Genomic DNA, 465478 nt, shown 5'->3' on the forward strand with positions numbered 1-465478 from the left:
AGTGCTACCAATTCCTCATCTAAAAGGGTTCTGATGTGATATTTTATATCACAGTGCCCTCTTGTGGATGTAACTGGAAAACTATTCAAATGCTCCCTTCAGCAGGATGGCAAACATCAAGGCAAAGGTCGCAAGGGGAGTTTACAGGTGTCTTGTTTTTTTTTTTTTTGTTTTTTTTTTTTTTTTTTTTCTCTAGACTAATTTAATTTTATGTGAATTTAATACTTTAATACTACTCACTTTGGATGCAGATGTATTTATTAATATTGACTGCATTCGTTTCCCTTTGGAGATTCAGACATAAAAAATGTTTGCTTTAACGAAACATAATCCATTTCGCTGTACTTTTAGATACTTTAAAATGTAGGACTTTCATTTATCCATCGAGTAGTTTCCCCGTTTTGGCGCCTTTACCCATTCAAAGGGTCTAAATTCTTCCTGCTCTGCTGCTCCGTTTCAAACCCTCCTCAAAGTAAGACGTGATCTGTCCTTCACTGTAACCGATTTCAAATGGTGCTAGAAACAAAAGCAGACTCTGAACACCAAAAGAAATCGGTCAACCTTGGAGAGGACACAGAGCTTGAGCGGTCGTCGCGTCACCGTGGACTTCTGGTCCTGTTGCCGTTGAGTGGGCCCTTCAGGGAGGCCGGGCTGTGTTATTCTTTCACCTCTTGTGATGTTTCAAGGCTGCATGTTGGCTGGTCAGCGAAACACACTTCCCACCCCAAGAACACTGATTTCAAATGGTGCTAGATGGATGACAATACTCTAAGCCACCATCTGAAACCAGCTTCCAAGGGGGGCACTCCCGAGAAGAGAGCCCCTTCTGTGGGATGAAGCGTCCTCGAATCCAGAAAACTGTGAAAAAAGACATTTTTGCTAAAGTTAAAATGATAGTTATTGGCAGTAGGGAACAGTGGAAGACAAATATGTTGTGTAGAAAATAGAAATGAAAGAATTACTGCAAAATGGAAAATCGCAGAAAACATTAAAAGTAAAAATAAAGTTACTAGAATACAAATGGATATAATGATTAGTAGAAGACAGGAAAATAAGAATTATTAGAACATTTGTTGGAAGTGATGGAAAACAGAAAATGCTGATAAAATCAATCATTGTAGAACACAATGGAATATAAAAGGTTATTAGTTGAAAATCTGTTATAGTAGAAAACAATTTGCAATGAAACTATTAGTCAATTAGATTGACTGGTGGGAAACAATGGAAAATAACATGATTACTGAAAATAAGAGCGGAAAGCTGCCTTTTTTTCTTTTTTTTTTTAAAGGAAAATAAAGTTGAAAAATGAAAAATTGGAAGAGAATTGTTGAGGAAAGTTATTTTGAGAAAGCAGTGGACTTTAAGATGCTAGAGAATAATGAAAAATTAAGGCTGATAGAAGAACGTAGCTGAAAAAGAAGAGACTCCACATCCATTATGGCACGAGCAGGAATCCCTTTTATTGGATTCAAAAAAAACATTTCAGTCGGAGTAACGGAGACAAAAAACTATGAGAGAACCAGAAGAGCGCCTGAGATGCAGCAGCAGCAGATTACAGTAACAGATGCTGTAGATGTGAAGCAGTTATTGTTAAGGCTATAAACCTCAGCGACAATTCAGATCAGACAGGCCGTGATTGCTTCGATTTCTGGAGTTAATATTTTCAAGACGGTAAAATGATGGCTGCAGACATCTTAAGAAGCCGGGATGCTCGTAGTCTGAGGAAACACAGCTGTATTTGCTTATTCATTTCTCATTAGGCCGTTTGTTTGTTTGTTTTAAGTCGCAGATCACCTGAAACTGTAAAAGTTTAAGCCTGGCATCCAAAAATGGAGAAGGGTAGCTCTGAGGAAATTCTTCCATTGTATGCCCTGTGAATTATTCATTTATCATACACCCACGACAACATGGAGCAAATATGCGTGGCATTTAACCGCCGGTTCCTCATATCAGTTAGGAAAGTTGACTTCAATAAGATCTTTGTGAGGCCTCAGGAGATAATTTATCCTAAATTCAAGTTCATCCAGAGGCCACTTGTAAGTGGAAGAATACTTGTTTTTTCTCTCCATAGATTTTTACGCTGATCCCTGAAATAGTCCGGCTCAGTTGTCCGTATCGCCCATCTTTTTGGACCACACTGGGCTGAAGGTCCAGGGAAGACCAGCAGCGTCTTTCAGACTGAGGACTGGAAATGTAACGCACTCTGGGATGGTTCTGTCAAAGAGGAAGTTCCCTCCTGGCAGCAGGTGAAAGGAGAGCAAAATGGAAAACCACTGAGCATACCTCTCTCTCTTTTTATGCCAACACTCCTACATGATCCGTCACTCGATCCAAGCTTCTCAGACGTGTGATGGGCCAACACAACAGCAGACACACAAAAACCGGGCAGCGCACGTCCTCAACACACAGGCTCACCTGCAGCTCTACACAGACCTACACGAGTCCACTCCTCTCTTGTTGCTTGCTAGAATAGTGGAGATCGTAGTGCTTTGCTCTCCAGGCACTACAAGAGAAGGAAGTGACATACAGTCAATTGCTGGCAACGAGAGCCATGACGCAGAGCCGCGGCAACAATACGCTGACAGGGTGGGGCAGGGACAGGTAGTGGCCAGTTCACTGAAATGTTGCCAAATACTTCAACACAATACAAAACTACCCATTCATTTCTTACAACTCTTTTCCTATTCTTTTTTTTTTTTTTTTTAGGTAAAAGGACTGGCTGACGGTTTGTTGTCCCTTCAGAATGCATGCCTACACACTACCTTCATTTCTGCGCGTTCAGAATGATGACACACTAGTGCTACTTATCGAAAGCCTCAAAACATCAGGTACTGAAAAGGTATTGAATTTCACAATCACGGGAAGGACGAAGCCAATTTTTGTATGTTGTTGTTGTTGTTATAATTGCTGTTGAGTCTGGTTGTGTTTGCATGTGGTAGCCACAGTGACTGCTCTGATCAGAGCGACTGTGCATTTGTAGGTGTCTAGTTCCAACCTTGATTTTCTTTTTCGGGCTGTTTGTTGCTTGTGTGCCACTGGACCTGTTGTGTAATGCTTATAAAATGTTTAAAGGGACAGGAGGCCTTCGGAGATTGGTCAGCGATATCAGGATGGCGCTGTGAAGGACCCCAGGAGGAAACCCAAAAGGGAAATACGGCATCTTCACAAAAAAACAACAACAACAACAACACACAATTCGGAATCAAATTCCAACGCTAAATTGCAGAGTGAGTAAACTGCAGTAAAAATATGCTTGGTAAGCAATTTGATAGCAGATAGTTGTACCTTTGACCACAACAGGGACACAAAACATAATGAATCAACTGTCCGGAGGGACGGAGGAATAGTGCGCTTCTGTCTCTGACTGTGCGTCGCCTTTATTCCTTGTGCTAATGCGTAGCCAACACAGACCAGTAGATTAACCACAGTCTTAAGTCACTGACAAAAAAATGACTTCCCACAGCGGCCGGGACGGTGCTGGACTCCTGACGCGAAGAATGTCCTTTACAATCATCCTAAAGATGCAGGAAATATAAATACGCAGCCATAGTGTACAGTTTGTTACACCATCAGCACATTTAGAGAGCAAAATAGAAAGGGAGCGAGCGAGAGAGAGAGAGACGCTGACTGTAGAAGCAGGCGCTGCAATGCAGACCACGGGCAGCCACATGCTCTTGCATCATCTCACAAATGTAGCATCTTTTTGGACATCGGACTTCCAGCCAGAAGGAGGAGAAGACCCGATTCTTCCCGAGGAAATCGGGTGTGTCGACGGAGTGCGGGGCAAAGGATGCTGAGCAGGTCTCTCTGACTGACTCAACCTGAAGGCCTCAGTAGCACTTTTGCAGGTCCCATGGTTTCCAATAATTCCGTAGGAGGGAATATATAGATATTATATATTATAGATATAGATATATAGATATATATATCTATATATATATAGATATATATATATAGAGATTTTTTTTGTAAATGTGCACAAAGGATCCAAACAGTAATTTGGAGTAAACTCCTGCGGACTGAGTTGTGTTGGTCCACTTGCATTTCATTAATTTTGATTAATTGCCGGTGTTGCCCAGATACTCTTGTGGTCGGTGCACAGCAGGTCATGTGAAATTTGCCTACGAGCGAACACATGGAGCTCAATTGAACAAATATTTGTTCTGCTTTAGTCATTAAGATCGCAGCTGTTCTTCTAAGGAAACATCTCTGTAAATCGACTCTCTCTGACTCAACTGAAACTACGCCTGAAGGGAGTTGCAGGAAAAATGGAGACAATGCTGTGTCACATTTCAGGAAAGTTCAAGGGAAAATATTAGGAACGCTTGTAAAACATTGTGCGACTGAGGCCTTCGGACCGCCCCGCTGCATCATAACAGGCAGCTATAGATTGAAATGTCAGCATCAGCTGGATGGAGAATGTATGATAATTACCGCACAGATGCCATTGTCCTCCTGAAAAGATATACTCTCAGGAGCACTGGCAGTGATGCTGAAAACTCTGATTCATCACTTCACAGGCTCTAAAAAATCAAAGGAAACGCTTGTTACCACTTTCATAAAAGCCCCCTTTATCTTTTTGACAATCGACAATAGTCCAGCAGGTCCATCTATATAAACACACACGATGCTCACGTATGCAAAGCCTTTGTGTAAGAGAGAAATGCTTCTTGGCCAATCGGATGTTGAACTCCAGCTGCTCGTGCTAAGCCAATAATGGGCTGCTGTGCAGCTCGCGGGCCCAGAGGAGCTCCTCCCATCCAATGAGAATCCAGCTTTGGCACGATGGCCTGTGATGCTGCAGCTTTAGGAAGTCCAGTGCTTGTGAACTGGAGAGAAGCCAAAGCAGAGTCACCAAGAGAGCAAGGTAAACAACTTCTCTTTCTCTCCCCTGTTTTCCTCTTATCTCCGTTTCTCCCTCCTGCTCTTTCCTCTTTCTCTCCGTCTCTGAGCCGGAGCTTTGACATCAAGCCCCATCCTTTGCTCCCTTTCTCCAAGAGATGAATAAAAAGATAAACAGAGAGAGAGAGGAAGACAGGGGCGAGAAACGAGCTGTGTACTCGTCGAAGAGAAGTCCAACCCAGAAACGGCTGCGTCACCATCTCATTCTCTCCTAACTACGCAGAAACAAATGTGTCTTGGGAAGGGTTCTGCCAAATCCCAGTGGCCCTGGAGGGTGAAAACAAATCACATGACTAAAAAAAAGGGCCACTAGCCACAGACACCAAGCTGATCAGTTGGCTGATGGCAGCAAACAGCTGGATGACAGTCGGCTACATGCCTGCCTCTCCCACCCCATAGTCACTTTTTCCATCAACTCCATTAAGAGTTAACCACAACAAGTAGGCCAGCAGTCAACAGTTTGAACGTGGATACACACAGACACACACGCATATACGTATGTAGGGAGATGACGCCAGCTCTTCTGCTGAATGCAACAACCAACTTATCCAGTAATTTCATTTGATGGCTGCTGTACTGACCACCTGGCTGCATCGGTACACACTCCCATATATAATGGTGTATTAAACATATTATACTGTTTCATGTAGGTCATACGACACCGTGCATGATTGTATTCACCTATTTACACCAGTGTAATCGTCCGTTTTCCCCGTGATGATGGTGGCAAAAAAAAAACAAAAAACAAAAAACGGAAAGATAAAAAAAACAGAACAAAGAAACAACAACAAAAAAAAAAAAAAAAAAGGCAATGTTCGAATACCTCAATAATTCTCGGCAAAACATTCCTGACTGAGCTTCGCTGTGGTATTAAGAAACCTCCAGAATATTCTTTTGTTAACCCCTTTGTAGCAGCTCTGCCCACCCAACACACACCTTAGCATACTATCATAACAAGACCTAGAGGAACTGTGTCACATCTTCAGCATCCATGTTGAAACTCCCGACACAAGCTCACAGTAACCATACGGCACAGACAGGCACACAGAGAGACGCACACACACACACACACACACACATATATGTATATATATATATATACATATATATAGTAGCGACAGGCAGAGCAGACCAACTACCAAGGAGGAAGAGGAAGAGGAGGAGAAAGCCGAGGTTGTCCGAAAACCATTGTGTCCACTTCAGGTGGCAAACTCGATGACTCTGGGCTTCTGTTATCTCAGCTTCTGTTTCTCCCAACATGAAAAAGTGACGTAGCAACTAATCCAAAATCTCTCTCTCTCTCTCTGTCTCTCCCTCTCTGACTTGCTCTCCCTCCCTCTCTGTATCTCCCTCTCTCACTCTCTGCCTGCCTCTCAAACACACGCACTCTTTATTTTCATCTTGTTGCAACGGCAGATCTGCGATTAGGCTTCCACTTCGAACTAGCACAGACACAGACAAACAGAGCAGACCCTACACAAATGCATATGTACGTGCGCAAGCACGCATGGCCGTGTGCGCGCACGCTATTCCTCTTCCTGAGTGTGACGCAGCACTTAATTCTCTGTGCTTTTATTACCACTGTTGTGGCTACGCAACGCAGCTTCTTGATCAAGCTGAGCCAGAAAAAACACACTTGCTAGTGGCCACACAAGGCAAATCAGCACAAGCAGACTGCAGTTAAAGGGACCCCTACCACCATGGCTCCCCTGTCCCCCACTCTGTCATGTTGCTGTGTCCCCATTTCCCCCTATGTCCCCTTATAATTGGGTCTCCCTCCCTCTGCGCCGTGCTCCTCTCTGGTGCGCTCTCCTCTCTGCTCTTGGCCAGAGACACACTCTGGCTCCTCTGTCGTTGAGGCTGAGCTGACTGAGCCTCCTCGATCACCTGACAACCCACTGGTTTTAAAGGCACATCACCAGCTTATGTATCAGTTGCATAAGCACTCGGATGGTGTTCTGGCTTTCAAAATACCGTCTAACGAGGGATTCCACTCATCTGAGGCCGCACCGATGGGAGCATTTACATCTTATTGTGTTTACATCATTGTGCGCCGCTTCTCTAACGCCCACACGACGGTCGATACTGCGTTTTCTGACATAGAATCTATTCTGCTACTCGGTCGGTGTAACTTCTTCTTACTTCCAGGATACAGACCGCATTGATACAACACAGTGCAATGTGACCAACTGTTGAAAACCCCACGGACACTTTGCCATGAATAGACCTACTGCACGTACTTCCTCTTAGTTAGTTCCAGGCATTTCCTACCACAGACCTCAACCAAAGGAAAGACGAAGCTATTTTATTCCCTTAATCTATTAAAAATAAAACAGTAACAGTACCCACCTAACTCAGAAATCCAGCAAAATGACTCTATATCACAAGCGTATTGCATTCAATGTAAAACAGGAATGCAGCTGTATCTTTAAAAGGACTCTGTTCCTGTTTTATAAATAGTCTGCTTCAGTTCAGTCAAACATTAGCAGAGTTTATTTTTGGGCCTTTGCAGTCTCATTTGATTGTTCACATACCTTGTTCAGCTGATTCTTTGTTTCTATTGTGAATGGGGCGGCAGAGCTGTGTGAAGATAAAATGAGAAAAACACATCTTAGAGTGTATCAAACAAAAAAAGACTAATATCGCAAAAAAAAAAAAAAAAAAAAGGTCTAAAGGCTATGGTGCCTTTTTGAAAAGCACTGAAATTACGAAATGTCTGGAGAAAAGCTGTCAATAAGCCAATTTGTGTTAGTGTAGCTACAATTGCAATAGTGTCCACAAGGTCCAGCATGGGACAATCTTGGTTCTGTCTCTTTTATAAGCTCGACAAGGCTGTGCCCATTAGGTCTATCTGCATTTCTGAAGCATAAAGTCCCCTTTTATGTGCCACGCTGAAATGAAAGCTCTGTCTCAGTTAACAAAAAAAAAAAAAAAAGGTCCAAAAAAAGGCTCCTGTCTGCATCAGCTCACCAGCGCATTTGTTTATCAGAGATATATAATAATGTGTGCGTTCAACAAGTGCTTTCATAAATGATTCAAAACTTATATAAACTTGGAAGAGCGCTAACAGAGAGGGCAGTGTTTACTCCTAACATTACTGTTGGCTTCAACTCAAAGTGCTGAACGTCACTCAGCGACATTTTGAGATCATTTTCTGTGCTGCAGTGCGGCCTCGCCGACTGCTTAAGCCTCGTTGTTTCACAGCGAATAATCCAAAGGCTGCTGGCTGCTGGCTAGCTGAGCACAAGCCATCGCTGTATTCTGACGCCTTTGCTGTTCCTTTAACCTCCTTTTTACGCGTCCAGATTTTTCAATCCAGCGTTCCATATGGTTGTGAAATTTCTGCCCTGAAGCACTTGTAGCTTGTCATGTTCTAATTCCCCAAGTGGAGCCTGCAGATATGGACCCCCCCCCCCCCCAGCTTCACCTGCCCCCCGGCTTCACCTTACAGGTCTGAGAAAAGAGAGCATTGGCAAAAGCATCAGCTTTCACCCCCCCCGAGCTATAAGGGAAATGTAAGGGATCTGAGTATGTGTGCTCTTAAACGCATTGGCAGATGCTGAGGCCATCGATCTGAGCACTGGAGGTTACCTTCTCGTTGGTCTATATGTGTTTCCCACACATGGTAACTGCAATGGCAGTAGCATTTTGAAATGTATGCCTTTGCACAATATATCAAATAACCTATGCATTTAACGCTGCACGCTGCGGAAGGGCTGTGGTATCATGTGGCCATTCGTCATATTTCAGTGTTGTCAATAATATCAGAATTACACACAGTCTGAGCAGAGCAGGAAGTTTCAGTGCGACGGTGGTTTGTGTTAAATGCTGACGGAGACATGCTACAGCTTTAAAGATACACCCAAACACCGGCCCTTCCTGTCTGCTATTTATGCTCCTCGTCCAGTGGGCAGCGTGTTAATTTTAGCCATGTCATCTATCAGCCATGCCTGTTCCACTTCCTAAACCTTAATCTCTTCCCTGGAAAGGTGCCCAGTCAGCTCCATTGATATTGTTTCTGCCTCCACTGGGCACAATGGGCATAAATCCTAAACGCGCCCACACGTACATCTAAGTGGAAAAAAAGAGGTAGTTCGTTCTTACGTTGCTTTAATTGAAAGTAAACAGTGTGATGATTTTCTATTATTACCTGCGAACAATCCAAACAGCGCCTCACTGGTCCTGCCAACACGGTCGCTCCAGCGCCACGCACGTCTTGCAGAAGTTTACCGTCGGCAGGGCCTGAGGAAAAACCCGAGAATTACTTCATGACATGTCAAACAGGCTCCACAGCGAGCTGAAATATTTCCCATCATTCAAGACTTTGTGGCGTCACTGCTGAATGAGTCAGACGTTGACCTTTGCACACACATAACGCGAAGCTTTGACGTTGAACAACTGCAAACTTTTATACTGAAATACTGCACATTTCGCCCGCTGAGGGACTACTAAAGGATTATCTTATCTTCATAGTAGTTCTGGTCGAGTGTGAGTACATATATAAGGCTGCTGGCTACGGGCCACACCCTGGACTTATATGTAACTCTTTGACAGTAATTAATTGATATATTGGCCTTTTAAAACAACACTCGTGTGCTATTCATTTCTGGGTTGCCTGCTATGACCTGCACTAGAGAAAGTTGAAAGACATAAGTGATTTCCCGCTTTGGGAAATAAAATAGGAGCATGACTGATTTAAATTTCGAAGCTTCACTGTATTGTTTTGATTCTCGGATGGATTTATTTCATCAGAACACATTCTGTCTCAACGCTGGCGACATTTCCTCTTTCTGTGCTCCCAAAGCAGTCATCACATCAGTTGCAATCAGTTTGAGGTTTTGATGTCAGACTGTTTTTTTGTTTTTTTTTCTCTTTTCTGTAAACCATAACAGATGGATGTGCCGGTTCTTCTGTCGACAGAATATTTGGAGAAAAGCACACACACGCACAAATTTATTGGCACTCATTTTGATATGCAAGCTGCTGTTGTGCCCTCACTTGGTAGTGTAGCATCAATAAATCCCATCATAATACCTGATTTACCCCTAGTACGTAGTTTGTGTTACTCCATGTTCAGCATAAGCTGAACTGCACAAATGCGCCATCCTGTGTTTAAACAGGGGATTGCTTTTTGGAGGGTTTGTTTACATGAGGAATAAAAAGTGCGTATGACATAGAAACCTCTGGATGGATGGAGCTGAGTCAAGGCGCTGGCACAGTAGCAGCACCACGCACTAGAGATCTACAAACAGCACAAGAAAAAAAAAAGCTTTTAGAAAGAATCCATCATACGTTTTAAAAAGATAAACATCGCTGAAGGTTCAATATTTCTGCAAACAGCCTGGAAAAAAAAAAAAACAGTCTTACATAATTTTAACTTCAAGCCTTTTATATAACAAAATATTCCTGAATGAAGTGGTGACTAATTTTACATTTTCTTTAAACGTGTTTTAGTTTAAACACAATCTGCTCATCATAGGGCAATAAAACACAACATGACACACGCTGATCATCAGAGACAAAATTGAAAGTCAGCAGCCTATAAAATTCATTTCCTCGTTAAGCAGCAGCAACATTTTGCATTTTTTTGTTCCACATTAAAGTACTTTAAAGTATTTTTTTTGTCAGGTGTAACTTAACCAAACTTAGTATCTTACCTGTAATTGTGATGTCACAAGCCGAAGCTGTGATATGAGAGATCCAGAGCTGAATCAAATGTAGTAAATAAATATAGTAAACAAGCCCCCCCCCAAAAAAAACAAAAAACAAAAACAAAACAAAGCTTTTTAAAACAAACATAACTATCCATAATAAAATAAAAATGAAAGATGATGAATAAAAATGCACCTGCATCATGAGGAAACTCATCAGGCAGCACCGCATGGATGTGCAGATCACTCACTCCTGAGGTCTTAAAAAAAAAATGAAGTGCGCAACATCCTCCCGCAGCGCATCCAGCGCACACCTCTCCATCCCGCCCTGCTGCTCTGCCCCGCCGCTGGCTCCGACGTGTTTCTATTTATTCATCTATTTATTTATTTATTTATTTCATTCAAAGGAAACAGCTGAGCGTAAATATATTACCTCGGTTATTTTATTTCCGGGTAACGTTGGCTGTAACTGCGCACCTCACATGGCAATAATGAAATCACGATCATGCTTGGTTCAGCGCTGGGTTTCGATGAGAAAACACCCTTTGGGTGAGATAATTAAAAAAAAAATAATAATAATAACAGTAGTGCTAAATAAAATGGGATTTGTAATGATAATACGTGACTAAAAAAAAAAGCGCAAATGGCCAAAAAACAGATGGAGTGCCACATAAATGTACACAGCTGGAGGGGTCTGACTCACGGTGGGACAAAGTGGAGGTAGATAGTTTCTTTTGGAGCTGTAGGTAAAGGGTGGAGCCCCGACTGCGCCTCTTCCGCAAAACCTCCCGGTTCCCGTAGTGTCAACCGTTCCCGTCCGGGCCGCCGTAGCCTCCAGTTAACCGCGTGTTTATTGTTACAATCCGGATCGGTCCCGGGTCCTGTTAGGAAAAAAACAAAACAAAACAAAACAAACCCCCCCCAAAAAAACAAAACAAAACACACAACCCTGCTCCATCGACGTTTTCACAGCAACAACGCGCTCGGGCCACGCCCACTCGCGCACACCCCCGCTTCCCGATTGGCCGCCGCTCCGACGCGCGTCGACGGGATCACGTGCTTTCGACGCGTGTTTACAAACAGGCGCGGAGAGTGTGGGAGGTGAATTAATAATGATGATGATGATGACGATGATGATGATGAGCAGCCGTTCACCATGGCAACGGGTGGATGACAGAGCAGAGCCTCAGGTTTCATCCAGCGAAGTTTATCTGCTCAGCTGGAGCCATCGATGATTTTGTTATCTCTGAAGTGAGTCGACGTTTGAAAATCTTGCTCCAAAGTATTTAATCACAAACATTTTATTTGAACATTTACGAATTTTTAATATGATGATGCACAGCTCGTTCGTTTTTTTTTTTTTAATGGGTTGTACTTTCTTACACTTAAAAATCCACAAAATATCCAATTTGACTAATCCACGTTTACATTTTCACTCGTGGATCTGGTAACAAAAGCCACTCAATCGACAAAGCTCTTGGAAAAACGTGCAAAATACAATATATACAGATTCATGTTTATTAGGTGCATTATTCAAAAGCTCAAAAAGACCCTGATATAGAATTAAAATATGTCTCTCAAACATTTATGATGTATTATTGCTGAATAAGTCATAAACTATTTAACAATTTTGTGATAAATGCTCCAAAAAACGAATACAGTGTCTGATTTTAGATTACATGGCGCTGAGTTCCAGCCAAATAAACAGAAACATATACAGCCTTAAATAGTGACACAAAGATTTCTTTGGAAATGACCATTTTCAGATAATAACACATGATGTTTCACTTCCTCTGGATACCAGCGTCATGTTGGTGAGGCCTGCACTCTTGTGGCCTAAAAGGTGCACAACACCCTGCTGGATGACTGCTGCTGAAACAAGAAGCTGCTCGGGGCCTTTCAAAGAATCCCTTCTCGTTTGAGTTTGGACGATAATAGTCGACTACAGAGTTGCGGAGGTAAAATACAGGACCCACAAGACTGCGACAAAACAAACACAATCATTTCAAGCCTTTGTCGCTCTAATATTCATGTAATATTTTGTATTTTGTTTTTCATTTAGACTTCTGTAATTATCTCTTTGTTCTTTTCAGGTTACTAAATATTGTTTAGCTTACTTTCATCACTATCTATTTTAAACCGTACATGTACACAAAGCTTGTAAAGGCTGATCACACGAGCAGATATTTTCAGACCTTTTATTGTAATACAACACAACACACTTCTCACTCGTGTACTTTCACCGAGCAGCTCGTTCAGATCGCACCGTGTACAAGCTTGGCTGAAGTTTAAACATTGGTTGCGCCGCATGAACCCAAATTTTCCAGAATGATTCAAACGCTTGCTCTCAATTGCTCATTTTGTTTCTACTTTTTTCATTTGGACCTGGCTGTCTTAACAATCGTGCCAGGATTGTCTCCAGTTTGTCCCAGAGGCCACAGCAGAGGGCATCCTAACCCAACAATAGTACATCCAGGCTTCACTTAATTCTGTGTGCTTCTCAATAACGTCCTGGATCGAATCCTATTTGGCTCATTTCAATGCGGGAGGGTATATATCAACTGTAGAATATTGCGTGCATGCATATTTAATACCTTTTAAGTATTTGTTGGTGAATATTACACAGCCTAATGAATGAAACTATAATGTGTAATATTGTGCAATTTGTCGGCACCACTGAACTCAGCTTTTGTAAATTAGCATTAGATTACAATCAGCAGCCTGCAGCAGATTTTACTACAGTCTACTACAGGGTGTGACACATTCTGTGGACAGTTGCATCACTGGAAAAGAGAGAGACAATGCTTTCCAGATTGTTTCCTACAGCAGATGTTGGGAACACACGACAGCACAGAGCAATGTGCAGGAAACAGATAGGATATCGATTTCAGTTTCCACTGTGATGTGTTGTTCGAGCGTCTATGGAAACACAAATCAGAGCCTTTCAAGTTTCATAATTTTTCTGTTCATCACTTTTATAACGCCACGCTGTCCCTTCATTTTCACAGAAATTTAAGCAACTGTGTACTTTATAGAGCAGAAACAGACAATTCAATAGTTAAACTGAGTAGTTAGAGTACAGCCTCGTGGCTAATGTACAATTTGCACAGCTATCTTGCAGATGTAAACAGTCGCTCACCACAAACTGTAAAAAATTTAATGGCTTTTGGCATCACCGTCTTATAGGACGTGTAAGATGTGTCTGCTCACTCCCTCATGTGCGTACATTAGTCAGTGGGGCCCCATATTTGTCTTCCAACGGGCCCCTCCCTTAATGTGGATCCCAGCTTTCAAACTGCATAGAACATTTCCCATGTTGCATGTGTTGTTTTTTTTTTTTAAAAAGCATCTGTGTGTATATAAAATTTCTCCCCAGTTGTCATGCATTTTGAGAATGCCTCTGTGGGTGGATACATATTGTTGTGTCCATGTTGCATAAGGGAAATACCGTTCAACTGCATCATTCAATCAAGTTAAAGTGGGGTGCATTCTGTACCTGTTTGTTCGCAGATGTGTTAGCTGATTGGTTTAGATTCCTCACTAAAACACATTTACCATCTTACACAGTCCCATCCAAGGTTAACTATGCTATGGTCAGCATGTTGCCCCTTTTTTGAAGAAGCTTGAGAAGATTCAGATCTGTATTCCTTCCTGACCTCCCTGCTGGGAAGCAGTGGGACTCACTGGTCCATTAACATCTGACAGATGCTAAGCTTTATTTAATCTGAGGTCATGACGAGGTTGACTTCTTTATTTTTGCTCTGTTTTACTCTGACCAACTTTTTTCAACCTCTTTGTGAAACCAGGAGCAAACTGGCCCATTCAGGTGAGAGCAGCTCGCCCTTTAGGAAGCTAATGGAAAACAGGTGTGTCTGCTTCTCTCCTGTGTGTGTTGAGTTGTTTTAATAGACTGAGGCCAACACCGTGTGCTTCATTTGCAGCCACAGAGATGGTTGCTGCTTATCTCGTATTTATTTTTTTATTGTAGTTTTTAATATTTTCTCTCCTTTCTCCTGCAGTTTTTGTGGCCTCCAATCACAGCAGCAGCTGGTACAGTCAGAGTTCTCTTGTTGATTTGCGGTGGAGCTTTCCGGTTGGTTAAATTCCTGTTGGGGTAGTTTTGTGCACTGTTTGTGCAGTTTTTGGTTTCTCACGTGGACTACACTTTCACACTGTGTCAGCCTGCACCAGTTAGCCACAAGCTGTTTCATTTCCATCTTTGAATATCATTAATTAGTGACCTTAATTTTAATAAGACTGCCTGTAATGGCATTTTGACCCACACCGGCTGAATGAGTGGCTTTTTTTTTTTTTTAATTAAATCCCACCTCCTCCTGGTTATTCAAGTGTTATCTTACTCCGCAGTGTTGTCTACGTTGTTTTTTTTTTTGTTTGTTTGTTTTGTTTTTTTGCTCCTTTCAGCTCAGCTGTTTGTAATTTAGATCACCGTCACAGCAGCATCGGACATATGAGGGAAACAATATAGCACACAGGGTGACATATTTGTAGTTGGTTTTGTTAACTCTTCTCACTCTGAGTAGTTGAACCTTTTTTTTAAAGACCCAAATTATTATTAGCTCTGTGCTCATTAAGACAAGTGAAGCACAAACTGGGACTCAGCACACAGGTAGAATTGAACTTAAAATCGCCAGGCGGCCAGAAACGAGCCTCCAGATGAATGATTCTTGCTAATGAGGTCGCTGTATCAAATTAAGGAAGACAATACAGGCATGTGTGTTATTTATATTTAGTTTCTGCTGCCTCCCCAGGTGACTAAAAGTTGGCAATTGCAGGTCAAAGCCATTATTGATGAAATGAATCTGCCAAATCTCCAGATCTGTGTTTGAGCTGGAGTTCTCTGAAAATAACCACATAGTGTAGATAATAATCAGTGAATTCAATGTATTTTCACAGATGGAGAATTTGCAAACAGACATCATCCTGTTATCGCCAGCGCTCCGGATCATGTTTTCTTCACTGTTTCCCAGTCGGACAAACGCCGTGCATGACGATCCAGAGGGGAAGGACGTTGGTAAGCATTCCTTACCGTATTCTCTTCTGGGAAAGGGGAAACTTGAGGAGATATCTTTGGCAGCAAGATATTTACGCTGTTATGAATAATTGCAGATGTAATGATTCAAATCATTTGTCACATAAAGGGGACAGAGCTCACCAAGTATTTGATCTTATCCTGGTATTCTTTTAGCCTTTTCATGAACCTGAAGGTTCATCAGCTTTTAATTTTCATCACTGGCTGCATATGCAGACTACACCTCCTGACCTCCTGACCCGCCGGGGTCCCGCTAGATCTCTTGGGTGTGCTTTTCTACCTCCCACACTTCTATTCCGCCCAGCGTTATCTGACCATCAATGAGTTTGGAATGGGTGTGCTTTGGCACGGAAAGAGAAAACATGACGTATTTGGCAGCTGTAGCTACGGTGAGGCGGGAGCCTCCCCACAATAAAAACAACCAGCTGAGTTTTGTTCGTAATCCCAGATTCCGCTGTGCATACACTACTCTTGGCTGAATGGAGCAATAGAGGGGTGGAGAAACTGAGAGCTGGATGAGATGAAGGAGGGGAGGGGAGCGAACTGGAGCCGCAGGATTTATGTGACATTGAAGAAAAGCTGTAGAGGAGAGGATTTGGATCGACATGCTGCAGGGGTACAGGGGCCGATGGGTGGGGAAAATGAAACGCTCCAAATTACACATCGCTTAGGTCTAGATGTATCTGGCCTTTCCTCTGTTCAGGTCTTTGGGGTGTCTACAAACCTCATTACAACAGAGCAAAAATGCTGTTTCCATAACTTCATTTCTGGTGCTGATAAAAACTGACAAATAATGTGTTCGTTTAAAAAATCGACAGCAGTAAATTTGCTTTACAACGCAGCACTCCCTCCTTACTCTTTGGTCCTCTGCTGTGATGTGCAAAAACTGAATTCAGATCCGGTTCATTTCTTATGATGAGGTGGTGGCAGAAAAGCCAGAGATGGATATCTTGAACAGCAATGAGAATAAAGCTTCATGGCTAGATATTATTGGCGGGTAGGATGGGAAGCAATGGATGTTTTTGTCTTTTGAGTGAAGCTAACCTTTAAGCTTGACAAAGGGGAGAGCCGGAGGAATGACTAAATATGGAGGTGAGCTTGCAAGTCTTTTGTTTTTGGTCTGGAGCCTGTGGAAGGATTCACCTCACAGAGTCCAAGGCCAAATAGATTACAAATAACAGGCATGCATGGACGCAGTGATGTTCGTGTCCAGATTTCCACATTTTTGAATTTGAATCATGCAGCAATTGAGAAGTCTCAGGCTGTAGATTGTCAACATTTAACCTCATTAATATCTGAGGTATGTTGTGGTGTACAGCGACAGCAGGGCTGCCTTTAGGAGGTATTTTCCTCACAGGGTGTGGAAGTGGAGGGCAGTGGAGGAATTTGCGTTTTGGCTTGACTGCGTGATGGAGGACGGTGTGTGAACGGGATGGGGAAATAAAACGGTCACACTGTCCCTGCAGTTCACGCTGACAGCATCTGAATTAAAAATACATGATGGACAGCGAGAAGGCGCTGTACGTACTGAACGGTGCTCGTGAGCTTGTCCTGAGAGACAGCTGGTGGATGTTTTCACAGCCCCACCCAAACTGTGAAAGACAAAACGGCGTGAAGTGATGTCATTACTACTGCTTATGAAAGCCAGCTGATGTGTGACCTTATGGGCTGTGCGGCATTAAATTCCATGTGTGTGTGTGTGTGTGTGTGTGTGTGTGTGTGTGTGTGTGTGATGCGTGTCTCATGCATCGTACTACTGTGGCTAGAATCTCCATCCCTCTTTCCACTCACGCTCATGATTGACTTTTAAAAAAAAAGCAGAATGAAGGAAAATTGAAAACACAATGGTTCATAAAAAGTTGTTTATTTTCTTGCTTTTAATTTTTTTTTTTTTTTCACATTTAATTCCAATCCAAAATACAGGCTGCTAGTAAAAATAAGTCACACTGGAATGTTAGCTAGGAAGATACAAAATGGACTGAATCAAAGTGAGGTGTCACAGTTATACAACAGAAGGCTTTTCTTTGCTCCAGTTCAGCAAATATAAAAGTAATTTTTCGCCGATATGTCAGTAAAAACTTATGTCATCTGAAGCTTCGTGCCAAAAACGTATCATACATTTTGGCCACTAAATTAGTTTTAATGGTTTAAAGCCTGTGAGCATCTCTCCTGGATCTGTCGTAAAGATGCATGTACATGTTTTAGTACGAGATATGAAATTCTTCTGCACGTAGAAGGACTTTGGTGAGCCTGTACACGGAAAACAAAAAAACAAACAAACCATACTATACACGCAGGGCAACTGAATAATGATAGTGAAAAAGTTTATACAGTATAATGAAAAGAGAATAACACTGACGTGAATGGAAAGAGGCTGTTTGCTGGTCTGATTTTCAGATCTGAATGTGAAGCTGTGAATGAAACAATAGAGGCTTTAAGTGACGATCGAAGCACATTCTTATGTCTTGTAGTAGTGGAAATCAAAGATCAATACAAATATTTAACAACCCCTACTTTTACTACTTCAGGAAACACGGTCGCTGCGAGCGTTGCTGAAATTCTTTAGACGACGATTTAATATCAAACTAAGAGTTTGTAAAACTCCATGACATGAGAAGGCCCATTAATTTAGAGCCGCCATATCGACAGTACAGGCCGTTTAACCTGGATAAGTTTATTGCTCCCACAGCAGACTGTTTGGCTGCACCAGTAAGACACAGAATCTACATCATCACCTTATAAAGCAGCTTCCCTTCAACCGTCACCTCTCTAAGCACGTATTTCTTCACAGCTGCCAATATTCCAAGAAAGAAGGGGGGAAAAAAAAACGTTGGTGTGATTGGCTGGACTGTAACTTTGGTGAGCCACCACTTTGAGCCATCTAGTTGTTTTTGTCAGCGGTACACTTTCTGTGGCTGAAGTCACACGCACATTCCAACTCGTCTTTCGCTCATGAGACCGGACGACGTGCAGCAAGCGAGGAAACCTTTTTAGATGCATGAATAGATATCTACAGTGCAAGCACAGTACAAATGCAGGTATGTTAACATACACACATAAACAAACACAGGCACACCTACATGAGCAATCACTCAATCAGGCACACAACAGGAGAGTCAAATGGATTTTGTCTGACAAGTTTGTAAACAGATTTCAAGGCAGTGTGAGTCGCGTCCTCTCCTTCCATCATTTTCGTTTATGTGCTTTATGTGTTTTTGAAACAGGATTTGGCTGAAGCTTTTAAACGAGACCCTGCCGGGTGTTGACAGCACATGGCCGCGACTCCAGAGGTTGCAGTCGTCATGGGAGCCAGCGCTGATGAAATTCACTTTCTTCCCACCCAGAACTGCCCGTCTCCCGTCTCTCGCCTCCAGCCTGACTGCCGTCAACAGCTCGGGGGACTGAGCCTTCGTCATCATCATTCATCACCGCCATTGTCGTCATCATCGGGCCAGTTTTCCCCGACGTTTGTCGAGGCACACGGCCAAAGGAGGAGGCAAGGGGACTATGACGAGAGGAGCGTGGAGGTGGGAGATGGTTGTAGTCCCTGATGTCCGCTTTGCTGCGCGGTTGGGCAGGAGTGTGTTCAGAAAAAGAGGCGAGTTTTCAGAAGCATGTGTGTGTGGATTGGGTGTGTTTGCAGGGAGAGGAGGAGGAGGAGGAGGAGGGGGGGGGGGGGGATAGTGCTTGGGCTGCGATCGACTCAGTCGTAGGCTACTTCACAGCTCGGTGTCTGCTGTCTTGGTGGTGGAGTGGCCGTTGGTGGGAGGGGGAGACGGTGTCTTGGCTGCCTCAGTGGACTCTCCGTTTACGCTGGGTTTCTCCGGGGTCTCTGGAGGAGGGTTGAGGGGCGCCACAGATACCAGAGTGTTGGCCTGGTTATCCTGATCTACTGGATAGGCCTCTTCTGCCTACAAAATATAGCACAAACAAGCAATTCATTACAGAAAAGGCGAGACGGGAAACACCAGGGTATCAAAACACTTTTTGCTTGCACTCAGAGTGAAGTAGCTGAGACGCAGCTGCCGCCTGTTTTTAACGTCAGTGTTGCACTTTAATATTCTGAGGACGTTGAAAATGAAGCTTTTGGTTTGGTGAATAGCTGCACATAAAAAGAACACATGCAGATAGCCTGAAAAACCGATCCAGAGTGTGTTAGCAAGCTGTGACGCCACGTGCTGCGTAAAAGTTTCAATTCTCTGTAAACTCTACGGGAAAAGCAAAGGACCGTCCTTTCAGAGCATGTGCCCTCGGGTGGGGTTTGGAAGATGGTAGTGTTCACCTGTCATCAAACCATTCAGCCCTCTGGACGGGGGCGCCGTCATCCTATTTTCCCTCTCATCCTTCCAAGTCACCAGGCTGTATCCCACTACTACCCGAAAACAAGCACAAACAAAACCTCTCATGTGGTTCTCCATCACGTGATACAGTGAGCGGCACAGAGAGGCAGCTGCGTTTGGTTATGAGATGAAACGGCTGCATGAGGCGGGGCGTGGCTCTTTGGATACGGCGCATGCTCTTCCTCTGCTCGCTCCCTCAGATAGCAGGCCAGCCTCGTTACCCCGTAAAAACACTGCCTGCAATTAAGGCTGCCAAGGGGTGGAAACTTTCCAGTAAATGTCCAGAAACTTCCATGTACATTTTGAGTTTAAAATAGTTGGAAATGAACTAAATAAGTAATGCAAGTCCAGACATATAAATAGTTGGCTTAACAGTTGGAATAGACAGTTAACGGTGGCTGAATTAGTAGAAATTGGCTGCATGAATAGATGAACAGTCCTTAATCAGCATGCAAATTGGACTATAACCTCCATTCTTGTTGGCAAACAGCATCATACTCGCACTAGCACTTTTAAATTGCGAATAAACAGGTGTCGGCTAGTTTACATTAAGCATTCTGATTTAGTATTTTAATTTAACTTTGATAGTAATCATTAACAAAACTCGGCTGGGTGTCTTCTATTGTCCTAAACTATCTGTGGATATGATGGAAGGATGCACAATGCAGGGTTGAAAGTAAACTGCAGCATGATGTTGGTTCAACAATCAGCTCTGATGCAAATTCAATTAGTTTATACGCTTAAGCTCCCTTTTGGATGATGTCACACTTTAGAAAATTCAGTTCATTCCAAAGGAAAGTTTCTGAAATTTCCTGGAATTTTAGAACCCCAGCAGCAATTCCTGCAGAAGTGAAAGAAATCTTGCCCGAGAGATTGTATACGCAGTCTTACTGAATCTAACGTACGGGGGGGGGGGGGGGGGGAGACATTCATGATAAAACAGGCCGTATGCACTCTCACTCTGTTATTCTAGATAGATGTCAGATGAACACATAACAACCACAGACACGCTCATGTGCATTATGTGGTGTACCCATGTGATGAAAAATGCAACAACTCATTTAGAGCCAGAGAGTGAATGAGTCAGGTCTATAGTGGCAACATAATAGTACAACACGTTAATTTAAAATGTGAAAACATGCTTACCAGCCTCACGCCCTTAGGGTCAGGCCTGCGTTGACATTTGAAGTAGCCGATGGTGATGGCGAGGGCGGCGAGCAGGCCGGTGACCAGAATTCCTGCAAACACGGAGGATCCTGATGAGGCTTCTGACGGGGTCTCTACCGACGTCACACCCAGCTGGAAAGAATAGAAAAGATGAGATTGTGATGTTCCCAGCATGGGGGGGGGGAAATAAAAATCAATAATAAAAAAAAAAAAAGCACACGAGAGAGTCATCTGCAAGTCAGCGAGCAAATTTGTAATCTTTGATTTGACTTTTGTAGTAACCAAAATTCACCCCCCATCCCCCCCCCCCCCCCAAGGTGAGCTCTCTTACCTGTTCTTTCAACTGTCCACTCTTGAGTGCTGCATTCAAACCTTCACTCACAACTGCAGGAGAAATGGATGTTAGAAATATATCCGCTGGAAAACACGCGGCGTTAAGCGTCAACACTCACTGTCTTTGCCTGCCATCATCACACTGCTGCCATTTTGGAAGATGTCCAGACTGCAGCCTTCCGAGTGGCACCAGTTTGCTGCGTTCTCCAGAATAATGCGTTTTGTCGTCTCCTGTAAGAAAGGATCCGGGCATCAGAGTGAGGTGGGGCAAATGAACACATTTCACCGCACCGCTTCCGTCACGCAGCAGACAATCAGGGCCAAACTTCTCCCTGCTGACCTTTCGGCGCTCACAGTGCAGACCGAAAGCACTTGGGATGGAAATTTTGCGGGCCACACCTTCTTTTTCCCACCTTAACGCCGAGCTATGATATCACCTCGTTGCACAACTTTTAGGCTTCCTGACTGGGGAACAGTGTTCATTTTCTGTAATGCGATCCAGAAAGCACTCGGCGTTCCCAGAGGTCCACTATGAGCAAACCCTGAACTGTCAGTTAGCTGGGAGTGGGTCCACAGCTGGACTCTGCTGTAACATCCAGGTCTTTGAGGAGGCTGAGCCCGCCTCCTCTCTCCTCCCCCTCTAAGGAATCCTGCACTGCCTCATACTTGCTCAGCTTGACCTCACTTGGCACTTGTGCCTGGAGTTCAAATTAAAAGAGGGAATACTTTACAAACACAAACGCTTGATTTGATGCTGAAATAATGAATAAAGAAGGAAACCAAAGTGCGTGTTATTCTGTTATGACTTGGGCTACGAAAGAGACTTTTTGTTGCTGTGTACACGCAATTCTTTTATCAGGGACTTTCGTGCCATTTGCTCCAGCTTGCCTGCATTTTGAACCAATCATCAGCTGGCTCAGGCCTCTGGCACTGCAGTCCATGTTTAGTTTCAGGGTGAGTTGAACAGATGACTTCTGCAGCTGGTCCTAGCTCTGGCGATGTTACGCTAATGACCCGAATAGAGGCTAACTGAGGTATGTGGACTGGGATCTGACCTGCTGTTTCAGCTCTGCTGTACTGTAACTATCAGCTGTATGAGAATTTCACGTTTCCCGTGCTTTGTAAAAACTGCACATACTTTGAAGTAAAGTTTCACAGTGCAAGAGAAAACTACAAGTAAAATACGAGGCTCCTAAAGACATCTAAGTCATTGCCTTTCAATTCTGACAAAACTTGAAAAGGCGTTTTTAAAAGACGAAAAGAATCACACCATGAAGCCACACCTGTGCAATGCCTCACTTTGTCGTTAGGACCTCAGAGTAAGGGGGGGGGGGGCATTCACTGTCGTCTTCATTTCTGTCCTGCCAGGAACAAGGTCTGAAGATTTACAACGCCTGAGGAATGTCTGAGGAAAGTGCTGCCTTTATCAGGGCCAGTTTTCCAACAGTAGCTTTTTAAAATATCTTAATATTCCTCGTCCTCTAAAGAGACGACTCCGTCTGAACCCAGAAAAGATGTCAGGTCTTAAAAGAACGCTGTGTCTGTGCTAAAATCTCATTGTGTTCTTTCACGTTGCAAGGCATGAATAACATAAAGATGGCATAGGATGTGGTGGATTGATATATCACAGCAGAATTACTGAAGTCAGAACTCGTACTCACACAGTCGTGCGTTGTCACCACAACCCTGACAGCGATGTCTTGGCTGCCTTGTGGCATGGCCTCCTTTTCAACACACCGCACGGTCGGCTGTGGCGACAGTAAGACAGCATGGGGTCAGGAGGAGGCAGCATATGCTGCAGCTTACAGAAAAGTTCAAATGTAGAAACACAACGTCACGAAACAGCACAGGCAGGTTCTCACCACTATTTCGACAACGTTGGGCGAGCTATCTGGGACCTCGGCAACCTCGGCCACTGTGTCGACGGCGGGGACCGCAGGGGTGCCTGAGGTGCCATCATCAATTTCAGTGGTTCCCTGAGTGAGTAGAAGTCCTGGAGCTGCAGAAGGAGAAGACTGGCCATCAGGAGCATGGTTGGCAGTGGTAGATTCATCCACACTGGGGGCTTCAGCTTCAGGTGTCACTGAGAACAAAATCCATGAAGGCTCCCATTAGACACAGAAATGGAATTAACCCTAACATGTCAATTATATAATCTCAGAGGTCCATACAGGGTGAAATAACTATCCTGAATCAAATGCCGTTTAGCAAGGCTCCTACCACTTTCGCCCGTAGGCACAGGGCCAACAGTTGGATCATCTGAAGGATTTGGAGCTACGATCAATGGTTCATCTTCTCCTTGACATGTCACCGTATCTGAGGAGAAAAAGAGTTAGAGACTTTAAGGCAACAGAGCATCTTACCAACTCCTACAATTATTATCCGAGCTTCAATTTCTTTCAACAGGAAATAAGATGTTACCACACAGTTAGCACAGACTGAGTCCACCTATATTTGTTTACATCTTAGTGAAGTCCTGGTGCTAGCAGACAAATGAGAAGCTCCTGTTTGTGATATGTATTCATAGATGACACTGGATTAACAGAATAACCTGAAAATTTTGAAGAATCTCTCATGTGTCTTCTCTAAGCACGCTTATTATGGACATTAATTTGCAGAGTGCATTTGTGATTATGATATAGAGTGTGTGAATCATGCTTGCGCATTCAGATTTGACTGAATTATGACTCAGAGGACGCTAATGCAAATTGCAGCAGCCGCAGCATTGGCACGCTGATCGCCCACTTGATGTCAGTATTTTTGGGATGAAATTTCAAGCACACACTCAGCGAAATGAGTGAACGGGGTCATGGCAGAGAGTTGGTTTGAACAGCTTGGCCATGCCCAATCCAGAGATGCCAAAGCAATTTGGCATGAGCACCCAGGGGGCCGCTCTGACTAATTGGGGGTCACATATGGGCTAATTCTCACCGTCTGCAGCCTACGCAAGCACACAGTCCGGTCAAAAGGTTGCAGCCTCCTGAGAGAAATCCTATTTCAGTATCAATGTAGGGACGCTATACCGCTGTCTTTCTGACATAGAAAGGTTAAAGGCATTTCTGAAATGCATGACTTATGTGAGCTTTTTTTTTAATTTAATAGCGAAACATTTAATTCGCCAGCAATCATTTTAACTTTTAACTAGTTTCATTACGCAAACGCGCGTGCACACAAAAACTCCCAAACATTCCCTGTTTAGGCCCAATCTGGGATCAAAAAGACACAAATTCACAATTCCAATATAAATCAGGGGTTAGAGCATTGTAAACTCTCTCCTCCTCACAGAAGAAAACCAGTATAGCGTGTAAACAATTTAACATCTAAACAAAACTCTGCCTCAGTCAGAGGGAGAACGCGTTTTGTGAACCACCACCGTTATTTCCTCAAACATGGGGCGCAGTTGTGTAAATGCAGTTGATTTAGATGTTCAGCCCGTGTTTACAATCCCATAAACACAACGCAACATTAACAAAAGCCTTACAGGGCTCATTGTGGCAACTTTAGCACTCACAAACAAGAAGCAGTTTTATATCACAAGTGGCCGTCTTGATAGTGATCAGCCCAGCACAGTGCAGCAGAGGCAGCATCTGTCCTAAGCTGGTATGTATGAATTGGTCCAACTGGGCGTAAATCCTAATGATTCACTACTGCTGTCAGAACCGTCACGACATTCAGCCTGCAGCCCGAGCTGCGATGTCTAACAGCGCGATAATGTTTCGCTTCCACATCACTGAATTAACCGAGCGCCTCGCAGGCGTAAAGATTTTCTCAGCGCAGACAGGAATGTTTTTAAAGCACTTCTCTGTATAAGCAGCTCGGTATCCAGCAAAGATTTTACCTCCCCAATTTCTTCCAAATATAAATCATAGTATTAATTATTATTATTAATCATAGCATTAAGGCTTCTCTTGTTAAATACACTAAGAGAAAAAAGCATGTATTCTATATGGTAACGGATACAGATGCACGTTCACGCCAATGTACTCACCTTAAACTGCCACGTGCTTGAAGTTTGTGCGCTGTGTTATTGGAGGTTTACGGACAGTAACACTCCTAAGACAATATCTCAAATGTTTTTCCGGTCAGCATCCGCACAAAGCCTTCGGACCTTTTCACCTAAGACAAACGCAGAGGAACGCCAGAACACTCCCAGCTCCATAAACACAGTCCTGGTCTCTCTCCAGAGAGCACGCGGCCGAGGCTGCAGACTAAATAACTTCTAGATTCAAGTAAATTCTGCTCTTCGCTAACCAACCTGCATCAAGTGGATTTCCTGCCCTGGCTGGCTGTCCTCTCTGAATCTTTCAGCCTGGGTGTTCCAGCCGTTTTGACGTGGTGTGTGGTGTGCAGCCGTGCCAGATGTAAAGAACTAAATCACGGGGTTAAAGAGGGCCCAGACAACGCGGGCCCCTGGATGCTGAGTGACAGTTCAAATGCCGCCTTTCTTTCGGCTGTGGTTGGACCAAGCAAAAGCAATTATAAGGCGGGACAAAGACAGATACTTCACTGGCAAATGACGACCGTAATTTGGTCGTATGCAGCACCATGCCTGCCTACATGATTAGTGCACGTAAGCCCTGTAGCATCTGCTCTGTTCTGTGACAGAAGATTTGCGCAAGCCCAGCAGTTATTGTTGACTAAGTTGGCTCGACCGTATTTCATTTACTTCATCAAAAGAATATGGGCTCCTCCAGAAGTCGCTCACAATGTAAACACTTGAAATGTCCCATCCATAAATAAAAGCGAGTTTTAAGCCCTTGGAAGATTGTCAAGAATCCCCGAGCTGAATGCAGCGGATTTAAAAAATGGAAAGAAATGGATTAAGAAAGTTCATTACTGAAGTGACAATCCCTCGTTTTTCACATCCTCACTCGGGGCTCGGATTCCAGGTTTGAGTGTGTGGGTGTCCACACTGAGAAATTAATCAGACGACAAGGCTGAGGTCGACACAAAACACACACAGATGTGAGGTTTTCTGTGTTTAGGTGGGTAAGCATACATTTCTGTGGTAGTCAGACTACAGTGGACTCAGGGTTTGTGTGTCTGTGTGTGTGTCTAAGAGGGTGGGCTGTTTCCTCTCACCATCGATTTACATACTGAGGTTGTTATGAAAGCCAGAGTCTACTTTTTTTTTTATTTCTTTTTACATTTGGCTATTTCCTTTGAACTCTCACACACACACACACACACACACACACACACACACACACACACACACACACCTGGGATCACACAGTTAAAGAACTATACAACTTTCACTGAATTTCTCCATGCTCAGTCGTTTTTCCTTCCTCAGCCCGACTGAACAGCGAGATTTCAAAAACTAAACTTGTTCGATTCTTCTTGTGTTTCAGAGACTTTTTTTTCCTCGTACCAACGCACCCTGTGGTGACCTGGTTTCACATCAGAGAGCTCACCTTCAGCCACAACAGAGGCATCCTCCGTTGGCCTTCACTGTGCTACAGCCAAACAGATTGTGTCCATGTGTGTGTGTGTGTGTGTGTGCACTTATGGTATATGGGTATGTCTGCGGTCTCAATCGTTGAATATGTCCCTGCGTTCTTTCTCTCTGGTGGCATTTCCTGGTCAAGCTGCTGCCATAATTGTGAACTTTTACCCTTCCTGCTATTCTAACGCTTGAATTAAGAGAGAGTGAGGAAGTTTCAGTAAAAACAAACACGGCCACACTTGATTAAACATGTGCAGTCGGTGCTTACGGGCAGAGGACAGAAGCGTGTGATATTCGAGGATGGGGCCTGCTTCCTCACTGGGGGAGACTAGGGTGGAGGCTGTGCAGCTGCAGAGAGTCTCCTCGGGGAAGTCTTTCCCTCGCTGCATATGTGCCGTACAGTCGGAGAACAGCGAGCTCCGTGACATCATGCATATGGGGGGAAAACTTACTGAACACTGAAGAGTTGCATTTGCCCCTCCGCCCAAACCCCTGAGACAACATCCTGGCTGTCACAACGAGCCACACCCTGCTGTCGCCACCTTATCCTGGGCCTAAGTCCTCAGAAGACCCAGAAATCTCCTCTCACTCCTTTCTTTAGATTCCTTATGAGAACAAATGTGCTCCCTGAGAGGAATAGTGGGACCAAGAAATTGCCAACAAAGAGTCTTATTGTCTCTTTTCTATATTTTAATTATTGCTTCTTTCACAAGGCCTATCACATGTTCGAGATGAAGCGAAGCCCAAAGGCATCTCTTGTATAATGAAAACAAGAGAAAAGCCCAAAACCTCCTTAATTCTGAATTCAGAATTCAAGGTTGGGAAAGACCCAAGAAGCCAGTCCCAAATTTTCATAAATGCAGACTATTTTCTGTCAATCAGCGCGTTTTCTGAGTAACTGTTTCAGGACCTGATGAGACATGATCCCGTGGCCTAAAATGACACTTCCTGCAACCACAGAAACACTGTCCTCGAAGAATCTGTGGGTTAGGCTTTGGCCTTTTGTAAATATAGAGGTCGACACTGTTTAACTTCTATGATGGCATGAAAAAACTGACCCTACCACCAAATAACACAACGTTGACAACTACACCGCCCGGGTCCTTTGACATGAGAACTATTTTTGTTGCTGCACAGACGGGTGGCAAAAGTGGACTTACTCCGCCTGGACCACATCCCTGGTGTTTTTAAAACAAACGAGATAATCTTGAGGAAAAAAAAAAAAAAAAAAAAAAAAAAAAGGAACTAACAGCAGATTTGGATATGTTATCTTGTACATCCAAAAACAGGAAGTGGCTGTCACAGCCTATGTCATGGAGTGACGTCAGGTGAACTGGCGGGGGAAACGGATAAAACTCCAACGAGGACACAGCAGAAGGACTGTCCCTCAACATGTGATCATTTTTTCCCTCTTTAAATCGTTTATAATCATCAAGACTTTGGTCTAGACCTGCTCTATATGTAAAGTGGCTTGATGTAACTTTGTTGTGATTTGGCGCTATAAAAAAAAAATCTAATTTGATTTGATTTGATTTACCGAAAATGAAGAAAAAGAACAAACTGATAGCACCTTTTATTCATCCCCTCATTTACTCAGAGTCTTTTCTGCAGACCAGTGAAACGTTAAACCTGTTTCTCCAAAACAGTCCATCCGTTATATGAGTGGCTCACCAAACTGGAAACACAAGCGGAGCGGCTATCTGCTCCCCTCCCTGTGTCAGAACCAGGACTGGGTTTCAGCAGCAGATGTCCATGGACAGAATCCAGCTGCTGGGTTTTTCTTTTTTTTTTGTTGTTTTTGTGTTTGTTTTGCTGTGTTTGGAGAGGTTGTAATAAGATTTTGAAACTTGTAGCCCTGAACAATCTGGTTCTGATACGACTCCCTCTGAGGCGCCAAAGTGGAAGAAGAAAATTGAGAAATAATAGCAATAACTCGAGAGCATTCCAGATATGACTACATAAAAGGAAAACCGGTTAACTGTTTATACAGGCAGTACAAATGACTACAGAGTCTAAACAGCCTTGTGCTTTCAGTCAAGTATAAAGCATGGCTTCAATGACAGAGCTTATACTGAGCATTAATTACCAGGAGCAATTACTCTGGCAGTCAAAAAGCCCCAGCCAAGGCACATTAAGTGCTTTTATTCCCTGGGGTGAACAATACAGCTTGGATATCCCACCACAGACCACATCCCTTATGAGCAACTCACTTTCTGCTGGTGATTGGCATGATATCATAAAAAAAAAAAAAAAGAAAAAAAAAGAGGAGGATCACCGAGCGGTTGTTCTCGGCCAGTGTATTTTTTTGGATGACCCAAAGAAGAGGACGGCGCTTCCAAGTTCTTGTTGGGGCATTCACACGATCGTCATGCGTGCGGCTCATTAGCTGAACAGAGTGGAGTGAGTTTTTTTTCTGCCAAAGAGTGAAGCAGAAACATGAGCAGGAGAAAGAGGAGGAGAAGATGCACCCACACCCACACAGCCACCCCCCAACTCTCCCACTCCTTTACGCTGGTAAAACTCAACAGCTGTAAAATTGCAGCAGGGTGCCAGGGGAACAAGGAACAATGAGCTCCACCAGAAACAGCAGTAATAGGGAGAGGAAGATTTGAATGCTTGCACAGCGTCTGCTTTTAATTAAGATTGCTTCGGAAGGTAAATATTGTTGCTAAGACAATCCTTTGCCTGGACCAACGTTTAGTCAGTGGCGACGGATTTTTGTTTTCATTGGAACAGAATTGAAGTGAGATGAAGATAATTCAGCAGAAGAGGAAAACAAACAAACAAACAAAAAACCCCGCCCTCCAGCTTGTCACGGCATTTATGCCGAAGAGTGCTTGCAGATGAGGTAACAGAAATGACGAAGGGATTGTTTTTTTGCAATTTTTAAAGAGTATTTCAATGATTTCATACGTGGATGTGCCAGGCCCTCTCAAATGTACAAATCACTGGAGAAAATTGGCTCAGGCTCTGAGGTTTAATTACTCCAATAGCTCACAGTGCACCTCAGCCATCGCTTTGGGCCCAAGTAGACACACACCCTAGCCTGACATAAGACCACTATCTGCCAAAACTTACATAGAAAAGACCCACGCCGTCCAGCAGATGACGAGCACCATCACGACCGGGGACTGGCAGAATGCGGGGTCGACAGCTAAGAGCCACAAGAAAAAGGAGTGGGGGGGGGGGGATAGTCTGACCATGTTTACATTGGCAGGCTAACGCTCATTGAAAACTAAAGCTTTATGCATTAAAGGATTTATGGATATGGTCAGTGTCTGGGATCTCCCAATCACAGGCACAGAGTTTGATTTAAAATTGTCGGAGGTCCCGAGGCCCTGCCATTAGACATGAGCAAGACAAAAATGGTTTTCCCCTCTCTGGAGCAGTTGTAAAGCTTGGGTTTTCCCCTGAAAGTCGTAACAGAGAAACAGACACAAAGACAGAGAGAGCGAGCAAGAGAGCGGGAGAGAGTCTGTAACGTTCTCTAGGAGGTACTGAATGACATCATCCAACACAGTCCATGCCTGTTCCAGCGTTACATATTTGCACAACTGCATAGCTACTGACTGACAGCCATGGGAAGTAGGAACATAAACTAGAGCGGTGCTTCCCAGAGAGGCGGCGTGATTGACCTGCTTATGTGTGACAAGGATGTTTGCTCTGATAAACACGTCCACACATCAAGAGCGCCAAAGGCTGTCATCCCGTCTCCTCCCTCTACATCCTGTCTGCCATCAGCTCCTCCGCTCTCTCGTTCTTGTTTGGCTGCATCAGTGTTTCTAAACTACAAATCTAAACTGTGCTGCAACAATTCGACTGAGCTTGAGGTGAATGTAACCAGACTTACGAGTTGGCTAGCCGCAGCCATCTGATGCTGTGATTCGCCCGGCTGTTTGAATGTTAGTGGTAACATGACAGCGACCGAAAAGCTTGGTAGCATCTGACTGTCCTAACTAGAGACCAAAACTGCTGTTTATGCTTTTTGTACCAGTTGTGCATTCTAACTTGGGAGTCGATGAGGATTGACTCCATTTTGAAGCCAGCCTCACGTGGCTGTTTGAGGAACTGCTGTTTTTTGGCCCTGCCGTGTTGCTGTCCCTGGGTTTTAAACCTCCTGATCCACAATGACGCCACGGTGCAAATTAGACCCAGGACAGGATGGGAGCTTTGCAGTGGCGCTGCTCTGTATTTTATCAGGATGCTGCGACTCAACAAAGAGTCTCTCTTATTTGTCCACGACAAGTCCTAAGAGAACGTGAGACATTAAAAGTGTCCGTGTTTCTGTCAGAAAATGTTGACGTCAGCAGAGAGAGAACTCTGACCCGTACATGACTGCAGCCGCATGGTTGTATGTTATGAAAACAGTCAAGAGGAGGCAAAGCATCTCTTGTGACTTGGCTGGTGAGGCAAAATGTACAAAAAAAAGACAGAAATAGTCATCGGAGAACTGGTGGGGTGTACAGAGAAGCAATCATTATATACAGGATATTTAACTGAGAGCTTTTTCCAGCGTCCCCTTCAAATATCCGCTGTAATGCTACCCACGTGTCAACAATGTTGCAGGGGGGTGTGATTGGAGGACAGCTGATGAAAGTGGTAAAGAACTGATGATGGGTCAGCAGACTTCAGTAAACGCCCCCGTGAACAAGACTGCTTGCTCATATTTACAGCATGAAATCGGAGAGAAACTCCATCATCGAAGAAAGATCACGCCTGGCGGGCAATATGCAAATTCTACAAAAGGCAAGACGAGCAGGGCTGTAACAATATAATAATCAGAGACTGCTCAATACCAAATCCTAATTATACCAGTATAACAGTAGTAAACAAACCTAAATAAATAAATAAATAAAATACACAACTGCTTATTAGATGTGTCTTAAAATGTTGTCCCCGTATTATTTCTTGGCAGGCAGTGCTTTGAGTAATTAGATTTCCATGTAAATCTAATTACCATCTGGCTTAGGCTGCTGATGCAGATGGTATGTGCTGTTTCTTTTTTATTGTTCAAACTAGGAACACGTTCCACCATCATCTCGTGATCTTTTCCCTCTTAAAGTAAAGCCTCATCAGCGAGGAGAGTTCCTCCTGGTCTACACGAAGGTCACTCCTAACATTTACTGCCCCCGCGCTCGTACACGGCTCTGCAGAAGTCGTTACTCCGGGCTGAGCTCGGACTAGTTCTGCTCTACAACCAACGAGGGAAGGCGCACCGTCCAAGCCATACATCACCCTGCAATTAGCATCAAGTGGACTGCCCTGCGAGTCCACATCCATCCACATGATCACACACACGCACACAAATGAACACACTTTGCTCTGTATTCACTGAGCACACTGTATTCTCTTGCAGTGAATACAGTTGTGGGGACTATTTTCGCTCGCTGTTGAATTCTCACGTGTTGTTTGGTAATTTTGTCAGAAAACTAAAAGTCATGTAGAGGCTAACAAAAGGTGATCCTACTTCTGAGGCTGAAGTTCTACGCCTACCATTCAAACATTAGCTCCACCCTGATGTACTGCAGGTACTGCTAATTATTTTCAACTGCAACTTTCCATTCCTGAGCGGACCCTTTTGTTGCAGCCCCACCGCTGCTCACCAATCCTCTTGTCTTTGTGCACCCTCAAGGTAGAACCCATCAAAACCCAACCCCCCCCCCAGTGACCCTGATCTACTCCTACTGCTTTATATGAAACTTAATTTTGCCCAATATAAAGTTTGAGAGTTCTGAAAACAAAATCAGAGGAACAATGAATCAAAGTTTTGAAAGAAGAAGATCCTATAATTGATAATTGCAGTGAGTACTCACCGCTGAGCAGCAGAGCGCAGAGCACCAGGACGCCCGCCGTCCGTCTCCAGAGCCCATTCATTCTCCACATGGACGCAGCCATCCTGTCTAGTCGGACCCGGTGCAGCTGGTCGGGACTGTGTGTGAGAGCAAAAAAGTGTGGTTGAGTGAAGGTGAGAGAGTGTGAGGGCAGTATGGTGGGTGAAGGGGGGGGTGGGGTGGAGTTGGGAGTTTCCTGTGAGGTCTGAGTACGTGGGACAGACAAGCCAGGATAAAGCCTGGTTTGTGTTCTCCTGCTCTTTATATTGCCCCACTCTCTTTTTCCACACCCCCTTTTTGTAACTGCCTGCTGTTAACCCGTCTACCCTCAAAGCAACAGCCCCGACCGCCTCCCTCCTCGTGTGCACACGCATGTGTGTCGAGCGTCAGGGTGAGAAGACGACATGTGATATTTCAGCGGCGGGAAATCCATCTTTGTTCCAGTTTTGTTTCCTGGAGAAAAACACTGTGCCTCTCTCACAGGACACAGGACAGACATGTGTGTGTGTGTGTGTGTGATTCATGCCATGCTCCAGCAGACCAGGTACAAATAGCAGCTGCTTGCACCGGTTTGTCTTCAGTAGTCATTTGTTGTGAGAAAGCCAGATCTCTGAAACAGAGAGCTGCTGAGGGCGTCCTCATGCCTAACGATTTTTGAAGATGTACCTGCTAAACAGGAAGTGCTCCCCCTGCCTCTTACAGACTGCGTACACGGCTGAGAGGCCTGTAAAAGCACATGGCGTCACACACAACGCTTGGCCATCGTTTTTGTGTGTCTCTGGACGAATGACTAACAGCCTCTTAGTGAGTCATCCACTGAGCCACACATGCAGGTTTGCATGTAGCGTACACGCCCTTTCCAACACATGCACAAAAAAAAAAAAAAACTAAACAAAACACACACGCCATTTCACACTATATCAGCTGAAAAGTGACGGACCGTCGTGCTGATGTGTGTGGCGGTGTGTTGTTGGGTGTTCACCGCTTGGGACAGATGTGCCGTTCCAGACGTCCGGGCAGGCCACATCTGGAAGCACTGCAGTCCCACCGCTGGGTTTTTGAGGACGACTGCCTGGAGGCTCGCTTGTCAAAGAGCTCAACCATATGAGGCTGAAATGAGCCAAGATCAGGCTGGTGTCTGGGAACGGCTGCTCTCGCTGGTCACCTTGCATGTTTCCATTCGTGTACTCCCCCCTAAATTTAGCTTGAAGGCTGCTTTACATGACGTTGACACTTAATGAAACCGACGCTATGGCTTTAAAGCATATTTTGAATAAAGTAGGTTTTGACAATTAAGCAAACAGAGCTGTGGTTTCAAATGTTTCTTCACACCATTAAATATATATCCATATTTCACAAGGAATTGAAACAGGCGCCAGATGTAATAATAATATCCGACTGCCTGTTTCTAATCATTTTCTCTCATTATCAGAATCATGATGAAATAAAATCCAAACCCCAAACAAATCGTGCCCAAACACAAATAAACATAGTATGATGCAACATAGGGTCAGTAAAAGTAGTATGCCAGTTCAACAGAATAAAATAAATACATGGATACGTGCATGCCCTGCAGAAAATAGATTAATAACGATTACATAACATCATAGACCTCTCTGCCCCTTCCACTATGAATCCCTTTTCTTTTTTTTTTTACATCTAATTTATAGGTTCTTTTATTATTTCTAATAAGTTGAAAGCAGCAGGTACAGTAGCAGATTATTTTACCTCTTTGACTCCTTCAGAGGCCTGGAACCGACAACTATCCCAATAATTTAAGGTCACCGTTTCTAAGCTTTCTTTCTTAAAAAAAAAAAAAATCTAGATTCTATTTTCAAACCAAAGCAACATATTTGGATATTTCTGGCAGGGTTCCGGGAAACACACGAAGACGAGACAAATACGGCCCTCGGACTGTGCCGTGGATGCCGACAAAGGCTCTATCTCATTCCCTCTGGAGCTCAGTGCAGCATCTCGGGGGCCAACACTTGATTGGTTCCATTCTTACATTTCAAAACATTTTCACTGGCAGCTCATCCTCCGCACCTGCAAATATTTCGTGTGGGGGTTCCACAGGATTCAGTTTTAGGTCCACCTCTTTTTTTTTTTTTTTTTATGTCTTTACATGCTCCCACTGGGTGAAATAATCAAAACTCATAACATCTCTATGATCTACCTCCCCCTCAGTTCCCAAAATCTATCTCCAACATATGAAAGACTGGTCGGCTCGTAATTACCGTCCCACATCCTCAATCACCTTTCTGCCTCCGTCGGACCACATGCTCAAAACTTGGGTCTTATATTTTCTAGCGAGCAAAGAAATTCTCCTTTCTTCCAACTCATAACTGCGCATTTCTCATCTAGAAAAACCTTTTCATATTTTATAATATCATCCAAACTGGATGATTGGAACTGCCTTGACTTCCCTGGTCATCCCTCAGCCACCAAAGACCGCATCTGCCCTTTTTTTGCATCCTCACAGGATAAACTTCTAAATTGTCCACAAATATCACCAGCAGCCCTCAAAGCCCCACCAGACTCTTTAGATCCTCCCACCGTGCCATGAGACATGTTGGACAGACTCTGCAGATGACAGAGTTTTGCTTGTCTTGGCTCCTTGGCCCTGGAATAGCTTGCTGGGGGCCGTCAGACAGTCTGCTGATGCTTTTAAAATCCTTTTTTAGCATTCCTCTACTGCTTATCCGTCTCCAGGTTGCAGGTGGTGCTGGAGAGCCAATCCCCCCTAATAATCTCTGATTATTAACTGTGTTTAATGTTTTTAAATCAGATGGCATGGCTTTAAATCGTTCTCGTTTCCACATCTGTTCCACACATGTACGTCTCTTCTTCTGTATATGTCTACATATCCTGTATGTCTGGCTCTGTGATGCACTTCAACACGTTTGCTTTTTGAAGTGCTATAAAAAATGTAATAAATTTGAAACTCAACATTTTCAGATGACCCTTACTATAACTTCTCTCCTGGACTGATTTATTGGTGAATGATGTCTGCACTGTACAATTAACACTTCTTTGAATAACAAATGTGTCCGTTTACAGCTGAGGAATCCTGATTAGCTAAGCCTGGGTGGGGGGGGGGGGGGGGGGGTTGCATTGCCAGGACATCACGAGGATCAGCACATGGCAGATGAGTCTGACCCTCAGGGACCTGTTTGGCTTTGGTTTTTTGTCTACTTTTTTATTTATTTATTTTGGTCCATACAGACTTTTTGGCTTGTATTATTATTATTATTTTTTTTTTTTTTTTGAGTCTTTGAGCCAGCAGGAAGAAGCCATCATAAGAGCATGACTGACATGTGACTGCGCTGGCAGGAAGGCATAAATATGGGGGGCTATATTGGTCACAGTCAAGCCCAATATTTCTGCAAAAAACAAAACAAACGTTATTTTGAAAGCAATGCAAGTGTTCCGGTGGCTAAGTTGTTGCTGTGCCAAATTATAGACCGGCTGCTGGCCTTATTTCCCCCCGTCTGTGAGAAAGAGGCAGCCCCTTCTGTACAGATTGCGATAACGTAAGTGTTTTTGTGAACCTTCCCTCCTCCGAACTTAAATGCCTGTTTGCAACCAAAACTTTCTCTCATTCTTCATCCTTTTTTCCAGTGACAACAAGGAGCAAACCCATGAGAGTGTGATGAAATTTCCCATCCAAAGCCAGGTCATCTGAGAATGTGTGCCACTAAAATTGCATCAGTTTGTCAACAAGCGTTCCCCGCTTCCATTTCTGATGGAAAGAATCAAAACTCAGAGCGATTCAATTGGAGAGGACATCAGTCACGATTTGAACAACGGGCTGAATCTAACAATGACAAACCCTCAGCAATGACACAGATGGGCTCCTCTGCTCCCTCATCATCATCCTGTTGACCTCCCCATCTATCAGCACTCCTCCGTTGTAAATTCCTCTTCTGCTTCCTGCCATTCACCTTGCATGCATGATGCTTCCTAACAGCATCCCCTCCTGCCCCAAGAACCTGCAGACAGGCTGCACTGATGACCCCAAACCCATGAAAGATAAACACGGAAGTGTATTTATATTCAGCCCTAACCCTGTAGCTACTATCTCCGTGCTCCATGTGTTACATAAGACCGTGTGAAACCGAGTGTTTCCGGTTCATAACGGCGGGACGGCACCACAGTCCAGTTTCTCACCATGTGAGCTGCATGGAAAGAGAAACACAGGAAGACGTAATGGAGGCTGGAATATAGTGGAGCACAACAACCAGGCAATTTTCCGATTACTCTGGAGAGCTGATCAATGACAGCAGCACGTGTTCTCTGGTAGCTCAAACGATGGACATATTCCGCGTTTTCGAAGGTTCTCTACGGTCCTGGGTTTAAGTTTAAGGCTTCCAGGCCAACCAACACAGCTTTCAGGACATAATATAATGTCTCTTTGACACAGCTGCCAGGCCCTATCACAGAAAACAGACTGTCAGGAGATGGAGGCCTCATGCTCTTTTGTTGTGGCATCATGTTCTGAGAAAACACAATGAATGTTTCTGTGTAAGCAACAATTTTTACACCGATTTGTGCTGGTTGTTCTTCAAGAACAATGAGGCAAATATTTGATAATCTTGTCAGTAGTCCAGGGCCAACCCCCCCCCCGCCAACAAATCATTTGGTTCTCGTATGCATAGCCTGCTTGCATTAACGATTGAGTGGTCTGCGTTGTTATACTTTCCACAACACAGAGCGGATTGCCAAAATCCTCCCTTCGCTTCTCCTCCCACCTTTAACTCTCCTTCATTCTCTCTGCTGCCTTGATCCCACACAGATGTTCTTCTTTAGTACTCCCGTCTGGTAGAAGCCTCCTCCTATTGTTCATAAAGTCAGTCCCCACAGTATTCATCAGCCCAGCCCAGTGTGTGAGGCACATACGCAGTCAGTGCAGCAGATTCTCTCACTCAAACACACACACACACACACACACACACACACACACACACACACACACACACACACACACACACACACACACACACACACACACACACACACACACACACACACACACACACACACACACACACACACACACACACACACACACACACACACACCAGGGAATGTTAATCTACTTGCATCACTTTTTGGAAAATCTCATCTTGTGTCCTCTCAACTGCCCCCCCTTTCTGCCATCTAGTGTTTTGTTACTTCAACGAAAACAACAACAACAACAAATAGAACTGTAATTCGTGTCTCCTCTTGGTCCCCCCAGCTTCAGCGTGTCCTTTCCCTCATTTTCTTACCTTTTTTTTTTTTTGCTTTAAAGTCTAAGGTCCTGTAACCAGCCCTAATTGGCTCTGATTGGGGGGTTTGGTAGACATCTTGAAGTAATTTATGCTCAAGGTTGAGAGGTTTGTGAAGGTTGGGAGTCTCAGAGATATTCAGTCATAACCCCAGGGGCTTTAAATCCCTGATTCAGATTTTCTTTGAGAGTGTCTATTATGGCTCTATGCATATTGATGCAGAAGATGCATAAGAGAGCGAAAGAGGGAGAGCGCTTGCAGAGAATGAAATCAGAATGTTTAGTACTTCAGGAGACGTTTCACAACTGCGCAGTTCTCATTTTTTACTCTACTTTTTAGCAGTTTTATTGAGCAATCATTTCTTAGTCTTTAATGTCCAAGTTATATAACTCTTATGATTTTTATTTGCAACTACAGGAAAAAAAAAAAAGGGAGAAGAAAGAAACAAAACGAAGGCAAAGACTGAGAAGGAGGAGAAATGCTAAATTATGCCGCCATATAATTTTCACCAACGCTACTCCTGGTCCTGGTTTTGATGTCAAATTAATAACCCGAAGTTGAAACATGAGCTTTGAACTTGTTTGGTTAAGTTTCACGGACTGCCCTTTCATCCATCATAACTCACAAGAGCTACAGAAAATGAAACGCCACTGGTTGCAAGATGTCCAGATGAGAGCACCCCCCCACCGCCTCCACCGCTGCCGTAGTACTGGCAACTGTGTGTGTGTTCTGCCAGCACATGGCCGGATAAACTCTGTGGGATTAAATCATTAAAGCGCTGGCTGCCTGGATAGCTCTCATTACACGTATCTGTTAAATAATCTCTGGGGTACTTTGTGACAAACCCTAAGTCAGACTGTCAGCAGTAAGCGGTCTGTCAGCGTGAAACCTGATAATTCAAAACAGTTTTAGGTCTCTTAGGATCCCATTAAAATCTACATTAAGTTCAACTAAATCTGTGGAAACAGATGTTGAACTATTTTTCTATTGTTATTAAACTGTTTTTCCCCAATTTGTAGATTCTGACTTGTATTTTATGAAAAATCTGTGTCTTAATGAACTGTTGAGCAGATAGCTTTACATTCCTCAAGCAACAACTGGTTATCTAAACAGATGCAAGTTCCTGTTTCAAGTGGTTTCAGACATGAGAGGCGTGCTTGATTTTCCAGGGAAATGCAACCTCAAAGCTGTGTCACGCACAGACCATGAGATGGCGCTGTGAGACCAGGGTTTCCATCCCTCCATCTGCTAAATGTCTCAACTCTGCACTCTCATGGTAACAGGAAAAACTAAAGATCTCCATTAAGAGCGTTACAGCTCCTCCGGTCTCGCCACAGAAAACATATGGCATCGGCTAATGCCACGTCGTGAACCTGTCAACGTGTCATAAATTGGAGAAAAGATTATATGCTGCAGAAAGTATGAGTGCATGTGAGATGTCTGCCAAAAGGGAGGAGGGGGATCGGGGACCTTGAAGAAAAACTAAATCAAGCCAAAGGGTTAAAGAAGATGGCAAATAAGAGAACAGACAAAACGCATCCAAGATCAGATCAGACAGCCTACAGACTTTATGATGCAGACCTTTTTCATTCAATAACCCGCTATAAAACATCTGGATTGTATTTTTTTCTGTTTCAGTATGATGATGCTTGGATGTGAGCCTGCGTGCATGTGTGTGAGTGTGTGTCGAAGCAGGGAGCTACATACACACCTCATCCCCAGTCGTTCTCTGAAGTTTTGCTCAGGGCTCGTTGGGAGATGCTCAGGTCCTGCATATCAAATATTAATGTCACAGAAACTCCTAAGCCTTAAATAATTCTCAAAGAAGTGTGCCGAAAGCAAATCCTTGCTATCCCGGGCACGTTTCTATCTGGACAATGGGTTCAAGGGAGCACAAGGAGGGAGACAAAAAGCAAGAGAGAGGGAGACGGTGAGCGGGGGATCTATTGTTTTGACCCATGACAGATGGCTTGTTTTAAAGAGGTGCAGCGGGCAACAGGGAATATTTAATGACAAGAGCTTACAGTCACAGGAGCTGGAGGGAAGTGTGAAAATGTTGCTTTGCAATGACAAATAAATATGGAGGCCTGTGTTAAAGCATCTCCATTAATAAACCTATGGACACTTTAACAACCATGCAGGGGTTTAGAATAAACCATATCTGAAGGATATTATCCGTCGATCTAGTCTTAATTTCAAGGGTTTCATTTGTACTGTGCAGGCCGGGCTCGGGGCCTCAGCAGTCTGTACGATAACAACCATCACCTGATCTCATCTGATCTGACCCTGCTCTCATCTAGACTTTTATTCCAACCAGAATTACACCATACCGGATGGATGATGTGGCGCTCATTACCCCTCCGTATCTGAGGCTCTGACTGAACGAATCTGTCCCCTCTGGTGAGTGTGTGGCAGGTGGCGTGTCGACTCCCCCCCCCCCCCCCCCACCTTGCCTTAGTCCTCAGCCCTGGGCTCGGCGTGGAAAATCAGACAGCGGTGCTCTGGCCTTTCAGAAGCGAAGAGGAGAAAATGAGCCATGAAGGAAATCGGAGGTGATTATCTTTATTATCAGCCAGGGGAGTAACCGTGGAAACGACGACCTATGTGTGTATATATGTGTGTGTGTGTGTGTGTGTGTGTGTGTGTGTGTGTGTGTGTTTGGGGGGGGTGGGGGGGTGGAAGGGATGCACAAGCTGTTCCAGCACCCTGCCGATTGGCCCATACAAGCTCCAGTAGTAATTAACATCTGCATATGCAAACGAGCGCTCCAGCTAGGGAAATTTGGCAGGCTTCTCTCACCTGCACCCTGCGCCTGAAAGCAGCGGGGTAGTTCAGCTGAGTGTGAGCGCAGAGGCTCCACAGAAATACACGCAAAATCATACTATATGTGTTCTGTGACTTCACATTCATGACAACCCCCACCTCTGTGCATTTGCATAGCTTACACCTGCACTTTTTGGAAGCGCGGTTGGTATGGGTGGAGCCGGGGGGGGGGGGGTCGGACGGACGCTGCCACCCATCTCTTTGTTTTTGCTGGATGTTGCTAAAAGAGATGAGGGCCACACAACGGGAGGCTGTCAGCGGGCCTGCTGGGAGAGCCTCATTACCATCTCGGGGAGCAGGGACAAGTCACGTCTGGAGAAAAGACACTGATCATCAGCCTCGCCTGCTGATGGGGGGACGGAGCACACAGAAAAGTGGAAGAACGTGTCAGCTAATGTCAGTGGGAAACTTTTTTTTTTTTTTTTACACATCCCTATGCTCGGGTGAGGCAGCTAATTAATATCTGTACTGTTTCCCTCCTCATGCAGGCCTGTATGTTTGCGTCATCCTGCTGATTATCCACCTGTTTGCTCGTGTGTGCTGTTTTCAAACATCATACTATTTACTGTATGTGTGATTTGTGTGTGCACGTGTGTGTGTGTGTGTGTGTGTGTAGCTGTGACTGTGTGAGGTTAACACATGCTACTGAATGAGTCTCTGACCTGTGAATTATGCAGAGCGCCCACAGACGTGGCCAGCGTGTGCTGTAGCTGTGGAGTTCTAATGAGAGGGAGGCTGGCGGGCGGCAGGCGAGACGACCTGCAGAGCGCACCGAGAATGACAGCTCCGAAGGCGTCGAGCCCGTCTATAAATAGAACCTGTGCTGAGGGCTGATGACACCTGGATTCGCATTTGTTCACAATTTCCTTCAGAGCAGACTCCACCAGCACCACCTGCATCCTCTGGTGTTCTCCTCAGCGTCGATGCTGCTTCTTACATCCCAGTAAATGACATTACCTTCTCTCTGCTTTCGCTCTCTCCGGCTCAGGTGGTCACCAATCTCGTATTGCATCACCTCCCTCAGGAGTCCTTCCTCTCATTCAACATTTCCAGGCACGGCTTGCCTCGAGGACACCTTGACACCTGAAATGAACATTTAAAGATGGAATTAATTATTCCAATCTCATTGCATAGTGAGGATTCAGGTGGTAAAAGGAATGCCTTCTGATTATTTATATCACGTTGGCTTTTAAGGTAATAGCCACACCTTTCAAGCCACGCCTTGATTTAAGCTGATCTAAGGTGAGTTTTTATTATTAATTGCATAACTCATTTTCACTACAGTGTGTGTTATTAATCTGTAGATGAAAATAAAACCCAAGAAATGTAGATTTTCCTCTAGAGTAAGCTATTTTTCATGACCTGTTTTCAAGATTGATATTTTCAGTGAGAATGCTCGAACTTTAGTCCTGCTGACAAACCGGGGAGGCGTTGACATAAAATTATATAAAAGGTCATAAAGTTGCAAGAGAACTAACAATTTGCATGTAAAGATATGAGCGATAAATGGGAGTGCAGGTACCCCAAATTCACTCATGCACTCATCTGGAACAGTTTGGGGGTTTTTGGCTCAAGGTCAATTTAACAGCAGCTGTCAGATTCGAACGTACAGCTCGGAAGCTGATGGTAATCCAAATCTTTTGTTTAGAGTCGACCGTGCATGGCTACAGAGTGACAGGTGCAGGTTACAAATCCCTGATGTCGAGGTTTGTGTCGCGGCACTTTAAGATGATCTCACAAAGATGCACAAGGAAAACAACACCCCCAAGAACCTTGAAGAACCTATCAGGATCAGAATAGATAGATAATTTCAATGAGAGCATTGAAGTCCAACAAGATGTCAGGGATTGTTTCATTGTGAAATTAATGCCCAACTATTTTTCCAAATGGGGTTGAAGTCACCTCTGGCATCCTCTTTTGCCAATTCACATTAATTATTTCAGAATTTGCCTTGTAATCCAGGCTGAGAATCCTACCCAGAACGAATGGGATGTCAGCTTTATGCAACTCCTTCTAAAGGCATTACAGGGCGTTAAGTCCCACGTGGATTTGAATTGGTCCCAGCAGTACCGGATTAAAAAGCAGCGGGGATTAGACCTTCCCTCAAGGAAATACAAGGGGAAGGGAGGCCAATGGACTTAAGATATAGGATACATGTTGTCTGATATATTGGCTGTGCAGAGAAATTGAGCGGCATTGTTTCTACCTCGGTAAACGGCGTCAGACTACATCTTTTCATTACCGTCAAACACAATGAACTCTGCGGTACGATCCAGCCCTCAGGGTGGCTGCTGCCTGCTAAAAACATTACCTTAAATGACCTAAATTGGCTTTTATTTTCTTCAAGGGTGCGTGTCGTGCCTGTGCATACCTTCTTCCTGTCACGGATGACGCTGATTAAATGATGTCTGAGACTGGCTGGAGGTCGTAGCAGCACCTGCTGAGCCATGCCAGGTTGAGGATGTGTAAAGCTTGTTGAACTTAGTGTTTAATATTAAGCCACTGACTATAATTTAAGAGAGGTGAGGACAGCAGAGGAATTGCTAGCCGCACTAAATGTGCAGCAAGGACTTCACAGACAACAAAAGGAAGAATATGCAGCTGCTTTAAAGCGGAGAGGAGGCTTTTCTGATTGCGAAGTTATTAAAAGAGTTTTTCTGTCTACCTCTCAAGACAAGGTGGTTTGAGGAGATCACGAGGAACCTCGAGTGGCAGCTGAAAATCAAGAAAGGCAAATTCAGCTTCTTCCTCGGGCCCGTTTCCGTGCAAACAATGAAAGGGATGACACCCTGGAATGATTTACCTCCGGAGGTTAATGCAAGCATGTAAAAAGTAGGACAACAGCAGGAAAATGTTGGCCTTTGGAAGAGGATGCAGGATCAAGTGAAATGAACTCAGGACATAATCGATAAACCGCGCGGTGGATGCCGTTACAAAAGTTGTGAACTTCATTAGGGAATGTGTGTTAAAGCACAGGCAATTTGTTTCCCTGTTGGAGGAAAATGAGACTGAAATAGCCAATCTGGACTGCCACACAGCTGTCAGGTGGCTCGGCCCGGGTGAAGCACCGAACAGTGTGGGGACCTGAGATCAGGGGTTTTTTTCAGACGAAGGGGCCAGACCATCCCTGTTTAAAAAAAAAAAGTCCAGACCAGATGATGTTGACCGATGTCTCCTTTCCTGCTGACACAAACGCCCTCATGAATGAACAGACCTCAAAATTACACGGAAATTATCAGGCGCGCAAGATGCTCAGGCTTTCAACTCAACAGATACGCAGCCAACTGATGCATTGTCCATTTGTGTCACCTAGATCTGATTGCAATAGTCGAGATCATGACTGCATAACATGGACTTTGGATCCTTTTTTATATAAATTTGAGAATCACAAGACAATAAAAATGTCTCCCATTTCACGCCATCTAAGTCAAAGCCTGCCATTCCTTTTTGCACAATCCTCCTGACTTTGGCTTTTCCCAAATAACCTGGATTAAATACAGCACTCGGCTCATGGAGTTTATTTGATGTGCCTGAACCTCCTTCCTAAAAAAAAAAAAAAAAACAGTTTATGGTCTAATATCCAAACAGTGGACACCTATAAAGCTATGAGCTTGTGCTTCATCCCCTGAGGAGGAATCACTGACCTCCCAGACAAACACACAGAGCAGAACCTCCATTAGGGGCCTTAATGTGATTGTGACTCTTCTTCTAACAGACCTGCATGAAGACAAACGATCACAATAGTGCATACTGCAGCCGGGGGGGGGGGGCTGATTGTGTTTGCTCTGGGCCAGGAAGTGAATGAAAACCGGAGAGATGTCCGGATGCTCGGAGTTTGGATAGATGCGTCCAAACGCAGTTGTCGCGTTTCGGGGTCCAATCTTTTCTCTTTATCTCGGTCAAAACTGAATGCACAAAACGTAACACACTTGTTTTTACATACACAGCGACTCACGTTTTCCGTGTCTGTCGTCATCCCCGTCCTCCACCACCAGGAAAAGTCCACAAATCCACTTGGAAATAGAAGAAGAAAAAGACGCTCCGGATCTCGCCTGAGAATCATCGCGTTTTAAAGTTTTCTTGGGGATTAAAGCCTTAATGTGACAGTAGTTTTTTACTTCCATGAGTTGTTCGCAAACAGGGACTACTGATAGCTAATTCGGCATATTCCTGTTGGTTCCAGTTTGTCAAACAGGAAGTGACGACCTGTGTCTTTGGAGAGAAAGTAGACCGGTCTGAGAAGCAGCTTCAGGGGTCTTAAAGGTCCCTTACTGTGAAAAGTCAAAGACTTTTTGTTGTTGTGCAAAGTAGGTCAGGAGTCTATAATCATGCTGTGAAAATATGCATCAAAAAACACAAAACAAACACACACACACACAACCTGTGTTCAGAAATCCTGCCTTAAAACAAGCCGTTTGGGTTTTTGTAACTTTGTGATGTCACAAAAGCTGTCCTTGCTCTGAGCCATTTCCCAAACCCAACATATGATCTCGCAGGAAATTTTGTTTATTTACCTGAAAATCTATTCTGTTTTAATTATATTTGTCAGAAAGCAGTCAGCCAATCAGAAGAGAGGCCTCTGATTGTTGTCACAAGAAAAGTGTAAGATTTTGGTGCTCGTTATCTTTTCGTATAATAATCTTCTCCATGTGTCTGAAATAGGAGGTTCTGCAAGAAAAAGACAGGAATACAGATTTCAGCTCTATGCAATTTTTAACCAGCAAAGTTTATTTATATATAACAACAGTACAAAGTGAATCCTTGGCTTGCAAAATAGGTGTGCTTCATATTTACAATAGGTACACAATAATATATTATCATAACAAAACCAAAGCAAATAAAAAAACCCAAGAGAACAACCTTTTTTAAATATTTTAAGTTTCTTACAATTTTCACAACACTTTTATAAAACAAGAAGAACAGACAGCCATTATTATTATCATCATCATCATCATCGTCGTCGTCGTCGTCATCATCGCCAGTAAGTACTATTTTACAGAACTCCAGTGTCTACAAAGGGTTTGTTTACAACGTGTTTAAAATGGAAGGATACTCGTTTCATAATTTGTGATATTCTGACTTGAGATTAATACATTGATGTGGATTTCAGTTCCTCTGTCAGATGCCATAAAAAAATTAAAAAACAACGACAACAACAACTAAAAAAAAAAAAAAGCTGACTAAATGATTTCTTTCACATATGGAATGACAGCACGTGCTAGTTAAAAACTCTCTTCTGCAGCACATCACACTGATAGCTAAAATGGGCGCGCCAAGCGATCTTCAGTTTGTAATCACCTTGAGCTGAAATGAGGTTGTGTCTATGAGCCTCTATCCACATCGCAACTGACAGTCAGAAGCTGTAAACAAACTTCCCTCTTGTCGGTTCCGACTGAATTTAAAAGGTTCCCACAATTGAGTGAACAGCGTGGAAACAAGCTATTATTCAACATTGAAAAAAATAAAAATAAAAATTATTTCTTACACACACACACGAAAAAAGGTGCATCCAGCGGTAATTTAAGATGTGCACAAATGGGCTCTCAGGAAGAATTGCAGTTTGACTAATGACGGTGCAGAGCAATATGGAACACCAGGAAGAACTGCAGCATGAGTTAATACACACAAAAATAAAAAAATAAAAAAATCTCACACAGGATGAAAATGAAACATCTCAGTATCAATGACTTCTGAGAGAAATAAGACAAAGCCACTCTCAACTGTCTCTGATTACGTTCATCATTGTTTCTGTATGCGAGGGGGGGGCTCATCTACAAGCGGGAGGGATAAACATACATTACATCCTTGGAAAAGGAAAAGGCATTTAGGTCTAAAATAATAAAATAATAATAAACAGCATTACTCCATACAAGCAATGTGAGGTATGAGGAGGATACAATTCTATTCGCTGAAATTGGGAAGACACCTTAATCAAAAGGAAGAAGCTCTATGTTTTGTGTTTATGTGTGCTGTTGGGTACCTACAGATGTCTTTCCCCACTTCTGCCCCCATCGGCCGGACTCAGGAACAGCTTGTCAATCATCACCTCATCCCACATTTCTCCTTGCCTACGAGTTTGATGGTTTTTTTTTTTTTTTTTCCCTTTTCTTTCCATATCCTGATCACACTGTGCACACAACCGACTCAGATCAAAGAGCAGCTTCAAAGCCGGAGCAGGAAACTAGAGCTAAAGGGGGTTCTCTCTCTCTCTCTTTCTACCGCTCCCCCTCTCTGCTCATTTCTCGACACTTCTCTTCAAACAGCTCAGCCGAAAAACCGAGTGCTGAGCGAGGCAATGTCTGCCTTAGCCAGGCCGTACCCTCCTCACCTTTCCTTTTACTTTATCTCGCTAAGACAGTTTGCAGCAGAGCGCCTGGGTCAGGTTTTGCTGTAAAAAAACAAACAAAAAAACAAAACAAAACAAAACAACAACAACAAAAAAAAAAAAAAAAAAACACCAGTGGGCTCCGAAGCCCTGAAAAGACTGTGCCCAAGTCTGGGACTAATAAGATCAGGAACGGTAAGCAGGAGGGTATCTAAGGCCACGGAGAAAAGAAGCACCTTTCACCCACTCCTGGTGTTTTTCAAGCTCTCAACACACAATTGTAGTACACTATACACACTTTTAACACTACCTATTTTCAAGTAAACAACAAGTGAATATATATGTTGGAAGAAAATGAAATCACATCACCGATCTGGAGGATGGAGTCTACAGTTTGTTGTCACGAGGGTTGAAAAGTTCTGTATCAGCTTTTTGAATTCTTCCTCGCCCCGAGATCTCTTCCCTCCTGCGTATGTTTCGTACCTTTCGTGACGTTTTAAAACCACCATTCCAATTATTTTGAGCTTCTCGTAACTTGAACCACCTCTACACTCCGATTCGAGAGCTTTGCTCTCTCTGTAAAGCATAAACCGATTTTTTTGACACATTAGTGAGGAATCTGAAAACGACGCAATCTTTTTGGCACTTGGTCGAACTGGACTCACGCCTCTAGGCTTCTTATTATCTGTGTGGAGACGTGGAGTGGTGGTGGTGGTCAGGTAAGCTCTCCCATCAGCTAACATCTCGACTCATTGGCACTTAATTAAAAAAAGAAATCAAAGATGGACCCTTAAAGACTTCTAATGTGTGATAGCATGCCTGTAAAAGTATACATAAATTTAATCAAGGTCCTGAAGAGACAATGGATGCTTCATGGAGGTTTTAGCCTACAGATGCCAACTGGTCTCATCTGGTGTCACCAACTGCTCTCTGTGAGAGCCACGATGCTCCAGTGAGGTGATTTAGGGGAAAAAAAAAAAATGTTTGGGACGAACTGGACGGGTCAGGACCAGGACAGACAGATGGAGATGTTCACTTGACGAGCTGCTGAAAATATCCAAGGAGCTAAGTTCAACTGAGCCCCCTCTCCATTTCGCAAAGCTCAAATAGACATACAATTAAACAAACAAACAAAAAGACATTTTTGTACATTCACAACACTGATTGGTAAGTATCGACCGGTACATACACAGATGACCTAACTGCTGAAGAAAGCCTCGGACACCAAAGTGATGCTGATTTAAGGTCATCTCCTAATTACACTATAGACTTCATCTGTCATCTTCAGTTGTAGGTGCAAGCATGCTGGCTGAACTATGGCCACCACGAGTGGCGTTCGCTCGACTCTTGGATGACGAGCGCGGGTTCTGTGACTTCCTGTACACTTCTGATTGGATAAGGAGCAGACGTCTAGTCCACGCCGTGTGATGCGTCAGTCCCAAGGAAGCAAGGAGTGAGAGAAGACATGACGCATGGCCTGTTGTACTACCACCGCACCCTTAAAAGTCTTTATACAACAACACTTGTGGTATCCTGGGTGGATATTTCAACTGCAAATGATAATAATCAAATGTACAAGTACAAAAATAAAAATCTGAGGAATCTGAACGGTGAAACGCAGCCATCCGCCATGATCCGCTCCTTTGCTTCCTCCGTCCTTTTCTCCTGTCAGATCTGAGTTTTTTTCTGGTCGAGCGGAGAATAAATCTGCTTGTCCATTTTCTCTCAGTCATTGCAGGACCTCTGCCATAGCATGACGCAAACGCACACTGGCGCAACACGCGTGCACACACAACAAACTATTTCCTGTTGAATGGAGAAAACTTCCTTTGAGCAAAGGAAAGAAGCTAACAAAAAAAATAAAAAAAATAAATACAAGCCATGTTGTTGCCTTCTCTGCTGATGTTCCCTCCTTAAAGCCGTCGTGGGCTCCAGCTGCAGGGGCCGCCGTCTCAGTCTGCGGGCCCCTCAGATGGTACCATCATGAAAGGAAAGGGGAAGTTTTACAAGTTAATGCAGTTGTGTGTCTGTTCGGCTGTGGTTACAAAGATCCCGGATCTGGTTCGTGGTCGTAGCCCCCACGATGAGAGGTAATTAATGCAGGACCATTTTAGGGAGGTCCAGTAGAGATTGTGGTCCTCTTTCTCTCTCTCTCTCTCTCTTTTCCTCACTGGGGTTCACTCTCAGCTCTCCAGGGACATGGCAGAGATGAGCTGATCCACCTTGCAGGCCAGCCTCTGCTTCCTCGCCTGCTCATCCTGCTCCAAAGCAGCTGTGATCTGCAAAGAATTCAAAAATAAAACATGGATCATGACAACGGCCGTAAAAGACCCACAGTGTGATTACATTATTGTCGTTTATGAAACATTCATAGATTTAGATCTGATAGCACGTAAGAGGGAATATCGGGTGTCTGCTTTGGTTCAAAACTGGCTATTGCCGGGACATTTTTGTGTGGCAGAGCATATGTATATTTTTAGCCGTCTGTATGGACAGCGCATGAAAGAAAAAGAAGAGAATTACATCACTGCCTTTGTTTTTTTTTGACGCAGAGAAATATTTGTATATTAGGCTTTTGTCGTTTTATCTCCAGAGAACCCATCTTGTAAATTTGGCATTTGTCAAGTTGGGTTCAAAAGGGTTTCAGACAGGCTCCCCTCTTCCCTCTTATCTACTGTCTGGCCTGTCAGGACGAATCTTTGTCAGAGTGACACCAACACACATGGCAAAGGCCTTTAATATGAACGTAATAAAAAATACGACAATATGTGTCCGTCACTTTTCAAATGGATCTGCATCCAAACGCTGCAACCACATATATCGTGCTGCTGTGTTCGCTTTTTTTTTTTTTTTTTGCTTTGTTGTTTCTTTGCTACAGAGATCAATATCACATCAGGAGACACTCGACTGGGATGCAGTGTTCGAGTCAATAATTGATGACTCAAACAAAATAATTCATTTGACCCTCTTATGCAATGTGTCATTTTAAATATTCTGTGGTGCGAGATTAAATAATGAAGGAAATCCGGGAGAAAACTCATCAGCTGCATGTTTACCCATGTTTTCAACGACATGAAAAATTTAAAACAATGTTTTCATATTCAGGGTCAGCTCACGAGCTCTGCTGGCAAAGACAGGACATACATTTTGATAAAAAAAAAAAAAAAAAAAAAAAAAAAAAAAATCTGCTTTGTAAAAGGATTTTGTCGACTTAACTCTCCCTGCTGTAAAATAACACAGTGCTACGTTTATTTTTGTACCTTCGAGACATTTTATAAGGCGTATCATGTCTCAGCTGAAGGGAACGACATTTCGGTGACACAGCCAATCAGAACCACAGTATTCATTTTCAGCTGTTTGCTTCTGGCAGGCTGTAAACTTTACCACCTTTTACGCTTTTTGTCTGGAAAACATGCCAGCTATGTTCTTGTTCCCCATTTTGTTCTTTTTGCACAGCATGCCAAACCTTTGTCTGCCGCCTGTCTTGTTGCAGAACACAGTATCTGCCTGCCCACCTACCATCTTCCACTCATCTGCTTAAGTGCTCTTAAAGGTTGGCAGCTACCGGCAGAGCATTTCCTCCTCCTCATCGGGCCAGATAGCAATCTATTATTAATCTGTGGTGCTACATGCAGGTGCAGCTCCCACCGCCATCTCCCAAATCCATTTTAAGTGGGCTGCAGCTCTGGCCTGCAGGCCCACACACACAGGCGGCCTGCGAGGGGGGCTGAGTAAGAAGGAATGGCCATTAACTGTGCTCGAGGAGGTTTTACTCTGAGAGACAGCAGATACTGCAAGAGTGATGGGGTAAAATGTGGAGGGGATGTGTGCAAAATTAGCGTGTTTGTATGTGTCCCGATGCATGTGTGTGTGTGTGCGCACAGCTGCAGAGGCAGCAAAGGCGAGCGAGATGCATGGAGAGCAAAGGGGAGGCTGACTGGATAATGGATAAAGAGAAAAGGAAGGTACGGGGAGGAGAAGGGATGAGAGAGAAAGTAAGTGATAGAGAGAGAGCGATACTGTGGTCCAACGTAAAGGTCAGCCTAATGCTTCCCAGAGGAGGAGCTGACATTAGAGGCAGAACGTCTCCATGAACGCGCTCCCCTCCTCTTTCTTCCCAATCTCCCATTTTCCTGTGATCTGACATCGTGCGTGTGCGTGTGTGTGTGGCCTGTGATTTTGCTCGTGAGAGGCCTATATAACAGAAAGCCCACTCAGGCTCAGCACAGGCGAAAGGACGGAGCCTCACGCTGAGAGCTTGTAGACATTCACTTACTACTCCACAGATCAGACACAGTGCCTTGTTAAGCTCGGGTCTCACTAGACCTCTGGGCTTTGGGGAAGTCTACTGAAGACGCAGAGCTGACCTCACTAACCTTTGCCAGATATGAATAGTCCGGGAACACAGAGGGCAAGATACACATATATACGTACATTAAAGCGTGGGGGTGAATTGGCGGCACGCCTTTCGTTCAATTTGTGCTCACAAGCTGCCTGTAATTAGTGACTGATTTACTATGGCAGCAGCTCATTACGCAATCAGCACCAGGGACCGACCTCCAGGTAAAACGTTCAAGTGAAGGAGCTCGGTATGTAGTTCAGAGGCAGGGAGCTGTCTGTGATAACTAAGCTCAGGAAAGAAATTATCCTGCACTTTAATAAGGCGCACGTGGCCTGCACATGAGGAAAACTGTTACGCAATTAATTCTAAGATAATATAACCTATCTGTAGGAATTTATATTGTTAATATGTCTGGAGTCAAAAGGCAAAAGGCAGAGAGAGCGCTAACAGAGCCCCATGGAGCTGGTGTCGATATGTACACTGACGTTTCAGAGGCAAATGTGTCGTAGAATCTTATTCTGTTTATAAGCTATAGCAGATTTGTTCAGTTTTTTTTTTCTATTCCAGAGAGTGCTACAAGGATCCCAACTCAGATTTGGTACAACTGTATGTCCAGCTTTAGAATCAACTTTTCTATCAGAAAAAAGAAGAAGCAGATTCCAGCAGTCACAAGACGTTGTACTACCAGCTACTGGGAGACAAACATGAGTAAAGACGTCGGACGCAAGTGGGCAAGGTGGGACTGAAGTTAGACGGGACAGATGATCATTTTCAGAGATTTTCTCCAGTGTCCTCTGTTTTCTATTCAGTCTGCATTGTGATCACAACAGCTAGTCTGTCCTCCTGGACACACCTGTTTTATTAAATTTTTGTCTTCTTCCACAAACCATTCTTTGTACAAAGCCGACCCTTGTAAATCGTGTGAACCAAACGTCTGACACCTCCTTGTCAAATTTGTACAGTTTTCCCACGAAGACCGTTCACTGTAGACGGCTTCTCTTCCCCAAAAAACAAAAAAAACAAAAAAACCACCAAAACTGTTACGTTCACGTTGGCAGCATGTGGGCCAGAAAAAAAGTACTTACCTCCTCACTGTACTTGCTGACATAAGAGTAGATCTCATTGAGCGCACTGAGCATGTTGAACTCTGTGGAGTGGAGTCTGGCCTGTTCTGCCAAATAGGCATTCATGTCCTGGTCGCTAATGGCTGGCAGCCGGTTGATGTCGGCGTAGTACCTGGAGACAGAGACAAAGGGCGACACTTGACATCGCTGAGAGAGACTGCGCTGAGTCGGTCTAATAGCTCAACCGAGACCTGAAAGTTTATTTTTTCAGCCATATCACTCCAACAGAGCAATACATGCCTGCTAACAGTCACATAAGGCTTTTTACAGAATCTGGTGGGGAGCTAAAGGCAAGAAGAAAGGGAATAATGAATGAATTTTCCCAAAGATCATAGCTTTTGTTTTGCTTTTGTTTTTTTTGTTTTTTCCATTTTAAGAGGGTACAAAAAAAAATGACATGAGAGAGAAGATCAGAATGATCTGCCTCCTACCTCTCTACCCAGCTCTTGTAATTGGGGATATCTTTAGCGTAGAGCAGCTTATTGGATGGGGAGTCTTTGCCCAGGCGGTGCTCAGAAGTGGAGCAGGAATCCATAAAGGTCTGAGCTACTACAGACAGACAGGCGTCCGTGATGCTGCTTTTGTGGATGTCGAACACAAACTGCGGGTTCTTGATCACGTTCACCCAGAAACGCAACGGAAGGCTGGAAGATGGAGGGGAAGAGAGTCAGTGCGAGACAGACGGACGTTATCTGACTCGTTCCGTGACTGGAGACACGCAGCGTTGGAACAGATCACAACATGAAGGCTCACCAGTTGCTTTTCCATGTGTGGCGTACGTCTGTGTCGTGAATGCCGTGCTTGTCTGCCTGCTCGTCCAGGAAGTCAAACATGTATTTGATGGCCAGGGGAAGAGTGCTCCCCCTGTGAACCGTACTGAACAACGTCTCGAAGAGGTCGTCCACGAATTTTTGTAGAGTACCCTGGTAGAGGGAGGAGAGCGATCAGAGATGAAAGATTCACAGGCAACAAAAGACGCTAGTGTGAGGAAATTCTCCCATTCTGCTGCGGCGTTGATTATTCATCATGACAGCGATGACGACACTCTCTCTCCTCTATGTCCCATGATCGTGACTAAAGACTAAAACGTATTTAAACCTTTGCGGTTGATGCTCCAAATGGAGCCAGTTGCCACTGGAAATTAGCTGTGCTCCTGCTAATCTCAGGCATTTTTTTCACTGACCTTTTAATCCATTCTCATGTTCATAATTGTGTATTTGCTCTATTCACATGTTTCTGTGTCCACTACAGTCACAATGCTCTCCTATTTTAATTTAAGTTGTTTAAAAGTGCTTTAAAAATGAAGTTGACTTGATATAAAGCTGGTGTGCTGCTGATACGCATTCGGACGTGTTGACACATTGTGTTGGCAGTGGATGGGTACCTTAGTAGCGAGTAGCCTGGTCAGATAAATCTCAGAGACCATCTTGCTACCGCGGTCTCCCTCCTTCTGGTCTCCATGTTCGTGGTTCTTCACCAGGTGCCACACCTTCACGCCGCTCTCCAGATCCGGGGTGATCATGGGAGCGCGCGAGCGAAGGCTGTCGGGGCTGCCCGTGTAGCGGAATGAAGAGTCTGTCCGGCAAAAGGGAGAGAAAGATAGAGAGGGGAGATGAAGAATTACCACGAAGCCTAAACGACCGTGACTGCAAGGCCTCCCTTTGGTGCAGCACACTCACACCGGTGAAACGTACACACATCTCTTTTTTCCATCTCACCCTTTGCAACTCATTACAAACCTGAATCTTCAGTGCATCTCCAGCTCTAAGCCATACTGTGGAGGAAATTGCAGTGGTGGATAATTTCATAGAACACCAAAGTAAGAGGGGGGTTGTTGCGGTCTGTGGCATTGCATTGATTATTGGTAGCCCCATTGAAGCTGTGAAAACAGGACCTCCCCGCCTGTTTTCCTGCATTAAAGGGTGTGCAGGAAAAATAAAAAGAAGGGGATTTGCAAAATGCTACTTATTTATTTTCTGTTTTAACACTTTCTCCTGAATTATTACTTTGTCAGCTCTTTCACTCTGTCCTTTTTTCCTTTCTGATATAATCCCTGCTCCACTGGCTGAAGCATGGTCACGTCTGGCTCCTCTTAGAAGCGTTCATAATTGGCTCTTCCCTGACACAGTGTGCCAACGCCTTGTTGAAAACGTCCCTGTCACACTCTAATCAATGCATCAAAAGATCCCTAATTTGTTAAGCGCTGAAGCCACCCTCCTTTTTCCATACATCTTCCTTAGTCCCCGCGCCCGTGTTCCCGCCTCCTTTCTCTCTGCTCAGACAGAATGATGCTGGTTTCAGTTTCCCTAATTAGTCGGCATCCACTCCTGGCCGCTGACTCTCAGGAGATTCCAGATCTGAGGATCTCAATGAGGAGCTTTCTCACCTGGCTTCAAAGGCTGAGCACAACAACAAAGCTTTTTGTTGCCTTTACAGGCAGTTACGCCTTTCAAATAAGACCAACTTGCACCTCTGGAGCGGCCCCTGGGGATCAGGGTCTGAGTAAAGGGGTTTGAATATACGTGGCTGTGTGCAGGGGAAGGATTGAGGCCCCAAATCCCACCTTAATCCAGTCACTGGTTTTTACCGCACTGCTATTTCCTCACCCCCCCCTTCGGTCTCTTCCTGCCTCCTTGGGCCTCTTCGCAGCTGCCGTAACCTAACTAGCCTCCGCATCCCTCGCCTCCTTTCGCTACAGTCCTCTGCTCTCCTGGACACAGCCAGGCGGCAGGGGGGCATGTTCTGGCTGATTTTAAGGCGCAAGGGTGGGTGTTGGTGGTGGTGGTGGTGGGCGGGGGGTTGCCGACGGTGTAAATTGAGTCAAGATGCTAAGTGCTGAACGTTAAATTGATATGAATCCATCAGCAGGTGTCGAGGTGCAGCTGTGCCTGCTGTGCCAACCCATGATTGATGAGGCGGGCTCGTGCCAGCAGAGCTTCTGCTTTCTATGCCACACACATCTGACTTTAGTGCCTGAGCAACCCAAAAGCAAAAAAGGTGTAAGACTCCAACCCCTCAGCAGCTCATTGCAATTTCATTACAGATTCAAATGTTTCTCCCAATCCTGTGCAGCCACCACCCCGGCCCCAAAACCCCACGTTATGGCAAATTAAGATAGGATGTTAAACTAACGGCATAATGTACCACAGAGTTTCATTGGTAGTTACATCTGTCACCTTCCTGCCCCACTTTGGTTTCAAAGTGAGCAATGACCAAAGGTCATCACAGATAATCCTCATCGACTCTGCCCCGAATGTCACCTCACATTATTTCACAATGTGAAAGTGATAGAAGACTAAATGGTTTGTCATTTTTAATGCAATATGTGGAACCAAAGTCATAAGTTGGCGACTCATTTTGCCACGTGTTGCTCTTGTGATATTGATTCTGTGGGCAGTGAATGGGGGTTTTGTTTTAAATTGAAGAAGCCCATTATTCTTCATGTTTCTATTTATGATTAAAGACGTCACGAGCTGCACATGCAGTCTTTGGACCATTTGGAGTGTCTTGTGGTTTGTTGGTAAGTAGTCCCTATGTTGCTCACTTGTTTGCTGTTGGTTGCAAACGTTCACTAGCTATCCATCTTTGTTCATGAGCTCCGTCCCCTTCCTGATCAATACTGATCTTTTCCTTTTTTTCTTCATCAATCTTTTGGGTCAAATTCTTTTTTCTCATTTCGGTGTTTGTCTCCAGCGTTTCAGCAGAAAATCCGCTGCAACAGCACACACCCTTAAGATACAAATCTTCCACTGAGTGTCTTCAGGTGTCTGCTGTCCCAAACATTTGTAAATACGACTCATAATTGCTTGGAGGGAAAGGGATGCTGTTTTCCGTGGCAGGTGGTTTAAAAGCAATGTTCACTTTTCTATTCCCAATGCTGATAATTGGCCACGCTCACTTATCTTTTTCTGTTTGTGTGAAGTATCATTCACAGAGAATAATTAGCAATCACAAGTTGCTCGATACTGACTGTGTGTGTGTGTGTGTCTGGCAGAGGACCAAATTTGGCACCCAATAACACAAACTACAAGTGTGTGTGTGTTTGCATGAAGGTTTGTATCTGCTGAATGCTTAAGCAAGTTTACAAGCAACTAGCAGACTGCTGTATCTTATACAGAATGAACCTTCATTAGAATAATATTCCTTTAAAGTTTTCACTTGCCCCACTTCTTCATTTCTTGCTCAATTTTTTTTCCCATCCAACAAAGCTTTGGACCTCAAGTGTAGGAAAGTGCAGCACGCACAGTTGGAGAAAGAGAGAGAGAGTGAGGAAAAGGCTGCTGGCCTGTACAGCCACCCCATTTGTTCTGCAGCAAAAAGCAGAACACCGCCAAGCAGAGCTGACCCTTTCTTTGGAGAGAAAGATTTTGGCTTTGTTCATAACTGGAACAACGAAAAATCTAAAATTAAATAAATAATAACAATGATAAAAACAACACATCATGATGTGTTTGTGCAGCTACAACAGCAGCGAGACTACATTAGCATGGAATTAACTGTTGATTAGCTGTTCTACAAGCTGGCAAGTCCATTTCTAATTTGTGCCATGTGGCATTTGGCAATCAGTGTAATCAATGATAAGGGTACGGGAGGAAAGCGGCTCACCATATCTGCTGATGGAGGTGCGCGATATGCTGGCTGAGGAAGGGATGTTGTATGACGAGGTCTGTTTCGGCACCAGAGCCACCACGCAGCGGTCCGACACCTGTGTGAAAAGAGTCATGCTACGTGAATAACGCTGTTTTGATCATCTATAGTATAATTAGAACAGAAGGTGCTTATTCTAAAGGTTTTTTGTTTTTGTTTTTTTGGCTTAAAAAATGGTAGACTGCTGGAATGAATGCCAGGTCCTTAGTGAAAAATCCCATGAGAAAAGCATAACCTATCCCTTCCTGTCATATCTGTGCTCCCTGCTGTTCTCTACCAGAGCCCCTTGGCTTTTTGCTTCTTTTTTTTTTATTTTTTTTAGCAAATAGCATAGTGCAGTGGCTGTATGATGGCTGTACTCGACATGACTGTTGTTGTCATCCCCTTCACAAACATTAGAGACATGATGTAAGCTTTGGAACTGGGGTGAGCGAGAGAGAGAGAGAGAGAGAGTTGGAGAGGAGACGGGAAGGAGAGACTGTCAGGAGGAGAGACTAGAATGCCGGATGTCTCATCCTTTGTACACTTCGCACCCTAAAAGAAAACGGGGTACACAGGTATAATAATAGCATTAGAGCATCACGGAGTCAAAGTCAAAAAGGAAGACGAGGTGAGGAGGCTGTGAAAAAGATGGTGTGTCATGAGACAGACATTGGCGCTCATCCTGTGCCCCCCCCAACCCACCCGTGTGGTTTATATTTACAAAGGCTTCCCAGCCTTCTGATACGCTCCAGTCACTTCAGATGAGCTTAAAAAAAAAAGCCAACATTAGAAAGGATGTCCTAAAACCTATTAAACAACGTGCTTGTTAGCTGAGATCTAATAGTCTAATCAAGTTATTTTTGAAATGGCACATTAATTAACATCAACATTGTTCGTACACCAAAATATCGCATATTTGAAAGGAAAAACAGCAAACAAACTTATGGTTTCATTCCTCAAGCCAAAACAACAAACAGCTTGTTGGCTGGCATTTACAGCCCACCCCGCGGAGGGATTTCTGCCTCAGAACCGGCGAAGAAAAACTGACAAGCCTCCATTGGAGAAATAAACAAAAGGCAAATGCCAGGCTCCGAAAGGAATACCTCAAAGAATCTTTAGCCAAAAAAAAAATAAACAAAAATATTCTTTTAATTCGGTTTAGCAGGAGTTTTTAGAAATAAGCTGCTGGAGGTTTTAGATGGACATTTGGAGAATTTCTTCCTTTCTCGTCCTCCCTTTGGTCTTCTTCCCGGCCCCTTTTCTCCCACTCTCGCTGAACTAATCTCCACTGTGTTATTAGTTGGTGTTGCCATCTGGCCTCTACTGGCCACGCTGGCGAGACACTCGAAACTGGGGATGAAATCTGGAGGAATCCTCTTACAGACGCAGCTCAGGCTCTTGGACCTCTTGAAGAGAAATGAAAAAGAGCGGCCCCAACCCCCACGCTCAACACACAACTGCGGTCTTTGACCCTCCATGCTCCTTCTGATGTTTCTCAGCTTTCCTAAACCTAATTTCTGAGGCATCTCCAGCCGATAGCCTCCTCTTGGCTGATGACGCACAGACCAACTCTAATACACCAATGATAAGGATTTCCGTTAACTCCACATTCCACACAGTGATACATTTTCCCTGGGGAATATGAAATAGTCTCCCTCCACCCTCCGCTCTTTACACCTCCCTCCATCTCTCCCTCTCTTTCTCTCTGCTTTTTATGGCTTACAGAGAAGCTACAGCAAAGATGGGTCCTTGTGATAGGAGTAAATGATTGAAGGCGTGCAGATTCGCCCTTCAGGGATAATCCAGTGGTGGGGCTGATAGTGGGCAGGTGTGATAAGGGCTGCGGGCCCCCGCCTGTGATAAGACCTTCCATTAGGCAGCGCAGAGCCGACCAGATGGCAGAGTGTGGTCAGCCTCTATCTCTCTTTCCCCAGCCCTCTCCGTGAAAACCCGGCGGCCCTGGTCTTAGCCTGATTCCCCCCCTTGGTGTCCCATCTCTTCTGCACTCGTGGGCTCAGATCACGATGCCTTATCTCACCTGTCAACTCTGCCCAGCAGCTTGGAAACACACAAACTGTGTCAGCAGCTGTGGGCGTGAATAACGAAAGCTGTAACGGCCCATTGCACGACGTGGAGTTTCTTGGGGGGGGGGTCACATGGCGTCATTTTAAGATATTGTTGGGTCATAAACAATGAGACTTGTCACTGAAGAGAGAGTTCTCACAAATACTTCAGCTTCACTATAATAAATATAACTCAGGAGGCGGCAACAGTGTGGAATTAAACAAATGCCTCCCCTCTTCAGTGGAAAACTCTACTTGTTAAAGATATTTACTCGGGGAATATTTTTCCTGCTGAAAACCATCTTATTTCCCTCCGTCTGCGACGTGTATTCAGGTTTTACAACGCGGACCAGCGGGACAACACAGCAGCTGCATGAGATTAATGAACAGATAGCCATGTGGTAGTATCCGTTGTGTCTGGGGCGTTGAAAATAGCCCAAAATGCCCCAAATGATCTCAGCAAGGTGGGTAACAGGATCTAGCTGGCACAATCTCCTGGTGTGGTCATCAGTGTCTGCTCTCCCTGTTCCTTCACCGCAGAGAAGAGGACACACTGAGGTCACTGGGCAGCTGGGGGGGGGGTTCTTAAACTGACTTTTACTTTTCATTTTGGTGCATACTCAGTGAGAGAGAATGAGTTTGTCCTTTACTGTCACTTATCTGCACATTAGGAATGATTCTCAGACAAAACAAACGCTGGAAATGGCAAATAAGTATTAATATGCTAGAAAAGCCACAGTCCACCTTTAATAAATCAACGCTTTGTCAAACATCATCAATGCAATTACTCCCGCCGTGCCCCAGCGAGTACAATGTGGATCTATTTTCAATTTGAATCATTATGAATTACCTAAGCGGGCTGACAGCTTCAGTTCGTGATAATGTCCTCCGTTCATTTAGATAATTGTTAGAGCTGCCCGTCTCAGTAGAGAGGGGAGTTTGTGAGATGTCAGACTTGTGTGGGCGTTGGGCTTCCTGCTGGCCAGATATAAACCAGCAGCAGCAGCAGTAAGGGTAACACTACCATGTCTCAGGATGACAGAGAGAGGCAGAGGGGGAGAGAGAAGTAGTGGCGGGGGGCGGGCGTTTAAAGCTGGAGAAGAGAGAGGAGGCGATGAAAAGCTTTGCTGTGAGTGCAAGGAGGATTAATCAGTAAAGAAAGATCCAAATCAGCAATCAGCCAAAAACTCTCCAGTCTCATAAATCTTTTATCTCAACTCCTGTGTTTGTCTATATGTGCACCATGAGCTTGCACTGTGTGTGTGTATCAGAGTGTGGTGCTGTCTCCTTCTATCTTTATCAATGCAAGAAAGGCTGTTTAAAAAAAAAATACAAAAAAATACAAAAAATACAAGAACAGAGAGAGCGGGTTGGGAGGATGGGAGTTGAGTCCCCTGACTGTGAACACAAAGGTGCTGAATAAAGATGTGCTTATTTCGAATGTGTGTATTTATGTTTTTAATTTTAGAGCAGCGGGGTGTGCATTTCCGTAAACTGTTATTTCTCGTGTGGCAGCGTAAATAGCCAGTGGGATTTCCTTGGCTGCCGTGATCCCTTTGAATTTTAATGCTTCCATCTCTCTTACAAGAGAATTAGCAAAAACTCAAAGTGATGCTCATCCTCATTCTGTTTCTATGTCGGAACCCACGTCCAATACATTCCACTTTACGATTTCCCTTTTTTCCCCCCGTTTGGCTTCGCTCTCACTCTGGGGGCTAATGAGCTGCGCTGCATTGTTGTGATAGGCAGCCAGATGTGTTGCAGCAGCTGCCAGTGAAGTGGCACTGTGTGCAACGCTTGCGTGTCAGCGCAAGCTCCCTCACAGGGGCCGTTGCCAGCTCATCAAAACAGTAATGATTATCAAGTATCTATGTTGTCGACTGCCCTGTTCCTTCATTCTTCTTCTCCTTCTCCACTCTTCCCCACAATGCCCCGCAGCCCGCCAGCATCTCCTCTGAAGTTGCACACTGTCGGGCCTTGCGTCGTGCACAGGGTCCCTTAGATCCGTGATCAATAGCGGCCCTCAGATCTGCGATTGAGAGAGTGAATAAGTGAAGCGGCCACACGTGTGCGCCTGTGTGCCCTGTAGTGTCTCCCTTGGCTAACGACGGCGAAAGAAGAGGAAGGAAGAAAAAAAAAAAAAAAAAAAGAAGAAACAATAGAGGAGCCCATTATGGTGAGGAAGCAAACAAACTTGCTGTGCTTCATCAAGGATTAAAGCTCTGCAGACACCAAAGAAGAAGAGGCGCTCAGAGGCCTGACAGGAAGAAAGGGAGAAGGGAGGAAATAAAGCCAAAAGACAAGGAAAAAGATGAAGAAGAAAAAAGTAAACAAGGCAAAAAATGTTGAGAGAGAATTTGAACAATGAAGGTGAGAACAGAAACGATGGTTCGAGAGCGAAGACAGAGGGGAAAGAAGCTGCATGGCGCCAAGTCCTCTGTGAAGGACACTGTGGTGAGTCCCTTCTTCTAATGACTCTTGCATCTGTTTAATTGTTGTGGTTGCTCTGCCGGGGCAGGGGTTCAGCTCCAGCCCCCCCACGGTTAGGTCATGTGCCTCGCCAGGCCTCATCCCCCAGGATCTTCTGCGAATAAACGGAGGCCACAGCAACGGCACCTCAGTCCAGCCTCCACATCAAGCCTCATGCAGTCTTCAAGCAGATGGCTGACTAATGAGAGATGGCTGAGTCTGAGCAGAGGAGGATATGTGACCTGTGGAGGCGTCCGCCTTCTCTTTCTGCCAGAACCTTTTCCTTTCACTTCCTCACTTGACCTCCTTTCTTGTTCTTTTTAAATTCAGAATTACAACAGCCAGGGGTGGGGGAGTGGGGGAGTGGGGCAGGTGAGCCCTCGAAGTGTGAGGTGCGAATCCAAGTTCTACATGTGAAGAGACAGAACCAGACAGTAACAGCGAGACTAATTGTTTCCTGGTGCAGAAAGTCAACAGGAGAATCAGAGAGTGAGAGAAAGAGGGAGAGAGAGTCTGCTGCTGCTTCTTCTCTCCAGGGAGGTGGAAGAAGTGTCGGTGGAGATGTTAAGAGTTCATCTCCCCTGCCACCTGTACAGTAATTGTCCCCTATTCTGGGAGTCACTTGGATTACATGCAAATGAGGAAGCTGAAAATTGGCTGCCTAAAAGTCAAGAGCAGGAAACATCAAAGTTTGGCGAGGTATGTGGTTCAATTTCCATAATAAAAGCTGCAGCAGAAATGGAACTGAAATGAGCATTTTCTTGGTTAAAAAAAAAAAAGTGAGAAGTTTCAGAGTTAATTAAGGAAAAAAAAAAATCACTAAGCCTTTGTGTGTTTTTTACCTGGTAGTGCATGAGAGTGTTGAGTCTCTTCCAGTCATTTTCTATCTTGGTGGTGATGTCTTCATCCTGCAACACCACACGAGCCATTCGCCCCTGGCGCCACTCTGAGGAAAGAGCAACACACACACACAGACGTGCTGTTCAACACAACTGCCACAGGAAACTACAGACAAAAGATCACAGTGGAGATGTGCTGGGTACATAAACAGGAAAACCGCCATGTGTTCGAGATGCATGTGTTTTTAATGGTGTAATGAAGCTTAGAGAAAGATGTCTGTTCCTTTAAAGCAACAACCACATTTGGAGCTCCACCGTAAACAACCTCTGACCCCCACCCCCCCCCAATGCACCGCCTCAGTAATGGGGGGGGTTGACCAGCTCAGATCCAACCATCTGATCGTGAGGATGCTCAGAGTGGAATCCCCCCCGGCTCCACTCCTTATCATCTAATAGCATCTAAGTCTCATCTAATCAGATGCACTCTCCTCCCAACGTTGTTCCACTTCCTGCCGGCGTCTTAAAGTCTATTAAATCTCCATTAAATTTTTAAATTTCATATTATTCACCCTCTTATTAGTCTCTCCTGACTTCACAACCGCTTACCTCGCTGGTATCCTGAACCGCACTAGTGTAAGCACAACTTCTTTATTACATAAAGCAAACCATAAAAACACTTTTCACTCAAACCCCATTTGCCTTTCAGTTGGGGAGACGTCACCCTACGCGGCTCCCGTAGAGAGCCCTCAGCACACATTACCCAAATGAGCAGATATCAACAGCCGGCTCTCCTGTGTGGCTCCCGGCATGCCGACTCTGATTGACACACATCTTAATTAAACATTACATACGAACAATTTCAAGATATATATGCAGGCGGGCTGCGCACTTTAATTGGTACTTGTGTTGTGGAGATGGCGCACCCATTAGCATACGCAGCAGTCGGCCCGTCAGGGTCACAGAGAAGAGAGGAGCGGAGCACACATCGTGACGGGATAAAAAGAGATCTTGATGAAAAATCACCTCTTTTCAAACGGAAAAAAATTGGGAAACAGGTGGAAACTCGGAGCGAGTGGTGGAGGGCAGCGGCTGACGTCTTGTTGTGGGGTCATGAAATGATAATGATGGTGCTGATGGGAAAGTGGACAGCCATTGTGGCTCTCAAGCTGGGAGTGATCATTGATTTTCTTCCCTGTTGACTGGATTTTATTACTCTGTACCTCTGCCAGGTGACCACATGATATCCCTTGCTTAGCACAACATCCTCAAAAAAACAACAACAACAACAACAAAAAAAGAGATACTTGGACACAGACGCACACACTCAATTATCCGTGAGCCGCTTGGTGAATGGGTGAGACGTGGGCCGAGGAGAACAACAGAGAGGCTTCTGGAGGATGGTGGTGGTGGGAGGGGCCTTTTGTTCACTCCACCCGTGTGAAGTGAGAGGAAATGAGAGCGACGGAGCAACGGGAGGCAAGGTACGGACAGGCGAGGAAGGGAAGTGGCAGACTGCGTGGGAGTGGAGTCTGGCATGAGGCTGGCAAGCCCGTCTGTCAGCTTTTACCTGGGTCAGCCAGACAGCCACGTCACAGACGCAAAAACACACATGAGGACGTGCACGCTCCTCCATCTCGATCTGTAAAAACAGCCAGACGGAGGGATGCGCCAGACACTGTCAGTCAGTCTGATAGAAGGCCTGGCTGCAGCACAGCAAGGCTGGCTCCCTAGCTGGGCTGCTGGAACACAGCTTTTATCACACTAATGCACTGATAATCTGTACACATGGCTAGATTTTCTCTCACTGATACAATAATCTGCGGGTATGAAGGGCTTTACACCTGCCAATTGCATCTGTGAGTGTCTGGGGGATGTGTGTGTTAATGTCTGCGCCATACCGAGGTCCATGTCGACGGCGCGTGGTCGCTGAGAATATGGCATGTTCTTATAAACGGCGTCAAGGATCTTCTCCTTCACCTGGGTGATGGTGTCGCAGTTCAGCACCTTCACCGGAATCTCTGGGCTGTTTTCATTGTCTGGGTTCACACAGTTCAGGATCTGGATGGTGCAGTTTGGAAGAAAATGGAGAGTAAAAGAGGAAAAAAAAAGATGAATAAATTACGAAGGGAAATGAGGGAGCAGAGGAGAAAAGCTTGAGGTGTCCTGTTACTGCCGAACTTGGGTTCAGCTTGAAGCTCTGCCCTCATTAGAGTCTCCTTGGAGCATGGCAGGAGCTTTGAAAAGCCATTTCCGCTTTTGCTGGCATCCCAAAATCTAATTTCACACCTTCGGCGGGACACCAATTTCCAGCTCTGCTGGGGTATTAGCACGTAATGAGCCAAATTCCCAGTCAGAGCAATCAGAGCACTGTCATATCACATGCTGACTGTGTGAGTGGGTTTCTTCCTCTGTGTGTGTGTGTTTGTGTGTACAGAGGTCTGTTTAGTGTGTTCCTATCTACCCAGTCACTAACCCTGATGTTGGACCAACACTGGAGCCGATGGGAATATTAGTTAATTTCCTTCCTATGCAGGAAGGAAGAAACCCAGCACAGTAAACACAAGCAAGCGGTCTTTAATATGGCTTGTGCTTAAAAATAAAAACACAAACTCCAGCAAAAATGAACGTTTAACCAGGGAGCAGCTCACTCTGAGTGTACGCACACGTGTGATAAGTGTGAAAATAGTATATATTCTGAATTTGTAATGATGTGATCTTTGCTGTACATGTACGTGTCTCAGGTCCACCGGCGTGTTTATTCTCGTGGGCCTCATGGAGTGCGACATACCAGGGTTTTGTACTCAATCTGCTGGCGGATGAGCTTGTCTTCACTCAGGGAGTAGCGGGCCTCTCCAGTGATGGCGTCAATTGGCCCCTTTTCCATCTGCTGCTTGATTGCGCAGTACAGCATGAACAGAGGCTCCCCGGCACACTCCTGCAAACACGCACAGACGCACAAACCCACAAAGCCAACAGATTCACACAAGGGAACGTCGCATTGGAAACTCAAAGCCATCGTAGCTGCATATACGTCCACTTACTTTCCACGCATGACAATGTGTAACCATACTTCAACTGTAGAAATCTAATATACGCAAGATGCATTAACATTTGTACGCACACACAGACACACCCTAAGTGCTGCTTGGTGCACTGACCTTGAGGAATTTGTGAAGGAGGAAGGCGAACCAGTTCGTAAGCATCTTCTCCGCAACCGACTCTGTTCTGAAATTACACACAGACAAAGAAGAAACAAATTTCACTCTATTCTTGTCTCTTGTTGTACAAAAAGTTGTTAATAATAAAGGCGATCTGTAATTCATGAGGTTACGAGCGAGGCTTCACTATCTTGGCATAGTGGGTGGGTGTGTATTGCTGTTGGTTTTTGCTTGTGCACTCGCCGCAACACTGTGTGTCACAGTGAGTGAGCGGAGCAGAGAGAGAGGGCATCTGTGTGGAGTGTGTGGCTGAGTATGCACGGATGTGAGCACTGGGCAAAGTGTGTGTGTGTGTGTGTGTGTGAATTCACGTGTGGTTGAACACAGCAGGGCATCAGCAGCTGTGACAAGCCTCAGCTGTTGAGAGAGACGAGTGCTGTCACAGCCTGGTAATGCCTGATCACAGCCAAAAACCCATCTTCTCCCCTCTCATTTCCTGCCCCCCCCCCACCACCACCACCACCATCTCCCCCCCTTTCCATTTGATCACACATAGAGGTACATCTTGCTGCTGGGGTGATTGGGCATGAAAGCCACACAAGTGTGTGATGACCTATCTGCTATTCCTACCGCATGATGCACAAGACAGCCAGACGTACGCCTTTCTCGCTAATATCATTCTCTGAATGGCAGACAAACCCCTTCCATCTCCCTCATTAGCACCAACGTGGAACACCAGAGAAACAGAAGTTAGACTTAAGAAGAAGAACAACAACAACTGCCCCCCACCCCCAAACAGCCAGGTGGGAATATTTTAACAAGCATGAAACATAGATTAAAAGGGTTAGCTGTGTGCAACTCATATGGAAGAGCACCTGAGATGAATAGCAACAAGCTCCCTCAATTTTTAAAAAACACTTCTGACCTGTTCTGCTCTTTCACCCTCTCCGTTTGATACGCCCGACAGATTTAAAACACGCAATTTGAAAAGGTTCCAATTATTGGATTGCAAGGTGGAATGTATTTTTTTTTTTTTTTAATTTAACCAGCGAGCTTGTGGTCTACGCCATTATCACTATCATTTAATCCTGCTGGCTCTAACATAGCTCCCCACACTCACTAATCACAAGTTAACGTGCCGTGGTAAAGTGCCCCACAGACTGCACGGCTGTTTGCAGGAGTGAGACAGCTTGTGATTGTCACCTGGCTGCAAAATGATCACTCCCCATCAGCTTGTACATGAGTGTTGCCAATTCAAATAATGCTGCTTTGAAAAAAAAAAAAACAAAAAACAAAAAAAAACCCAAAATGACCCTTTTAATGCAGCAGGAAATTACTGTCATTACTCCGGTGGATATGACGGGGCTGCCTTACAACGCTTCACGCCGAACTAGGGATTAGCATGAATCGAAGCAGCCAGGTATTAAAGACAAACTGGAAGGCTTCCGTCTCTTTAGAGCTAAACAGTGTTGGGGATGATTATACCTATTCAGGCTCTGAATGGACCTGAAGGGAGATTATGACTATTATGGAGATAATTGTGTTAAGACGCATTTGAGGGCTATAAACAAAAGTCTGGGACTGAAGCACAAGTCCCAAATGGATTGTATGAGCCAGGGGTGGTTACAAAAGCTGACATTTTAGTCACTGAGACTAGATGAAGTGTCTGTAATTTTTTTATGTCTCATTAACTTTGATTTGTGAGAGAGAGACGTCTCTTTCTTCTCTACACGCAGGCATATTGAGAATGTCAGCTGCGGCAGAGGTTTGATTTTGTTTTTGATTGACCTGTGGCTGCCTGCTCATGTTGTCTCCCTCGCCTCAGGGTGAGCGGGACCTGCGGTAGTTGGTCGCACGGTAAACACTGCTGAAAAAGGGGAGAAGCTGAGGATTTGCACGTCCCTGTGTGCGACTTCATCTTCTCTTTGTCATACCGACATATACAAACGCACGGGTGAGGGTGTACTCAGCTAAAGACAGGAAGATAAACATGCAGCATTCACAAGCTCAACCTGGCGACAAAAAGTCTTCATCCAAAAACAATATGAGTGCCCGAGGCTTCATTTTAACATTATTTTCAGGCTCTAGTTTCACACTGAATAAACCTAAATATATTGTGGACTTTGGACAATAGCCCCAAATCAACCCCCCCCCCAAAACTCCACCTTGTATGAGACTTGAGTGTGTTAGAAGTTAATGGAACCTATTAAGCATTTTAATAAGCTCAGCAAGTCCTGAAGAAGAAAGTCAAATAAAGCCTTTTGTGCGGGGGCTGTGCTGACTCCCCCCTTAATATATCTTCTTTTAAATGGTGGAAGGAGTCTGGGGGGGGGGGGGGGGGTTGCACTTTGTTCTCTTCCTTCTACTTTCCTTCATGTCCTCCTCCTCATCTGCCTCCACTTCCTTCTTTCTATTAATTGAGTTTCATTAATGAACATCAGGATTTCATTATCCCAGACAGTGTTTCAGAGGGGCCTTGCATCCCACCACCACCACCCCCCCTCCCACTCCTGGTCTCCTAATGGCAGCTATAGTGGGAGGGAGGCTATATTAGCAGGCTGTGGAATGTCTTTCAATGAAACTAATGCTAAACACAATACTCGCTCTCTTAATAATACTGTACTCCATTGCTCTGCATGGGCGGAAATCTCATTACAAAAACGCTGAGAAGAAAAATAATACAAGATTGAAAAGTCTCAAGGTGATAGAAGCAATGTTCTGTGATTCCATTAAAAAAAAAAAAAAAACATTACAAAGAGGAGAGAGAGAAAAAGAGAAAGTGTCCGCTGTGGCACCTTAAGAGGATGATGGAAAGAAATGAGAATAGAGTCTAATATCAAAAAGGATGTTCTGGAGGAAGGGTGGGAGTTTGACCACCGGGTCAAAATGGACATTCAGAAAGACTGGACAGTGCTGCGAAGTGACCACGGGCTAGAAGAGAAAGGGAGGTTAGCACCGGAGAGGCGGAGTCCAGATGGGGGCGGGAAAAAAAAAAGGAGATGCAAAAGCACCTTTCACATAATGGAGGGAAACACAATCCAAACATCGTGAGGTGCTGCATCAGTTCCACTTAGCACGCTGGAGAGTGAGGGAATCAGACACATTGTCAAAGCTTACATATTGCTTTCAAAAAGCTTTTAGGATTGTGGAAGTGCCTGCGAGCTAAAAATTTTCCCCCATCAAGACAAAGAAAGTGGTAGGCATCTTGAAGCTTTAAATACCGAGGAGACCAAAGTTTCTTTGAACGATGTGCAAACGAAGAGCAACAGCGCACCCTTCAAACGTGATTCATCGGTTTAAACTGACTCAGGAACTTATTATATATCTGCTGCATAAAGGAAAAATACTGTGTGCATGCTCTGATTTGTTTTCATTGGTGCGATGGATGGTGAAATGGGATTCAGCACTTAGCCGAGCGTAATATAAAAAAAGAGCTGCAAAACAACTACGGCATAGTGTATGCAAACTGCCCCCTGGCATTCAGACACGAGAAAGCCCATTATACTCGGCCAATGAAATGAGGCTGAGCGCAGAGGTGCATGTGTCACACTCTCAGTAACCATTATGCAGGTAACTAGTCCCTCAAAGATATGACACTGATTTGTTTTCCATCCTGTTTAATCTGCCACGAGGCTTTTCTCATGCATCCATTCTCATTCTGTGATGTATCACTCCAGTCCGCACAGATTCTTTCAGGGGAGCCACAGACATTCAAACCAACGGAAGTGTCACAGTACATTCCTGTTGCATATGTATGAACGACTGTAAGCACATTAGGTGCTACGAATGAAATCCGCTGTCAGCAAATGTGCCCATCAGATTTTGGCAGAACGTGAGTGAAGAGGAGGAGTGTTGATTTAACAGCCATGTCAGTAAATTTACCTTCAGCGCGGCTAAACCGGGTGAGAGAGCCTCATTCCTCACCATCTTTTATCAGTAATCTTGAATTATTGCAGCAGTATATATATTCAGAGCTTCATATGGAGTTAAGAGTTTGCTGGCAACACACTGATATAAGTTAATATTATCATTATCAATATGGCACAGATAGTGCATCAGCAATTAAATACACAAATATTTATATAAAAAAAATACTATCAGTATGTGTAAAAGGAACGGAAAAAATAAAGGAGGCAGGCAGAGACGCAGCTTTAACACGCAGCTAATATACTGTAAGTTGAAAATTGGAGTTATCATTTATAAGAATATTAGTTGTTTAACTGCCTCCATGTTCTCGAACTTTCCCTTCACCCCCCCCGCCCCCCCCCCCCCCCCCCGGCTCAGTTCCCTTGCTGATTTGGTTGGTGATGGCACGGCACTCCATCTTCTCGCTGGAGCTCACTGCAGGAACAGGGCTCAATAATTAAGGGCGTCTCAGCTCTGCTGGAACAACCACGTTGTGCTGCTGTTGTGGTTGGGTTTCCCTCTCCACTGTGGGCACACACTGTTCCTACACGCCTTTGCACTAGACAGCGTCGTGTAGGCACTGCAGCGACTGGAGCCAGTAAAGATTTAAAGGCACTCTGTTGGCTTTTCACGGTAAACAAACAATAAGTGTAAGTTAATGTACCTGTCAATCAAGTTGAAAATAACAACTGGTTCTAATCTTGTTTTTAAACCTTTGTTTACATTTAGATAACAACAAATGCAAACCGTTATATTCTATATTTTTTTCTACTGGTTGCAATGTTACGGAAAACTAACAATTCATTCAGCAAACAGGTTTTACTTTATATAATTTGCTTCTGTGTGCCACAGACCTCCTTTCACTAACTAACTAAACTATTTAAAGCAAACAAAGGAGCCATTGGCCATGATGCTCCATTATCACAATGAAAATGGGCACAGTGGCTTATTTAGTGTTGGCCATCCAGCTGCGGTAAATATTTTAAAGAACAAACACACAAACTTATTAACTTACAGTACCCATGGAGTTTTTATGTTTTTGCATTAAAATGTCATTTTAAGCAGTTGGCGAACTGAGAGATGGACGAACGCTTTGTTAATCTGGGTGCTTTTACGTCTTTTTGCTGACAACGACAGAAATTCAGAATTTGGCCAAATCCGTCCTTTGCTGGTTCCGCTGTGCACATAAAACTTTGATTCCTACTGCAGGTCACTGAGGAAACAGAAGGATAACATGCTAAAACACTATGACAGATGGGACCATTTTCGGTCTTCGGTCTTCGTCTGTTGGGTTTGTGCGGTTCTGGTTTTCGCTTAAAAGGTCGAGCATGCTAGCTTGTGGACATGTTCCCCTCTAGAGAGGCACATTCAATGACAGCAGCGAGACGAGAGAAGCAAAGCTTTCTACTCTCAATCAGACGTGTCTCGGGATGCACTTTCAAAACACTGTAATATAAATGAGGACAGGAAGTGGGTTGGATGACCCGGAGGTCCTTCCTGTATGTCAGCTCTCTCCTACAGCCATATATACTTTGCCCGGGGACAGTAGGCTCACTCATAATTAATTCAGAACAACATTCAAAGCGATCGCTACTTTTACTAGTCAGGGATAACAAAGGAGCCAACGCAGCTTTACTTAGTTTGTTAGCGTTTCATCTTTTACACAAACCCAGGAAGTAACCAGACAGATACATTAGGACTTAATTATAATAGTGATAATAATAATAATAATAACAATAAAGCAGCATAAGTATCTGCTTACATGCTCATTGTGAGCAATATTCATTAATACCAGCGAACAGAGGGGGGTCTAAGCCAACATAATAGCAAGCATTTCACTATCCTATTATATGAGATAATAGAATGAGAAGAGCCAATAGAAGAGACAACTGAACGGGAAAATGGCAACAAAGCTCAGCCCAGCAGCTTCACGCCCTGCACAAAGATCATCACAGATGTGTGTGCGAGCGTGCCTGCGTGCGCGCGTGAGTCAGCTGGCTGGCTTAACTGCCAGCTTTTCACTAAATAGGCGATGAGGAAGACAACAACGGCAAAGAGCCATGTCAAATCGTTAATCCTTCAAATTCTTCAGAAAAATTGAGAGCGAAATATGAAAACTAGAGGACTTCTAGACCTCCAGGCTGCAACGGCAGGACGCGAGGATTACATACCACTGTGCTCCTAATGGGAGAGGATAATGAAAACTTAGAGGTGACGCAGGGCCCTGCTGTCATAAGGAGTAACAGCTTAATCTAGGTCCATTAGACACTCTGTCGCTTCAGTCCTCGTCGCTGTCTTTCAAGCCCCTGCTCTGTTTGCTTCTGTGTCTGGCAGTTATTGACTCTGACTATTAATGTGGTTTTTTTTTTGTTTTTTTTTTTTTTCAAACATAGACACTAAGAGAACATTAAAATCAGAATGAAGGTGCTGTTTGAAAATGGAGACTGCCTGCCTCACTGTCTCTGCTTATTAGTCATGTAAACACAATCAAAACAGCGCTGGGAACAGTCAGGTTTTATTTTATTTTGTTTAGTTTTTTTTTTTTTTTTTTTTTTTTTTAAAGAGACGTTGTTCATGGTGACAGCGCTTTGTGCATCCTGTACCTTTCTGAGCTGAGTAGTCCTTCAAACTGTTTCTATACATGCAGAGCCACCAGAACAGCTGAGGACACTTGGGCAAGGACTTAGCAGGTGTTTAAAGTTTTAGCACATAATCCCAACACTCCGGGAAAACAATGTACACTGGAGACAGAGAGGGAAAAAAAAGTTAAGTTGAACCGCCTCTGAATGTTTTATAAGGTGCCTGAGTCTGGAGGATAAGTGAGACTGACATTGGCAATGCGAGAGAAAAGCAGGGGGAGAGGCAGAATGCGGGAGTGGAGGAGAAATTATGCAGAGAATTCAGATGTTTCTCCCGACGTGGCGAGCTGCGCGGCGTTTATCTCGGCGCACTGTAGATGTTACTGTAGCACTCATTATGAGCCTTATTCTGTGAAGCGTCTACACGAGAGCACGGGGAAACATCTGAATGCATCCACCCACAAACAGAAAATAAAATAAATAAATACTGGGTAAAGAACACACAGCTTTAAATCAATCCTCATCCATCTGTCTATACATATCAGCATCCTCCTACAGCCCCGTGCTTATTTACAGATTTTCAAATGAGGGCTGTTTGTTCTTATTTTTATTTATTTATATATTTTTTGACTGAACTTAATCAAATCAAACATCTGATTCAGTTTTGTAAAGCGCACAGTATTAATGAGCATTAGCGCGTTCTTTGTTTGTGAACATGTATAATATTAAAAGAGACTTTTCATTCTTTCTTCGAATAATCTAATTTACATAAAAGTAGCAACAGTAATTCCACTCTAATTCGTTAATAAGCTTTTCTTTGTTGTATTTGTGGAAAGCTCAGATGTAACTCGTGAACTTTAATTAGCAGATTGAACGCAGAACTTTCCGAAGCAGCAGGCATCAGCTGACCCGAGCCCTCGTGTTTGTGAGCCAAGCGCGTGCTGTGTTCACCTGCGCAGCAGCAGTTTCGGATGGTTCTTGCTCTCCAGGTTGCGGTCGATGAGGTCGGACAGGAGGTGCTTGAGGACGTCTGTGGCGTACTCCAGCCGTCCCTGCAGAGCCGTCATGATGAGCGAGGCCACGTTGCCGCGGTCCCTCATGGAGAAGGAGCGTTGCATCTCCAGTGTGCGGATGAAGGTGAGCAGGAACACCTTGTTGTTGATGAGCTGGCCGAACAGCTTCAAGGCTTTCTCCACATTCTGTTGGCCGTTGCCTGACACCTGAACAAGGAAGGGAGGAAGCGTTGAGACTTGAGAAGCTCCTCGTGCCAATTTGAATATTTCCATCCTGACCTTGTCTCATGCAGAATAAAGATTTTTCCAAAGGCACTGAAAAACCCTCACTCATGTTTCATCTGAGGGAGACAGAAGTTTCCACTCATGGTGAGTAACTGAGATCTTCTAATCAATTATTGACCCAGGTCTGTTAAAGAGCATTGTACCCTGAGTTAGCTGCCATTTCACCTTCACGTCAAGTGCCAAATAACTTGCCAGTGAAAGACAATCCTGAGGAGACAATACCTCAGTGTCCTTGTTTATGTGTGACTGCACAGCACTGCTTTCCAGAAGTTTGGGTCTGTACAAAACGCCATACCCTCCTGAGGCGACTTTGTGATGACATACATACGTTGGACATGACTTAATTTGGGTCCTTTTATTAGCAAAGAACAGCCGTAGACCTGAAAAGCTGTTGCTTTTGAACCTTGAGCATGGAGGATTAGTCTGATCTGAATCAGCACCCGCCCCCCCACACACCCACTCTGTCTAAGCATCCTTGATAGAACAATCCCATCCTGCCTCTGTTGAGACAAGTGGTGGCACCTCTATCTTGAAACGTCTTTATCCCTGATAGTTGGATACCATTCTGTGTCTTCTGCACTACTCTGTCAGCCCCCCCCCCCCACCACCAACCACCACCAACCACCACCATCAACATTGAAGGAATCCACAGTCCTGCCTGCCTGAGGATTGGGAATTGCTCAGTTCATTACTCTTCATACTGCAGCCACTGGTGGATGAAATAGCCATGTGCTGGGAGCCTGTTTTCCATGAGGGAGCTTGCATGTTAGGTGCACATGTGTGCCTGTGTGTACACTGCCCAGCATGATCTGCTGTGTGTATGTGAGTGAGACCAGAGGGTAGAAAAGGATAAGTAGCACACTTGTTTCCTTTCCCCCTCAAGCACTTTGCTGCTTCTGGAGGTTTCCCCTGCAGGGGTAGTGGGCCGAGTGAACACACTCCACCGTTCTCCCTTTCTCTCAATTTACATTAGTTTGACTTCCCTTTGGCCTCAATTCAAACATTTACTGTTTCTGTGTCATCTTCTTTCCAATTTCTCTTTGTCAGTACCTCCAATTCTCGGAGGACAGGATGATCCTCTATGCCAGGGAAGAGGACCCTCATGGCATACGTCCGGTAATCCAAATGGGGGATGCCGGCTCGGTCCAGGTCACTGGTCAGCTCATTAATGTCTGTCTGTAGCTCGGCAAAAGCTGAAAGAAAATAAATCCAGGAAAGAGACATCGGCGTGAGCAACATTCAGCACTGAAGTAAAACCTTTCTTTGATCCCCCATGGACCAAATTTGAGAATCCTTCTTTGTGGTGTTTACTACTCCTGTGATGAAGGTGAAAGTTAAAGCCCAAGATAGTCTTAAAGTCAGAGAAACTCAATGTTTCACATCTCTGCCTTAAAAAAAAAAAAAAAAAAAAAAAAGCCTGCTCTTCCTCATACACAATACACACATGCTACGCCACTCCTCACTCATTTTTATCTACCAGTGAGTAAATTGGCTGCACCTAAGGCCCCAAAGAGTGTGTGTCATCTCAGTGTGAGGCTGCAGGTGAACACTAGTTAATTGGCTCCATCCTGACTGACTCCTGTTCAGGCTCATGGCTCAGTTGCTCTGCTTCGCTGCCTTTAGGGAGGCTCCCTGTCTGCAGCCTATCACAGGAGCAGCGGTAGTCCCCCTTAACACCCTCCTCATGACTCCACCATCTCCAGCCGGTCTTATCCCTCACCTCCTGGCCCCTAGCCCCCTGTGACTGCTGGGTTTACACACTGACACATGGGCTTAAAGGCACACAAGGAGTGTGTGCACTCATGAGGAGGGACCCAGGTACCATCTAAATCTACCCCATAGGGCAGTATACTCTGAGCCCGCTGCTGATGGTTAAAACATTAATCTTCTCCTTTCCCAAGGCTGCCTGGCTATGACTGACTCCACCTGTTTTTCTGCTCTGTCTATCTGCCAACCCGACTGTCTGTCATTTGACCACTTGCAGCAGCTTTTTTTTTTTTTTTTAAACTGCATAATAACACTAGAAAAGCCACTCAGGAGTAGCTGGAGGGGGAAAAGTAATGAGATCCTCTAGCTGATGAAATCACATGAATCCTGTCAAACAAAAACTGCTCTTTTGCTGTTGCAGTGATTGGCTGTAATGGTCCCAATGATGAGATCAGAGGCCAATCAGTAGTGTTTATTTGTCAGCATCTATATGGAGCAGCGTGTTGTTTTGAGTTGCTGGAGGTTGGATCTGGGTTATCTGTGGCCCCCTTTTAACCCTGAGCCAGGAGGGATGAGGGAGTTTGAAAGCAGCTTCATGTTAGATGCTGTCGCAGGGGCAACTAAAAAAACAACATACACAACTACGCAGGTGCAGAAACAACAATAATCATAGTTTGCTACCCCGCCAGTTACAACATGAATAAAAATGTGCTAAACATTATGTTTCTCTGGCTGGGAGGAGGCTCGCTTTACTCTAATGAGAAGCTCTGTATTCATGTGTTAGCTTATGCAGGAGCCTTTGCACAGCATGCAAACTAGAAAAGCAGTATGAAGTGCAAAGATTCGCTGTGTGACCAGACGGGTCACATGCGGGGCTAACTGACCGACTCTGCACGTTACGGTGTGTAACCAGGATGACTCACTGACCCAGATCTGGGGAAATTTTCACTGCATTATTTAACGCAGAAAGACAAGCAGTAATTTACTGACTGTACTATATGCACAGAGACAATCATGCCTTTTATGTGATTACAGCCTGCACAGGCGAAACCAATTCTCGAGTTCCACTCAGCTACAGGAGTGATAGGGCAGCCTCAGAAATTAATGGCTATGAATGGATTCTCTGTGCAAAGCAGACCCGTAATCATCCTCACTCTACCCTTTAACACACACATTTGCAGAGTTGCTTGCTTGGTTTGCGTGCTAACCTTCTTTGCACTCGAGGGCGACCCGCGACTCCAGGTTGTCCATTTGCATCTGCAAGCGTTTCAGGGTGAGGTCATTTTCACGCGACTTCCGCTTGTAGGCGATGAGGACGAGGATGACGATGATGAGGAGGAGGCCCCCACCGGCGGCGATGCTAACGATGGCCGGGAGGGTCAGCAGGCTGTCCGACATGATGTGGACCGCGCCGGGAGAGACGTGGAGACCTCCCACTTGAACCTGGGGAAAGACGCAAACACACACACACAAACATTACATCGTTAAGATTGCAGTGTCCTGTGAGGTAAAGCCAGAGGGTGTCAGGGATGTACTGTGTAGGACCAAATGTCAGTTTTGCTGACTTTGCCCCAATACACAGTGTTGTGTAGTGGCTTTACTGGTTTAACTACATTTCTCAGCAGCGTGGTCGTAACATTGCTGTTTTCCACATCAAATGTCTTTTCAGTAGTGAAGCTATTTTACTGATCAAATAACGCGATCGCCTACACAGAAGCTACGTTTCCCCAGGCATTTCAAAATTTTAAATGCAGCGGCGTTCCTGCTGTGGTCTGAAGCGGTAACCATGACAACGCCGCTCCACGTGACGTTACGTACCAGTCCTGCTGCAGCCGGGCGGCTTACAGTGACGGGAGGAGGGGAGTGCGACTTCATCTCGTGAATCTTGACAAGCTTTAGAAAATATCTGAATGTTGTCGTTTAAACCGGGCTGAACATTAACCAAGCCTTTTTTTTTTTTTAATATATATCAGGTTCAAGAATGAGATTGTCGAACAGGTGACCAAAGAGAAGGAAATGGCCAAGGAGGCACAGGTCATGAGAGAGAGGGTGAAGGTGGTGGCAGAGGAGGTGCAGCAACTGAAGAAGGAGAGAGAGAGGAGGAGGTGATGGAGGATGTGCAGCAGTTGAAGAGATGCTGAGTGAAGGTGGTGACAGAGGAGGTGCAGCAACTGAAGAAGGAGAGAGAGAGAGGAGGTGATAGAGGATGTTGAAGAGATGCTGAGTGAAGGTGGTGACAGAGGAGGTTCAGGTGACGGAGGATCAGGTGACCAAAGAGAGGAAGAGAGAGCACAGCATAAGGGCAGCGTATCCGACAGGGGCCTCAGTATCCTCAGGTGGAAATCTCAACCCCCCCAATGTCCAACTCAAAGTTACGCCCTTGGTAAGGACACTAACCACCAATCCACAATGAAAGCCCCTGAGTCACACGCATTCCTATGAAACACAATCGGTGGTTAGCAGGATCAATTGCCACGCTTTTGCACACTCTTGCTAATCCTGCCAAAACACAGGTAAATATTGTCCGTGGAAATTGATACTGAAAACAAAACACGAGCCCTCCTACACACAGACACTGAGAGGGAAATATTCTGGGGCTTGCACTCAATAAGTGAACAGGCAACTAAAAGTAATTGCAGTGGATTGTGGCAGGACATTTTGACAGCTATAGCAGACTCATGCTGTTCTCTTTTTGACCTCTTTCCTTCAGCTGAGTGAACAATGATGAGGGCGCGACTAATGGAGTTTAGAGGCCAACTATTATGACGATGAAATCACGAATACATAGAACATTCAGAGCAAAACATTCGTGGAGACAGACAGGAAGATGGGGAGCATCTCCACATACTGACCATGACTTTGTACTGTCCTGTGAGGTTGGGCGGCTCGCAGAGCAGTTGGCTCTCAGACACAGTGACGGAGCAGGGAGTCTCTCCAATCAGTACCGTGTAGTTAAGCTTCACTCCTCCCGCTGCTGGGGGAACCAGGTTTCTGCCCTGTGGGCATGTGGAGATGGACAGAGAAAAGGTGTGAAATTAGGAGGACCAACTCACAAACACACGGCTCAATGGAAATTTTAAAAGCCCCCAAAAAGCAAATATGTCCCCTAAATAAACTGTAAATTAGATGCCCAGCTTTAAGCACAGCTGAGGCCCAAATCTGACCCCATGCTGAGATCAAACAAGGCGATTTGTTTCTCAAAGGTGTGAAATGGAAACAGCTAGAAATCGAGATGAAAGAACAGAAAATAACGTGAACGCTCAGTCTTCTGGTCGCAAGGCGGCATCTTAAACCCAAATAATGAATGAGAACACAGCTACCGACCTTTTATGGCTCACGGTTTCTCACAACGTTCAGGCTTTATGTGAGGAGTGAGGAGTTTCTAAACACTGTTAATGCTGCTACATTATTTATATTTCCATAGCTGCATTATTTTGCCAAAATGTTACTACTTTGCAAATAATTTGTTGGCCCATTTTCTCAATCTGTGGCCACAGCCCACAGACTGATAAACACTGACACCCGGGGAACGTCAGGGTCTCTCCCGAGGCTGATAAGGCTGCTGTAGGGATTCAGCCAGCAAATGAACTGGACTCATAAGGTGCCTTTGACCGCTTAAATACACAAACGATCTTTATGCATCATTTCTGGTTTAAATTGGCCCGACCTGTTCTACCTTCCTGAGCTGCTTCAAATCCATACTAATCATTATAACCTTTACCTTAAGAATGATGGGCGAGCCTGGTTTTTGCTCCAAGACACCGCTGGTGCTGAGTGGCTCAAAGTAAGGGTTTGGGTAGTAGAGGAGGTTGGTGTTGTTGTACACCAGCAGCGCCTGGACGTTGTTGAAGATGAACCCGAACTCGTCAGCGTGCTTCACCGTATCCAAACCCGGATGGTACTCTGCCATCAGGGAGGGGGCGAAGCAGCTCATGCTGGTGGTGTTCAGTACTTTACAAACCTAAGAAAAGGGGGGAAAAACAAAACAAAAACAGAAACAAATAAAATTCCCTTTCTGAGGCGTGACTGGGGATGAGTTGCACTCAAACAGACACATCAGGTTGTGATATTCTGAGCAACTCTGTAGCAAGAAATGTGATTCAGTCTTCAAGGATCAACTCTTTGACAACGCAGCGTGGCTAAGAGTGGTTTTGGTTTTTCTTTTTCTCTGGCTCCAGAATAACAAACCAACTTAAAAGCTGATCCGTTGTGACGCCCTCTGTTTGTTATAACCTAAAGTGTGATCTTAACAGAAACACATTGGTAACAACGTGGACCCTGCAGGGAGCTCGCCAGCCTAATAACTGGCATATAAAATCCTTATTCTGTGCACAGAAAAAGGATTTACTGTGTGTCATTAAATCCATCTTTATTGGACAGGAAGCCTCCATAAAGTCGAAAATAAATTGTGGCTACTGCTTCGCTGAAAAACACTGGAGGACACAAAGGATGGAGGCATTGCTCCTCTGTTTCCTCAGGTAGTGGTTGAGCTATGGTTCTTTTATTACTTCTCTCCAGTTTGCCCAGATGAGAGACCTGTCTTCCATCCATCCTCACCCAGCTCGGCTCTGGAGGGAGAGGGAGAGAGGATTGATTGCTGCACAGCACTCTGCTCAGAGAGGTTTTTATCTCCTTTCACTCCCTCCTAGCTCGCACTCTGGGGAGGAAACTTAATTAGAGGTAAATATCATCAAAGCTGCTGAACACTAGTGACTGCTGCACCTCCTACCTGTTGTCTGTTGCTCTAGAGAAAGAAGGTGAGATCGATGCAAACTCATTCTGAGCCCCCCCTCCCCACCACCAATTGTTGTTTCATCAACATGGTGCAAGGTGAGTGGTGGGAACGTGGCTGGAAGGTGGAAGGAGGGACTGGTCTCCTTACTGACTTATTTTTGCTCCTGGATGTTGATTATAACGTGTTTGTGTGTCCTTCATCATACACCTCATCCTTAGGGGCCCTGGCATGAGGCAGCGGTGGGGTTCAGTCAGGCCAGATATATAAAGACAAACAACCTACAGACAATTTAGACCTGTCAGTTAACCTGTATGTCTTTGGATTGCAAGAGGAAGCCGCAGTAGCTGGAAGGAACACATCCCAACTCCACAATCAGACCACAGAGAAGGGATGAACCTGGCAGCGATGCAGTTGCTGGAGTTTACAACTTCAGTTAATTATCCAGGTAGCTTTTGTTATTGCTATTGCTGATAGCAATTAGGACAACAACCTCATGGCACGTGTTCTATTAGACACACACGGGAAACACTTCTGTTGTGTTGTGAAAACTTGCATTGTGTTGACTCAAGTTGATGAGGCTGTTTTCTGAATCTGCTCGTGTTTTGTTTATTTTAAATCTTTTTTGAAACTTCCTACCTTCCTATCAATCGACTAATTGCCTCATTAACTATTTGTTTCAGCGCTACAAACTTTATTAACCAGCCTTATTAACATAACTATTAGAGCATAAACACCACAACTCTAAAAGGATGTAGCTGGAGTATGTGGACCGAATGCTCTGTTGAAGCTTCCCTTTTTTAAGAGTTAAACTGTAACTCTTACTGTAACTTTACAAGCTACAGTAGCGACGGATGAAAAGAAAAAGATCTTTTGAAAATAGAAAGCACAGCCAGCTAGGACTCCTGAGATACTTTCTCCAAGTTCAGGTTGTGTGAATTCACATTAACAACTGAAAAGTTGCAAGAAGAGATGAATCTTTAATGTTTTTTTTTTTTTTTTTCCTCCAAAGCCAATGATGGATTCACACTTCACTGTCAACTAGAGTAATTAATGAACCACAATGCTGTAAAATTACTAGATACAAGCCAGACACATAACAAAATAAGTGGTAAAACAATATGTGATGACACTGATGTTCACAGTGTCATCACCTCCTTCCTGCTTTGTAAAATAGATACAATTATTAACAAAAATTCAATTTTTTTTTGATTCCCATAATATAATGAGGCAGTCAGGAGCAGATCATTTACACCGTGTTCTTCCGTTCAGTACCTGTGATTCAAAGGCTCGAATGGGCGGCTCGATTCCAGCTGAGTCTGACGTGGCGGTTCTCTTACTGCTGGTGACATATAGACAGGCCCAGATGCTCCAGCAGCATCCTCATGACTTGCCATGTTGGAACGGAAAGATATTTGCAAGTCAAGTACAGTTCTGACTGCCATCTGCCGTGCCCGAGATGGATACTGTGACTTTTTTATTTATTACATTTTTTTTTTTTTTTTTTAAATACACTGTCCTCACTTTGCTTAGATAAATCCTTCCTTCCTTGGAATCCTGTCAGGGTAGAGAGCTGCTGCTATCATGTAGGATGTTTTGCTTGAGCGAGTAAATGGTGATGGGTAAATGGGACAGTGAGATTTAGTCAAGAAAATTGGGTATTTGGGCTTCACTTGTAGGTGGGCTATTAAATGGCTATATTTCAAAAACACTATGACACCTTGGCTCGACTTCTGCCTTTCATTAAATGTACTTTTTTATTAATGTACACTTCAAGATTTTGGCACCACAAAAGGATTTATGAGGATTAGAGGATTTTGAAATACTCTGCTGGATCGCAAGATTATTATTTTCTACAACTCCATCTGCTCCTCAGCAGGATTTATATGTAGCTATGACATTGCACGGCATAAATTCCAAATTGCATTATCTCCTCTCTATATCTAACACATCTGAGTAGAAACTAAAATTCTGCATGTATACAATAGTTCATCCGTAGCTCTGGGGCATGTGGAAAACTAAACTTCACATTGTTCAGCATTGATAAAGTGAATCGAGGTCAACAGATAGAGAAAATAATTGGAATCTTGGCCTCATCTGTCTTCTTTCTCCAGTGTTGGATGGAGCTAGGGTGTTTTAAGGCAGTAACACTCCCAACCCCTCTGGCTGAATACATTACGGTGATCTACTGTGCTGCTAAAGCCCACTCAACCATTCAAAGGTCTTTGGCCAGGGTAGTGGTGAGAGAAAGCGAGAGAGAGAGAGAGTCAGAGAGGGATGAGGGATAGGATGGCCTGGCTGTTCCAAACACATGTAGGAGAAATGTGAAGGGGTCACACAGTAAAAGGTCATTTAGGGGCCAGCGTTCGATAGCTAGTCCACCGGCTGATGTACTTTGTTACTCCTACACTTTGTCTATTTTTCCCTGCTGCCTGCTGTTCCAACCAAACACTGACACAGGCAGTTAATTCTGACTTCAGCCCCGATCCATCCACGTGGTTTTCGATGCCGTGCCACGCTGGGACTGAAAAATCATCTGCTTGTGATGAGGGTGTGACTTCAATTATCCTCTGAGAGCTCTGCTGTGCCCATCAATGGCTTCTTTTTCTTATTTTTGAATCAATACGCAGAACCACACAACAGAGATGTCAAAGCGCCGGCCGTTCAGACCTCTACAGATGCCTTGATGAGATCCAAAGAGCCGCTGGGACACGCATGGCATTTTAAAGTTTAGAGTATGAAACCTTTTGTTTAAGAGTGCACTATGAAAGCGATCAGCAACGTCCACTAACGCTCAGACAATCAGCCCGATCGTCCTGCATGTGACAGCGGCTCCGCTTTGCCAAATGCCGAACACCTTCTCTGATAAGGAGCGGCTTTAAAATGCGCCTGACGTGGCGAAGCCTGACACTCAGCACAGGTGTCTTAAGTGTGGCAAATGCGGTAGATGGAATCTTTCTGGGACAGGGAAAAGCTCTGGAGGTGGAAAAAAAAACCCATTTTAGCTTTAATCGAGATTATGATAAATGTTTCAACTGTGAATCTGGTGACAGATACAGAGTGTTCCACAAAGAAAATTGTCTCTCTTTTTTTTCCCCATTCCTGTCTTCTTTGTGAATCTGTGCAGGTGACACAAGGGAGGAAAAGAAGAGAAGCAATTTACTGGGAGACAGGTGATCATTTGAAGGCTGGCTGACAGACAGACAGCAGCTCTTATTGCTATAGGCTGCTCTGTTGTTTGCCTTCCTCCAGTGACAAAAGGGGGGTGGGATGGGATAAGAGTGGGGCGATGGGATGAAGGATGGGTAATTGTAACCTTAGCATTTAGAGAAATTCATTCTCTGTGGCTGTGAGGGCAATCAAGACAGTGACACAGGCTGCTGTCTGCAAGAGGCGAGATGGGTGGATATAACGACTCTTTCAAAGCAGAGGAAAGGGACAAATCAGTCAATCAAATGTTTTTCTTTCTCTTATTTTAACATAAAAAAGAGAATAACATCTATCTCTTGCTTGTAATTAACAGGCTAACATAACTCACAAAGGTCTTTTAGAGAAACTTTGTCCTTAAATGGAAGAAACATTGCAGGATAAAATCCTCGAAGGCAGTTATATATATTTTTAGCAGAGAAAGATTCATTGAACATGTCGTACACCTAAGGCCAGTTTTGGACCACTAATGTCAGAGGTAGGAAGTTGAACTGCAGAGGGAGAATTTGCATTCAATTAAAAAAAAAAAAGAAAAAAGAACATTTTCACGCATATATATATATATGTATATAATAAATAAGATGTGAGATTTAGAGGGCTTATTTATAAAAAAACAAAAACAACAACAAAAAAAAAAAAAAAAACATCACATGCCAAACTGTGAGTTTTTCTATTTTTCAGCTTGACGGCAAAACAGGTACATGTAGCACACGGAGCGTGTTTATGCAGCGGGAACTTGGATCATTGCCTGATTTACATTTGTAAAATAGGAGCAATGTTCAGGTTGTGATCAGTGCGTCAGTTCAGATCTGACAAATCTGTTTTAGAACCTGACTTCATTAAATCTCAACCTTCAATACATGCTCAGCTCTGCAAATCAGGTTTTGTTTATTGATGGATGTAAGAAAAAAAGATTTTGTTTTGCTATAAAAACTGTGTTTGACTTCATAATTGAGAAAATATAACCAACAAAATAATCTTTATTTGCTTTTCTCTGGTCGAAGTTTGTATTTTGTGCTCAGTTGTTCACACACATTAAATAAATGGCTTCTAACCGTAATGTAATGCAGTTAGAGGAAGAGATAAGTGTTATGTAGTGTATTTCCCAACAACTTTGTGAAGCATCTGTAAGTGTGTGATGCCATATGAACAGATAATAATTGACAGGATAATTTAGCATAATAGTCGTAATTACACTTGGTGTCTTCACTGGGGGGACCATAATCGCTGACAAATACAGACGATAATAATACATACATACTTTGCATGTGTAATCACGGTCGATTCCCATTTCAGAAGGTTGGAAACCGTCACATTCGAACATGTTTTGTGTTGTGTGCATGAACGCAGAATTAGTCTCACACTGGATGTGCACAACTGAGAAGACAGCACTAATTCTTTCCCCCCTTTCTCCTCGCCGATTCCTCTCACTCCCCACGCCTTCTTAGTCCATTCGCCTGCCCTCCTCAACCCTTCCCCAGACCATGGAGAACAAATCCCATCCTCTTAATTAAACAAGGACCCCCAGGACAGGGGCTCAAAAGCAATTTGTAACGATTTCCTGCAGCCAAGGCTTTGATTATACAAGGGCTCTTTATGCCGACCAAAGACTTCTGACCGTAGTTAATCTTCCATTGAAAGCCATTAGGGGTCTCCTTGCCCCTGATCATGCACACCTCTGACATCCCCGCCCCTGTGCCAACCTGCCCACACACCTCCACTCCCCAAACTTCACTGTCCTGTGGCCGGCTCCGCTATTGCAAATCTTTGCAGCTTGGAAAAAAAACAAAACAAAAAAAAAAAAAACAAAACAACAACAACAAAAAATGTACTTTTCTTCAATGGAAAAATGTTGTCCAAGACGATTCAAGTGGCAGCAGATGAACAACAGGGCTCAGCGGGTCGGGGAGGGCGGATGGGGGGGGGGGGGGGAGTTTAGCCCGAAGAAACTTTAGCGTAAACTCTTAATTAAATACCACACGCAGGCCACTCTCACAGCCGGCTGCATTTTTCAGATGGTAGCTGAACCACTTGAGACTACTGGGTTCAAACGGAAGTTAGGGAAGCTCGGAGAGCTGGAGGGGCTGTTAGGAGAGATAGTACTTCTTTTTTTTTTTTTACACCTAAGCTAAACATCACTTAGCGTGCTTGCATAGAAGGACTGACTGAGTCAAGCTGGAGGTAGTTAGCAGGCATTATCCAGCATGTGTACACAGTAGCTGTAGTGTCGGAGCACTTTCTGGGGCACAAACAGCTCCAGCTCTCTGGCTAAGACGGCGTAACGGCGCTTACATTGACAGACTCGCGGCCGGCGTATTTGACTCGGATCCTGGGCTCCTGAACCACGTCCAGATTGGTCCCTGTGACCATCAGAGGGGTGTGGCCACTGGAAGAAAAAAAAATTGAATGAGACAAGAAGAAGAAGAAGAAGAAACAATTTGCACAACACAGGTTTAATATGTTTGTTATGTTTGTTTAATGACTTCTTATTTCTCTGTCTAGTATTTTCTTTGTCTGAATGCTATTTTCAACTTAACTTTCTCACGTGCCAAAAATATTCACCATCACTGAAAAAACACAATGTGTCAAATAAACTCCCTTCCTGACTTTCCTTTTGGGAGATAATAAGCCTTTGGAGTGGAAGATGATTAGAGATGCTTCTTAACCGACTTCACTGGCTACGATCCGCTGGCACAGATTTGCGTCTTGCACGACAGAGGCGGCTTGAGCATATAAGGATGCAGCGGTGGGTCCTGCGCTTCACAACACAGCAGCACAAACAAAGCAGGAGGGAAACTGCTGGGTGTGCGGCACGCCCTGCAGCTGTTTGGATAGTTGTTGGCGTTTGTTGTTTTTGTTGTTGCGTCTGTCAATGTGGCATGCTGGATAAATAAGATGGACGAGACTAATAGACTGACAAGCGTTGAATGTTTACGTGGTATTAGACTGTGGGCTGACTGTGGGGCTGAGTAAGTTACTGTTGATGGCCTTTGGCTCATTAAATTATATACTAATCAATGCATACTGTATACCACTTTCTTTTGTTTACATAGCTATAAACATTACAGAGACTTCAATAAAATAAGGAGCGAGAAGGAAGAGAAAAACAAAGAAAGCCGGCTAAAATGATGTCCTTCGCTATTGTTGTCTCTCCCCAATTATCACAGAATATCAATGTAGAAAGAAATTTTTTTAAAACCCAACAGTTGCTAACTGACGTGGTGACATTTAGAAGATGTTTAGTGGACACTAGAGTCTGCTCATGGTAAGAATATTTTATATTTGATGAATATATTTCATATGTGTTATATGTCAACATGGCTTTGGCGTGAGATATTTGGAGAAACACAACTTAAAAAACGACCATCAGCTGTCAGTCAGATTTTAGTCATGATATGTCACAGCCTACGTTCGACTTAATTTGCCAGCTGACTGCCAGCAGAGCTTTCATTTCCAGCTCCTTTTCTTTGCTCTGTGTTGCCACACTCCCGCCAATGCGTCTCTAAGCCCACACCATCTGCTGCGCACTCACACCTCTGATAACACATTGTTCTACTAAGCCTCTATTTCATTTTCATCCCTCTCTTTTTAATTAGTAGTGTATGGTGCATGTGTATCTATCTGCCAAAGACGTTCAACAGATGGATCAACACAGTATTTGATAGGAGATTCTCCGTCTCAATGGTACCCATCCTCTCCAATCTGTGAGCTGTGGCAGTTCTATCAGATCCACACTAATTGGAAGAGAACTGAACCGTAATTGAAAGCGCAATATTGACTTGTGTCTGCTTATTGCCACTGGCCTGGCTGGCTTTAAAGCGGTGGGTGAAGAAGGAGGGGAGGAGGGCGGGCTGAAATATTTGACAGAAGGCCAGTGTTGGCTCTCAAAGATGTGTATAAAATCAGCTATATGATGCTGTGCGTTTCCTTCACAATGAGCGTTATGTCTTTACCTGGCGATGCTCCAGTCTGGTTCGATGCGCTGCACGGTGGGGTCTTCGATGTACTCAAAGGTCAGACTCTCCCTGATCTGGGCGTAATCCACGCTCACGCTGATCTGCACCGGGCCGACGCCAGACAGAGAAGGGGCGGAGTAGCAGACTATCTCCGTCATGGTCCGGCTACAAGTGAAGTAGAACATTAATGGGGTTGTTGAATTCTGCGTCGGGACGGCGTATTCTTCTTTGGAAGAGCCGTATTATTTATTCATTCAGTATATGGACCTTTTTCCTCAGTCTTTCCTGAGACATGCAATCTCTGATTTGACCCCGTGTAGATAAATGTTTGTGCACAAAAAGCAACACATGAACGGCACCTCAACAGCTGCCATATCGCCCGATTCCCTCTCCACGACTCAGTGTTTTACCTGCCCACCCCCTGCATTTGTCCCAATTCATTAGCAAGAAGGGAGCTTGTAGTAGCAACCCCACCCCCTCCACTCCACCTTCCTATCCTCCTCTTTCTCACATGCCAGGAATACAGTGGAGAAGCACAAGCCAGTAATTAGCCTCATATCTCATTAAAGCTGGCTCGACTCCTCAACCTTACAACGTTGCAGTCAGACCGCCGTGGCAGGGCTTAAAATAGATGCCTACAGGAGTGGAATGTAGAAGGAGGGCGTATGGGAGACAAGGAAAGGAGGGATGGAGTAAAGAAACGAAGGGAAACCGAAGACTGAGAGACAAGAGAAGGAGAAAATAAAGGCGGGTTTGAAGAGATGAGCAGATTGAGAGGGAGAATGAGGAGGACGGTGGCAGGTGAAAAAAAAGAGAAAGGGATCCATTGGAGCAGCAGGTTTTTCTGGAAGCTATTATTACAAGGTTTGATGCAGTAGGTCATCAAAACCTTATTAAGATTTACACAAGTTTCTGACAGAGGGAGAGAGTGAGGCTTTCCTCTGGGGGTTTCTCAGTAATATCATGGGGGCAAAAAAATACAAGAAAAGCGATGAAATATTGCGGCTTATTTAATGGGAATAATTCACATCATTTTGGGAACAAGAGCTCTTGTTTGTCTTTCTCCCCATTTGCTCACAGCATGCCATATATCTGATATTTTCTGACAATGGTGTATGTAGCAGCACAAACACTGACGCAAAGAAATGTGATGCTATCAAGATAGATTTTACACTAAAGGTATGAATGCTGTTGGTATTGCAAAATGCAAATGCAAAAATACACGTGTTAAGATTATATATATATATAAAAAAGACAAACATGATTATGAAATGCTGCTGGTGCTATTTTGTTTTTACACTTTTTTAATTCACTTCATGCAGGCGACAACTTTGAACGTTCAGAGTGAGAGGATCAGTTTCCCTTCCTAACATCCACATTATATTCTGTAATGTTGAAACGATGAATTGTCAAATTCAAAATCGTCTTTAATTTTCACCTAATTGAATATGAACATTCACATTTCCACCTTGATTTAATATGCAAGTGTAAAGAAAAAAAAAAAACCCCACCCATATTCTGTATTAATATGCTGTTTCAAACAAGAGCCCAGTCGTGGAGACTGTTTATGAGCTGCTAATGACATTTTGATGATATAAATTGACGCATGAGGAAAATCTCACCCAAAGAATTCGCACGTCTGGTTTCCAAACTGAACGTTGACGCTGCTGCCAGCACCGAGGTTTTCACCCATTATGGTCACTTTTGTGCCCCCGGACTCCGGACCTCTGCTTGGGGACAGACCGGTGACTGTGGGAGTCTAAAAAAACAGAGCAGAGAGAGAGAGAGAGAGAGAGAGAGCGAGAGAGAGAGAGAGAAACTGAACTGTCAGAGTAAATTAATGGGAGAGTGAATTAAGCAGAAAGGGAGGGCAAACACAAGAGAGAGACAAAAAAATGGATATCTTCGGGGGTGAAAAAAGCCCAACATCTCTGTGGTATCTTCACCTATTATGGCATATCCCCAGCAAATTACAGTTATTCATATTTGCAGGGATGGCGGTGGAGTGCAGCGCCGGTGGGAGAAAAGAGGATAAAACCAGCAGCTCTTCGAGCGCCTGTGAGCTCCTCCTTTGTGATGTGCTTTGCTGGGTTATGCCTGAGTGAAGCATTTTAAAGACAGTCAGGAAATAACGAGTGTTAACAGCGTCGGGCAGGGAGGCCGCTGTCACGCAGAGATAGAGGGACTTCTAAGCGGACAACACATCATGCAGGAAAACATTCATGTACGCACACAGCCACACTTACACACCTCTACACTCACAGACATAAAAAGATTTACAAAAAAAAAAAAAAGAAAAACTAAATGCTGCTCTCTTTGACATGTGCTCCACAGTTCATAAGGAACAAATCTGGTCGTGCATTTGAAGCACATTCCTGCAATGGTGTTCGTTTTTTTGGTTTTCTGGTGTCCTGCAATACAAGGAGCACTTGCAAGCAAGTGGTGCCAAATCTAGGTTCTGTGACGTATTCCCTGGGGGAATGCCACTGCGTCCCGGAGTAGCAGCTGTAGCACTAAATAAGAGAAGCAGAAGATGTACAACCGAGCCAAGAGCATTACTCTGACACAACTTAAAACTGTCAGCCCAAAGTGTGACTTCCAGGATGCAGGCTAACACAGGTACTCGAAACACAACGGGAGTAATTACTGGCTGCTGTTAATTGTTAAGGGAGCACTAATTGCGAAGGTGTGAGAGAGTGCAAATGGGAAAAGTAGATTATCTGCTAGCTGCAGGCTGGGCAGACGGAAAATGACAGAAACGGGGAAATGCGTGAAGGAATGCTGGAGGATCAGAGCAGATAACGTTTACCTGCCGTGTGGAGTGCAGCTCTCCATTCTAACGACTGGTTTGTTCATCTGTCATTCTTTTCGTCTCATGATGTTAGCCTGACTAACCACTAAATCAAATTTGTGTCATTTGGACAGGGACAGTACACATTAACTAACATCTGTAGCAGCTGTAAATGTGTCAGTGTTAGCCGAAGCTGGGTGTAGATGTTAAAAAGGCAGAAGCTACAAAAAGAGAAGCCAATTTGAGAGTACAAAAGCTTGCAAGTTAATTTGTTAAAAACAAGTTTAAAAAAAAAAAACCAAACAAACCATTGACCACATGGGTTATATGAACAAGAGCAACATCTATGTAGACAGACAAACGTGGAGTTAGCTAATATATAGGCAGAATATTTACAGACAAACAAACGCACATTGACAGACGCAGGGGCTCAGACATTTTAAGTATGTACAGACAGAGAGACATATGGACAGGTATAGGTGGTCACATGAGTAGTTGTTTCTTAGCCACGTTTTGAGAATGTGTTTGAATGACCTGTGGGTTCCAAAATGGCATATGTATGTCCTACTTTAATTTTCAGTGTTGTCAGAGTTGCTGCACGCAGAGTTTTAAAGGTCCCATATTCTTTTTTTTTTTTTGTCTTTTTTAAGTTTCACTTGTGGTTTCATGAAACTGGGTAGCTGCCGAATGTTACATAACGGAGCTCAGTCGGTCAGTTGTAAGAAGTATATTGATTTTTAGCATGAGGGCAGAGGAAGATGAGGTTATATTAACTTTACTTCGTAATCTTAATTCAACAAAGACAAATAGACTCTACAAGCATAGACTTGTAGAGATCAGTAATGAGGACTCCCTGAAAACTTTGTGCTGCTAATGGAAGAACGTTACATCCAAAATAACAAGATACACAGAGCTGCTTATTTAGACTGGTGGTAGGCATGGCAACTCAAACGTGATTATTCGCCTCTGGCACACAAACAATTACTTTGCATGCAAAGTAGAAGATGGCTTTTAATTGAACTAGCTGTATATTCTTATTGAGTTTAATGCATCAGTTGTTTGTCTCAGTGCACCTCGGGTAAGGCATGCGAGTTGTGTTTTATGAGAATATGGAGCGACACGGAAAGTTGCAGTCGTACCACAAAGGAGTAAAGCTGTGCGGAGCGAGCCCTGAGTTCTGGTCTGCACTCTCCGACACATAGCTGGACCGGACCGGGTCTACTGTCTGCAGGAGCTGCGTCCATCTCACACACAATCCTGCAAAAGACATAACATAAAAATCACTGGTTGAGCGCTATAAAAACACAAATGTGTGTGTGTGTGTTATCGTTTCACTTGAGCCCCAGTGAATTCTGTTTTCCACAAAAATAACTTGGAGCTCCAAAGTTGTGAATGCTCGACTGAAGTTGGGAGAAAGTTATCACAACACTCTGTGCTTCATATTGATTTATCCTCCACTCTAAATGCAATCTTCTTTTGTTGGCTCACTCATTTCATTACGCGACACATCCAGACATCGACCGGGACCCCTGTCGATGTCAGTCTTTGAACGAGACCGCCGCCACCGCTCCTCCTCCACTTGGCACGCCAGGCGCACCCAACCTGATTGAAGTAAATCTCCCACCAACAACCCACCTACCCAACAGCGCCGGTGCTGCGCCGGTGTGGCACGTCTAATGTAAATCATGCACCGGGATCAATACAACTTTATCCTACTGCGTGATCAGGCGCCACCGCGTGCTGCAGGTGACTAGATCAAATGACATAATAAAAGTGAGGATGTCTATTGATTGGTGGTAATTGATTTATTGAGGAATAAAGAATAAGAAGCAGCTTCTGTGGGAGAAGTGGGGGTAGAATGTGTGTTGAGGCAGATGGCAGGGGGCAGTTAGGAGTGGAGGGGGGAAGAAGCAGAGCAGGTGTAACGTTTCTAATGAACAAGAACAACCTACACTGTTAGATGAACGAAGTACAGGCTGAAGGAGGATTTTACTTCCTGACAGACAGCTCTCAAAAGGAACAGAGTCTCTCTTGCTCCCTGAGACCTGAAGCTCTGATCTACCTGGTTGTTTTGCAAAGCTAAGTGTTTATGGAAATGTGTGGTGTTGTTTTTTTATTTTATTTTTTTAATGCTGAACATGAAACTGCATCTTCTGGGTCTCTTTCCGAAACTCCTGAGGGCTTCTTTTAACCTGAACTCTTACTCTGGAAGAGGGACTCAATTTGGACACAGTTGGGGGGGGCTTCAGAGCAGCAGCAGCCCTCAGAGAAGAAAAACACAAAAAGTTGAGACTTTTTCTTCAAAGCAGGTGGCTTTCACACACTCTTTTGAAGTAGTAACATTAAAAGACACATAAATATTTATGTTTTTTTTTTTTTTTTTATGTGTGTGTGTCCAGTCCAGTCAAGTCAATCAGAGGATGCCAAGTGAGGGAATTAAAACTTGAAACAAACAGCTACAGTCAGATAAAGACACACATAATATAAAGGACACAGAACCAATCCATAACCTCAGAAGCCTCTGAATGAAAAGTCCACCCCGGAAGAGCTCAGAAGACTCCAACTCCTTCGAAGTGAGACGAAAGAGGTCATAGGTGAGTTTTTTAATTTGGCTCAGTCTATTTTTTTTTTTTTTTTTTTTTTTACATGCCATATAAATGAATTCCCTAGCTTGTCCCGAATTGGATTAAAGTGCTGTCAGATCAGTGCACTGCTGACAAATTGTCCCCTACAGCTAAGCGGTACATTGTGAATTTTAATTACAACTGGCCAGTAAAGAGCAAGAGGAACCACACAGACCCACTGTATGTCACCACCGCCATTCATGAGCTATATGCTGTTCAAAAGCCCCCAAAGAGCTGAAACAATGTGGCCTGAGTCTTAAAAATAAACCAGCAACTACGTTGTGAAAGCTCGTGTGTGCGACATATGTGCTGTAACAGCGCCACAACACTGGAAGTGTGAGTTTCAGGGAATTGCGCAGTGCTGAGCTGTTCTCTTTCTGAGGGCAGAAGTAGGCCAAGGAAAGAATTAGGGTTAAAGGCTCCTCTGAGAGCCACGACTGTGATAGCCTGTATGTGTGAGTGCATGTGTGTCAGCTGAGCCTCAGTGCGCTGCTATACATTTAAAACTTTGCACTACTCACTGACTCCAAGTCAGCAGGGAGAGGAAAATATCACACCAAATGAGAGACAGGCCAATTAAATCTGAGCATTTGCCCCCTCCTCCTCCACCCATGCCTAAAAAAAAAGAAAAGAAAGAAATCTAAAAATATTAGATTAATATTTCTATAGAGAGATGTACTGTCTGTGGTACCCAGTAATGGGTTCACAGTGGCCAAGTTGTTGTACAGTTTTTTTTATATCCATTTTTCTTCATGGCATTTTGATTTTCCATGGTGTAATTACTGAACCAATAGTTGCTGTATAATGAGATTTTTTTTTTTTTTTTGTACTTGCTGTTTAGCAACCTATGAAATTTACAATTTACAGGATTTTTCATAAAGAATTGCCTTTCCACTCTCCAAAGGCAATCCAAGATGGTCCTAATCCAAATATGCTAATACATGTTTTTGGGCGACGCACTTTTAGCAGTCTTTGTGTGTCCATCCTTGCCTTTCCCTTGCATCACCTGAGGAGGTTAAACAGACGCTGGGTTTCTCATCACTCTGTACATGTCTTGCCAAAGGGGAGGGCAGTGGGGGTTGGGTGGGGGTTGGGGGGGGGGGGTGGTCAAGTAGCGAAGCAGGCCATGTTTCATTAGTTCAGGGTGAACAGGACAGGCTTTAACGTGATGTATGCACAGCATGGGACAATTAGGGAGGTAAACAGAAGTAAACACACGCAGCTGTTATGGGATTGTTGCTGACTAGATGAGCTGCAGAGATAGTGAGAGAACCAGGAAAATAGCGCTGCGTGGGTGGGGCGGGGGGGATTGGGTTCCAGACTGTCTGGACCTCCTCCAGCTTTCATTAAAGCTGGAGATGATGGGAAAAGCAGTTATTTTTCACATTGCATCTATCCCCATACATAACATATCGAACGTGAGTCTACATGCTCAGTAGACTGTTTATTACAGATTTGTTGCTCGTTCAGCTCTGCATTGAATTTACTATCCAGAGATTTGACTTGAAACTTGTGTTATTTCCATAAGAGGATAATTGCAATGTATTATTCCCACGCTGCATTTTTTTTTTTTTAAGGTATATGGCAAAGCTTTTATTTCCACCAGCTACTCAGTGGAAGAATTCGATCTTCAAATCATACTTATATATGACTGATAACAACAGTTCTCAAATGATAATGTTGGTGTGTGTGCTGTTTGCGTGACGTACTGTTCAGCGATGATGTAGCCATCCTCTACGGGGGTGCACTTCACCCCCGCCACCTCCACGTTGCCCACCATGTCTGAAAAGGCCAGACCGAGGTTGGTGCCGTGGATGGTCACGCGTGTGCCTCCCTCCCGGGGTCCGGCCACCGGGGTCACCTGTGGGACAAAAACAGCCAAAGTCAAGGAGAGGACTTTGTAAATGTTTTGTAAAAAGTGACATCAAATTATGTTGTTTTTTTTCCCCTCTTATGGAAATTATAACCGTGAACAGGTTTCCGTGGATGCTCAAGGGTAAATATGCTCTTTCGGTCCAGGTGGCTCTAAAAGCAATTAAGAGCACTCTCCGTGGCTGTATTCACAGAATGTCAGAATGCACCATGAGTCAGTGCGCCAAGAGTCTGGTCTAATCATAACAGCAGCTAATGGCAAATGCGTCGCTGTTCTTTCTTTATAAATACAGCATCACATCTATACACACATTTTAACGTACATCGCACTTTAACTTTTTCCTCGACAACTCCCTCCAGCAGACTTTAAATGAAAGTAAATGACAGTAAAGAAACCTCCCATTTAAAATGTCTGAGTTGTTATTAACATTCTGGATTTGCCTGCACAGAATCTACTTCTGTTGCCATGGATGATAAATCTAACAAGGAGCCATATTAATGCTTAGTGCAGACCACCTACTCATAAAATACAATATGGCTGCCCAGCATGACCTTGGCACAGGGTGGCACACTGCCTTCTGTGCTGCAGAACCCTGTTGAGGCTTTGGCCTGGCCATCATCCAGCCCTTTCGGAAAAAGAGGAGCAGCGAGGGTGGAGGAGTTGGAGGAGGAGGAGGAGGACAGCAGAGCGAGAGGGGAAGAGAAAAGGGGCGGGAGATAAGGAAAGACAGAGAGAGGAGACGACGCTTTTTGGAAAGCAGGGACATAGAGGGAACTAAGAAAGAGGAGGGAAAAAAGGGAGGAGATGGCTGTCACGTCGTTGTGTGGAGCTGCTAGTGCTATGTAAACAATCAATATGCTATTACTGACCAAGCAAGCAGAAGGGTTGGAATCAGCCCTGCCCGCTTACTAAGCAAAGTAATATGTGATGGCCACCCTTTCTAGAGGCGCCTCACCAACCTTCCCTCCCAACCCCCACTCCCCATCCAACACCCACCGGGGCATTGCGGCACCCCTGTGGGACACCGGCATTGTAATCTAGATTCAGTGGACATTAATTGCTCTGGATGTAAAGTAAGTGTGCCACTGCACTGCCTGAGGGGTCTGAATACATGAATCTTTTAGCACTGCTTGGGCATGCAGGGTATAAAGGGGGGGGCATAATGGCTAAATATATCCATGTCAGGCAATGGCAGGAGCTATTCGAGTAGACTTAGTGATGGTTACGTAAGTAATGTAAGGGGCCTGGGAGAGAATAAGACAGTGGGGAAGGGATGTGGGGGGTTGGAGAAAAAGAAACAGAGGAAGAAAGAGGGCTGGAGGAAGAGAAGAGAAAATGGGGATGAGGAGCAGAGAGAGTGTGGACGCCCATGATGGATGAAAGGTGAGGCGGGGACGGTGACAGGACAGCGGTCCTGTATCACAGATGGACCTGCTAAAAGCTCGGGAGACCTCCTCCCCTTGCTTCTGAGAGATGGAACCCTTCCCACAGTGGATGAAGCGCTGCAAGACAGTCTAATCCATGCATGAAACCCATTTGACTGAGCTCCCCATTGGCAGATAGAGCCCTGATTCATCAGTAGATCATAGGGGGGAAAAAAACCCACCACTTCAAAGGCTCAAGCCACTGATGGATGTTTGCAGACGGGGAGGCGTGAGAAATGGCTGTTCTTTGTCTCTGTGTCATTTTTTTCCTCCCCAAACAAAAGGGGCTGAATCCATACAGGACTCTCATGGTAAATGAGACTGATTTAACCGATTTGGCTCCCTGTAAACCAGATCCCGGTGACCCTCACAGACCAGAGAGAACAGACAATCTTTGGGGCTATGTCGGAGTGTATCTTTATATTTTCCTGCTTCCGACTCTGTGCCTTCTTTTGCTTTCTGTCTTTCATCATCTCGTCTCCTCCAGGCGAGGTGATCCATCCTCCCTCCCCTAAGCACCAGCCTGCTTGTTTGTCTTACCACACACACTTTTAGAGGAAGAAGAGAAAGCGGAAGAGGAAGCCCCATTGGACATGCACACACACCCTGCTGCCATTACCCCCCCCCCCCCCCCCCCCTTGCCATTCCCACCCGGTGCCACCATGCCATGCTCCCTGTGTAATCCTTTTCGGAGCAGTGCCGCTGCCCGCCTGGCATTGCCAGACTATCAATGAAGGGTAATTCCCAGCAAACAGCCAGTGAGTTTGCATGTCGCATTCTTGCACGCTCTCCCGCATAATCTGGCTCTCCTTCGAACTCACAGGATCAGAGAGTTGGCCACATTTTCCTTCGACATTTTGCACGATTTGGCAGCAACTATAGAACTAGACTAAAGAGCTGTGAGATGACCTAAATTGAGGAGCGAGGCATTCTAATCCACGAGACAGAGACTTCCAGAGAAGAAAGGGTCTCTTTTCAAAAGCTAATCTAGTATTCTGAGCAAATGAAAAAAATAAAAACAACAAAATGGTCATCGACATGCGCAGCCTGGGGACGTCTGTCAGTGTGGTGTTGACTTATTCAGCTGAAGTAATGGTGGGGAAAGTTGTGCTGATGCAGTCAGGGCCAAACTCAGAGCAGCATTACCGCCCCGGCTGCCTTTAGGCAATGCAAGCCTAGCACGTCACTGTAACAGCAGCTGACCGGGCTGCATGACCCAGACTATTCAGCCATAATAATGTTTAACCACCTCATATTCTGGTAAAAATATGGAAATTCAACTTCCCCAACCTGGTAAATACGCATCCGTCTCAACAGGGTTTATTACTCTGACATGCTAAAGAGCGTCTCCCAGAATTACACTGCAGATCGGCTGATGTGTTTCTGCTCTTTGCTGCATAGCTGGATATTTTTCCTTCTGAAATGAAATAGCCCTTGATACAATTTAAGAGCTTGGAGCTAATCTCTTTGTCTTTGGGGCTCTGCTCAGACTAATACGAGCATGTCACATTTAATTGTGAGTAGCATTTAATGGGCTTGATAAAAACCCCACTGATCACTTGTTCCCGAACAAACTACATCCTAAATACTTTATGGAGTCTTAAATGTCTTGTAGTCAGCCAAGAGATATGAGTCAGGACAGGGAGGGGTTGTTTTGTTTGTTATTTTTACATTTATAAGTGCATAAATGGGAGAAAACAAGAGACGTAGTTATGGGTTGAGGGGTGTATTTGCGGAATAATGAGACCTCCCGCCTGTGTGCGCACTCCTGTGGGGTATTAGAAGAGGCCATTTAATGGTCCAACATTGTGTGAAATGCCATTTCCATGTGTTTTGTGATTTTAAAGCTGGTCTACGGTCTGCACCAATACAGACACAATGCAGTCCACTGACTGCGGGGCTTGGAGCCAGCCATCAGGACTTATGTAACACTGTGATGTCACAACAAGGCAGACGCCGGTTTAAGTGTTCAACTGAAATGTGATTTATTTGATCAGTTCGCCAGTCAGAAGAGAGCGTCCTCTTATCAGTTAACTGTAAAACTCCACTTAAATGTTAGTTTTTATAATAATAATAATAATAATTTTATAAGAACATTTTTATAAACACTTTAAAGAGTTAATATTTCAAATTCAAACCTGTTGCAAAGTATAAACATATGGAGCACATTGCCTGGTATGTATATATATATATATATATGTTTTTTATTTATTGCCTGGTTTAATGAAAGGCACCACTGTGTGCACACTGTGCATCATCTCTTTCAGGGTTACAGCAGTGAGGTGAGTTCAGCTGTAGTATGATGCTGATTGACAGGCCCACCATACCTGCAGTGCTCAAAATATCAACAATAAGCTTGCATACACTGTCGGAGGGGGAGAAAGAGAGAGAGGAATCCTATGTTCTTTTTCTTTCCTAAGGCAACAGCTAGATCTTTATATTGGCTGTCACTGGGAGGCAGGGAAGCCTCTTTGCTGTACTGTAAACCCATACACAAGCCACCCAGCCAAAGCCTATTGAGGAGATGCCTTTCATAAGCCCATCCAACTCCCAGCTTTATTTGATGTTGTTCCCTCTGCTGTTAGCGGGGGCTTACATCTCTTCAATATTAATGGCCCGTGGTGGGAGGCACCGTGGCACTTAATAGAAACATTAATTATTCAAAAGGGCTATCTTTTGGTAGGCACCTCTACTAATGTGCTAGTATGTATACAAATCAACTCATGATGGGGGCTTTGGTGCATACAATCAAAACCAAATTTATTAATAAATTCAGCCCACCAGGGGGATGTCTGCTCCTTAAAGGAACTGTAATCACTGAGAGGCGAAGGGGGGTATGGCACGGCACAAACGAATGCTGCCTTAACCGGCGATGGGGAGGAGAAATTCTGGCATGTTTGCATGCATCTGAAGTTTGTGCTCATGTGAAGCGTCGAAATTAATGCAGAATTGGTTTTGCCACCTACAGCTTTAAACAGACCTGGGTTCAGACAACCCACGGGGGCTCTGTTTCCCTCTCCTCCCTTCAACTCCCCCCAGCCCTTCCTTCTTCCCACCTTTTCATGGCTCAGTTCCTCGGCTCTGTCCTTTGTTCTCCTTGTCGTCTCTCTTCACCCCACTCACCTTCCTTAGTCTCTGTACTCTCCTTGTTGTCATTCACAATTTTACAATGATCTCTCGCAAACTTTAAGTAAGCGCTAACCCTCTGATGCTCTGACTTTGGAATATATCACCAGTCACTGTGAAACCAAAACATTCATGGAATCATTTCTGAGAAATCAATTTGTGTATAATTCATACACAAATTGATTAATTTTCTAGAACTTCCATTCAACTTACAATCACTCTCTCTACTCTACAATCAATACTCTCTATCTTACGACTGCGGATTACACACTGTATGCAGATGTAATGAGCTCTGGAAACAGAGGAACTCCTCCACCTGAGAATACGAGGTCTTGCTGGATGCAGGTGGATAAATTGATATCACTTCACATTCGAAATGCAACAGATTTCTGCCCAATAGTTGACCATGGGAAAGTCAGTAATTCCCGACTCAAATTCTCATAAACAACCCGATACTCTTGCTAGATACAAGAAACATTTTCAAAAATCTTTACCTTGTTGGTGTTGGAGCTGTTATAAAAATATTTTCAGGTATTATCTTGCCCTATAATGCCTGTGCTTGTGCCACAGCACTACTTGGTACACTGTCCATTTCCTGAAATGAAAAGAATAAACTCCTCTCACACTGCTGAAGTTTGAGGTTGTTTCTGAATACCCAGTTTTTTTTCCCCCCTTAATGTTTCGAAAGCAGCACATGAAGGTCTAAAATGCCGGATCTTTCACATACCATGATCATCAGATTGAGAGCATAATGGAGTTACGTGAGAGAGTAACTTAATTCATCAGGATGAGACAGAGACGGTGATGTAGAGACAGCCGAGGAGGGAAGAAGAATAGGACTGGGAGGGAACGGTGGCCTTCTGCATCTTCCTCCACTTTTTTTCTGCCTTATCTGCATACAGTATAGCAAATCAATTAACCAAGTTGTTAACTTCACTTTTTAATTAGCTGGATTTACACGTGTGTATGCGGTGGAGAAATGTGAACGCCAAATGAATCGATGCAGAGGTAGAGGGGGGTCTGATGGGTTAGCCACAATGCACTGGTGCGTTACAGAGCCTAATTAAATAGTATGTCCTCCTGGCCTGACTCCCCTGCGACAGCCAACCCACATGGTGGGATAATATAAGACTTGTGGCCTGAACAAGAAAAAAGCCTATGGGAAAAACAAATAAGCACTTCCAGGTCTTGACCCCGATGTTGCTGAGGTGGAGGTTTGGGTTGTTGCAATGTCTGGGTAGGTCACAGAGGGGAGGAAAGAGCAAAGGACACACAACACACACAGCACATCTCCTTTGTGACTTTATAAAACGCAAGATATTAAATAATCCTGGCTTACTGCAGCAGGTAGACTGCTTAATTATTTAGCGTTGCTTTCCTTTTGTTTAGGAAGTCATTTTATATGGTTTCCCTTTTAACATTTGTTGGTTTCAGAGTTACTTTTCAAAGTGCTGTATAACCTTGTGAGAGGACAAAAGACATTAAAATCTATGAGCAGGCATCTGTGCACACTGCACCCACCCAGTCGAAGAGAGAGAGGAGGCAGATGTCAAAGAGACAGGTCTTTAAAAGTAAATATCTCTGTACCCTGTGTGTGTGTGTGTGTGTGTGTGTGTGTGTGTGTGTCAGGGCCCTTGGATAATTCCTGAAGGTGAAAAGAGCTCACATGAATATGCACCTGTGAGCATAACAGACAATCCATCACAGGTACATACACACCATGGGCCACATACTTCTTTCCTCTTAAGCAAAACTAAAGTGTCTTACCTGAATTAGAGAGCGAGAGAGCGTAAGAAGAAAGAGGATGAGACGAAAGACAGACAGAGAGACAGCAAAGACTTAGAGATCTGCATGCATTAGTAGGGACCAGCACCCTGGGGAGCTTCTTTAAGGCTCATTCTCATTCTCCCCCGGTCCAGAGGAAAACAGAGCAGAGTAGCATCGGTGCTTCTCATGCAGCACCTTTCGACATTTCATTGTCAAGAGTCCAACCCGTCTCTTAAGAACTCTATTGCAAATTTTGTGTGAATGTTTCAGAAAACGAGGCATGACAGGATCTAGTGTAATCTGGGTTTAGTGCGCTTTAGAGAATACAAAGAAGGTCTTTAACAATGTAACAAGATGGCAACTGTCACCAATGACAATGTCCCATTAAGCCGATACAAGCTGTTATAGCTGTTAACTTTTGGTTTTAAGTATAGCCCGAAGTGCTTTGCCATCCTGTATGATGAACTGCATAGCACTGCAGCGGCGTGTTGGCCGATTATTGCACATCGATTCAAGCCAGATTTATGCGTGGGCGGGCAGGAAGGGCAGGCAGAGGATTGTGGGTACTGACCTCGGTGATGCGTGGGTTGGTGCATTTGACGTTCTTGCTGGACAGGTTCAGCCAGCGGGTGGTGTAGGGGTTGATGGGAGGGCAGTGGTGACGCAGGGTGCACCTTCCCTCTCCGCTGCACCAGCCGCACTGGAACTTCCTCTCCGCCTTGAGACACATGCCACAACTGTCCCGCTGGGCTGCGCACTTATAAAGGTGCACTGGACACACGACGACACACAACAGAGCATTATTAGTCAAAGAAGACTGCGGTGAGTGACAGTTCCTATCAGGCAGTCTCGTTTTTCAGATTAACCTGTGATTAACACACGACATAAACAAACGCACACATATTGTCTTGAACTCTGTAACAATAGGGCTGGTGGAGAGCGTAATGTTGGTACATCTTCATGTCAGCAGCAGCTCTTATTCTTACCTTTTATATTCTCTGGGTTGTCAATAATGAAGTTGCCATTCCAGACCACGGAGAAATCCACAGGGAGCTCGCTGATTCTCATTCCCTCGTACACGTACTGCAGGCCGAAGATGGGCCAGTAATGGAGGATAAGGTAGAAAGATGGAGATGAAAGTGGGTAAGGAGACCAAAAGAGAGGAGGGTTTCAATGGGAGCTTTGGGAATCAGAAATCCCCAAGAGTCCTTCCAGATGCAGCTCTGTGTTCTTCCACTGTTACACCAATACAAGCGCCCAGACAGAGTGGTATGGCACTTATTTTCCACAGATAGTGATATAACTGGCATGATTACAAATGCATAGTACGTGCAGTAGTTTTTGTTTTTTTCTGTTTGCAGAATGTTCTACGTGCACTAAAATAAATATTCAGATATTCAAAATAAGCAGTTATGCATCGCCAAACCTACCGAGCTATTCTGACACTGCACGCTGGAGCTGTTGAAGCGGAGGGCGGTGACTCTGTGGCTGACCCCCTGGATGTGCAGGACGCACTCGTAGCCTCGCTGACCAGACTGAGGCTGTGGCAGGTTCCTGGCCTTCAGGGTGATCGGCTTCACCTCCCCCGCTGGGATCAGAATCTCTTCAGAGCGCACCAGCTGGGGACAGTCCTAGAAATGGGTAAACAGGGCAGAGAGCACACTTCAGTGCCAGCAAATCTGACAAATAAAAGCAGAATTTGTTGTTGTGGTTGTTATTGTTGTTAAGCTCACAAACTAACTGGAAGAAGCACATTTTTACAAGAGGGTGATGAATAAGAATGACACTAAGAAATCTGAAGTGTGATATGTTCACTTGCAGATGAAATTAAATGAAATGCTGTTACCTTAAAAAGCTCTGAGCTGATATTTGTGTACTGCACAACTCATTATCATGAGTGGAGTTTTGAAACTACTCAACTGGCAAAGAGTAAAAATAATTTCTTTCAAAAGTGTTCAGCGGCTTAAATGAGCAGCAATTTAAAGGTACATTCTGCTGACTGTAGAACGCAAAAGCTAATTTTGCATGAAGAAAACTATTGCAGAACAATCAAATACTGAAGCTTTGTAATAAATCAATAAATAGTTTTTTATTGTTGTGTCACTTTCTGCAAAAATTGTTTACTTGAGCTTACTATGCCAGATCTTTGAGCTTGATGAACCAGCTGCTACTCTGGCATTTATACATAATGCCTATTAGTATTGGTGCAGATTTGTCTTTATATGTAAATCCTGGTTGCAGATCAATGAGAATCAAAGTGAAATAGCTGGAGATAATGGGCGTATTCCAAACAGTCCGTATCTGCTGCAAATGATTGATTTGGTCAGAGTGATCCTGTGTCATTGTAAAGACACGCTAAGCTCAATAACTCTAGAGATAATAGACTGTTAATTGCTGCTGCAGAGAACAAGAGCTCTGAACGCGAAACGCCAATTCGAAAATAGAAGAGCTTAGACGGCTGTTCTTTCTGAAGAAATGCCCGAGGCCGACACACAGAGCGGAAACACAGAGCAAGATGCAGATTGAAGTAAACCCAGAGAGGAGAAGAACAAGATAAAGAAAGGAAAAAGAAATTGTGCTAGCATGCACGTTTATGTGCATGCGCATGTTTGTGCACGTCTTTGACCAACCTCAGAGGCGTTGACTCGTCCTTCCTGGAAGGAACAGCTGGAGGGGTCGTGGGTACACAAGTTGCGGTACTTGCACCAGTGGCAGCGGAAGGCACTGTTCACACATGACAGGCACCTGCGCACGCACACACACACACACACACACACACAATGCACAGTGAGAGTCAAGAAAAAGGCAACGCAATCAAGAAAGGGCAGTGAGTTTGCCAGAGTGGGGGGAAATGCCACACAGGAAATGAGTTCAGATCCCAAGTGGGCACCTGCTGTTGTTGTGCCCTTGTGGTTGGCAGTGTAGCTAATAGCTGCTGGGCCAAGTTCTCCCTGCATACATTTTCCACCACCATATATTAGCACTGCATGTCATGTGCGAACGGGAGGCTGCATATTAGCCCTCGTAACCGGAATCAGATGGAGGAAGAGAATGAGAGCGAGTGAGAAACAGAGTTGGGGAACGTTGAGTAATGAGGACAAATAAGACACCGTCCCAGCTTGATCCTGCAATTACCATTAGCCCTGCATTGTGTGAGTGTCACTGTAATTACCAGCTGTTAGGTGTGTGTGTTTTCGTGCATGTGTCACTTTTGGGGTGCACACTGTCCTGATCTTTTGCTAAGGCTTAAGACTCGATAATACTGTGCAGAAATACTTCTACCAAAACAAATCCACATACGTGGATCAAACCTGCTCTTGATGTTGCAGGACGGTCCCGTCTAGTCCTCTAACTATCCCACTGAGATAGAGCTGGTTGCCCACTCCACAAAATGTTGGATGACCGGCTCCTCCAGTGCACCAGACTTAAGCAAGATACTTAACTCCAGATATATCAGTGCTAAAGTGAGGCGCTCTGAAAGTGCAGTCCATTTACCTGGATTATCAAACCGGCTGAAATGATCACCCCGCACTAAAAAGGTTCTGGGTTCAAACCTGCCGGCCAGATGGTGCCATCACCTTGTACATGATAAGTTCATTAGTGACTCTATATTCTATGCAAAGAGGTGATGCCCCAGTAACTCACCTGGGAGAGCAGGTACCGATGAGTCCTTACCTTAACTTGTGCATGTCATACCCCCCCTCACCCAATGTCCACTGGGATTACAAGTGTAGTATGTAGACAGTGTGGAATTCAATTTAATGGGCAGTTTAATTTGCCGTAGAACAAGCCAATGAATGCCATATGTTTATTTTAGCTTTTTACAATGGCTGTCTGCATCGTAGCTTCCAGTACCTTCCCTGAAATATGAAGGAGCAGTTTAGTGCCGTACCCTCGGTACTTGTGTAAATGCACTTTCTAACTATGTACTGGTCACATGGATGAATGGATGAAGAGATGAGCAGATGAAAAAGTGACAGCCTGGGGGTGCGTGACATCACGCTCCCTGCATGTTGCCATACCAGCCACAACACTCCCTTTTAATTGATTGTGACGGCATGCACTAGACTACGTATTCATGAACAGTTGTTCAGAGAGCGCATTGTGTTCTCACTTGGCTCTCCCTCTCTCCTAATCTCTCTCCGAATTAAGGTTGTGTAATGCATACTCGCTTTTTGTGAAATATTCATCGGTGCAAAAGCAACAGGAGGGATGTCTGGCAAGTGCGCTAATTCAGAACAATAGGGCTGATTCACCTCCAGGCAAATAGCGTGTACAGTATTTGTGGAAAGAGGAGGGAGTGTGTGAGAGAGAGACAGTTGGTATCAAAAAGTGCAAGGGAGAGCGTTTGCCCTTTACAAGTGTGTCCTTCTTTGTGTGCCAGAGCGTGAGGGTGTGTGCACATGGAGCTGCATGAGCAACTATGTTTGTCGTCGCCGATTAAGTGAGCTGATGTGAGAGCCGGTAATTGCTTTCTGCGCTCCTCAGACAGAGTTCTCAGGCAGCAGACAGCAATAGGAAGCTATAGGGCAGCGTGTGCTACTGTGTACGTAGCTGCTGACATGTTTGTCTGGGTGGGAAGGAAAGAGAGAGAGAGAGATGCAGAGGTGGAGAACAACATGGCCTGTTTTTAAGAAGACAAAACCGATGAGATTTTGTTTTAACGTCGAAGGGGATGGCGAAAGGATAATATGACACAGAAAAGGCTCCCGCAGCCCTGCTGTGATACCCCACCCTCTACCGCTCTACATTATACCCTGCCAAGTGGGCAAAGTCTTTGGTTTTCTTGCACAAACAGAATGTGACACACTGGAATGAAGCGAATGATAGCAAACAGACACTGAGATATCCAGTCCGAGGGGTTTCAACACAACATCGCTCCAATCGGGGACGGACGTGGCGTGAAAACAAACATGAAGCCAACCCCCTCTCACCACCGAAGACCTTTTCGGCAGAAAGTACAGCAGGATGGTTAAGTGGATTTCTTCTTTAGATCGGCAGCACATGAACCTTCCTGTTGCGGCGTTGGGGGATCAGCCAGCGTTCAGGTTACATTAGTCTTTCCAGAGGATATTTTTAGGGAGACTGAGGATGGCTAAGGTTGAGGACAAATTGTAACAAATTCCCTCAGCATTGATCTGGTGTATGTCTTATTTTTGGGGGGGGGGGGGGGGGGGGGGCAGAAAGGTCCAGGGACATCGTTTCTTGAATGAAAAAAGGTCAAACTGACTCAGAGAGAGAAAGATACTCACAGTTGGTGAACACTGCAGTTGTAAAATTTGACCTCTGTGCTGATGAGCATCTGACCAGTCTCCTTAGAATTTAGTCTCAGCTCGACGCCCGACCAATCTGAAAAAAAGAGGCTCATTTATTAGGCAATACACACTCTTGCATCATTACAATGCTCTGCTTTTTTTACTTGACTTTATTTGTTATATTTTAGTACAACACGGGATGAGCCACACTAAAAGGTTACAACGTCACATTGGAAAATATGCGTCAAATAAAATTAGCCATTTTCATTCTCGCACAGAATCACTTCATCAGATCAAATTTTTGTTTTCCTGCATTTTACTGAGATCTGGCTGTGCTTCTGTTCTCTGTGAAAACAGCCTCTTATCTCTTCCCAAGAGAATACAGACTCCATAAATATGAGTGTGTGTGTGTGTGTGTTTGTGTTTGTGTTTGTGTGTGCATGTGTTTCTGCATAGCAGCCTGAATTTCAGATGACATTCAGTGTGTAGGAGGCTTGACTGACCCTGCATGCCCTGTTCTCTCTGCAGCACCTGTTGGGAATCAGGCTCTGTTTCACACAAGTCTATATAGCAGGCTCACAGCTGACTTCTAGCAGTGCACATTTGTCTCACAGGATCTGCCAAACACAGTGTTCTTGTCCACACCAAACCTCCTCTAGGATTTTGTTTTTATAAGTGGAGGAGACTTTGGAGCTCATTGTCCTCGCAGTTTCCTGCGTCGACTCCTTTCACACTTGTTTTAATTTCTCCTCTCTCCTTCATTTCCCCTTCTTCTTCACGTCTTATCTCATTTCCTCCTCTCCTCAGGTCATCGCCCACTGCACGATCAATGCCGATGGGTGGGTGGGTGGGGGGGGGTGGGGGGACCAACTGAAGATGGAGGAGTCTAGTGGCCAGGTCAGGAGGAAGTGGCCTCGGGGGGATGGATGTGGAGTAAGAAATGGAGGAATAAACAGCTTGGAGGAGGTTGGGGGGGGGGGGACAGAGGAACTGGGGAAGGCGGAGGTGGAGGTAGAGAGGAAAACATTGGATGGATAGGTAGCTAGATGGTTGGAGGAAGGGCTTACTCGGGGGATTGGCTGACATTTACCTGGGGGAGAACATTCATATTAGTGCCTGATGCACTTCTCCCTGCGGGAGCTCTGGGCAAACAGGGCTGTCATTTACTGACAGGGAGGAGGATTACCGAACTCCCCAAAACACACAGTGATTTCCACACACCGCACATAATATATTATTCAGGGTGTTTGGTTTCGGCGCCCTGCAGCCATCTTGGTTTGCAAACAGCAGGTATTTATTGTCAAACAACAGGTGTTTGTGCTCATAATGATATATATGTCTGCAAATAAATGAATGCCAGAGTCACCGTGAAATATGCTGGAGGAAATCTTGAAAGGTCATGACATTTCCATGAACACTATATTTGAGGTGATTAGCATAGCAAAAGATGTTTCAGCCCATGTTTGCATACCTTCTACCCGACCACCAATATATTCCACTCTACATGACTTGTGGCGATGAAAAAAGCTGATTGGACTATTTGACCTCTGCTCAAATACATTTACGTCAATATGTGTATGTCTCCGGCGTTAAAACAGCAGACCTAAATTGGCTAAATCCCCACAGATGATTTAAGCTGCATGTAAGACCGCCGCCTGTTGGCCCGGTGTCGGGGCAGTAATAGGGAGAGCTGCAGCTAAGCCACAGGCCAGGAGATCTCAGTCCGATCCCCCATCAGCTCTAATAGGGCTCGGCCTTGTGTGTAGCACACTTCAGAGCCCGACCGCTGACCCTGGGTCTGCGGGGGTTTGTTAAGTAGACGGTGGAAGCTTAAATCAGGAGCGTCGAATCAATAACGATGTTTCAGAGCGTGCATGATCGGTTTGCTCAGAGTTAGGAGGGACAAATGGGAATTCTGCCCGCGGTCCAAAGTGTTTGGATTGAAGGTCTCGCAGTTTGTTGTTGGATATACCTTGGTCGGTGGGGATGAGCGGGACGTCCTTGGCAGCAGGAGACACACAGAGTATCTGGTTGCCATTGACCTGCCCGTCCACCTCCGTCAGGTTGCCAAAGGAGCAGGTGATGCCCGGAGAAAGGTCTGGAACATCGCTCACCTTTACCAGCAGCTGCACATGAAGGGAGGGGGGGCAGACAAAACAGAAAATACAGCTGGTTATACACAACAGTTGGGATCAAGGCAAAACCAATCAAGGCAAGCATGCACGACGTGGCGACAAGGAGATGTGAGCAAAGAAACTGGGCAAAAATTATGATTGCACACAAAAGCATTTGTATATTTGACAAGAAGAGATATTATGGTCTGGTTTAAATACAGCAGCACAACACAAAGCTCCAAATAGAGTGGGAAAAAAGAACATACTGCGGCTGGCAAAGACGTTCATCCACTTGGCCAAGAAATGTTGCAGTGTCTAACAAATGTTATCAGCGCCACGAGAAGATGTGTGCCTTTAAATTTTAATCTTTTATTTGAGAGTGGAAGACAGACAGTGTGATTCAATCAGTCGGTAATATACAGGAAGGATCTGGAAGGAACAGCCTCCTGGAAAAATTCTATTTGTTTAAGAAAACAAACCCTGCGCTCGCACATTCACATGTGATGTGCAGTACATATGCAGTATACCACACACAGAAGTGTTTGAAGTCGCTCTCTGGAGAGCGGTGACACTGGGGCTGAAGCGTTCAGCTGCTCTGGCTATAAATAAATGTATTCTGCGTGCAGGGTGTGTGATCTGGCTCTTCAGCCAACTGAGGCAGCCTGGATAATTATCACCATGGCATTTCACAGCCTTGTTCCATTAGCTGTTATTTTTGGGCCATACCGTTTGAAGTTTCTTTGTTTTATCTGCCTCTCACTAAACACCGCGGGGCTACTGGGACAGGCAAGGCAGCTGAGCAGCTTAACAGTAGGCCTTTCAAGAGATGCTGACTGTCTCAGTAGCCGACTACACTGCCTCCCTCGTTAGCTGGTTTACTCTTGTACCCATCGTGAGGACGGATGAGTTCTGTTTTCTGGTTTGTTTGGGTTTTTTTTTTTTTTTTTTCCCCAAAAGTCTGCCGAGGACCTCTCGTCTTCCCCTATTTTACTGTCACCGTGTTTGTGTTGCCTCACTCCGAGGTGTGTCAGAGAGCTCCTTGATTACAGCAATCACAGCAATCAATGTCTTTTGTTCGATGTAGAATTCCCCGAGTAACCTCTCACATTAATTAGCTCTCATCGTTTTCACCAAGACACACATATACAGATAAACGGGGCTGCTTCAGAAAGTAAGCTTGTCTCAGAGTGTTCAGCCTTTGCTTTTTTTTGTGTGTCCTGTCCTCCCTGATGATGATGATGATGCTATTGGTGAGTGTTATTTCGTTATTTGGGTTTTTTTTGGTTTTTTTTTCCCGTCTGGAAACAGCCTGTCTAATTGAGGGCAGTTAGTTTTAATGATGGTAATCTGATTGTTTCTGTCTGTCCTGATGCCCACACAAAGAGACACGTGTAGCCATGGAGATAGATGTCTGGCCCCGTGGAAACAGTGCGGATTTGTGGGTGTTTTCGTGGATGGTTTGGCGAGGTGACCCTGTTGCTGGTGTTGGCTGACAAGGCGGTGAACATAGCTGCGAACATGTTTGTAAACCGGACAATGGCGTGAGGTTCACTGAGGGCGAGCTAGAGGGTGAGATATCATGTGGTGCAGGGTGAGTCACTGCCTGGGCTGCTGGCATGTTTATCAGATTTTTGTTTGTTTGTTTAAAACCAGTTAGAGAGAAAGGTTTGGTTTGACGAACAATACAAGGAAAAGCTTGTCAGTTAATCCGTTTAATAATGTGTTTCTTGCCATCCTATTACCACAGAAAGCAGCAGCACCGTGGAGTGTAAATGAAGATGACATCACCCAGTCACCCACCGGTTTCTGAAGAGCAGTTTGGCCATATTGGTGGAGCTGGAATTCACCTAAAGCCCCAGAGGGGGCAAACAGAGGCTTTGGTGAATGCCGACTGCTCGAGCACAGGCTCACTCACCTGTGGTGAGCCCGTGGAGGTGAGTGGACAGGCCTTAGTTGTGCAGAGCTGCCCTGATATCAATTTATATTTAGCAGTTGTACAGTTGTCACGAAGGAGGAAAGTAATGATGACCAAAGAGAAGTTTTTGCACTTTCTCTGTCGGACCATAGTGTCAAAATATGAAACTCTAAATCAGTGGCTCCTCCTATAAATCTTCACTTTTTTAAGCTTTTTTGTTCACAACTTTGTTACAAACAATTATGATTCCAGACAGATTTCAGACAGGTAGCTGCAGAACACACAACACACTGCTGAACAGCTGAGAACAACACCGCAGTTTTAGACCCACACCTTCGCTCGCGACACCAAAAGTGAGCATGACTCATCCGTACGATTGAAATAAACTGTAATACAAGGCAAAACAAATTAATCCAAATGTGGCTCAGTGTTTGGAATATTTAGAAACTTGTGTTTCAGGTCAACCCATCAGTGTGGTTGTACAGAAACCAAAAGTGTGTCCACTTGTGCAGCTTTGGCCAGACGTTGGACGAGCAGAGGCTTTCTCCGACGCTCTATCTGCCTTTTCCCTTTTGACCAGTCCATGTGGAAATGTTGCACTATACTCTGCTGCACTTGGACAACTTTAACACCTACACAGCCACCCACTCAAACATGTCTTGGCACACATATTGAATGCTCTGAATGCTGAGCATATGCACACTGAAACACCCACATAGAGCTCTTATGAACCTTCCCATCTAATGTTTATGCATCAGCCACAATCAAGACTGGATGAAAAATGTTCTGCCTCTGTATGTGGGTAGGGAATATGGAGCTGGAAGAAAATTTTTCATTGTGATGTGTGCAAAGTGTTAGTTTGAGATTCCCTGTGTGTGTGTGTGTGTGTGTACGTGCGGACACTAATGTGTGCGTGTCCGCATAGACTTACAGGTACACTGGGTTCCGACACTGCAATGCTGTCTGGGTACACCGTGGCCTTCACACACTGGTTGAGTGACGCGGCAAAGCGATACGGCTCATCAGCGCGCTCACACCGGTTCCTCTGTGAGCAGCTGGACAAAGGAGGCAGAGACGGAAAGGGGTTACTGACATCACCAAGCAAAAACTAAGAAAATATTAGCCGTTTAATAACAGCAAGCGATACAGAAATAACTCCATAAATGAACAAAGAACAGGAAAAAAAGATTCCGTCTCAAGTTATAATAGAGAATAAAACATTAAGAATGAATACAATGTGGGACAATTTAAGTTTGAGGAAAGAAAGACAAAATGCCAGCGTTGTGACAGAAAGTCAAACCCTGTACAATAACAGAAGGGAGGGCAGGAAAAGATGGAAAAGATAAATGAACATGAGATTTTTTTTTTTTTTTAATTGAATAATAAACACGGGAATATAAAAATATGTCTGGCAGTGCTGTAGCGAGGAGAAAATAATACTTTGTCTCCTTTAGATGAGGTTAATAGCTCACTTTGCTCTGCAGGATAGGTGGATGAATATTTTACTGAGCAGACAGGGCGTAAAAATAGTGTAATTGATTAGCCCTAACTGCTACCGGACATTGCACGGACACATTATAGTTAATTGAGGTCCTCAGCACTCACATTGAGCCACAACCTTTGTCTGAAAGTTCCCATATTCTAGAAAGTTAGATGTGTAGGTGCTACATTAAGTGTGTAATCCACTGTAATCTTAAAATGAACTGTCAGGGCTTCCTTGACTTTGTGATGTCGAAACATTCCCAACACATTCCCCAGCCACAACTGACCATCTGGATCTACTGTAGAACGTTGCAGGATTTGACTGCTCCAAGTGTTTAAATGAAATCATTTCTAAAAAAAGGATCTGCTCCTCTCTGTTGACATTAACACTGTAAATAAAATATCAGAAAAGTGTAGTAATACGGGACCTTTAGGACATCAGCACTTGTCACGGGCAGCTTTTGAAACTAAACCACATGCTCCTGTATTAGCTGTGAAGATTTTGGTTGATTTAGTTTAAATGTGACGCGCTCGAAAGTCTGGATAAGTTATGTTGTTACCAGACTGCTCTTCTTTCTCCACTTGCAGAACAGATGGCATATTGAAGACATAATGTGAAACAGTTGTGCAGTTTCCTCAGATTTGCTGAAAAGCATCAATTACCAAATAGCTCGTGCTGGTAGAACATTCGTATTTCATGATAATCCCACTATCAATAACAGCTGGCTTCTGGGATTTCAAGCCCCAAAAGTTTTACAACACCGTAGGTGATATTGGCCACTGGGAAGACGCCAATATCACATTCCCTGCAAACCGCAGGAAGTGATGGTGGCAACAGCAGTGGAACCGCCACCTCCAGTGGGCAATTTAATACCCTATATTAACACTAACCATGAAGCCGCAGCACTAAGCACTACATGCCCAAATTATATCCTTCAATCACTGCGCAACTTTGGAGACGTAACTAGTGCAAATTATATGCAATTCATTCATAAGAGATCTTAATGGTCAGACAGTCTATCAAGTACCACAAAAACACCCCCACAATCCAGCACATCCCTCATTAAAACTCATCCGCCTCCTCCTTATTAAAAACTCTACGGCTCTCTGTCCTCATCCGACCCAGCAGTCTAAGTGTCTGGCTAACCGGCGGTCTGGTCACAGCCGCTTTAATTGGACTCCGATGGGTCAGCCGCGGTCCGCAGTGCTGATGTGGCGCTACAAGCTCTGTCCGTGGCAGTGTGCATCAGAGCCCGTATCATGCCTCTTAACCACACACTCTCACACATACTGACTCGGACCTACATCTTCATCCACAGACTGTGTGTAATTATGCTGTCAGAAGTTCAAGCCATATCCAGCAGACGCACACGAGGAGGCACACGCACGCCAGCGTTCACACATTCAAACGCTCTCACGCGCAGTCCTCCCCAGGGATTTTAGAGAGCGGGAAAGTGGAGAATTAATAAATAATTGTTAAATGGTCTCACCCCACCGCACCTCCCTGCTCGGCACCTCAGGTCAGCTGATCAGCTGCGCCTGGAGGTACAGAGGTCTAAACAGCTTTTTCTGTTGCTGCACCCGAACTATGGAGCGAGCCACCTTTGCACACTGTCCATTTTTTAAAACTCGTCTTAAAACCCATTTTCATTCCTTGGCTTTTAACCCCACACAAGACTCTGCTCCTGTTTCATTGTTGTGGTTGTTTTTAATGTGCTATACCAACAAAGCTGAGTTGAGTTGAGAGTTGAGAATTCATGTTGGGAAAGAACGGACACTGGGGAAAAAAAGGGGATAGGACTTTTTTCTGAAAATTATTACCAGGTTTTTCTGTTAAACCACTTTGAGAACTTGATTTTTGCACATTAAAACTTCCTTTTTTTTTGTATTATTACTCCTCATATCAATTCTTTTGTCTCTTCATTTTACACATTTGACTCCTTCGCCACTGTATTTACCACATTTCCCACTCTTTACTCTCTCTGGCCAAATTCCCTCTGCCTTTTGTCTCTTTCTTTCACAAGTTGAAATTAGCTCTCCGTTCTTAGGCAAGGTGTTACTCCATCTGCAATTTGGTGCTTCTTTTACATCCTCAATATAAGGAGAAAATGATACTTAATGTGCTTTCAGGTTATGGGCTACACAAAATGTTTTATGCATGTCTCCCGGATGTATGGGTGCAGATGCAAAAAAAAAAACAAAAAAACAAACAAACCCCCCCCACCAACGAAAAAAAAAAAAAAAAAAAAAAAAACCTTGGCAATCATTATCTGACAAAAAAAAAAGGCTCTGCATTGAGCCACCTCTTCTTTTTTCCCAAAATAAAATTAATTTCTGTGTGGTGAAGTCAGATGAGGGTGCAGCAAAGGGGTGAAGCAGCGGGGGTGGGAGGAGTACAGGACGGCTGCTGTTGCCATGGTTTCAGGAGATGGCCATTATCTCTGTGTAGTTAGAAGCTGACCCCTTGGCTCTCTCATTAGCTGAAGTGCATGCCACTGAGTGTTGACTAGAATCCTGCCTTCCTCATAATCCCCACCACCACCCATCCCCAGCCCCATCTTCTGCCTCCTGCCGGGCCGCGGCCTGTCACTCAGCAGCGTCAACGACGCATTGTGTTCCATCACTCAAACTCCTCGGAGGGTGCTTTCGCAGTGTTAAAGGAAGTGACACGCACATTAAATTTGTTGGTTACAAAAAAGAAAAAGAAGCAGAAGACACGCTCGCGCCGGTTCATGCCTCCTTTCACACACTGACAGGACAAATACGTGCGGGTCTATCGGACCGTCTCCCGTAATGAGCAGCTCACCGAGGTTCTTCCCTCCAGGCAGTCGGCCCGGATGCTGCTGTCCATGGTGCTGAAAAAAAGGCTGCCGGCCCTTATGGACATCATTACTCCTCCGTCCTGTACGCCTCCGCGATGAGGTATGAATGCAATCCTAACTGGCTTATGTGACTTACGGTCACATAAGGTTAAAGAGAAGATGAAACAGTAAACATGCACATAAAAAAAGAAAAAACAAAAGGAGAGAATATTGTTTGGAGATGCAAATCAGCTGAGATTGTAGACACAAACTAATTCGGCAAACCTATAGCTAACACAGTGTAATGTGTGGTGTTGTGTGGCTGCACAGGCAGGACGAAGGCGGCAGAGCAAAGACCCCTGGGTCTCTTCTACCAATGCCTGCCTTACTCGACAGGCAATTACACTGTTGTCTCTGCTGTGTCGAGCTTTGACAGACATATGAGTGCACACACACACGCACGCACACACTGAAACCACTGACACAATCCCTGGTAGCCAAAAAACAATATAAAGAGGTGCAAAAGGAAGCATATACATAATAACATAGAGTCTCTTGCACTTAAACCTTCACACACATAGACAAATAAATCCTGGACTTGACAGAGCAGGAGAGGCGGGCGACAGGGAGAGCTTTCTGTTGCTCTGTCCCTCCTCCTCTTCCCTTTACCACATCTTAGGACTTCAGTGAAAGTGTGAAGGGCCGGTCTGACTGCAGCTCTCACTGTGAGCACCATGTTTAAAAACAGAAGGGGAGAACAGAGGGAGCCATTTTAAAATCACCTTCCTTAGCCAACCAGAGCCGGGCCACAAATCGTCATGCAGCAAAATGGAAAAACATAATGAGGAGCAGAGATACTTTGATGGAAGGGAGGGGGGTTGGAAGGAGCAGGGTGGGAAGATGTAAGTACGGAGAGGAGGAACTAGATGTATAGTGAATATTTGATGGCGCTTAACAAAGCTTTACTAGTCTTAAGTGGTAAGCCATTATGTACGAGAGTCACTGGAATGATTTGATTTGCTCGAATGGAACCTGGTCTCAGGATGGTGCATTTCCACAGAAACATGTTATTCTAAACCTGGATGAAGACTGACTGCACTGGGATCTTGGATCCCCAACATGAAAAGAGGAATCATTAGGTGAGCAGAGCTGTACTGCACTGGGACTGCCAACAAACCCGCATACACACACACACACACACAACACTGTCTCTTTCCCCATACTGAGTGATTCAGGGCATTTGTTTTCTTTACTGGTGCATCCCTAAAGTGGGAAGATATCCATTTAAATACAGACCACAGGAAGTACAAAGGAAAGTGAAGGAGGAATAAAGGAAATAAAAATAACACAGGGCCTTTCAATTTCAAACTGCCACGGTAACTTCCCCGGCTCAAGCTGCAGTGTGGGCTTCAGCTGACATGTAAGGGCCAAGTTTGAAACCCACAGTTCATGTCAGGGGTCAAATCCGCCACAGCAGCTGCAGCTCAGAATCTGCCTCCTGTGGCGGCTGCAGGAGAGAGGCACAGTGCAACCACAACACATTCACTTCATCTTCTTAGAAATCCAGAAACTATGAAGACGCAATCATTAAAACACACACATATTTATTTCCCGCACACCCAGTGTGTGTCATTCTCTGTTGAAGACATTGGGTGAGGGTAGCAGAAACAAAGAGGGGAGGTAAAGACAGGAGAAAAAAAAAAAAGATTTGCAAAGAGACTGTTGCTCAGTGCTCAACAGATTTACATGTGTGGGCTGAGCAGAGCGAGAAAAAGCAGAAGGCGAAAACAAAAAAGAGAGGATGCAGAAGAGAGACGGAGGTATTTCAAAAAGAAAGTATGAGTAAGAAACAGACAGAGGCACTGAACTTTCACGATTATTTACTGTAATACCCACAACTCAGCCACAATATTAAAACCAGTTACACTCTGAGATCAGTGCGTCGTATGTGGCCAGCTAAAACTGGTCCAGTATTTCAGCCATCAACCTGCTCTCGCTCTATGTGAGAGAAATCTATGGAAAAGCTGATAGACCTGCATGTTCGTGATCGATATCTCATTAGGCACAATTGGGAAGATGGATGCAGCTTCCCTTTGACTGCTAACTGTGGCTGCGGCTGATGAGTCGGCCATTAGACACACAGTCTGACACACACAATGGGCTGAAGCAGCCATTTCCATCGCTGGGCTAATTGTTGTCACTCGGTACATTAGAGGAGATTTTATGGTCGGCATTTGACATCATCCGCAGCGCGACATACAACGTGGCAGACAGAACATGTTGCAATCTTGAAAACACCCTTGTTGTGTCTGGTCTTCATTTCCGGACGTGCGGGAGGAAGCGGCAACGACGTGAGCTGCGATTGCTTCGAATGCTGCCTCCTTCATCTCTAAAACCTTGGTCGCCGTCCAAAATAAGACCTTGTCAAACAACTGGCAGCGTCCGCAAACCTGCCTCGAAAAAATGGGCCCACATCTTGCACTCAAACGGGGATGCCAAACAAACCCGCTTGACAGCATTAAAGCTCGTAACACCAATTTGCAAACAGTGGACAGCTGTGCCAGTCAGGCTGCTGTGTGGGCTGCTACTGAAACAGATCTGAGCCGCTCAGCCACGCAGAGACTGACAGTACAATACAATACAGTATCACAGCGGAGCAGTGATATGTTATTCTGCTTAGAGCAGCCCTGAAATGCTGACTCACTCTCTGCTGGGGCCTACTACACCAATAGCCCTGAGCACTCATCCAAACAACAAACTATTAAGTGAGCAGAATTTCTTCTGCACATATTAACTAACTAAAAGCTATCATCACCCACCGACGCTGCAGTCAAACTGCAAAGCTTTGGAGGAAACTGGCTTTACTGGTTAACTGCTGACCCTGGCATCGGATCACTCGTCCAATCTCAAACTCTTGGACGGAAGTCAGACGTGTGACTAATCCTGACAAATCTCAACTGAAAGCGCCAGTCCTCTGCTGGAATGTGGGAGCGAGCTGGGCGGATGGAGGATGGAGGGAGAACAGAGCAATGTGGGGATGTTTTGAGATGGAAAAGCCTCTTTTGGGCATGATTAGAGAGCTAATCTAACAACAGGCTAAGAGACAGTGAGAGATGGAGAGAGCAAGCGTCACTATAACTCCGTGTTTTTGGATTGTGGTCAGACTGAGGCTGAACGGCCCATTCACGGGGACTGCGGCTGAAGAGCGCTCGAGATGATGAGCTCCCTTTGAGCTGCAATCATAATGCTGCTCGGTTTAGTGGGCAGACGAGCATGCAGCATCAAACACTCTCATTCTTATCCCCTCTATCTGTCCCCCCCACCTCCTCCCTCCTCATTCTTCAAGCATTCAGTGGATGCCTAGCAGCTGCTGGTAATTAAAGGACTTAAGAGTCTCACAACACAGTGAATCAGAGGAGGAAGAAAGACAGGGGGGAGACAAGAGACTCTTCTCCTGGCCAGCTCACCACCTCGCTGCCTGTCTCGCATTCTGTTCTTCTGCTAGTCGCTGCAACGCAAGCTAACGCTCCTCTGTGTTGCTAATTAGCCACCTTAGAAAGACCCACTTCAGTGTGCATGCATGCACAAACATTACGAAAAAAGGAAAGAAGATGCATATCGTCGATGGCAGCTGTACACAAAAGTAGAGGGTGATCAAAGTGAGAGGTGGTATGTCTGGACTGTGAAGAAGCTGATTCCAGAGGAGAGAGCAATGAGCCAAGCTGGGAGATGAGTGGCATAGCTCAGATAGCTAGCTTTGCTGTGCTGGCGGGTAGAGAGAGAGGTCCGCGCAAACACGGGGAAAGGAGGGAAAAGATAATTTTATAAAGTCAACAGTGGCAACAGAGAATTGGGGGAAAGGGAGCGTGGAGGGAAGCGGCAGCCATTACAGATGTGGATGGCACAGTGTGGCTCTTCAGCAGAAAGGTGCAGCTGCTGACAAGATTCTCCCTTCCACGCTTGGTTATATTATGTATTCACCCGGTCTCCAGGATAACGAAGTCCATGTCAGGTGCGCAGTTATTGTCTGATTTAATTAAACTTTTTCTGTGTCATTAATTGTTTCCATTAAAATCCACAGCAAGTTTCTCCAATTGTGGGTAAATAAGAGTTTTCCATCAACTCTCTCGTAAGCAGCTCCAGACAAAATTAATGAGACTGCATAAATAACTGAGCATCTGTAATTCTTCATGAGTTTGTCCTTTTTGGTTTCAACATGTGTACCCAGATAGGATAATAAACATTAAAAGGTACAGAAAACACATTTTCAGCAGCAGCACGTGTGAGTTGTGGGGGCGTCAGGGTCACGTCATTGTCATGTCTCTGTTCAGCGTCACGGCAGATGGCACACATGATTTTTGGTGACCTTGAGTTTTCTCCCAGATGGCAACAGCTGGGATGATGTGTGAAGGAGGTGAGTGGGTGTCATGTTGGAACCACGTTTCCTTCTTGGATAATGATCACTTTCTGTTTCTGTGGCTAACGGAGAGCTTCTCAAACCAGGAAAGGAGGTCAAAGACGAGAGCGTGCTCAGTGAGAGTGTGTTTTCAGCGCTTGCATTGGTCTGGAAGATGAATTTATTCAGTAATAACATACAGCAGCCACTGTTTGGATTTGCAGTCATGTGGACGGCAGGCGCTCAGGATCAGTTTTTCTGGTGGAAGATGTAATTGTGAGTGACAGCATGAGTGGCAGCACGGCATGAACAGCAGAAGCTCAATCAGCCTCTGCAATATGAAGGTGCAGTCAAAAATAAAATCAGTCTGTCTCCTTTTTTTTGCAACATGCCAACTTTTCCGCTTTAACCAAATGTAGAAACTTCTTTTTTCCTTCAGTTTTTTATCTAGTTTGTGGCATTTCATCTCTGTTTTTTATCAAGAACTGAAAATAAACATAGAGATCTATAAAAGAAGCAGCAAAGAGAGCTAACCATCCGTCTGGTAGTAACTCAGTCGGAGCTGACAGGGGTCCCGCCACGCTCGTTGCCGGGTCAGAGCAGAGAAAGGGGGATTAGGACTGGGCACAGGTGGCACGGGGGGTCCGTGGCGTTGGGAGAACAGATGGCTGATCTGACGGGGAATCGGGGCGCTGACCTTTTCTCCCCACACTACAGTACAGCAGTACACACAAGTGTTTGTGCATGTACACAAAAATGAAACCATTGTGCACGCTTGCACACAAGCAACGGCCTCTTTTCGGACACGAGTGCTCACGAGCGGTATCTACACACCAAACAGCTGCTTCTTAATCACAGCTGCTTTCGCCATAACAACTGTTGTAGCCTGTTCACCTTTTAGCGTCGGAATCCCGAGCAACCTGAATTATTCCATTCCCCAACTCATCTGCACAAAAGCATATGATTAAGGTCTTAGCACGGAGGCTAATGTTTTGGTAAATGATCCCTGCGTGAAGGCACGCGGACTTCCAGACAATATAGAGCTTTAGCCAGGCCCCTCTCTCACCTCTGCGGGCGCATGCTGAATTACCTTGTTGCTAGGCAATTATTTATCCTGTCCCAGCTTTGGAGTGATGTAAATTACTTAAAGTGCACTTTCCAGGGGCCGCCATCACGATAATAATGATTGCGTCGGCACTGTGATACACACAAATATTCTGCTATATCCTTAAATAAAGGGTCTGCATCTAGGAAGGGACGTAAGTGGGGACTTCAAGACACAGCTGCCAAGAAAAAGCTCAGAGTGATGAGAGAATGTGCATGTCTGCCCGAGATAAAAAGGAATGGAGCAGAATGTCATTGTTGTTTTGGTTTTTTTTAAGCATTGTTGGGTTCATCTTCTGTCCCTTGCTATACCGTCACCTACTGCCACTTCTGTTCCATTTACAAATGAATGCAGCAAAAACGGGCAGCACGGCGGAATAGTGGTTAGCACTGTTTCCCCACAACAAAAAGCCCACAGGTTTGGTTCTGGTCCTGAGGCCGTTCTGTGTGGAGTTTGCATGTTCTCTCCCCTTGCCTGCGTGGGTTTCCCCCCACTCAAATCAAATCAAATCAAATCAGTTTTATTTGTATAGCGCCAAATCATAACAAAGTTACATCAAGGCACTTCACATATAGAGCAGGTCTGGACCAAACTCTTTATAAAATGATTTAAATAGACCCAACAGAAAAGCTTCCTTTAAGGGGCAGAAACCTCTGGCAGAACCAGGTTAAGGGGGCCGGCCATCTGCTTTGACTGGTTGGGTTGAGAGATGATGTCCAAAGACATCATGTTTGGGTTAATCTGTGACTCTAAACTGTCTGTAGGTCTGATTGTGAGTGGTTGTTGGTCTCTGTCTGTCTCTGTGTGTTGGCCCTGTGATGGACTGGCGGCCTGTCCAGGGTGACCCCGCCCTCACCCAGTGTGAGCTGGGATTGGCTCCAGCACCCCCTGTGACCCGGAAATGGAAAAGCGGTAGTAGATGAATGAATGAATTGATACAAATGGGTTTTTCCATATATTTTTTTTAATTCATCTGGCCTTCTTGGTTCTGCTGCAGTAACTATTCCGATCCAGCAGGTGTCACTCATGGCTTCTATGCTTATTCTCATGGCTGCTGATGTTACAGTGGGAGGTAAATATTCCCCACCTGGCTCAGAGTACACTCAAAAGTAAATTTCTTACATTACATCCATCGAACACAGAAAAGCACAGCACCAAAGCATTTGTGGTAACTCTACTCAGAGCTCAGAGCTGCCAGTTAAATAATGAGGCTCTTAGGTCTGTCCTTGTCTGTGTTTTTAGATTCTTTTCAGAAGTCCTACTCATTTCCTGTTAAGATCACACCATGTCAGAGGGCCAGGGCAGCAGTCACTGTGACTGCAGCCAACCCAGCGCTGCCCCTCCGGAGCACATTTCCAGTCAGACACCATCTCCTCCCTTCAAGGTCTATTTGAGCTCTGAGATAAACATTCGCAAAAACAAAAGCCCTGTCTTACAACTCCAGCACGTAAAAAAAACATCTGCAAATCGGCTGGATGGGGATGATGCTGATGATGAAGATGTTACTCACATGTTGTGCAGGACACACCAGCCGCAGTGTGGATCCCCAGAGCTCAGACACTCGCCACAGGTCCCGTACTGCTCACATGACTCAATGGGAACTCGGGTGACCTAAAGAGCACGTTAAAAAGATCAGGGTCAGAGTGTAGCATGACAGAGTGAAGCCTCTGGATATATAAATGAGTGTATGTGAGATACGCTCACTCAGCCACACAGCAGCAGATGATTTATTATAAAACTCTCCCCTAATCGGCAGTGTTTAGATGATGACTTTGCATTATGAAAGTGTTTAACGACATGTGCTACACGGGCCCCTGTGTGTCAATGAGCGAGATGTCAACTGCACAGGCAACTGTTGCCCTCATCTTAAGCCAGCGAAAACAGAAGTAAGCAGCTGGGATCAGTTGGTGAGAGAGAGCCGTTTCTCCACCATGAGCGGGCTTTTGTCATTAAGCAGGGCATCTGTCCACCCTGACAGAGTCTGTACAAACACACCTGTACACGGAGGAACAGCTTCATTACAAAAGGCCAAAATGTGTCAGGAGGGGAAAGTTATTATGAAGAATGACGGAGCATTTTTTCACCAGCTTGCATCAATTTCAGCTATATAGTAAAAATGGAAATATCAGGAATAGCTCAGAAAGAAAAGATCTGCTTGCTTGCATTAAAAAGTAATCCAGTGTTGGTGTAAATTGTAAAAAAAAACAGAATTGGATTCAGTGTAAAACTGGTATTTCAATGCAAAACCTGTTTGAAAGTGTCAACAGCAAAGAATTTGAATAGGCGCCTCCAATGCAAGGCAGACACACTACACACCCACGAATCCACACTAATCCACACAGGGCCAGTGAACCACAATCGTTTGAATGAAAAACAAACACCCTTGAGCTTGTGTAATTGAGAATGAACCTACATTTGAATTTACATTTGTGAACACATACACACACAGCAGTGAGACAAAAGAGTTAAACACACATCTCCTCCTCCTGGTGGTATCAGCTGCTCTGTAATGTGCACTTCAGTCAGTTTGTATATGTATAGGAAAAAATCTGGGTGTGTGTATATACAGTATGTGTGTGTGTGTGTGTGTATTTGTGAATCTAGCTGTGTCTTTGTCTGTGTCTGTCTGTCTTCCAGGCCTTGTTCTGCTCAGCCACATGGCCCTCAGTCTGTTTCTGTCTGCACGATCACGAGGTCAGCGTGTGTCTGTGTGTGTCTGTTTGTGTATTTATTTTTTTTTACAACGCCCCACGGGGCTGTCCCAGCTCACACCTGCATCTCATCGTGTCAGCAGGAGTAAATGCGCACACTAACACAAGCTGCGACACAAACATCACTGCCAAGCAGCAGGCGGACAGCGGCACCAGAGGAAAAGAAAGAAGGACAAGAAGAAGCGGATCTCAGAGTCTGACATGGATTCATTTTCAGTCCTGTCTGTCCTTCCATTTAGCTGGAAATTGCCTTGTTGTATAATGACAGCAGAGTCTGGCAGCACGTTCCCTGTTCGGTTTCAAAACTCAGGCTCGGATCAATGCCTAATGTGCGGCTTCTCTGCAAAATATGTGTGGGTCAATGAACGAAGGGTGCAAATAGCACCTTTTCAGTGTTTTTGGGACCAGTTGCAAATCACCAACAACAGGGTGAAATTAATTGCTTTTAGCACCATGGGCTGGAATTAACTGTCAGCTTGGAAGAGATAACAGCTGGGTGTCCATCAGTGGCTTTTCTTTATTCCAGTACATCGGATTTAAAAAAAAAAAAGAGAGAGAGGGAGAGAGCAAAGAAGAAAAAGAGGGAGAAGAAAAAACAGCTGACAGCAAAATTTGTGTCATGTGCCTTCTATTGCGTTGCCTATGAAAAGCTGTAGTCGGCAAAGCTGTCAGCTGCTGTGTCCCAGCCTATATATTTTGCCTTTGTTTCGTCTTTGGCTCCTCCAAAAGCTCAATAACCCTCCACCTGTCTGCCTGGTGCTAAACCCTGCAGCACCAGAAAGATGGGCCCGGTGGGACAAAGAGAACCATTGACACAGCGGGACATTGATAGTCCCTGCACTGTGTGGCAAACTCTGCCACGGACACTCCTGTTAGATTAACCCCCTGTCACCTCAACAAACCCTATTTGTGTGTGTGTGTGTGTGTGTGTGTGTGTGTGTGTGTGTGTGTCTTGCCTAGCTGCAGGACAAACAGGTGGCATGCTGTAATGAGCTGCAGACGGGGTCACATCAGCAGGAGAAGCCACAACCGATGACAAAACAAGCCCACCAGGAACGAGACTCGGTTGGGGAAACAAGCCCGCTCCCAAGTCCGTGTGTGTTGCTCAAACAGCACCCCCCCCCCCCCCCCCCCCCCCCCCATCTCAAATAAAAGGCATCAGATCCTTCCCAAAACATGTGTGAGGCTGGGGAAACTTTAGAGTATAACTTTCACAGAGGCCCAGCTCCATGAAAGGGTTACAGTGTGGAGACAGCTGCCAGTGGGGGGGGGGGGGGGTCCCTTATGGAGCAGACAGACACAGACTGTTGTCAGCTGATATAGGCGGAAACACAACAGAAAAGTTAAGAGGATGGATGGGGGGGGTAATATGGAGGAGGGAGAGCGAGGTAAACAGCACAACAAAAAGCTGAGGACTGGACTGTGACTGCAGTGTGTTGTTGTGTATATACTTGTGTGCGACTGCATTGATGTTCAGTCCAACAAGGGTCAGTAGTGGAGTTGAGGGGGACGGTGTGGGGGGGGGGGGGGGGAGTGGGGGAGTAAGAGTATTACAGCAGCTGTTGCCCAGCACACGCTACAGTCACTCAACACAGCAGGACAGCACAATGAAGCCCCTTCTCCCACTGTGTGTGCGTGCGTGTGTGTGTGTTCGTGTTTGTGCGCGCACGCACGGCCTCCGTAACGGATGTCCAGATTGTTGTTCCTGTGTTTTCAGGGAAGACAAAGACTTCTCTGCATGCGCTCTTTGCAGTGCTTCCAAACTTTCTCCGCTTTTCCTCTTTTCCCCTTCTCAGTTTTTCTAGCGAACACGTCCGCAGCCACAGCTGACCTGGGGTGGACTCAGCGTTGCCACCGAGAAGTGCTGCGCCCCGGCAAATGAATGCTAATAAAATTCCAGCTTAAGACGGCCTTAGCGGGGGGTTATTCAACCAGAGAGGCTACAGCGGAGCTGCACACTGTGGCAACCTGGGTGACTGACTGACAGCCGAGGGTTAAAACAACAGCTTCCTCCCTTTCAAAGGCTCACGCTGAATAGGCTGCGACTTCCATTATCGTGGCCGAGCCTTCACTAGTGCAGCTGTGCCGTGTCTGTTATTGAGACATATAGCTGGGGATTTGGCCATGAGAATTAATATTCAATCTCAAGACATCAATAGACATGGCTTCTATGGCAGAAAGAAAAAAAAAAAAAACATTATCAACCCGAATTGCAGCTTTAAAAGGATTTCTTCTGAATTGGACTTTCATTGTGTGTTCATGTAACTTCAACAACAAATCAAACAAAGCAAAGAAGAAGCAGACGGATGACGGTGCAGTCACAGAGGTTTGGGTGTTGAGTGGAAGTGTTGACTTCCTGGTACCGATGTGGGGTGGGGGGGGGGGGAGGCCAGATTTACCACTTTTATTTCCTGGCCACCTGTTAAGACAGCCTGCTCCTCATTTTTAATTACACTCTGAGTGAGGATGAGTAGAACAGAGAGCAGGAGGTTCGACTCTGGGAGATGCCGGAAGAGATGCCAGAAAATGTGTGTGCGTCTGAGAAAAGTGAGGCTGTTTTCATGCGGTGCCGTGTCTTCGAAATGGTGGCTCCATTTCGACTCCACTGCCCTGCTGCCCTGAGACCTAGCCATGCTCGCTGCCCCTCTGTGAAGGATGGGGGCATGGGGGGCAGGGAAGGGAGGGAAGACATGGAAAGAAAAAAAAAAAAGAGGGATAAAGGAAGACAGAGCAGAGTGGGAACGGCCCATTGCTCTGCGCTGTGATGAGACCGAGTCTCTGCGATGCCAGATGTGCTTCGCCACGCTGAGGGAGAGCGCCAGAAACAGGAAAAAAAAAAAAACAAAAAACATCCCACCGTCAACCAGAAACACAGAGGAGGCTGTATTTTGCAAGCTGTTGCCAGGGCAACAGGCCTGGCACTGACCTCAGGAACACCCCCACATCCACCGCCGCCACAACCACCACTGCTCCCTCTAACCTTCAGCAGCACACAGTAAACAGCTGGCACCTCTGGGACTCGCTGACACCTACACCTTCTTTTCAACATGTATAGACCCATACACACACACACGCACGCACGCACACACACACAAGCACGCACGCTGGCAGCTCCCCTACACCCTATCCATTTTTAATGAGAATTAGCCAGGCTACCACGTCACTGGAATGAAGAACATCGATCATGAACACAATACCCATTCCAGCAGAGAGAGAGAGAGAGGGAGCGTGTGTGTGTGTGTGTGTGTGTGTGTGTGTGTGTGTGTGCATGCACGCATCTGTGCGTGTTTGACTGAACGTAATGACAGAGGCACAAAAGCAGAACAAATACTTGCTGCTGAATGAATGAAAACCAATGAAATCTACAGGCCGCCACGTCCCTTAGTCCCACAGTGACCCCGCAGCCCGCGTCCACGGTGGCGACACACTCTGCCGCTCTCTCTCGTCCTCCTCCTCCTCCTTCCTCTTCCCTCTCTTTCTGCCTACTTCTCCTCGCCTCGAAAAATACTTCAACTGCACTCCAAAAACAAATCGGCTCTGTGTCACGGCGAAGCCATCTCATCCAGCTTTCTGCCATCCGCCCACGAGGAACGGCATTCTCTCACAGAGACAAAAAACAGCAAACGATCGGCTGCATGCAAAGCAGGAGCCCTCTTCTACCCTCTCTTTGTTTAACTCGTTTCACAGCAACTTTAATGGCTGAAATCACGAATAAAAAAAATCCCTCCCCGGCTCTGGAGGATCCCCTTATCATCCATTCATCACAGGCAGTGAAGTCAAGCGAGGGCTCTGACTTCACTGGTCAAAGGTCAGACTGTCTACAATCAGACTGGACTTAAGATTCTATATGAAACAGATGTTGGCAGGTGTATTACACGTATTTTGGACATTTCCAAGGCTACTCCTTTAATAATCTGAGAGGGCCATTGCTCTCTTCTCACTTTATTTATTGTTGGGCAATCTAACAATCACAAGTGTGGCATGTTGACCTCCTGAGCTCACCCCTCCCCCCTTCTTTGTTGGACCAAAGTGGCCATGCAATATCTCAAGCTATACGCTCTCGAAGGTTCTGCTCTTAAAATCTTAGCACTTTTGTGGCATTGGCAGACACAAGAAAGCAGAAGAACGAAAGAAGAGAACGTAAGCCTGTAGAATTTATGTTTCTCTTATTTGGTAGGTGTTGGAAATGTCAAACTTTTATTTAGTGCTGCAGCTCTGGAGGGTAATCGTGTTCTTATTTTCATTCTCTTTACTTGGACTGTACTTCTGAAAATACTGAATAAACGCACCTCACTCAAAAAATTCTCCCGCTAGATGTTGGCTGTTTCTTTTTTTTTTTTCTCCTCTCTCTAGAATGAGACTGGGGTCAGCCAGTGGTTCAACCAAAATTGTCGATTGCCCCCTTAAGCCTGGCCGACCTTGAGTGGAGAGGTGAAAGGCTCTGTTGAAGTGTTGTGTCTGGTCCAAGGATAATGAAGCCTTGCAACGATTACATCCAGCTTGATTAAGGACAGAACACGGGGGCATGTGTGTGGTTGTTTGGGGTTGGGGGGGGGGGGGGGCAGCGTACACGGGTGCTGATCCCTCTGAGGCTTTAGGTTTGACTGTACAAAGATACTACAGCAGCTGGGAGCTTTGATGGCAGCTTCGAAGAAAAAAAAAAGACAAACAAACACACACACATTGCAAAAGCAAACTTGTAAAAGTAATTAGTTACAGCCACATGTACAGATAACGACTGCACATAAAAATCCTCCTCATCGCGTACATAAAAAAAAAACCAACAAAAAACTGCAACCTCTGTCCCCCCGGAGACGCTCCGGTACTATAAGCTGCTCACTTCCACACTGGAAAGATTTGCTCTTTGTACAGCGAGTGTTGTTTTTGTTGCTGCTCCACACGTCAGAGAGCTCCCTGACAAATTGTTAGGGAGAAACAAGTTTTGCGTTTAAAACCACAATATTGATTTTCCTCCACTGTAACATTGATCAAATATTTGGCTACAGTGCTGAAGCAGGATAAGTTAGGAATAAATGGAAGTTGGGAAAATGAACTGGGAGACGCAGTACCATTATGTGTGGCTGCTTTTTTTCTGCAAAGGTCAGACCTCTTCATAACACTGGCTGTGTTGTGTGGTTTTGTTTTGTAACTGATTTTAAAGTAGAAGCAATAGCCTTCAGTGTAGATATTATTCATTGATTTTAAGAGGTTAAACTTGGTGAGGGAGAAAAGGCTGAAGCGAAATGAAATGATACAGCTGGCCTCATCTCCCGTACTCCAACAATGATTCGGTGTGAAAATGGAAGCTTTTTAACCTTCATTGTCACGGCCAGCTCTCTACGCCCAATCTTTTTCCTTATTTCTCTCTGTCTGCTCACCCACTCAAAGAGAAAAAACATGCACAGGCACACACATTCATTCTGTTTATTGGATTTACCGAAGCGCCTAGATTTTGGTCAATTGAAAACATCAAGACCCTGTAAAGCAGCACAAGGCTGATTTAAAGAAAATGAAAGGAGGGATGATCAGAAGGAGGCATGTCAAGGCAAAACCCAGCAAACCAAGACTCTCTATGAATTAATACTAGACTGTAGTGGATATCCAACCATCACAGTTTGATTAAGCTAAGCTGCTGTTTCTAAAATCTCAAGCCAAACAGCAACAGCAGACCTCCATCAATCCCTCTTCTTTCCCCATTATACAGCTTCAGCCAACCCCCCCCCTCTCCATGTATCCCCTAAGTCCTGGGCAGGCCTAGTCCCTGGCAGCTCATCAGAAGTAACAGACTGGTAGACAAACTGCCAGGGCAGGAAAGGAGGGGAGGAACAGGTCAGGCGAGCGCCTTCTGACCGCAGTTTGAACTCTGAAGCTGTGCGGTTGTTACATGTCAACTCTGACCCAGCAAACGATAACTATGCATTTAAGGTGGTAATAATATAGTTCAATTTTTTTCTCCCCGACGCTTCGCATGATGAACCGTCATTGTTATGGGGGACTGTGGTGGAATCCGAGCGGCCAAGACTGCGGCCTCTTTCGCTGGGGGAGTTTCTGGGGATTTGCGTTTGAGGCGACGGCCACATTTTATTGTCTGGTTGAGTGCTCTTTGCAGCCCGGGGCTACGTTTCCTGTTTCTCCTTCCAACATGACGTGCCACTGGCACTTCAGATGCTGATGGATTAAAGTTTGTAACAATGGATGATGCAATTATCAACGTGAACAGGGCAGAAAGTTCGATTAGCTAGCATTTATGTAACTGAATAGAAAGATTTCATTCCTATGAAATGAGGGGAGACTGTTAGCAGAGCCATATATTAGTTATTGTTAGGATCCACATTAGCTGATGCTAAATACACAATGCATTAAAAATCAAAAGTTACATATGTGGACATGTATACATACATATATTTCCATACATTCATACATTAGTGCTGCTCCTCCATTATTCAGTGCAGCACAAACATCCCTATAAATATTCCTCCCTCATCGATCGACGTATGAAAGATAAAATGGAGGAATTCAGCACTTCACAGTTTAGCGCCTTTCAGATTATCAAACTGTTGTATTTCTTTTAATATTTTTTAATATGTACTTTACAAAGCAGTCAATGTTCCTCTCAGCTGCCCCTACACACACTGCACACTTGCTCTAACATGGTATTGAATTTGAGCATGTGTGCCCCAGACTGACGGCCAACTGTATGGATTAAAAACAAAGTGGGGCAGTCGGTAATAAGGAAGGCGGAGGAGGGACAGTTGACTGTCTCCTAATCTGTTTGTGTGTGTGTGCGTGTTCGTATTTCAATTGTACAGACTAGAGAGCTGGGATGGCGGCATCACGGGCGGGGGGGCATGTAGAGAGAGCGACCATAGAAATAATGGAGTGAGGAAATCGACCAGTGAGGAGGATGAAAAAAAAAAAAATCCAACCGGTCAATACAGAGAGGAGTGTATCAATTATGTATGATTTCAATCCTCTTTTGGGCAAGGAATGGGGGGGGCGGGAGGTGTGGGGGGTAGGTTAGGCCGATAAGGGGGCGTGCTTTTGTGTGTTTCTATAAAATGAAGACAGCTGAAGCCAGCTTTAAAACACCTCACAACACTGTTCAATAACTTGGAATCAAAAACAATTTTCATTAAAAAAATAAAGAAAGAAAGAAAGAAAGGAAAGAAAAAAGAAAAACACACCAAAAACATGGTGAGATGTCTGAGGTTCAGGGACCGGCTTTGTATTTCTCCTCATTTCAAATCGTAATGTAAACACTGTGGCAGCCAGGAACCTGAACGGAAGACCTACGTGGCGAAACGCATTCATTTTCTCACTGTGTGCATAAGTTAACAGCTCCACTTAACAGCACAATGTCAAGCGCAGCTAATGATCCCTCCAGAGCCTTTCCTCCTCTCCACATCCCATCTTATACAAAAGGTAAAGATGATAGGATAGCTACTGGTGATATGATCTGAAACTCCCTGGCTCGCTCCCTGGCCCATTCTCGTCTTTCTTTTCCACTTATCTCCACATCTCTTCCCCAATTCTTTTTTTTTTTTAAACCACCCCCCATGCTCCTGAATCCTTTTCTTTGGCTCTGCCGTGTTCGCTCTCCTGTGCTGCTCCCAGTCGAGGTGGCCTCTTTGCTCAGTAATTCAGTCAGGAGGCTAAAAGGAGGAAATTACATCCACGCTGCCTGGCCACTTTGAACTCTCAGCCCACCCCTCCCTCTACCCTGCTCGCTCACTGGCAACTGGTTTAAAGGCCCAACCTGACATTTAAGAGATGGAAACAGGGACCTGTGAAAGCGCATAAGAGTGTTTGTGAAATGTGTGTGTGTGTGTGTGTGTGTGTGTGCACTCAAGACGGTGATAAAAAAAAAATGAAGACAAAAGTGACATCTTGACATGCCACCATGAAACATATGCTTAAATTTAATTCAACTGCATGTTACTAAATCAACGTCTGACACCGTAAATGCCTCTTTTTTATAGTTAATGTGTGTGGTGTGTGTGTGTGTGTGTGTGTTTGTACTGTGAACACTCACATCATACTCAAGAACCCTGCCTCTCCTCAGACATCATATCTGGGTGCTAATTCTGAAGCTATAGAGTGTCTTAACAGCGGCCACTTCAAATCGCAGTATGACTCATTAAAGCATTAGCAGTGGGCTGGAAATCTTTAGTCACTCCTGGTGAAAGAGTTGAGGGTGTGAAAGAACAAGTTCAAGTGTGCTTGACCTGCAGCATATATATATATATATATATATATATATATATAATGCAATAGACCTGAGTGTGCTTGTCTGAATGATACTTAAAGGAATAAATTAACAACGTGTTACTTACTCATAAGCTTAAAACCTTCATTCCATCATCAGCAGCGGTAGTTGAAGTCACATACTTCTCTTGCACTTTATTATATTTATCTCTGTTTGCATTCAGTTTTTTGTTGGTCACCTGTTTTTTTTTTTTCACCCACATGTCTGGGCTACTTGTCAATGTGACACTCCTGTTGTTTTGTTGCTTCACTGTACCTCTTTGTCTTTCCGTGTGTGCCTGGTCCTGTCTGTCCTGGTCCACTGTTTCTGTGTGTCTGTGTTCTCTCAGCAGGATACCAGACTGTCAATGCAGCCAGTAATGAGGTGTATGCTTCAGTCAGCATGTGAGGAGTTAATAAGAGAGCAGCAGAGGCCATCACACATCAACAGGCATGTGTGTGTGTGCGTTTGGGGAGGGTGTGAAGGCTAGGGAGGCTCCCTGGCACACTTAAGGCTGTCTGTCGACCAATGGGGGTATTGATTTGGAGGGGGAAGCAGATAGAAATGAATTCTGATCCACAGAGGGACTCCACTGTGCATGTCTGAGGGTGTAGGAGTGTTTTTGTGTCTGTGTAACAGTATGTGTGTATGTGCATGCATGTGAGCATGTGTGTTCTCTTTGTCTCAGTGTCTCTCCCCATGTGCATGATGTACATACAAATGAAGGGTTTGGTTACACCCCACTGCTCTCAGGGCTGTTGGTTGTGCGTAAGTGTAAACATGTGTACGCGCGCGTGTTTGTGTACTCGGACGAATGTTAGTTGGTGAAAGCAAGAAAAGCAAGGATTTGATAGCAAGGCATCGGTGGTGAGGGGCATTTCACCTCGCCTCGAACTAGATCTGGATGAGGACATTTGTGTGTCTGTGTGTGTTCACGTGCGAGGAGCTGGTTTGCAGGAACCATAGCATGGGCGAATGCTTGTGTGCTGTGCATGTTTGCACGGGTAACACACAAAATCCTCCTCAGCTGGACTCCAGTGTTTGTATGTTAATGAGAACCTACAAGTGTTACTGAGACTGAAAGGCCTTGGCCAGACCCCATAATGATGCCTGTGATTTATTCCAGTTTGATTCCATAGGAAGCATTTAGAGACAAAGGCTATTGGCAAACACGCGCCGTGCAGTGGAGAGAAAAAAAGATAAAATTTCTCAATAAAGAAACTCTGTGGAAGAGGAAGGAGAAAGAAAGTAGTGACTGATCTCCGTTGGTGTGTCTAAAAGTGCCTGGCTGTCTTTGTTTGGCAGAACAGAAAAAAAAAAAAAAAAAAAAAAAATCAACATAATGAGCCCAAACTGCCTTTGTGTCTCACTCTCTTCGTCTCTCTTCCCTCTCCACCCTCTGTCTCTTTCTCCCTCTCATCCCACGGCTCTCAGACAGCTGCTTCTGTGCAGCCAAATTAACTGCTCCCCAGTCGCTTTTGGAAAGTGTGAGATAAATGAATGTTTTGCCTCCGTGGTATATAATGTTGTTTCTTTTGGGGGGGGGGGTCCCCACATATGAACTTTTAAATGCTCTGGATGTCTTCTCCATTCAGAGTGGTGGTCACAGTATTTGTCCACCAGAAAATCTACAATTTTTCCATCCCGTCCCAAAAAATGAGAAAGAAAATCCCCCCGCACAGTTCCATCCGTCACTCTGTGGCCCTATCTGTTACCACCAGGTGATCCTTCTGGCTCCAAATATCCGATTTACAAGTCAGCAAGAAGGGTAATATTTCAACAGGCGTCTGTCGGAGGACAGACTCTTTAAATCACTGCCCTTATCTAGCCTGTGCTCTTTCTAATATTTTTCCTCAAATATTGCATTAGGAGATATGTTATCCATCCCTACACATTCATCTTCATCCAATGTTCAAAGAGAGAGAGAGCGAGAGAGAGAGAGTGTGTGTGTGTGTGTGTGTGTTCAAGTACATCTGAGGACAGTGTTTTCTCATGTGAATATTATCATTTCGTATTAACCCCTTAACCAAGTTCACGCCGAGCCACAACAGAGGATGTAGGAGACACACATCTGCAAGTGATATCTGTGCAGTATTTAAGTATATAAATAACCCTTTGGCCCAGCAAGAGTCCAAAACAGGATATCAGACTTATTTTAACATTGTAGTATTTCACCCTCAAGCACACACTCACACACACACACACACTGTACAATACCACATCCATCACCGGGGCTCAGGCTGACAGCTTCGTCAGAGGGAGCCGCAGGGGAGAGGAGAATGGCATTGTGGGATTGAGTCCTCCCATCGGACTCTGCGCTGACAGGAGAGAAGAAAAGGGGAAGAAGACAAGAGAAAAGGGGGGAAAAGAAGTGGGGAAAATCTGGGGGAATGTGTTGCGCAACCCTGGCAAATAGAGAGTGTGTGTGTGTGGGTGGGGGGGGGGGGAGTGCGTGTTCTTCCATTTGGGAAGAAGAAAAGGCTGAGCTGCCGTGAGCAGCCCATCAAAAGCAGCATCTCTCCCGCTGTAGCTGTAAGACTGGCCTTGTGAAGGACAGACAAAGAGCATATTGCAGCCCTGGCAGCATGACCGCCTCGCACAGAGAGAAACACACACACACACACACACGGACACAAAAGACCTCCTGAGGGTCTGCCAAACTGCAGCCAATGAACCAAGGTCCCAGTTAGAACACACACGGCTACAAATGTACTCAGTGACAAAAACACACAAGATGCATGTGTGTGCGTGTACACACTCTTTCAGCCCCCTTCATACGACAGTGGCAGAGCGAAGTGAGCTGTCAGCCCTTCTCAAACAGCAATGATCAGTCGCCAGGGCCCAAGACTTTTGAATAAACACCTTTACTGAGGTGCTACCTGCTGTTCTCCACTTATATGTGGATTCAGCTTCAAAACCGGCTACACTCGGTGATTGCAAACCCATCTCAGCGCAAAGGAGGTTGGCAAATGACAGATGCAAAGACAAAAAAAAGTGAGAGCGAGAGAAGACTTGCAGACATGGCTTCCCCCAATTATAGACCAAACATTACCGCTCTATTCAGTATCCTCTTCACCCAGCTCCTGACAAACCCTGTCGTGATTCCTTCAACCGGCACTCGGGCTTCTCCCTGACACTCTCTAGGCTCTAATTAGGCTTGTAAATAATTATTGCAATTAAAGCCTACAATTAGGAGGAGTGAAGCACTGCCATTAGCTTCACAATAAATGTCATGAGCATTCTGCATAGGCAAAAGGGAGGAAACAGACAAATGCCCTGCCATTATAAAGGCAGACAGACAGCTAGAGTGAAAGAGACAGAAAGAGAGCAGGGGGACATACTCACAGCTCTTAATTATAGAGCTGATTATTCTGTGGCAGGATGGCTCCTGGACTGCTCCTTTGGCTCACATTCATAGTAACACACACACACATTCACAGTATCAACGTACATATATATATATAAAAACACCCTCATACAGATATAAAAGGAAAATTTAAAAGGATGCTATTCCAACTTGTGCACATACACACTGCTACGCAATATCAAGTGGACTGAAACTGGAGCTTAATCAGTGATTAATGGCAGCGCTTGGAGATAATGAAGGGCTTAAAACAAGTTCAAGAACAGGTTTGCTATTCAAGGTACTTCGAGGGATGATTTCTGCCTCACACTGACCACCTCTAGTCAGTCTTTACTTCTGGATATTCCTAATTTGTTGCCTGATTCCCTCGTTTTCCTGCATTTTCATTCCGCCCTTCAAGCGAGCATTGATCCAAAATTGTCCAATAAATTCAACAATGTGATAAAAGCACAGCTTTCTTATAAAGACAGATTTCATTTCAGGAGGCAGCATTATGTGGGAGCAACAGCCAGCCGGCTAATGGGAAACTGTGAGAGACTGCAGACAGACAGAGACAGAGGTGTCAGAGAGTCTAAGGATCAGGTATCCTTTTCCTCATTATCTCATATTATGTCAGAGGGCCAGTCAGAGGTGGGGGGGTGGGCAGCCGTGAGGTTTAAATTAGTATTAAAGGATGTGCAGACACCCAGGACCATAAAGCCAAACACAAAAAAAACCCCACTGTCGGGTCTATCATGTGGGTCTTAAAGTCTTTTCATAACGGACTTGACACTATTGAGTCTATTTGGGAAGCGTTTCACCTGAAGCAGATGCCAAGCCACGGCGCAGTTGTTTACTGACAGCTGCACAGTCAGCTATGACAGTCGAACGGCAGAGGCTATGGTGTGAAGATGGAAAAGAGTTTGTGGGTGAATGGGGAATTGTTTGTGGAGGGGGTTCAGGCAGGGACCTGGGTACACGGGCTTCTATTAATTAACAGCAGGATGGAGGCTGACAGGACGTGTGCTGCTATCAAATAATGAAGTTAGGATTGGCCAATGGTTCCAGGGCACAAAACCTGATTAACACTAATCCTGGCTTAAGTCAATTAACAATGCCTGCTCTGGGATTCATGTAAATGAGTTGCCTTTGTTAGGTAGGCTGGCACAGAGGGAGCAAACATTCAAACATGTAAAACATCGGCAGAACACAGCCGGAAGGGGAAGGACAGTCGTATCGGTCATCATGAAAAAGAACCAGCTGAGTAGCGGCAGTCAAGCAAATGGATGCTATAAAAACATGATTCAATGAGGGGGCGTCTCAGACTGACCTGCTGAGTGACCCCTTCAGTTTGATGAACAGATCCAGTCAACCCTTGAACTTCCCATAACCCCTGACCCTGCGGTGCTGAGAGACAGCCCATAAACAGACCAAACACACGGGAGATGTATTTCCACATGTGGACATAAACCTTCCAACATGCCTCACTCGAGAAGGAAAAAATACCATGCACACAGAGAAAGCAAAGTAATTAAAAAGTACATTTAAAAAAAAGTTATTCAAACCACAGCTTTCTTTTCAACAACTGCATGATACAAAAATCAGATGGCTGAAAGAAAAACATGAATGAGCACAGAGATTACTGTAATGAGGGGCGAGGCTTGGGGCAGAGTGAGTTTATGGCCCTGAGTAGCATGGGAGTCAAAGACGACAGACAAATAAACAGACAATTCAATCAGCCCATCCGACCCATGGACACCCTGCAGCAATGACCACAGTACGACCTGAGAACTCAGTTCAAATGAGTGAGACCTCAATCATATTCCAGCTCGGCCTTCATTTTGATCTCAGACTGCAAACCTGGAATCCATAGAGCTGCGTAACTCGAGAAATTCGTTTTGAGACTTACACGTTGTGACACCTGCAGTGAAATTTCGGTCAGACGGACACATAGATGCCGGCCGAGGGGGTAGTCCCTGCTGCAGTGGGGTATCTCCAAAAAAATATACCATCATGAGACACACGCAAGGTTAAAATGGGCAGTAATGACTGATGGTGACAGGTCTAGCTGCTGGTGTGATCTCATCACAGTTATGCTGGCAGCCTAACCTTGGGGTCTGTTTTTCTCCAACCTCCAGCACCAGTACAGCCTGTTTCCTGTGATGTCAAACCTCTGGGCTGAGACTAAATGCATACAGCTTAAAAAAAACAAAAAAACAACATATTAAAACTACTAAACTGTTGCAAAAGGAAAAGGAAAACTTCCAAACTAGAAAAACATTTAGTTGGAATAGTTTATCTACTTACCTTTTCTACACTCGAACACACAGAGACACGGATAAGTACACACAAAGATGCTGATTAAGGAGGCTTGATGAGTGGGACAGGATGAAAGCGGTCTCTTCAGAATGAAAAGATAAATTGAATCATCGATAGCATTGGTTGTGTGTATTGACAGGGGAATTTATTGTAATTTGTCCAGGTGTCAATATCAAGTGAAGTTGTCAGGGAAGCAACCAACTATCTAAGCCCGAGTTTCCAAGTTGTATCTCCAGCTCCTCCCGTCCCTCATTCAACACGAGAAAACAAAAAAACAAAACAAAAAAAAAAAACGCCTGTGCGATTGATTTGCTGGCCCTCGCCCCTCTGGCTGCCAAACTGACCCCGCTGTTGTGCTTACATCCCAGATAAAAACATGACTGACTGACTATCAAGGCCAGAGTCTGCTGTCTGACTGATAGGACGTTGTCCTGGAGATGTTTGTCTGTTGGTGAGGTTTGTCGGAAAAGCGAATAGATGCCAGTGAGCGGCGGGCCTCGGTTCCCCTCTTGTGGTTAGTCGGATGAGGGAGGGATGGGATGCAGATGAGTGGTCCATATGTTGGCGCATACTCTCGCAGCTTTATCATGCGTGACGGGTCACTTCCCTCATATAAAAACTGCTGGAGCTGCCTGTTGCGTGTAAAATAGACCTCACAGTTAGGTAAAAGATTTCTTTCCAAACTCATATTCATGTGGTGGAAGCCGTGGATACATCGGGGAAATCAGGGAATATGCAAGAGAAAGACATCTTTTGTACCCTGAGGGAAGGCGAGAGGCATTTCACATTCAGAGGTTATAGAGCAGAACCTTCAGCATCCTTCAGTCTCTGAGGAAAGGAAAACTTGTGAGAAGGTTGCAGGACTTTATGGAGTTGCTATTCTGAGTTCAGCACACTCAACAGTTTGCTCTTTCATGCTGGAAGCTTGTCTCTTGATTGTCCTTTGTACTGTAGTGGTGGCTGTTCCAGTTTTTAGGACTCTTTGTTCGAGTGTCACTGATGGACAGATTGGTGAGAAACACTGAAATAAGGGTCAAACTCTTGGCTGTGTCCCCTCCGCTGGCAGATGCGAGCTAACCAGACTGCCCTGAGGCCAGAATGGGGTGATGGGACGGCAAGGCAACACTTGCCCAGGTAAGGTTGGTTGGGGTTGAAATCCCATCGCTACTCAGGCCTATCAGCAAACTAGCAAATAATAGAAGGGAAGGGAGGGCTCAGAAGAAGTACACACAAAGTGCTAATCTTTTGTCCCTGTGCCACTTTGACAATGTTCACCCAACTGCAGTGCCCATTCTTTTGTCCTGAACCACTGCCAGACATCTTCCCTTATTATTGCTGTTTCTCTGCTAATAGATAAAGAGGCAAGCGCCTTCCATTAAACTCAGAAGAAGATAGAAGAAGAGCTGGGCTTCTAGGGGGATAAAAAAAAAACAACACATCAACACACAGAAACATGCACACATACTTTTGTGTTTGAATGAGTGACCTGGATAAGAGCCAGTCCAATCTGCTTGTTGTGGCAGGTGTAAACAAAAAACCCCGGAAACAAACGGCTCTCCATCAGTGCTGCTGCTCGTCGCTGGACGAGCTGCGACACCTACGGCACTCAGAGGAAGGCCTGGCTATAAGCCATCGTGTGTTCCGTGCCCATTAACACGTGAAATCAGCGTGTCATACGCACTAAAGTCCTGCATAACGATGAGCCAGTAGCATGTCAGCTCATCTAAGCTCGGGCGAGGTGTGAATGAATCCCATTTCCTCCTGTCTTGATAAGCACTGAACCCATTTCCTCCCAGTCTAACCACCCCAGCCAAACAAAGGGTCTGAGGATAAGGGGAAGGAGGAGGGGGGGCAGAAAACTGTGGTGAGGGGGGTACAGAGAGAACAGGTTGAGAAGGGGCCTCATCCAAAAAAAAAAAAAAAAAAAAAAAGTAGAAAGAATCCATGCATGGATTTCAAATTTCACAGCTGAGCACCTGGAAGAAATTGCTAGATTTTTAAAAAAGGTCTTTTCTTTTCTGATAATCTGTGAGCTGTAATGTTGCCGTTCCATACATGAGAGGACGGACGGCGAGGATTGGAGGCTGAAGAGAGGCGCTGGGGGTTCAGGAGGGGGGGGGGGGGGGTTAATGCTTGCTAAAGAACTAAGGGGGGTACTGGGGAGTGACAGCAGCACATGACTGACCGCCCCTGTAGGGGGAGGACTGTGTGTCTGTCCATGAAAGACGAGCCTGTTTTACAAGCCAGCTCAGTGTCCCTCAGTTGGTCATGCTAGCACGAATTTCACACTCATCCTTATAAAGAGCTAGCAATTAGAGGGCCACTATTTCACTCTGGAGTCTATTAAATCTGTGAAGGTGTATTATGTGCTCGTGTGTGTGCTGAAGCCATAAAACATTACAAAAACCATTGAGCTCCATTACAAAGCCAAAAGCCGCCTCTTTTCTTGGGATTTAATAGCACGATGTAAGCACATATTTTTCTGTATGTCGGTCTACTTTTTTTTTTTTTTTAAGGTGATTCAAAAACCTTTTCAGGCAGAACTAAGGCAACGCCACAGGTACCACTTCAAAACCCTTTCAGATGTTAAATCTTGATTGTTTGCCATGAATAATACATTATAGCCTGGGCTGCGCATACTGGCCGCTGACCAAAGCAGCCGACGTAATGCAGTCACTGATTCTCGGCCGTGTGTGATGAGTGTGAGCCCAACTGCTGGGTGCCAGTGGCCATAACGGCACAATGCACCAACAAAGGGAATGAATAGGCCTCATAAAAATGTTGATAATCCAGCGCCCCCCACCCCCCTCTCCCAAAAGAGCCCATTCGCAACTGAAGCAGTTGTCACCATTGATCCCAGCGCGCTGCAGCGTGTTGATAAACTCACAACAAAGACAGCCAGTAGTGCTTAAGGCCTCATGTGTGCTACAGCGTTAGGCGTGTTTACACTGTATGTCCATTTGCTGGCCCGAGCGGCCCATGCAGACATACACATAACACAGCGCTGCTCATACAGCCAGATTCTCCTAAAAAAAATAAAAAATAAAAAGAATAGAAGAAAGAAAGAAAGAAAGAAAGAGAGCATGACATCCCGCTAAACACACACGCAGATCCAACAGAATTGAATTTGCACAAGCTGGCAGCAGCACCAGTGGTTTAGCCATGCTCCAGCTGCCATTCACACATGAATATTCCCTCTACCTGTTTGATTAGAGCCTCTGTTGGAATTGTTATGGCTTATGCTGTAGACACAGCGTATGGCTGCATGTAAAGTGTGGTTTATAGATAAGGCCTAACCCCCACCCACCACCACCCCCGTGCTGCACCACGTGAAACTTGGGCAGATACTATGTAGAGCATACCCGCATGCGCTTTGTCAGAGCCAGTGCAAGATGTGGTATTCGGTTTGAAATCTACAGCTTTTGATTCAATATTAAGTGCGTTGAGATTTTTCAGGAGTGTACGGCATTTCAGGGGGCATTTGGGATGATGCAGACAGAGGATGAGGAGAAACAGAGGCGATGGAGAGAGTGTAGGATATGTCCGGGAGGCAGCTCGGCTGAGTCTCCCAAAACAGCTACGACCTTTTTCTCTCCATCACTGCGTTTGCCGTCGGCGCTGCTACCCAGCCAAGTACCAAAAATCTCTGGATTATTGTTCTAAAAATAGCAGCAGTCACACACACACACACACAGACTCATGCAACATGACTCAAACATGTGAACTGGCAGAACTCCATACGATGGATCTGCACAGCGGTTGGAAGTCCTGTGAAAACCCAGGCATGATGCAACAAACATGTTTTGAGCCTTTATTTTTGTTTTGTTTTTAACAGCGTCGCCACACTGGATACACACAAATGTCATCTGAAGATAAATCTTAAGACAAAAACCTGCTGTTATGTATTTCAGGGTGTCAGTAATGATACAGCACCCTACAGGAAGGCGCGCAGACACACACACAGACACACATATGCACGCACACTCATGCTGCTCCCGAAGAGGAGAAAGTCAGTGAGCCAGGTCTTTTCATCAGTTCCACTGCACTGCCTCGCATTGGGCCAATCTCACCACATCATTAATATGGTGGATGCTATTGTCATTACATCTGCAAAACAAAAGCACAGTTTAACATGACAGCCCCATGGACCGAATATGAAACAGGGAGCTATTAAATACATTCGGAGGGGGGAGAGTGAATCATGGTGAGGGAGAAGCAAATGAGAATGAGGAAGAGGATAAAGTTGTTTTTTTTTTTCCCTTCACATTCTGAAAGAAAACTCGGGGTCGGCAGTGAAGATTTATACATATGCAGTAGGTGCAATCTATACACATATGGGTGAGAGAAAAAGGGTCCATGAAAAGCCTCTGAAAGCCTCGCAGAGTTTCCATTTGAATACTGAATGGAGGATTGCTGCTTGCATGTGTCTGTAATTACACAGTTTTTTTTTTTTTGCTCTTTTTAATGTGCAAGTGTACATGTGATTGCAGGAGCCAGAGCACCATGCAAGTACCAATGCAAATAAAAGTCAGGGAGCGTGTGTGTGTCTGTGTGTCCCTGTGGGTGCCTCACACAGCCTACGACTCTCAGCCTCACCACAGCACACACAGTCAGGTGTGAGGACTGGAGGGAACGAGAGCCCAGATTCTGGAGCGTGGCCTCACTGAGCAAATATTACTCTCTTTCCTTCTCCCTCTCCCCCTCTCTCTCTGTCTCTCTCACACACTCTCTGTATTCTCTCTTTCCCACTGTGCCAAACACAGAGGATCCCTTTGTTATTCAGAGTAGGAAATGCAACCGGAGCCAAATCTGCCCCGGTTTCTGTTTGATACCATCCCTCCTTTATTCTTGCCGTCTCCCATCACCATGTGCTTGGCCTCAGACAGCATCAGCTAGACACGTGGGAACAAGCGAAGCTTAGAAAAGATAGATCTCGTGATGTCCTGGGTGTCGAACTTCAAGTGTAGCTCGAGGTGACATTTAAGTTAACGATAACAGCGAGGTCAAAGAGCTGTTTTTCACATAATGCCTGCGTGAGAGAGCACGACTTGAAGGTGGCTGCTGTGATTGTTACAATGGATTGTGTGCAGTAGATTACCACCAAATGCAGCGTGGTAACCCCTTCTATACATTCAAAATTCAAGAAGGGGTTTTCATCACAGAGAATATTCTCAATAAGAGCGACATTAGTGTGTGCAGTGAAATCTAGACTTCGAAAAATAAATGACCAGCTTTGGGGAACAGCACAGATTAAATTCTAAATAAATCAAATTCAAACTGTGAGGAAACACAATATATATTTATATTTATATGTATGGAAAAACACTCGTGGTATAAGAATTTGACAAAGTCATACAAAAAAGCGACGCTTGTGGTCACGCTGAATCCTAATTTTCAGGTGTGACTATCAGTCTAACAATAGTTGTACCCTTCAATATGCAGGGCAACATCCCCTTTCAGCGTTTGTGTGTCTGTGTGTGTCTGCTTCGATCCTCCTCAACCCCCAGGAGAGCAAGGCAGAAGGATCGACACGCTGAATACTAAAATTATTCCCCAACACCACTCTTCATTCAGATGACTAGCAGTTATGAGCTCGACATCAAACACTTGTTTCATCCGTGGAGTAAGTGGGAATAAAGGATTTCATAAAAATGGGAAACAGAATTCAGACTTAGTGCAAACTCTCCTCCACTTGTGGAATTCGTGTCGTGCTCCACAACAGAGTCATTATCCCACTGCCAGTCGCTTCTGCGACTTCTTATCTGGCAGACATCGACAAAAGAACTCACTATTGCAATGACAATATAAAGTCGAATATGCTGCATGAATGTTAATAAGTGAGAGATTTGAGATTTTAAATAAATTGGTTCTGCCTTATAAAGAGATCAACTGTGATATTAATTGATGTACTGGGCTATTACTAGAGATTGCATTAGACACCGTTATATTTTTACACTCACAGCAGTCGAGTGTCTGAATAAAACTGTACAACTTGATGTGTTGTTCACAGATGTTGAAGGGATTAAAAAAGTAAGCGTGGAATGAAAACAAAAAAAATCTCTCCTGCTCGTTCTCGGAGGCGAGCGGCTCCTTCTCACCACGTCCACCCGCTGTGGTCCGTAATCTACGAGCTCCGGCCAGTGTAGCTGTTGAGCGCTTCAAAGAGAAGATAAGGAGAGAGGACGGCAATCTATCACCTCGCGCTGACAGCCGCGCACGTTCTGTGTCTCAGGGGTTGCCGTGTTGCCACGCTCGCCTGCAGCTGCTGCGCCTCGCGTCACTTTCCCTCCATCCTTCCATCTCTTTTTTGTTCTCTTCCTCTCTGTCTCTGTGTCCCCTTCCCACCCTTGTCTGCCTTCTCGCCACCTCTGCCTGTTTAGTATGTCAGCTGCATTGATGGCTATCGGCCTCTTCCCACCTGTGCAGAAATGCTGTGTCACTTCATTAGGAGTGTGAAGGGATGACCTTGCAGCCCGCCTCTCTCTTTCCTCTCTTACTCCTCCTTTCTCCTCATACACTCCTCCAGCTGTTCCTCTTTCTCTCATCACTCTTGCCTCCCATCCTCTGCCACAGCCGTGCACCCAGCCGGCCGGCGAGTGTCCTTCATCTTTTGCTCTCTCTCTCTCATTTGTGTCTTGTCTCCTTGTCTCTCCATTTCTTTCTCTGTCCCTGCCCTCATTGTTCTCCTTCATTATCAAACGCTGTCACAACGTCCCCTGCTGTGCCACCTCGGTTATTTTTAGCTAACAGAGGGTGGTGAGAGGTGGGCCATCTTGGGCCCTGCTGGAACACACACACACACACACACACACACACACACTCACACACTTTTCCCTGACATTTAAACATATGCATACAAACCATCCGTTCTACCACTCGAAGGCTGTATGAAACCGTGACGGCGTCGTGCATATGTGCATGCGTCGCTCCAACACCTACCTGTCTCTCGGACATGACGTAGAGGAAGTTGCGGTCGAGAGAGAAGGCCATGTCTCGGAGGATGGGGCTGCCGTCTTTGATGACAGATATTGTCTCGTACTGGACACCGCCGTGAGGGGGCCCGTCGACGCGAATCTGGGGAGAAAAGCAGAACACAAACAGGTCAGCGTTTGCTATTTATATCAGGTTGACAGCAGGAATAGAAAAACATGCGCAGAATGATTGACAGGGATGACAGACGTGGGTCAAATAATAAATGCGAAACAATCTATCATCATCATCATTTGGCTACCTGGAGATTCAGGTGTGGGGGAGAAGCTCCATGAGGGCTGTTTGAGTAGGAAAAACAGAAGAGTTCTTAATTGCCAAAAATGTGCACCACTTATTGTGTTATGATACGAGGTAGATGTCATCCCTCTTTGATGCCATAAAGGACGGGGTTACAGCAACTGCTAAGAATTATTTGCTGATATTGTTAGACCTTTGTGAAACCTTAGCTCTGTTTTCCTTTTCTCTCTCTGCTGATGAATGATGCATTACCACAGAAAAGCTTTTGAACTTAAGGCCAAGACCACCTTCCTACAAAAACAGCAGGAAAATCACTCTAATGACTTATATGAGGTATGTGACCCTCCCTGACCTAAATGGACCCGAGCCAGCCCCGTTTCTTCTTCTATTCATCAAACCCGGACGGCCGAATCTATAACCAGGACAGTAAATCTTGAGGGGTGGGCATGGGTTTTCTTGAAGCAGGGGCGTGAGAGATGCCTCAATGATGTCACATGTCACTAGACCCTCCTCCAGCCCTGAAAGCTGATGGCTCTATCATCTGTCCATCCCCGCCTGGCTCCCTCCACCCAAACATTCATCTATCTATTCAGATTGTGACAGCATCAAAGAGCGACCAGACTGTCTATAAAACATCACAGAGGGGAAAGTCAAGGTCATATGTCTGTCAAAAGAAGATGCACTGGGCGCGTGGGAGGGTAACACGGGGAAATGTGTGCACACAAATGTGGAGGGCTTTGTGCAATGAATGTGTGTCAAACTGCCGGATTGTCAAGTAAGAGATATGTGATGCAAGTTCACACAAAAAAACCCCTTGAGCTTTGCCTTCAAAGCTTTGAGGGTTAACCGAGTGCACGACAGCAGGCGGCACGGTGAAAGCGGAGCTCAAAGTGGTTGAGCCTTCCACGGCTGACCTACGTTTGACCTTGGCTGGCTAATCTAAACACAGAGAAGAGGACATATGTGAAAACCATATGTAGGAGGAGAAAGGCAGGATGTGAAAGTCATGCCAGTCTTCATCTGGTTACTGACACTACAGTGTGGCGGGAGACCTCAGCAAATATGCTCATCCACAAAGCACATTGCTGAGTGGCCCGATGAGCACCCACTGTTCTCACTACTGTGTCAGTTAGGTGTGTGTGTGTGTTTGTGTGCACCCGTAGGAGCAGTATGTCATGCTGTGATATGTGTCCTCGCAGGCTGCCACTAGGGATCACCAGATAACCCGACCAGCCCCCACCCACCCTGCATGCCTGCAGTTCATCTGAATCAGATTACTATCACACAGCCTCACACCGCTGTTCAGGGGCCTCCAAATTCACATTAGGCCAACAACACACACAGGGCTGTCTCAAAATTTGTCCAAAACAAAACATCTTCTCTACAGGCAGAGCCGTAACATTCACTCACACACCACAACAAAGGGGACCAACACGCTGTCTCTGTTCCTTCTTCTCTCAGGTTTACAGCTCACACTCAGAGAGAGGACTGAATCGACATTAACGTCATTCAGGCACTCAAGAAGCAAGAAACCCACAACGTCACACCGCACACACCCGCCAACACACCCACAGCCTGTTGCATTTCACATCAAGAAGCTGCTTTTCTACAGTAGCTGTAAATCGTGCAAAGTGTGTTACAGTCACACATACGCAGACACAGAAACAGACACACACGCGCACACATCGTTGTGAGGAAGCGAAGAAATGTACACGCGTGTGTGAGGTGGGTGATGTTGAATGTGGAGTACTGTACTTTGCATGGCAGGGTTCACATCTGGGTGGGTGAACAAGACAGAGAGAGAGAAAGAAAAAAAAAACTGTGGGTAGTAAAGTGAATGGAGACAACACTGCTCAACAAAAATAATTCTGTCAAAAACTCCATCTCGTTATCACACTCCCCGCACTCAGTGCCCACACCGCCGCCGTGCGATCAGGCTGCAGTATCTTATCACTCTCAGCATTTCCTCTGCGTCGTTTTACTTCCACCTTTGGCCCCGGACTCTCAGGTCCCTGAACGCACCACCTCTCAGGACCTGCATTATTTATCAGGGCTGTATGAGAAGGCTGCCAACAGGTTGGATTCATAGCCCCCACCCAGCAAGCCCCTCTGACAATATCACTGACCCTATATTTTACAAGGACCTATCCACCACCGGCACCCTCAGAGAGCTGTTCGTGCTTTGTCCCGGTCTAACATGAACCCCCCCGCCTCTTCATTTCAACACCCCAGCCATTAGCTAACCTCCCTCCATCAGCAGCATGGAGGAGCTGCAACTGAGAAAAGTGAGGAAGGGGGAGGAGAACAAAAAAGGTGAAGATGGGCGAGAATGGTGAAAAACACTCTAAATGTGTCCCCAGGGGCATTGTGGGGCACCGTGGACTGTGGAGTTCAAATATGTGATGAAGAAACACCGGTTCAGCATTAGTGTTGAATATGAAAAGTGTCAATTTAAGATTGTCAGAGAGGGCTTGAGGGCATAAATTCCCGCCTGTTAGCGCCTGCATCGTATAAAATAATATTCGCATATGAAAGTATTACAAACACGTCCAAACACACACACGGAAAAAGACGCCTGGAGAAGTAAAGACAGAAATAATCGTCCCCTGGTGTCACTGAGTGGGAGGACTTCCTAATCAGCTCGCTATAAATCCTGGAGCACAAGCAAGGTTGCCACATTTGTTTTTCAAAATCCAAACCACTTTCACCACTTTAAAATAACTTGGGGACAATTTTTGCTTGACTGCAGTGCAGCAACATGGCGTGTATAAGATCAAAACTCAAGACAAGCGTCGTTTAAATTCAGTTTTTGTCCATTTGAACGCTTTAGTTTTCCTGATGAAAATGTTAAATGTGACTTAATTTTGACTGTCACACACACACACACACACACACACACACACAACACCAAAGTATGGGGTGAGTGCACAGGGTTGAGTCATAATTTTATTTGGTACAATACGTTTAATTTTGTCATGTTTGTGCTAATGTTCAGTGGTACGTGTAACATTTTGTCATTGTCAGTTTTAGGTGGAGGCTCCTCTGAGAAATATGGCTCTGTCTTAACTGATGGCAGACTGGAGGTTCCATTGGAGGAAGCAGTTATCTGTCAGTTCAGAGGGAATGATGTCGACGCAGCTGTGTGGATTTACGCCGTTTCTGAGGACTCACGTTCACTTTTCCATTAAGGAGGCGCCTCATTATGCTTTACTTATAACACTGATCCAAACAGAGCTGCCATGATGCCGCCCCAGTGTGTGATTTAAGAACGCACACCTGCATTGAGGAGTCAGGAGCTTGACGTACGACACAGCAGCGTTGGCGTCTGGCCCGGCCTTTTACACGTGTTGATCCAGCCATATGAGTACTGTACTTCTGCTGTCGACTTATTGCTGAAACAACATTTCCTCCACCCTCCATTAAACAAATCCATTCTGCGTTTCTACCTTGACGGAATGAAAGGGCAATAAAGGGGGCTTTTCACAGCAACACTACTCTGCTTGTGTCACCTTCCCTAAACTCCCACACAACTAATGATTTCCCGTGAACTAATGACACTGAACTCAATGGGCGGTGAGAAAACTGAAAATTCGATATGATCAAAGTGCGCCTTTTTTAGTTCTGAACCAGCTTTGCACTTCTGAAATCGCCCAATAGTAAAACTGACAGTTTAGGAGTGTGACTGGATTCACTCTTCACGCCGTATAGAGGAAGGCTGTGTTCAATCCAATTAAAGCAACAATAAATGAGCTTTTTTAAAATTATTATTATTACGCCTGAGAAAGGCCAAAAAGCAAAAGCAACCACATTATGCAAGAAAAAAATCTGATTTTAAAAAAGGGAACTTTTGTTTATCAACGCAAAGACTTTATGTCGCAGCATCTCGTCAGGCATGAGCAGGGCGGTTGGGGGAGGAGGGGGTGTTGGCCAGCGGGGAAGCCATGGCAGCAGCATCAGAGGCCTCCCCTTGTGGCTACAAGGGCTTGTGCCAGTGGGGTGCTTTTGATCAGACCATGTAAGCACCCTGGAAAAACGTTTGAAGACTGACCAAACTCCAATTCAAATTGCCCTTCTCCCTCTTTCTCGCTCTCTCTCTCTCTCTCTCTCACTTGGTCTCACTGGTTTTGAACACTGTGCCAGACACTGGATCCCCAACCGTGTAAGTCTGTGTGAAGCAATTTGCTGAGTGAAAAGTGCTGAATAAATCCAGAGTAAAAGTGCATCAAATGTGTGTTTTTCAGCGCAGTGTGGATGCTGCTGCTTGGAGATAGAAGACACAGGGAAACCTCAACAGCCGCCATTACGCAACATATACAAAATGCCAAAATGACCAGATTCTGCAACTTAAAAAAAAAAAAAAAAAAGAGCTGTAACGGCAAAAAAAAAAAAACAAAAAAACAAAACAAACAAAAACAAAAAACCTCAAATAAGATTTTACAGAGAACATTGAGATGGTTTGATGCTGAATTACTGATTTGGTCTCTGTTTTACAGAAGTGTTTGTTCACCATTAGCCACTCAATTTTTAAAGAATGTTTCTCTTTTAATGGCCACAGCTGGTAACTATTACCTGAGAGCTGCTTTCTACTGAGATTAGGCGGAAAAAAAATCTATTTTCAAACTTTGCCTTTAGGGAGGTTTTGTGTCTCGGAGACAGGACGTACATTTGTACAGGTGACTGCCAACACCAATACAGATGCATTATTTTACCACCATGTTTCAGCTGGCAGAGCAAAAAACTAAAACCCACACAGGAACCTTTACCAAACCACAGCGTGCAGCAGCCACCACACTAACACCTTAAACCGGGATGGGATTAAGTCAAATTGTAGGGCTTCCACCTACACCTCGTACAAGAATAGCATAAAGAGAGTTTTAGGGAGATTTTGCTGTTATATAGCGGAAAGTCAGCTGTGCTCAGAGACACAGAGGGACGAGAGAAGGAGAAAAATGGAGTGGCGAGTTAAAGTTTAAGTCCCTAAATAAGATATTGTACAGCTATCTTTGACATCTCAGCTAATCCAGTTCAACAGTCTTGGGCGTTGAAGTGATAGGCAATGCCTTTATCTGCCTGATCCCACGTACGGGATTAGATTCCACTATCTCCGCCGCCGCCGCCGCCGCCACTTCACCCTTTCTAGTTATGTTTCAATCTACTGACCCACACCACTGAGAAAAGGCGGAGCTTTGTAGTCAAGTAGGTGGTGTGGGGGGGGGGGGTCATACTGGTTGAAAAAGACACAGGTCAGAGGGATCTGACTGTGACCATGATAAGCCTTATCCAATCAAACCCAATACAACTGATGGGGCCAATCTCAGCCTCAGTTAATGGCCTTCAATTTGACGTCGCGACCATTTGGTACCTTCGGCCAGATGACAAGAGACAGATTGATGACAGCATTTTAAGAGCCAGTGAAGCTTGTCAAGAGGCAGACCTGATTTGAAAGGCTTCTTTGACAGAGATTGGGGGTGAGGGGGGGTGGTGAGATGGGCTGCTGCCATACATACATTTAGTTGAAGTCCAACTTTCAAGGGGGGGGAAAAAAAAAAAAAAGAAATCACAATCATGACATATCCGTGTTGCTCTTTCTTTTTTATCTGATGGTTTATGGAAAAAGGAAGCAAATGGGTCCACGTTTCCTTCAGTGTGGGAAGAAATCGCTGCATTCAAAGGGAATGCATATGAGCACTGAATATGCTAAACACACTGTATCTTCTTTCAAAGAGCATCTGCTCACGAGGTGTGTATGGTTAGCCTTTGTGTATATATATATATATGAATGAAGGGTGCCACTGGGGTGTGACCCCCCCCCACAGAGATGGATGTATGACGCCCAGCCTATGATGTAGCCAGCAGCTTTGGAGGGGCGTGAGTTGGGGCTGCATCACGGCGACTGGACTGGTGCAATGAGTCATGCTGGTGGTGGCGGTGTGTGTGTGTGTGTGTGTGTGTGTGTGAGGAAGAGGTGGTGGTGGTGGGGGGTTTCTTATTTCCTCTGTTTAACCAGAGAATAGAGGCACATACGAATGAATGTCCTGTACACGCAACTTCAAAGCCAATAAAGGGACATAAATGAGCTCACTCACTCACTCACTCACTCACTCACACACACACTCACACACACACACACACACAACTGGCTGTATTCGACAGGCGGTGGAACACTATGTACCAACCAGACTTACTATCTCTATCCACTCACATCTCTCCCCTGAAAAGCCTGCTTGAAATGGAGCAGATTGCTATTGTATTTCTTTACTTCAGGTGGAATGAGTACAGGCTACTCAGCTGCCTTTGTGTGTGTGTGTGTGTGTGTGTGTGTGTGAGTGTGTCTCTCTCTCTCTCTCTCTCTCGGTTTCTCTCTCCATGCACTGGGAGAAAACATGGAGCCTCTCTCCGCTTCGATAACGCATCTAATCCATCACTAGTGTCAGGCTGAAGAATTCTGATGTCAGTAGCGAGCTACATGTAGAAATGTGCAGTGTGTTTGTGTGTGTGTGTGTGTGTGTGTGTGTGACGGCTCCCTCCAGCCCAGCACGCCGTCTCTCTTTTGTTCCTGCTCCTGTTGTACAATATAAGCTCCCATAAGGCGCGTGTTAGCTCCCTTGCCTATATGCGCTGCGTGTCACTTCACATTGGACGGACTTGGGGTGGAAAGGTCTCTCTGTGGTGGCGGAGGGGGGAGAGGAACATTAGGGAGGACAGGAAGAGGGGTGGAGAAATGTAGAGTTTGTGGGGAAGGTGAAAGAGAAGGAGACTGCATCGGACTGCAGGGGCAGGAGCGAGGTGTGCATGGAAGAGGTGGGAGGGGGGCAAATGTAAGAAACAGACGCAGACATGAGGAGAAAAACTCCATCTCCCACATGTGTAATTCTCTCCCTAACCTGCTTTCATGGTGGCACTACAGTATATCTGCTCAAATGACCAGAGCCTTAGTCAATACAAAGAGCAATTACTTCATTTTTTTGGTCAGGCACCATAAAGCGTATTGATTTGCCTCCCCGCTCCGAGTACAAAGCAGTTAACCCTCTCCTATACGACATCTTCTCTCATCAGTCGAGATAGAAATGCGAGACTCTGCGCCCAACAAATCACGCATGATGACCGTTCAAATCACCAGTTCCGTATTAACATGGACTGTCTGTGAATATTGAAAAGGCAAATCTTATTGAAGTGCGTCCCGGCGAGCCTTAACAACCGGTCTTGCAACAGCTGTGTCTGTAATAGCTCTATCCAGGACTCATTCAGCTCCATTTTAGTTCTGTAATATTGCCATTTTTCTCGGTCACATAACTCACAACCCCAAACATGATTGTATCAGCACTTTTCCGCTGTTTGCCCCCTCTCCGCAGCCAAATAGAAACCAGAGACAGCCGCCTGCATCAGGGGTCTGTGGCGGTGGATGAGATCAGGCCTAAACTCTAATCAGCCCAAACACGCATATTAGCCGCAGCTGCACAATGCGAGGCCTATATTTAGCTCCGTATTAAAACACTGAACTGAGGCCAGCGTGCTGACGATGGACGCAGGCCAAGTAGGTTCAGAGAGAGCAGAAGCCAGGGGGATGTGGAGGGGAAGGGGATTTTTCTACTAAGCCCTTAAAGAATGGACGGAGAAGCCACCGTTTTCGTTCCGGTGCTCGGAGACTGCGGGAGAAAGGGTTTGTATCCAGAGGCGAAATAGATGACATCATAATAAGTTTTCCTTTATTAGCTGGCAGAGGAAATTAACAGGCAACATACATGTTAATATGTTTTAGTTTTAACCTTCCCAGTGTCCCAAAGACGGGTTTTTGGAAACGCTGCTGACCCAGTTTTATTTTTCAAAACTACATCGATTGTGTTGTAGTCTGGGCAGAAAAAAAGAAGAGAACTTTAGAAACAATGACTTGAGGTGAATTAAAAGTGTTAGTGACCTTTTGTCTTTGCTAGTTGTTGTTTTTTTTTATTGTAGAAAAACATAAAAGGAACAACATCCAGGTATCAGACCGCAAACGGCCATTTATGTTTATGTCTTTTTGTGCTGTGATTGTATCAATTTTGATATGGAGCTGAAACATTTTTTATTTGTGTGGAGGTGAATAAGGGGGAATAAAGAGCGAGTCAGACGGATGAGACAGATTAAACAAGCAGAAGAAAAAGACGGGGAATGAAAATTGACAAAGTTTTAAAGGGGAGATGAGATAGTGAGAGAGAGACTGCTCCCATCAGAAATTAAGCATGAATGAAACTTGTGTTAATGGAAACCATTAAGTCCTATTGAGGTGTTACGTCATGCAAGCTGGTGTCATATATTTCAGCAGTGCTGTCTGTACATCTACACAAATTTAAAAATCCCATGTTATCAGCGCACATGTAACAAATACCTCTTCACAAAAGACTGACTTCTAATAACAGAACACTCCTCTCCAGGGAAAATGATGCTTCAAAGGTGAAGCACTTGCTGTAGTGATGCACGTGTTTAAGAAGAAAGAAAAAGCTGTGCTTATTTTATGTGAGTAAATAAGCAAGGGACAAAGCAATCACACAAGTAGTACACACAGTACACACAGCCAATGCACTGATGGTTATATAGAAGTTATTACAAAAATGTCAACCGGTCTGAACCAGAAGAAAATATCACACCGCCTGTTTTCTCCCTCGGCGAATTTCAAAGTAGATCACAAAGATATGTGAATCAAAAAATGTCTGGCAAAAGGCTCAGGTGAGGGGCAAATTAGCTGAAAATTGTTTCAATTCCTCCCATCGGATTTGCGAGATTTAAATGTGGGACAAGATTGGCAGGTAGAAGTGAGATACTAGAAAATTATAGCCAGCGGGATCTGTGCAGTAAATGAGAAAATAAAAGCACTTCAATCAAGTCCACTTTTTGCACCTGTAATATGTGCAGGCTCCAATAGCCTCCCTATAGGTAAGTGAGCATGGTATTGATGAATGTAAAATATTGCTATAAGGTGATGACACTGAGTGGAGTCTTCATCAAAGCAACAGTAATGCGGCCCTTCTCTGACATGTGATAGACCTATTACATGTAATGAGATGGGAGTGCCAAGGAGCCTGGGGAGCAAAAAGACATGAAGAAAAATGAGAAATGTTGAGGTAGAATAATTGGAGATACACATTCGCTCGCCGAGCATTTTATTAGGAACACGTGTACGCCTGCTTATTCATGCAGCCGTCCAGTCAGCCAATCAAGACAGGCAGTTTTAGACACAGCAAGCAACAAAGAAGAGACACAACACAACCAGGAGCCATAATCTGAGGAGATTTGAATTCTAAATACCAAAACGATTGCTTCTCCCTCTTACGATGCTGACTGCGGTTCAGCTTGGATACAACCCATAAAATCGTTGTCAGTAAATACAGGTCAGAGGACAGATGTGACTCGAGCTGGTTCGAGCATTTCTGAACCTGACTGTTGTTGATCACGTGCCACGATTTATCACCTTCAACTGGCAACTTCTGGCAAGAAAATACACCGTGTCATAAAGCAAGAGCTGTGTCAAACCGGTGAGTTCAGTGGACCTCAGAGGACTCGGCAGTTCTCCAGATCTGAACAGGAGACTGGCGGCGTGAATGTGCAGCTGACAAGTCTGACACGGAGATAAATCTCAAAGGGAAACGCACCGAAGGACTGAGGCTGTTCTGAGAGCAGGCCATGATAAAAACAGTGATCCAAATGAAGCGTCCTGTAAGTTTATATAACAGAAAGAGAAAGACTGTACTGAGCAGCAGGATAATGTGGAAATGCTCATCTGCAGGAGCCATATTTTTGTTGTTGTTATTTCTGGCATCATCCTTGTCAGCCAGTAAGTCACTGCTGTGGTATTTTTGTACTGCCTGTGTGCATCCTATGCCGAGTTATTTTTCCAACTTAAGTTTATTCCCCATAAATCCGCTCTGTTTCTGAATTTAAAATTACTGATTCCACACAATCCACATTGCTGCTGTTCATCACACACACACACACACACACACACGTGTACTGCAGGGATCTCCTCTCAGTCAACCTGTTTATCATATAAACACACAAAGATCTAAATCAGTCACAATGAGAATAACCAGAAGCCAGCTCAGGTAGGTCCAGGTGGTCAGGTGGTCAAACCCATAAATCCATTTCATGCCTCATATATCTCCTTAGAGACTGATGTGGCAACCTTTCACCCTCTGCTACCTCTGCCCCGCCAAGTTCCCAGCAGCCCCCTGGATAATTAAAGCTCCTCCTGCGGGTTTGTACAAAGAAGCATGGCTAAGACGGGACACCGCAATGTGAACCTTTGACCTCTGCTGGCCGAGAGAAAAGGGAAGTAGAAGCTGAGGGGAGGGGGAGGGTAAACTCTGAGGGACAGGGGTTTCTCCGATCGGTTGTATTCAGGGAGACAGTGATGCTACTGGTGTGTTTGGGGGGGGGGGGGGGGGGGGTCGGGATATGCGTGTTTGGGTTGTCTGACCCCATTCAACGTGCTCGCAAGAAAAAGCAGGCCAAAACCTCTGTGCCGGACAAGGGTTGCCATGGTAACCCCTCTCCCCTTGGGCACGAGATCAGCAGGGAATCAACCGAAAGCGTGCGTCCGTGTGAACGAGGGTATGGCTGTGCTGCCGTCAACGCTATTGTTCATCACAAGTTGTTTCAGCATTGTTTTTTTTTTTTTTTTCCACAGTAAGAATACAGCCCATAATTTCAACTTGTCAGGAAACAACTGCATTCCAGCACAAACACTGTCGCAGACTGAGAACAGGATATGTCAGGTCATGACCCCAGTACAACCTGATTTATCTGCGTAGGTTAACAGCTTTTGGTGCCGTTACCATACCAGCACTGTTTCGTTAGTATCAGCCCACTTTTTTTTTTTCCTCTCTTTCCTGCGAAAAAGTCAAACGGTGCTCTTCACATTTTGGAATGACATAATAAAACTTGAATACCGTTTTCTGCCGAAATACTCTATGTTGTTAAATGGCAATATACACAAATACAAAATATGACACGAAAGGTTATTTGCATATCACACAGTGCTAATTACACTCTTTTTATCTCAAATTATTGTGCAGTGAAAATCTTTTTAAGCCACTGAAACTAAGTGTTCTCCCTTTCAACTATGAGAGTACGACATCAGTGAAAAACAGCCTGCTTTAGGGTGATGAAACGGGCTCCTAAATAATGCAACCTGTGTAACAGAATATTTAACATGGTTTAAAATGCATTAATCAGACGAGATTTATGTTATTACCGCATCACAGTCTAACTGATGCTATATTATGCATATTAATGAAAGTGTGTGTATACGTCTGTGTGTGTGTCTGTGCGGCCTATTCATCCGACCAATGAGATCAATGTACTTAGCATTAAATGTCTAAGACGGCTATGCACATGAAAAGCAAATTACTGATTGAATTAAAATAAAAGAGCTTCACTGTACATAAAGAATCCAGCCAAGCCAAGAGTCTAGACGACACTCCGCAAAGTATGTCCAGGCAAGCATGTGTAATTCTGTCTGCGCATAAAACTACAGTCCAACAAATTCTCAAATTCTGTTTTAATTTTTCACATATTCGTTTTTGTTTTTTTGCTTTTTTTTACCCCGAGACAGTGTCTTATGTAATGAAATATAGAGAATTTCTTCAGTTATAACTGAAAACTTTAATGCTTCCACAGAAACATAACAATAAAACATACGTTCCACAACTTTGGTGGAAATATCAAATCCACTGTAAGCTTTGTGATCTCGTCTCTCCCCACCGATTACTGATGTCTCCATTGAGGTACGTGATAGTCAACCTCTTTGTGCTGAGCTCAGTGAGTGACTCTCGTTTGACTTAGCACTCAGACGGCTGCTTCGGCATATTTGCATTAATTTGTTAATGACGGGTGAGGGGGGGCATTATTAGTGACCCCACAAAGCATTTTCCCAATTGATACGTTTCTTTTTATTCCAAAAAAAAAAAATGTATAAAATAAAATTCTGGTCTGGTCTAATCTCTACGGTCTCTGGAGGGGTCGACTTTTCCTTGCCCCAGGCCATTACTCGTCACCAATTAACCTAGAAATGTACTCAGGTACTCACACCAGGAATCGAACCTTGACCTTTGGGTTGTGGCGACATCACTGACCACTACGCCACCATTTTTTATTTCAATTGTTCATTCGGATGCTGGTCTTCTTCTGTCAGCTTTATTGACGGTGCCTATTTGGCTCAGTGCTGCCACCAACAGTCGGACATGGAATTGCACTGACCAACAACAGATGAGTGACAGGACAGGGGCACGTCAGGGGCCAATTAGATCTCAGATGGGGCCTGTGGCCCCGCCCCCTAGAGCTAAACCCATCCGTTCCTTTTATTCTGAAAAGAAAAAAACCTTTATGTCAAATGTCGGCCGGTTCTGTGTTACTCTGTTTTCAATGTCTGATTCTGTGATTCCGTGACTCCTTTCAGGCGTATTTATTCTATGTTAGAGCTGTAAACAAGGTTTTAATTCATTCATCTGCTCATTAGAAAACACTGCAAATAATGACTTATGCTGCTGTGTTCTCACCATTTTCATGCACATTTACGATGTTTTCCGTGAGCAACGTAAACAGACAAGACGGGCACAGGGACTCTGACTGGCTCCGCCTACCTCCACATTAGACATGCAAAGCAGCAGCACGCCTGCATCTTCCTGTAGACCGGGGGATCACAGATACTCATCAGCAGAGACATGTGTTGGTGACAGAGTATCTTCCTTTATCCGCCAAGCACTCCCACACAAACAACACCCCCCCCCTCCACACACGCACACACACATACACACTCCTTTATCCTCTCTCATCCCCTCATAACTCATACACATGCTCCGGAGCTCGAGGAAGGGAAAATGCTGCGCATGCAGAATAGGCCAGCAGCGCACACTCAGGTCAGAGTAAGTTGAAAGAGAAGAAGGGATATGGAGATGGACATGGTGGAGAGCAAATGTGTCTGTGTGTGTCTGTGTGCACATTTGTGTGCTATTCCAGCACATTTTGTAGTCTATGAATCTTCACTAAAGCTCTTTAAAATTGGCCACCAATCTTGCGTTAGGATTTAATGCCCGCTCCTCTCCAGAAGGAATAGAACAGCCAGTTAAAGTATGCTAATTCAGTGGCACTAAATATGCTGCTTTAAATGTCAACCTTCCATTACAACGCACACTCTGCCTGCCCGACGACCGGGGCAGAATCATAAACACACACAAAGGCGCACGTGCACAAATAAACACACAAACGCACACACATTCACAAATCAAGCTCCTGCATGGACACAAGGAATATAAAGACTTATAGATCAAAACCACTTTTCTAAAATCAATAGCCAAATGAACAAAGGCCATTTGCCAGAAAGATGCACGATTAAAGCAGCTTTTAGCCATTTTAAAACAGAATGAAGGAGGAAGAGAAACAAAGAGAAAAAGATATCCACAATAATGTGCTTTCGTTTTAAAAGGCATCGCTTTCGCTACATTTACAAGTAGCAAGTTGTCAAGACCCTAAAACAGAAACTTTACATTTGAATGCCCTTCCCATCACGTCAAACCTTCTCAGCTGAACACCAAAACAAAAGAACGACTCCCAGTCGTTTCCGACGTTAAGGTCGCCTTTAAGTTTCTAACAGTCCAACCGTATATTTGGTCTAAACAAAGAGATCTCTGTTCTTATTTTTCACCACTGCTGTTCCCTGCACTTTGTATTTTCTGCAACTGCATGAGACAGAAACTGCTTCTTGGTTCCAGCAGCACGTGCATCTTCAACTATTTGTGTGATATGTATTTGTGAGGAGTCTGGATGGAGCGATATCAAAGCGATATAAAGGTAACTGGAATGTTTGCTATTCATGAAGATTGAGTTCCCAAGTGAGGTTAAGACTCAGATGTGGCCCTGTGTGAGGTTAAATGCCTGTGGATCTCCACAGTAATACTGAGAATGGCAAAAATGACCTCTATCTTTCGTAAGACGCCTGAAAGCCTTTCACACATATGAAGCAAATTTCTGTGCTGTTGTGTTCTCTGAAAAACAAAAAACAAAACAACAAAACATGAGCACCAGCATCATCGTTTCCAAAGTTTTCTTTCCTCCCCATCCAGACTACAATACAGTTCTGGACTTTAGTAAAAAGTTTGAAGAGTGGCGGCAGCACCTCCAGAACCTCAGGGAGTTAGAACAGGATAAGCCTTTCCGTTGAGAGGTGAAACAATTTCCACTATCTCGAGTGAGTCCGGTTGTTTTCACATGACACTGAGAAAAAGACAGACGAAGATGTAAACATGGAAGATAACAGGGAGTGTAGAGACAGAGAGATACATGCTCTGAGTCATAGCCAGGAGCAGAGCTACAGCAAGCAAAAAAAAAAAAAAGCAATCAGTTTGCAAGCAGCCAACAAGATTCCTGACACTCCTCCCCAACCAAGGGTGACAGCACCATTAATTCTATTAACCCTATTAGTATTCCAGCCTCATTGCCTGGCTGGGTCAATACACACCTCCATCACACTGCAAAGCTTCTGCTTCCCTCTTCCATATGCAAAGGCAGTGGGGAGCAGCGGAGGGTTCAGGGATGAATGAATAAAAAGGAGCCCAGACAGCGGCGGCACTTTCCCTTCTCGAGGGGTTGGACTGCGATGGACCAGCACAGCTCCGTCCATGACACTAACGCTGACAGGCACGCAGCACCGTGTGGCATCGTGGCAGTGCGTGTGTGTGTGTGTGCGTGTGCAACGACAGCAATGTTTTACAAGCCCTCCGATTTGTCCACAGGTCACATCTGGGAAATGGGCAAACAGGCTATCTTTGAGATTTGCCATGGCAGCACTTTCTCAGAGTTCAACGCAAACTATCGAAATTATTCTCATGCTAATTATATTTTGAATTTATGAATAATAAAACAAACCAATCCCAAACTGTAGAAGTCCAAAGGTCCATGTGAAAGCACCTCACAAACAGACTCATTAAAGGTTTTGCTTCAGGGCCAAAAGAAGAGGAAGAATTATTCCAGGGACTTTTAACACATTTAATATATATATGGCATGTGAATACTGTATTAAGAGAAACCTGAAAAATGCTGAAGAAATTCATGGTGAAATGTTGCAAAATACACTATTATTATCGTTGAATTGCAGAGACAGGTTATAGTCTGCTGTTAACATGGAACAGAGCCGGTGTAATTTCTGATAATTGTAAATGAGCGCTCTCTTTTTTGGGTTTCTAATTTTAAAAAGGAAATCTCTCACTGTTGTGTCACTGGTGTGACTTTTTCTTTATACCATAATAACCACCATAAATTAAGATCATTTATTTAAAGACATCCGGGCTGAAAGAAAGATGAAGTGAGATGAAACAAACGTCTTCTATCTCCAGATTGGGTGGTCAGAAATGTGGCGGGGGACGACCTCGCCTCCCCGTCCGCCTACAGCTCAGGGTGGGTGTTCGCAAGGTTGCCGACAGACAGTCGTGTAGCAAATATGTAGGACAGCACCATTAGGACATTAGTGCCGGTCAGCAGCCAGCCGGTTTGCGTGTTTGAGTGTGCGAGGAGAAGAAATTTGGGATGTGTGATGCTGGGGGTTGATTGGAGGATTCACTGAGGACCTGAAAAATTAGACAGGATGCAGCAAGCTGCCCCCACCTCATCAATTTCCACACCTCGAGGTGTATTGACACGTACCTGTGTGTGAGTGTGCCCGCTCACAATGATGTTTGCTTAGGTGTCTCTCATTATTCAGCAACGCACATAGCTGCGGGGGGAATTAAACCAACATCCCTGCAGCCCTTCTTCTTTCTTTTCCCTGCACAAACAGCACAGTTACCACACTCACACAAACACCCCGTTCTGTTCTATCCTCCGGCCCTCAGCTGCAACGCGAGTCAAACCACAAAGGGTTGTGACAGCTCTTCCCTCCTCTGGTACAGCACAGCTCGACAACACCGAGGGGCTATCTCCGCCACGTCAGGACCAGAGAGAGAGGGAGCACGCGTGATCTTTCCTGCTGTCTGGCCCAACTGATTCATGCCCATATTACCTGAGGGATTTGCTATTTCCTCTGTAAAAATCCACTTTTGTGAGGTAATGTCTAGCATTAGGAGTGGGGGCCGTGGAAGGTTTTGTTACACTGAAAATCTTCTGCCAAAAAAGCACACAAGATTACCGTGAAATCCAAAAAGGGGAAGAATGTTACAGTTACACTGTCATTTTCTCTTGCTCCTGTTCAATCTCGGCTCGGCAAAATTTGGGATGAGATCATTCTCCTACGAGGAAATGTTCATTTAATTTCACACATTGGTGCTTTCAAATTCAAATTTCAGAGCTCTATGTAATTGATATCTTGATCTGAATGTACCTTTGAAATATGAGCTTAGCTGGCAGATCAGGTACTTTTTTTTTTGTTGTTGTTGTTGTTGTGTTTAATTATCTGAAGAAAGCTCAGCTGTAAGGCCCAAATCAAACAATACCCGCTTTCTCCATTTTCTCTTTTTCATGAGCTGACCACAGACTCCGGCCAGACGGCTCCATGTTTTGGTACCTCGGTCCAGATCGCCCCATAACTCTCTGGCTTCCTGTTATCCCACAACTGGGCTCTGTCTCTTTGTGGAAAAACACATTTCTTTTCTGTCTCCCTTTTTTCCCCTCCACGTCTCCCCCTCCTTGTTCTTCTTACTGTAAAAACCACATAAATGTTTGGGTCAACAAAAACCAAACGGCTTGTTTTTTCATCTTTGAATGCAAAAGTCTGGAGGTGGGCATGGAGGTCTTGTGGGAAGGATTCATAGCAAGTTGATATAGTGTGTCTACATTTCTTTACTGCCCCCCCCCCCCCCCCCCGACCACTGCTTACAATCTCTTTGTTCCCCTACAACAGGAGGCTATATAACTGTGTCCATATGTGGGAAGTAACTAAGAGGAGTACGAGGAGGAGGGAGGAGGAGAAAGGGGTGTTTGGTTAGTTAACGGTCTTTTTTTTTTTTTTTTTTTTTTTGTTTGGCAGACCCAGGGAGGTATTTTCCCTGTCTCAGAGTGGGGTAGGGGCTGGGGGGGGGGGGCAGACAGGGAGATACCCCCTTGAGGCACACATAGACACACATATACCCACCCTGGCAGTTAAAAGGGAAAGGTCACAATACATTAAAAATTAGCAGCTATGAACTCAATTCACTATCCCAGCTGAGCACAAAGAGGAGGGAAGAAAGTGCCGATGGCAGGAGGACTAGTGTGCTCATCACACACTCTTGTGTCACACAGTAAACGGCGTCGGCTGGGTACAGAATATCCCGCTACATCTGAGAGGAGTAAGGAAAACAGTCTGGCTTCTGCTGCATCTGAACAAAAAACTCCACCAAAGTTCAATGTGGCTATTTTCTAAATCAAACAGAAAAATAAGGAGCTTAAAGCTCTGTTAGGGGGATTTCAGCAATCAAATTGTATCCCAAGAGGATCGTTTGTGTGTATGCGCGGAGTCAAGGGTGTTAATATGGGGCCGCAGATGTCATATATATTCTTTCACGCAGGTGTAAAGCCATAAGGGGGCGAGGGACGTCCTTTGAGGTCAAGGGTCACCAAATCCTTTCATAAGCTATCTAATGTGAAAAGAGTAGCAGAGCATGTTGAGGGGGGTCAAGAGGAAACCCCAATAGGGCAGCCGTGGTATCATGAACTATTTCCTGGTGGATATAAAGTTAATCCCTAAGATTTAGCCGACTGTGCGTCTTTAACCAGATTACCTCGCAATAATCGGCTAAACATCATTGCAAAGAATTCAGTTTGACGTCTCCCCATAGCAGTTTCATGACAACGACCAAGCCTCCGATTCTATATAAATAACGGTGTCTAATCTACCACACGTACATAGGTCCCAGACATCAGCAAAGCCTGGATCACCTACTGTAATCCTCAGGGTGCAGCACAATAGGGACTCATAATCTCTATTCTTTACAAAGGCGTGGAGCTGGTGCTGAACAGATGACGAGTGTGTGTGTGTGTGTACACGTGCGTAAATGTTCATACATACACAAATGGTTTACGGTCTCTTGGGTGTCTCCTGCTCTGTGCCCCTCCACTGAACACGTGTGTGGGTGGAGGCTGGGGGGGGTTGAGCCCAGACAGAGGCAGAGGGGTTTAGAAATGAGTGTGAGGAATGTGGGGTCCTGAGGGCAACGACAGGGATGAACTGAGGTGAACAGACAGGCAGTGATATGGAAAGATAGGGAGCCCCCTGCCCCCCCAAACCCACCCAGAGCTGCCGCCATATGACTCCCTTCATACATGTCATCTGTCTGCCTCACACTTTCCATTTATTTATTCTCCCTCTCTCTTAAAGCGTGGATAAAGACAGCTGCAAGGCAAATTGTCTACAAATGGCGCCTTCCTTCGGTATCCGATCGTGTGCACCTGCACATGTCAGCACTTGCGTCTGAACAGTGTGTGTATGCTAAGTGAGAGCCCGCTATGAAGATGGAGCAGACCTGGAAGATAGCTGGGGGGTTAAGGGGGAGAAGGGGTGCAGAAGGCGGGGAAGATGGTCACACATCAGCGGTTGTGTGAAGGCCTGCAGTCCCTACTTCCTGCCAGAAATTGGTCTGAAGGGAGGCCCTCTATAATTCAATAACAATAATCCCCAATGAAAGCCCAATAAAGCGGGCTGCTGTGGGGTGGAACTAACTGGCCGTGCGCCTCCGTCCATCACTGATTACAGAGAGAGGGATTGGGATGGCAGAATGGGATAGTGGGATGGGGGTCTGGGGAACAGGCCCAGCTGATGTGCCGCCTGCAGCCAGCAGCCAGCAGCCAAGCAGACAGATTGAGACAGGAATCAGGTCTACCCCTGCCCCCCTCCTCTCTAACCCACCATCCATCCCACAGCCCACCTCACCCCAGTCTGCTCCCCCGTAGAGTGCAGCTGCCTCCCGTGGATGACTGAGCAGTCATGACCGCCACCTCGGCAGACGCACAACATGTCTAACACACACACACAAATGGCACACGGACAATTGACACCTAAACAGACCAGCCTATTGAGAAGCGTGTCTCTGTGGGGGTCACCTATCGATCACGTTTCAGTCAAATCAATCACCTGGTCTTTAATGCAGCGTGACGACTGACTGACCTCTGGAATCTATAACCTTATTATTTATGACACGTTGTTCGACACATTTGTATCCAGCTGCCGTCCACCTGTGGTGATGAACTCAGTGTAGAAAAAAGAAAAATGACATTTAGAATCATTGTGTTAACATATACATAGACTGAGTGTGTCAATAGCCGCGTATATGATGTGTGCACCTTTGTCTATGAGAACAACGATGACTTCATTAGGAGCCTCTCAGTATTATACATGCATTTAGAGAATCTGAGCTGTTGCTGTGCGAGATGCGCTGTATTGTTTGGCTCCACCGTTCGGTTGCTTTGTCAATGAGCGTCTGAGCAAGCCCTTCAGAGTTACTCGGCTACGTCGACACAAACAGCACTGTAAAGGAATCAGATGAGACTAAATTGCCTCTAATGCTCGGATAAGGCCAGGAGATGTAGTACAGCAGACAACAAACAGTAACTAAGGTATAAATATGTGCTAATTAAAGTTAATTAAAACATTGGAGTTTCTCATCTCCGCTTTGATCTTTCAGAAACAGCCAATTTGTCGCTCATGCACAGTGTCTGTGCGTCTGTGTGCGATGCAAGACAGAAAGTGGAGCTGGAAAGTGTGTGGCTTTTCATTATTTTGAAAATTTCCTTTCGTTGGAACTCAAAACAAAGGGAAATTATATTTACCATTAAATTTATTGAAATTCTGATTCATGGCTCAGTAGATTTGGAGAAATATTGCCATGAAAAACTGTTTGTGTCTTGAACTGATTTGAGCTCAGTTTATTGGCTGGCTTCACAGACACACAGAAAAAAGCATATTAAATGTCAAACTTTCTCATAAGCTATTTGTTAGCATCAAACTACAGCCTTGGACAGCTGTCTTTCATGAATTAAACAAGGACTTTGGTATGTGGCTCTGACAGCCTGTGGTTCATGCTGAGTTGCTTGTCTGAGGAAATGAAGGCATCATTTTTAATGTCCAACATATTTCAAAATTCATGTGATGGAACAAAAAAAAAAAAAAAAAAAGCTCCAGACCCTGGGAGGGGAGGGTGGGGGTCACATCAACTGTGTGTGGGTGTACTGCTCTTGTTTATAGCCATACATCTCCATGTGTGTGTGTGTGTGTGTTTGCGTGCACATGCATGCCTTTGTTCCTGTGAGTGTGAGCAGGGCACTGCCTGTTGACAGATGAGAACTGCGCTGTGAGGAGGTCTCAGAGAGGCCTGACAGATCTGTGACAGAGTTTGCCTGAGGAGAGAGGCCTCCATGTTAATCCACACTCATACATGTTAACCACACTTGGATAGTTCTGTGCTGAGCTGCCTTAGCACAGCCTGGTACGGTTCGACACCACCCCCGTTCCCAGACCCCATGAGAGCCCCAAAAGGAACCTGAGCCAGAGCCAAACGGGCCTCTTCAGCACATAATGCCACTAAAATTTGCAAACACTGGCATGCACGCTAGCAAGCACACAGACCACTTACACACTGCGAAAGCCAAAGCAAGGCTGTCATTAAGTGAGTGGACTGTGAGGCTGAAAATACAAGCAGACAGGGAGCTAACAAAGCGGCCGGGGAAAGAAAGGAAGACAACTTACTTAAAATGTCTGAAATAAGCAGTGGTTTTAATGATGGAAAAGCCACGAACTAAGACTGTGGCGGAGAAAAAGGATGCGTGCAGACATTTTGTTTATCTTTTGACTTAAATCCTCATTAAATACTATCCTGGCCAGCACTGATCCCAGGATCCAGCCCCGTTAAAGCAGTATGCTCTGCTGCAGGTCGGGGAGAGCTATGTTTGGGGAAGGGGCTCTGGGATTGGTCACAGCTGGCATTTTTGCTTGGTGAGGACACTTCCTCTCTAGCAGGTTTTCTTAGAGAATGGACAAAAAGTGTGAGGTCCAGTCCAACTGGGTACTCCATTTGGCACCAAAACTCCAGCCTCTTTAAACACGGACTTGTGCCAGAAGAAAGAGGGAAGCTGAAATATCTTAATTCAACTGGTCCCTGAGAAGGGCTTTAGTGTCGCTTCATTACATTCTGAGGGTAAATATCTAGAGCAGGGAGAGCCAACAGTGATTCATTTCTCTGTACTTGCTCAGCAGGGTCAAAAGAACATGGGGGTGTAACTGCTCCTTAAACAAAACTGACAGCTCATGAGCGTTCCGTATTCCCAGAGATCCTCAACAAAGTCTGGACCGGACTCATGTTGACACGGATAGAAGGGAAAGGTGTGTTTACCTTGAGGAGCTCGAGTACGGGCCTTCTAATCCACTTCTTGTGGGAACCTGTAATGCCGTCTGATACCTGTTAAGAGCGCAGACACGCAGAGGCCCATGCGTTTTGCCCCGCGGTCATGCGTTTGAATGGTTTCTTCCAGGAGCGGTACAACAACTCCTCATGAGTCACAGACAAGTCAGTTGTCTACCCCCGCTACATTAACGCGGTAAACACAGGGTACAGCGGCTGTGGGGAGGAAACACACACAGACAGTCAGACAGAAACATGTACAAACTCACACAGAGTCAATTAGTGAAAGGAAGACAAAGGAGGATCAGACTATAAGAACAGGCCTAAGTCTGTTTTTTTTTTAGTTAGGCGGAGAATGCTGACCAACACCTGAGCCATTTGATAACTGACTGTACCAAGCAGAACATGAACTGGAGGGCAGCGAGAAGAATTACACTGCCCACACATGGTCAGTCTGATTTTTGTGTAGTTTGGATATGTGTTTCAGTGTGCATCAATCCCTCTTTTAATAATTTTTTTTTGTCTGATTGTCCCAAATGATTTATTGAGGGAACAGAGTCAGTACAGAGTTCCTTGGAATGTGCCTTGGGCATTTTGGACACACTTGTCATTACCTTGTACGTGTGTGTGTGTGTGTGTGTGTGTCTTTGTGTGTGCAGCGCTATAGGCGTTGCACTCACTCACCTACCACCTACTTAAAAAATATACCTCTTCATGGTGTATTAGCAGCAGAGATGCCGAAAAGGCACGTTGGCTGGTGGGTCAGCACACTGATATTTTAATTATGTCTTTTGCCATTTGCGTGTCATGTCACTGTCATTTTTTCTGCACCGCTCTTCTTTCAAGCCCTCCATCCCTGATGAAGAACAGAGAAATATCAGACGGTGAGACGGTGAGACAGAGAGGGAACACGAGAATTATGTTGAGTCCCACATAAACATCAGACAACAACCCTCCAATCAGCAGAAGAGGTGGCATAACGAAGATGCAAGTTTGTGCAACGGTGCACAGAGATCTGTGTGTGTGTGTTTGTCTCTGCAGGCGTGTCTCTGCGTGAAAACAAATGCGTGTTTGTCTATGGAGGAGAAGTGAAAGACGGGTTTTGACAGCCTGTGTGGTGAACAATAGGGCCAATCAGTCGTCTGGATCAGCCCTGATTAACTGATGAGCTCACTATAGGTGAGTGTGAAGCGGGGATATCTCACCAGGAGCACAGTGAGACAGTCTCGGTCATATGACGACTCGACACTTATCAATAATTTCTTCAAAGACAGACTGAGTGAACACTTGTGCTAAAATGACATCAAGAGTTGAGGGGAAGCTATTTCCCAAAACAATCCAAGCGCTCCATCTTGATAGCCTTGAAAGACACGAGTGGAATAACAACTGACGGTGTAAAACAGCGCTATTCTCATTACCCTCTGCGGAGCGAATACAGAGAAAGGCTGTGAAGCAGGCTAATGAGCTAGTTAAGGTGGCAGTAAATGTCATTCCTCCTCTGGCGGGCCCCGGGCTGCAATGCTGCTCTACAGTACTGCCACAGGCCATTACCTGGACAGGGATGTGTGAAGCTTGCATCAGCACTTGCTGCACCGCTTGGTGTTCGTGCATCCACACACATATACAAAGAAAGGAGGAGCAAGGACTCTGTACATATTGAAACCCCACATCCCCTCAATATAACATGCATTACATTAAAAGCCTAAGTGGATCAGGTTGAGGAAGAATTGTGAGAGCTGAGGGGAGACAGTCTTTAGTCGTTTTTAATCTTCTTTCCATTGACAGAAAGTGTAATGAGTAAAGAGCTTTTCTGGCTGCTTTCCACTCAGGTGTTGACCGTAGTGTGCCGGCTTGTTAGCTGCTTGGCCAGTTAGTTTGACCTTTGCTAATTTATTCTCAAGTCCATCTGGAAGGATTGGATTTCCAAATTGGATCAGCGCGAGTTTACTGAAGAGTGAACAAGGACAAAGTCTGAAGGTGCTCAAAGTTTTGTTGTAAAGTGGAAAGTGGAAGAAATGAAATTTGCATCCCCATTTGTTTTAAGAAACAAATTCAGCGTCCTTTAAAAGACAAACAACACACAAACAAAAACTTTGCATGTTCGGTAGTTTGCATTGAGTAATTATCTGTGCCTGCAGGCACAGATGCCCATGGGGAATGTCAGGGATAAAAGTAACCGGACGTGCAAAGACAGCTTGAGTGAATAACCTCCGTATACTTCTGAATTTACTTGAGGCACATTTATCTAAACAGATCATAAACCTACAAGACAGACACCTTCCTTTTCAGGAAAAGTTGAGCAACACTATGAAACAATAAACCCTTGTGGGTTTAAGTGTGCCAAGTGTCATGTTTATCCTACTTTGCTGATGTTTCAGCCCACACCCACAACTCACACGAGACTCACTGAGACGGCCGACGTCTCGTTGGTGGTCTCTTAAGAGTGCATTTTAAAAGTCACTGGATGGGAACACTAAGATGCAGAAAAAAGCCCATATTTGAGCAAAGACAAAGATGGTGTAAAATGAACTGTCAGTGAGCGCACACACACACACACACTCCACACACGTTCACACCTTGAACCCGAGTGGACGATTAATCCAGCGCTTTTAAACAGAGGGAGGGGCCCTCCTGCTCGTGCTCGTTTCTAAGGTCATTGAGCAAATAAACTTTCTTTGGTTTTAAATAAAGCCCTGAGCTCCATTTGATTTAAATACACTCTGGCTCTGCTTCCCCACTGCTTTGAATACACCTCTGGGTCCAGCGTATGGAGCCGGGCTGCTGCCCATATGTTCCCCACTGGATTAGACTAAGAAGCCCCAGCCACATAATGGTGAGGCCCGGGGAACCATTAAAAATCCATTAATTGCGAAGTTGGAAGCTCTTTATGGCAATGCTATGCTAATATTTCGTAGCAGCAGAGACGGACAGAAGAATGAGAAGCAGCCAGATGCAATAGAAAAAGAAACGCACTGAGTGAGGAGGCGGAGGGAGGGAAAGGAAAATGGTGAAAAGACAATCTCTGTTCCAGGTCACTGTAACTCCCTAACATCCACTTGTCTGCCAGACACACACACACACACACGCACAGAGCAGAGGGTGTGAGGGAGTAGTAGAGAATAGAAAACAGGGGCGAGCCGAAGATCGAGAAACTGCAGCCAAAAGAAGACAAAGAAGTCAGTGTTGTGAGAAACACGGAGTCAGACATTGAACTGATGCAGTTCAACTTGCTTGCCTTAGTGGCAGAAATGTGTGGCTGAGGGATCTGCACGCACAAGGGAACAAAACAAATAAATACAAGAAAAATAGGAAAGGAAAGTCAGAAAATGACGGTCAGGTGGCAGAGTGCAGGGGCATTCTGCCTATCTCGGCATTCCTCTGCATTGTGGAGCGGACCAGGAGAACATTAGAAAGGCTAAGTCCCCACCAAGCAGATTAAGCAGAGGCAGCCAGAGGGCTTGAACACAGATTTGGGATGCATCGCCCAAATAAGATTTAGGCTTTTCACTGGCAATTACTCACAGTATACATTTCAATGAGTAACCCCGGGAATTCAGCTGATGCGACTCTAGCTCTGAAGCTTACGGTCCGTCTCCAGCTGTGCATGTGTGAAAGGGGCTGAAGCTGTTGCTGATGCTCACGCTACCCCGATTTCCTTCAAATGCGAGAAGCAGCGCTGCTTGTTATTCACAAAAAAACCCACTTGAGTACTACGTGGACGTCATTATTTCAATGTGGAGTATACATGTCACATTACGGCACGGCTGAGAAGACAGGGAGATCAACACATCAGCATCAATGAACGCTGCAGACACAATAAAGGAAGTACCACAGGCGCAGCTAAAAAGGCCAAGCACAGAGCTTTTCCTATATGTGTCTTGGATGCTGATGAAGGGAAAGGAGACTGGACTTGTCATTTCCCTGTTGGCCCCCCACGGGAGCCAGGTGTCTCTCTTTAATGGAGGCATGTGGGAACTAACGTAGGTTAATGAGCTGCACAGGCCCCAGAGGAGATAGGCATTATAGGCTATATGAGATCCCCTTTCATCCCTTCATCCCTCCATTTGTGTCAGACCCTGGGAGAGAAAAGAGGAACAAAGCAACGTGTGGTGGAATGGAAGTAAAGGTGCAAGAGAGAGAGCAGAGAGACAGCTAAGGATAGAAAGACACAACAAAACGGAGCCAGAGAGAAAGCAAAGTCTGCCAGCCTTTTAAAACAATTAAGGCCTGGATGAGATTCACTCTAAGAGGTTCCTCTGCCAAGCAGGGCCCAAATGTGGCAGTAAAGGAAAGGCTTAGTGAGAGCCAGACTAATCAGAAACAGACTCTCTGTTACAACAAACCAAACCACACACACACACACGCAGGAAAGTCGACACTTTACATATTAGAGCTTGACAAGGATGAAAAAAAAAAAAGCCAGTAGAAACATCAAACCATAATGAGGAACAGGCACGATGGATGGAGGAAGAGGCGGTGAGATGGAGCGATGTAATGACAACGAAGGAAAGACAGCTTTTAAATGTTATGGGTGTGGAAGCCCAAACCACAGATTTCCTATAAGCCAATTTTTAAGAGTTTGTTGTGGAGTTGTACTGTATGGCTCCGCCACGTTCCTCCTTTTGTTCAGCTCTCAGATGCGGCTTTACTGCTGTTTTTTGTTTGGCTGTCTGCAGCTACACTGTCTCCATCCCCGGCGGAAGACGTGTCGCAGAGAGAGGAGCGCGGTGCGCCCGCGTTCGATGCCAAGGTGGTAGGAGATAGTCAGGTATGCTGGCAGATAATAGAGGTGCAGGGAGAAACGCGGAGAAGAAAAAGGAGAGGGATGGGAAGAAATAGGAAGATGGTGAAGAGGTGAGAGGAGATAAAGCGGAAAGGGGAGCAAACAGGGATGGGAGGTGCAACCAGGTTCGTGCCCAGGAGAGGACAGCGTATAGCGGGGTTTGTGGCACAGCTGATGGAGAGGCAGCTTCACATTCCAGGCCTGATCCTACATAAACCCTGTCTGTTACTGGAGATCGGATATGGAAATAAGAGGCCAGATGGGGGCTTCCATTGGCCTTATAAGGGATTGTGACTTGTCCTGGACGGATCACGGGTGAAAAGCCACGGAGAATGAGACACACAGACAGAGAAGGGTAAAGACAGGAACAGTGATCGGGCATTTAAGATAAAAAAAAAAAAGAGAAGAAAAAGGACAGAAATGTTGAGAAGCAGATCCACAAGAAGAGACGTATGAATAGTTTTAGACACACGCAGAGGATGAGCCAGAGAACAGAAGAGAAAAGAAATGAAGAATCAAACCAAGATGTTGCCTTTCTGGTGAGATTCTTGTTTTTCTCCTCTTCTGATGTGTTTCAGTGATCGCTTCTCTTTGAAGGGGGATGATTCATCAGCGCCCAAGAAGTGAAACAATTTCTTTCTCGTCACACAATAGCAAACTTAACAATAGAACTCAGCACAACTCGATTGGTACAATTCATCCTGCTACCATTGTTTCAGACAAAGTCCCAAAGGTCCACTTTATTGTAGGATTTCTGTCTACTGCCAGGAAGAATAACTTCACCCTTAAGAAAGGCTGCAGATGGAGTGCTGGAAAAAAAACTCACTGAACAAAAGGATGGATGTTTACCATGTTAACAGCCTGGGCTGTGCTGATCACAAATGAATTCAGTAAAATCCGTGTTCCATCATCATCTCTTCTCCAAGAAAAGCTTAACAACAACTGTTGGTGTATCCCTTCATTCCACCCCCCTTTTGTTCTTCAGCGTGTTTAGCGCAAACAGCATTTCTTACTCAAGATGTTCAGACAGTGGGAGCCAACAACCTGCTGAGAAACCTGATCAGCCACGCTAATCTGATCAGCTGCACTTTGTTCAAGTGTGTCTTATTTAAAGATGACAGAACTCCCAGCGTGGTGTAACCCAAACAGCATCCTATCCCCTTTCAGCCTGGGATCCCGGGGGAGCCGGCGCAGTCATCTGATCTACCACACCTTCCGATTCAACTAACCAACCGACCCCCCCGCCTCACACACACACACACCTTCCAATCCAGCTCGCAGCCTAAACACGACATACCTGAACCCAAAATGTTCACCCAACCGCAACAATCTGGGGATTATTAGGGCGAAAACTCATGACACAAGTGTTTCTTGTTTCCTAATCAGTTGGAAGGCAAAACGCCCCCACCTCCCCATCCGCCACCACCACGTTCCCAAACCCCCCCCACCCCCCGTCCTGCTCATGTATGTGTGGGCATGCGCTTGTGTGTGATGAAACACTCATGAAATTGAGAGAAAAACACATAGTGTCCTTTGAATGTATGATCAAGGGAGGGTTTTTTTTTTTTTTTTTTTTGCACACCTCTCTCATACAAGTAAATGAGTCAAATCTGTATTTGTGTCACGCCAAAGCTGTACACATAATAAAACATGCATAAACCTTCAGGTGCATGGGCTGCATGCACGCTTGTCAAAGGCATAATACCTTAGAGAGGCAACATGCTAATTATGTAGACAGGATCTTTGCCCCCTAATCACCAAATTTCCTTGGCACAGCTAACATGAAACGGGTTTGTCTGTTTCTCTGCTAATTCATGATCACAGTCAGCTAATATAGGCCAAACACACACATACATGAACACAGCGACACACCCTCTCCATCCATACACCCCACTGAGCCGACAGCTGCTTCCAGCAGCTCCGAAGTGCGGCTGCCAAATGCACCAAAACGCTTAACAACGACTGACGGCAGCATGCTATTCCCCACAGAAATATTTAACTGGCCCTTTAAATGAAGAAAAAACAACAACAAAAAAAAAGGAATGCTGGCGGTTCGCTGCTGCGCTGGGTTTCCATCAAATCCTCACCTCTCCGCCGTGACTGCTAATCCAACCTGACAAAGCACACCCATGTCACCGAGCTGGGCAACATCTCACCTCTGCCTCTGGCCTTGACCTTTACCTTTAGTCAAGTTACAGGGGGCCAAGATAATGTTTTCCCAACCGCTAACCATTAAGGTTTAATGAATAACAGCGGCGTCTGAAGTGACCTGTGATTGGAACAGGCCTTTGGCTCCTGCTCTGTTCTTTGATACCATGACCCCATTAATACCCTCCCAGTGGCCTGGCATCGGTTTTTCTGCCACGCCGGTGCTGTTTACCGTCACTCACCTTGCTATTTTCTTGCCACCTTAGCTCTCCGCTTGGTAACCTGGCACGCCTCCTCGTTCCTATTACCGTAATTTCCGGATTATAAACCGCTTCTTTTTTCACACGCTTTGAACCCTGCGTCTTAAACAACTATGTGGAAATTTTATGGATTTTTACAGGTAACGAGCTTCATGCTACAAGCTTCATACATTTAGTGTCACATCAGACCAATGAAATTACCCAACAGGTCACAGTGGACCAATGAAATTGTTCTTCAGATCAGTCAGTCATTTATTTTCTGCTTCATGCACACACCCTTATCATGGAAAACACATGAAGCAATGCATATGATGCAGCTTTCAAGTTGAAGTCGACTGATCTGGTGAAAAGGCGAAATCTTTCTGTGTAACTTATTTCCTGCCATATGCCATTTCCTCGTATATTTCCGACACCTGCAGCTTATAAACAAGTGCGGCCTATATATGTACAAAACTTATATTCAGGTGTGCTCTATAGTCTGGACATTACGGTACACAGCATCTGTCTAGCAATCTATTCGCCCACAGAGTCTAGTAAATCTCAAATTGAAATGACTGTATTATATTTCTGTTGTATATCTAGATTTTAACAGTTCATGGTTGAGTGGAATTATATGACAATAAATACTTTTAGTGTTGCTATTGTTTCCCATCAGCATCAGAATCAGAAATATCCGAAAAGGGGCTTCAGTATAAACGTAGAAAAGAAATTGAAATATTACACAATTTCTACAAAAGGAACACAGTTTTTTGTTTTTTTTTTTATATACTGTTGCCAACAAACTGGATCCAGCCCTTTGACTGTCTTGTCACTTTCAGATACAAAAGAGGAAGTAGCTCTTAGATTGTCTTGTCTTGTAAAAATAACAACTGCTGAATCTCCGGCAATAAGTGGTAACTAAACAACTGCTAGTGGCTATTCTACTTGGCGATGCAGCATGAGCAAAATTTACATGAAGGTCCTTTACGGGAAATCCTGGATGTTGAGGCGAGCGAACACAACACAATGTGGTAGAAGCTAAACAGAAGGAACTGTCCAGCTTCATTTCACGACAGCATGAGACCTGACACAGCTGTCAAGAGAAAGAGATGCCCTGTGTGTGTGTGTGGTGGGGGGGGGGGGTTAGAGACACAGAAGTGTTAGGTAGGTAAAGGCTGACTGAGAGGTGATTATCAATGGCTTGAAATATTATCGGATGCTATTAGCACTGTATCACTGTTCATTAGGCTGATGGCTAGCTGGAGTTACTTGACAGCCGCGTGGTAAGAGCAAAAGAGAGGGCGAGAGCGAGAAGGAAAGACTGAACACAACAAATCCAGAAAGGAAACTGGAGCAAGAGGTAAATCAGGGGAAACGATAAATCGTTCCTTTACTGTCAGAGCTTTAGCGTTCAAGTATACAGACGTGAACAGGCCCATCTGAAAGTGAAACAGTAGAGAACTGCTGTATTCAAAGCTGCAGAAGGACAGAACACGGCATCTTCCCTAATTCTTCTAGCCATGACATTCATAATAGACGGTAACTGGACGACTGTACAATATTAAAACACACAAATCAAAGAAAAGGTTTGTACAGAGCTCATGAAAGCCTCGTGTAAACACTGTGATTACAGAAATGCATTAAACTACGCTGTCACAGAGGCAGGCTTAACTCTGAGGGCCCTGATAACTGCTGCTGTCTTGCATGAAGTGGAAGACACAGGAGCAGTAAAGCTGTCTCCCTATCAGACAGAAACATAAGTCGCTGTCACATTCAGTTTGCCTTTGCACACACAACAGTTTAGTATATCATCAAAGCCAAAACAGCTCGCATTTTTGAGATCTATTAGAGATGTGAAACTTGAAAAGACACTTGAAATGGAAGCCTGCATTCGCAAAGTAGATGAGAGGAATGCTGTTTTGGTTGCTTGAGTAATCTAGAATCATTATGCATGCTATCAAACACAAAAACAATGCATGTTTTCTTTTTTCCATTTTGCTCCGCTTCTAATGAGGATGATCATTACGCTGCATGTAAAATAGGGGAAATTCATCAAGAACTTCAAAAAGACTCCCTTTGTTGTGGGTCACCGTTAGAGTTTCAGCGCAAGTCTTCTCCCTCACCCTCCCTCTGTCCTCTCTGTTCTCCCTTTTTATCTAATTTTGGACCACTCTAAGATCCAGCAGTAATGAATTGGCTAATCATGGTTATCTGGCCCATTCAAGCGCTTTGTAAAGCAAATCAATAAGAGCTGGCACGGAGCCAGCCATCCACTTTGACAGACGTTGCTCACTAATCTATTTCTGTGCGGTTTTTTTTCGGTTTTTTTTTCTGTCCTAAAGATGTTTACTCATTCTCTCTCTCTGTCCCTTCCCTGCCTGTGTACTTCAGCAAGGTCAGCGGGGAAGCTGAAGTTTCCAAAAAAAAAAAAAAAAACCCAAAAAAAACCAAAAACGAAACACAAAGAAAAAACTCACACCAGCTGGCAACTCAGAGGACAAAAGTCAAGCTCTGCATACTTAAAGTTCATTTGACAGAGGGAGAAATTTTCTCTTTGATTGGTAGAACTGTTGGAAGTCGCTGGAGCTCTGAGACTTATACCTCGGGCAAGAAAAAAATAACAAGACCTACACCCGTTTCCACAGTAACAGATCAATAACAGCAATGCAACAACTGATAAGAATTTCTATGAATTTCAAATGCTCTTCCCGGGTTGCCGACATTGGCTGCAGACTAAACGGGAATATTGATAGGTCTGGGGGGCCCCTGCCTCCCAACACAGCTTTCTTGCATAATCTCTTGGATATAGTTTTCTTGTGTTTTCATTGCACATCAAATATTTGATAGCCCGAGCCAGGACACGCACACAAGCTAGACATGCTATGTCAATTTTTCACCCTTTGCTTTTTTTTTTTCCAGCTTCAACCAGGAAGACATTGATCTATCCAGGAAGACACGGCGCTGGGAAGCTAGCATTTGATGTGGCGCCTGAGTCTTAATGACACTACCACTCCGAACATTGGTGGAAACCACACAATCCACCACCTCGGGCAGAGTAAGACTTCCAGTCTCTGTGTGTGAGCAGCAGCGCAAAAGCGGAGCCAAGACCTACATCCTCCCCCCCCCCCCCTCTCCTGTGAGAGCCTAAGGGTTTCCAAACATGAGAAAATCTTGAGGAGCAATGTAATTTGCATTGGTCATTTATAGCCAAATCAAAAAGAACAAGATGCTGGAAAAACTGGATTCCAGCTCTGCTCCTTCCACAGTCGGTCTCTAGTGTAAAGTGCCTCTAATCAGCAATGGGTTAATTAATCTCACTCATGAGGTTATGTCCAATTATGGAGCGCAGTCAACAGGGTAATTTGTTTCCTAAAAAGTAAAAGGCATTGTTAATAACAAATCTAATAAATAAAATTGAGTGCTCTGCGATGAATGAACAAAGAAGTACACAGCATGTTTACAGACATATGCGTCTGATTCTGTCTTTGAGTCTTTCGGAATTTGTCGACATTGGCACAGAGGCATATCTCCTGGCTAAATTAAGCCTACATGTATAAAATCCATCTGTAGTAAAACTCTATGAGCAGTTGTCTCTTGTTGTTAGATAATGAAAAACGCTTCCTTCGAGACACTGGCAGAGAAAAGAGCAAGCAATTAGAGGGAGAGAATGGAGAGGAAGACAGATAGAAGGAGAGAAAGCAACGGAGAGCTGTTTGAATGTGATTAATGAGATCACTGCAGGGTAGGCTGTGTCATTGTAATAGTCTGAGCAGAGAAGAGACGGAGGGAAAGACTGTGAAAAAGAATGAGGGACTGAGACAGAGAAAGAGACAGGAAAAAAGGGAGCAATGAGAAGGGAAGAGGAAACGTGGAAGAAAATGAGAGGGGACAGCTGGGTGACTGACCAGGCTACATTTAACTCACTGCTATGAAAAGAAAGAGGGAACAAGACAGAGAGACAGAGAGAGAGTAAATCAGAGAGACCGAGAGGGGGAAAAAAGCAGATATAAGGCTTGGATGAATAGAACGGCAGGGGTGCTCAGTCTTCTACTGGCCTTTTAACAGGAAAGTGTTTAGAGAAGTCTGAATCAGTTCTGCCAGAGAGAGGGTGGGGGTTTACTCTTAAGACAGCTATGAAAGACCCAGCCTCCCGTAGGTCACCTCTTTATCTGGCTGAGGGCTAAGAACTGAGCAGGAAGGGGTCAAGTGGAGGCCAAGTTCCTAAAGGTCGCACAGACATCCTACCAATCAGGGCTCAAAGAACAAGCTGGTCATTATAGTTTGCGTTATGGTAACTGAACACCAACCGCCAATATATACCCACAAAGAGAAAACACATCATCTCAAAAAAAAAAAAATAAAATAAACTCCCCTTTGATTTTGAAAATAAAGAACGTTTACTATAGAAATAGCTTCTGCAGATACAGACAGCTACATTGAAGCTCCACACTTCAGAAGGATGTTGTGCTGCGTTCAGAGTCTCTGGTGATCAGAGGGGTTTTCCCTACCAAGCACAAAGCAGATGTTCAAGAGCGCGTCATAGGAACTGTAGTTATATTCCATGGTCATCCTGTGTCACTGTAGAGTTTCAAGGAAGCCTGACACTCTCTGTCAGATATCCGAGTCGTGGACCAATCGCAGCTCACACTGGGCGACGGCAGGGTCACCCTGAACGGGCTGCCATCGCAGGGCCAACACACAGAGACAGACAAACAGCCACTGACACTCACACTCAGTCATACGGACAATTTAGAGTCACCAGTGAACCTAAACATGCATGTTTTTGGACAGTGGGAGGAAACCGGAGTAGCCACTATGCCGCCGTGCTGCCCCCTTGCCAGGGATCAGATAATGCAGAAATATAATCTCGACCTCTGTTTGCCGTTGTTGTTTTCCTGCAGGACATCTGATTCAGCCTCACTGAGAAAGGGCTGCGAGTTGTGTTGGGAGGGAAGAATGCTCCTTCACTAGCTAAAGTAATTTCTGCAGGCTATGCTCGGCTTCCAGCTGTTGCCCGTGGGCAGACTGAGACTGCATTGCTTAGTTTAACATGATTAAAAAGATTGCAGGCAATCCAGCAGGGAGAGTCCTGAAAAACGTCTGGAATATATCGTTATTTCAGATAAAATGCTCTGTATGTCTCCGCGTCACTTGCCATTTATGTCATTTCAAGGTTTGAAACTTTTGCGGTTGAGCCTCATAAGCAGGTGCGTGAAGTCGAGATATTTTAAACAGGACAAAACACAACAAAGGCGCTATAACAAAGGGGCGCAATTATTTGTTCACTGTGGGATTAATTGGAGCACAACATTCAATCTGGAACAAAATGATGTGGTGGGTTATTGTAATCCAGTGAGAAATAATAATTTGTGACTGTGATGATTGGAAACAAATTCTACCTACGGCAACTGTGACAGCACTTTTCGCTTGCAATTGTATTTCCTTTCATGTGAGCTCAGGGTTAATACAAGTCATGCAACGACAATGGAGACTTTTAATAAAGCCGTTACAATGGTTAACTCTTTGTTGGGCTTTCCTCCCTTTTTTGCTGAGGGTGGCGGGGGGTGGGGTGGGTTGTTTGCAATCCCACGAGGAAGCATTGTTGCCCAAATGGAACTGAGAGCTTTTTATAAAGTGAATTAACTGGAGTTCATGTTCATATCCGGATAGTGAGTATATGTGTGTGTTTTTTTGTGTGGTTGTGTGTGTTTTAGAGGATGCAGGTGACAAGACCCCTCAGGTCTGTTCACAGAGTAATTTGTATCCCTGGGGAAACAGGTTTGGCGTCCATTCAGTTGTTGCCAGGGGCCTCAGCTGTTGCTAGGCACATCATCCTCAATGCTAGTTAGAACCCCACTCCATCTCTCTCTCTCTCTGTTTGTCTATCTGCCCATCTGCCTTTCATTTTGGTCCCTTCATCTCTGCCTGTCCTCCTCCCAGAATTCCTATCCTCCATTTCCAGGTGAAAACAACCAAGGCGGGCCAGCCTTTCAGATCAGATTTCCTCTAAGGGCAACAAATCTAAGGACTATAGGGTGAACACAGCATGGCAAGGTGGGGGGGGGGGGGGGGGGGGGGCGGGAGGTGGCCGTGGGGTTGGCCACTTGTCCACCAGGGCCCCTGTAGGAGCAGCTGCCTGCATTTACGAGCCTTTCAAGTCCCCGGCTTTTTACGCCCCTATGATCAGCTGCTAACCCCCCCCACACACACACACAACACTTCAGCACAGAGGACACACAACACACATTCATGCTGCTATTCAAGGCCAGCATGGGAGCCCCGTGAGACGGTAGTACACCCTCTGCTACAATAACCAGTCCAACAGTTTGTCCAGTTAAACACCTGAACCACCCTTTCAAGTTGCCCCCTTCAGCTGCCAGGGGGCATCGTCCAAACCACTTCCTGATTATTCACTGGGGCGTGATGATGAGGGGATTTAATTAGGCTGAAAGCGGTGCATCATGGTCAAAAGCTTGAAGGATAAAAAGCTGGAAGACTCCTAACTCACATACACCGCCATCATTTGTGGCATTTGAATAAAGAAAGTAATAATGTGTCATTATTCCAGAATTGAATTTGATAAATGAATATAGATCCGAGTAACTTTACTGTAGGAGCCATCTGGGAATGTTTTCCTTTCTTATTGGGTTCAGCAAATCTTAACCCCTTTATGTTGTGTGTGACAAATCCAGGCTGCAGAGCATTTTCTCATCGTCTGCACACGGACTCCGTTGAACATTTGATTCCTGAACACGCCTTGGCTGATCTCTCTTTAACCATTCGCTGCCAGGATATCTTCCGACATCCAATTTTACATGTGCATCCATGTCCTACATCTCCATCTGTATCAAAGGGAGCGCTCCCAACAGCTCCTCTCCTCCTCAGTGCCACAGTTGCGGCTTCCCACCGATCCTGGTCCCTCTGTGGGATTTGTCTGTGCTTTTAAGCGCAAAGTGAACCGCACACACAGCCAATTCCAATGAAATGATGCAATTCTTGGGTAATGTATGTCCAGAATAAACGGCATAGCAGCCTATTTCTATAATATGACCCAGGCGCCCCTGTAGCGATGAGTATCAATGTAAATCTAACTCTGTAATTTCAGCATTAAGTTATGAGCTAGACCACAAGCTCCTCTGGCGTTGGCTTAGCGGGAACTATTTTTGCTTTTGGTCCTGATCAGACCTGGATTCACTGTAGCTAGAAAAAGTGCGAGAATATTGATTGCCCCCTCACAGCTTTCTGCTGAGGTGAAAACCTACTACCCTCAACAATCAATCACTGCCTTCGAGGTGCCACCCAGAAGTCCACAACCAATTTCTGAAAGCGTCTTGACCGCACATTTAACACAACTGTTATAATAGTGCCGGGTGTCACTCTGTGACTGAGGAAATGTCACCCCCAAAAAACATATCCTACATCGCTCAGTAAAATGTGATCACCTCCCAACCTGCGAACACGATCACAAGCCTGCGAGCGTGACGCTGCTGTATGTGGCCGGCATCTCCAATTTTATTGTTTCTTGCAGTCTATCAGACCATAAAGGCATTCTCCTCACCGCAGCGTCTGCTTATTCCCTCACCCTCTTAACCCCTCTCCCTCAATCAATCCCCTGCAAAAGCCTGCCACTGGCAGCGTTATCCGCCAACACTACCCCCCCACCCCCCCCACGACTTCACCATGCTCCAGCAAAAGCCCAGGAAACAGGAGCATATACAGGAGCTAGTCTTCGGTGACAGCAAGAGGGAGGTGGAGGGAGGGAAGGAGGAGCGGGATTGAATGGGGAAGCGGGAGATGGGGGGGGTTCTTTGGGAAAAGAGCCAATCCAATTACAGGCAGCGGTGCAGCCCTGGATTCTTTGGCGGCACTAAATTCACATTTCAACGGTCTCTTCCTCCCCCCGTATACCTTTTTACTTGTCCTTCTATCTTTGCTTCTTCCTGCAACTCTTTTTTTCTCATTTTTCTTTTCTCATCATGGTTCACACTCACACACCCCGACCCTGCATCTCTGGACGACCACCCCCCCCCCATCTTCCTCTACCTGTCTGTCTCTCTCCGTTTGCATGAAATAGGTAGAGGTATGGAGCTGTGTTACCAGCAAAGCATCAAATCTTGTCACCCTATAGCTGTTTCATGCTCACAATCTGAAGGAACCCTGCAGCCCCCTACTTCCATCTACTTGTCTCACATAGCTCTGTAGGAGCTTATCAGCTGTCTGCAGAGGAGCTGCAGCCAGGGCTCTCCAGGTCACCCTATCCCTCTGCCCTCCCCAAGACACCCCGAGGGAGTGAATGGATAACACCCTCAATGTAAACACATGCATATTTCATACGTGGAGAATGAAAGACGAAAGAAACACACGCACACCTTCACAACGGCTGTGGGCAAAGCCACCTTCCTTCCTGCCGCTGCTGCCATGCAGTATTATTGATTATTCATTACCTGTTTAAAAAATAATGCTGTCTTTTTCCACGCTGTGGTGGGGAGCCACGGCGTCAAGGCTAATAGTGGTCACTGTTTTTCATGCACATTAGATGGATAGTGCTTGTTCGATTTCTGTGTTTCCATGCAAATCACCACTGGTCCTTTCCCAACTATTTACTTGCATGCAAATTTCTTTGCATAGCATTGGCAGCCTTGTCTAATCATGTGATGTCAAACAAATCAGGTTCACACGGAGTCCTCTGTCGCTTGCATCGCATTGCACAAAATTAAGATGAACTTGCAGTACGAATAGCATTAGTACTAATCGTGAGTGGCATTTCTTCATGTCTTTAGTGAGATTAAACATAAGTAGAATGTTTAGCAGTAGATATATTTTAGTTAACCTCATTAAAAAAAGATGATGACGATGATGAATCAAATGAGGGGAATGCTCTATGCAAGTTAAAGTGGTGCTGTTATACTATTCTGTCATGATCTGGATGAGTCTGTGTGGTTCAGTGCTATAGTAGGTCTTTCTGTTCTGAATCACAGTAGCTATTCTCCAGGTGTCCTTCCCATATTGTGGTTCATGCCACCCCATGTTAGTGTTACTGTGGTTAGAGCCATGTCCCTGTGAGGAGTAAGCCATATGTACACACAATCCCACGCAAGGCTATTTTGCATTGGATCCTCAAACAAGAAGATAGGAAAGAGAGCCAGAGGAGTGGGGAGGGCAGGCGGAGGCTACAGATGAGTGTGGTAACAAGCAAGGAGATAAAAACAAGCAACAACAGCACAGTGGGGGAAAACACTTTTTTCTGTCTGCTTTAATGTATAAAGAATAAAAAGGTTGTGAATTATTAAACAGCTCAAACAGAGGATTATATTGAATGAATATTCTCTCCATGAGAGCCTGATTGGTGTATTGGTTCAATTATAAATAGATGGAGACCAAAATAACCCAGGCCAACAACATTTGTGCTGCGTTGCCAGGCTTGAGATAATAAAGAAACTTGCCAAAGGTTTTCTGGACTTTTCAGTCTCTTGGGTCCTCTGAGCTTCATGCAGCTGTGACCAGAAGGAGGAACGACTGTTTGAGCCAGTTATGGCCCTGTGACACACTCCTGCTGTCACTCAAAAACACAGCCTCATGGGAGAAGGAGCCAGGCGAGTACCAACAAATCCTTCAACCGGCTGTCGAAAGGCTGGCTAGACGGTCCCATCAGCATGCAAGACAAACAACTACTGTGCACGGTGCAACCACGCAAACACATTATCTACGCCGAAGCATGTTGTGAACATTGGACAGCATCGGGAGTGATGTCAGCGCTCAAAATTAATCCACAAAACATTTCAAAGACATTTCTGAGTGACCTCTCGCTTCATATAAAAGCGGAGCACTCACTTTCTTTCCTAGTGATTTCTTTTTAATAGCAATTGAATTTGATACCTTGATTTCCTGTGGATGTGAAAGTTATGCAACTTTTAACTGTTCTGTGATGTCTGCATTCTCCAAACAAGCGCTGCGAGGTTCGGTGGAAGAACCTGCTCTCTCTGTTCTGCCTTGTTGAGACCACAGGCAGTAAGGTGCTTATTAAAATTAATGGGCCAAAGCTGGTTATTTAACACTGCAACACTGGAACTCGCTTAACAAGGAGCTGGTAATGACCACTACAGTGAGCCAGCCATCGCCATTACCCCGCTCCGACATTTTGACAGCAGACATTAAATATTAAGGAGATTCGTTTCCCTGTGACCATGATCCATCTGCACGGAAATAGGACCACTTCACAGTGTCTGCACCCCTCGGACCTCTGGACAGCCACATCGCAGTGATGAAGCGAGCAGAAGTCTCCCACAGCAGGGCCCTTAATTGAAAGGAGTTAGTACTCACTTTCTTCAGCCGTCCACTCTTGGTGCCAACAAAGGCCACACAATAGCTGTTGTAGACATAGGAGGTGACAGAAGTCATGCGGTCCCGGGTCTCAGTGTAGAGCGTGTGGCCGGTCACCAGCTGGGAACCTCCGAGCGGCTGGTTGATGTCCAAACCACAGAAAGAGTCGTCAATGGGCACCGGCTGGAGGAAGAAGAGAGAAGCAAAAGGTTATAGAATGAAGTCCGTATAAGTGATAGTCGGAAATGAAACATTGAAACGAAGACATTGAAAGTCACTGCCAATAAAAGTGGTACGGGGAAAGGGATGAAGAAATCTAAGAGACAGACTCAGAGAATTAGTAGAACGGAGTGGCTGACACATGGAGCATTACAGGTCAGTAAGGAGACAAGATGAAGGTGACAGAGTGAGACAGAAGGAGTGGAAACAGTGGCGATGTCAGGGAGGGAAAGGAGGTGGGTGAGCCAAAGACAGAGAGAGAGAGGGAGGTCAGGACAAGGTGGAGGTGCACAAGTGAGTTCCCAGCCAGACAAACGTTTGCCTTTCTGTTCCACTTGGCAGACATGTTTCAGCTCTGCCTGAGTGCGCTCCACCTTGCTCTCACCGAGGCTCATTACCCTGGCCTATCATCACCTCTGCAGGAGGACACATTCTGCATGATAACTATCTGCACGGCCAAACACACGATCACACGATAGCCCTGTAATAAGCACGTTTACGCATTCAACAGAAATAATCACAGCCAAAAAGCTCTCATGGAGTTTGGCTTTAGCTCTTCGGAAAATGTTGGTGTCGTTATATTTCTGGGGAGAGTTACTTATTTTTAAGAGTGTAAGACAAGTGAAACTAACACAGGAGTAGAGGTCTTTCTAGTGCTGAACCAGGTCAGCTGAGACAGTCTGAGTGGCAGTGGCCTCAAAGTGCCACGTGCAGTAAAGTGAGATGGCCAAGCAAGCCCCCCCTCATGTATAAATCCTCGAATCCCTGGCTCACAAACTCCATCTTCCTCCTTACTCACCCCCTGAGCACACATATAAATATATATATAGAGAGAGAGTGATTGATATATATGTATTGATAGAGATAAAGATAAAAATATATAAATCTCTCCTTTCTTCAACCTGAACTCATTCATTCTCTTGCTGTCAATATGTCTGCTCTTGGTCTGTGTCGTCTCTGTGTTTGTCTCCATCGGGAGGGTACAAACAGACTACGCTGAGTGACATTTCCCACGCTGGGAAGCAGCTCAGCGTCTCACTACACACAACGGCCGTAAAACCGTTCAGCACTACGCACATTTTCAAGAGTGGAACAAAAGCAATAATGCTGACAGGGAATAATTGCCTCCGCTCATATAGTCACGCCCCCACTCCTCACTTTATGGCATTTCCTTTTATTTCCTTTTGCCTAAAATAGCACAGAGTGCTATGAGGTTCTCCACTGCAGTAAAAAAAAAAAAAAAAAATTAAAAAAAGGTTATTATCCTTTTCTGGAATGGTTAACAAATTAAATGTACTTTATATTGGTGTTTAATGCTTCTTTTAAATATATGCAGATTAGAAACACAGATTAAATGAGATCTTCAGAGACAGCTGTGAGCTCCACTTTTTGGCTTATCAATAGCTACTCCCTCAAATGCATGTAGCTATTCCACATATGGTCTGCTGGGCTCCAAACCATTTGGTTCTGATTATATCTAGATTGTTTAGATGATGTACATTTAGCAGGCTTGGCAGCCGAGCCAAATCCCAGCGGACTCCATGTGGTTGTTGTTTTCTTGTTCACCTTCTCCGGAATGTTTTATTTTCCCTCCACCTTATCACAAATCTCTGCAAGTGGTGGAGAACTGTGTATTTGCAACATCTCAGACTGTTTCACAAAAATGACAATGATTATCTTTTGGCAGACGCTGCCAATGTGGTGGGACTAAAAATAGACTATAACCCCATGTGATTAATTTTTATTCAAAAACTCAGGCAACAACAGGCCAAGGTATTTCATCTGTACTGAGAAAACTGTTGTTGTATATGCGAGTTTCCCTCCCAGGATACGTCTGTGTTATCAATACCAGCTTCCCTTTGCTCTCACGAGTGGTTAATTAGTTGGATGGGCATGGGCAAAAAGCAAGACAGGATGATGGTGTTAGAGAGACACACACACACACAAACATTCAGCCTGACACAGAAAGAATCTCATCATGGCTCTCCTCCTTGGGAGTGACTACAGAGACGGTGTGAATCTCCAGATGGCAGAAGGCTGGACGGCTGGGTGATAAATCTTTGACTGGCTACTGCGTCAGAATCCCCTGGCTCAGCCTCACTTCCATTCCCAGCCTCAGCTTGGGCGTGCACACACACAAACACACACACACACACACATACAAAAAAAAAAAACATCTGTAGGACAGCAATGGGAGCTGGAGGTGTAATTAAGGTTCTCTGCTTTGAGCTCACTGGTTACCTGCTGTTAAGCAGTGAGCTAGAGGGAAAGCAGTGGGACTACATATGTAATTTGCTCAGAAACCCAGCGAGGTAGTTAACAGTTAACAAAAAAATAAATAAAAGAAGAGAAAAAGAAAAGCCCGTCGAGTTGGTCTAACCTTGATTCACCTCGTATTTTGATGGATTTCAGACAAGGGTTCTCCACAAATACCGCACACAGAGTTACAGGAACATATTTATTTAAGAAAGACAAGATGTAAAACATATGTGCAAACTAAAGGAGCTGCGCTGACTCAAGTTGGGGATTTAACAGCAACCAGACAATGTTGGCATGGTTGACATATTCGGCTGTTAAATGTAATTTGTGTAGGCTTTAAGAGTTCCTCATCCATTGACATCTATCTGCATAATCCATATTATACTGTGGATTTACCAGCTGTTCATTGAGCACAAGGACATTCTCTTAAGGACTGTATTTTACATCTTCTTATCGCTGCGTGTAACCGCAGCGAGCCTGTGCCTCCTGAGCGTATAATGTGAGAGAGAGCAGGCCGTTATTGGCAGTGCATGTCTAAAGAATAGAGTGGGAGGTGTAGCTCTGCAGGTAACGGCTGGCACCCTCCGGAGCACACCGACATGACTGGATATTCTTCTGGGAGATCCAGAAAAAAGGCTTCTAATTTGAGCTGCTCACAGTCAGAAAGTTTCCCTGCTTCAGGACTGTCATCACCCACCGTGCCGCTTCCAACCTCCTCTCGCTTGTTCTAAGCAGAGCTAATAAAAGCAAACAGAGCTAGTTCAAGATAACGTCTCCCTCTCTGTGACAATCATCTCTGACATTGTGCTAATGGGGAATTCACTGATTTTAATAAGAGCGGTCAATTGGACGCCCTGGGGAGGTGGATGGGGGATTAACAACAAAGGAAGCCGATCAGCTGCTGTCACCACAGTGTGGATGTGGATATCATTAAACCTTGAAAATACATCAAGACCTATGTTCCCACACACACACACACACACACACACACACACACACACACACACACAATCTCACTTGACAAGCCTTTCATGCATAAATGCAGACCTACAACACAAACACACTGTAACTGCAGAGTCATTAATTCTTAATATTTTTAATTCTTAACAGCAATTACTAAATCTAAGCACAGTGGCCCGTGGCCTCCTGGGAACGGAGGAAAATCAAGAAACTTAATTCTACATGACAACATGAAGATGACGCACGGCCTCGTATTAAAGGGTAATTGGGTATTCACGAGGAAGAAGCCCCCACTCCTGCCTGAACCTGCTTCTCCTTGTTCTTAAAAAAAAAAGGGGGGGTAAAATGTGTTTATTTATACCGTGCTCAAGGAGAACATGAGTACTTTGATGATCAACCAAGAAAATAATTCCCACCCTTCGCCTCTTCCCCCAAACTTATGAATTTGTCTCCTTGATATACACTTATTGGCATAATTGCATGTCATGTGAGAATCATTTGGTAACAGATGTGAAGCAGTCAAAAGCATTTCCTGATGACTGGCTGTGTTTACTTTCATTACAGCACACACCCTAAAACTTTCAACACTGTGGTTTCAAGGCTCATTGAAGCCATGTTCGGGCAACCCCGTACTGTTTACTAATTCTGGGAAGGGAAATAAGATGTAGATGTCGTTAATGCTGGCCATTAAAATGTACAATCGTTGGCTGATTGCTGATAACAACTCAGGGAGACTAGAAAAAGCTAAAAACCCTCTTTAGATGCATGAATAGTGAGCTGCATTTCCTGATTAGAGCAGGTTTGGACCATCGGTGATTAATGTGAGTGCATTATGGGGAAATATGGAAAAGGTGCTATACTGTCTGTGAATGTGTGTCTATGTTTTTAATCAACTCACCGCTTTGGTGCACTGCACATCCTTCCCGAGGAGCCAGTTGAGCTCCAGGTTTCCTTCTCCCTGGTAGCAAGACTGCAGGCGCTCCTTGATCCGAGCATTGATGTCTCGGATGGTGAAGACGCAGAGCGCCGAGTCATCCGGCGGGCGATGGAACTGCTTCTGGCCCTTGGAGAAGATGGTGAAAAGGACGTCATCTTGGGCGCTGATGTTGAGCGAGGTGGCGAGAACGCGGCCCGGCTTGCCCAGGTAGGCGGCCTGCAGCAGCCGGTACTCCACGCCGTTTTTCACGCATCCGATGGGGAGCGAGACGTAGGAGTGGAACTTGCGGTCGTCCTTGCAAAGACGAACGATCCGGGAGGTATAGAAGAGGTCGCTGGTGGACCCGCTTGATGACATGCTGTTCTCTGGCGTCTCGGGCTGGACGGTCAGGAAGTAAACAAAGCTGCCGCTGGCGAAACCATAAACGTAGTAAATATCAAAGTGGGAAACCAGTGCCAGCGTGTCTGACGGTATCTTGATGAGAGAGGACACAAAGTCAGTGTGCAGCTCATAGTCAAGCATGGCAGAGGACTCCGGGTCACGGGGCAGCTTTCGGCTGGAAATGGTAGGGAAGTAGTCCTGTTTGCCATCTACCGCCGTGCCGATAAACAGGGTGCCATCCTGGCCCTGTGAAGGCACAATCACCCCGTACATGGTCCCAGTCTGGTTGACGCTGGAGAGGTAGTGCTCCTTCTTGTGGGAGGGCTCCACTAAGATAAAGAGGTCATCCAATCTGAGGAGTTTACAGACACCCTGATAGAGGCTGCCGCAGGCCAGGAGGCGATTTTGGGAATAATCGACGAGGAGAAGCTTGTTGACATTGTTGGTGGAGACGAGGGGTTCAGAACAGGGCTGGACAATCAGTGGGGGGTAACAAGCCTTGTTATCATCCTCTGGACCTGTATTATGGGAGACGAGGAGGGTCAGGTTGCCTGACAGCTTGTACACACGGTTGACGGCTCCAATATACAACACCCCGGTGGTTTGATGAACCGTCAGGTGGTTGAAGAACCAGTGCGGGCGCTCGGGATGGAAACTAGTAAATGTCTGGCCACTGCACAGGGGAGGGATCACTAAGAGCCAGAGTCCTAGCAGAGTAACTGCAGCTCCTACTTTAAGATCAGGCGATAAAGTCCTGCGTGTAGCCCACCAGCCCTCCATATTAGGTGCTCAGGAAGCAGAGAGGATGGACGAGGGGACGAAGAAAAGAGGCCGTCGCCTTTTTGTTGTTGAAGGCTCACTTGCAGATCAAAGCTTAGCAAGGCTTTTCACATGTTTCTGGAGGAGAAAAAGAGATAAAGAGAAACATAGTTAGATAGAAAGCATGACTCACATATTGGAAAAAGGAAACACTTGTGACTCAATGGAAAAGGAGGTTCATTATATAAAAGAGGTCGCAGTTTAACTTCAGTGAAGGTGATGAGCTGCGGAGAAAGGGAGTGGATGTTTTCTTAGACAATTGGTGGAAACCAATACAGTGCACATTCCTGAGAAGTTGCTGGACAGAACAGGATAAAGGAGGAAAAAGAGATGAGTTAAAGCAACGGAAATGAGCCTGACCTGACTCACACTCCTGCTGCCACACACAGAGCAAGAGGTTTCTAGGAATACAGCACACACACCACTGACTGACACTGACCAACCATTTCACATAAAGCTGTGCAGTCCGGAAACGGACTCATGGTACGACAACAAATCTAATTTATAATAAATATTAACATGAGATAAAAATTAGGTATTAGTTTTGCTCGTTCTGAAATCACGCTTTGAGAATGAGAACCATAAATACGAAGCAGAAATTCAATAATCAGAAAGAGCATGACCAGATACGTGACTGAATAGCCGAAATTCCTTCTCTCTCTTCTCCTTCCCTACCCGTTTCCCTCTCTGACTAGCCGTCAACCAACAGCCCAATCATTTAGCCCTTTTTCCATATCTATATGTTAAAACATACATCAAGCACAGTCTGCAATTTATGCAACCGTGCTCAGCCTGGGCTGCAGAGATCTCTCTCACCATAAACCAAGAGACGGAGCTCTGTGCAGTCTGTCCCCAGGAGTTAATTATCTCGTCCAATGGAAAGGAAGGCCTGGATCTTATTACTGGAACAAAGTGAGAGCAAATTGGGAGCCCCGTCCACACACCCCTCCCCTCACCCCTTCCTCTTTAAGGGCCCTGTTTTATACAATCTGAATCCATTAATTATTCTTTTCTGAGCATTGTTGTTGCTGTTGTTCATTCTATTCAACTTCTGCTGACATGATCAAATCGTAGCAGGATTAATCACTGGTGGCGTAACACTCATCTTGAAATGAATCTGCCCCCCTTGTTGGATCCATACACAGCTTCCTCATGGAAACAACAGCCAGCAGAACATACAGTCCGTGTGTGTTCATGTGTGCCTCATTTCCCCGGTATTATCAGTGTACTCTATCAGAACCGAGCAGCGTGAGGGGCTAACAAGTGGAGACAATGCCAGTGCATCCCAAAATCAAGTATGATTAGGCGTAGCGATCCAACAAGGGTAATTACCGCAGAGCTGGAGGAGGTAAGCTGGGGAGAGAAGTGTGGGGACGCCAGGGGCTTGAACGTGTCAGAGACGGCCCTACATCGTTTGTCACGCTCCAGATTTGCATTTGCAGCACTGAGGGGCACAGAGAATCAAGGGTGAAAGATGTGGCTGGAATAATCTGTGGCTGCGCCTTGAATTAACAAGCACCAGCAAGTCAAGATCGAAAAGGAGCGTCACACGCAGAGGCACAGATCATACCAGCTACTAAAGACACCGTGCTTCCGGGGCAGACTTTGATTTGGAGCCGATTCGGGATTCCCACTGAACCATACCTGCCCTTTCATAAATGCCCGCTCCAAAGCCATCTTGGGGGCCCTTCCCCTCCCCTCCCCCCTTCTGTGATCAACGGGTACGATACTCAGCTCAGACTTAAATATAGACCCTCAGGGAGCATATTGATCCGTGTGTCCATAAACACAGGTCCTAGGGCCCAGTCAAGCTGTTCTCAGCGTGTGTGGAGGCGGTGGTGTGGGAGGTGCTCTGTCCCAGGAGTAGTTTATTAGCGTGGTCGTAAAAGTGCCATTGCTTCCAACCCCCCCCCCCAAAAAAAAATAAAAAAAATAAAACGGCCAGTGCCAGACCCCCACCCTGACTTTCAGCTTCCTGCGAGCTGCCACGCTCCTTTGTTTGAGTTTGTACATGCTAGATGTGCAAAGTGGATCCCTTTGGTGGTATAATGAGCCTCCTGCTGAGCCAGCTTTTTTTTGCTCAAGCCCCACGGCCTTTAGGACTTAAGAGCTTTTTCTGAATCCCCGCCTCCCCCCTTCCCTTTAATTGTATGTGTATACAACATTTATCCCATCCATCTTTCCTTCCTCTCCTTATTATCCTCCCTTCTTTACCAGTTGTTAGAGGAAATATATGCATCGCCTCCCCATTTTAAGGCAACAGCTGCAGAGACAGAGAGTGACTGAATGCTGTAAAAAAAAAAAAATTAAATAAATAAAAAGCCTCCACAAAGGTGATCCTTTCATATTGCCTTTGGTAACAGAGGGAATAAAGTCTTTGTTTAAGGTGGTCGTCCACATCTTTGTGGCACTTGACAGAGACTTCTCTGTACTGTGCATCTGAGGAGCCGACTTGAAAAGAAAGAGGACAACACTGGGTGACCCTTGGTGCATTTCGGTTCAAAGCCATGTCTTTCTTTTGTTTATTAGGGGTTGGTATTACCAAGAGGGAAATTAACATATAAATGCAAACAGTAATGACTCATACTTAAACATAGTTACCTACTGACCTAGAAATAAGAGGAGAGCATGACTGTGTTGGCAGTGAGCAGAATTATGGGTGAGGTAGAGAGAAGGCAGTTTGTTCAGCTTCTAATTATAAGTAAAAGTCAGCTGCTTTGAAAATGAAGCCCCTGCAGCGTGAGAATTTTTTTTTTTTTTTGCCACAACTGCAATATGAGTACATTTCAACACACAATGAGTAGATGCTTGTTTGTGTCTGACAACAGCAAACACAACAAGTTAAGTCCTGGTTTTGAGGTAAGCTCAGTTTGCTGACGCATCCCAAATGTGGTGGTTGCAACGGAGGCAGAAGACGGACTGGAATGATGACAAACTGTCAGCTGCTTCTGTGTATTGCATCATATAAGAACAGAAAACGCCCCCCCCCCCCCAAAAAAAAAAAAACCCACTCAAAACATTGTGGTCATTGTGAGTGGATCTGACAATCTGTGGAAGGCAAAGAAAGAAGAGCATCACGTTAAGATAGACAGAGCAGCGACATTCCAGCACACACACAAGCTGTGATCATGGCTCAGAGAAAAGCTCTCCATTCATAATGAATAGTCAGCAACACAAAACCCTACACTGGCACACTCAGCCAGGCTGCTTCTGAGCGCTTGTTTAACAAACTGTTCCCACTGCCTGCCGGTCTGCTTGTGGGTTCCTTTGCTGCAATGCTGGCAACCCCCCCCCCCCCCCCCCCCCCCCCTCCAAAAAAAATAAAAACAAAACACTGGGCAACATACAAGGGCCATGCAAACTACAGTCCAAAAAGGGGGACTTGGGAAAAGGCGGTTGCTTTGTGTTGATTATCTCATGAAAAGATGCATAGGAGCGGCAGACGGAAAAGGCAAAATCCAGATGTGCGAAACGTGAAGAGATAAGCTATGCAAACCGTCAGTGTGTCTTGTGGACACAACAGCCTGAGGGCAGCGCAGCAGCCAGCAAACTGAATCAGGAAAGAGCAGGCTTTAGGAAGTGGCTTCTGGAGCACGAGCGGCTCTAAACCCCAGTCACCCTGGAATACGCAGCAGGTCTTCCTGTTATTGTGCCTTTCGACGGTTTTGTGTTCCTTTTCGTTCACACATACTAAGCTTCTTAACATGAGGGCCCAATTTGCTTGATCTCATAAAATCATATTTATAGCAATTGTATAGCTGATAATAAAGAACATTAACCAAAAGCCATTTACAGTGCTAAAGCCATTGTTGTCAGATACGAAAAAGGAAATGGAAGATCATAATTTCATGCCTTGGATTAATGCGTTATTTGCTGAATAATTAATGTAAAAGCGTGCAATTTTAATGCATAAATGAAAGTGACAAGCTACGAATCAAAGAGACAACTTGGAACGAAAATCAACAAACCAGCTAGTTGAGAAAAGTAAGAGGTTGAAAATGTTGGACACTGAGCGGCGAGCTGCTGAAATTGCCATCTTCTGAGAAAAAACACAAAGTTTAATCTTCCCTAAAGGAAGATACTCCTCTATAGGAGGCAATGAAAAAGCAATGAGCAGCAGAGGTTAGTCCATTAGTCTTCCCTCTTTGCTGCTATCAACAGCTGAGATAATGAGAGGACACACACATCTTGAGTAGTTGAGTTATATTTATACATTCTTTTGTCTCAATGTGAAATGGCTTTCTCTGCTCTGGTGCCAGCTCTATCTGTCAGCTTCCAAGAAAACTCAACGCATCTCGTCTGCATTCATCCATCCTTTCTAGCCGCCACCAGGAAATGGCACAGTAGCAAAGTGGAGGAATAAGCCCTGCAGTAAGCTGCTATCATTCACTCTGCCTGGTTTCCTGTGCTGTTGGTGACCACTGATTATCCCTAATATTTCCCAAATCCAATAAAGATATGTTGGCATTAGTGTCACAAAGACCTGCTCATAATAAGCTAACTGAAAGTCACCATTGTGTTTTTTTGTTTTTTCATAATGTGCGAAGCCTTTGTTGTTTTTATTGTTTTTTTTTACATGTGATGTGTGCCCATGCTGTGAGCTATGACTAGAAGCACCCTAATTTTCTTGGTGCATAGTAAATTAATGCAAACTTATCCACTATTAAGCTTGTGCTCCGAGGGCACTGTTTCATCGTAGCGTAGAACGGCGCTGTGTGTGCTGGTGACAGATATCCGTGCGTTTCCTCGTGTCTGAGTTCGGAGTCCTGTTGCGATGCATATAAAAGATGATTAAAACACCCCATGCGCACACACATGACATAGGAATAATGGAGCTGCTTATCCCTGAATGCAAACAATGGCACGTGTCCCTTCCTTCTAATCCAGACAGCCCTCCCTCTTCCCCGACTTCACACGCTTCAAACCCTCTTAGAGCCAAATCGCACACAGGCACTACGTCTAAAAGTCTGTGACATCCACACAGAGATTACAATGTTATTGTTATTCTGCTGATTTTTGTCTCCCCTCCCACAGCGACCCGCCTCCTCCGAGCACACGGTTCTGCTGCCATTCACCCCTCATGCTCTTTCACAAGCTCAGACAGGCAACACATCCGCACCTTCAATCAAAGGCCTGCTCACGTAAAGACAGGAGCTCGCAGACACACATCCAGCAGAGAGGCGCACATAAATTACCCTACTTTCCGCTGACACAACCAACAGTCTCCGTGCACTTTTACCACTAAATTGGAGCTTGAATCCTGAAGCGTGGTATCCCAGGCAGTCCCACTACACAGAGCTATGTGGTGGATGCCTCATCATCGCTGTCTGTCATCGTGGTGAAAGCAGCTTTCTATTAGGAGGTATTTCCATAAATCTAAATTGTAAAGGTGCCTCATTGAGAGAAGAGGGAATCCTCAATGGGCGAAGAAAACAAACACAGCAGGGTGTCACTCGAGGCCACAAAATAAGATAGCTCACCTCAGCTCACACACAGACTGCTAGTGAACCAGACTTTTTGATTGACAACATACACATTTTTTATCAAATCCGATGATCTTAAATATTCCTGAAGCATGCTGCCAGTGCGGTGCGATCCTGCCACTTTGAAAGCTAGTCGTGGCGTAACGCAAGCCTCACGCAGTGTAATGAAAGCCATGTGTGTAGCATGAAAGGTAAAGTACCTGTGGTGTGATTCATTCCAGTGGCTGAATCTGAAAATGAATTAAGTCCATATGAATGAATAAAAACGGGAGATGTACAGACACCCTACAGAAAATCCATCCTTTATCCTGCACTCTAAAAGAATTTTAAATGATGATGATACGTGGGAACGGCCACACAAGGTGCAGAATTTCAAGGCTGTGATCGTGTTAAATATAAGTTTAATATTTTGTATATCGAGGAGTGAGTAATGAATGAAATGTGGGAAAAAATGAATTCAACTGACCTGCTAAATTAAAGAACCGTAGAAAAACAGCTCTTTTCCAGACATGTATTCACCCTAAAAATATTCCGCTATGATTAATCTTTACATGATATTCCCACAAGAAAAGTGAAAACTGGAGCTGAAAGCACATTTAGATTGACTTCATCACTGAGAAAGTTCAGATGAGACCTTGAAGTCCACCCAACATCACTGTTTGCACCGAGTTAACAGGCGACAGAGCAATATCTGACATTTAGCATTAGAAGAAACATAACACAGACTCACTCAGGAGTTTGCAGAGGAACAAGGATTTCAGTATTGGCAACTAGAAGACGTGTCAATACGATTAAGTGGCGTTAGTGCGTCTAACTGGCGATAGCTAACATAGCGTTAGTGGTTGTGTGGATGCAAAGGGCTCTGAATCCCTTTTTCCAGGTTTAATGCATTTCTCATGTTTATTTCATTCATGATTTATCTTGTATTAGATTAAGAAAAAGTCATACTGACTAATTAACAAGGTGTTCAACTGAACTGAAGTTCAAAATTGAGTGTAACACATTTCATTTCTCATATGTGTTGTTGCTTCTTCCTGGCCAAACCTCGTGGCATGTTTAAGAGTTGCTGAAGCAGACAAATGGCTTTGGCGAGCTGGAGAACTTGGCTGGTGCACCAGGTAGCAGGTGCAAAGGACAGCTAGAGGGGCACTGGTCTGAGAGAGCAGGCAATTGTGCGTCCTGTGTGGACTGGAATGAAATGAGTGAACGGCTCAGTTCGTCTGGCCTCGGTGCGATCAGATTACATAAACTCTGGGTCATTAATGTGCTGCAGAGTTGAGCATGATGAGAGAGGACGAGCTATGGTGAGAGGTAGCCGAGCCAAGAAGATACAGATGACATTAACCCAAACAAGGGCAAGCCACAGCACGACCTGTGTGCTGTGGCTTGCACCGACATTAACATAGTGTGTCTGTTTGCTCTGGCTTCTGTTGTGTGTTTGCCTTCTTTATCAACAAACTCTCCCTGTAGAGGTGTTATCTGTCTGCAGCTGCACTCTGCTAAACAAAGCCTGGACTCTGACCTTTGCTGTGTAGTTACCCAATGAAAATGGACCAAACCTTCTGTCAAATAATAAATGGAAAATCCGCACTTGGGCGCATCACCAAAAAGCCCTGCAAGTGATCCAAAAAGTGTGAGATTAAGCACCGGCGTTCCGTAGAGTGAGTGTCTGCGATACGTTTCAGGTTTACAGAGGCAGATGAATGAAGAGCACATTAAAAATGGATTCCATTTCAGTAGCCACATATCACCCGAGCATTCATTTATTCCCCCCGCTCCCTGCTTCATAATTTGTTTCATCAGGATCAGGGTGGTGCTGAGAGCAAGGCTCAGTGGCCAAAGCAGCTACTGCTGGAGGGATTGAGAGAAGGGAGAAGGACGGGGAGGAAATGGGAAAAGGGTGAGGCGAGCAATAAAATACAGCAAGAGAGAAATTGAGATAAGGGAAGAGCAAGAGTGAGCGATGGTCTGTGAAAAAGAGTGAAGAGGACGAAAATGTTGGCACCACGAGAGAGAGAGAGAGAGAGACGGAAAGATAAAACAGCGAGTTAGGAAGGAAGCAAGCAAGGAAGGAAGGAAGGCAGGAAGGAGCCTCGCAGTCATTACTCCAGCTGGGTACCAAGCCGTTACAACTACAGTGGCAGCCACAACTCCGAAAGCTGGCATGGTAGCGTCAACTACTATCTGCAGCAAATTCACACAGGCTGGCTAGCACACTTCAGAGGGAGTGAAGGAATGGGAAGGGAGGGGGGCAAACATAAAGGAGAACAAGGAGAGGCGGAGACAAAAAGACAAAAAGAGGTGAACAAGAGATAGCACGGATATTTTAGTCCAAATGTATATTATATTACTCATTACACGATCAAGCACAGTATTTCTCTCAGTAGCCACAAGCCAAAATCCAGAATGGCTATGCAAGCACTACTTGGTCGGGGGAAGGGGAAGAGAAAGAAAAAGAAATTACGGGAATTCTGTCTGTCAAAGTAATCCCTTCAATTTCTGCTGCTACTGTTTCATCTGAGGACTGTATGATATAGCCTCTGTAATCACACACTGGCTGAGAGGATGAGGCTGCGCTGGCTTGGCTAACACCCAGGCATTGGAAACGCAGCAGGCGACACACTCCTTCTCCTGAGCTTCTCACATCAAACACACTGTAAAAGATCGCCATGAATTGCTGTGTGGATTAAAGAGGATAGGCAAAGACAGGGGGAGGTAGTTTGTGCTGTGTTGTTTTCGAGCGCGTCGACAAACGGTGCAATTCCCACAGACAGACCACGTCTGTGATGTAACTAAGAATAGGACCTGTGATGTAATATGCACATATAACCGTGGATGCTCGCTGCGCCAGCTGCAGCTCTATCAGGGCTAAAATCAATTATCTGTCAATGCAATTATCATGGCGGTAGAGTATGTGTGATCACTATTCCCACACTGCTCTGACTCCTGGGCCTGCTCGCCCTCAACGTGGCGTACGGCAAAAAAAACAAAAAACAAAAAACGACACACTAAGAGGAGCATCATTTTTCATTTTTCAGTTTCCTTCTTCTCAGTGCACTGATAAGGCCGAGGCCATTTGTCATTGGCTCATCTCGGCCGTCACATGTCTGACTGATGTCTACAGCCACAAGTTGGGAGCGTGTGTGCGTCTCCGTCGGCGTGCACGTGGCCAATTTAATCCGTGACGCTCAACCAGGACAGTTTTCTCTGGGACTCTCACAACTCGGTTAATGATGTTTACAGCCAGCCAGGCTCCTTTGGTGGCATTTTGACAAACAGCGAAGACTGCACAAACAAACAGATGTGAAATGTTTCCTGCTGTCACGTAGGAGAGGCTCGGAAATATAGCTGTCAGCGTGTCTACGACTTGGTCTTCCACTACAAGTGCAGTTCACACTCCACCCAAATCCATCCTGCTCAGTGTCTGCAGTGGCTCCAGACACACACACACACACACTCATGGGGGAGTTTATCTCACACTCATGACTGTGATTTATGGCGGTAGAAGAACTTGTGAGGAGTTTAAGCGCCTAACCTCGTTGACCTGCTCCTCTTCCCTTCAGATTGAGTGCAACAGTATAAACACCATGCCCTGTCCTCACATTGTCTGTCTCTCTGTCTTCTCACCAAACTCAATTAAGGCTGGGAAAAAAAACAGGGGCAGAGTCTGACTTTAGCCAGATAGCTTCTGTGAAATAAAAGCAAAGGAAAGGCTTCATGAGAAACAGTGAAGAAAGAACGGGCTATTTGTGACGTCAGCGCAGATCACAGCTGCTCTGAAAGACCTCGGACGTGAACCTTAAATGATCTGAGATGAACTGAATAAATCATTTCATTAATTATAAATAATCCAGACATCTCTACAATAATGCAAGGCAGTAAATTTCAGTTAAATAGACAGTGGCATTGTTGTGTCATGTAAACTTTTACTGGGGAGGAAGGAAGTCTTAACCATAATGGGGCCTGCCTCTCCAGCCGCTGTCTGAGTCCCACTGAGGTCTACTTTCAGGCTTTTTCCCTGGAAGGACGCATAACATGCATTAACAAACACACTGCGTTTGGTTCAGGCTCTCTCCTGCTCCCTCAGTCTTGCTCCACCTCAGCACGGTAGAGGCCACTCTAATTTCATCAGATGTGATAAAACACCATAGAATCAAGTCTGCGGCTGGTTACTTAGCCCAATCTCCCTTTGGATGAGAGGCAATAACAGCATGTGGCAAGGAAATTGGGTGCTTACTCACACAGAGGGATACATGCCTCGCAAGCAAAGTGCAGTATTTCCTCTGAAGACTGGACAAGAAAACAAAACGATGGAATTCAACTCGCCGTCTTTGTGTGCACACCAGACTTTATAGTCCTTTTAAAGTGTAGCAGGGGGCTGGACAGCGTATGGCACAGTTGTAGGGAAATTATAAGCAGCCTATAAATTATAATATACACAAATTGGGACTTTTAATGAAAGTTTTTGTAAGTTTCCTGCAATGCTTACATTCCTAGCCTGGAGCAGGTGGTGGTGAATGTCCCTTAATGTGCACGTCGGCCTTTAAGAAGAGGCACTGGTCAGTGCTCCTGGGGCGTAAAAGAGCTAATTCTGATGCTGACGTTGCATCTTTTCTCCTCAACTGGCAAGGAAACAGATGTTAACGCTGACAGTGGACATGTAGCAACAGCAAAAAATACAGATAATATATACACACATATAGAATATGAAAAGATCCTTTAAATAATATAATGAAATTATTTAAAAATAAATTGAGTAAATCATTGGTTATTGGTTCACTGCGCTCTAAAAACTACTTGGCCTGGCCAACTTGCTGGAACACATAAAACTCCAGTAATTGTTTAAATCTAACGAGTATGGAAGTTCAGTTATAAAACTGCTGTCATAAACCACAGCTCAGGGAAAAGCTTACACTCCATTTGTATGCAAGTCTAACCAGGACTAGCAAGGAATATGAATTATAAAACAGTAGTGAGTGCTGCAGTAAGCATTAGTTCAGCCTTGCGCTTGCTGGGTGTATAAAAATCCACCTGATCGTCCTCCGGAGTGCAGCAGCTGCTGACAGGCGATGCCAGGACAGGACTAAACTCAGAGAGCGAGCGGCCTGGCTGAGTGAGTGACTTGCTGGATCAGTGCTGAAGCTCACATGCATGCCTTCCGGCTTGTTCCGTGTGAACCTCGTACAGGATGCAGTGCTGGCTGGGATACGGTGGAAAATCAGCGCTGGCTGACTTCCTGTAAGTTAGTGTAGTGTAGAGCAGACTATCGCAGCAAGCACTTTCTATTAAAATAGCACTGTGAAGTTTTCTGAAAAGTGTTAGAAAACTTTGCCAAACAACTGTAATGTGCTTAAATTACAAAACTGTGCAAGTGTCAAGAATTTGACAACGGTGGCTGAAATGACCCGCTTTTCTTTTTTTTTTTCTTGTTTTCAGAAAAAGAAAAAAGGGGGGGGCAAGTTCTTAAATTCAGCAAATTCAGAAAGGCTGGTGTTCATGGCAGTGGCATACAGCATGTGCCCTGGAGTGCAGGCACACACAAAATACTATGAAGCAAATTTATTACACATGTGGCACAACTACTTCCCCGCCTGCTTACGGCAAAATGGGTCGGGAGGTGGGAGGATGAAATGTCACAGTGACCTAGAAGGCGTAAAATGAAAAATAGGATGTTGGCAAGAGTAATAGCAATGAATGGTGTTATTCGATATGGCGGTGAAGGTTTGGCATTGTGCTGTACAACACGCAAGAGGGGCAGCCCGGCAGCATAGTGGTTAGCACTGTGCCGGGTTCAGTTCCCGGCGTGGTGCTTTTCTGTGTGTGCCTGCGCGGGTTTCCTCCCACCGTCCAAAAACATCCAAAGACATGTTTGGGTTCATTGGTGAGTCTACATTGTCTGTAGGTCTGAGCGTGAGTGTGAGTGGTTGTTGGGCTCTGTCTGTCTCTGTGTGTTGGCCCTGTGATGGACTGGTGACCTGTCCAGGGTGACCTCGCACACGCCCAGCGTGGGCTGGGATTGGCTCCAGCACCCCCTGCAACCAAACGGATAAGCAGTTGAAGATGAATGAATGAACACGCAAAAGATGGGAGGCAGTACAAATGTTGTTGTGCACCGGATCAGAAGGGGCAAGAGGTCTGATACTCATTACATACACAGTCACAGGAAGGGGAAAGAGAAACAGCACTGTGGACTTCAAGGGATTATATTCTGCGCCCCCCCCCCTCCCCCTTTCTCTTCTGCTTCTCTTGTAGACGTTACACCTGCAGGAACCCGGGATAGGTGATCCATGGAGAGTCAAGCAGCCTGAAATGAGACCGATGTGACTGAGGCACACATGTAGGATGCTTACATTGATACTGTCAGAGCCACTCTGTGTCTGCCAGCGCTGTATGAAGAGCTACTGCGGTCCCTCCACTACATCACTGAACCTGGGAATAAGTGCCTCACACTCATTTTCACAGGCCAGAGGCTCCAGAGTCTGTCCCCTGCTCTGCTGTAGATACAACACACAGATAGTCAGGCCATCCATATTCTTCAGACTGACACAGGAGACCATCTTTTATACGTGGCCACTGAGCCCCACATTGTCCATCTGAATTGTTCTTGTTCTACATCTTGATAGAGTCACCCGGCGGAGAAGCTGGGATATCTGCAAAGCGTGTCATAGATGTAATCACGCACACTTGCATGCGCATAAGTAAGTCTTTGGGGGTGGGAGGGGGGGGTGGCACAGACACTGAGAGCAGAAACTGCCAAAATCCAGCTGGAGTGTACAAGCAGACTGTAATTCTTCGACCGCTTTGACTGCACCATGCAAAACATCGGGGGGAGAGAAATACATGTATAAAGGGCTTAAGTGTAACAGCTCTCCAGAGGAGGATCCTATCCATGGGCCTTAGTCACCAGATCACATTTATAAGCACAGCCTCTCATTCACTCTCCCTTTCTTTCTCTTGTGTAGCTGAATGCAGCAGTTGCTTTCCGAGCATTGAGTTTGATCAAAGACTAATCTCTCTGCTGGTACGATGATTAAAATTAGCATCCTTTTTCATTGTTCAGGAAGTAAGTCAGACTGGGAAAAGATCCCACAGTGCAAAAAGAGGGAGAGACAAAAAGAGAGAGGTGAAAGAAAGAGCAAGAAATAAAAGAGTGGGGGGGGGGCAACATTCAGAGAAAAAGGAGGGCAGTAGAGAACATGAACAGAAAATAAAGAGCATTCCCATGCTCGGTCAGTGCACCTCATGCCAAATCCTGGCCATCTGAATCCCTCTCTGGAAGTTTTCACCTCACATTAACTCTTTCCTCCGACCGCACACGAAGATGATGAAGAAGCGGAGGGAAGGACGCTGCGGTTTGACTGCTTTAAAAGCGATCATACTTGGCCGCGGGTTTAGTGAGGCAGTAAAATGAGGCTTTCAGCAGGCGAGCCAGCTCCTCTCCATCCAATTGAGAGATGTAACTGAAACCTCTCCATGTTAAGTATGCTGCGGCAGAGGATATGATGAAATTGATGCCCACATTAGAGTCAGCATAAACACAGCAGTGGGCAGCCCTGAGAATGTCCTTCTATTCCCACATTTTGTCATTTCTCAGTTTGGAGGGTGGGGGGGGTGGTGCAAAACACAGGGTAGGGGATTCAGCAGTTGCCCCTTTTTAGCCAAACAAAACAGTGACTGCTCCCGCTCGCCATAACGCATCAGCAGCAGCGAAAACATATAATCATACTCCACCGAAGATTAAAAAAAAAAAACTAACTGCAATAAAAGGAAAGAGAAAAACGATTAAAATTGACTACTTGCTACCTCTGAGAAAATGTAATGAAGGGTAAAAAAGCCCCTTTCAGCATTTCATCGGTAACATAAACAGGAACAGCTGGGGCAAAGTAACATGCTGAAGTGGACTAATTAGGACACTTGGTGGTAGGTTCACCGCTGGTTCACTTTGACTGGGCCCGGCTCAGCGTCAACGAGAGAGTTTTCCCATTAGTCTGGAGTATTACGCTCACACATCTTAGCCCATACATCGCATCTTGTGAGATTGCCAGTCAGTCGATGTTTTCCCAAGCCCTCTGTTTTCTTTAAAGCGGCACAAACGGTGCCACTTCGTCGTACGCCTCTGCCCGGAACACAGTCCCCTTGACCTCTACAAAAACATTTCTGCCTTCCTATTCCGTCCCTCCCTTCCAGCTTCCTCTTCTCTTCCTGTCTGACTCAGTGTCACAAGGAAAAAAAAAAATCCCACACCTCCTTGTTTTCTTCCTCTGTTTTGCACCAAAGGCTGGACACGGCTGGATCCTAGTGCATTGTTACAGTACGGTCCTAGGTGCTGCGAGTGCTAATAGGACTGACCCCTGACCTCCGTGATCGAGGTATGAGGCGGTCATCACCGTCTCGCTGTGGTGAATTATCAACCGGAGAAATACTGGGGAAGACTCCTCTGGGCTTTGCTGAGTGTTTCCCTTAAATTAAGTCACACATCTAAGCCACTAATGCACTTTAGACAGTGCAGATATTCAGCAGCTCCATTTCTTTTCATTTAAAGGCCCTATATTATATGAAGAGAGATTTCCATGTCTTCTTTTTATTATTATAAAGTAGGTCTAGGCTCTATATTAACACTGTGAAAGTATCCAAGTGCTCAGTCCACAGAGAAATTCACACAGCCAGGAAGTCAGAAGAGAGTCTGAAAGAGTCTGAGAACGAGCCGTTGGGACATCTGTAACTTTGTGATGTCATTGCCCTCAGCCATTTGCCCGAGCCCCGCCGACCTACACCCGCCATGCAAGCGTGCTGGATTTGGTCTCTTTGAGTGCTTACCTAAAATCTCCTATATTCTTATTTGATCAGTCACAAAACAGTCGGCCAATCAGGAGAAGACGCTCTTTTTCTGATTGGCTCACCAAACTGTTGTTACTACAGCACTAACGAGAAGCCCGAGAAGGTTTATTTTTTGGTGAGGGGGGGGCGTCCTTCAAAATTTGAATTAAATATATAGAAAATAAAATGAAATATTGACCAACCATCACAAGCAGCTGTGTTTGAAAGGAGTCCTCTTTAACTCCGCTACGTGGAGTTTACCTAAAATAATCCAACAATGACTCCTGAAGTAAAATCCCTCCAGTTCTCGCTCTGTCTACACTTGAATTCTCTTTTCTTTGTGCGTGTCGTGCAGAGGGAGGTGGGGTTGTTTACCTTGACATAGAAGCTACTGTACATGTTCTCAGGGAGACACAAAGGCAGACACACTACATTTCAGCTTTAAAGAGCCGAAGCCATTGACGCTACTAACGCTTTGAGCAACACAACCCATAAATACTGTAGCCTTGGTAAAATAAACAAAGGCAAGGTGTCCTTTATCAGCTTTGTCAATGTCTGTAAAGAAGGAATCCAAGAGGGGTTTACATTGGGGTGAAAAGTTGTGTGTGTGTGTGTGTGTGTGTGTGTGTGTGTGTGTGTGTGTGTGTGCTCAGATGAGTAAGAATTTGATTATGTGCAGCAGTCTGGACCTATTCAACAGTGACGTGTTGCCCGGCAGCCCCTTTCTCCTTAAAAAGTAAAACTATTTTCTACTTTTCTTTTTATTTTGTCACAGCAGAATGTGGGCTAAGATCCCAAAAAGCAGGTGAATGCAAAAATATGCTGACATTCTCCAGCGTCTGAGCCACATGCCAGTCCCCTCTGGCATCCTTTCACCCAGCTGACTCTCACCGGTTCGCACTCTTCCATAAGATAGCAGAAGAAAAAACCAAAGACTAAACCAATGAATGTCGTCCTCAAAAAGAAAAGACTGAATGTGTAACCAAAACGCCTCTGCGGTGATATTGAGAACATTTGTGAATAAAAAAATTCATTAAAGACCTTGAAACGCTGCAAAAACAAATTGTTTATATTCGACATTTTGTTCAGGGGAAAAAAAAAGGCCTGAAACATTGTGCGTGCTTTGTAAGAAATGCTAATTCACCTCACCTATTCACCCCTTGTCAGGTTGAACATGTTCTCTGTGAAATGTGGGGGAGGGCTTGTGGCGGAAAAGGCAATGAGGCTTGTGCAAAATACTTAACAGTAAACATTGTACCTACAAGCTCAGAGATGCTTTCTGAAAAAAAAAAAATAATTTATTAATTGCCAACTTTTATCGTTTTTCTATGTGAGACACACGAGGAGGTTGTGGAGGTTGTAGCGGCAGCAGCATCAAGTCTGCTTTGAATGCACCTTCTCTGTCGATCAGATGGCTAACACCATTAGCTTCTGCGGTGTAAATCCCTAACTGGTGCAGATTAAGACAAGTAAGGATGCTCAATCATCGCTTTCAAGCGCAAACCTGCCCAGCGCCCTTTCTCCCTCCCTCCGCTCGCTTCTCTTCCTCCTTCTGTTGTTCAGCAGGCAAATGCAGCACAGCAGTCATATTTAATCAGCATCTTCACGGAAGTCCTTCTGCTGCGAAATAAGCTTTGCTGTCAGACTCCCGAATAACTGACTTAGATTCACAATTCATTTGCTTTAAACTGCACAGGAAAGACAACGCTTCTGACCAACATTGCAGCTGATGTGTGAAGATGTGGTGATTTTTTATGACTGTGTTTTTTGAATGGCAATGATATCACGTCATGTCGCTGTAGTCTATGCTAATCATTTTCTTTGTATCTATTGCGGGTTACATGAAGATGTCGCTGTCATGTTTCACATTTCATTGGTATCGACGGAGGCAGGATAATGTTCCTCGTCTGGGCGAGCTCCCACTGGGTGCATGCTGTGTTTCCCTTTGATAGCGAGTTGCACTAGGAAGTAAAAGCAATGGAACAACATCTAACTTCCCCTACGATAGAGTAATCTTGATAACATTTGGTTGGCAGGAACAAATAGCAGCCAGCCGACAAGCACACAGCTGCTGTAGCTTGTTTTAGTTTGTACAGCGTGATTCACAATGGCCATTTTATTGATATCATTTGATATGACAGGCTCCCAGAAATGCATCCAAGGGAAAAAACAGAATTCATTGTTCTTCAGTATCCCACAAATTCCTCTGCTCGTGGTGTACAAAGCTGTAATCTTAAAGGTCAAGCTGCAGAAAAATCAGCCGCAAAAGCAGTCACATTCATAAAGTGTTATTAATGGTTTAGCCCCAAGTTTAGCAGGAAAGTGACTGGACATCCTCAGCCATGACTTTGTGCGGGATTTATAACAATCTGCCTCCCTTTTTAAGTACCTTTCATCCCCTTTCTCCCACTGCCTTCAGCGTGTGGATCAGAGTCGTGGCTTCATGCATAAACATAACTGTTATCCCAGGGGAGAAGCCATTTCCCCTGGCCTGGACACGATAAATCACCTTGGGCCAAAGTAAAGAGTCTGGAGGTGCAGGAATGGCGGCGGCGGCAGCTTTAGTCCAACTTTTTTTTCCAGTATAAATCCAAGATGCTTCCTTCTTAGTGACTTTACAACCTGACCAAGCATGAAGCATTAAAAAACATGAACCTACTATGGTTTTACATCACATATGCATTTTTTTTTTCCCATACTGGAATCATTCAGTGTCATTGCCTTTATGCTTGTATCACTATTGTAGGGAAATACATATTCTGCGTTTCGAAGACGTGGGAGTTTCAAGGTCTTTCATCATCGATTTAGCAGAATTTACTTTGGTCTGCAAGAGTGGAAAAAGTTTCTCAAGGGGTCGTGTGTCTGCGTGTAGGAGGGAAGGAGACTGATGATGAAGGGGGATGACTTTTACAGACAGGTTGGTTTTTTTTTGTTGCTATCTCACTCAGGAATGACTCTGGAAGGCCATATTTCCACTTTTCTTTTCATCTCTGCCAAAAAGGATGAGGACGAGGCTCCCGCCTCACACCGAGAGGAGCTCTTCACCTAGATAAGGCCACGGCTGACTGCAAAATAGTAACAAAGACAAGAAAATATGGGCACAGGTATATACATGTCCCTCAGCCTTGAAGCACAAGAGAATTTGAGTGTTTTCTTCCTGCAATTCTTGCAGGAAGATAATTCAATACAAAAAGCATATGGAGAATAAGCCTTAATGTGAAAACGGTGACCTGCTTGATTTCACAATTCCTGGGCAAATAAATCAGTTACTTTGAAATGGCAGATAGAGGCGCCTTTGAGTTGAAAGAGGTGCCGGTTGTAATCGCGCTACTGTGTGTATAGTAGAGGGACAAAGCTGATGTTGGCCAGGCTCCCCTCTGGCACATGAGCAGACTAGACAAGCAATGTCTGCACCCCTTTTCCTGCAGTAACCATGGCGACAATGGCAGGCAGAGGCATCCTGATCACCAGGGGGCAGTGTGGGCAGCACAGCATTGTGTTGTCCTCCCTTGTCTACCCTGGTGCCTCATCTTTCACACACAAACACAAACAACAAAACGCACACACAGACACAGAGACACATGTGCCACACAGTCACACAAAAATAAATTAAAATGGACACACACACACACACAATTCCAGCCAAGCACAAATTACACACACTCACTACACATACATACACTGTCATCTGCTCCTGACAGCTGCCCCATGGCGTCTTACACAAACCCCCCTCCCACACTCTCTCTCTCTCTCTCTCTCTCTCTCTCTGTCTCTCTCTCCTTTTTGTTGCTCACTTATTGTCAAGTTTGCACCAAACAAAAAGACACATCATCCCATGACACCAGCTAATTGATTATTGATGGTGCCGGGCTAAACTGACTTATATTCAAATGGATGTGAAAAGAGAAAATGGTAGAGACAAAGCATTCGGTGCCTTTCATGAAAATTAACTAAATCGTTGCATTTGTATGTAAAGCTTGAGGTTTTTCTCCCCTTCCCTTATTTTCATGCTGTTGTTGCTTTGATAAGCTTCTCTTGCTGTACTGGGTAGCCTTGGGAGCAGATTCAGGGCTAAGGCAACCGAGGGAAGGACGGGTGGGGGTGGGGGGGGTAACACAGGTAATATTCTGGAAACAAGCAACCAGCTGACAGTGTCTGCTGGATAAGAAAAAAAAAATCATAACCTCATGACCTCATAGCTTGCTGGGGTGACAGTCTCCGACTTCCAACCAGCATGAAGATCAGTGACAAACAAACAGCCAGGCTTGTTATTCTGCAGGCCCCGGTGCCTGGATTGCTGCCCTTATCGCTGGTATCGCGTAATTTTTTTTACACGTGGTAAAATATAGGACGGCTTCTGACAGCGGAAGATCAGATAAAGAGTGAGAGCGCTTGGGCAGGGGAATGTGGAGATGGGTCTGAATGCCAAAGCAGGCTGTTATGTGAGGCAGGGAGACTGATGATTGTGGCGGGCGGATTCAGGCACTAAAGAATGGCAGAGGCGAGGGATCCTGTCCCATAGAAATGCGTCATGAAGGCAGTTCCATTAACATCTTAATAAAGGTTTCCCCGGCCCTAGAGAGACCTTGTGAGCAGACTGCCTTCTCCACTCAAGGAGGGGCCCAAAGCCGATCTTGCAGCATGTCAACTAGAGAACGTTTAAGTTCTGCCAATATTGCATTGTGAGGGTGTTAGGCTTCCCAAAGGAGCAGCCTAAAATGCCCAGCCACAAACATGCTCCACTAAATTCCTTTATTCCCCTTTCCCTCTACTTTCATTTACTGTCCATTTCTCCATCTGTTGGATTTAGTGGCCCTACAAAAGGCTTTGTTTCTGCAAGCTGGCAAGCCTTTGGGACAGAAGAGTGCACACTGGGGTTCATTGCTAACTTGCTGCCATCAATAGAGAGAGCAGGATCTGAACTGGCCAGAGTTGTGCCTGGCAGAGGGACGACTGTTAACCGTTCCCGGTCCTTCTGATGAAATTGGCTAGAGCCTTTCAAAAAAAAAAAAAAAAAAAAAAAGGGAAGCGAGAGAGATGTGGAAAGCCAAAAAAAAACAAAAAAACTAAACCAAACAAACCAAAAACCCGACACAGTCCAGTAAAGCATCACTGTAAATAAGGTGGATTTTCTTTCTTTCAAGTACTTGCTGCTTTAAAGAAAAGAAAAAACTCGTGAAAAATGAAATGCAAAGCACTGGCATTGATTTTTTCACTCTGTGCTATGTGTTGCTCATACTGGGCAAGCTGCTACTTAACAATGTCGTGGCCTGTAGTCATCAATTTAAAATGGTTTCAACAATTCAATAAGTCACTGAAGGCTACATGCACAGCTACTCAAGATGATGAAAACAGCTGCGGCAGCATCACTAGACCATTAAATGTGGCCCTGCGCTATTTTCCAACATCTCCCATTGTGTGGGAATTACCAAAGAGCATCTAAAGATAAGGATGCATCGTTATATTTGAAAGAGTATCTTTGTGAGGAGATATTCAAAACTGTGTTTTACTACTTGAGCTTTGAAATGCACCAATCGCATAACCTAATGCATTTTGATTCCAACTTCCTGGACAAAATAAATGAAAAAAATATCCATTTGTCATTAAAGAGAACTCTATCACTTCATCAGTTCTGAAATGGAGAGAGTCTGAAAATCAATTTGCTCTGCCTTCTAACATAAGCCGTGCTCTATCACGCTGGAACACTGAGGAAGCGCTTCATATCAGTTCCCCATTTTAGCCTGATACCTGTCGCTGCATCAGGGTATCGCAGTCACTGCAGCAAACTTTCGTGTCATCTTGTACCAAATGCAGCTCCTCCGCTCCTGAAGTAAGATATCAGGATCTGCATCCCAACAACAGCTTCAATGAGTGTTTGTTAGAATAATCGTGGCCTACAGAGACCATCTCAGCCACAGAATGGGGCGCTCGAGGAGTCGGGGACAGGCAGAAAAACGTGTCTTGTCTACAATCACCCAGAGAAGGGAAGATCTAAATGTAAAGCTGCCTGCTTTTTAGATTGAGAGATGCTTGTATTCTTTCTAATTTTCACCGACGCCAGATCCTCCTCAGACTAAACGTTCTCCCTGGCTGCACTCCACTTGATCAATGTCACCACAGATCCAGATCTCCCTGATGTCAATCCTCAAACGGAGGCGCTTGCCATTAAACGCATATCCTGGGCAAACATGCACATAACAAGGCTGAGGGGAGTGAAGTGTGTGCGTGGGTCAAGGGGATTGAGATCTCTGTTGTGACAGCTGGACAGTTGAGAGGTTCAGATAAACAGCCCACAGTGAAGGGAAGATGGGAGCCCAATTACATTAAGACAAATACTCAATATTTGCACACTCCAGCAGAGAGGGAGAAGGAGGACCTATATCTGTGGGCGAATGCGCAAGCCAAGTCACAAGAGCGCCATTATCCATGCGCTCATGTGATTTTTATGTGTGTGTGCAAGCAAAAGACAGTTGGGATGGTGGTGGAGAGGGGGGATACAAGGGTAGCAGTAAAGGAGGCGGGGAAGGGGGGGGGGGTTCAAGAATACACAGCCGCCGAGTGCATTTGCAGCATTCACTCATTAGGAAATAGGTCAAGGATTCTGCCTGCATGCGTAGCAACTTGTCAAAATCTCTCAAGCTAAACTGTGGTGAGACTGGCTGCCTTAAGGGGGGAGTCCGAAGGGAAGGTGGTGGAGATATTGGGGGGGGCGCAGTCTGAAGGAGAGCAAGCAGTGCACTGTGTGAATGCTGGTGGTGACACAGCACGGACATTTACCCCCCCAACCAAAAAAAAGAAAGAAAAAGAAAAAGGAAAAGCAGCTCATTCAGAAGCAAATCATGCAGTTAGAACTAAAAATAAAAATCTTCAGCCTGTAGTGTCAACAGAAGGATTGTATGATCTCATTGTGGGCCGAACATTAGCTCTCTGTTCTTCATCGACAGAGGACGCTCTTGTGCCATCAGCAGAGTTTATCGCAGATACTGACAGTTACTGATTATATCTGCTCCCAAAGTCCAGACAAAAGACGCTCACTCAAAAGACTCATTTCCGAACAGCCCGCTCGAAGAAATCTATATATCGTATTTAAGGCCAGGTGATTATTAAAGAACACAACACCTGAATGTCCTCCCCCAGGGGAAATGCAGAAGTTGCAAACAGACTTATGCAAATGGAGTTCCATAAGAGGCAAAGTGCAGAACACCTCGCTGTCCCACACAGCTGCACCGTGAAGCCAATCAAAATATTACAGTCCCCCACAGAGAGGTGAAGTGGAGCTGCACAGAAACGACTGCTACTCCACAAAGATCCATCCAAGTTTGTCCAGTCGAAGCAATTTCTCTCCGGCTCCGTGAGGTTAACCTTATTGATTGGATGAGCGTGTGATGTTGTGGTTCTCCAGGAAAAAAAAAAAAAAAAGGCCTTCAAAAGGCATCACTTGAAAGTGATTCATTGAGCAGAATTCTTAACAGCTTTGCTCATATCCTCCATTATTTAAAAAAAAAAAGAACAAACTGACTGTGATCCGCTGCTTTTAGAAGTAACTGAGGCGATCAACAACAGCTTTGGAGATATTTTTAACAACAGCTCTCTCCTATGATTTTGTCTTCAAAAGAAATAAGTTGGCAGCAATAAACTTGAGTCCTATAAGGTTAATATGAGTTCACAGATCAAAAAAAAAAAAAAAAGAGCCAAAGCAGAAACCAACACAACTGGTTTCAACACAACACAACAGCTGCTGGTCAGAGTGTCTGATTGCTCCGTGGTAAGCAGCACAATATTAGTTTGTGTTATTTGTTTTCCACTGAGTAGGAGTTAATTAGGTGAACATAATCAGCATGTAATAATCAAACCAACGCTGAGCTCTGGTTTGTTCTTCCAAAGGCAGCTATTTCTGCCCTGGCTGCTTCGGGGTCTAACTGCTGGTTCACTTTGAGATGAATATTAAAATAATGATGTGAGTGGGTCACACTTCTCACACACACACACACACACACACAAAAGTGTTTTCACCAAGAATGAGTGGGTTTTGATTGCACAATCGGTGGGATTAATATGCCACCCTTCAGCCATGGCAGATGTAAGTCATTTTCATGCAAATTTAAAGCAATTTCCTATTTAAGACAACATTTATTTTCTTTAGAGTCATTGTCACAGGCGCTTGTCGGACCGCTGGCAGCCTGACAGAGAATGAAGATTTGTTGGTGCATCTGCTGAATTGGACAGATGAGGTCTATAGTCGATCTGGAATCCTAAAGAGATGCTAGTTGGCAACAAAATCTAAAGACCTTGTTTGTTTGTTTTACTTCTGTAACTTTTTCTTTCAATTTGGGTTTTTGGTTCACCACTTGAGGAGAACAAATCTGACAATGTATCACATCTATAGAGGACGTGAACTAGATCAGTGACCTTGTGAAAGTACTTCAGTTGGTCTATTTTAGTGAACACAAAGAAAGTGAAGCATTTCGCTGTGAATCAGCTCCGACAACGGACTCGAGGTTCACTTGTTGCAGTGCATCCTGCAAATGACTAATACGCAGCGTGGTGCTCTTCACATATACGGCTGTGCAAGTTTGAACTCACATTCAAGGTCAGCTAATCAACATGATCTGACAAGTCTGGCAGCATCAGGATATAAAAGACTCCAAAGACTTCATTAAATACTGTGGAACTAGCTCCCACTAACACAAACCAGGAGCATCCCATTAAGCGGGTTGGAGATAACTGGAAGGATGATTTCTGGGGAACAGACGTTACTCAATAATGCTGCTGTGTCAGGAGGAAACCAAAATAATGAAAGTAATAAATGAGGATAGATCAAGATTGGCAGAAATGTGAAGGCTCCAGAGCAAACACCTGTGCGTGTGTGTGTGTGTGTGTGTGTGTGAGACTCCTGCTGTAGGTGCAAATCACATTTCCAATGCAATGAATGTCAGATGCACAAAATAATGCAAAAAAAAAAAAAAAAGAAAAGAAAATACCAAACACACACACACACACACTTCATCTTCCATGCGATGATGACAAAGCTGCACTGAAATATTGAAAGCTGCCACCTTATCAGAGCCCGCAGCCTGAAATGAAAAATGTCTCTCTTCAGTTGTCTCTCCGCAGTGTCGGAAATTAGCCCTCTGCTGAAACACCGTGGCCGCTTTTCTCCCAGTCACAGCGCATATGACACGTCAGGCGGGATTAAAAACAAATATTTACACCGCACTGAAGCAGATTTACACCCCCCCCCCCCCCCCCCCCCCAAAAAAAAAATAAAAAAAACCCAAAAAGGCGGTGTGTTAGTGCTGGACTCACCCCCTGATTCAAACTGGATCTCCCGGTTATCCTGCTGCTTCGCTGTCTTCTGGGTTTAAAACTGATCCAAGGTGATGGCCAAAATAAAGAGCAATGCCTCCGGTCGATCTATCTGGCCGAAGTGTGGCCTTTGAGACGCTCTGCGCTCACTACTTCTTCTACAGACTCCGTAAATGTATCTGGCTCTCAGAGCTGACCGGCGGCGGCGTCATTCATTCAGTCCACAGGACGCGTCCATCGCCGGCGGAGCGGTCGGAGGTTCGCACGCGTAAACTTCGCCGTCACCACGTGAAGTGAGCTGCTGTGACTTTACCGGACCGTGTCACGGAGGAGACACATTCCTTCGGTTTTCTGGGGATCGAGAGGGGGGCGGGGGTGGTGGTGGTGGGGATTCAGAGTCCTCCGGGCGTGCGCTCGGACGCGCTGCGGTGCGCTGCGGGGTTTTGTTGGAGAGCTGTGGCCGGGCTTGCCATCCGTCCCCCCGGCGTGTTGGCTTCCTCACGGAGCTGTGCCCCAGATCTGCGGCTCCATCAGTGTACAGTAGTAGGCTGTGTGTGCGCTGCCACCTGCACACTGCGCGTTTAAACCCAGCCCCCCCCCTCCTCCTCCACCCCCCCACACTCAAAGCTTATTATGGTGTTAACTGTTTCCGCCCAAAGAAAAAACATTAACATTAAACTCAAGACATATTTGCAAAGGAATCAGCAATGAGGTGAACTTTTTTCTTCCATCTCTGAGTACTTGAAAATGAAAACATGATGTCTGTCTACTGCAATTTATCATTTTTAATTCACCTGCCAAAGCGACCATAAAACCAACTCACCTAAAAGATGCTCGATAAATAATCACAGTCACTAGTTTCCATTTTATACATTTCCAGTTTTGGAAGAAATCTCTGTAGAGAATCTGTTATGTACTGATTTGAATTTTCCAACATTCAGCTTTGTATTTCCCATTATGACCGACTTCACTGATAAAATGTTAATAGAACTGGATAGTGAGTTACATTTATGAGAAGAAAACGTTCTCCCATTGAACCTCCGGTCAGTTTCTGTTAGAATAGTGCCATCTATAGGCCAAACTGAGAGCCTGTCTCTAACTATTCTCCCTCTCTCTCTATTTTGAGTCTCTGCTTCTCTTTTTCTTTCTCCTTTCCCATTTAGTTTTTTGATTTCCTCTCCTTCGTCCTGTCTCTCTTTCAGACATGTGGTCCCCCCCCCCGCCCACCTCCCCTCTGTCACCTGTAGAGCTGAACAGCTGTGGAATGTTTCAGCTTTTGAGATAATATGAAAACTTTACGATGTGACTTTTATTACATTTTTCTCCCCTAAAAAGTAATGTGGCATCAGTGACGCGGTGCCCTGCAGCTGCAGCTTTCGAACTTCAGCCCAGGACCAAATTCAGTGGCGGTACACTGTCAGCTGATTGTGTATTTAAGGGATGTTTGTTGGTTCATTGAACTCCATAATATGACAATACTGTACATCTTCTCTTCTTTATGCTACTTTTTTATGTAAGTGCTATGAGGTTTTTTTTTTTTTTTTTGTTTGTTTGTTTTGCAAAGCGGTCCACAGGACGTAGACAGAGAGGGGGGAATGACATGCAGCACAGATGCCCAGGTTGGAGTCGACCCTGCGATGCTGCGATAACGTGGCATGCACACTAACCACTTGACCACCCGTGCAGCCTGCAGACACCTTTAAAGTGCATTCACTGTAGGGGGAAGTCTTCCAGCAAGTTCATGGCAAATATAATATGAATGATGTTTGAGGAGTGATCTCAAGTGTTAACTTCCAGATTCTTCAGCATTTGTCTTTTTTGGACTGGACCCCATTTACCACATCTCTCTTTTCTTTTTTCGTTGACATTGAAGAGTTACTGTGTCGCACTAACACCAACCCTTCATCTTCTTGCATCTGTGCCCTGAGTGGGTTATAACAAAAAAAGTAGGCTATCCACATTCTCTGATGCATCAATAATGCAGAGTGTGTGTCTGGGGGGGAGGGCGGTGGGGGGGCGGCAGTGTCTGCCATCAAAAAGTATTGCAAAACTGCCAGGAGGAAGAAGATGTGGAACAACCAGTGTAAGTACACTAAAAGCACAGCGCCCACTTAAAGACAGGGTCAATAGCTGGAGGGTGTCCATATTGGAATTCCACTGCACTGCCTCTCAAATGGATCTTAGTCAACCCTGGGCGGCAGGGGTAATCAAATACAGACTTTTTCAATCCATTACTCACAGCCCTGTTTGGAGGAGCTCTGTTTTTGAACAAGCTGTGATTTGTTTGATTGGAACATAACTCAATTGATATTGAAAGGAACAGCTTGCACAGAACTGTCTAGAAGAGGCTTTTTGCCCATTTTGCGTGGAGAGAGATGATAGATTAACCCATTTTGCCAGGTGAAGTCTGGTTATTACATACAGTACAATATTATCAGTCATGTTTCACTTCAGGACACATATCGACTCACTGAGGCTGGCTGCAGATTCTGCAGCGGTGAAAAAGATGTGCGTTGTATGAAATTGGAAAAAAAATATACTTTAAATTAGTATTTTAAAAATAAAAAAATATTATGTACCTTATACTTCCTTAAATTTTATAAAATTCTATAATTTTCTTGTGATGGGCAGTTCAACAGGAGGAAATCTGCTTTTCACGCTCGGTTTGATGACTCTGCACCGCCTCTTGTCACAGACCTTCGTTAAACCCCAGGGTCTCTTACGGAACAGAGGCCTGTAATCCGGCCACTTCCAGTTCTGGCAACTGTCCACATTGAGCCTGAAATCAAAGCACCCATCATGGGTCATTACGGTGTTGTCAGGTAGGTCAAGCTACTGGTTACAGTGTTTACATTTAGAATCCAGCCCGATGGACAACAGAGGTTTCTGAGTAAGGAGGCGAGGCAAGAAAAGGGAAGGGAAGGGATTCAAAGCCCACAGCAGGTGAAAAGGTTAATTGCTGGAATTATGATTGTGTGATGTGCAGTACCTACTGTTTATCTCTGGATATACAGGGCAGCCAGGCGCTGGCGAGGAGCAGGAGAGATGCTGCAAGGGACGGTGACGGGAGATAGAGGATGGAGGCGCAGGTTGGACGGGGGGTAATTCAAGGCAAAGCACAAAGCTTATTTGTTGGAAGATCAGCTCGGCGAGCAAATCAAACAGCAGTCAGGTGGAGGGCTGTGAGCGGTGCCGGAGAGTGAGGCTCCCAATGGTAATGTGAAGAGATGGCCGACTGCGGGGCTGCCGCTCAGCCATGTGCTGATCAAAGTGCTCGCACGCGGTGATTTCATATGAAGTTGGAAGGTTTCAAAGGGGCCTCTTGTGATGCCTCTAATTCTTTCTCCCTCCAGCCATATTTGAAGATATCACGAGGGAATGCGGCAACCTGTTGACTCCACTGAAACTCTATTCCCTCTCTTCTCTGACCTGTGCCTGACTGGAGAGAAAAACAAATACCAGAAAGCATTCAGATAAAAACACTCGTGTGTATGATGCCAGTTATTCATGTTCCATGGTTAAATGATTTCAGCTATATGTGTCAGCTAAGGCGACATTTCTCATTAACCTCATTTTATTTTTACTTAAGACAATTAATAAGCATCCATCCATGCATGCAGCTTTTCCTGATAGGGCACCAGCTGACATGAGGTAAGCCCAGGCCACATCCTGGACAGGATTCTAGTGCACTGCAGAGCTGACAAACAGCCGTTCACACTCATATTCAGATCTTAGGCCACTTTGCAATAACCAATTAACTCAAGCTACACACCAACTGCAGAACACAGAGAGGTTCCGGGTTCAAACCCTGAACCCAGACAACAGTGCTAACTGCTGCATGGCCCCAATTAATAAGCATTTTCTATTTAGTTGTGATATAGCGGTGTCTTTAAACATTACATGAATGCAGACATATGTCAAATTTTTTTTTATTTCTCATTCCAGAGCTGTAAACTGTCCTGGGGCTAAGCTGTGTGTGGCATTTGAACCAGGTCCATTAGGAAGTCCACCTCCACTGCCTGCTTCTCACCATCCACCTGTTAGAGTGGCTATTAGACACATACTCAAGAGGTTCTAAGGACTAACGCCATCCGATCCACAAATCCACGTTGACACTCAAGTTGCTCGCTGCATCAGTAACAGTTCACTACCGTGCAACACTATCTTGTCACTTTTCCTACTCTAATGCTGAGGAGATAATATTTCACACAGGAACTTATATGAAACCAGAGATGAATAAAAAAAAAAGGGGGGAGGGGGGTGGGGGGGGCTAACAATCATGCACTGTTTGAGTTTTAGTCAATAAATCGCTGCTATTGGGACGATGTCAGAGAAATGATCTCTGCCTGTAGTTAGAAGAGGCTGTGTAGCTTTGATTTAGTTTCATGCCCTCTCCAGGGAAAACAACCCACCTCCACGTGCAGTTGAACAGAACATGCCCAGTCGCACGTCTCTCACTTGGCGGCATCTCTTCGGCTTGTCGGGATTTATCAATGGAAAGACAAAATTAAAATAGCAATTAATTTCCTCAGAGATGCAATCACGGGAGATGTGGTAATTGCGAGCTGCTCTCGTGTGTGTAGAGTGAGGGCATTGTATTATATTTTATTATAATTATTTTGGCCTTGCTTAGAGGCATTCCATAAACTGAAGCCCTTGTGCTGTAATCTCACACATCAAACATGGTGGCAACAAATCATTGACCCTGATGGCATCAGTATGGAAACACAGTGACTCAAAAATAGTAACAGAGAGGGAGACGGGGGAGAAGGGGGACAGGGGGGAGGAGAGAATGGCAAAAGTACTGATGGTCCATCTTTTAACACATCACTGCCACAATTGAGCTGTCAGAGGAGATGAGTAATGATGATATAGAAAAACAATTAAGTACTTAAGTCCCCACAGCACTAAGTAATTTACACTCCTGTTCAACTGCAATGTAAGCACAATTCCTGACAAATTAGGTAGACTTTCAGCGCGTTGTGCTGCTCATCTCTCATGTGCGCCTACAAAACACCAACGTGCACATGGATGGAAACACCAACACACATGCATGCACACAAGACGGGGGCCAGGAGGAGGAGGAGGAGAAAAAAAAAATCCAGAAGTCTTCTTAGAATGCAAAGCATTTCCATTAGATTGTGGCCTGTTTTAATAAGTTGCTTATCAGAATATGAATCTCAGGAAATTGCCTGCTATTTATTTTACTGGGGCTTCTCACTTCGCCTCTGCTCTTGATAAACGGATTTTGTTTTAATTAGACACATTCCACACTCCAACAGGGATGACCTCTTATTATGGTAAAGTGGGCCTGCTTAGCGGTGCAGGCAGCCAGGAACAAGCTCCTCCATGCATCTCAATCATTTCTCATCCAATGCTCATCTCAGGAGCTCGGGACCAAATCAAAGGAGTCACCATTAAGCAGAACCAAATTGTTTAACGCAGTAATCTCCCACATATTTTTCATTCCTTTCCCCCATTTGCAATCGGAAATGAGACACGGTGGAAAAATATGATGCAGTGTTTTGCATACTAACAAGGGACCTTGGATATCCTTATCCTTCACGGTTATGGAGGATAGGATATGTTCCACAACAATGAGAAACACATTTTCCGACTCACAAGTGTTACAGAGAGAATGACACAATCACTTTATCCGTAGTATCTGTAAAGGAGAGGAAAGAAAATCCTGACAACTGGTTGCGATGGGTTCCATTATTGTTCTACCTCAGTTCACTGTTTGATACTGGCTATTTACAGTCCCGAGGAGCGAGCTTATGGAACAGAAAAATGATTTAAGGGCTTATGAGCCCTGTTAAACAGAGAAAGAACAACATATTCAGTCAGCATGCTGCGTCTGCTACTTCTTGCCTTGCACCGATGCAAAAACAGTTGACTTGTACCAAGATACCAGATGCATGTGGGTGAGGGAAAAACATTGCCAGATATACCAACAAAATATTGTCGGACTGCCGCCAATCTGACATTTTGCTTCTGGACTTGAGACAGAAATTGTTGGGCTCTTTGACAGAGGGAGCTTGGGCTCTCCTCGTGTGTCACCTCATTTCATTAGGTTACTTCCAAGTCAGAGAGGAAAAGAGGAAAACGATAGATAGAGGACAAAGCAATTATATCCACCATTACATGCCATCACGCCTGATCTCCTAGGTATGAGGAGGGGAGCGCCGTGAGGCAGAAGGGTGAGACTGATGAGAGCTTACCAGCAGCTTGAGACCTGCTCCGCTCCAGACAGGGATTTAGGTCTTCTGCCTGTCTGTCCATAAGGTAGCATAGCATCACAATGATACCTTAATCCAGCCTGGCCTTTCACATGGGGCCCCAGCCTGTGGCTCGTCCAGATATGAAATGTAAATGAGGGATTGAAGGTGTCAATTGGGAAAATGTCAGCAAGACAAACTGACATAGTCATTAACTCCAACACTTTTTGTTCCTGGGGACACAACCTTGAGAAAAGAAATGACGCACTTGACAAACCCAGCCAGATTTGCAAACACACACACACAAAAAAAAAATAGCAATGAACACACGGACATGCTCATATGTGTCTGAATAGCAAAAATAATAAATCTGGATCAAGTTTCCTCACACGGTCCATATGGTCCATATTCATCAGGAGTAATTACACACGATGCTTGTAGGAAGAATAATTGATGCTCTCACAGCTGGACTTCATCAGGCTTTGCAGCATAATATGAAGGTTGTATCTGAGCTGCTGTGAGCCACCTTTTCCTGTGGGCATATCAGAAAGCAAAAAAAAACATCTGGTACAGTATTTGGATGCTTACATTGGGTCATTCAATCATTCTTCCCTTTTGCCAAAGATTAAAATTCAAATTAGATTAACTCAAAGTTTCATTTCTTAATCATGAATTATTCACCAATGAAATAGCTCTAAAGCAGCGCCAAATGTATCCTGTAGGAGTTCTGGGCTATCATTATCTATAAAAATGATATTAAAAATTTACGTCTAGCCTGAGGAATGCCTTTAAGATTCTGTCCTCTCAAAGACATTTCTGAAACATATCGCATTTGCACCGACTTTTGCCGGACGCATGCAAAGCAGGTGTAACTGTAACTCTGAATGCAATGAAATGTGCATCAATTTTAGACATGTGATGAATAAATACACTCTGATAGCTCAAGAATGAATTGATTCCGTGAATGCCCAGAAACCCAGCCTCAAACCCACTTCAAGTGCTTGCTTTCAAAAACATAATAAACAAGAGTGGAAATGACTTGCTGGAATGAAGGTCACTATAGTGCTGCGAAGGAAATGTAGAAAAGCTCAGTATGTAGATTGAAGATTTCTGACTTCTTTAACCTCCTTGAGTCACTGGGGGGGAAACAATAGCAACGGCTTCATGGAGGCTCTTGGTCAGGAGTCTTAACCGACTCATCCGACACGTGTGTGCGGTTATAAAGTACAACAACAACAACAGCATGCGTGACTGTGTGACACTGACTAGTTCTGCACTGCAGCACGATAACGACTTTTTCTGCAATGCAGAACGAGTTTATTTAAATAAATGGTGACATTTATCTTTCTGCTGACTCTGCCTACACAGCACCATCTCATCTCCTTTGTATCACTGCGAATGTAATTATTATAGATATTCAATATCAATACATGTTACCAGCTGCGACAGTGAGGCCCACAGTGGTATTGTTTTTAACTTGCTGATGTTAGTCATAGCGAAACGTGGTCCTGGAGGCACGGACTGAAGCCAACTGAAGCAAACTGAAACTGAAGACTTCCAAAACGGACCATGAGGACACCCACAGTGATGTCACCGTTCGGTTTGTGAGGTTAGATGTCAACATCTTGGTTTTGGAGGAGGAGTCAGAAGGTGGATCTGACCACGCCCCTAATGACTATGCTGCTTAAGCATCCATTTTCTCCTGAATAAGACTATTCTACTGTATTGAAGAAAATTTGAAACGAGAGACTGAGTTTATAAACTCAGTTAGAAAACATTTACTGAGCTAATAAATCAAGTGAGAAGTTGGGCGGACTTCAATAAAATCTTATTTTTGCCACTAGCGGAGTTGTTGCCTGATGGTTTTTAGACAGAATGCAAGTTTACTGTAAGAAACTTTCACATTCTAGCTTCACTTACTTACATTCACCTTTATATGAAGTAAAGACTTTGGGCCAGCACATTTTTATGGAGTGCATGTATTTTTCAGTGATAAACAGAACTTGGCAGAGAGATATGGTCTAAACAAATAAGAGCATCACACCAAATGGCCATCCATTCCTGGCTGACCCCAGCTCAAATATCTATCTAACCCGAAAAAAGAAGACACAAACAGAGATGCTACAGCTGTTGACCTCGACTGTTGTGTGCTCTCTCTCCCTTAACTTACCGGCCGTCATATCCAAATCAGGCCACAGTAAACAATCTCAGAATATGCACACTGTCTGCACTGCCTCTTTACTATTTCTCTCCACCTCTATGGCACGGCCTTTAGTTTTCACTTTTTTTTTTTTTTTCCTCAAAGAGCACATCAGGATCTCCTCCCCGGGGAGCCACGACCAGCCAAACCTTTCTAACATCCTTAGTAATGCATCTATTTTAGTGCAGCCTGCCCTGGCATGTGCCCCGCGCCGCGCACCAAACATCGCTGGCAGGGAGTCTCCAGCATGAGCTCAGAACCTCGCTCTGGCTTTCAGGCTTTTCTGTTGCTTTTTCTTTTGGGGTGGGTGGGGGGGGGGGGGGGGGGGGGGGGGTTATGAGGCAAAACATGTTGTTTGAAGATTTCTATGGTGAATGTCAAATAGGAAAAAAAAATAATATATATATATATATTTTTTTTTTTTGGCTGTCGCAGCCACTTTTGGGGGAGTTTTGGGAGAACAAGGCTTCTTTCAATGTGTTGTAAACCAAAAAGGGAACGAAAATGCTGGCAATCTTAATAATGATGATAATGTAGAAATGTCTGCATCCCATGACTCTATGGTCTAATTTCTCCCTCAAAGCAAAAAAACCAAAAACACTAAAAAAGTAAAGCTCATATAAGGGAAAGAGACAGCTGTGAAAAATGCCTGTGCAGTGATGCTTATTTCCCCCCTCAATATGACATGTATTCAAGCCGTGTCTGCCGTATTGATGAATCTCCCACATTTAGGAGCCATGAGAGGTGGTGTGCCATTACTTGCCAGCCTGTGTGAGTGATGGCTGAACCCAGCAATGTTAAATCACACCTGAATTCTGCTATTGCCATCATGGTCCTCTGAGCCCAGAAGGCTAATGAAGTTTGAATGAGTTCCTCTGCAGGAAAATGAAATATAATTCGGACTTGTTTGAATGATGCATGCAGGAGCGGCCCTGCAGTGCCCAGGAGGGTGGGCGATACAGCCCCAAACATGTAACCAAGAATGAAAATGAGAAAATGAATAACATAATATTCAGTCTCTGTGGATGCACCCTTGCTTTTGTGTGTTGTCTTTTTTCCTTTTACTTTTTTTTTTGTTGATGCTTTTTGCTAATTACCAACTGCACTCTCAGTGGTAAATTACAATGTCAGTAATTTAAAAAAAGGTAGGTTGTTAAGGACACCCAGTGCGTCTCTGCATGACTTGTTAGAGCGCGATAAAATGGCAGTTAAATGTTTATGAAGCACGCCAACATAGAGGTTGGCTCTGATGCAGCGTACGAGAAAATGGCCAAGTTCAGCTGGATGGCAGCACGTGCACAGCTCCACAACACATAGTATTTAGCGCCATTACCAGGAAACTGAGAGAATGGGCATTTAATTGGCCTTTTAATTGCGGTGTAAATCGGAGTGGCGAACCTGACCATCAAAGTGTAATCTTCCTCTGAACCGTGGTCCATCTGAAGCACGAGTTAGTTCAGAGGCTTCTTTGTATGGAACAGATGGAGGAGCGTGTTGGATAAGATCCCGAACATCAATATTCCTCCATTCTCATATAAACTAACGACAGTGGGGTCTCAGTGAGTAACCCAGTGACACGGTTTCACATCATAGCATCAGTCTACAAAGATGTAAAACTGTTGAGGTCTGTAATGAATCAGTCTAGTTCAGAAAAGGTGGTGATTCCTCCCGTGTCTTTTCAAGCATTAAATGTAGCTCACCACATTTCCAATATACTCAAGTGAGATTATTTTTCAGTAACAGACAAAGACGCAGGGGGAGTTCATGCTTTCTAAACATGGAAAGTGGTGAAATGACAAGTTTGTGTGTGTGTGTGTTTGTATGCATTTTTAGTGATAGGGATTCATTCTGAAATAGTGATAGTCTCTTCAGCCCATTTCACAGCGAGGCAGCGTTCGATTTCTCCTCGATTCTCCAGTGACAGATGGAATAACCTGCCAATCAGCCAGTCCATCCTGTCCACCTGCAGGAGTGTTGATTTGTGTGTAAGCCGCCCAAGGCTGATTGATTCCTGAGTGAAAGCTTCAGGAATTTGATTGACAACATATGATTACAGCTCACACATGAGTGCTGTTCGCCAGGCTGCAGGCCTCATCATGCTACAGGCACAGACAGGGAAGAACCCAACAAGATCCCGCACATCCTGACACAGTCTCGGACTCTTCTGCATTTTCAGGAATCTGAGTGTGGTTTGCCAAGATCTAATATTTATTTGGATTTAGTAAAAAAAAAAAATAATAATAAAATAAAATAAAATTGTTTTTTAATGTGAAATCTATAAGGCCATAATGCTAATGTAGCATGAAGCTAGCTTCCCTCTGAGAGTGTGGAGTTAATGGTGCCCAGTAAAACATCAAAAAAAGAGAAAAGACACAAAGAATTCAGCAGCTTGAGACTGAAAGTTGTACATATTTGTTTGGGATTTCAGCTGGGAGTTAATGGGTGTGTGTAATGTGTGTTTTGTCGTGGATAAAAGAAAAAGCGTCGTACATTTCGACGGTGAAGTAAATTATCCATTTCTAATGTCCCATTGCACCTCCTGCCCCCCTGTGGAGTAGATAGAATTGGATCATAATTGAATCACTCCCAGCAATTATTATGGCATGCCCTTGGCTATACAGGAGGACACAGCCACGATGACACAGTGTCATACACCACGACAAACACACACCCAACAACACGTACTCACACACGTATACACTACAGCACTTGTGTGTTTTCACTTCAGCCCACTCGCGTCTAACCATTTTCACACCACCATTGGTATGATCTGAAGACCACTACTCTCTGCGTGTTGGCGTCAAAAATTCACCCGTTGGCACAAAAAAATAAGAAAAATAAAATAAAATTGCTCTACCTCCGCATTCGCAACACGATAGCACAGATAATGTCCAGGAAGCTGGTTGGCCTCAGATAAATACAGCCCTTTTAACTCAAACTCACCAGCACTTCGTTTAACCCTACCCATCCTCCGAGCAGCTGTAGACATCTCCAATCAACTCGAGTTTTAGGGTTGCCAAGCAACAACTGCTCATAACGGCTGTGCCTGCTCTGCTTGTTCGCAGATGCGACCAGCTGGGAAGAGCAGAGGCCAGAGGCAAAACAGTTTTTGAGCGAAGGGGGGAAAAACTGCATGCGTTAGAAATTAGATTCTTTTCATAGCGCAAATGGCACAGAGAATAAAACATCCTGCAAATTTCCAAATACCTCTTGAAGACACAGTAACAAGTGTTTCTGATAAGGGACCCTAACCCAATTTATCTGAGCCTTTTATCTCAAACGAATGAACCTTTCCTTTCAAATTAGCATAGGATTTGTTGGGTTAAAAACAAATGGGCGACTTGCATTAAGTACAGAACCTTTAAATTGTCCGGGCAATTACACTAAAAGTGCAGAGTGAGTCTTTTTAGAAGTAAGCTTCGTGATCTTGTTTTAGGAGATTGAATTGACTAATTCAGTTATAGACCACTATCTTCAGCAGTAGCAGTGACCCCGTGCCATGTGAAGCCCCCCTCGCTGGAGAAATGGGGTAATGTGCGTGTCCTGAAATGGAAAACGGGAGGGTAAACACTCATACATTAAACATTTTATGACATTCAGGTTGACATATGCCTCGCAACCGATAGCGGTAACGTCAAACAAGCTATTTCTAAGTTTTGCTGTTGCTACATAACAAATGTTAGCATTAAAAGCTCTTCAAGAGACAATGTAAGTTCCGCATTGAGCTTCATTCCTTCTCCAAAGGAAAGTAACGCCGATCCCTGACTCTCTCCGTCTATGCTGCTCACGTCAAATAACTCACATAGAATAACATTGTTAAAGACAAAGACAGTGATGGTTGGCGCTCTTTTCAAGCAACAATCCCCACAACATGCTCACAGCAAGAAACCACATTCAGCAGCAGAGAAAAAGTACAAATGGCCCCTTTAAATTACGGATTACTGACCTTTAATGTTAAATCAATTTGTTAGCTATATTTTGGATTTCATTGCTTTGACCCTAATGCATACATTTAAACATCTGACTGGATTCAACATGGATTCAATTTTATTGGAACTAAATATGTGTTAGATATGGTACAAATACATTTTGTAATATTGATAACATAATAAAAAATAATGAAAGCATTTTGGTTGTTTGTTATTTCTGCCCCGTGGAAGTACAAATGACGCCAGCCGAATAAGACGTGTTCCTGACTGAAAACACAGCGACATGCAAGCTGTTTTTGTTTTTCTTTGAGTGTGTGTTGAGTGTAAATGTGCACAAGTCCATGGGTGAGAGAGTGCCCTGACAGGTGTATTTGTTTGTCTTGGCCCCTGGCTGTGGCCTTGGCTCCTTCTTTGGTTTGTTCAGCGTGAAACCAAATCCCTTAATCAATCCTTTAAACTGGCCTCACCTTTTTCCACCATTAAAGCAATTATGTTTTAGTGGCCACCAGCTTTTTAAACCTGATAAAAATGCTGGGCTTGCTGCACCCTTACTCCTTTGTTCCAGGGCCGATGGAACAAATAAAGAAGGATTTACAAAGAATATATGATTTACCTCCAGTTAGAAAGTAGAGAATAAATTAGATAAATATTCTGTTTCTTGTAGCTCACAGACACATTAACAACTGTACATTTTTTATGCTTACTTAAGAACAAGCCACGGAGTCAATGGGACACCAACATTACTGTAGTAAGACAGATAAGGATAAATGGCCAGGATGCTTCTCTAATCCTGTGGCAGACTCCTGCCCCCCCCTCCCAATAGTAAAATCCATAAGAGGAGATGCCAGATAGTCCAGACTGAGACTGAGGTTGATATAGGGGACTTGCTGCATTGCTGAAAGTCCCCAGGGTGTTGGTAGCAAAATACAAAACTGAGTTTCTTTGGAAATGTAGCCATCTAAATCAGATTTCCTTTTGGAATCAAAAACACAATAAAGTTTGTGTTTGGATTTGAAAAAAGAAACAACAAAAAACTCAAGAGCTAAGAAATGCAGAAAGGTCAGCTATTAAAATAAATGTGAACCATTGAAAGGAGGGATGACTTTATCCCTTTGTGTTTGCAACAATGAATTTCAGCATCCATCTTTCCGCAGCGAAGACAACAAACAGTCCCACCTCAGCTGCTTCTTATCTCTTTCCAAACACATCATGCAGATGTGAACTCATCCTTGACCACCCATAGTGAAATTCAACAAAAAAACTGCAAAAACAGATTTGGACTTGTCTGTGCTTCAAATGCCTTCATTTAAAAACGATGAAAAATGATTTTAAATTTCGTAATTTAAAATCAGGTGTCACCCTGACTGCAATGTGTAAGTGTGCTTCTGGCCCTTGCTGACCTCTGCCCTTCACGGTTCATGCGACTTATATTGACTCTGAGGATGAGCGCCCCCGCTAACAGCACATCAGTGTGTCCGCTCACACAAAGGCTGGCTCGGCGGTTATCAAAAGTCAGATCTGGTGCTGACTACAATCCATTTCCCCTCGTGGCTCCTGGTCTCCTTTGCCACCTCATGACAGAAGCTTTTCCAGCTCATTTCACTTGAGATAGCCACGTCACGGCGAAGACGGGGGACATCTCTGCAGCAATCCTTCCTCAATCAGCAATGCTTTATTTGATTGAGTTCTGCAGCACTGCAAACAAGGAAGAGCAGATGACATTGCATCCTTGCAAACATATACTGAGGAGAAATCTCCGAGGCGGTGATGTTTAAAGGCCACGCCAAGGTGAAGTGTTTTGCTTGATGAGCCTTTAAAAGTCAGTCTGGGTCCAAATTTCTTCCAAGGCTCATTTCACCCTCACCCTCCTCTTGAAACGGCAATTTCATTTGTTAATGTAGTGGAGGGCCTTTAATATCATTTGAAGGCAGGTGGGAATTATTTGTGGGGGGGACACAGGCAGAAATTATTTCAAGTAAAACTCCACAAAAGACTGGAGTGCTTTACAGCTCACTCCCAGCTGGCTCAACGATGATTGAGAGCATCTCAAGCTGATCAGTGCAGCCTCTGATGGGACTAACAAAAGGCACCGGTCTTTGGCTTTATCTCACCAAGCAGGGGGACTTTGTTAGCCATCCCATAATAAACTGAATGCAAGCAGGGCCTGGCCTCTAATAGAATTTTCTGGCTTGGTAACTCAGTTGCCCACCTGCTACTATTGCTACCATTGTTACTCAGCAGTACGCTTTTACTGACCTAGATACTCTTTCCTCCACCACTTTCCTACATCAGTGTTTGAAAACCATGAAGCTTTAACCAGTGTCAGGAATTTACATTTCACACCTATGTGATTATTCCTTTTCTTTCCCCTGTATTGAGCAGTGCAAGGCACACTGTGAAAATGGCTTACAGTACGGAGGGAGGAAAGATAAAAACAGTGCTCTCACCTTTTGACTCACTCCAGTGCATTGTTTCATGTGAGCCCTCACCCTGTACAAATAAACACAACAGCACTTAAATATCTAAAAAAATAAATAATCTTACTGGTACAACTGGAACTAGATGTTTCTCAATTTATCTACAAAGGAAATTTAAAAAATATATAATTCTTTGATTTCTTACATAAAATGTCCTTTTCCCTTTTCTACCCTGAACAGTTTTTGTCCGGTCTTACGGAATTTTTTGGTGAAGTTACAGATTACTTTCTGAGTGATTGGATGAGATTAACTTCCCAAATATTAACGGGTATTTATGAAGTAGCTGGTGAGAATTGTCTTTTAGGGTGATACAGCTTGATAAATTGAGGTGGATGTACGAAAAAAAAAAAAGGGGGAGTCAAGGAATTTAACAAAATCCAAACAGAGCTGTGTTCATTAATACAGTTACAGCCATTTACACAACAACAAGCTATATGACAATTCATACTCAGAATTAATTGTTTATGTGCACATTATTTTATTCAGAATCATTTAATATTACATCTGACAAAGTAAGTTTGTGCTGAAGTTTACTGATGAGCTGAGTTTGTAATTCAACGAGTAAATGGTGAAAACATTTTTTTGTCATTCTTTTCTCAACTTCTGTCTGATTATTTGTAGCACAGACTGATTTCAAATGAAAAATGACTGCGTCTCAGTGGCATTTCATAACTGCTGGGGTGGAAGTCCGTTTCTTTCCTCTGTTGTAAAGTATCAGAAGACTGTGAGGACAAAACCTGCTGTTCTGTTACGCAGAACACCTTCACTTCCAAGCCAAGGCTAACATTTAACTAGCTCTTGTCAGAAACAACCTTCAAACCACAATCTTGTTAAAATTATTTCCGATTTCTACAGCTGTGACAAACATAGGCTGAATAATGAAAGTGATGTAACTATTGCGTTTGCTGTTGAGGGATGTATACAGCAATGCTTCTGTATGGGAAAAGTTCATTGCTTTACAAATTTGGATTGGATTACGTAAAATCAAAAATGCAACAAGATGGATCACTAAAAAAAAAAAAAAAGAGGGGGGGGGGGGGGGGGGGGGGGGTCTGAACAGACAGGCAGTTGGCTTCACAACCCCCACCATCAAAGTAAACACTGCTTGACCTCCAATGAGCCAAGGTTACAATCCTGAGCACAGCTGGTGAGGGAGGCTGACAGTTTACTTGCTGAATTAATGATACAAGTCAAGGTCAAGTGCTAAGTGATTATGCACCCCATATGCAGCCAGGGGAAAAAACATGCTGCAAATTCCTTTACACCTGGAGACGCGATTATGGACCAATTCCTGAGTCACACTTAGTTTTCTGTCCCCTGAGCAGGCAGAGCGAGGAGCAGGAGCCAGCGGAAGAGGTACTTAAGGCGCATACACTTCCACTGCACGTGTGTGGACCTTTGTTGTTGCTTTTTTTTTTTTTATGTTGGCAGTTTGGAGCCCAGCAGAGTGTGAGGAGATCGGTCACAGAGGCAGAGCAACATCCTGAAAATATGTCATCAGTAGCCTGCCGCTGTTAATTGAAGATGTTAGTGCAGTGGAGTGGGTAATGACACAGGAACCTTCTTGTTCTGCCACAGATGGACTCCAGAGCTTTGCACATGTATACTACATTTCACACACCACAAGCACCCCAAATGCATCCTTTCAAGCATTTCAAAGATGTCATGATAGGGGAGGGGTGTGCCGAGACCCCCTCAGTCTCAAAAAGCCTGAAAGAAAACAGGCAACAATAAGAAGAGATCAAAGTTTAAGATCCTGTCAATTAAAATATTATTGCATCATTAAAATCTTAGAAATATGCTGATACAGTATGTATCTGCAAAATAACAGCTATGTGTCTGTCACCTCTGAACAAATTAACTCCGGCAATGCCCCCTGGAGGTAAATATCAGTATCATGAGTATGAGGGGGGAAGAAAAGGACTGTACCACACACAAAATAGTTTATGTTGGAGTGGTTGTGGTTTTTAAAGCCCTATGAACTGAACTGAAAAAAAAAAAAACAAAAACAAACAAAAAAAAAAAAAACAACAACCTTGGTCTGAATTTCTGAATAATAATCAGTAAATGGGTTAGGGTTGTGATTTTCATGAGTAAATGGCATCCAGAAAGGAGTACACGTCTCCCGGTCGATGTCAAGTCTTTAAATTACTTATTCCCTTCGACAGATTTTCAAGGAAAATATCTCTGAGCATTCACACAGAGACGGCATGAACACAGAACCTCCATCAATGACATGTCAGTGTTCGGTTTCCCTGCGGAGCACCTTCACCCAGACCCCAATGGCTTGTCAAAGAGCTCCTCTGCTCAGCGGAAAAAAGTTCATCCTGATTACCACAGTGTTTTCAAGTGTGATGTTACTGTCACTGGTGCCGCAACTCAAAAAGGAAAATCACTTGACGAGAGCTGTAATTCAATCAGGGTCTATGCTTCATCCGTGTCACCGCTAGCTGTAGCAGCAACAACAGCGGCAGCCGCCTCCCAGCAGGCATGGCACGCCTGGTGTTTACATGGCACGAACAGGGTGCTAAGGATTCCAGCAAACAAACCTGCCTGATCCTCATCTGAATAGAGGCTGATTATCTCCACATGCAGCCGCAGCGTGTTGTGAATACACGGCCAGTGGAAGTCTACTGGAGCCCCGAAGCTCGACAGGAAAACAGACAGACATCACCACCACCCTACTGCTCCTACTGAAATCACCAAGAGCTTTAATTAGAAGTGTACCTCGCTCTCCATCTTCCTCCCTCTAGGACTCTCTCGCTTGATTTGCTTGGCTCACTTACAGGCAAGTGACTTTTGTTTCCGCTGATAACACCTCTGGGGGGCCTTGTAAGAGAACAGAAATAGTTCGATCTAACCAAATATGACACACACACACACACACACACACACACACACACACAACAACAACAACAAAAAAAAAAATCATGCCACATGGCACCATCACCCCTGGTGGGCTGTATTGGTCGTCCTGTCTCACTGTTATGTGGGGACAGACGAAATGTGTGTGTGGGGGGGGGGTGGGGGCTAATGCACTGCCATCAGTGGTGATGACAGCCCATCTTTAGGCTGTAATGAAGCGAGGAGGAGAGTAATGAACTCTGCACATAGGCCAAACGTACGACAGAAGCAGAACAGGATGCACAGACACACAAAGGCAGTGGGATGGGGGGGGTTAATAGATAACAAGGCTGAGGTGTGAGGTGTGAGTGTGTTCACCAAGAGACCTTATCCGAGGAATGACAGAGGAACACACCCTCTGTTAATGCTCTCACAACAATAGTCTCCTCTTCATTTCGGGCCTCCCTCTCCTCTGAGACGTGGAGTCACATCCTCTGGGTGCAAAATCTGAATGAGACCGATTGAAGCCAGCTCTAATAGGAACGCTTGAGGGATAAATGGCGGCTACGCAGCCATCTCCTTTTCAAATAACAAAGCGCGCAGATGCGTAAGTGTTGAACAGAAGAGCTTGTTTTTGGCTTCCTGACTGGGCAAACTGGGCTGGAAGGAGGATGAGAACGTTTGGCTGCAGCCGTCGTTTAAGGCTCCCCATGTACGCAGGCAGGCGTGCCGATGTGGCACGGGAGAAATTACTCCATCACAAGGTTTTTCTTTTTTTTTTTTTTCCCTCCAGTGGATTTTCATTCTTAATCAAAAAGCTCATTACAGCACACGCAGGTTGGCTTGTCCTTTACATGCTGCAGAACTGTGATACGACCACCTCCAGGAGTCAATGCACGTTATTGACAAGCAAGACGGGGGTAAAAAAAAAAAAACAAACAAGAAATACAGCTTTGACGCATTTCTACCTTAAATATTTACTCCTGCTTTTATCTCTGCAGTTATATTTGATTTCTCATTGCTCGCAGAGTAGCAGAATGGAAGCCACAGACGGTAATGAAGCCTCTTTGTTCTGGCCCGCAGCTCTGATGGCCATTTTCTGCACTTCCTAACGAAAGTCATTCCATATTGGGTTCCATTCACCGAAATGGCCCATCATCATGATGTAATATATAACCCTTGGCCCAAATTTTCCTCTTGCAGTGCTCTGCAAACCTGCTATGTTTTTGATCAAACAGCCCCTGGAGGCAGTGATAATGCGTCTAATGTATAGCGTTGCTGCAGCTGAACCACAGTGGAAAACAAGAAAAATAGACCAGAGAGCTGAACAATGATGTTTGTAGAAAATTACTTTCTAATTGAGGCATATGCCATGGACATGACAGATAAATTAGCCATTGTCAAGGCATTCAGCTTTGGTGCGTCACTTACGGCTTGTGTGTTATTTGTCTGAGCATTCCAGCTGAATGTTGTGTTTCTGCTCGTGTCTGTCTTCATGTTGATGTTTATCCCGCGTTCACTTCCAAACTCAGGAGATACGACTAATACGAACTGCATTTTATTGCTTCCACGTTTTCAGCATTTTTAATGCTTCTCTTCACATTAAAGATATTTGCCCCAAAGGTTCACCTCCAACCAAATTTTTTGCAGCTCTCTAATACAACCCAAAGGAGTGTCTCCTGAAATTGAACTTGCATTGTACTTTTTTTTTGCCATGGTAGCTGTAATAAATGGTAATTGCTTGGGTAAGTTTATGCACAGAAAACTACTTAGTTTTCTTAGTTTACGACTTAGTTTAGGAGCAAAACAATATATGCAAGGAAAACAACATTAACTGCTACTTTCACATGGTAATTGAACACGGCTCTTGGCACATCCATCCAATCCAACCTCCTCCACCTTCAGACTTTGCTGCTCTATAGCTTTGTTCCCATTCAGGGGCTGCATCCTTCAATGCTGTGTTTCAAGGCCGACGGTGTCACAGTTGGCACGATCAGATTAGCCCCTTCTCAAAGGCTCCGTTTTATGTGGCCTCCTTTTCCTGGGAAAGCTCAGACTGGTGGACCTATCCCAGGATGGATCACGTGCTGGCAATGCCAATAATACGGCAGTAAAAAACACCAGCAGAGAGCCTGAAGATGATGGAATATTTGGTTTTAGCTTACGGGACAACCATTAAAATTTTTGTGAAAATGAAATTACTTATTGTTTGCTAGGCAACAGGAGGCTTGCCTGGGCAATGCGGGGGAAAAAAACTCTAAGGACAGAACTGCTGAAGGTAACGATGTGGCTCTTTCTAAATCAGGACAAAGCTTATGTCCTTTTGTTCCTGTCAAAATCACTACAGACACGAGATGAAAACCTGCAACACAATGAGCGTATATCTTTATTTACAGATGAGCACATTGAACTCAGATTTTGTCCATCAAATCAACAAATGCTATCTGGTGTCAGAGTAGACAATGAACAAGGTTACAAGTCTAAAACTAACTGGGACATTAATAATGTAGTGGCCAAGCGGCCCTTATTGGCACAAAGCCGATTGAGTCGAAGAAGTATTGTCCCCTCAGCACCTGTTTGAAAGTGGTCTCTTGTGTAAAATATAAAGCAAACAGATGCTTTTGATTTCTGTCACATTAAAGTCAGCCATGCTGAAGGATTCTGGTGAAGAACAGCTTCAATTCTGCAACGCATATGAGCATCACTGCTTCTAAAACTCTGACTTAACTATTATATTCATCAAACTATCAAAACATTTTGTATGGTGTCATTCCTTTGGCAAATTGTTTGGATTTGTCATCGACAGCTGCAGTCAGATTGGAGAAATGCAGGTGTGCAAACCAACAAGAGCTCCAGATTTTAATACTGCCGTGTGCAGTTTTTTGGGACGAAGCGTGGGTGCCACTGCTCATTAAGGAGAGAGACAACAAGCTTATGTATGGAAGAGTTTTCATGTTCTTTTCTGGTAACAGATGGCGATGCAGCCTATTGTGCCATGAGTATACCCGGCAAACTCCTTAACAGTGAGTAACAGACTGCTTTGGTGGAACTAGCAGAACAATCAACGTTGCCACAGCAGAAAGCTCTGTGAAACGGAGCCAAACTTGTGAGGCGATGCAGCTGTTAGGGTGGACCCGTGGCGGGCTCTCTGGGCCCTGTTTGGGGGGAAGTGAACATCATCGTATGAGCCAGAGCTGCTCCGTTGTTGCCTGATAATGGGCGTTTTTTGGATCCGTCATCAGCAGTCATAAAATTATCCTCTTTTGGTAGAAGAAGATAACACAAAAAAAAATTAAATAAAACAATAATAGTATGATTCATCATTACATCAACATTGTTTTGTGAGGTGCCACCAATCTTGACCTTTGACCAAAAAAAATCCAATAAACTGTTATCAATTTGAGCCAAACGCCCTCAAGCTGTTACTGAGACATCGCATCACAAGGTCAAAATCATGTGAGGTCACTGAAAACTTGACCTTTGACTCGCAAAACTGAACAAATTCATCCCTGTGTCCAAGCTGACTGGCCCAATAAGTAGTAGACTCAAAGAAAAAGGGGGGGAGGGTATTTAACCCAAAATAAAGAGACAACTGTCCTGAAAAGTGAAAATATAAAAATGAGAATCTGGCTCATTGTCGACATTTTTCATTGCTAAATAAATACTGAGGAAGCTCCAACATCGCTCATCCACCTCATCTTGTACCTGCCAACTGGGCCCTTGTTGATACCCGGCCCAGAGTCCCTCAGTGGGAGCTGTCGAGTCTCAGTCAGAGCTGCTAGGCATGTGTCTCTAAATGGAAGTAAGCGTAATTACAGGATGACGAAGGCAGGTAGCAGCCAGCCAGGCAATCATTTTTCCTGATTGAGAGAGAAAGTTAAGGTCTGAAAGGCCATTGGAGTGTGAGCCCACGCAGGTGCAATCTGATGCCTCAATAAGCCTGACTGAAATTAGAAACTTTGTGTTCCATGCTGCACGACTCCTGGACGTGGGAGTGATTCTTCCATTGATGTGTGCAGCCTGAGCTGGCGTGATGATCTCTTCTTTAATGTCAACACGACCCTCCTGTGTTTCAAGTTTCTGTTCCCCGCTGCAACATTAATCACTCTGAAACTGCTGTGTGAGAGCCAAGTCATTCGATGCATAGAGCGTAATTGAATTTATTTATTTATCCAAAGCAATAACAGAATGTATTTCCCAGGTGAGATGTGAGTGTTGCATTTCACCTGACACAGCAGGAGATTTACTGTGCATGAATCCCGATGCAATCGGAGCGACAGACGTTTCAGATTAAAATCTATTTTTTCTGCAGTAACTCATTCTGAGTTACTGCAATAATGCTGCATTTTCTGACTAATTAATCATGACTTCTCTTTGTCTCAGAAGAATACGTACACTATCAGAGGTATAAATTATTCCTATCAAAGATCGACAGCGATCATACTAATCCATTTATCCATTCCTGAAACAGACGCTCTGTCAACACTTTCCATCCCGCCTGTTTCTACGTATGAGGTAGTTCTGAGGAAAACTGCTCACAGTCGAATCGGGGGAATATTGTTGCTGGAGATTAATTTCATTCAGTTACTGTCACAATTTATTATTGAGGTGGGAATCTACGAAGTAAAATAAAACCATAAATTTCAGCAGACAGGCTCCTGTGCCTTTTCTTTTGATTTCTGTTCCATTTTGTTTTGTCATTTTAAGGAGAAATGTTTTGGGGTTTTTTTTACATCAGAACTGACAGAAATTTTGATAAGATTTTGTTGCAAGGTCACCCAACTGATGAGCTTTGGATGTCTTACTACACAAAGTGTCTGGATTGTGTCACTGATGTATATGAATACATTGTTTTAAGACAAGTGAAAGGTGAAATGCATTTTGATCCACAAAAAATTGTTTCATGAAGGCAGAAAAGCATTTTATTTGTTTATTTAGCTGCTTAGATTCAGACAACTTGTTCAGCCTACTAAGCTGCTAAACTTCTAGTCAGCGCTCAGGGTGGGACGTTTCAGAGGGAAGATCAGGAAGCCGGCCTTTTTTTTTTTTTTTTGAATCGCTAACTAACTTCCTGATACAACAAAATTTCGTTTCAGTGCGCTGTGTCTATAATAACATTCAAAGCTTTTGGTCCCAGTAGGTTTTTATTTCATGTTCCTACCCACTTTAATAGGCTGAGAAATAAAGCTCAGTGAAATTTATTTTCAGAATGTTTCTTTTTTCTTAGTGTTAGTCTTAATGTTAGTACAGCAGTAAATGTCAACCAAATGGCTGTCCCACTGCCAACAGTCAAAACACAAATTAGGATCCTGTTGTCACTATTGAGAGGTGTACGCTTTTAGAATTAATTTAAAATGGAAAATGGGTAATGTAACCATCTTTTCCTGATGGCACAAATCAAAAAAAGAAGTCCAACGACTTTTAGCCAATACACTTCAGCAGAAAAATAAACTTTTGATGGAAATATGCCCAATGTTTGGGGAAAAGTTCTGTGGGCAGATTAAGAGGTGCACTTAGCGGCACATGGGTGCCGAGAGCGTGAACATGGGAGGGGGGTGTGGAGAAATCACCAGCATCAGGCATCAGCCTCCTCTAAATTAACCCCTTGCTGTGAGATGTGCAGTTGATGTTGAGGCGATAATTAATGACAACAGAGCTAGACGGCGTAAGAAAGAGAGAGCGATGGAGAGGGAAGGTCGAAGAGTCCACAATTGTATTTCATTTTGACAATCGACATCTTAAGATACCTCTGCCGATTGTCTTTGTCAAATCTCAGTTTAAATTGCAATCTTAACTTGGTGGCTCTTTTGTCAGGGATCTGTCAAGGAGTGTGGGGGGTCATGTTTGTGTATCTGCTGTGTCACAAATGGCTTGTTAGTGTTTCCTGTAGTCCAGTTTGACACCAACCAACACTGAAACCACAAGCTGCAAGTCCTCTTATTAATAATGTTGCTGAATAAGGCAGAATGCTGGAAAGTGTTCCTAGAATGGGAATGGAGCATGTCATGCAATTTGTCCAATAGCTGAATTTTTTTGTTATTCATAAATATGCCAATAGGTAGTTGTGAAACGCCACCGCTTTGATGCAAGAGCAAGTCACGCAAGGAATTCCAATTAGGCTGTTGGCCGGGAAATCTCTCTTCGTCTCCAAAAGAGTCCAACTTAATGTCCGCCGCCACTATCAGATTCCAAGTGGCTGTACATTTTCAAGGGCCAATTTACTTTCCCTCATGAATATTTCACTACAGAACCAAACAGTTTCCATATTTATCTGTTCATAGAATATATTCTTGTACATTCCAGGCAGCATTTTTATCCATTAGTTGACATAGTTAAGTAAAATTTATTTATATGGCGCTTTTTCTGTGACACATGAGTCACAAAGAGCTTTACTGATCCGCAGAGAACATGGTTAACAGAGTTGTTCCTGGCTCAAAAAAGATGTAGCAGGTGAACTAACACACTCATGAATCTATGACGAAAGAAGTCAGCTTGTCCATCAACTGAAACGTGAAACTGCATTTGTGTTTTCTGAACTCTAAAGTTCTGTGCTGGAAGCAAAATACTTGTGATGGAAAAGGTTTTTTTTTTTTTTTTTCCTGTATTTGCCAAAAAGAGAGCAAACTATTGGATAACAGCGGCCTCTGGGGAATATTTGTACACGGTGTTACGCTGAGCCTTTAACTGCTAAACTGAAGATTGCTGATGAACCTTTATCTTACAAAGTGCAGTGGAGTGTGATCCTGCCCCAACAACACTGCCCTAAAACACAAAGCTGATTGATTTAAAAAAAAAAAAAAAGAAGAAGAGAGAGATTCAGACAGAAATTGTCAAAATCCAAATCAAATCCCTTTGACAGGACGAATTTAAAGTGTGAAGGGAAGGAAGGCAGAGTGTCTAAACACACACATATATATATGATATCAATGAGGTAAATGTTCCGGCAATGTTTGCTGAAATAGCTGTAATTCCCAAGAGGCAGAAAGGTCTCATGAGCCGCTGCAATAATGGGCTGGGGAGCGATGAAGTTTTAAAGCATCAACTGGGTTTAGAGGAGCCCTGCTTTCATAAAATCAATGTAGCCTGAGGATTAGAGGGGAAATGGGTGCCAAGCATTGCAATGTCTTGATTGCTGTCTGGAGAGGAGCACACTCTGTTGATCAATATTGATTTATACAGAAAAAATAAGAGAAGCATCGTCAAATGCATTTCGTACTTATCTTCCATGAAAACATTTGACGTCTGAGAAAGCCTTGTCAACTGACTTTTGAGATTTTTGCACATTCAGTGGTTGTCGTTTCTTCTTTCCTGCTCCATTTGCATGGCTTTCTCTCTAAATGACTTCAGTCATTTCTACTGATCCACCATCGACGTTGGCCACTGAAGTAACACCCTGACCTGTGCTGCTGTTTTTAACGCTGCAGATAAATGGATGGATTTTTTTTCCAGATGATCACCTGCCAATGTCCGTGTTGTGCAGCTCTGACAGGCTTCACCGCTCTTGAACCCCCTAATGCCACAGAAGTATTGCGACAACGGCGTCCTAAGAGAGCAGATGTCGTAAATCCAACACATTAAAAATTGGTTTTGGTTGTACCTAAGAGTCAAGGTCAGAAGGACTAAAAAACATCATTATTCACCACTTAAGTCACAGGGGCACGCTCTCAAAGAGCAGCCATGTGAAAAGTAAGGACTTGATGGTTTTTCATCTTCACCTCCCTATTTTCCAGCACCAATGAGGAATTCATGCCATGTGAGCAATGTAACGTAGCTACACAAATGCGAATAGACAGATTTGCTATGCACTACTAGGAAAACACACACACACACACACACACACACACAGCACAGGGTGGGCAAAGCAGACACAGCTCACTGATGTGCCACGCTTCTAAGCAAAACACTTTTCAAGTCAAGATAATGAAGAAGCTCCCTTCCTCACCTCAAAACATACACACACACACACACACACACACACACCCGTGCGTGCGTGCGTGCACATACAATAATACAGTACTTCAGCTCTAGCTGTCATGTAGACAGCCAGGCAGCGGCCTCTTCAGAATCAATTCAAAATGGTCCCTGCCACTTTTATTGAATTTCACATCAACAGAAGGGACAATTAAGATGATGAGTTTTTTGTGGGCGGACAGTTGAAGAAAACCATGCCCACCATCCAAAATGTCCCTCCACAGTGTGAACTGCATGATGGGAAGGAAGCGTGGGGGATTGTAAATGTAGGTGGTGCATAGTACAGTACAGCAGAGATGACCCAGTTGTTGTCTAGTACTAGACTTTAGCGTGTAGTGATCATTTTAAAGGATGGTAACTTGACGTGACCACGAGATCTAACCCTAACCCTTTACCTGCCCTGAGAACCTTCTGTGCTGTATAAATTTAATTTGGTTTCATTATATTTTATTTAACTTAAAAAACAAATGCAATACATTTTTCAGATTACTTTCATTTAATTTTACAAAACCAAGTAAAAGGCAATTCAGACATTTGGTACATAGTTCAACCAAGTAGAAAATAAATAGAACAAAGAAGCATACAAATGAGCAATAAAGTGCCTTTGGATTTCTTAATCTAATTGTTAGAACCTGTTCTAAAATGAAATGAGTTGTAAGTTTAATGTTCCTTCTTAAGGATCAGCATATACACAGATATTTCTGCGCCAGATTTTGCATCACTTCTCCACGATCTCCACGATCTCCACTTGTAAGTGTTAGGCCTGAGTTCGGCAGCCACTGGAAGGAATGAGGGTGACACTGACGCTGCCGGCGCTGTGTGCGTGCCAGTCTTAGAGAAACTGAGGTTTCCCTCTTGGCTTTAGCTGCAGGTGAATGTTCCACATCCAGGCTCCTCTTCTCAGTCGCTGCAGAGCCTTTGTGCTACAGGCCGCTGCCGGTGAATCTGTTACATGGGATTATCAACAGCTAAGTAAACAGTGCGTGGTTTCCCGTAGCATCACCATCACTCAGGTCAGCCTGGCTTTTCAGACATGTTACACTGAGAGCGCTGGGTCAGTCAGTGTTGTCTTGTTTAGCAGCTACCGTGTCATTTCATAGCTGTTGTTGAGGAAACTCTGACTATTTTTGCTTTCAGTGATTCGATCGGGTCAGTGTCCTCTTCCTCTTCAGCAGGCAGTGATCAGAGGAAACAGGAAGCGCTTCAGGTAAGATTTGCTCACACAAAGTCAGCCTGACAGGCCAGTAGTGAAGTGCTTTGTGCCTTATTTACAGACTCCAGGACCTCCAGCTCCCGTCATTGAGGCAGTCGGTGCCATACTTTGCTGCCTGCAGAGAGAATCTCAGAAAACAGTACTTTATTGTTTCGGGACTGTTGTTCTCCTCTTCTGTGTGGAACCACGTTATGCTCACTCGGGACACTTTCTTCTTCCAGCTGTGGGAGAAGTGACCCACAATCATTTTATGGAGCATTTTCAATGTGAAAAAGTCTGCCAGAGAAAAAATTCTTTAAGGTCTCTCATGCTATGATCAGCACATTACTCTGATATGTTAATTAAAAAATTCCTGTTAACACCCAGGGGTTAAAGAAAGATGGCATAGCGGTTAGGGCTGTCACAAGAACAACGTTGTGGGTTCGGTTCCAGCCTGGGGCCTTTCTGTGCAAAGTATGTTGGTTCTCCCTGTGCCTCCGTGGGTTTCCTCTCCCCATCCAACAACATCATGTTTGGGTTGCTTGTTGACCCACATTGTCTGTAGGTGTGAATGGTTGTTGGCCCTGTGATGGACTGGTGACCTGTCCAGGGTGACCCCGCCCCTCACCCAGTGTGAAAAAGCAGTAGAAAATGAATGAAATCTTCACTTTTTGCAGTTACGTAGTAACAAAGGCAGATGTAGATTACGATTAGATCCATGGTGCAGCCTTGGTAACAAATTTCACAGATTTATTCCCAATCTGTCTCATTGTGGTTTCTACTTCATGTTGAAATACATCAGAGGAAATAATGCGCAAACATTTGCATAATATTGCATGTGAACTCTGTGGTGCAACAAAAACAAAAATATGTTTTGTTTTGCTGTTTTGTTTTGTTTTTTTTTTTAAGGGAATACATTTGTAGGAAACAAGAGCTGGAGAAAATATGAGCTTTGATCGTAAGAAAAATAGCGTTCATGTACATCACTTTCAAGGTTATTATGATAATTTAAAACCACAGTGAGCGGCACTGCTCTCAATAAAGCAGCGCCTAGACTGGACAACGGAAACATTCATCTCCTGCAGATATCTGACATTGGCTAATGAATATGATTTATCAATAAAACAGGCTGGATTTATGACCCAGGGTATATGGCCCTTCACAGGCAGCACTCGAGTGAGATCATGTTTCAACTGGTTGTTGTGTCAACCACAGAAATTGAGGACAGTTAAGAGTGCAGCCAACAAATGCAGTGACACAAACATAAAATGCTAGCCTTGCTTTAATGGTCTGCCCAAATGAATAGCCAGTGAAAATGGCAACGTAAAAGGCAGCTAAGTGACTTCTCCCTCGGCAAGCCTGGGGCAGCGACGCAGGGGCAGAGCGGGGCAAAAACAAAGGAAGTCGTTGTCCTGAAACATGGATGTTTGTGTCCAGAGGACAACTCCTGGCCTTGGGGCCTTCATTTTAATCCATTAGGTGAAGTGACCTGGATGAGATCGGGGCAAACATGGTGGAAGGACATGCTGAGAAAGACTGAGGGGAGAGAGGGGACATTTTTTTCACTTTATGTCAGGGAACATTGGTCCCAACACAATGACTGCCGTCTGATGCACTGACCTAAAGGGAAAACTTTTGTATGTGTTTGTGTGCGTGTGTGTCTCTGTGATGATCTCTTTATGGGAGTGTGTGTAATGGATATACTAGTCCTCTGGAGGCCTGCTGTCAGAGATGTGTGATAGAGCCTGAAATCCTCCCCATCCTCGAAAACACAATAAGCAAAAGATATGTTGGACATGACAAACAGAGAGACGAAATATTCTCGGACAACTAAGATCTTGTCTCCACGGTACATGGCACTGATCTTGGTGGGCTTGTTGTTGCTGTGTTTGTGTCATGCATGTGGTGGTGGTGGTGGTGGGGGGTGTAAATGGATTCTAATTATTTTTGCATCCTGACTCTGCACTGTGGTTGAGTGGCCGAGTGTGACAGACACAGCTGTGAGGGTATCAGTGGGTGTCTTGGGCTGGTGTGAAGCAGAAGGACAAGGTAGCTCAGGGGCCCTGCTTGACACACAACACTGGCCTGAAATCTCCCCCTGCTCCCTCCCTCCCTCTCCCCTCAGCTCTCGCCATCCAGGCCTCTAGCCTTTTCACCCCGCTCTGATTAATGAGACTCGTCAGGTACCGTCCGTTGCCACTCACGCCAATTAAGACATTAGACATTTCCTCATGGCTTCCTGCTCTTAAACAAACAGCGGGACTGCTGGGTCTATCTTATCTCTCCCTCCCAGCAGACGTCGAGTCTCTTGCCCCAATCAGTGCCCTGCTGACCCAGCGGGAGCTAAGCTTGTCCTCATTGGGGAGGACAGACAGAGAGAGACAGTCTTTAACTGGGCCTGTTAGCCTCCCACAGTGGAACCCAGCACAGAGAAATGGAGCAATCAAAGCAGAGTGTCAAACAGTCTCTGTGTGACGGACAAGCCTCCACAGAGATCTCGTCTTGTTCTCTGCACTTCAACCTGCAGGACGCCACTGCGGGACCGGAGCCAGGTCTGAACCAAAGTCTTAATTGGATCGACCACGAACTGGCTTCGGCGGTACACTGAGTGGGAAAGCAAATTACTTTTTGACTTGATTGAATGCTTTTAACCCCGATTCTCACCAGACCCTTCAAAGTTAATTGTCTCTGACCCTCTTCTGCCCATGACAAGAAACTCTCCCAAACCTGGTGGACTAGATTATATTCTGTCTGAAGTGGACAACGAAATATCTTCCGCTGTGATGGAGTGTCTTGTGCTTGTGTAATCAACGATAATACTTGTGTGCAGCTTCAGCGGCCAACCTGTCCCCTGCTCTGTGACATACCCTAATGAGATTAGCCATGGATATCAGCGAGTCACATTATTTAGTACAGCAGAGAGAGTGTATGGGGTGTGGGGGGGGGGCTCTTAATGTGCGGTGATTCATTCTGTGTGTCCAAGCATGTTTCTCTGTGCCTAAGACGGCGGCCACACGACTCGCAGCCTTTATGTCTCTGTGCCCACGGTGCTCGTGGCCATCGGGCCGCATTAGTATGCCAGTCAATCAAAATGGCGGGGGCCCTTCTCTCATCAAGGTGCTACGCATGATTGCCAATGCTTGGATGCGCAGAAATTCGCACCTCCCCAGAGAGTCCCCCCCCCGCTGAGAGGGGAGGACTCATCTGTCACACAGACCCCCGCACCAATACACAATGACAGATGTGCAGTCTGACTCAAACGCATGACAGCACAGTACAGGAGGCTAAACGGTAAATACATGAGGGGACGCTGACATACAGCTGGCAAAAACAGTTTGTCTCCATGTGTTTTGATGTATGAATATTGATTCTTTGCTTTGTGCTGTTTGAGTCATAAATATATTAAAGATCAGTCGTTTTAAACCAAGATTAGCATTTTACTCACACTAATCAAGGACTAAGAGGGAATGTGTTCTTCAAAAGCACATCTCCAAATATATTCAGCATTTCTGACTGTTGACCGAGCCCGTTTTTAACTTTCCTTAGGGTGATTCTATGAAAAATACACAACAGCTGCAGATTTTCAAAAATTCTCAGAAAATAGTATTCTGTTGTTGTGGGTTTTGTTTTTTGTTTTTCAGTTTTTTTGTCGGTAATCATTTTTCCTTTGTTGAACCCATTCACATCTTCTTCTATTTCACTCCCTGGTGTGGTGCCACCAGGCTTTTGGAACTTTGTCAGGTCTTTTGACCTGTAACAGAATGAAAAGGCAGAAGGCAGTTACTGCAGAACTCCAGACCAGGGAAATTGGGATGGCGAGGGAGGGAGCTGGAAAAAGAGGGGACGGGTGGAGAGGTGGGGAGAGGGGGCCGCAGAACTGCAGCTTGTCGTGAGGGAGGGGAGGGAAATGTTTTCTATGTCACTGCAGTCCCATATTGTCCCCAGAAAATGTCACTCTGCCCTTGGGAGGCAGCCCTCCGAGGCGAGACTCATCTGTCTGACCGCATTTACTGAGATGTTCTGTGGCCAGATCCCGAGGAGCCTGGGAGGCGTCCCACTGCACTTTGTCTGCCCACCAACACCTCTCACGCTGACTGTTCCCCACACAACCTGCAACCGGCTTGATCTTTCGGCCACACGATGGTCTCTCTTTTGAAAAATCTCATTATTCACTTGAGTTCATATTCACATTTCTACGCATGCAGGAAAACTGTGGATGTGTGAGTCAAAGGTGGCTTGTGCATCTAAAATAACCTGAGATATCTGGGGGGGTAAAAAAAAAAAAAAAAAAGAGAGAGACAAAAATAGGAGGCTGGAAAACTAACTGACTAAAGTCAAACAAAGTTCATGCATTGTCCTGTTCGATCACCAATTTATAATTCAAGCATTTTTTCAAATAATTATCGCAACTGGTCCCGTCAGTCTGTTTTAATGACATGCAAATGGATGCATGTATCAAAAGTTAACTCAAGTGTGCACCATTAATGGTTTGTCTCACCAAACACTGGGGTGGGGTGTTTTTTCTGCTGCTTGGCTGTATGTATTGTGTATATGTATACAGTATTTACATCACTTCTGTTCTCCAATGTGATGACATTTTTGTTTTCAGTGTAATATCGCAGGTTTTCTTTTGCATGTTTCCCGCTGCTGTTGTCAGTCTTCCATGATGTACACAGTCTGTCTGGCACGGGCTGTCTTTTCTTTTGGTGTATTTTTTTATTTAATTTTTTTTTTATGCCTACTCTATGTGCAAATATATATCGACAGTGTGTATGTCTTCACTGCTTTACCTCATGCTGGGGTCGGAATTTTTAAAAAGACTCAAAAGTGATGAAAGTGTGACTTTTTTTTTTTACTGTGAATTGAGGAGAGAGATGAGAAGATGCAAGATATTTAGCAATTTCCTCGCTTTCTTAGTTGGTAATGTCAGTCAATGTAAATTACAGGACAGCGATGGAGAACCGGAATACTTTTAATGGAGGAAACTGAATATTTTTTCATTTAAATAAGCACAGCTGACATGAAAACAGGCGCAAAAAGCTGCTAATAATCCCAAAGGGATGAATCACCCATATTAGTAATGGCAGTTTGTACAACACAAGCTTGATATGAGCACTGAAACAGACATCAACTCTAATTCTTTTGCATGGGATTCATAGAAAGGCTTGTGTTCATGAATTAGTACATGAATACAAAAATGTGCATAATCCTCTAATCTAGTACAATTTTGTCATGCCGAAAGGCAAGCTGCGTTTGCTGCTAAGGATTAAAGCAGCTCATTAAAGGAAGGCATCCATGATTGAAAAAGGCCACAAGCTCTTTTTCTCTGAACTGAATGTGAGACAAAAGGAGCTCAAGGAAATGAACGGTTTATCAGGTCCGGGCAGAACCCTCGTCTTGTCTACCATAAGCCCCGGACACGACATCAGCTGCATCGACTAGGCTGAGCACTGAGATTAAATGGCTTATTGACTGCGACAGGACAGAGGCATCAAAAATGTAGACTTGTAGAAGGAGTCACCTTCAGATGTCATTCACCCAACTATGTTTCTGGCACAATTACAGGGATGCCACAGCGGGTTTGTATGCCAATGTCTAACTTTGTTTTCAGGGATAAGGAAAAAGGAAGTTCAAACAGAGCTGCCATAACGCATTTGTCATCTACTTAAGCATTTACCTCTTGGTTAAAACTTGGTTTTTAAAAAGCAAAGAGAGACCTTGTAACATACAAAATCTGCGTCAAACTTGATGAAAGATAATTTATTAAATGTTGAAATACCATCTCTTCCCTCGCTCACACCTCTGAAAGATTCATAAAGACCAATTAGTGTCACCTCTGAGAACAGGCGGACTTAGCTGGAAATGCTACGCCGGAAGAGTGTTTTGTCTTTGCAGCAACTGATCACCCCCCAAACCACTGACATTAAGTCCGCAACTACTATTTTCTCCCAATACTTTATTGAGGGGGGAGGCATGCTTTAATAATTTATAAAGGACTCAGGGGCATCCATGGAGGCCAGATTGAATTTTTCAAATGCAGTTTATCTGGCTCCTGCAGCTGGGGGCTTCTCGAAGGTGGATTCTGCAGCTTGTCAATATGCTTTGCTCGTATAGGCTGTGACATTAAATTAAATAGGTTATTGACTGGCAGGTGAGTTGGCAATGAGGCTGCTAGAATGCACCCTCCCTGGCTCACTGACCCAACCTGCTATGGATCAGCGGTCCATAAATCAGAGCATAATAGATCCAGATCTTTGCCTTCTGTTTCCCTCTACATCCTTTTATTTGTTTTTAATTTGTACTGATGGTAATCCCTTGGCTCAGCCCAGATATACAGAAGCAATAACAGTGTAAATGCCACCGCATCTCCCAGGATGCCTGTCGCCCACCCGCTCACTTTGTGTGTCGTTCCTTTCTGCTGTAAGTGCAGAGTGCGCATATTAGTGGACAATGCCTAGACTAGTAATGCGTTTGTCGATCGCTCCTTGATATGGTTGTGTTAAAAGGCGCCTTAGGAAGCACTCACTCACTCTCTTACACACACCCATGTACAAGTGGATCTAATGTACAACGCAGTTATTCTTCCACTGTCCATCTGCAGCTAAATTCTAGACTCACTTCTGCTGCCTCTAATAAACTAAGCTGTCTAATCAGATAAGAGAGCAAAGAGATTAGAGTGTATAGACTTTTTTAAAACCCGCTATGCTTTAGCTCGAATGCCTTAAAGTTATGGTTTAGCTAAGACAGCTGAAACTATTTCAGTTCAACTGTTAGCTAATGATCATGGCAACGATTAAAAAAAACTAAATTAAAAAAAGGGAAGCTGTAAATTGTGCACTCTGGCCTTCTGTATGACAGTGGGATCCTCTACCTCAATCTCTACGCTCTTCCAATCCAAATCCTCAGTGATGTTGACACCGAGCACTAATGGTGAGGTGCCGATTTGTCCAACATGGATGTAATTCCGAGGGATCCCGGGTTGGGAATAGTCATATCATAAGCTATATAAGTCAAAGTCACTTTGAGTGAGGGCATGGATGCTAGATGCCAATCCCCAATTCCCTGGCCTGATTCACTCATCGCTCCCGTCCTTGACCACCAAAATCCTTATCCAGTATTGTTGAGTGGACACAGTCCCTTGTGCACCTTAGTGAACGTATTCCTCTTCTACTCCGCCCCACAACTATTAACTTCTTTTTTTTAATCTTTGTCCCACATGAGAACATTGTTTTTGCTCAACTCCGGCACCTCTAACTCTGCTATATTCAGTGAAGGAACTGTATTGTGTTCAAAAATAAAATAAAAAGAAATGTTGTTTTCTGTATCCATCCACAGATATAATTTCCATAAAGGCAAGTTCCTATTAAGCTTGAGGCTGCTGGTAATGACCTCACAAACAATATATTTTACCCATGTGATGAGATAAAACATTTATTCTGGGGGTTTGCTAAGATTAAACATTATTTCATGCTCTCTTTCAATCTTTTATTGGTGTACCTGCACATTTAAACCAGGAAAAGCCATAAGCACGGTGTAGGTGTTAAAATAAACAGTGCAGCTTGGGTATTCTTGCATCCCTGTGGATATATGCACCACCATCAAACTATTCCTATGGAAATGCAGGACAGTTAAGTGAAACAGGATGCTGGGAAAAGAAACACAAATTACGACGAGCAGCCATTTCCCTCCATCCGCCGACCAATCTTGGCTGTGCATGTGATCGATGCAAGGCCACCTGCCACGCCGTGAGGTGTGCTTAGACACTGGAACGTGTTGCCAGCCAGATGTAATTTGCTTAATGTTGTGTAGATATTGCTACCATAATGACAGAATATAGCATTGCAGGTTTCCTCTCATGCAGCAGAGGACCTGGGAAAAGATGCAAAGGGAGTTTCAGAAAAGAAAAACGGTGAATAGCAGCTAGTGCTGTTAGAAAAATAGGAGAAAAAGATGTTGCAATAAATCAAGAGTGGAAGCTAAAACTGGCAGCGTGGCTCATTGCACATAGACAAAAAAAAAAAAAAGCACACACCGTTTCTCCACCACACTGACCACACAGCTGGGACCGCAAACAAACCAGTACAGATGAGGAACGGCATCACGTTTCACTGGTTCAGAGGCTCTGAGGTTGAAACTTTTAGTTGGATATAGACAAAACAAGCCACAAATAACACTGTTAATTTAAGCACCTTTACTCAGAATGAAGGATAATGAAAGTTCCTTCTGCCTTTCACCTCTTCCTTTCTCGCCATCTCTTGTACAAACAAAGTCGATGTCTAATGGAAACCAGAGAGAGGAAATGGATTTCCAAACATGGTAATGTATCTCCTCTTCTTCACAGCTTTTTTTTTTTTTTGTATTTACTTTTAATTTGTATTGATCTCTTGCCTGAACCTCAATTTTGCTGATGTCAAAAGGGTGAGGGAGCATTACAATATACAATACTTTTTTTTCCTCAGCTCTTATCGTTAAAGGAAATGAAAAGCAAATGGCACCTTTGTCTGGGACGTGAGATCGTCCAGGCGGAAGGGCTTTGAAGCGCAAGGTGAAATTGAAAAGGTTGCAGGTTCACATCCCAGGACAATGACAGCCCTCTCTCCCTCCACTCCTGCAGCTCACAGGAGATTAGAAGAGCGAGGGAGATAAGAAGAAGCATTGGCTAAATGTTTTTTTTTTTTTTTTGTTTTTTTTTTCCAGGGTCGGACAGATCGAAAATGCTGAAGTGCTCCAGTTACCAAGAAGACAGACAAATAGACAGAGACAGACTGGCAGAGTGGGGGCACAAAGTGAATCATTCAAAACTGACCTTGACTTGATTGTTGTGCGTAAACTGGTCTGCTAGCACAACGATAAAAAAAAAAAAAAAAGCTGGGTACACAAGATCAATAATGAAACAACACAGTATCAAAAAGTAATTTAAAAAATAATGTGGTATTTAGTTAGAAGTCACAGGAGTGAGGATGTCTGAGGTGGTGATAATATTATCATGCAAAAGCCTAATGTTCAAGATGTAACTGTAGTTGTGCACTTTCATGAAGTGTACATCCAACTGGAACACACACACACACACACACAAGTAGACAAATTCTCTCAAGCAGTGCAACTTCTTTGTGCTTTTCATGACCCACATAAAATATGATAATTCATGCAGTCAGCCTGCAAAATAGGTGAAGCTTTAGGGAGATGATAAAGGACCACAGTGCAACGAAGGCCACAGCGCACACCGCTACTTAGCAGACATCCTGCTGCTCCCCTGAGATACACACAGTCCCCCGTCACTCAGTCTGCAGACCTCTCAGCCTCCAAATTAAACACTAAATGAGCCGCCATCACTGTCGCATCTATAACGTGGCGGCGTATTCACAGCGTGTCCTCAAGATTTATCCTCAACGGTTTGTGTTTGCTCATCCACACAGATTTGCATTGTGAAGGAAATAATTGTTCCAGACAGAACTTTGTGAGGAGGTTGATTACACTTGAATAATTTCTTCTTCTTTTTTTTGAGTTACTTGAAACTGAATGTGTTTACGGCGGCGAACGGCACAATGATGAAATATCACATTACCTGTCGAGCACCGATTCAACACAGATCTCATCACTCCTCAGTCTAGAATTACTGCTCATAATACAACATGATGAAAAATGGCTACACTCCGTCTATCTCGCAAGCCACCAATCAATTTTACTAAGGGCTCAGAGAGATGGGGACAGAGAGATAGAGAGGTAGGAGCTGCACAGAGGGAAGGGAGTCGAGAGAGAACAGTTGTACTAAACATATCCACATTTTTACGTGCTTTAAAAGAGAATTATTAAAGTTCAGCTTGTCCATTGGCCTGTCAAGCCTGTGTTCTCGTTTCTCTCGAGTCACCTGTGGGTTTGGACCCACCTGATGTTTGAATTAGCTGGTTTAAATGACAGGACCGCCTCAGAGAGACGCCCACAGGCCCCGCTCTCCCAGGGTTTCAAAGGCCCTGCGACCCGGCTGCTGTCGGCTGTCAGGGAGGAGATGGGAACGTGTGGCGGCGAGATAACCTGTACGGGACGGAGCACAGAGTCGTGTGCCTCTTTGACAGGCTTATTAACGGGAACCCGCCAAGGAAAAAGCCCCATATCTGCGGAGGGATCAGGGGAGAAGAAACCTTCCCTTATCACCAGGACACCAGGGATTAAAGCCTGGCCTGCTCTGATAAATTAATTATTCTCTCTTATCTGTCATGTTTAAAGACTGTCAGACAAACCCACCTAGAGCCACAGTGCTGGACAACCTGTGCCACGATGAGAGAGAAAGGAACATGAAGCAGGCATGCTAGGCTGGTGAATGTGTGCACATCTCCTTTCCTTTTGAAACCTCTTTGTTCAGGCTGCTAGTTGTCTGAAAAACAAACTGCATACTGTTTAAATGAAGGATATAAAAGATAAATATTTAAACTGGTATTGTAAGCAGACAAATGAAAATCATTCTGCATTTGCATCCTTGTCTGACCTCCTGGTATTATTATAAAGATAATGAAATAGACCCCAGGGTTATTCAGCACTGTTCATCAGATTTATACATAAATAGTCAATTATATATATATAAGCAAAATTACACTTTATGCCATGAAATTGTTGACAGTTAATTTGAAGCTGCCATAATCAATATCTTTATACAAAAAGCTGAATGTAAACTGAGTCACTTATGTTGACAAACCCTTGTCAACATAATCATACCCAACTCTGCAAGGCCTCCTCTCTTTAGGCATTGGTGGAGAACAAAATATAATAAAACTGCATGTCAGGTAGGTTATTGGAAAGCTGGATTTCTTTTCATTATAAATTACTTTCTTGTTTACTTTTGACACAAAATGTCACAACAATGGCACCAACCCCTGAGGATTCTGGGAAAATGCTTTAAAAATATTGTTATTATTTTTCCTTGTCTGGGACATTCAGAATCAGAAAAAGATAACAGTGTCATCCTTTTTGTGTAATTTTGCAGATGTGACGCAGAGTCTCTTGCTGACACAAAAACCACGTCCTATAACACATGCAAGGCTTAAAAGACTGCAAGAATGCTAGTGTTGCTAATGCTAATATGGTTCTGTATATGCTGGACAGATGAGTTACTTTTGGGTAGAACAATGTAATCTACTGCTAAACATAACACTATCTGCTTTGTGGTCTACAATTAGAAACTAATCCTCCCGGCAGAAATCAGAGAAAGACAAAATGTTATTCTGAGTCATGGGATTCATGTTAAAACAAGTATGTCTTAAATGCAGACACACACACCGCCTGTGTCATAACCTGCCCTTTAATGCCCTTGAGGGAGCTGCTAGAAACCTGTCAGCGGTTCTCACCTCCAGCCTGACCAGGGCAGAGGGAGCAGCGAACCTGGTGGGTGATTGACAGGCAGGAGGCTCAACGGCCCCTCTGCAATAATAGCAAAATGTGAATACTGGGAATATTAATGTCCTTCATATTTTATTAATTCTAAATCCAGGGGATATCAGCTTGGTGCTTTATGAAAAGAAAACATCAATCCTGCAGAAGTAATGAGTGCAGGTGCAATTTGAAGGTAAGGGAGGTAAAAGAGGAGGAGGAGTGTGTGTGTAAAATCCTCTAGTTATGTACTGACGGGGTTGGAGCAAACTAATATTTGGCCATCCGCTGTTGGGTATCGTTAAATGACTGCACCGTGGGGAAGGAACACCGCACACTGGCTGCTGCTGAGGTATCTCATCTAGCTAAATGTGAGAATGTCTGGTTTTATGGACGAATCTGTAAACACGGTCCTCTGTTTTAGTCCGTCAGTCAGTTGTTGTATGTGTGTGTGTTTTTCTTTCTGTGATTGAAGCACGGGGGCTGTGTTGTTCTCAAAGCTTGTCACATATTTTAAAGCGTCAAATTGACAAGACAGCGTGCCAACTGCATTAAGAGTGACGTGCTCTTTTATCAAATTGTGCATATGGACGACTAAGAAAAATGCCGTCAAGGTCAACACAAATAAAACAACGACGTAGCCTGTTGGACCATTTTTCCTCACCAGCTGGCTGAAAGAGCCCATAAGTCAAGTCCCAGGTTTGATGATTACAAAGGACTTGTCATTGTTTGTTTGTCTCTCATTGGAACATCTCTTAAAAGCTGATCACTGGTGTGATGGCTTTGCCCCGAGGAATTACTCTGTTGGCTGATTCAAAGACAAACAAGGAAAGGTCTGTCTTCAAGGCCAAACAGCAAAATGTCCACTCGGGTGTCTCTGCCAGCACACGTCTATAGCTTTGGTGCGAGCAGGTGGTTGTCTTTGTGTTATTGTTAGAGGAACTGGGCAATTGATGTGATTATGTGATGTGAACAGATGGATGCGAGAATAATGGCAAGTGCTATTTACTGCGACCGTTTGCTGTCGTTTGCTCACGTGCAGGACTTCAGAAAGTCTTGATTTTACATATGGTGCGCAGGCCCCGTAATTACATGATAGATGTTTAGTATGCTCTGGGGCAGTACATTGTTCTGAAATGGGCAAAAAAGACAGTTTAATAGTCTACAGCCTCAGTTGCCATTTCAAGTCAGCCATTATGTTCAATCATAAAACATCTGGAATATATCAGTATCTGCCTCTGCTACTACCATTAGGGGTCCAATCACTCCGACTTCCCCCCTCTGTGTTTATTTGGATGACTCCAGGCTGAACAGCAAACCAAATACTTCAGACTAATAAAAGTGATGAATGATTTCTCTGTGATTCAATGAAAGTTTTAGCTCATTTTCTCAGCAATAATAAATCACATACTGAGATGATGCCACTTGCCCGTTCCCAGTCCACATTAGTCAACCCCCTGTACCTCGCTAATGACTTTTTATCCTCTTTCATCCCATAAAAATACCCTGCATCCATTTATTGGCTATATTCTGCTCACATTTTAAAATACGCGCCGACACCTGCTCTTACTCCTATAGCTCCACATGTGAAACATTTGAATGCAGTCAGACGCATTACTTGTGCTGTTATATTTTACACCCTGGCTGACACGGGGCACCTCAGGGTAACAGGAGCACAGACGCAGCGCCGGAGCCTGGAAGTAACGCAGCAGTGATTATGGCACTCCTCAAAAGGTCACTGTGATATAAGGATTTAAGTCTTTGTCATCTAACTGCAGAAAAAAAAAAAAGTGGGCCGTGCAAAAGGTGCTATCTGCCCTGTAGCGCTGTCATCTTATGACTCCCAAAGAAACTTTTCAGTATAATACAAGATGAATGGAATCTAAATTCCAGTAGCTACATTTATTTTTGACAAATGTCTTGGCCTTTCTTGTGGGGAGTGAAAGTCGCCCTGTCATTGTGAACTTGAACGCTAATTAAAAGACGAGGAAAGAGAAGCTGTAGGTGAATTCACTCATTTTATTTCACCCTACATGATGTTAGCTGTGTCCCCATTCAGGGGACATATCCTTCAGACAACTTGGAACTTTTTTTATTTAGGATTTAAAGCCTGCTGCTGGAAGAGAACTCCCTGGGCTCTCTGTTGGCATTTTTGGTTGCCATGTTGTCTTAATTAGCGTAGAGCAATGAATCTTGGGAGAGGACCCTAAGACCAGGATAAGAAACACACATTTCTCTGTCTCATTTGAAGGAGCCTTCGAAATGTCATCAGTAATTTTTTAACAATGACAGACATCTCGAAGTTTGCAGACAATACAGTCTTAATCAGTCTGCTCAAGGATGGAGGGATTCCGTCTTGAATGACTTTGGTACATAAAACCAAAGATATGGCAGTCGACTTCAGAAAAGCAACATTTATCAGCAGCTGATTTGTTGAGTCAGTTGGGTGTTACAACTACCTGTGATTAACGAGAACTTGATTCATGACCTCAACATATCCACAAACTGCAAAGACTGTATTTTCTGACTGAATGCTTATGATGTGTCAAAGACACTCTTTTATTGAGACTATTTTAACTTTCTATATCATCTCATGACACGACAACCTCACAGTGCAGACGGAAAATCGTCTGTCTGATATTGTTAATGTAGCCGGCAAAATAATTGGCACACAGCAGCCTTTTTTGGCAGCTGTCTATGACAGACAAGTTCAGCGGAAGGCAGAGTCGATCTGGGCCAGCTCTGACCGGCCACTTCTGGAAGAATTTGTTCTTCTCCATTCTGGGTGGAGATACAAGTTCCCCAGGGTTAGAAGCCACAGGTTTAAAGTCTACTTTGCTGCCAGAGCGATAAATTTGCATTGCTCTTTATTAGGGCTGCACTTTATTATGTCTCAAATCCAACAGATTATGACATTTTAAGGAGCAGACTGATCTTATAAATTTTTATTGTTGTTTTATTGTGTGATTGTCCCCATGTCCCCATTGTCCACGTCTGCAACCTAAATTTCCCCTGATGGGACAATAAAGACGCCCTGAATCTCCGTCTTCAAATGCAGCCTCTGAAGAGCCAGAATTTAGGCAAAGCTGAAGATGTGACTGAAAACTGCCTACAGATCTTGACTAATCGGTATCTCAGCATAAAAGAAAAGCTTTGTCCTGAGTAATTTTTGTCTTTCAAACAAGGCTGAAGGTGCCAAGACCCGATCACTCGTCACCATCTTTGTATTATATTAAGTTGACTTGAAGGAAGCAGGATCAGCAGCCTGCTTTACAGATGCAAGACTCTAAATAGAGCCTTCCCCTCGGCCACAAGCTTCAAGAACCTGAAAAACCTCATCAAGAAAAAGACGGAACCATATTTTCTGTTGTCGTCTTGGTGTGAACATGCAGTTTTCTGGAAATCTCCTCACAGTTATGCACCAGTCTCAATTCTTGTTTTATAATCTGAACCCCATTTGCGGTATCAATAAGGTTTTATATTGTCCACCTCAAAACCAGTCCCTCCTGATAGAGCTCAGCCATTTATGGTCAAATACGAAAAGTTACTAACCCTCAAAATAAAAGTATTTAATACTTTCATTTAGAAAGTATACTTTCGGGACGTTTCTGTAGGGCAATAGCTTTAAAAATATCCTCATAACAGAATGTAATATTCATAATAATAATAATAAAGTTAGGCAAACGTGCTGCTGATTGAATCAGTCCTGAACTAAAAATCCTTTATCCTCACCGTTAAGCGTTCGTCTGTGGTCGGCTAGACCTTATTTCTCCATCATATATCTAAACGGGGGAGCCATTTGGAGCCAGGGAATGGGTCAAATGGGCTGAACTGCATGGTGAATAATTTAAGATTCTATTAACATTTAAATGTGACATTGATTTGACACAGCCAGGTCACTGCTAAATGACAAGAAATAGCAAGGTTGTTGAGGAAAAGAAGCTGTGACATGATTATTGAGGGCTTTTTTTTTTTTTTTTTGGGTGATCATTTAATTTCACTTAGTTTTCCTTGGATGTGTTTTGCGCTCATTAAACACACTTTATCTTATCTTTCCAAAGTTTTTTTTTTTTTTTAGTACTAGTTTGTTTTTCATACACCTTCCTTGTGAGATGGGCAAGCTAGAAATAACCTTTGAGAAGGCCAATGGAAGTTCGACACTAAGCCAAACAGAGTTGGTGTGTGTGTGTCTATATACACATTGTGAGTGTGTGTTTTAATATAAGGGTCACAAATCAATAGCCTGGGGTCATCTTCTCTAGACAATCGTAACTTTGCAGATAAAGCTGCACAGGCCAGGCAACCTCAGCCCCTTTTAAAGATCTGTTTACACAGAGACAAAGACTGGGAGGGGAGACCTTTTAATAGGACAGACCTGCCACTTGCATTGAGGTCATTGAATTTAGAACTTGTATTTAGTGGACAGATGCCTCGTTAGTTCAGGACTTCTCAGCGCTTTCGTTTAGATGTGAACCAGCTTCTGGTACGTCCGGATATTATGATGTAAAAAAATTTTATATCATGTCCCGGGTCTGACTGTCACTTCAGTCGCAGTTAAAACAGATTTCAAACGTTGCAGTCATTAGCATTCAGACAATCGCACTGGCATTTATTTTGTGGAGTACAAAAGAGGCACGGTGTAGAATAATGACTGCACCCAAATACACAACTCTTCATACACACAACCGATATTAAAATCATAAATTAAGTCAGTCCAGGAACAAACTTTTAAGAAATGTACAACAGCAATAACAAAGACAGATGGAGTCTAAGAGAGGATACTCCTTTTACTATTCTGTGTCTCAAGAAGCCGTCTTATACTTCAGCATATAACTGAAAAAAGGAGGCTTAATGTTTCTAATTCCTGCTTTTTCTGTATCATTTCAGGCCCAAAGGTGAGTTGGATATGTGGAAGTCTGCAGCATTATTTCTGGTGAAAGGAACTTTCATCAAAGGCAGATGAAAATCCTCTTTTTGTTGTTGCTTTTTATTTTTTATTTATTTTTTATTTTTTTACCTCTGGCTTATGAAGAATGTTTGTCAAACCTGACCAACAATAAGGTCCCATCTTTTACAGACTTGACTTGAAGAGTTCTGGAGAAAACAAAAGACTAAACAAACAGCTCCGACCGCAGAAAGAGCTTCAAAAATTGGAGAGATGGAAAAAGAATGTTCTGATAATTAACTGCTGTTGATAAACTGAGATTAGAGTGCTTATATTAAAATTCTTTTCTTCGTTCTTCTTACAGGTCTGCACTTTTAACTTTGCTCTGTGTTTAAATATGGAAATGAAGGAATCAGGATCCCTAAAGAGTTAATACTTTTAGCTTCAGACCATAACAAAGCTCCTTTTTTAACAAGATTATGATATAATTTTAAAGATGTATTGAAAAATTCTGGGGACTCACACAAGCGTAAAATACATTTCTGCTGCAAAGGTATTATATTTCCCTTCCACCTCAGTCTCACACATTTTGCCTTTAATAAGCTGTCGGCTATGAAGGTACAGGTTGAACTTTGAGCGTAAGTGTGTGACAACTACTTTTAGCAGCACAGAGAGTGAGCACTGCTGCAGAGAGACGACTGAAAAAGACTGGCTGAGCCACAGAACTCAGCTTTACAGTCTCTTGTTATGAGTGGGCAGTTTTGGGTTTACACAGTCTGCAGAGATGCCAGTTTTGGTCAAATAAAAACAATGGTTTATCTTTAAAGTCTTCACATGCATCCGAGGTAGTTTTACATTAAGGGCTGATCTGTTTCATTCATCTGCTCCATGTCTTTAATTACACTCAGTTTCAGGGCCGCCGGAAAGTCATTTGAAAAGGACCATTGCCTGCAGTCGTTCAGCGCCTATGGAGAAAAGGGGAGGGCACCGTTACACGGTGGACTTTTATACATTAAACTGGCTAACAGAGTAATCAACAATGAGAACATTCCTCAGCTGCAGCCCCAGTTACAATCAGGGCGCTCCGGTGCAGATACTGCTTGACTTGCTCCCTGTAATTATATTTGATTCTGCAGTAATATCTGGCCGGGGTGGTGTAGGGAGCCAATATAAGATCTCCCATCACTCCCTGAACCAGAGTGGCCAGGAAAAAGCTCATTACAGTGAATCAGACACACACTGAAGACAAGAGCAGCCAGAAATACCTTTATCCTGCTAAGGTGGGTCCCTGATGGGACTCAGCAGCTGTCATTTACCATCAACTCCAGCTGTGTTAATTCCACATAAACCTCTTACTGCAGCAGATCGCAGCATCTCCTGAGCACCCGGAGTGTGGCAATCATCAGTCAGGCCTTCAAATGGGCCATATTGTGGATAGGGTTAATCCGCAATCGCGTCAGGAAGTGCCAAGATCTCTGTTGTCATAGATACTGAGGGCCCTGCAGCCCTGCTACATGTGAGCTAGTTTGCACATAGTTTTAGGAATGGCATATAATCCATGTTATACAGTAGGAAAAAATGTAGCCCAATTAATTTAAATTCAGGTTGAGGAACAGTTTAGCGAGCTTATCAGGGTGATGTGATTGTGTTCCTGGGGGGGGGGGGGATAAAAAATTATTCACTTCTCTCTTCCATGAGCTGCCGTAATGTTAAGAGATAAATCAATGACAGTTCACATAATACCCCCTAACTTATCTCAAAGTGTCTCAGAACAAGCTAGAACAGAAGGTATTACAAAGAGAGAGCGGTTTACAAAAGAACAGTTTCTTGCAGTGACCTCTGTTGCCCCGGAGTGATAAAATGTCATGGCTTCTATGCATTTAATCCATCAAACCCCGCCAGCCTCCCTCCCCTTCCTCAGAAAACCCTCAACCGAGAAAGGCCACTGCGGCTTATCATAATGTGTCCCAAAATGAAAATGACAATATACAAGAGATTGCAGAAGAAGCTGCATATATGCATCAGAAAGGAGATGAGACTGTAGCTCACTGATGACATTAAACAATACTGCAGGCAACATGTGAATATGGCCAGCAAAAGAAACCTAACAATGAATACACAATGAGATTACGGACAAATAAAGATCATGACTTGCTGCCACCCTCTGACACTTTTATGAGGTTGCCATGTATACATGCAACTGGCAGATGAAAGTCATTCTATGCAGAAATGATGTGGTGTCTGCAGGTTCTTTTACACTCGGCACTAAAAATAGTTGGGCGTGAAACCGCAGTGAGCGCAATGGGGAGGATGGAAATTAAATAAAAAAGGATATTTCGGTGCATCATGGCAGGAGAATACTATCTTTTCAATTAAATTAGCAGATTAAACTATCACATCACATCATCAGAGCAAGCAAGAGGAAGCAGAGGAAAAGAGACGTGTCCTGACCCGTCATTTACTGAGATCAACATGATAAAAATATTCATGGCTACAAAAGTACAAAAGTAGCAACTAAATGACCCAAAAACATACAGGTGTTATTTAGCATCTCCTTGTGAAATCAGATTTTATGGTATCTCATATCAAAGCAACACATTCTTTAGTGAAACAGAATTACAATTAAAGAAAAGATAAATTTCATTTCACTGGGCAGTTAACAGTTTGTCAGTTAACATTCGCATTACACAAACATTCCCTTTGTGTGTGCATGTGGCTATAATTGCGTGCATGCAATCATTTACAGATGTTTTAAGGTGCCTCGTTCAGAACACAGAGCTGCAGGGAGCTGGCTTAATTTCCCAGAGTTGTCTGTTAGACAGGTGACACTGTAATCAGCACATCAGCATAAACGCACACACACACACACACACACACACACACACACACACACACACACACACACACACACACACACACACACACACACACACACACACACACACACACACACACACACACAATAATCGGTGGCACACTAGACTTTCCTCATCGTGAGTTTGGGAGATGGGAGATCCCACCAACACCATATCTCCCTCCTCTGGTGGATGGTTAACAGTAAAATAGATGATAGAATAGCTAGCTACCCCCCCCCCCCCCACAAGGTTGGGAACCTACATTGCACTCCATCACTGTTAGATACCCAACAACCTGCCCGGAGGATGAATAATTTTGCATATGAGTTGGTGAAAATGATCATTGAATGAATCGCTGTTAAGTGAACACCATTTGTCACTGTACAGACGCACAGACGACCAAGTGTGATGGATGAAACGCCGGGGTCAAATCGGTGACGGCAAAAGAAAGCAAGATCCGGATTGGGAGGGGCAGGGAGGGGGCCGAGGTACTGAAGGGATGGAGGTTTGTGCTAATGATACGGTCATATGTACACAGTGGAGCTCAGATGTGATTAAGGCAATGATATGATGGGTGGTGTCAGTGCCGAGCTTAATGACTAATACAATGAGATGGAATTGGAAGAGACACTGGTGTCAGACTGAAGTGGAATAATGCCTGGAGCCTCTGCAGCAGCAGACACATGGAGCTGCCACAATGAGCAGCCTCATAAGCACAAATGGTTACGGTAGCTGGAGACTTAGACATGCATAATTAGCCTCACTGCAGAACAATACCAAATTGAAATTCAGTGCTTTTGACATTCTGTCAGGCAAATGATAAATAACCAGAAATAATAATGATGATTATTTCACTTATTTGTTATGACCCAGTATCTCAAACTCTAAATGGATGCACACTGGAAAAAAAAAAAAAGAAAGGAAAAATAAAAGAAAGGAAAAGGAAATATTTCAGGAATAGGATAATGATTCAGTGGAACAATGACCCCAAACATCGAGCACAAATGTATTCATAACCTATCAACTTCTCTGTGGTGACACTAAGTAGCCATAAACTCCACCTCAAATTTTCACAGAAATTCACACATAAACAATTGGAGAGTTTACCATTTGTGATTCAACCAGCAGCTCAACAAATAGTTTGGATAAAATATTGTGTTGCCCCCAAAATGGTTGCAATGGTCGATTTTACCTCCCGTATGGTTATCTTAAACCAGCTCCAAGGTGTTTAAGCCTGAAGGCTGTGCAGCTCCTCCATCATTTAAAGCCACCTGATGTGTCCTTTCTTCTCATATTCAAGGTCATTATTTTGCTTTAGGATGAACCCCCTTCATTGCCGACCTTTAATCTCCTCATTATGCTTGAACTGTAAAGCATGACTTCCTGCCGTGTTCTGTCAAAGTAATACTTCAGAGAGTGCCGTAAGACGGTTCGTCCTGTGCACACTGACGGTAAACAACAAAAACTAGGACGCCTGTAGGAAATGCTCACGTTGCTGCAGAAAGTTATAAGTTCATTAATTTCCCCCAAAGGCCCTGTTTTATATGAAATTTAAATTATTTTCAGTTGTGTTTCTTATTCCCATCTCGGCTATTTACAACTTGTTTTCTTTTTTTCTTTGGACACGAAACACTTTAAAAGCAAAGTCAAGCTGGAAAAATGGGGGTGCATTCACAAGAATGGGATCTTCATGTGAGGTGTTTCTGCAATGTTGCGTTCACGTGAATCAGATGGGCCGACGGCCACAGCTGTTGCCGACGCACAAATGTAAAAAGAAGTACGTCCTTCACAGATACTTCTCTCATGTTAGACTGGATTAAAGTGTCCATGTATCACCACGGACCAGTCAAGAGCAACTGCAGATTAAAATTACAGTGGTTGCCTTGTTGTGTTATGGCTTGGACAACCCAGAAACATAATGTCTTTGGCCGCAGCTGTCACTGACACACAGATATTAAAGGGGGTGACATCCAGCTCCATCAGGGTGACCAAGAACACAGCCCCATTCCACTTTATTGCTGCTTGGCCTTTTAGGAAACAGAACTGCTTGCCATTGCACATCTCCAATAATATCTCTTTGCATGCATAAAGAGGAGGATGGTACGGCTTGCAGGAAAAACCCAGGTTGTTTATGGTTGCAATATAGATTTTATACAGCTCCCTGCAAAAGGGAATTATGCCTTAAATTACAAAAATGTCTCAGTGAGTTGTCAGCTGCATGAGTTATACGGGCCGGGCGGCTAGCGTGGTTGTGTGTCTGCAGGGGACACTGGGGAGCTGAGAGCTCCAGAATGGGCCTCAGCAGACAGCTGACCTACAGTGTGCAGACTCAGCTCAAAATAACAAAGTTACTCAAACCCCCTGATGAAACAATGGCCCATATGAGGCAGTACAACAAAGCACAGAAAGGTAGAAAAACACACAGCGCATGTGCAAACACACACACCTCTTTGTTTAATGTAGGATATACACTAAGCCAAGTGCAAATCAGCATCTGTGTTTTGACAGCAGCCAACTCTTGCTGCTTGCATCTCAGCATCAGCAACAATTCAGAGCAACAAGACTGAAATCCTGATTCACTCATTATTCATCAAACAAAAATAAAGGATAATGATCATTAGGGCGGACTTTACAGTAATTGCTGTGCGCACAGTCTATTTCCTGTTAATGGCACATGAATATCGAAACCCAAGCCGCTCGGACATAAAGTGATGTTATATTGCGGCACTGAATACTTAAGATCTCAGATGAGTGAGACTTACAAACTTAGTGTCATCATTTCATTTAGCTCTAAAAACTCAATTTTACAAGCCTCTCTCACAGTTATTGATTAATTTAGATTATTTTTCACACATATAATGAACATCCATATATGTATTTTCACTCCCTTCCACTTTTTGTCTGTCTTGTAAAGAACTTCTTTCATTAGTCCTTGTTTCCTCCTTTATCCACCCAGTTGTAAATCATTAGCTGCAAAAATACTCTGCAACCTGAAATGTAATCAGCATTTGTGAACATTAATGAGTAATATGTTTACTAAAATTAATAATTCATACCCTTGGATTCCTTCTCTCAGAGGTTAACAAATGAATGGATCGTGCCTCCAATATTAATGAATCACATTTAATTAGACTAATTTTAGTTAGTATAGAGTTAGGAACTGAATTTACCGGTTGTGATAGTTGCTCTAATCTCTAGTCTTTAGTCACTCAGCTTCTCATACAGTCATCGACATTACAATACGTCGTCTATAAATGAATTTTGGATGCACAGTCCCGGGGAGAGGTAAACATCCAACAGGGAATGCGGTATCAGTGGTAGGAAAAGTTTCTGCTGCTGTACATGAGTGTTTGGTTTCCTCTATGAATAGCCTTATCCCATCGCATTACAGTGTCAGGGTCCTGATCCCAAGACAGGAGAACATTTATCACAGAGCCGGCCCATTTAGAAAATGACATTCCTAACTGGCCTGCTTCCAGCTAACAGAGGCAAACGCCAGCTTTACTGACCGCTGTGGAGAACAGGATAAGATGAAAAGCCAAAGGGAGTATCAAGAGGTGAAACACACCTTCTATTTCCTCTTTCTTAAAGGTTACTGAGGAATTTGCCCAGTGCACACTTCTCTGAGACATGAGGGAAAGTTGGCCAAGAATATTGGTCAATAACAAACCAATTTACCCCCCCGCCACGACCACCAGCAGGATGCTGCCTCAAATTCTGATCAGTCATTCAAACGCACACGGGGGGTGACATTTACATTGTCATTTACAGAGACAGTAGAATATCCATTATTAATTCAAACCACGTTGAATTATTAAATATAGAGAATGTTATCTGAGATTATAGCATTGAAAAGTGTGAACATCTCCGCTTGAGTCAACAAATAAATCCTATTTTCATCCCCTGCTGAAGGGCAACGCTCACAGTGTCAAATGAAGTGGAAAGAGGCAAAGAATATTAACATGAGCGCGTTTTTGTTCTCCTGCAGTTTTGGACACATTCCACGAGGAAAACACAGCAACAGCCAAAACCTCTACATGTAAGCACTAATCGTATTTTACACACTCAGTATATGAATTAGAGCTGGACTTAGTTCAAGTGTGGACCGTTCAAGGACAGCAGAGAGGGAGGGAGGAGAGAAAAGGTCAGTCTGCTCAGCCCAGACATTTTTAGATCCAGGAGACAGAACGACCCGGCGTCATCTCCCCATTAAGGTTTGAAATGTTTTGGTATGGGACAAAATGGATGCAAGGCCAACCCCCCCCCCGCCGCTCCCTCTGATTTGATCTCAAGGCCCAGAGATCGACAACCTGTCAGTGACATTAACAAGCCTCCACCAACGGGAGGAAGCAACTTTGTGGCCCTCAGCCGCCTCGTGTTACTCATTATAGAACATATGGTTTAAATCGCCCCTCTGGGAGATAGATCTCTGCCCTTTCCTTTGGCTTTGCTGGTTTTCTCACTTATTTTTTCCCACAATGAGCACATTTGCTCCTCAGTTAAGTACGCTGGAAAAATGGCGAGAACATGAAGAACTTAGAGAATGCAGTGAAATTTCATTAATTTATATTATTATTAATTTAGAATGTGATAGTAAAGACAAACAAAGAGGTATTAACCAGCAAACAAGACCCAAACAGAAGCTATGTACTTTTTCATGTCTTTTTTTTATAGTTAATACTTTTAGTTAAAAGGGTTTTACCTTTACAGTTTTTAACCCTTGGTTTACTCTCTGCAACTCTTTCTGGAATTAATATAACAAGTGAAGATCTATTTTGTTTGTTATTTGCACAAATATTTATCGGTGTGTTTCAGTGAGTAATTAATTATGTGAAGTCATCAATATATGTTTATTTAAGCTCAGAAATTCTATTTCTCTGATTGTTACTGTTGTATTAGATGAAAATAAAGACAGTATAATACTGGTACTACACACTGACCTGCTATCAATCATTAAATATACGCAGCAGCTTCAGTCACAACAAACCATAATTACCATCCCCAGAGCCAAGTGCTGCTTTATTACTGGTGTTGGCAGATTATGGATTTCATTTATTTCTTAGAAAATGATAGACTTTAATATTCAAGCCTCAATTTAAAATTACATTTTAAATAAAAGTGATTTAGCTCAATCAGGAGGCTGAGATTTCACTCAAGTAGCAATTGTGCTGAAACCATTTTAAGTCTGATTGTTTCCCAATAACTTGTTTTTATTATAAATTAGGTTAAAGTTTTATATATATATTGCAGTGCAGTGTGGTGGTGAGACAGGAAGACATGTGCGACTGTTTGGTTTAGTTTGTCGCTTCTCACAGACACCAGAAGAACTTTTAACTGAACACAGAATCCTAATGTTGGTAAAACTTACACAACTTTACCAACACCTAATCTGTGTAACTTTTTTCAGCTGGAGGTGATGTATCTATTTTCAGCACCGCTGTAGATGTACCACGCAAATGCCATGACGGGCAGATAGAAAAATGGAATACAATGTCAGTACAGAGGCAGACAGAGCACGTCTGTGCCCTGTCCACTTCATGCACTGCTGAAAAGCAAAAAAAAAAAAGACCTCTGTCCTAATGAGTCCTCTAATTTTGGCTTTCTGCAGACATGAGGTGATTTATGTGAAGGAAGAGCATACGCCGACAGGAGAGGAGGCCAAAACAGCTGAATCATCACATCAGTCTCCAGCTGTTTAAAACTGCTTCATCTCCTCAATGATCAGCTAAGTCTTCCTGTTGTTGAGTGTCCGAGTTTGTGCTCTGTGAGGACCTGACTAATGATCAACAGTCCACCTGAGTCTGCGTCTCATATGTGGCGCTGCAGCCAAACTTGGGAAGAGGTGTGAGAGACAATCCAACATTACTCTCACGGGTTTTAATCTATTTTTGCATTAACCCTTTGGCCTGACTCTTGACCCGCGAGGCTCAGAACATAATGCCGTGGTGTCAACAGACAGATTTGTGTGTCAGCCGGCATCAGTGGCGTGGACGCGGGCAACATTGTGCTGTTTGTCGACGTGCTGGGGCTGTGTGGCGTGACTCCTGCGGCCTGGGGAGACAGGCGCGGCCAGGCCATGGGGGCCCCTGGCTGGGTAATAAATCACCGGGATGACAGGAATAGTGGTTTTTACATTATGACACCCACTCACAACATATATAGGGTGTGTCCAGGCTGACAAGTGAACAACCACTTATACAGTACATTAAACAAAACACACAAATTCACCTCTTCACACTCAATGATGTCGACACAGAGGTTACTTCATCATCATCACAGCGACTTGCTCATCACCATCAATCATTATCTCCATTTTCATAACACATATGGTTTCCTCTGTTTTGTCAATTGAAAGACAACAGCACGATTGCTCATAAGAATTTCATCACCCTGACATCTCTAATGTTACAATATGAGGCTGGTGTCATGACTGATACCACGTGCAAAACAAATCAATAACCCGAAGCACTGCATTCCCTAAGATAGCCTATCTAATCAACACCATCAATCCTGCGTGTCTCGTCTGGTCTGTGGTCATTACCGGCCCGCGCAGCCTGAGGCTATTAGCGGCAGAGCTACCAAGTGAGCAGAGCACCTCGAACATTAGTGTGGTCAAACACCCTCAGTGTAGCGGGATGAAAGGATGAATGGCAGAGCTGCGGAGCCAGCAAAGCATGATCATACTAATGGGCTATGGTAAATGGGCCAGCTATAGGTAGAATGGGCCGACTGGCCTGCTCTGTGATCCAGAGCCGTGCCCATTTCATGGTGTCTGCTCAGGACCTGGCTGCACTCACTCAACAGGATGGAGAGCCACCGCAAAGGGGCCTGTATTTCAAGGGAGGGTTTGTCTGAGGCGGACGCAAAAAGGGAGCTGTTGCTGACTGTTAAGTTATAGAATGACTGACAGAGTTAAAAGAGAGGAAATCTGCCTTCTGCCCAGCTTGCTGTCCTCTGCTCACATGGATAGAAAGCTAGTGCTGGAAAGTACTGAAATCACCACCCATTTCAGCCGTTAGTTTACAGGGTATTTGAGTAAAATTTGCAAAAATATTTCTTGGAATTGTTAGACAAATGCATTTTTAAATAATTGCAGATGATATATTCATGTATTATACGTTTCTGATTAGTTACATTAGTTATACTGTATCAGCATGTTGCTATTAAGAGGACAGTGTACAATCTGAATTTATTAGATGTATTTTATTTTTTTTAAGAAATAAATAAAATATTGCCACATCCTTCAACTATTCTCAATAGTGTATTAATCATTTAGCATGTGATAAACCAAAATAAATGATAGCTGTCAAAACAAACCTAAAGTAATCTCTTTATGTCATCTATTCTGTCTGACAGCAAGGGAATTATTTTCATCTATTAAACAAAAAAAGACAAATTATTATCTCAAATGATCACTGATCAATTTTTCAGTTGATCCTTTGCAACTATAATAAACTGTTTCAAAACTGCAATCAAAATATTACTTTCAATAACGTCAACTTGGCTTCTATAGCTGACAATCTAAAATAGTACAAAATAAAATATCTGCCTTTCCCATAAGTATGTCATGCAGCAGGAGCTGTATTTTTTTTCCTCATTCGTCTTCGTGTTCCTTCAAATCCCAGCGGAAAATACAAGAAAATAATGGGTGTAAATCAAGCAATGTCTTCTTGTCGCCTGAAGCGTCGCCCCGATATGAAAACAAACTCGTGACATTAACCACGACTGACGAGCGCAGAAAAGCTGAGCGAGCCGTCCTCCACCGTTAATGGATGATGGAAAGGTCCGGCTGGAGGAGGGAGAGGTCACACGTCAGCGGTGGTCAAGTTGATCAGGTTGAGTTGAATTATGCTTCAAATTAGAGCACAGAGGTTTGCACGGTGCCAAAAATAATAAGGGGCCACTGATCAGAGTTCTTCATGAAGTCATTTTGGCTCTTCTTTCGCTCCAACAAAGATTTATAATGATAATATGATATTATTTTTTATTTGGAAAAAATTGCTCTTCTTGATATTTTATCAATTTTTATTTTTTATTATATTAGTATACATGAAATTAACAATCCCATGAGAGATGAATTTGATGTTCCTGTTTTCTGAGCGAACTGTAACTTCTGCACCATAGAATAAATAAATGACAGAACGCCTCGGTATTTATGATAAATGATTCACAGTTCAATGAACTCAATGGAACACCGAACATTATGATCACTTTTGTTAACATGAGGAACTCATCCCGTCGTTGATGGACAGAGCAGTTTTCTGACAGTATGGCAAACAGAATGGAGCAGATATTTCATTTTAACTACTCTCATTGTCTTGGCAACTGATCTTTACTACACTAATAAAAGACCAAGAATAAAGGGGTAAATTTAGCGGAGCAGTTTAACAACATGCAAAAATCTCCCTTGAGCTACTTCTTGGTTTCTTTAGCTGAAACAAATGAAAATCAAACAATATTTGAATCTGCCTCACTTTTTGCTCAAAGCTATTTTCCAAATAAAAAAAGGATGAAACTGTATTTCAACATATTAGTGGCAATATTAAACTTAAAGCTTGCATTTGGGCATCAAATTGGAGCTGACTAACATCTGTGAGCCAGCGTTGCTGAGAAATTCTGCCAGTTTTTACAGTCTGTAATTGACTTCAGGAGATCTTATTCCTTCATCGCCTAATGACATTTTCCTTGTATCAACATCATAAATAAGTCCACAAAGAATTAATTATGCACCATTAGCTATTGAAGAACTTCAGTTTCTTCTCAGAATCTGGAAAAAGTACCACAAATACTGCACAATTTGATAAAATTACTTAAAGACATGTCATACATATATCTAATCATTAAGTAAGATTGATGGATGTTTAAAGTGTTGCATAGAGTCGACCTGTGCCATCCATCTTCATTTATTTTCTACTACTTTTTCACATTGTCCCATTTTTTCTTACAGTATATTTTCAGTTATCAAACATAATTGTATTCTATGCCAACAATGATAAATGAAGTGTCATATCTGAGACTTTGAGAAACTTGTTTGTATATCACATATCAACATAGCCCTTTCTGAAAAATGTTCACAATAGCTGGAATATCTGAGGAATTACCTTTTAAATTATGAACTGACCTTTCAATATCTTATTTTCTCAACTGCTAACACTGGAGCAATGGGCCCATGTACACACAAAGACGCACTCCAACCGAAAAGTAACGCCATTCAAATAAAACAATTATACATGTCTTGGTTTGGGAGCATAGTCACCACTAGTTACCAAAATAAAATGTTGGTGCAACATAGTATAGGAGCAGGTGCGAGGAAAAGCTGTGTGTATTTCACCCAGAACCCGGAAACAGTCCAATATGGGTGCCTAGAGGTCCTTTCTGCCGAATAAATACAAATTCCTCAGTTACTTTAATTGCTAAATGTCCGTCTCCCCTTGAACAAAGTCATTTTAGCTTCGTGGTTTGACTTGAGAGTCAAAGCAACAAGCTACATATGCATGAAACAGGAGGAATATACATACATTGGTGCTTTTATGAGGACAGAACTGGATATGCATTAACCATTTTAAATTACATTAAATGGTAATTATTTCGGGGGGGCATGTAGGTCTCACTACATTTCACAGAATCACACCTGGGCCTGTTATGGGGAAAATTCAGAAAATCTACAGTTTGCAAGCAAGTACAATAAGTCAAGAAAAATGGAGTACCTCCGGCAGCACAGCATTATGGCGCATGATAAATTAGACCATGAACAGATTCACTGGGGTTGATGTGAGGCTGCTGCCTTGTTACTTCTACAGCTCAGCCTCAACCTTTACCATGACTGAAGACTTCACAATGTCACAGAATTAAGTAAATAATTGATGATCAGATAGTATTTTTATGTACATTTTTATCTGTATTTCAATAAATAGTACGTTGTTTTTTTTTTCCCACAGTCTCTGCTTTTACCTTCAAAATGAACAACTTAAATTTCTAAAAGGAACAGGTTTCAACGTGACTTCGAAAAGATTGCCAATATCATTAATTCATCTCTAAACCTCTCTGCAATTAAAATTTCAGATTGCACTAGTCATTTCAATTTAAAACAAAGAAGCACAAAACAGACAACCAACAGATTTATGATATTGTTTCTCAATTTCAGTCTGACTTTAATAGCTTCTGCAAAGGAGATATTTATAACTACAAATCTAAAAATACTTACTTATATCATTTAAATTCATTCATTAGTTTTCAGGTTTCTTCCAAAGAGAAGTTCTTGGTTCAGAGGGTCAGGTGGTGCTGTCCACTAATCAGAAGGTCGTTGGTTTGAGCCCTACTTCCTCTAGTATGCACGCCTAGTGTCCGTGGGCAAATAACAGTGAATGTATGTGATGGGCAGAGAGAAGTGCTGTAGCTGTAGTTATTTATGAAACTGCCCTGAATAAAAGAGATATGTAAGATAATCATTTATATGCGTTTATATGTGTGTCACCTTGACGTTTGTTGCTTTGGGTAATGTTCAAGATAATGTCTCTGCCATATTGGAAAAAACGCTTCAGGAATAGGTTGAGGAACACAAAAAATAAGTTCAAAGTGTTGACTTGGCCTCCAAATTCCCCATATTTTTATTCCAATCCAGCATCTTGGATGGATTCCGATCTGGGGATGAGGGATGTGTTGGACAAACAAGTCCAATTCATGGAGGCCTTGCATCACATCTTACAGGATTTACAGGATCTGCCGCTCGTGTCTTGGTACCAGACATCACAGTTCACCTTAGGAGGACTAGTTGAATCCATATTTCAATGAATCAGGGCTGTTCATTCGTATATATTCCAGATTTCTGCAAAGACACCAATGTATTAAAACGGCACATTCACAGCAATGACTGACTGAAACACAAGCTTCCCAGTTTCAGTGTCAGTATTTCTGCTGCTGCAAAGATTGTGGTGGTTAACATCATCCTGTCAACAGCCCTTCCAGAGGATTGCACTGTACCTGTGGAGATGACACCAGACTACTTAAACCTCCCAGTGACAAGCCTGAGGGGCTGTGAGCCAATCAACACAGGAAGCAAACAATTCATGTGGGATGGAAAAGGCCAGACCCTGAACCCTGCGAATAACAAATATCAATGTAGGGGGAATGAATGCACAATGAAACACTAAGTTATTGTACCATGAAGTCCATAAATCTATCAGAAAGGTCAGAGGGGCTTTTAGCTGGCATTAATCACACTGAGAGGCAGATAAAAATACAAGGAACGGGGTGACAGTGAGAAAACCTTTCTCCTCTAGCTCCGCCAGTGTCCACTGACTAAATCTCTGAAAAAGGCACACATCTGTCCCTGTTTCTCTCAGAGATGCTTTTCAGACAAATGTCTTTCACAGGGATGTGGCTCTTCCTCACACGGTAAATCAAGGTGTTATTTTTCCATTTTCTCTGCGGGAGCTTTGATTACTTTTTTCCACAGCGTCTGTGTGCCTCTTTGTTTGTGACCATTTTGTTGTTTGCTTCATGGCATGTAGGCCATTTAAGTGAAACCTAACTTGGCTTAACTTGTGTGTTGCCCATCATCGAAAGATGTCACCTAGTTCCTGAAATGATTCTATTTCTTGAAGGGATTTGTTGATTTCCTTTGCCCTGGAAAAAGTCTGTTGTTAGCAAAGAGCTTTTTGTTTTTTCAATTTGAAAAGTTGATATTTAAAAGCATAGATAATATTGTACTAAATTATTCAATATGTCAATGTAATTCTGAATAATGAAATCTTAACTACATTCAAAAAGAAGCTCTTCATGCAAAAACCAACACAATTACAGCAGCAACATTGTAAGAAGATGAGAGTAGAGAGGAGGACTGGTAGAGATTGCACTGAGAATTGGGAGAGAAAAAACAAAGTTTGAAGCATGACAAAAGTGCCAATTTGCCTCCACGCAAACAAGACAAATGCTGAATCACAACAAATGAGCAGAGCCAGATTTTCCCACCGTTCCTTCCAATATGCCAGATGCAGAGAAGCACTGTTAAACGGCAAAGTCAGAGAATATTCTGTCTTCAGACTCCTTCAGCTGTCCTTTTCCCAACCCAGCAGTTGGAACCCTTATTGTTATCTATTAGCATTGTGGATATGCATATGGCAGTAGAAGGGCACGGGGGGGGGGGTCTCTCGTTCAGGTAAAGGCTGTGGTCTCCATTAAAAATGCCATCCATAATTTATCAGCTAAACAAATGATGCACCTTCCTTATATCGCCCAGATCTTTCCCGGCTGTGAGACAGTGAAACAAGAGAGTTTGAGCACAATAAGCTGCAGAGATGGACGCCTGAGCAGGGCAGATGGTAACGATCCAGGAGATCCATAAGAACTGTGGGCTTCTGCATCTTCTGCCACTGATAGTGAAAACAGTACAACAACATGGATGGAAATATTTAACTGAAGCTGCCAAAGGTTAAATAATGACATTGCGACATGTGATGGATGCATATTGCACAACTACTGAAATAATAGAACTAGCAGCAGCTGCAGGGTTCTGCTATGTGATTCACCTGTCTTGTTTTGTTTTTGTGTGCGTGTGTGTGCATGACTCTGTGTGTGAGAGTTTTGGACATAAAAAAATGTATTCATAAAAAGGCCATGATCCATCTTGTGTTCCACTTAGCTTGGAGCAAATCTATATCCCAGCATGCCTTTGCTGTAATTACATACGGGCAAGAATTCATCTTTTCTTCCTGCAAAGACTGGCGCGTCTCATTTGTAAATATGAAGCCTATGTGATGTGTGTTCTCCTCGTTGCTGCTTTTTAATATTCTTATCAAGTTACTGATGTGGATAGAACACCTGTTTTGTGATCGCACCTCATTAGACTGTTCAATGCATGAACACTTTTCTGAATAATGTGATTAAAAGAGAGAATATGACAGTTGGATTATACTTAGCAGTGTTTATGGACGTTTACCGCAATGAAACCAGAGAAAAATCTGATGTATACAGATGTGACCTTTAAAAAATGTTTTCTATTTATCTTCATTATTCAAGCACATCCTTCATGATCCAGTACAGCAGAATATCGGAAAGAACAGACTATAACTAGAATGCTGCGACTGCATCTAGCAGTCATTTGCAATACCATAGCTAAACAAGATAAATAAATTAGCATCCTTGCGCTAGGCAGAGTAATAAAGCTGATGTCTTTATATGGGGGAGATCTGGCTCACCGTGCAGTTTCTAAGTGAGATGGATGAGGCAAAACCCAAAGTGCTGAGGGGTGAAGTGAATTAGGCTCGCATTAGGGCTAACATTTCACCATTACAATCAAAATGGAGGAGTCTGGGAAAACCTCATCCCACTGCAGAAAGAGACTCAGCTTAATGAACCAAATTAAAACCCAGTGAAACTAAGAGCAAGGAAGAATTTTGATACACATGTGTTTAAAATTCTGAGGGTGTATTCTGGTTTGAAACATAGAAATTACTAATTATGAGACCACAATGTGCTTACTGCACATATTTGACAATTCTGTTATCAAGCTTCAAGAAAATTAAACAACCTGTGGACATGATAAATTCAATTTCTACCGTGAAGGAAATGCTATTGTTTCTCCAAGCCGGTTTAATTATCTCTAACAGAGAGCATAGTCATTTAGATCCATATCTATTAAATTCTTCACCAACTATGGTAATGAAAAAAAAAAATAAAAAATTGAACAGTGTCAAACAGACAAGAAAGACAAACTAAAAACGCAGTGTTTTAATGCCAATTCAGCTCCTAAGTGCCTTATTCCTCTCATATTAAAATAACCTCCTTAACGTGCATGGCTCACCTGCAAATTCACTCTCAAACACAGCAGATTACACTATGAGAGACAAAGGACAGAGAGAGTCTCCTGACAGGCTTTCACCTTGGTTATGAAATGTCAGCATGTCAAGGCTCTCTACTTGGCGCGACTTGCAGAAGACTCATTTGATACCCAATAAATGTATGACAACATTTCAGTGGAGCAGCCAGACAAAGGCCCGGGTCGCATTTTAAAAACATCTCCTGACCTTTCCACGGTGGCGGTAATTGCTAATGCCAGACAAGGAGTGAATGTAAGTCTCTCACGAGCCACGGCGCCGACAATGGGCCCCAGTGACATCGGTGATGGGAGAGAGTTCATGAAGGATGTAGACAAGCAAGTCGCCACTGGCGGACTTTACCAGAATATAAGTGCATCCTAATCACGACCCGCACGCTGCACAGGCACCTTGGTCGATAATGAAAATCAACTCCACATCATATCCTTTTGAAGCGACACAATACTCAGAGGGATCTGCGTTTCATTTTCTTTACCTTACTCTGAGTGTCAGGGGGGCTAAAAGTTGATGGCAGCGCGAAAACAAATCCACTCCTATTTCTTTTCTCCAGCGCTTCCACACAATGCGGCAGTGTTGTGGCAGAGACAGATCAGAGATGAAATTAGAGAGACGTAAAGATGACTCAAGGAGTAGGAGAAGAAAAAATCCACTTGAACAGAAGAAACGGCTTCACTTCGGAGCACAGTCAGGAAACTTCTTCTACCAGCGAGCGTGTCAAGAGGAATTCATCACTGGGAATAAAAACCAAAATCTTTTCATATTGAGTTATTAAGCCTCAGACTTCCTGCAGCAGTTGTTCTTCCTGATGGGATAGTATCGAGTTCACATTGTGTCTAGAACTCTTTCGGATAAATGCTTTTGGATGTGATGGAAACCTTTCAGGTTACCGTTGCACTCTTTTACATTCAAAATAAAGAAAATTATGAAGGTTTTAAATTCTCCCAGCTGAGGTCAGCGAGTGCCGAACCAGAGATCAACAGTAGCAGATGCAAATTTAACAAACAGCACCGTGTGCTTGCTTAAAGTAAAAAAGGCTTTTCCCATTGTGCGATTCCCACCCACAGCTGGCGCACCAGTCATGGGTTCTCAACAACCCCTCTGGCCGACAAAGCGGGGGCATTATTCTCATCACCTGGGCCCATTGCTGATCGCACTAATCACAACCAGAGGAGATGCTGGATAGATGGAAATATATGTAAGGGGCCTGGAGCAGGACTTAGGCAGGTGTTTGGTTTCTGTGCCATCGTGGGCGCCAGTGCTCACTCACAGCCCGTTCATATTACAGCCTTCAGCCAAAGAGACAGCTTGCGAGGCACTGGCCCCTGATCCCAGCACATTAGTTTAATGCCTAGATCTGTGGAACTGTTCCTGAGTCCCTCTCCAACCTGGCACAGCAGCCTGCCAGACAGACAGACATACACACACACACACACACACACACACACAGTCTGGCCTCATCCTGCGGCTCAGAAATGCAAAGTAGCATTTTTACAAAGCTGCTTGCTCCCACTTTCTGTAGCTTTCTAACAGACATCAGCAGTGAACAGCGGTGTCTGTCGATAAAAATGGCCAAAGAATTTCTGGATTTGCACTGCCATCTTTTTTCTTCTTTTTTTTTTTTACACTACCCCCTCCTGTACATGTGTGGCTGCGCCCCAGTAGGATTTATTTATTTGGCTCTTGCCATAAGCACAACATGTGCTCTGGATTAGAAGTTATTTACCAAGAGCAAATAAGATCTATGCATGTAGGCCATTGAGTAAATACACAGCAGGTTGTGAGATGACCAATTGTATTTTAAAAATAAGCCCATCCATCCTGCCAGACGCCATCAGATCGAGACCAAGGGGGCAGCTAGCAACCCATCTGTCTCTGTGTCAGCACCTATGTGTCACTGCTAAGGAGACACAGTCTGTTCAAGATAACCTGCCAGAGGAGCGGAGCAAATAAACATCTGCATGTATATTTATACAGTATATCTGAGCCTGAGCATTAGGCGCGCTGGTTGACGATCCGGATTTGATTCTGAGCCAACATTAAAGCACATCATATGCCGAGACGCTCTCGTCTGTCTTTCTCCGGGTTTCACCTGGACTCTTAGACATGTTGACAGCTGCAGCAACCCCTGGAGTGGAGATCTAGGAGCAGACATATGGGCCGTCACTAGAGCAGGAGAGACAAACTCTTCTCAGAGATTCTTCATTTTTTCCCAAGCAGTTGTTGAGGATGGAGATTTTGTTTATTTATTTATCTTTTTTTTTATTTTGGAAGGCTAGCTGAAGGGGCTGTCTCTGACAACAGGATGCATGTGGAGAAAAGAAGAGCTCAATCATCAAGGTGAGGTGCAAAGGGAAGCTAATCTTTGCAAGGTGACTTATGAGTGTATTTTCAATCTAAGTGAATAATGCACATTTTATGAGATCTTTTAGGTAACACTTTAGACAAAGAAATGGTTTGAGTAAAGAAAAAAAAAAAAACTGGCATCTAAAGTCCTAAATGAGGGAGGAAGATTTAATTTGAATATTTCTGGATTTTTTATTTATGATTATTATTATTTTTTATAGCACACTTGTTTTGATTGTAAATTTTTAATTGAAAATCCAAATGCAGTTTGTTTCCTCAAAAACTGGCCTTGGCTTAAGCAGCTCACAGATAATCATTTTGTTAAAATTAAAAATGAATCCTACAAGCTAAGGATTCTTTATTTAATCCAAGGAAATTAGTTTCCTGATCTCCACTAAGTAGATAAAACTGTATAAACACTGTATAGACCACCAACATCTCAGATCAAAACAAATGCTTTGCGGCCAGACTTCAGGTCTGTGTTCCTTCAATCGCTATACGATAATAAGTGCAACAGAGTTTAGTTACACTCTGTACTGCACATGCCATATCTTATTGTAAATATTTTGTTTGAAATTTGATTACATTTATTTTATCCATTTTTAATCAGTTTTATTTGTAATTATAGTTATATGTTTATTCCTGCAACAAAAATGAAGACAGAATCCTTGTATGTTTATCATTCCCATCACTGATTCTGAACCTGAGAGAAAACAAAAACAACCTCCGATTAGCTCATGCTAGCATTGCTGTGTCATGATCCAGGGCCATGCTAATACAGTTAACCAGCTGGTGATAGCAACGTTAGCTGAACCAAATCACAATGTTGGTGACAGCAAATCAGCATACATTCCATATTTCTGTCTTTGTCTCAGAATTGAACAATTGAAATGTTCAACTTAATTGTTACGCTTCGTTTCAGCAATTTTTCTGGCAACTCACAATTTCATGACTCATTGTCATGAAGAAAGTAGCTTTTTAGGTTATTTTGTGAAAAAAGAAAGGACCAACAATTCTTGTTTAAGTTAGAGACACTTTTGCAGTGAACACAAACACACACACACACACACACACACACACCTGTTGCCACAGCCTTGTCAGCATTGGCCTGCATCAGCCCTTCCTCATAAAAGACAGGAACATAAGGGCGAGTTTGAATGGCTCATAAATTAGAGGCTGCAAATGTCTGTATAGTTTAACCTTGTGTTGGCGAGGGCTGATTAAGGAAAACAACCTGAGCCTCGTGTGTGTGTGTGTGTTTCTGCTCCACTCTTCCATAGACTCATTGTCTTCTCCTACGCTCCCTCAAGACGATTCAGCCCTTAAGATCCCTCACCATCGGATTCCCTTCATCCTCCGTCACACATTTCTTTCAAAGAGACACAAAGAGGAGCGAGTTGTTCTTGTTCTTTTTTGTTTTAAACAAAGAGAAGACACAGAAGAAGATAAAGAGTGAGAAGTCATCTTGAGTTCCGTCGTTTCACCCACCGCTGTCGGTATGAATGGTTGTGTGGTTTTGAGTAACTTGCTGAAATGACTGAAATCTGACACATCATTTTACTAATAGAGAAATAAACAAAACACAAACCGTCATTTGAAGGTTTTTGCTGCTGCTGTATATTTCACCACATTATGCTATGCATGCAGGGTTACGAAAATCACCACAAAGAAAGAACAAACGCACACATTGCACCATCTGTTGTTGTGTTCGATGAGCGATGTTAATGTTGTGCCCTGGGACACATCCATATGTAAAAAGTTTCTATATCACGTAATCGAGTTGCAGCCAAAAAACAAATTTGCAGCAGTCCTCTGTACTTTCAGAGGAGATACATCAACTGCGTTTTTTAAAACTAAAATGGCAATTTACATAAATTTGTTTTTTTTTTTTTTTGTTGTTGTTGTAACAGCTCATGTAGAAATGTCTCTTCCTCTCATCCATCACTGCACTCCTGGATTAAAAAAAGAGGAAGTGGATGGGGTCTCTAGCTTTTCAGTATAATTCGACAAGGACAAGGACAACTGGCGTTTACGCATCACCTGCCAATAATGTTAACAAGGACCCACAGCCCCATGCTGATGTGGCCTGTTCCATCACTGGAGGGATTGCTGGCAGTTATGGCCATATCTCTCCCACATGGTCTCCAGCTCTCAGGAATCCTCCCTGCAGCTCTCAGTGCAGCACAGTCTCCATACTGCCAGAGGAAACAACACACATGCCGTGAATGGTCCAGCAATGCTCCAGAATAACCAAACCAACTCCACACATACCGAACACTAAACACATCTCTAACATTAACTGAGGTTCTATTATTTATATTACTGAAATGATCTTTTTAGCTGATCATGTCTTTTTAGCTGATTATATGCTTCACCAACACACTAGATTTGCATAGTTTTAAAAGAATATTAATATTTGCAGCCAGAATAATCTCTACTTTACAGACAAATAATGATGCCAAGGGTCCAAGGGTTTAACCGTGTGAACTCAGTGTTAAAAAAATAAAACAAAACATGGAGCTTCAGTATTACATCTGCACTTCTGCCTGATTATACACATTTAGAGATGCATTACGGAGGAAACAAACCATGGAACGTGCTTGAACAGAAGATTTCTGAACCAAAACAAGTGGCTTGTTGAGTATTAGTATTATCATTTCACAGTGCTCAGGCGATTTAAACAAAGTCACTTGTCTGCCTAAGCTGTTATGGCATGCGTAGTAAAGAGGTGGTAAAATCATTTGTCAGGCTTTGATGGAAGTTGTTTTGTACCCAGGGGAGGGGTTTGTCACTTGCACAACGTTATGATGAGGCGAATGCCGTATTTGTTCACTTGACCAATATTTATTACTTAAAACAAAATTATTATCAAAGCAATCTATGGACACACTCTTCCCCTCTCACGAGAGCTAATCGGTTTTAACGGGTATGTGTGCTGTAATCATGGTGCCAGCCCAGTCCCCAGGCTCGAAGCCTATTACACCCAGTAAAATATTAATGACTCTCCTGTAAAAACCATTTAAAGCAACTCCCAGCAGACACAGACACAACATCATCCTCCCTGCTGAGCACACTTCGACTGCTCAGCCGTCTCTCCTGCTAAACTTGAGACACTGACCTTGGTCAGAGTGGGTTACTGCAGTTCTTAACAGCACAGGTACTGACTAAATAAAAGCTTAGCCACTGTAAGCTGTAAAGACAAGAGAACGGGTCATTTTATTGCTGCTGCCACTACTGAGTGGAAGTGTGCTTACAGTTGTGACTACAAGAAGTGCTAAATTGTATCATTCTGGGATTAATGGGCTTCAATATTGTCTTCGCCGGTTTACTCATTTTGGGTGTGCTCCAGCCAGCTCCCCCGGCGGGGAAAGCTGAGAGAATCTGGACAGGTATTCTGGGGCTTGTGCTGGATGGTTAACTTGGGTTGCTGCCCAGACATCATGTTAAGATCCTCCTTGCCCTTAAATACACAAAAGGAAATGAGTGTGATATCCTTCCACACACTGTGGCACAGCGGCCAGTCCATCAGCTCATTCACTGGCTTTGTAGAGCCCTTTAATTTGATGAAAAACAGCCAGATGTCCAAACAAATACTAGACATGAGGACGATAATAACTCAAAGGCTGAAGGATGGTATGATTGAGCCTTGAAGGAAATGAGCTTTGGAAAGATCATTCAGCTTTCCAAAGGGGGGAAAAAAAAAAAAAACATCAAGGAGAATCACGAAACATCTTGTTTTATAATACAAGTGACTTTTTTTCCTCCCTTCATTGGTTTGGAAATTGTTGAAAATGTAAATCCTTCATCAACATTAATTGAACGGAACAAGAAAAGCAAACAAGCAGATGAAGCGGTGGGAAGCAGATGGTAAGTGACGCCTCAGTTACAGTACCTGGACTCCACTCAGATCATAAAACTGTTTCAATCTCCTTTCATCATATAGAACACTGGAGGGTAGACAGTTATTGTTCAGACAAGTGTATCGCCTCCATAATGTGCCATAAACATATCATAAGGGCACAATCTTCAATATTGTAGGGTTAATAACCCTGAACATTCAGGTGCAGGTAAAGGCAGAACTAGTAATGGGACTGTTATCTGAAAAACAGCATGATTCCGCAGCGTCCTCCGTGGTGGCGCCGGGAAGGTTTGTGGAGTATCTTCACGTATGGTAGTCATGCGTGGATGACTGTGAGAGAATTAAGGCAACTTCTCTGTGCCATTATTCAAGTTGGGACTTATGAGAGCAGTTATAATCACAAATGATATTTTCTATTTAATTTTTGGCTTCATGTTTCATTAGTTTGCGGTTATCCGGGTTACAGCTAATTGAAAATGTTATTAAGCTAATAATGTTTACTTTGCCTTGTGTGGGTTGAACCCGCTGCTGCTAAAGTGCATCTCCTCCCTCTTTCCCTTTCATTCCCAGTAGCTGTTTGCTTGTTGTAATTGAAGATGGGTTAGAGCCTGCCCCCCCTGCCCCCCTCCAGGGCTACTCCAGTCCCTTAATCCATATTGACGTGGTGTCTCCAGGAGATGGGCTGAATGTTAACCTGCAGTGTTGCCGTGTCCTTCATTACGGAACGGCTGGGACTGACGGACACGGGGTGGCTGAGCGCCCGCCTCTTACCGCCTGAAACAATCATGTGACTTCTTGTCTTTACTTTACATCACCGTAGAAACAGGCCAGAAGAGCTGATTTATCCATGTGTTAAAAACACAACGCGTGCACACATGCGTCCCCCATCGCAGAGCCTGGGGGGACATTGTGACGCATTTGGAAGTGTTTGTACTGCTTCACTAGCACGGACATAATATTATTTGTTTGTTTAATGCCACAGCATTCACTATCATTTCAGTTTGTGTAATGTTGTGTTCATAATTGTGTGGAAGGTGTGATGGTGAGAAAATAAGAAAAAAAAACAATTTAATTTTTGTGTGTTGCACTCAGTGTAATACTGTGATGAAGTCATTAAGCCTGTCAAGATTCTTAGCGTTTATGTTCCTCTCCCTCAGTTCCCCACTCCTGTCCTGTGTTCCTTTGGTTGTCTGAAAGGAGGCTGGTCTGGTGCAGGTCGGACTTGAGTCCCCTAACCTACACCCCTGCAATCAATTGAGCCGTTTCCTCTGTTGCCAATAAACTGGTTTATTCTCCACCACATCTCCTCGATCTCTTTGTGTGTTCGAACCCTGCTGCCCTAACTACCAGAATGTCCTGACAGCCAATCTCATTTTCTTCCAATGCCACAATCGAACATCATTAGGCCTATTGCACAGCAATAATTTTTGAAGGTGGGCATGACCATTAAAAACAACGAGTACAGTAAAAGTAAAGCACAGAGTTAGAAATTTTGCGAACAAGATATTTCACAGTGCAATTGATGAATGAAAGCTGAATTATTTTCACATATATGAATCCTTTATTGATGAACCAGATCTATTTCTGCCAGTCAAAAGTTTGGACACACCTTCCTGTTCATTTGAATGAGAAAGTGCGTCCAAAATGTTGACTGGTAGTGTATATATAAATGGCAATAACTGCATGTGCAATACAACTGTGCTTAGCTAAAACAAATGCTAATATGTATTTTTGAGTGTTTTGAGTGTTGTATGAACTGTCACAGTCAACATGCAGCACATGCGCGTTTGTGTGCACTAAATTCTCCTATTTATACGATATCCAGACTCATGAAAACTTTTGAGCCATGTCAATTTAATTGGTAAGTCTGGGCTTCATCTGGCAGGACAACATCCAAGAACCTTGAAGTGACAAGAACCAAGAAAAACAACAACCACAGTGACTAACGTTTGCTAATTTTAGTAACGCAGTAACATTGGATGTCCTTGCGTTCGTTAAAACGATTATTCGCTGCATTCTGCTTCCATCCAAGACAGCAGCACAGAGCATCTTATGAGCAGTGACACAATAACAGTTTGGTTCAAATACTGGGATAATGATTTTGTCTCCAGTCTTTGCCGACAATATAAATAAGTGTTCAAAAAATTACTTTCACCAAACTACTTCCACACTTCTTTTTTTTTTTTTCAGACTTTCACCGGTTTTGGCTTCCAAGTGTAAACCTGCTGATTGATACAACCCTTTGCTTTTTAAAATAAAAAATCCAGTGCCAAGTCGACTTAACCTCTCCCTGTTCTCACCTTGTTCTTGCCTTCTCACCAGCCTACGCTATGAGGAGGGAGCCAATTTCTCCATCAGTCTGTTAAAGCTAGATTTGCATTAATGAGGCCCGCAGTGCTAAGCCTGAGGTATGGCTTTTGGTCAAATCACCAGCTGCTGCAAAATAAGTCACAAACTTTTACTGACACAAGCATTTAGCTGGAGGGAGCACTCAAGAGGATCTGAGGTAAAGGACATTTGAAGGAGAGAATCTCTTGATGAAAAGCACAGTGTCTTTGGAAATTCTTTATGAGGAATAGGGCTCAGGGACGATATGTTAAGTTTACAAAATCATGTAATATTGAGCTTTCTTGTTATGAATCAGCAAAAATGCACAGGATAAACAATTTAAAATGTTTTTCAAAGTCCCATTGGATACCTGATCGGTCCAAAATTAGCATCCTCCAATATCTGCAGAGTGAAATCTGTGTTTTTTAGCAATTCAGCCGTGCAGCTTTAGCGCTTTTCCAGCCAGCATGCTTCTATAGATGGCAAAGGTCACTTCTCGACTAAAGAGGCATCTTAAATACACATCACAGTCTCCTTGAAAATTACATCTTCACACATTTAAACTAAACTGAGCAAATGTGTTTTGTAAATGGTCTTGTGGACTCCATCCCCCCCAAACAGAATAATATGATGTTCATTTACCTGTCAGCACAAAAAAATATTGCTGATGATCCTGAACATTTCCAACCAAAGTTCACAAACAAATCATTTGTTATCCACCAAAATATCAGTTCTTGTACAACAATATTAATTTTTTCATGTACTATGGATGAGTGAGTACAACACTATCCATGTCAGTATCTGTTCAACCATCTACATTATCTGTATCCGTATTTGTACTCATAAGGGGCAGAACTTAAACCGGAAGTGGGCGTGGTTTATACCAAAGTTGTATTTTTAAGCCTGAAATTGATGTAGGCTGGTCAGAAGTTGCGATATTTATTGTAAGCCTCAATATAGTTTTTATTTACAGCTTAATTTGTATTACACCAAGGTAAGAAGAGCAAGCAGACTGGAAAAAAAACCTGACCCGGTGAAGAAACGGTGAGAATGAGAAAAGTGACGTGGGCTGCATACAGCACCGCTTCTGTTATGTCTCCATGACCCCATAAAGTGAGGCAGATTTGAAACGTTTAGGATATAAAAAGCAATTTTAAAAAGATGTAGCAGTGTGGCTGTAGCCTGAAGTTTTATTGCTATCAGGTTCAATGATGATCTTACCAGGGGACTCCATCAGGTAGTTGTAAATATTGATGTTTGTCACCTCCGGCCATTCAGTGGGATAATTTCTTCATGAGAATGAAGGCAAACAGAAGGGACAATGAGAAAAACCCACATGTGAGTTTTTCATTGTACCGTTTTTTCTCCGGCACAGCTAGTGTGTTAAAATACAAATTTGACATGTTGAAATAATGTTTTAAGTGAACTACTGGACAGTGTTTTTTAAATTGTGCCGCCGATTATTTTCCCCTCTGGTGGGCGTGGCAAGGCTCTGTCTCTATCACAGGACGCCATGAGGAAGATTTTCCTTCAGCCCGAGCACACATATTGGCTCATATTTCTCGTATGACACTCGTACTCGTCAAAGTTGCTGTATCTGGTTTACCGGATACTAATTTCGGCCAAGTACACAGCTCAACCCTAATCATAACACTCTTTCTTCTATTGCTAATGACCCAACATTAGTATTCAGAGCTGTTTATTGCAGTCTGGAAGAAATGCTGTGAGTTCAGCATCAAACTCCTCCGCTATCGGAAAGCCATGCTATTCTTAACCCATGCATCCTCACGTCTTTGCGTCGACTGAACTTTGTGTGCTAACCACCTACTTAGCTGTCACTTTCTGACACCCGTTCACTGTAACCTCTAATCGGCCCTGCAGTAGTAAAGCATCCCTTTCGCACTCTGTAAACATAGGGCGTAACATTTTCTACTCTACGTCCCAACCACCTCCAAGAGACTCAAGTGCTGTCAATAAAAAAACTCATTGCCTCTGAACAGAATCAAAATTTTACGTTTTCCCGAAAAATAGGCTGAAATGTATCAACAACCTGGATGGATTATTATAAAATGTTGTTCAGTCATGGTTCCCAGAGGAGAAATTCTCCAGACCTGTGATCCTGTGACATTTTCTCTTGCACAGCCAATGCAGCTGACATTTGTGGTTTTGTCAATAGTTGCTTCATCAGCAGCTGAATGGATTCCAATGAAATCTGATACTGATATTCATGTGAGGACAGAGTCCAACCACTCTGGCAATGCCTCAGTTTTTCAGGTCAAAATTTGTTCTTATTGTCTGAGGATCGCTCAGACTCAGGTATATTTCGGATGCAGCTCTTACATAAATTATCACCAATGATTAAAAATGTATTTAAAAATGTGTAAGGTTTCAGTGATCTTGTCAAATGATTGCTCACACTTATATAATCCATCTACAAATAAAACGAGTGAGTGTCCAAATAGACAGTGTTATGTACAATTTGAGGTCTAACAAATGTCCTATCCTTGGAAGATTGTAAGAAATCTAAAAACCACATTAAACAGACTATGTATTAGAAGAAATAAACTGTCGGGTCCATACATTCAGCCTTTTTTGAAACAAGGTCTGCAGCCCCCAACACCCAGACAGCACAGTGGGACCTTGCAGGGCTGTGGATGTTAACAGACTGTTTATATTGCTTGCCTTTAATTTATAGCAGACTGTTCCCATCCTGAATGTGCTATAGTGACCACAGGAGGCTCAGACTTAATGTTGACAGCCCAGATAGCTCTCAGCAGCGGTTCTCACCTCAAACAAAAATTGATGCTCTCTGCGGCACGTCTGGTGCTTCATATGCACAGTATGAATAAGATTTGTGAAAATGCTTTACGTCTGCTGTCAAGCTGCTTCGTGTTGATGGAAAACCGTAATTGATTTAGAACAATTTGGAATGGCTTCTGAATTGTGAATTTGTTTAAAATCCCTTTATCGAGGGCTATCCACACAGATATATGCAGGACATCATTATTCCTCGCCACATGCGTTTCCCTCCAGAGCCTTCCAGTGATCAATCCACAATCATGTTATTATTATGGGGCCATTTGCAACAATGAAAGTGAGATTGAGGCTGCAGTGACTTGCTGAATGAAACACTAATGGATAGCTGTGGGAAACTGCCACAGAGACCGATTAATTAGACCTTCACCGTGCGCTCTAAAGCTTCTCCTTTCCATCTCATTACCACAAAAGCCCCCACATCTTGGCCACAATACCTTTTACCCTTTCAGGGAAGAGAAAATGGATATTCTCTGCATGCACAACTGCTGTACGATAAGATTTGTGTTTGCCGTGTTTGCGTTGTGGATGGAGATGGCGGTCTTTTGTTTTACTTTCCAGGCCACATCCTGACAATGGAGCTTTCTCAACCTCAGTTTTCTACCAGTTAGCGCTGGTATGGAGCCTGACCGAGTGTGACAGGCCAGTGAGTCTCACCAGCAGGAGGTGATAATGATGATGGTCACTTCACACAGTGCCTGCACGCAAAAAATAAAAATAAAAAGCTACATTTATTTTAGAGAGAAGCGCTTTCATGCAATTTCCTCACCATTGTAGCCTGTTAGGTCTATTGTTTAACGAATCAAAAGGCTGTTATTGGTGGAGAACTTCATGCTTCAGTATAAAACTGTGCAAACACCTGAGATTGTCATACAGAGCCTCATTAGAGCTTGTGCACTGCATAAAGAAATGCACACTTAGCAACTTGTTACTGACGCCATCAGAGTCTAAACCTCAGGGTCTTAATATGCTCTTGTTTGCTCTGAAATTTGGTTTATTGTGTTGGGGAGAGGTTGTGCTATAAATCAAACCCCTGCAATCTCTACCTCAGAACCACCATTCTCTTAAGGATCAAAAATGCATCACTTCCTCACATTCTTTGTCATTGTGCTTGTAATGGGATGCAGTCAGGAGGGCTGCGGCAGTGAAATAGTTTGCTGGAGAAATGGCAGGATGCCAGACTGGACCAGAAACATCTGTTCAAATTATTAATGAATCAATTATATGTCGCACATGTGCCAGGCCTGCAGGGGAGAAAAAGGGGGGGGGGGTGGGGTGAAGGAAGGGAAAGAGAGTTTGAATATGCAGAGCACTCGGGCCATGGCGGCGTGGCCTTCAGCTGCTGCCAATCTTCCTGTTTCTTTCACAAACGATTCCCATACAACCTGTCAAGGCTGCATGTCAGTCAGTACACACAAAGGACAACAGAAAGCTCAGAGATCAGGTGCAAGTAGCATGAAAAACACACGTGAACTAAATCGCATTTTCATGGCTGCTCTGCCATTACACGTTGCCTCCAAAACAGTCCCGTCAACATCATGGTATTTATTACAACTGAAAAAATATGGGCCGCTGCCACATTAGTCTGTCATGTCCACAGGCACACACATACATTTACAGTAACTGTATGCCAGCAGTCAGACAGGTAATACTCAGTGTTTACCTGGCCGGTGTGATTCATTATGGAGTGTGCGGGGATGCTGTCAGCAAGCATTTACATCATTAGAGACGAAGTGAGGCCACATTCTCCATGGTGAACATGGTGACCGTTGACTTTTAATGGGGCCCAGCATGTTTCAGACCCCCTGGAGAAAACTGCTTGCCAGAGCAGACAAACTGTACACCCCTGTGCTCTCTGAGGCACTGGGTGGGGAGGCTTTCCTTCGTTTTCAACCTTAAAAACTATTTATGTGTCCCTGCTTGGATTGTAAAAATTGCTTCCTACAATTTTTTTCCTATTTATTTATTTATTTATTTTATACACACGGCATGAAAATTTTCTGATGTAATACAGAGAAATTTTAAAATTGATCTGTTTATCTTTCCGTTGGGGTGAGAGTAATCTTTTGGGTCGTTATGTGTTTTGGGTGACTTGAGAGTTGTTTGTCCGCTCACAGCAGATGTGGTTCCAGGACAGCTGTTCAAAACTGTCAGAAGAGTGAAAGGAACTCTGATGGGAATTAGCTTACATAAACACTTGCAACACGTTGCTTTTTCCCTCTTGGATTTCAATGAACACTGCAGTGATGCCGTCTAAAAGAAAAGGACTAATTATTTTTGAAAGGAATAATGGTAAATTTAAAAAAAAAAAAAAAAAAGCAATGGTCTGAAGACTGAAATGGCATCTGCTTGCCAAGAGACAACAAAACTGTTTGCACAAGTCATTCCCCCCCAAGTGATCTCCCTGGATTCAATTTCTATGAGTTAGTTTTATTTTGAAAACACTACTCAGAGAAGGTTACTGAGAAAAAGTGGTTTTTTTTTTTGTTTTTTTTTTTTTACTGGTCTAATCTTCAAATTTTAAATTATAAAGCTGGCCTGCAGAGAAAATCATTACTCTTACAATTAGATGCTTTTGTGCTGCAGCTCATTAAGTTTATTGCTTATGTATCAGTAGAGTAGCTGTCATTATATCTACTGTATGAAGATAAAAGGTTTTGTTTACTCATTTTATAGCATCAAAGAACCATTAAGCAATTAAATGAACAAATGTTATGTTATTGGAAAATATTGTACTATGTTATATCTTTCAGTTTGATGATATTTCACCAGTGTAATCTCCAACAGAATGAACAATGGATTCAGAGAATAGTAGATCAATTGGAGGAACCTGATTTCCTAAAACTTGAAGTCTGTCTGTAACAAACAAATCAAAATGAACAATATTCAGGTTATTCAAACTGTTTTTGGTTTTTTCTTTTAACCTTGCCTGGGTTTTGGATCGCTCAGCATTATTTCACAAAAGAACTGTCCCGTCCCATTAAAATGAGTGACTCTCTGCTGTCATACAAAGTTGAATGCAGACCTATATTTTTGCTCATGTGGTTAGCGGTGCTTTAGGCAAAATGACAACTTGCTTTTTGACCAAAGCTGATGGCTTTTTTTTCCCCCATTTTTTTGTTGAGACAAGGGAAAAAAGATTACTTCCATCTCAGTACCCATTCGTTGCCCTTCCAGTGATGTGTGACCCTGTTTTATTTGATTTCATTTGTTCACTTTCATCACCGTTATTCATTTTGATTTCCTGGAATGGCCGTGTAGAAAAGTTAGACATCTATTTGAAATGGCACTGTAAAAACCACTGTTACCATCTCTGAAATCACTTATGTACTTACTTTCTCTCACATATGAAGATTCAGGGAAATTTTCCCCAGATTGATGGAAAATAACATATAATCTGCTGTAATTCCTAAAATTTTGCTCAGCAACATGTGCTAAAAGTGCACAACTATCTCAATTTCAACCTTTTGTAGAATTTATGCCTTAAATGTATCTACAGTGAATAAATTCTTCCTTTCCTGGAACTAATAAGTACATCATTAAACAGGACATTATCCTCTAAATTCATTTCGCTTCAATATGAAAATTGGAAGTAGATTTCTGCCAAGTGATCAGTCACTGTGACATTGTGATTAACAACTAAAGTAGACGGGGAGTATGGTGGTGGTGCTGTGGGTTGCAGAGGCCGGGTAGTCGGCACAGTCCACTGACCCTGCACACACTTAGTAATCTGAGCCACCTTAAAGGCTCTGGCTCTGTCCTTCACACTAAGATCCCTCGAAAACAAGGTGGAACCGTAGCTCACGTTCTTCCACTTCTCTCATCAAGCAATTACCAACGGGCTCATCACCAAAGGTAAAGGGATTAGACATGGAGTTAGCGAGAAGGGAGAAGGGCAAGTAGGAACTGCATGAGTGAATATCAGTGTCTTTTTTTTTTTTTTTTTTTTTGACTTTGACGAGATGTGCAGCTCTCATTTTCATCTTTTCATCCCCCAAATTAATCCACAGGGAACAGTCTTTTAATAATTACAAGTCTCTGCAATAATTATGACAGCCGACACTAATCCTGTTCATTTAAAGAGTGGACGACTGCTCCAACAATGCCAAAGTATTTCACAAGGTCTGGAGCCTGTGCATGGCATGTACTGGTCTGCTGAAATATGTTTGAAAGAGGATGTAATGTTCCAGCTGGTCGATGACTCTCACCATTCATTAGAGCTACGACAGGGCCGTTTGAAGTCTGAAGAAGAACGTGGACGACTGACTTGTTTGGGTTTTTACCTCCACATTCGTTAGATCTCAAAGCATCTGAAGTCCAACAGGAAGACATTTTGCTCAGCATAGATTTTGAATTAATGAAATACTGCACATTTAATTCTTTGTGTAATTGGTAAAGAACAGAGCCATCACTGCTTATGTTTACTTTAATTCATACCACAGATTCTCTCTTGAGTTTACCTGAGACGCTTCCCCTGCTGAGCAGTTCTGTGTTGGAGGAAAAGTTTGAACGTGCAACGACAGCTCATTCAGATGAATGAACAGTTGATATGCAATGACAGTTAGCAGCTGTTTTCAGAAACACCTGGTCTGGAAAAGGGCCTCGTGACAAGACGAGCATAATCGATGGGAAAATTTCCCATGGATTAATTTCAACACATTTCAACTATTTAACATAAACTATTAAACCTACAACTATTAGAGCTACATTTTAAGTCAAGAGTCAATTTAAGTCTTACCAGTTAAACTCTCACTCAGTCTAACCAGTTGGACTATCACTATTATAACCACACCAGCCTCGTTATATGAAAAGGTACAAAATGCCCCAAAATAAAGCCTTTGTCCCATTTCTGTCAAACAAAGAAAAGCGGCCATCCCCAGTGGACAGAGTGTCATCATTGGTAGAGTCACTGATGCAGAGGGACACATGACCCCCCGCGCCCCCGTCTCAGACCACACTGATCTGACTGCACCAGATGGGAGTGACTTTTCCCCCACCCCTCACTCCAGGCCCTGTCACCCTGAGCTGGGGGGGCCAAAGCAGCAGGAAGGGTAGGGGGCAGGCTGGTCAAGCCACAGGACACACAGACGGAGGGACATGTGCCACCAGAGAGTGCAGTAAGACTTTAACCCCTGGTGTCCCCCCCCCCCACCTCCTCGCTCCATCCTCCATGTTCCGTAAATGATTCGAATGTTTAGGTACTGTAACTCCATGGAGGAGGTCGCCATGGTGTCTGGCCTCCCCCAGGCTGTTCACAGGTCGACCGTGTGTCCCTCCCACCCCTGCCAGCACAGTGGAAGTCACACTCACTCCCTCGGAGACATTTCTGTTCCATTTCACTCTCTTTCTCCCTCTTTTGTTCGTGTTCTCTGTAAAGCTAGCTCTAGCACACGTACAGTCCTCTGCTGAGGATAAGGTCGTACTCCTGCTGCACTCGAGCACGTGAGCAAAAAGGCAGGGGAAGTAATTTCACCCTCAGGCTTAATAACATATTGGCTCCTCCAAGTCATTTTTCATACACTCCCCCCATTCTGATAAATATTAACAAATGAATCAGAGTTAATGCTTTAAATGAAGAGTCTGTGACCAGTCATCATTAATAAGTTCTATCGGGCTCCTCTTGTGCAAGCTCATTAAAGTATTGTTCATAATTTATTACTGTTGACTCCCTAATGGCTTCTTAAAGAACTATTACAAGCACTTGCTATTTTTTTCTGTAATAGCCACCAGTCAAAGTACTTCAGAGGCTGGAGTGCCAAATATAAAATATACTTAAAAGTCCATTTAGGACTCAGATTCTGTGCAAAGATAGATAAACATAAATGGCAAGAATAATCCCAATAGCTAGATCAGACACAATACGTCTTGTGCAGGCACATGCACGCACACACATCGCACGCACTTACATACACTCCCAGCATACCAACACTGGACAACGACAACCAGTCTGTCAGTGCTGTACCTTATATAACTAATATTGCAAATATTGCTGGGACTCTTTAGTAAAAGGAAAAAGAAGTTGCTGCAAAATTAAATTGTTCATTTCCACCAGTAGTGACAGCTCTCAGAATTAGGGAATGAGATTTGAATGCTGAATTTCTTCAATTAGTTTGAGATTTGTGCCAAGTAAACAGTTGTGGATGCTAACACTGGCTGCGGCGCAATAGTTAAACTTATTTTTAATTATAATAATTAAGAATTATAACAAAGGCAAACAATAATTGTATTTTAGTTGTGTTGTTTTTACTATGGCATGGATCTGTACACATTAAAAATGAGCTGAGGAACCTCTAAGAAATGTTACTTTGCCTCAATCTGAATGGAATTGTAAATGAATTTATTATTCACCTTGGGCAGTTTACTGCTCGTCTTTGTAAAATTTAAGGTTGATGACTGGAATTTAACCACTGTTTCGAACAGTGGTGTATTGGCACTCAAAAGAATTAGAGTTTTTCTACAATCCAAGTTGTACAAAGTGAGCTAGCATCCAAATGCTAAAGATCAGAATGAATGCGGTACCAAGATGTCACTCAAATCTGAATTATGCTTTAGAATTAAAAAAAAAAGTGTATATTTGTATCATAGCAAGAACGGGATATCCTGTTTTCACAGAGGAGTCCAATTCATCATCCAGGATTTGGGATTATAATGAAATGTTTCAGAGAAAATTCTGTCTGTTCTCTCTCAGCAATCTCTGCCAATTTAAGAGAAAAACTAGATCAAGAGAAGCGAAGGTGAACGTTTGTCTTTGCCTTCCTTGTCAGTGAAAGAGGATGCCTTAGATAATGAGCAGGGATAAATGGCTTTGTGGAAGCAACCCCAAACTGAACAAATGAATATTTAGTTTGTTTGCACAGAGCTTTTTACATAATGAAGCAGTGTGAGGATATGTGTCCTCCATTTGGGAATTAGACAGTATCTGAATTATGTGACTCATTCCTGTGATAGCGGCTGAGAAGACCCTGTTCTTTTATTTAGTGAAGTGATTTTCATGTTGTTCAGATAAACTGGGAGGTGACGTGTTTCACTGTGACCCAACGAGACCGAAAGCTAACGTGTCTGCAGTGACAATGCAAACATGCTGAGGATCAGCAGGTATAGCATCGACCCTGTTCACCGTCTCAGCATGGCATCGACGATTACAGGGGAAGTCTAAGTTTTCTCCGGTGATTGTTGCTCGACGGGAGCTTATAGCCATCACAGCGAGGTTATTCTCCTTCCTCTGAACAGCGTTATGTCTTCAGGACAGATTGGAGGCTACTGGAAAGTGATGAGACTGGCCGAGGAAGAACAGACATGATGGAGACGAGTTAATGTTGGTGTTGCTTTCCACCGCTGGAGACAGCTCTTGCTGAAATTTCAGACCAAACTACTTTTTCCTAGACTGGTGGGGAAACAGTTGGACGCTGACATTGGCCCTAACCCTAACCTCATCTGGCGGCCCTATTGGACGTACAACGCACTGCCAGTCACCAAAATCAACTAAAAAGGGACAACTTCAAAATTTCCAGCCCACATAAATATACAAAGCAACCAAAGCAAGACCAAAAAAGGCATATCAATGCTACACAAAAAAGCCCAGTCTGAGAGACAGCAAGACAAAGCAGCCGCCATCCAGAGAGGACAGGACAGGAAATGGGACCAACTAAAACACCAGGAACACATCCAGCCACAACACTATGTTTCAACACCACTTTATGTTAAATGCATTTCTGATCTCAAAATGCGCCTTTGCATCTGTTCAAAGTTGGATATTGTGAAAAACTAACAAAAAAGTGTATAGAAATGTAATCCAGTGTTTGCTCCTATGTATTTTCATTTACTGTAAGACTTTGTAGCACCGGTGTGGTGTGTTTGAGTCCAACGAAGCACAGCACTGAATCATTAATTTTCATTTGCCTCCGCACTCGTCATCTAGGGGCAGGTAAAATGATCAGTGCAGAAAAAAAAAACTGCAACAGTCAGCGATATCCGTCACATCGTATTACATATTGTGTTACAATACACACTGAAGTGGAAGAAAACTATGGATTAATTAACCAACACAATTTTCATCAATCACACAGCTGTTTGTCAGAGGACTCCCACCATGAAGGCACAATCTGCTGTTTGGCTCTCATGAATTAGAGCTTGTAAATGCCAGTACATTATCTCGTGGCTCCCCAAATAAAGCTAATTCTAACTACCCATTTCCATGAGGTAGATCTGGCTGCAGCACAGTTATTCCCTGGAAATGACAACATACCAGCAAAGCAGCAGGCCGGTGCGCATACACTAGTTTGTCATGAATGACATCTTCATTTTGCCATCAATTCCTTTAAGAATAGGAATGGTGATGCCCCTTGACGGAGACATTTGAGGCCCCGCTCAGGCACAGCAGCTCGTAGCAGCTTCCATCACTTACTGCGTCCTGTAGGAGCCGGGCCTGAATGAGAAAATGTCTCCACCGGGAGTTCCTCGAGGGCTAGGGGTGAGGGTTGCCTGTCTTTGTTTAGAGACTTCCCAGCCACGTAATGACTTTACATTATTATTTTCATCTTTTTCACAGCCAGGGAGGAGACAGTGAATTCTAATCCATCTGTCAGATGACTACGGTGGAGAAACCCATCGCATTTCAGCAACTCAAAGTGGAGTGCTGCATTCACTCACCAGGCAAATCAGAGCCTTGAGCAGATTGTAAATTGGAGAGAGCAATTGAGTCTGGACCAAGATTTCCATTCAATTCCAGTTTAATTAGATCTCTAGCCTCTAATTGACTTTCTAATTTTTCAATTAGCAATCAACATTAGATTTTGTTTTTTCTTCTCCAAGACCACATCGCATGCAGACTTGCTAATCTGCTTGAATTAGAGAGGAGTCGGCAGCAAGTTAATGAACGAAGGCCGGGGGGGTTGAAAGAATCTTTTAGAAATGTTTCAGTGTCTGATCTTTTTGGGTAATTATCAGGCTCTCTGACAGGACATGATTTATTAATTGTGCACGCCATGGAGCCACGCAACACTAGCCAGCTATACATCAGTCTTGAACTCCCCCTCCGCCGCCTGAATGCATTGTTTACTGTGGCATAAACACTGGCTCTCAATTAGCATCTTAGAAGTCATTAAAACGTGTTAAATAACTCATGATTATGCAACAGAAAGATTTCAATCAGCATCAGCTTTAAAAGGGAGACTATAAATATGGGCAATTCGAGAGCATCTGCTGGCGTTACATTTAAATTTTAAAATGCATAGATTCCGGACGGGGCCAGTTCAGGTCTCCAGGGCAACAATAAATGGAGTCGTGTGCTGAGCTGAACTTGAAACCTCGGCTGTGCAAAAGCTTCGACCTCCTCCAAGACAGCCTCCTCCAGTTAAACCAGCCAGAGCAGGGCACCTCCTATGAGATTGGAGGGCCTATTACACCATATAATAATTCATAGCAAGCTGATAATGAAGTCCCCATCCTCATCAGTTCCAATTACAACCAATGGATCCCTCAAAAGCTGGGGGAGAAAATTTATGAAGAGGGAGGGGAGGAGAAACAGAGGAAATGGAAGCAGATGAAGAGTAGAAAAATAATTTAGGATGATTGTTGGGAGATTTCCTCATCCCTGGATGCTCTCACAGTTTCTCCATTACGTTTGTAATTGATGTTTTCTTTAACAAAAAAAAAAAAAAAAAAGAAAGGGGTGAAGGAAAGGGAAAAAGGAAACAACAGCAGAAACAGCTGCTTTTGGCCACAAAAATCAACCACGTAGACAATGTGAGGTGTCATCTCTGGTTTTTTGAGTCAGGGTTTGCAAAGGGGTATTTGTGTCAAGCCAGAAGTATTTCCCTTATTAGCCGTTATGGGTCCAGGGGGTAATGAAGCCAGAGTCTCATATTTCCTCTGATGGGTTCTTGCTGTCTCTCCCGCCCACAGTGAGTAGTACACACTTAACAACCCCCCACACTACTGATCTGTTGGTAGTGCAGGGGGAAAGACCCTTATTTGAATCGGACTCAAGGATAATTTTAATTGGATTACTGAGCAGTGAGATGATTGCAGTGTTGTTGGCAGAAAATTACACTTTTTTTTTTTTTTAGATTTTCCTTGTGCTACATTCAAGGACGTACAAATGGATTAAGATCTCACTGCGGACAAAAACTATGCTAATACAGGGCAGAAGTGGGGCTGGGATTTATGAGTCAAAAGCAGGGAAGTAGATAAATCCCTCATTAGTCTGTTTGCATTTTTTCTGGCCTGTGTTTGGAAAAGGCTTCAGCCCACGGGGGGTTTGAGGCATCAAGGAGCAGTTACAGGTGGTACGATCCCTTCGGGAGATTAGTGACTTCTAAAAAAAACATGCAATTTAAATATTTTGGCTCGCACAGTTCTGCCAATGATTATCTCAAAGTCACCATTAAACCAGTCTGGTCAATCCTTTGGGGACATGGTGCCCTGGTTCATTGTACAAGTGAAAGAAAATTTCTGCACTCCTACATATTCAAAGTTAATATTGAGACTTTTGCTTCATATTGTGATGATAATATAAGTAACCTTTATATACTCAACTAACAGAAGCCTACCTGATATAAGAATGATCCTCACCAACAGAAACTCTTACCAATTCTTGCTTTAGTATTTTCCTTGGTTGAGCCATTGGAGGACCTAGAAATCAGTAGTGTCCACTATTCAGGACATTGCAACAATTTTAATGATGTTCAGAGGAGCAGGTAAGAGATGTAACACAAAGCAGAGCAATTATATACATATCATGAAGAATAACGAGTACACATGAATGCACGATTGCATATGAAAATACTGCAATGTGCAATGAAGCTTCACATTAAAGCTTAAAGCATCAAGACATCGATTTATTTGAATCTGCCTTTGATGGCTCACAGCTTTTTAAAGTCAAGATACCATGGAGTGAACTACAATTGGTGTCAAGGAGCACATACAGAGAAACTGAATCTGCCAGTGGAAATAATATAAAACTTTGACCAGTTCATCAAATACTTTCTCCATTTGGACGACTTAGATTTCCTTCCGGGGCCAATTTACAGCCTGCTTCGTTTAGAGAGAGAGATATTGCACCGCATTATTCATATACAGTAATTATATTGGAGAACCATAACATGACAGTAATACGGGGAGGAGTGATGGTGATGTGTCCCAGTCATATCATTCTCAACAAACACATTCCCAGTTGGTCTAGTTAGATGCAGGAAAATTGCCCTGAAGTTGTTACTTCATTGCAAATATCAGTAATAAGGAAGTGGAGATGAACAACTGTAGTGGCACTAAAGGTTCGAACTGTAAACAAAGCCATATATTACAGTAATGTTACTATGTGGGATTGCCACACAAGCACAAGGATCCCCAGACCGGGGTTATTAGAGGGTGAAAGCTGTGTCTTTGCCTCTGCAACTCGATCATTAAAGGGGGAGAGTAATTATTTTTTAACATATGTTCTCCATGTTGTTTATGATATTTAATAGTTTGTTTGTAATCGGTGATGTCTCTTTACAAGGGAATAAACAGAGGTTCTTTTATGTGATACTGAGGAAGAGGCATGGCTGAGAAAATATGGGCTTCCTCACATAAATCTAACTGACTTCATCTATATATCTATATTATTAACTATATTGTTTTCCTAGCCCAGCTTCGGTTGTTTGCTTGATTTTTGATCTTTATCTACCACCAAGCCATGCAAAGAAAGAAAGAACTTCAGCTGCAGTGTAACTACTGTAGTAAGCAGCCTTTACCTTTATGTCCTGTGAAGCTGTCTGTGCTACCCAGCAACCTGTGATCATGACACACAGAGCTGTACGGTCAATTTGCTGAATTCAGGCTGTCAATGAGTTTTACAGTCCCTTCTACTTCTGCAGCCACACAGAGGACGTCTCCTGGTGCCAGTGGGAGGTGAGAAGGTGTAATGAAAACAACTACTTCTTCAATGTCAGACCAAAGCTCCGTTAATGTGCCGCTTAACTGTTCAGTCGCCTGCTGATGCAGTGAACTGAGTGGAAAATAAGTAAAATACAAACATGAGCGAGCAGATGTTATTATAAGGGCCATTACAACTTTAGAAATCCAAGCTCATTTTGGTGTTACTCAAGATTATAGTGGGATCAGAAAAAGATCGTTTGTAGTCTGGGATGAAGAAAAGTTCTGTAAGTGAGGAAGTGATGAGATACACAAAGTAATAATGACAGTTACTGGTATGGTTCTTTTAGCAGAGGCTACATATTACAGAATAATAGAAAGATCGTGAAATCAAAGGATAAGAAATTCAACTTCAAGTCCAATATCCACACTTCAGTCTCTAAAAAGATTTTGTTTTTAATCTCAAACTTAGAACAGTAAATCAGGAGGGAAAGGCAGCACCGCAGAGGATTCTCCAAGAAACACAATTGTGGGTTTTAAAGGTTAATTTCACAGCTGGGGCGGGGAATACAGTACTATCTTTGTTCAGACAATAAGACTGTGGAAGGTTTCTATCAGCCCTCAAAAGAAGAAAATAAATTTTTAATCCTCTCTCGCAGAACTGCATGAAACTGATCATGTTTTCTTTATAATTGGTGCCAGGGCATACCTTATGTTACATGAGAGGCCAACTCAGCTAATCATGAGCAAAACTGGACTCACTGCATGCTTGAAATTAAGGCATGAGATGGATCAGATAATCAAATCAATCAATTGCAATGACTGCAAATGGAGTTGAGGGAATGCAGATCATCCTTTAGACATCCCTTTAATTGCTGCAGGTGATGAATATGTTCCTCTTTCAGCCAAAGTGAGCAACGAACTGATTTTGTCTTTTTTGGCATGACTGATTTGATAATATTGTCACTCCCTCCGGGAAATAGATGGCACTATGATTAGTGCCACTACTTGAAATTGCAACTAAACAGCAGCAGTGCTGAGACATGTTAATAACAAGTTAGATGGTGTTCCTCATATCTCCACCCATATTTTTTTCGGTCCGTTGAGGCATAGGCTCCTAATCATCCATCAGGCATCATAGGTGCTAAACTGTGCAGGTCAGAGGGGGGTTAGGGCCCATCCCTGCAGACACAGGGTACAACCTGGTAAGTCCATACAGCTTAACAACCTAAACGGACATCTTTGGACCGCAAGAGGAAGACAGAGTACCTGGAGGGAACCCACACAGGAACAGGAAGGAAGACGCCTGTGTCAATTTAGAGTTAACCAAAACTTGATGTCTTTGGACGATGGGAGGAAGCCCACACAGGCACGGGGAGAACATGCAAACTCCACACAGACAGGCCCCAGAAGCGGGAACTGAACCTGGGACCTTCAAATTGTGGGGCGGCATAAAGCCAGTACAAACAAAATATAATTCTAGAATATAAATCATATATGAGGAGAACAACAAAAATGTAAATACACTTCAACACTTGTGATCTTTCCACAGGGGACCCCACGTTACAATAAATCCAACAAGGTCCTGAGCAGCCAAAGGTTACAGAGCAGTGCTGCAGCTTTGAATAGATCAGGCCTCGCTCTCAGCCACCTGACCTTTAAACAGTCGGGGAAGTTCCCGGAGCAGTCCAAAGATGCCTAAATCTCCTTTATGATCTTCAGAAATATTTCCACTTCCTGCAGAGTGCTCATGTGGGTGCATGTGTGACTGAACGGGCTCTTTTGCGAGGGTGTGTCTCTAATTTGAATGCTGAACGAGAAACAGCTGCCTGGAGTCAGGAAGATTCATCTCTCTGTCACTTTCTGTCCCGCACAGCATCCAAGCCAGCCCTCCTCCTTGCAAAGTGGGAGGGAGGTGGAAAGAGAAAAAAATAAATAAAAACAACAAATATTAATGAGGTGTTACACTGAGAAATAACGATGTGTGCTCTCCCTGATAGCATCTGTACTTCCTTAATGGCATGCGCAATTATGTGGGCTTTCATTAATATCAAGGCTGGAACTGTCACCGCTAAGGGCTTCACTTCAATCACTGCTGTGCCTCTATTGCATGCCTCTATGAGTGCACAGAAAAAGAATATAGCCTACAGCGCCTGCTATTAAGCCACGTAAGTAGCTGCTGGGGGACTGTAGCCAACCGTGGCCCCTCCGCCTATTTGCTATGGAAAAAAATTAAAATGATTTAAATGTACTGTAATGTTCAGTAGCATCTTGAGGTGCATCATTTCATTTGGGCTTCGTAATTCAGACAAAGCTCAAAACAAGACGTTTACAAAATTCCAGCAGTAATGAGGACCTGTGGGAACATGGAGCTTTATATATTTGGTATTGTAACTGCATTTTTATACAAACTCTTAAATGGGAATAGAAAAAGAAAAAAGGAAATAGAAGCAGCAATCTTTTAAAGGTATCCCCTCAGTGGCCTCATTTTTAAAGGTGCACAGCTCATGAAAACTTCAAAATACTTGGTGCCACACGCGGCAGTAATCACACATCTCAGTAGGTGGAAAATATGAATGTCCCTCTTTAAAATATGTTAATTAATACAATACATCGCAATACATTTAAACATTAGGAAGTGTCACCTTGTACAGTTACATGCAATCAGGCTAACTATATGCATTCATCTCAGTCAGGGTTAGGGTTAGGGTTAGGGTTATCCGATAATGGTGTCACGCTGCATATATTTCAAGATGACACTCCAAATCCACACTGTAGAGATGGTGGCACTGTTCCTTTAATAGTGATTTTTTTTTTTTTCTAAAATCAAAAGTAGTGGAGTAGCTAAACCTTAATTTCAGTGTTAAACCTAAGATTGCTATTCAGCATCATTGTAAACTGAAGCTTGACCTGGCATCTGGCATTTTAGGGGTAGGTTGTATCTGTGTTTTTCCTATTTCCTCCAGCACATTTAGCCGTAAAACCAGAGGCAGATGTTTATAAAAGGAGCAAATGTGAGGTTTAATTACTGATTTTAAGTGGCAGAGTACATTCTCTGCTGTATGGGGTTGGAATGAGGTGAGGGAGTGTGCTGGAGGGCATGATAATGCTGCTGACTTATTCAGGAGTCAGCTCCCGGGAGTAGATGGAGTCACCGACGGGCAGGTTTGTGTCTTCCACTTTCGCTCAGACTGGAAGGTACTGAGGAGTGAGCGAGTGAGTGAATAACAAACTGATGACTGGTTTTGCATGTTTGGTCCATTTAAATATGTATAATTAGTGCTTACAGTGTTCTAAAGCAGCTTTCAAATAACTGTTATCGTGTCTGCTGTTCATGCATCAGTTACTTCGTGTTAGGCGGAGATGGGCATCTGAATCTGTTGCTAAGGAGGCAATGTGTAAATTTTGCTTGTGGTACGTCAGCTTTAAAAGGCCGTTTATTTAAAAGCCTACGGAAAAAAAACAAAAAACATATCAAGTTCAGCATCACACTTCCTCCCTTTATTGTCCAAGAGCTGCCTGCTGAGGTGGAAAACAACTGCAATGTCTTCTACTGAAGTTAGCACCACGGGCAATTTTGAGATTAGAGCTTCAGGGAGCCCTCCCTCAATGAGCCCTCCAAAAAAAAAAAAAAAACTGTTGCATTAACTTGATTTTTTACTATCATTCTCATATTTTTTAAATAATACTTTCAGGGTAAAGGAAACTGTGACTGGAACGATACCTACAAATCTTTAATTATTACAAATTAAACATTTTAATTTTAAAAATTCTTTAAAAAAAAAAAAAATTATCTTTACAGCAGATAAGGCTGCTCTCCTTAGCTGGGTCAAATAATCTATTACTAATGATTAACACCTTTACTTTTCAGGGCAACTGCTAAAATTCAGGACTGTTGGCTACTATAAGCACTAAACTCACTTCATGTTGACCTCCCTCTCTCACCTGAACCTGACTCTTTGAGATGGAAGATGCCTTATGTATTAATAGTGCCAATAGTGTTTCAATAGTGTTCTTGATTTGCATTAAAAAAGAAGGAAAATAATAATAATAAACCCAAGGTTACTACACTAACCAGGTAGTCCTGGTCCGTCACTGGAGCCTCTAAACTGAACTGAAGACTCAGCAATGCCCAGATGGCACATGAGAACCTCTCAGCTTGTAAAAAACTAAAGCAGCCAAAGATCCCCATCACTCACTTCTGACAGAACACTACATTCAATCTGTAAAGAAGGAGAATGACTGAAACGTGGCCAAGATGGACTTTATGTACATTTTTACAGAAAGATGACGATGTATCACATCGCTCTAAAAACTCTAAACTCTACAGACTCTCTACAATACCAGCCCGCATCTATATGACAAGCAGTTGAGTATCATTGATGATAAATAAAAGAAATCAAATTTTTACTGTCTCACACTGTCTTCTTATCAAGGAAAGCCAATATAAACACAAAACTATGCATGAATATTTAGCAATAAAAACACTCAAATCCCCAATCCTCCTAACGCCCCATCTACCAAAGGCATCAAACCCAACTCACTTGTGTGGGAGGAAGAATATACTTCTATGTTTTCAAGTGTTTATTTTTCAAGAAAATAAAAACTTATTTGAGGTGAAACCCATATCTGAGCCGATACCGAACAATCATGTGAGACTGGTAAATTAATTCAGATAGGACGAAGGCTTCCATAAACACCGTTATGCTTCTTAGATGCATATATTTACTGAGTTTTTGCTGCAAAATACATTTGAAGATGATGAATTCAATTATAGAAATCTGATCACAATTATCATCAAAAAGGAACAAAAAAACCCTGATTGAAAAAAAGTATGTTGCGTACACAGCAGTCAGCCCAAGGACTGCTGCTCCACTCAAGCACAATATCTCTATGAGTAGACAGAATGGCATCCTTCACGATGATCTTAATTAACTTCTACTCTCCTGTGAGGGCGCCAGCTGAATAAATCTCAAGGACAATAGATAGGATTAATTCACTTATTTACCAAGCGAGTCAGCTCATCACATTCTGATATGGACACGTCTCCTTCATGCAAATGGCTCTTTACTGGAATACTACCCTCACTTCACCTCCTGCAGTACCACGAGCCCTCTTTGGCCTTGTGAGTATTTAAAAGGACTAATCTAGTTGGGTGAGTACGGTGGGGTGGGGATTGGCAAACTAAAAGCTACATTAGCTATGCAGATACTATGGTAAGTTGTTGTGAACAGGTCTCATAAAATCCATTATTTGCCAAAGTGAATGCCTTGGATAAATCTCACACTTTAACTCAATAAAAAAAAAAAAAGCACAAAACTTGTCTCAATATGGAAACATTATCTCTCCTGTGAGGGCTACATTTTATATGGAAACACAATTTTCTCGTTTTTCGCCAACAACAGAATCTTAAACCTGCCTGCAAATAAATAAAAAAATAAAATAAGTCTCCACGGTGTTGCCTATCTTCTGTGTACAGTATATACCACTGTGCTCTAATCAAACAGACGGTTACAAATGCTTATCAAGGACAACCACAAAGTTTTATGTGAACAAATAACTCAGGATATATGAATATGCTAATAAGCCAATCCAAGCATTTGCTGTGGCTATGATTACATACCCCAGGGGTGTAAACCAAATAAAGAGTTTAAAAAAAAAATGTCAGCCTCCTCAGTAATTTAATACTCCCCCAATCTGTTCTACCCTCTGTGTAAGCTCCAGCAGAAGTAGAGTCACTGCTGCTCTGTGTGCAGGAACATCAGAGAAATGTGTTATTTTCCTCTACATAGGAAATAGACATGGGCATGATGGAAATTGCCTCCTTCACAGACCCCTGTGAAGAGCATTTTCATATTTTCATGCCTTCATCATTTCCTTTGAAAAGCGTGAAGGGAGGGGGTTGTGGATCCTGCATGGCGCACTGTTTGATGCGTTCACTGCCGTGAGTTAAAATGGATCAGTGGAACAAGACAAGAAAGCTGTTGGCAGAGCTGCGCTGTGCCCCAGAGTGAGATGACAGTTGGGTGGGCCAATGGGACAGGAGGTGGGTTGGGGTTAACAGCAAGAGAGAGTCTGTGGTGGTCCCCCTTTATCTCCTCCCTCTCTTCTTCCTCTTTCTCTTTGATTTCTGTTGACCAAAAATCAACTTGGGGACATCTGCTCATTGATGATCTTTTTATTTTCACTTTTCTCTAAAGTAAAAGATATGAGATGTTGCCCCACAGCTATGGATTAGCTTTGATTACACGACAGCGAAGTTATCACTGCACACAGCTGTTTGCAGGACCAAACTATAAGGTCCAAACTATATATACGGGCACTGAAGATGTAGTGTATGGAATACTAATGTATCACTACTCCAGTCACTAGTTGTAGAAAGCATAAAAATCATGTGATAGATCGGGTGATATGTCAAAGTTTTTTAAGTTGTGAAATGTTTTATTTATATTATAAAGGTTTAATCCAAATAATTGTATTCCCAAAAAAGACTCCCCAAGAACAAAAAAAAAAAAAAATCTGCAGTAGCCAACGTGGCCAACTAACCATAAGGCCTCAGTCCTCAGACAAAGAGAGGGAGGGACAGAAAGCCCAGAAAGTCTCTGAGGGCGTGAATGTGATTTAGAGATGGTGTGCACTGTTTACACGGCCTGCCTGGAGGGATGCGCTTCTGCTGGCAGGAGAACATTGTTAGCATGGGAGGCACGTTGCTCCGACCCCACTTCCCTCTCTGTGTCTCACTCTCCCCCTCTTTCTCCAGCTGCTCAGGGGCATGCGATGGTCTGGGAAAGATTAATGCATCTTCAACGGCATGTCGTGAAATCAAATTAGTGTACTCTGATCCAGAGACGTGGAGGGCTTAGGCCAGGGCTGCAGCGGGGACAATTCCTCAATAACCTACAGGCCTCTCACCACTGCCTGAACACTACAGTCTGATGATTATTCAAAAAGCTGACTTCGTGCTTTTTTTTCTTTTTTTTTTAATGTCAGAAAAAAATGGGTAATATTAATTTACAGATTTAGCCACACAATTATCACAACTTGTTAAGACACTTTTCTATTTTTTTTATGCCTTAATCACATTGATTTCTTGCGTCATTACATTATATAAAGGGGAGAAATGGGAAACAAAGCCACTCATGGCAATGTCAGTTTGCATTACTGCAGGCTTGCCCATGTTATTGAAGGTTTCCATCAAATTCAGTGAGGGATGAACAACCATTCAGACACAATAAGCTGCTAAAACTGGATTTGCTGGGGGGAAATAAGGGATTATTACTACTTCAGTGTTCTGTTACTGTACACTGCTTTTTGTCACTGTTGTATTTGATCACGTAATCAGGCAAGGAAAGATGGAGTCATTTACAGAGCTTACCCAGTAATAACCCGAAGATGTTTCCATTGGTGTGTTGCATGTGAACTGTATGTCCTTGTGTATGGAAATGCACAATTATCCCACATGAGCCACTGCGCCCCACTGTGTCACGCCACGCACCTGTAACCTGCGTGTGCTCTTCACTGAATACTTTGCATCACTTACATTCACACTGGCTCATCTGTATTGATCATTGCCATTCTGTGCAGCTCCTGCTTACAAGTGTATCCAACATTATTAGCCTTGTGATTAGCATTACCTGACCTGTTCTCTCCCACTGAGAAACAGGTAAAGCGATGCAATTATGTAGCAAATTTGATTTATTCTTGAGGTGCTCAGAAAATGTAATATCTGCAGCTCCATGGACAGGAAGAGAAGCAGAGAGTGTTGTGTTTATGAGGTTAGCGTTGTACAGTGAGTCATCATACAGTCTGAACTTTTGACCTGCAGAATGAAATTGGATTATGACTAATTGATTTAAAAGCTCAGAGGATAATCAAGACAAGATAAGCAATAGTGAATATTGACATTCTGATAGAGTTAGCAACCAATCAATGTACAGGCACTTTATGTTTATACAATGAGGGGCAGCTAGCGTATGATTCATTTCAGCATGAGTTAGATCTAATTTAAAGCCTGGCAGTACCATAAATATAGATGTAAGTCAAAAGTAAATCACTGCTGCTATATGAAACCTTTGTCACTCCAATAATAGTGTTATAGACAGAATTATATTTCTGGTATTAAAAGGTGGTATTTTATATATCCTACAATTTTGATGTTTTAATTGATGCTGGGGAAAAAATATTCTATTGCAAGCAATGATATTACAGATAGATTAATAAGAGAAGCAGACAAAATACACAACTCCATTCGCTGAGCCACCGTATAGATAATCCTGGTTCAATACAATTTCAATTTGCGGTTTAATTACTGAAACCCACTGAAGGGAACTACATCTGGCCCATTACCACCTTTAAAGTTGGCAGACCTGGTCACACATCTAAAAGACACACAGAATTAAAATTCATTGACTGTTGTGTTTCTTACAAAATTCACCCTCCTTTCCGCTTTGTTTTTTGTTTTCCAGCTCTTTCGCTGCTAAATACTCCACTATGTCCAGGAGCCAGTTGTTAACTTTGTCCTTCAGCCTTTTGGCACTGGTCAGTTAGCACACACTGAGAATGGCTACCTGATGAACACGATGCTAATGAGGGCTGTGACACAACACAGTTAAGCTGCAGACCAGAAAATGAAACCGATGATGATGAAAGATGCTACGAAGGAACTGCAGAGACAGTTGGTAATTTGCTGTGGGTTTGTCATAACGAGGTGCCACTATCAGATACACAAAGTCATAACAGACATTGTTAAAATAAAACATTGATTGTAGTTATCTAACTTGAATAATAACTTTAATTAACCAAATTAATTTCCCTTTTTTTACTTTTAGTAGCAAATGGAAGAAACACAAGTGTCAAAACAGTGGCAAATTAAAAAATCAACACACGTCATCGTGTATGGGATTTAGTTAGTGCCAGAACACATGAAATGCCAAATTCTTAAATGACCTCTGTACATACAATGAGATTTTGGTTCATAAATATATTCAGGATAAAAACTTTCTCCCAGCAGGCATTTTGACATGTCACACTAAGAAAAAACAGGCGTAAGAAAAGTAAAATGAATAATGGCGGCAGTTTCCATTTTGGAATCAGGGTATTGTTGCATGCTGTCTCACTGTCAAACTGTCATCGTTTACTGCGACACCCGAACAGAGAAGAGCCATTGTTAATGTTGGAAGTACCTACAAATGTGCTTTTACTACAAAAGAAAAACAAAATGACTGCTGTGAAATAGAACTATGCACTGGAGTAAAATACAAGTCCCACCAAAATCAAAGCTGGAGTAATGTAGTGTTCTGTTTCTGCGTATTTAACATAAATGATATGAGGAAAATTACAAATCTGCTTTCATATTTCGGTTTCCTCTGTTGAGGTTGGGGTTGTCACGATGGACAGAGTTAAGGTGCCTCTTACAAAGTGCATGTGAATTGTTGCATTAGCTGCAGCAGCACAGTCTGGTGGAGATGGTGGTGATCAGTCTTAGGCAAGGCAGGTGTGATAGGCCACGCAGCAGGTCTAACAAAGACAGATTGGGACCTGCAGGGCACACACAGTGGCTATAAGCAGCAGATCCTCTCACATGCTCCACCTGAACGCCCCAAAACGTGACTACGTATGGATCACTGCCGACAGAACAGAGATAGCGCACACATTAAACATAGGAGACGTACATTAGGCGATATATTTTTATACATTTCTAAAGGTTGACATGGATTACACAGCAAGGAATTGCAAGGTGAAAGTGGACAAAGAAAGGAAACTACTGTGGCACCAATTCTGCCCTCAGCAGAACTCACATCCTTAACTCCTCAGGTCGAGTTATGTGTTGAGTTGTGATTTGCTAAATGCAAGTTTAGAACGCATTTATTTTTTACAGCGAGTTGAGTGATCACTTTCAAAGTCAGAGATTAAAGATGATGAAATTCAAGCTCTTAATTTGAATTAAGAAAAAGAAAATCAATCGAAGGCCTTATCCACAAACCATATGTCGATTCCTCCGTCAGTACCCTTCATTTGAGGTGAGCTCCAGTTTAAGATTCGGAGCATGTGCACCTGAACCAGCCTTTGGACAAGTGCACACATCCCTGCATGGGCTTCTCTTTACCCTATTGACTGAGGATGAGCCTGTCACTGGATCCGGATTAAAGTCTTAAGACTATCTATAAAGGGGGACGGGCGATGAGGGGGGACTTGTCAAAGATTTGTTTGCTGTCAGGGGCTTGTTAGTGCCAGGAGAAGGTATGACTGCGGAATAGCTAAAGCCTTGAATTTCTTTTCTCCTTGCCAAAGTCACTTCAAGATCAAACCTCTCTCCTGCCATAGTATTAATGAAAATTAGACTCTTAATTAATCATTAGCATCCTGTCATTATATTAACAAGTCAGGAACCTTGTGTCACCAGAGGCTTTCTATGAAATCCATAAAGCCCACGAGTTCTAATTTATCCGTCCCCCAGATGCTCGCCAGCCTGCTTCCTGTCTCACTCTACTCTTATGTAATTTACAACTTTTTAACACAGAAGAAGAGAACATAGGAAAGTGATAAGCAGAGAGGACAGCCACATTTGCACAAAGTGTGATGCATATACTTGCTTTGCATACACATCCTTCCGATAAAACAGAGGCAGAATAAGAGACGGTTTATCTTCTAATTCAACACAAACAGGCCTAAAACTGCTGTGTGTGTGGTGACTCATGCAAACAGAGTCTCATCACAAACCAAGGATGCCCAGAAGTCATAAAAAATCTACTTGCCAGTCACTCCCCTCTTTGTATTAGGTCTAATCCCTTTTAAAAGCAATTAGAAATTACATCTCTTCTGTTTGCCTTGATGAGAGATCAAACTTTACCCGCATCTCTGAGCAAACTGAATGCTAATGGAGGGCCACCCAAATAGTTGCATAGCGGGCACGTCTCTTAGACCCACATGCAGATTACCTGCCCGTCGACCTGTTTCTAATTATTATTCATGTTTACAAACTTTCATCTCTTGGGACGGGCCGCAGGACCAGCTGCATACGAGATGAGCAAACAGAGGCTGCAGCAGCAGCACACGGGAGTGGACATGAATTTATTCATGGTGAAAAGAGCCCATACGTACGCAAGGGCCCCCACGTCTCCCCTTTGCCTCCCCAGAGAGGAGACATTTATGAAGACATTCCCTCAAAATCATTATAATAGCATTACCATTCCAAGCAGCCGCTACCTGTGTCATGAATGCATTTATTACTCCTCCAACCCTACATTCAACCAGCCAACCCCCCCCCCTCCCTCAATTTCTTATTTCCCATACCCTACACCCGGATGTAACCACGCAGGATGAGGGAGAGTGCAGCATCTACGTCTGCGTCTCCCCTGGGATGTGTGGAGAGGCGTTTAGTGGCGAGCGCATTTTACACTCTTTCTCTGCAGTCGGAGTGCCTCCATCACTGAGGGGAGGGGGGCAGACGGCTGTCTTGCAGTTATGGCACAGCAATTTGTTTAAGAAAAAGAATGAATTCGTAAAAACAATCCACAAGTCCCAAGTGGTCCTCCTCTTCCACCGTTTTATTTCTGTATAACACTTTGATGTTTTATTTTTGTACACTTTATATTTTCCTGTTTTACACATGTTGATGCTTTTCATTGTGATTTCAATGCATCTTTTAACCGACCACATTCAAATATTCCTTCTCCTTTGAGCTTTTGTTTCATACACTTCAGGTGTCTTTCAAATCGGCTCGGCCCAATAAACAAATAGACAATGTCGGTGGCTTCCTAACTGATGGCAGCTGTATGTGCTGTCAGCTTTGTGTCAGTCAGCTCCGTGAAAACAAGAAGCTCAGTCCACAATTACAGCTTGCTGTCACTTCTTGATGAGGCATGAAGACAACAGAACAAGTTGTCACACTGAAGCTCACACTGTTCAGATATTGTATACATGGCATCAACTACAAGACGCCTGCCTGTGCTTCCCACCGCACATCGTAATATAAAAAAATAATAGAGGGGGAGAAAATTTTGAGTGACAAATTACTCAACTATTATATTGCTTCATATTAAAGAGCAGCTGCAGCTCTACTGAGGTTGTGAGGTGGTCTCATGACTGGATTGCATACACTGGAAAAGCCTGACACATCAAGGGCAAATAATTTTTGTTTGGAGCAGCTATTAAAATGGTGAGGGTTATTCTCATTAGCTAAATGGGTGATTAATGCACTAATGAATCATTAGAAGAGATCATTTTGGGTTATAGTATGCCATCTCATGAAGTAATTGAGCTCAATTAAGCCGATTTCTGCAGGGCTCGCCTTGTTCCCCAAGTCTGATTGCTGTCTGCCTGTCCCCTCCAGCAGGCTGTGGAGTGGCCCAGTCAGGGCAGCCCCAAAGGGTCCATGAGACTGGAAGAAAACCCAGAGAGAAGGCAAAAAAAAAAAAAAAAAAAGGGAGAGACAGAGAGTTGAGTGTCTCCAAAATAATCCTATGCTCCCAAAACAAATTGGCACTTGTCTCCAGTCTAAGTGCTGCAAGGATGTACCAAGGGGAAAAGAATCAATTCCACCTGACCTTCCAACTTAATCACCACTCGCTCCAGTGCAGCTCTGCTGAGACCTCCAGCATTGTGAGATGATGCAGAGGGCAAAGCCTGCAGTGGGCCACAAGTCAGGGGAGGAAGATACAGCAGGTTTTTTTTTTTTTTTTATCAATTTAAGAGCAATGTCCAAGCAAACAAGTTCCACTTTATACTAACTCACTGTAAAAATATATGTGACAGCTATGAAGATCACTTCTACTTAAATATTAAACCCCACATTGGAATCTAAACTACATGCTTTTACAAATGTTCACTGGGGAAGATGCTTTATTTTTCTTAGTTGTTTTTTTTCCCCTTTCCTACTGTGGTCCAGTTTGTTGTTAAAATCCAGCTTCAGATTAATTTTCTTTTTTTTTCTTTTTCAAATCTTATTAAACCTGCTCACGTACACAAATTCAATACATCACCATATCAGACCAATCAATGATCTTCAGCACTCAGCACTTTAACCAATCATTTCTTGGATGCCGCTCTTTGTAGTCTCTACACCCTCATCATAATGATCATTGTTGTTCACAAGTCCTGGAAGGTTCAACCCAAGAGGTCCCATTATCCACCTGCTGGCTGTACAAGAGACTCTCCAGGGGATTTTGTCTTCCCATGTCTCCTTTAAAGCATAAAAAGAAACAGTAAAAGAAAATAAAAAATCCTCTGTTGCTGTGTCTTTTCATGTCCCAAAAATGTAGTCCCCCATATTGAAATAAAAATCTCATCTTTTTATGTCACACTGTTCTAAGTGTTCACAGCAGGTCACATCTTGGGACATATTCGTATTGTGGCATTGCAGAATTTTCCTACATCTTCAAGTTTCTCATGGATTGTATTATCAGTTCTGATTGTGATTTTCTTTCATTCATTCGAATAGCTCTCAATATGGGAATGTTTATAATAGTCACAGTTAAGAGGGAAGCATTTATTTTAAAGCCTTTTCTGGTTATATATTATAAAATCAATCTGAATTAGTATATTATCGACACAGTTAAGTGGACACATTGATAAGAATGTTGAAACCTCACCTAATGGAAATCAAATATTAGCTTACATGTGCAGATGAAGGCCATACTGCAGTAATTGCAGATAAAACAAGTGCTTGACGTTGTTTTAACAGAAAGCAACGCATTAAGTTGCTCAATGCAACATTAATAATTCAAACATTTAAAAGAGCACTTCCATCGTTAGTGTTTTCAGGAACATGAAAGATCTTTGTGTTCAGAAAAATGAGTGTCTCGCACATTTATTCAGGTACAAGAATTTTTATACAATCTATCAGAGGCTCTGATTTGAGACAAGAGGGGTGGGGAGAACCATTTGCAGGCTGTGAGCGAAGAGAGTAGCAGACTGGTTTGACTTTGTAACTGTAAACTGCTGATGTTTTGCACCTCTCAGTCCACTTTACACAACCAGACTCCAGTTTGTACCAGGAATCAGAGGGTGGGCATCCGCCTGGATCGAGTTGGTTCTTTACTGGCTTTCTACCTTTTCCTACTTTTAGCTGATCATTAAAGCACACAAATCCACTATAGACCTTGTCCATGTTTCATCACTGACTCTGTGGATTACAGAGCTTTTTGCTATGACATGTGTCTGATTAATTAGGCATGCAGAAACATGATAAATGACTGTGTTTTTGTTTCTTCTTGTTCACTGAGTGGAATTTATTGTGGCCTGGAAGCCACACGTACATTGCTGTTAGTTCTACCTGTGCAGAAAGCTCTTCAGGTGCCCTTCATTGAAGGATAGTGGAAAACAGCTTCTCTATTCCGCTTGCTGATAAGCACACCCAGGCACAGGCGAGGCCTCCAGAGACCACACTGCTTTTCTCCACATCGCAGGAGTAGTAGTCTGCCCTGCAGAAGGTCAATGAGAGAGATTTGTCTGGGGACCAGGATGTGGAGGAAACTGAATGACCTGAAACTACAGACCACTGGGCTGTATGGGTCTGACAAGTTAAAGAAGTAAATTATGTATGATCTAGTTTTTTTGGGGGGTATCTTTGTTTGGCTTCATACGCTTGAGAATATGAGGTGTGTAATGAAAGGACAGTGGACTTGTTAACTCAAACATATGGCAAAATAAATTGAAGAAATGCTGCAGGTTTCCTCAGCAGTTTTGCCAGCACTATGGCTTCTCACTACATTTCACAGGTCAATATTTGCTGGAGGTATTGGCTTCAGTAAATACTGCAGTCCACACACAGCGCTCATTCCAGCAGAGTCTGGGAATAGAGTTCTCAACCAGTTGAATGAAATGTGTTGTGTCCCAGTAATGACACAACACAATGCCAGGTAGGTGGTAATAAAGATTCTCCTTGTGTGGAAATGCCTCATACCCTCACTCTCCCTCACCCTTAATTTATTCCCTGAGGTGCTATGAGTGATTTTGTCTGTTCCTTCTCTTATATTAAACATCGCACACTATTAGCTCTCAATAATCATTTGCGGCAGCCCAGGACACAATGATTTCCCATGACACATAAAACTGCAATAACGTCAACTCGGTTTCAGAAATATTATTGCGAACATTCCTTTTTTATGTGTCTCCCCCAGCTGTAGAAAATACCTCTGCATGACTCGCCCACTCTCATATGGAGAAAAGAGATTGCACAAACCATTTGTAACTTTCAAAAGTTATAGAAATCTAGTTTCTGCACATTTTTCCAGAAATCTATAACTGAGTTCTAAAGAGAAAGAAACATTTCACAAGTGTGAAAATAGGCTCCACACTGAGAGACAGATAGTGAAATAGTATCGCCTGCTGATTACGATGTCGAGAGTGTTCATACATTTCCTGACCCTAATTATTACAACAAACCTCCATAGATCATCTTTTCCTATAAAGAAAAGCTTTCTCGACAAGTGTCTCTTTGTATTGTGAGTTTACAATATCAAAAATGTAATTGTCATATTGGCTTTCTGGCTTGATGCTTTACTGTCTTTTCAAGTAATTTTCTCTTAGTGGCGAAACCACAGGCTGTGACTTCTCTTGTTTCATGGCGGTTATATAAGAAAGTTTTCTCATACTGTAGTGTGAAATCACAGGCCTCAGTCAAACCGTTCACCCCTATGCCAAGGGTGTATGGACGTGGGCTGGTTAAGGAGCAAAAATTTAATTAGCTATAAAAAAAAGAAAAAAAAAATGAAGGAAGAGTTGGAGCCTATTAAGCAGGGGCAAGTGAGGCTGATTATTTTATATCCCTCCAAGTGCAAACCATGGGCACGCTATGAATTTCTATGGTTGTCAAATGAAAGTTGGATTGAGTCCTGAGAAAGTCTGAGTATGAAAAGTCCAGGAGAGTTTCTCATATCAAATCAGACAAGAGCAGAAAGACATATTTCACAGAACGGCAAGTTTAAAAACGAGCTTTTATTCTGAGTACCTATCAACGTCTGCTATCAACCAGCAGTCAAGGCTGATAGACAGAGAAGGAAAGTTATGGGTTTACTCCGTCATATACAAGACATTATCACAAAGGTCTGTCGAGGAAGACGGAAAGTGCAGTGGAAGTGGTTGAGTTTTCCAGCAATGGTATTCTAATTCAGATTGAGAATGCATCACACTGGAGGAGAATATTACTTGTAAACTATGTCTAGCCAATTCGTCGAGAACACCATTGATTTCAGTCGAGTGATCTAGTCTCATTGGGCTCTCACTCTTTCTCCACTTTTTCAACATGATTAATTGAGGTAGGTCTCCATTGTTACCAGCAGTTTGCAAAACTTACTAAGAAATGGAAATGCACAAATAAAACCAATAAATGTCATAAAAAGTAAATCAAAAAAATAGCTGCACTGATAATAGCTCAGAGAGACATTATAACCTAAACATAAAAATCTGTGCTGCTTCCAGCAGCTTTCAAATGTTTTTGGCTTTCACTTTAGTCTAATTTTTCTCTCCATGTCACTTTAAACTGCTCATCCATTCTCCTGTAGAAGGCACATCCTGACTGAGCCTATGTGCAGTTTTATTTTTTCTTTGGCATCTAACCAAAAGCATATTAAAATCAGCTGCCTGCAGGAATTATTCTCAGTAGGCACTGCAAAAAAGCATTCCAAGACATTTCTTGAGAAAACTTCAGTCCAAAAGTTTATCAACCTGGGACAGAGATTAATCTCAAATCAATATTTTTCAGATTGTTTTTCCAACACGCTCCTGTTTGATGTTAGAAAATATCTCCTGATAAGCTTCCATTGGTATTCTTTGCACCTATTTGCTGAACTAACGATATAGACATTCTTCTCAACCCCCAATTACCGTTTCATCCTCATTATAAACAAGATTTGGAAAAGCAAGACATGTTTCGGTGGGTCTGCCTTGTGCCTGGTATGTTGTGGAGTTCAGCATTTTGTATACTTCTGGCTTCCCTTTTTGCCTCAGTAGATGGCGTACAAGTGCGATGTCAGCCTCTCAGCTGGCTGTGCAGAACAAATATTTGGCGATTCTCCTGCAAGTCATCAGGGTAGCCCTGCTGCTGAGATTGTTATTGCCCCTCTTTGCAATTCACTCTGTTTCATTTTCCTGAGGAATAAATTGGGTAACTCCAGGAAGGCTCTTGACTAAGTGTTTTTTCTATTAAAGGACGTGGCGGTCATGTTTGCCTAATTCAGGAGTGTCTCCTAATCTCCATCAGCACCAAGGCAGATAATGGTCAAGCATTGCTCGTGTTAAAGCTTAACTACCCCACCAAAATGAGGTTTCAAATTGTGCACCATTATCAGGGACTCAGATCCCATTACCTTCATGGAGATGTGTTGCGCTGATGCATTTTGATGGTGCTCCCACATAATAGAGTGAGTGTAGAAGTGCCAAACTGTTATCTACGCTTGAGGCAGGCAAACTGTATTACCTTTCCATTTCAAAGAAAATCTCACTAGTGGATCAGGTTTCACAGGCAAGCAGGTCCTGTGACTTAAGAGCAGATCACAGTGGACAGGAAGCTTTACAAAGCCCCAGCTCATGTTGCCCTGAGTTTGCATCGTTTGGTAGAAAATAAAGCCATCATCCACTCCGTCAAAATTCCTGCAGTAACCTCAGTAGGATACTTCAGTATGTGAGGAATGAAGGTGGAGGAGGAGGTGGAAGCAAAATACTAATTTGAGTCAGCTTGAAGCGCATGTAGAGCTTTGTCTGAGTTCTTTGGTAAAATCTGCAACCTTTCTTCCCTCTTTTCACCATGGAATGAATCATATCTACCGTTTGTCCTCAGAAACTAGGATATTCAAGACTTGAGGACACCAAATAGCACCTCAGCAGTAGGCAATGTTGCTCTACGCCCACCTAACAGCAAACCTTGATGTTATAACATTCAAAGTCTTATGATATTAGGAAAATTTGCAATATAAATTACTACATATCTAGAAAATAAACACTGAAGTGTGCTTATACAGTTCCTTTAGCTACTCCACCATATTTTTGATTAAAAAAAATAATAATAATCAGTTTCCACCAAGTCACCAATTATCTAATATCCAGCTAAGGATTCTTCTGAGGAAAGATAAGAATAAACAAAGATATAGAGCAGGATCAATTGCTTTTATGGCAGCAGAGTCACTGTATAAAATATCTTTATGGAAACAAATGCAAATTTTCAATAAACTAATTTCTAGACAGCCTTGAAATATCTTTTGCTCTACATTTATTGCATTAGTTCATTACACAATGAAAATAAGATTTATTGGCCAGTACTAATTACAATTTCATACGAATTGTAAGGGTCTGTAACCAAATAATTACTTATAATGCAAATTTTCAATCATTCAGAAGCATTGCTCAACTATAAACTTTGTTGAAAGTGAACTTTATTCCTTTTTTTTGTGGAGACAATCGAGGACATGCTCTGCAGATGAGAGAACCAGACATGCTCCATCCTGTCAGCATTCCACAGTTCTGCAGACACGCTTCTGGAAAATTCCCACCTGAATGATGGCATTAAAGAGGAGGGTGGGTAGCGGGGGTTGTTTTAAAATTGCAGCAGGTCACAATGAAACGTAAAAACCTTCCCTGACTAGAAAGTTTCCCCACTCAGGAGACACCAAAATGTCATGAATCTACATCACATCTCAAAGTCGCATTCATTCTAGACTCCATGATAATAAAATTTAAAAAAAAAAAAAAAAAAAAAAGCAATGGGATGAATATCTATCACTGATTAGGTAGCCATGGGGCAGCAAGGGGGCATAGTGGGTTCCTCCCACCATCCAAAGACATCAACTTTGGGTTAATTGGTGACTCCAAATTGTCCAAAGGTGTGGGTCTAAGTGTGAGTGGTTGTTGGGCTCTGTCTGTCTCTGTGTGTTGGCCCTGTGATGGACTGGTGACCTGTCCAGGGTAACCCCACCCTTGCCCAATGTGAGCTGGAACTGCCTCCAGCACCTCCCACAACCTAGAAATGGATAAGTAGTAGAAGATGAATGAATGAATGAATGAATAGGTTGTAGTGCTTTAAATCCACACCACAACACCATTCTTATCCATGTACAAAGCTGGCACTGTTTTGTGCCAGCTTCATGTACTTGAGCAGGATAAATAGGCACTTGCAGAACTACACATCTGCCATCCTTGTTGCCCTGTCCCCATCTAGGGAGCTTGGCCTATGAAGAGGAATCAGTATTAGATGCGGATACATAATTTAGTTTCCCAGCTGCGTAATCCAACCTTTGCTACCAAATAAATATGTAAAGCCGGCGGCGGTGACTCTTATTTTCAAAAGTCAGAAACTCATTCCGCTCCTCATGTTCTATTCAGATAAGCAGAGGCTAGAAAATAACCACTGCCAGATTACTAACTCACAATTTAGAGCCAATGACTTCGAGAAATAAAGTAATGTCAGAATCGTCTCGAGGCTAAATATCAACTACCTTGTGTCTGTGTTTGCTGTCCAGGACAGTGCTTACTTTTTACTTTAGTCTGGTTTGATTTAGCATTCATAACGTTCATAAAATTCCATTTTATCATTCCTTGTGCTAATTTGTTCAAATTTTGCACATCTTCTGTAGAATATGTATTTAGCAAACATTTGATGGAAATATCTATCATAAAAGAGTCACACGTTCCTACATATGTGTTTCTGCCACACTCTTATGTTGCCCTTCTTACTTCCCTTTTCCTTCCTGAAAGAAGCAAAAAGTCCCAAAGTAATGTAATGAATGAAAACTTTCTGTCACGCACTCAGACCGATTCACACCTCAGCCCATGGGAACCAAGTATTACAAGTGTTAGTCATGGGAGCAAACACATTATTACCACACAATCTGTTCTCATAGCTTTGCTCTATAGTGTAATGCTCTTCTGGCCCATGTGTCATTCTGGAGTAGCAGAACAATGAAGAAGGGACAGAAACTGAATGATGGATTAAATTCAAATGAGGGAGTTGCGCAACTCTGCTGACTGCCTGTATTAATACAGTAAGGACACTGTTTGAGGGAAAGCACAGGTTTTAATATAAAATTAATATGGGAAAGATGGAGTTGGGATCATTTATCCATTTGCTTTTTCTCTCATGTAAAAGGTCTCCTTTATGTATTAGCCACTTGGGGGCATCCCACCAACACTGACACAGCTCAGCTTCAACTTACTGTAGGCTAACGTTAAAATGGCCAAATGCTAGCAAACGCTGACTGACTAAGCACAAATTGTCACATATGTATCCAGCATATGAAATGATAAATGTTCTTTTATGGTCTCTATATATATATATATATATATATATATATATATATATATATGCTGATCTATTTCCTCTGCACTATATATATATATATATATATATATATATATATAGTGCAGAGGAAATAGAGTTTATTTTATTACAGAAAATAGATGGCTGCTACAGAACTGTAAAGTTATGGCCATTAATCCAAAACAAATAGCTGAAAGAGGTTCAAAAATGAGTTTCTCAGTCAAAACAGGAGGAAAAGGCATTTTAATGTCCTATTACAACACATGGACCAAGTCACAGTCTCAGTAAGACACCAAGTGAAGCAGTTACATGTTAACAACTGTGTTCCTGCTTTACTTGCTTCTCTAATAACTAAGATTTAAACCCTACATCCAGTCAATATTTTAACTTAAAACTGAATTTTTTAGGTTGATAACTAACACTTACACATGCGCAGAGGTATATGATGCCATTAGCAGATATGTAAATGAAAGGGGCCATTACCATGATTAAAATTACAGAGTGATGGAAGCACTTGAGTTAATGCAAATACACAACTCAACACATTTTCTAACATAACTCCAGCCAACATTTTGAAGCCAAAAAGTTACACATTATTCATTCAAATGTGCCTGTGCCAGAAACAAAGTGACTGTATGTGACCTGATAACAGCTCCGGCTTGTGGAGTGCTTCTGTAACATCACCACAATGTATTGTAGTGGAATGAAATCAAATCAAATGGAATCAAATCAATGCACTTTACATATAGAATAGCTTTTTGTAGAATTATTTAAAGGGACCCAAAATAAACCTGACCTTTACAGAGGGAAACGTCACATGAAGAACAATCTCACTGGTCGCAGATATTGCCAACACACAAATTTTACAGTTTATGGTCATTTGCTTTTTTAGCACAATAAATGTGTTCCACTTTGAAGTCAAATTCCAACCACTCAATTTCATATAAACAAATAAAGTGTGTTTAATTCCTCATGGAAACTTCATAATGTGCTATTGTGCTTTTTAGAAAGTAATATAATAGTGATGAATAAATGAAATAAGTTGAAAATGTTTCCACTATTCTGAAGTATTTTGTGAGCATAACTTTCCACATCCATCCACACATCCAGTATCTATCTTCTTACCTGACTGATGTTGGATCATCATAACTGGTTCGCCACTAAAAGTTTGGTATCACCATTGATGTGCATCTGCAGGCTAAGCCTGGATAATCCTGTAACTCAGTGTAACACTGAAATTTGGAGACTTGGAGCAAAATGACTCCATATGATCTTATTGAAGCTGTCCGGGTCCAGCAATCCTTTCAGAGATTATCAGCTTCAGAGAGACAGTGAGGTTTTGTTTTGTTTTGTTTTGGAGGTTTATATCTGCAGCTGTTACTGACCTTTGTCAAAACATCTTTGTCAGGCCGGCAGCAGTGTTGGTTTATCGGTCTATTTGAAGTCAGTCTTACTGTTTACAGGTCATTCCTTAAATTATAGTTTAGCAACCATAACTAAGCACAACTGGGCTTTAAAGATCTGAATTTCCAGACATGGGAAAATGGTCACATGATCTGTATGTGCTGAACACAAAGTCTTTACAAGCTGATCAATGTGAAACTAGGAAATCAATTACAGCATTGTTTTTGTATCGACGAGTTGAGCTGTTTTGCTGAGTTATTGAACATCCAAGTGTACATGTTACACAAATAAAATTAAAATGTTATTTGTTTGCTTTTTTGACAATCGACACAGATGTGAATTTTTTTTGTTTGTTTGTTTTTTTATTTTAACAGTACCTTTAACACTTCTACTGTAAGTTTCCAGTGAAGACAAAATGGAATAAAATTACAATATAGATATAACAGATGTCCAATTCTAAACAGGAACCCTGCAGAATTATCCGTGAGTTAATGACGTGCTTTGAAAGTAATCGAGGGCTACAACTGTACTGTACTACTGTACTCAGCCAAATAAACAAACATTAGTAGCATTGCTGTTTGCTGTTTAGAATAGCCTCACTATTTTGGCCTTACATTATATCCATTATGTGCTTGTTTAAAACTCTTCTGAAGGGTTCTTGTTTTAAAAAGTATCAGCAGGAAAACATCATGTAATAAATAAAGTGGGAGGTATTTTCCATAAACTGCTAACCTCCAAACAGTTAAGTTAGGTTTGACAGTTAAGTCACCATTGGCTTCACTTTTCAGATAAAGACTCTAAGTCGATTTTTGTATACAGTCTATGTGGGAAACTTTAAAAAGTTTACTGGAAATTCAGCTTTTCAGAGACTTGATGGCATTTTAGAGTTTGGGTTAGCTTACGCTGGCTGGCTTCAGCTTATTAAACACACGAGCAACAGTCATTAATTTAGCTGTCAAAATCTATCATCATTAGTGGCAATAAATGCTTATGTTCACTTCTGTGTGAAATTTAAGACGATCAAAAAAATTACTGTATTTAAAAAAAAAAAAAAATTAGCTCAATAGGAATGGCAACAGTTACTAAGACAGGTTGGAGCATTAATTTCCTGCTGCAATAAATTTCCTGAAGAAGTTACCTCTCTCATCTTCACTAATAATACATCTCTGAATCAGCTTTTACCTAAGCAGCATTTGTCATTTGAATTAAAATATGCTGAACATACAGAAGGTGGCTGTTGGTGTGAATCATTAGAAAACAGCCATATTGCAACCCAGCGTGGAGTACTTATTACCTTTTTTGTCTCTTTCACACCTAAACCCATCTAATCAGCCCACAGCAATACTTTCTCAGTCTATTTTCCTGCTGCTATCTGAAGAAGTACCTCTGGGTGAGACTGTAGGCTACTGTGTGCTTGGGAACAGTCTGACACTATGTGCTGCTCTGCGTTTGTTCTGTCATGAAAAATGAAATCTTGCTGCTAGATTGTTGTTCTGTATTGCTTCACATTCACACCTCCTACAGATTTTGCAGACACAGTGCACATTGATTCAATTAAGAAATTAATTGCTACCGCTGCATACACCTTATGTATCGCTCATCATTATTTTTCTTCAACAAAAATGACTGTTGAAATTCAAAAATGCCTGGCCTCCCATGGCACACATAATCCATTCACTACCTTGGACAGCTAGATGAAAGTGTTAATTCTCATACCTTTATGACATTAGAGCCAGCAGCTCATAGGCAAGAAAGACTTTATGCAAGTGCATCCGACGAGCACCTCTCAGCCACATTCTTTAGGCTAAGCTAACAGAACTAGCTGGTCACAACAGAGAGCAAAGAAACCAGTTTTGATCTTCTCATCTAACGCTCAGCGAAAAGAAAGTGGTTTTTCTCTCAGCGCTGAACTGTTCTGTCAAGAATGAGGAAATGTAATCATCTGGGACTTGTACACCTTTTTTTTTTTTTTTTTTTTTTTTTTTTTTTTTTTACAAATTCAGAGGGGGCGCTTTGCTGAAACACATTTACTTTCCTTTTGAAATAGGTGACATTTCTGCAGCAGTTTTCACCCAAAAATGCATTTTCTTGGTGTAATTTGTTTTTTTACTGTCTGCAGAATTTGACCCAATAACCTTAACAAAGAGACCAACCAATGCAGTGTGCAACATGGCACACCTTGCTCACTTTTTCTGAGGCTTGTTTTGTCTCTAGATTAACTTTTGACTGTAGAAGCCAAAGAATATGAATTGGTTCTCAGTGACCCCTTTCAGTCCCTTTAGACAATGTATTGACTTTCTGCATCAAGGTACCTAAACCCTGTGCTCTGAGGTTAGCAGGAGAAAAAATATAAATAAATAAATAAAAATCGATCCAATGGTGAATCTTTGCATTTGAAAACAAGGATTCAGGAACTGCATCTTGAACAATCTTTCCTTTAATACAAGAGTTTGGAATTCAGGTCTCGAATTGTGAAGTAAAGTTGTACATGAATGTCAGATATAGATTATTTTCATATTATTTAGACAGTGCAGTTCAGATGTTGATATAAAACACAGTCCTGCATAATCACAAACACCATTTTGGAAGGCAAAAATTCCATCGAGTAGATATTTGACATCTGACATCTGTTCTGTTGTGTGACCAGGTTAATTGATGGACTCACTAATCAAAGGGTGTTGGTCATGTCTGTCTCACCTGTGTCAATACATGAGTGTTGACCTTCCACCTACACCTGCCCCCAGCCCCCTCCCTCAACACGGACCTGATGCCCCACACTCTCATTCAAAACAAACCAGGAATGGCTAATCGGCTCTTCCAGCCAGCTGGAATGTCCCCAGTTCTATAGAAGTGCAGGCTTAGTGAAAAAGCAGACAGGTATTTAGAATAGAAAACAAGTCCAGACCCATTCAGTGATGAAGCTGCAGTGCACCATTACAAAAAAAGAGGGAGTGTTGTGGGAGCTTCTGTATTAGTGGTCTCAATAAGAGAAAACCCTCCTGGCAGAGAAAACATTGAAAATCCTGCAATATGTGACACTGAATGCAGCCAAAAATATTGAAAAAATTTCTCTTATAATGATTTCATGTGTTAAATCGCCATGGCAGCAGGAGTGTTTTCTTGATGCCTTGGACACCATAAACCTTGTCTGTGGCGTTGTTCACTGTAGTGAGGGCGGTAATGATAATGCTCCAGTAATATTCAGATAAGGCACAATGTTGCAGCAAAATGGGGGTATTTTCAATGATTCCTACTGCGACGCCATTCCTCCACTGTTATTACTGCACGTTCCATTACACCATGTCAGTGAGAGAAGTACATAAACACAGGGTACTGACAGACCCCCTGTCTCATACATGAATGAGAGAATTATCCAGCTCCTTCTGCCCCAACACATTCATTAACTTTTGACATGTCGTACATCAAACTATTTTTTAGAGCTTTGGAAAGGTTTCACAATGTCTGGCCATTCAGGGGAAGCCACCAGATGGCACAGAGGAACCCCTGCCCAACACCGTAAAATCATTTTCGAGGAAAAAGGAAAATTCCCCAGTATTTATTTTTATTTATTCATTCATTGACACCTTTTAGAGACTATCATAAATAATTTTCCAAATTAGCAACAAACTAAATCAGAGGGTGCTTAGAAAAAAATAGGAGGCAGGCAAAATTTGTCATTGGCTAGTGACCACAGCATTGAGCAGCCAGATAGCCAGAGAGTTTACATGCTCTCCCTGTGAGAGCATAATGCTTATCTCCTAATTGGCTGATGGATGGACTCCAGATGAACACTCATACTAGAAATATAAATAAGATAATGTATGCTCTCAAAATTAACACCTAAATTTAAAACACAGTCACATGTGATTCAGCTGCCACGAAGTAGCCAACCACACATACATGATGATATTGAAAAACAAATCCATATGAATGTCATGAAGAACATTGATCAGGAGAAACTGATTTCAACACCAACTTTGACTGAATCTCAATTGCTGTATATTCATCAATTTTACTTTTTGACCACATGTACTCTTTTTTTTTTGTTGTTGTTGTTTTGTTTGTTTGTTTTTTCACAGTTTTAGAATGTTGAAATTGTTAATTCCAAGATAACCCTCCCACTGGACCAATAAAGTCTATCCTATCAATTTAGCTTATTTTGTAAATGGAATGGAGATGAAAATATAATGATAATGTTCTCAAACGATCATGAATGAAATTCTACTTAACTAAACTGTCTCTTAATATGTCAGTGTTTGCCAAAAAATTGTATGCTATGGCCATGATCAAGTTATGGTTTGGTAAGCTGACTAGACACAACTAACATGGATTTTTTTTTTTTTTTTAATTAGGATAGTGCTGAAAGTGGCATTTCCAAGATTTCCCTTTCTTCTTTTTTTCCTTTTTATTTTGGATAGCGCAGGTCTGGGTGTGATTTCAAATCCAGTGAAAATATCAAAATGCTCAATCCACAGAGAATTGCAGTCTGTCTCCAGAACCTGTGCCTGTAAACAAGCTGCCAGGACTTCTGCAAAATTTGTGATGTCACAAATATAAAGCCAGATATTCTGGAGACCTGTGGCGATCAGCTGGAGATGGGCAAATTTTTGTTCATGCTGGTATTACAGTAAAAAATTCACAATTCTGCTAACTGCTCAACAGTGTATGATTCATGTTAAAAAGTTTAACGTGTTGCATGTAAAAGCATCATCTTTAAAGTCTGTGTATATTCTCATTCATCCAGGCCAAAGTCATATCCAGCCAACAATTGAATCGAGAGCAAGACGCCTCATCTTTAAAGAAAACTGGAGGTGTTCAATAGCAGTCATATGCATAGTCAACCTCTGCAAACAATGGTTGTTTATTTCACCGTGGGGATGCTCAGCCTGCAACTCCACAACCACAACAAACACAACAAGCAGCAATGCAACACAGAGATACCATGACAGGTCTGTAAGCACAGAAAAAAAAGGTGCAACAACCGGTTAAAGATTTAATAACCGATGAAATGAATATGACAATTCATCATCATCATCATCATCATCATCGGCACGGCGGCCGACTGTCGCAGATTTAAACCGCTTCATTAAAAAAAAGGAAGTTGTACTTACGTCACTCCTGGTTTCCACGGAGACCGAGCAGCTAACGTTAGCTTCCGTAAGCTGACCTGAGCTGAACTTGAAGCATGGCGGTTAAAAACTTTTGTTACCGTCTTCGGTTTTCCACAAGTCGTTCTGTTCTCTTTTATCCATTTTCTTTACGGGCGCCACTACTTGAAAATTCTTCTTTTTCTTTTTCTTTTGTCGGTAAACATCACGCTGCTAATTAATCGCCCATTAGCAGGAGAACTAGCTTGTTGCTAAGAGAAAAAAAAAATTAACGTCCGTTTCCGCAAATGTGATAAATGACGAAGAGCGAGCTCATTGGTCAATTTTAATATTTCCCAGAAAGCTTCACTTCGCAACAAGTCAAATTAAACAAGTGATGAAATTATATTTATTAATAATAAGATATTTAGTTTTGGACGAGGATTTTAATATGGGTAATGAAAATATAACCGATTAAAGCTATAATTACCTCATGCAGACTGGACCTGTGCAGAATTCCATTTACATATTCCTTAATTGTACTTATTTAAGCAATTTGACCACATATATCGATTTACATAATTTTAATATCATGGCTAATGGTCATCTCTGTTCGACTGCAATTTGAATTATCATTACTGCTCAGTATTTGCAGAGAAAGCCCATCACCCAGGCTCACTCAGCATTGCACATGGTAATATAGATATAAATATCAGGCCCACAAAGGAATTTTTTTGATGTCAACTCATATTGGCATTGATTCAGATTCAGAGTTCGCTGAATTTTGCCTGAAACTCTTTTCTTTGAAGTTCTTGTCAATGCTGTTGTATCAATTTTAATTAAGACTAGACTAGAATGGCATTTTAAAGCTAGTTTTGAAAAACTACAGAAAGTAGAAATGTTGGGCATTCAGGTCATTCATTGCATCTTCTGGGTCCTGCCAGTGAAATCCTGGAATTTGATTATGAATCACAGTTCATTATTTTGTAAGAATTTTTGTACAGTGTCAGGGATTCTCAATAAGACATAATCCCATTGCACCATATTTGTCTACAGCTCACTCAAATCACATTCGCGCTGGGCTGCTTTTCCTCGGGAGAGGCAGTCCATTTATATTCTGGGTGTGACACCTCAAATCTGCATCCAAATGGGGAATGAAATATTTATGCTACAAAATGATGGAACCCTTCATTGTCAATTTGCTTGAACATAAAAGTGCATTAGAAGGTAGGTGCATTCCTGCCCAGGCAAGTCAGAACAGAACAGCCAATGAGGCGTCAGATGGTGAAAGCAAGAGTTGAGGGGAGTATTAAGGTAAAGAGAGAACCTCTGTGGAGCCTCGGGGCCATAGGGCCTGCAGACGAGGGTGACACCCAGGAATCTCACACATATACATTCAAATTGCAATAAATGTGAAAAAAGCTCTGAAGCAAATAGGATCATTTAAACATTTTTAAAGTTTTTGTTTCCTTATTCAAAGTTAAGATTGTTATAGGCAATTTTTCAAAGGTATATCTTGTTTTGCTTCATGGGTGAATAAATACGAAGCACATTAAACGATGCTGCATGTTTCAGTGCGCACACATACACACACAAACATGAATAAACAATAAGCATCCATGACAGATGTGTTATGTTTATGCAACTTTTATGTATGTCATTAGTGAAGAAATTTCTGAATTGGTATTATACTCTGGGCCTACATATTGTAATTTGCATTTTAATGTAGAGGCAGACTGATGGCAGTTTCTGCAGCTAAGGTACATTCTTGCATCATACAGTAGTTTTACCATTCACCATGGAATAAATAAGGTTTATTTATCAGTTTGTATCAGGAAGACTACCAGGGTTATTGCCTACCTACAAAATGATTTTATTGCTCTTGTTTCAAAATTTTATTTGGGACTATGTTAGCTGTACGCATTTAGGGATAAGGAATTTAATATAAAAGATGTCTTAACTTTTTGCAGTATGTCAAATACTGTATTGTTTCCCATCAATTGCCACCGTTGTGTGTCTGTGAAATCTCTTGATGACAGGAGAGCATTTGCTTTTTGCAGGGTTCTACACAGTGTTTAAGCCATCTGGGTGAGATCAAGGTAACACATGTATGTGCCACCGAAGAGTCTCTCTGCAAATCTCCTGCATTGTAGCTCACATTCCTCGCAGTGACGTGTTTCAACGGAGCCTTCGCTCTGTGTGCTGCCTTCGGGGTGTGCAGTGCTGAAATACGGCACCTCTTCATTCAGCAAATCTCTCTGTCTAAGGGTCAGCACCTACTGAAAACATCTCTGATTGACTGTTTTTCACTAGAACTCACCCCGCTTGTTCACTCCGACAAAGCATGGAGTGGGAGGTTTTTAGAAACCTGAGGTGTGACTGTAGTCTGACCAACCTGTCGGCCTCCATACTTAAAGCTCACTTTTTTTTAGTGCTTTAAGAACAATACAACTGTCTGGTTTGAAATTTTTAACAAAACAAATTATACTGTTTCCCAGAAACTATAATATTAAACAATATTAAAATATGCAGAACAGATCTAAATTGTAGTCACAATCCAGCAGCAATCAAATCTACTCAGCTAAACTTCTATGAACACACATCATAGACTTGCTTGTTGGTATCCAGTGCTTGAAGTTTACATTTTTGCATATTGTTTTAGCAATATTAATAAAAAGAATTATTGTACCACTATGTTTCTGTGGATGGGAGCTGCTCTTTAACACAGTGCTTTTGAGCTCATCTGAGGCAGCTCTCCCAAAAACCAGCATGCAAACCTTTGTCAGAGACATCAGGGAGACATCAGTTGATGCATTTGATGCACAGCGATACAGGCTGGTGGTCGCTGTGAAAGGGAAATAAATACTTTTATTATGTTTTCATTTGCATAAATGTTTTAAACTATAGCAACACGATAAGTTCAAACAGTCCACATTGCAGAGCTGGTAGAGTGTTTCTCAGTGCGGTTAGTAAGCCAGACATAAGGTTGCCCTCAAGTGCAGTGTTTTTAGAGGCTCGTTTTTCAGCTGTCACCTTCCACTGGCCCAAAAGATTACCCTGAACAAGTCACACTGTCCAGAGCTATCTGGCCCACACAGAACACAGAGGTAAAGCACAGTCTGTCTTTGGAGAACAACAGCTCATAACTCAAAGATATTGGTGTCCTTGTCAATAAAATCACATATAAAAAAGATTGGGCTCAAATGAATATGCACTCGAGAGAAATGTCTTGTCAGGTGAGGCAGGCTCGGTGCGGCTCTCTACCTCAGGAATGTGTTGGTGCTGTTTCTCCTCACTAACCCCCACCCACCCCCAAGCCCCCAACCCCCTAACCCTGCTTTTGTCAGGGGGAAGGAATGCTTTTCAAAAAGTCAGTCTTTTCACAGTGAAGGATGTCGGGTGTCGCCCCATTTTTCATTAAGGCTGAAGGGGGATATATACATGCAGGTGGAGAGGTGGAGGTGGAGATATATATCTATATCTGTATCTATATGTGTGTGTGTGTGTGTTTGGGGTTTCTTTCATTCGGGAAACAAATTACACAAGCTGTAATGCATATGACAATCCAGGTACCAGAACTGATTAATTATTTTGATAATACATCAGCACATGAATTCTAATGATTTTAGGGCTGAAGGATGTCCGGGATATAGATATAGAGCCATCCGTTTAACTCACTGCAAAGGCAATTTTTTTTCCCCCCTTGCCACAGTTGCAAATTATGCTTGAAATATCTTTATGAAAATGGGTTTGAAGGGCTTTTGAAATACTTCAGAGATGCTCTGGCCTAATGAAGAATAAAGTTTACTCTGGAGAACCAGACAAAAACGAGCCAATTACAGCAGAGACTCATCAAATAATGAACACAGGGTCTTTATTTGATGAATATTACATGAAACTCCTTTATTTCATTTGTAAGTTTATGACTTCCTTGGAGTCATCTTACAAAGCCTTTGAAGTGGATAAGATGTTGTGTCTGTGTAAAAAAGAAAATGATGATTTTACTAATGCCGTGCTTTAGGGACAGCAGCTTTGGGAATACACCTTTTATTTCAGGTTCCTTGTTTATCAGTTCTTTTTCATAACTCTTGGCAATAAGACCTCACCACATGGCAGGGTGTGGTGGGCTGACGAAAAAATGGGTGGTGCTACTCAGGTGTTGAATCTTATTGGCTGCTACAGTCCTCTAAAACACCAATATCTGAATCAGGTGGAGAAAAAAGTCAGAGTGGGGCCAGGTACCACCTTGTCAGTTGAAACTTTGTTCCCTTGAGAAGATCTTTTTGTTGCTTGATTTGCGCTTCAGTCTTCGAGTCAGTGGGCAAACTAAAGGAGGCAATAAGGTGAGTAATACATTTTAAGCAAGGTAAGGAATGCATCAATGCTCAAAAAAAGCTAAAGATACACTTGGAAATACTTCAGACAGCAGATTTATGCAGAACCACAACTATATCAGCAGAGATTGTTATAAAAGTCACTATTTTATAATTACAAAATCACCTGGGGAAATCAAAGCATGTCTATGAGATACAGCAGGAGCAACAGCAGCTTCTGGGCGTTTGGGTGGCAGCTGTGTGGAAAAAAAAGTGCTAAAGCTAAAAAGAAAATTAAAAAAATAAAAATGTGTGACTACCGTAGAGCCTAAGGTGAGGAGTGAGGTGTGAGTTAGTGTTGAGTCGCAGTAGTGTTTATCCAGAATTGGGACCCAGAGGCAGGCAGATAGGACGACTGGCCATGATGAGTGGTGCTGGTGGTGCTGGTGGTGGGGTTGCATCACTTCATGAGTAGACGTTCATTCAGCTCAGGCCTGTGATAACGTGCCACAGCCCTGGATTTCAACAGAAGCCCGAAACCCTGGAGCCACAGATGTGGGCAGGCCTGGTCTCGCTCAGACTCAGGCTCAAACTTAAACTCAAGAAAAGGGAGAGGCCCGTATCCAGTTCCTGCTGCACTCACTGCCACCCCCTCAACCTCAGAGGCTTCCTCATAAATCACACGGCCCCAATCATCTGCTCTGCACCAGGCGCCAGGGTCGACCTCCATCTCTACCTCCGGCTTAACATTGAAAGTAAAGCTTTAGTCTTTTCTCAACATACCTTCCACAGTCAGCATGTCTGCCAACGCACATTTAGTGCGGAGCAACACTTTGAACCCCTTTTGTGCTATACAATGACCTTAATTTCAGACACTACAAGAATCTTCCATGTGTTCTATCCTTCATTCCACCGGAGTCTGTATCTGTATTTAACCAGATTTCAGTGGTGTGAAGTGTAGAAGACATGGGGATACGACTTCACAATCAACAGTCAAGACGCCAAAGGGCACACAAGTCAGAAGTCAGACAAATAAATCAATTTGTTTGCACAGTTTCACGCTTTTGTTTGCAGTTTGAATGTAGTAAAGTCTGTGATGTCCTACTGTTTGTGTGATATGTGATTTTTTTTTTTTTTTTTTTTTCTGTGACAAAAATTCTGACTGAATGTGATACGTGCTATATGTCAAGCATGTATTTTCAAGATGATGTGCTGAGCAACTCAGTGATGGGAATAAATTTCACAAACTCATGCTCAAATGCTTCTTCTTCTTTTTTCTTTTTTTTTCCCGAAAGTGCAACATTTCAAATCATCACAGAACCATTATACCACCCACACCCAAGTTTCTGTGGCTCTCGGCCCCAGAGCATGATTTTTTTTTTTTTTTTTTTTTTCATTAGCCAACATCGAGAATTTGAGACTCAGCCCACACAAACAACCTTTACTGTTTGGCAAATGAAGCTTATTAACAATTTAAAACATGCCCTCACTGTAGCCCACACAATGATGCCATTAAACATGTTGCTAGAAAGATGCACCCACTTCCAATGCTATTCTCTCCAGCAGTGCACATCAAAGGCAAAGGCAGACATAATGGTCCAAAGTACGACGTTACAGTCTCATTTCCTACTCCACAACATATACATCAATTACCCTCCTTTGCATTGGAAGTGTTAAAGATGCCATATGTAGCCTATGGCTTTGGAGTGCTTGTAAAGTTCACAGTCTATGGCTGTAGGGTTTGTTTTGTTTTGTTTTGTTTTGTTTTTTTTCCAACCAGCCTTCGTATGGATAAAGGTTTTAGTTCAATAGAATTTTAAATAAAACAGAGCATTGCATGTGGATGTTTGTGAACATGCCCCTTAACTGCCAGGGTTTGTTTTGTTCTTGGTTCCTGACAATCAATCCCCTTTGGGCACTTTTTAAAATGGGAAATAATAATAATATCACAAAGCAAAGTAACATACTGTTGGCCTACAGTTATGCATGGGGGTACTCTCATATAAATATAAATGCACCCTCCTCTTCTCCATTGCATAGAACGGATCACCTCCCAAAGAGCCCAAAATATATTTCAGTCACAGAACAGTGTCAGACTTTTAAGTGCATCGCTACAAGCGATGTTAGTCTCTCAGACAGACACAATAAAAGTCAGGTATGAGGACAATGAGGAGGCTGACATACAGACGAGACGCTGCTTAACCTGCAGCTTCATGGGACTTCAACAATTTTTACGTGTTTTTCATTAATCAAGTGTTGATTCATCAAGGGCCCATGCTTAATTTCATTTGAAGTGCTGATGTCAATAAGAAGATGATGTCCAAAAGAAACTTCAGGTCCAGGTGGGCTGGGCTTGGGGTTTGGTCTACAGCAGTGATTGGTGTGACCTCACAAAGGTTACTGAAGTCTTGATGCCTTGTTTTAAGGTTCCTTATCTGAATATGGACTTTTCTATGTGCATTTCTCTGCATACTGAGCAGTATTTTTATAGAGCCTAGTTAGATCTGCTTTATAATGAAAAAGACTCAGAAATCTTATTTCCAACAATGTAAAGAAAATAGTTGCCACAGCTGTTGTTGTTTCTCCTTTCAGTCACAATTTGGAGTAAAAAAACAAAACAAATATATTCATTACCACTTTCTCTGTGGTATGAATTTTTTTTGGAACAACTGGCTATTTCAAAAATAACAAGTTTCACACTGTTCACAGTCCAGCAAATTCTAGATCATTTGTCAGGTTTAAAAGAAAACTTTGAATCATTTTTTTGCTGCATGAAACGAGTTCATACCTCTTCAGCTGAACATGAAAGTCTGTCTCTTCGTCTTGTTTCTACTCCTAAGCCCAACGCTGGGAGAGGACACAGGTGAGAGGAAAAGCTCCTTCAGCAGGTGCAGTTACATCAGCAGCCAGCATGTCACGCAAATCAAATACGAGTCTGAATTTGCTGGTTGCTCGGTTCAGTGTTGTGAAATGTTGATTCTCCGGGTTCTATTCTCAGCGGCTGAGAAGGATAAAATGACAGTTTCACAGCACACAGGCAAAATTTGCTAATTAAGAGCTGAAGAAATGTTGTGCAATGTTCTCACCATGCTTCATTAGCTGGAACTCAGTGTTATGCACACGGTCATGTCGTTATGCCAATGCTGAATGAAAATCTGTGGTCATTTGGCTGCGACTGATACCATTTCTGCAGTTGGTCCACCCTGTTCACCGGCTTCTGCTCCATGTGATTAGTTGCAGAAGACCTCGATGTCTATCAGCTGGAGCGTTTAGTGGAGCTGCTGACATCTAAAGAGTGTAAGGAGCTCCTGTTTGCCCTCTCTCACCCGGAGGACAACATCTTCCAGCATCTGGAGCGCCTGTCACTGGAAAAAAATCAGCTCGACCTTAATCTTCGAACCAAGAGGGATACCTCCTCTGCTGCGGGTTAGTGATGGTTGCCATCGGAAACACGTCTCAACCCAGACTTTTGTTCCATCAGATAGATGTGAGAGAACAGGAAACACTGAGCTGTAATGTAGCAGAAATAAGGAAAAGTCGTTCCTGGGACCTGTCTGTTCCTCAGATGTCCAATTCAGCTTTGGCAGCAACCTGCCTGTCCCGGGGGCCATATGTTTTGTGTTTAGCAGATAGCGAGGCCCAATGCCGGGTGGCCCTGACAGACTGGCTGCTGAAGAACGGCGAGCAGACATACTACGACAGGCTTTCGCGTGCCTTGCAGCGCATCGGCAGAACAGACATCGCCATCGGTGAGAAACAAATGGAGACAAGTGTGTTTCAGTGCTGAATATTTTCTCTTTAAATAGAACAATTTTGTCTAATGATGCCATGTGAAATTAGTTCAAATTGAAAGAGTTAACTTTTTGTGTACGGTGGAGTGTTGTTGATGGCAGTAAATCTCATGAGCAGACATCACAGCGTGTCCCTCGACAAAAAGAAATTGGAACAAAGCCTCATTTGGGTCCATGGCAGTGTATTTTCAAAATTGGTTTATTTCGGTCAAGAAGGCCTCCTTAAGCCTTTAACAACGGTGCGTAATTGCTTCATTACTTTGAGATTCATATTAATTGGAACTTCAAAAACTGGCATATTTTGCACACTGCCAGTCTCTGGCATGTGTTGCAGTCCAGTGTGCACACAACTCCACAGCCGAGTGGCGTTGGATAGAGGGAGGTGTAAATGATCTGACAGAGGACTCAGTGGAGCTGACACCAGCCACAGAACAAACCATCTGCTCCTTTCATCAGCAGCTTTGCAAGGAAAAAAAAAAAGAAAAAAGACAAGAAGGAGAATGGGAAGAGATGAATTATAAGACATGGGGGGGGCAGTGGTAGCTTTGATGGAAATCAACTGTTTGGATGCAGACTGCAGCAATTATCGTGCACTTGATTGCAGTTCTGAAGAGATCCACTCTCACGTAGAAACTTGAGGGGTTCATTTTGTTTTGTTTCATTCTGAACTGAAGGACAACAGTTGTTCTCCTGCCAGAACTAATTATGTTCCTTGCAAGAAAACAACTATTAAATCCAAATTTACAACTTTTCATAAGATGATGAAACGCACAGACATTCAGCACTTGAAGTCAAAAGCATTACTTTTAGATTGGTGCTTGTGTTTTCACAGAAGTGGGGAAGAATGTCAACCAGGACAAGGTCTTGAGCCTGCGGCGCTACGTTGAGGATTATCACAAATATGTGAGCTCTTTCAGAGTCCCATCTGATGCAGGACTCCAGCAGGGCGCGGACCAGAGGGGCAGGAAAAGAAAAGGTATTATCATATCCAATCCAATCCAAAGGACCCACGTTAGTTTGGTACATTATAAAATACAATAACAGCACTGAGTGTAAGCCCAAATTTCTTGAGGTTTCGATGTCAAGGGGTGATTATAATTTTTTGGGTTATCCCTCTAGAGGCTTCTCGAAAGAATTATGTAATCTTTCACCAAACCCAGAATCTATTAAGTGTTTCGATGAGATGCTGGGTTAGATTTGGTGGCCGTGGGCGTGCTTCCACCTCATTACTTCTCAACATCAACACTCTCAGTGTATGAGGAGTATTTCCCAGGACACCTGACGATTCAAAAATGTAATTATCACCTGTCCATTTTTTTGTTCATTCTCTGGGGTTGCTTCATTCAAGTACAAACTTGACAAAAGCGCTCCCCCTGTCCTTTGAGATTCTAAGTGTTTCTGTGTGTGTGTGTGTGTGTGTGTGCGTCAGTGAGGGATCTGACATGGCGTGACCTGGATCTGATTGTAGAGCGAGCTCCTGTCCCCGTTTACCAAAAGGGGCCTTTGGATGTGGCTCTGCCTTTCTTGTACGGCATCCTGCTGGGCTTCGGAGGCACCTTGCTAGCAGGCGTCTTCATCCTCCTCGTCATCATCCGCTTCTCCCGCAGTCACCAGCAAAGCCATCACGCTGGGGTCAACAGAGGTCCTAGCTGTAAGCTCACGGTTGCCGACGCAATGTAGAAGGATGCAGCTTCTGGAAGGTCAGATTAGCATTTAATAGTTCAGAAAGGCATCGAGATAAAGTTGGCCCCACCTATTGATAAATAAAAGATGCAAAAGATCATGTTTAATGAAGAAAGTCTCCTTTTAAAATGCCTAAATACTGCAATCTCTGTCCACAGTGATCGGCAGAGCCATTATAGAAACTCAGTACTACAACTAATTATGACAAATATGACAAGAATAACGCCATTTCAGACAAAGTGATTACCCATGCTGTGTGTTGCTAGGCTGCTGAGCATTGTTGTCTTGCCAGCGGGTAGATGAGTAGTGGTGTGACAGATGCACGGGAACCCAGCCCTCACACCAAAGGTTGTTCCGGTGTTACTGTGATAGTGATGCCACTTTCCATTTCCCCTCCAAGAGGTGGCGATGTGCCCGCCTGGCATCGAAGAACAACTAATTATCCAGCTTGGCGCCCGTTTCCCCAGAGCCTGCCGATACCTCCACAGGCAATCCAAAAGACTAATAACAATGACAACGCTGGCAGACAATGGAGCACTTTTGGGTGCAATGGCAGCTTCTGGCGGCTGACAGAAGTCAAACAGAAACTCAGAAATATATATGTTGGGTTTTTGTTTTTTTTTTTGGTTTGTTTGTTTTTATGGTGTGAAGTAGCAAGCATTGTTAGCAAGTGGAAATAACTGTCTGTGAGATTCAGCAGTGAAGGAGGTCCAGAAAATGACTTAAGTCATCAGAAAACGTCCATATTAGAAGATTCAAATTAACTTTGTTGACACTTGCAAGTTTTAATTATGAAAAGCATTTGCTTACAATGAGTGTTTTCACACACTCAGCTGAGACGGTTTCATAATAGCGAGCTGCTCGTGGCACTTGAGTACTGTGTAGCTTCTTGTTCCCAATTTTTTTTTTTTTTTTTATGCTAACTTTCTTCTTCGTAATTGAACTAATTACTTCATTATACAAATCTGGCCTAATGTGCTTCAGGAGGCAAACAGCTTGGATTAAAAGTGGCACTAAGCAGCAATTACAGACAGTTAGTTCATAAATCAACATTTAAACAAATTATAATGCCAAGCAGAGCTGAATGGGCAACGCTCTTAAAGGCCAAAGGGGCATCGATGTGTGCTTGAATCTGATGTCCTCTGCAAGTTTTTCAATGCTACTTTTTTGTGGATTTCTTGGAATTAGATTTGCTTTAATAATATAGTGCATCAACAGTTTTGTTTTGTTTTGTTTAGTTTTTTATTTCCGGCGTATAAAACAAACCGGCGACATACAGTGACGGCCTTTTGTGGCTGTTTGTCTTCTCCGCCATGTGTCCTCAGACAACGTTGTGTTTCACCTTCATCAGTGAGCCTCCCAGGCGGCACAAGCACAACTCTTCATGACAAAACTTCCTCTGCCCTTCAGTTTTTCCCCTGCTGGCTGTTAGGATCTCGCAGGTGCTGACTATGACAGGTTCACCTGCTGTGGGCTCACCTGTATTTCTGTAACCAGTGGAGAGGAAAGCCTGAATACTGTATGCCTGAATAACTCACAGAAACAACATGCCCCATGGGGCCAGCATCATGGTTGTGACACTCCTTAGCATAGCCAAGGGCCCACCAGGAAGTTCCTCTTAGTGGATAAACTATAGAAACACTTCAGTGCATAACTTCATGGCAATATACAGTCCGGTACGCAATTTCATATTCGATAAAACCAAGTCTGATCATGATATTGTCTGCAACCTGCTCCTTTAAGATGGATTCCATTTACAGAAGTCTGCGCGCCAGAATAGGCAAATGTTCATTTCAAGCTATTCTCATGCAAAGGGATGAAGCAATCACAGACGTCATGGATGAACAGAGAAAGAATCTGACATGAAATCGACATTTGCAGCCAAGGAAAAGGCCAGAGAGTGCGGCTACAGCTTTCAGGTGTATCTATTCTTATGTAAAACAGTGCAGTCTCTCTCTCTCCTTTATACAGCTGGTTTCTTTGGCTTATTTAATAGTTTGCAGAACAGCAGCTTATCAAACCGGATTCTCTAAGGATGGGCACATCTGCCTCTTGTCATTGCCTCAGCTCAACATAAGGAGTCGAATGTTTGTCTGGATGAAAATGTAGATGGACGGGATGTGATGCCCACCGAGGGGACACTCAGACAGAGGGGCCGTTTCCTTGATGTGCCAAGGCTGAGCTTTCTGCACCGGGGCCTCTGGGGTGTGCTTAGTGTCACTAAAGGCTTTAACTTTCTCCTCCCTCCATTTGCATCTTCATTCATCTGCAGGGCCACTGAGGTGCCGCACTCCCCACTCAACCATCACTCTCCCTTTGCTCAATATATATGGATCACAGGGAACAAGATCACAACAGCAGCTCTTTTAAAGTCATACTTTTTTTTTTTTTAATCGCCTTGGCTCCAGCTTTCACAACTTTGTCTTTCATGGTTTCCTTCGGGGGGGAATCTGAGACTTCTTCAAAGTTTTTAGTGCTGATCAGACAAAAGAAGTTCACTAGGTTCACAGAAAAGCCACAGTGCCATCCTGTGGTTGTTACAGGTCATTACAGAAGAAGATCAACAACAATTATATTTTAGATTTTTGCCTTTAATAACTCTTTAAAGCGTCATAATGATTACCTTCTGTGTAATGCTTTTATCACAGTGATACATTGGTATGATTATTTCAGCTGTGGGTACCCAACTCCTTTTACCTTGACTGAAATAAATATATATATATTTGTAACTGCCATTTACTGTATATTGTTTTTATCACCTTACCTCGGCGGTAAGGTGGCACACTCAGTCACTGAGCAGTGGTGGTGTCACAATAACACAATGTTTCAGATGTGCACAAACTGTTTATCCTAATTTTGTGTCACATGACATTTCACCCAAAACGGTGCAGTGCGGAAATTCTATTAAGTTTAAATAGGCTGAAAAAGACGGTAAAAGACTGAACACTTTGGTATCTGTTGCCCTGAAATTTAATATCATATCTTCATCTATCTAATTATTTAACTGAATCAGGCTGTAATTGACAAAAACGAGGTGATAAAATAAAATGAATCCCCCTGATGAGCAGTGAGTCATGATGGACAGGTAAACAGAGGCAGGAATGGCTGCCTGCTCCCTGCTTGTCTGTTTATTGAGATAAAAACCAGAGATTTCTCCTGTGAGCTGCAGACAGGTGTGTTTCCTCTGTGCCAGAGACAGACAGAGGCACCCATGGGAGACTAGACAACAATAGAGCAACCCAGAGCTGGCCTGAAGAATGCTTTCGCTGATATTCCTCCTCTTTTTTTTTTTTTTTTTTCAGCTTGGAAGCGCAGTGTTTCGAGGTTAATGAGACTCACATGGAGAACTGTGCTGGGGCACTGTCATGTGGCGCTCGCTGCAAAGTTAATTTACAAACATTTGTGTTAATGATTCTGATGTATTAACTGTGTTGGAGCAGGGGTCAGATTCATTAGGGCTTGTGTGAGGGGCTCGGTCTGACAGATATCTGTGGACGCTCACACACGGATGGTCTCGGCCTCTAAAGGGTACTTCTTCTGCTGTTAGCTGAGCAGCTCTCATGACACATCAGTTGTTCAACCCTGGTTTGTTCGAGTGTAAACATGCAACTGAGGCGAGACGGACGGCTCTTGCTGATATTCAAAGTTGTCCAATCTTCAGCCCAAACAGCCCCATCTCCTGCAGAAACATCTTTAGCTGCTATCATAAAATCGCAGCTATATTGAAATCCTATTAATAAGATGGAATCAGTGACACAAAGAGGAGAAACACCCAAACAGCAGGACCACACACACTCTTTCCTGAACTGATAAATCACCACACAAACACACAACTCCCTGGCAGAATTTCAACCACTTTGCTCCATCAGTAACTTTCCTTACATGCGTCCGTCTTGGCTCATGATCTTCTCAATCACGGTTCTCAAAATTAATAAAGCAGTTATGTGGAAGACATCAAATTATGATTTTGTAATAACACTCACAACAACCCTGATGACATGTTGCAAAGCATCGTGCGGTTTCCTCCTTTGCTGTTGTGCTCTAATGAGTTCCGTTTGTGTTGCACCACACTGCGCTGTTTTGCATTGTCTTGTCTAATTTCCCTGCTGATATCCAACGGCTCAGTGAGGAGCTGCTATCTGCAGTCATCACACTGCAGTTTTTAATCGAAGGAGAAGACAGGAGAGCAAACGCTACCTGCTGCTCCGCTTAATGAGTTGATTGGACGATAAGACACAGCACTGATGAGACCGACTTGTGTATCTGTCCAACCTGATAGCTGCAAATCTATCTTTGTCTTGATGGTGTCTTCCAAAGGAAGGTCAAATTTGTTTATCTTTCGAGAGCTTTATTTTCTTGTTTCAGCTTTGGTTTGTGACACTGTTTGGGAAATTTCAATTAATTCCTTCCTTGTTTTCCCACAAAAAAATTATTCAAATCATAAAAACAGAGACTTCTTAGAGGCTATTTTGCTGCTGCAATTTCAGTCTGGCTCTTTGTACTTAATATCATTCCATAAAGGTCAATAGATTTTTAAATAATTAACACGGTGATTACTTGTAATGCAAAAATGGCTTTGTGAAATTAAATAACTCACTACATTTGCAAAATGTCAAAGAGAAAAGCTAAAATGACAAGCGGGTATTTTATTTCATCAGATATAGAATTGTGCTTAATTTAACTGTAAATTATCCTCCATCCTCCAGAGATACAGACTCAATAAACTGTATGGCTTAATTAATCACCAGAGGATGCTCCATTGTTGGTGCATTTAATTGCTGTTGTTGAACTACTGGAATGAAACAATACACAACATTAATTAATAGCAGTTATCGATGGTCAGATTTGCCCTCAGCAACTCTGTAAATAAACCCTGTCCAAAGACAATTTGCTGACGTTGCTCGATGAAGATTTATGATTTCCTGGCTGCAAAGTGGTGCGTTAATGAAGCAGAACACCTCCCCAAACATGGGCCTGTGAAATGCGTATGCAGAGCGCCAAACTGCCGTCACTTGATCGATGTCGGAAAGCCATTATTCGAATTTCCACGAGTGGTTTTGGTTGCTCTATCACCCTCATTTCCTGAGATGTGTCTTACAAGCCCCGTGTAGCCCATTTGAGGAAGAGCCTTTTAATAAAACTTTGGCTCCTTTGCTCTTTATTAAAGTGCTCCAAATTTAAATGTTGACTTTAAAAGGTCAGAGACGAATATTGTCTCAGGGGCAGCTTTTCATGAAAGTAAGCCAGCACTAAATGACAAGGTCCCATGACTCAATGAGTAGATACCCTCTAACACCATGCAATTAGTCTCAATAGTATGAAACCACTGGGTGTGTAAACAAATTTAATACATAAATCTCTCTGTCTCAAATTTCTAAAAGGGACCCTGTTAATTAAACCATCATGGTCAATGAATGTGCAAAGGGTGTAAAATTAATTTTTATGTGATCTTGCAATTACAGGGATTGAGAAGCTGGTCCATTATATTGGTATCTCATTTGAAAAAGGATTTAGCCGGAAGCATTTCATAAGGCAATGTAATCACCAGTTGACCTAGAGAAAGGTTAGGGGTTTTTCTCTACCTATGGCTTCACTGATAACGGATAATTACATGGCACAATATCAAGAAGGTCGAATGAAAAAGCAAAAATAGGCCAAAGCCTATGGTGAATTTAGATAAATGAAAAGAATGAAAGTAGCACACCATGTAATGAGGGCGTGGAGAGGTAAAGATGGTGCACAGGTGACAAAGGGTGGCCCAGCAGTGATGGGCAGGTGTGTTTGAGATGTAAATCTCTGGACTAAGTGCCACTGGGCCAAGTGTTTTAGTCCGACTCCTCCCGAAAGGTAACGACTGGAAGAACAGAAATCAGCAGCTGTGTCCTAATCCAGTACCATCAATACTTGTTTTCGTGGGTTTTTCCCCCTATTTATTCTATTTTTTCCATCTGTGAGCAGCTTGCTTTGTGCGTTGCACTGTGGAGCTCTAGTTTGCATCAACACCACGCTCAAAAATCTCCTTTTAGTATGTATACTTACTGTTGGGAATATACTTCATTTAGTCAGTTTTTATACTCAAACCTGCTCAGTAATTACTATGCAGCGCCCGTATGGGCCTATTTCTGTATAAGTGGGACAGAATATGTGGAAAGAACAGGCAGGGCAGCGTGGAATAGTAACTCATGACTATGTGCCAAACATTATTTCAATCAGAAATAATCAGAAATTCATATTCACCGAATCAGCCTCAGGCAAAAGGGATTTCGGCAGACAGCCTGAAAACAACGAGGAGGAGGAGACATAGTGGCTTCAGGTGATGAAATTAAACACAAACACACACACACACATTAAGTGATGACTTTCCCAGAGCTCCAAATTAAAGCTGACGGCCATAGAAACCATGTAATCACTTGTGGTGCCAAATTGCTGCAGAGGAAGGGGAACAGAATGGCAGATGTGTGCCAGAATACTTTAGGATGATTTCTTTATAGCCTCATAAATCCATTCATGCATCACAGGCACCCAACACCACCGTCAGTGTGCTGCTCCACCAGACACCTCAGGCCTTTGAGCACCTGCTACACAAACACCACTTATTCCTCTTTGTTACGGTTGCTCCGCTTGTGCAACTGGCAACAATTACAGGTGATGTTTGGGCTGTTGCGGCTTGATTCTTCCTTGTTCCGGTAAAAAGATGGTCCCGGACAGAGTTTAGAGGACCACAAAGCCACGAATCTGCTGACACCGACGCTTCCACCTATTTCATTCGTACTTAGCCTTTCTCAACGTCTTTCCTCCACAGGGACCGAAGCCAGACAGCTCAGCTGGCTCTACCTCACAGCTGTGGCCACGCACACTCTCAGTTAATTACACAACCACTTGTGTATGACTGCGCAGTCAGCAGGTCCGCGCTGCAGTTATTGTGAGGAGTGTATGAACTGAGACGCCGAGTTCCCCTCATTATCTGCTTGGCGCCTACTTGCTGTTTGGGGGTCTCTTGCGATGCTGCGTACCACCCCCTGTCAGCGGAGTCAAGTACTGATTACTGTGCGCACAAACACAAAGTGGAACACTTTATTTGGATAATTGATAGTCAGCAAAAAGGTGCACAGTGTGTATTTTTGCAACAATACATTTCCATAAATTACAGTGACGCTACGCATTTGTTAGCATTTTAGGCATCTTTCCTCTGCTTGTATTCACAGCAGCAGTCAGCGCTCAAACATTTCCTATAAAGATAAAAGTGCTGTTAGAAATGAAGTGATGGCTGAGTAATGAACAGAAGTGCGTAGAAAAAAGTGGAATTGTGTGTTGTGTCAGCTTAATGAAACACACTAGTGCACACCTGCTCCAGATCCATCTCCTCATCGATGGTGAAGGCACCTTCCTGTCCTGCTCTCTCTTCCTGCTGCAGACAAAGTGAACAAACATTCAAATGAAACACGTGTGTGCACAGTGTGATATTCTAGCATCACTTTAAAGACAGTGGCATGCGCTCGGGGTCAAAAGATCCCATATTGCAGAGAGCGAGATTTCCCGTTTAGCCTGGTTGCACAAAAACTACGAGACCGTAAATAAATAAATAATCTCGCCCGCGGAGAAATGAACTCAGCCGGCTGTCAGGACTTCTGTAACTTTCTGATGTCACAACCAAGCAACCATCGCCCCCCAGCCTCGCCTTCAGTGTTCCACTGAAATGTGCTACATTTTTATTCAATCATTCAGAAAATATTAGTGGGAAAGTTTCGAATATGAGACCTTTATAGCAGATAATATGAAGTGACCTTCTCAAGACCAGACCCAAGGGTTCAATTACTGATCACAACCTGTAATGACCTGTAATTCTAAGAATATTTTCAGTGGAGAATTATGCATTATATATCCTGCTTATGTGAATCTTTTAAATTGAAAAGGGTGAGTTTTGTAAGTGTTAGCTGCACTCAACTTTACTCAACAAACTGCATGACCTTGGTGAAACCAACTTTGTTTGCTGCGACACTTTGTCGCACGAGCCAATGTTTAATCTTACAGGTCCTGATAAAGTCACAAAGGCTGCAAATCACGCTGTTCCGTCTTACTAATCTCTCCCTGTACCCTGAACCTCAGAGGCATCAAACAGCAGGTGTCTGTATCTGGAGTTATGAAAAGGATTCGTATGATGACATTATTTTCATACAGCCTGTCTTACCTTTAGGGAGACTCGCCTCTCAGCAGAGGTGTGCTGAGCAAACAAAATGGCATCGTGGACGGAAAGGAAGAGATTACTGCGAGAAATGTTCCCGTTATCAAAGGCTCCTCCAACTTCCAGCTCCTCGTACACCTGGGCTGCAGGCAGCATGACAACAAATATCAAACACAGTGAGACTCATTTTGGTATTTAAAGGGAAAATCAGCAACAATACTGTTTGCCAAGAGAAGGACGCTGATTTAAAGCAATCAATCGAAGCAAATTCTATTTGGTGTGGATCATCCATTTATCTCACTGGATAGTGGCAGACGTGTGTAACTCATGATGGGCGCTTAATGTCTGCCTATGCCAGTGTCCTTCCCAGATATTACACAGTCAGTGTTGTATGAATGACTGCATCTCTGTTAGGAGGCCAACTGTTGTGAATTCTCTTCAGTCATTTAAGCTTTTACCTTGAACATTAGCCAGGAACAATTTAATGCCCAGCATCGAGTAGTTTGAATTCATCTGTGTGGGAAATAAAGGGAAGAAGATTGTTCAAACATAACTATAAATGCTTACACCTACACTCACCTACTTAGAAATTGAAAAAACAGGTCAATAAGGAACTCAAGGGTTCAATCAGAAATCACAAATCTAACAACTTTTTGCCAAAAAATTTACAACAGGCTATTAAGAAGAATGAATGCAGAAAGCATAAGCTTTAATGACTAAAGGGTTCTGTGGTTTTGGCAGGTACTGAAGCAGAGAGCTGCAGCTCTGTGCCAAAGCCATGTGCAGTAACCCAGTTTGGTCTAATCCGGGTTAACAGCTCTCTTCTTTTCATACAACCATTACGCTTTCATTGGAATTCAGACATATCTAAAATGTCAAATCGCTATGATGGGCCAGCGAATGAAGAATAACTGTCGAATGAAAATTACAATGTTAACATTAACTAATCGAGAACAGTCACCAAACTGAGCAATGGCAGTGATGTACTATAGATATAAATATATCAAATTCTATTTACAAATAAGCTCTTCTTGTTACTTGCATCATCGTTAATATGATGTTGTTCCCTGTTTCTTGTTTGATATTGAACCTTTTCTTCCATATATGCTTAATATCACAATCATGTACAATGTAGAATCACTTTCAGTAATAGTATATGAAAAAAAGTCTGACCTTTATTAATACTTTGATGCCCATGAGATCAATGAAACAGACACCTGCCAAGTCCAGGATCAGGGTGTGGAAGGGCGTGGGCTGAAACTCCAGGGTGCCAGCAGAAGGACTGGGTGGCTCCTGGTCGGGTGTCCGTTCTCCCAGCTCAATGTCACTGCAGTGGAAGTTCACGTAGCTGGTGGGAGTTTCACTTTTGCTGGCACTGCCATCTCTCGTGTCGAAGTCATTTTGCAGTTCAAGCTGAGATATGGTCTGGATTTAGAGGAAATGCATACAGAAATATGTTTGGAAAAGGTTGGCTTTTCTGAAGAGTTTTGTGATGTTTAGCAGCAGAGACATCAAATGCGATTTGGGCTGCAGATTGAAAAAAAAAAAAAAGTCACAGACTTTCCCTTATAGATAAGTAAATGAAAAAGTTTTGTAGGTATTTCTGGCTGTGGTGTGTGTCTGTGTGTGTGTGTTTCATATGCGATGTAGTAAGACTCCACCTGAACCTTCATGGTGACCAAAGAGCTGGGCTTCCTCATCCTTGTTCCCTTGTCCTCCTCCTCCTTCGTTGCTTTTTCCCTCTGTTCTTTCTCTAAGAACTTCCTCCTGGCCAGAATAAGTTTGCCTGGGTCCAGTCCAGTCTAGACACAAACGTGCCTGCGTAAACACTCACAGGCCACACGAATGCACTAATTCAAAGATGGTTAACTGTGAGGTCATTTCTCCTCTCTACCTTTTTGATGACCCTCTGACGAAATATTTCTGAATTGGCAAAATAGAGCGGTGAACAATAGTTGACTATTTTCACACCTGTTACTGATCTAACCTGTGGAGTAGTTAAAAATAATTAGATGCAGGACAAACAACAATATGTGTGATGACAACATAAATTCAGTTTTCATACCTTTGTGTACACCTTCGGATTTTTGTAGAGGTCTGTGTCCATAATCTGGCTCACTGCTGAGCCATTACGACTATGAGAAACACATTATTTATAGGACTCCATGGTTGACGCACACTGTCTTTTTACGGTTGCTTGAAATAAAGCAGTTATTGCATGGATTCGTACTTACAACTGTGTCTTGAATATCACCACCAGGATGGAAAAGCCCACTCCAATAGCGACTCCGTAGGGCAAGCTAAGAAAGAATGTGGCCAAAAACGACACGACCCACACACACTGAGGAAAGAACAACAGAGCAAGAAGAAGAAAACTTACAGAAAACATTCTGTATTGTGATGCAACATTGCATCCAGCACCTGTGTTTGACTTACACAGTCTAATTTGCTCTTCTTCCATAAGTAATACGGATCAGAGAGCTGTAGGAGCGTGTTCTTCAGGTTGACTGCAATTAATGCTCCGAGGACCGACTGGAAAATCAAGGACAGATTATTAACCGTGTCAAGACCTTTCCCTTAAATTTTGCACAGTTGTTTTGTGTGCCAATATCACACTCTTTAAGTCCACCTACTTTAGGAAGTGGTCTCAGGAAGGCGCCCAGTTCGAGCATGGTAACCATTACGACCAGCATCACACACAGACTGGCAAACTATGAGGGAAGGTGCAGCAGTCCATGCTATTTATCTTCATTAAGTTACCTGAGGGTCTAATCAGATATACGACAGAACACTCACCTGGGAAGTTCCCCCAGCACTGTCTACAGCCAAGGTCACAGACAGGGCACAGCAGATCACATGAATCTTAAAGAAGGACCCGAAGAAGTTGCTGCAGCCGAGAGCCAACATCTCCTGCAGAGGATTGTGCAGGCGGCGTTCCCAAAATGGAATTTAATACTAATTTCAAACTAGTGAAAGAGGTGCCATTTGTCTACCTGGTTTGGATCCACATTATAACCGTGTTTGGCTGCCAGTGTCCTGCCCATCGCCAAGTTGATGACATACCCCACGATTGCCAGGGAGAAGGCTGTGCTCAACATGTCTTCCCACTGACTCACTGTTGGCAGGATTGGTGCTGGGAATCTGACAAACAGAGACAAGAGACGAATGAAAATTGATACGGCATGAGTAACTCGTGAATGAAGCAGCCATTGATAGTATGTGTGCTGATATTTACCCCAAAGGGATTTCTCCCACTATGTCCATGTTGTAGATCTCAGGAAGATGCAGCGGGCCTGAAATGGCTGTTGCCACCACCACCTGTGTAGAAAGGGAGCCGTCTCCTTTACGTCATATCTGTCTGTCCGGCAGCTACGTGAGAATGAACATGCTTATTTTGTGTCTTTTGAGAAATAAACTACAAAGAACTTACAATAATGATCTCCATAGGAATGGGGAAGGGCAGTTTGTGGCGGTAGCGTGCGCTCAGCTCCTTCACGACAATCAGAGCTATACTGCCCACCAGTGCAAACACTAATGACGCAACGTTGGTGTCAGGAAGGCCAATTATGATATCTACGAGAGTCTGTGACAACAAATAAAAACAATCAAATCATCCTCTAATGTTCTTTAATCAGTATATGAACCAGATACTTACGTATACAACAGCCAGGGGGCCGCTGTAAGGTGGCACTTTGATGCCGAAGATGTACTTCAGCACTGAGATGAGGATCTGCAGCCCCGCAGCAGTCATGAATCCCCTGACGAAGGACTCCGACAGATAGATGGCAACAAACCCAAACTGCATGACGCCGAGGCCGATCTGCGTGGACAGATGAAAATGAACCTCTCAGTTCTTGAATGTTTCTGAAATTTCACTGAACTTTTACCGGTTCACGGACCTGTATGATGGCGGTGAGGCAGGCCAGGGTTCCAGATATTCCCAGACGAACCTCATTCATCCGGTCCGTGTCCACTATTGTAGCATTGAGAGTGGCATTGAAATTACTGAAGTCGGACTCTGGGGCCAACTGAAGACACACAATTCCCACCATAATGCTGAGGACAGCGAAAGTACCTGGACACACACACACACACACACACACACACAAAAAAAGTGTGTCACATCCATTTTCTTTGCCATAATACAAACCGGGCAGATGCAGGCTGTGAGCAGCTCATCTGTGTTGTGCAGCTCAGGTAACTTATCATTGTCATCCTAACTGCAGCAGATAAATCACTCTGATTTACCTGGGACCATCTGGTGAGCAGTGCCCATGAAGAAATAAGGAATGAGGGGGAAGAAGGAGGAATAGAGACCGTTGACAGGAGGGAGGTTTGCCAGGAGGGCAAATGCCATACCTGGAAAGAACGGAAACCTGTTTAGAACTATCAAATAAATCACAGTCACGTGTAGAAAATTAAACAAGAACATCTCAGACATAGACTGGAGGAGAGGATCGACTGACCTTGGGGAACCTGAATGGTGCCAGCGCTGACCCCGCTGATGACGTCACACAGCAGGTTGTCTTTCGCTTTGTATTTGGGAAGCCAGCCCAGCACAGGCAGATGCCGGAGGAACAGGCCCCTCAGCCTCGGCACAGAGCACCTGACACAAACAAACAGGAGAAACTCTTTGAAACGTGCCGCTTTTTCATGTTCTTACTTTGGAAAACAAAAGTCCACAACAAAAGTCTAAACTTCCTATGTAGTCACACCTACAGGGCTCGGTGCTGTTTGATCACAGCACCACATAAAGCTTGTCACAGGTAAAATTCGTGTGAGGTGAAGACACGTAGTTCAACAATTGTAAATCTGTACCTGAAGAGTTTCTTTACTTTCTCGCCAACAGGGAACTGTCTGCTTTTCTTGTCGAACTCTCTGTCGAAGTCTGGGAGGTTATACGCCGGCCTGTCAATCACATATCGGGGGTGGTCTCGGTGCATGGCTAGAGCAAATTGAAACACATTAGACCGTAAAGAAAACTTTAATACTATATCCTGAATATGGGCTGCGGAAAAGAAACACACAAAAAAGTACCCAGAAACCCAATTTATCCGCCCTGTATTGGGTCTCATAGAGTTAAAGCGAACAGGCTAACTGCAGAGGCAGCATCACTACAATATTACACACGTTTGCTTTTTAAATCTTAATTATAATTTATCTTAATCATACCATAGGTTTAGATTAAGTTCTTGTTGAAATGACCTGAAACTGTATTTTCATCTTTTTTTTTGAAACCATCTTCAGGATTGTAGCTGCGCTGTGATATATCAACGTGGCATATTTCCTGTGCAGACTCTAATCTAACCTTGACAGATTAAGGAGCAGCCAGCAGGTCAGTACATTGCTACAATATTTGATCGATACTAGATAAATAACAGCACACAAGTTCACTCCGTCCTCAGTGATCTCACTGGCTGTTGACATTTTGTTATTTTCTGAATGAAGTCAGTCTGTTCCATATTGCAGAGCAAATTAAGAATATAAGAACATTTCAGAAAACGAATCATGATCAAATGTCACTGTGAGACCATAAAATTTCAAGCCGTGCAGACGATGAGGGTTTTTAAAAACTAGTGACCAGATCTAACGTCCATATTGTGACAAAAGCACACCCGTTTGCAATTAAGTAGATACTATTTTCAATCACTCAATAGACAACTAGAAATATCATTTATCCAAAATAATATAACATGCAGTGAGACAAAACAGTGTAAAGACACAGTACTGTACCTTATTGTCGAAGCACAAGATCTTAAAACAATTGGTCAGATGTGTGTTTTACTCACCCGTTTGATTTCTTATCAAGTTTCAGCTTTCCGCTCTTTGGGGGTGGAGCCTAAGAAACTGAAAATCTTGAATACTTTGGCACATGCAGCCATGCAAGGTGAACACAAATGTTTGTGTTTGTGAGGTTGCTGCTGTGCAGTACAGAGCTGGTAGACGTAATGACGTATTTAATAATAAATGCATCTTTAATGGGTTCCGTTTCTATATACACGAAGCATTCTTACATTCATTCTCTCTCCAACACAAATACAAACTGACATGTTGAAATGGTAAAATGTAGACATACGCTTAGCTGGAACTAAAACACGTATAAAGCCTAATGTGACTCGGCTAACACAAACTGACTGTAAAATTAATGACATAAATAGTGTATTTAAACATTAAAAAGGGTAAGACATGAATGACAGCAAGTTAATACATGATTGTTATCTCATTGTGTCAGGATCTGTGTGCAAAACAATGGCGTCAATATCAAAGACTATAAAGTGCAATCATTTATCAATGTGTCTTTCTCTCTGGAGAGGAATGTGTTGACTACAGACAGGAAAAGCACGTTTCCCCCTGGTGGAGCAAAAGATGAAAAGCACAAATTCCACAGGAATACCTTTTCTTTAGGGCATAATATGAAATTCTAGATAGTTTTAAATGAAAAGAAAAGCTGAATATGAAGTATGAGATAAAAAACACTTCCCTCCTTGGGATCATACATAACTAGCATGTTTAAAAAGAGAATGCAGATGCTGAGCTTTAAAAATCACTTGCTCACATTGCTCCACTGAGGATGAATGGATCTAAAAGACTAACTCTGTTAACACAGACAGTGGCGGTGTGGAGAAATGACTGAATTAGTGCAGAATGACAGCTGTGAAAAGACTAATTTGAGTAAAAGCAGAGAAACGTCCATCTAATATTATCAGAATGGTTTCATGTCGGTTTTAGTTTTGCTTCTGGGGATTTTAGCTTTTCCAGTATTTTTGTTTTTAGCTTTAACAGTTGACTTCCTCTTGAATGTTACATGTTTTGAAGATTAAACAATACCAAGATAAAATCTGTCTGAATATCCAGTTGTTTGTCTCTTCATAAATAGCTTTCAGCAAGTTATTCAAAAGCGTTTCCAGTCTTCAGAGCCTTATGTTTACGACTACAACAGGAATATACAATGCAAGTCATTGAAGGTAGAAGGTGTTACAATACAAATACAGAACTTGTTAAGCAAGGGCAGCAAGTGCAACTCCATGTGGTAAAAGTCACATGACTTCTTAATCTAACCAAGTCTGAGTTTCCTCCTCTTTGCAACAAAAGCTCTTTGAACCAGCTCCTGGGGGCAGCCTAACACAGTTCATCACAGTTTATAAAATGAGTACTGACTAGAAATCGCTGAGGATACTGATATCTGCAAACTCCTGGCGGTATCTGTATGAGTACAAGGCCAAGAGGAAGGACCATTTGAGAGTCATGAAGCTCCAGACACACGAGAGGTAGAGGCTCCTGGGGTCAGTGGGAGCTGTGAGAGAGAAAAAGCACAGTGATGAATACTTTCATTAAGAAATCAATCCTCTTCTCTGCCGCAAAAAGCACAAGCCATTAATCCTTGTGATAGATTCTCTATCATATTGAATTTTGCATATTAAAAACAAGGAACTTTAGAAGGAAGCGCTTACATTGCTTCTGTGTGATGGCGACAGTCAGGAAGGTGATGAAGGCGGCCACTGCCAAAACGGAGAAGAGCACGCCGACTGCGATGAAGAACCTGAGACCTTTGAGCCACGTGCGCCAGTAGTCCTGCAGATACATGATGTGTGTGACGAGAGCCCAGAGCGCCATGACACCTGTCAGAAGAGACAAACACAGATCAGAAACTAAAACCAAATAACTAAACATTATGGCTCTGAAACTAATTTTCATCACAACCATCCTCAAGATTTTTCCTTATTTTCTACTGTCAACTGAGTCACTGGGGGACTTAAACATTTATTTATATATTAATCGCACATTCATAGTTTCTAAAAATAAATCACTTTTGTTTTACTGTCAATTAATAGATCAAACATCAAAATGAGGTATAAAATTTATAAACTTTGTTGTTACAGAAATAAGTGTTTTCATTGGAGTGTGCATTTTATATTTAAATCGAGAAAACTGTGGGATCTGTATTAAGTGATTGGCATTCCATCTATTAGTTTCTTTGTGTAAAAGATTAATATTGTCGTATATTTCGCCCTGCAAAAGTCAAACAAAGGTCGGTCTATTTTACAATGACATTACTTTCCTTTGGGAACAGTAAATGAGGATATTAAAAATCTGACCAAGTGTTACTGATATTAAGAGTATTTTAGTTGATAATGCAGCACAATAACACTAATAACAATAATAATAATAATAATAATAATAATAATAATAATAAAGCAGACTGAATGAGAAGAAACTGAAACTACAGTAAACCGTCGTTTTGGTGCTGTTTGATAGCTCAGGCCTGCGTTAGGATGAGCCAGGCTGAAGGCTCCTTTATAATGTGGAAAAAGACCAACATGTCTTGTTACTACTGATCACAATAAGAGTAAATACTGAGGAAAAGCCCCCCGGACCTGACAGCCCCCCCATGGCCGCCGTCCACGGCTGTTTATAGGCGATGTTCCAGACCAGGAAAGCCGACAGCCCCACCAGGGCTCCGAAGGTAGCATAGCCGATGCTAACGTAGACTCTGTTGATCCCCATTGTACGATAAAGTTTGTGACAGGAACGTATTAAATGAAAATAAGCATAAAAGGAGAGTAAAATACAGCCCGGCGTTCAGTCACACCAACAGCTCATCGCCACATTATGTAACTTAGCCTCGATGCTAACGACCGGAAAGAGACGACTACAGCCGGGAGAGTCCGGCGGCAGGCTCCGGGAATAAAACAACCTCCTTTAAAAAAAAAAAGGGGGAAAGAAGTCAGTCTGATAAAATCTGAAGTTTGTGTGTCTGAAGTTGTGAGGCAGAGAGACGTCGGTGGGTCGATTTGGACGCCGGAGAAAGTGTTTATCTCGCAGCCGCCGCAAAGATGAGCGAGCTGCGGCCGAGATCACGCCAGCAGGTCGGACATTTGGTATTTAAAAACAAACTGAAGCTTCTTCCATTTTTTTTATAAAAAAAAAACAAAAAAAAAACCAACTGCGTCTTCTTCGTCACTCAACACCTCACGTGTAAAACACTGGTTGTCCTCCTGAGTGGAATTAAAAACGATAAAAAAAAAAAAGGTTTGTTTTTGTTTTTCAGTGTGAGTCATCGATCTCTCACTTCTTTAATATCTTTGCAGCGAGGAAACGGTCGCATAAAGCGGACAGCGCCCCCAGCGGTAGGAGCGGGGAGCTGCACCTGTAGACCTGCGGTGGAAGTAAACATTTATAAATACTGTGGTTTGGTTTATTTTCAAAAATGGGATCAAATCACGGTGTTTTAGAGTCACAAGTAAGTTCTAAGTCTTGTCTCAAGTCAAGTCGAGTCCTAAACTTTCATTTTCAAGTCCAACATATATAAACACTACACATTTTTCAAATAATAAATATGAAAGTAGCTAGAAAAGAATGATGCATAAATAAATAAATAAATAAATATGCCCGGCGTTTTTCAATCTCTTATTGTTTCTTATATAAACTGAATTTAAGGGCAAAAGAAAGAAAGAAAAAGAAGGGGGAGTATTACTTTTTTCTTAATCCAGTTGTGAAATGAAAGTTATTGATTTTTAATTATTTCTTTTCTTGTTTCCCAGAATAGACAGGGACATGTTAATTGTCTTGTTGAAGGCTTTCTGCTGTGGATACTGAGAGTTTTTTCATAAAGTTTTAAACTTTATATTTTTATTTTTTTTACATTTTTTTCCAACTAAAAAGTTGAAATAGAATAATCAATTAAAAATAACAATATAGCAGTGTTTTTAACAGTCATTTCTGTTGTCGGCCTAACTCACACACACACAGTGGAACCATAAAATTCAAAACACTATATTAGACAACTTTTAGAGGTGTTCTACCTGGAGGTGCTGTGGCTGCACACCCACAGTGACCCGTTATTACCGGACTGAACGAGAGATTAATGACGTTACCTTCAATGATCATTATAAATGAGGGTGCTTAAATGTTTATATCCAACCTGTGACTGTTCCCTAAATCTGACTTTGTTTTTAATCTTTATATCCGACATGTAACTGTTCCCTAAATCTGACTCTGTGTTTAATGTTTATATCCGACATGTAACTGTTCCCTAAATCTGACTTTGTTTTTAATCTTTATATCCGACATGTAACTGTTCCCTAAATCTGACTCTGTGTTTAATGTTTATATCCGACATGTAACTATTCACTCAATCTGACTCTGTGCTTAAATGTTTATATCTGACATGTAACTGTTCACTAAATCTGACTTTGTTTTTAATGTTTATATCCGACATGTAACTGTTCACTAAATCTGACTTTGTTTTTAATGTTTATATCCGACATGTAACTGTTCACTTAATCTGACTTTGTTTTTAATGTTTACATCTGACATGTAACTGTTCACTAAATCTGACTCTGTGTTGCCCCCCAATTTTCACCATCTGTTGGTTGCAGGGGGGAATAGTAACGAGGTAAATTTACTTGAGTACTGTACTAAAGTACAGTATTGTACTTTACTTGAGTATTATTTTTGGGGAATACTTTCACTTCATTACATTTGAAGGACAAATATTGTACTTTTTACTCCACTACATTTCTATTGATGCTCTCCTTACTCGCTACTTTTGCGCTAATCTAACATTACTGTTCATTGTTTTTCATTGTAATTGTTTTTGTGTTCCAGGTAAGAATATGGCCACGATGTATAATCCTGGATTATTTCTCCAGAACGATTTTCTCATTCTTCATTATACATCGTGGCCGTATTATTACCTGGAACACTCATTGTCTTGTATCCAGAGTTTGGATGTCTTCTGTGGACATCACTGACAACAACACGGTCCAACTCCTCATCACCCACAGCTGGATACAGGTCTGTCTGTCTGTCTGCACACGCGCACACACACACACACACACACACACACACACACACACACACACACACACACAGAGTAATGTCCCGGTCCTTTTGTGTGTTGTTGTGTCTGAAGCGGTGGAGTACTTCTACATTTTCGGTCAGTATCTTTGTGCGGAAATAACAACAACAACTTAATTAAATTCCTCCTCTCTCTCTCTGTTAGCTGATTCAGCTGGAGCCCTCTCCTCTCTGTCTCTTCCTTTCTGATGGAGCTACCAAACTCTGTTTCTGTCAAAGATAACGTCTGTGTCGGGCTTTAATCAAAGCTAAGCTAACGGACGTTAGCATTAGAGCTAGCCGGTTAGCTTACGTCACAAGCTAACTGCGCTGTTTCTTACCTTGCTCAACGTTTCTCGTCCCAGCTTCACCGTCACCACCTTCTTTAAAAATGTTTAGAAAATGTCTTAACCCTTTATTTTCTTATTCTTCTTCCTTTGCCTTTCTGATCACCGGACTGATGCTAACCGGACATTTTCCGAACTTCAGACAACAGAGAACAGCCTAGCATAGCAACAGTAACCAAGGGGGGCGGGGCTTAGAGAATGCTTGGTTGGGGGGGCGGGGGGGGGGGCGGTCAAACTTTGATGGGTGGGTTTGACAGATAATATAAATTCATGAAGCAACAGGACTGTGAAATAATTCATTAAATACTGAAATAGTTATATATACTTTTACATTTAATGAACTGGTATATTACATTCTGTCCCTTTTTCCTCCATAAAGAAGTCATCTCAGTGGGTGATTCCTTCTGTTTTTCCCTGGTCCATATTCTCTGGTCTAGTCTGGTCTGGTTCAGCCTAGGTCCTGGGGGGGGGCGCCGTACTTTGCATTATTCCAGTCCATTACTCGTAGCCCGATTAACCTAACTGTGTTCGGCTGCCTTCAGGCTGTAACTTCAACTCTTCCAAAAGTGCAGAGTTACTGAAATCTGGACCAAGGACGACTTGGCTTCCTTGACCCATGAGCTAGTCGGCCAGGCGTTCCAGGGACTCAGTGTTGGGGAGGGTTTCTGCCCAGACAAAAAGACTCTGAAGCTCATATGCAAGGCTTATATCAAAGACCTGAAGACCAAGTACGGCAACATGCTTAAACTGCGGCCCACCATCCTCTCCGAGCAGCCAAGTGTTCTGGCTGCCGTCGTTCAAAGTCTCCAGGCCAACGTCAGGGAGCACTGTGTTAGTTCTCCAACCACAAAGAGCCGTGGTTGGCTCTAGAAACTCTGGCCCTTCTTCTGGTGGTATTGCCAGTTTATGGGCCATCACATTTCTTATTGTGCTGTAAGGGCCACAGAGGGGTCACTGCTGTTCACTCTGGCCTCAGCATCAGAACAGGGTGACCAGCAGACCTTCGGTCTCTGTGTTGGTGTCGGTTTTTCCCAGCACTCCGGTTCACACCAGGTGCACCGGCCCCCATCATGACCACCTTCTACCGGGGCACCACAGAAAGAATCCAGACGAGCAGCATCACTGTCTGGTACGGCAGCTTGCACTGCAGCCAGCAGGATCATGGGTGTCTCACTCCCCTCCCTCACAGATCTGTACAGCACCATGCTCACTCGGAAAGCTGTCGCTATTATCACCGCTATTCCCATTTCCTGCAACGTCTGCTGCTCCCACATGAATCTCTCCATGAACTTCATACACCAGCTTATCTTCCTGCCTGCACCTGTATCAAATATCCCCTCATTCTCTCCCGACTCTATCCAACTTTGCTCCCCCCGTGTCTCGCTTTTCCCTCTCTCCCTCTTCCCCCCGCCTCTCTCACCCTCTCCGTCTCACAACCCAGCCGGTTGAGGAAGATGGCTGCCCCCCTGAGTGTGCTTCTGCCCGAGGTTTCTGCCTCTTAAAGGAAGCTTCTTCTTTTTTTAAATATTTTTCTCTGTTCTTCTATATTCTCTGACTTATTTTCTTTGGTTCTATGTTAAACCAAAGAAAATAAGAGGACAAAAGAGCAAACATAATTTTGATTCCTCTGTGTATCTTGTATGTACAGAAGAAATTGACAATAAAGTTGACTTTGACTTTGACGTGACATTGAATGAATTGCTTCAATTAAAGCCATAAAAGCCTAGAAGGTCAACTTATATATATCGATATATAGATATGTATAGGTGAATGGTTTTTAATGTGAACAGTATTGTTTTAGTCACAGCAGGTAAAGCAGGAATGCTTCAAAAAAATTTTATCAAAATAAAAAAAAAGTTACATTTACATTCAGTCATTCAAGCTTGAATTGGGATCTCAAAATGAGGCTAGCCCTCATTTTCACTGATGTCAGAGCAGCAAAATCACCCAGAAAAAGGAACTAAGCAACAAAAAATATCAATGACAGACACATTGAAAAGCAGTGTGACTTGGTCATTTTGAAGTGGCCAAAAATAATCATCACATTCAGTTTAAGCGTGCAGTGGAAGATGCAGCAGAGAGAGCAAAAGCAGCAATCAGCTATCACTGCAGATAAATTAGCATGAGAACAGTTTAATAAACAGCTGAGGTACGGTGGCATGAGAACCAGTTCCTATCTCTTCTCACAGACAGAGGTGTCAATCCCAGATCAAATCAGTATTTGACGTTACCACCCTCTACTTTTGAAACACCATTTCCCCTGCAGTTATTTCCCACAGCTCTTAAGTGGACTTGAATTTCATGTCTTTTAGTGTTGTGTCTCTCCACGTGGTCCCAGACTGACTCCATGGATTTGAGACCAGGACTCTGTGTTGGGGGCCTCATCTCCCTGAAGCTTATTCTTTTGAGTGATGTCTGTTTGGGCTCATTGTTATTTCTGTAGAATGAACATAACTGACCCCGTGAACGAAGCTGTTACATTAGTTCATTCAGTCATAAGGTCAATGTGTCGATACAAACTGTCAGCCCGAAAGAAATAAAGAAAGCAGCTCCTTATAAATATGAAACAAAATGTGCAAATAAATTGCCATAAAAAAGATCCTAATTTAAAAGTGCACCTACAAGGGAGACAGTCAGTTAGAGGTGAGAAGAAACATCAGTAAAAATAATTATAATCTGAAATCCTTTATGTTCTATTGAATCATATCGCTATTGCTGTTTTGATATTGTCGTATTTTTATTCTATTTATCTACTTTCTATATATGTTTGGCATTGACTGTGGACAGCCAAAAGAATTTCATTGCACAGGGAAACTATAAGCACTTTGAATCTTTGACTCTTGAATCTTAATCTGTTCCCACCAATAAATCTCGCACAAAGCGTGAAGAGCTGAAATGTCTACTCCTGCGGTGGTTCATTGCTGTGCTGCAGACACGGATGTCACAGGTGAAAACCACAGAATTTGTTTGTAGATGGAAATGAAAGAGAAATGGAGTAAACCACAGACTCTGCAGCTGCATCGCACACTGCTGTACTCAGCCCATGTCCTGGGGCACTCTCGTCATGACCAATCAGAAAGATACAGGAAGCCATGTCTAGCAACAGCCTCCCCCCAAACCAACTAATGTAATCTGCACTTTGTGAGAAATCATCCTCAGACAGATGAAACAAGCAAAGAAAGAGAGGAAAGCAGACCCCCCCCCCCCACAACGTGGAAACTGCTGGACTAAAGAATCTCTTTAAAACGCAGCAAAGGTGGGTTACCGATCCACTGTCTGAATAATGTGATAGACTTAACGCTGGATTAATAAATCAATTGAATTAAGGTTTATTATTCATATTTTAGAAATATGAATTTAAAGTTTAATTTATTTTTGTAGGATTTGCCAGCAAATGCTTGCATTGTTTCATCTATTATCATCATTCTGTAAATTTGACAAGACTTTATGAACGCTTTACACAGCTCTGTTTTTAATACAGTTGTACACACAGTTGTTATTTGTTGCTCATTACGTGCTCACATTGTTGAATGTCGCCATGTGACTGTAAGCAGCAGAAGGAGAATGTTTTAGATGGATGATCACAAGGAGGTAGTCTTGTGCGGTTTACTGAATGAAATCTGCTTTACTTTCTGAGTCCTCATTTGACCAAGGGGTCAAGGAGATAAAATAAGTCTTTCTGTTTCACTGCTAACTAGTCAGGAGAGAGGAAGGAAAAGGTGTGTGTCTGTCTGTGTTTGTGTGTGTTTGTGTGTGTGTGTGTGTGCGTGCGTACCACCAGACAGTTGGCAAAGTGTACATTCCATGGGCGTAGATGTGTTGCAGGAAATCCCACTCCCATTCCCGGAGGATCTAAATAGAAACACACATGAATAAATAAATAAAGAATGAGAAAGAGGGAAACACAGACACAAACAACACAAAGAGACAACAATAGTTTTCTTGTGAAACAAAATAAAAGAAGGTTAAAAAAGAAAGCACAAAATTTATTAGTCGCTTGTCTTGGATTTTGTACATCATTTATGAGAAAAATTGTCGTTTCATCTGCACTGCAGGATGTTTTTGTTATCAACAGAGGGCGCCATTTATTTTCAAAAATACCAGAGACACGTGATGTGAAGCCTTCAGAAATAAAAAAATTGATCAGGTGCTGTTTTGAGGAGCAGCTCAGGGCTACAGGAGGTTGAATTTCTCTCTACGAGATGTTCTGAACTCATCCAACATGCAGCTTCCATTTCACTCCTGGAATCCCAAAGGGCCAACCATTGTTCAATTTTAGGCCTTTTCTCAGAAATGTAATCCTGAAATTATGTCCGTCCAGTACGAGTTAGGCATTTAGCTCCTTTATTGAAATTCCTTTCAAACATCCATTGAAAATATGTCTGAAAAGTTCTGTTGTGCACAAAAGACAATCAGATATAATCAAAAGACTGTTGCAGTGTGCTGTTATCAGCAGAACAATCATGTTTACATTCCCTGAGGAGGTCATAAGAAGCTAAACTGGCTTCCTACATTGTGAACATTCTTAATTTGGCAGCTCAAAGTCCCTGTGAGGCATTTGGAAGAGAGAGAGAGTCAAACAACCCTTAAAAGTGACGTTTCAGTTTAATTTGATTTCATCTTTAAATGCTTTAATACTGGCTTTTGGGGAAGTTTGGATTGGCGCATCATCATGACTCCATCGAGAGCGAAAATTGGTAAGAAGTTATTATGATTATTTTTCTCTGAGATACTCTTCAGAGTACAGGGACTGAAACAGTCTACCTTTGGTGATGGATGAACTAACTTTGGGGCTAAAATGAATATAGACTTTTTGAGGCCATTGCACATCGCAGATATTAAATCAAGATCCCTCCAAGACAGAAGCATTGATATCAGAGAGACAGGTTTAATAATGAAGCACAAAAGAGGAAGCTTCCTACATCATTCCAACTGAAGGAGCTAAAGTAAACCAAAAACATGAAAAGCATGATGGAAAAGCGTCTGTGAACTGACTCAGCCTCTGAGGTCAGGACAGGAAGGTTAGCTCTGCGCTGGAACAATAGAGGGGATTTAAACAAATCTTACATAACATGTCCAGCCTGCGAGACACATTTGACCAAAGACCCAGTTCTGACTTGCAGTTAATCAGCATTAAGTTTAAATGGATGCTTCCTTTGTTTTACAATCTGAAGATTTGTCCATCAGCTCTGCGTTTGACAATTGTTGCTTCTTTGCAGACTGTTAAAGAGACTAATTATCATCCTGTTTGTCAATGTTTCATACAGTTATAACTCAAGCCAACTACTTCATGGAGAACGTGGTCAAATCCATCTGTTCTCCACCGAGACGCTGCACACCAGAACATGGAGAAGTAAGTCATCTGCTGTTATCCTACGGAAGACACGAGGCCCCAGACAGACGCAGAAAACGATGAGGTTATCGTAACTGAGCTTTGTGATAGACCAGCTGGTGCAATACACAGCACTTAGCTTTGAGTTTTTATGGGTCCATAAATCAGTAATGGGAGTGTAACAGCTTTAACACCTGTGCAAAGGTAAACCACCTGTTCTCAGACTGCAACGCGGAGCTGAAACTAAGCAACCCATGAGAGTCATCCTGTGTTGTTCTCCGAGCTGAGCTGCCTTCTGCCCTTGAAACAGTTTATCTGCCCCACCATGTCCTCGCAGACCCTGTTGAGCCAGACAGCTGGACAACCTGATAAGTGTGTGTGCAGAGTTCTGCACCGCAGCTCATGTGGACTGCCCTGAACTCCTGCACAGAACAAACCAGACCCTCCAGGGCCGGGAACAGTTTGCCTCCTTAAATACCCTTGACCCAGTCTGAGGGGCAAGTAGTTTATAAAGTCCTGTGAACCTGCTGTGTGTGTGTGTGTGTGTGTGTGTGTGTGTGTGTGTGTGTGTGTGCGCGTTTTAAAATGGAGCTTTTGCTCACCTTTATTCTCTGCATCAGTGCCGGAGCTGGTTCAAACGACACATCACATTTTACAATTTGCTGACATTTAAAGAAAAAGTACAAAATGTAAAACACACACACACACACACACACACACACGGAGTGCATTGTGTGAAGCTTAATGACTCAGACTCACTTCCTTAGAAAGTAAAAATGCCGGAGGACGCTCGTCTGACTTTTTGTGAATCTTTACACGCACATGACCGCGCACACGCACGCAGTGGCAGCAGAGTGCGCCTGTGCCGGAGCGGGGAGGTGGAGGTGGAGGTGGTGGTGGGAGGGGGGGGGGGGGCTGTCTGAGCTCTCTCACACAGCCCGTCCTCACTGAGCCACATGAGTCCAGCCCGTTTCGCGTCCACACCGAGGACGGCCCCATCAGCCTCGACCTGCCGCTGCGGCGGCGCGTCGTCGTCGTTCCGCGCATGTGGATCATGTGTGGAAGCCGCAGCTGTCGGCGGATCTTCTGACCGGGGGAAAGTTGTCGGCCGGCGAAGATGCATCTGTTCCGGAGTCACAATTATCAAGTGTTCCCGAACCGCTGCCCGGTGGAAACGCCGACCATCCGGGGCATCAGCTGGGTAGGCTGCTTTCATCTGTACGGAGTCCGATCAGGCTGCTGACAGGTGGCAGTCAGAGAGGATGAGGAGGAGGATGATGATGATGATGCTCCGCCATTATTTCTGACCATCAGAAATGGTCTGATTCTCTACTTTACATAGTGACTTTCTTCAACTCCTAATCTAGATGTCACTTTTTTTTTTAATTAAAGAATTTAGTCACTGAGAATATTTTTTTCTTACTGCCCAGCCTTTAAAGTTCCAGTTTCTTCTTTAATCACCACCATCCTCTTTTGTAGGAGGAAATTGTATCTAGTAGATTTTGGGCTGTGTGTTTAAAAAGCCATGTAATGTGGTCGTTATTTATGACAGCATCCCTCCAAAAGCAACTCGTTGCAGGGAGAGTGAATAAACTCTTCTATTGTTGTAGCAGCTCGGGCGGTGGGGACACAGGAAGGTGAACAAAGCACCAAGTTGTTCATTTTGCATTAAACCTGGGTTATAAATAGTGTATTGTGTATTGTTCACCTTCATCTCAGTTTACAGACGCGCCTGTAAAGGAATGCAACAAACGGGAGGTGGTTTTGTTTCCAGGTCACAGGAAGACAGGGCCAAGCAGCTTCTAAATTTATTCCACTTTGAAGCACTTATAGGTCAAAGACAACCCTAAATCTCCTCTGGCTGTTTCCTGAGCCTGATTGTTGTTCCCTGACAAGTATTAACATCATTTTTAGCATTGACAGCGAAAAGCAATTAAGATTTGGATCCAACCTGAGCTTAATAAACTTTTACATGCCACACATTCTTAAGTGTCACAAGAGAAGCTCAACCTACAGCTTGTGTGTATTGAGGTGTCGCCTATGTGATACATACAACAACACGTCTACATTTTGAGAAGGTTAAGAAAGGATTTAGTTATGTCCTAATGTAAAGCAGTGTAATTATTAAAAGAATAAATGCATTGACTTTAAACGGCACACATTGTTTGTACTATACTGGAACAAAAGCACCGTTTTATGACTGTAAACTGCAGCTCAGTCTTGGCTTTAAGTGAAGTTGCAGACAGGGTGCCAGTCTAATCGTCCAATATTGTGTTGTATCAACAGTGAGCCCAATTAAACTGGCTCCCAGGCATTAGCTAATTCCTTCTCCGGGCTCACGCAGCCAGAAACCGCTAACAAGGGCAAAACTGAGCTCATTCTGCTGTCGTCGTAAGGAGATGCCAAGGCACCGTCCCTCCTCTCCTTCCTGCTCTCGCATACCAGCGCTGAGAAGTGGACACAAAGCAGAACCACATACCTCACATTCATATAGGTCCCTAATTGAGTCTTTCTGTCCACAGACCTGGGAGCACACTGGTTTTTCCGCATTTCCCGTCCACTCGGTGGCCACAAACGCCATTTGGATTCCGTCGCTAACAGATAAATATCTGTGGTACACATGGTTTCATGAAGGAACATTCAGCTGAAAAGTGTTTAGCTAGAAAAAACAAAAACTGTGTTTGTAAAAAAAAAAAAAAAAAAAAAAAAAAATCAGCTTTAGTTATATGTGTCTTACCCCCAAGGTAACAAACTCTTGGTGGGAGTTATTGATTTTTCTTTATGGAGTAGGTTAAATCTATCAGGGAACCATCATGTGACGTCGCTGGCTGCACAGCAGGCCAGACAAAGCATGCAACCAAAATTCTGTCTGTAGGACGACTGGAGACAATTTATAGATTCCTATCAGTGATCACAGCTTCCTGATCGATACAGCCTGCCAGTTTCAGTCATGCTGCGTCCTTTCTTCTGCATATTTGACATTCTTTTGCAGCCTATTCACACAATGCAGCGAGGCAGCATGAAGAAGGAGACTCATCCTTTCTTTGTTAATATTTCAACTTTTGCAACTATGAGCCGCCCGATCTGGAGAGATATATTTAATATTGCTTTAAAAGGCTTCACTTACGTTCAATAAAACATACACAGTGGCAGCCACGAGGCGGTCATAAAAACATAAAACCCAAGCAACTAAGAGGAAGTGCTGCTTGGACTGAAGTTACAGACATGGGAATATTGAATATCTTTACATGCCAGCAGGTTTCTAAATGAGAGATTAAGCAGTCGTGATCAAACTGTATCTGTAGCTCAGCACGATTAGCCCTTAAAACAGTTGGGATTTTCAAAAGCCTTTTCATAAGTAAGGAAAGTCTGCAGTTAAAAGCAACCTTTTCACTTGACAAAATGCGTGGCAACAGGCTATGTAATTTTTTTCTGCTGATGTCTACGCACCCTTTCCTCCCACTTCATTACAGGCATTTGACACCCACCCACACCACGTCGGAGACAATGCTAACACAGCACAGGTTGAGATAATGTATTTGTGCTGACCTTCATCTCAATGAAAAGAAAATCACTGCTCTTTTTATCTGGACCATCCAGCTTGGTTAAATCTGTTTATTTGGTGCTACCACGGGAAGATTATCAGTCCGGCTATAGTTCCTGTGGAAAAGCAAGCTATCGCACTTCGTTTTAGGAGACAACCAGATATGCTGAAGCGGCTCGGCCGTGATAACGTCTTTTTCTCTCTGTTTCTTCCAGACTCCGCTGCCAGAGGCCTTGGATTCAAAGGACACGATGAAGCAGGTGTGTTTGTGTGATGTGCTCTGTTTTGGTACATCTACTTCGTACTGCTAAGCCTAATCCAGTGTTCTCACTGGTGTTTTCAAAGTCCTGCTTGAAGAAACACAGTTTCAGAGGTAAAGAATCATCATCAGCTCTTCAGTAAACACAGACCATTATTGGAACCTACAATGGATATTTATATTTTTCTTTGGCCCTCAGTCAGCAGAGGTGATTATTATGCATCATCCTGTGATATCTCATGTCATTCTATTATTCGAGATCTCCAGGGCCATGTCATAATCATGTTTGTGAGCACATTTCAGACTTTTCGACCTCTCAGTCTGTTGCTCCACTAACAAGCTAATAATCCCTGGCTTGCTTTGCCCTTGATGCGAGTCTTTAAGCTTCAATCAGCCAGGATCTCTCCTGTTGGCTTTACAGCAGCACTGACCTCTGCGATCATTTAGACTTGCAGTGCTTGCATCCTCTCAAACTGCTGAACTTGTCCTTTTGTTGTTATAATATCCTGCAGTTACTACTCAAGCGAGTCTTAAAAAACACATTCCAAGTGAGGTGTGCAGTCACAAGGAGTCTAAAGGGCACTCCACACTTCTCAGTTAATTGACCCTCCTGAGCCCTTAATTACCCCAGCCCTGGCCCCTCGCACAGCATTATCTCAGCATGCCAAGGATAGAGCCTTTAAAATGCCAGAGTTGGCCATGGAAAGTTGAATGTAGCTTGCTGCAGACAAAACCATTCGATTGTGAGAGAGGCAGAGAAGGAAAACATATTCCAGCCCTTTAAAGAATCGATGCCTGTGAATTTTATTTTGCCCTGCACAGAGGAAGTAGCATAATCAGGGCTGCAGGACGCAGATGTTGCCAACGTCTTGGTGCTTTGTTTGGTTGCCATGCCAGCGTTGGCTCCAGACCCTAAAAGTTAGTAATGATCATCATACAATCTAAGAGCATTGTACAAGACAGATTGCTTCAAACAAACTCACTTTGATTGTTCCCCAGAGCTCGTGAGAAAAAGTTTTTCCTCTCCAAAATTGCATTAAGTGAAGAGGAACTACTCATAAAAAATATATATATATTTTTTTTCAATCCCATCTACTAAAGTTCAGCTTTCAGGTGCTGAAAGAAGTACGGTGATGTCTCTTTCTTACACAGAAGGGAAAAAGTCAGGCATCTGCAGTGAGCAGAGGGGCATGAAGCTCCTCTCCAAATGGATTCATGTGTAGCTGCTGGTCACTGCGCTAACCCCAACGAGGTCACAGAGGGAGTGAGAGACAGAGATGTCTCGCTCTACCTAACAATACACAAAAACAGGAAGCTTCAAGACGTACTTAAGGAAAATACTACACATTAATATTTGACAGCCTTTCTTGAACCACTTGGTTGCGGCGCTGCTGTCGGATAGTGAGCGTCTGCTTCGCTGGCAAGTATTCAAGCAAACTGCACAGACTGGTGTAGCAGCTGTTCTGTAGGTAAAGAATATTCGGGCGTATAAAATAGAAAATTTAAACGCAAACCAACATCATGTTTATTATATACTTTGAATCAGAGGGTTTTTAAATATAGCCTCTTCACTTTCAACATAAACTCAACTGTAAAATAAACCCTTGCAGCTGCCTGTCAAACCTCACAAATGACCTATGCATCAGTGTCACTTTCTCAGTGTTTATCTTACTGTGTCATTGACTGGCGCACCTTTGGGAAGAGTGTTTGCTCTGTAATTTGACCCAGTTTGAAACAATTACCCTCGGGTTATAGTTCCTAGAGAATATCTGGCCTGCATGCAAACAATAAAAAACACACAAACTTCACCACAGAGAGACGAATTTCTGAAATAAATCACAGTCAGAAATATCAGTATGCTGCATGTTTAAATGATTTCCCAGACAGGGCTGAGCCTCCTCAGTGAAATATGAATTTTGATATTGTTTTTGTAAGGAGGGTTAGGAAAGATTTCTCATCTAGAAAACACGATTTGGGGCTGGCATGGCAAAGACTGTGACTATGGGAGTCCCGGGGGAGAAAGAAGGCTCCTGGGAATACTTGTAACCTCCAGACAACATAACTCTGAGGGCACATTTACTCTTTTGATGGCAGGCCTGGGAACTGGCCCGACGTGGGAATGAAAGTTTACAGTAAGTAGTGCCCAGTATTACCCTCAGTGCTCAGTTAAAGTCGTACAATATCCTCAGCAGGCCTGTGTGAACTGGGATCTAACAGCCATGTGTAATGGCTTGACGGTTCAGGTGAAAGGGCAGAAGTTGTGTTGGTGCCATCAAGCCGTGGGGTCACTATCAAAGGTCAGCAGTCGTTTTATATCGTGACCAAGTTGGTGAAACAAAAAAGTGTCCACTCAGCTCCACACGACAATGAAGAAAATCTCAAGATTACCACCTTGAACAAACAAAAGTGCCTTGGGAAAAATCTGAAGAACAAACAGGCGTCAGACGAGTTACTTGTGAAATCACAAGACTTGGTGCCCGGGAAAAAAGGGGGCGGGGGTGGGGTGGGGTAGTCAATAACTAGGTAAATATGGCTGAGTAAGAGTTTGATCCAGTTTGATTTTCAAACAGAAGCAGAGCAAAAACCATGAAATGGCCTGAAACAGGACAACCACATTACAGTGACAAACAAAGCACATTCTTGTTACGTAAGCTTTCCTTCTGCATCAGTGGCTGGAGGATTTTGTACCCGTCTGCGGTCTTTTTTTGGTTTTAGACCCACATGAACTTTGTGTGTGTGTGTGAGTGTGAGTGAGGGGGGAAAGAGTCGAGAGTTCGAAGGAAATACATTTAAGGTGAAAGTTTGTTGTTTCCTGTCGGTGGGTGAGCTGCAGAGCTGCAGAGGCTGGAAACTCGACGAGGTGTGGGAGAATTTAACAGAACAGTTTTTAAACACATTCTCACCTTGGTGCTACCCACATTAACACACACACACACACACACACACACACACAAACAGACACCACATTATACTCCAACGCCTTAAGAAATCTCCACTTGTGTGGTTGACGTATATGACATCAGACGTGATCTCCATGAGGGGAGGAAATGCAAAGAAACTTCTTCCACATCAATAATCTTTTCACACAAACACACAAACAACTCTCTGCCATCAACACACAAGTCAGCGGTTTGAGTAACAAGATCTGTGTCACACACATACTCCTCCTTTATGCCAGTTACACAAACCTTTGCACTTCTTCACTTAAAGCAACACAACATGATATATTCTTTCCTATATTAGGAAGATAATAAAGAGAGACTGAATACTAAAACTGCTTAATAACCGTGTGGGTTTTGTTTGTTTGTTTGTTTGTCCAGTTTCTTTCAGATCGAGTTGTAAAGGCAGCAAGATCAGTGTACAGCTTCATAATTGCGAGGAGCCCAGGTCTGATCCGGGACAGAAAGTATCACCTCAAAACATACAGGTACCGACGCTGGTGCTGTAATATTCCTGAAGTTTGGTGCAAATTACATGGAAAGTGATGTGCTGCATTTCTCTCACAGACAATGTTGCTCTGGAAAAGAACTCGTTGACTGGCTGATGAAACAGAACGATTGCCTCCAATCACGAAGCCAGGCAGTTGGGATGTGGCAGGTCCTGGTGGATGAAGGAATCCTGGTTCACGGTAAAACTCATGATTTCTGTTGTGTCTTGATGAAAAGTGCAGAAATCCTTTTTCCCCCCTGTGTGTTCTTCATACCACACAGTTTTAACCTACCAGCCTTTGGCCAGTAGCCAAATTACAGAAGACATTAACATCATATTTTGTCAGACGGTTTTCATTTTAAGTTTGTTAGCTTGAGCTGAATGTTTTGATTGTCAGATTCTGTGAATGTGATGAAAATGCTCCTCTACTTTCAGTGAAGTCTAATCTACTTCCACTTTTACTGGCGTCACCGTCGACCAGCAGTATCTGTACTTTGTCCACCACTGCTTGGCGTGGACTGTAATCTAAATATGTACTACTGGCATATTGTGGTATTTTATTAAATTGTAATTATAACGTCTCAGGCAGCACTCAAGAAGAGATGCATGAGCTGCTTGAAATCTGGTGGCTGCGTCTGCCAAGACATTTGTTTTCAAATCATCTTGTGTTCTTACTCAGTCAAGTTACAACTTATGCTCTGTAGACAGAGCGCTGTCTTCCTGAAAGAGGGCTCTCCAATCTGGATAGAACTGCTTCATCATTTGATGAAGGGCGTCAATCAGAATAGATTTGCATTTATTTCCATTCATCTGGTCGGTCCGGAGTCTTTTTGTGAAATGAATGCTTGACTTTAAATTCTACTTCAAGGACCCTTTTGTTGCTGCATAGCTAACATTGGCAGCATTAGAATGAAGAGTTGCCTACAACAAAGTCATGAAGAAACATTGCAGGTTTTGCATTAAATTTCATGCCTTTACTCACTGAAAGAAATGTTAACTCCAGTCTAATCATGTCCGCTTGACTGAAGTCAGCGTGCTAACCAGCTACCTCTGACAGCTCTCAGTCCGCAGTCATACAGTCATAGTGCCGCTCACAGGGCACATTCATAGAGCCCTATAAAATACATTTTTTGGCTTTTCATTTTTGAGAATTCAATTTAACCCAGAGACGGTGTTTAAAGTGATGACCTACAGGCAGTTTATGAAACTGAAAACTTAATGCTTCCACTTTTAAGAAAAAAACAGGACCAGTCTAGTCTAGTCTGGTCTGGTCTCTTTGAGAGTTTCATTACTTGTCACCAATTAACCTAGACATGTTCAGGTGCCCACAGCAGCAATCGAACGCTGACCTTCAGGTTGGGGGGGGGGGTGTGTGTGCTCAAGTCACACGGCAGAAAACTGGTAGCAGCTCTTTAGTTCTCCCCCCCGATTATTGACATCTGTATTGAGGTACATGATAGTCAACCTCTTTGTGTTGACTGAGCACTTGTTTGACTTGTTTGACTTGTTTGCATTAATCTGTTAATGGGGGTGGGGGGGTGTGCATTATTAGTGACCCCCTCAGAGCATTTCCCCAACAGATACATTCCTTTTTATTAAAAAAAAAAAAAAAAAAGCACAAAAAAAATCCCCACAAAACTTGATGTAGGCCAGTTCTGTGTTAGTCCGTCTTTATAATGAATTCCTTCATCGCAGATTTTATAGGGCCCTAAATTAAGGCCTCTTGTCTTTTGAATACAGCATCCAACAAAAGGTCATTATTTACTGTTTGCTTTGTTTTTTGTTTCTTGTCTTCAAGTCATGTGCATCTTTAGGCTTTTTGAATTCACTTTATTAAATGTCTACACTCGGTGCCATGGTGGCAGAAGATGAATGAATGTGATGAATGAATGTCTTCAGCTGTATTTATTCTTCTCCTCTTCTGTGTTTCGCCTCAATAAAGTGAAACATGAGTTGAACTTCCACGACAAGGACGCCCAGTTCTTCCGCTTTCAGGACTCGGACTTCGGCTTGAACCACATCACCAACGAGAGGGACTCGGAGGACGAGCTTCAGGAAGCTCTGTCTCTTCTGTCTCAGCTGGGGCCTGACGCTCTGCTCACCATGATTCTACGCAAATGGTCTGTATGTCCAGCCTCTGTGTAAATCTTACCAATGACACCCGGCTGGGCATTTAGTAAGGCCTTTTCTTATTTACTGCGTGTCATATGTTCCAGAGTGCTACATGTTGCACACAACAACTGTGATGCAACCAGCACAGAGGGGTTTTTGTCATGACAGTGGCGCCTTATTTAGTCAGGGCTTTTTAATCATCCATTCAAAGATGTTTGACGGTCTAACCCTCAACACGTTATCTTAACAATGAACATGCTAAGAGACTTTTGACAGGAATGTCAGTCAGGATAAATATGAGGATTGAATAATAAAATTTATAGTGTTTCCTATACATAAGGTCAAAGGTCAGTCTGACTGTGACATCACCACGCTCTGGCCAATCGTTAAAGCCATAACTCAGGAACAGATCAGGGAGATTGTGCCCATATTTCACATTTGGTCAAATATTGAAACTGCCTCATTTTCTGCTGCTCAGAGGTATCACACAGCCGCTCGTGTCATATACGAGTGGAGACAGCCATGTAAACTGCATCTGGGATACGACTACAGGGTGGTAAATCTCTGTGCTCTCTGCCCCAGCCCCAGTCAGAGGAGTGCTGAGGACCTGGAGGTCATTTATGAGGAGCTGCTCCACGTCAAAGCTGCAGCTCATCTCTCCACCTCGGTCAGTCCCTGCCATTGAATACGCTACATGTACAACAAGTTGCACTTTTCAGAACATTTCTTAGGAGATAACTCAATATCCTCAATTTCAGTTTATACAACACTGTACATTTCTAGCCTTTTTGTTCATTTGTGATAGCGATAGAAGCTGAGTCCTGAACTGCTCAGAATAACCACAGGAGTTTAATATGTTAGAAATAGGAGTTATCACCCCACTTCATTTCCTGCCCTGTTGTTCCTGTAGGTGCGTAAGGAGCTGGCAGCAGTGCTGGTCTTTGAATCACATGCCAAGGCTGGAACAGTGTGTGAGTGCGAGAGCGTTGCTGACGTTTCAGCTCTGTTGGTAGAAAGCTGCACATGGAGAAACCAGAAAAAAAAGCCTTCTTAGCACCCCCTTCTGTTTACAGCCAACAATCATATCACTTACAACACAAGAGTCATTATTTCATATGTCTGTTTTCCCTCTTTATCTCTCACTCTGCCCATCTAATTCTGAATATAAAAGAGCGACCTTAAAGCCTATGATGCAAAGGTCGCTCTGTAAATTGATCCTTATGCTTTTATGATGGTTATTCATGTGGACATAAATGAAAATTTTGATTCAGACTGTCTTTTTCTGGCTGCAGTGTTCAGTCAGGGGGACAAAGGCACCTCGTGGTACATCATCTGGAAAGGCTCTGTAAACGTGATCACACATGGGAAGGTAGAGCCATGCGCCGGTTTGAAGTCACTGCTCATGAAATGCCATGTTGCCGTGATTAATGTAATGCTGCAAGTACTGTTATAATACTTCATAACAGGGGCTGGTGACTTCCCTGCACGAAGGCGAGGACTTTGGGCAGCTAGCTTTGCTGAACGATGCACCCCGTGCCGCCACCATTATCTTGAGAGAGGACAACTGTCATTTCCTCCGTGTTGATAAACAGGACTTCATACGCATCCTCAAGGTGTGTCTGGTTGCATAACGACTACGTGTGCAGCGTGTGGCTTTTTGATAAGAGCATAGGAAAAGGCTTCCATTCATGCCGAGGTGATGTGTGGCTGTATAATAGCCGTGGGTGTGTTTCTCTGAGCCTGCCACAAATTCAGACCAAACAGATACATTTGACTCACAGATGTCTGCGTGCCTTGTTCTTAAAGGATGTGGAGGCAAACACCGTGCGACTGGAGGAGCATGGGAAAACTGTGCTGGTGTTGGAGAAGAGCAGCAACCTGGCCCATCAAGGCGGAGCAGGAAGCAACAGCAAGTAAGAAACTCTGACACAGTCACTTCACAGCCATCATTAAGACACTCTCCATGGGGGTGAGCAGATAATATATCAAACCAATAACCCGAGCGCTGCCACTGGCCATCACAACCCATTCAGGGACAAGGGGGCAGAGCATTTTGTCAAACGTGGTCAAATTGTTATGAAGGGACTGTTATCTGACAGCCAGAAGAGAAGTGGACTTCAACCCTGCCACTTTGACTGACTTATCGGTCTTCAAGTGTTTTAACAAACAAAAGGAAAAGATGCTGACCTCCCCTTAAAGTTGACTTTCCCTCGTTTCTCTCTTGACTTGCATGCCTACGCACGCTCCTCCACCAAAACAACCAGCAAGCAACCAAGATTTACTGTCTGTGCAGCCCAACCACTGTTATGTTTTTTTTTTTTTTTCCCTTTGCCTGGTTTGATGCCGTCAAAGACAAAGAGCCCTCGCTTTTAGTTATAAAGCATTAATGGCCTACGCACGATTTATGGGGTGGTAGGCGAGCGAAGGTATGAAAGCAGGAACAATAAATGTGGGATCTGTGGCAGACGGAGCACCCCTGTCCACTCAGCTGTGATATGCACCCTCTCAATCACAGTAAACACGTAGGTCTGCTGGACAAACTATGCAATGGTTACGTCATGGGTCTTTTTCTGCTTCTGCTTTTTAGAGATGTTTATCACTCAACGTATAACTCTGAGCTCTCCCCCATCCCACAAAGCAAAATAAATAAACTTTACCTGCCCTCAATTCAGTCCCAAACGCTGGCTCGTTGTCATTGCAACTAAAAGTGGTTTCTCTATTGTTATTGTTCCATTTTGTGAGATTTTCAAGTGGACAGTGAGTTGGAAAATGTGTGGATTCACAGCTTTAAAAGGAATTCACGTTAGCAGCATTTGTATAAAAGAAAGTGCTCCTACATTAATGCCTACAACACGGACTGCCATAATGTTATGACCACAAATCAATTCCTCCTCTCTCCCTCCCTTTGTGTCCCGCTCGGCAGGTATACAGTCAGGTCTGGAACACCTGAGAAAATCCTGGAACACCTGCTGGAAACAGTAAAGCTGGACTCTAATGGAAACGATGCCATAGGTTGGAGCCTTTTTCGCTGGTTTAAATGATTCATCGCATTCAGATGTAGTCAGGAGAGCTAACAGTGTGGCTTCGTGATGCTTTGTCTCCCTGCAGAACCTTGTGTGACCGACTTCCTGCTCACCCATAAGGTCTTCATGCCCTCCAGCCAACTGTGTCCTGCGCTGCGGCACCAATATCCTGAGATGGTCAATAATACAGTGATGATGTAGCCGGTGATAAAGTCTGCTGACGCTGCCTCTGCTGCTGCTGCTGTAATGTTCATCCACAGCGCCAGCGGGCCAGTAAACTATATTATCCTGAAACACAGTGTCATGCCTCATTGTGTCAGGCCCCTTGACCTGCATTGCACCTACCAGGCAGAGCTCTCTGAGGGCTCCGACCAGGAGAAGGCTGCCTACATCCTCAACGCCAAGCAGAAGGTAGTGAAGCTGGTCGCCCAGTGGGTGGTGCTGTACGGCCTTCTGCTGAAGGAGGACCCGATTGCTTTGGACTTCTTGGAGGTGAGATTGTAACACATTTCAGCGGAATTTGCCCAAATGAGAATATTTCTGTTTCACGTTAACATTTTTAAAATGTTTGTGTTCCTGTCTGTGTTCCTGTTTGGGCTGAAACAGAGTTTGAAGAAGGAGGTGGCGGGTGATTTTCGTCTGTCCACCCTGATGAAAGAACAATTCAGAGAAAGGAGGAGAACAAAAGTGTAAATTCAAATTTATTTAGTCTTCTTATAAATTATAAAATCTGCCACTATATAACACAGTGTTTTGTTTTGTTTTTTTTTTTCACGTCTTGACAGTTTGGAGAGCGGATATCAGTCACTGAGCAGGGTGAGAATCTCACAGTAACAGAACATCATCAATACATTTTAATGAGGATTCAGTTTCATGTCAATCACTCACTGAATCACTCTGATGCTTTCGACAGATCCAGCAATTCGATTGGTTCACAAACTGCGAGGAGCCAGTGGGGAGGTTAAACCCAATCAGAGCCCAGGACAAAGGTGAGTAATACTCATTTGTTTGTCCTGTGCAGCACACGTGACTCTTCTGATCTGCATCACTGCAGCATGTTACAGTGTGGAGATGTTCAGCATCTATGAGCAACACGTGTGACCGCTGACATCATCCATCAACACGTCAGCCTGCCTTCACATTCCGGTTTCTGCCCCCTCTCGCTGCAGTGCTGTACGAGATCTACAGGCCAGACAGCAAACCTCTCACTCTGATGCTCCCAGTGAACACCTCGGTACAGGATGTGATGTCTGCGATAGTGACACCTGGTGGGGATCACATCCTGGTCAGAATGAACTCCACAGGAGGTGGGACTCAGATATATTTTACGTTTTAGCAGTGGATATGAAACCGAGCTGCATGTTCTGCTCATGAATCTTCTGCTGCCTCACTTCATTAATCCGACAATGAATTCTTGAAATGTTCAACACAAATAGAGAGAGCTCAGTTGAAGCTGGACGCGACGGCAGTCTACACCGCTTTGGGACTCAACGAGAGACTTTTCATCTGCACAAGCAGCCAAATGGAACAACTGGTGAGCAATGAGAGGCATCCATACGCTGTTAAAGCAGCTTTTCTGCCCATAAACAAAGACATCAAATGTACACAGTCATTCTCTCTCTCTCTCTCAGACGCCCATCAAGGAGCAGCAGGGTCCAGAGAGAGGAACGACTGACGTCCTTGAACAGATGGGCTCCAAAGACCTCGCCAACGAACTCACCAATTACGACTGGGAGCTGTTCACTGCCATGCATGAGGTGACTCAACATGGAAGACTAATTTTATTCACCGCTGCATGTAAACGTACTTCCACCAGGACACGTTCAAATGCCTCACAGGGCTCATCATTAATTACAAATGCAGCCAAGAGCTGAAAATGGATTGAATATCTGCGGGACAGAAATGTATCTGAGTCACAGTCAGCCTCCTGCATACTTTTCATGTTTCTGAAACAAATTACAACCACAGGTCACCGGTAAAAACCGGCCCATCTTTTTGTTTTGCGACTGAATGTCTCTTCGACAGGTGGAGCTCATCCACTACATCTTCGGGCGCCATAAATTCCCCGGGTCCATCACGGCCAACCTGGAGAGGTTTGTGCGTCGCTTCAATGAGGTGCAGTACTGGGTGGTGACGGAGCTGTGTCTGTGCGAGGACCTGGTGAAACGGGCCGTCCTGCTGAAGAAGTTCATCAAGATCGCTGCAGTGTAAGAGTTAGCTGCTGAATCCTCCGCTTCGGTCCGAGACTGAAATATCTCAATAGCTCCCGATTAAAAAAAAAAAAAAAAAAAGAAATTTAATTGGATTGCCATGAAATTTGGGACAGATGGGACCAATTCATCTCTCAGATTTTTGTTTTTTAATCTAGTGATATCACAAACTCTTTTTCGTCCCACATCTTAGTTAGCCTACACCGTTTTAGTTCTATGGTGACAAAGGCCAACATTGTACCTGCTAAGCATCCATATTCATCCATATCATAACTCAAAACCATGCTGATGTGAACCTCATAGTGCTGCTAATGACTCGACTTGTGTTTGCTTTTAAAAAAAAAACAAAAAAAAAACAACAACTCCAAAAACCACAAATTCAAGTCTGAGTTTCTTGCATCCTCCTTTTCGCAGCTTAAAGGAGCAGAAGAATCTCAATTCGTTCTTCGCTGTGATGTTTGGTTTGAGCAACAGTGCGGTCCACAGGCTTTACAAGACCTGGGAGGTGAGAAACCCGAAAACCTGAACGCACCAGCTGTCGTCATTTACAGCTTTGGAAATGTACAACAATTTTCTCGTCTGTTACAGAGAATACCCAGCAAGACGAAAAGAATTTACTGTGCTTATGAGCGGTTGATGGTAAGTTTCATTACATTACGTGTGCTCTGTTCATTTTCTATTGTAACCTAACCGGTGTTTGTTTGCTGCCTTTGTTAGGATCCTTCCCGCAACCATCGGGCCTACAGACTGGCTGTAGCCAAGCTCAGTCCTCCTTACATCCCCTTCATGCCTCTGCTGCTCAAAGGTAACGGACGGCACAAATGTCATTTTGCACATCACGGTTTATTTACTGACATGTTCTCTGTTCCCGTCAACACGCAGACATGACGTTCATCCACGAAGGGAATCCAAACTATTTGGAAAAGTTGGTGAATTTTGAGAAGATGGTAAGACGGAGGGCTAATTGCTCAGCTCAGTTACTGTCACTCTTGCCTACTGGACTGACTTGATATGCCTTTTTCTGCCTTTTTCCTCCCACCGTCACAGCAAATGATTGCCAAGACAGTGAAAATCGTACGAGAATGCAGAAGCCAGCCTTATGGTAAGAGATATTTTCAGTCTACATCAAGTAGTAAAAACTGAATGAATGACGGTTTGTGTCTATGGATGACGACCTCTGTTTCTCCTCTGCAGTGCCTTCGTCTCCACAGAGAGGTCTGGCTGATCGGATGTTTCTGGAAGGGCCCGCCACCCGCATATCAACATGTAAGCTGCATCCACCACATCAGCAGCCGTCACATGTCCTTGTTCCACTTGTCAAACACCATTTATCCCTCTCATCCAGACTCGGACCACGCACACCCTCTACGGAGTCCCAGCAACATCCGACACTACATCCAGAACCTGAAGGTGATCGACGGCCAGCGCAAGCTAACGCAGCTGTCAAGGACATTAGAAAGCTAGGACACCAGGCTGCATGACTGCAGCACGAACCACAGATCTGGTTCAACAAAGAAACGAGATAGACCTCTGGAGGTGTTGAGTGCCACGGAAATTTACGGAGCTCGGACATTCACATGGAGAGGCTTTCTGCATGATCTCTAATGCCGAGAAGAGAATCTAATTCTTCACCCATGTGGGACGATTGTTCTTTATCCAAAAGCTTTACGCCACACTGGAAACTGATCCCTTTACAAAGGCAACGCTAGAACATGTAAAGTTTGGCAAAGCATGCCGGGCTCTGGTCTTTTTTTTTTTTTTTTTTAACTGCTGTCTGTGGGAGGACCAGACTGATGGTGGATAAAAGGGCCATAAGAACACAATGTACAGATTTAAGCCGTCACTATCACTTTAGGTCAGTTTTTCATGGACAACAGACGTGCATATAATTTCATACAAGCTTTTTTTCTAAATAAATTATTTTCTCATTCATGTACATTTGTGCGTTGTGATCTCTCTTTACATAAGAATGAAATCAGTGAAACAGTATTCACACAGGGGCAACTGTCAGATGGGGCGATGCAAAAAAAAAAAAAAAAAAAAGAAAGAACCTACAAAAATGTAAATTTTAAATCAATTAGAAGCAGCAACTGCTGACTTGATTACCAATATGTAGATGAGACAAAAAGGATATTTGATAAATTTCCGAGTTTGTCTGATGCACCAAAACAAATGACACAGACTAAATACACAAAAGTTGAAATGCCTCCACAAACAATGGCCAGTCTTAACACAGACAGGTAATTTAAAACAAAACTGGGACCAGTGTGGATTTTGGCTTCTGTCAACATGTGCACCCAAATTTCCAAAAGTCATTTTCAGCGCTGCACATACCCAAAGCGTTAGACTGGTGTGGATGATCCGAGGTCCAGGTCTGTAGGTCTGATGTCCATCCAGAACAGCTCCAGCAGCATGTCTGATCCCACAGTCACATTTTGTCCCATTGTTAGACACCATTTTGTTAATTAGAAGGTCTTTTTATTCCTAACTACTACTAACTAAGATTTTTTTGGTCAATTGCTTTTTTCCCCTACCAAATTCAAATTTTCATAAAGTAAAATAAGACACTGAGGAGTCAAAACTGTTTGCCTTTCTGTCTCCAGGTGTTTCCAATTCACCCCCAGCTCCCTTCATTTCAAACTTTTAAAACCTTCAACTTCCTTTTTCCACAGCTCCCCCCACTGGCTGGAGGAGCTGAGCACCACTCAGTACATGGCTCCCACACCTGAAACAGTAATTTGGCACAGTGCAAATGAAATAGGATTGAATGAAAGCACAGTCATTTGTAAAAAGAGAAATATTTTATTTGAAATACAAACGGTAACAGGTAAAAACTGACCTCCAGAGACCCCTCCTCTTCACCCCCCAAACCCCCGACAAAGAAGTTCTCCCCAATATGGGGTGAGAAAAAAAAAAATTCACAAATCCGTTCATCATCATTTGAATTCAACACTCTCCTCATCTTAAATATGTACAACCTCTTTTTTGAAAAGTCCTGGAGAGTGAAAATGGGCTAAGACGTCAAAAAAAAAAAAAGGAAGAAAGAAAGGAAAAATAAACTAAAACCCAGTGCTGTCCACGGAGGAAGTTGTAAAATGATCCGCTGTCAGAGTAAAAAATGGGCCAGCACAGAATTTTCATGTGTCTGACAACGTTCAGGGATTTAAATCAATCATCAAACGGGGATTTTGCGGTACATTTTACAAATAGTAAATCACTTTCCAATAACAGGGGCCACATGAAAAAAGTGTGATGAGGCAAACAAATGTAAAACATATGGTTACTCTGACGGTGGTGTTTGGACGGAGCACATGAATTATCACACTGTCAACATGCTCAAGTACAACTCATGTGGTGGTGTTTCTGTGTCAGTTTGTGGTATGTAAAAAAATAAAACAAGAAAAATCAGCAAGCGGTGCGTACATCTCAAGTCCAAAAAAAACAAAAAACAAAAAACAATTCACACTTGCAAGTTTGTTGATGCTTAGTGAGAAAGCAAGTGAAAGTGAAAAGCCAGAACAAAGTGTTTAATCTATGTGCTTTATCACATACTCTGATACACAAAGTCCTGTTCTCAAATAAAACATTAAACCAAAGAAAGCACTGTAATATAGCTCAAAAAAAAAAAAAAAAGGGTGAATATAAATATTGCACTTCCAAACAACATCGAGCTCCCTGTGCTGAGCTGTTTTCCCTTTGTTAGAGGTACAAGACATCCTGCAGGATGCCAACATCTGGACGGTAGCCTAACGCGAGTCTTTGGTTTGAATTTCCACTGAGGTTCCAGGTATGTCTGAGCTAAAGAAGTCACTCAGAATACTACCTGTGTTTAACCTCAAGGATCTGAGGCTACAGAGGTGATGAGGGATAAACAGGACTGAGCAGTGGGAAAGCTAATAACCAATTCATCCACAAAACAAACATTCATAAATACGCCATTCACACAAATGCATGTATTCGTGAGGTCACTGCACGTATACATGCAAGCACACACAGCCCCTGACGCTAACCCACAGACATGAAGTATTTACATTTAAGGCACTATAAACTATGTACAAGACAAACACAAGAAACCAACAAAAAAGCAATTACATGTTGTCCCTGTAGCCTTTTGGTAATGGGATGACTTGTGCCGTGTCTAATTACTAAACATGGACAAGACAATCAAAAATACAGTATCTTACAGTAACACACACACACTGTAAGCCGAAAATGGGTCCTTCACACTCACAAGGACTGCGAAGGACTCAGCTGATTGTCACATCTTTGGCTCAAGATGCCATTAACTCTGCTGTTTGCTTGCCGATGGGCTCCGAGCCCAAACAGCAAAATGTTCTGTTTTGTTGTTGTTGTTGTTGTTGTTGTTGCTGCTGTTGTTGCCAGATGCACCACACCGGTCTGTGATGGTTCCAGTCCCATCCCAGTTGACTAAACAGTGGCGACGCTGCCGGGCGTTGGTAACCGAACGAGAACAAACAGGGTCTAAACGAACTGATCAGTAGGAGTCAAAAATCAGAACTCAAAGGAAGGTCAATCAGTCAGTCTTCGGTGTCTTTGGAAATATATCAGTAGATTTTCCTTTGAGTGCAAAAAAAAAACAAACAAAAAAAAAAAACAACTCAACCCAGCGCTGTCCACTATCCTGAGGCAGAGAGGGATCATTTTCATGAACAGTTCAGAAACGTCCATCCGGGCATTTTTAATACCCGCTCATCCTGGTCAGGGTCGCAGGGTGCTGGAGTCCATTCCCAGCATGCAATTGGCAAGAATAAGGGGAATACCTCAAACAGATCAGGACTTACATATACACACATATATAAAAGGATTCGTTTTCCTTTTTATACTGAATTATCGGACAATATTGCTTTTGCTATAGGCTGGTTGATGTTTTAGTGATAAAAACGTGTTCTGGAGACGTCACAGGAAAAAAAAAAACCTTCAGGCCTCAGCAGGCAGTGTAGTTCACAGCTCCTGGCTGCCACAAGCTACATGTGGCCATATGTTATCCGAGGCAATGAACACATCGTATCAGATCATTAGCACCAATATTAAGGCAGTTAAAATGGGTATTATTGAACTCTCCACCATAAGAATCCACAAAAAGAGACAAGTTCTATCAGGTATCAAATCCCAACCTGCCAGCAAACATAAATAAAAAATAACATTCATCTGGATTGAAGCTCTTTGGATTTTTTTTTTTCTTTTTCTTTTCTTATCTAGTGCAGCACAGTGGAGTTCCAGTGGTTGGTCACTCTTTCGCCTAACTCTTTAACGGCTCTCTGATCCACTCTACGCGTTTCTGTCGTGTTTCTCTGTGGTTCCGGTAACCTCCGGGGAGGTCATCTATGCCTCAGAGGCAGCCTGCGGTTTTAGCTGTGCTTTCTCCATGGCAGTGCCGTAAGGTACAGATCGCTTGAAGAAGTCAAACTGCAGAGGGGGAGGAAAAAAGAAAAAGTATTTCTTTAGAAAACCTATAGATTAAATATGGACACAGTCCTGAACTATTTCATTGTTGTTGCACGGCAGCACTGACCTTGTATAGAACGTAAATGAGTAAAGCCAGAAGGAGTGTACCAGCTAAAATGGCCAAGATGATGATCCAAAGGGGAACCGTGTTCTCAATGTCTGGCTTGTTCCAAACCACTGGCGTCACCACCTGAGGGCGAGAGCACAGTCTGATTGATTCATCGATTGATTAACGTTAAGGGAAAAATCAGTCTCTGGCCTCTGCCGGAAAGTAAAATAGAATCAGTGCCGCTACAGCCTTTTTGTCCCATGGTACTGTTTTCATCTCAGCTCTTCAAAAACATTGGGAAGAATGAAAGAACAAATCTGTGATTAAAGACCTTGAATACCTTTTTGTGTCCACTGGGTGCATGTTTGGGTAGGATGGCGTAGGGCATCTTCTCCACACTGTACCTCGCCAGGCACTCCAGCACGTACTGCTTATAGGCCCTCTGTGAGGAACAAACACCTTCAGTTAAGACAGATTTAAAAGGATGTACAGCAACTGCAGCTGCCTTGTTGTACAGCAGATGGCGAAAGAGTCCGCTTGCTTCTCCCCAAAGAAGATTCTCTCGGCGCTCCTATCCCATGAGCAGCTGCGACGACCCGATAATGAATTTTCAATACATTCACACATATGCCTTGTGTTGGAGCATGCAGGGGGTGGTAAATAACGTGTGTGTCTGTAACTCTGACACGGCAGGAAGACACTGATGTAAACTGGTAACAGTACAGTCTGCAAAGCCAGTCTGGAGCAATCTGCATGCTCAGTTAGCAACTGTTGTCCCATTTGTTAGAGGCAAACACTGGCAGGCTTTAGGAACCGATCCAGAACTGACGTGGACGGCTAGTCAACATAAACCAATATGTGGCTTTTTACTTCCTGCCAAAGATAAATAATAAAAAAATACCCAGACACCCGAGTCAGAACATTCATCAACGGCACACAGCCTTCCCTCTGCCGCTCCAGAGGGAACACATGTTCGTGAACGATGCATGTCTAGTGAATTTGTAATGCGAGGATCATGTCCAACAAACCTCGGTGAAGGTCTCAGCCCAGACAGAGGATCGCACTTTGAGGATAGCAGTAGTCCCCCTCTCCAGGAGACCCACTTTGCACTGCAGTGACCAGCACTCTACATTGGAGCAGGACTGCGGAAAGAAGGAGAGCAGCGTTAAAGTTAGTCATTGTTGTGCATGGAATCTTACAACACATATTACTCCCATAAAAAACTTAATTGGCGGAGTCACCAAGACTTTGTGCAGGTGAAAGTCATACAGGAGAAAGCGAAAACTGGAACCGCTGATATGGGAAGGACAAATAAAAGGCCTGTTAACACCGCAGGTTGAATAAATATAACAAAGAGTCCAATGTTATGAGCCCTTCTCCATGCCTGCTTCGAATTAGACTGAAGGAATGTCATGAGACTGTAAAAATGCAGCGTGCTCTCCACATTATTGCCCGACCACTAAAACCAGCCCATTTTTCTCAGGACCTGTGAATACGCAGTCTTAATTAGATCCTCGTAATGCAGCCTGGTAAGTTGAACATTTTAATACATGCACATAGTGTGTTTTAGAGGCGCTGCTGCAGCCAGACCACCCCCACGCTGAGAGGTTTCAGCGGGTTTCCTGCGGGAGCGCATTAGTTTGCTTTTTGCACCATGTTGGGCGAACAGAGAGGGAGAGGCGAGTACCCGCCGAGCTCCCCTGGGTTCGGTCTTGGACAGACTTAATGAGGACATTCAGACAGACAGGGAGCATGTCAGTCCACTTCCTCCTGGTGGACCTCGTCAATGCCCCAGGGCAGCGAGGCCACAGAGGCTTGTGGAAATGATATGAACATGGGCTGGTGCCAAATATTCCTCAAACTCAAGTCCCACACATCCTCCCCGGTGCGATTACAAGGTCAAGGTCTAGAGCTTGAGGGGCAGGGTGGCTGTTCCCACAACTTCATAGGATAACTACACAGCTGTCTTGTGCGCAGGCTGACACGGAGAGGAGCTGAAATAATTAGAGCCGATAAATCAATTTGTCAACTGATGGAAAATCATTGAGCAAAACATCCTGCTGCTTGAAAATCTCTTGAATCTGAAAATCTTTTTCTTTTACGTCCTTCTGCTACAGTGTTAGTCACATGGAAGACATTATTTATAATGTAAAATATGAGGATAATTTTTTTTAATGATTATTAATGAATTTTTACTCATTTCATAGATCAATCAAAAGCAGGCGAAGATTTGTCAGGTTGGGAAAACTACTTTCTTCTGAATTTGGTAATAATAAGGACTAATGAACCATCAAGATTCTCTGCAGGTCTTTTTCATGGCCCTGACATATCTAAATTCATCTGTTGGACAAAGCAGTCAGTCCCTGACTACCTCACGCTGGACTGTCGTGCAATGAATTCTTGAAAAATTAGGACTTTTTTCCAAAACACAAAAAGTGGCCGGCAGATGCATCACATCCAGCTGAAACCAAAATTCAGCAAAGAGTGAAACAATAAAAAGAAAAATCTGTTTTCTGTCTCCATAAGCTCCCTCCTCTCCCATTTCTCTCTGCAGAACAATGTTGGCAAGCCTGAAATTATGGTTTTTCTTTCTGGGTGCTAACAGACAACACAGGTGCCGCTGATTGTGAGCATAGCCTGAGTTAGCCTGGGGGCGAGTTACGTAATATTCATGGATTAAAACGAGTACATCATCCTTTTTACAATATAAAACAAATCTATTGACAAAGAGCAGCCTCACATCAAAGACTGGTTTCAAAGATCGGTGCCTTGAAACTGCAAAATGATTATCATTCACAAATGTTTTAAAAAAGGGTAACAATTTAGAAAGTGAAACCAAATACATCCCCGGCTATTTCACAACAATTGCCAGTACATGTGTGTTTTAACACAAAGCTGAGCATAAACACAATGAGAGTAGTAAAACTGAAATTGTATGAAGTATCCAAGTGATTATAAAGTTCTCTCTGATCACTGGTGCAGTCACAGCCAGCGCTTTGTTCTCTGTGTATAGATCAGCTCTTCAAAAACTAAGCGGGTCATTGTTAATTCTAACTCTTTGACCCAGACTGACAGCTTCGTCCAAGCATTACTAAATGTGAACATACTTTAATAAAGACACACTGTGATTGGGGGACGTCTTCTCCTACTGAGCGTGAAAACGGGGGTTGTCCGGAGGGGTGGGGGGAAGAATCGGGTCCTTCATGCTAATGTGTGATCAGACTTGCTTGATAAACGAGTGCAGTTATGAGCGACGGGGCGTGCGCACAAAGGCCTCTTTGGTGGAGGCAGGTATCCATGGACAGAAGTGGAGACAACAGCTACTCACAGGTGGGTGTATCAATAGGGCCAGTGTGTGTGGGGGGGGCAGGGATTGAGGGGGTGGGGGCGACAAAACACCCAGAGCCAAAAATTAGAGAGAAGTCTGTGCATCAATGTTTAAAAAAAAAAAAAGAAAAAGAAAAGGCCTCCAATGTCTCAACATCTCTCAGCGTCTCCACCCCTGCACCACTACTAAAAGCTCTTTAATGTTAATCACCACAGAGAGACAAGGTCCGTGCCCTTTCACCCCTCCCTTTTAACGACATCATAAGCTAGTTACCCAATCCCAGGAGGCTTGTGTAAGAGCCACCAAAATAGGTCCAGATTTTGTAACCAAATTCACCCTAAACTGCGAACTCAAGCTGCTCATTCCCACACTTTGGAGTCACCAACCAGCCGCCAATTACAGGAAGCTTCAACTTTTAGCCTGGCAACGCTCGAGTGAGCCGCTTCATCCGTCAGGGTCTTACCAGGTTAGTCAAATGGGCGAGCTGATTCCTGTGGGTATCCCTCCTCTCCACACGGTGCTCGTGGGCCTTCAGCGCCAGGATAGGTGACTCTGTGGATGTGTGCTGGAGCTAAAGGAGGACACAGACGCATCACGCGTTAGGGAGGGAGTTTAACATCCCTGTAAAGAGTTTAGAACAGAGCTGCTGTAACTATTATGATTTGATTAGGACAAAACAGACTCTGCTGACCTGCACCAGGCCGAAGAGCACGCCACTCTTTCTGTCAATATCAGAGCTAATGTTAGCATGACCCTGAGGCTTTTTGTCATTAATCAGAAGCATGTGAGAAGTCCTCCGCATGGATTCCCCTGGAAATACGCTGCACTTAGCGGGGGTGGGGGCGGGGGGGGGTTAAATAGGAGCTAAGATAGATGACCACTTATAGTCCTGCTCAACATCTGCCATCTGCTTGAAATGTCAACACAAACAACTGCACAGAATATTTTGACCACGAAATCCCAGAGCTGCATCTTGGTATGAGGGGCGCAGCATCGCTGGATGGAGGGAAGAGCTAGGACTTCAAAAAGGTGGTGGTGTGCTAAGTGTCCTGGGTGGGGCCGTGAAACTGGGGAGGAGGACGTGGGTGCGGGCCCGGCAGCAGGGAGGATCCGACCAATAATCATATATCTGACTGCGAATCAGTGTGAGAGCTTCACTGTCTGATTTTGAGCCTCGTTTGACCCCGGGAGGTGTGTGTCTGCGCACAGCTGCAGGTCACTCACTTTAAGGCGTAGGTGGTTCATGTTTTTGTCGGAGGTGCAGTTGATGGGGCCTTCTGTGGAGAACTCCAGGGGGTAAAGGAGAGGGTGACCCTGGAAGCTGAGGGGGCAGCGAAGCTCGAGCAGGGTGTGGCTGATCCGGCTGGGCCCGTTGTTCACCAGCTGGAAAATGAAAATAGGAGAGTTAAGTATGTGAAGTATTGGAAAACTTCAAGAGCAGCTTGACCGTGTTTTTCCTCTTTGCTGCAGGACAGCTGAGAAGTTGCAACTGAGTTTTCTCCAATGTTGAAACCTTCATATCTGGCATACTTCTCCAATCTACAAATAGGAGTTCGGCTCTGTTTAATGTTGCACAAGTTAAAGTGGATCTGCAGAGCCTGATAATAAATCACATGGCGTAATCTGGAGTGTATTTTCCCTTGGTTGCCTTCATTGCTGCCCTGGGAAGTGGACTTCCTTTGCTGACAGTAGATCTGCTTTTCCACCCAATCTGCTCAGCCCCGATGAGCCTGCACAGCGATGGCCAATTACCTCATAGATGTGTTCCACCGCAGGCCCAACGTCCTGCTCCACCTCGTGGTTTTTGGTCAGCTTCCAGTTGACCGGCGGGAAGAAGACCTTATCAGGTCGAGACACACTTAAAAAGGAGAAATGGCTTTGTGAGAACGTGCATTAGGACGCTAGAGACTTCAAATGAGGAAATTCAAACAGCGGACTCACCCTTGCAGAATGACATCAGCCTGAACAACCACCTCCAGCTTGTAGGGAACTATCTCACTGTGAGAATTATTCTCGTTTTTACTGACGAGACAGAGACAGGAAGGAAAAAGGGGAAAAAAAAAAAATCATTTAAGAGCAGCTGAATCAGAATCTAAATTCTAGTCCATGCGCTCTGAGCGTCTCATCTGTCCACGTCATGTTGTTGTACCTGCGGATCTGCAGGTCAAACTGAACGGTTTTGTGCGTGTCCTTCAGTCGGGGCACCGTGAAGCGCAGACCTGCCCACAGCTGCAAGCATGAAGATTGGACACATTAATCATCTTCATGTAGAAATTTAGGACTCAATCAGTAATATTTTCATTTATAAGCTAACACGTAACAGAAGAGTAAAGCAGGTAACAGACTATCAAAGACTATTAAGTGTTTCTATGAGCTGCTGAGGCTCTATTTGCTGTGCTGTTATAATCTCAGATCCATTTGTTTTCTAGAGTTTATGTGCACATTCAGCACAGAAACTGTCAACAGAGGGCTCATGCAGTTATTTATCACACTCTGAATGAGAGGGTATAATGTATGTGTCTATTCCAGGAGCGTTCTCCCCTCTCAGTAAATCTCGTGTACATTAAGTCTCTCGACTTCTTCCTTTTTATGATTCAGATCAATAACGCTGCAGTATAAGAGCTTTGGAGACAACACAAGAGCAGCTTCTACAACAACAAGTCTCTCTGTGTAGGTGACAGTCTTCTTTCGCAGATCTATTAAAAGCATGGCAGCCCATGGCTCCATCATTAAAAAGGGAGCCGAAGGGGCACAGATGGAGCCCGTACTTCCTGTCAAATTTCCTGAGATTCTCACAGTGAATCAAAGGCTGACACACAACAGCAAAGAAGCAGGAGACCATGTCATGGCGTCGCCTGCTTGCTACTTTTAAAAACAGACTTTAAATGCTGTGCCATGTACTGTGACCCTCGAAAAAAAAAAAAAAAGACAGCGGGCGTTCTTACACTGGTGCCAGACTTCATTGGATTGCCCAAATCACAGCTGAGGTATCTGGTCTGGTTCTCCGTCTCATAGCTGCAGGTCAGCTGGGTCAAGCTCTGGGAAACAAAAACAAAAAAAATCTGTCAAACAACAACACAAGAGTCCAAAGATGCATATTATCACTTGGAAGTCGTACGTTCTCATCGTGTTCGCAGTTTGCCTCACCTCATTATTACGGGCGATGCCGCTGTAGTCGGCCTCGGGGGGCAGCACCACATACAGCTCGGCTTCGTACGCCCCTCCCTCACCCTCGTTCTTGGCGTTAAACGTTAAGGTCAGAGAGTTGTCATCACCCAGGTAGACTTCCTTCCTGTCCCTGAGGACCCAACCAAAGAAACAACTGATTACTAACGGGGTCAGCTGTCAGGTTAAATGCTGTTGTGAGTGTTTGGACAAATGGGTTGTGTTAAGGTTTTTGCACTCGGCGTAAACAATGACATTCATTGTTCCTGTGTTCCTGCAGTGACGTGGGCAATAAACTGACATTGCTCTAATGAATCTAATAAACATCCAGGCTTTTCATAACATTTCTATATATACACATTTTAGAGCTGGACTACTCATCAAATAGATTAACCTCTCTAACTTTTCCTATGTGGTAATGAAGTTGTACAACAGAGCGAAGGACTGTAAAACACCTCTCTCCTTGCTCGCTCTTGCTCGCTCCACCTCTCTTCACTCCGCAGCTCAGAACAATGAGACATTCCACATGAAGGGCCACACAGACGCTTTTAATTACACCCCCCCCCTCTCATAAAGCAGAGCAGAGAGAGAGGAGAGGATTTCTCGAACTGATCCTCCCGCTAGCCTGACAGTCAACCGTGGTCTTATTCTAACTGGCATCACACTTTTTAAACCAAACAAAGGCTCAAAATTAGAAACACCGCAAAACCTTAAAGCTTCCCCCAGAGACCTTCGGTCTAACAGGTTGTGTGCTCTGGCAGTGGAATAGGAGAAACAACATTACAGGAATGGATGAATACGCTTTTTCTCCCGCCTTGAAATTCCACTAAATCACGCCCCAAATCATCAGCCCCTCTACCTACTATTAGGCTTCAATAATGTCAAGCTATTATTTTAATTGCAATAATCTTACATTCTGCAGGTCAATTTCTGCAGTTGCACTTTGATGGTGTTAGCATTAACCTTCACCCACAGCAGGTTATTCCATATGTGATGAATCAGCCATACATTTGCGGGGGGGAAATGGAAGCAGATGGTAAATAAATATAGGAATGTGAAATCAAAATGACAGAGCAGAACAGGGAGTATCAGGGTGGTTGTTATTTCTGAGAAAAATGCTAACAGATTTCTGAAATCAAAGTGTGGCAGGCAGGCCGCTCCTGTCGGCTTCACAGGCGAACACACGGATCCATTACTTCCCAAACAAACCCCTTTTCATCTCTCCAGTCTTTGTCCTTTATCTGTTTGTTGGTTGCACCTGTTGGGTCCTGTTTTCAGAGGATGGCGTTGTACCTACAACCCTTGCAGAACTAACTATGGCGATTAGCAGCCCTGCTCTGGTATGCTAAGTGAAACAAAGCGGCGGAACGACAAAAACAGCTGTATTTATACTTCAGCACTCAAGTCCAAGGTCCCATTTGAGTAGAAGAGGTGAAGAGTTCAAGCTTTGTCACCCTGTTCATAGTGCACCGTCTATTATCCATCTCATTCTTGTGTATTTCCTGAAATTCATATGTTCGGAGGTTTTTTTTTTTTTTTTTTTTTTTTAAAAGAAGACATGAGGGAACTTCATTGTCTCACCCATGGACTGCCAGCTTCAAATCGGGGACACAGATATTGTCCTCACCACAATCCAGCAGAATCTGAGCCTGAAAGACACACAGAGGCAGCAATAAAAGTTTTAATGTGGGCTGCAGACCGTGATGAGCATACAGTAGGTTCTGACCAAAAAGACACTTCCTCCACATGTGAGGAGAATTAGGCACACAAGATAAATCAGATATCTGTTTAAAGTAGACAACAGGATGTGCAGCAAGAAGTGACATGTGGGATGACTAATACATTCCACCCCTGCTGCCCGACACACACACACACACACACACACACCTGGAATGCAGTGCACATCAGGCAATTAGGAGCATGCACAATGTTATGGCTCAGAGGGACAATGACTGAGTCTGTGAGATCATGACAGACGCAGACACACTCCCCCTGGAACCAGCTGTCCAGGGCGAAACACATGCTTTCTGTTGGCGACGTAAGAGAAGAAAATGATGAACGGGATCCAACCCGGAGTCTTCACTTGGAGGACACACTCCTGCGGAGCCGAGCAGAGAGGCTGCCAGCCCTCGCCAGCGTCCCACATCACAGCGCTCCGTGGCAAACCGAGCTTTCACCACATGCTACACCACCCTGCCGACCGCAGCACTATGTGATCATATGGAAAGGGGGAAGCCTGCATCCTGAAGGAACTTTCTAAGACACAGGATATCTCTGTTGACCTGAAGAGGCACATGTGGTTGGGGAGGGGGGGGGGGGGGGGGGTTTCAGAGCATGGCAGAGGAGGGAAGAACAAGAAAGAGAAAGACTGGCGAACAAGTGGGGTGACCGCTGAACGTGTGGCAGCTGCAGGAGGGAAAGCCCCGCGGATCGCTAAATTGCATCCCACCGTGACTGACAGTGCGAGGATGCTCATGACGATGAAGATAATGAGTAGAAATGGAGACAGAGATTAAAGAGTGTCAGGGAGCCGAGCGCCTCCCCCTTGTCATTACACCATCCGGGGGTTCTCATTATGGTCACCATGGTAACCCCCATGCCAAGTTGGCCACATGTGCACGCGGGTGTGTGTGCAGGACAGGAACATGACATCTGAAGGCCCGTGGTGGTGGTTAAACTGAAACCTCGACGTTTACATGTGACACAATGAGGGCAAGCGTCATACAGTGAAATCAAAATGCTAACTTGGCGATACGAACATCCTCCATTAATCACGGTGACATTTATTTCGTCAGATGTTATTATTTTCAGAACAATGGGTGCACTGATGGCCAGTTTCAGCCATTTACTTAAAGAAGAAAAAAAACAAAACAAAACAAAAGGAGGTGTCAACAACTGGGATCCTTCCTGATTTTGGACAAATGCATCTCTACAGGATCGTGGAAAGATGGTAATTAAGAGACCATCATGATGCCGTAACTCTTCGTAGAAACATGTGGAAAGCGTTAAGTTGAGAGAGAGTGAGACGGTGTCAAGCACATCAACCATCTCTCATTTTCACTGCAGCTTGAAATGAGTAAAATCTTGGCAGAGATAATGAAATGTTACATGGCTGGCCACATATTCTCAAAGCATATGTGCAAATCAATATCGCATCGTGTGTCTGATCAAGGCTGAGACCGTGGCGTAGCAGTCAGCCTTTACTGTTTATGCACTGTTACATTCACACAGTCTAAAGTAAGATTAATGAAATATGTTGGCAGCCTGACACTGCTCCCATTCCTGTTTTACACACACATAAAGGCTGCAGTTTGCCCTCTTTGGGTCTTCGGTGGAAAAAGGGCCTTCTTCGGGTTTAAGGTTGATATTTTAGCTCAGGCTCATCTCAAGGTCTCGGTACAGCAGATGACCACATCTGTTGGAGAACCGACAGCTTTGATATGGAGGGAGGGGCATCAATGACAGGGTTCACTCCTGATCCAGCAGGGAAAACGATAGAAAGGGACAGAGAGAGAGAGAAACATGTACAAAGAGGGAGAGATAAAACTGCACAGATTGCCGTTCCCCCAAATGCTCGAAGGCAGTGGCTGTTCCAGAACTCACATATGGTGCCACAGCTGAAAGGGTGCCCACATGTTCAGCCAGCTCCGCTCGCTGCCAAGGGAATGCTGGCTAGATGCCGAAAGATTTCATCCAGATGGGCAAATAGCCCGACTGTACCCCACCCTGAAATATCTACCAGCCCTCTCTCCGTCTGCAGCTCTGGATCAACTCACCTTACATGTTACCGTTACAAGCAGCCAAGCAGGCTGAGAGCCGGTCCTGCTGGGATGGGGAAAACACTTCACCCTACATCCCTCAGTGCCTCACACTTTCATTTTGAAAACAACTTTCCAGACACTCTGGACTTCTTCCCAGCAGAGTCGTTAAGAATTTGCATTGGGGGGGGGGGGGGGACCAGACTCTTTCATCAGGAAGAGGAGTTGGGGAGTAGCTGGATAGTGATACGAACAAATGACTAAACAAGGAGGATATTGTAACCATCACCTCAGAGAGCATGAGATCTGGCAACCAAAGCATCACATGTACATTATGAGACACTGCTCCACGGGTTAGTTCACTGAGCTGGAGAAGATCACCAAGTGAAGCAGACATCTACGTACCTTCTGCTCGATCACGTTGGCGGTCTGATAGTTGAGGATGGGCCGCAGGCCGTGGGAGTCCGCTGCAGCTTTTGGATCCAGGGTGAAATTCAAGGCCACATAAATGGAGGAGAGCTTATCTCTGAAGTCCTTCTCACCCTGCAGCCAAACACAAACATTTAATTACAAGATAAATTCAAGGGAAACAGCCGGAGCCATTGATTCATTTCCTTTCAGCAGGTTTATTTTATAATGAATAATAATAGCCCAGCTCATTAATAATGAGAGAGGGGGCGTACCCTCAGGTAGATCTTTGTGTGGTTGCACACACGCTCGCCGTGGCGAACCCTCATCCTCCGCTGTAACAAGGGCTGCTGGGAGTCCAGGAACAGAGCCCTCTTTACTGCACCTTTCTGTTTGTGCTTGTGACTATCGAGCTGCACCTCCACCTGGAAATCTGGAGCACATAACGCACACACAAATGAGTATTCACGGCATGATGAATGTTCATGACCAGTGCGATGACAGCTGCAAAAAAAAAAAAAAAAAAAAAGTCCCTCATAAATACTGTGGAGCGCACACAATGTAGTCAATGTACCTCAAACATAATGGTGCAGGGAACTTTACAGAGGAAAGAGTCATTAGGGGTAATAACTCAGGGTTGATAGGGAATGTGATTGAGCACAGAGGAGGTTTGATCATTAAAAGGTGGATCACAGAGGACATTTGACACGCTGACCTCCGTTTTGTCGTTATAACCAAATCCAAAACACTTCATCACCTGACAAAGCACTTTCATCCACAGGCTGTTACAGATTTAAAACATTACAAGCGTTTCCTTACTTGTAGTAAAGTGAAAATGTGGAAAATTGGCTCACCTAGGATGCCTGGAAGGTGCTTGCCATCAGCAGATATGCAGAAACTCAGGTTGACACTGTTTTGGACAGAGAGGACGAGGACATGATGAGGGAAGCATATTCATTTATGGCAGAGACTCAGTATAAATATACTGTACACACAAGGCACCTCACTTGCCCTCTCACTTTCTCTCGTGCTCCACTTTTCTCATGTCAGCTCCGTACATGGTTCACATTACGAGGCACGGGGGCGTAATGGGAATACAATGAAAACTATGAACAAAATGCCAATTGCTTGGAGACATACTGGCATTTCTCGGCTTTTGCCAGCCAGGCTGATAAATCTGAGCCTCTCCATTTCCACTCCGCCCCCCCCCCCAAACACACACACACACACACACACACACACACAGACACACACACAAAGAAACAGCAGACATAAGAAGGGTGAAATTGGGCACGGATTCAAGTTTCAGTGCTGACCAGTCAATAGCTGTCTATATAAGCCTCTCCCATGACATCAGTCACACAGCACTGTCCAAATGTCTGCCACCACCCCCCCCCCCCCCCCCCAAAAAAAAAGAAAATGAGCCAAATAAACCCACTTGAGACCCACAGACGTGACTCCAGGGGGACAAAAAAAACTGGAAAACAAAAGCAGGAATGTGTTGAAAAAAAAAAAAAAACAGGAAAGAAGAGAAATGAACAATGAGACAGACAGACAGAGAGAATACAAGGAGGCTTTTGGGAGGAGTAGTACTAAGTTGTTTCTGCGCGGCTGTGCGGTGCGCACGCTCACCGAGTCTACGTGTCCTGATGTTTCCCAGCTGTGTTCCACCACCAAACAATATCTCATTCAAAGGAACTGCAGAAAACCCTCCAGCCCCTCCTGTCCCACACTCCCTCCCATTTATTCCCCTCCTGCTCGCTTTTCACCCCCACCAAAAAAAAAAAAAGAAAAGTCTTCCTCACCAGGCAACGTAGCGTAATCAAGACATATGTGTATACAACAGTTTCCTTTATGGATCAGGACCTGGAAGGAGGAAGATGGGGGGGGGGGGGCTGACACATGAGCACAGTGTCAACCATGTTGAACAGCGAGCAACCGTCGTCTGTTTCCTCTCTACTTTTCTGGAACTGAACACTGTGCACATTTGAAGGAAGCCAACAACGGCTAACAAAGCTGCTATTCAGCATGTTATTTCTCTGCTGCTCAACAGAAACAAGTGAGATATAAAGGCGTTTTGAAAGCAGGTCAGATAAGAGCAACGCTGAGTGCAAATTAATACCGTGACTGCATGGAAAGGACGTTTCTTATCGGAGCTTCCTGTCAAGATATAATGGATGTTTATGTAACACAGGGAGGGGGATGGGGAAGCCCATCTTTTTTTCCCAGAGGGGGTCAAATAAATGCCAACTGAGCAGCAATGAAGTGGCATCACAGGAACCAAGCTGGTGGCACTGGGCAAAGCTGAAGGCTCACCAAGAAACGGGAACGCTGGCGTTTCCACTGGTGACAATGCAGTTCTTCTCTTCGGGGTTGATCATGGTGGGGTAAATTGTCAGAGAGGCTGTTGTGTTCACTATTGGACGAGATCTGCAGGTGAAAAAAAAAAAACAAAAAACATATATATATATATATATATTTAAAATCATTTAAGCCTCAGTGGTCAGAACACATTTCTGTTTTTCATACAAATGAGAACTCACAAATCTCTCTAGTGTTAGTTAGTTATCTTACTTTAGCATAAAGACAGGAAAAAGTAGGTAGGTTTGTCCAAAGGTAGAGAAATTCTTCTAAGTTGTGTTCTTTTAAATCTTTAGAGATGACCAGAACTTTTCCAATCTTTATGCTAAGATAACTGTCTAAAAAGCAAAGGAGGAAATGTCAACTACTCTTTTACTAGAAATGATTCTTCGAGACAAAGACACGACTAGAACATCGTACCTATAGAGAAGTGCTTTATTCACTCCAAAGGCACCAACAATGAGATCTGAGGAAACAAGGGAAGATAGTTAGAAAAAAAAGTGGAAAAGTTAATGGTGGTCATCTTATACGTGTAGCTGCTCTCACCTGGGTATCCGTTCATGTCCAGGTCCTTATCACCTCTGAGGGCAAATCCAAAGCTGGCAGGGATCGTCCCAGCAGCCCACTGGCCAGCGATCACCTGAGACGGCTTCTCCCTGAGACCTTCTGAATACCCGTTGTAGATGTAGACCAGCCCCTGCCGATCCTCCCCTCCAAACGGACAGCTGACAGCCACATCTGCCAAAGAGCAAATGGGCAGGAAATTATATTTAGTTTAAAATGCCTTTTTTTTTTTTTTTTCGCCCCCTCAATGCCTTGAATGTTGACGTTTAGTGGAGAGTAGGAGAGTAATCATTTTTCAAAATCAGGTCAAATTGTAGCCGAGTGAAAAAGGCAAAGGGCAACATTGCAAATAGCTCTTATTGTAATGACAATTATTTTATTTCAGTTTCATTTTTGCCCCCTCTTCTTTAGTTGCATGGTTATCCTTAATCCATAATATTAATTTCTATTAAACGGTCTTTAATAGAAAACAAGTATTACTACTTTTAGTTTTACTTTCAAGAGGTTAAAGAGTACAAGCTAATGCATCATAATTTCAGAAACTTCATACTATAATCCCGATGCTTACCATTAAATCCATCCTGGTTCAGATCTCCCAGTGGTGCGATGGTGCTGCCAAATCTCCCAAATGCCTCAGTGCCTGTGAGATGAGGCAGGCGTAGCTCCAGGTTCAGGGGCCCACGCTGCAGGTAAACATAAACGCGTCCCATCTCTTCCAGGCGGCCATCTGAGCCGCGAACCATGAACATGGGAGCTCCCACCAGCAGGTCGGCCATCCTGAACAGACGAGAGAGGAAGATCAAACGAGTTCAGACACAATGGCGCCTGAGAATCCGGCTGTAGTGAGCTGCCGGTGCCGTCCAATCTAGATTCTGTTGGATAATTTTTGAAGGAAGACAGAAAGGATGAGAAAAACAGACTCAACAGGGAACACTCACCCATCGCTGTTGATGTCAGTTGTCGCCACAGCATATCCAAAATATGATCCCATCTAGAAACAAAGAAGGGTTTCTATAATTGTCATGATATATTAACATCATAAACCTTTGGAATTATACAAGACAGGCACTCTGCTGCAATTTTCAGACTTGCTTTCTGCATTGCTTCGACATAAAGGGGCGCTTGAGGGGAACATGACGGCCTGATGGGTTTTACAGGTTAGGCCCAGATGGGCGCTGCGTCTATTCCAGCTGTCACAATTTCAGAATTGTCTGTCATGAACCTCACCGTAAAAAACACAGACGCTGCAGGAGCTGAGCAAATTGCCAGAGCGTAAACAATTCACAGGCAATTTTATTTATTCAGCTGAGTCAATCATCGCTGTTAAAACAAGCCCGGCGCTTTTCTACTCCCAGCCCCATCTAAAGAAATTGCCACTGCGCTAAAGCTTTACAGCAAACCACGGAAGAGACCAAAGTCTATTAAAGAGTGGCGCAAAGGAAATAATTTTTTTTTGTTTAAACGGACACAACAAATTAAGAGCTCTCTGGAGGAAGCAGGCAGTGAAAATGCAAGGGAAGTGGAGCATGAAGGAGCTTTGAGCAGAGAGCGAAGATGGGAGCTCTCGGACTCACCTGCTCGCCCGTGTAGTTAATCATGGTCTTCAGATCTGTACCGTTCAGAATAGACACCTGCAGCACAGCAGCAACATATGGTGAACTGATTTTTTTTTTTATATGTTCTAATATAAGCAAAGACTCTAGTATGGAATTCATTGCAAAAATAATTCCTGCTGCGACAATAACACCCAAAATATTTTTTTTAAAAACTTTATTTTCCTGACTCAGACCCAAGTCTAAAGCCAAGATTTCTCAGTCCAACAGGAGAGAAATGAAAGCCAAGATGAGAGTGATGATTAAGCTCTCTTACCGATCCATAAAGCATGAGACCTTTCGGGACACCGGCCACAAAATCTAATAGGTGCACAGAGAGATGAAGCATAAAGATTTAGGAGGGAACATACACAGGTCAAGACCAGCATGACAATAAGGGAATTCCAGTATTGATTTCCAGCTCAATAATAATGTAAAATTCTGTAGGTGACTTCGGTTTATGTTCATTTAAGATGCAATATTTGTTATACAACTTTGTCCTAACTGAAGACGGGTGTGGTCTTACCTTCTACCTGATCACCACTGAAATCCCCAACAGCTACGGAGTAGCCTGTAGATGCACAGCAGGACAGGAATCACGCTCAGCTTGCATGAGAAACAAACAAAGGAACATTTACTCTTAAAAGTTTCAGTCAGCCTCTGTTACCTTGGTAGCTGTCATCATGTTGGGCCTGGACTTGTTTGGTCTGGATCTGGCCCTCCACAGACTGCATGAAATAGCCTGGGTAGTACGCTTTGATGATTTCCTCCTTGGCAGCAGAGATCACCTGGCCTAAAGTAAGAGCAAGGGGGGGATACATTATGAACTTTTAATGGACAGGTTTGGGCTTCCTGTTGTCCATGTGGTTGGTTGCTGTGTCCTACATACCTTGCCAGAAGTAGCTGCCCGGCCCTCCCAATACCACTTTGCCATCCTGAAAGAAGAACCCAGCAATTTATTACTGCAAAAGGAGACGGTGTCTTTGATTTACTGACTGTAAATCAGAAACATAGCTTTTACCGTGGTGAAGTCGGCGCTGAAGCCTCCCTGACAGTATCCCTGACCAATGGCCTCGCTGATCTCTGAAATAGATAATGCATCATGGCATCATGAATCCGTCATGGGATCAACGTCGGCGTCAGATTTCTCGGGGCAGGAGGGGGTGATGCTTACCTGTGCGGCAGGGAGCGTACTCCACAAATTTGGTGAAATTATGTACTGAGAGGTAGCAGGTTCCCGTAGCATCAGAATGAGGAGTTTCTTTTTCAGTCCGCCAGGAGTAGAGAGGGGCGCAGGCCTAGGACGAACAGAGGTGGAGAAAGATGGAGGATTGGTGGGGAGAAAAGGGGAGAGGTGGGAGGGGATGTGGTGATGAATGGGGTGAACTTTTAGGTGGGAGATGTTTTTCCAGTTGCAAAAACACCCTGGTGAACTCAGGAGGACACCCAGGCTGAGGTCAGTGGTGCATCTGGAGCGGGATAACCATGCAACTAGACCCAGGTCACAACCCTGTACTATCAGACAAACAACAGGCGAAGTGGGGGGGGGGCAGCTAGACATTTCTGTACAGACGTGTAAACTGAACCTGATTGACAACAAAATGGGCAATAATCTGGGACACAAACTGCCAAAAAGGAAACACACATATCTTTCCCCCGCTTGATATGTCCGACTGAGACGTCTCCTCAACTAGAACGCCTCTTGGAGCCGTGTGGGCAGGCTTCAATGAAAGTCCCGACCATAACAGGGGAGAGCGGCGGTGGCGTGGAGCAAAGCTGAAACTCTAGTCTTTCCCCCTTCCCAACCCCCAGATTCATCCCCGAGAAGGTCGCCTTACCAGGATTGTGTCGCCGTGGGAACGCACGGTGGCGCCGAACCATTGGTGGGACTTGAAATCGACCTGGTGTTCTGTGTTGTTGAGTGAAAAACTTCGATCCCCTGGGAGAGAAAGCAGTACAAGAAAATGACAGTGAGTGATAGCACCGTGATAAAAACATGCACTCTGCCTTCCCCTCCCTCCTAGACAACATCTGGACCGCAGGCTCAAAGACTGCTCTTAGATTTCTCAGGCAAGGAGACTGAAAAATCTGAAGAGAACCGTATTTGCCGAAACATCTAGCGTTAAGGAGACAGTCGTTCCCTTAGCTTGGGCTGGTTTTTCGGACTGGCCAAGCTTAACCTCGCTGACCTCTCACTGTGGTTGACCACCTGGTCACTAAAACCGATCTCCCTCTTCAACGTTTTGACAGCAGCAGGTGACATGACAGATGGCCCGGGGAGTCAGGTTTAAACACAACTTCATTGGAAGACAGATGTTACGTAGACGTGCCGCAGCGGGGATTGAAATCCAGACAAATGCAAATTGATTTGGCAGTGGGGAGGCGACTCACCACGGATACTGCGGATGGAGCTGGCATTTCAGTATACGAGCAAGGTCAAGAGCAGCACAGGCAGTTCTGAAAAACCACCCCACCAAAACCTTTCCCGGTCCTCAGTCTCGCTTCCCCTCCGGACTTCGTTAAAACAGCAGACTTGTTGTTTTAGAGTGGGACAGCATCTCTTGGAGACCGAGGATTGATAGTGCAGCAGATCGTGACCCACATGAATGTGAAGAAAGCAGGCTGCATGTCAGGCCTCCCTATTGCTGCGCCTTTCTGCCTCTGGTCTTTCTTCCCAGCCAACTAGGCAGCCTGGAGCTCGGGGTGAAGGCCCGCTCCGAGTCTTTGTGGAAACAGCTAAGGGGGCCGGGGTCCAAGGAAAACATATGTGATCTGGCCCGGGTTTCCTCATAGCAACCTCCCAGTAATCTCTGTTTAGACACACACTTCTTCCTCTCCTCTTCACTGTTTTCATTTTCAGTATTATCTCCATATTCCTATTCATTTTTCTTACACTGTCTCACCCATGTGTCGAGCAGTAGGCGAAGAGATTAATAACTCAACTGCAGTTCTGCATAATCTCCATATCTGAACTTTCCCGCTGAAGTTATTCATTGTGGTCCGACAGCTTCCACCCCCCACATTAAGGAGTCTGTGTGTGAAAAGAAGCACTACACAGGCAATAACATGACCAGCACTTCAAGCTGCTCCATATAAGCTTGTTTCTTTAAGTAATCTGCTTGAGCAGCATGCTACTTTTTCTTAAAGCATACACCTTCCCAATGTTTTCCTAATTCAGGGGTCTTTGTTTGGGTAAGGCCGGTGCAAAGCTGCCAGGGGAAGGCAGAGGCTGAAGGAGACTGAGATCAACTGTGTTAGCTCGAGTCCTCAGTGCAAATTCTGCACCGTTATCACTTATCTTGTCACATAAAAGAGAGCAATTGCATTTAATAATCAAGAAACTTAAAAAAAAAAAAAAAGACTTCTCACGTGGCAGCATTAGCTCTGTGTTACTTTAATCGGTGATGAAAAGTTCAGCTTGTTGTCTGAGAGGTGAATGACGGCAGCCGGCTGGAGTCATGTGAAATGCTCTCTGATGAAAATGGAGGGAAACTCCAAGACGGATCCCAAGAACATGTCATCTGACCGAAGCCCCCCCTGGGGAGGCCGGTTAGCGCCGCGTGCTGGTGTGACACAGTGCCCGGCCCGGTTTCCCGTGGGACCGGCAGATGAGTGTGGGGGTGTGGAGTGCATCCATAGACTTAACCCTCGCCTTTGAACTGTGTGTGCGAGGACGGCCATTAGTGGGGTTAGAGCCTCTCATTGTGAGTGTGTGTGTGTATTATTGTGTGTGTCAGTTGGGTTAGAAGACAAATGGCCAAATTCACTCATCACATCAGCTGCCCCTGTGGGAGTACAGCCAGCAGGAGAACGGGGGTTGGGGGGGGGGGGGGGGGGGGGCTGAGCAGAGGAACAGGGCTCTGGTTTCTCCTTCCCCTTTCCCTCACTGGCCTTCTTACCCTCTCCCCCTTCCTCACTTCCTGTATCTGCCCCACTCACTGCTGCCCTCACAGCCCTCCTCTGCTTGTCTCAGATCCATTGTCAGGCTCTTATCTCAATGGAAGAGGAAGTGGATGGGAGGGGGGTCACTGGCCACTTTGACCCAATTAGTTAGGCTAATTAAGAGGGTCTGTGGCCAGGGGGTCAGAGCTCAAACACACCAAGAGACAGCAAGGCAGCTATGACAACGCTTTGTTTTAAGCTCTAGTGGATGTTCTCCTCAGTTCAGGCATTCATAGTGGAGAGGAAAAAAAAAAAAAACAAAAATAAAACTGCTGCCATCATCACCATCACTGAATACGTCACTCCAGCGTTTAATATCAGGACTGGCAAAGAAAAGAGTCGTAGCTACAATAAAAGAGTTGCAGCAGTAAATGTCATCCCTGGAACAGCTGTTTGGCACGGGAACTATGAACTGAGCGTTACTCTACACTTTGTGGCGGTTGTGTCGTGATCCAGATGCCAGAACCGGCTCTGGCACTCTAATCAGCTCCTTCAAAGCAAGACCCCTTAAAAATATAAGAAAAACTAAAAAAATTAAGGACGCTCTCTGATGATCCAGGGGGCCAACATTCACCAAGAGGCCTCGCCGCTTGCACATGACATCACTCCCTGCGGCCTGCGGCCAGCACTCTGGGACATTCAACACATTTTGTATTTTGCAATGACAGAATATTGCAAAACCAACAGAGAAAATGATGCCAAACAGTGTCCACTGAAAGAATGTTGTTAAATCATCTTTGAAGAACACCATGCAATATTTCTCCCAACTGAGGAATGTAAGTTGAACCCATAATGAAGTTTAAAAGCACCATGGTAACTAGACATGTGATTCACCCTGTTTGTGTTTGTTTTCAAGCTATGTTCAATTTCAAAGTGTCCACACAATCTTACTGGGTGTCTGTCCTCACTTTGCCATGACTCAATTGTTCAAAACAGACTGTGCTGTCAACACACTGAAATATGAATCCATTCATTAGACAACCTCACGCACTTCCTTACATGCTCCTAACCTACTTTACTGAAATCTGACTCACCTGGATCAAACTGACAACCCTAACCCCCATCAAGGCCAGAAGCATCTGCCTCACCCATCACACAAAAAGGACATTTCTTTGTCTGACCTATTTGTTTATTGGTGGCTTATCTCGCTACAGTTCCTGGGGGGCAAGGCAGCACAAACACGACCTGGAGGAAGGAAGGCGCATCCTTCAAAAACCTCTTCAACACCCCATTATCCTTTTCTCGCCCAAAGACAGGACACAAACAGGAAGAGGGGAACGTCTCCAGTCCAGGAACTGCTGTAGCCGACCACAGTTCAGTGAAGGGGAACGCGCTGACGTGAGCCGGGCCTGCTGCTGATGACAGCAAGGAAACGCTCCGACGGCTCCAGAAGTGCAGAGTGGCAGCAGAACTCTGGCGTTTTTAGTGTCATCCTCAGTTTCCTTTTGAACAACCAGCTCATAAGACTAAGACCGAGGCAGTCCATTAGATTGCACAATTTAAATTTAGTCCCAGCTAAGTTATAGAAGAATAAAATAAGACCTGGCAGCTGGATTAGAAAGATCGATGTTACAGCCTCAGATTTACTCACTAAAGCTCGAGTGCAGAAAGAGACCTTGGTTGAAGTGCCGAGCACTAGATCTCTTCGGTAAGTGCAATGACAACAGCTTAATGAAGTGTGTCACATGAGTGCACGATTTGTCTGGGTGTCAAACACAAGGCTTACCTTCTGGGTCGAACTGGATGGTGTGACAGTCCGATTGGCTGAGGCCCCAGGGGCAGTAGAATACGGCTCCTCCCTGTTTGACATTGACCTGCGCCGTGTCGGCCTTGGGAGCGCCGATCACCACGCTTGCACTGCAGAAACGGAAGGCAGAGAGCATTTAGATGAAATGTTGCAAGTTTAACAAACCTACAATACAGCAGAAAGTCCTCATTAAACCATTGCTCAGGTTTTTAACACCCACACTGGTTTTAATTAAAAAAAGCATTCCAGACCTCCCACTTGACAGCTTTAAACATGATGCGGTGTTCACATTTTACCGCTTAAGCATGTTGTATTCTGACTCAGAAGAAAAACATTTTAACAGGCTGCAGCTTCATTTTACATAATCCCATACAACGAGGCGATACTGCTTCTGTGACGTGTGATTGTGATTTTCACACACACACCGCTCTCACATGGTCATATGTGCGTCCCTGTAGGGCATATTCAATGGGGAAACAAGAAGGCAGACAGGCTAAGTGGAGTCACACTTGTGTTTCTACAGCTGTCACACTTAAACATCCACGTCCTTGGAGCCGTGCTGTACAGCGACAGGAACGGAGGCACCTCAGCAGGCCGAGAGAATCGACGAGGTTACAGGTGCATCCGAGGCTGAGGACATGGATGACGTGCCACATGAGATGAAAAAGAAGAAGAAGAAAAAAAAAATAGACGGAGTGGTGATACATTACTGTTGAAAGTCTGGTTTTGCTAAGTTGGCAAAGGAGATAATGTGCCTTAAGTGGATGGTTTAGCCATTATCTCATTGCGGACCCACTTGACCTGACAAGTCTCTCACATTGATGTGGGTAAAGGAGGCATGGGACCATTATGACCAGACAGCGTCTCTGGGGCTCAAAACAGGAAAGGCACACCCTTTCCTGCCAGAGATCTTCCAATAGTGCATGACGGTTTACATTTTGGCTAAACTTAGCATCCTGCTCCCCCTCAGGGGTAACAACTCAGAGGGGTGCAGGACCAGATGAGGACAAAAAGAGCCAGCGTGAGTCGAACAGCAGTGCATTATTCCAAGGCCTTGCAATCCACAGTAATTAATCTCACTGAACGTATTTATTACCTCGGATGGCAAGATGTTATGAGATGTCTCATGGAAACAAATCTAACAGAAGTAGGCCAGGGCGTTTTGGTGGTCAGTGAGAAGCTTTCACGTCATTTCAGAGTCTATGGTTTTGAAAACTGTGGGAAAACAAAAGGAAGGCCACGGAGCAGAAGGTACAGGTCTAATATTACACCATTACTGTGGGCGCAACGCCTCAGAGGAGATACAGCACGATGCCAGGTCCAAATGTGGAGCAGAAACACTGGGCTTGTGTTGGAGGAGAGAAAAAGAAACAAACCAGTCTGACTCGGAGAGCAAGAAACAGCGTCCCCCTCCCCCCTTTTTCTTATTCCTGACCTCATATCCAGACGCAGTAATATCCCAGCAGAGCAGCAGAGCTCCACCTGTACAATAATCTAAATGGCAGAGGCTTCCTGCTCAGAGTTACTCAGATAAGGAGATGATTTTATTCATATATATGTATGTGTATATATGTATAAAAAAAAGAATATATGTATAAAGCAGCAGACAAAGCTCGACTCTAAAAAAAATATGGTGTTCATGTACAAGTCAGCATGCACCATCACTTTCAAACCATGCAAATATATTTGAAGAAAATTAATTTCAGGCAACCTCTCCTGCAGGGCAAGGCTGAAAGAAATCTGAGCATACGGAGAATTCAGCTCATGCTTCTATGGTTAAAGCTTTAAAAAAAAAATAAAAAATAGTCCAAGGGTGAGCACATGTGTGCAATAAACGACACCACTGGAGGGCCATGTACACAACAGGCCTGGGGAAATTGGAAACCACAGCATCTTTTGTTGAATCAGATTTGAACAGAGTCCAGCCGGAGTCAGCTGTGGCAGCTTTTCAAACGGGGAGGAAAAAAAAAATAGAGGAAATAACAAAACAAGCAGATCATGCTTTAATCAGCAAGTTGGCAGTTGGAGCAAGTTTTCACTACCTTATGGAGATACATGCAGATGTGCAGACACACAATCATGCACAAGCACGCACAAGCACCGGTTGATACAGATCTGAAATTGCAGAAAATGTGGGAGAATTAGCATTTAATGGGTCTTTATCTGGCGAGGATCAGTTCTAGTTCTAGCCGGCATCTCCCCACCCCTTCTCCTTATCTGCTAACTGTGCACTGAAAAGGTAGAGCTTTCATATCATTAGCATTTAATGAAGCTTTAGCTGCAGTCAGTTGAGTGCCGCATAACAAATTCCTTAGTTAAAAAAGGAAGGGGGGGGGGCTCTAAGGGCAGGTATGCAAATTTCTATAATTAGGAGGAGGCGAGAAAGCCTCAGCTGTTGAGCTGAAGGACAGACATGCTGATGGGGTTCGTCTTCAGACCACAGTGAATAATGGGAGTCAGGACAAAGGAGCGAATGCACCGCCATCACAGCTTTGACTGGGACCACAGGAGGCGACGGGAAGGCAGCTCAGTACGACAGCAGCAAGAAGTCACTCCTGATACTCACTGCAGGAGAATTTAAACCCCTCTTCACTTGGCCATTTGTCAGTATTCATGTTGCTATGGACACATGCATTTTACATTAGAGGGACTTGAGCAATGTCCCCTCTGAGGGGGAGTGGGCGTATAAGAAGCATTCGCGACCTCACCACGTCGACACCACCAGCAGCCACTAATGACCTCCATCCACATCCAGGCTGACAATTAAGCACTAATTAAGCACAATAAGTGTTTTGGGCCGCAACCGAGGAATGTGTAAACAGTCGCCTCAGTGCCGAGGCCCAAACATCCAGAAGGACGGAGCACCCAAAAAAAAAATAATTAAAAATTAAAGGTCTCACCACAATATAATCAGCAGATAACCTTTGGGGGGTTTATGGGTAATGCAAAGATGCAGGAACATGCTGATATGACACCATCTTGACGGCTAATGCGCTTTATGATGAGGTCAGCGGGGAAATTCCTCTGTTGCCCCCTCTCCCGTTGAGTGCAAACACACCCCCAACCCCCATTCCACATTTAATTGTCCTCTTTCCAGCTGCAAAGGCTGATGTCACTTGAACACTATTATAACTGCTTTCAGTGAGAAAGGAAAGGAGAGTTGCATTCACATTTGTTGAGCATGCCAGAGCCGGCTACAGTCCCCATCTGCAGTCATAAACACAGCTCGATAAACAATGTGGTACAGACCTCAGCAACACCTGAATGGGACGTGCACATTGGCCCATGGAGTTTAAAGTGAACTATCAACACATGCTTAAATACTGGAGTGGTTCCATATCAGTAAAAGAACCGACCTGATCTGAGCCAGAGGCAGCTCTTGACCTTCACTGCTCTCATTTCTGCAGAAGACAAACGAAGCATGCCAAAAACGCAGCGAAATAGATCTCCTCCTCTGTGAGTCTGAGAGATTACGTTGCCAACAAAAATCAAATGGCTCCTGGATCGACTGGAGTGGAAATATGGAGCTGGACATGTTCAAGAAATTAATGAATACTTGATGCTTTCGGATGATGATGTCATCCTACAGCAGCGATACTGACTTTTCAAAGTCTGCGTGGGCACTTAGGGTGAGATCAGTTGAATGACAGAAGTGAAAGGTACCAGCAGTATTTGATGACTTTTTCTAGACCACATGGAGCCACACAAATAGTCCCACGTCCTCTCAGAGCCAAGGCCAGACAGAAGCTGTTTGATTCCTTAAGGCTGCCATATGGACAACTGTCTGCTCACACACACCACATACACACATGTTCTCAGTGCTGCTATCCAGGAGCATGAAGATGATGAGAGTAGCAGTGCCTGCTGAGATGGCGTGTGCTGACTACAGAGAGTCTACTGTGCTGAGCCGCAGCCACGTTATTTATTTATTTATTTTGTCCGATGGTACTGTGTATCGCAGGACCAAATGAAGGATCTGTATGTTTCTCTGCAGCAAGTTACATCTTTTATAAACGCTGACAGGTTCAGAGATATTTTACGTGTTGACGGTTTGGCCTTTCAAGGAAATGATCTCACTATGACAAGTTATTTCTTCTGTGTTGTCAATGTTGAACATCCAACTCGAAACGGTTGTTTAGACTTGTTGATGTTATGCAGGTCAGGAGTTACTAGTCGGGTAACTGAATTAGCAAGTTGACACCAATTTGATTTTAGAAATTACTGTTTTTAGTTCAAGCAAAAAGCAACACTCTGTAAGTGTACACAGCCCTTCTGGGTACATTTCAAACAGTTAATATGTGAAAACCAGCCGTTGCTTTGTCAAAACCACCAACTACCTCATTTCACTATGAAGAGCATTTCACATGCTGCCAGTGAAAAAAAAAAAAAAGTAAACATCTTCCTCCTGCTGTAAAATAACTTGTGGTCCAGAACATGCACTTTCCCGTGCCAAACTGCTGCACATCACCGCCGCCCCCTCCCCCCCCCCGCTCCCTTTCACACTCTAACTGCCCTAAAAATCCTCCTGCAGGGAGTTTAACTGCTGGTGGTTCACACCTCTCCACAATGCCCACGTCGGGGGGTCCAGTCCTCTCACCTCAGGATAGGGAGGCTGTTGTATTAAATGTGGTGACAGAGGGTGTGTGTGTGTGTGTGTGTGGGGGGGGGGGGAGCAGCTGCTGAAACACTTTGTCTCTGCACCCCCCCCCCAGTGACACCCACACATGCATGCAAGTAAACACTCACATTCATAGAAAGCAATGGGCAGAGGTTACTTCTCATTTCCATCTCAACTATAAGTACTGGTGCTAATTTGAATTTCAGCCAGTTCAATGTCTTGGTATTGAGTTGCATGATGGCGTCATTTGCTTATTGCTATATAAAGGACAGCCGTTATCAAATAACTAGTGAAGTGAGTCATTTCGTGACCTGGGGTTAAAACAAACCAGACCTACTGGCAGTAGGAGATTAAATCTAGAAAAGTATGAGTCAGGACGACCCTGACCAACAGCCAACTCCATTCCAAAGCAGACATGACGTCCTGGGGGCATTCCCAACTCAGTGCTGCAGACGTGACTGCGGGGTCCACAGGCCCTTTAAACACATCGTCACCAGCCAGACTGACATCTTTTTCCACTGAAACACACACCAGCTCATTATTTAAAACCTCTTTCACCGGCAGACCGGTAAAAGCTAGACAGGCGCTTTATGATTGCAACGTAGCCATGCTAAGTATATCCTGACAGACCTTTACAGGAGCGGACACAAAGAAACAAAGAAGGGAAAAAAGAAGCTTTTTCAATAAATTGAGAAAGTATTGAGTCACACTTAGAAGCTACTCTGAGTGAAAACAGTCAACATCTTCTGCTGTCAGACAAAGAGCCCCATTGTCTGCACACAACTACAAGAACATAGATGGAGAAATGTTTGGCAGTCCAAATATACAAGCAGCACTCCTGCAGCTCCGACACTTAGCGGTTTAATTTGGAAACAAGTCCCTTAAAAAGGACGCCACTGAAAACAATAACAGAAGTGAGACTGATCATATATGGTGGTGGACCTTGGTGTCGACACCAGAGAAAACATTGCTGCTTTAGTGACCAAACAAGACCCCCAGTCCAATGTCAATATTAGTTCAGCTCCAGCCCCGTTTGAGAGGAGAGTGACCTACATGGACCGGTTGACCTCGGCGTGAGCTTGTCATGGTCAAACCATCTGTGAGCTAATTCACATCACCGGCATGTCGGTCTCCCAAGCACGTGCACGGACTGGAGATATGTATAACCATCTCAATTATTTCACATGGACCCAATTCTTTATTGGCGCACAATTTCATTCAATGCTGCTCGAAAAAAGTCCAAACGGGTTTAAAATGTGTCCTCACAGGTCCAATGTCATCGCTGCCTTCACCGTTTGACAGGCATCAGAAGCCGTCTCATCCGTTCATACACTCCAGACCAGGCCTGTTATTATTTACAGCCCCTGACCTTTAGCCCTGTCTATCTAAGTATGATCCACTCCCTTATCCCTCCCAGGCACTGGAGAAAGTCAAAGAGGAGTCCGTCCCTGCTGCCTGACTGGAAACTGTGTTGGCCCTCAGAGTGTGTGTGTGTGTGTGTGTGTGTGTGAGAGAGAGATGATTGACATACAAACTGCAAGGAGTTCATCTTTTCTCAACATGGAACAACATACACACACTCGAGGGGGCCGTATATCCTTTTGTGCTTCCTGTGTGCTCTGACAGGAGCCGCCACACAGTTCACAGACACTGTCCTCAGGCGTTCTTCCATGGTGGGCCGCCTGCCAGTGTGCAAACTTCATTTTATTATGCCAGGCCGAAGGGCATGACAGGCCCTCATATATAAGCTAGTAGGAGAAAGTCAGCCTTTGTGCTTGTGGGCCTGACAGGGGCATTTATGGAATGGAGACGCATCATGTCTACGGCTGCCACGCCACACCAGTCTCACACTACTTTTTGTACGAGCAGCCTTGATTTCAGCAGGGAGGTCAAAGCCAGGTTCCCAGCAGCTCACCCTGACAGGGAGAAAGCCAACCGTTGCATGACCTCACCCCACGAGATTGCAGCTACTCCCCCACTCCCCATGTCTCCACAGCGTGGGTGATGATGGTGTCATGGCAAAACCAACAGATAGCAGAAACTCCTTGCATGACCCAACTGATATGTTTTGATGTGTCAACTTCTAAGGGCGGTGGATGAAAAGTGGCACACACATGTGGTTTGCAGATAAAGCAGTGATTCATGGCCTTAAATCTCCTCGCTCTTACTTTGTTTAGTTTGACATTTGACTTCTGAAAACATATCATCCAAGGGAAAATTACATGGCACCGGGCTGCAGGAACTCCACTTAAACATTATTCTTGCCCTGCACATGAAAACCATTGTCTCATATCCTCCAACACGTGTAGAGAAGTTCAGATTAAGTCATCAGTAAGATGACGTCTACTGTCTCCTGCTTAATGGGATGAGGAGATGATAGGAAGAGGGGCTAGACAGCAGAGGGGAGGTCGAGGGCATAGATGAATTAAAAAGCCCCGCAGAATGACATCAGTGGGTGCATGCATGCAAGCTACACGCACTAAATCATATACCTCTCCTGGAGTCCCTGAAAGAAATGACAACCAATAACCAGCAGGCTTTTATACAGACGGTGGGAACCAGGGGAAGGGGGGCGGCTCCTCATGTCTGAGTGTCTGGCATCCAGAGGATTGGGGAAAAGGAACAGGGGAACTAAAGCTGCTGCTGCTGCTGCTGCTGCTGCTGCCGGCGGCCCACTCGGCACAAAGCCTAAAGTTCCAATCCCAGCATGCCTGCCGGGTTGACCGGCTGGCTCGAGACACCTCTGGTGCTCACCAGACACAGACGGAGCCAGGAAGTCCGATCACGTCTGAATGAAACCTTCACCCCGGCTGCACGACCTTTTTGTTAATGATTATCATAATTACAGGCTCCAACTAGCAGCTCACCAAAAATCCTGCTGAATACTTAAGCTAACACAAAATGCTAATCTCTCTCCGGGCTTTACGTTAGCCCGTGCCTTCCTGTTCTCAGCTCATACAAAGACCACACACTCTTGGGACAGTCAGGATGTTCCACAGTCTTATTTTCTCCTCAAACTAATGGAGTATTGGGCCTGACCACAGGCATGTCATGCATGAGTTTAAGTACAAAAAAAAAAAAAGGACTGATGACTGAACAGTGGCAGCCTGCTGGGTGTCACAGGGATCACATCCCCACACAGCCAGGAAGCATCACAACCACCAGCAGCATTTCTCTCCAATGAAATGAGATTGCTATGCACTTAACAGGCTTTTATTCCCCGGGGCGCTTTAAATTCAAGGCAGATTAAGAGGTCAGAATTAAATGTCATTTTGTCAGAGCAACAAGATTAGAATTTAAGGTTCGAGTCCAAAAGGTTTCTGGTCTTTCTTTGGGTTCACCCCCCCTCCTTTTTTTTTTTTTTTTTAATAATGAAACAGCCACTCTTTTATATTGCCATTATCCGGGCTTTAGTGTAGAAGTGATGCACAACATGAATGTAATTTCTTGAATATATTCAATGACAGCGTGCTGCCTTCACGGCGTGACAGTATAAAGTCAGAAGCCCGATTTAATATCAGAAGGAAGAGACCACTCCACCGACCTATTGTGTCTTTTCTTCGCCATTGGAAACTGTAACTTCAACAGGGAAGTTGTAAATGTTGTGAAAAACCCGTCTAACACAGACTAATGAAAAGTATACTTCTGCATGCAACATATTCGTGTACAATTAGTTATGTTGAAGTGTCCAGAGGAAACATGATGGACAACTTGTCTTGGCTTTTTTTTACTTAAATCGTGCGTAAAGTTGCGTTACTTTGGTGTTGAAGAATCTCACCTGGCAGAATCAGCCAAATAAAAGTCAACAGCGTATCCGAAGTAGCTCCCGGTGGGTCCGCTGTAAACTGTCGGACTCTCCAGGTCCAGGTTGAAGCCTTCACAGACCGGCTGGGAAAAAGTGAATAACAGTCCGACGATACAAAGAACCGAGCGGGCGAGCGGAGCCACCATCCTCGGCGTCTTTACGCAAAACCGCTCCAATCCCATTCTTCTTTTTCTTCTTCCAGAATAAATTAATCCACTACAGTTTGTTCTCAAAGGTGGAAAATGTCCCGGGGTTTTTTTTTTTCTTTCTGTGTTTATTCTTTAATGCTGTGGGGTCAGCAGATGAAGGCTGAAAACGGCGGCGGATCGTGGCTAAAAGCGCATCCCTGTAAAAGTCCGTCCGGCCAGTGTCTCATTAATGCTCCGTCAGCTCCTCTGTGAGTCCTCACTCCTCTCTCTCCTGCTGTCCGTCTGCCTCTCTCTGCCTCTCTTCGGGGCCCACGCCCTCCCTGCTCACCTAATCATGACACATGGAGCAGGGAGTTCCCACAGCTGTGACAAAGTTTGGAGGAGGAGCCTGTGATTCCCTTAAAATTAAAAAAAAAAAAAAAAAACCTTTGCAGAGGGATCTTCTGATCCACTAACCCACCACAGAGTCTGTGTTTACCAATGATATGGTCACTTTTTGCACTTTCTTATCACAAAGACTAAGATTACTAACCAAAGGGACAATGGATCCAAAATTCTCCCTTTATCTGCCCTATCTCGATCTGTGGAGACTGAAGGTGGTGTTAACCAGCTGGGTGATGGGTGAAACTTCATGCAGCACACTGGTTTGCTGTTCAGTTTCCCTCTGTTGTCCACGACATGACAAACGTGTGGATGTTTATCTCCTGAGGTTTTCACTGATAGGTCAGGAATTCCGGCTGTTAGGAGGCACAGTCTGTGTGCTGTGAGCATGAAAGGTCCGATATTATATAAAGAGATGTATGAAGCACATTTATGTTATTTCACAACAACAACAATAATAATAATAACACATTTCAGGAAAAAAAAATCTGATGATGATAAAGATGATAAAAGATAAAGTCATGCTGTCAAACTTCATCCGCAGTTTGTTTTTAAAAACTGACCATGAAAACAAGATGTTGGGACTTCTGTAACTTAGAGATGTCACAAAAAAAGCTGTCACCGTCCAACGTCGCCCGTTTTGGTTTATCTGGTTTTCACGAGCGCTCACCTCAAATCCGCTATACTGTGATTTGATCATTTAGAAACAATCAGCCAATTAGAAGAGGGACCTTGAACCTCAAAACCTCTAATTGGTTCACCGACGTGAGCTGCAGAGAAAAGGCTGAGAGGAGGGATGTAAACTTTTAGGTATTGTTTGGGAACACAAATATGTCTTCTCAAGAAGATACTTATAAAATAGCCTAAACTCCAAATCTTTCAGTAATCATGAGGCTGTTGTGTGGCAGTGCTCCACTGGTGAAATAGACTTCCCAAGGAGACTTATTTGTATGTCTCTCCACTAATTATACGTTCACCACACACCCTTGGTACTAAATGTGTGATCCATATGTATTTCTATCTAATTACAGTGTTAATTCAGGCATACGATGTCCCTCGGTGCGCTTGGCTGGTGTGGGAAGATTTTGTGTTCCTGCCTCTGAGTCACACGAGACTGAGGAAAGTGGTTAGGCTGTGAAAAGCAACTACTCACTAAAATGGGACCTTTAATAAACCTATCAGGGCCGGCTGGAATTAGTGACTGTTGGTCTAGCTGATTCACTTGAAGCCTCAGGGATAGAACGCAGGGGCCAAATTTGGCTGTGCAGCAGCAGCAGCAACACGAACTCTCTGTCAAGTGCTGCTCGTATTTATAACTGGTCTGAAGCAGCCCGACGCAGGGGGCGAGGTCTGACTGTAGAGTGATGCGGGTCAGCCAGGAGGACCGAGAGGGGGGGGGGGCAGTTCACAGCTGTTGGGGGCACTTGATGGTTCAAAACCTTAATCCTGCAAGGGGTCTCGTTCTGTTTTTAGGTCCTCTGGAGGAGATTGCAGATGAATGAGAGACAGAGTTCAAGACGTGCTTGACAGGGAGACAGATTATATGTTGCCATCAGAATGACTCAAAGCCCAAACTTTCCCACTGAAGTCACGATTTGGTTTTCGGAATGAATTTCATATGCAAGCTCTGTAATGGAAAAACATTTGAGTCATATTCTTGGACGAGGTGAAAGTCTGAAGCCAGAGTCACCTACAGATAGTCCCATGACCTCATGTGTGAGGTCAGGCAGGGGGTGTGAGCAAATACTTCTGAAACAGATAATCCTGGTATCAGCTCTTTGGTGCTGCGATCCCCACATCGCCACAGGATCAGGATGACAGAACACGGATTAAATATTTCCTTCAAACGTCCACACACATCTTTATGTGTGTCATCCAGTGGCAGCCTAACCTACAATCCAGTGCGTACAAGTGTGTTAGTTTCAGCATACACTGTGCGTGAAGCCAGAGCCCGGCCCGTTGGCCAGCCGAACAGTATTTTCCAGCTCCGACCGTGATTTCCGTTGAAACGGGGGGTGTGGTTTTGACCTAATGCTTCTGCCTTGACATAATCACTCATCTGCTATGGGAACAGATCTGAAGTACAGCAAAACACTTATAGAGCATTTCAAAGCTGGTCAGCTTTTAAATATAGAACTGACACATTCTGCACTTCTGCAAGACCACAAGCATACACACATATATATATATATCTATATACATAGCTATAGATATAAATATACATATATGCACAAACAATGGAACATTTATTTGGCTATCTGGTTCTTTCTGTTGTGTTGTCTTTAGTTTGTACTGTTTAATTATTGTTCATGAAACAAAAGCAAAACAAAACAACACATACACTGACTGTTCTTGTGAGCACATTTTAAAATATATCATTAATAATGGCACCGGATTTTGTATAGAGCCTTTTTATAGCTCAAGTCTGATGAATTGCCTTTTTTTCTGATGAAGCGATGCCACTTGAGCCAGCGTTGGCAGGAAACGTGAAAAGAAAACATGCCGGGAACATAACTTCTGCATTCTTACGAGGATGAACACATGGTATAAAAAGAGGCATAATCTGTGCATCTGATGCATCTGATGCATCGGTCTGACTTCTATGTAAACTCTCTATGTCTCCAACTCTATTCAGAGAGCAATCACTAAATCTATCTGCCACTTTCAAATGATCTTTAATCCCCGAGGCACCGGCCTCCGCCCCACCCTCATCTCATTTCTCTTTGCAGCACAAACAGTGGGCTGACACTGATGGGGCTCCGTGGGGGCAGGGTGGGGAGACACGCTGATGGCTGCCATTAGGCAACTGTTAGCCTTTTAAGTCACAGAATAAACATCACTTTACCACTCGGTAACAGACGGCAAATAAAAGCCACAACAGGCAACTCGATAGGCTGGTACACACACGGGTCACCAGTCACAACAATCAGGTGGATGTAACTTCTGTTTGTTCCTCGAAGCCGTTTTCCAATTTCCTTTCACGTGGTACGGAAGTTGGGAATCATTTAGCTGAGAGTGGAAAATGTGGGGATGTTGTGGAAAACAGCAGCTCTGAATTTATGTTTGTCTTTGGAAAGAATGGGCGCCTGTTGTTCAGATTCAAACGTCCTCTTGATCTAAATCCTGTCTGAAACCTGCCATGGAATACCCTTCAAACACACAGCGAACTTTCCTTCCTTCCTCCCTCTTCCCCCCTCTGTCGCTCCAAAACTGTAGAAATGCTGTGATACACATCTTATGGACAGGAAATTCCTCCAATGTAAAAGCCAGCCTGGGCTTCCTGTTTCACCAGGTTTCCTTCTCTTTGTGCTTCTGTTTCGTTCACACACAAAGACGCACGATGCCTGTGTGCACAAAGTCCTTTCTGCCCCCGATCATCTGTTTTCACTGTGTACATGGAAGACGGGGGACGAGGTGTCACTGATCGCTCCAGCCAGTCTGAGACATTGCTGGATGACAGATTTGTCATGAAGGGGGCGGAAGTCCCGAGCCTGCTTGTGTTGCTGAGCGGACCGTCCATTGTTTTCAACACAAGCTCTTAGCAACGTGGTGGCCGAATGAATCATATGATCGTTTTAGACGAGGAAATAATCCCTGAGGCTCCTTACAAGGCAAACATCACCCACACTTTTGCATTATGGTTTCCTCTTGTGAGCTTTTACTGTCAATCCAGACAAATTGAGACAACGTGTGCGGTGAGCACGATGATCTAAACAGTGTCCATTGTTTAGTTGCATTGTTAAAACGGCCACAAAATGCCTGAAAACAAGCAATTTCATTTTTATGTACATTTGCTAATCAGTCTGAGGGAGCCTGGCAGTAAAGCAGCAGTAAGTGAGCAGCTGTGGAGGAAGAGGACGACCCCCCCCAGTACTTGTTCCATCCGCCCCATTCTATAGCCCATAACACTCATAAGTGTCCCCAAACAGCAACTCCACTTACAGCCAGCAATGTGTTCCAGCAGTGTTTAGTCTCAGTCTTACATCATTCAGCTGTTTGCTTAGAAACGCAAATTTTAGAGAGGCAACATAAAACACTTGACATCATTTAATCTGAGGTCGTCGTGGCAGAGTAACCAGACCGACAAAGCAAGGAACGATACAGGCACAGAAAAACGTGGCACAAGGTGAACTTGTTAAAAAAGACACCTCCATACTCGTAAAAACAGCGAAGCATAGAGCTGCTGGCGCTCTGAGCTGGATCACTCGACGCAATAAACAATAAATAAACTGCAGAGGGTCCCAATCCAAAAGCAGGTCAACTAAGAAACAACAACTTTTGAACAGGAATGCTGGAGTTGAAAGATGACATTGAATGAGACGTGTGCACAGCCAGTCGTCCAGTTTCACATTCAGGTCCTGTGTTCAGGGTGTCGTGTTTTATTTGGATGGCCTATTTGTCTCCCAGAGTAATGATGTGCCCCGCTGACCCCCCTCCCGGGTTATACCATTGAGGTGGGTGCGTGCAGCGGGGCCGCCGCAAGGCCTCAGAGAGAAGGAATGTGGCCGTAAAAAAAGTTGTGTATAAGGGGGTACAGCTGGAGAGGGCAGTGAATCAGTGTGATCGCCGGAGAGCCTCGGGTTATTGTTTCACACATAAATATACACACACAACGCACACGCGCAGCCATTCACACATTCCCTCCAATTTGCTGCTGTTGCGTTCCCACACCCACTCCCCCTTGGCCAAACATGCTCGACACAATGCATATAAAAACAGTTGCACCCGGCTTCCCATGGCAAGAGCAGACCGCACGGCAATGTTAATACAGCTAAGAACAGAATACTGTGTCTTGTTTTATTCACCGACATCAACATAAACATTTCCTTTTTTATATTTTTTCCAGCAGGATGTTGTTACTGTTGGTGCACAAACAGCTCTGCGGGGATTCAGCCGCAGCCTCTTTAGGCAAAGTCTGTTTGTATTAGTTGTGCGACTGAAAGGGCTTCAAAAAGCACTTTAGCTCCTCAAGTTGTGCTGTGACTTGGAAAATCTCACAATAATGACAACAGTAGACACAACACTATTACAGTGGCTTTGAACACTATCTGCTGATTGGCTGCATTTCCTCCGGAGGCCGATCACACAAATCAACACTTTCCATAATGCGCTCTGTGTCTGTTTGTGGTAACACTGGTAGGCAGACAAGCTTTTCTGGAGTGCAGTCATTCGATTTCACGAAGTGTCACCGACATCAATATTATGAGTACCTCTTTATTATACCTCTTCCTCCCTGCAGGCTTGACATTTCTCACTTTTTCATGACGGCGCTCAGCGCAGGATGCTCCAAAGCAGCCGGATATTAAGAAGACTGAGAGTCTCCTTGGAACTCGCGCTTTGACCTCACTGCCCACATGCTAACATGCTAACATGCTAACATGTTCACCATACTGTGTCCGCCTCTTAGCATTCTAATATGTGCTAATTATCACCAGAGTCGCAGTACAGCTGCGGCTAACGTAATATTTGGACTTGATGATATGGCTGTGTGGAAATGAATGGATGATTCAGCTACATCTGGTCTATTATCGCAGGACAACATTTTGTGTCAGCATGTTGTGATACTTTATTCAGACGTAAGGACAGTCAGACTGACAACCCCGACACTTGTAGAACATAAATTGTGACTTCTGGTAGTCACTATTATTCCCACTATCTCTTATCTGACTGCTTCCTGAGCTATTGTGTGTGATGTCCTGTCCAGACTTTCCTCAGCCAGGACTGATGAACAACATGGGTCTTTAATTATATGGAGGTTTCAAAAGAATGTACCAAACTTCAGCTGTGTCGCCTTCTGTAAACATCAGGGAACAATGTTTGGGATGGTGAGTCACAATGCCCACTAAAAAGCTGCAGCCCCCCCACGACTCCCCTGAATCTGTCCTGCTCCTCCTTATAAGTCAATGTTGATATTAATGCTGTCCAGACCACCGAGGTGTCACACACACTTAGACAACCTTATATAGAAGCCATCCGAGGTTTATAATCAGTGCATTAGTTGTGTCAGCCGGTGTGAACCAACATGCAGAGGTTATTCTGTCATCTCACTAATGTAGAAGTCAAAGACAGGTCACATCCGGGGGGGGTGGAGGGGGGGTAAAGCTCTGTAGCAGTGGCTCGCTCCCATCCCTCATATGACTGAGGATCCCACACAGTGCAGGCGCAGGATGAGCAGCTCACGGAAATTATCGGCACGTTAATACCGTTTTTCTGGTGGAGGTATGTTGATGAAGGCTCTACGGGAGACTTGGCACATAGCGTGTCCCCCGTCTGAATAGGACCGCATTCCAAACAAACCAAAGAGACACAAACAAACACTGCAGACGGGAAGCAAAGTGTCCTCTGCAATGAAAGGCTACAAGGTCAGCAGCATTATTGTAGTTCATCTGGAGGCTTTTTTCCTCCACTTGAAATCTGATTCATTCCCAAAAGTTCAAGCACACAAATCTCCACCTGTTCTGAGTTTATTTGTCCAATGGCACAATATGGTCCTTTAAATATTTAAGCCGTATATCGTGAGCTGCAGATAATGGTACGACATGAACATGTAGTTTAAATGTCATCATTGAAATACAAGCCATTGCTGGTAGGAAAAAGCAATCCATGCAGGTATTTTTATTGCTGCTTGGTCCAACTCTGGGACATCTCCACGGAAAATCTTTTTTGTGGGCTCTTTCTTTTTTCTTTTTCTTTTTTTGCTTTGGGACAGTCATTAATTCAGAGTCTGCTAAAGCTCATATGGCTCCTCTCCTACCTGTAAGGAATCTACTGTATCATTCTAACAGCCTGATCGGGACTAAAAATAGCTCATGCAGCTTGCCTTTTATTTGGTTTTGTCAAGGAAAGTTTATATAAAAGCCTCCTCCAAAGCACAAAGGTGGGTCCTAATCCTCTCTGTGTAACCTTGATTTCTGGATATCCCGTTCATTGAATGGGCCTTGTGTGTTTTATCAGTGAACGCAGGTTGCATTGTCACCAGAATGCCATTTTGCTCTGCAGCCAAATAATAAACCGTCTTCCTGTTTTTTGGGTGGAGGGATCTTGTGCTTTGTTGTTGCAGATAAAAAACTTTCCTCAAAGGAAAAGAGACTGATTTCACAGTTTATTTTGCATCGCAAACAGTTGAAAGAAATGTGTTGACGTCTCCGACGCGACCGATCAGCAGCCTTAATGCACACAACATTTTTCTTGGTTCTGCTGTAATTACATCAAATGCATTAAAGCCAGGATGGCCAAAATGCACGTTCCTTAGCAGACATGACAAACAGAAGTGCTAATGTGATATTACACATTAGAAAAGCTGACTGAGGGACCACCTACATAATGGAGCAGCAGTGGTGAGTCTCCTGCGGTGGAAATAACAAAATATCATTATTTTTGAACAACAGAGCTTCTTCTCCTGTTTAATTAAAAACAAATTCTCAATACTGGAACACCAAGATGGAAAATCTTGCCAGTGGTGAACTTCCCATAAAACTAGTACAGGAAGTCTGTATCATTATATTTAGAAGTACACAAAAAGAGACTGTGATGAGCCAAAAAACAGAAACTATCAGGGATCTTAGTTTGTTCATCCTTCTCTTGGTGCCTGGTCAGCATCGCACGCTATCCTGAAGTCCATCAAAGGACCAGCTGTGATGCTTCTGATAAGTAAGTGTCCTTCCTTTTGAGTTTTTCCGGGCATGTTGAACTGGAGGAAGACCCCGGGGTGGACCCAAAACTCTCAGGAGAGACTGTATATCACATCCGGAAACATTTCAGGAACCCGCAGGAGGAGCTGGAAAAACACTGCCAGAGAGAAGGATGTCTGAAATACCCTGTTCAGCCTGCTCGCACCATGAACTGACCTGGATGGATGGAAGGATGGATGGAGGGACTCTGTGTCCCACTTTCTACAAAAAAACAACAAAGTTGACATTTATTTGCTTTTAACGCTTTTAACGCTTTTAACGAGGTAAGCAGACTGAGTGACTCGCTCAGTCAGGTCAAGGTGTTTGTTTTCATTCACACTCATGAACTTCCAGCTTCTAAGACTCATTTGGGAACTGACGGCAGTGCTGATTCATCTCTACCACCTGGAGACTAAATGTCTCACTCCAAGAAGGAACTGACCATTCATGGTAAGACATCTGTCATACGAAGTCTGCGGAGCATAAACACCAACACCTAATGTTTGTGCTGATATGCTGATTCATGCTCCGTAATGAATTCCCCTCGGAGAGTCTGTGCTGCCGATTGCCTTGTGACTCAAATCCTCTTCCAACTGTGATTCTAAATAAGGCATTGCTCTTCTCAGCAGCCATTTATCAGTGCATTTCCCCTTCCGTGGTAGTCAGTGTCCCTCCTTATGACCTGGCATACGGCGCAGGCAGAGAGAGGTCTGAAGGGGGCCTCTGTGCTCACTCACTTGGGTGTCTCGCACATGATCAGCGTGGAGTTTCTCCAGGCAGAGGGAGAGAAAAGACAGTAGCAAAATGTGATGCCAAGGCCTGGAGAGGAGAGGAGAGGAGAGAGTAACGAAAGGTCCGGTGGTCTCCACAAAACATCTGATTCACCAAATGATGATTATGAATCATCTGATCTGGCGTCCCAATGTCCCAAATTACCTAAGTGCTCCGATTCTTCCCACTCTGTTCCCATTTCAGACACAGTAGAGAAAACACACTATTACGCCATACTCAACTTTGTACGTCTTTGTTTATCTTCTACCACGGAGCTGGCCGCATGTCAGCGGGTTCGGAGTTGAAGCCGGGCAGTTTATCTGCACATGCATGTGGCTTCAGTTAGGTGCTTTATCTGTTAAGTCAGATCAATAAGATGTCAAGTAGCGGAGTATTTTCTCACATTTACAGCGAGCTTAGTTTTAAAGAGGTATCTCAGTAAAGTGCTGTGCTGGCTGCCCTCCTATCAGTCTTTCATTTTGCCAGTTTATGGAGAAATCTCAGAGACAAATAGAGAGTTAAACGGTCCCATCTCAGGCTGCCTCTGAAGATGAATAATGGTTAAAAGTTTATCTACTCAGCTCTTGCTTTCTTTTTATATTTTGCCTCCTTCCCACCTCCTCTCCTCCATCACTACTCCGGAGGTTCCCTCTGGAGCTGAGCAGTGAAAGCCGCTCTTCTCGTGCGCCGGTCGTCTGGTTTCTATTAGTGATTTGGCGCAGGCCTCTGCATGGATTCTGCCTAGGTACAGGAGCTGTTCTAGCAGAAATTTCCCCTTCTTTTTTTTTTTTTTTTACAACATACATTCACCCCCCCTCCACCCCCAAATCCTCCAGTCTGACTCACGCACATATTCAGCATATATATAAAACATGTAAATTCACAGCTGCCCCCCCAGCTATCCCACCTCTGCAACTCAGGGACATGGACAGCCCGGAACATTTGAGTCTCCCAGTTAACTTGTGTGTGTTAACATGTTGGTTTCCATGAGTAACAAGGAGGGGTGACTTCCCCGAGGAGCTGCTGTCAGGGGCGCGTCCATGCTGTTGCACAGACAGACCTCATTTCATCAGGATCTGGTCAAACAAACAGCCGCCCAGAACTCAGATTACTCTTGGAAGAAATAATGCGTTGTCTTGTAATACCCCATGTGATGTGGCCGGTAATAACCTCCGCTTGGGTGGAAGAGAGGAAGAAAAAAATTACAGCACTGATGCGATGGGAGGATCAGATGATTTATTTATTTATTTTTTGCAACATTACATCGCCATTTCCAAAGCAGAAGATATTCAAATTATCATGCTTTCATTACAGGCAGCTTTAGTTTAAGCTATTACAACATGAATGAAACTTACAGGATATCACTTACTTGTTTTAATTTGTTAAAACAAAGTAAGCTACATTTTAGGTTGTGAAACAAGCATATGCTTCTCCTAGTACTTCTTTTTTGGCTCATAAACACAATGAAAAAATTTATTAAATGTTCGGGAATAGAACTGAATGAAATGGACAACATGTGCAGTTTGTTTTGTGTGTGTGTATATATATATATATATGCCACCGTCAGAGTCTTAAAATCAGCTCTCACATACTTTACTGTGACGACTCCTTTATCCATATGGGCCATAAAAAGTTCTCTTCATGAGATGTCAAATCATTCTTTGGAAAAACAGTATATTCTGAAGTTAATCTAATAAATGAACCCTGAAAGGATCCAAGAGCTATTTGTTACATTTACAAAGGAAACTTTGTACTTATACTTATTTTAATTGTGGAGCCTGGACTAACCACGGGTGAACTTCTGAACTTGTTTTTGTCCCCCAAAGCACTGAAGATCTTTGGATATAATATTGGACTTCCGAGTTTTACAGGTTGCGCTGTAAGAATCATTCGGAATCATTTTAGCAGAAGGTGACATATCCTGGTTTTCAGTTATTCAGCTGAGTCAAGTCCAAATATCTGGATCCTACGTTTCCCAGAACTGCCCGCTGCCGCCCACGCCTTTCAAAGTGCCTCAGTTCATAACTCAGGGCTTCCGGTGAAGATTAGCTGTCTCCTAATCTAAATGAAGGTAATTTTGGTGACGTCACCAGGGTTGTTTTTAAACCCGACTTCATCGTACAACTTTTCAGAGACAGAGCGGTCCTGTCTCTGATCAGTAAACTGCTTTCACGTATAATCTGATGCTACAAATCCCTTTTTTCATCAAAGGCTGGTGGTCTGTAGGGTCAGCACCTTCCTGGGTGATCTGGAGCTTTGATTTTCTTACGTTGCTCAGGAGTGACTTCATCCTGCCTATACTGTATGTTCCTGCGCCTGCTGCAATAATTGCTTCCATGTCTCTCAGTTGCGGTGCAGGCCATGCTGATGATGTTAGCGGGAGGTGGAGAGAGGAGGTTTTCTTGGATGAGCAGCAGAGAGCAGCTGGGTGGGGTCATTTACTGGCTTCGTAGAGCTCTTTCACTCAGCTGAGAGTCCTGCACATTGATGACACAGCTCTGGAGATCTCTGTGTGCGTGCCGGATGACTAAGGCTTTCCTTCACTCACAACGTGCTCTTTCCATTCCTGCCCTATGTGGCGTCCTGACGTCTTGAACCGCGGCCTCCTACAGCTGATTGAAGTCACCACACGCTTGAGCGGAGAAGAAAAGTGCGTGTAAAACCTTTCTGAGCTGTGTAAAAGGCCCTCAGATGAGAAATGGAGATGTAATGATTTGAAACATGTGAAAAGATCTTACATTCAGTCAGAAAGATTCTTTTTGATCTCTTCAGCTGGAATTTTTTTTTTTTTTAAACCTATCATCACAACCTTGTCTGACCTTCCCTCAGACAGACAGTCTGAGCCAGTCAGTCTTTATGCACGAGTCCAGACTCTGCACAGGTGTGTGGGTGCTCCCCACCCCGGCAGCAGGTGGTGTCATCTGGCTGCTCTGACCTCGGTCAGCCAGCTGTTCCCATCCAAAGATCCCCTTTGATAAGAGCAGATTTAAGGTTATATCAGGACTAGCGTGTGCATTTTCCCCAGACAGCAGCAAATAAAAGTCACCGACGGCTGAAATAATTATCTGATACCAGGCTTAGATTACAGAAAGTCAACTTTAAAACGCTGTGGCAGCAGCTTCATAAGAACAATAACCAAGTGTTCCCCACTCCTGAGATCTGTGGAGTCTTTATTCGCCACATTGCCACAAATCTGATGGTGGTCTGCACTTTCTTTGCTGTCAGATCATTTGTTAATAACACAATTGAAGGCTTTGTTAAAGGGGGTGAAACAGCCCCACAGATGAGGAAGAGCTTCAGTCTGTGACTCCGCTCATACTCACTTCCCCGTCTGGGGGTCAAGATGTTGTTCACTGGGGAGTCTCAGCTGAGTCGCACACGTCAGTGATTTTTTTTTTTTTACAAACAAACCGCGGTTTTACAGGAACATACAAGCCATAACTATTTCCTTCACCGCACACCTCAAGGGGTGTGCTGACTATTTCTGCGGTCGCCCTTCGAGCAGACTCGACAGGGTCAGTAACTATGGTTCAAATTCTCATTTGTTTTCTGGCAGTAATCAGTAACGTGCATTTTATTTTATTTTTTTTTAGAGAAGAAATTGTTCAACTATTGGCAGCTTCGTGCTACATATGCTTGTCACTGTATTGTCGTGAATACAGTTATTTCAAAGCTAAATGTTGGTCGTGGGTTATTTCAGCATAAATGCAGGAAACAGCTCCTGCACCAGAATATGTGTTAGATTCAGTGTTGTTTAGCAGGAGATGGTTGCGCAGATACTAGGGGTGTGTTGTGACATAACATCTGCGCTTTTCCCACAAACACAAAAGAGAAGGGTGTTGTTTCTTCCTGTGAGACGAGTAAAGTTGAGGTCAGATGTGGTGTGCTTGCAATACAGCTGAATGTACTGCGTCACTCAAAAGTAAATCTGAAACATTTCAGGGAGTAAAAGTTGTTCCAGGAGCTATTTAAGAAGCAAGGATGAAATAAAAGTGACAGATATGAAATGTACATTTTTTTTTTTTAATAATTTGATGAATGATCTAATCCGTTTTCCTGCATAGCACCAGATAAGAAGATGGACGCTGCTCACCAACATGTTTCTCAGATATAAAGATACAGATCTCAGATACAGCAGTCGGTTAGCTTCGCTCACCTGAACAACCAGAAAGGTCGCAGATTTTAAAGCTGAAGTGAACTTTAGTGTTCCTGGTACACATTAGCATATTTCCCAAAATGCATTTCCTTCCAAATAGCTGTTTATAATGCGTTTGCACACAGTTCCAGCTTAAAGTTTCCTCATGCCAATTTAGTTTCAGTGCCGTTTGCAAAACAATCTCAGCCCGAAGCCCCCAAGCTTCCCCACTCCATGGCTCAATTTTCCCGCAACCTCCTCTTCATGCAAGAGCACCCATGCTGGGTTAAGGCACCGGGTACCCTAATCATCACAGCATGGGCCTTTAACTTTCTTTTTTCTCAAATAGCGACACACCCGCTCTTATGGTGATTTAAAGCCCAACATTAACAGTCAGGGTTCCTAAACCTTACACATTCATATATCACCTTCTGTCACAGTCCTGCAGTCATCATATACTTCCTTACCCCCTCCCCTTCCCGACCCAACACCCCTTCCCTTCGCTCAGAAACTGCCTTTTTTCCCTTTATCCCCCCATTTGTATGTAATCGGATTCATTATATCAAACAGGGAGAACCTGTTGGATTGCTTGATCTAATTCTAAACATGGAGACACATAGACATCGCCGCAATAATCACAACAACATGGTCTACAACAGCTCTCTTTGATGACTGAGGAAGACATTAAAGTAATGAACGAGGAACAGTTATTAGTTTCAACCCAGCAAAGGTGCTTCTCTGACTCACTGGCTTTACCACATAATCAGGAACGACAGCAACAACAACAAAAAAAAGATTCAGGGGAGAGAACAGACCTTCAGGTGCTTTGACAAAGAGTTCGTTGATTCACCTGCCAGCTGCAGGAGACGGGGGGGGGGGGGGGGGGGGTTCTGGCCGCTCAGGAGGGAAGGCTGTGATTAGTAAGGGCTTGGGAGATGACCTCCCCTCCCTGGGTGAGTGGTCACACTCTGCAGGAGCCTAATGAAGGGGCCTGAAAGCAAAGAAAGGCCTGCAGGGTCAGATGCTGATGTTAGTGAGAAACTACACAGCCCTCTAATCTGGTGATACTCAACACAGGCCGGGCTGGATGAGACACGAGCATGTGTGACAGGATATGATTTAGCTTTTAGTTACAGGGTACGCTCATCCGAATTACAAAAGCCACACTATAAACCAGCAGTGTAGCCGTGCAGATTGCTTTGGTTGTATTTGTCCTTGTTTAGAGATATCAGTGTCTGAAACTTTTGCTTTCATCCCAGTTCAAAGGAGGTGAGTCATGTTTCATTATCAGTCCACAGAGTATTAAAGAAAACCTCAACAGCAACATGCTTTTTCCGAGACAGGGAAACACTGGATAATCCATTCAGCACAATATTTCATGAATCCACCCACTGGCCCGTCTCACACTAACCTGACTTCTGTTTGTGTAATCCTTAAGCAAATAAGAAAAAAAAAATTGAGACGCTGAAGTTGTGATTTGTTTTATTTTATTTTGGGGAGTGGGACTATTTCTCAGCGTGGTGCTGTAGTCGTATTTATCAGCACTGGCAGGCCAATTTGTCTAGAGTTTGGGTGGAACCACGTTGTCTGTGCTTAATACGCTTTATATTTAGCACAGTGGTGGATGCAACTCCTGCATCCAACTCTCAGGAATCAGATGAGAGTTTGAGATGAATCTATTAAAGCATAACGTAAAAAAAAAAAAAAATTAAAAAACACAGCTTCTCCTTTCACCTCACGCTCCACTTTCTGATCATATTGAGCAGATGGAGTTTGCTTTGTTTAAAAAAAAACAAAAAAAAAAACCCAAACCTGTCTGCATTAGGAGGGCACTGAAGGTAAATGGAGAAACCATGTTTCTACATCATGTGGATGAACCGACGCTGTCGGGGCAGAACAGGCTCTTTGTGGCTTTATAGTGGAACAGGCAGGAATATGAGGTTCAGGGATCGCCCGTCATTCACTGGGCCGAGAGCCACGCTGTCTGCTCACACAGCCAAAACTTCCTGAGAGGTCTGAGCCCACCTCTCCACACACAGGCAGAGCTTTAACTCTAATTTTAATCAGATCAGGAAATGAAGACTAATTTCACCTATTTTAAGTCTTTCCATGCAAACCAGGCAACAGATTTTCAGTGGTACAACCTGAGGGAAAACAAAATTGTGGCCCGTGGGAAACAGCACGAGGGGATGAAATGAGGCGGATCGGGACATATTCTAATCATTAACTATCCGTCACGTTACTTTGCCAAGAATTTGTGGCAGTTTGAATTCCTTGTCTCTATCCCCTGGAGCTTAGTCCCTTTAAGGGAGGATGTCATGTATACGTGTGTGTTTTGTGGGGGTGGGCTGCTGCTTTATGAGCTTCCAGGATGCTGTCAGACGTAGAAGTCGAGCAAATCTGTACCACGAGCACAAATCAGTGCTCAGTAAAACCTTGTCGATCTCAGCTGGCTCTTTATTTATTAAAAAAAGAAAACGGAAAGATCCGCAGAGGCCAGGTTTCCCTGTGATCTCCTTTGAGGATCTGATGGGAAATCCACCGCCTCACATTTTCTCTGGGAGCGGCTGATCATTAAAGGGAGAAAAGGGAGATCAAATTGACATGGAGCAGTGTTGGGACCGTCTAACTTCAGCCCTCTTGCTGGTTCATAATCTCTCCTCTTTACCAGTTTACACAGCTCAGCTGGCTTTATAATGTAGAAAATCTTTAACGTATATCTGAGTCTATTTCTTGCACCTGCTTTGCTTTTTCACTGATTAAAAAAATAAATAAATAAAAGACAGATAGAGGAAGAACAGAGACAGAAACCCATTCAGCATTCCAGCGCACTGCAGAGTTTAACGTGAAGTTCATTTGGTTAAACTAATCTGTTACTGATTGCTAACATTTAAAACGTCAGCTCACAGAGGCAGGACAAAACCCTGAATGAGCTAACAATTCTTCGTTTGGTCCTCTGGGCACATGGATGTTAGCGTCGAGATGAGCAGTTTATTCTTGGAGAAAGGCTGAAGGGATCTTCTTTCCATTTTAAACTCCCAGAGCAAGGCTATAAATTATTTTTTGAAGTCCTCCCAGATAATTAATTTTCAGCAGTAAGTTCCCGCGCACAAAGAAGCGCAGCAGTGTTATGATAAGCCCCTCCATCAAGGCCATCACCTGTTGGACTCACGCTACGCCTGTTTTCCCAGCAGTAACCCGAGACCAGGCCCTGATTCCCAGCACATACACGCACACATACACACACGTGACACAGCAGGTAAAATAAAAAAAAATTATGAATGAATAAATAATAGCGTTGTTGTGAAACTAAATTCCCTCAAATTTAGGAATGGAAGCATTTTTTTATTATTATTATTTAAATAGCAGATAGGAGCTAATCAGGAGAGTTCTGGATTCGAACCCAAAATTTGGATGGCGCTGACCTGGTGCTGGTTGTGAGGCTCCGGACGAGCTGGGCCCTCTAAGGATGGGAACCAGGCGGGGAGCAGGCAGGGAGCAGACAACAGGCGAGGTCAGGATCAGAAGGATGGTCCAGTCGACGAGGGGGACCGGTCAGAGGCAGGAACGGTCGGCACCGGGGAAATCAGGCCGGTAAAGAGTGTTGGAAAGACCTGCATGAGGGCTAAAAACAATCTGGCAGGAGAGGTTTATCTACTGACTCGATTGGTGATCGGGAGCAGCTGAGGGGAAAAGTCCTGATGAGGTGGGAGTGTCAGCGAGTTCAGGTGAGCAGAATCCAACAGAGACTGTTTGATTTTTTTTAATCTCATCTATTTTATTTGCTGTGGATAAAACTATCTAATGTAAATGCGCTTCGAGAATTCAAGTCCAGAGTGCAGCTGAAAGCACAGATGGAAATTTTTCTCATGAAAATTACGATCTTTCCACAAATTTATGTTTCACTGTAATCACAGCTTTCACATGCACTTCATAAACCAAATTTGCTATCAGCTTCAGACTAAATTGCACATATAACTTAACACAGCCTGTTTCCTGACTAAACTCCACCCTTCCAGATTATTCCACAAATGGAAAGCACCCTCCAGTTCCCCATACATGTTTCCACGACACCGACGGCGATGAGATGGGGGAAGAGGCTTGGCACACGCAGTATGGAAACTATGACCCGCCGAGCCGACACAAAAAAGTGCTGTTTTTACAGGTACACCAGTATCTAACAAAATAAATACGTTTTGATTAAAAAAACTCAATGAATAAAGTCACCACCAGGAAGTGAATGACTCCAAACTTGGCTTTAGCCTGGTGGGGGCCTGTCGCTGCCAGGCTGATACAAGAATGATGGAGAAACCCAAAAAGCACTGTAGGAATATGGCATCAATTAAGGTTGAGGGGAGACTTGCCTGTTGTGACTGGAGTTAGACATTTTGCCACAAGAAGGGACTTTCACATGATTCAGTTAATTGTCCATTGGGGGATAGGGCACATGGACAGGAAGTGATTCTACATCCTTTCCCAGATTTACCAAAACACGTATCCGTCTTATTCCCACTGCTTCTCCAACACAAAGTCTGACCTCCACTAATACGCTATTGATCATTTAAGGCCCAGAGGCGACAGCAGCATCAGGATCAAAAAGTAGAAAACTAGAAAACAATTGGAAAATGTAAGACAAAGGCACATTTGTTTAGAGACAATTTCTCTCTATTTTTTTCCGTTATTTGCATTTCCTGTTTTGACTTTTCATTATGAGCGCACAAACAGCGCTGGGAGGTTTCTACTTTGTTGTTTTTTAGGTTTTATAATAGCAAAATAAAGTCACAGGAGCACAATAAGGTTGTCATCTGATGAATCTTATGAAACTTGGGCTTCAAGCGGTTTCAAATTGTATTTCAAATCATTATTCATTAAATTGTCTGGCCACAGTTTTACTGTGTTGGTTTATTACCGCTCTCATTATGCTGTTTTCAGCCGCTCCAGACTGGAAACCCACTGAGCAGGACCGACTGATCGCCAGAGACACCTGGATCCCGTCTAAAAGATGAAGACAGTGGTGCGTTTGGCATTCAGCAAATTTGCTGGATTTTAATATTGTCATGTAAAGTTTAAAGACAATCAACTGCAGCTCCTTCTTCCACGGTGGTGTTTAACAGCAGCTGAATAAAGTGGTGGCATTAATCTTCCACATTGTCGACTGAACGTTAATGATCGAAACAAAGAACATCAGAGTCACACAATCAAAACTAGTTTCTATTGATGCTCATGCACAGTTTAGGGAGTGAAAGCATGAACTCCATTGTCCTGATATATTGGATCAACATTAATATTGTCACACCAGATATCCATCAATACATCTATCCATCAATATCTGAACCTTACCGTCCTTTGTTCCACTGACATCATCATCATCTTCAGCTTTGCCAAACGGCTGAAGATAATTTACGACCAAAATTATTCACCACCATCATTCACACCTGCTTCATTAATTAAAACCGTCCCTCAAAGCTTCAACGGCCAGTCAGGCGAGGTAGATACCGCCGATGTGAAGTCACTCCTTTTCTCTCCTCAAGTAGGACAGAAAAGATTCAGATGAGGTTTCCAACTGGTTGTTGTTAAAGACTGCGTAAGCATATAGATATTTAACCTTCCACCTCACAGAAAGCCGGGCACACAGCCAGCTGCTTAGTTTATCACAGGACTCGGAGGAAGCCGGAGCATGTAACGTTTAGAAATACACAAAGAAACACAGTTTTTTTTTTTTTCTTTCTTTTTTCCCCCCCAGTAACGTCCATATTGCATGTTGTGTCAGACTCGTTGTTAGGGAACTTGGATATAAGGATGAATGACTTGTCCTCGGGGACCAGTCAGTCGAGCAAGACACAACATATTTCACACAGCTGCGGACACACAGCTGTTTTTCCGGTTCGGCTGGGACTCACTCGACTGTGCTGCCATGCTTTGCTTTTGTTAACTTGCATTTTTCTTCTTGCGTGTTTTGGCCCTGCCACCTGAAAGGTAGACACCACCAAAAAGATCTGCTCTGTGTTCTTGCAGGTTTCGATCCTGGATTACATTCCAAATGTCTCAAATGGGCCATTCGCAAGCTTTTATTCTTACTGATGATTTATTATCTCTGGTACCAGTTATCATAAAGAAGCTTTGGTGTTTTCAGTCTTCATTGGAAGTACTTTTCTTGCTCACTGGGGGTCAAAAGATTTTTGAAAAATCACAAAACGGAAAAGAAAAACTTCAATTACTCCAATACGGAAAATGTTTCCTACAATTATCTTTCCTGGAAAAATCAGCCAACGTCTATTAATGTAATGAGGTTTGTAGTTATCACTGTCTGATTTTTTTGCACTCGTATGTGCTAAAGTGTGCATACTGGAAAACAGAGAATATAAGAGAGATTAAATGCATACAGGATGCAGTCAACCTGAGGGAGCTGTATTATTTCACTCATTGGTTTAGAGAGAAAGTTTGAGCTGCTGCAGTCCTGTGCTGACCTTATTGTTTCCTCTTCCTTCTTTCAGGAGGATATTGGGATCCTCTCTGCTGAACCCTCCAGTCCGAAGGTCTGGATTTCCCTCCTCAGTTCAGCCAGCATGTGAGGAGCAGACTAGTGAAAAAAAGGAAAACTCCATGAGCCGGTTTTATGAATAGTACCATTTAAAAGAGATTGGTTTCGGTGCAGGCCTAATGATGCCATAGCGGTGGCGTCACAGAGTGAGAGAGGGAAAAAAAGGGAGCATTCTTTCCAGGCGCTGGAGCAGCACTTTCAGACTGGTAGGTTGGACTGAGGTGGTATGGCAGCTTTCCATTTCACATTCGTCACTCCCACCCCAAAGCCCTTCTATGCCCAGTTGCTCTCCACGGAGCTGTCCAGTCACAACAGTCAAATGAAAAGCCAGATAAAGCTGGTGATTTCGCACATCTGTCAACACAATCTGAGGAGATTGTGGGGGCCATTCTCTCCCCTGATTATTATGTTTTTTCAATGTCTTCTTAAAATATTTCCACAGGCTCCTGATGTGCTCCATCATCGGCCCATATCAGCTCAGCTGACTTCTTCCGGCCATTGGAGAGGTGGAACAATGGAGAAGCAGAGCCCGGAAAGGTTAAACAGATGATGCATAGTTTTAAGAGCTGTGTAGTGCTGCTACAATTGTTCCAGACTTTCCAGAGGTAATTTGTTCCTGCGTGTTTGTGGTGTTTGCTTGTGTGTGTGTGTGTGTGGCCCTGAACATTAAAAAACACAGTGAAGAGAGATGGTAATCAGGTAACTTCAAATGTAGAGACACGCTTCAGTTTCCGCTAAGTTGGCTGCTTTGTGGTGACATTAGTCACAAAATGGCCAAAGTTGGAGCAGAAGTGGAGAAATATCTCTTGTTTAGACATTTGTTTGGTGAGACCTGAGAAACAGAATCTCTCCAAATTCTTCTTTACACCGAGGCACGCAATCTAAAGTGTAGTCATTGTGTGAATCGAGGGAAGTGATAAAATAAAAGAATTCCCAGTTGGTACTAATTAACTGCAAATGGAGTTATTTTCTTTGATTTGTTCAGACCCACAGAAAAAACATTGTTCGACTGAAACACATGCTGAGTAGTTCTCTCCAAGCTGCGTCACCTAAACTTCACATAGCAGTGAGTGTGGAAACAGCAGAGTGCCCTTTAATGCGACAATATGATCGCCCTCCTTAAGATAATAGCAGAATTCGAGAAAGTCCCAGAAACGCTGATGTGACTGTTATTTGTACCACCGTTGTCCGTATTTGGTTTGCAGAGCTCGTTGAGGGGAAGTGAATGCATCCTGCAGCCCAGAGCAGGGACCTCGGAGCTGTGTGGGTTACACTGGCAACAGGCCGCTCTTAAAAAACCACTTCTGGCTCAGGCCAGAGGGGAATATAGGGGAGACAACGTGTCACTTTATCCAGCTCGCAACTTCCCTCCATTGAAGAGGGAAAAGATATAGTTGTGAAAGGCTAAATATTTGGCCTTTCACAACTGGCTGATGTAGCCAAAGAGGCCGCAGGATAGAGTATGACCTGCTTGTGAGGGGGTGAGAATAAAAAAAATTAAAAAAAAAAGCACTGCTGACGCTGATCACTGAGGAGTTAAGGCCAGTCATAGAAAAAACATGAGAGTCGGCTGTGTTAATACCTCCACTGCCTCTTTAAGCATGTATTTAAGTAACATGCAGAGCCTCAGATTTCACACTGACACACTAACACACACTAACACACACACACACACACACACACTGTCCATGCTTGGAGCAGGTTGGCTTTGGGAGGGATGCTCTGAGTTTTTGCTGCCATCTAGTGACGAAAAGTGACGCTGCAACAACCATGAGCAGGCTGCTGACTAACAAAATTTTAAATAAACTTTGTTCAGTCACATCAGTTTGAGGTGTGCTACTGGAATTTAAATTAGCAATTGATCATTTATTTTCCCAATTAAACTACAAATATGTGGAATAGCAATTTCTCTTGCAAAGGTTATTCAATTCTGAGCTGTTGTTACTATAGCACATTATTGTTGTTCTTTTGTGTGACCTTTTTTTGTTCATGTCTGTGTTTTGTATTTTATTGCATAATTCCCCCTAACAATAAACAATAATGTCAATAAAAATGGCGCTTCTCTGCCAAAGGTGATTGATGGCAACACAATCTATTGACACTGAATCCTCGGATCATATAATAAAAGATTCATGCTGAAATAAAATACACACAAACGCACACCAACTTTGCATCCTTTTTGAAATGAGTATTTTATTGTTTTTATTTTTGTATCAAAAAAACCTTTTGACCACTTTAGGCAACAGTTAGCATGAGAATAGTCCTCACAGCTTTTAGATGGGAGTCGAAACTTGTCAGTCTTTTTTTTTGACAATCACACACCCCATTCACACAAGAGGAACACACAATCACATAGTGTACTGGAGTTAATTTGACGCAGTGGTCCCAAACCTTAGTCTATTAATAGAAAGCCAAGGACAATGGCTCAACAATAGGCAGCTTGTAATCATCATCACTTCAAAGATGGTACTATCGCAAGGCAAAGTCACGCGAACACAAAGGGCCACAATAAATCTACAGCCTCGCAAATAACTAGAGGAGGCTGCTCTGTTAAAATCTGATGAATGAAAGCGTCACTTAATTAGGCTTGAAACCACTGCTTTGGCGCAACTCTGAAGCAGGTTTATATTAAGACAGTGAAAAAAAGAAAAAGAATAAAATAAAGAAGGCAAAGAAATAACATCAGACATCTCATACACAGCAGCACGTCCTGTGTTACCAGAGGCAGCAAAACAAAGGACCGATTTTGTGTAAGAAGAGTCGGCACACTTATGCAGATTGGTGTCGATCGGACGTAGCTTAAAAAAGACATTTAAAGACCAGAGATGCGATACGATTGCATTTTACACACTCAAACAGGCACGACGACTCATCCCATGATGTCGATGATCTGCAGTGCATTTTTGCTCTATTGCGTTTTCCTACAAAGAGGCTCTCCGAAACATTTTGACCTCCTTTCTGATCACGTTTGTCACGATGGTCGGGAGAAAAAGCAGTGAATTGTGGATCTGTAACATCAGCACCTTTCAGGAATAAAATAAGTTTGCTTGCTAATATACTCAGGCCCACTACCCTTTTGATAATACAGTACATAAACATGTACATGCGCGCACACACACACACACACACACACACACACACACACACACGCCTTTCTGTCTCACGTGGACAAATGTAAAGTAGTCGTACACATACATACCACACACACACACACACACACACACACACACACAGACTGGACAAAAAATATACAAATTCAGGTTGTTATTGATCTGTTCCATAAATTAGTAACACATCATCTGATATAACTACTTTCAATAGCACAGGCTGTTGTTTTCTTTGACTTTTTAAATGCTGAATTCTTCTGATTAAATGTCACTCAGTTCAAGATCACCACCTCCTCCTCCTCCTCCTCACAGAACTGCTAATTAAAAGATGACTAGGAAAATCTATACTCTGGTATTTTATCATGACGTGACAAGACTGGCTACAAGGCATTACAGTGTAGCAGTATGAAAGAAATACCATTTCCTGTCACCCCCCCCCTCCTCCACCACCAAAAAAAAAAAAAGATAACAAAAAGGGCTGTGATACCTTCAAAACCACAAAAGACACATTACTCAAAGAAATAATATCATAGGCATTGCAACTACAGGTAAACTATTTTTTTTTTTTTGTTGTTGTTGTTTCGTTTTGTTTTTTTTGTTTTTTTGGTCAAATTAATTTTTTTTTTTAGACGTATCGACTGCATTAACTCGAGCAGCCCGAGGTGAGCAGGAGCAAACAACTCAGGCCAGTGCTAGTCTGCCGCCTTACCTTCATGTCTCAGCACAGCAGAGCCGCACTCGTGCCCCGAGTTTGTGATGTGCATACAGATCGAAAAAAAGCAGCAACCTTGGCCCTGTCTTGCACATTGCGAAATGCATATACAGTACACAAAAAAACAAGTATTTCCAGGATTATTAGGTCTATGTTTCAGCGGAGGATACTACCAGAGGCCTTCATTTGGCTTGACTACAGCACAGAGACTGTAATGGAAACTGAGCCAGTGAGTATCTAAACGTGCGCAGCTTCTTCGCGCGTGCTGCAAAAATGATTTGTGTTAGTGTTGAGAGCTTTATATACCACCAAACAAAAGGCTTATGTCACCATTCACCCGTTGTGTTTTCTGTTTGCTGCGCTGTGAATTAACAAAGCACTACTTGCCGTACTTCTCATCCACAAATGACTCCTACGCGCACACGTTATGTATTTCCATTAAGGCCGCATCTGTCACCCTCAACAGAATACATACAACGTTGCCTTGTAACTGTTCCCATATTACTCCTGGGGAGTGATCTGTGTGTGCTTTCAGCATCTCCCCTCCCTCATTTACTGTACTACTCAAGCTTATTCTCCACATAATTTAATGACAGTCACTACAAGAGATTGCAACCTGTAATCATCCTTGATGATAGCAGTAATAAATGCGAAATGTGTAATTTATTCATCTTAGATGAAGCTATTGTGCAAAATATCTGCAGAGAAGCTAACATTAAACTTCAGGAGGCAGTGGATTGGCTTCCCCCTCCGAGCAGGGCTCCCCTTGGCACTGCTCTTCAGGGAGGCTCTGCTGACAGCTCAAGGGCTTCTCCACCACTACCGCCGTGCGTTCCTCTGAGCACAGGATCACATCGGTCAAAGACTTGCGCAAACTCTGCCTGCAGGCAATCTTTTCAGGCTTAACCTCCTTGGACTCCTCCTCTCCTCCTCCCCGTTTCCCCTCCTCATGCTCACCTCCACCTGAATCTTTTTCTGTCACCGAGCGCTCCTCTTGCTCAGCCTCCTCCGCTTTGGGCAGCGTTTCAAAGGCTCCAGGCTCTATGGGGCTGAGCTGATAGTAGAGCAGAGAGGTGGAGTCTCTAAGGAGGTCAGAGGGGCTCTCCTCCTGGTTGTCAGTGATGCACAGCACTGTGGCCCCGGTGGGGAACGGACCCTGCAGGAGGACCTGCTCCACACCCGGCACCTCGGCCTGCTCGGGCAGAAGACAGATGGGCTGCTCTGTGAGACCTCCAGCTGCCATCTCCTGCTGCACCGCCTCCCCTTCAGCTTCTTCCCTCTCCCTCCTCTCCTGCTCCTCGGCGCTCTGCAGGTGCAACACAGCCGTCTCATTCTCTCGCTCCAGTATGTCCTGCTCTGCCAGGAGATCCTGCACCTCCACCACCGTCTGGACCTCGCTCTCCTCCAGCTCGGAGTCCAGGCCAGCGACAGAGGACAGGTCGGGGGAAGTGGGGCAGGTGGAAGTGGGGGAGGACACCGGGTCAGACTCGGCGTACTGCTCCCCGGTCCCCTGGATGAGCATCCTTCTCTTCTCCAGGTCCAACTTCATGATGGTGTGCAGGTAGTGAGTTCTCACGCGTAGAGGGTTGAACTCGATACGACCAGCTACGTTGCCGCAGCCGTCCCTGGAGCAGCCACAGGGGAAAGACATGCGATCCACCTGAGGGCGAGCAGAGAGATCTGCTTTACATTCACTTCCTCACAACAGGAAGAATTAAATGATTTATTTCTCTGCGTTTCTACACATAAGTACTATAAATTCAACCTTTTTTTAAAAATCAAAATAAGGATTCCAATCATGCAACAACTCTGTCTTCACTGCCATTACAGGCAGGCACAACGTTGATGTGGGGAAACAACCAGTATCTCTTTTGAAGCTTTCGTATGTTCATTTCTAACGTTTGGTGAAAGGAAATTTAAAAAATAAAAATAAAAGGAGAGAAATGATGTGCATATCATAGTATAATAACTCATTCAATGCATCGGCCGTGTTGATGCATTGATTTTAAATTCTACTATTTGCATTGTGCTGATGAGTGAAAAACCAGAGCGCTTCTGTTTCAACGAATCAATGTGGCTGCAGCTTCCATCAGAAGGAAAAGTCTGAACTGACTGAAATAATAAAATCTGTCCTGACCACTGTGGGCATGAACAAACAATCCTTTAATGTAGTTCTATTCCCGTAACGTCCTTCTCAACATTCTCACTGCAGTACACCGGATTTCAATAAATGGAGGAAAGAGGGAGTGACTAGACCTCATGAAGCATCCTGCTTTATAAAGCACATACAAACTTTTAATCTGCAGCAAAAACATGAGAGCAGCCACAGTTTAAGGGAACAGCTCATACTGTTACCTTCAACTCATACTTTCTAACTCTCCCTGCAAAAACTGAATGTTCACATATACACACTGGCGGCCAAATCAAGTTGTTGTAAATTTAATAATGCCGTAATTCGATAAAAAGGTTTGTTAAACAGTTCAATGGTTGGACATTTTTCAAAAAGTTGATATTTTGACAGGAGTTATTAACCTAATTTATGATGGCTGCCTTACCCCAGTAAGCTACTGTGCTGCAGCAAGAGACTGAAGCAGCTACAGGGAATTTAGCGAGCATTCATTTTGGTTTTGTCTTATATGATGTACATCTGCGCTGCCTACTGTGACAAATCAAATATCTTGAGTGAGCAAAGCCAGTGGGAAAATAAAGTCTAACACATACAACAGGATTTCAGTGTGGGCTGGATCTTATCGAGCAGAGCATACTGACACATCCTGAGACTCAGAAAGCTGCATACTGCCTCTCGTCTTTCTGCACAGCCACACAGACGGGCCAACGATCATTACCTGGCACTTAATGCCAGCCTGGCTGCAGCCGCAGTGTCGGGGGTCACAGTATAAACGGCAGTCGCAGCCACATTCCTCTCGTGAGAGGCGGATGGCTCTGAGCTCGGCTTTCTCCCGAGCGTCTATGCGTGCGATGCCAGACGCTCGCAGGAGGGCCCGCCGCCGCTTTGTGGGCAGGGGCTGGAGGAAGAAGCAGTCGTCCACCTCCACCCCGTCCACGTCGAGGTCTTCGTCCGAGACATCCTCCAGAGTCAGCAGGTCGGCCTGAGCGCACTCCACTGTGCCGTTCCTCGTCAGCTGCGAATGACAGATAGCAGAGCTGTGAGCTGAGAACAATGGGTGACCAATTTTTCTATTTCAAGTTCAAGTGTCTGGTCATTATCCCAAAGACTGATCCTTCAAAAACAGATTAATCTCCCTTAATTCACAGAAAGACCTCCCAAAGCTCTACAGCAGATGAAGGGGTTCAGTATCCTTCATTTTAAGTACCACAACGTAAAAACATAGAAGAATTATCACCAAAACAAGAGCTGAACAAGATGCTGAATAATATGCATATTGCGTCACTTTTGCACATATTTCCAGTGAAAATTGTTTCAAAATTATGATTATGCTGCTGATGATGTGATTTCTGGTAGGTACCAAACAAATACTTTCCTTTGAATCTGTAGCCAGACGAAACTGTATTCATGGCGTGTATTTAAAAAAAACATGACATCTTTTTTTTTTTGGATGCGGAGCTTGGCCACAATGTGATACTATTTCAATCACTCTAACCAAAATTGGTTTTAAATGCAGTGCAGATTAAATAATTCCTTGTGATTCATGTTATTATAGGTTATTATTAGATTGGTAGTAAGGGTGCATTATCCAAAATATCTCTTTTTCAAGTAAGAACATTGATCAAATAGAAACAGATAGTAGAAAAGGACTAAAAATTTTCGATGAATCAGAAATTATAGATCACATGCAAAAATACTAAAACTGAAGAGCAACTGATGTAATCCACAGATGAACCCCACACAAAGTCTGGATGTACCTTCATCTTGCGGGCGTTGAGCTTCTCCTGGCGCAGGTGTTGGCGTAAAGTGTGCTTGTGGCTGGTTTCCTGTTCACGTGCAAACTCGCCCAGCGTGTAGTGTCTGATGGAGGAGTGGTGGCGGGCCATGCCCAGGGAGCTGCCCCCTTGGCTGGGCACGCTGGTGAAGCCCTGCCGCCGGGGGAAGTAGTACACCGTCACCACGTCAAAACGTACACGCTTCCCACCTGGCGACGGCTTGTGCTGTCTGAGGATGGAGGTGGCTGAGGTCGGGGGGGGGGGGGGGGGACAGATATGGAGTGCAGCGTTAGACATGAGTAATGGCTGAGCATGCCTTTTTTTCTAATGAGTGGGCTTTAGAGTACATTGCACTTCAATTGTGTGGTTCCTCACGGGTAAATGCAGTGCTGGAGGGGGGGTTGAGGCTGTCACAGCTGTCTGCGCTGTCACTGCTGGAGATGTCATCGTCAGAGTCCTTAGGTGTAGAGAATGGAGAGCTGTTGTCCACCTCTTCATATCGTCGTTTGAGGCTGAGGGACGAACCTGCCTCCATGGAAACTTGGTGTCTGGAGGTGGGGGCAGAGAGCAACACAAGTCCAGCACATGCAACAAAATCTGCACTGCAAAACGTGTTTTGTTTTGGTTTTTTTTTTGGAAGAATTGTGAAATGAAACAAATCCCACCTGTCTGTAAACTCTTTTCAATCAGAGAGAGGTATCGTTTGGGTCAAACTGAACACAGAAAACCAAAAGGTGACATCAGCTGTTTGGTTCTGCCTCCTTTAATCTGTATTCAAGCTCCATCATCATCCACCCCCCCCCCCCCCCCACCACCACCACCACCTCACATCTCACAAATCCTACTTTGAAACCATCAAGTCTAGAAACGTCACCATAGCAACTAGGCAAGCACGATTTATGTGAACAGCCTTGAAGCAAATGATCTGTAAGGTTTCACATCATTATTTTTTTTTTCCCCCACAAGTCTACTGTAAGCATTGCAGAAGTGGGGGGGGGGTCAACATGACTGAATGTGGAAGATGGAGCTGATCAATCTCATCAGCCGGAGAGGTCACACAAGGTGAATGAATGAATGAATGAATGAATGTTTTTTGTTTGTTTTGTGTTTATGGTGCATCTCACAGACTTTACTATTTTCAAGGCTTATTACACATAAATGAAAAATATTATATTTTTTCATCCAGACACAGTGTGCATGTCAAAAACTGAACCTTTAGCTTGTTATATCAGCCTCCACTGCAGAGAGACGTCTCCAGGTAATTACTCATTTATTACATAACTCCACATCTGTATTCTTCTTCTTCTTCTTCTCTTTTTAAACCTGCACCAGGGTTAACGTGTCACATGATACAACAGTCACACATTAAATGAGCCATTATCCATTATTGTGGCTCCGTTTCTGTATCTGATTGGATCAATATTGAACACTTCTATAAAAATGAACAGTGCAGTGTGTCCTTTGGCTTAACTGAGAGATGATGTCACATACAGAACAAATGCTGCTCTGTAGATAGTGAATATTAAAGCAACTGCTGCGTCCAGAGTGATTTCAAAGTCTTCAAATTTGATATAAAACGTCAAAGGAACACCGTCAGAGGTGAAATCAGGAAAGAAGGTCTGATGATAATGTGGATATCAGGGAATGAGGTTCTCAACTGAATTTAACCCCCCCAGAGAGGCTCCGATGAGCAAGCGCAGTTTCTAAGTGCATTTACTGGATTGGATTTTCAGCTGAGGACTCCAATGTTCAGTTCAAACTGAGGCTGAGGCTGGATTTGGATAAGTAGGTTCATTTCTCTTGAGGAGAAAAAAAAAAAAAAATCAGAGTCACCCTGCTGTTCCTTTAAGGACTTGGCCGGTGTGAGGAAGGCCACAGTGTGTTTAAAGACAAACTGTGACTTAGTGCTGCTCCCCTTCAGGGACATGCAGTGAGGATGAGCTATTTGTTTAACTGTGTGTGCAGACTGGCTGTATTAGGGGGGAGAAAGGTTGGATGTCAGTGTGACAGCCAGGAAAAGGCCCCTCTCTCTCTCTCTCTCTCTCTCTCTCTCTCTCTCTCTCTCTCTTCCTCTCTCGCTTTTCTTCTTCTTCGTTTTTTTTTCTGCACACACATGCACGCACACAATGGTAAATGAAATACTAAACCCTCTTACCTGGGGCAGAAACAGGGACCCTTATTCCAACCAACCGAGCTGCACATCAATCTTTCAACGCCCTGCGAGATGCAGCTCTTTCTTTTTCTCCTTCTTCTTTTTCTTTTTTGTGCCAAAAAAATCGAGAATCCAGACTGCGACCTAACAAACAAACAAACAAACAAACAAACAAACCAAAAAAAAAAAACAACCCCTGCCTGATTGTCAATCTGCAGCAGTCGGATCGGACTATAAGAGGCGGACTCGGGGCTCCATGCTCATTGTTCTGCAGCGGGGAGGATCGAGCAGGAAAACGGGAGCTGCCGATCGGACCTGCTGCTTTTTATTTAAACGTTGCATGCCTGTCTATTTAAAGGACAGACCGGACGGACGTCATATGATTAGCTGCGATTTATTTCCCAACATATTCGGTGCAGCGTCAGTAACCGAAAGCGTCTTTATCTTCCTGCTGCCCGGCTTTGAATGGCTCCGATGGAGAAATCCGCTGACATCTGTGTTGGTTTATCCTTCTCTCTCTCTCTCTCTCTTTTTTGTCCTCACCGGGGCGGGTTCAGTTCAGTCGGCCGGGCTCACCTCGCTGTCTTTCCGCCCCCCTTCTTCCTCCTCCTCCTCCTCCTCCTCCTCCTCCCCCCCGGCTTTGTAAAAACCCGAATATCGGGCCGGTTTGTGCAAAAAATGTTGCCAGGTCTGCGCAGAGAAAGACGCCTTTCCTCCCGTTTGGTCCCGGCCTCGTTTGTCACAATGTAACAATGGAGGAAGAAATTCTTCCCCGTGGCTGTATATATACTTATTGTGACATCACAAGCATGCTCTGCACCGGGGCATGCTGGGAAATTGAGTGAATGCCCTCCCACCGCTCTCCTTTGGCTCCTTTGTTCATTTTAGAGTCCTCTGTAGTGGACATTAGCTGTGCAGATTTCCTCTCTGCATGTCCTGTTGTCCACTGCAGTGCATGTGTTATAACATTTTAATAAAGTTTAGTTTGTTTTTGTTTTTTTCCTTTAAGACGTGTTCTTTTCCAGCCGCATTTAGTTTATCCCCAAAAAGTCAAAATGAAAACACTTTATAAAAAAAAAAAAAAAAAAAAGGATATTAAGCAAAAGCAGATATGAACCATTTGAGGATGGTGTCAGGATCATGTTCATTTATAAGGATCCAAACAAAGACGAAGTTAAATGTAAATAATTTCAACTCAACCATTTGGCACACTTTGAGGAAACATTTAGGAGGCAGTAAAAAAAAAAAAAAAAAAAAAAAGAATCTAGCTCTGCAAGAACAGAAACAGATGGTGACTTGGTACATGGGCACGTATTTTAATAATGCTGATGAGATGCAGGCAAAGATGGCTATCTAAAATGTCAAACTATCGTTTTCATGTAAGCGGTACAATGGACTGAACATAAACTACCCATATCTTTTCACATGCAGCCGTCTCTGAATTCAACAATTCAGTACATGTGTTAGTATTTCATGGTGGTGAAAAAATATCAGACAGTTGGGGAAAAGAAAAAGTTTAAAAATAAAAAAATACTTTGAAAATAAAACATGATTCGTCACATAAGCATTTTAAAACAATGATCTACTTAAAAAAAAAAAAAAAGAAAAATGTTGGTAAATGGCCACAAAAATGTTGCTGAACAAACCAACAGGGGCAAGAAGCACCGGAGCTGCTGTCTCCAAGGACCAGAGACAGTCTGCTGGTGCCATCACTAATACAGACAGTGTTTCATTCATCTTTCAAGATTTCTAAGTAAGAGTGCCAGTGCGCTCTCTACACTAACTATGAGGTCCTAACGGTGTACGGAAACCCGGGAAAACTCTTTTTTTTCTCTCAAACGTAGTCATACAAAACAATGAAAGACTGAGATTCTGAACCGTCAAAGCATTTCTAGAAGCACAGTTGGAGTCCAACTGTTTCCCTTAATGTCCTGATTGCTTATTTCAACGCCTCTCGTGTTTATATGATGTTACGGTGGGATTGTGTTACTGATACCAAGCTTCATCAGACAGGCATAAATAGATCCTGTGAGGCAACTTAGTAAAAACACGAGCAATCATACTGCAGTACACAATCAGCTTCTGCCATTCTAACGGTAGCTTTGAATTATTTCTTTTCTATTTTTGGTTGTTGTTTTTTTTTTTTTCCTCTCCTAAGGAGACAACAAACTGTTGATTCTGTAGCACAGGGCTTTGGCACACCAGATGTTCAACAAATAAACAGTGATAGCAGCTGTAGTGCCACAAACCCATTACATGACACACAAGCGACAAGGGAAAACGCAACCATTTAAGGGAGGCAATGGCGGGGCGAGAGGGAGAATGTTACTTCACTGTGGTAACACAGTCGTCCCCTCAACGGTAAGACAATAAGGTATAGAGAGGAGAGGCCCGGGTGCTTCAGTCGCATGGTCCTCCTTGCAGCCTCAAAGTTAGTTTTTTTTTTGGGGGGGGGGCATCGCCACATATTCCAAGAACATCGAGGAGCATGATGCTTTAGAGGGGCTGACCAGATCGAGTTGAAAGAAAGGCTACATTATTCTCCTGCCCGGTATTCACTTCAGGATGATGTGGTAGCCATCATTTGTGTCATCTGGAAAGGAGAGGCAAAGATAGTTTTAAAAATACATTTGTGATGATAAAGCTCTTCAAAGCTTTCTTTTCTGTTTCTGTACTAAATACAGAAACAAATAAATCAGCATTATTATTATTTTTTTTTTTTTTAAATCACTGTCACGCTAATGTACCTTTCATTGTGTCCAAAACAAAACATACTTCATCCTGGAAATTTTGGATCAGCTGTTAAAAAAAAAGAAAAGGAAAAAAAATTTGTTTCTGGAGCCGTCAAAGGATATTTGAAAATGTAGCCTTGATATAGTCAGAGAGCACAGAACAGAAAAATCTTACCTCATCACTGACAAGCACATGAATGCCAGTCGGACCCTGTTTAAATATCTGATTTATCTGTCTGGGCGAGATGTTGAAGAGCTGAGCAATCTTCTCTGTCAGCTCACCAGCCGTGAGCTCCTCCAGGTAGATGGCGTGATATACTGCGTCCAAACAGAAAGGCAGGCACAATGAAAAATACTCAGCCTCTCTTTTTTTTTTTTGCCATTACTACACAGAAAAAAGCTGCATTAAATAGACAAGTGATAGCATGATCACAGAAAATTTCAATCCACAATAGAAAGCGCTGTATTCTGTGTGGTTGAAATATACTTTGGACAAAAACACAACATAAACCAGAGTCCACTATCGCATACCAACTCTTGACGCTTCACCAACAGCAACAACAGCTTGGCTGATGAGAGCAGGGAAGTAGGCATGAGCAGCAAACTCTAGATATCCTTAAACTTTCAAGACCTTGCTTGGGAACATTTAGAAAATATGTTCTTTCACTTTCTTCCTGAAAGTAAAGAGTAAATATGAAGCTAGATTGGAGCTGATGAGATAAACACAAAGACTGAAAACAAAGAAAAACCTTGTATGGCTACATGAGAGGGCAACAAAGTGCCAGCACCTGGTTTAGCCACTTATCAACACATTATATTTCTGGTTTATGTAAACGGTGTTTAAAAAAACAAAACAAAAAAAACCATCAGATTGTGGTTTGAAAGAGGCTTGTGTAGGATGTAGGACTAAATCAATGCCAGCTGCAGTGACGTCAGCAGAAATAGATCCAGTACAGGCAACATGGCTCCTTTGCCAAGTGATGACAGCGATGCCCAGCCCAGTAACAGCTGCACATCACCAAGGATGGTGCCAAAATATTTAAAAGCAGTATTTGACAGTTCTCGTTTATATGAACGGATATTACTCCACATTGATACTGTGACATTATGACATGCCTAAAAATGCCTTCTCCCAGCTCAACTGTCGAATCATCCAGTCATGTCTCTGCCTCATCAGGGGCGATTACTTTATTCACTTTTTCCAAAGCAGACATGAAAACATGGACTCACCAAAGAAAGTATTGGGGGCAGCATCTCCATTCTCATGTTTTGTTTGCTGCTCCCGTGACTGCTGAGACTCCTGGCAAACGTAGATGGTCAGCCTTGGACGTACCACGCTGTAAAAAGCCACAACCGCACAGAGAAATTAACAACAAAAAAAAAAAAAAACTGTTTAGGCAGCCTTTCTTGATATCATCTGTTAAATGAGAGGTTTTCAGGCAGGATGACATTAATTTAGACCCACCGTCCCTTCAGTGCATTAAAGAGTCTTATACCATCTGCTGGCCCACAGATCTGAATGACATCCTCCCTGGTCAGCTTCAACAGGTCTGCCCCTGGTACACAGAAACAACACTTCGTTCAGGAGCCTAAATAATATCCCTCTACTTATGAACCAAAAATCACACATCGATTTTGGTCTGGATTATCTAACAGTTTACGTGTCACAGGAGAGGTCACTGCAGAAGGTCAGCTACAGACTCGTCTGCAGCCGGCAGTGACTTTCTCAATTTAAGACAATTTTTGTAATTTCACACTTCACCGGAAGCAACTAAATTCTTCAACTTAACTTCTTATGAATTGGTGACACTGGTGGCCATGACACAATACAAAAATCAGTGATTATATTTTTGTATTCAGGAGCCATTGTACCTGAGAAGTTGGTGAAGAGCCGACAGAAGGGTGAGAAGCGATTTCTGTGAAGCCACTGTTGTGCATCCTGGGGGGTTGCCGCGGGTAACAAATTCTGAAAAGAGGAAAAAAACAAAAACAAGACAAAACACACGTCAAGACACAACTGCAACAAGTGCAATCTCTCATTATGTCTGTGTCAATATTAAAGGTTTTCCATTTTGTTGTGTTGTGCAAATGTATCATTAGAGTTATTATACCCTCTGCCGTGGGCTCAGAGTGTTCAAAAATACAAAATGAAAAGTAGCAGACAGTCGATGGTCACTAATCAAGCAATACAGGCCATGCTGCATTCCCCTCAGGGACCAACAGCAGGACGGCACAGATTAAACTGCCTAAATAGAGTCGAGGTTTTACAGTTTTACAGACAGGCTCATTATGAAGGCGATGGACAGTGAGAAGAGAAAGAGTGAGTGCTTTTGGACATAAGCTCTGAAAGAATCATGTCATGTAACATTAAACATGAAAAGAAAGTGTAATTAAACACAGACACACAAAAAAACAAAACAAACTTAAAGCAATTAGGCAAAAAAAAGGAGGAAAGATTAAGACCAAAAGTGAATTGCTGTTTAGCTTTTTAATCCAAATTAACCAGGAGTTAATTTATTAGTGGGTAAAAATTATGTAGCAGTTTAATTTGCACAGGCGTTAGTTTGTTCATCTTTATTCATTCTTTGTGGTTACGTCCCCCTCCTTTCATTGGTGTATGCGAATGTGCATGAAATATCAGTTAGACTGCTGTCTAATGAAACAGCATGTACAGGCTGAAATATTCTGACATTTTGTTTTCAGGTTGAGTTTGGTTTAAGAGAGGCATTGAAACATTGGCTTCCTAAGACGCAGCTGAAACAAGGAAAGGTTTCAGTGTCGGGATTTGAATTTGTATTATTTTTTGATTCATTCATGTCATAAGACAGGTTTGACTGATTTTTGCCTAATTGTTTCCGAGGTATGTTGGTGAATCTACTAGGAAGAAGATGTTTAATTCCTAGATGCCAGCTGTGAACATTATTATGCAGTGATTCAGTGAGGCAGGAGGCAGCAGGCAGCTAGACAGTGATATAAATACACAGTGAAAACACACGTGTACTTACATCTACAACCTGAACAACAGGCTCCGGCTGATGGCTTGGTGAGCCATTTCTGAAAGAGGAAGATAAAGTCAGAATTCAAGATGAATTCATAAAGCCGAATGTTCATACACAAAGAAAGATGTGTCCCTCTAAACACTATGTATAAAAATTATATATAACTTTAACTATATAGGCTGTTACACACATACCCTTCTGCAACTGGAAAGCTATTGTGTGTGCTGTTAAAACCAGGAGACGGAGAGTTGTTGACGTATGTAGCCTCAGGCCAGGGAGAGCACTGCAAAAGAGCAACTACTGTTACTGTGGCATCCAAATAACCCTGCAAATACATTTACGTTGCAATGAGTTACAAACTGCAGCTCCCCCTTTAAATGCTTCCATCAATATGTCTTAGTTTTCTGTGTGCCAAATTCCACATCGTAGTTTTGCATGATACGTTGGAATCTGGGTTAAATGATAAGCTGTTTAATCAGCTGGGTGACAGATACAAGGTTAACTGTTCACTGTTTCATATAGGATGAATTATCAATTGTTTCTCAAGAAAATGTATCAAACTTTCTGCAGCAACAGCTTCTTTGTTGCTTTTCTCTGTGTGGTATGTGTCACAGTAAAGTCACCTTCGGTTCTGGGAAACAAAAAAACAAAAAACAAAAACAAAAACAAAAAACAAGCAAGCAAAAAACCCAATAACATTTCTTTTTTTCCCCATTACACCAGCAATAAATAAATAAACTAATTCATCCTTAACTGATGAAAAAAATCATTATTAATAGCTCTGCTGTACTGGGTGTCTACAATTAAACTTTCTATTTAATTTTTCTAATTTTGAGGGGAAAATTATATTTTTCTTTCTCACGTCACTGTATGAAGTCCTTTTGATGAGCCCTCTCTCTATCACGTGATTATTTGTGTCTTTTAGTAAATACTAACCTCTGTCAGGATAGTGGTTTCATAGGATGGCTGGTATTTTTCCTTTTCCTGGGGTGCCCTCTTCTCCATCTTCTCCCTGTCCGTCTTCTGCTTTCTGTCTGCACCTTTGGGCTGAAACAGGTCATGTGGGGGGTCATCATGGTGTCGGTCACGAACAACCCGAAACTAAAATACGAAATGTTCATCAGTCCCCTCACCTTGAAGACTTTGACCTGACAAGAGGCCGAGTGGAGGTGTTCCGTGTACTCCCCATTCTCATTCTCTTTAAAAGTGTCGATCTGGATGCGGAAAGGCACGCCCTTTTCTCCTCCGTGCTTGCGCATGGTGAATTCTGTGCTGATGCAGTGAACCTAAAAAAAGTAAATGAATATAAAAAGATCCATATGGGAAGGATGACATAATGTAAACCTCAGTACTGCGAAATCAATACGTAAATACATTTCTGTATTAGCGATTACTGCCTACAGAACAATAGTCAGTTCATTTGCCATTTCGCCCAGCAGAATGGATAAGTACACTAAATGTTAACAACCTTAGCGCCATGGTGCGAAAGTGCTGTAAATTGCCTGAGATTACTGCCATTGCTTTTACTGAATGAAAGTAATTCAGGAAAAAAACAGAGTTGTTCATCATGCTACCTGGATAAAAACTGAGGTTCTTTTTGATGGGTCCCAAAGGAACTCCACAGTGTTTAGCTGAGTAGGGTTAGCCCTTGGGTCGATTATGCCGACTGACATGGGGATATCTGCAACGGATCAATGCAAAAAAGGCTGTTATCCAAACAGTTTTTAATGCACGCCATTCTCTCTCTGCGTTTAAGTTCAATTCAACAGTTGATATCCTGAGTTTCTCTTAAATTTGAAAAAATTTGGTCCATTAATAGACATACAAAGTTACACTGCTATATTTTCGCCACACAATTCCAATATAATGAAGAAGAACCAGAACATCTGGAACCTTAAACCGTCATCTTTCATTCAGTACTCACCCAGGTCCAGGATGCGATCCCCAGGTCTGTTCCAGCGCCAGCCCTCCAGCTGCTGGTGCTCTGTGTACTGAAGTCGTCGGTCGTGAAACACCACACGAATAATGCTCTGAAATTCAGAAAGGTTCACATATATATTTTTATACAAAGGTTTTGCCAGATAGTCACAAAACTGTAGAAATGTGTTTGTGTGTAATCTTACCTTCACCATTTTGCCAGTGATTTCCGGAAGTTCCCCGATTTTCCGATTGTCAAGCATTCTAATTTCATAGGACTGACCTTTAAAGACAAATCCACATCAGAAATAAATTCATCTCAGTTCCCACCAGGTGGTCAGAAGACAAATACTCATACTAATCACAACAACGCAATATTTGTACTTCCCTTTATAGCAATATAAAGTATGTTAACCATGGAAACAATAACATCACTATGCATCATGATCAGTTCCATATTGACAGTCTGCTTCAACCTCTCTGAACATTTATGGTTATACAGATGATAAAATATGGGAGCTGAATATCAGTGTGATAGTTTTAAAGCTCAAGACATTTTCGTAAATCTGAAAAGACCACGATTCAGACGCTAACCTTGGTTGAGGTAGGTGAGTGTTTCATCATGCAGTTTAACAGCCGGTGAGGTAGCTGCACACAGAACATACTGAAAGGGAAGGATCTTGTTTTCAGTGTCTGGAGGAAGGTTGGACTCCTCCTGCTTGAAGATGGGAAGGGCAAGTACATCGCTGAAGAGCAGAGACAAAGGTACAAAACTCTCAGCAAGCTGCAGGCACTGCCTTGTCACAAAACAAGACTACAGACAATAAATATTGTGTAACTCATAACTTTCAAGTTAACGATACAAATTTTAACATGGTGGTAATTTAGGGAATGCCATTAAACACTTAGGATATCTAGCCAGCATCTCATTGGAGGCATCTCAACAAAGGAATTTCAGGGAACAAGCAGGCACTTTGCTGCTCGTTCAGTGTCATAACAGAACACTTAACCTGCCAGAGAAGGACACAAAAGAGAGCTCTTTCTCTAGCAGAGCAAAGTGCTTCAGTCAGCGAACCCTTAATGGATTTCACTTGATTTCCATGATGAAAAACTGAAAATAAAGATCTTAAATATTTATCTGGACTGTAAGCCTCACAAATTAAACCCTGCACTCCCTAATAGATAGTTATACTCAGTATTCAGGACTTTGCTGCATCATCTTCTTCTTCATCACATACTTTAACAGTGTTCTTCACTTCACCTTGCATGTGGTTATTAATTTGATATTCTATTTTTCCGTACAGGGTCTCTCAAAAATACCTTGAGGAAAAAACACTGATAAAGAGCAGGTTTGAGAGTGAATTTACCAGAAAAATAACAAACAATGTAAGATGAAAAATCTGTGCTGATACATAACCATTTTGATTATAAATTCAACTTTCAATTGTTTTTTCCAATTCATTGATTTGTCAAAATTCTCATAGCCTACGTGTAATGACATGAAATGATTGTTTTGTCTAACAAGGAGTTCAAAATCAAATATATTGGCTTTGTTCTACTATCAAGACAGAAAAGGCAAAAGATTTTCAGATTTGAGCAACTGAAATGGTAATTGTCTTTGTACTTTTGACTGTTCACAAACGTGATTCCTTGAACTACTGAATAACTTGAATTGTTACTGTAATATTGTTGAACTGACACAGATCACCCTTTTACTGTCACTGTTCATATTAATCAATCATATTAATCATGATACATACATAAGTCGCAAATCAGATGTCGATGGCGCCACAGCAGCTGCACATTTTAAGACCAAAGGTCAAACTGTACCTCATGCTGTATGCCCCCGCACCAAGCTCCTGTCCAATACCCGAGAGACTGGCATCAAAGTCCTGGACCAGTCCGGACTCGATCACTTCATCCGTGAGAGGTAACTTGAGAGCCCACGCCATGATGATGATGGTGGTGGTGTGCAGATTTTAAAGGTCTGGTTAAAACTTAAGACAAAGTTTTACAACTGTGTCTCACAGCCGTCCGATCTTTAAAAGGAGAGAAAGTGGCACAAGAAGGTAGTAAACATCATCATCATCATCATCTAGTTAGGCTCAAACTGTGCACGCAGTGAAAACACAAGGAACATCTGGACGTTTGATTTGCACAAACAGAAACAGCACAAGGGCTCAAAACAGCTGATCATCTTTGAGGGCGACGCAGAGCTTCTCCTGGGTCTCTGCACCTGCACACGTTTTATGGCTCCGTGAAATCCAAACATGTGGTGAGCCGAGCTGCACAACTACGAGACTTTACTCCTTTGCATGCAATAAAAAATTAATAAATAAATAAACAAAAAAAACACGCTTACCTTCAAGTGAGAGACGCGTAGTTACTTGGTGACACTGCGACAATTTCACGCCATCATGTCGCGCTCCTTCGTGTTCGCACTAAAATAAACATGTCGAGCTAAACTGTTAGCTAGCGACGTAGCCTGCCAGCGGGATGCTGCTCCTCCTCGGCCGCAGTTATTGAGGATTTACGGCGAAAAATGACTCCTCTCAGGCATATCCGCAAGTAGAAATGTGTTAAATTATCTCTGTTTCCTTATTATGTGTGTGCGTATTTATGCCGTGCTTTTGTTTGTTTATCTGTCTCCGTCAGGAAAAGGAGCCGCCGTAATTTCCGGCTTTTTCTTCTTCTTCGTGCGATTTTGAGGTAAGCGCACTGAAGGCTGGCGCCATTACTGCCCCCAACCGGTTACATCCGGAAACACATGACATTTTATCTGTCAGTCAGTCAGTCAGTCAGTCTGTCAGTCTGTCTTTCTGTCAGTCAGTCTGTCTGTCTGTCTGTCTGTCTAAGTAGGTGCAAGGTGAATCCAGGCGTGACTGAAAGTGATTTGGTACTTTTAAAAATAAGAAAACATCCTCTTGTTGTGGAAGTCTGCGGTTACTATCAACTACTGCTGTTTAGACAGAAGATATATTAATACAGAACAAAAGCAAGTGATTAGTAAAGACATGTTTTATTTATCTGACAGGAAAATTACCAAAAAAAAAAAAAAGCATCCAACTTTTGTTTTTACCTTGTCTCACTAAGACCTGAACTTTTTTGCATGTTTTGAAGAGTCAAAAAAGTGTAGTTGATACCTCATTATTCTAGTTTAGCTCTTCTTTCCTCTATTGATATCTTATTATAATAAACAGTATGATATATATTTTCTTCCCATGTTGAACATGAAGATAAAACAAGACCTTTGTGGTATTATTTTTATGGTTAGACCTATTGCATTTTCACTCCAATGTAGTCCTAATGTTATTCAAAGGGGACCTATGAGCTGGAATATAAAATGTCCCATTCAAGGTATCATTAACAAAGTCAAATTAAATTATTTAAAGATGCCGGTAATTCATATTAGCATTTATAATTAGTTTGCAATATTTTACATTTCATTTGCATTACAAGTACATCAATCTCAATGATACATGTTGCTTGTCAAGTTGATTATTGCAATTTTGCCAGTACTGCTACATTTTGGAAAGCAAATCCTCAAAAACCTAAAAATTAAGAAATGTAATTCTTTTAGAATCGTAACTGAAACCATATATATATTTGTAACTTTCTCAGGTGTCACTAAAGTGCAGAGAATTCTTGAAGAATTAGCAAATAGAAAGAAAACCACCACACTATTTTTCCTTAAACTAATAACTCCAAACTTCACATGCAAAATTCTGTCTCATTCAGTCAGAAATTCAAAACATATTCAACCACAAAACCGCCTTTCTTGGCTAAATAGAGAATTACCTTTTTGAAGTACAGTTAATCAATTTGATTGATAATAAACTTAGTAAGCATGTCTAATGTTTCAGTCTTTGTGAGACTAGTTCATGTTGCCTTCATCGTCGGCTTAAGCACCTGCTTTGCAAATATACTTTAACTTGAGAAGAAAAATGTCACAGCAGCAGTGTCAAGCCATTAAGGGAAACGTCACAACAGTGCACAAAGAAAACACAAAATAGTCTGAGTATTATAAACATATGAGACAAAATACATGGGAGGAGGGCAGACTGTTGTGAATTCACCCATTCATCGATGGCCAAAACCCAAAACCACCTATCTGCAGAATTTTATGATTGGTGGTTTTTGCTGGAAATGATGAGAGCAAGGATGGCTGCTCATATTCCAACTATCTGCGTATAAAAAAAGTGAATTTTTCAGATAGGAGGCTTCGCTCTTCGGTGATCAACATACATGTGTACCTGTACAATCAGTAACTCACAAATGAGACAAACTCAATTTGAAAAATAAAAACCTTCAATAAATTAGCATCATGGGCAACAAAACTGAGCTACTGCTTTTATTTTGATAAGAACCTGTTGTCCATGGACGTCAGAAATAACCCTTTCTGTGAACACCTGATAGTGTGACACATTGCCAAAAAATGGAAAAGACTGCAGAATTTAAATCTCTTCTTGATTACCGGTCAAATATAAAAATTATGATTGTCCAAAAACACATCATGGAGTCAGGAGTCCATAGATCATAAAGGGATTTTTGAAAGTTCTTTAGACAACAGCTTCTGATGAAAATGTTTTTAGGTCATTGCCCAGTTATAGCCTACAGTCTTGTATAATTCCATCAGAATTTAAGTTTACTGAGCTGATCATGCAGTACAAATATTGTGTGAATAGAAAGAAAGCAAGGAGGTAAAACATCCATGGTGTCAAAAGCATATTACTCAAATATCAGCTTTGTGACAGAAATGTGATTTTGCTCAATCTTACTTAATGCTCGCCTGCTGTAAGTAATTCAGGAGGATAGCCTATAAAACCCCTTGTATAAAAGTCCAAATGCTTTTAAATATGACATATTATTATCACTGTATATGATAACAGGCCCATGCACTTTCATTTATTAGCCACCACAGAAGTAGTGTACATATATACAGCTTTAAAGCACAGTTATAACTCATTTTAAGTTCTCTTTCATTAAACTTCAAACCTGTATTTTCACTGTTTTCTCAAAAAGTTCATATTCTCTTTTCGGAAGTCAAATCATATTTACACCACTATCAGCATCTGTGTTATTGTATTAAATGTTCATCTTCTTGACATTAGTGGTAAATTCTCCCAGAGTGAGGTCGCTACTGAACCTGGAAGACGTTGATCTTGCTTGTGTTTTTAAGTGTCTGTCGCCGGTTGCAGAACCACACTCGCACAACCTCTCGGTCGTAGTTTAGTTCCCTTGCAATTTCAGTAATCTCTTGACCAGTTGGTAGTGCGTTCTTCTCAAAGTAGGAGTTAAGAACCTCTATAGCCTGCGGGGTGAAACTAGTGCGTCGCTTGCGTTTCTTCGAAGGTTCGCCACCAACAAACTCCATCAGATTCTGTTGGCCCTTCTGGTTCCAGTGCTCGGCTTCAGCCAGCCACTTCTCCAGCACTGGCTTTAGCTTCTGAGCACTTTTGGGGGTGATATCCAGTTTTTCAAACCTGCAGTACAAAACAAAAACCAAGTCCAATCTGATGTTTTTCATGTGTGCAGACTATCATCACTAAATTAGGCATAGATCCAATTTTCGGGAAAGTAAATTATATATTTAAGGTAATAGACCGTAACCACGCTTTTGACATTTGTGTAAACGTTTTACGGAATATATCTGACAGTTTCACATAAGTGTTTCTATGTGCCACACAACATTAAACAGTAATAATTTACCTGCAAATGGCGGACTGGCTGTAAGCTGGCCCTTCAGTCGCAGTCAGAGCCTGCCCCACTTGTGTCTGTGTAAGCCCCAGGGACAGCCGACGGATCTTGAAATTCTTGGCAAACTCTCGAATTTCCTCCAAATTAATGCATTCTTCGCCGCTGACTACCTGCTGGGGTTCTACAAGAGTGAAGAGTCGGGTTAAAAATATCCACCTACTTGAAACTGATCTAAGTTTGGAAAGGAGAAGCAGGTTCGCTTACTGCTGACGAGCTGGCCCACTTTTGCTATGTCTCCACAGGTGATGGGTACTGTGGAGGACAGCGTGGTGGCCGTCTTCAGGACGGACGGCTGTGGGGCGATTACAACTGGCGACTGAGTGACAGTCGTAACAGAAGCCTTGGAGGAACAAAGTATTCTTATGAATGCAGCAGTTACTTTTTTTAACCTCAAATCAAAACCCAGACTGATTTCAGTGTGTACCTGTGTGTTCGGCTTGGTGAGTGTTGGAGGAGCAGCCACTTTGGGCATAACTGCAGCAGAAGTCACAACTGCGGCAGGTCCATTTCCTACAGTGGCAATGATCTGGCCCTGGGTGTTGAGAAGCAGCTGTGGCGTGACAGTCTGGACCTGGAGACCCTGAAGGGGTAGGGTGGGAGTTGCAGCCCCTGCAGCCAAAGACGCCGGGTTCACCAACAGTGGGAGTGTTCCTATAACCTGTAAAGATTGTTTTAAATTTGAATAAGCGCATATAAATAATTAAAACACAACTTTAGAGTTACATTTTCATTTTCTGCACATTCAACACGGAGCGTTTTTGCTGCTGGGAAATAAGAATGTCTTATTAGCAGTTCACTTGGAATAAAAATCATGTCTTTAAAGATTAAACACTGCACTACTAACTGCAATGAGCTGCAATAATGGAAAGGCTGAGTAATAGACGTGTTTTAGGGGCCAAATCAGTTTCACAGAAATTGTCTTATGCTCCACTGACTTGAAATAGCACCGCTGATTGATGTTAACTGGTTGCTTGAGCCTTTATTCCCAGAAAAAGAAACACTACATGAAAGCATTTTGATTATTCTTGGAGAGGGCGTGATTACCAATCACAACGTATCAACCTTAAAACCAAAATATAAATCGAACAATGTAAGACGAGCATTTGTGGATTACTTGGTCATACCTTCAACATTTTGCTTTTACGACATTGTTTGGCTTTGGAATATTATTTAAGACATCTTCCCCTTGGCTGGAAGTCCAAGAGCAGACAGAGGTTGCAATGTAATAATACAGAAAAGAGTAGCAGTTGCAAAAGTCTTAATATATAGCCCTCACCTGTCCCTGAGCATTTGTGATGATCTGGCTCGTGAGGCCAGCCATGTTGGACATGGCACTGGTGATGATAGGAGTGGAGGCGAGGGAGCTGAGGAACTGGGGCTGTGCTCCCAATGAAGCAGCATTAATCTAAAAAAAGTAGTGGAGCAGAGGAAAATAAAAGTACACGAATCATAAACAAGATGCTAACCATACGGAGCTGACTAGGCAATGTCAGTCTTACAATTGCAGGATTGAGGGAAAGTCCTGCCGTCTGCAGTGCTGCCACAGATATGTTGGACTGGGAGACAGTGGTGGTGGCTGTGGTGGCCTGGGCTGCTGCCACCTGAGCTGCAGTAGCCTGGGCATTGGTCACTTGTGCTGGCTGTGTTGTCATTTGCTGCAAAGCAGCCTGGACTGGCTGCATGGAGGCTGCTTGAGGCTGGAACACTGTCTGCGCATTTGTCTGCAGCTGGGGTTGGACCGAGTTCAAGACTGTCGCAGCTGAAGGAAAATTCAGGGGTATGCAATCTGTTAGGAGTCCTTCGGTGATATGACTAAAGGGATCACTAAAGCTTTTACAAGTCATCCAGAAGTTGCAAATGAATGTTTGTACCAAATTTCATGTGGATATTAAGAGGGGTGAACCAACCCACTGACATCACCATCGCAATTATTGTCGATGTGTAAGAAATCAAGAGGAGATGATAAGTTGTGATACTACGGCACTTTAGAAGTCAGGTGTGATGGAGCCAAAATGATATTGTAACACTGACTGAATAAGCGGGGCACGGCACAAGCATGCAGGGACAGTTCATATTTGACCTTGGAGACCAGCAAAGGGCAGCTTGAGGAGGTTTCCAGCCGGGTTAGCTGCTGCCAATCCAGGGAGAGCAGCTACGTTGGTGGTCGGGAGGGTGAGAACAGCCAGACTGCCCTGGCCGCCAATGGAGCCCGCCATACTCAGGGGGATGAGCAGAGGCTGGCCCAGAGACCCTGTCTGGGCCATCATACCAGTCATCAACGTGGCCAGACTCTCCTGGGTCAGCACCTGATGTTGTAAAGTCAAAGATTTGCTTTCTGTTAGTATTTAGGAATGGGATAGTTGATGTTTTAAATCATTATTTTATTTTTTTACAGCCATGAGACTCAAATAATCCATCTTCCTCTACTGAGCAAACAACTTTCTTGTGTTTCTGTCTGTTTATGCTGTTTTATTTTTGCTGTTGCAGTAATGTGTATCGGTTTGAATTTCCTCTGATTGTCTCCATAGCCTCAGGTCTTGTGTTCAGGTTTTTGGGATCAAATTTGTTCCATTTTTCACATTCACTGTATTCTGGAGGCAACTAAATCATCTGCCGTCGCCTGTGGGTGACATAAATCCCTCTGACAAGTGAATATTGGACAAGAAATTATAGGTGAACAGAGTAAAATACAGATATCCCTTGTCGCTCGTCATTTCACATTGCGCTTTAAAGCCAAGTGTACCCCAAACACTTGTTTCCAGTCTCTGTTTAAGGTCAAAGAAACCAGACTGCTGAGGACAATATTCCAATCACAAAACATGAATATGAAACCGTGTAACCTCGTAGTTCTACCTGTGGACAGCCTTGTACAGTGAGGGGCATGGCAGCCTGTGGCTGCGGCATGGATACACTGATGGGAACAGCAGGAGTTAGCGTTTGGACAGCGGGGGCCGGAGCCTCAGACACCACCTGCTGCTCGCCCAGCACTGCAGGGGCAAAGCAAAGGCAGCGTTGGTTCTTTCTGACATTTGAGGTGGTTTTCGCAGCTGTCATCAGCAGGTCTGTAAAACTGTGTCATATGCGTGTGAATAATGAAAATTCATCAGCTATGCTTTGTCATTTAGTGAGAGTTTGATTTACCTACTCCCCCGGTGCTCTGGGGCACGGAGGGGCCGTCCTGATTGCTGCCACCCTCGGCTTGTTCTGCCGCCTCAGCTGCTCCCTCCTCAGCTTTGCCTTCACTCTTCCCATCAGCTCCTGATGTCGGCTGAGATGCATCAACCTCGACCTCTAGCACACGAATAGTCTCATGGCCGGACATCACAATGACCTGGGCAGTTATCAGGAATAAAGGCTGAGATGGAGCTGTCTGCTCTTTTGAATTTTTCTTTTTTGTTCAAGATTTTACTGTTGTTTTAAATATAAATAAAATATTCAAATATAGTCTCTTAGTACCTGAAGGGTTATGAAAACAAACAAAAAAAACAAAAACAAATGTATCACCCGCCCCCCCCCCCATCCATTCCCCTTCTAGCTACATGTATTAAATCTAATTTAAACCAGTGGTATGCAATAATGAAAGACCTAGTGGACAGGCAGCAAGACAACCTGGGCTGGAGGACAAAGTGCAGAGAGACAATGCAGGAAGAGAGAGGAGGATGCATACCTGGTTGTCTTTGGCAGGGAATTTCAAAGTGCAGGATTTAAATGGCTGAAAAAATACTTCTGCAGTCAGACAGTGAATGGCTAAGGAGAACAGAGAAGCCAAGCACATATTAGGACACAATGACCCAAAACAAACAAACAAACAAAAAAAAAAAAACAAGAACAAAAATAAATAAAAAAAATGAAAATGAAAAGAGCATGAGTACAACATAACAATGATAAGAGCGTCAGCCAACAAGCAGCTCAAGCAATGCTTTCTCCAAGATCCCCTCCGTGAAGTGCATTGCTTTTGTTTGCTGACTATGTGAATGTACACAGAATGTTACTAGAGATTGAAAAAAAAAAAAACACAATTAATTATTAAGCATGGCAGTTTTAAGACTGATAACTCACAAGCATAGAACAGCAGGAAATTATTAGGCAATAAAACACAAAAGTGGTTCCTGATCTCAGTGAGCTGCTGTGTTGACGTTAATCATCCCGTTATTGACATGACACGCGGGCACATGGAGGGTGACAGGAGCAAACAGCAGTGAAGAACTTAAGGACAGCGTGTGTTGTAAGGGTCAGGGCCCCTCGCTGCTCAGACAGGTGAGTGTTACCTGCTCATTGACAGTGAGCGGAGCATCTTTGGGAGGGAGATCCTGGGAGTTCATGGCTCACTGCACCACCACAGTCACTGTCCTCCTGGCATTCTGAGCAAAACACACAGATTAAACAAACAAACAAACAAAAAAATTTTTTTGAAACTTCAATTAAAAAAAAAACACACAAAAATATATAAAGTTTCATGTCTGTTGAACCTTGCAAGTCTATTTAATCTGCACTTGAAGGGGCCCAGACTCTCGTGCTGGAGACTGTTTTTTTTTTTTATATTATTATTTTTATTCATGGCTATTTCTGTCATTACAGGACTAGACTATTTGGAGGGGCCTATAAACAGGCCACACTGTGTTGCACTTCGCCGGCGGAGAACGGGAAGAAACGCTGATCGCAGGCATTAAAAAAAACAAAAAAAGTGGCTGCAAATTCATCACAGGTCACAGAAAGAGCCGAAGAGGACGGCTTCCGTGCTGCAATGCCCCGTTAGAAACGAGGATCTGTCAAAAACTTCAGCGGGTGTTGATGTGCTCCCCACCCCCATCCCGGCCAATAAAAGTCTCGACGCGTCGGCCACTTTTGGAGACAAGCACCAACCACCGAGCACAGGCGACAGAAATCATCCCGACCCGTGCCAAGAGACCGAATATTATGTATTTCCCTCTCTTTATCATAAATATATAAATTATGCTAATTACTAACATTGCATATTAACCAAAACTCATTTCCTCTCGCCATTTCGCTGCGATGCGCGAGGAGCAGGCTCGAGCACGGTCCGGTTATAATATTCAACTTACCGCGTAAAAATGCAGCTTATTTGCGGTAATCCCCGGCTCTTATAAACGTCCTTGTCACAGTTTGTTTCAGCCACACATAATTAAAAATTCACCTCAGCTCCCAGACAGGCGCTGTGACTGCACACAAAAGAGGTATTTGCATTGATAAGGAGGGTTGCAATGTTAGGATCCCCCCCCCCCCACTCCTTTCTTAATATTTAATGACGATGCCCCCTTCTGCAACACTTCAGACAGTCCAAAAAAATCCCCCGAGGTGTCTCAACAGAATCCCATTTCAGCTGCAAAGTCGAACAAATTTGCCACAAAATTGGCCTTTTGCACTACGTCATGAACATAATTTATGCAAGAAAGGATTCTTGCATTGAAAAATGTCTGCCTCGACTTGAGAGCTGCCATGGCTCTCTTAAAGGGGAAGTGCCTCCATAAAAAGCTCGAACGCCTGCGAGCAGCCATGAATCACCGACACCGAGAAATAATGGATGAAAAACATTGTGCTCGATGCTGTTTCTTTGTCTGACTGACATTGTGTTTGAAGGAGGAACTACCTGTTTGAATACAATTATAAAAGCAGCACAGCAAGACCCCCCCTCCCTCCCCCCATGAAACAATTACAAATGTAATATGTCAACTTTTATTGACACAAAATCTATTGATATCTGTTTATTTTCTCATGTTTTTTTTTATCTTATTTTTGTTCGTTAATGGCACAATTACCGCCGTCAGATTTATTGAAAGTGAAAATAAATAACTCTAAGTACTTAAATCAGTTCGTGCAGTTCAGCTGCTGCTTTTGGCAGCTGCTATTCAATCAAAAAGAAAATAATCAAACCCCATTAATGTCTGTTGTTGATACGTGTTATCAAGACATTTTAATCCTGAACTATATTTAAGAGAGCAGAACTAACAAGGCTTCTGCACACAAGAATATTTTTTTTGTCGTCTCAGTTCCACCAAAAAATATCATTGGCATATGTGGAAAATGTCCTGTTGTTTGATCAACGTTAAGCAACTAGTGTGCTGACATTAAATTTTAAACGTTACCATAAACGTGGAAAAGCTCATGTGATGTAAACATGTAAACTTGAAACAGGAAGTGAAACGTTGCCATGGAATCATCGAGTCACGGCATCCTCAACCACGTTTTTTTTTTTTTTTTTTCCAAAATAGCAAAATTATTATTTCTTTGTGCCACTGAAACGAGAGAAAATACAGACATTGTTATTGCTGGAAGTAATAATAATAATAAAAAAAAAAAAACCTGCCGAATTTCAGGCGGATGTTTCACTTCCTGCTTCGTTACTGTGCACCCCTTGTCATTGAGATTATGAGTGATGATTCAGAGACAAGTCTCGCTGTGATGATAATTATTATTCCCTCTTTTATATATTTCTTTATGTATTTATTTATCGTTAAAGAGACGGAAAAGAATTTCACCTTGGCTCGTTTCTCCCCATTTCTGCCTGTAGGGGGCGCGCGAGCGGGAGGTGGGGGGGGGGGGCGAAGCGCTGCGTGCGTCGCGCGAACCACCGACAGAGAGCGAGTGACGTCACAATCCCACAACAACAAGAAGCTGAAAAACAAGGAAGTGGATGATCGCGAAGCAGCCCGTAACCTGTTATAAGGCCGTGACTACATACGCAAGAGTCTCCCTTTTAATCTGACATTTTCCTCGAGCCTCCGGATCGGCCCACAACAATGAACAACAAAGGTATTTCCCCGGGCCTTCGTTTTTTTTTTTTTTTTTCCGGCCGATCGTTTCGACCGTTAGCGGCAGGACGCCGACGTTTATAAGTAGAGACGAGGAGCCGTCGTTATGGCCATCTGAAGGAGAGGACTTCACGTTTAGCTACGTACACGACAATAAACCGACGCTTTCTGCTCGACACGGAGCACAGCGGCCGTGTTCAACTTGTCCGTCCGGTGTACCGTCTAAACACCGGAGCCGATGGTGATGCACATTTAGGTTTACTGTCACGGTATTTTTGCCGCACCATCGCTGGCTAACTCACAATATTTTCAGCCAGCTAGCATCACTAAAACAGACCAGTTGTGTAAAGGCATGGATGACACTGTTTCCTCATGTTCAGAGAGAGCCACGCAAAGGAATGTGTCCTTACTGCGCTAATAATGTATGCATTTTACCTTTTTTTTTTTCAAAGTGTTATATAAAACTTATCTCTTAAAATATAGTTCTATCTAAAATTTAGATTCACGTTCAACCACTTGTGCAATCCTTTTGTTCTTTTGAGACAATTTTAAAGCAAAAACATTTTTTTGAAAATCTCAAATTCCATCTAAAGGCCACTCGCAACCATAAAATCTACATCTGAAATAATTCATTTACACAAGAGCAGTAAATATGTATATTAAAGCATCTAAGATGCAAAACATTTAGATTACACTCAACTGATGAGATGATTAATCAGATGGTCAAGATAATTTACAGCTAATTAAGCAATGGCCGATTTATTGATCACAGATTGATTAGTAACTAATTTCATTATTTTAATGCCGAAATGACAATGATTCAGCTCTCAAATGTGACTACTTTCAGTTTCCTTTGTGTTCCTGCTGGACAAAGCAAGAATACATGCCTTCATCATGGGTTTCAGAAAATTGCCAAAAATGAAATAATACTTTTGGTAATTTTGGTAAATGAATTGATTAACATAAATAATAGGTCATAATTCGGTACCTTTAGGTATTTAGTTCCAGCCGGGCACTTTTTAGATGTAGGGTTGCAACTTCTCATTATTTTTATTGCTGATTCATTTATTGATTATTTTTTGTTTATTATTGAGTGTTAACAATTGCAGATTGTAGGAATGCCAATCATAAATTCCCAGAAGCTGAGGTGATGCAGGTGTTTTTTTTTTCCTCTGATGACAAAGAGCCAAAGAAAGTTAGTTGCCATTCAATGTCCACAAGAACCACAAATGAATTTTAGCTGTAGTTTTCATAATAGTTTCGGAGTTTAGCAAAGTAAAGTAAAGAAGATAGGATTCATGGCCACCTGGTTCACTTTGTGTACGTCACATTTGTCATATGTCTGTGTCAGTCACTGTTCAGCTTCTTGGCCAAATATGTGCTTTAAAATGAAATTGTTGTTTTGCAGGTTCATATCCACAGCAGGCTGTGTACCCTCAGCAGAGCTCTGCACCTGTATACCCTCCTGCTATGCAAATGTCTCCTCAGGCACCTCCATACACAGACACACCACCTGCATATTCTGAGGTAACTATTGCTTTTTTTATGTTATACAACAGAACAAATAATGCTCATAGCAACTCTTCTGAAGAGTTTTAAACCTGCCTGTCCATCTCTGTGTCTGCAGATATACCAGCCCAGATATGTGCTTCCACCTCAGGTGCCTGGTCAGATGCCTCAGATGTCCTCCCCCTACCCTGGTACTCAGGTGTTTATGCCCATGCAGCCACATATGGCTGTTGGGCCAGTGAGCCAGAATGTCCCCATGGCTTACTATCCCATGGGAGCCATGTACCCGCCTGGTTCAACAGTGATGGTAGATGGCGGCTTTGATGCCGGTGCTCGCTTCACAGCAGGCAGCAGCGTGTCCATCCCAGTGAGTGTCCCTTCTAGCTCATCGATTTTAAGGAGCCATATTGATCTCAGTTAGGATCCAGTTTCAGCTCATCTGTCTGTGTTTGTGTGTGTGCTTGTCTCTTCTCTGCTCCAGCCCCCACCTCCTGGACATCCCCCTAATGCAGCTCAGCTGGCTGCCATGCAAGGTGCCAATGTTGTAATGTCACAGCGCAAGAGTAACTTCTTCCTGGGTGGATCCAATGGAGGTTATACCATCTGGTAACAGCAACTTCTCAACTCCTCCATCATGCCTAAACCGTGCTCCCGTCCCAAATGATGCCCCAGTTCTACCCCCATCCCATATACCACCCTCTTCAGGCTGCTTGGCCTTGCCACAATACTGATATCACCTAACGGAATGTAATATTTTAGAGCCCTTGGTAAAGGTACAGTACTCCACTTGTGACCTCGAGGTCAAATGATTAATGCCACTGCCTGGAGAGGATTAATGCAAATTTTTATTGTTGTAGAATTCATGCCATAAATCTTCATTGGGTCTTGCCTTTTTGGTCATTCCAGATTGGACCTCTGTCAGGCATTTGTTGAAGAGACCTGCTCTCCTTTGATCAAATGGATCACAAATTACATTGAAATGTTCTTGTATACCTGTAAAGCTACGTAAATGAAATGTTGAAATATCAGACCCGCATTATTTAGTTTAGCTGCTTTATGGTGAAAGTGAAACGCAGTTACAAAGTTGCAGTTAAAGCGCAAAAAAAAAAGAAGAAATCTCCACTTGTCTTTTTTGAAAACTTTTAGTGTAGTTAAATTAATAGATGTGTAATAGTTCCATGTAAATACCAGTATGATAATGATGATCAAGAGAAATTACATCAACTCAATTAAACAGAAAAAAAAATCTGCATCCTGGATGCTTTTAGTTAGAATTGTCTTGTCTTTTGCACAGTATCCAAAATACCATAGCAAATCTGTTGCACAGTGAACTGCCCATCTGACAGATTGTTACATTTAAATCACTTGTAAATTAATGAAATTTAATTAAAGCAAATAATTGAAAAGATTCCACGCAATATCCAAAGTGAATTACTGTACCTTGTTGGGCAACTTGTAGATGAACATAGTCAAGTGCCAAAGAGCACTGGGGATAGCCCTAATTTAAAGGAAATTAACTTCAGTAAACTTAAAGGAAAGAAATTAAAGTAAATCCAAATAGTAAGTTGAACGGGGAAGGGGTGGTTGGTGTAACATTTTAGCTTTTTTTGTCTCCTGTTTCTATCTCACAGTCGGATACCCAGAGTTTATACACTAAATGTTTATTGTACAGGTCTCAAGAACTATCCTCCATTGTTCTTCTCTCACTAAGTATAATTTGGTATCGTCAAGTTTAAAAAAAAAAAAAAAAAAAAAAAAAAAAATCACCATCAAGGAATGTCACCTTTGTGATAGCCTTAGTCAGCATTTTATAAGGTTGAGGAGACTTAAATATTTCAGTGTTTCGTTTTCTTCCTTCAAGACTTTTTCCACATTCAAGTGATTTACATGAGTAGATAGGCTAATAAATTTGTTAGTATAACCAATGAGCTGGTTGTACCAAAGATTTGGTCTACAATGCACTTAAGTTTGGTTGTGACTGTAAAATTTTCCATGTCACAATTTAAAAGCAAACATATCATTGAATGAGCAGTTCGGAGTTTGTCGGCACTTAGAGCCGTCAGGTCTGACGCAACTGCAATTGTTAGTTAATGTGTTAGTTAACGTCACTTTATGTGGGTCACTTGCATCTTTTAAGTTGTTGCATACTTTTTGCACCTTTTGCTATGTACAAATTTGATTAAATACTTTTTATCTGAGATGCACTGCTAAGCAAATCTGAGAAGTTGCAGACATGGGGCTACTCTCTTTTTTTAAAATTCTGGTTTCATGTCTTTTTAAAGGAAAGCTGTGAGATTTTTGAACATTTTTAGATAAAAGAAAATGCTTCTTTTTCATCAAGTCAATTCCATTTTAAAACAATGTCAAGATGTGTCGTGTTGTTCAGTAGATTGAAAGTGTATGCAAACTTTTTGCAGTGAGTCTAGTATCACTGTCAGCATAATTGTTAATTTCCAACACATTTTTGTGCTGCTAATAAAACCTCTTTAGAATATTTACATCCTACATTATCGTGCAAGCTTAAATAAAGTATCTGAAACTAGGTAAGTCTGTGTGGATACCATCGACTGCTATTTGTATAGATATTCTTCATTTTGGTGTCTAGCGTTAATGTGTCACTGGGTATCCGACATACCACTTCCAAGTTTTAACAGCTGTGGCCTCCAGGAAACAAATGCAATTGCCGTCAACTAACATTCAGATATTTCAGTGTTACTTCAGTCAGAAAGACCACTTCTTTCATCTAATGACCCTCGTCGGATGAACCTCCTCCATGCAGCTCGTGACTGGTGTGTCACTCAGTGTTTTTAAAATGGCATGGTTTTCATTTACCGTCTCGTACGGCTTCGCGAAGGAAAGAGGCCACAGCTATCAAAACTTCAACCCCCCCCCAAAAAAAAAAAAAAAAATTCCAACAAATTTTTTTTTTTCTTTTTTTTTTTTTTTCTCTTCAATCTCTGCTCCGATTGTTTGTTAAGCAGCATAATGGTGGCTTTGTCCCAGCAATATGAAGTACTGTAAACTACAGCTGACCAGTAGATGCTATGCCAACCACAGCCAGCAAATGGATCACTCTTTGGTGAAGGATTATGGACATTTATAGTTCAGGGATTCTCTTGACAATATTTTGTAAAATAGATGTATGTACTAAAGTGATGTGATGGACTTTGGTACACATTCTATCTTTTAAGATTACTAAAGGAGATGAGTGTCACTACAGTTTGCTGAGACATGTCAAAGATGGAATACTTTGAAAAAAAAAAAGAACTTAGGTGCACTTAACTTTTTTATACTAAACTTAAAATTTAAAATGTAAGTTTAGAATAAAGGTTATTTTGGAAATTTGAAATGTTGCATGTTTTGTCATTTAATTTTATTCCCATGTACAGTGTATTACGTATTGATTATAGCTTTAGCTATTGCTTTCAAGATTGTGACTGGGGTTTAGGTTATTGTGTTGTTGTAGCCAGAGCGCATCACAGGTCGTTTTGTTTCAGCGGATCCTTCCACTTGATTGTCTCTTACCCCAAGAAATCAATGTCACCCACTTCAGTTTCTTGTACATTCAGTCACAAGTCAGGCTCTAAATATTGTTACTTTGATATATAAAAGTATTGAGTGAAAAATATGATTCTGTATTTTTGGGGACATCGCCGGCGTTGCACCGACTTGCCAGTTTACTGAATTAAAATGTGTTGCTGGCGACTCCAGTCCACAGTAAATCAAACCTTCATGACATGCACCATACTCAGTTTTTTTGGACACCGACAAATGTTTTGTTTCATATCTCAGACTGAGTTAGTCTTACCACAGAGCTGACGTATCTACATGTAGAGATGTTTTATTCTCACACCTCTGAAGTCACTCCCATTAAATTAACCCAGGCAGACACACATCAGGGACGACAGTGGATTTAGGATCTAGGTGTGGTTCGCAAAACTTATGATGTGTCCCAATGATATGAGTTCTTTGTGCATTGATCATCAATCCGAAAAAACAAAAAAACATGAGACCAGAGACACTATGATGAGACCAATTTTATTGCCGGCCTTATTTATCTCAAATAAGGAAGGCACCAGTAACATTGGAGGAAAAAAAAAGTCATGTGGAAACTAGTTTATGAAAGAACTGCATTGGAGAAAAAAAAAAAAAAAAAACAGCATAATTTTAAAAGCAAATCTATATAAAACTAACACTAGAACATGTCCAGTACAAAAGTTTTGTTTGAAAAACTGTGGTATGTCTAATACAGAAAAACAGAAACAGCTGATACGTAGTTTAACTTAAAGGCGAGCCTTACCATTTCAAAAAGCTGCTGTGCGTTTACTGATCATGTAACTGTGGCTGTAGACGAGTTCATTTCCTCCACCTGTTTCACGCCTGGCTGTTAACGTGCACACACCTGTTATCTGTCACCTGCTCCACGTCCGTCAACATGCACTCTGGCAGTAACAACGTCATCTTTGGTTTTGCCCGTGCACACGTACGTTTGTTTTAGAGCTTCCTCTAACGGCTGGGCAGCGAGTAGCAGCCCTCCCTCAAAACACAGATACAAACACACACACACAGAAAAAAACAAAAAAAAAAAAACCCAGTCCTAGTTCCTCAGGTCACTGCAGCCTTTTTTCCCCCCTTCAGCTCCATTCGTGACCTGCAAATCATGTACCACACTCAGATGAAGTATTCCTTCTTTTCACTTGCTTCCTGGTTACTGTGGTCCTCGTCGGGGTCCTCTCCCGGAGCCAGCTCCCCCGTCGTCCTGTAATCTCCTTTATTGTGGCAGAGATACCGGTAAAGCAGGAAGCCCATAACCGCTACCGTCACCAGGATGAGAACAATAACCACTGGGGGGAAAATAATGAATTAATTACGAAGAAAATTAACCAGATTAATAATTTTACAGTGTAACAAAATAAAACAAAAAAAAGGGGGGTAAAGTACAAACAGTTACCTGCAATCACCGCAGAGTCTGAAATAGCAGGGGCTGCTGTTGTTATCGCTGAGATTAAAAGACAAGCACATTCAATTTTAAACCACTGCTAACAGACATGGGAGGAAGGTTAGATTCTTTTTTCCTACTGGGAGGAAGTAAAGCGAGTTTCAGTAATGGAAAACAAAAAGGGTAGGAGTTACCCTGAATCACTGTGGTGTCTGCTTGTGTGGGAAGTGATGTCAAAGGCCCCGTTTTTGATGCTGGGAAATAAAAATAACAAGGCAGCACGTGCATTAATAAAACAGCACAGACAATAAGGTCATTATGATATCAGCAAATCTGTTAGCTGCAGATATTAAAGCTTCACGATAGATTTCTAACAGAGTACTCACTCTGTCCCACAGTTGTGAGTCCCTCTGTTGTGACAGGCACCATATCTGTACCTGGAAGATCAAATAGCATGTTAAAAATGTCACAGGCACCTTATCTGCAGTCCAAAGTGTGTGTGTGTGTGTGTGCGCGCGCACACACACACTAGAGGAGACTTGTATAACAGCATAGTGCTGGGCAGAAATATTGTGTCATCGTCAGTAATCTGATTATGAAGGGCTGGAACTGAGACAAAGCCGTCAAACTCCTATTTACTATTGAATCCTCTGTGATGCAATGACCTAATCAGAGAAACTCCGGAGATAGAGGAAGGACTGAGGTTTTTATGATTTGAGTAAAAGCCACAATGCCACAGTGTAAAAAAAAAAAAAAAAAAAAAAAAAAATACATGCTGGCATATTTAATTTTCATTAATGTAGAAGAACGAACACAGTTCTTATCAGCAGCCAACCTGCAACACAATGATAAATAGTCTGCTGAAATTAAGCACAGAAAAAGACAAACATTCAGAATTTCCTGCTTTTCTTTCTTTCATTCCTGGAAACTGACCGTTGCTTGAATTATACGAGACATCGGAAAATCTGACTTAACTTCAGTGAAATAATAATAGACTCACTGGGCTCATGGTTCATTTTTATTATTCAGAAACCTGACAAAGTACAACCACCTCTGAAGTTGAGCTTAGTGCTTTAATAAATGTGTGTGTGTGTTACCAGGCTCCCATTGACCGCCACAGCTATCACCACCACATTTCCTGTCCACTTCCTCAGTCCGAACAGTCCCCCCCCCCCCCCCCCCTGACTCTACAACAGACGGAGGTGAAAAGGGCAGCAGGTCTAGAGTTTTCTAATTCTGTATGGTCCAACTGTGTGGTACAGTTCGGTCTCTCTCTGTCTTCAGCCTGAAACCGGAGTGTTGTGGCATGCATGCAGACTTCCTTCATAGCACGAGTGCCAAAGAAACCAGATCCAAAGGGGCTACACGGTTACAGCCTGACGAAGGCCCCGCAGCCGCCAGTCCGGGTGTAATTCATGGACGTGCAGCAGGTTGCATACTGAGGAGGGGGGGGGGGGGGGGGGGGGGGGGGGGGGGGGAGCAGATGTCCGGTGAGAACCATTCAACACCACACAGCGAGCGAAGAGATGGCACAGCGGCAGGAGAACACCTCAGCCTCCTCACACCAGTTTGAAACGGCCCTGTGCGGCGTTGGGGCTTCACAAAGGACCATCCTGCCCCCCCCCCCCCGTTTGTCCTCTACAGCAGGCTTCATCCCTAACTCATCAAACTGACCCAGGACCTGATGGGCCGGTGTCAGCGAAACTGCCTCCAAACAAACACCGGAAAAAACAAAGAGCCGGGGATACAACAACACTGATAAAGGACACCAAGAAAGGTCAGAGGAGATTCAGGCAGGAACACACATGAAGGCCTTTTACAGCTGTGGCGATAACGAGGACTGTGTTCGGGCAGCAGTATGACAACAGCAGACAGGAAGAGGCTGAATAAACGCCCCCCCCCCAGCCCAGATACAGCAGAGGTTGGTGGCTGGAGAGGGAAAACATCAGCCAAGCTTGTGTCCTGATGGGAGAACGCCTCCCAGCTGCTCCGCCCACAGAGTCCAACGCTGCGGCTCTTTACTTCCTGCTCTCATCAATCCAGCAGGCGCACCGACGACAACAGATGGTCATGTGTGCAAATACGAAACGCAAACAACTCGATCTCTCACCACGACTGTGCAACAACACACATCAAGCAGAGGCTGACGATGAAATGTTTATATTTCCTGCTGCTGACACAACGCAGCAATAAAGTTCATCTTATCTTACACTACAGCACAAAGATACTATTTTTATTATTATTGTTGTTATTATTATTATTTTTTTTTATTTTTTTTTTAGGAAACTAGGAAACAACAATCTTATCTGCTGACTCCCTTTAATTCATGAACAGCACAAAGAGTTGATGAATGAACTCAGGGCTTTGGAGGCCCCTCCAGTCTGAGGCCTGGTTGTTGATCCAGATTTGGAGACCTGGGAGTGTGCCACAGTACAACAATGCAACAATGCCACAACAACAACAACAACACCTAACAACATTCACAGTCACACAAATAAATCACTCAGTTTCAGTACTTAGCAAAGGTGCACTTACTGTTCATGGTTGCTTTTTAACTCACTGTCAACCTGAAAGAAAAGACAGAAAGGTTTCAATAAATAATCAGTGAGTCAACGAATGGATCAACTTATTTGTCCCAAAATGAACCATTGTGATTATTGATTAATAATAAAAAAAAAAGAGTTTTGAAGTTTTAGTTTTACTTGTCTGTAATTTACACACAACTATTCCACCTGGAGCAGTCAGGAAGATAGACAAGGCAGGTCAAAAAAAAAAAAAAAGGGCAGCACTGACTCGGTTTTTTTCCGTTTCTACCGGACATGCTTCATTTTCCAGCTGCCTCCGACGGTCTTTGTCAACACGAGGCGTTAAAAGTCGGACAGCAGCTCGTTCAGGTCGACGTCGTGGATCTTACCTGCTGCTGCTGCTGCTGCTGCTGCTGCGGGGGGGGGGGCGTCTGACGGAGCCCCCAAAAGGCGGACGGAACTCACGCACAGTCGGGAACTTCAGCGTCCTGTCGGTGTTTGGGACTGCGGCTGAGACGCAGAGGAAAAAAGTTGCTGCGCCTCTTTTCGCTCCCGCACTCGAGAGTCACGCAAGACACGCTCTCGGTTTCCGACCCCGCCCTCCGCGTCAAAGATCGTCTATGGGCAGATGGATCACTGCGGAGGGAAAAGATGGGCGGAGCGGAGCGGCAGCTTCCTGTTGGCAGGGACGGAGTCACCTGTTTAGGGGCCCTACACCCACCCCACCCCCACCACCACCACCAATTTTAACTCTGTAATTTGACAGATTTTCTTTTATTAGTTGTACTTTTGTTGCTTAAGTTTCTGTGTTTTGTTTCTGATCTTGTGCGGTGATGTAGGTGAAGGTGATGTAAAGCCAGTTTAATGTAGGAAGTGGCTACACAATCATCTTTTTGTTGTTGTTTATGTTATGTTATGCTTTTGTTATGAAATATAATAAACATTAAAAGCTTAAAGGGGACAATATTTTACAAATTTCTTCAGTTTTAACTGCTTATGAAAGCCTGGCTAACGTTCCAGGCGAGGGCGGGGTACACCCTGGAGTCAGTCCATCACAGGGCCAACACACAGAGACAAAGAGACCAACAACCACTCACACAACTCAGAGTCACCAATTAACCCAAACATGATGTCTTTTAACGGTGGGAACGTGCAAATTCCACACAGAAAGGCCCCAGGCCCAGGAACCGAACCTGCAACCTTCTTGTTGTGAGGCAACAGTGCTCGACACTGTGTCGGGCCACAGCGCTTGCCAAATTTCTTCAGTTTTATTTGACATTATGATATCAGCAGGAAAACAAAGTTGTGTTTTATAGCATCAATATACCACCAAGATGTATTTATTTATACAGAAAATCTCACTTCATCCTACATGGGACCTTTAAAAGCTAATTTCCGGTCAGGAGCCCCTGGACCGTCACCTCCTCTGCTCAGTTTATATTTCAGCCTCATTCATTTCCGAAGTATCTTCTTTCTTATGCAAACACGTTGTCTCTCAAGCTGACAATTTGACAGATGTGAGACAGATAGTGCATAGGTCACATCAGAGGAGTCTGTCGAGTTCAGAT

General features: G+C 43.5%; 11 protein-coding genes across 18 annotated transcripts; 3 read left to right on the top strand and 8 right to left on the bottom strand.

Annotated features, from left to right (window-relative positions):
- Nucleotides 1–17461: 17461 nt before the first annotated feature.
- cd34 (CD34 molecule) lies at nt 17462–41597 on the bottom strand. Its single transcript, XM_029506615.1, has 9 exons — nt 41479–41597; nt 32706–32821; nt 23664–23759; nt 23306–23526; nt 23105–23191; nt 21563–21674; nt 21442–21494; nt 21090–21242; nt 17462–19514 (listed from the first exon to the last, which is right to left on the bottom strand). Exons 2-9 carry the CDS (start codon nt 32785–32787, stop codon nt 19323–19325), a joined length of 996 nt encoding a protein of 331 aa, XP_029362475.1. The 5' UTR covers nt 32788–32821; nt 41479–41597; the 3' UTR covers nt 17462–19322.
- A 5275-nt stretch (nt 41598–46872) lies between these two features.
- On the bottom strand, nt 46873–212199 carry plxna2 (plexin A2). 2 transcript variants are annotated; one of them, XM_029505760.1, is made up of 32 exons: nt 211672–212199; nt 186827–188143; nt 182491–182673; nt 143381–143515; nt 121334–121434; nt 110971–111094; nt 107983–108136; nt 106008–106104; nt 103386–103500; nt 102186–102386; nt 101742–101838; nt 101327–101526; nt 94275–94426; nt 91081–91198; nt 88773–88909; nt 87148–87315; nt 85487–85580; nt 78977–79216; nt 78108–78251; nt 76464–76698; nt 74599–74741; nt 73202–73470; nt 65766–65832; nt 65396–65542; nt 64506–64665; nt 62611–62714; nt 57213–57312; nt 53992–54182; nt 53361–53530; nt 53039–53251; nt 52569–52719; nt 46873–49420 (listed from the first exon to the last, which is right to left on the bottom strand). In XM_029505760.1, the coding sequence occupies exons 2-32, from the start codon at nt 188024–188026 to the stop codon at nt 49325–49327; spliced, it is 5706 nt and encodes a 1901-aa protein (XP_029361620.1). In that variant the 5' UTR covers nt 188027–188143; nt 211672–212199; the 3' UTR covers nt 46873–49324. The 2 variants fall into 2 exon arrangements, with proteins under 2 accessions (XP_029361620.1, XP_029361621.1); XM_029505761.1 differs by lacking the exons at nt 46873–49420; nt 52569–52719; nt 53039–53251; ... (23 more) ...; nt 110971–111094; nt 121334–121434 and adding an exon at nt 140461–140548.
- tmdd1 (transmembrane and death domain 1) lies at nt 211765–331158 on the top strand. Its single transcript, XM_029507453.1, has 7 exons — nt 211765–211939; nt 319726–319737; nt 328497–328550; nt 328922–329113; nt 329317–329436; nt 330311–330454; nt 330908–331158. The coding sequence occupies exons 1-7, from the start codon at nt 211765–211767 to the stop codon at nt 331156–331158; spliced, it is 948 nt and encodes a 315-aa protein (XP_029363313.1).
- Nucleotides 331159–338246: 7088 nt separating this feature from the next.
- Nucleotides 338247–344286, bottom strand: LOC115046319 (solute carrier family 26 member 9). The gene is made up of 20 exons (XM_029506612.1): nt 344162–344286; nt 343810–343949; nt 343592–343702; nt 343243–343418; nt 342999–343163; nt 342774–342926; nt 342579–342661; nt 342337–342484; nt 342140–342253; nt 341977–342054; nt 341780–341875; nt 341578–341684; nt 341409–341478; nt 341238–341330; nt 341005–341145; nt 340517–340768; nt 339802–339856; nt 339350–339486; nt 338507–338569; nt 338247–338390 (listed from the first exon to the last, which is right to left on the bottom strand). The coding sequence occupies exons 1-20, from the start codon at nt 344284–344286 to the stop codon at nt 338373–338375; spliced, it is 2325 nt and encodes a 774-aa protein (XP_029362472.1). The 3' UTR covers nt 338247–338372.
- Nucleotides 344287–345288: 1002 nt separating this feature from the next.
- Nucleotides 345289–348256, bottom strand: slc48a1a (solute carrier family 48 member 1a). The gene is made up of 3 exons (XM_029506696.1): nt 347719–348256; nt 346795–346962; nt 345289–346637 (listed from the first exon to the last, which is right to left on the bottom strand). Exons 1-3 carry the CDS (start codon nt 347846–347848, stop codon nt 346501–346503), a joined length of 435 nt encoding a protein of 144 aa, XP_029362556.1. The 5' UTR covers nt 347849–348256; the 3' UTR covers nt 345289–346500.
- A 5411-nt stretch (nt 348257–353667) lies between these two features.
- On the top strand, nt 353668–372374 carry rapgef3 (Rap guanine nucleotide exchange factor (GEF) 3). 4 transcript variants are annotated; one of them, XM_029505969.1, is made up of 28 exons: nt 353668–353785; nt 355797–355882; nt 359621–359665; nt 362985–363091; nt 363171–363292; nt 365036–365213; nt 365788–365872; nt 366116–366176; nt 366498–366574; nt 366672–366818; nt 367012–367118; nt 368129–368217; nt 368314–368392; nt 368570–368720; nt 368835–368917; nt 369014–369044; nt 369142–369217; nt 369398–369535; nt 369665–369762; nt 369860–369985; nt 370254–370435; nt 370853–370943; nt 371027–371077; nt 371156–371243; nt 371321–371385; nt 371486–371540; nt 371633–371704; nt 371784–372374. In XM_029505969.1, exons 2-28 carry the CDS (start codon nt 355820–355822, stop codon nt 371900–371902), a joined length of 2586 nt encoding a protein of 861 aa, XP_029361829.1. In that variant the 5' UTR covers nt 353668–353785; nt 355797–355819; the 3' UTR covers nt 371903–372374. The 4 variants fall into 4 exon arrangements, with proteins under 4 accessions (XP_029361829.1, XP_029361827.1, XP_029361828.1 ...); XM_029505967.1 differs by lacking the exon at nt 353668–353785 and adding an exon at nt 355069–355226; XM_029505968.1 differs by lacking the exons at nt 353668–353785; nt 355797–355882 and adding an exon at nt 356808–357062.
- Nucleotides 372375–373230: 856 nt separating this feature from the next.
- On the bottom strand, nt 373231–405671 carry itga5 (integrin, alpha 5 (fibronectin receptor, alpha polypeptide)). Its single transcript, XM_029506660.1, has 30 exons — nt 405215–405671; nt 396798–396928; nt 392968–393068; nt 392304–392427; nt 392151–392212; nt 392019–392064; nt 391797–391922; nt 391656–391700; nt 391407–391450; nt 391112–391168; nt 390476–390528; nt 390106–390314; nt 389520–389711; nt 389394–389439; nt 388929–389042; nt 387467–387522; nt 386888–387045; nt 386610–386747; nt 384028–384095; nt 382429–382579; nt 382227–382319; nt 381431–381510; nt 381223–381303; nt 381034–381139; nt 380506–380664; nt 379745–379852; nt 376982–377095; nt 376294–376395; nt 375972–376094; nt 373231–375865 (listed from the first exon to the last, which is right to left on the bottom strand). The coding sequence occupies exons 1-30, from the start codon at nt 405421–405423 to the stop codon at nt 375782–375784; spliced, it is 3180 nt and encodes a 1059-aa protein (XP_029362520.1). The 5' UTR covers nt 405424–405671; the 3' UTR covers nt 373231–375781.
- A 22903-nt stretch (nt 405672–428574) lies between these two features.
- On the bottom strand, nt 428575–435330 carry csrnp2 (cysteine-serine-rich nuclear protein 2). 2 transcript variants are annotated; one of them, XM_029506604.1, is made up of 5 exons: nt 434766–435330; nt 432986–433158; nt 432593–432855; nt 431554–431850; nt 428575–430367 (listed from the first exon to the last, which is right to left on the bottom strand). In XM_029506604.1, exons 1-5 carry the CDS (start codon nt 434810–434812, stop codon nt 429423–429425), a joined length of 1725 nt encoding a protein of 574 aa, XP_029362464.1. In that variant the 5' UTR covers nt 434813–435330; the 3' UTR covers nt 428575–429422. The 2 variants fall into 2 exon arrangements, with proteins under 2 accessions (XP_029362464.1, XP_029362465.1); XM_029506605.1 differs by having other exon boundaries at nt 432958–433158.
- Nucleotides 435331–436832: 1502 nt separating this feature from the next.
- On the bottom strand, nt 436833–445068 carry tfcp2 (transcription factor CP2). The gene is made up of 16 exons (XM_029505896.1): nt 444773–445068; nt 444241–444449; nt 443005–443156; nt 442617–442693; nt 442418–442523; nt 442068–442174; nt 441627–441779; nt 441430–441540; nt 440688–440776; nt 440500–440548; nt 439367–439460; nt 438960–439050; nt 438725–438831; nt 437670–437812; nt 437510–437561; nt 436833–437355 (listed from the first exon to the last, which is right to left on the bottom strand). Exons 2-16 carry the CDS (start codon nt 444360–444362, stop codon nt 437318–437320), a joined length of 1491 nt encoding a protein of 496 aa, XP_029361756.1. The 5' UTR covers nt 444363–444449; nt 444773–445068; the 3' UTR covers nt 436833–437317.
- A 416-nt stretch (nt 445069–445484) lies between these two features.
- pou6f1 (POU class 6 homeobox 1) lies at nt 445485–453463 on the bottom strand. 3 transcript variants are annotated; one of them, XM_029506511.1, is made up of 12 exons: nt 453231–453463; nt 452436–452528; nt 451835–451914; nt 451309–451498; nt 451021–451154; nt 450248–450473; nt 449667–449926; nt 449444–449572; nt 448592–448825; nt 448372–448507; nt 448120–448288; nt 445485–447893 (listed from the first exon to the last, which is right to left on the bottom strand). In XM_029506511.1, exons 4-12 carry the CDS (start codon nt 451487–451489, stop codon nt 447548–447550), a joined length of 1815 nt encoding a protein of 604 aa, XP_029362371.1. In that variant the 5' UTR covers nt 451490–451498; nt 451835–451914; nt 452436–452528; nt 453231–453463; the 3' UTR covers nt 445485–447547. The 3 variants fall into 3 exon arrangements, with proteins under 3 accessions (XP_029362371.1, XP_029362369.1, XP_029362370.1); XM_029506509.1 differs by lacking the exon at nt 451835–451914; XM_029506510.1 differs by lacking the exons at nt 451835–451914; nt 453231–453463 and adding an exon at nt 452972–453055.
- Nucleotides 453464–454796: 1333 nt separating this feature from the next.
- On the top strand, nt 454797–458209 carry dazap2 (DAZ associated protein 2). Its single transcript, XM_029507427.1, has 4 exons — nt 454797–454938; nt 456346–456464; nt 456565–456813; nt 456928–458209. The coding sequence occupies exons 1-4, from the start codon at nt 454926–454928 to the stop codon at nt 457054–457056; spliced, it is 510 nt and encodes a 169-aa protein (XP_029363287.1). The 5' UTR covers nt 454797–454925; the 3' UTR covers nt 457057–458209.
- Nucleotides 458210–465478: the final 7269 nt, after the last annotated feature.

The sequence above is a fragment of the Echeneis naucrates genome, chromosome 7, assembly GCF_900963305.1.
Source record: "Echeneis naucrates chromosome 7, fEcheNa1.1, whole genome shotgun sequence".
Classification (NCBI taxonomy): domain Eukaryota; kingdom Metazoa; phylum Chordata; class Actinopteri; order Carangiformes; family Echeneidae; genus Echeneis; species Echeneis naucrates.

Excerpts from the sequence above, each read along its gene's own strand:
- LOC115046319 (XM_029506612.1), bottom strand. The coding sequence starts at position 344,286 with ATGCACCGAGACCACCCCCGATATGTGATTGACAGGCCGGCGTATAAC. Across the intron at positions 342,927-342,998 it reads GCCCCCTGGCTGTTGTATAC|ACTCTCGTAGATATCATAAT; the intron begins GTAAGTATCTGG and ends TTGTTGTCACAG. Across the intron at positions 342,662-342,773 it reads TTCCTATGGAGATCATTATT|GTGGTGGTGGCAACAGCCAT; the intron begins GTAAGTTCTTTG and ends CTTTCTACACAG.
- dazap2 (XM_029507427.1), top strand. Across the intron at positions 456,465-456,564 it reads CACCACCTGCATATTCTGAG|ATATACCAGCCCAGATATGT; the intron begins GTAACTATTGCT and ends CTGTGTCTGCAG. Across the intron at positions 456,814-456,927 it reads GCAGCAGCGTGTCCATCCCA|CCCCCACCTCCTGGACATCC; the intron begins GTGAGTGTCCCT and ends TCTCTGCTCCAG.
- itga5 (XM_029506660.1), bottom strand. The coding sequence starts at position 405,423 with ATGGGATTGGAGCGGTTTTGCGTAAAGACGCCGAGGATGGTGGCTCCG. Across the intron at positions 384,096-386,609 it reads CCAACGTGATCGAGCAGAAG|GCTCAGATTCTGCTGGATTG; the intron begins GTACGTAGATGT and ends TGTGTCTTTCAG. Across the intron at positions 381,140-381,222 it reads GCTGATGTCATTCTGCAAGG|TGTGTCTCGACCTGATAAGG; the intron begins GTGAGTCCGCTG and ends CTCCTTTTTAAG.
- tmdd1 (XM_029507453.1), top strand. The coding sequence starts at position 211,765 with ATGCCTCCGGTCGATCTATCTGGCCGAAGTGTGGCCTTTGAGACGCTC. Across the intron at positions 329,114-329,316 it reads GGATACCTCCTCTGCTGCGG|ATAGCGAGGCCCAATGCCGG; the intron begins GTTAGTGATGGT and ends TGTGTTTAGCAG. Across the intron at positions 330,455-330,907 it reads GAGGGGCAGGAAAAGAAAAG|TGAGGGATCTGACATGGCGT; the intron begins GTATTATCATAT and ends TGTGTGCGTCAG.
- csrnp2 (XM_029506604.1), bottom strand. The coding sequence starts at position 434,812 with ATGTGCAGCTCGGTTGGTTGGAATAAGGGTCCCTGTTTCTGCCCCAG. Across the intron at positions 431,851-432,592 it reads TCAACGCCCGCAAGATGAAG|CTGACGAGGAACGGCACAGT; the intron begins GTACATCCAGAC and ends TGTCATTCGCAG. Across the intron at positions 430,368-431,553 it reads AGGCTGGCATTAAGTGCCAG|GTGGATCGCATGTCTTTCCC; the intron begins GTAATGATCGTT and ends GCTCGCCCTCAG.
- tfcp2 (XM_029505896.1), bottom strand. The coding sequence starts at position 444,362 with ATGGCGTGGGCTCTCAAGTTACCTCTCACGGATGAAGTGATCGAGTCC. Across the intron at positions 442,524-442,616 it reads TCACTGGCAAAATGGTGAAG|AGCATTATTCGTGTGGTGTT; the intron begins GTAAGATTACAC and ends TCTGAATTTCAG. Across the intron at positions 442,175-442,417 it reads GGATCGCATCCTGGACCTGG|ATATCCCCATGTCAGTCGGC; the intron begins GTGAGTACTGAA and ends GATCCGTTGCAG.
- pou6f1 (XM_029506509.1), bottom strand. The coding sequence starts at position 452,489 with ATGAACTCCCAGGATCTCCCTCCCAAAGATGCTCCGCTCACTGTCAAT. Across the intron at positions 450,474-451,020 it reads CTGTACAAGGCTGTCCACAG|GTGCTGACCCAGGAGAGTCT; the intron begins GTAGAACTACGA and ends TTACAACATCAG. Across the intron at positions 448,289-448,371 it reads AGTGGGCCAGCTCGTCAGCA|AACCCCAGCAGGTAGTCAGC; the intron begins GTAAGCGAACCT and ends TCACTCTTGTAG.
- slc48a1a (XM_029506696.1), bottom strand. The coding sequence starts at position 347,848 with ATGGGGATCAACAGAGTCTACGTTAGCATCGGCTATGCTACCTTCGGA. Across the intron at positions 346,963-347,718 it reads GGCCATGGGGGGGCTGTCAG|GTGTCATGGCGCTCTGGGCT; the intron begins GTCCGGGGGGCT and ends CTCTTCTGACAG. Across the intron at positions 346,638-346,794 it reads CGCCATCACACAGAAGCAAT|CTCCCACTGACCCCAGGAGC; the intron begins GTAAGCGCTTCC and ends TCTCTCTCACAG.
- rapgef3 (XM_029505967.1), top strand. The coding sequence starts at position 355,202 with ATGACTCCATCGAGAGCGAAAATTG. Across the intron at positions 366,819-367,011 it reads ACTTCATACGCATCCTCAAG|GATGTGGAGGCAAACACCGT; the intron begins GTGTGTCTGGTT and ends TTGTTCTTAAAG. Across the intron at positions 371,705-371,783 it reads CGCCACCCGCATATCAACAT|ACTCGGACCACGCACACCCT; the intron begins GTAAGCTGCATC and ends CCTCTCATCCAG.
- plxna2 (XM_029505760.1), bottom strand. The coding sequence starts at position 188,026 with ATGGAGGGCTGGTGGGCTACACGCAGGACTTTATCGCCTGATCTTAAA. Across the intron at positions 108,137-110,970 it reads TGTCGGAACCCAGTGTACCT|CTGCTGGTAAAGGTGAGCGA; the intron begins GTAAGTCTATGC and ends CTTCATGTGCAG. Across the intron at positions 74,742-76,463 it reads CGCCCTCGAGTGCAAAGAAG|CTTTTGCCGAGCTACAGACA; the intron begins GTTAGCACGCAA and ends ATTTTCTTTCAG.
- cd34 (XM_029506615.1), bottom strand. The coding sequence starts at position 32,787 with ATGGCTGCGTCCATGTGGAGAATGAATGGGCTCTGGAGACGGACGGCG. Across the intron at positions 23,192-23,305 it reads CCAACGTTGTCGAAATAGTG|CCGACCGTGCGGTGTGTTGA; the intron begins GTGAGAACCTGC and ends CTGTCGCCACAG. Across the intron at positions 19,515-21,089 it reads ACCCTAAGGGCGTGAGGCTG|GCAGAAGAGGCCTATCCAGT; the intron begins GTAAGCATGTTT and ends TATATTTTGTAG.